General features: G+C 42.8%; 2 protein-coding genes and 1 long non-coding RNA gene across 21 annotated transcripts; 1 reads left to right on the top strand and 2 right to left on the bottom strand.

Moving 5' to 3' along the window:
- Positions 1 to 56,604: 56,604 nt before the first annotated feature.
- BEND2 (BEN domain containing 2) lies at positions 56,605 to 114,511 on the bottom strand. 13 transcript variants are annotated; one of them, XM_043537909.1, is made up of 18 exons: positions 114,041 to 114,213; positions 107,334 to 107,495; positions 99,526 to 99,680; positions 96,717 to 96,788; positions 96,441 to 96,515; positions 94,287 to 94,391; positions 90,171 to 90,696; positions 88,361 to 88,561; positions 87,289 to 87,410; positions 85,359 to 85,575; positions 82,750 to 82,953; positions 81,851 to 82,277; positions 81,483 to 81,541; positions 75,758 to 78,375; positions 73,305 to 73,429; positions 64,878 to 71,342; positions 60,096 to 62,404; positions 56,605 to 56,963 (listed from the first exon to the last, which is right to left on the bottom strand). In XM_043537909.1, the coding sequence occupies exons 1-12, from the start codon at positions 114,051 to 114,053 to the stop codon at positions 82,042 to 82,044; spliced, it is 2,088 nt and encodes a 695-aa protein (XP_043393844.1). In that variant the 5' UTR covers positions 114,054 to 114,213; the 3' UTR covers positions 56,605 to 56,963; positions 60,096 to 62,404; positions 64,878 to 71,342; positions 73,305 to 73,429; positions 75,758 to 78,375; positions 81,483 to 81,541; positions 81,851 to 82,041. The 13 variants fall into 13 exon arrangements, with proteins under 13 accessions (XP_043393844.1, XP_043393845.1, XP_043393846.1 ...); XM_043537910.1 differs by lacking the exons at positions 56,605 to 56,963; positions 60,096 to 62,404; positions 64,878 to 71,342; positions 73,305 to 73,429; positions 75,758 to 78,375 and adding an exon at positions 78,389 to 78,701; XM_043537911.1 differs by lacking the exons at positions 56,605 to 56,963; positions 60,096 to 62,404; positions 64,878 to 71,342; positions 73,305 to 73,429; positions 75,758 to 78,375 and adding an exon at positions 78,389 to 78,701 and having other exon boundaries at positions 81,997 to 82,277.
- Positions 114,512 to 121,005: 6,494 nt separating this feature from the next.
- NHS (NHS actin remodeling regulator) lies at positions 121,006 to 454,275 on the bottom strand. 7 transcript variants are annotated; one of them, XM_043537903.1, is made up of 10 exons: positions 453,588 to 454,275; positions 156,786 to 156,938; positions 150,428 to 150,561; positions 140,603 to 140,665; positions 136,583 to 136,775; positions 133,081 to 133,212; positions 128,914 to 131,883; positions 128,374 to 128,500; positions 125,046 to 125,134; positions 121,006 to 125,009 (listed from the first exon to the last, which is right to left on the bottom strand). In XM_043537903.1, the coding sequence occupies exons 1-10, from the start codon at positions 453,967 to 453,969 to the stop codon at positions 124,489 to 124,491; spliced, it is 4,764 nt and encodes a 1,587-aa protein (XP_043393838.1). In that variant the 5' UTR covers positions 453,970 to 454,275; the 3' UTR covers positions 121,006 to 124,488. The 7 variants fall into 7 exon arrangements, with proteins under 7 accessions (XP_043393838.1, XP_037757020.1, XP_037757033.1 ...); XM_037901092.2 differs by having other exon boundaries at positions 121,006 to 125,134; XM_037901105.2 differs by lacking the exon at positions 453,588 to 454,275 and adding an exon at positions 220,216 to 220,473 and having other exon boundaries at positions 121,006 to 125,134.
- Positions 454,276 to 503,011: 48,736 nt separating this feature from the next.
- Positions 503,012 to 538,396, top strand: LOC119565222. The gene is made up of 3 exons (XR_005223865.2): positions 503,012 to 503,204; positions 530,602 to 530,760; positions 537,822 to 538,396. It is a non-coding gene; the product is annotated as an uncharacterized LOC119565222 (long non-coding RNA).
- Positions 538,397 to 555,991: the final 17,595 nt, after the last annotated feature.

Raw genomic sequence — 555,991 nt, 5'->3', positions numbered from 1 at the left:
ACTGCATTTAGCTACTTCTCCAAAGGAAGTTTAGCAGCTTTTTCCAAAGGAAACCTTTCACTGGAGCTACATACGCCTTACGTATCCAGCAAAGAACAGCCTGAACTGGGACACTGGAGCACCATGTTCCTGATTGGTTTCAGAGTAGCAGCCGTGTTAGTCTGTATTCACAAAAAGAAAAGGAGTACTTGTGGCACCTTAGAGACTAACCAATTTATTTGAGCATAAGCTTTCATGAGCTACAGCTCACTTCATCGGATGCATGCAGTGGAAAATACAGTGGGGAGATTTATATACACAGAGAACATGAAACAATGGGTGTTACCATACATACTGTAAGGAGAGTGATCACTTAAGATGAGCTATTACCAGCAGGAAAGCGGGGGGCGGACAGGACCTTTTCTTGTGATAATCAAGGTGGGCCATTTCCAGCAGTTGACAAGAACGTCTGAGAAACAGTGGGGGGTGAGGGAGGGATAAACATGGGGAAATAGTTTTACTTTGTGTAATGACCCATCCACTCCCAGTCTCTATTCAAGCCTACATTAATTGTATCCAGTTTGCAAATTAATTCCAATTCAGCAGTCTCTCATTGGAGTCTGTTTTTGAAGTTTTTTTGTTGAAGAATTGCAACTTTTAGGTCTGTAATCGAGAGACCAAAGAGATTGAAGTGTTCTCCAACTGGTTTTTGAACGTTATAATTCTTGACGTCTGATTTGTGTCCATTTATTCTTTTATGTAGAGACTGTCCGGTTTGGCCAATGTACATGGCAGAGGGGCATTGCTGGCACATGATGGCATATATCACATTGGTAGATGTTCAGGTGAATGAGCCTCTGAGAGTGTGGCTGATGTGATTAGGCCCTATGATGGTGTCCCCTGAATAGATATGTGGACACAGTTGGCAACGAGCTTTGTTGCAAGGATAGGTTCCTGGGTTAGTGGTTCTGTTGTGTGGTGTGTGGTTGCTGGTGAGTATTTGCTTTAGGTTGGGGGGCTGTCTCCCAAGATCTGTGAGAGTGATGGGTCGTCCTTCAGGATAGGTTGTAGATCCTTGATGATACGTTGGAGAGGTTTTAGTTGGGGGCTGAAGGTGATGGCTAGTGGCGTTCTGTTATTTTCTTTGTTGGGCCTGTCCTGTAGTAGGTGACTTCTGGGTACTCTTCTGGCTCTGTCAATCTGTTTCTTCACTTCAGCAGGTGGGTATTGTAGTTGTAAGAATGCTTGATAGAGATCTTGTAGGTGTTTGTCTCTGTCTGAGGGGTTGGAGCAAATGCGGTTGTATCGTAGAGCTTGGCTGTAGACAATGGATCGTGTGGTGTGGTCTGGATGAAAGCTGGAGGCATGTAGGTAAGTATAGCGGTCAGTAGGTTTCCAGTATAGGGTGGTGTTTGGTGCTAATAAGCGATGGTCACATATAGTGTCCAGAAAGTGGATCTCTTGTGTGGACTGGTCCAGGCTGAGGTTGATGGTGGGATGGAAATTGTTGAAATCATGGTGGAATTTCTCAAGGGCTTCTTTTCCATGGGTCCAGATGATGAAGATGTCATCAATGTAGCGCAAGTAGAGTAGGGGCATTAGGGGATGAGAGCTGAGGAAGTGTTGTTCTAAGTGAGCCATAAAAATGTTGGCATACTGTGGGGCCATGCGGGTACCCATAACAGTGCTGCTGATTTGAAGGTATACATTGTCCCCAAATGTGAAATAGTTATGGGTGAGGACAAAGTCACAAAGTTCAGCCACCAGGTTTGCCGTGACATTATCGGGGATACTGTTCCTGACGGCTTGTAGTCCATCTTTGTGTGGAATGTTGGTGTAGAGGGCTTCTACATCACATGGTTCCAGATCTGAACTTTGCAGCGTGGGCCCGATTTCTAGTAGCTGCTAATAGCTTGCATACCAAGGGCAAAGTTTTCAGTCCAGCATTAATAAGGCTTCTATTTTTGCAGGTACATGTAATTGTAGGTGCAGTTTTTCACCCAAAATTATGTGTGCTTGCCATTTAGATCACTTGCATGTCAAAATCCCACACTGTGCCCAAAAATCAGGGATTTTGACATCTAAATGATTTATTGGAAGTCAATGTCTCACTAGCCAAACCCAAAAGTTCAAAAATCATGAGGAAGACACCCCACTCCCAAAGTGTGTGTTTGTTCGGGCAGTCTTGCCTTTTGAGTCTCTGATATTTACCTGGACCCCATTAACACAGTGTCTGATTGCTCCACAACCCTTTTAATTGATTTTGTCTCACAACAGCCCCCATGAGGCAGGAAGGTGCTATCCCCATTTTACAGTGGGAGAACAAAGGCACAGAGAAAGAGACTTGGCCAAGGAGGTAACACAGAAAATGTGTGATAGTGAAGGGAATTGAATATAGATCTCCCAGGCCTCAGCTCACACCCTCACCCGTAGGCCATCCGTCTTCTCTAGCCGCTGAATTCCCCTGCCTGCGCCCAATGCATGTGCGGCAGGTACAGTGTTTCCAATTCTCCCCAACAGAGCAAGCCCCCATGCAGGAGCTCCCACCGGCTACCTCATGGTGCAGAGCTTCCAGCTTCTCCCCACACCCAGAAATTCTGGTAATTAATTCTGTGACACCTGCAGCCACACATCTGCCCATCCCCCAGCCACACATCTGCCCATCCCCCAGCTCAGCAATTCATTAATGCACCCTCAGCCCCCACATCAATTTTGCCCCCACAAGCCCCAAGTTGCCCCTTCCCCTCAGTGCACCTCTGCTCTTCCTGAAGCTCCAGGGGTTCTTCTGCCTCCTTTGCCAGGCCTGGGGATGGGAAGCTGCAGTGGGATCACCTCTCCCCTTCTCAGGATGGTGGGGAGAAGTTCTTGGGTAGGGGAGAGGGAGAAGCTGATGCCATTCTTGCGGGGGCAGAGTGAGGAAGCAGAAAGACCCCAGAAGCTAAGGGTCATTCTGCTCCCTCTTCCTCACCCCTCCCTTCTTGTGAAAGTCTGGTCTCTGCTCTCCCTCCATCCATCCTGTACCACCAGGCCTAGGAAAGGAAAGAGGGGGTATATAACCCACGAGGACATGGCTTGCTTCCAGCAGCAGCTCTGAGTGGTGGGAAAGGGAGACAATCAGAGGGAGCTTCCCCACAGGCAGGGCTGGATTTTCTTGCGCCATGGCAAGACAGGCTCCAGTGGGGCCCAAAAAAAATCACAAGCGGTATACTGGCGTGTTAGAATCCGGCCCTTAAATGCGTTCCACGGAAATCAATATATGCCACAACAACTTGTCAAGAACTACATTGTTGCCACCTGCACAGCTGAAAAGGAACTGGTGCAAGCCACAGTGGTAGAAAGTGTTCGGGGAACATCATGTTACAGGTGCACTTACTGCTGCCTGAAGTTTTGCAGGACCTATGGTGCCAGAAATCTTGTCACAGTTCACTGGTGCAAAGCTTGACATGATGCTCTAGCATCTCTCCACGTTTTGGGTTTGGATGCTTCAGACCATTCCACACTGCAGAGGAACAGTGCAAGGGCCATAGGGGGCTAGGGACACATCCTGCTACATCCTCACATTGTGCCATGGCAGAGACAACAGACTCCCCACTAGCCCCTGCTGGATTACCTCTGTGCTTACAGGCCTGGCATTACTGTGAACAGCACCAGCACCTTTGGGCAGCAGAACTTGAGAGGGAAGGAAGGAAGGAACTTAATTATTGTTTGGGTCATTGAGCTGCCAAGAAAAGGGGAAGGGAGTGGGGTCATGCTATGTATGCTCCCTGCACCCGCCAATACAGATCCAATTCAGAGTTAATGGTCACTAACACCAGATGTGGAGTTAAATAGAAAGGTCTAACATTGGCTTACTAGTTCTGACAAAGACCCCAAAACAAGAGGTTGCCTCCAGAAAGTTAAAATTCATAGAATCATAGACTATCAGGGTTGGAAGGGACCTCAGGAGGTCATCTAGTCCAACCTCCTGCTCAAAGCAGGACCAATCCCCAACTAAATCATCCCAGCCAGGACTTTGTCAAGCCTGACCTTAAAAACTTCATCATAGCATAAGTGGCACATCCCTCCCTGCACTCACCTCCTATAACTCTTACCATTCCTCTTATCTCGATCTAGTTTATTTGTTCTTGTCTTTATTAAACCACGTGTAGTCTTTTGTTACAAAATTCAGATTATTTTTGAGGGTTTGTCACTTCAGACTGCACAGGACTTTGTGATGGTTACTGCTTGGTTGATATCCAAGAAGAAGCCATAATATAGCACTACAGCTGACTCCCTAGTGCGGCTTGAATGTGCTTATAGACAGTTTTCTTACCTAGTGAAATTATCTGTCAAGAAAGTGAGTGTATTTGGCTCAGACTTCATTTAGTCTTTAAATGTATTTCTAGTACATCGCTTAGAAGAATTCGAGAGGCAGAATGAGAGGAATGCATCTGCATTTTTTCCAGCCCAGTTAAGCTCCTTCGCACATCTAACTTCACAACTATTTCCATGACAATAGATTTTAGGTTGACGGGAAGTGAATTTCTAAACCAAGATTTATTGTCTAAGTATCATTGTTAAGAGATGCATCAGGATTGACAGACATACCACACTATTCAGAACTAATTCATAGGTGGCTGTCAGGAAAATCTGGTACTTTGCAAAACACCATACTTAACATTCATACCGCTACTGTTCAACTAAACATCCCACACACACATTTGCTCATTGATAAGTGGAGAATAAATACAGCATGTCACAAATCACTCACCATTTTTTGCCTGGTACATTTTAGTGCTTTTATTGCTTTACTAGTATGCTAGGCAATGCGAGCAAATAAAAACAGAAAGGAAAACTTTACTTCTGATCAGGTACTATCCTCAGTGTAAGGAAAGAGTGTGGGTTAGTTGCTTGACTAGGGTTCTGGAACCTGGGAAAAGCACTTCCCAGAAAGGGAAGGGAAAGATAGAACAGCCCCCAACCTCTCCTTACTACAGGTCTGAAATTGGCTCTACGTGGTTTCACTTTTTTTTCATTAAGGGTAGTCGAGACTTTGAGGAATTTATTTACTCATACAGCACCTAAAACAACAGAAAATATATCATTTACCAAATACAGTCCTTAATGAAAACTCATGCAACCCAAGTAACAGAAAAGAAAAACATGCCATAATAGAAATAAATTTTAACCAGAAGACTGAACAAAAATACCCTTGCAATGGAATTGTGCAGTCACACCAAAAATGGCGGCAGTAGTGCAAGACAAAGAATACCTCCGAATCAATACCATTGTGATGGAATGGGAGGGTTTCTCTCCTCATAATGAAAAAAGACAATGTTTGGTTGTAAATAATCCCGTGCATCTTTTAAATCCAAAACACCAGGAACCAGTAGTCGCAACTATAAGAATAACTACTGAGGTCTGATTACCGATCCCCATCATGTTACAGAGGTATTTGCCTTTGCAGCTGTCCAGGCCAGGAAATAAAGTCCCATCAGTGCTTGTGGGTCATTTTTGTTATCCTAACAAGACTTAACTTGCATCCATCCGTATGCTAGCTAAGCATCAAGAGGGTCTGTCAGGAGAGATCATTCTATAACATAATTTACATTTGTTCACAGGTTATTTTTCATAATCATTGGATTATAGAACCCACCACAGATTCAAAAAGTGTCTTTCTGATGGCATGCATCTTGAATGCATGATAATCTCAGATGTATCTGAACCTCAGTCAAGCATAATTTGTATAGCAGTTTGTCCTCTCTTCTCTCTCCACGGATGGAGGAGCAGAACATGGCATTTTCATATCCTTGACTATTTCACTTTTATTTCATTTTTCTTCATGAGGAAGCACTTTTCTTGCTCTGCATTTCCATTAATGGAATGTACAAGTCTGATAATTACTAAAAAGGAAGTGACTAACGCTACCCTAATGTTTGCTTAGGACTCATTAAAGGTCTTATTAATATTTCCCTGGATTGGAAAAAAAATCTATTTTTTAAACTTATGACATACTCAGGATTTGTACCAATGTTTTCATAGGTGAAATGTAACCACATTAACCTGTATTCCACTTAACACGGTCATTCTTGTGATTTTACTGAGCTACAAATCATCCACATCCTTCTAAAGAGGTCCTTCCCTCAGTAAAGGCTTTTGTTTTCCATTTTGTTTGCAAAGAATATATCTCGCACAAAGTGTGTGTTTTTCAGTTGTGCTAGAATCAAGGTGACTTGTAAAGGGTTTGGCTGACAAAGCTTTAGTACTCTATCCAGAGTTACATAATTGTATCTTTCTGTATTATCTGCCATCTCAGAATAGCCTTCCAGTGTCATGACATTGGATCCAGTCCTGCCCTCAGATACATGGATGCAGCTTCCACTGAAGTAATCCTCTTTTTTGTGCTCCCTATGCTCCACCCACATGTGTTTCTTTACCCTTGCCATTATCTCCTTCATCCACTCCAACTCTGTGCTTCGTTTGGAACCAGTTCCCCAGTCAAATTTGACAAGGTCCCCCTTTCTTCCTTTAAAGACCCCATAAGTTCCATGAAGCTTTCTAGTGACAGACACCACAACCTACGCCCAGGTGTGTTTGTCCTTTATGGTATTGGTCTGACCTGCATCTGTAGATTCTTCTGGGCAGGGTTTATTTGCCTTCACACTTTGCCCTTTACTGTGCTGCTGTTCATAAGTACTTTTAGAAATTGATCCTCCAGATTGGTTTCCCACCTAGTTATAAGCAGCTACAAAACATGAACAAGTCATTTCTAGTGGATTTGTGTTCACTGTACCATTATAGCCTTGGAGTTCATCTTCCAGGGCAAGAAGTCCCCTGCAGGAGAAGTCCATTGAATAACAGTGAGATCCTGCATAAAAATCACTCTGCTCCCTGCAGAAGAGGTGGAATTTTAATGTTCCACAACTTTACAATGGTCAGTGATTGGCATTTGTGTGAATATACATTACAGAGGGTGAAGATGAATGGATATGGAGCAACAGATTATTTTCTCAGGGAGAAAAACATGATCCAACACCAAACCAATTTCCATGATGAAAGGGCAACCCAGCCAGAAGGGATGCAGTGCCGCTCATACCTGCACGCTCACACCGACTGACCTACCTGAGCAGCACTACAGCCTACCATATAGGCCGATCCAGGACTCCATCCAACACCCATGTGATGATCTCAGCACCACTATACACAGGAGCCAGGGACTCTGTGCCTGCTCAGGTCACTAGCGCCCCAGGAATCTTAGCCACAAGATCATTCCAGAGGGGCACAGGAAAGACAACAGACAACACACAGGCCACCTCATCATACACCCTGCACCAATTCCTGAGGGCCCTGCTGAGACATACCCAGTTCCCTACCAACTGGAGCACACAGAGGAGAATATATGGGAATTCCACTACACCACACAATTCCCCTCTGTAGGGGGATCCAGGGATGGCATATGTATGATTTCTTTTAAATGTGGCACTGTATGTTGATGACCTTGTGACATCATCTCCTTGTCATTTCCTACCCAATCACTGCCATAGGCACCTCACCACCCAAGGTTTATGTGGCTGAAAATGCCAAGATTTGGGAGGTACCTACTTGACACGTCAGGCACATGAACCAGCTGCAGCACCTAAGAAGGGAAGGTGGCTAACTCCCTCTCCCGAGAGAGGCATTTGGACAGACTGTAGGCTTATCTTTTCTCACCAAGGGCACTTAAACTTGGTGCAAGCCCAGAGTTGCTGCTGGCCTCTGGCCATTCTCCTTTAAGAGGCAAAGAAAGAAAACTGTCTTTTTAAATTACACTGGGAAACTGACCAAGAGAGGAGCCCCAGCTGATGGAGTGTTAGACTGGGAGTACTCACTGCCAGAATGTGGGGGGCCAACAAGGAGCTGTGCCCCCCCCACACTTTTCCCTACCCAGGAGAGTGATGATTGATGGTGGAATGTAGCAATGTTTGGTTATGCAGCAGCCTCCGGGGTACCTGGACACATCGGTGCAGGGGACAGCCGAGTGTGCCTTGCAGTCCATGGGAGGTGCCTGGAGTGGCAGTGCGCCCGAGTGAGGGTGTGTGGAACATGCTCTGTTCCATTCCTGATCCGGGATGTAGGTGAGGTCACACACAACTCTCCAGCTAACTTCAGGATCCTGTTGATTGTGCTGGTGTTTTTCCAATGGCTTAGTGAGATTCCGGAATTACCTCTCCAGCATCACAACTTCTATGACAATCACCTGCCTGATTGGCAGGGCTTCCAAGTTTCTCCCTCACATATAAGATACTGCCCCTTTCCATTGTTCCAGAACCCCTGGGGCTGACCAGCCAATAGTACAACTCCAGGGCCTGGATCCAGTTTCCCTCCCCCCACCCCTTCACAAGAAGGTATAGACCATCCTTGATATGACTGGGGAGTTGATGAGGCTGGCTTCCCTTAGAGCTTGTCTTTGCTAACTCTTGGGAATTCTCTGGGCCTGTGAATCAAGGCTATGGTGTTTGGGTGTGTGCTTTGTGTGTATGGAGTACTCCTTCCTCCCTGGCAAAACACAAAGGCAGGCAGTCTAGCACAGCAAGGGATTTGACTCACCACTGCCTCTGTCTGTTGCCTGTATCTCCAGAGTCTGGCCATGGATCTGCTGAGTGTCCTGTCCAGAGAGAGTCTCTGAAGCAAAAGAAGTCTCAACTAGGGTTGCTGGGTGTCTGGTTTTCGACTGAATGCCTGGTTGATAAGAGACCCTGGCAGCTCCGGTCAGCACAGCTGACCAGGCCATTAAAAGTCCAGTCGGCAGCGCAGTGGGGCTAAGGCTCCCTGCCTGCCGTGGCTCTGTGCAGCTCCTGGAAGCAGCAGCAGCATGTCCCCTCTCCAGCTCCTACACACAGGAGCAGCCAGGGGGCTCCACACACTGCCTCTGCCCCAACCTTCAGCTTCACAGCTCCCATTGGCTGGCTGCATCTCCATGTAGGAGCCAGAGGGGGGACATACCGCTGCTTCTGGGAGCTGCCTGAGGTAAGCGCCACCTGGAGCCTACACCCCTGATCTCCTCCCAGGCCCCAACCCCCCTGCCACAGCCCTGATCCCCTTCCCATGCTCTGTACCCCTCAGCCGCAGCCCACTCCTGCATCCCAAAACCCTCATCCCTGGCCCTACCCCAGAGCCCACGCACCCTGAGCCAGCCCAGTGAAAATGAGCAAGTGAGTAGGGTGGGAGAGCAAGCCACAGAATGAGGGGGGGGGGATGAAGTGAGGGGGCAGGGCCTCAGAGAAGGGCGTTTGGCTTTGTGTGAGTAGAAAGTTAGCAGCCCTAGTCTCAGCATTTCATTAAGCCACAAAAGTGTCCTTGCACTTTCAACAGCAGCCGCACCTGAGCTTGACTAACACAATTGTTTCAAGCCTGTATTGGTGCTTGGGAGTTGAACCATCTCTCACCGCTTCAAGGTTGCCCTTGCCTTGCATAGGCCTGTTGGTTACTTAAAAATGGAAGCTGGAAGCCTAACAATACCCCTGCATTGCATAAGGAGCTAGGTGGCTCCTTACCACCTAGCTCAGTACTGAAAATCCACTAGGCAGCAGGGTAGTTAAGGGATTAAGTCATAAATATAAAGGGAAGGGTAACCACCTTTCTGTATACAGAACTATAAAATCCCTCCTGGCCAGAGGCAAAACCCTTTCACCTGTAAAGGGTTAAGAAGCTAAGATAACTTCGCTGGCACCTGACCAAAATGACCAATAAGGAGACAAGTCACTTTCAAAGCTGGAGGGGGGGGAAACAAAGGGTGGGTCTGTCTGTGTGATGCTTTTGCCGGGAACAGATCAGGAATGCTCTTCATAACTCCTTAAGTTAGGAAGTAATCTAGCTAGAAATGTGTTAGATTTCCTTTTGTTTAATGGCTGGTAAAATAGCTGTGCTGAATGGAATGTATATTCCTGTTTTTGTGTCATTTTGTAACTTCAAATTTTGCCTAGAGGGATTCTCTACGTTTTGAATCTGATTACCCTGTAAGGTATTTACCATCCTGATTTTACAGAGGTGATTCTTTTACTTTTTCTTTAATTAAAATTCTTCTTCTAAGAACCTGATTGCTTTTTCATTGTTCTTAAGATCCAAGGGTTTGGGTCCGTGTTCATCTATGCAAATTGGTGAGGATTTTTATCGAGCCTTCCCCAGGAAAGGGGGTGTAGGGCTTGGGGGGATATTTGGGGGGGGGGGGAGGAGGAGTCATCTCCAGGTGGGCTCTTTTCCCTGTTCTTTGTTTAACACACTTGGTGGTGGTGGCAGCATACGGTTCAAGGACAAGGCAAAGTTTGTCCCTTGAGGAAGTGTTTAACCTAAGCTGGTAAGAATAAGCTTAGGGGGTCTTTCATGCAGGTCCCCACATCTGTACCCTAGAGTTCAGAGTGGGGAAGGAACCTTGCCACCTTGTAATGGCAGATCATTAGAAACCTGCCCCCAGGGATCTTGCATTCACCTAATTGGGTGGTTTAAACTCAACCCCCCCATCACAAACCACAAAAGGGAGGTATGGGGGAGGGGAGGAACCGCTCAGCTCTGTAAAGGTCAGTGAGCAGATGGCTTTCCAACCTCGCTTCAAAATAAAGCTCCCAAATGCTGTATAAGGTCAGAGGTTTATTTCCATATCCAAACCAGTGTAATAAAATCCCAAACTTAACTGCTTCTCTCCATTTCAGTTGAGAACTGGCGAATCTCCCTTGACCCTCACAGGGCTGCTTCCACCTCCTTTATAGCCATGATGGCGTTAACAAGCTCCATCTGCTTCAAGGAGTCAGCGAGACTCCTTCAGCATTTCCCTGCAGGGTTCCCGCACCTGCTAACAGGATGAGTCAACAGCAGAACCTGCTGTGTCCTTCCACAAGCATCCTAATCTTACATTTAAAATAACACTGTCCAGTGGCAAGTTTTCCCAAAGCACTTTACAAACTGATACACAGACTGTAGCCCAGGACCATTTCATTCAGCACTGCAGTGCAGCCACCTCTGGAAATGAGGTTACTGTTTAACACTGTGCAAAAACACAGTGCATCAGTTTAGGAAATGAAAACAATGTAGGCAATTAAGAGCAGGAGGATTTAGGAAGGCATACTGCTGGATATTGAGCTAGAATGCCTCCTCTTGTGAAAAATGACATGAGATTTGTGACTATCTTGGATTTAATTTTCATCCGAAGGTCTTCCTTTTATTAATCATCTCTGAGTCATTTGCAGGAAACTGCTTTTTTAAAAGACAATCAGCAACATATTTTCTCCCTTTAACTAAAAAGTTTCATAAATTTTGATCAAAAACAGTCAATGTAAATAAAAAAACTCCTGATCACAAACAAGTGTTTCTTAAGAAAAGGTTTCCCATTTTACTCGATATGGATGGCTAATATTTTAGGTTAAATAGTTGCACCTGCAACTATTTACCTCAGCTAGACAGACTTACTAAACAGCATAATAGGGATTATGTAAGTGTAGTCTTTTCATGTTAACCAGTCAATCCATTTGATGCCTAATCTCTGCCTCTCCTCTTCTTTCTGTATCAGATAATACTTCATTCTTATTGTGTTCAAATATGTTATTTCAAATGAAAGCCAAAACTACACACATTTATTTATTTTGTAGACATACACATTGACATTTTAGAGACAAAGGGGGTGAGGACAGATCTTTTATTGGATCAACTTCTGTTGGTGAGAGAGACAAGCTTTCGAGCTGCACAGAGCTCTTGTTCAAGAAAATGGCTTTTTCTGAAAAGAAAATAGTTGAATTTTTTCCCAGTTTTTCAATGAAATATTGTCAGTTGTCAGATGTTTTTAATCTTTTTTTAAACTCTCTCTCCCCCCGCCTCCTGGACTATTTTCACACAGATTTGGAATTTTATCCTCTTTTGGGGTTTTTTTTTTTTTCCACATAAAGCACTATTTTCTGACCAGCTCCCCCTCAGACATTTTTCTTGTTCAAATTAGAAATTGGGGTCTCAGTTTCAAGAATCTTGCAGCTATGATAATGAAAAGTAATTTAAATGATAATCAACTAGGTGATACAGTGCATTTGACAATTTCAGATGTAGACCAAAAAGTGTCTACAGTGGAGAGTTTCTATGACTACTACCAAAGTGACAGTTGCAGAAGTAGCTGGTACATCCTGGCTAAAGAAAATGACTCTCAGCACAGGCTAACTTAAATATTGAATTAAAATTACTAGGGATAAATATAAGGATGGTGGAAGGACTGAAACTAAAACTGACTGCAAGAATTTTCTCACAAAATGGCTGTTTAAAGAGCCTGGAACTCCCCATCATTTGCCTCCTCCACTTTGGTTTTAATTAGGGCTGTCAAGGGATTAAAAAAATTAATCGCGATTAATCGCACTGTTAAACAATAATAGAAAACATCCAAAAATATTTATATAAATAGTATTCTACCATTTCAACTATATCGATTTCAATTACAATGCAGAATACAAAGTGTACAGTGTTCACTTTATATTTTATTATAAATATTTGCACTGTAAAAACAAAATAGTATTTTTCAATTCACTTAATACAAGTACTGTATAGTGCAATCTCTTTATCATGAAAGTTGAACTTACAAATGTAGAATTATGTACAAAAACAACTGCATTCCAAAACAAAACAATGTAAAACTATAGAGCCTACAAGTCTACTCAATCCTACTTCTTGTTCAGCCATAACACTCAGACAAACAAGTTTGTTTACATTTGCAGGAGATAATGCTGCCCACTTCTTGTTTACAATACCTGAAAGTGAGAATAGGCATTCTCATGGCACTGTTGTAGTTAGAGTTGCAAGATATTTACATGCCAGATGCGCTAAAGGTTCATATGTCCCTTCATGCTTCAACCACCATTCCAGGGGACATGCGTCCATGCTGATAATGGGTTCTGCTTGATCCAAAGCAGTGCAGATCAACGCGTATTCATTTTCATCATCTGAGTCAGATGCCACCAGCAGAAGGTTGATTTTCTTTTTTGGTGGTTCGAGTTCTGTAGTTTCCACATCGGAGTGTTGCTCTTTTAAGACTTCTGAAAGCATGCTCCACACCCTGCCCTGATCAGATTTAGAAAGGCACTTCAGATTCTTAAATCTTGGGTTGAGTGCTGTAACTATCTTTAGAAATCGGACACTGGTACCTTCTTTTTGTCAAATCTGCAGTGAAAGTGTTCTTAAAAATCGAACAACAAGTGCTGGTTCATAATCTGAGACTGCTATAACATGGAAATATATGGCAGAATGTGGGTAAAACAGAGCAGGAGACATACAATTCTCCCCCAAGGAGTTCAGTCCCAAATTTAATTAACATATTATTTTTTAACCAGTGTAATCAGTATGGAAGCATGTCCTCTGGAATGGTGGCCAAAGCATGAAGGGACATATCTGGCACGTAAATACATTGCAATGTTGGCTACAAAAGTGCCATGCAAATGTCTGTTCTCACTTTCAGGTGACATTGTAAATAAGAAGTGGGCTGCATTATTTCCCGTAAATGTAAACAAACTTTTTCTTAGCGATTGGCTGAACAAGAAGTAGGACTGAGTGGACTTATTTTGTTTTTGAGTGAAGTTATGTAACAAAAAAAAAATCTACATTTGTAAGTTGCGCTTTCACGATAAAGAGACTGCAGGATGGTACTTTTATTAGGTGAATTTAAAGTATTTCTTTTGTTTATCATTTTTACAGTGCAGATATTTGTAATATAAATAATATAAAGTGAGTACTGTACACTTTGTATTCTGTGTTGTAATTGAAATCAAATATATTTGAAAATGTGGAAAAACATCATATTTAATAAATTCAGTTGGTATTCTATTGTTTAACAGTGTAATGAAAACTGCAATTAATCGTGATTAATATTTTTTAGTTAATTGCATGAGTTAACTGCGATTAATGAACCGCCCTAGTTTTAATTCATGATCCCTCTGTCTGTTTTTAAGGAAAGATATAAGGCTAGAGATCTTGTTATCTCTTTCCTGCAAGGCACCTTTTGGTGGCCAAACATATGTAGCTCTTTTGGAGACTGGTACGCCATTTTACACTCAGATGGTGGAATAATAATTATAATAATAATAAGGTGACAGAGGACCTGATTCAGATCTCACCCATGCTGGTACAACTTCATCAACTTCACTGGAGTTACACCTGATTTACACTAATGTGAATGAGACCAGACCCAGAAATTCAGGCCCAGGGACTGTTTTAGGACAGTGGCTCTCAACCTGTCCAGACTACTGTGCCCCTCTCAGGAGTCTGATTTGTCTTGTGTACCCCCAAATTTCACCTCACTAAAAAACTACTTGCTTACAAAATCAAACATAAAAATACAAAAATGTCACAATACACTATTAATGAAAAAATGCTTACTTTCTCATTACTACCACATTATAAAATAAATCAAGTAGAATATAAATATTGTACTTACATTTTAGTGTACAGTATATAGAGCAGTATAAAATAGTCATTGTCTGTATGAAATTTTAGTTTGTACTGATGTCACTAGTGCTTTTTACATAGCCTGGTGTAAAACTAGGCAAATATCTAGATGAGTTGATGTACCCCCTGGAAGACGTCTGCATACCCCCAGGGATACTCATACCCCTGGTTGAGACCCACTGCTTTAGAAGGATTAGAAGGGATATTTGATGGCTTTGATATCTCAAGAATTTGGAGGGAAAAATAATTGGGCTAGATTGTGACAGACCCTTATGTGAGTATACAGAAGTGGGGAAAGCTAACGAGCTGTCTCTTGATACTCATTTTTTTTAAAATTTTATCATTCATATTGCAGTTTGGGGCACCGTACACCAATAATAAATGCCAATTCCTGTACCTCCCTTCTAATCTGTCGATTCTAGTCCATCCACAGCAAGTGGACGAAACAATCTTGGATGTTTGACCATTTCATTTCCATTTACTCTGATAAAGTATTTTCTGTCATGGAAATAGATATTTTGAAGGTTATTGGTTGAGGCAGATTTTTGAAATATTTTGTTTACTTGAAAAATAATGAAGACATTAAAATTTAAAAAAGAAAGGAACATGAGAACCTGGCATACTAGAATCAAATAAATCTAGAGAGAGGGGGAGCACAGTGTTCCCTGGGTGAGGAATCACATGAGCATAGAAGAGAAAAGCAAGGTAGTAGACAGGATTATTATTTGTATATACTTTACCTACCATAATTCCCAATTGTGTTTTCAACTCAGGCCAGTGATTTTAAGAGAGAGTTTTATGAAGTGATTCCGGGGGATGGCCAGCTGGGTTAGTAAAGACATTTGCTGCTGAGTTAGGGAATTCTAGAGATTATCAGAATACTAAAAGCTGAGCTAGAATGGATTTGCTGCCCTGCTGGGAGAGATTGTGACTACCTTTGACACAGGAAAGGAGGATTAAATCTGTTGGGGAAATCAGGGGAGACTAAGAAGGAATTCTATGTGAGATGAGCACTCAGAAGAGCTATTATTTCTTTATCTTCTTTCATTGGGGGGGGGCGGTCTGTGCATTCCCTGAAGTGTTCCATTTGACCCATTTAATTTTGACTGGATTGATGTTGTCGTGGATTAAAAAAGCAGTCCTCAAGGTTGACAACATTCACAAAGCTTTCAGAAATGTTAAGCAGCCCTGCAGAGAACTACGGTTTTGTATAGCAATCGTGTAGGGCTCAAATCTGACTCCCATTAAAATCAACTAATGTCATTCCATTGAGTTTAATGGGAAATGGATCAGGATCATACAGAATAAGAACTGATAAATTAGTACTGGACATTCAGACAGCTAAGGATGCAGATAGGCACCCAGTGGCATTTACAAACGCACCTAGATGCCTAACTGCCATTAATTTAGGTGCCTAAAAAGAAAAAAAAATGGGGGAGGTTTAGGTTGGATATTGGGAAAAACTTTTTCACTAGGAGGGTGGTGAAGCACTGGAATGGGTTACCTAGGGACATGGTGGAATCTCCTTCCTTTGAGGTTTTTAAGGTCAGGCCTGACAAAGCCCTGGCTGGGATGATTTAGTTGGGGATTGGTCCTGCTTTGAGCAGGGGGTTGGACTAGACGACCTCCTGAGGTCCCTTGCAACCCTAAGATTCTCTGATTCTATGACAATATTGCACAACAGTTTGTGCTTTAGCAAGCTTTTGGGGCATTCCTCTGGGGGTGTTGTGATTGTGAAGCACTAGGCTGAAAAGCCAAGAGCTTGCAACTACTTGAGAAGTGCACCAATATCCTATTAATGCCCACCATGGTGTGGCTATTGCTAATAGTGGCTGCTTAATGCTTTAAATACCAATCTTTGGGTGGAATTATGTCACTGTGATGCTGACAGACCAGCTGAAGCCAAAGCCATAGGTCAATTCACTTATATTTGAATATCAAAAAAGTGTTGAGTGTTAGTATGCATTCAAACTAAATCACTTGTATGCTAATAGAGATCAAAGGAGATGCTGATTGCATTGCTTTTGTCTGTCTGTATCCCGTAGTTTGCTATTACATTACTTCTACATTAGGTACACCCTGTAATTAAATAACCCTAGATCAAACATGTGTTAATAAAGAATGTATTTGGGCATTAGAACTTCATGAAAACTAATGGAATGTTACTTGTATTGGTCTCATTTATTCTTATGTAATGGCAGGCATCTGAATTATGTATGTCTCTGTAACTGTTTTTCCACTGAATGCATCCGATGAAGTGAGCTGTAGTTCATGAAAGCTTATGCTCAAATAAATTTGTTAGTCTCTAAGGTGCCACAAGTACTCCTTTTCTTTTTCTGTAACTAAATTACTCATCAAGGAAGAGTGCTAACATCAAAGCAAGAATGATTGAGTTCACAATGGGAATTCATAGACTCAATCTGCATTCCTCACCCACAGCCAACAAGAGAAGGCCCACGTGGGTACAGAAACGGTCAGCTAGCTTTCTGTGTGAAGAAGATATAAAAGATGGACTCAAGGAAAGATCCTTCATCTCTGGACTGTTTGGATTCCAATAGGGTGTAAATTGAACAAGTGGATAGAGATCCCCAGAGTTATCCTGAGTAACCCTGAAAGATTTTTGGAGACTGGCAGATTCCTACATCTCTGCTATCATTTGGACTTACAATTTTGACTAACCTGTTAATTATTTTACCTGCTTTAACTCCTCAATAACTCTCATTTCTTTTTCTTAGCTAACGAACCTTTAGTTAGTTTACTATAGAATTGGCTGCCAGCATTGTCTTTGGTGTAAGATCCAGAGTATCAGTTGATTTAGGGTAAGTGACTGATCCTTTGGGATTGGGAGTAATCTAATATGAAGTGATTTTTGGTTTATATGACCTTTTATCACAAAGTCTAGTTTGTCTGTGTAGCAAGAAAGGCTGGAGAGCCTAAGGAGACTGTCTGTGACTCCATGGGACTACTGGTATAGTGGTCCAGGAATGCACATGTGTTACTGGCTTGGTGAAATCTAATCAGAGACTATGTCACCAGTTTGGGGTGTCTGCCCTGCTTTCTGGGAGTCTGACCTGAGATTGTCCCTCACAGTTATGAGCCACTCCAGACAGCAACATCCTTTTATTGTTAAAACTAGTTCACAGTGTAAGGATGACAAAACCAAAGGCTAAGGTATAAATATCCTAACTGTCCACGTCTGGCTATTTATTGCAACATTCTTTTTTCTTTTCTTTATTTCAGGTTCCCTGGACTCATAGAATTTTCTGCTGCTGCTGCCCTTCCTGCTATAGTTTGTGGCCCAGAGGCCATTTTGGCTCCCCCTCTCTATCATAAAATACAAACAGAGAATCATTAAGTGTCCATGTTTAATAGTCCCACTTTAGGTTTAGTATTAGAAGGGGCCAGCTAAGAGGAGTCATGAAGGACAGCTTGCCTCTTAGGATAGGAGTAAGAAGAGACATTTGAAAGCTACTCTCTTGCTTCCATCTCTCCCCTCACTGCCAGTCCCTACCTAATCACAAAATGTTATGGAAATAATAAACTGAACTAGGAGCCTTAATGCATGTCCTAGCAGTGTTTCCTAAAGTCCCTTGTAGTAAAAGAGACAAAGTATGTTTCACCCAAACTCTGTAGAGTGGTTCCAGTGCAGATTGTTTCCACATCCAATCACACCTTCACATCAAAGCTGAAGGGGAGGCTGAGGCTCCACCTGATTGCTTCTGGATTGAGAAGCTGGGCACCCACTGGGAAGATTGCGGCTTGGATTGCAGACACAGTTAAGTTACATGTGAAAACACATTTTGTGCACTTCAAACTTGGGACTGTTGGGCGGGCGGGGCATGATCATGCCTTCGTTGCCAAAGCAAGAGACCTATGGACTTCAGATTTTCGTTCCAGTGACTGGTTTCAGAGTAACAGCCGTGTTAGTCTGTATTCACAAAAAGAAAAAGGAGTACTTGTGGCACCTTAGAGACTAACATTTATTTGAGCATAAGCTTTCGCGAGCTACAGCTCACTTCATCGGATGCATTCAGTGGAAAATACAGTGGGGAGATTTATATACATAGAGAACATGAAACAATGGGTGTTATCATACACACCCATTGTTTCATGTTCTCTAACACCCATTGTTTCATGTTCTCTATGTACATAAATCTCCCCACTGTATTTTCCACTGAATGCATCCGATGAAGTGAGCTGTAGCTCACGAAAGCTTATGCTCAAATACATGTTAGTCTCTAAGGTGCCACAAGTACTCCTTTTCTTCCAGTGACTGTAATCTAAGTGTTAACATCCTTATCTTATGAACGGTGTCCTTTTAAAAATATATGTATATCTTGCAAATGCCCAGAGATATAGAGCTGTGCCTTAAACTGCTCCCAGATTAATATTAGTAGCTGGTCTGTTGGTTAGCACTTTACATTCCTCAGAAACTAATTATTTTTATTTCAGGAGCTGTGAATCCAGAAAGTTCTCTCTCCTAGTTCAGTACTTTATCTGATAGCATTAGCCTTCTAAATTAAGTCTGTGTTCTAATTAATTAATTTTTAAAAATGTAGGAATCAGACAGAAGGATGGAAACGGTCACTCTGTCTGAAGTGGCTCACAAGCTAAAATGCCAACCTCTGGGTAGACTGTTAAGAAGCAGGGCAAAACCCCCAAACTGGTTGTGAGTTCTATAATTAGATTTCACCAACTCAGTAACAAGTGTAAACTCCTCAGGCACTATAACTGCCTTAACACAGTGTCACAGACAGCCCCCTTGGGCATTCCAATCTATCTTGCCAGCCAGGAAATCTTGGCTCTGTAATAGATGGTCACTTTATACCAAAAATCCCAAAATATTAAGGTACTCCCAGTCACAAAGGACAAGTCACTTACCTCAGGTCAATTTGCATCTTTAGATCTCACACCAAAGACAATGTTTGTAGCCAATCCTGGAATAAATTAACTAAAGGTTTATTAACTAGAAAAAAAGGAAATAAGGGAAAGGAGTACTTGTGACACCTTAGAGACTAACACATTTATTTAAGCATAAGCTTTTGTGAGCGACAGCTCGATGAAGTGAGCTGTAGCTCACGAAAGCTTATGCTCAAATAAATGTGTTAGTCTCTAAGGTGCCACAAGTACTCCTTTTTTTTTTTTTTTTTTGCAGACAGACTAACACGGCTGCTTCTCTGAAACCTGGAAATAAGGGAGTTATTTACAAAGTTAAAACAGGAAGCATAGACACACAAATGAGTTACAGTCTGAGATTTAAAAAGGTAATATAAGCTTCTATAATAAGCAGCTCTCTATGTCCTTTAGGGCTGACCCATGCCAAGCAGCATGAGGATATCTTGCTTATGTTTATGGATCTTTGCCCCTCAGAGTCCAGACAGCATAAAGAGACCCCAATTCCTTCTGATCAGGGATTTTTATTACCACCTCCCTAGAGTCCAAGCTGGTGAGATGAGCACTTCTTCATCTAACCTCATCCTGGTGTGTGTGTGTGGGGCGGGGGGCAGAGAAGCAATCAACAAAGTCTTTCTTCCACAATAACCCATTTGAATTCAATAGTCCTTCCTGATGGGTAGGCGATAACACCTTCTGTAGGAATCCAACATTTTGCATCAGATGAAGTTTTTTCCCTGTTTGGTGAGTTACAGAGTTTCGGAACAAACATTTTACAGTTCTAGAGCAAACACTTAAGTATTGCCTTATAGCATGGGATAAAGATATTATAGATAGGATTAGTATACCTACAAGCAATCTATCCAGTCTAAACACATTCTTATAACACTAATATCTATTTTAGATTAACCCACAGGTAAGTTTCAGAGTTGTAGCCGTGTTAGTCTGTATCAGCAAAAACAACGAGGAGTACTTGTGGCACCTTAGAGACAGTCTCTAAGGTGCCACAAGTACTCCTCATTGTTTTTCCACAGTAAGTGAGACTGGTATGCATTTGTCAGAGTTCACTGAGGTCCGAGGCCTTGGCATGAGCTGGCACCTGATCTGCCAGCATCACAGAAGCTCTGGCTGCCATTACTGTTTGACAGTATAAAAAGAAAACTTTTATAGATAAATAAAGTTATCATTTATTTCTCAGTAAAGACTATTTTATTAATGAATTCCAAATATGCCTTATGTCTTTCCTATCCCAAAGGTGAAAAGCATTGCTTGAATTTTCTCAGCCAGAGCTGAGAGCAGCTCAGAAATTGATTTCAAAGCTGTTTGGATTGTCTAGACTTTTTGCTTTGGAAAAATTAATTTGGAAGGCAGCGTGGCTGAACGGATAGCTCCCATTTATAGCAACCTGGGCTCTACTCCCTACTCTGCCTTGGGCAAGTCACTTCACTTCTCTGCGAAGTGCCTCTAGGTACTACAAATAATAATCAACTCACATCTCATTATGAATTACTCATGCTTTCCAGCCCGCATTGTGTATGGCATTTCAAGAACCGTGTTGACTCTGTGTGGTTACTGCAACTATAAATATGGTGGGTTTCAGAGTAGCAGGCGTGTTAGTCTGTATCCGCAAAAAGAACAGGCGTACTTGTGGCACCTTAGAGACTAACAAATTTATTAGAGCATAAGCTTTTGTGGGCTAAATATGGTGGAGGTGCATGCTGTTGCACCCAACGCCCTGGATTCCTACAACATGTGGACTATGTGCCTTCATTACAGCCTCTGTGATCAATGAAAGTGATAAATAACTTCTCTATTGATACAATTATACAACATCAAATGAAAGAAAACAAAAAGGGGTCATATATTTCAACAGTCACTTCACGGAACTTAAAGGACAAAATGAAACAAAAATACACTGTCATCAAATGTATCCCCTACTGGTTCTCAATCTTTGGGACCGTTTATAGGAAGACGGAGCTTCCAAGCCTTCCAAATTACCAATGGCAGGCTGACAAACCGTAGGTCATCTCAAACAGCAAGAGCATCAGGGCAAGTAAAATCACCCACCCACCCTGCGGACTCTGCTTGCAACTGTCCTGAAAGCATGTCCCCCAATCCACTGAGCACACTCACCCTATAGAGCATGCTCTTTCTAATGCAATGTGGCCAAATGTCTGCCAACTCCTCTCCCTTACAGCACTGCAAAGAGAGAGCATTGCAAAAGAGCTGAAACATTCCGTGCTGGTGGCATACACAAGACTGGTGAGTTGGAAGTTAGTTGCCACTGGAGTTGAAGCCGGAGACTGAACCTGGGAATGGAGTGGCTAGGCTGAAACTTATGAGGGGGACTCTCTTGCTGTAATGGTTCGATTCACTTTTGTTATTAAGTTTACTTCTTGTTGCCGCACCCATCCAGTTAAAGTCAGGGTAGTTAATCCAAAGGGCATGACTGGATATGGAGACATAAGTCTGTCTGTATGTGATTCATATTGAGAATGTTTAACACGGCGTTGAAATTCAGGGTGATATGGCACATCTCAAACTCCTCAGGCCAACAGCTGGCTACAGAAACATTCCATTTTCCTATCCACAATCATGAGATTTTTTAGGTCAGATTTTCAAAGGTGCTTGGCACCCACAAGCTCCCATTGAGAACGATCTGAAGGTTGAGAACAAGGGGAGCTGCTGCGGTTGAGCACTATGAAAAATCTGGGCATTTAACTTAGGTGCCTAACTGGGAGCTTTTGGGTGTTCAGCCCCTGGAGAAGAACACAAGAAAGAACACACTGCACAGAAACCATGACTGTCTGCACCACAAGAAGTCTTGAAAACAGAAAGGCAAGAAATGAACAGATTCACCAGATGGCAATTGTATTCCCTGGTTTGGAGTCAGATTAGCCATTTCAGTTATGTTTCCACTGCTGAATTCTTAAAGTGTGTGAAAAGTAAAAAATAACAACCAAACAGACATTTGCAGATTCACTACATCCATTAAAAGGGGAAATTCTGCCAAACAATACATCTAAAGTATGAATAATAAATAGTAATTATAACAAAAATGGCACACAGCACCCACCCAGTACAGTGTCCTCCTGAAGGTCGAAACAACATACTGGACTTCTACACAGAGTGCTTCCGCCGACGTGCACGGGCTGAAATTGTGGAAAAGCAGCATCACTTGCCCCATAACCTCAGCCGTGCAGAACACAATGCCATCCACAGCCTCAGGAATAACTCTGACATCATAATAAAAAAGGCTGACAAAGGAGGTGCTGTCGTTGTCATGAATAGGTCGGAATATGAACAAGAGGCTGCTAGGCAGCTCTCTAACACCACATTCTACAGGCCATTACCCTCTGATCCCACTGAGGGTTACCAAAAGAAACTACACCAGCTACTCAAGAAACTCCCTGAAAAAGCACAAGAACAAATCTGCACAGACACACCCCTAGAACCCCGACCAGGGGTATTCTATCTGCTACACAAGATCTCTAATAAGCGTTCTTACAACTACAATGCCCACCTGCTGAAGTTAAGAAACAGATTGACAGAATGCCACTAGCTGTCACCTTCACCCCCAACTAAAACCTCTCCAGCGCATCATCAAGGATCTACGACCTATCCTGAAGGATGATCCCTCACTCGCACAGATCTTGGGGGACAGGACAGCCCCCCAACCTGAAGCAAATACTCACCAGCAACCACACACCACACAACAGAATATCAGAATGTCACAGAATATCAGGATTGGAAGGGACCTCAGGAGGTCATCTAGTCCAACCCCCAGCTCAAAGCAGGACCAATCCCCAGATCCCTAAAAGGACTGAACTCACAACCCTGGGTTTAGCAGGCCAATGTTCAAACCACTGAGCTATCCCTCCCCCAAACACACTAACCCAGGAACCTGTCCTTGCAACAAAGCCTGTTGCCAACTGTGTCCACATATCTATTCAAGGGACACCATCATAGGACCTAATCATAGCAGCCACAATATCAGAGGCTCGTTCACCCGCACATCTACCAATGTGATATATGCCATCATGTGCCAGCAATGCCCCTCTGCCATGTATATTGGCTAGATCAGACAGTCTCTACACAAAAGAATAAATGGACACAAATCAGACGTCAAGAATTGGAACATTCAAAAACCAGTCGGAGAACACTTCAACCTCCTTGGACACTCAATTACAGACCTAAAAGTCTCAATTATTCAATAAAAAAACTTCAAAACCAGACTCCAATGAGAAACTGCGAACTGGAATTAATTTGCAAACTGGACACCACTATATTAGGCTTGAATAAAGACTGTAAGTGGATGAGTCATTACACAAACTAAAAACTATTTCCCCATGCTAATTTTCCTCCTAGTGTTACTCACACCTCCTTGTCAGCTGTTTGAAATGGGCCATCCTGATTATCACTACAAAAGTGTTTTTTTCCTCCTGCTGATAATAGCTCACCTTAATCGATTATTCTTGTTAGAGTTAGTATGGTAACCCCCATTTTTTCATGTTCTCTGTACACACACACACACACACACAGATATATATCTTCCTACCGTATTTTCCACTGCATGCATCTGATGAAGTGGGCTTTAGTCCACGAAAGCTTATGCTCAAATACATTTGTTAGTCTAAGGGTGCCACAAGTACTCCTTGTTCTTTTTACAGTTACTATAGTAACACCAACTTGACTTGGGTCTGGAGCACTGGATGGAGACTCCCTAGCACCATCTAGTGCCTGAGGGTTGTTTCAGGATACACTGAGTGAAAGAGAAATATTAGTTTATGGCCTTGAGGGACAGACAGTTTACAACAGGAGTGTCCCTATCTGTATGAGTTTCACCACATCCTGAAGAGAATAATAGGGGGCGATGACTGCATTTGTACAGTAAAGGAAAGTCATTGAGATCTAAAACCAAAAGCTCCTGCAAAACTACAGAAACAGTAGACTCATGGTTCAAAATGAAAGATAATAGGGCAGAAGCTGCTTAATGAGCCAATATGGCCTCTCATTCCAGTTAAGCAGCCTTCTCCCAGGTCCAATCCCATTGGTGAGTCCCATCAGCACATGTGTTAGGGCCAGAGAGGACACCACTTCTAACCTGACAGGGTCCAAACTCCGCAGACACAAAGACAGAGCACTATAGCTGCCCTGGCAGAGTTAGGAATCTCCATAGCATTCAATGCAGAGATGGTCAATTCTGTTGGAACTGAGGCAATTGCACAGCTTCTAAGCTCCATCTCAGTTTCTGTGGATTGTCTTAGGACCAGGGGATCGGTCTCTCTCAGTAGTACCTGCAAGGGCCCCGCATACAGAGATTGCAATCTCCATTCCCGCTGAGGTTATTCCTCTACATCGACTGCAGTAGAGACCGTAAAATCCACAACAATTAGGACTGAGGAGTCCCTGCAGAGATTATACTTTACACAATGGTAAAAGTGAGGTTGTAAACTCTACAGGGACCAGAATGTGCACAATAGAGAAAGCAAAATGTTCACTCCAAAGTAATGTCCCCATGAAGCAACATTACTGTCCAAATTACAGGACAGTCTTTATTGTTGAAACACACTCAGAAAAGACTTGTTCCTATGGAACGATCCTGATTAACAGAGAAGAAAATTGATCTGAACAATATGATCTAGACTAATAAAAAAAAAGACATGAAAGATCAATCAAAATGGGTCTTTTTTTCTTTCAACAAAATAAGGGAAACGTAAAAAATGAACAAAATCCCTCCATCTATCTTCATGCAACACTGAGGCTGGAAATTTACACACACAGCAGCAATCTGGTTGTTCAAAAGTTAAGACTCCCATCACAACACTAATTCAGCTTCATTGTAGATCCACATTGCCCATGGTCAAAATAGCTCATGAAAGCTTATGCTCAAATAAATTTGTTAGTCTCTAAGGTGCCACAAGTACTCCTTTTCCTTTTGCGAATACAGACTAACACAGTGCTACTCTGAAACCTTCCCTAATACAGCATCTCAAATGCACACATACCCTCAAGTAATGGCTACACAGTGTAACTGGTGCCTACATACAGCTCCTTAAGGAGCCACTTATTCCGAACTGCATTATCTCGGAAACCAATGGATTGGGCATAGATAAAGTTCTGCCCAGTATTCTTTTAGTGTTCTGCTGCTCGGCTCATTCATTTATTTCAGCCTTTAGACACAATTTAGTAGAAGTATGTATGATTTACAGTATATTAAAGTTTAGAGTAGCAGCCGTGTTAGTCTGTATCCGCAAAAAGAACAGGAGTACTTGTGGTACCTTAGAGACTAACAAATTTATTAGAGCATAAGCATATTGAATCCATTTCCCTATGTTAAGTATCCTCACACCTTCTTGTCAACTGTACAAATGGGCCATTTTGATTATCACTACAAAAGTTTTTTTCTCCTGCTGAGAATAGCTCATCTTAACTAATTAGCCTCTTACAGTTTGTATGACAACTTCTACCTTCTCTGTATATATCTATCTTACTATATGTTCCATTCTATGCATCCGATGACGTGGGCTGTGGCCCACGAAAGCTTATACTCTAATAAATTTGTTAGTCTCTAAGGTGCCACAAGTACTCCTGTTCTTTTTGAGTATATTAAAGTATGTCAGTACATTTTCCCCCTCTTACCTTCAAAAGGAATCTCAAGGAAATAAGTTTCTCAGACTACAAATGGGTAGCTGGCTGCTTCACATTCTTGGGATGTGAAAAAAGAGACATTTATTTATTTTCCAAACTGGGATTTTTGCCATTTTCCCCCTCTTGCCTCACAAGTTTTTGGAGGCTAGATGCACTGCAGGTTAAGAAAGAGAATGCACAGCTGGAAAAAAAAAGTGGGGCGAGGGGTTCGAAATCCTGCTGCTGTACAGCTCCTCCATCTCTGCTTTTCAGTTCTTGCTACTCCCATCTAAATGAGGTACACCAATACTTACTTCAATAGTAAAAACTCCATTACTAGCCCAGTAATCCATTGGGAGTGATAAAAGTACATCCACACCATGCAGCCTGTTTCTTTTCAAAACCCCCCTGTATCTGCACAGCCATTCAGGGAAGAAGGATCAGCTTCAAACCACAATCTGCTTAAATTCTTTATAAGTAAATCAAACAAAAAAGAACCTTACCACTCACCCCCATGTCATTTTTCTTTTCTGCAAGATCATCTAATTTGTATTCACCAATGAAATATCCAGGGCAGCTGAGCTAAAAACATCTTTAGGAGCCTGAAAGCAGAATAGATAAAGTGGGGTCACCCTTCAACCAGCCATAGCCATTCACAAGACACTCCAGGGGCATAACACTGTGTGAATCTTCCCTACAATCTGGTGCTTCCCAGCTGCTGTACCTACCACTTGGAGCTTCTGGCAGCAGGCACAAATTAGAGCAGCCGGAAGCCTGCTCTAGCATACCGGAATGATGCACAGCTACCTCTGCACACACTTCTCCTGACATGGGCCGCATGCTCCTCAGATGCAGAGGAGCATCAGGACACAGATGCTTTGTTATTTTTATCTGTATCTATATTTGGGTTTGTGATATTGCAGCTGAACTCCATGTGATATCACAAAGAGAAGCATAGCAGGTTGGAACAACGAGAGGAGATTAACTCTTTGTTATTAGAGACTTTTATATTAAAAGTGAGCCAGATTCTGCTCTTGGTTTCTCTGGTGTAAATTCAGAGTAACTCAAATGAGGTCAATGGAGTTACTCTGGATGTACACTATGCAACTGATATCAAAATTGGGTCCATTTTCTGTATTAGGGAGACACAAAGGAAGAGAAATACTTAAAATATGATACAGGACATAAATATTTCTAAATGGAATGTTTTCCATACGGCATCATCTGCTCTCCAACCCTTGGCTAGTCTTCCATTTTCTGAATGTACAGAACAAATAATAACCATATTTTCTTTTCTTTTTTGAAGGTTTTCTGCAGGTTCTAAAATAGTTGGCTATCAATCTAAATCATGAAAACCATTTAGATGGCTACCCAAGCTAAAGCATAACAAGATACCAGGATAGGGTACCAGTGTGACCTAAAATTTTCTAAAAGTCAATAACACTAAACATTGATTCATTTTAAGTATAGATTCAATTTTTTGGAAATTGTCAGGTTCACTCCAGAAACTCACACAGCATTCACACGCACCCCGCCCGCTTTACCCCTCCACCACCCACCCCTTTTCTTCTCTTCTCTTCGAAAATGGGATGGAACAAAATATCTTTTGAGGCCACAGTTGGTTGTCATCCCCAGATGCTTTGCATTCAAGATGCCATCTGTGTTTTGTTTTCCTGTTTAGAGGTCTTAGTAACAATTTTTGTTATCTACTGAAAGTACACGCTACAGCAGGAAATCATGCATCGCAGAGCAAGTTAACTAAAGTAAATGATGCGTTCACTCATCTTGTGCGTGTACATGTGCATGCACAAATGCACACGTGTGTGTGTGTGTGAGAGAGAGAGAGGCCAATGGTATGTTTGCAGGAGACGACAAAGGAGGCGAGGCCTGGAAAAGTGAAGCTTTAAATTGTATTTCAAATATAGAAAATGGTTTGTACACAAAATGTACATCAATTGACTCATCAGGCAAACCTGATACATTTTACCTCCTTAGTAGCCCAAGAAATAATGTCAGTACCCAATGTATTCTATATTCTTAATAACTTGATTAACAGCAGCATGGATTAATAATGATTTATTAAACCAGTGCAATTAACCTGAGACTTAATATAAATACAGAAATTTATATCATTTGTGTATATATCACTGATTACAATTTTGCAACCCATCTGTCATTAAATCTTTTCCTAACCTTGTACCCTCCTGCTGTGCTATATAGACCCACATGCTCAAACAAAGTTCTAGTTCTGTGTCTATTCTCTCCTGTGGGGGCGGGGAAGCCACATGGATTACAATATCCTACTATAGAGGTATTATAAAACTGCATTCCCAATGTATCAGTGACATAGGAAATTTCATTTTCAAGGATTCCCTGAGGGGCCGAGATAAACTGCAAAATTCACAACTTGGCATAATTAAACACTCATGCCCATTACATACAAAGGAAATTATGCACATTTATCTAGGGCATAGAAACATTCATATGGCAATATTATACATGAATTTCCATTATTAACCTCTAAGAATTCAGTGAAGGAGCTCTCCAAAAAGCAATGCATGTCTGTCTCAGAGTAAAGGTGCTGTAATAACCAAGAGTGGGGGGCAGTGGGATTGTTAATAGATTTCCAGCAGGAATACAAAAGTATTTAGATGGATATACCCACTGTTCTCTTTTAGGCAAGTAAAGCAGAAATATATTCATTGGATAAGCTTGATACATTAACATTTTATATTAGCACCATACCGCAGTGATGGGTGCACTTTAAGATTGTAGATAGACAGGACTGTTCTGTTCATAATTATTTGTTTAAGAGGTCATTGATTTTTTTCTTTTAATGAAATATGGATTATTTGGAGGTTGTACCCAGAAAATGCCTGCATGCTATCTTCTCAGACTATGATTCAAAAATGGAATCTCTAGTTTATTATACTAGTTTTTTAAAACTTTCGACATATTCTGACTGGCTATAGACATTTCCTAGAAAGGGGGCAGTAGCAGCCTCATCTGCACTGGAGAAGCCAAAGGTATTTTTCTTAATTTAAAAAAAAGAAGTGGGGAGAGACTGTTATAACAGCAATGATGAGCTTAGCACTAGCATCTCCTGGGGAATTAATGACCAGCTGGCGTTAATGGCTGTTGGCTTTGCCTCCACACCCCCAGTCAGTCTTAATCCCTGGGACAGGGCCTGTGCTTTATTGTTTAATTAGAACACACACAACTCTACAAAAACAACACAAAACCAGGGAAAATTTAGAGTTAAGGCTGAACAATTCTGGGAAGACTATCACTCACTGACATTTGTGCTATTAAGTCTAGGACATTTCTTTATGTTAGCAAACAAACAAAGGGCTGGAAACATTTGTAAAAAATCTGATTCAAATATTTTTGACTAACAGAACCAAGTTCAGTTGCTTTTATTCATGGGGGGTGAATCATGTTATTTGTTATGTATAAAGGTTCTAGACAACGGCCATGTATGTGACAATGTTTGCTACTCCTGAAAGTGACACAAATTTTAAGAATGAATGAGTATTCTTCTGCCCACTTGCACTGGAAGTACCTCATTTACTATTTGCTATTCTCTTGTTCAAGTGGTTTCAGTCATCCATCAGAGAGCAAAAACATTGCCATGTGACTTAGGTAACCAACACTATACAAATAGTGAATAGCTGAAACAAATAGTTAGAAGAACCCATAGTCTGAATGTTACATCCAAACCATTTAACTATACATATAGTCATAGAAAAGCAGGAGTGGTTCATGAACCAAAAATGGAGTTAAATTTGTGATGAAGATCATTTGTAATGAATAATTTGATCAGCTCTGTCTTTCAACACGTTTTTCAAATTCGGAAGCATGCAACATCTGGCAGTTTGTGGAAGCACACAACCACTAGTTCCTCTGCCTCCAGCCACCCAGCTCAGTATTGGAATGGCTGATTCAGGGAGGCCCAATTCAATGAATGCAGATGACATCTGTTGCAGTATCCAGTTGTGCTCTTTCACCAAATTGGAGAACATCTTGAATGCCTACCTGGCCAAGATGGCAGCCTACTGTGGCAGTTGGTGCCTCCAACCAAATGTGACTAAGACCGTTTCGAGCATCTTCCAACTCCACAATGCAAGCGCTAAACATGAATTAGACATCTTACTCAATGGAAAACAACTGAAACACAAGGCAAAACTGGTCTACCTTTTTGTCACACTAGACTGTTCTTTCACTTTCCATGACCATCTAAAAAAGACTGCTGCCAAAGTCAGGACCAGGAATAATCGAATCAGCAAATTAGCCAGATTGACATGGGGTGCAGGGGCATAGACACTTTGCACATTGGCTCTCATATTATGCTATTCCTCAGTGGAATACTGTGCCCCTGTGTAGTGTCATTCGCCACACACTAAGTTGGTTGACATCAAATTGAATTTGACCATGTGTATCATCACAGGCACCCTGTGCTCCACTCCTATCCCATGGCTACCAGTTCTGAGCAACATAGCCCCTCCACACATTCGTCACAGAAAGTCTACAGCCAGACTGGCGGAAAAGCTACATGTCAATCCACGTCTCCCACTGTACACAGACATTTTCAGTCACCCCAGAGCACGGCTTATGTTGAGACGTCCCATGTGGTCTCAGCTGCCAGATCGGAATCTGTCAGCATCAGCCCTGTGGCACGATGGATGGTCGGCTAAAGACATTTGGAATGGTTTCCTTGTCACTGATCGAACCATTGAACTGCCTGGATTTGACCTGGGTCTTGCTTGTGATTCTGGCTCTAGGGAAAATTTCCAGACCTGTGATGGTGAAACCTGTGTCTGGATGTAGGTTCAAACATACGATTTTGTTTAAAGTGCTTTATTGCAGCTGCCTACGAAGGAATTATTATTCCTGAACCTCAATGTGCACTAGCTATATTCCTACAGTAAATGGGAACATTATCCCTAGAACATTTATGAAATAAAAGGATCAAAACACATAATCCAAATGCAGTTCTGTTGATTCTGTTGTCCCCTGAAAAAATGATCAAATATTATAAAAAACACCCAAAATCATAAAAGAAATCTATTAGACAGTGTCAAATTATGTTTATTGTCACCAAGAGGATAGGTTACAAAAGATTACTGAGTGGGATAAATCTCACGACTGGAATATTGGTAAAAAGGCATATAGTTTGTTCAAGAAGCAGAGGCAGGGAAAAAGGGGGAGGTGGTGTTGTCTTATACATCAAGAATATATACGTTTGTTCTGAGGTCCAGAAGAAGGTGAAAGGCAGATGAGTTGAAAGTCACTGAGTGAAGACGAAAGGGGGAAAAACAGGGGTGATGTCATGGCAGGGGTATTCTATAGACCACCAAATCAGGAAGAGAATATGGATGAGGCATTTCTAGAACTAATCACAGAAATACCCAACACACAAGACCTGGTTTTAATAGGGGACTTTAACTACCCAGACATCTATTGGGCAAAACACAAAATGTCCAGTAAGTTCTTGGAAGGTATTGGGCACAACTTCTTGTTTCAGAAGGTGGAGGAAGTAGCTGGAGGACAGCCATTTTAGTCTTGATTTTGACTAACACAGAGGAATGTGAAGGTTGAAGGCAAATTGGGTGAAAGTTATCATGAAATGATAGATTTAATGATTCTAAGGAATGAGATGGTCGAGTTCAGGATCCTGACACAGGGAAGAAAGGAGAGCAGCAGAATATGGACCCTGGACTTCAGAAAAGCAGACTTTGACTCCCTCAGGGAACTGATGGGCAGGATCCCCAGGGAGAATAACATGAGGGGGAAAGGAGTCCAGGAGAGTTGGCTGTATTTTAAAGAATCCTTATTGAGGTTACAGGGACAAACCATCCTGATGTGTAGAAAGAATAGTAAATATGGCAGGTGACCAGCCTGGCTTAACAGTGAAATCCTTGCTGATCTTAAACACAAAAAAGAAGCTTACAAGAAGTGGAAGATTGGACAAATGACCAGGGATGAGTATAAAAGTATTGCTTGGGCATGCAGGAGTGAAATCAGGAAGGCCAAATCACACCTGGAGTTGCAGCTAGCAAGAGATGTTAAGAGTAACAAGAAGGGTTTCTTCAGGTATGTTAGCAACAAGAAGAAAGTCAAGGAAAGTGTGGGCCCCTTACTGAAGGAGGGAGGCAACCTAGTGACAGAGGATGTGGAAAAAGCTAATGTACTCAATGCTTTTCTTGCCTGTCTTCACGAACAAGGTCAGCTCCCAGACTACTGCACTGGGCAGCACAGCATGGGAAGGAGGTAACCAGCCCCCTGTGGAGAAAGAAGTGGTTCGGACTATTTAGAAAAGCTGGACATGCACAAGTCCATGGGGCCGGATGCGCTGCATCCGAGAGTGCTAAAGGAGTTGGCGGATGTGATTGCAGAGCCATTGGCCATTATCTTTGAAAACTCATGGCGATCGGGGGAAGTCCCGGACGACTGGAAAAAGGCTAACGTAGTGCCCATCTTTAAAAAAGGGAAGGAGGAGGATCCTGGGAACTACAGGCCAGTCAGCCTCACCTCAGTCCCAGGGAAAATCATGGAGCAGGTCCTCAAGGAATCAATCCTGAAGCACTTACACGAGAGGAAAGTGATCAGGAACAGTCAGCATGGATTCACCAAGGGCAAGTCATGCCTGACTAACCTAATTACCTTCTATGACGAGAACTGGCTCTGTGGATGAGGGGAAAGCAGTGGACGTGTTGTTCCTTGACTTTAGCAAAGCTTTTGACACGTCTCCCACAGTATTCTTGCCAGCAAGTTAAAGAAGTATGGGCTGGATGAATGGACTATAAGGTGGACAGAAAGTTGGCTAGATTGTCGGGCTCAACAGGTAGCGATCAATGGCTCCATGTCTAGCTGGCAGCCGGTATCAAGTGGAGTGCCCCAAGGGTCGGTCCTGGGACCGGTTTTGTTCAATATCTCCATAAATGATCTGGAGGATGTTGTGGATTGCACCCTCAGCAAGTTTGCAGATGACACTAAACTGGGAGGAGAGGTAGATACACTGGAGGGTAGAGATAGGATACAGAGGACCCTAGACAAATTAGAGGATTGGGACAAAAGAAATCTGATGAGGTTCAACAAGGACAAGTGCAGAGTCCTGCACTTAGGACGGAAGAATCCCATGCACCGCTACAGACTAGGGACCGAATGGCTCGGCAGCAGTTCTGCAGAAAAGGACCTAGGGGTTACAGTGGACAAGAAGCTGGATATCGAGTCAACAGTGAGTCCTTGTTGCCAAGAAGGCCAATGGCATTTTGGGATGTATAAGTAGGGGCATTGCCAGCAGATCAAGGGACGTGATCGTTCCCCTCTATTTGACATTGGTGAGGCCTCATCTGGAGTACTGTGTCCAGTTTTGGACCCCACGCTACAAGAAGGATGTGGAAAAATTGGAAAGAGTCCAGCGGAGGGCAACAAATATGATTAGGGGACTGGAACACATGACTTATGAGGAGAGGCTGAGGGAACTGGGATTGTTTAGTCTGCGGAAGAAAAGAATGAGGGGGGATTTGATAGCTGCTTTCAACTACCTGAAAGGGGGTTCCAAAGAGGATGGATCTAGACTGTTCAGTGGTAGCAGATAACAGAACAAGGAGTAATGGTCTCAAGTTGCAGTGGGGGAGGTTTAGGTTGGATATTAGGAAAAAACTTTTTCCCTAGGAGGGTGGTGGAACACTGGAATGCGTTACCTAGGGAGGTGGTGGAATCTCCTTCCTTAGAAGTTTTTAAGGTCAGGCTTGACAAAGCCCTGGCTGGGATGATTTAGTTGGGGATTGGTCCTGCTTTGAGCAGGGGGTTGGACTAGATGACCTCCTGAGGTCCCTCCCAACCCTGATATTCTATGATTCTATGAAAAGGAGTAAGCAGCAGAATAAGAACAATGGACTTAAAAATGCAGACTTTAACAAACTCAGAGAACTGATTGGTAAGATCTCATGGGAAGAAAATCTAAGGGAAAAAGGAGTTCAGAAGAGCTGGCAGTTTCTCAAAGAGACAATATTAAAGGCACAATTCCCTTGCTGGGACCTTAGCGACCATGCCCCCTCGTAGGAGGGGTTAAGGTGGACTATAATGATGGTGGGGTTGTCTCCCTGCTGTACCAGTCATAGGAGTCCCCAACTGCCCCTGGCTTGCTCAGTTACCAAGCACCTCTCCTTAATTCCTTTTCCAAGCCATTTTTTCGTTCTTTTGTGTCTTAATTTATGGAGTACCTGCACTAAACATCTGCCACAAGGAGACACCAGCCATTAGCTTGGCTGCCTCCCCACCACACCCAGCTGGGTTCCCAGACATCTCCAAATGGCCTTTGGCCTAGCAGCCCTAATGGGGATAAAGGACCCATTGTCCCATGTGTGATCGTTGTGGGGCACCAGCAACTGCATTGTTCTTGACCTGGTACTGCAACAACCGCCCTCCACGAAGGGCTGCATAGGCGACCCCTTCTCTGGATCCTTGAATTGACAAGACTCCTTAAAAGAAAACGAAATAAACAATTTGTAAGCTGGAGCCAAAAATCTCCATTCCTCCGACCACATCACATTCTGAGGTTTCAGATAGCCCGTGGCAAGTGCTGGGGTTGACTGCTCGCCCCTGTTGCAAGCTCACAAAATCTGTGGAACTGGAAATGAGACAAGGCGTCTGCCATGCCATTATTCATGCCCGGCACGTGCTCGGAAGGAAAAACAGATGTTGAAGGTTAAGCATTTGTAGAACAAACGCCCCTACCAACTTCATAACCCTGTGCTATCTGCCAGAAGAGCACCCTTATATTAGCCAGCTCCAATCCCCAAATGACCATCGCAACTAAAATGGGGAAAAAATTCCAAGGAGGTCATGTTATGCACAACCCCGTTTTGTGTCCAGGTGGTGGGCCATTTTGTGCACACCATTTGCCTCGATAAAACACCCCAAACCCTGCACCTCCTGCCAATCTGAGTGGATTTTTAACCTCTCTTTTGTAATAACCATTGCTTCCTCCACAATGATACTCCATCAAGTTGACTCATAAAATTTTCCACACCCTCAAGTATTCCTTCATATGTCTAGTGCCTGGTATGTAATAGTGTGGCCTGGCTATGCTGGCCGTTGCCACTACCTGCCAGGCACAAAACAGGGCAACAACCCTGCAAGCAAAGTTCAGGTGCCCCAGAATAGAGTGCAGCTCTTGTAGCCTGAGTTCCTTTATTTTAAGCCCACAGTGCTCTCTGGAGCAACTCTGTTAGCTCCCGAAGTTTATCCTGAGGGAGCTGAGATATGCCCTCCCTGGTGTTCAGCTGAATGCCCAGGTAGGTCAATGTAGTTCTGAGTAAAGATAGGAGGGGCCAAGCCCAACTGACCTTTTTAAACCCCACATTCCTATGTGATGAGTCATTTACCACGCTGACTGCTCTTTCCACCAACTTTACGTCTTCCCTCCTCCAAGCCAGAACGCATTGCCCTCTTCTCCCCGGCCAGCCAGCCAAACTCCTCCCTGCTTAAGTGCAGGGTGGAGAGAAATAAGAGATTTACAGATTAAAGTAAGCAAACATATACACACAAATGAGTTACCATCTAAATCCTAAAAGTGAAATAGTTGCAGAGATCTGTCAATTCAAAGTGTATTTCAGGGCAGACCCAGGAGATAACCCTTGGGGATCTCTGGCTTCAGTTTTGTTTCTCTGTAAGAGTTCAAAAAGCAAAGAGATGAAAAATCTTCATGTCAGCTATTTTTATTTCCCTCTTCAGCATTCAAAGTGATGGGGTGAGGCCTTCTGCACATACTTTTCCATGGGTGGATGGGACAATTAATAAAGCTTTGTCTTATAAAAGCCCACATACATTTTGATAGTCCTCATGGAAGGGGGCGGGGGTGGACGATTCCCATGCCTGGGTTCACAAATTCAGAGCAAACGTTTTCAAGGTTATAAAGCAAAACTTACATATTTCCTTACAGCAGGGAATACAGACATTACAAGTAAAAGTAATGCATGTATTACTGCAATTTACAAACCTTTTATACAGTCGAAACACTACATTCTTATAGATTTATACTTATTTTGAGCAACACTAACACACAAGTGAACTGCTCTGATCTCCAGCTATGAGTTTGTCAGTTCTTGGTTAATACCTGCTGACTTGGCAAGAGCTGGCATCTGGACTATCAACGTCACAGAATTTATTGCCTGTTTTCCTTCAGTCTTCACTAAAAAGAATAATTGTGACCAGATACTTACCACAATTAATATTAACAACAAGGGGAAGGAACACAAGCCAGAATAGGTAAAGAACAAGTTAAAGAATATTTTGATAAATTAGATATAATCAGGTCAGTAAGGGCTTCATGAAATTCATCCTTGGGTACTTAAGGAACTGGCTGAAGGAATCTCAGAAGTGTTAGAAAAGATCATCAAGAACACATGGAGGATGGGTGAGGTTTCCAAGGACTGGAGAAGAGCAAACATAGTACTTATCTTTAAAAATGGTAACAAAGAGGACCCAAGGAATTACAGATCAATCCGCTTAGCTTTGATACCTGGAAAGATTCTGGAAGAAATTATTAAACAATGAATTCGTAAGCACCTAGAAGATAATAGAGTAATAAGTAATAGCCAACATGGATATGACAAGAACAAGTCATACCAAACCAACCTAATTTCCTTTTTTAACAGAGTTACTGGCCTAGTGGATTAGGTGGAAGCTGTGAATCTGACATATCTTGATTTTAGTAAGGATTTTGATTGAGTCTCACCGACATTCTCAAATGTGGTCTAGATTAAATTACTTTTGGGTGGGTGCAAAACTGCCTGAAAGATCATACTCAAAGAGTAGGTATCAATGATTTATTGTCATACTAGGACGACTCTCTAGTAGGGTCCCAAAGGGCTCCATCCTGAGTCCAATACTATTTAATATTTTTATTAATAACTTGGATAATGAAATCAAGAGTATGCTTATGAAATTTGCAGATGACACCAAACTGGGAGGGCTTGCAAGCACTTTGGAGGACAAGATCAGAATTCAAAAAGACCTTGACAACTTGGACAACTGGTCTGAAATCAACAAAATGAAATTCAGTAAAGACAAGAGCAAAGTATTACACTTAATAAGGACAAATCAAATGCACAAATACAAAATGGGAAATAACTAGCTAGGTAGTAGCACTGCTGAAAAGGATCTGGAGGTTATAGTGGATCACAAATTGAATGTGTGTCAACAAGGTGATGCGGTTGTGAAACAGGCTAATATAATTCTGGGGTTTATTAACAGCAGTGGCATATGTAAGACATGGGAAGAAAACGTCCTGTGGCACTTGGCACTGGTGAGGCCTCAGCTGAAGCACTGTGTCCAGTTCTGGGCACCACACTTCAGGAAAGTTGTGGACAAATTGGAGAGAGTCCAGAGGAGAGCTACAGAAATGAGAAAAGGTTTAGAAAACCTGAATGATGGGGACAGGTTAAAAAAACTGGGCCAGTTTAATCTTGAGAAAGACAACTGAGGGAGCCCTGATAAACAGTCTTCCAATATGTTAAGGGCTGTTCTAAAATGGATGGTGATAAATTGTTCTCAACGACCACTGAATGTAGGACACGAAGTAATTGATTCAGTTGGCAGCAAGGGAGATTTAGGTTAGATATTAGGAAAGCTTCCTAGCTATAAGGAGAGTTAAGCACTGGAATAGCCTTCCGAGGGAGACTGTGGAATCTCTAGTCACTGGAGGTTATTTAGAGCAGGTTAGATAAACACCTGACAGGGATAGTCTAGGTTTACTTGGTCCCGCTTCAGTGCAGGAGTGTGGAGTAGATGACTACTGCAAGTCCTTTTCAGACCTATATTTCTATGATTCTATGAAAACAGAAAAGGAATATCCTTTTGAAGCATGGATATCAGTTGAAGGGACAGAGATGTACCCCCTCAGTTTTCTGGCTGGAGCATGTCTGATAGATGAGCCACACCACAAATAAACCATGGTATTACCAGAGCTTTTAGTCCCCTACTCGGCCGTCTCAGAGAGCTCACATAAAATGCAACTCTTTACTCTGAAAAATGAGCTGAAATGACTTCTGCTAAGCTTCCTGGCCAGACTCGGTATGCTCTGTCAGTCAGGGAACCAGAGCCAATCTCACATGAGTTATATAACCCATTGAAACCAACAAATCCACCTCAAAAAACTGTGGAAAGGGCGGGGCAGAGGGGAGCCGTAAGATTTTCAGAGTCATCCAAACAACAACAAAATCTATCTGAAATTTTATCACAAAAATATCAGCATTTTATAAAACAACTCCAGATTGTCAAAAGGTTTGTGAACTTGAGAACAGAAACACGAGTTTACCCAATTAACATATGTTGAGGAATAAAGAGTTTTGCAACATTCAGGTTCAGAAATTTTGAGGAACAAAAATTTTGCTGCACTTATTTCACCCAGCTCTCTCCTGAACCCATTTATCTGAGTGTCCTGTGATATACAGTTGACATCCATTAAAGAGGCACTTATTGTACAGTACATGGCCCATGGGACTACACTATAAATCATTCTGTAATATTTGTAATAGGCTTGCTTTTGAAGGCCTGCCCATCCAAATATGAGCACTGTGTTTTAACCACTCAGCTGGTTAATTCATAAGCAAACTCTAATAGCCATTTGGGACCGAGAAGAATGTATGTACCATAACCTGTTTGGCTACATTTCACAAGTCAGCAAATAATTGTTGCTTAGCTCACATGATGCAACTGCTTTGACGGTCAAGGGGAAAAAAATGAAATAACTTAAGACCTCGTTTTATGCACTGTTGCAATGATGCATTTTAGATAATGAATCGGATTCGTCACCTTAAGTTACTATTTATCATTATTTGTTTAGTACCCATGGTGAGTTAGATGCTTCCTACAGAGGAGAAGGCAGAATGATTCCTGCCCCAAGGAACTAAGGCATGGAAAACAACATGTCCCTTTTTCTGGCTTTTCACTTCCTGTATATATAGATCCATTAGATTCACTCTGGCAGCATGGCAGAAGTTGGTTTTCAACAAGGACTTGAGTGTGCAATGGGTAAGCTCAGGAAGGTCATACGACACATTGGGGTGGGACACATAGAACATACAAAGATGACTGGAAGGGATGCTGACAAATGAGCAGCTGAGGGTGGGGAAGAGACGTGAATGAGACAAGCTTGGCTAAGTAGGAAGAGGCAGATATGTACGGGGTTTGGAAGGTGGCAACTAGGAGCTTGAATATGATGAAAGAGGGACATGACATTCAAAGAGGGACGTGATCAAAACAATGAGCAAGGAAGTTGACTTTCACTGTAGTATTTTGTATGGTCTGGAGGTGCCACTGTGGGCTTTACGGATGCCGCACCAATGCAACACTGATGGGTCAAGTTGTAATTGTTATTTTGTTATTTGAGGGTGATTCTGTAGCTTGCACGGAAGTGACTCCAATTTTCTAGGTTTTGTTTCTTTTCCTTTAAGCCACATACATTCAAAACACCATTTGTGCCTTATTTTTTTGTGGCGTATGTAGGTAAAATCAACATTCAAAGTATTTTGTAGTTGTCGTTGAGGATTTAGCAGACAAACAATTTAATAAATACAACAAAATAAGCTGTGCGTTTCAATCTTAAAATGCCCTTCTCCAAAAGGAACACAATATTTAATGTTGCTTTTTCTTCAAGACACACCTCATTAACTGTTAATAAACTCCAGGTTCAGAAATCCCTGAGCAGTCATCTCAGCTTTCAAAAATGTCATTTTTAAAAAAGGTACTTTTTATCCCATCCTGGGTAATGGTAACAAGGCCCAGAGGTGCCCAGGTGCATCAGACAAGTATGTTCAGCAATACTGTGTTGAACATACTTTGCCTTCATTTTATAGAACTTGTACAAAGCTGTCCAGGGCTACAAACATAACTGTTCTGTAGCACATGGTGTTACATGTACATTGGTTGTCAATTAAGTCAAACCTGGGACGCTGAGCCAGTAAGTCAACAGAGCTCTTTGCCATTAAGCCTATAAAAGCAGACACAGGCTCTATGGGGGCAGTGGACTGTGCAGCTGCTCTGGATGGGTGGGAGACAGATCAAGAGCGGCTCTGCAGTGTGAGCTTAGCGATTGCATCAGACATAGAGCAGATTCCTGTTGCTGGAAATTTTTATTTCCCTGTTGGAATCTGACCTGGTAATTTCACCTTTTGTGTGCAGTGATGTAGTGTGCGCACACTGTGCTGCCATTGGCTTCGAGGAGGTGTCGCTCTTTAATTGGCCTGCTGGGATATATAGTGCATTGCCACAAAACAACAGAATGCTGCGTTGTTAAACCTACATTCACAGGTGCTGAGAGGCATAACTGGGAGATTCCTGAAACGTTACTTCTACTGGTGAATTGCACTGGTTCCTATAGCCTCAGGTCCATAGATAGGTACACCAACCTGTGGCCAGCCAACTGTCCTGGTCCTGCATGCTGAGGCTGGTCTCTCCAACCAGAATCCTCTCGGTCTAATCTTTCTAAGATATTTATACAGCAGCAGTCACTGGAGTATGCAGGAACTAAAACAGGGAGAAATCAGGAAGCGATTTTTGTTTTGTCTTCAAGACTCTATATGGATATGTCATCCTAGACCATGGCCATTTCCTTCCTCCTCCATCTTCTACCTCTTCCTTTCTTTCTCTTCCCTGCCTATTCATTCTACATCTGTTATTGCAGACAGGCTATTGCGAAAAGGTGCATTTTGCACCCGGTTCTGAAATCAGACTACATCTCATTTTGTTCTTTGGCAGAATATTCCATAGACTGGCATCAAGAATGTCCTTCCTTTAGTTCACTCCGGCTCCCCGACCCCTGCCATCTCTTGTTTGACACTCAGTGTTCCATGTTCCCCATGACCACAGCTGTGTTGCTGGGTCATGGATGGAGAAACAGTCTCTATGGTGCTGGAACCTAAACCACTAACGGCTTTGGTGATTCGGACCAGGAGCTTGCACTGAACCCAGACTAGAACAAGGAGCTTGTGGAGGGGATGGCACACGGGTGTGCTGTGTGCATGGTGTCTGGTTCTGCTCAGGAGATGAGCCTCCTGCCGGTTGTACACATGCTTTTCATTCTGTTCCAGCTTCTCTAGCTCCCGGCTATGGTCTCTTCAACATGGTAATTATTGATTGTTCTTCAAGGCCATTCCAAACCTTTCCAGAGAGGCTTATATATTTCTGAGGCGTCACAAGGCTTTGCCTTATTGCCATTCCCTTTTCCGTTCCTGGAGTTTCCCAGATTTATACTGGAGTAAATGAAATCAGAATATGGGCCACAGTGACTAATCCCATGAGTAAGGGTTTGCAAGCCCTGACCCTAAAGTAATAAATGGAAGAGTGGTGATTTTTAGAATATAAACTTCCCAGCTGCCTGAACTGTAAATGTCAGTCCAGTTTCCCTAACACGGTCCAGCTGGCTATCAGGAAATCATTTCAAAGTCAATGAAACCAAAGTTAAAACTTCTCCTTAATTATTTTCCAAACTACGCCCACAAATTTGCAATTTTTTTGTACTACAATTTGGCAGAAAAGACATCCTGACAGTCTAGGAAAGGAACAGAATTCATTGGAACTATTCAGCTTTGATTTCTCATTGATTTGCATCCTTTAAGAAAATTTGTAAACTTGCAATCAAAATATCAACCATTTCAACCTGCCCAACCACTTATAAATCACAGCTTGAGCTGTGAACATGTCTTAATGGACCAAAGACAAAGAGTCCAAATGAAAGGAAAGCAAAGCAAGTCAGAAAATAAAAGCAAATGATCCATTTTGAAGAAATCTGTGCTATATATTCATGGCTGCACCTGCTCATCTTTCGGCTACATAAACATTCATTTTCCATGAGAAAAATGAAAATGTCTCAGAGGTTATGCTTAGAATTTGATTTACTCTTGTTTCCACAAGTTGGACCACACTGTCCTTCCTTATCTGACAGTCTGAACACTACATAAAAATGGAGACAGCGCACACAATTTCTCCCTTCCCTGCACTAGGAACACTCATTTACACTGTGCCAGGTGGCTGTAAAATAGAACCTAATCTAAATGGGACTGTTGTATGCCCATTTTGAATTCACTTTGGTGTAAATGACTACAGAAGGTGCAAAATAAAGTCCATAAGACCTGCATCTTGATTTCCTGTGGATGTTAATTCCATATGACACTTTTCACAAGAGGAGAGGTTTAAAACCCAGAACCCAAAGCAAATTCCAGTTCTAGCTACCTATATTCCCTCGGCAGTGGTAAATAGATTCTGTATACTTCTTCACTTCCTTCTCTAAACTTTTGGACAGTGTTGCTATTTGCTGTGAAACAGAGGCTTCAGAGGTGACTGCATTTCAGGGGTAGGGAAAATTATGTCTATTTGTAGTTCAGGTATAGAATGTGCTCCAGGATCATTTCTGATGAAAGGTGCTATATACAGCAAATGCAAGTTATGATTATTGTTTTGACTAACTTAAAAAACAACAACAACGGATTCAGTATATTTCCTGACCGTTCGTACCCTCCTTCCTTCTTTCACTGTTCTAACGTTTCCCAGAGACAGTGGAACTTGTTTGCCCTCAAAATTCTCTACCTGTCCATAGATGGGGAAAGTGGACGTGTACAGGGGCAGAAGCAGAGAGATCTTTGAGAAAAAATCCACTGTGAAGACTGCCCAGCATGTACAGCAATTCCAGCAATTTAATATAACTTCTGCTACAAAAAGGGGAGTGTCTGACAAACGAAGGGGGTATGTGAGAGAGAGAAGGGAGATAGTGTGTGCGCTGAGGAGGTTGGTACAATTATGGTCAGACCAATTATGCCATTATTACTCATAATAAGTTTTATAAGGAGCTAAAATTCCCTTTAGACCTGTGGAGGGTTAGTACCTTGTCAGCCCCTTAAGTCAAGGGGGTGGAAGGTAACACTGCCTCTCTACACCCAAGTAGTCCGTGTTCTAGACCCCTTTGTAATTAGCAGTGTGGCCCAATGGCCAGAGTCTACCTACTTCCCCTTCTCTGATGGAGTAATGCGGCCTAGCAGCTGAAGACCATACAATGTGCCCCTAGGACCGTACGGCCCAATGGCCAGAGTCCACCAAATTCCCCTCCCCAATGGGGTAATGCGGCTTAGCAGCCGGAGTCCAACCAACTGTGTGGGCCACCCCCTCTCAAAGGTGGGTGGCCGAGGGAGGGGGACCCGGGCCCGCCCCCTCCATCAGGTCCCAACCCAGCAGGGCCCAGTTGGTGGCGAGTTCTCCTCACCAGGGGTCCGGCAGGGATCCTCCTGAAACACGCTGGCCTGAATGGTCCTCAGACTCAGTCAGATCCGCGGCGTCCTCTGCCTCACCTCTGCAGTGCGTCTGGGCGTTTCTGGCCGCTGCGTCCTGGGGTGCAGGCCTCTCTTCTGTTGGAGAGAGCGATAAGCCTCCTTCCCCTTTGGGCAGTTCCCACAGCTGAGCAGCTCTGCAGGCTTTTATACCTGACTTCCAGGTGGAGCATGCCCAGCAGAGTCCCGGGGCGGGGCTTCTTCTGCTAGGAGGGAAGGATTAACCCCTGCCGTACCAGTGCAGAGCCGATCCGCCCTGTCACAAGACCCCAAGGTTTTTTGTTTTTTTTTCCAAAAAGGGGAGAGAGAAAACGAGTGTGATTTAATAGGGGCACAAGTTCCACACTCTAGAACATAGCAAAGGCCTGACTGCGAGCAGCTAGAGTTCGTTGAAAAATGGGTAGAGGGCGAAATGTGGAGAAAAAAAAATGGTGCAGATTTTTTTCTTTGAAATGTCAATTGAAAAAAAGATTCTGATTGAGTTCCACTATCAGCTTGCAATATGATGGGAGGCATCTTAAACAGCAGGTGATGTCTTAGATCCAGACTCATGTACAGGTTCTTGGACATTGCCACAGTCTATATGATGAAGGATTTTAAACACAGTGCCAGTTACACACACCATGTTAAACCGGAAGTTTCCAGTTACTGTCACCAAGAGAAACTGCAAACTGAATAACCAATAGGAAAAACTAAACTAAAAAGTCCAACACATGTTAAAGAACTGTAAGTATGATTAAAGCATGTTGGCTTTGCTTAAGAGAATGGGCTTTTGGAGAACAAGCTTGAGATCATAAGTGAACTCTGCTAAAATGATAAGCCTTTGGGCACTTGATAGTAAATAGTACAGTGATGTTCTGGAGACAATAGAGGGCAAGTGGTATGTAATAAAGAAATATCAGAGATCAAATTTGATCCACCTTATACAAATAGAGAGAGAGAGAGAACACCTGAATCACTAGCCACAGGAGTACTACACCCAATAAACAGGAACATTTGATTGAGGATAAACCTCAGGAAGTCAGGGAATATACCACTGTTGTAATTATATTTTATTCTGATCTATATTCTTTTCTGCAGAAAAGAATCATTCTGAAAGGAATTAAGCAACATATGATATAACATTCTATGCAGCAAAAGCAGGCAGTATGGTGCAGTGGATAATCTGAAGACCTGGGTTCTAATTGCCGTGGGACCATGGGCAAGTCTCTTACACAGTTTCCACTCTGTAAAATAAGATATGATATTTTTGCCATGCCTTTGCCCAGTGTTTTTAGATCTATAGAAGCAAAGTGCTAGATATTATGACAAAGACATATTCTGCTGTTCTAATTAGAGTTGGGCAAATTACTGACTTTTTGATTCAGTGACCAAACAAAAAAAATATTTGTTTTTGGATTGAACTAAAATCTTTTTTAATTCCTCTGCAAAATTAGTTTAAAAAATAATTTGGGGTCAAATGAAATGTTTTGTTTGACCTAAAGCATTTCATTTAATTTTGGGGGGAGGGGAGATAGGTGTTCTATTTCTAAGTGTTGTATTGTTTTTTTTTAAATAAAATCTAGGGAAATTCTGAAATGAAACGTCTTTGAAATGAAAAGTCAAATGGTTAGTTTAGGAAATGCCAGAATGAACCGTATTGGTATTTCTGATTTTTTTAAAAACTGAAACCAATTGCCAAAATCCACCCAAATTTGCAAAGTTTGATAGACTCAAATCTGCACTTTTCAGTGAAAATAAAACTTCACACGAAAAAAATTCACCCAATTCTAGTAATAATGCAAAGAAATATTTGATTCAAAACCAGCTCTTTTGGAGCCTGGGAGACCAGCAGATTCTGTGGAAGATGACTTGGTTCAAAGAAAAATGCTATTCTATACAAATTTTAGATATTTTCTCCTCCTCTACAATGAGGACGAGACATTTCTTTTAGGTACTTAATACTTTATTCAAATACATTATAGGATTCCAATTCTTTATGATATGTGAAAGTGCTGAGATGTATATGGAGTAGCAGTGATATGGTTTGTTAATTGTGTAATGGATTAAGTCTTGCATGAAATATCACTAAAAGCATTTTATGTCCAGCTTTCTCCTACCAGTCCCTTGGTCCTGTTTCATCTTCTTTTTGGGGGGGACCCAGTTCCCTTATAGTAATAATATGGCACCTTTTCATCAATAGACCTCAAAGCACTTCACAGTCTTTAATGTATTTATCTGTACAACACCCCTGTGAAGTTGGGCATTCTTATTTTCCCCCATTTCACAGATAGGAAACTGAGGCACAGACAGGCTCAGTGACTTGCTTTGGGTCACACAGGAAGTCTGTGACAAAACAGGGGCTTGAACTCAAGTGGCCCAAGCCCTAAGTAGACCCTAACCACAAGACCATCCTTCCTCCCTCAGCCTCCCCTGGAGGATGTGACAGAAGAAAAGCTTCTATAATCTTGCTGTTGTTTTGCTTCCTATTTCCAGTTTAATCTTTTCTTTGCATGATGGCCTACACATTGTTAGAGAAAAGGAGCTCTTCTTGCTCTCCACAGACGATCTACGACCTCGGCCCTGCAATAATTCTTTCTTTAGCACCATCCTTTACATTATACACTGGGATCTTGGGAATGGGTGCTTGTGCCTTTAGGGCCTGATTCAAAGCCCATTGCAGTAAAATGAGAGTCTTTCAATCTACTTCATCGGACTTTGGATCAGTCCCTTGTGTCACAGGACTGAAGACACCAAGCCAAATACAGACCTGATATAAGTGGGTGCAACTCACTGGTTTCAGTCTATGAGGATGGATGTTAAGCTGAAAGGTGTTAAATGCTACTCAGGGTTTTGTATCAGGGTTTTGAAATCACTTGAGTATCAACAAAAATGGAGGTACAGTCTATTGGATATGCCTATGGCAGCTAATCAAATTACCCCACTCCAAGAACAGTTGTAAACCAAGATTTTCAAAAGTGACGAATGATTTTGGGTGCCCACATTTTTGGGTTCCCAACTGAGGCCATGTCTATACATATATCGGTGCAGCTGCACCGTGGCAGTGCGTCTGGCAGAGATGCTTTATGCCGACGGCATTAAAAAAAACCTCTGCGAGTGGCGTAAGCTTTGTCAGTGGGAGAAGCTCTCACGCCGACAGAGCGCTGTGCACACAAGCGCTTATGCTGGTGTAACTTATGTCACTGAGGGGAGTGGAAAATTCACACCCTGAGCAACATAAGCTTTGCCGACATAGACTATGTCTATACTACTGCCTAAGACATCTAAATGGGACCTGCGTGCTCAGCATCTGCCCTCTGAAAATCTGGCTCATTTAAGGTGTCTTAAATGGAGGTGCTCAAAAATCACTGCTCAGTTTTGAAAACCTTGGCTGTAGCACCCCCCGGTGATAAATCCTTACGGGCATGTCCCTGAGCTTGCATCCTCACACCTGAAGGCTAGATCATGAAGGGTAGCTTTCTCAGCTTCCTCTAGACTGTCCACATCCTCAAGCCGCCGCATTTTTTGGCAAAACAAGCAGGCTTTTCCAAAGGGGACGTCTAGAACAGGAATAACTACTGGCAGGTCAGAACTGTGATGCACTGATAAAGCTGCGTGGGTGGAATGGTAGATCGTGAACATGTGTCTCATAGCTGACTTTTTTTAGATGATGCTACCAAGTCCTTCAAGTCCCTCCTTTTAGAGAGCACAAAAATTCATCTTTTTATATTTACATTAAGATACTGTTACTCTGCATAGAAACCCCAAGCATTCCGAGCATGAACATGTGGGGATTTAGCCAGAACAGTATTGTACTCTGTCAACAATAATTGTACTGCTGTGCCATCCTGCAGTTTGTCCTCGAGTGCCACTCAAGTTGACAGCACTCTGCAACACCATTGCCAGTCAGTTCTCCAGCCAATGAAAACAGAGTCTGATTCCAAAGCTGTGCTGTAGCTCAGGTTTTAGGACTGTGATGACTTGCCACAAACTTTATCGAAGGATCGGTAGCTTGCCAAGAATAGTCAAGTATCTGCTGAGCTTGTCACTTTGATACCTCCAAGCTCTAAGAACAGATTCCACCTCACCACCTTCATTATCCAAAATGCCATTAGCTACAAAGATTTGTCTCACTAATAATCTACCTTTCCTTATTACAATGAAATTATTCTTCTCCACCATATGCCATCTATATTCCTCTTCCAAGAATGTGCTAGGGCCTCCATTAGTGGTATCATCTGTTTATCAGGATCACAAAGTAGAAATTGCTTGAAATGCTCCTATTCCCTTGGGCATATTATTTTAGTATTCAGAACATACTTCAAAACAAACAAAGAAATCAGCTGAAAACAACAGTAGGGTAAGAAATCTCCCTGGTATTTTAAATATGCACATATTTTATTAACAACTTGAGAAATACAACTCCATCAACGGCAATTCAGCCTGCAAGCACAGAATACAAACCAGGGGCTCTGAACACCAGCAGGATTTTCCTCTTCCCAGATAACCATGGTTAAATGACTAAGCCCCCGCACCTCCAAAAAAAAGTTTAAACAGCCATAAACAGAAATAAACCCACAAAATTGTTTTGCTGTATGAGCAAGTATCTGCTGGGTATCGGTATGCAGATGGAAATTAAAATAGTGTAACTGCATGAAGCTTTATTTTAAAGTTGTAAACTGGAGGGACGAGACCAAGGGCCAGATCCTCAAACAGGTACAAATTGGCTGACCAGTATCTCAAGGGAACAGCAGATTTTACAAACAAGAGGGCCCCTGGCGATACAAAGGAGAAAGGGAGCCCTATCAATTTACGCTAGCTGAGGATGTAGCCCTCAATCTAAATAAAGTTTTATTGCATTGTAACATTGTAGGGGTGGATCAACTGAATGCAGCTTTCATCCCTGGAAGATTTCCAGGAGGCGATTTGTGTGGGAATTATTGCTGCCTTCTAGAGAGAGAGAGACACACAGGTGAGTGCTACCATAGGAAAGGGAACCAATGGCAAGACAGCTCTGGAATAAACCAGGTTGGGCGCACAGAGGAAGGAGGCTGACCCCCCCACAAACACACACAGGAGCCAGAGGATTTGTTTGTGGATTGCTGGGCTCCATGAGGATTTCAGAGTCCTTGGCCCAGCCTTTTCAGTACATTCGCAAACCGCTCACCCTGAGACACAAAAGCCAGAGACGCTGTGCATTTCAAACTGAACTTTTGGGAGCAGTTTCTGGTTCCCCAGTATGTTACAGGGGCTAGAATGACTTGGCCTGGTGTTAAAGTCTCTCTGCTGGTCGCTGGTGCTGGAAAGCAAGTAATTTCACGGCTTCCCTCAATGTGCTCACCTAATCAGTGACCCTGGCACAAAGAGACAGCAAGTCACAGCAAGGAGCTCCAATAGGTAAATTCAATCGGTTTCTTGCTGTTAAGCATAAACAACCAGACTAATATCAGCTCCATTCAATACACTGGGCCTGGGCCAGCAACGGGAGACTAAAAAGGTAGAAAAACAACATTTGCAGACTCTTTGCAAATGGAAAACTACATAACTGGCATGGGAAAAGATTTTCAAGACTGCTAAGACACTAGTACCAACAATGTAGAGTATGAGGAAAATGAATCCTGTAATTACAATGTCCTTGTAAAGAAATCTCACCAGTGGGTATTGTTAGTTGTATGCAGAACTGAATTAGCAGTTCCCGGGGAGAAATACCTTGGTTGTTGATTTTGTTTGAGCAACATGTGTTCTGCTTAGCTGTACTTTATGTAATGACTATACGGCATACACGTTCTCTTTCAGACACACACATACATAAATACACACATGCAAAAAGGGCTTGCTCGTAAGGTAATAATGTACGCAAAGACAGTATTACTCATACATATGCAACAATTCCAAAGACAAATCTGTCTACCGCATTGGAATCACGCCGGTGCCACTGCCACATCCTGAACAGGTAAATCCCAGGGTTTGGTCTGTATTTCTAAGTTATACAAACTTTGCAAAAGCCTACCGTCTCCAGGGAAGGATGGGGTTTTTTGATGGGTGAGTAAAATATCAGGCCAGTTCTTGCTCCGTCCAAGCTCCTTTCAGTGGTGCTCAGAAGGGTAGTGGGCAAAGCTGTCATTAAGCCACCTCAATGTCCTCACCTGCCCCAATCCTGTGGTTGGCCAGCCACTGGGCTGATCCTGACTTAAAGCAAAGCTGTCTCAGGGCAGCTCAGCTTTGTGCTGGCTACTGCCAGAGTCAAATGGTTGCTGTGGTGATCTCCAGCTGCCTAAGCATAGTGCTGTCCAGGCTAGTCCCATTTCTCCCAAGCACATCTCCAGTCACGGGGGGGGCTGCTAAACTGGCTAAACCCCTGCCGGGGGGGACACACAGCCGTGTTGGAACTCTCCTGAAGGGGCTGGATCCACAAGCTTTCTGAGAAGAACTTGGGGGTGAGGAGTAGACCCTTCATTTTTTGTTCTCAAAACTCATCATTGTAAAAGGCAGGCAAGTACATTTTGTGCCTGGGCTGATAAATTTTGCAAGGCTTCAGTACACACTAAAAAGGATAGGTTACATCCGTATCTGTGGGTGCTGTGGACTCATCAAGAACCCACAATGTATATATATGAATTTGTACAGGTGTATGTGTATTATATATATATATATATATATATATATATATATATATATATATACACATACACACACACACACATATATATATATATAGGAAATATAAGGTAATCCCATTTTGGAAGCCTGGTGATGCAATAGATAGATTAGATAAAAACACACACACACAACTCTAAAAGTCCAATTCTGCAGATGGATCTGTGCTGGCAGTTCCCTGTGCCTGCACTGATCCAGCTGCAGCACTGTTCCTAAGATGGAAATGTTCTTGTTTAAGATATTTTCTTTTTACATTCTACTGACTGTGTAGTTTGTTGATAAAACAAACTATTTGACTGTTATCCCAGGCCTCTAACATTAACCAATTCATTTTAGATTTTGGCTCCTATGAGCTATAGCGAGCTCTTAATCAGAGCTGCCAGCAGCTCTTCTTTTATTCAGGGCCCACAATGATTAATGAAAATGTATATGATCTCAGCCACTGCATTTGTAAAGTGCAATAGTGCTAACTCCTGTCAGCCATGCAGAGAAAACACAACTATCTGCAAGGGAATCATCAACAGAATTATTAGCTAAGGGCCAACTGCTGGGGCATTTGTACCTGTGTAACCTGTTGTATTCATTTAGATGGAATATATGGGCCCAAAGAGTCAAAATTGTTAATGGGACCCAGTCGCTGACCAGCATTAAACACTGTGAAATATGGTTTGGGGTTTGGTATACACGCACCTCAGCCTGCTTAGTACCATGGCAAACATCATCAAAAACCCTTTTAGCCTTTTATTAAAGACTCAGAACAGAAGGAAAAACAGTTAATACTTTAGAGGCCAAATGCTTTAAGTAAGGCTTCCATTTTAACAACATCCCTTGTTCTCTTTTCCTGGAGAGAGTTTCTAGAAGGAACCCCCCCTATCCCTTCCCTTCTTTGACAGTCCCTTAGCCTGTTTCTACCCGATGAGCTAGTGGTGCGAATGCCCTGCTCTTGTACACACACTAGCTAGCGCTCAGCGAGCCGGTGCAAGTATAAATAGCAGGGTAGCCACAGGAACGCTGGCAGCAGCGATGGAGGCATGGCTGAGCCATGGCAAGTACAAACCAGCCTGGAGAGTGCTGGAGCAATTTGTATAGTGGGGGTACTGGGAGCCATGGAACCAAACTGTAAATCCTGTATATAATGGAAACCGCTTCAAGCCAGGGGGTGCGGTAGCACCCCTGGCACCTCTAGTTTCAGCACCTCTGCAAACTGGCGAGTATGTACTCGTCCTGGCTCAGCTGTGCCACTGCAGCTCCCTGTGCTACTGCGGCTACGCTGCTATTTATACCGGCATTAGCTCGCTGAGAGCTAGTGCACGTATGTGTGCAGGAGCAGAGGAATCACACCCCTAGCTCAGAGTATAGACATAGCCTTGGATGGTATCAAAGTTGGCGATAACGGCCCTTTCTTGGGGAGAAGAGAGGAAGTTAATTGGGAAGAGCTAGAGCTCTTGTTATTGCTGCTGCTGCTGAAGTCCGATCCAGTTTCCTGGAAGACAACACAAGCCAAACCACACAAAAGGGAAGAGAAAAGAACAGCAGAGAGAGAAAAAGCAGCTCCTGTCTCGGATGTTGATTTTCACTTGCAATCTCACTGCTGAAAAAGCACAGGCGCAGCATATGGTTTTATCAGCCACTCTGGGTCTGTCTAAACAGCAAAGAAAAACCCGCAGGACTTGGGCTCATGCGGCTTGAGCTAAGGGGCTGTTTAACTGCAGTGTGTACATCCGGTCTTGGGCTGGACCCTGCAAGGTGGGAGGGTCCCAGAGCTCGGGCTGCAGCCCGAGCCCCCATATCTACCCTGCAATTAAACAGCCCCTTAGCCCAAACCCCGCGAGTCTAAGTTGGCTGGCACAAGCAAGCCATGGGTGTCTAACTGCAGTGTAGACATACCCCCAGAAACCTGGCAAACTTGTACCAGTGTTGGGCCGTTTAGGGCATTGTTTTTAGCTGCCTCTCTGGTCACAGGCTTACAGTAGTGTTGCAAAACATACAATCTTGGCCAACTAAGCCAGACTTTGATGAGACAGAAAGAAAAAGGCAAGAGGGATAGGAAAGAGGAGAAATCAGGTGGAGAAGGAAAAGGGGACACAAGCGAAATGTGTGTGTGACAAAACCTCACATCTCAGGTGGTGGCTGGGTTTTAGCTGAAGCTGATGGAGATGGCGATGTCATCTGGGTCCCTTCCTCTTGCCCGGCCTGGTCAAGACATCTCTCAAGATTTGGCACAGTGGGGTCACGCTGGATTCCAGGGTTCCAGGAGATGGTGAAAGTGGCAGCCATGATGGTGGAAGCCTTTGCCTTCTCTTGTCTTTCTGTCAGCGAGCATTCGCATCAGTCTCTTTTTGAGGACCCCGAACGGCCACGATAGGAGGGAAAACCCATCCTCTCATTATCTTTTCCATCAGTTAGGCCTAATTTCTGACATACCAATTTTGGTTAATTGAGTTCTGGTCCCATGATTCTCTTGTTTGTCAGGCATGATCTTAACATAGTCCTTGAATTATATCAGTAGGCCTTTTTGCTAAAGCTAATTCAGTCTGTTTCTCTTTTACACCTTTTCCCATCAGCATGTGTTACTCTAGGTTATTGTGACCTTTTATTCACTTTGCAACAGTTGAGCTCAGGATTAGGGTAAATGTGTAGGCCCAGGTATTACAGAGGTAGGGTGAATGCAGGCAGCATTTGAGACCTATGTGGTTGAGGAGATTCTTCCATCCTAAGTGCAGGACTCTGCACTTGTCCTTGTTGAACCTCATCAGATTTTCTTTCTTTGGCCCAATCCTCTAATTTGTCTAGGTAGTGTGACAAAGTTCCTGCGCTACCTTGGTGGGTCTTGCGCTTATTGGCGGATTTGCTCGCCTTGGAGCTTCACGGCAGCCCTCAGCTTGGCTGTTTTTCTGAATTCACAGTCCAGGTCGATTCATCCTGTGTCTGACCAGGAGCTGGGAGGATTTTGGAGGGAACCCGGGCCCACCCTCTACTCCGGGTTCCAGCCCAGGGCCCTGTGGAATGCAGTTGTCTAGAGTGCCTTCTGGAACAGCTGTGCGACAGCTACAACTCCCTGGGCTACTTCCCCATGGCCTCCTCCCAACACCTTCTTTATCCTCACCATAGGACCTTCCTCCTAGTGTCTGATAATGCTTGTACTCCTCAGTCCTCCAACAGTCCGCGTTCTCACTCTCAGCTCCTAGTGCCTCTTGCTCCCAGCTCCTCACATGCACACCACAAACTGAAGTGAGCTCCTTTTTAAAACCCTAGGTGCCCAGATAAGCCTGCCTTAATTGATTCTAGCAGCTTCTTGATTGGCTGCAGGTGTTCTAATCAGCCTGTCTTAATTGTCTCCAGAAGGTTCCTGATTGTTCTGGAACCTTCCCTGTTACCTTACCCAGGGAAAAGGGACCTACTTAGCCTGGGGCTTATATATCTGCCTTCTATTACCCTCCTATAGCCATCCTGCCCGACCCTGTCACAGTACCTCTGTATTCTATCCCTACCCTCCAGCGTATCTACAACTCCTCCCAGTTTAGTGTCATCTGCAAACTTGCTCAGGGTGCAATCCACACCATCCTCCAGATCATTTATGAAGATATTGAACAAAACCGGCCCCAGGACCGACCCTTGGGGCACTCCACTTGATACCGGCTGCCAACTAGACATAGAGCCATTGATCACTACTCATTGAGCCCGACGATCTAGCCAGCTTTCTATCCACCTTATAGTCCATTCATCCAGCCCATACTTCTTTAACTTGCTGGCAAGAATATTGTGGGAGACCGTGTCAAAAGCTTTGCTAAAGTCAAAGAATAACACGTCCACCGCTTTCCCCTCATCCACAGAGCTAGTTATCTCATCATAGAAGGCAATTAGGTTAGTCAGGCATGACATGTCCTTGGTGAATCCATGCGGACTGTTCCTGATCACTTTCCTCTCCTCAAAGTGCTTCAAAATTGATTCCCTGAGGACCTGCTCCATGATTTTTCCAGGGACTGAGGTGAGGCTGACTGGCCTGTAGTTCCCCAGCTCTTCCTACTGTTGACAACAATAAATATGGAACCCCATCATGCAGTTGTCACAGTCACTTTTAAAAGCAGAATTGCAATATAAAATATTATAGGATTTAGCAGGTTGTGGGAGTTTGTTACCATTTATTTACAGGGGCAAGTTAATAGTTCAGCTAATGGGATTAATAAAATCAAAAACACCTTCGGACTGTGGTTCAAAAGTAACTCAGGATGCTAATGACCAAATGTTGTTACAATTCAACAAAAATACCTGACTCTTTAATGCTTTTGTTCAATAGAACTCAAAGCACTCTACAAAGGAGAGCAGTATCATTGTCTCCATTTTACAGATAGGAGAACTGAGGCATAGAGAGGGGAAATTTATCCAGTAGGCCAGTGGCAGAACAGGAATAGAACCCAGATCTCCTCAGTCCCGGGCCACTGCTCTAGCCACTAGGCCCCTTAACTGTTTACTGGTCTTGCTATCGTGAAATTTCCAATTTAAAATTTTCAACTGGTTCCTACTGTTTTCAGTAACTGGTTTTGGAACAGAACAATGGGGCTCATTGATTCAGGTGGAGGGTCAGTAACCCCAACAACTGAAGGAGTCCAATGGAGGCTATTAAAATTCCCACTGATGATGTGAAACACAATGTGGTGCTCTTGGTCCAGTTCCTAATTTCCAGATGTCCTGTTTATAAAAAGCACATCTATAACTGCCAGTCTTCTTTGCATTCCCAGAAGAAGGGTTTAGGAACGGATGGGACCAGAGAGCAAGACAACCCCCTAGAGGCAGTCCCTCCAAATCAAGATTGAGGCACATTGATGCGGGGTGTGGGGAAGCTTGTGTTACTGACCCTACTGCACTTGCTTTCTAGGCAGAGGACATTGTTATGAATCCAGCGCCTCTAGGGAGCACTGACTATGCCTCTTAAAGAGAATTTCAAAAACAAAAAGCAAAACCTACCTATGGAGTTGCATGTTATCCGTTCAGAACCAAAATAAACCCATCCCTAAAAGCATTCAAAAACTGAAACAGAAAAACATACGAGAGGCCAAATCGCCGGTTTCTGAGAGGACATTAACCGAAACTGGGCAAAAGCTCAGTGAAACTGCCATGCAGACTGAGCTGAAAAATTGGTAAATCTTAGAGAGAGAGACACTTCTGAAGAGCATGATCATGTTGGGAGGCTAACTGGGCTGGCAAGGGAAAGAAGTGAAAGGGGGGTGAATAATACACAAACCTGGTCACGATTTGGGTACGTCTAATAAATCCAAACAAAGTTAATGTGCTTAGCTCTTTTTGTCCAGTGACTTCGTAAAGGTGAAGAGAAAAAATGGCACTACTCACTCACGGAGAAGATGGCTACAATCATTTTCATTTCATTTTCATCATTTTTTTAATTTCCAAAAGAAAATAATCTAGCCTGAATTTGGAGCGGATTATAACTACCCAGGAAAGCACACCCTTTTTGGATTGTTGACTGTAGGGTGGGGATGGTGGGTGGTGCTGGTGACCTGGGATATCGAGGAGGTCAGACTATATGATCCAGTGGCTCCTTCTGGTGTTAAACTGTGTGCCATGGGGAACCCAATAGTCTACTTTGTAGAAAGACAGCCCTGCAGTAAATTAGTTGAACCATAGGTGCCATGTGCCCCCCAACCCTCCCGATTTCTACCAGGGTGGGAGTCGGGCTGAGCGCCACTGAGGGGGATGTGCCTGGGAAAGGCACCAGTATTGAGAGCTCCTGCTGAGCCACACACTAGGTGATACCCAGAGCAGGGAAGTGAGACCATGATGGTAGCAGCTGCAGTTACCACAGCTCAACACTAGAGCCTGCTTGAGGTACGTGAGAGGCTGCAGAAGGGAGCTCAGGGCAATGGAAGTAGGGAGGCTGGGGGAGGGGGGGCAAGAAGATGGAGGGGGAGGGCCAAAGGAAGCAGTTGGGGAGCCCGGGGAGGCAGTGGGGTCTGGGGGAGGCAGCAGGGGCCAGGGGCAATGTGGGGGGAATACAAGTGCAGTTTCCCTGAAACTGTGACAATGATGTTATTTCATTTTTTCTAAAGGCCCTAATGCAGCAGAGTACTTACACGTACTTAAGTCCAAGCTCTTGAGCAGTTCCATTGCTTTCAATGGGACTACTCATATGCTTCTAATTGAGCATATGCTTAAGAGTTTATACAAGTAAACCTCAGCTGTGAAGTTGAAATCTAGACCTAGATCTGATCTTCCTCATGTTTTTGAGTGGTTTGAATTCTGTGTCCTAGTTTTGGTCCATCTCTAGGTTAAAGTGATCTGTAAAGAATTGTAGGCAAGCTCAGAAACGTGACTTGAACGTCCCAGCTAACTGGGTTGGACACAGGATATTGAGCCTAGAAATCGCTTTTAATTTACTTTTAAAAAAATCTTTCAAACCACTATCCTCCTGCCATGAAATCTGTTTTAACCGGTTTACTAGTGATGCCCATATTCATCATGCTGTGATATTATAGATACCAGAAGAGTCAGATGCCAGAAGACATCATAGCTACCAGGAGGGTTAGCATGAGTTTTTTGCTATTTGTGATGCCCAAGAGAGCCAGAGTCTCCCTGTGAGCCCAGGAGAGTGGATTCAAATGGAGAGGGAAAAGAATTTTAAGATTAAATTAGAATGGATTCCTGACATAGTGAATGGGTGCTGATATCACTAAAGCTCTAAAAGATCATATCAAAAGGATCGGTTTGTAAACATCTTTGTTCTTCAAATTGCTATAACACACCAGTGCAATCCAGAGCTTCTTCATGTGTAGCTCTCTTTTAGAATCATCTCCATCTGCTATTACATAGTATCATAAAACATGACATCAAAAGTAGCTCTAGAAATCAAAACTCCTGCCCTGAACCCCGCTGCATATGAACAGAACCTTTAAATTATACTCTTCCCCCTATCAGCAGTTACCAGTCGTCTCTGATTAAAGAAGAGTGTTGAGAGACAGGAAAGTTTTGGTTTCTGAAAACAGCTGGGCCACCGATGCACTCTGTGGCCTTGAGCCAGTCCTGTAACTTCTTTGTGCCTCAGTCAATCCAGTTGTTAATCTGGATGAAAACAGAATGGACCTCAGTATGCTCCAGTACTCAGTATGTACCACACACTGCTGCTGAACGAAGCATTCCTGGCTAAATTACTCCCTCAAGCAAAACAAAATGAAACCAGAGATACTTGGCAACGTCCAATGTCAACACCATTGTTTGGGTTGTGTCTTGAACCCTTTGATCTGTTGTAGATTTTCATGGATTGAAAATGGTATTTTATGAGTGAGCGAACCACATTGTATAATTCTGAGTGTAATGCTTTGTATTAGCTTAAATTTAAAGCTCCTGTTGTCTCTTTTCTTACAGTCTTTACAAAAATTGAATTTATATCCCAAGTACAAACCAATGGAAAAACCTGAAACAACACTGTACATAGTCCCAGAACATACTGATATAGATACACCCAAAACTCTTCTACATGCTGTTACCCGTCCTCTACTTGGAATGGTTAATCAAGAAATGAACTATTCCTATGTTAAAATATTTTTGCTTTTCAGATTAATCAGTCAAATAGATCTGCGATCCACATGATCCATAATGTACAATAAATCCCACTTAAAAAAATACTCAGAGTAATAAAACCATATACTATGCAAAAATATATAATGAATTTCTTTTAAAGGAATACCAGACTTGGGCCCCAGTTCAGCAAAACAGTCAAGTACATATTTAATTTGAAGCACATGAGTAATCCCATCCCTATTCAGCAAAGCATTTAGGCATGTATTTAATTTTAAGGGCTATGTTGAATACAGGCATAAATAGGGATAGCTTACTCATGTTCTCAAAGTTAAGCATCTGCTTAAATTCTTTGCTGACTTGAAGCCTAAGTAACTTGTTAAAAGAATAATCTTAAAATGTAATCTTAAAATAGAAAACTTCAAGGGGGTTTTTGAGTCAGCTAATAGCTTTGCCTTCTTTAAACACCATGCATGATGACGGGTTTCAGAGTGGTAGCCGTGTTAGTCTGTATCAGAAAAAAGAATGAGGAGTACTTGTGGCACCTTAGAGACGAACACATTTATTAGGGCATAAGCTTTCGTGGGCTAAAACCCAAAGTGGGTTTAGCCCACGAAAGCTTATGCCCTAATAAATTTGTTAGTCTCTAAGATGCCACAAGTACTCCTCATTCTTTAAACACCATGTAACTCATGAAATCATATAGGTCTTGGTTTGTAGAGTAAGCATTTTTTCTGATCACTTCTGGATGATTTTGGAGCATGTTTTCAAGGTTAGTCTAGGTTGTAAGGTGCAAAAGTCATTGCTGTCTGATTGAGGTTCAATGTCTGATATGAAATAAATCCAGTTTCCAATGGGCAGGTGTCTACATCACAAAACCACCAACACAATTTGCCCCTTCCTTGACCATTTCAGCAAAAGACTTCAGTGACTGAATGAGCATTCAGGAACGAACTACCTGTTCATCCCAATAAAGCTGGATTTCACCAGAGCAGAGTAAAAAAAGCACAGTGACAGACTAAGGTGGGGAAGCTTGCATTATTGACGCTACTGATGGCTGTGCTTTACCTGCTCTGTGGACAGGGCCGGATTAACTCTCCTGTGGGCCCTGGGCTATTCGATTTTGTGGGGGCCCTGTATACAAGTCTTTTTCCTAATTTAAAACAAAATGATCACAATTATGGCATCGAGGCTATTAACACTATACTAAACTTGCCTTTTAATTAACATAAAGCCATTCTGTGGTTACATTTCAGTCTTAAAACATGTAGAATAGAGTTAAGTTAATTCAAAATAGTCTACTTCTTACCTTAGAACAGCTGTTATACTAGTTTCTTTCTGGGAGGGAGTTTGGGTGTAGGAGAGGGGTCCAGGCTGGGGCAGAGTATTGGGGTGCAGGGTCTGGGAGTGAGTTTGGGTGTAGGAGAGGATTCTGACCTGGGGCAGGGGGTTGGGGGGCAGGAGAGGGTGCGAGATGCAAGCTTCGGGCAGGAGGCACTTACCGCTGGCAGCTCCCTGCCAGTGGCACAGCAGGGCTGCTGCCATAGCCCCATGTCGCTCCCGGAAGTGGCCGGCTGGTGGCACATCTCTGCATGCCCCTGGGGGGGGGAGGGGATAGTCTCCGTGCACTTCCCATGCCCACAAGCGCCACCCCTGCAGCTCCCATTGGCCAGTTTCTGGCCAACGGAAGCTGAGGGGATGGTGCTGAGGGCGGGGGCAGCACGCAGATCCTGCTCCCCTCCCACCTCCACTGGGGCCGCAGAGACGTGCCAGCATCTAGCCGCTTCTGGGAGCGGCATGGGGCCACGGCATGCAGGCAGCCTGCCTGAGCCCTGCTGTGCCGCTGGACTTTTAGCAGCCTGGAGATCGCAATCGACTGGCAGAGGCTCCAGGATCGACCGGTCGATCACGATCAATGGGTTGGTGACCACTGAATTGTGTATAATTATGGATTTATTTTTCTGGGGCCCCCCCTTATCCCGAGGCCCTGGGTTGCAGCCCCTAAAGCCCCTACATTAATCCAGCCCTGTTTGTGGATAAATGGAGAACTTCAATTTCGAATAGAGATGGGCTAAAATGAATACTTCTGAACCTTGAGGCACTTTGGCTATGGAGTCTAGTTTTTGGCTTAGGCCCATCATTAGTTTCTAGAGAAGACAATCTGTCACCTTGCACAAGTAGTACATTCTTTTGTCTGGCATCTTTGACATTCCCAGAGCTCTGAAAAACCTCTACTCCCTTCTCTGACTTGTTGCATGCTTTGAGTAAAGCAGGGATGTGTTATTAGTTAAGCAGAACTGGGACTCTAAAAGACACTCAAGTTCCAGGTCAGTGAGACCTGGCATGTTAATCCATATCAGACAACACACCACTCATTCAACTGGAAACAGTATCTCCTACAATGAGAACTAATGATTTTGCATATTCTGTGACTCTATTACCTTGTGTTAATGTGGAACATAAGGCATGCCAAGTCTCCGTCAACTCAATAGAAAAGTGCTGTTCTTTTGGCCTATGCGTGCCAAGATCAATACAATTACCATTATAAAATACATCTGTTACCATCACAGTATCATTAACCTCAGTGACTTGAGGAGTAATTTTATAGCATTAAGAGGCTCCACAAGTGTCAAGGTATGGGGAAAACCACATTAGTTTATACACAGTTCTCAATACCTGGTTGGGTTACAGAAAGATGCTGTCACTGCAGATGCTTTTACAATTAATCAGACTCTTGTCTTTTCATTTCGAAAAGCCACCATCTGGTAATGTTTTTTCTGGAGCTGAAAACAGGGGTGTTTTGTGTTAGTGATCGGCATTGTATCAATGAAGCAGCAGCGATAGCATCATAAAAGGTTGAACTGTAGGAAGCAGATCTGGAAATACAAGCTGAGTTAGACAGGTGCAGATGGGGAAAGGACATAATAAAACATATTCTGGAAACAGGAAAACAAGCTTAGAGACCAGGAGCCAAATTCTTGCCCAAGTTACATAGTACAACCTACTGACTTCTTGGGTATTGTTGAGGAAAGAATTTGGCCTCAATTTTAAGTCATGAGGGATGGAACAAATAGAGACAGAGGAGAATGACCTACACTTGCACTACTTATTTGCTCAGCACAAAGAATTCCAATTTGAAATATCACTTTCATTTTCTGCTCTCAACATTTCTTTAAGGAACTGTCCGATTTTGAAGAGATGTATATTTGTGTGTTCTATTGAACTGCTAAAAGTTTTGGACACTGTTCAAAATAAGTCAAGTACCCTGGTACTTGACTTATTTTGGCTCATCTTCCCTAAGTCATTGGATGCACGATGTGGGTAGCATTTGTAGATATTAACCCCTACTAGAGTAGGTCTGTCCGAGCAGGAAGGTGTAAACTCCAGTTTGAGGAGATGTACCCCTGACACTAGCATGGATTGAGCTAGCTCTCTAAAACAGACACGTAGCTGCGGCAATGCGAGCAGCATTAGAGGCAAGCGCCCCGAGTATGTACCTATAGACTTGGGACTGGATTATAATCTCTGTTCGTAGTGCGCTAGCTTGATCAGCACTAGCATCGTGGGTAAGTCTCCTTGAGCTGGAATTTACACCTTCCAGCTCAGTACATCTATACTGTGACAGAGGGTCCACTCCCCGCAGGTGGTACCTCCTCCTGGCTGTCCTGGGGATTAGCTCTGCCAGGCATTGCACCCTCTTCTGGCAGTGTCTTCATCCATCCTGTCTTGCCCCAGAAACTGCAGCCTCCTCTTTGTGACTTGGCCCTCCAATGGGGTCATTTTGTGGTTTCCCCTTCCAGGGATTACCCAAAATCCTTCCATGCAAACCATCTCAGGCAGTCTTCTCTGACACTGCCCAGTGGCCAGAAGGGGAACATGGGCTCACTCTGGGTTCCAGTCCAGGAACTCTGACCTGCTTTCCCGCAGCCCTTATTGCTCCTTCCTACATCTCCTGGTTCCCCTCCTTTCTCTAGGTGTACCAGCTCCAAACCCTTCTCCCTCTTCCCAGGGAGTGGCTGCAGTAGCCTGTCAGTTGCCAGCTTCATGGCTCTATAGGCCCCACTTGCTCCTGCCCAGCTGAACCTGCTTTCAATCAATTCTCTGCTCACTGGTTCCCCCTCCAGGTGCAGCTGTGGAGTTAGCTGGCCTGCCTGGCCATCTTAACTCCTTCCAGTCTAATGGGAGGTGGCCTTGCTATCACATATACCCTTAGTTTGCTAGTGCTTAGTTTATTTTGGTGACTCAACTATGCCTGTAAGTGTGGATTTTATGAAGGGGCTTTAGGGAAACTCTGTCTCTGACCATAAAAGTTCGCTGCATACTTTCCATCTTGTTCAATGACATCAAAGCGGATTTAATCAGGTAGCATGTAGGGCTACATTGTCAAAAGAACTCAGGACCGGATTTTCAACTGCCCAACACCCATAACTGAGACAATATTTTCAAAAGAGCTCAACTCTCACACGGGCATCTAAATATGGGCTGATTTTCCCAAGTGTTCAGCACCCAGGAGCTCCCTTGTGACGCTTATAGTCAGATTATCATAGGGGCTCATCATGTCAGGTGCTGCTGAGCCTTTTAGAAAGACTGGCCCCTGAAGGTAGTTGAAGGCTATGGAAAGACTCCTATTGATGTCAGTGGGCATTGGAACAGGTCCTTACTGAGGTGGTCCTTAAATGGGAGCTGAATGCCTGCAAAATCTGGCCCCGTTAGTGGGTGCTGAGCCGTTCTGAAAACTCTGGCCCCAGTGAACAGGTTGGTATCACAGCAATGCAGAAGACGTGTCTCCAGCACATTGGCTTCTGGCTCACATTATTACATTTACAACCCCTGCTTGGTGCCACCACCTCTTCTGTGAGAGCAGGGCAGAGGCCGCACTCCTGAACACCTCATGCTGACATGAGAAAAATCCATTTAGCTCCTCAGCAGACTGAATGAACAGTGCAGGCTAGCAGTTGCTCTTTGGCAATTACATTAACAGTGCTCTGTGATAAAAAGAAAAACAATGAAACATATTCTGATTAATCACTCCAACTTATCTGGTGGGAAGCAATGAACACACTCATCACTGGGAAGTTATTTTCTCACACTGCAACATTCCCACATGCTGGTGACTTGGGAAAACTGCCTCTTATAATGGGGGGAAAGGGGTTTAAATTCTCTGGCCAGCCCACAGGAGAAGACATGTTTTAGGAAGTATTACTGCAGGCATTCCAGGGCTGCTATAGCTCTCCTAAGTATGGGAAGTCTCTCAGACTTCCCAATGACACATTGTATTTAACAGCCTGCATTCTTTCCCAGTGTCTCCTTTCATTTTAATAGGAGGTATTTTCAGTCCAAATGGCATTGCTGAAGAGAGGCAGAACAGATGAGAGAATGCTTTAGCAGGCTTGTTTTCTGGGATTTGGTCCTTTAAAAAAGAATGAAATGCTTTAAAAAAAAAGAAAAGAAAAGAAAAAGAAACCTATGCTACAGTGAAAAGAATAAAGATGAACTAAGTAATGAAAAAGAACTCGAATGAGTTCAGAAGAGATAAGCAGCAAAGAGCTTCCACCCCAGAACAGTAGCAGGATGACATGGAGGAAGGTCATAGTCTATGCAGTGTATGTTCATGTTCATTAGGAAAAAGGAAGGCACCTGTAAAAACAGAGTGTGAGAAAGGAGGGGTCATTATAACAGATGCAGTGCTGTGTAATTATATTGGCACAGCGGGTACCAGGAATGCATGGGAACCTCTCTCTTATAAAGGGCGATAAAAACAAAAATGAGAAAAAGAGCAACTACTCTATCAGTCACATCACTGAAAACCTACAGAGCAACATTTTGTTATTTCACTGTGGTTAAACCACAAGAATGGCAGGCAAGAAATATGAGTTCTATTCCTAGCTCTGCTGACCTTAAGTAAGTCACTTAATCTCTTTGTGCCTCAGTTTCCCTACCCAGGATAATGCTTCCCTGCCTCACATGGATATTGTGAAGCTTAATTCAATAATGTTGTCGCATTCTTTGAAATCCTCTGATGGAAAGTGCTATTTGCTGCCATTTCTTTTTTCATAATCACAAATGTAATGCACATAGATTTAAACACTAGAACTAGACAGCAGCTGTTTTTCCAGACTGGATTGTATGGATCTGTGCACCAGTTAAGTAGGTACAGTGCAGAAATCTACATGACTGGAATGTTATTGTTCTAACTTAATACTCAAGAAAGTCTGGAAATTCAAAGGTAGGGATCCCAGGGCAAACACATGCATTCTAGTGCCTGTCATTACAGTGGGCCATGAGACGTACTGTTTGCCAAATATTTTTTTCTTCAAATATGGATTCACTAAACAATACTCCCACCTACAACATTAAAAAAATGGCAGCACCAACATGACATTTGCTGACCACCCCATTGTTCGCTCTGTGTGTGTCACATCCCTCCCATCCAGCCCTTTGTCTGTCTTGTCTATTTAGCCCCCAAATTTTCACATCGCACCCCCCATGACCCTGACCGTCCCCCCACCACAGGAGCTGGGGCTGGGAGTGGGGCCATGGCTTTTGGGCCGGGGAGGGGGGAGTGTATGGACAGGGATAAGGGGGCTGAGGCTGGGGCAATAGCGGGGGGCAGGTCTGGGGCTAGGAGTGGGGCCATGGCTGGGAGTGGAGCCAGAGCTGAGCTGGGGCAGAGCAGGGCTGGCTGGTGCTCCCTCCTTGCCCCCCCATGGGGCTGGCCCAGGCCCTTCTGTGCCCCCCAACATTCCTCCATACCCCTCCAGGGGGTGCGCCCCACAGTTTGGGGACTACTGATTTAAATTGTTAACTCTTTGAGGGCAGAGATTCTCCCTTACTCTGTGTATGTACAGCGACTAGCACAATGGACCCCAGTACTAGTTAAGGCTCCTAGATGCTACTGTAGTACTATTAAAATAAACAATCATATAAAGTATAGAAATAATTCGCACACTAATAGTATTAAACAGATACATAGGAAGAGCCATATTGGTCTGCCACTTCAAAAATGGAGAGAATGTACTTGTTTTGTTTTCAAAAGATCTAATTCTCTTTCTTTCTCTCGCTCTCTCTCTCTCAAAACACATGTCCAGTAACGGTCATTAAGTTCCCTTCCTGCTCACCCCTCAAAGGCTTTCACATATCCCGGTGTTCCCACTCCATCGCCCCCACCTCTGCCCAGCCCCTCCAGATGGAAATGCTTTTTCTTGCCTGCTTGTTTCTTGCCTCTGCTGTGAAAGCCCAAATCACCATTTCTCCTTGAGGTTTTCACTCAAGGCAAGCATGACTTGTAGACATTTGCCTCTGTCCCGCTCTTATTTTCTGCATTCTGTAGCCTTCTCCCCAACCCCACACCAACCCCCACCCAGATTCCCTCTTCCATCAAAACACCACAATATAAAATTCCTTTGGGTGGGGGAACCTTGTGGCTGGCATTTGCTTCTTCACCCTCCCACTACTGACCTTGAGGCTGGAGGCTCTTCAGGCTCCTCTGATGTTGATGCTGCTCTTCAATCCAGTCCTGAATAGCTAATCTTCACCATCTGCATCATTCCCTCTCAAAATGGCCAGAGAGGCTCTACTTTTTTTTTTCGGCAGTGAATGTGCTCCTAGGGCAAAGTGGACTCAACTGGAGGGATCTTTGCCAGCTGTTCTTCTGTCCTAGGGGCTGGGCTTCTGGACTGTTGCCATTCCCCTCAGCCTTTCATGCTATGTCTAGTGTTGGATTGCTGCAGGCCACGTGCTAGCCCTACAGCCACTCTTCAGCCAGCAGGTGACACTGGAGAGACAGGTGTTAGGTACCAAAGCACTCTTGGATATTTGAACTAAAGTTGCATCAAATCAGAACTCCTTCAGAATGCGGCCATGGCCGGGTTTAGTAACAGATGTACCATTTACATACTGGGGAGATGGGTTGAATGGGAAAGTGCTACACAATTTGGCATGATTTTAAATCTCCATTTCAGAGACCTGAGGCTGAACTAACAAAGACGTTTGCAAGCCAGCATCGAGGTGCATTGGCAAAGCTGCGCAGAGAATTATGCAGATTTTCTGCCTGGTTTGTACAACGCTTCATTGGGAAGCAAATGTTACTATCCTCATTTTTATGAGCACCAAGTTCAACTTCTAAGTTTAAAAAATCCACACTGCATTTTTCTTGCAAGCCAACAAAATGCACAAAAACACTGACTAATTTGCCTTGAACATTTACATCCTCAGAAGCAGTGAGGCTGGCACCCAGTCAGTTTCTAAAATAAACCATTAACAATTAATGTAAACTGCCTGTAGGTATTGTCCAGTTGTTTCACTGGGTATCGCCCTTGACCTTTCCACTGCTCCTTTAAAGCTCCATTTGGGATCTGTATGGCGTAATGCTGCTGTCACGTTCAGGGCAATGGCACCTGTATAAAATTCCCTCTCATGGTCCAGCAAGGGCTTTTCACCTGTCATGTCTCTTAGGCAGAGACCCTCTGTCTCTCTCCTGACTGACCGAGGGTTTTCCAGGCTGCACGGTTCCCTGCCTACTCTGTGAAGTCCCCAGCAAGACAGACTGACTCAGTAGACCTGCTTTGCTTTTCTACTCAGAGGCTACAAACAGCATAATTGCCCAGAGTTATAAGATACCACACAGCTTTTCCTAAACAAGCACATTTATTCTTAAGGTGAAAGCATTACAGAGAAAACACTAAAACAATAAAAGGACCTAAACACAGCTAACCAGAAGTCACCCCTACAAGTCCAACAAGGGCTCTGAGAGGTGGTCAGTCCTTCAAACCCTATACAGGGGTTGTTCTGTGATACCAGTTCATAAATGGCTTGGCCCACAGTCACTCCTTTATACAGTTGGGGTCTTTGATCTCAGAGACATAAATAGGCAACCGGCCAGACACAGGTCCCCTCCTCAGTGCAATGCTTCCTAAGGTTGGGTCTTTGCATAACTGGAGGTGGTAATTTGTATTCACCTCTCCCCAGGTATTTCTTAGGAACCCCACTTAACTGGCTGGCACATTGTTTAAAATTGTCCTTTGAAGCTCATAACCTTTCCAAAGGCTTACACTGGCCATGTCTCTCCTCTAGAGAAGTTACATACAACCCCACAATAATACATAAAACTTCGCATTTTTAATACAAAACAAACTCCTAAAATACTTAAACTTAATTCAATACAATTTAACTTAATCTAGTGAGGTTTGTCCAGGATACTGTAGGAAATTGCCATATCTGTCACAGCTGCAACATTCCCTTTTCCCCCTGCACTGGTAGTTACTAGATCTTGACTTGATGTTTCGCCACAGCTCCTAGGCTGGAACTGAACTGTTACGTTCAGCCTTCCTCCTAGGACTGCCTGCTGATCCTCCTCCTTTACATTGACTAATTGGCAAAACAGAGACCTTTCTGTGGAAAATTTGTCCCCTCCCCCCTCAATTGAAAAATTTAAAAATGTGAAATTTTGAAACCAGCTTTAACACCAATGTTCCTCTTACATTTTGAGTGAACCTACCACCTGCCCACAGTGGTATCAGTGGAATCTGAGCAATTCAGAGTTAAAGAAAACATTCCATACTAAACTGGCACCAAAACGGAGAAAGGAAACACAAGCATAACGGTGTGACAGATGGACCATGAGGGAAATCCTGCCTCCATTGACTTCTCACCTTGATTTTATAAGGGTGAACTTGTCACTCTTTATGGGCAAGAGTACTCAGTACTAGACTAATTCCACTTCCACTGTCTGAAGGTAATGGTGACTACAATGGGACCAGAGTTTAGTTAACACTGAGCACTGTTAAAAATCCCACCTCTAAATCTAAATTAAATTTAAAAAGCCCTCTAATTTTCTACATGCAGTTTTGCACATGCCCGTTTGTAAATCCACATACACTTGCATGTGCCAATAAAATGCCTACTAATCCAACTACTGCATCGCCACATGCAGATAAAATGCTATGTGCACATATGTTGTAAGTGCATGGACAAGCTTGCCAGCATAAGCAGGTAAAGCAGAGATGATGTCTGACAGTATGGCCCCAAATGTTACTTCTTTTTTCACTTAATGCAATGAATTTCATATCTGTAATTAGGCAGTCGTTTGTACTTTACAGTCCCTTTATTTTTTGTTCTTTTGAAAAAGATAATGACAGATGGTAAAATATAATAATTTTCTACTAGTAACCTGGAATTCTAAGCAAGCCAATGAAAACAAGAAAAGTATATGGGATTTGTTTTTCCACAGACTAGAAAAAGAGTAGAAGGGGAAACAGAGGCACCAAAATTTGTCCAAAATCAGACAGACATGAGGTCAGGGGCAGAGCTTTGAGTAGAGGCCTGGTCTCCTGAGTCCCAGTCTAGTGCACTAGGTAACAGACCACATTGCCTCTCAAATTGAGGAGCATCTCCTTCCCTCTCATTCATTCTTTATTGTCACCCCCATCCTCTCTTGTCTGCCCTCTTTCCCTCCTCCAAGTTATGCTGGTTCTTCTCCCTTATTCCTCTTTTTCTGCTCTCTTTGCTCCCAGATATAGTCCATTGTCAAGCTGCAATCCTCCCCATTTCTGGGAGAGATGCCCCTTTCGCCTTAGGCTAGGTGGAGCCTCCCTTGTCAGATCTGAGGCATTTGAAAGGGCAGTGTGGGGAAGCCAGAAGTGTGGCTGCCTGCTCTGTACCTGTTCTGTCCATAAATAGAGGATTTGATTCTCTAGGGCTTTCAGTCTGGCACGTTTTATGAGCACTTATATAAATAAAATGCAGACTATTTATCAGAGAAATCAGACTGGCTCCTTTGCAGCTGTTCCTGTCTCTTGGGCAAATGCATATAATTAGATAGGATTTTTTTTTAATTAAAAAACACTTGAATAACCAATCTGAAATCACTCCAGTCTATTGGATAAATGTGTATCTAGGCAAATTTTAAAATTTATGCTTAGTACAGTACCAGATAGACTAGAAGGAGATCTCAGATGGAGCCTCTCTAGTTTACTGGACAGATGTGTATTGGAGCAGTTTTTAAAACATTTTTTTGTAGCCAATAAGCAATGACCTTTTAGGATTGGTTAAATCCAGATTTATGTTTTAAGGGATCACATTAGTGATCTGGACCAAGAGAGACAGAGCGCACTACCAGACTATTGTTACTGTTTTCACAGGACCAAGCCAAGCTATTCTCCTGCTCGTGCCAAGCAATAAAACAATTCTTTTGGCATTTCCACACACAATTATGCACTCCCAACACTTGCAAACTGTCTCAATGAGATCCCCTTCTTGTGAAGATAGGTATATCTAAACATAGGGAAATTCTTCTCATCCCCACATCCCCCCCTTTTATTTTTTACAAGAACCAAAAGCAAGTCTGATTGACATGAGATCGTACATACAGGTACATCTTGCTATGAATGAGGGAACAGGCTTTGCTTGTACTCAGTGTCCCATACTATTGACTTTTTCAATTATTTTTTCCCATATGTTAGCATTGCAGTCAGGGAACAATAGGAGAGCCCTCCGGTGGTTAATTTTACACCTGTATAGTCTGCTGCATTGAAACCAAGATTGTGTAGCCTAATAGATAAAGTATCTGGGTTATGTTTCCAGGACAGTGAATTCAAATCCCCAGGGGGGAGGTTATTAGAAATTCTTCATCTCATTTTCAAATGGATATCACGTTTTCATCACTTCATCTTTCTCATCATCAAATACCTGAAAAATCTTGTTTCAAGAAGCATAACACGCAATATTATTCTCCATATTGTTTGCAGGACATGGTTCATGTATATAGGGCCTTATCCTGCATGGGGCTCAGCGGCCTCACCTCCCTCTGGCTTTGCGAGGATTAAAGATAATACCTTTGACAAGGCAGCTAGCTCTCGGTAGCACTCCACGCAAAAAAATAAATAGCCTAAAAACCAGCCTTATCATTGTAGCGCCCTCTTCTGGCTAATTTAGGAAAGGAGGAAGACACTTGTTTCATACAGTAGGGATGCATAAATATACTTGTTTTACATTGTAGGGGTTTTTTGCTTGTATTTGTTATAGTGACTACTCAATGGCAGTCACAAGATCAACAACACAACCAAGATACTAGGTCAGTCATGTGGTTAGGTACCTGGACTGGGACTCAGGAGTTTTGGGTTCAGGTCCCACCTCTATAACAGATTTCCTGCGTGACCATGGCAAGTCACAATCTGTTTGTCTCAAGTCCCCATCTGTAAACAGGATGATGATGATAATTCTTCCTGCCTCCAACCTTGTCTACTTAGACTGTGGCATGGATGTGTCTCTTATGTACATGTACAGCATTTAGCACAAGGGGTCCCGGTTTTCCGTTTGAGCCACTAGACATTACTGTCATACAAATTATTATTAAGAAGAAGTAGTACCTCACAATCAAGTAGATTAGATTTAGTACACTTGGGAATATTAAACTAATGTAAGTGTACATAGTTTACTGGGCATCACTGGTACATACAAGCTAGGACCTATGCTCTCATATAAAGGATTTCACAGGTTCCTTTGCAAAGAAATATTATTTAAAGTTCTTTCTTTAGAAGACAATTTTTTTTACGTGACCTAATATTCTCGTATTTATTTTACAGTGCATGAGAATAGTAGAATTCATGGTCTTACAGAGGATCCCCAGGAAATGCCACATGGATCTGGGAAGGGAAAGGAAAGCAAGTCAGACAACGAATACACTTCTGCAGCCTATCAGTAGGTGGGCTTTGGAGATGGGATACAATAGAGAGACTGGAATAAGGAAGGCATCTGTTTTGAACTGTTAAAGCTTTGTGCATTTAAGTGCAGAAAAGGTTCAGTCCATTTTTTCTTTCTATTGGAAGGGATGGCCTTTATGTACAGATATAAAATGGAGTCTGTACGTTCAAGGCTATGCTAGTATTAGTCTTTTTTTCCCCACTCCATTTTTCTTTTCATTTCATAGCTTTTCATCTCCTCAAGGGCATTTTCTTACACTGCTTATTTCAGCACTGTGGTTATTTCCTTCTACAAAACCCTCTGCAATATATTTTCAGCCACTTTCACAATGGACACAAGCTTCTATGCAAAATTAATTCCTATACAGTCATGTCCATATGTAGAAATTTTACTCATTATTTTCTTATGTAGAGAACAACCCATTCTTTGAATTTTTTTCAGCTAAAAGTCCTATTGAAACTAAGAAATTATACACTTTTTGGAAAACAATCACTGTCATATCCTAAGGCCTCTAGATCTCAGACAAATGCTCTTCTTTGAGTTTATAAAAACCAAGGTCTCTAGGTTTGCTAGAGCACCTTTGCTGTTATGATTCTTTCATTTCCAATACACATCTGAAGATTTCAGACAATCAAAATTAGTAAGGTACAATTCACTGAGCTATATTTGTTTAAACAACAGTATTTCTCAGCTGCCCTTTCCAGCTGCAGGTCAAATCATATAAAACCAAAGGGTGTTCAGAAATTATTAAGCATTGCTGTGTAGGCAAGCGGAATAAAATGCCCTGGAGCAGTAAGTCTCACCGAAATCCCAATAGGAATGGCTTGAGTTAGAGCTGATTTGTACGTGCTAGTTTTTGGGAGGCTCAGCAGAGGAGCACTTGAAAGCAACAGGGTGTTAGAGATGGGCCAAGAGAAGAGAAATGCAGTATGCATGAGAGAGTGGGTTCTATGAAGAGCAAAGGAAACAAACATTCCTATATCCCAACACAAATATAATTGAGTCATCCTATTACCCTTGAATTCTTTAGGAGACAGGTTAGGTTTTTTGGAAGCCAGAGAATTGCAGCAGCTGGGACAGGTTACAAAGTTGATCTGTTGAGCAGAATGGCTTAGGAGTAGGGATCCAGTAGTGGAGAGTCAGGGAGGAGGTGAGGAGTGTGGGCTCAAATCCCTTGAGGGAGAGGGAAGACTGAGGTAGCTCAGAAACTGGAATGGCCACAGCCTAAATCCAGAAGGAAAAAAAAGGGGGGGGTTTGGTGGCAGAGAAATTGGTCAAAACATATGCCTGGCGCTATGGTTGAAGGTTCCTGATTACTGATGATAATATCCTAAATACAAATACACACATCACCTGTAAATATTTAGCTATGTATAAAGGGGCTGATCTAAAGCCCACTGAAATCTATGGAAAGACTCTCATTGACTTAAATGAGCTTTGGATCAGGCCCTAAAACACAACTTATTATATTTATTATTTGTATTGTGGTAGTGCCTAGAAATCCAAGTCATAGACCAGGATCTCAATGTGCTAGGTGCTGTACAAACACAGCACTGAGTGATGATCCCTGTCCAAAAGAGCTTATCTGCCACCACTTCAATATCTCCATGGCTGCGAATGGCCCCCATCGTATCTTTCTTTGTGACTGCTGGAATTTGGCCAATATTTAATTAAACTGGGCCTTCTGCTGAGAAGTTAAGACAAAACACAGGAAACATCTCCCCATTTCAATGTTTTGGAGATCAGATTTTCAGCATTTTTGTAAGGTCAGTCATAGTCATTTGTTGTTATTATTACTATATTTAAGTGCTCACAGCATTCTCAGCTCTGTGCAAAACAGGCAGACAGTATCTGGCCCATAAATTTGTTCACCCTGATCTTTTTAGGAGGGGTTTTATTTTTTGGCTCATGTTTGATGGCTTCACTTGGCTTTAAGCCTAATCTACAAATACTTACCATGCTTAATTTTACTATCGTGAGTAGCCCCATCTGGGATAGCAAAGTTAAGCACTTGGGCAGGTATTTGCAGATCGGTCCATAGTATGCAACAATCAAACCCAAACGAATGCCTCTACAGATTGGCTTCCAGACACGTACTCAAGCAAGAGTAGCATTTCTCTCTTGGCTTCTGAGAGAAAGGCCCCATGTGACACACTGTATATTCAAAATGAAATACAGAATAGCCACAAAAATAAGGCAAGACATAACACTGACTTCTTTGTAGGATGAGGTCAGGCTTGACAAAGCCTTTAAGGTCAGGCTTGACAAAGCCCTGGCTGGGATGATTTAACTGGGACTTGGTCCTGCTTTGAGCAGGGGGTTGGACTAGATGACCTTCTGGGGTCCCTTCCAACCCTGATATTCTATGATTCTATGATTCTATGAACATGTGTTGTCTTTGCCCTCTGGCTGGCTAAAAAGAAACACATATATATTACTGCCACGAGGTTTAAAAAAAAGAAAATTACACATTGAAAATATGACTGATATGTGAAACTATTTCTCTGCTGCTACCTGGAGAATAGTGAGGAACTTCCGACCCCTCCTCCTCCCATGATCACTAAAAATGTATTTATTAAAATGAAAGACAGTGTTTAAAAGAGAAGAGCTTGCTACCTGCTGTTGCAGAATAGTCATTTTATACAGGACTTCATACATCAAAAGGGATTGGTAAAGGCTGCTTATTGTATATGTTGTTTTTTTAAAAAGGAGATAGCTATTACAATTGTACTTGCACCTTCCATCAGAGATAAATCCAGTAGGAAAAATAATCCCCATTTATAATCCAAATGCATGCAAAAGGAGAGCAACATTTTATTGAAAATGTCTTATCGGGATTTGAAAAGGAAACCTCTGAAATGCATGGAAGACCAATTTGAATATATATATATTTTAAAATCTCTTTAATTGGTTTTCTAGAATACAATAAGCAGCCTTTACAGATCCATTTGTTTTCCAAAAGGTCACATGCTTTAAAAGGGAAACTAAATCTTCCTTCAGAGTTGTGACATGGAAAATGGAAAATAGTTACAATGAAAAGTATCTTTTGACCTCTTAACATATTAAATAATTTATTTGGCTCTTAGTTTAAATGGTTTTACAGATAACTGCATGAAGAACATAAAGTAAGGGTCAGTAAAGTCAGAGAGAATTACACCACTGAAATGCTCTCTCTAGTTTCTCTACCTTTGACTTTTTATTTTAACTTGTCTCTATATTCTGCACTTTCATGCCACAGACATCAGGGCGTTGCATTTTCTCTGCTTTCTTCTCTTCTACCCCCTTAACCAAGATGATAGGAGACAGAGCCTCTGCATTTAAAATACAAACAGGTTATCAAGTCAACCTAAATGGCTTCTGCAGTCCTTTTCTTTCCAAATTTCCTGTCAGCATAACTGCTTAAAGGGAAGGGAATTATCCTGTGGATCAGATAACTCAGACAATCGCTCTCTGTACATCTGTTGCCAAATCTCAGTGAAGATTCCCGACTCCAATGAGCCAGAGTAGGAGGAAGATCAAGGATACTAACATGAATCCAGATCACTGAACCATCAGCAAGTAACCAAGCCATCTCTTTCTACATAGTTACATTTGTTGTTGAGCTTTTCTTGTAAGGCAACATAGCACAGATGGTCTTTACTGTTCCACTGCATTGGGCCTGTTATAAATATAAAGGAAAGGGTAACCACCTTTCTGTATACAGTGCTATAAAATCCCTTCTGGCCAGAGGCAAAACCCTTTCACCTGTAAAGGGTTAAGAAGCTAAGGTAACCTCGCTGGCACCTGACCCAAAATGACCAATGAGGAGACAAAATACTTTCAAATCTGTGGGGGATAGGAGGGGGAAACAAAGGGTTCTCTCTGTCTGTGTGATGCTTTTGCCGGAAACAGATCAGGAATGCAGCCTTACAACTCCTGTAAAGTTAGTAAGTAATCTAGGTAGAAAATGCGTTAGATTTCCTTTTGTTTAATGGCTTGTAAAATAAGCTGTGCTGAAGGGAATGTATATTCCTGTTTTTGTGTCTTTTTGTAACTTAAGGTTTTGCCTAAAGGGATTCTCTATGTTTTAAATCTGCTTACCCTGTAAAGTATTTACCATCCTGATTTTACAAAGGTGATTTTTACCTTTTCTTTAAATGAAATTCTTCTTTTAAGAACCGGATTGTTTTTCCATTGTTCTTAAGATCCAAGGGTTTGGGTTTGTGTTCACCTGTACAAATTGGTGAGGATTTTTATCAAGCCTTCCCCAGGAAAGGCGGTTTAGGGCTTGGGGGGATATTTTGGGGAAAGACGTCTCAAAGTGGTCTCTTTACCTGTTCTTTGTTTAACATGCTTGGGGGTGGCAGCATACTGTTCAAGGACAAGGCAAAGTTTGTACCTTGGGGAAGTTTTTAACCTAAGCTGGTAAGAATAAGCTTACGGGGTCTTTCATGCAGGTCCCCACATCTATACCCTAAAGTTCAGAGTGGGGAAGGAACCTTGACAGGGCCAGCTAAACAAACAAACTTGCTCAAATTTGCCTCTTTGACCATAGAAATCTAACTTACATTGTGAGCTGCATGGGGCAGGACTATCTCTATATGTTTGTACAGTGCATAGCAAACCTGGGTGAGGGTTCCTGCCACACAAATTAATTAAAAATAAATAAATAAATAAATAAAGCGAAGAAAAACAAAGAGAGGTAGGGGAGAGAACATGCTAACTGTGAAATATTTCATGGGAGGCAGTGTGGTGTACTAGGTATGGCACTGGACTAAACTCAGGAGATCTGGACTCAATTCCAAGCTCTGTTACTGATCTGTTAAGTGACCTCATGCACTTTCCTCCCTGGGTCTCAGTTTCTCCATCTGTAAAATGGGAATAATACCACCAACCTCCTTTGTAAAGTACTTTGAGGTCTACTGAGGAGCATGGCGATACAGGAGCTAGGCATTGTTAGTATAAGGTTTGTATGAGCTGCAGCCAGTATCCTGTCCCTAAATTACAGGCTGCAGAAGTGGTGCGCTTAGCATACTCCGTGTGATGTGTGACCCAACAGTCCTCCTGGTAACTGTGCTTTGTTCCTCAGCTTGGGAGAAAGGGACGGGGTCAAGTAACTAAGCCAACATTACAGACAGACAGACAGACAAACAAACAGCGTTAACTTCTTGGGCCACAACTGCTACTAGAAAATTAATGATCAGCAGGTTTTCAAAGACCACGATATTAGAACAGGAATAGTAAATACCAAAATAGACAAAATGCATCTGTCTTTTTGCTACCACATAGAATCCTCTTAATTGAGAAACCCTGATTGATGAACAGGGAAATATCTGGGTGAAATGGCTGTCCTGATTAAGGGCCTCACCTGCATGCTACAGGCCAGGGTTGTGACACTGCATCATTGGGGCACCTGTAGAGCATGGTGCTTTGTTATGGTCTATCCAAGTGAAGGTAGTTGAGGGAAGTAGGCGACTTCTAGCTAATGGGCCAGTAACAACATTGTGCCCAGAATACATCACGAGACATGGAACTGATTATGAAATACAATTTCATGATAACTTCTAGAAGCACGTCTGTGACAGGCCCTCATGGCTGCCCTTTATTATCAATCTCTCCTGGTGTCTGCTCTTCAGCACACTTTTTACGGCAATACATACTGCAGGTGGCATGAAGATCTTGAAATAATTGTAATTCCCAATCCAATTTCCACTGACTTCAAAAGGAGTTGAGGGTAGTCAGCATCTCACAGGAAGCACTATGCAACTTAGGGGTTGCCCATTTGCATATGGAGAATTGCACATAAAATGCAGGTCCTCTCTGAAAAGTAAGAACTATTAAAATGGACTACTTGTGTGATGAAAGGCCATAGGGTTAGGCCTACTCAGTGCTAGCCCTCTCCTCTGCACTTATTTTGTCCAACCCCAGTAGCCTGCAGGCCCAAACCTTAGGAGGAAACAAATTAAAGTAACAGTCTGGATTCCTGCAGACAATAAGGGTTTCTTCACCTTGAAATGCTACAGCAGTGCCTCAGTAAAGACACTATCCACCTCCCCAAGAGATAATAACTAGGTCAACAGAAAAATTCTTCCATTAACCTAGTGCTGTTTATCCCGGGAGGTTGTTTGGCTTAACCTCCATTGCTCAGGGGTGTGGATTTTTCCCTAAATGATGTAGCTATGCTGATGTAACTTCCCGGTATCAACTGCCTTGTAGGCTTTGTCTAGACTAGGGTTTAAAGGTAGGATGTTAGCATATGTTAACGTGTTAAAAAAAAACACAACACACCCGACATCTAGTCTAGACAATGCATACCACCTGGAGCCTAGGCTTTAACTTTTAACCAGCTTAGCACATATTAGACAAATACACTGCCTTGTTTGCACTGGAGAGACAAGGTGGGTGAGGTAGTATCTTTTATTGGACCAACTACATTAAAAGAAAAAGAGGCTGCTCCACTAGACTTTTCAGACTGTTAGTTACCACGTGTTAAAACCACACCATTTCATTGTAGTCCACGCAAAGCTTCAATTAAATATACTACTGCACTGAATTCATTAACTAGAATAAAAAAGGATACTATTTCTTTAGTACTTACCTTTTCATCTGTAGTTGGCAACTTGTGTGTCCACAGACAGGAGCTTAGAGAATTTCATGCCTCGTTAACAAAAAAAACCACACCTTTCCTTCGGCACTGGCCCAATACATTCTCATTGTGAGCACAATTCTGAAGTCTTTACTGTGGCAAAACTCTTAGATTTTCTTACCAGAAATGGTTTATGAGAAAACATCCCAAATAATTACAAAAATGTTCAAAATGACCACTTGCTCCAAACAGCTGACTGAAAGCCTGATTCAATGCCCACTGGATGTCAGCTAAAAGACTCTCACTGACTTTTCCAGGGCCTGATCCAATACCCTTTTCTTTTTTCAGCATATATGCCGGGTGTTGCTTCAGCATGTAGTCAAGATATTTCAGCAAGTCACTTTTCAGAAATGGATTTCCAGATTTATATGTAATTATTTTAATAAACAAACTATTTGTATCTCTATAATGTTATCAAAACCCCAGATTAAAAAAGAGACAAACATTTTGCTAATGTTTTCAAATTGCAAAATGTCAACAACAACAAAATCATTTTTGGAATTAGGTCATTTTTCAGTTTAAAAAAAAAAATAATGGAAAATGTTTGACCAGATCTATCCAAGAAGTGTCAAGCTGAGCATTTGAAATCTGTATTTCAGATAAAAATGAAACTCACAATACTGCATGTTTATTGTGAAAATGCTTAAGATTATCCTTTAAACATGGAACTTATTTAGGCCCTTGCTTGATGGTGCTGTAAGCACTTCTAATCTGATGGTCTCATGTCTTTCTAGAAAATCCTACAGTGTGAAAGGGAATACAAAATAGTAATTATGATCATACTTAACCTTGTATTTAAATGACCAAAATTATTTTAACATGAAGTTATAAGCAAGTTTTAAATAAAATTAATGCTTAAGCACCTAATCAAACTCACAACAAAAAGAGCATTTAAAGTCAGCAGTTTCAGTGATTATACCAGGGAAGTGCAAAGTGACTGTTACATCAAAGAACTCTCATAAACACAAGCCAGCAATAAAAATGTGCAAAATATTGTATCCATATTATATCACATTCTGAACTCCTCCTCTGACCAAACTAACCAAACAAATACTAAGGGAGAACATGCACTAGCCCCAAAACAAAGAAAATCCAAACCTGTATGAGACACAAGCAACTTATTCACCTTTGAAGACTCAGTGACCTTAATAGTTGCCACTGCAACGTACAATTGGAACAGCTTTTGAAGGTTATCTACACAATTGGTAAAAACAGATGTACACCAAAGTGAATAGTACTGTGTGGGAAATTATCTTTGCCCAATGAAAATTGTTGGTTTTAAATTTCAAAGTTAAATTCACCATTGAAGTCTCATCTTGCTTTAGAAATAGAACATGACATATTACTGCATTCTTGCTAGATCCCCACTCAGAATGTAGACTGACCCCCCTTTTTGATAATCAGTCCAGTTCTTAACAGAGATGTAACTGCAATGATGCTTTTTTATTACAAAGATCACAAAATCGACCATCACAATTAGTACCCTGGTTGGTGGTCCCAGAAGTGCCAAGGACAGAATGGGTATAGAGAATTAATGCAATCCAAGCCCAGATTCCTCCAGCATTAAACCTAGTGCTTTGATTTTGCTATATTCCCTTATCTTCTATATATGGACACCATCGTTTACTGCATCTGTAAGAAAATAACCTATGATCCATTGTTTCATTTGCATTTAATTCATTCAGTAACTAAAAAGTTGTTAGCATATAACATTGGTTTTCTAGAATCTGTATGTATTGACATAAATTGTATCGTTATATTCATTTCAGGAACTTATTTTAGATTTTTCTTTTGACACATTGATATTATTGTTCTAAGGAACGAGTTATGCCTACTACAGCTGAGTCTGCCCACAAGCTGGATATTTTCAACACATGCCTTGAAACCTGCATAACTGAATGCGACCAACTTTCATGGAATTCCAGCCCCCAACTGCTCTCCAAAACACACGTGCATCCCTGCAATGGAGGACAGGAAGAGTCAGAATTAGATCATTCGACGGGGGCCCCATCAGCACACAGATCTCGTCCTCCTTCCATAGCACAATCCTCCCCAATCTCCCTCTGAGAGACCTTAGTGGGGTTGCTGTGCACGGGGAGGTGCATGTGTTATGCTCATTGGTTTTCCTCTTCCTCCCTCTCTCGCACCCACCCACGCATCCTTGGCAACCTGGTGGGAGATCCTAGAGGCTGTGGTGAGGAGGGATGTGTCTGGCAACTGACCTGCAGCGAAGCTGTTCTGCCTGGGAGCTGGAGGAAGGCACCCAACATTCTGCTCTGGAGACAGACCGCCTCCATGGGAATGGCTGTAACCTCCCGCAGAACCCCCAAGATCTAAGAATGCTGAGGAAGACCCCTCCCCCCACTCCTTCTGTGAATCCCACAGGAACAATACATTGGAAACGGAGGGAATACTTGTGGAGATGTTCTTGCTCCTGCCCCAGGTTTCTTTGTGAGAGTGGTGATCTGGAAATTAATGCTGAAGGGCTGTTCTGCCGGCCCTACACAAAATTTCCTTTAAGGTCCATAGTTTGAGCTGGGACTGCAGGATCAGGCCCCATATTTGTTGCAATACTTACTTTTGTATCATTGTATTTTGTAGAATCAATCTTAAGCTGTAAATTCATTCTAGACTGTTTCAGATAAAGAGCTCTTTTCATTTTCATTGTAACATATGGGCAAAACCCAGGTTTCATGGCTAAACTTGGATGTTCTTCAAACTTACATTTTCTTTTTTCATGGATATGAAAACTGGACTGCATTAAAATGTGAAAAAACTATACTCACCATCATTCACACGTCTGCAATGGATGCATCAACAAGAGTTTTAGTTTTCTAAACGTTAGTTACTAAGCAGACATGCAGTGGCCTCTGGACTTAAATTGTGTCAGTTGCCCATTAAGTCTGATGTATAAAGATGTTGAAACTAGATTCAAGGTGCTCGTTTCAGAACTAGATTCTGGAATCATGTCAGAATAAGATCTTGTCTACACAAGAAAGTCACACCAGTTTAAATTAATTCCTGAATTGATTTAGTTAGACTGGTGCAAGCACCTTTGCATACATGCTTATTTCAGTTTATGACGGTTTGTTTTAGGTTAACAGATTCCTAATCGACCTAAGCTAACCCCAAACAAGCATGTCCACACAAGGGTTTGCTCTGGCTTAACTAAATCAGTTTAAAGTTACCCCTCTAGTCAACCCATTGCAACTTCCTCACGTAGACGACATGTTATCTGGTTACTTATGATTTTGATGGCCAAAATAATCAGTTTTTTATAACATGTGCAGAAGCAGCCAGCTAATCTTAGGCAAAAACTCTTCCCAAAGCCCATGTCTCTGACAGGAGACGAAAAAACCCCTTTCTAGGTAAAACTACCCTTCAACTATGGTCCCCAAACAAGAAATACCAGTATTTAATACAAATTCAGTCAATAAAGGAGCAAATATATTCTAGTTTTATTTGTAAAATATTCTTTCCTAAGGGCAAAATACATTTTACAAAAGTTAGCAAAAATTGGTACAATTATGAGGAAACTATTACTATTTTTTGTTCAGTTATTTGGGTCTCTTCAGAATGGAAGATAGAAGTACACATCACATTGACAGAACTCAGTGCTAGTTAGCTAAGTCTATAAATATGCCATCCTGACATTTACATCTGTGGATGACAGTGGAAAAATTCTCTACAAATACTGAAGAAAAAAAAAAATCTAAGCATTTTTGGTATTTTTCTGAGTTTTGTAACTGGAAATACCTACAGACTAGATTCTAAAACTGTTGGTATTTTGCAAGGAGGATCCTAAAGAAGAATAATGATAGTATGTCGGTCATAAACAAGAACAACTCTATTTCAAATGTTAATTTGAGGACTAAACAACAACAGCATAAAATCTATAGTGAAAATAAATCCATTCAAATGATTCATTTAAGCCTAAATGTATATACAGTCATGTAAAAAATGGAAGGAAAGTTATTTTCTATTCATATAGAGTATTTAGTATGACTATTAGAGTCAAGTAATTTCCAAAATAAGATGCTTTATTAACATATGTATAAAATCTTATGGTGGAGGGAGGAAAAAAGGAACATATGTAACTATTTCTGAGGGACAAAGCTCTAGCAATCCTGACTATCTTGGAGACAAACAATGTCTGAAAAGAGAGTCTGCATTTTCACCTTTCAGGGTTTGACTTTGTAGGGTTAGGATGTCAAATGCTTCTAACTACTAACAACCTACAAAAAACAGAGCAAATATGCTTGATAGTTCACACAAACTGCCCAGAAACCTAAAAGCTGTGACTATTATAGGTGAGTCTGGATAGGTGTAACAATTGTCATCTTAATCATGACTCAGGACATACAGAGCTAAAGCATGAGTCTCTTTAGCTTGAGCTAAAGGACCAATGGCTTGATGCTATGCACAATGAAGCCAATGGAAAGCCTTCCATTGACTTCATTGGTTCATCAGGACCCAAGTTCTCTAGCTGGAAGCTCAAACATACTCCTATCCTCGGTGGATTAGACACAGAGGGGGACATGTAACAAACACGGAACAGTGGGTTACGTTGGTTTGGTATGGTATGGTATGGTATGGTATATGTTGATTATCCCTTCAGAAGGATATATTTTGTATTTTACATTGAGTAAAAGAGAACCAGAATATATATACAAAAATATTCTCTCTTAATATTCATTCCAGAAGAGACAACCATCAGGAAGAGGAAAAATATTACTTACCAGCAATTGTATTTGTTGTAGTTGCCCTCATCTTCCCTTATCCTACAACAAAATCTCTGCTGTAGGATGGGAGAAAAAAACGAAATGTCTGACAACTCAAAGTGGTGCAATACCAATCACACTCTCCTTTCTATGTTATAAGTTTTTTCAATTATATTATCCAGCTGTTAGAACAACTTCCCCTCCCCAAACATAACAAGCTTGACCCAGCTAGGCTTTTGAATCCTTATTGTTTTGTTCAGAGGGACAATCATTTTCTCTTTCCTGTTCTGTGCAGTGCACTTCCTCAAGGCAAAATGCTCTCTTCTGGGGCCAGTACTTCACTGAAAGTAGGTGCTTGTCAGACAAGTGCCCATCATGCAACCTACCATGAATGGAGTAAGGCATCAGTGCCAGTGGCTCAAGAAGGGAGGGACCCCAGGTCTTCCGCCATTTTGGCCTTGTGGAGTATATTATATAGTGCTGGGGACAACCCAACAAGATTGGCTTCTGTATAGTATTTTGAACAACCTACAGCATGACTGCAGCTAGATGTCAGATGGTTGTAAGACATAGCTTTTTAGTCTGTAAGGTTGATAGTGTCACTTTCATACGGCTTTACTGAAGTAGGGCTTTGCGGAGGACTCTTTTCACTTGATGGTGGTGTGGCCAAGACCTTCTTTCGGACTCCAATTGCAGCCTTCTTATGGTCATGTCTAAGACTGCGGATTGTACTGTTTATGGCAGCCACACATGCTTTCCAATCATATCCAGTTTCCTTTAGATCAAAGGATGGGTAGTTCTCTTGAAGAAAGTCTAAAAGATAAACAACCACATAAGTAGGGCATCATTATCAATTTTGTATGCAAGCTCTGTTTTGCTTGCATGTTTTATTTGGACACAACTGGGCCAAAACAAGTATTGAGAAGTGCATTCTCCCAGTACAGAATATAGTCGAGCACACCATTAAGTTACAAGGGTCAAAGCTAGAGTGATGATGAAGTCTATTTTTAAAAAGTTATTGGAAAAGCTGAAATACAGAAAAGTGACTAGATGGCCTAGGGAGATAATATGTGGACAGGGTTTGTTTGTTTTGTTTTTTAATCTTGCATAGATCAGGAGTTCAGGTAAAAATATATCCCCCCTCCATTCCTCCCCTAGTTGTGCCTCTAATCTCATGGCAGTTTCACATAATGTTTTGGAAGCTGCATGATTGATTATGGATACAAGGTTAGTAATTTTTATTTATTTCCAGCCCATCTTTTGAAGAGAGTTTAGCTGTGCATACCTCTGAGAGCATTGATTCTGTTGCAGTCCAGTGGACACATGCCACGTTCCAGATTACCATACACATTGCTCTTCACCAATACATCTTCTGTGAAGAGATGGCGAATCAGATAGCGAGCTGACAACTCTGGCCGAGACTTCCCCTTGGCTACATAAATAACTGAGAAGGGCAACTGAACGTTGCGCCATGGACTCCCAAGATGTTCTAGAGAGGGAGTTGGAGAGATAAATGTTTTATTTTCATTGGAGAAATGTTGTTTTCCATGCTTTCAAGGGACCACATTATAGTAGAAAGTTAGAAGACAATTTTTTCCCCCTATACTACTTGTTTGGAAAGGCCAGAAGAAATAACTTAACATATATATACATAGCATCTTTCATCCTGAAAGATCTCAAACCACTTGACAAACTATACAAGATATGTGCACACTCATGAAATGAATCACTGTAGTTAGAACTAAAATTCAGCAGCTCTGGGATGGAATAATGATAGCTAGCTAGGCAGACAACCAGTGTGCAACATACTGAATGTGGAGGAGAGGAAGAAAAAATTTAGCCAAGGACATGAAGCAAGCCCTGGTCTTACAAAAAGCATCATGGGATCCTCAGAAATTAAGGTCCTGTCTGTGTGACCCTTACAGTTGCTTCTTGAAGAGTTTTACACGCAGTAATGCAGAAAACTCCATGTATCTAAATGATTGCAATAATGCAGGTGGAACTTGGGATTCGGGAACACTATGTATTTTAAACACAATGGCTTATTTTGCAAGCCACCCCAAGCAGCCAAAAAAATTATTTCAAATATATATTTGCTCTGCTGTATAGTAGCATAACAGAGCCTTTGTTATGCTTTCAGAAATGCTAGTTATGCAACTTGACTTGCTTCAGGACTGCTTCCTGTACTGTGTTATTTCATCTAAAAAAATAAATAAATAGTCCTTCCAAGAAATAAAAGCAGTGCTGCTTTCTGATAGTATTCAAACTTTGTGGGTGGAGAATGAAAATAGTATGAACATTCTTCTATATTACTTTGAAACTACTTCATTTCAATGAAGAAGTGAGCCACACACTGAATAAAAGGTACATTATATTGTGACAAAGTTCCTCCTCTGCCTTTGTGGGTCCTGCGCTTATTGGCGGATTTGCTTGCCTCAGAGGTTCACAGCAGCCCTCAGTTTGGCCACTCTTGCTAGTGGCTCAAACCTGCCATCCACTCAGCTAACCTCATCACTGGCCAGCATGGGGGAAAAGGAGAACAATCCCCGCAGTTGGGGACAGGGCAGATCTCTTTCCAATTTAGATCTTCCCTTCTGGTGTTTCTCACAGACTACGTCAACTCCTCCTGTGTCCGATCAGGAGTTGGAGGGATGGAGGGGGAACCCGGGCCCACCCTCTACACCGGGTTCCAGCCCAGGGCCCTGTGGATAGCAGCTGTCCACAATGTTCCCTGTATCAGCTGCGTCACAGCTACAACTCTCTGGGCTACTTCCCCATTGCCTTCCCCCCAGCACCTTCTTTATCCACACTGCAGGATCTTCCTCCTGAAGCCTGATCACACTTGAACCCCTACTAACTGATGGGAGGTCCTTTTTAAACCAGGTGTCCTGATTAGCCTGCCTGCCATAATTGAATCTAGAAAGTTCTTAATTGGCTCCGGGTATCTTGATTAGCTTGCCTGTCTTAACTGGTTCTGGCAGGTTCCTGATTGCTCTAGGGCAGCCCCTGCTCTGGTCACTCAGGGAACAGAAAACTGTTCATCCAGTGGCCAATATATTTGCCGTCTACCAGACTCCTGTATCACACTGGTCTGGGTCTGTCACAATATGTAGCAAAAGAAGAGTCAATTACGAGGCCTGTTGAGTAAGAGAGTCCTGCCACCTCTTGTATAGGGCTTGAGCAGCCCACAAAAGTCCCACCCAACCAATTGTCTCCCAGGGAACTGGCCACAGAGAATTTCCCCCAGAGATCTCTATAGCCATTACATGCCACATGTGGTATCTTGTTTTACTGTTGCATTTATAAACTGTGCACTTTTGTTAATGGAAGAAAATAAAACAAGTTTTAAGGCTGCTTTTGGGATTATTTGGAAATTGTCATAAAGTTTAGCACAGTGAAAGATCTGCCTGTCAGATTAGGGTATAGAAAATTTCTCTGCCTCTTTAATATGCCAAGCTGCCTTGGAACATCTATTATTTCTCATATAAAGTGGGAAAATAGGGTAATAATGCATGAACTCTTGAAATGCTAGATGGACTAGTTCACAGATGAGATCGCCAATCTAGTTATTCAGAAAAAAAGTGCAAATGTGTTTGTGATAAGGACATGGGTGGAGGAGAACACAGGTGGTCTGTTGCCAGAGTGTGTTTGCCATGAGGGGACATACTACCTATACTGAGGGATTGTCTTGGGAAAAATGGAAAGCAGTCCTGTAGGTCAATAAACCCCATTTACCATTGTGTGGGATTCAAGGCACTGTATATCACAAATGATTTCACTTACCTGTACTTAAACTAGCGCGGTAGTTTTGGAATCTTAACATCTACTACTTCTAAATCAATTGTATAAAATGCAATTTGTGTTAACCCAGAAGATGAAAGTCTCCTAACTTACCCATTGGTTCCAAAGACTGTAGTTTATTGGATGAAGGTGCATGGAACATCTCAGGGACTTTATCCCATGTGGTATTCTGAAGTCTGTTTGTTGTTGAGCTGGTCATTTTCTGAGAGGATTGAGAATTGACTTCACTATCTTCCCCATTATAGTTTAAATCCACACAAATGGATGTGTCTGGAGTGTCAGCAGGTTTCTCCTTCCCTTCAGTAGTCTCCTGAAACACACAAATGGAGTTAACACCTGCTTTGGGAGAAGTCTACCAGTTTTCCAGTTAAGTGTGTCAAATGATTTCTACATTATTAGGAATTAGATTCCCCAAATTTGAGAAATTGTTAACCATACGTTTCAACCACAAGAGCCACATGTCAGCCACTTGTTGAGGTCCTTGTGTAATGAGGCACTTTGGAAGCTGAGTTGCATGGATTTTCCAGGTGTTCTTGGGGTGAAATACCAGTGTGATGCAAAGGGGCTGGAAATATGTGACCAGATGTGGGAAGGCCTATAAGAATATACAGTGGAGGTACAGTCTTGGGGAAGCATAATCTAGATACACTGAAGACCCAAGGGTTGCAAGGTAGAGAGGAAAAATAGATAAAGTGAGAAATGCTGGAGGTCATGCCAGAGATACTTTGGGTGGAACTGTGACTATTATCTGTGAACAGTAGGAAGACAGATGACATCCCTGGTTTGAACTAAAGAGGCCAGAAGAACTATAGGGTAGGTAGAGTAGTTCTGATCCTTTTATTGCACCCAACGCAAATCTCAGAGATATTACTTGCCAGGGAAACCTTTATAGCTAGTTAACAACTGCAGCATTGAATTCTGCACATCAAAATAACAGTTTAACTTGTAAGACACCTTTCCAACACTGTTTTGAGCCCCTAGCTATTGCAAAACAGTACAGGATATGAGAGTGAAATAATTGTCAAGGCTTCTGGGAAAGGATCCTGCTGTACACTTTTTTAGAGTAACAGAAGACATTGCTGAAGTCAGTGCAGATTGTTTTGGAAGGACACTGACTAAAGGGATTTGATAGATGGGGATAAGAAGTGAGCTTTCATTCAATCTGCAATAATGTTAATAGACTATAAATAAATTAATTGGTAAATAAATTCCAGTGACATGGAGACAGTTTACTGTCCATCAATAGGTTAAGATAAATTTGTGTGTCCCTAATAGTAGTGGTAAGATAAACAAAAGGGTAAAACACTTTCCATTAGTTTAACCAAACAAGGGCACTTGCAAATGGTTTTATTTAAATAGTTTAATACTGAAAAATGTAAGAAATAAAATACTTATTAGTAACAGTTCTTATACAGTAATTTTTGCTAAAGGTTTTTTTTTGTTTTTGTTTTTATCTTTATTTAAGTAAATATTCCTGCATGACCATTAAAAGTGTATTTGAGTTGATCCTTAATGAAGAGCTCTTAAAAATAAATTCTAACAAGGGATAATCTGCATTATTGACAGAAGTCGGGGGAGTGGCATAGATAGTTATACAGGGCCCCTATTCTGCAAAGATTTATGCATGTTCTTAAAGGGTTAGATGACTGGGAATAATTCAGATCACACAGGTCTTCTAATAACTAGCTACTTAAACTTTGGTAAGATTGGTAACTATTCTATAAAATTACTACAAGTTGCAACAAATTTTACTATCTACAGGCAAATATTACAAAATATTAAATTGAAAATGCAGTATGTGTGTGTGTCTTTTGTTAATATTGTAAAATATAAAAATGCTGACACTGTTCCACACATACCATTGTGACTGGAGTCAGTGGAGCTGTGCTGAACCACGACAAAATAAGTCCCAAAGAGTCTTCAATTATGGGGCTCAAGTGGTGAGGTACTTACTTATATATCTAATTCTGTAAGAAACCATTTACTCTCTCATGAATAACTATTACACCTGGAGATGACTTACTGGGTTTATTTTGGTTTCACAGCGTAAGCAGCGGATCATGGCATTGACGTTTGTGATGCAGGTTTTCCAGTCTCTTCCATATTCACTCAGGTCATAATTTGGGAAATGAGCTGCAAGAAATTCTGCACACAAAATGTAGGAAGTCTTTTAAACTATGTGATAATAAAGAAGCACTAAAAAGAGCTTTAGTCAAATAAGAGAACACAATGAGATAAATTTCAAGTGCTTACCAAGGTTGTGAATGAGTTTTAGATTTTAGCTTATATTAAGGAAATGTATGGTAGACTGGTACTTTCAAGACAGGCACAATAAAACTTCTGCATCTCATTACAAAAATGAGATGCATCAGAAAAGTTTCCCTGTACCTGATAAGGAGCATTTTCATTATTCAATATTTCTTAGTAGATACACGGAAATTGTCAAACAAACTACCTATCAATAGAGACGACAGGACAAGCAAATGGGCTAACATATATCATTCTATTATTCATATGAACTGTGGTTTGCTTTCTGCCAAGACAGAATAAATGAATGCCTGATTTGTGAGTCTTACAAAAACGAGTAGCTAGTGTGTGCGTAGGTGGGCGCATGTGGGTTTGGGACTGGGAAGGGCATTTCTCAAAATGTTGCCACCCTTACCACTTTTCAAAAAAGGAAGAAATGGAGGGTTAGGAGAAAAATGCTGACATGTCCATTAACTTGTGTCCTATGTGTGTTATGGCCTCATAATACAAAATGAATATGATCAGCTCTGATCGATTAATGAGAAAAATATGAAATTAGAGTCATCAGAGAAACTACCATACATATTGAAAGAGTTTACAATGAGCATTTGAGGGTAAATGTTAAGGTAGATAATAGTTGAGGGTAAATGAGGGTAGATAAAAGTTCCCCACAGAACCCAAAGGTGCACAGTCGAGCAATATTCACTACCAGGTAATATAATAGTTGCTGGATAACAAGTCACAAAAAGGTAGATTGAAGGACACAATGCAAGGTTCATAATTTAAGAATTCAAGAAAACTGCTAAAGAAAGAAAAGTGAACTCTGTATGTTTTGTAAGTTAGCATACCTCTAACTGCAGCAACCTTATTAGGATCCAAAGTTCTGCGCCCCCGTGCACTGACACCCATAATGCTACACAGCAATGTTTCCTTGGGGAACAAGACACGGACTAGGTAACGTGCTGCGTACTTCGGTTTGGTCTTTTGTCGGGCTTTCATCAAATAGTTTCCAAGAACCTTTACATTTCTCTTTGGGTCACCAACATATTCTTTGTAAAGCAAAAACATTTTTTAAAAGATTAGCACAAATCTGTTAAAAGAAGGAGCTCTTCCCCAAACCAATTTCTCTCTTTACTTTTATCACATAGTAAATTCATATTTCCCAACCTTTCATTACCAAAACTAGATCTACTATATATTCTCTATCTTTGCACTTACAGGAAACGCAGAAATAGCTTCTGTCAGTATCTTCAGACGGAATTAGCATTCTTAGCTCACTCATATCAAGCACCCAAAATTGATTAAATAATAGTAATAGCATTTTTTAAAAGCATATAAATGCGTACGAGACAAAATTTTCAGAATGACCTACTACGTGCAGATACTTGCAGATACTTGATTTTCAAGGAAACATCTCACAAAGGTATCGGGTGTGAGTGTCCATTTTATTAGGTGTGCACAAGCAGAAGTTGAGGCACCTGTGAACACTTTACCCATTATTTATATTACTCTTCAATCACATTCAGATTCACTTATTTTTTAAACTCCAAAAAAATGTCCCATTCCGCATGACTCAGGGTACATATGTACATCATGAAGGGACTTAACATCTGCCTGTGTCATGTGTGCTTACCTAGAGCATAAGAACAGCCCTACTGGGTCAGACCAAGGGTCCATCTAGCCCAGAATCCTGTCTTCCGACAGTGGCCAGTGCCAGGTGCCCCAGAGGGAATGAACAGAACAGGTAATCATCAAGTGATCCATCCCCTGTCGCTCATTCCCAGCCTCTTATGGTGAAATGGTTCATGGAGCTCTTTTTGGTGATCCACAGAATTAAACATTTTAGAAAAATAAGTACTGGAGCATTTTGGGGGCGGGGGGGGGGTCGGGTCTCTCTTACAAAACAGTCCACAGAATGAAAACATTAGAGAACCTCTGCCTTATCCCATTCAAGAATTAGCATTCTTTACACACAAAACAATTAAGCTGCTTTCTCAAATGCAGAACGTACTGTAAGTTATGTTCCACACCTTGCTTTATGGACGACATATTCTTTATAGAATTATCGTCAGTATTTATTATATATGAGAATATTTAGTTTTCACATGAAAGCATTACCAAGGAAATCCTTAGATTTAGAGAAACTCTAATATGCTGCACTTCCATTGTAATGGCTGCTGAGATTTTACTGATGCATATTGGCTTGCAGGGAGTCCTAGCTGTTCTGTACCATTGGCAGCATGAAAAAAAACTTTTATCAGTAGGACAGTGAAAGAAGAAGAGGGCTCATTCTTAATGCAATCCTGAAGCATAATATCTGCTGTAAACTAAGATTTGTTAAAGTGCCCAAGTTATTCTGCACATCAGAATAATCAGTAACATGTAAGAATCAATTGAGTATTTGTGTTAGTACAGTGTACATACTAACTTTTTGAATATTTGACTTCAAGTGTTAAAGTGACTTCCTGTATATCATGCACACCCAATAGCTTTATTCAGAAAGCTTTAAATATTAATCCACTTTTAAAATGCAAAAGGAGAAAGTCAGCTCTGCTCATTTATTTTTGTTAAAGAAAAAAATTGAGCGCCTTATACATGCATTTTATTCACTGTAATTTTCCACTCTACTATACTGAGCATACGTGACTTGTAACTCACCAAAACTAGGATTGATAGAGACAGAAGAAGATGGCAGTTCTTTACTAATATTCGCACTTCCCGGTGAGGCCCTGTAATTCATCATCATGGTGTTTCTCCCCAAACTGGTTTCAGATGGAGTTGGCATCACCGACGACACCATTGGGGAACCCACTGCTGAAGGTGCAACATTGGTGGTGCTTTCCATGACTGTGGTTACAAGATTTGGTTGTGGAGGAAGGTCAGGGATCCTGTTAGCCACTGTGTATGGTGGATGCAGTGAGTGAGTGGAGACTATAGTGGGTAGGGGTGGGCTTTGCCTAAGCACAGGTTGTTGCGATTCAAGTTGAAGAGTTTGTTGAACTGGTTTTATTGCAGAGTTGGCCTGGAGATGGCTCTTTTGTAGCCTAACCCTCATTGATGGGCTATGCCCTGCTTGTCCCGGGGGAGAGATATGAAGACTTGACTCTCTTTCCATTGGTTTCTGTACTCTAATTTTTCCATGGGATAAATGATTGGAACTTCTGTATGTAAATCCAATGGGCCTCTGCAAATGTGATACGAAAACAATAATTAAGGTAAAATTTCACAAATCTGTTTTGTTTTTTTCCTTCATGAACGAGAGATTAGATCTCATCCTAAGCATTTAGCATTAACTATAGTCTTTTCATAAAGATAGCTCTGACCTCTTGACCATGAATCTAACTACTGCATGTTTTTCGGTCTCTACCTTCACTCGTTTCCACAGTCCAGACACCAACATAGCATTCTTCTCTTTTGTTTGCATCCTGATTCTAAAGTTCTTCCCAATCACCTGCTAGCATAACATTCCTTCAAGAGCTAAATAAATAGCTGAGGAACAGACTGTACATATATTAGTAGTTGATAATGGGCATAGTTTTGTATAATATTTGCTGAAAAATTCATCAGTTGGTGTCACCAACCTGCTGAGCTATAAGTTGATGCTCCTGCTGCTGAATTAAAGGCAAAACATTTGGTTTTGCACTTTTTATTTTGGTTGGTTTCTTTACAATAAAGTAGGCCAGAACAGTTTTGTTTTGTCTCAGCCGGACACCCTTTTATCTGTTTGATGCATTAGAAGTGCAGGTCCTATTTCGGCTGGAAGATGTCATGATGACTGGAAATGATTTGTGAAGTGATGACATTAAGGCAGTAGTGGGCAACCTGCGGTCCATCAGGGTAATCTGCTGGCGGGCTGCAAGACAGTTTGTTTACATTGACTGTCCACGGGCACGGCTGCCCGCAGCTTCCAGTGGCCGCGGTTCACCATTCCTGGCCAATGGGAGCTGTGGGAAGTAGCACGGGCCACAAGGACGTGCTGGCCACCTCTTTCTGCAGCTCCCATTGGCTGGGACCGGTGAACTGTGGCCACTGGGAGCTGTGGGCAGCCATGCCAATGTAAACAAAATGTCTCACCACCCGCCACTGACAGGCTGCAGTTTGCCCACCACTGCATTAAGGGAATAAAACTGGAGCAACTGAAAGAAATAATAGGTGTTACTAAAAATGCTTTAATTTCAATTATTAACATTTTGGAGAAAGAATGCCTTTGTGAGACTATTAAACAACAACAGTTATGGAATAAGCGCTAAAAATATACATTCTCCAAGATACCCAACAACTCTTCCAGCAAAAACAGGGGAGGTCAGAAATGACAACACTGATTTGTGGCCTGGACAACATGTTTTACTATCAGAGACTAAAGGAGCTCAATCTAATTTGTTTATTGAGGAGAAGTTTAAGAGACAACTTGATCATGGCCTAAAATTACCTATCCATGGAGAAGCTATCTGAAACTAGAGGATTCTTTAGTTTAAAAGTTGAAGTCAGTAAAGTTCGAACTGAAAATAAATGTAATTTTTAACCGAAAAAATAATCAACTATTGGAACAGATGATACAGGGATGTGATATGTGTTCCATCACCTGAAGTCTTTAAATCAAGACTAAAGCCCAGATCCAGAAAGGGACTTAAGCACCTAAGCCCCAGATTTAGATGCCTAAGTCCCAGTTTTAGGCAGCACTGCAATCCACAAAACTCCCCTTCACTGCCACCTAACCCTGTGGGTGCCTACACTCACTTCAGCACCTAAATTTCCAGATAAAAGTTTCCCAGGGGCCTATGTTTCTGGGTGTGCACACTGCTGCCTCACACTACGTGTCCAGATGTCTATTTCCTATCTAATCCCAGTGTGACCCACGAAGCAGAGGAGGACATCATCTATCTTCCCTGCAGGACCTGGTCTGGTAGGCATGCTCTGAGCACACCTAGTAGATCAGGACTGATTCAATATCCAGGAGGAGGAGAAGGAACAGGAAGTGGTGGTACCCACTTTATAACTTTTAGCACAGTAGTTACAGCACTCAGCCAGGACAGGGGAGACCTAGATTCAATTCTCCCCCTCTCTGCCAGAGGGGGAGTGTAATGGGGTGTACAAGCCCCCCCCCCCACTGGAAAGAACAGGGCTAAAGCGCTACTCTGGGCCCAGCTAGCCTTGCCGCAGGATACTCGCAATGTCTGCACAAGCTAGAGGAGGAAGTTAAAAAGAGGAGCAGAGTAGCTCAGTGGCAAGCAGATAATGGAAGTGAGCTGCCTGCACCCTTGGAAAGAAGCACCACACGAGCTCTTGCTGCCTGAGGCATGGTGATAGTGACCTGACCAAGCCTATAAAGAAGGGACCTGTGACTCTCTGAAGGCAGAGACTTTATTTGTGTTTTAGCTATTTACTTTATCCTGTAGGAAAAGAGGGACAGGTAGGAAGTATCCAGGGAGTCAGCCGCATAGCACCCTAAGGTGTAGGACTTAGCTGGCTACCATTGGGCCCTGGATCAGAGCCCAGTGGAGAGAGTAGACCAAGGCTTCCCCTACCAACTCCTAAAGTGGGACGACTATGGAAGTCTGCCCCTTGGCAGAGAACCTAATTGGGGGAAGACAGTGAAGGTACAAAGGTCCAGACCACAAGACTCCAGGGGAAGCCCTGAATCCCTCACTGAATTCTGAAGACTTCCCCATTATTAGACCCTTGATACATAACCCAAAAGGAGTGAACTGAAAGTGTGACCTGGCTGGAGAGCTGAGTCACTAAAGGGACGGACTGCTGCAGGGCGGAGCTGTATTAAGAAAGGGGTCTTCCTCTTGGGCCTCCAACTTGCCACACCCCTGCACAGTCACTAGGCAGCACTGGTGGTGAGTGTTCCCCTTCCCAGAGAGAAGGGATTTGAACAGGAGTCTCCCAGCTCTCAGGAGAGTGCTCTAACCACTGAGATATTCTGATTTGGGCTTTTCTCAGTCTCCTCTATTGATGCTGTTCTACTGTGTATAAACAATGCAATAGCTATTGGAGCAGGGATACTTCACCCTCAGTCTCCCACCTCCCCGGTGGGTGTGCCAAACCACTGGACTTAACTCTCTGGTCCAACGACTCTGTATTTATCCAAAGCGCCACAGCTTCAACAGGACAGATGGAGGGAGCCCCACATTAGAATATCCTATAGCTCAGGAATTAGAACACTCTTCTAAGAGGGCTGGGAGATCCCTGTTCAAATCCTCTCACTCAGGCAGATGGGGGAATTGAAAGAGGGTCACCCACATGAGTTCTATAACCATTGGTCTAAAAAGTATGAGGTGGGTGGCACCACCACCTCCTGCCATCTCCCTCCATTTGTATGGAGTAAGACTGGCCCCTCACTCATTCCTTCAAGAAATGGTTTCATAGATTCCAAGGCCAAAAGGGACCACTCATCCAGTCTGACCTCCTATATAACACAGACATAGAACTTCCCCAAAATAATTCCAAAGCATAGCTTTTAGAAAAACATCCTATCTTGATTTAAAAATTGTCCAACATGGAGAATCCATCACAACCCTTGGCCGCACTCTCAGGCCACCAAAAAATTTGTCCTGAGAACCCCTGACCTAGCCTACTAAATTGACTCTGGCTGCTACTACACCAATAGAGGACTGAGCTCACGAATGCCAAGTAGTATATAATAACCTGCCTCTAATGGATGCTAAATCCACTTCTGACCACAGTGGAAGGTGAGGAGAGAGTTTAACCCTCTAATTTCTACTCACGCTTGTAAAGGGACTCTGAACAGTTCAGATCTTTAATACTCACAGGTTTGAGGAGCAATGGCTTCATCCGGGTGTGCTGCATTTCTGAAACCTTTCGATGAAGCAGATCAAATTTCTTATCCAACTTCTGAATGGCATCATACATGGCCTGGCAATAAATGTGAAAGTTAATGGAATTTTTCTACTTTTAGAGGAAAAGTAAATAAAAAGCACTACATTTAAATTTGACAAAAGCAAGGAAGTCTCATTAAGGTTGAAGTTCCTTCCTTAAGTCTAAACTTTGCAACAGTTCAGTGGATAATAAATACACTTCGTAAAGTGAATTATAGGCTGATTTACTTATGCACCAAAAGGAAAGATAACCACAGGCTAATTTCAAGCTTGAAAAAGCGTGCTTCTTTTGGAAGATCTAATTTCAGGGAAAGACTTACTCTTGCTGTTTTAACATCCTGCTGCACATGACCGGAATTGAACAGTTGTTCTTCCTACTGAACCCAATATACAGCTGATTTTTATCTAATATAATGGTGCATTTTATTTCACATTGAAGAGATATCAAGCAAACTCAGAAGTAGACTAGTGGCACAAGAAGAATTATTATGTGTTATCTGAAGAGTCATACTACCTTTAAATCATAGGCTTAATACTACTTTATGGGTAGTTAGAGACCTTTAAAAATAGAATTATCTATTTCCAAATATTTCCAGATACTGATAAATAGCTCATGAGGTATTGATTTCTACATCACTGATGGGAAATATACCTTGGAGGAATCTGTATTCCAAAGTAAGATGACAAGTGTAGGTGCTCCAGAGAGCAACAGTTTCAGCTCCAAGCCTCAAAATGATTATAATGCTGAAATCAATTGCATACCCATTGATTACACTCAAGGGAAAAAAAACACAAACAGAATTTGAAAAACACTTACTTGGTTGAAAGTACCCAGAACATTTTGGCTGATTTTCAGTCTCTTTTCAAGCTCAGAAATTTGAGTCTCCCACAGATTTAAAAATTGACTTTGCCTTACTTGAAGACTCCGATATGAAAGTTTTAAAGTAACAGTACTGTAAAGACCCTAAAGACCCCAACATGTCATAGATATAAGAGCCATGTAAATCAAACTGGAGTTCAAAGGCCAACAGCTGTCTATACATACAACTTAGGAAAATCACACAGCTGAACAATTTTGTCTACTATTATTACAAGTAACACAAAAGGTTACTGAACTAAATGAGTAGAGAGGAAACAAGTTGTGTTTTCAGAGTGTATGATCAGTAGCACTGTTTCCAAAGCACAGTCAGTTTCTGCTGCTTTTTTTGTGGTTCTATCACACAACAATTCGGGAGAGAAAGAAATTTTTAAAAAGAATAGAAAATGTGGCTATAAAACCAAATTTGAAAAATAAAATTAACTAGATTTCAAGTTGATGGTATTGCTTTAGTAACAAAGGCCTGCATAAATTGAGACTCCAAAGCACCATGAAATGCCTCAGCATAATAAGGTGCAATAAAAGCTTAAATTGTTGTGTATTAAAAGCAATGTACAATGACCTAATCATGCAGCCCTGGTGCAAGCAGTAAGGCATACATGACATTAATTAACATTTAGCTGTAAATCACTCCAGAAGGAGATGCTCCCTAAAGGACAGAGGGCCAACCCATTACTTTAAGGAGTAGCCCTACTATAACTAGTCACCTGTATGAGTAAGATATTCATTTAGTTTTAACTTCACTGGTGCAGTAATTCAGCTTGCCAGTTACTACTTCAGATAACATAAGCAATAAATTCTCCTAATTCAGCCTGAATAACAAGATTCTGAATAAGGTAATATTCTAAAAGCAAACATCAGATGCCTTCAAAATCTATATGCCAAACATTTCCCATTACCTTGCAATTCCTTGAAGTAAATCAGTGGACTCTGTATTACATATGTTGTATTACTACTGACCTTTGGAGACACTCTCAGGTTAATTACATTGTAAAAGGCTCAGTGGCTGCATATAAAAAAGTCAATCAAAAATAAGCAAAATGCATTTACAGTTAAGTCAAGTGAAGTTTATAGAAATGAACAACTGGGTGCAATAGAGTTGCAAATTGCTGTTATAGTGGCACATATACAGGGATAGAAACAGGACATAATTTTGCCTTGTTTTTTTGCAGAGGTTTATAAACTATTTCGAAGATAAAAATGTGGTACCTGACAATAGTTGAGGACTTCCATAAGGGTTTTCTGCTGATCTCCTGTGTAGGACGCTTCAGACACAACACTTCCCTGTTTCATTTCAAAATAAAGAAGCTAAGCTGAAACTTAAAATCATAATGCTTTGCAGCCAGAAACATATACAGGGAAACACCGAGCTTTAGGATCTCATATCATGTTAAAAAAACAAACAAAACTGTTTTTGTAATGAACCCCCAAAGCAACAGTCATTACCAACAAAAAACCAATAAAAAAATAAATAAAAAGACTTACACATTCATAATCTGGTTCATATTCATAAATAACGCTTCCACCATCTTCATATTCTGTTTCCCTGGATCTTATCTAGAAAAAAAATATTTAGAAACATGTAAAATTAGGAGCAATCACAGAATACAAGGCATAAAACAGTCTAGATGAGGGATTCTCAATCTTTTCTTTCTGATGCCCCCCCAATATGCTATAAAAACTCCATGACCCAGCTATGCCACAGCTATATGCTTTTCTGCATATAAAAATCTGGGCCAGTGTTAGGGGGTAGCAAGAAGGCAATAGCCCAGTGCCCCATGCCACAGGGGGCCCTGTAAAACTAAATTGCTCAGGATTCAGCTTCTGCCTAGCGTCAGAGCGAGTGGGGCTTAGAGCCCCAGGCTTCAGCACCATGCAGCGGGGCTTCGGCTTTCTGCCCTGGGCCCGAGCAAGTGTAATGTTGGCCCTGCTTGGCAGATCCCCTGAAACCGGCTGGCGGCCCCCCAGGGGCTCCCAGACCCCTGCTTGAGAACCACTGGTCTAGATGACCTATATATTTTTCTGGAACCCAAGGCACTGGCTTAATATATTAAGGATAGCAACTAATGAGGAGGATGTTTTCAAACACCGCAGATTAATATATATTTGTTCTAGTATTAGCCACATCGTAACTGTGACATAAGTTTTCAAGTCAGTTTTCCTTTATAGGCATTACAAATAGTTTAAAATAAAATATATATACGTATCCATGTGCATTTGATTGACACTTGAGTTTATTAATAAGTAAAGAAACAAAATCCACATTTTTCACATCTTGTAAGGTTTACTTGCTGCATGTCTCTCAGCGAGGACAAAGCTACCCAATTTCACTTTTGTTTGTAATCAGTTACTAGTCAATATCACTTTCAATTACTCATGTACTAAAACAATGGAGAAGTGTTTAGGCTGCAGGGAATGGTTATTTAAAAAATTCACTGCAATTTAAAAAAAAACAACAAAAAAAACCCCCTGAAATCTTTCCACTGACTGTTTCACAAAAAACTTATTTTTTTACAACTAAGGCCTTGCCACTATGTAAACAGATTTAACTTATATCAGTTTTTAAATAGATTTAGTTAGAACCAGTGCAAAACCATGTTATATGTTCTTATTTTGGTATATCTTAAAACTGTTCTTATCTCAATTTAAATAGTTCTGATCAATTTAGTGAATTATTTGTATTTTGGTAAACCGTAGAAGCCAGGGCCCCATTGTGCTAGACAATGTACAAACATCTGTCAGGTTTAATATCAATTTAAGAATGTCTGCAAAGCCTTTTGTAATGGTTTAAATGAGTCAATTTAAAAGTCACACATTTGTTTAAATCAGTGCAACTTTGCTTGCAGACAAGTCCTTATATGTTGGGGTAAACCTGATCTGACACTGGGTGTCCTTGTACTCCTGAAACATTAAAGTTCTTTGGCATGGCTCTTGGAGCAGTCACTATTGCTATGCAAGGATGTGGCTGGAGAGTTAAAGGGTGGCCTTTCCCATAGGAATGTAGGGCTCCATGAATGTTTTCAGAACAGAATGCTACTTACGATAGCTAGGAGCAGGCTCTAGGTTGTGTGATGCTAAAGTGGATGTAAAAAGTTAAAAATAAAGATCTTTTGTTTAGCACAAGCTCTTCTTTCATCAATGTGAAGAACAAAACAGCCAGGGCCTGGTCTCTTCTTCAGGAAAGACCATTTTAAGTAAAATAGCAGACACAACAAAACATGCAGGTAACAAAAGAGCCCATGGGAAGTGCCTCTTCAGAAGTTAGGGGAAAGAGGTATGTGTACACTGTTATTAAAAACCTGTGGCTGGCCCATACCAACTGACTTGGGCTCTAGGACTGTGAGGTGGAAGGATCCCAGGGCTTAGGCTGTAGCCTAAGCCTGAACACCTACCCTGCAATTAAACAGCCCTGCAGCCCGAGCCCTTTGAGCCCAAATCAGCTGGCACAGGCCAGCTGCCAGTTTTTAATTGCAGTGTACACATGCCCATAGTGTCCCTTGTTATATGAAAATTTCCTGTAGACAGGAATCAACAGTGCCACCCTGTGGAGAAAGAGACTTAAAAAATTAAAATAAAGATGCTCATTTTACTTGTAAGCTGTGAGAAGCCCTTCTTGTCCAGCATAAACTATTTTGCATTTGATTTTTTTTTTTAATTACACCAAATTTCTGTCACACTACTCAAATGAAAAACTATATAATGTGTAATATTGGCAGAGTTCAAATATAATCTGGCGCCCTGTTTTAGTACTGACAAGACCACTTTGTTGATATTTAAAATGTAAACTTTTTTTTTTATGTTCTTCAGCTGGCCATTAATGTATAGCTCTGTGCTATGAGCCAAGTTCTGCCCACAGACATGCATCAATGTGCGAGATGCATGGTCTATTTTTGGACATAGTTTGCGCAATAATTTGCCCATCAGTAACAGGTAAGGAAGGATGATTGGTATCACTCCACCTCGAAACCTGTGGGAAAGGAAGGAAGCGTCCCTAATGTATCCTGCTTTTTAGAAGAATATGAGCTTGCATGTCAAAGGTTTGCTTGCAGGACCAATCCTTAGAATGTCAGCTTTTCAGGAAAGGAGCTGTCTCTTCCTCTGCGCATGTACAATGCCTAGCAATATGGGGCTCCAACCCTTATAAAAGCTTCTTGACACTACTGTAATACAAACAATAATAATCCACAAAAGGGGGAAGTATATAAGATAATTCTCTCACATGAGAACTGGAATTGCTAATAGCAGTGCAATTTGCCTGAAAAAGCAGAGCAAGTGTTTGTTTAGATACACATACCATGTTATTTCTCACCAGAGATGGGGTAAGTCGTCGTCTTTTATGCAAAAAAACATACTCCATTTCTTCTGGGTTCTGACCGTCTCTCTGCACACCTGTAGAATGGCTCATCTGTGACACCACTGGCTCACTCAGTACTGACAAACCTTCCCCTCCTATAAAAGCCAAAGTTAAAAGAAAGCATGTTAGAAAACTTCTCCCACTGAATTGACATGAATTGTTTCAGGGAAATTCTATGGCCTGTATTATACAGGAGGTCAGACTAGATGATCACAATGGTCCCTTTTGGCCTTGGAATCTATGAATTAGACATCTGTCATGAAAAGCAAGAACAATAGCTTATTTTTAAAACTGCAGCATCCTGGCCATTTAAGATTAATTACTATCTAACTACGTATCAAGCACTAAATTATTTGCTCATTTTATCCTCTAATTAACTTTTATTAAACTTTATTCCTTCCAATTCCTCCTCAAAATGCATTTTATTTGCCATACTTTCCATTGTTGACTTTCACTCCTGAGTTACCCACGCCTCTTCTTGCCTTATCTCATTCTTCATTTAAAACCCTCCCCACAACAAAAATATAGGAATCAGAATTTAAACGCATTGTTCACAACGCGATACAGAACTCACCGTTATTTGTATTTTCTTTACCCTCATCTTTCCCTTCCCTAAGTATTCACTCTGTTTATCACCTTCAATTTTTGAGCGTGTTTATCTCTGTGAAGAGCCGTGTGAAGAAAAAGGTCTGGTCCTAATCCCTGCCCCAAAAAGTTGATGATCTAGAGCAAACTAACTGATGTTGTTTGATAAACATTTAACAGCAAAACTGTACATCTGCAAACAAATGCTTGACATTGGCCAACTTCTATTTTAATACTTTTGTAACTTTTACATGACTAAATTAAGTTTGCCTGCAATTGACAGAAAAAAAAAGTTACTGCTTCTTGAAGGAGAATCATATGCCAGATTTTATCCTAAACTTTACAACCAAGGTAGAGGGCCAGATCTTCAGCCCATCTCAAGTCTCCTTTGAACTGGCACAAAGGGAATTAAAAATAGGGACAGGAAAGGAAGGGCTAACAGATGATGTGATCCTGGCTGGCAGCGTTGCTCCTTGAGAGCTGCTATCTGCCAGTGCAAGTCCCCTTGTTATCTTGTGCTTCCTCATTGGTTTTTTTGTATTTCACCTACTAGCGCTCATCTTATACTTATCAGAGGGGTAGCCGTGTTAGTCTGTATCCACAAGAACAATAAGGAGTCCAGTGGTAGCTTAAAGACTAACAGATTTATTTGGGCATAAGCTTTTGTGGGTAAAAAACCCACTTCTTCAGATGCATGGAGTGAAAATTACAGATACAGACATAAATATACTGGCACATGAAGAGAAGGGAACCTTACAAGTGGAGAACAGTGTTGACCAATACTTACGCTGTAAACTGTTTGGGACAAGGACTCTTTTTTTTGTTATGCATTTGTACAGGGCCTAGTGGAATGGGGCGGCCCTGATCTCCCGTTGCGATTCCTAGCTTCTATTGATTTACAAACAAATAATTATTAATATACATGAGGCTCTTTCAACTTGCAACATGACTGGGGGTGAAATGGAGAAAAGAGTGTAAAGTCACCTATGTCCTCACCTCAAAGATGCACCATATGCTGCTTGAGGCCACTTGGGGATCTAGCCCATAAAGTCCAGAAACACAGTTTAAACTAGTATGGATGACTTGCAACACAGACAATGCAAAAGACTGCTCGTCTCTCTCTCTCTCTCTCTCTCACACACACACACACACCCCCCACCCTCTCCTGCTCTGCACTGACTCAGCAAATCACAGGCCTAACCAATTTCACCTCTCAGGCAGTGGGAATGTCTCTCACCTCTTCATTCTGACCTTACTACTTCCCCTCTAGCAACCTAAGGTCCCACAAATCATAAGAAATTCCTGTATGATGGAAGTTCTGTCATGTTTCTAACTACATCAAAAACAATGACACTACAACTACATACAAATTCTATGCTACGGTTGCAAAGTCAAGCACTGAGAAGGTATGACATGCCAGTTTAAGACTGTCCATAAACATGGAATTTTTGGAAACTTTGCAGCAACCCTTTAGCAAATTCTACTGAGCATCTGCAAATGGCTATTTCCAATGGCTTGGAACTCTGGCAAAGCTTCATGGAATTTCATAGGGAAAGCGAAAGGCACATCTCAGCCTCCAAGCCTATTCTCCTGCCAAAATTTCCAGTTCCTGCCTCAAACCCTGAAAGTAGAAGAACTCTTTAAAGAAAAAGCTCTTAAAAGAAACAGCTGGAGGCAAAAACATTAGCAGAATTACTTATTTCTGCCTAATTTTATTATTTGTATTACTGTAGCACCGAGGAGCCAGTCTGGACCAGGACCCCATTGTGCTAGGTGCTGTAAAAAAAGATGGTCTCTGCCACAAAGATCTTACAATCTAAGTATAAGACATGAGGTGACAGATAGATAGATACAGACAAACTGATGGGGGAGTACAAGGAAACAATGAGACAATATTGGTTAGCATGACAGGCAGTGGTCTCAGCACACCAGCGGCCTAACCATTGCCAATCTTTTTGCAGACATTATGGCAAAAAAGAATTTTAAGAAGGGATTTGATGGAGAACAATGAAGTGGCTTTGCAGATGTTTATAGGGAGCTGCTTCCAAGCATGAGGAGCAGCATGGAAGAAAGAAGAAAGATACTTGTTGAAAAATTTAACAAGTCGACAATAGACACTGGCAGCATTGGCCAATCTGAGACAGAAGTCAACATCTTGATAGTGAATGAGAGATGATAGCTAGAGACAGGATAGGACATGAACGGCTTTGTAGGTGCAAACAGGGCATAGCGCAATGGGGCAGCCCTGATCTCCCATTGCAATCCCTAGCTTCTATTGATTTACAAGCAACAGTTTATGCTTGATGCAATAAAAAAAGGGGAGCCAGTGGAGGGATACGAAGATAGGAGTGATGTGGTCAAAGTGATGGATTAGGAGAATTCTCTTTGTAGCAGCAGTCTGAATGGATACTAAAGGGGCAAAACTGCATTTGTCAAAGCCAGAGAGAAAGACATTGCAGTAATTGACAAGTGAGATGATGAGAGTTTTAGCGGTGTGAAGGGATAGCAAAGGTCATATTTTAAAGATGTTATGCAGAAAAAACCCCAATATCTAGACATAGCCTAGATGCAAAGACTTACAGAAAGGTCCAAGATGGAGATAACAGCTAGGTTACAGGCCTGAATGACAGGCAGGACTGTGGTGTTGTCCACAATGATCAAGAAAGGAGGGGATGGGGAAGCGGGGGGTATGATTAAGAACTCTGCTTTAGCCATGTTGAACTTGAGCTGATACCTAGATATCCTCAAAGAGGTTCAGAGACAGACAGACGGACACTTCAGTTTGGAGAGAAGACAGGTCTGGAGTGGAGAGGTAGATCTGAGAGTTGTCAGGGTGGAGATGGTAGTTGAATTTGCGGATAAGATTACTCAGAGATAAGGCATAGTACAAGAAGAGAAGGGGACCAAGGACACAGCCCCGTGGACTCCCAGAAAATAACTTCATTCTTGAAAATGGCTGAAGCACTTTTCCTTAAACTTTTATTAAAAATATATCAGCTTAATCCAGAGAACAAACATGGACAATTTCAGTCCAAATGGTTAAGTCTGGAAAAATTATTTTGATGCTGACAGACCAGATGTCAGCTCATGCCAAAAGCCCAGGGCCTCAGTGAACAATGACAAACCCATAGCCGGAAACCAGTCCGACTTAAATAGACAGACCAGAAATAGACATTGGTGTTATAAGAATGTGTTTAGACTTTATGGAATGCCTGTAGGATGCTACATGTATTAATCCTACTTATACTATCTGTATCTCATGGTATAAAGTTATATTGAGTGTTTGCATTGTAAACCTCTGTAATTGTGTAACTCACCAAACAGGAAAAGCAGCATTAATGAAGGTAAAGTGCTCGTCCTGCAAACGAGATGGCCCAATGAAGGCAAATGAGACATTGTGTAGCATCAAAGGACAGAGACCTTCTTGACTGCATTCCTCACTCCCTGCAGGAAGGGAAGGCGTGTGCATGAACTCATCCCATCAGCTTGGATTCTGGAGTGAAGGGGATAAAAATGCCTGACAAGGAGAAACTGGGTGTCTTTATGCGGTCTGGACTCTAAGAGGCAAAGATTCCTAAACACAAGGAGGAGATCCCCAGGCTGCTTAGCTTGGGTCACCCCTAGAGGACATATAGAGCTGCTTATTATAGAAGCTTATATTACCTTTTTAAATCTAAGACTGTAACTCATTTGTGTGTATGCTTCCTGTTTTAACTTTTTAAATAACTTTATTTCTTTTCTTACTTAATAAATCTTTGGTTAGTTTATTACAGGATTGGCTACAGGCATTGTCTTTGATTTGAGATCTGAGTACAATCAACCTAAGGTGACTGGTCCTTTGGGACTGGAGTAACCTGAATATTGCTGTGATTTTTGGTGTAAAGTGACCATCTATCATATAGTCCAGCTTGCCTGGATGGCAAGATATACTGGAATGCCCAAGGGGACTGTCTGTGACTTGATGTTAAGATTGTTACAGTACTTTAGGAGTTCACACTTGTTACTGGGTTGGTGAAATATAATTATAGAAAATACAACCAGTTTGGGGATTCTGCCCTTCTTTTTGACAGTCTGCCCTGAGGCTGGCACTCTCAGCTGTGAGCCACTCAAGACAACATGACAGTTAACAGCTGAAAACAGGGGCTTTTAATGGTAAGTGCTGTACACCCTCAAATGGAATAGCTACCAACTTTTACTTACTATGACAGCAGTCTTTAAAAATTCCTTACTTGCCTGCTATTTAAAAACACCACCACCAACCCACCATTTGGGCGGGGGGGCCACGCTCACAAAATGATCATCATGCTCCCTCTGCTGATTCTGAAATAATAGTTAAATTATCCTCCGAGACTTGGGCTGACATCCATCTGTTGCTGCTGGTTCAAACAGATGACCTGGCATGTTTGTTCTGCTGTATTAGAAAACAAAGACAAACAAAATACCCCTCACTATAGCTGGGGAGAGATGAGGAAAAGAAGGGATAGGGAATATCAATGTGTTTTCAAGTGGAAATCTACAAAAACCAAGAGTAAACTTTACTGTCAAGCAGAAAACAATAGAAAAAAACAGTGTCAGTGTTATGAAACATGGGAGATGGCTTGGATCCACTGAAGAGACATCCTGACAATAATCACTTTACTGTGTTTAGGACCCTTTTATGCAATGCTTGTTTTGTCCATTTCCCAGGCATGGATGGTAATTTTGCTTTTTTAAAAATGTTTTGCTGAACACACTAAACCAGTGATACTCAGACTGAGGCTCGCGAGCCGCAAGTGGCTCTTTAATGTGCCTCCTACAGCTCTTTGCTGCACATGATATTAAAACATTGTGTGATTTAATTATTAACCAAGATGCTTTTACTATGTTAGTAACCAATTGTAGTTGATAAAATAATAATACTTGGTCATTTTGCTGTGAGAATAATATACATAAAAAACTAAATATTTCCTGTCATACTGTTTAAATATGAATATATAGTCCTATAGTAAATTAAACCGTGAATTTACACTGCTGTGGCTCTTTTGGGTTAATGTGGCTCCTGAACCACTGAGGTCTGAGTATCACTGATCTAGACTAACTATGACATACTAAATACATTGGGACATGGGATGTCACACAGTAACATGGGAAAGTTAAATCATCAGTATTCTGTGACCTCTCTGGATGCTTCACAATAAAGTCACAAGGTAACTTTAATACTCAGATACTTCTCATGACTTGGAGTAAGTAATACAAAATGCTATTCCTTTCAGTTAACACCACTTCTGAAAACTTTTCTTGATATCATAGACTCTGTCTACATGAGCATTATCTAGAAGCATGTCTTGCTACAGTAGCTTTATTATTACTTGGGCTATAGGTCCCATCTAAACTATGCTTTTGGTGGACCTTATTTATTCATGATAGGACTTGACACCCTCCAGTTTTGCAGTTTGGATGGTTCTGACCCCGAGCTGTACTACTGCCTTGGTCTTTACAGGAGTGGTAGCACAGCACGGCTTCATCTATAATGCACAACTGAATTGTGTCAGCGATGACCTGAGTACACGAGGGAACTCTTATTATGGTATTTGCTACAGTGAAACTGAGATAATAGATTAGACTGGTCAGGAAAACCCAGGTTAGAACCTTTGTCTCAGGAACCATATTTACACAAGGTTGTGACTAACCGTGTTTCTCTGCTATAGCTTATAGCATGTATCAGAGGTATGAGGGGACTGACTGAACACAGATAGGATCTGCTTCCTTGTTAGAAAATACTAAGCTGTTATAGAATGATGGGACTCTTCCTGTAGATGTTTGTTTTTCATTTCTCTCGCTAATCTCATTTAGTGTTTACTTTGATGCTAGTTGTAATGGTTGCACTGTTTTCTTCTATTCCCCATCTGTTTGTAGGCTACCAGTTGTGTCCTGTCAGATACTTAAAATGTAACCTCTTTGGAAAAGGGTCTGTCTTTTCATTATATGTCTACACCTTTCAGGTCGAAAAGGAGGATGTGCTAAGGGAAAAGGAGGATCAATGCACATGTATGGCCAGAACTTCTATGGTGGCAATGGTATTGTTGGTGCTCAGGTACTATGATGCAGTATGCAAATGTCTAGCATTTTAAAATCAAATTAAATCTCACTTAGAGAGGTTCTGTGCCAGCATCACCTTTCTTGCTATGGGCCTGCCGGCAGCAATCATTGCTGTACGTGGCCATAGTCTAAATTGGTTTCCACTTAATCCTTTCCAAGCCAAAACATATAGCTGAATCTAACAGATTAAACTACTGATATTATTTAATGTTACGTGAAAACTAGAGTTAAGATTTGATTCTTGTTACAGTCTAATGGAAATGAGTTAACAGCCTTTGTAGCTATATTCTTCATATATACTCTTCTTCGGGGGGAGGGATAGCTCAGTGGTTTGAGCATTGGCCTGCTAAACCCAGGGTTTAGAGTTCAATCCTTGAGGGGGCCATTTAGGGATCTGGGGCAAAAATTGAGGATTGGTCCTGCTTTGAGCAGGGGGTTGGACAAGATGATCTCCTGAGGTCCCTTCCAACTCTGATATTCTATGATTCTATAAATTAACTGCCTAAACACATATACTACCTTCATTGGCATCTTGTATCCAATAGTAAGCAAGCAAAGTTTCTCAAAACTACAAACCAATTCTCCCCCAGATAGAGTTCAAAACATTGAAGGGTACCTACAGTCGGCAACACCCCAACGTAAATGACAAATTTACTAGAATAGTGCATAAAAGAATTTTCACTGTATCCCAATTAATTTAGCTAAATGCCACACCTACTGGGCAGCCAGATTTCTCTGGTCTTGTTTTTTTCCCCTCCAAATTACATACTAATCTTCTTACAACAGATTCTATTTTAAACAATGAATTCCTATGTATATGTGAGAAAAACAATTCTTAAACCTTATTATTGAGATCACCACTAACAGGGAACATCCTTAAGGGGAAACAGATTCTAAAGTTACTTGTTTTAAACTATACTATCAAAACTATCAGCTACTAATAAGTAGCTTTTTAAAGGTTTTAGAGTCACAGACAGAACAGAAAAAGTAATGGGGAATATAGTGTTAAAGATACAATGACTGAGCACTCTGCCAGAAGGATGGGCCATGGGCATTAACTCTCAGAAGAAATTAAGTGTATTTACCATATGCAAGTTGAGTCATGTAGTGATCATCACTGTTTACTTGAGCATTTTGTTCCACTGACACGCAGCCTTGTGTGGACAGTCCATTTTCTGCATCTTCTATTTCAGAATTTTGAATGATCACAGCTTCAACATCATCCTCAACTCTCACAGAAACATAATCTAAAAGCATGTACAGAAAGAAAGAGAAGTCTGGACACCATTCTGTATACCATTCTAATGGCAGTAGCACATTTACCACACCTAGTACTACCCACTTATTTGAACTGTACAATAGCTTAGCTGCAATTAAACTGAAATTTGAGTGTTTAAGATTTAAGTCATCTTCCAAGACATGCATTGTGATTCTAAGTGATAATAACAAGGGAGAAGGTTACAAAGCACGTTGAGTGAGATTTTAAAAAGCACTTGGCATCGGCCTAACTGTTTCTACAGACTACGAACTGTTAGGCCCATGAGCACTTGTGAAAATCTCACCCTTTATGTTTAAACACTCAATGGCACTGAAATTGGAGAACCATTGAGAAAACAGAATTACCAAGAGCTATCAAAGTACATCAGTTCACAATTCCATACTTAGTTGTTATATTATGGTAGCATTTGAGCCCAAACAGGAATGAGGTCCCAATACGAGAGACACTGCAAATATACAGAAAGACAAAGGCCCTGTCCCGAAACGCTTACAGTCTAACTGTAACATGCCAAATGTTGACACAACCACAGTAAATGCTCTGGGTTCAAAATGTTTGCCCTGCAGTTAAGTCCAGCATTTCCTTTATTTTGAAAAAACATTTTTTTAAAAAAAGTACATGCAATATAACAGTGTTAAAGGAACAATAAGACTATAAGGTCAAGCACTGAAAAGTTAGGAAGAGTCAGAATTCAGGCTGCCTGTGCAAATACAACTTAGCCTCCTGGTGCATATGTATTATGATACTATCTTTAGCTGCATGCTATTTTTCCAGAGGACCCCTACCTAATTCAGTGCATAACATGGACTGTGCTCTGGGTATGAATCTGCCACTTTTCCTCTTTGCTCCTATCCAATCCCCACACTCAGTTTTCTGATCAGACCAAAAATGGGATAGAGAGCCTTTTCCCACCAGGTCTTTAAAAAGCTCTTCAGTAACACAGTTTGAGCCTATTTACTTAGGCAAGACCAGATCATATTATAGCAGTGTTTGGGCACTATCACATTATGACACATTGACTCAGCATGTTAAAGGTCCTCTCAGAGAGGTACTTAAGCACATGAGTAATACCACAAGAATAAATGGGATTACAGCTATGCTTAAACTTAGGCACTGGCTTAAGAGGCTGGCTGAACTGAGGCATTATATATATATATAAAAATGTGTGTGTTATGATGAATATATATATAAACAAACGGGTGGCCAAACTGTTGCTCCCAAGCCACGTGGCTCTTTAACAGTTGAAGTGCAGCTCTCAAAACCCCCTCCACACACCCCCATTCTCCACCTACCAGACTTGGGACCTCTGCCTTGCAGTGGGTTGATGAGATGGGGGCTTCTGCACAGAGGGGAGGAGGGTCTCAGGGCTTCAAACCCACAGGGTGCAGCTGCTGGGGCTTGGGGCTTCAGCAGGAGCAGGGCTGAAACCCCGAGCCCTGGCAAGCATCTCCCGAGGTGCTGAAGCCCTGACTCCTGGCAAGTGTACCCCGGCTCTCAAAGTTCTGAATATGGTCATATGCAGCTCAGCAGGCCAGTAAGTTTGGCCACCCCTGATATATAAAATAATGAATTGTTAGCAGCTTAGACAGGTAAGTCTGATCTTACTGATATAGCCTTTATTTTAAAACGTGTATAATTCCAAAACAAACAAGAAGTTGCTATCTTGCTTGACTGTTGATGCCAACAAAATAATTATTCCTCAGCAGACAGATGCATAAGAGAGGCTGGAAACCTTCACAACTGTTTTAAAAAATATTTTATTTATTTGAATTGTGTGTTAAAAACAGTTTCATATGAAACTATATCTTTCCCAATAAACTGACTTATTTAAAAAAACAACTGTGGAAGTTTGCAGACATCTGCAGATCAGCCCTTCCTGTCTCTCAAATTCTGTCAACAATTTGGACTTCTTGCTGGAAAGTAGCAGTAAAATGCAGCATTCGATGAGACATCAGAACCATTCAGTTATGAGGAACCTAAAACAATGACAAGTATTTCCAGAAAAAGGAAGCATATTTTGAATATTCAGTATAGTCTGCCACTATAATCTCACTATTTTTACTAAGTATCCATTTAGCTGACCACAGCAGTTTTAGTTCAAAGGGAAGAATTGATAAAGGAACAAACCCCTTTGCGATTTTAGAGGGAATTACTATTTCTGCTGTTTTTGGCATTCTCGGAGATGTTTAATAAAAAACAAACTCAAGTGTCATTAACACTCCTGATCTGTTATTTGAACCACGAATGCTTACCAGTAATGAAATGCTCGCTGAGAAATCCTAACTGATAGCAGCAAAGATCTAATGGTAAAGACTGGTGGCCCATGGAGTTCATGAGTAATGGAAGAGACCTGGCAACTGGGTAACGTACTACTAGCAATTGCTGCAGGGAAGGAGGGGAGTTGAGGATCCAGAAAATCAGTACCATTTTTTAATTTAGGCTTGTGGTGTAAAATGCATAGATGGAGATAGACTTGATTAAACGGCAATGTCATCTAATACTAGAGAGTTTTTTAAAAGTAAAGCGTAGTATTAATTAAATACTGGATATGCCCTCTATCGGGGGCACACTATCCTACACCAGCAGAAGAAATGAACCTCATCATTTAATAGATCACTTCTAATTTTAAGTACCACGGTCATATAGTCTAAAACAAAAATGTTTCACCTATTCAGGTTAAAATATCCACGCCTTCAAAACTTTAGTACAAAAGAACATTTCAGATAAATATTTACTCACAGCAGTATCTATAAAAACAACTTCTCTTTATAAATGTTTGTGCTCTTAAAAATGAGAAATCAATAGCACACAGCAGACAAATGCCATGTAACATGCCCCACACAGAAACTAGAATTAAGCCACCAAAATCTTTTTAATTTGTGCTGCAAACCAAGATTTTAATCCAAATTCCTTGGAATAATGGCTAGAGCATTAACTGACTATGTTAATTCCACAATCAACATAAGAATGGTCATACTGGGTCAGAGCAATGGTCCATCTAGCCCAGTGGCCAATGCCAGGTGCTTCAGAGGGAATGAACAGAACAGATAAGCATCAAGTGATAAAAAAAAAAAAATTACAGAGATATTTGTAAGTTTCCAGTAACTCTTTCATGGAAACAAAAAAATCATAATTAAGAAAAATAGTGTCAACTATTCTTCAGGTTTTGAGTTGCACCTTTTCAAGGGAAAAATTACTTTCACCATAAAATGAAAAAAAAAGCCATACTGGTTCTTGGCTGCGTCATAAATTAAGTAAATGTATTTAGTACTACTTCTTTAAATCATTTAACCAGTCATTCCAATGAATCAACAGGCTAACAAAGTTCTGCCTGGAAATGTAATAAGGAGTAAATGTATGTCCAAAGAAAGCTTCAGTCATTTAACTCTTTTCTTGTTCAGAATCAACACATACCCCGGGTTATGCTGTTTAGAAGATGGCCAGTTATTTTCAGTAAAGCAGCAGGATACTATATGCTGTATGACCCTATGGGATATACAAGTGCACCTCATACTTTGTACATTCAGAGCACAGGAAGATTATTACAGACACAGCAGAGCTACACACTAATTAAGACATTCTGTGCCACGTTTTTGTCAGTTTTAACAACATTTTATGATAATTATTTTAGTTATTTCAGCATTTTTCAGTACACTATTTATGAGGAACTCTAGTTTGCCTTTGCACAGAACCATCAGAATCTCTGCATGAAAGTTAAAAGCATTTAAAAATGCAAGGCAGATGCTTCATGACGACTTATATAGAGATAAAACTGTTCGTCTGACTGCATCAGTAAGATGTATCACAAATTTTAATATCTTAAGCTATAGCCTATATCTAGCAAGATCAAAATTACTGCTGTCAAAAATTACTACTGTCAGCAGTGACATTTGAACACAAACTCTTACGGAGCCTGGTTTCAACTGAGCAGATGGCTTGCTGACTATTATGCTGCTTTCCTAGTTCATTTTCACCCACTAGGAGTGCTTCCCAAAGCACTTTGCTCTGCTTGCACCATTAGTTGGCACTGGTTAAATAACATTTTTCCACTCATTTTCACTTTCTGATGATATGCCAGGGTGAATTACAAAGTGCACAGCATATGTATGTTGTTATTTTTTGGAATACAGAATGCCTGTGTTCTGAAAAGTCAGTATATAAAGGTGTTGGAACCTGTTTGACATATGGCTTGCTCTGAAATTATTGGGAATGCATGTTTTCATGCATGTGGCTTCATTCATAAAAGCAAAACCATTATTTGATACAGGTGGGTTTCTCTCTCACACATACACAGACTCGCATGAATCCTTCGTTAGGAAACAATTTTTAATGTGGAGCTCTTCCTTGATTTCCTTCAACTTTTCTCTAAACTCATAGATTTTGTATCAGACCTGCTTTTCCTTTTGGCTGAGGACAGATGGCTATGGAACTCTCTGGAAGCAAACAATACCAATCAAACTATTTATTGATTCAAGAGATGCACGGTATACTAACATTCTGACATACAGAAGTGCTGGCAAGATATCTATTTCCTGGTCCTAGTCACATGATTACAGTCATATGACAGGGAGTCATTCTTCACTGCCTTTAGGGCTACTATTGCAGAAGGCACTCTACCTTTCTTAGTCATGATTGCAGGATGATGCCTTCTTCATTGCTTACAGGCTCAGGATCTGTTTTCTGATTCTCTGTTTACCAGCATGGTGTACTTCAAGTAACATTTTAAAAAAATTGCTCTGTAGGTTATTGGAAGGCTCCAACAGTCTTGTCTGAAAGTTTGTCATTTAGCTTTGGGTCTCCCACAGCCCAACAGACAATTACGTTTTTCTGTTTGTAAAGATTACCCCACCCCCAACCAAACTGTAGCAATGAAAAGCTGAGATAGGAAAATAGTTTAAACGGAGTGGAGAAAAGTGAGATGGATGAAAGAAAGAGGAACACAGTAGAAACATTGCAAAAAATACACTGCAAAATACACACAAAAATAAGGGGTTTGAAGATTACCTATGAAGAGTTTTTCCACAATAAAACAGAACAGCATGAGGAACTCCCCACACAGCCTGCTCCAGAGCTGCCTGGAGACCCCCTGTGAGAATTGTATAGAAAGACTCAACAAACTGAAACGTTCCATTTCCTATCACTTCCCATTATAAGATCCTGTTTTTAATTGCTTATAATTTTGCTAACTTCAAACATTTGCATGGAAATTTTCCATGGTGAGTGTCTGCTTCTTGCTTAATTTTTTGAGAACATTTCAGTAAAAACAGTTCAGCCATTTCTTAAAATGAGTTTATGGGGAAAAAATATGTTTCACACTTGTTAAACAGCTGCGAGAAAGTTTCAAGAAGGGGTAGCCCCAACATGCTTTGAAAAGGGGTCTTGAAATTTGGAAGGGGGCTGGAGTTACAACAGGAATTTGCCTTTTTACAGCCCCTGAGAAAATCTGCACAAATTTGGACAAGTTACAGGCCTTTGAAAAATCATAGCGTGCACATGCTCAGTTCAGCCTTAAGAGTTTAGCTACTAAATTCTCCAAAAATCCCATCGGTACTGGCCACACTCCAGCCTGGATTGAACAGGACTTCACTTTTTTTATGACCGTTTCTCCTGACTGACCAGGGGGTGGTGTCACTAGGCACAAAACAGAGAGCAGGGTGACTGTCCCATCTCTGCTCTCAGTGCTCCCCCATGTTGCCACCCAGAAGGAAGACGCCACCTGACTATAACGCAGAGGGTGCGACGGGGCAAAGAAAGTTGTGGGGGGGGGGGCGGTCCGGTGGGACGGAAGGGGCGGGCAGGCAGGGATAACGGGGTAAGTCAGATGTGCAACCACTTGCGATTGCGGTAAAAAATAATAATAATAATAATTACGTTGAAAGAAAGTTAAGGGGGCAAATCAAGTTACTCCTCAAAGGCGAAACAAGACCAGCATGAAGGCAAGGCCGGTGGTGGAGAGGGCAGCAGCGCCTGTCTGATCCTCCCCACCCCCACCCGGAGGGGACAACGCCTGCTGTCCTCATTGAATTGCCCCCCCCCCCACAGCCCACGCCCGGGGGGGGGGCGGGAAGCGGCTCCTCCTGGCCGGCTACTCCCGGCGGCTGGGGCTGGGGCTGGGGATTTTGACCCCGTTTAACCCACCTCCGCCCAATCCCACACTGGCGGGGGGGGCTGCCCCGTCCCCACATCCCCGCGGCTCGGAGCCGCCCCAACGCTGGAGGACGCCCCGCTGCCCACCCCTCAAGGCAGGAAGCCACCGCCCACCCCCAAGCGCCCCCTCCCTCAAAGCCCCCTCCGCCGCTCGGGTCAATGACGCCACTGGCGACGAGCAGCCCCGCGGACCAATAGTAACAGCCAGGTTGGTCGGGGCCGGCCAATAGGGTGGGGTGTTGTGGGCGCGGCTTGGCCGGCTCCGCAAAGAACGTTTGGGTCGGGCCGTTGCGAACGATGGGGGAACGTTTCCTGCGCGCGGGCGGTTCCGAACGCAGGGCGGCCCGGAGGGGTCAGCTCGGCACTTACCCTCCGCGGACATGGCGCCGGCGGGCGCTGTGGGGAGGGTGTGTCCCGGGCGGGCGGGAGGCGAGCCGGGCTCCGCGCAGGCAGGTGTGGCCGGAATGTGGCGTTGGAAACGGAAGCGGCTTCGCCGACGTGAGCAACAAACTGTTTTGAATCCGCGCGGCTGCGCAGTGGGGACGGGGGCGCGTCCGGCAAACGGCGTCCCGCCCGGGAGCGGCCCCTGGTCCCCTGCGCTCCCCGGAGCCCCGCAGTTAGGGAGGGGCCGCATCTCCCGTCCTGACTAGCCCCACGCACGGGTCGCACGCTTGCGGGGAGACCGGCCCGGACGCTCCCCCCCTCCCCCCGCACACCGGTGAGGGGGAGGGGCGGCGGCCGTTCCCCTGGGGTGCGGGGGAGTCGAGTCAGCCAGTCACAGGCAGGGGGCAGCGCGTCTCTGTCCTTATCCCGCTCTGAGCGTCGGGGCAGAGAAATTGGGGGTGCACGTGGCTCCCTGCGCCCCCTGGCTGAAGAAAGGGTTGGGAGCAAGTGCTGCAGGCCACTGTACGCGCTAATCTATTTCTGCGCGCAACCAAGGGGCTTGTGTTCTCCATGGCAAGCTGGACCTGAGCGCGGCGACCCGCTTCCTGGATTCTACAGCCCGGGCGCTCGACGTTTTTCTTTCTTTCTGAGCGCCCGTCCCACCCCCCGCCATAAACACTCCACGGCCCACTTGTGCCACAACAACTGGTTTTCTGCATATAAAAGCCATGGCTGGCGTTAGCGGGTAGCAAGCCGGGCAATTGCCCGGGACCCCATGCCACAGGGAGCCCCACAAAGCTAAGTTGCTCAGGCTTCGGCTGCAGCCCTGCTTGGCGGACCCTCTGAAACCTGCTTGGGGAGCCCAGTGGGCCCCAGAACCCTGGTGAGATTTTCGGGTTGCCATCTTTCTAAGCCCACAAAATGGAACACCCTTGTCCCACCCCTTCTCTAAGGCCCTGCCCCTGCTCGCTCCAACGGCCCCAACTCTGTTGCTCGCTGTCCCCCACCCTCACGCACTCGCTCATTTTCACTGGTCTGGGGAAGGGGTTGGATAGGGGGTGGGGTCTCCACGGGTGGTTGGGGCGGGGGGTTCCGGGAGGGGGCAGTCAGGGGACAAGGAGCAGGGGCGGGTTGGATGGGTCAGGAGTTCTGAGGGGGGCAGTCGGGGTGGGAGGGAGCGGGGGTCAGGCTGTTTGCAGAGGCACAGCCTTCCCTATCCGGGCCGCTATACCGTTTGGCAACCCCGATGTGGCCCTTGGGCCAAAAAGTTTGCCCACCCCTGAACTAAATAGACCCAGTCTTTTCACTCTCTCCTCTCTTTCCCACCATGGTCGACAGAACAAAGCATTGCCGTGTTGCCCGCATTTTTGTGTAACACTGAGATATTATTTTTTCACCAACCTAGCTAACTATCCATCAGGATTCTTGAGTTTAAGAACCATTTATAAAGTATGATCTTTTATAACTCCAGATTTTCTAATATAAAGAAGGAAAAGGGTCACTAGATTAAGTAGATTTTAGTAGCTCACCACTTCCTTTTTGGTGGCATAATTTCTGTCTGTTGAATTTAGACTTACACGGTAATATGCCATCACCTCCAAGTCCTCATTTGTGGGCCAAACATTACATTCTTACTCTTGTGTCAAATATGAAAGGAATTTTGAGACAGGCAAGAACTAGTTGTAAGAACTTTATGTGACTCTTGAAATGCCTAATTGTACTCTGGTTATGGATAAGGTCTTTTCTCACTTAGTCATTTTGTTATGTTGGTAAATAGTGAAATTGCCATAATGTGAACCTTTGAAAATCCATTGCAACTCTTGAGGTGTTATGTATGGCTTTTTGATGGTTTTTTGCTTTGTTTTGGGAAATGTCTCCCTCACTTCTCAAATAAACAGTGTGGATTACCTGTTTTTTTAATCAGTTCATATTTTTGGTTCATTTTCAGATAGACATTCTTAAGCTTATCACAGACCATTTGTAAGTGGATCGCTTTCTCACCTAAAGATTTAGCATGCGCCAGAAAAATATCATCCAGGTGTAACACGATCAGAGAGGCACAACATTGCAGCAGCCTGCTCCTGAGCAACTTGAAGAGTATAAAAGCAGCTTTCTCTCTGTCTTTTTAGATCTATTTCTATCTGTTACCAGACCATAGGAAAAGCCAGTTGGGAAAACTGAACTGGCCTTGCTTTAGCATCAAACTAATTATCTATCTGTGGCTGAGGATAAGAATTATATAAAATACTAATTTTTTTTCTATAATGCTCACAGTAAACAGTGCTGCCACCTTTTCTTCATCATCACTATGGAAGAGGCTGAAGTGGGTAACCCTGCCTTGGCACCTGCTGCAGCTGTGATGCAGCAGCATACAATGTTGCTCTGGGGAGAGGCAGCCAATCAGAGGGCAGCTTGGGCTGGTGGGGGGAGGGGAGGAGCAGGGAAGGGGGATTCAGAATCTTCTCAAAGGGGGCAGTGGGGAAAAAGCCGTTAGAGAAGAAGGAAGAGAAGTTAGATACTGAGCTAGTGGATGAACCGGAGCTGGGATAGTAGGTGAGGAGATAAAAGAAGAGCAGCAGAATAAAAGTATGGGACTTAGAAGTGAGAAGGGGGAAAGAAGATAAATAGGAAAGGTTTCAGGTCAGGAAAAGCAGAAAAAAATAGGGGATGTGAGCAGGCACTATTACAGAAGGAAAATATAGGGAAATAAAATCTGCAGACATACCAGAGAGAGAGAGTATGAAGAGGAAAAAAACAAACGGAAATATAATTGGTGAAAAAGGGAATTGATTAAAGCTGTTAGATGAAAACAGATCCTGAAAACAGTAAATGAGAAGCCTATGAAGGACCTAAATTATATGAACATATTACTGTCCACACTGGCATTTTTGTCGGTATAATTTATGTAGCTTAGAAAGGTGTTTTTTCACACCCCCGAGCAACATAAATTATACCAACAAAAGTGCTAGTGTAGACATAGCCTTAGTTTCCATTACTCATTCCTGATCATGAATAGCTTCTAAAGTATTTTCTGTCTTTGAAATTGATAAGCATCTACACTAGATTAACATATAGGGCCTAATTCATCTCTCATCGATTTTGGTGGGCTTTGGCTCAGGTCCTGAGAGAGCACACTTAAGTTATCTCAATTTTTTTTTTTTTAAATTTAAAGAGAGGGGAAGAGGGACAGATAAAGGAAAGGGATAAAATTGGGTTCCATATGAGGGTCCAAGATTACCAAATGGTCATAGGGCCAATAATTTTTTTGTAGCCCTTAATCGAGAGAAGCTCACCTACTGATGATCTAGCCAGGGTATGTCTTTGAAGTTATTTAAACAAAAATAGGGAAACTATAAAGAAACAGTGCCACTTAATGTTAAATATAAACGCTTCAAATAGTGACAAATAACTCTAATAGTGCTGTACCAACTTTTTGTTTTATACCCTAATAAACTAAGCTACTCAAGTATTTATTGCTGTACATAGCATCACCCCTACAATTCCTCAAATGCTCTCTGTGGTTATGGGTGTTTTTTTCTTTCGGTGCAACTGGCTTGTCTGTTTTTCAGCATCAGAAGTTTGTAATAGAATTTAAAAGTTGAGCCAATTGAAATATATTCAATTTGGCAAGTTAATAACCTGGCCAAACCACAATTTCTACCACACACTATCTGCATAATTCTCTTTCTCAATAAAACGTCAGTTTTGATTTCCATAACTCCCATGCTTGCTGCTTATTCTATAGGCTGATAACATAGGTAAGCAGGCTAATGTTCCACTGTTCAGAATAAAATCAAAGTATTGCAAGAACATTAATAGAAAGCATGGCTTCTTTGTTTGTGCAAAAGTAATTCTTTTAAATTACAAGTGTTAAAAAAGTGTAATTTTAGTACTTTAATTTAGCACCTTCCAGCCAGACAGAGAAATTTTTCATACCAGATGCACAAAATAGTCTGAATAACTTACCAGTTATTCAGGGTGTGAAGTTAATGCAGCTTTTCTCTTTTGTAAAAGGAGAAAACTCTTCCCCCACCTTTCTTTTCCCTTTCCTAAACTTGAGTTATCATCCCAGAACCTATTTGTTCCGGCTCAGGAAGTCAGTGGAGTCTAAAATGGGAGCACCAGTAAGAGCTGGTGGGGATAGTTTCTGCATTTACATCCTTGCCATTAGAAAATGGAATAGCAGTACTAGTTGAAGAACCAGTGGTGTCTTAGTTGGTCATCACTTACTTAGTAGTTCTCCTATAAAAGATCTGTCTCCCCAACAGCTGTCACTCTGTCTTAACATTTAAAAATCAGGAAACTTCATTATTTAAAAATGTTCCATAGGAGAAATTCCTGGACCCTCTGTTTTTGTTTTGTTTTTATATTAATACTGATACACCATTCTGAAGAAGTCTAAATCACAGCATTTAGAGGAATGGATTGGAGAGCATGGATGTGTCCCTATCCAGCTACACACATGCTGTGGGGCTAGCTGTGGGTCTGCTCAGGAATATGAATTCATTTCAGATACATTTCTTCAGGACCCCATTCTCTTCCATTGTGTGGCATTGTTACCACACAACGATGCATAATGCAAATAGGTGACTTTCCCTTCCTTTAACTACTGCATTTCACCTAGAGATGTGTTCTAGTTTTAGCTATGTGCTGCTTCACTTTTCTAGCTTTACTAGTCCCTTTAAACATCTTTCTCTACTTTTTATGTGAAGAGTCTGATTCTGATCTGGATCTGCAGCCCAGATTTTCCCCCACAGTTGTTCAAAACCCAGATATCACTTGCCTGTGTGACTAAAAAAGTTTCCATGCCATGGGGCCATTATAATGACCATTTTTTACTAACTAATGTAATTTGGGGCATCCTGCTTACTATAACATCCAACAGAGACATCATGACCGCCTCACCTTTCTTGGCAGAAACCAAATCATCAAATAATCTGTAAATTGAATTGTGACTAGATTTATTCTGTGTGCCATGATTAAAGCGCAGCACAATGGCAGGCAAATCTTGTGCACCGGTGTTCTTACATATTACTCCTGGGGGAATTCTGTGCCAAAAAATAAAAAATTGTGGCATAATATTTTAAAATTCTGCAAACTTTATTTGTCAAAATAACACTACATAATCACACCAGTTTGAAATAAATTACTAAAATAATTGAAAGTACCTGTCAGCAAGTATGTCTGTAACAATACAGAAACACAAAAAAATTCCCCCATGAGTAGAGACTTAAAGAAACTCCTACTACAACCCAGTTCCTGCTTCTCTGCCCCCAGGGCTCCCCCACAGCCAATACACCTGAACCCCCTACCCACCCCAAAGCCCAGCTGCAGGGCCCCCCCCCAGCCCAGACGCACACCCCCTGAGCCCAGGGATCCAGCAGGAGAAACAGCCTGATGGTGTCCCAGGCGTGCACAGAGTTTCCTGTGCACCACTCTCTCCTTCCCTCAGGGCATGTGGGGAACTGCAGCTGCCAAGAACCCTCTAGCTCCCTCTCCCTCCCATGGCAGTATCTTCTATGGGTGAGCTGTGCTGGGTCCACCGGCCCCTAGTGGCGGTCAACAGCACTGCAGCCCATTTATCTGGGGGTAAGGAAATTCTCAATTTCTGCAAAATTCTGCATTGCGCAGTGGCACAGCATTCCCTCAGAAGTAATGTATACAGCCATCTGACTTGTCTACGTGTCTATTAAAACAACTCAGAGTCAAGAAGGGTCTCGCCAGAACAGCACGAGGCAAGTAACTTTGGGGAAAAAAGAAGACCGCATCCTTTGGAAAAGCACAAGTATGATTTTGATCCGTTCCCAGGACAGCCTAACTGGACGTTCTAAAAACGGATGAAAAGCAGATTCTGTATCTGCTTTTGCAGACTAAGCTCTTTCCACAACTCTTACTCATTTATATTTCTTGGTTGAGAGGAGCACATAACACTAACAGCAGCAAATGATCTACATAATCATTAACTTGGTCACCATCTGAATAAAACAAATGTTATGTAAACTAAATCCCAGGTGGAGACTCCTTCAAGACCACACCCATAAGGGAAATCTTCATTCACTTGACTGGAATTTTAAATAAACCTGCTGCATTCCCTAATGCTAATTTTCTCCACATGCTCTAGGCATCATAGCTGTGGATTTCAATTCTTCTGCCATACATATCTTTTTTCTTTTAAGTACCCATGCAGAGCATTACAAAGCCCTTCACAAATGGTTAGGCCAAAAATTCTTCTCTTGACACATTTGAGAAAGGTTAATTGTTTCCACCTCTTCTTCCACAATATGTTTTTTTAAGTGCAAGGACTGTCATTGTGAGCAGCCCTGCATTAAATAGAGGCGGAGGGACGTTATGTCTACACCAAATTATGAATCCATATAAGGTCTGATCACAACTTCCCCCACCATAATCACTGTACTTAAAATGGCAGCAAAATCTACATTTTTAATTTTATTTTTAAATGTTCTGCCTTTTGACCACCACCTGCATTTCCAAGTGACATTCAATCCTGGGGCTTGGTTACACCTTGGATTTTCATTGTTGCAGTTTGTTTTAGCAAAAAGAAAAGGAGTACTTGTGGCACCAAGGTACTCCTTCTCTTTTTGCGGATACAGACTAACACGGCTGCTACTCTGAAACCAGTTTGTTTTAGGTCTTCCAACCACAGATAAGCAAGCAATCTTGCCATCATTTTGTCTCCCCAAGCAATAAACTTAGGGCAAATCCAGAAGTCTTTATACTTAGGCAATACTCCCATTAACAATCCTATTAAAGTCAATGGCAATTGGATTTTGTCCTCTGTGAACTAAAAATTAGAATTCAAGGAGAAAGAATAAGAATAGACTGTATGAAATGTGTAATGTATGTAGAAACTTACCTTTGCAAACTGCCACATTTGCAGACTATTGATTAGAAATAACATTTCATTGGAGGACAATAAAGAGAAAGTTTGGTTTAATTGCAGTCACGTTTATTTGCAGTTTCTATACACACTTTCTAGGTAATCAAACTTTTCTGACACATTTTTTGAGGGGTTCACAATGAAACTGTCACTGTTTTTACTAAAAATAAATACAAGACTTAAAGTGTTGCACAGCTCTAAAATATACAAAGGCTTGGATTTAATGTAAACTTTGAAAACATTTTACAAAAGAAACCGTCTTTGCAACAATTTAAAAAGTTCATATTTACAAATATTACAAAAATACAAAATGGATGCAAGTCCATAAACCATTGTCTTTTCTGCCAGCATGAACTGGTGCTAGTACCAAAATAGTTACACTGTAACCTTCTTAATTTTTTTTAATCTTTAAGTCATAACCTACAGTATTTCTCTAAATCTGCCACCATTGCAGCAAATGCACTCAATCACTGACCTTTGGCAAAAGCAAACATTTGCTTTATTTGCTACAACTATTCCATGTCCTCTATGCTGCCACAAAAGAAAAAAAGAAAAGAAAAAAACGTTATTTTTCAGACACAAAAACAGCTGCATAAGTTTCAAGATATGTGTTGTTATTTTCTAAAGCTTGTCTTGAGTGCCTTAAAGATATATACCTCACTAAAGGGGTTTCCTTTAAAACATTTTCTGGCTCCCACACTTGTTATGATTGTGAATTCTTTTTTTTTTTCTCTTAGAGGATTTACAATCCAGCTTTATTTGGGTTTAAATCTGTTAAATAGAAAATAGAAAAACTTTGTCATAGATTTTAGATTAAACAAAATAAGTAAAACTATATTTGATGCGATAGTTCTGTGAGCAATACATACAGAGGGTATATTAATGCCTCATAATTCAAGTCAAAATGTTTATATATATTTAATTTCATACACGTTTAATTTTCATACTGGTACCATATGCTATATGGTACCAGTATGAAATTAAATGCCTAGTTTGTTAATAAAAGGTGATATCAATTTATCAAAATCAACTCAGCTGTTTTCTGCTTAAACTTTAGAATGATTTTTAAAGCACATATAACGTCTTTAAAGATATTATAAAAGGGCTGCTGATATACATTCTAAGGTAAATGACCCAAGATGACCGAATAAGACTGTTCTGTCTGACTCATCAACTTCATTTACTCACGTTCTCCAAAAAAAGTATTTTGAGATATGCTAAACATGCCCGGTAAAAAACATACTAATTCATTTATTTCACCTGCACTTAGACTCAGGTTTTCTTAACTAGCCTGTTAACACAAGCAATGAGACTTATTTCCAAAACCTTGACCCACTTATCTTTCTTTAAACACCTCCAGGTTTTTATGATGTTTTAAACTGTTTTGCCGATTTAATTCCCACCCCCAACACACATACTCACATGCACACACTGACCATAGCCCACGTACTGTATGCTATCACACTGCACAGAAGGACGGTAGGAAACCCTGAATTATATTTTTTGTGGTGTACGCAAGATGAAATAGGACATCCTTCTACTGGGAATTAACATTCAAATTTTTGTTAAAGTCATTCTAGTTTATTCAATCATTCCAATTTTAAATAGAATCTTCCTCTTCAAAATATTATTTGCCTTCTTTTAAAACCCTCTGCCCTATGCATTGTATAACTAAAACCTAAACCAATAAAGCCCCTTTCACACATCCCACTTCCCTATCATCGTTTACTTATGCTTGAAGCCAAATTTATTTGATTTCTTTAGTACCAAAGTACCTTTCTGTCATCCTACTCACTCTGTCCTACTGCATGCCACATTCTTTCTTAAAAGCTGTCCTCTCCATTAAACCATCCCATGTTCAAAAGCATATTCTACTGTCTGTAAGCAATACCAACTGCTTACATTTTGAACAAATAGGGCCTGTTTCTCCTCTTGGCTTAAGTGGTACTACACCGTTGGAAAACTGGTGTAACAAAAGGGAATCAGGCCTATCATTTTAAACATTGGTTTCATTTTGTTTAAAAATTAAAGGTATAAAACAACTTGTGGCTTGAGCTCACAGCTACATTTTCTTTCAGTTTTAAGACAAGAAAATTCAAGTAACTTCAAGTAATTCAGCTTTTGTTTCCCTGCCTTCAGTTTATCAAAGCATTTGCTCTGACTCATCTCCTTTCCCGCCCCCATCTCATCCCTCCCCTGTTAAGCATTTCTGGTAAACCCAGACAAAACTTAAGCTGTATGTGGCTGGCACAATGAACCAGAGCATTCCTCATTTAATAATGAATATAAATAACGTGTACACACACACACACACCTATTTCCCCGCTACATTTTTTTCACAGTGTCATTTCTGTAAATATTTAGGTAGCATGAATCTCATCAGCACAAAGAGAAAGCTTCACTGAAAACTCATTGCAAATATTTACTGATAAAACGGTGCTTGTTGCATGCTTATAATTTATTTGTTTCCTTTAAGAACCAGAAACTAATCATGTTTAAAGATTATAGTTCTCGGGTTATGACTGGGTTATGTGTCCCAATAGCCTAATAAGAATATGAAAATAAGTACCGTTTCCTCATATCTATTCTCTCTAATGCTATCCATGTCAGAATAAAGGGCTAAGGGACACTGTCAAATGTGACTGCTTGGGGCTTTGCATTAGAAATGATTTTGTTCTGTTAAAAGCATGCTTTCCATCCCTACCAATTACCACATTGAAACTCACAGCTGCACTTTGCAATTAGCTTGTTTTGAGCTAAATTTTGAAAGACAAATGGTTACTTTAAAATTAATCAGCTCTTAATTAGCCTTAATATTTCATTAATTAACATTGAGATTTTCTTTCATACAGTTAGAATTCAGATTTGATCACACTGAAAGTGGTATTGGTGGACATGTAAATATGATGTTTGATATAAAAATGGTATTCACAGAATACAGTTAGTACATTTTACTACTTTTGTCTTCTATAAACAAAGTTGTTATGCAGTAAACTATTTGCCACGTGTCCACTTTTTTCTGATAATTCTATTTACAGATTATTATCAAAAATATGGTATTTACATATGTTTTGTTAATTTTTTCTAAATTTTGTTTCAGTTCATTTTAGTGTAGAAAAATACCAATCCGTAAGCACAATTTCATTTTTTCCCTAGGGAAGCACTACAGTGAGAGGTTTTGTTCCTAAATGGGCAACTTAAAAAAAAAAGTTATTTTTAATTCTATGAAAATGGATGATTTTGAAATCTACAGTGACAACAGGAATGAGAGTAGGATAAATGAAACTTAAGGTAAACAGAAGAGACATAGCTTATATTTCTACTTTTTAGAAAACATAATCATTCGCTACAGCTCTAAATTTCTGTTTTCCCAGCATCTTATAAACACAAACACTTTTAAGCATTGATATTGCCCAGCAATTGTTTTGACTGCTACAGAGTTGGCCTGTTATATTCACATCCTTTTATAACCCCAGTAATTTCAGAGTTTACAAGTTTCACAGTCAACCGTCTGGCTCTCTGGAGCTTAGGCAACCTATGTTGAACTCTGAGAAGATCGGTCGTCATGAGGGCTGCCATCTGAATTCTCAGTTTCTCCTTCTGATATAGCTTGCATTGGCGTATTGTACAGCCTACAGCGTACGCTGTAACGGCTGCTGCTGGCTGCAGGAGGTGCCCGTGAACGCCCTACTCTTGAAGATGCAGACATAGAAAAACTCTTGGAGGAGAAACCTTCTGCATTAACTCTAGGGGAGCAAGGAGACATTGGGGATAATGTGTCAGGAGTTGATGATGCCTGGGGAGTCTCATCAGTGTTTTGAGGAGAATCCACAATTAGCTCACTGGGAGATTTGGGCAAAATAGGGCTCTTTAGTATCTCGGTCGCTGACATCCTATAGCTAGAATCCGATCGACTGCCCTTTTTAAGGAGCAGTAGCTTAAATTCCTCGTTAGATGTGTTGGACTTTTTGGCATTCCTGTAAATAAGACCAGGAGACCTCTGACTGCTTGCTGCGGCTCCCACATTGCTGGCAGGTGGCACGCTGCTGGCAGGTGGCACGCTGCTGGCAGGTGACACGCTGCTGGCAGGTGACGTGCTGCTGGCCCCAGATGAAGCTCTCAATCTGTTTCTTACAGAAAGATCTCCAGAATCTTTTCTCCCAAGTACTTTCCTTTTTGATCTGTTAAAAAACAAAGGCACATATGTTTGTATGTTATTCACATGAAATAATATATAGCATTGCTACAGCATTTTACAACTTCACAGAACTAGGCACCTATTAACTAATGAATCCTCACAATACCCCCACCAAGTAATGTAGGTTAATAATCATTGAAAAACTTGAAACGGCATGTAAGAATTGTATGTACATTAGGCACTAGTTACAGAGAGTAGCTCCTGTCCCACTCAACTCTGCTGGGCCCAGTCTATACAATTCATCCATGGTAGGACTTACACAGGCTTGGGAAAAGGATGGACTAATGCAACAAAAAGTGACATTCTTTCTACTTTTGGCTCCCATCCTCCAGCAAGAGCCACCAGATCGGATTCACCTCTACTTACAGGAGGGGTGGCGGCAATTTGGCCCTATGTTTGAATACTGAGATATATGTCTTCTTAGGTTTAATTATTATAAATTGTAACCTGTTTTAATCCACTGTAGTTGATATTAGAAAACTCCAGCTGTACTTAAGTCGTGATGGGAAATTTTAATTAAATACCAAAAAAATCTAATTCTGGAGCGCTGGCTGGCTTCTCTTGGGTTTCAGTATCATCGCCAGCTCATAAGAACAGAGCCAATAGGCAGAATGAAGAGATGATTGTGGGTATTTTGCTCAGGAGATATGCATGTTAACAACAACAATAATAATGAATGGCATCAATTGTATTTGTAAATTGTTCTACTCATTCTATAAAGATATTCAAGCTGTTGACCAGCAATACAATACAATATTATAATAAAGCAACCTTTAAAAGCCCCTTTTAAAAATTTAACAAAATAAATAAAGGTGGCTACAGCACAGAGAGAAAGGAGCAGGTGAAAGATTCCAAATAAAGGGCCAACAATTGTCATGCAGTTGTCATCCCAGCATACAGTTTTTCTGGGAAGTTTGGTAAAAATCAGAGTTTTACAATTATGGTGTTTTGAAAAAGCTATAGTTTACTTTGAAAATAATTCCATGTCTTTTTAGCTCATCATATGAAGAGCAATATTTATAAATATAAATTGATGTTCTTTTGACAAGCTACTAGGCTGAGTTAGATATGTGGAGTAAGAGACCCGGGGAAATGTGACAAGGCAGGATTTCAGGAGGATGTACAGAGAAAGGAAAGAAGGACTAGGAGGGACAAGGACTGGGTGTGAGGGCTCTGGGGGGCATACAGAGGGGTAGCATGAAGCCATGTCTCAGAGTTGGGGTGCTGTAGAGGAGGAGTCAGGCAGAACACTGATGGGATGGAAGGGGGAATGAAATAGGGGAATGAATAGTATAAAGGGCATGAAATAGGAAAGAAGAGAAAAGGTAAGGATGGTGGTGCAGGGAACCAGGGAAAGCATATATGATATGCATACAGGGTACATAAGGACAGATACAGAGAAAAGCAGAGGGCTTAAAAGTTTTTTATGGCATAAAAGCCACATCATATCCTCCATTTCCTCCACTGTCCGCTACCCTGTATCCCAAGCTGAAATAATTCCCACTATCACACACACACCTCCTATGGACTTCCTAACATCTGGAGGAGGGGAACCCTACTTTGGTGGAGCTTATAAACTCTGCTGAAATAGAGCTACTCTCCTGTAGCCCTTATATACCAACCCAGTTGAAGATCTTGGCTTTCATTAAATAAACAGGGGAAATTTATAACCAAACCACTGTTAAAAACAGTTACGATTGAAGGTATGTTTTAATGGAACCCAGCTAGCACCCAATAATGAGATTGTACTTCCTTTACAAAAATCCAATGCCACTTTAAAAATCCAACTTTCTGAAAGTCTGGTAATGCACAATTAAGGGGATGCAGCCAGTCTCCCACTGAACATAATCCTTCAACGCTCCCTATGATACCAATAAAGCAAAACATGTAACCACATGATTAAATCCATCCTTAGTCAGCAAAGCACTTGATGGGTGTTGGCAGACTGGCATCCCTACAGGGGCAGAGGTTTGTGGTTTGTTGTATGTGTTGTATGCTGGTTCTAGTGATGAGGTATGCATCTCGGTGGAGGAGTAAAAGGTGTGGCATGTTAGATGCCTTAACTTTTCATGTCCTTGCTTTTGTCATTTTGTGTAAGGTATGTTATATAGAAAGTTACCTTAACTCACCCACTACTTTGTGTTTTTTAGATTCCCAGTTTTTTAGATTAAGAAAGGATCTCCAACCACCCAGCAATGACTACTTTGTGAAAATGCCCGTGTGGCGCAGGCGTTACTTCTGCTCGTTAACTGGCTGAACAGTTTGACAAAGAACAGGATCTTCAACACTGGCAGCTGTTGCTTTCACGAAGACAAGGAACCCCCTGAGCACACTGAACAATTTCACAAAAAGCAAGGCCCTCAATACAGTAGCTGTTTCTTTATCAAAAGCACTTTGTTTTGTGGCATTGTTTAGTTAGGTCAGGAGCTTCACTAATGAAGACTGTAGTTTTATGAAGACCAGCTTCATTCCTGAACTGGCCGAACAGTTTCACAGAACTCTTTTTCTATGACAAACCAACAGCTACTACTTCATAGAAGATCCTGGTTGCCATAAACAATGGTCTCCTTCAGCTCACCACAACTTAAACCAATAGTCATGACAAGAAGCCTTAACAATTTTTTTTGTTAATTAACAAAATAATTATATAACCTTAGAGGCTTCACGAAACATATTTTTTACTTTCTACACTTTGCAGTTTTTAAGTTAGAATGACCCCAAACCTCATGAGATTCAGAATGTGAATTCTGGACAGATTGATTTCTAATCGATTAGAATTCAGAATCCAAGAAGCTGATTTTCTTGAAACTGCTCAGAAAGTTCAATTCTTATTCAGCGATTATGTGCTAAAAATTTGGAGCAAATACACTGTGGTTTTCGTATAAAACAAAGAGCTTGAATCCTGCTGTAAGTGTAAAACAGCACAATCTTAACTAAGGTAGCATAATGGAACTTCTGTAATACTCTTACTGTCAGTGGAAACAGAACTCAGAATCTTTAGCACCAAAACTCTCTACCACTTGAACCAAAGGAGTATCTCCATTAGCTAGTAAGAGTAGTAGGCTCTTATTGTGGTCCAGCTAGTAAATGGGAACATGACTCACTTAGCCAGTGTGTATTCCCTGCTTGGACATTGTTAGTTGATGCTTAGCTGCAGATTTTAGGAGGAGAAGATTGTATTCTGTATGCATATGGATTCCAGTAACAGTAATGCTAGATCACCTGTGAATGACTGCAAATAGATCCTCTGTAGTGCGAGGTTTGTTTGGAGACACAAAAACATCTTCTGCTTCAGTCTGAGAATCTTCACTCAATGGTGAAATTATGGAATCATCACTTGGAGAAGATTCTTAAATAAGAAAAGAAGCAATGTCAGATGCTTGCCACATTTCACAATAGGATGCTAATGCAATTCACAAGCTCAATTAATAATGGAATTGTCTATGCAATAATATGCACTTTAAATCTAGTCTAAATATTGTACTCATCTGTCAAAGTAATGTTTCTTGGTACAAATGGTTTAGTACTCTTTTCTTAACTGAAATGAAGTAACAGGAGAATGCAAAATATATATTCTTGTAAGAATGTTTAAAATAAAGTCAGCCAGATACTCAGCTGACATAAATCAGGATAGCTCCATTAAAATCAGTGGAGTTATGAAGAGTCCCTCAACCTGAGAATCAATATTTTTAGTGATCACTAAAAATCATCTTGATATAATCACTTTTTTAAATTATAGAATTAGTTAATTATAAAACTGACCTTTCAGTGAAGCATCATCTGCACTCCCCTGTGTCTCCTCTGCCCTGCTGTCATCAGAGGCACTTTTGGTTGGAATACCTGATGCAACATCATTTTCCTGCTCAGAACTTTTTTCATTAAGTGAATTTACAGGTGATATCTCTGATTCACAGCTGATATTCCCAGGCACTTTGTCATCACGGTGGCTTATATCAAACTGATGCTTAGGCTGATTACTAATGTCTGCTCCCCCAGCTGGTGGATCAGACTGGAATGTGGTTTCATCCACAGGTTTAGATTCCAACTTTTGTTCATAGACTGCAGGTAATTCTTGCTTAATCTGCACAGGATCAAGGCTCCCTTCCTGATCTGTTTCATGATAAGTTATCTTAACTTCATAATCACTTGTAAAGGCAGCTAAACCTTTTTGAAACCCTTCTGCAGAAGTGTTACATACTTGTGTGTTCTCTGGTAAAGGCTCACCAACTGGGTGCATTTGGTCTTTCATGGTTTTTGCTTCTAAAATACCCACATTTGCTAAGGTTACAGTTTCTTGATCACAATTATTCTGTACACTGATAGATGAACCTTTTTCTGAATGCAGTTTATCAGGGCCTGTCTCCACTGGAGAAGAATCAATATAGGACATTATGGCATCTTCAGTAGAGTACTGACGTGATATTGATTTCTTAGCTACAAGTGGCCTCATTTTGCCTGGAGAAATGGCAGTCACCATTAATGTGGTTTCTTGTATGCAGAGAAGGTCTGTATTATCGTCTTTTTGTTTCACTTCTTCAGGCTTAATTGATTTAAGGTGAACAGATTTTAGAACTGAAGGTGTAATAGCAAGGGCTGGTGGAGGATTAGGATTCAGTGCTTCTCCTACCGTATTCTGTTTATTGTGATTAAAAGCATGCAACTGGTTTCTGTGAGTAAATGGTTTATTCAAGACATTATGAAGAGCACTTAGGTCAAGATGAGTAGGAGGTATAATTGGAAGTTCTAGATCTTTGTTTAGAGAAACAATGCCATCTTTAGAAGAAGGCTGTTGCAATGAGGACTTCCTTTCTGGTACTTTTGGCTTTCTTTTACTACCCCCTGGAGATAAGGGCCCAGAGAAGAAAGCTGTCGGGAAAGAGGATGTTGGTGTTTCAGACTGACTGGAGTAACCGCTAGAGGGTGATGCTAAACCAGCCAACTTTTCCGGGGAAGCCAGCTTAAACTCATTATCAACAGAAGGGAGGGATGGGGTGGTGGCTCTCGATCCGGACTGTGATGTTTGTGATTCAGAACTTTCTGGCGACTTTATGCATTCTATGACTGTAGTACCCGTAGCAGTGCTTGAATTGGATAAAGACCTATAAGGATCATTAGATTTCAAGTCATTTAGAAGCCAGAGATCTGCATAGTGAGATTGTTCAGCACCTTCATCTTTAAATGATGGAATATCCGTGGTGTCAAACTGAATGTTCTTTAATTCACTATCATTCTGATTAATCCAGGAGAGTTCCTGTTTGCTTGGCAGATTAGAGTTTTCCATTCTAGAAGGTGAATTTGAAAACTCAAGTGGCAGCTTCATTTCCCTGGAAGTGTGAGGCACATGCTGCCCACTGTTTATCTTTGGTTCTTTCTTCTCAGGAAGTTCTGTGCTGCCATCAGATTTCCTCAAAGATGAACTGCGTTTTGGTGGGGCTGGCTTTGCCTTTGGTTTCTTGAGAGAGATGCTCTGTCTTCCCTGCCTCCTGTGGTTTACGTAATCCTGCCAGGCACAATCAGTGAGACTGGAAGCAACATCTGCATTCCGGCCATTCTCAGAGCCTGTGGCTGCATAGTTACAAATATAACTTTTATTACCTTTGAGACCACAGTCAAAGTGCATGGAGGTATAATATCCTTCAGTGTCCACAGAAAAGTGTGAGCTAGTGTCTGCTTTGTCAGATGGGGTCTTTTCTAGAAAACTATCGTAAGTGGCCATACTCGTAAAACTTGGGCATCCTAGGCTGTCGTCCTTTGGGCGTTCAGGGCTGAAATCTTGATGACAGGATGCATCGTGATGATGATGCAAGTAATTCCATTCACTATCGCTTGTGTTGCTGTTATTGGGGTCATCAAGTAAATCTGCTACAGTGGAGGTGAAGGAGCTTGCCCTGTGACCTCGAACCTTATCGATGTGATCACTGTACTGCTCTGTTATAAAGACACTAGAATCTTCATTGGCATTAGGAGCAGTGTTCAGTGACAATTCTGAGTCACAGTGTGAAGAGCCAGTCAGCGGAGGAGAAGCAGCAGGAGGAATGGTTTCCGATGTCTGTGAGGGACATGTTGAGCTACTTCCACTCCAGTTCCCACTCGAGGATTGATGGTCATCTTTCTGGTCCATGTGACTGCTAAGAAGGACTCCTGCTGTGGAGATAGAGTGAATGGGGCTCCCAAAGGTGTCAGAGTTTGATGAAATCTCACAGCTTCCAGAATCTGCCATCCTTGACAACCTCGACCTCCCTCTCTCATTTACATTATGTTCTGGGCTGTGTAGGTGCTGAGAACAAGTTAAACCTATGGGCTGGTGTTCTTGTGAACCCTGGTTATTGATGGCATTGTTACCCTTTTTCGGGATTCTTTCTTGGCTTGCCAAAAAGTCTTCTGCTTCATACACTGAAGTTTTGGCATCAGCATCTTGATCAGCTTCACTGGCTCTAACACCTTCACGAGGAAGACTCCGTGATCGGATACGGTGGCTCACTGCTGTAGTGAACATCGCGTCACCGTTGTCTGTCAACACCAAAATGTTGCCGGCTGAATGTGACAAGGAGGCTACAACACTTTGACCTCTCTGAGCTCGGATTCTTCTTCTGGATGGAGCAGCAATGAGAATTTCTTCAGTCTGGCACTCAGAGTCTCTGGTACCTGATCTTCTGTTGATTGTACTTGAGAAGTCTGGATTTGCATGCACAATCACATTCCGTTCTCTCGCTACTGGTGATTCATCAGAATCTAGGATACAGGTAAAATTGTGTGAGATACATTTTTACATTTGCTGACTAACAATGACCCGCAGAGTAACCCAAGAAACATATTTGTTGTAGACTTTTTTCTTGCTGAGTATCGTACCAAATGTAACTTTACTATAAAAAGCATATAAGGCAGACCTTATCCCGGTAAGATGGGAAATTCTCCTATTCCTGCAATGTGATCTTGGTTCTCCTATTCCTGCAATGTGATCTCGCGCTGAGCTGATCTTGCTGTGACAAGATAAATATTCACTTTTTAGTTTGTGTCACTGTATTTCAACTAATAAAGGCTGTTTTAATGAGCTGTTGCCTTATAGAAAACTTTGTAATCATTTTTATTTAAAACAGATCTATTTTGATGGTATATGTATGAATTTTCTTTATCGGATTCTTTACTACCAAGGGCACTTGCATAATAACAGGATCCTTGTTTCATAGGCTCTAGTTGCTAATTCCCTTATATCAACACATACCTGGTTGGCTTCAGGAATAGATGTATGCTTAAGAAATAAAGATCCTGGATCTAATGTTGATCTCACACCCATTTTACACTAGAGCTGACTTACAAAGAGTTACTTCTGATTTACACTGATACGAGATCAGAGTTAGGCCTCCTGATTTCATCCTCAGTAATAAAGAATGAGTGGGAATTGAAATAGGAAAAATAGATAAGAATAATGTTTGACGAAGTTTCCAGAAAAGCACTTGCAGATGTCTAATGCAAATATTCAATTGGCTATATATGTAAGTTGTTCTGGGTGCTGTGACAGCGCATCATCTTGCAGGATATCATCTGTCACTTCTTTACCTTAATATCTCTTGCACAAGAAAAAACTTTCACTGAATCTAGTTACTTTTTATGCACATAATTATGGTTATAGAACAAAAATAAAGTGAAAAAAAAATTAAGTAACTGATTACATTTAAACAATAAGGGTTGAACATGTATATCTATATCACTCGGTAAGGCCTGTGGTATGTCAAGGCCATATTGAGTAATATAGCTTTGTTTACTGTATTAAAGAAAAAAAAACCAAAACACATCATTTCCAAACTCCACAACCATAAAAGCGGAAATGTTTCCTTGGAAAGCAGTTTGGAAGGCAGGCTACCACCTCAGATCCCTGCGATTTAAGTCAGTTAGAATGCTATCTATTGAAGATTTTTATTTATACTACACCTATTTCTTGTTGCACTCTTCTGGGGATGCCAGAGATGGTTTTCCTCCTTCTCAACTTTCGTCTTCGCTGTAGTACAGATTGTGAATGAACAAGAGAGCAGCGTATACTAGCCTCTCTGTCAAAACCAACTCCTGCAACCCATAAATAGGTCTCATTAGCCTTTAGAAATGGTAAACAAATGTCATGGCTGGAACACAGTGGAGGTATGTGAGCTTGGATTAAGCCTGTGAATAAATATAATGGAGCCCTTATGCAGCTCTTATGTAAATTATATTACGGTATATCACAGTGTTACTTCTAACTCCGGCTCCCTCTCAGCAGCCTGCACTGCCAAAAGAAACAGAAGGAGAGAAAATAAAGTAAACAAATAAGAAAAGGAAAACAGTTAGGAATTCTCCATGGCAGGCATCTTTATCACAGCTACTTATTTGTTTGCCATGGAGACAATGACGTCAACACCTCTGCAAAGAATGGGAGCAGCCAAGATGATAACCTGAATCTGGTCAGCTATATTCTGACTCATTTAAACAAACTAATTAACTAAGTAAGTAACTAACTAAAAAAACTGGTTCATAAAACTATTTTGCCATAGATTGGTAATTCTGAGGAGACCAAGGTGCTAAGGAACAGGTGAATGAAGTATTTTATATCCACATACAAGTTTAGAGAACATTTTTCTTAACTGTTATATAGGGTCAACATTTAAATAAATGTGTACTTAAAGTTCAGTTTCTAAATCCACATTTAGCCACCTTCAGAACGGGCATGATTACCCCGCAGCCTCCCATAGAAGTCAATGGTGGCTGCTGGGTGACAAGCACTTTTGAAAACTAGGCCACATACTTAGGTGTCTAAATGTGGATTTAAGAACTGAACTTTAGACACTCATTTTTTAAAAACTTTTGGCTATACAGAATAGATAAGAACATCTCATTTTATTTACATTTGTATGGTGTTATTAAAGGAAGCTTTGTTTTTCTCCATGATCAATAAAAAGTTAAATTGAAGACAGCCAAAAAATAGAGCACTTAGCGGGGGTGCTGGAACAATCTGTATAGTGGGGGTGCTGACAGCCACCGAACTAATCTGCAAACCCTGTATATGATGGAAACCACTTCAAGCCAGAGGGTGCGGCAGCACCCACAGCACCCCTAGTTCCAGCACCTATGGCACTTAACTGGGCTGGCTTCTCTAGCAAATGCAAAGTCATGCTCTCTAAAGTTGGCAAGACATGTTTGAATAAGTGGGCCAGGGCTATAAACAGTGAAATTGAGGCTACTCTTTCTCTGGTTTGCAATCTTTAGAAAAAACAAAACAATCCAATCCTGACTAAAAAAATAAAAAAATAAAAGCTCTATGTTAAATAGCGTATAATTATATTAAACATAATTATACACACACACACATACATATTACATTACATAACAATGTAAAACATTAAAAAGTAACTTTCTTGTAAAAGTTCTTCTTGATATCTACTACAGTATAATAGAGGCTTCAGACAGATGTCCCGTAACCACCAATGCCCCTGTAATAAGGAGAGGAAGAACTTTTTAATAATGAAGAAAAGTGCTCTAAACTCCATTACCTGTAATTTTTTTAACGTGAATGTTTATCAGGTTTTTTTTTTTAAACACAATCAAATTGCTTTAAAATTGCTGATATTCCAGCAATTATGAGTTAGTTGTATGTGACCCCTGTGGCCAATGTGCCAGGTCATCTCCCAGTGGCAGGTGGAGTGGGGTATACTCTCCCCTTTATGTGTACAAATTATTCAGATAGTGTTAATGAGAATGATACACATTAAACATTCAGAAAATTATGTACTATTCTTGGGCTGTAAACTGGTCAGTGGACATTTGGTTCCAATTTATGGCAGGTAGAGACCAGACAAAAACTCTATTACTGGAAAAATTGACATTTATCCCAGATCTAAGGGTATACTCTCCTCTAAATATGTATGTGTAACTTTAGTGACAGTAGGAAATAGGTGCGTGCATGCTGAGGAGAATATACTCTTTAAGGCCTCACGTTGTACTTATAATCAATCCTGTTAGTTATCACAGTATTACTTTCTGCTCTGATGTCCCATAAGGATCTCTGACCCTCACACCCTTCCCTGATTAGAGCAGTACCAGAAAAGCACAAAGAAATAAATAATACTTACTTTTATGTTTTAAGTAGAGCTGTGCAAATAAAATAATTTTTGATTCATTGGCAATTTTGAAAAGTAAAATAAAAATGTTTTGGGTTAGACTGAAAATGAAAATTTTCCAAATTTTTGGCATATCGAAACAAATAAATAAAATCCTGGATCTAATCAAACATATTGCTTTGACAAAGTCAAAATGTTTCAATTCAATTTTGATTTTTTTTAACATTTTAAATTTTTTAAAATAAAATTAAAGGAAATTTTGAAATGAAAAATCTTTTCAAACTGAAAAAAAAAAATCAAAATGTTTCACTTAGAAAATGTTGAAATGAAATGTTTCAATTTTTTTCAGATGTTTCCCCCTAAAACAATTTGGCAAAACTTACATAAATTCATGAATCTGGTGCTGCTGAATCTGCATTTTTCATAAGAAAAAAGCTTCAGCTGAACAATTTCACCCAACTCTAGTTATAAGTTTAACTGAAGGACACAGCTTTTCTTGCTGATCATTACACTTGAGTCTTCAGTCATAGAGGCTGCCTAGTTTACACTCTGAAATTAATCAAAAATTGGTGCAAGGTAGTTTTATGGAAAACTCAGATGACTTTAGTACTCTAATCACTGAATCATACATGAGAAAGAGACAGAAAATGGAAGACAGACAGAAAGGAAATGGAAGCTTATTTTTGGCTTTTGGAAATAAATTATCCCTCACATTTAATAATGTATATACCCGCTGCATACTAATATGTAAACAAATTCTTAACATGAATAAAGCATAAAAGCATAAACTAAAAGTGTTATAAATAAATGAAGATGCCATTACTATACCTTCAGCTTAGCAGCATGACAAGAGATCTCAAAGCAATGGCTTACATACTACATGACCATTACTTGCATATTTAAAGTACTGCAAGTGTTATAATATTTTCTCTGCCCTTATTTGCTTGGTTACACATGATTGTCATATGATTAACCACTACGATTTCTGCATTAATTCAGTTAGCTAAATTCAAAGAGCTGCTTTATGTCCTTTTAAATACCAGTTGCCAGTCATACACAGAACAAAATTACACATCATACCGTGTAATTTAGTGTTAGATAACAGTTTGTAATGTGACACAAATACACTGGGCCAAATTAATTCTGGATGTAATGCCATTGACTTCAGTGGATCTACATGAGGGAGGAATTTAGCTCAGTTAGTGTCTTGTACAAAATTAAATTCTTGAGTCAAAGTCTTTACTTGTAGGTTGTAAAGTCCTGTGTTTTGAAACACAGTTAATATAATGAAATGTTCTGACCTGACCACCCTTGAATCAAGCAAAAGAAATAGAAGAGATTTGTACCAGTGACATTGATGGGGATAATGCAAGAGGAAATCACTTGGGCATCTTGTTTCATTTTCTCCTCTGGAGTTGGGAGAGGTAGTGCTTTGCTCCAATTAGTTTGCTTATCCAGTGTAGAAGGGATATTATGTATTGGATTTTTCGGCCTCTGCCCTAGCATGACATCTGTATCTTCCTCCTCTGGTGGATGGGACTGCAAATGAATACATTCAAAATCAGTGTTCACTGTTTAGTCATACAAGACTAATTTTTAAACAAAGCAGTAGAAAGAGATTAGAGGTAGATTACAGGGGAGCAATGAAGAATTATAGATATTCCAAACAATGGTATGACTGTTGTTCCCACAGATACATGATATACAGTAAAAAGACAAAAATACCTCAACATACTGGAAACGTTTTAGTGTAGATTAAATGTGTATAGGACACATTTTTAATGGGAAGAGGCATGCACTTTATTTATGTGCATTTGCTGCTAGTGTGCACACAATTATGACCGATTTTAGGCATTTAAATATCCATTTGTGCATGCCACTTTTGCATTCGCATAAAGTTTTGGTAAATGTGCATGCAAAGTTTTTGTACACACAAGTACATTGACTACCACTGAAAACTGGCGCCATGTAAGCATTAATTTGAGGATATGCATTAAGAGGTCCAAAGCTTTCAAAGTATCAATCCTTAGTTCAGAAAAAAAAAGATACAAATTTCACTTTTACTAATCAGCTAGGAATACATTCAGATTTAAGGATACAAAAAAACTACAGCTACACATTTGGCTGTAACTGGTGTTGATGATTCTGGTGTCAAGATAAATATTAACCAGGAGAGGATTAGCTGCTTAAGAACTAACTTAAGAACTAGGACTGTCAAGCAATTAAAAAAATTAATTGTTAAACAATAGAATATCATTTATTTAAATATTTTTGAATGTTTTCTACATTTTCAAATATATTGATTTCAATTACAACACAGAATATGAAGTGTACAGTGCTCACTTTATATTTATTTTTTATTACAAATATTTGCAGTGTAAAAATGATAAAAGAAATAGTATTCCCCCATTAAAAGTACTGTACTCCAATCTCTTTATCATGAAAGTTGAACTTACAAATGTAGAATTATGTACAAAAAATAACTTCATTCAAAATTAAAAGAGTGTAAAACTTTAGAGCCTACAAGTCCACTCAGTCCTATTTCTTGTTCAGCCAATCGCTCAGACAAACAAGTTTGTTTACATTTGCGGGAGATAATGTTCCCCACTTCTTGTTTACAATGTCACCTGAAAGTGAGAACAGGCGTTCGCATGGCACTGTTGCAGCTGGCGTCGCAAGATATTTATTTGCCAGATGTGCTAAAGATTCATATGTCCCTTCATGCTTCAACCACCATTCCAGGGGACATGCGTCCATGCTGATGACGGGTTCTGCTTAATAACAATCCAAAGCAGTGTGGACCAATGCATGTTCATTTTCGTCATCTGAGTCAGATGCCACCAGTAAAAGGCTGATTTTCTTTTTTGGTGGTTTGGGTTCTGTAGTTTCCGCATTGGAGTGTTGCTCTTTGAAGACTTCTGAACGGATATTCCACACCTCGTCCCTCTCAGATTTTGGAAGGCACTTCAGATTCTTAAACCTTGGGTTGAGTGCTGTAGCTATCTTTAGAAATCTCACAATGGTACCTTCTCTGTGTTTTGTCAAATCTGCAGTGAAAGTGTTCTTAAAACGAACAACATGGGCTGGGTCATCATCTGAGACTGCTATAACATGAAATATATGGCAGAATGCGGGTAAAACAGAGTGGGAGATATACAAGTCTCCTCCCAAGGAATTCAGTCGCATTATTTTTTTAATGAGCGTCATCAGCATGGAAGCATGTCCTCTGGAATGGTGGCCGAAGCATGAAGGGGCACGCAAATGTTTAGAATATCTGGCACGTAAATACCTCGCAATGCCGGCTACAAAAGTGCCATGTGAACGCCTGTTCTCACTTTCAGGTGACATTGTAAATAAGAAGAGGGCAGCATTATCTCCCATAAATGTAAACAAACTTGTTTGTCTTAGTGATTGGCTGAACAAGAAGTAGGACTGAGTGGACGTGTAGGCTCTAAAGTTTTACACTGTTTTGTTTTTGAGTGCAGTTATGTAACCAAAAAAAAATCCTCATTTGTAAGTTGCACTTTCATGATAAAGAGAATGCACTGCACTACTTGTATGAGGTAAATTGAAAAATACTATTTATTTTATCATTTTTACAGTGCAAATATGTAATAAAAATAATATAAAGTGAGCACTGTACACGTCAATTACACTGCGTTGTAACTGAAATCAACATATTTGAAAATGTAGAAAAACATCCAAAAATATTTAATAAATTTCAATTGGTATTCTATTCTTTAACAGTGCGATTAAAGCTGCAATTAATCACGATTAATATTTTTAATCACGATTAATATTTTTTAGTTAATCACATGAGTTAACTGCGATTAATCAACAGCCCTATTAAGAAGTTCAAAGTATTATTTAGAAACCATGCAAATAATTCAGAACATAGATATGGAAGTATAGAAAGCCAAATAAGCAAGAGAAAAGTCAGTTAAATGGAAGAAAAACAAGTGTTTTAAAATAGAATAAAGGTCCTGAACTCTAATACCGTTGTAGTTTCACCTAACAATAAAGTAATAAGTGAAAAACATTTTCTCCTAACTTTACAGTTAAAGACACATTTTCAAACTCTCTCTGTTTCCATTTTGTTTGGAAATGGGGGGGAAAACCCACATGCCTTACTCTATGTCTGCCCTACTTTCCCCCCTTTTTGAAGTTAATATACTTCTCTGTAGTGACTGATCAGTCCTTGACTAGTTCAGGACATCTGCTTACGTCTTTTTCTAAATACTGTGAAATATTTTTGAGTCTGGTTTTCTTTTTAGTGTTAGATTCCCAGCTGGCTAACTATTGGGGCTCTTGCCTATGGCTGTTGTTTACAGTATATTTCCAGGGTTTTAGTTTTGTGCACCTATGTGGTTAAGACAAACAATTTTTTCTCCCTTTCTTTGGCACAGTATTTAGCATGTAGTTACCTAATATTACATGATCACATGCTAATTATCATCTTTGTGCCATTCCTATTCATAGAGTTCCCACAAATCCTGTGGGAGTTGAAGGTCTAAAGCTTGGCAAACAACATTTCCAAACCAGTTCCAAAAGTGTTTAAGATCATGCACCTATTTAAACTATTCCAGGACACTTACCTTATAAATGTTATCTGCAAAAACACCCACAAACTCAGGAGACAGGGTATCTTCCCCCCTTTGAGAAAAGCGTTTTTTTCCATATACGGTTTTAGTAAAACTTTGCAGTCTTCTTTCTCTCCTCAGCTTTTGTGCTGATCACCAGCAGACTGTGAGTAGCTCATATAAACTTCAAGCACAAAAGACTTTGTTTCCTAGGTAACTTCCCCCTCCTTTATTCCCCCCCAAAAAGTTTGGGGCATTGGGGAAACACACACACACACACACCATTTTGTTGCTGATTCCTTCCCTGAATAACAATGGATTGCTGGACAAAGAAAGCGTAGTGACCTGACTGCAGGCTCTGACTGTCTGCCAAAACTACTGTTTGCAAACAATGGGAATGACAACTGTCCAGAGAATAAATGTATGCTTTTGCTCTGGCATCATTTTGATGGTTTCTTATGGTTTTGAAAAATATTGGTCTATTCTGAACATTGCAAGAAAATAAAATGCAATCACCCACATTATAGAGTCCATCTCGATCCAGACCTTCAAAGCTAGTCAATAGGAGGAAATGATCTTGCGGTCCACTAAACCTATTACAGTTACCCAAAATGGGGAAAAAAATGTTGTTCCTTATTGATAAGAGAGTAGCGTATAAAAGTTTTCTTTGAGATAGTGCAACAAAGTGAGAAGCGAAAAGCAAGCAAAAGAAAGGGTTAGAGGTTTGAAAGGGAAAAAATAAATGAGACAGGGCTGTTAGTTTAAGAATGCTTGTTTTTCCAATACCTTTCTACTCCATGGGGTCATGTGGCAACACTCAGTGGGGGAAGGCGAGCGGGTGCTGTTAAACTATAAACATGAAATGGGGGGGAGAGATAAAATTAAAAACATACACAAAATGTTTTTGATTAAAGCACATCAATTCTGTCTAGAGAAATTGCTATAAGATTTAAATTGAGCTATAACCGCAACCTAAATTTCCAGCTGAAAAATTCACCTTCCTGAAAAGGTTCCTTTTCTCTGAATAAACCCCCATCTCATCAGCTGGCGCATAAAGACATGTCCACACCCCAAAACAGTACTGATTTAGCTAAATTGGTTTAGCAACTAATATAGTTAAATTGGGGCAGCCTTCTGGCGTGACTATTATTAAAAATCATCTTCAGAGTGCCTTATATACCTATAGCTCACAATAATTCCTTACAGATTTAAGCCAAAACTTTGTAAGGTACTCATCCAAATTACATGTAAATTATTTATTTCATGATTAAGTTAAAGATTTATCTGCTCATCTGAAAATAATGGACGTAAATAAGGCTGATTCTAAAGATGATATATCTAAATCTTCCGTAGATCAATTTCAATTTTTTGATGTTACCATTAAAACAGCCTAAGCTGTAATCGTTATGTCAGAATGCCAAAGGACAATTGGCTTTATATGCATTTCCTTAATGCTTTAAAGGGTAAATAGAGATGTTCAGCACATTACACGTGACTTGGGTGACTTGCACGATGTTTTGATGTCTTTTTATCTCCAAGACCCTGGTTTGTTTGTGATTAGTGTCTTGTTTTAACACCTATGACTGAACGATGACGTCTTTTAAAATGATACATAAAAAATAAAAAAAGGAAAAAGAAAATGTAGCCCTTGATAACCTTAAAAAGCTTTGATTAGCAAGTGTGTCTCAATTTGGTTAATAGTGGCTCTGAACTGGGTCTCATTTTGTAGGCCACTCACAGAAGAGAAATGCTATTATGGGCCCTCTTCCCTCCTGATGGACACTGAAATGCACCCAGTGTGAGAACCACTGGAGTGAGAACTCTTTTTCCACAGCAAGCAGATAGATGTGCTGAGGCTCCCAGGTCCTAATTCTTGGTACTGAACCAAGACAGCTTTCCATGGAAATAACATCACCCCCTCTACACCTACCCAGGACCTATACAGCAAAGACCCCTCCAGTATTATCTTGCTTCCTTGTGCAGGACTAAAACTGACTGCAACTTCCAAAATTAGCTGCCCACACGTCTGATGGAAAAAAGGAGGAGCAAATCAAATCAGAGACCACTTCCAATTTATTAAAAATAGCTAGTAAGCCATCTAGATTAGGTCCCAAACCAATTCTCTTAAAATGGAAAAGGGGCTAGGAAACGGGACTTTCGCACAGACCAGTGTCTGATACTACTGCAGACAAATGCTTTCATGGTTTATGAAGGGAACCAAAAGAATAATATATGAATAATTTAAGTTTCCACTAGCTCTTCAGATATGCAAGGATGATACTATCCTTTCATCACCGAGCCTAGTCACCAGTAATTGACCCAGAGCAGAATTACAGCAGTAGAGATTATCCCTGCAATTCAATTTTGCTGCTGAAGATTTCAAAGGGTTCCTAAGAAGAGTGCTGAATCAAGACAGACCTCTCGGGAGTGACAGATTCTTAAATGTGGAAATCCTTGTGCTGTTGAACAAAGGGCCACCTGGGGCCTGTCAGCACAGTGGTGCCCAAGGGAGAGGAGAGAGCATGGGGATTCCTTCTCTCCCACTTTGTGCCTCTGCTCCAAGGCTGAAAATGAGTGCAAGGACTGCTCCATGTTTGCACCCCAAACAGCATCTGCCTCGTCAAAAGGAACAAGCAATGGCAAGGTTGGGGCTCTGGCCACAAATTCGACAGAGAAGATGGCCTCAGTTAGAGCGGAGCATATGTTGTATTCTATAAAAGAGTGTGTGGTGTCTGCACTAGCCCACGGTTCCCAGAATTACTGTGTCAGTCCTAGGGAGCTGCTACTGGTACAGTCTTCCTGCTCCCTAGCTCCTCTCAAAGGCCACAATATTCCCCAATGGGCCATTTATGTTCTGCTGAACTCTCTACCAGTATCTACAATAGTTTTTATTTTCTAAGGAGTGGAGAGGGATCCCTTTCAAAATACAGCCCCCCTCAAGAAGTTTGAAATGGTAATGATGATTTTCCAAGTACCACAGTAACAAAAATTGGTTTATTCTAATGGTAGGGTTTTGCTACCCAACTACTGTTATAATACAAGCATTCTCAGCAGGCTATGTGAAATTGATGCCTAGAAAATGCAATCCTGCATGGGACAGTGGGAAAGAGGCTAAAAAAACATGACTGATAGGGAGAGTTGTTTTTTTTAAATAATCATTCATAATGCTTTGTTGCTCAATGCAGACTGCATAATGCCTGAATTACTTTCCAAGAATGACTTTTTTTTTTAAATCCTTAAATGGATTAAAAAAAATTAAGAAACTCTGCTCCAATGCTAAAAGCAGCCATAAAATGCCAACAAAGCATAACAGTGTATTCATATTAATGGCCTAAAATATTATCAGCACTGATAAAGGCACTCAATGCCCACAGAAATGTTACGGGATTTCTGAAAGACTTAATAGGTAAGAGGCCATAATCTACATTAGAAGTGCTTGTGCAGGCAGAATCCTATTGGCAAAAATGTTAGGATTGTCTAATAATGAGAAAATAGAAAAGATTTTCATGGAAATACAACTCTAAAGAAAGACTTTGGTATGACTACACCACAATACTGGGTATTTAAAAAATAATAGAGATGAAAGAAGGAATAAAATGGCTGAAGAAAAACTTGTTAAAAGACAGTATTACTTAAACATCAGCTTTTCCATTCTCAAGCCTTGGCTTCAAGGAAAAAAAGATGTGTTCTTAATGCAAATAGCTAACTCTAGTTAAATCTGAGTGAAGATAAGGCAGTCTGTAGTTTGCACACAAGTCAGCAGGTTGTATTAAAGGTATGGGAAAGACTAGTCTTAAATCCACTTGCCAACTCATGGGAAAACTACAGACTGCCTTGTCTTCACTAGGCTTTTACCTCAAGTTAGCACTCCAGTTAAGAACACATCTTTTTTCTTAGTCAAGGCACTGCCTGGATGACCAGTTCAAATCCAGGCAAGCTTGCTAGTGATTGAAAATATTTGCCATCCGATGACTGGTCAGTGATCTCATTTCAGTTCCCAATAGACTCCATCACACAAACCAAACCACAAGTGGTGGCAGTTTCAGCATAGCGGCCAAGAACTGAGCTTGCATGAGGCTACACTATTCATTCAATTCTAGGTGGTTCATCCAGATTAAGAGTGAGGCACTTTGGTGGGGCAATCTGAGGAAGCTTTGCACTGTTGCTGTCGATGTTTTATCTGTGCTGTGGCTAAATACAGATTTTCAGACAAGGCTGTCAAGCTGGCATCTTTTACATCATTAACTTCCCTCTCCTTTCCACAGACTGAATCAGATCAGACACTGTCTTTTTCAAATGCTACTTCCTATGACAAATTACAGGCCCAATCCTGAGCACTTTGCATGATGGACCCTAATGATAACATTTTAAGGTGTGACCACTGATTTAGGGAGCTGTCATTTTGGGCTTCCCAACTTAAGACCCCTTACGCCTGATATTCAGATGTGCTGGGCACCTAAAAATCCATTTGAAGTCAATCGGAGAACAAAATGTTATTATTTAAATAGGTCATACCTGGAGGGTTGGTTTGTGTTTAAAAAAATCTCTCACAAACTCAAAAGACCAGCTCTAACTGGTTTGGGAAATATGTAATTAGTCATGAAATCATATTAAACACCCAGGGCCATTCTGGTCTGTCAGGTAATTTTGCATGTAGGCAGTTTTTCATAGTGTATTTTATTTGTGTTGTTGACAAACAGCGATGGCAACAGTCGATCTGTTAAATACAAATTCAGTATTTTTAAAGGCATTTTTCTGCACTAGACGAGAAAGATTCTTCTGAAGCCATTCCAGTCTAGTGTGTAATTAATTACTTAGGGACTTCCGCTGCAAACACTGACACATTTGAATACCGTTACTTTTATGAGAGATCCCATCATCTTCAATGCAACTCTTTTCATGGGTGTAATTGTTAATGTGCCAAGTCTTTGAAACATCATGGCTATCCATGTAAAAATCTTAATTGCACATATACATCTCCTATTTTCAGCATCTCTTTGACGTTAACCACTTCTGTGCGGTATAACATACCAGGTGATGCAAACCTTAAAACTAATCAATGCAAGTGACTATGAAGGCCACCTGCAGTTGTGCACTTGCCAGCTTGGCAATTCATAGACCAACTCAATTTCCTGCTCCAGTAATGGGATGAGAAGGAGGAAATGCAGCTGGTCTATAGGGAGTGGCAAATCACTACTTGATTCCTTTTTCTCCTCCCAAGAGTTTTGGGCTCCAATGTTGTTTATGGTTTGCAAATAGGAAGGCAAGGCTTGTGAAAAAAGCAATGTCCACGTTGCATTATGCACCTCGCACGCCTCATTTGAAGTGACAGTATTCCAGGAAATGTTGGCATTTCAAAGTAAGTGACTGCACAGAGGATATGGAACCCATAGCAAAAAGGTTATAGGAGAAATATAAAACCACGAGCAAACACCTCATTTGTGTTCCTCTATTCAAAGCTGTTTAGCGAGTGCAGAAAAGTTTTCAAGAGCAGAAAGTTTTTATTCCCTGTATGTTTGTTTAATTTAGAAATGGCTAAACTGATTTTTTTTCCTCAAAATTAGTTCAAAAATTCACTTAAATTGCATATGCTAAATGTTAGCCTGCAGGAAATCTTGATGGCTGATTCCCAAACCCCTGCAAAGAGAGGAAGTGCTGACAAAGCTTTAACAGTAATGTGACCAATGCCACAATTTATAATTCCAAAAACATTATTGTTGACCCCTAAGAGCAAGAACTAACAAAAAGGCAAACAAGGGGATTAAGCATTGTTTATAGCCCTGATTTCTGTACCACTGGACAGGTCAAAAAGAGAGGCCATGCTGGAAACTTCCTTTTTGGATGACCTTATGAATAAAATTTAAAAAGCTGAAATGCACCCCAGTGCAGAGGGTCAGCATGAGGCTAGCCTACTTTACCCAAAATGAATATATAACTCTTCAATAATAAGACTCCATAACTTTTAAATATGAAAACAAAAATCTATATATTAGGAAATAAGCTGTAGGAGAAATGTGAACTAGTGGTTTGAAACCAGTGCTGAAACCAGGATCTCTTGAGTACTAATTCTGTCTCTAACACTGACTTTTTCAAGTGGCACTGGGTGAATCACTTAACCTCCTTGTCTCAACTTCCCCATTTGTAAACTGGAGAGACTACTACTTCTCTACTTCAAAGGCAAGTGACAAGGATAAATTAAACCACTTCTGTAGAGTGCTTTGGAATTGTAAAGCACTGTGTAAGTGCTAAATAATGTTATTCTCCCCCATAACAGAATTTTAAGAGACCAGAACAAATCATTTGTTTGTCTTATGTAGCAAAAGCAAAACTACTGATTTAATTGATAGAATAATTAACATTGTTGGGAAAAGGAAAAGAGGTGCTAGTAAAAGATCAGTGTATTTCCAATGATTTGAACAAAGGATTGCGTATTATATTTAGACATTAATATTCTGTAACATCGCAGTCTCTTTTTCATGTAGTCAGGCAATATTGGTTGAGAAAATAAAAAAAATAGTTCTTACTATGCTATTTTTTCCCATTTTATTGCTATAAGACACAATCTTGCTCACCTGCCTACTCTCAGAATTTATATCTCCATATGTTTTACTTTCCACAAATTTTTGTTTTATCTGCTTGTGGGTGTTTATTTTAGTTTGGAACATTACAAGTGTGATCTGTTAAAATGTTGACAATCCTTTAATGATTAATGTAATGCTTCAGTGTTTTGACAAGGTAAATATAAAAATAAGATTTGTTTTCTGACAGAAGTCATACCACACACGGTGTGCTAACAGACGAAGGCACGTAATAATAATAATAATCCTATAGCATTGGTCTGTATGTACTACACTTACTGCTTTACATATTCAATCTTCAGATTCAATAGTACAGATGGGTTTTTTGTGAAGAATGGTAGATGCCATTTGTGTATAGGAAGTGCACAGGTGATTGATTAAAATCCTTCAGCCCATTAGTATTTCCTTGAGGTTTCACATGGCTTCAACACAAAACTGTGAAACTTGGTGTGTTTGACTTGAGTTTCCCTTTGAGTCATTTAAAACTGGTATATACAAAGCGTTGGAGAACATGCCACAGGGAATATTTCTGAAATGGCAGGGAGATGGAATAAATAACCTGATGGGTCATTTCCATTCCTTACTTGTTCCAGGTGAGGTCTTGTCTAAAGACGGGGCAAGCAAGTTCAGAAAACAGAAGTCTCTTGAATCTTTGCCCAGACTGTATTTACAGTCAAGCTTAAACTGAACTTTGTGTATATATCAGCATGCATTTCAAAATGTGAAAGTGTTCCCCCCATTTCTGAAAAGTACTTCTGTCCTGAAGTTGAACAGCCAGAGATCTGTGAGAAAACTTGTTCTTATGAGATTTCCAGACCAATTCTGCAGAATCACAAGCTTCTGAACTCAAACTCTGAACTTTTGGAGCTTCATGCTTCACTAGACTGAGTGGGGCACCAGAAAAAAAGAAGAGAAGATTGAAGAATGTGAAACAAAAGTCTAAATTGCAGTCACAATGACACAGAATCTCAGTTTTCAATGGCTGTAGTAGGTTTCAGAGTAACAGCTGTGTTAGTCTGTCTTTGCAAAAAGAAAAGGAGTACTTGTGGCACCTTAGAGACTAACCAATTTATTTTAGCATAAGCTTTCGTGAGCTACAGCTCACTTCATCCGATGAAGTGAGCTGTAGCTCTCAAAAGCTTATGCTCAAATAAATTGGTTAGTCTCTAAGGTGCCACAAGTACTCCTTTTCTTTTTGCAGTAGGAGGTGTTACATGCAGGGTTGTCATGGGAACATGTCTGAGGAATAATCCCCTTGTTCTGTCAAGTCTGTGTCTTTCCCAAATTGTTTTTGTTTTCTTCGTAGGCAAGTGGGGCAGAATGAGTGGTACTTAGACTTCTGCTTTGTGGAAAGGTAAGACAATAAGCTGAATTTTGGACACATGCCCTGGACACCTAAAAAGTCTGATGATCCTACATTATGTTGTGTTTTCTAGTTAGGCACCTACGTAAATAGGCTGTTTTGCAGTAGTAGTGAACTGCTGCAGCTCCCATGGAATCCATGGAAGCTGTAGGTAGTCATCACCTCTGAAAATCAGGCCACTTGCTGCATGTTAATGTACCCAAGTTTGAAAAGTTTGGCCTGCAACTTCTGGAACTTCCTCATTCCCAATTGCTTGAATTTTCAGCCTTGAAGATGCATTGAAAGTGGCTTTTTGTCAGCATGAGCTAGTTTTTCTTTCACTAGCACGTTCCTTGAAGGCAAAGGAAGGGAAATACAGAATATGCTGCTGTTCCATGGATGACAATTCTGGTGGCTTTCAGCCATCATAGTTTGTTACTTAATTAGTGGTCAGGCAATGCAACCAGTAATTGGCATAATATGCCTAAAATTATCCATCAGCTCCCAGAAGCATTTAGAAATTCAGAGAAGTCAACAAGCCTATTGCAGCAGATGTAACACACTGAAAAGGGAAATCTCACTTCTGACAGTATTTTCAACTTTCTTTAATAATGATGCCATTAAATCGGGGGGAGGGAGGACTGACAAATTCAACTGGTCCTCCACTGTTTGAGTAGCTCTCACAAATCTTCAGTCAGTGTTTGCCAAGCAGTATCTGTGTTCATGTGCACTCTATACCACCTTGCCACATCCTCTCCTTTTACAACTCCCCCATGAATGCAGTGTGCTCTAATCAGTGCAATGAGAGCTTTGCATTAGTTGTAAAAACAAGACATTGCTAGCTAACTAACAGTAGGATCAAGTGCTCCAGTAACTTTTGCTTGCTCCTGCTTCGGGGAACATTGAGCCTGGGCAGTTTTCAAAAAAACCCAAGCAAGATGCACACAAGGCTTGACTCTTTTTTTATGGGGAAAAAGGTGTCAGACGTCTGCAGTTAACATGGCTTAATTTCTGCCAGTACAGAGCTCACTCAGATTGTTGCTCATTATTAATTATTATTTTGTATTACATGTAAGAAAGTAGAGTCTACATCTACTAGTCACTTTCCAAACACAGCTATGATTCAGTCCTTTCACCACAGAGCATACATTTTCAAAGGCAAGTTTTTTTCCTCATCTGACATTAGTTAAGGAACCTTTACGTCCAATATACTTCCAAATCATTACATTGAACCAATTCAGATCCATAACTTGGCATCATCGTGGTCACCTTTCTTCCTTGCCTCTCATTGACCCTTTTGTCTGCTCTGCTCTGCCTATGACACCACCTTTCACCTATTTCTCCTGCAAATGTCTTCCCCACTCTTTCTTCTACGCTGCCCCTAATCCCAGAATGCCCTTTCTTAGCTGATTCACAAGGCCCCCATCCTTGCTCAAGTGCCTCCTTAAGACTCACCTCTGCCATGGGGCCTCCTTGAAAACAGCCATCTAAAACATCCATTTAGTCAAAAAATAAAATAAACAGAACTAATCCATACCTTATAATGCAATTTGTGTTTTCCAAAAAGAAACAAAACACTTCATTGGAACTGGCTGCAGATTTGAACACTGCACTCGGAGCTCACCACTAGTTGGAAGTGTGCATTACCCTCAGATCCCTTTCCAATTACTACACTTTTGTACTACATTTGTATATATTTTATTGCTAAATTAAGTATGTGACTATACAATACCTTGCTACCCACTTATTCAGGCACAGACATAGGTCTAGGTGCCCAGTTGCATACTGTGTACATACTCAAATGGTGAAATTCATCCCTGTGCTGATGCCAACATAAGGTGTATGCATTATTTAAGTCCCAATAAGCCTGATTTTGGGTGCCTAAGTGGGATTTGGGACTTGCACTGGTCCTTAGCACAGGGGAGAAGTTCACTCACAGTGAAGTTCTCAAAATATTGGTGAGACTAATTCCTTTTACAATGGTAGATCTGTGAAATCAGTAATTTAATTTCAAATTTGTGCCAAGGGCTAGTCAGTACACAGGCATTGGGCCAGATCTTCAGGTAGTGTAAATCAATGCAACTTCACTGATTGCACTACCATTTTTACTTGTTGGCTCTTGAGCTAATCACAGTACTCACAGAAGTCAATGGTACAATAAAGTATCTGAATGTACAGTACTGTACAATGGCAGAGGAGAGTCCATTAACAATAAAAGCAAGTTGTGACTAGAGATGGATGAATACTCTGTAGGCATGTGTGTAACTGCAGGTACCTTGGGTAGTAAAGCGGTACCACTACCTCCCATCATTATTTAAATTCTAGAATTCCTGGTTCTCGGCAATAGTACTTCCAGGACTCAAATTACAACACTAAGTTCCCTCTTGGAAGTATTACACCTTGCTCAGGCATTAGTTAAGAATGACACCTGAAGGTATTGTGGCACCTGTATGGGGGATAAAATCTCAAGTGCCCATCTGTCTCCTAATGGAATCTTCAAAATGTAACCCATAATATCTTTACTGGAAACCAGCCTGTGTTTTGTTACTGATCAGGCAGAGACCAATGTCAACTGGATTGTAACTATAGAAATCCATAGGGTAATTATTAAGCATGATGATGAATGAACAGCATCGTTATTAGGTCCAATAATAATATATGTTATAACTTTAGTATGCATGAAAAGCTTACTGTTAGCAAGTGACGGTCCTTTATCTCTTTCCTCTTCTGACTGTAGATTGCAGGGAAGGGGGGAAATGGGGGAACCACCACAGAGATGGGCCCTGGGACTTTCTGCTCTCTGTTATCACCCCGGTTTCGTTGTTCTGTTTTGAAAATGGAGAAACTAGAAGTCAGTTTTTCTGATTGAGGCATTAAACAAAAATCTCTTTATTGAGATTTAAACAGATACAAATAATGAAGTTTAATCTTCTAGCAAACATTCAGGCTGGTCTTCTTCCTCATTATTATTATGATTATTATTATTTCTACAGTAGCACCCAAACCATGAATGGTACTTTCCAAAAACAGAGGAAAATACAGTGTTTGCCCCAAGAAGCTTGCATTCTAATGGTACAGTAAGTGAGAGCTACATTAGTGGATGAAACAGAAGAGTTGGTAGACAAAGAGTCAGACAGTAAGGACACAGGGTAACTTCGTTTTTTATGCTATACATGTAATTGTTACTAAATGTGTATAAAGTTCCCCACATACCCCATTAAAATCCCCTTCCAAGGCAAAGTACCCAGACCTTTTTGACTGATGAGGTTTTACAAAACTAAAACCCAGAACTGGCTCGGATCATATCTTTAAACAAAATAGATCATAGACTCTTTGGAACATTAGCAACTCAAATCCCAACTAAAAGATCTGTCCTGGATCTGGTTCTATTCAATATCTTCATAAATGGTTTAGATAATGGCAAGGGGGTACATATATAAAGTTTGCAGAAGATACCAAGCTGGGAGGGGTTGCAAGCACTTTGGAGGACATGATCAGAATTCAAAATGATCTTGACAAACTGGAGAAATGGTCTGAAGTAAAAAGGATGACATTCAATAAGGACAAATGCAAAATTCCTTCCACTTAGGAAGGAATAATCAATTGCACAAATACATAATGGGAAACGACTGCCTAGGAAGGAGTACTGCAGAAAAGGATGTGGGGGCTATAGTGGATCATAAACTAAATATGAGCCAACAAAGTGATACTGTTTCACAAAAAGCAAACATCATTCTGGGATGTATTAGCAGGGGTGTTGTAAGCAAGACATGAGAAGTAATTCTTCCACTCTATTCAGCACTGATAAGGCCTCAACTGGAGTATTGTGTCCAGTTCTGGGCACGACAGTTTGGAAAAGATGTGGACAAATTTAGAGAAAGTCCAGTGGAGAACACCAAAAATGATTAAAGGTCTAGAAAATATGATCTACAAAGACAGATTGAAAAAAATGGATTTGTTTAGTCTGAAGAAGAGAGGACTGAGTGGGGACATGATAACAGTCTTCAAGTATGTAGAAGGTTGTTATAAAGAAGATAAATAGTTCTCCTTAACCACTAAGCATGGGACAAGACGTAATGGGCTTAAATTGCAGCAAGGGAGATTTTGGTCAGACATTAGGAAAAACTTCCAAACTATAAGAGTAGTGAAGCACTGGAATGAATTACCTAGGGAGGTTGTGGAATCTCTCACATGAGAGATTTTTAAGAACAGGTTAGATAATCACCTGTCAGGAATAGTTTAGATTTAAGTATCAGAGGGGTAGCTGTGTTAGTCTGGATCTGTAAAAGCAGCAAAGAGTCCTGTGGCACCTTATAGACTAACAGACATATTGGAGCATAAGCTTTCATGGGTGAGTACCCACTTTGTCAGATGCATGTCTAGATTTAAGTTCTGCCTCAGTGCAGGGGACTTGACCAGTTGACCTATCGAGGTCTCTTCCAGTCCTACATTTCTACGATTCAAAGATAGAAACCCTCCTAGGTCATTCCCACACATCCAGCCCCCATAATGCAGATCACAGAAGGAGACTGCTCCCCTAGAAACATAATTAAAATCCAGATAATGGTTGCTGAAGATGATCTCCCCAGTGGTAAAGAGAGAAAGTGCCCGTAAACATGCAGATGTATTTCCACCTCTTACATAAAGCTAAGAAGAAACAGAGCAAAACTGAGAGCCGGAGACTCAAAGATCAAGAATTGTAAATAACTGGAAAAAACACATGATTTATTGTCATCACCCAAAAATCTGAAAATTTCCTACCTGTAATTTGTTTTTGTCTTAAATACAAACAAAATCAAAAGAGAAAAAGATCAGTAGGCAAGTCCATGGAGGATAAAGTGCAGCTATCATCCCCTTTGAAGACTGAATGCAATTCTGAAAGGCTTCCATAAGCTAAGTATTACATGCACTGTAAGGATAAGGTGGAGTCATCATTGACCCTGCCATGGTGCAAATGTCCAAGACAAAAGAGTATCCACTGGGGCCACAGGCCAGTGGAAGGTTCACTCTCCTAAAAGACACTACGTCAGAGGCTAATGAGCCGAGGTCTCCCAGAACGGGATTTAAATTACATCCCAAATGGTAGTGAGGCCAACACTGAGATGCTTTGGACCCAAGACCTAACTTCCAATGGGAGCTGGGAGCTTCTTTTGCCTAGAAACATTAAGTAGTATAATAGAGTATTGAGTCTATCAATAGGTGCAGTGAGGAGAAATAAGAAAGAACATTCCAGGCGAGGATTTTGTTCCCTGGTTCCACAGCTGCATCGGGTTCTGACTGCTTGATTGGCACCAGGGAGATGGATGCTGGGCAAAGACTTGTCCCAGAACTGAGGTGTCTGTCTTCAAGGCGCCAGCTATACTAGTCTCTCTCAGTTCCAAGAAAATTTCAAGCTCTGCAGAGTCTTTCATTGCCTCGAAAGCTCTAGTGTTGAAGTCTCTCCAGCATCAATCCATGCCCAAACTCAAGCTTCTTCAAAATCTTCTGGGAGTCCATGTGAGACAGGGGAATGGTTCTGTCTTTTCTCTCCCTCTGTTCTTGATGCCAAGATAGAAGTAGTTCCATTACTGTTAGCATGCAGAACCAATGGAAGCGCAAGCTGGATTCTTTTTCACCGAATGCTTTCTCAACAACATTGTCAGCTAAGTGCCAACAGCATAGTCTTTGTTACTGGCATTTGATGAGTGAGGCAAGGAGAACGTAACTTGTTTTTCTGATCTAACATTGGGTTTGAAGCACTGGCAGTTAAAAATATCTTTTTACTTGTAAATAATGCGAATTTGATATAGGAAGTATGATGCCACTTTTAGGTGAGCTTTTCAGAGTATAATGGCATTTTACAATATAAAAATACAGAGAAAATAAAATATGACAACGTATGACAAACTCTCTGCTAACGCTGCAGAGTTAATATTAAATACGGAGGATAGTACATTGTCAAAGCACAATTGTTATTTAACACCATTACCCATTTCTCTCCACTGCCGTTATGCTTTGGTTAACAGAAATTCTCCTGTCCACAAGATGGCAGAAGCAGATTATCCTGATGCTAGGACACTTGCTATGCTGATTGGCTAAGGAACCCACCCCCGCACAGTTTCATTCTAATTTTAGTGCTACAATGATTGTAATTCCTTTTTATGGCTCTTTGCAGTGCTATTAAGACATACTGCCCCCACAGTTAGTTGCTGAGTTTAAAACCTGCAGAGAGGTCAAAATGTGGTAATTAATTGTAACATTTTATCCAGTTAAGATGAGGTTAACAAATTTGATCAATCAATTATTATCATTAACAACAACAACAAATGACTAAGAGAATTATTGATATTGATGCAAATCTACTTCACCTAAGGAAGGCTGCTGCTGAACACTTTAAAGGTGACCTGCACAAAAAAGGTGATTGTTTCTTCTGCTTGTTTTTTATATTAGATATTACATCAGAACAGCCATACTAGGTCAGATCAATGGTCCATCTAGCCCAGTATCCTTTCCTCCTACAGTGGCCGTGCCAGATGCTTCAGAGGGAAGGAACAAAACATGGCAATTTATTGAGTGTTCCATCCCCTGTCATCCAGTCCCAGCTTCTGGCAGTCAGAAGTTTAGGGACGCTCAGAGCATAGGGTTGTGTCCTGGACGATCTTGGCTAATAGCCATTTATGGACCTATTCTCCATGAACTTATAGAATCATAGAATATCAGGGTTGGAAGGGACCTCAGGAGGTCATCTAGTCCAACCCCCTGCTCAAAGCAGGATCAATCCCCAATTAAAGCATCCCAGCCAGGGCTTTGTCAAGCCTGACCTTAAAAACTTCTAAGGAAGGAGATTCTACCACCTCCCTAGGTAACGCATTGCAGTGTTTCACCACCCTCGTAGTGAAAAAGTTTTTCCTAATATCCAACCTAAACCTCCCCCACTGCAACCTGAGACCATTACTCCTTGTCCTGTCCTCTTCTACCACTGAGAATAGTCTAGAATCATCCTCTTTGGAACCACCTCTCAGGCAGTTGAAAGCAGCTATCAAATCCCCCCTCATTCTTCTCTTCTGCAGACTAAACAATCCCAGTTCCCTCAGCCTCTCCTCATAAGTCATGTGTTCCAGAACCCTAATCATTTTTGTTGCCCTTCGCTGGACTCTCTCCAATTTATCCACATCCTTCTTGTAGTGCGGGGCCCAAAACTGGACACAGTACTCCAGATGAGGCCTCACCAATGTCGAATAGAGGGGAACGATCACGTCCCTCAATCTGCTGGCTATGCCCCTACTTATACATCCGAAAATGCCATTGGCCTTCTTGGCAACAAGGGCACACTGTTGACTCATATCCAGCTTCTCGTCCACTGTCACCCCTAGGTCCTTTTCTGCAGAACTGCTGCCTAGCCATTCGGTCCCTAGTCTGTAGCAGTGCATTGGATTCTTCCATCCTAAGTGCAGGACCCTGCACTTATCCTTGTTGAACCTCATCAGATTTCTTTTGGCCCAATCCTCCAATTTGTCTAGGTCCCTCTGTATCCTATCCCTGCCCTCCAGCGTATCTACCACTCCTCCTAGTTTAGTATCATCCGCAAATTTGCTGAGAGTGCAATCCACACCATCCTCCAGATCATTTATGAAGATATTGAACAAAACCGGCCCCAGGACCGACCCTTGGGGCACTCCACTTGATACCGGCTGCCAACTAGACATGGAGCCATTGATCACTACCCGTTGAGCCCGACAATCTAGCCAACTTTCTACCCACCTTATAGTGCATTCATCCAGCCCATACTTCTTTAACTTGCTGACAAGACTACTGTGGGAGACCGTGTCAAAAGCTTTGCTAAAGTCAAGAAACAATTCATCCACTGCTTTCCCTTCATCCACAGAACCAGTAATCTCATCATAGAAGGCGATTAGATTAGTCAGGCATGACCTTCCCTTGGTGAATCCATGCTGACTGTTCCTGATCACTTTCCTCTCGTGTAAGTGCTTCAGGATTGATTCCTTGAGGACCTGCTCCATGATTTTTCCGGGCACTGAGGTGAGACTGACTGGCCTGTAGTTCCCAGGATCCTCCTTCTTCCCTTTTTTAAAGATGGGCACTACATTAGCCTTTTTCCAGTCATCCGGGACTTCCCCCGTTCGCCACGAGTTTTCAAAGATAATGGCCAATGGCTCCGCACTCACACCCGCCAATTCCTTTAGCACTCTCAGATGCAACGCGTCCGGCCCCATGGACTTGTGCATGTCCAGCTTTTCTAAATAGTCCCTAACCACCTCTTTCTCCACAGAGGGCTGGCCACCTACTCCCCATGCTGTGATGCCCAGCGCAGCAGTCTGGGAGCTGACCTTGTTTGTGAAGACAGAGGCAAAAAAAGCATTGAGTACATTAGCTTTTTCCACATCCTCTGTCACTAGGTTGCCTCCCTCATTCAATAAGGGGCCCACACTTTCCTTGGCTTTCTTCTTGTTGCCAACATACCTGAAGAAACCCTTCTTGTTACTCTTAACATCTCTTAACTTATCTAATTCTTTTTTGAACTCACTGATTTTGGCCTTCACAACATCATCTGGGAATGAGTTCCACAGGTTGACTGTGCGTTGTGTGAAGATGTACTTCTTCATGTTTGTTTTTAAACCTGCTGCCTATTAATTTCACTGGATGACCTCTGGTTCTTGTGTTACATGAAGGGGTAAACATTTCCCTATTCACTTTCTCCACACCATTCATGATTCTTTGGACCTCTCTCACATTCCCCCTTAGTTGTCTCTTTTCTAAGCAGTCTTTTTAAATCTCTCCTTGCCTGAAAGCTGTTCCATACCCCAAATCATTTTGTTGCCATTCTCTGTATCTTTTCCAATTCTAAAATGTTTTTTTTAGATGGGGTAATCAGAACTGCACTCAGTATTTAAAATGTGCGTGTACCCTGGATTTTTTAAAAATGTTTTGGATCTTTTCTATATAATAAAGAAGCAAAACAAGGGACAAACCCTGCTTAGCGCGGCTTCCTGTTTTTTCATCTTTATTCACTAGTGTGGGTAAAGTGAGGGAGGACTGTGGAAGTGGTTACCTCTACGCAAGGCTCGCAGGTTCTGTTTGGCGTGGCGGTGCAGCTCCTCCACACAGGGTGGTCTGGTTGAGGGGTGGAAAATATTTCTTTGCTGATGCCAAGGTGCTCGGTAGTACACACTCAGTTTACTCTCTGCATCCAGGTTAGAGACAGCTATAGAATCAAAAACAAGAGAATAGGACATTTACCCACTGTTACATGCAGCTTATCTGAAATAGTAAGCTAGGCATCATACTTGGAAGGTAAGTTACTGCTAAAAAGGGGGGTGCTGAAGGAATCACGCCATGTCTCCTCCTATCTGGTGATAGGGACCACTATTCTTCTACATAACACCACCACTTAGCATGTATATACACCTTTCCTCTGTAGATCACACAGGGCTTTATAGAAAAAACTAAGTAAAATTATCTAAGTAACATTATATCTCTGTGTTATAGATGCTAGATGTGTGTGGATATATGTTAGATATCAAGAGGCAAGTATCATTATTAAGGCTGCGAGTCTGTCACGGAGGTCATGGAAGTCACGAACTTTGGGTCTTTCCGTGACCTCTGTGACTTCTGCAATGGCCAGCCGCACCAGCTGCTGCTGTCGCAGTCTCAGGCCACTGCCCCCACCCCCCAGCACCAGGAGTTTGGGTGGGGGGGGCTCAGGGCGGAGGCTTGGGGCGTGGAAGGGGCTGAGGGCTCTGGGCAGTGTTTACAGAGGGAGCTCCCCAGAAGCGGCGATATCCCTCGGCTCCTAGGGATAGGCACAGCCAGCAGGCTCTGTGCGCTGCCTCCGCCAGCAGGCACTGCCCCAACAGCTTCCATTGGCCACGGTTCCCAGCCAATGGGAGCTGCAGAGCCAGCGCTCAGGGAGGAGGCAGCATACAGAGCTGCGTGGCTGCACCTCCACCTAGGAGTTGAGGGATGTTGCCACTTCCGGGGAGCTGCGGAGCTGGGTGGGGAGCCTGCCAGCCCCGTCAACCCCCTCCCTCCAGCACCAGTGCAGGTCCTGGGCCACGTGCCACCACTGCCCAGCACCAGCAGGGGTTTTGGGCCACGCGACGAGGCCCCCCACCAGCACCAGCACAAGACCTGGCCCCCCAAACAGCCACACTGCCCCCCCCCCGAGCACCCACGACATCCCCCCTGGGCCACTCCCCTCCCCAAGATTTAGTCAGGGGCATATAGTACAAGTTGTGGACAGATCACAGGCTGTGAATTTTTGTTGACTTTTACTAAAAATATCTGTGACTAAAACGTAGCCTTAAACATTATCATCTCCACTTTCAAATGGCAAAACTGAGGCACAATGAGGTCAAGTAATGTGCTCAAGGTCACCTATTGAATCAGCGGCAGAGTAGAAAAAAGAACCCACCAGTTAGCTCTCAGTCACCCACTCTAATTATAGACAATGCTGTCTCACTATAATATGCTGTATCCTCACTATCTTACAACACGGGTTGTTAGCTCACTGCATGAAGACTGAGATTACTGGATGAGCCCGCTAAGCAAATTCAAATGCTACCTTTCAGAAAAGGTACTTTTTAATAGGCATTGACTCTTGAGGGACTAAAAATTTCAATTGCTCTGCCCAGAAATCTCAAAGGACTTCCTCTGAAAGTTGCATGAACCAGCTACACATTAAGGAAGGACAGAATTTCTCAGAAACATGTGGGCCCAGGGGAGCCAAGTTTACCTTTAGTGTATTCAGTCACTAGTTTTACAAGGGACAAAATAAATAAGTAAGCCAATATGAATTCTGCAGTTCTGCGGTGGCCAACAGAGCAGATTTGTATCACTACATTCAACAGCTCGTGTAAAAAATATTTTTTTTACATCCCTATCTCTTTACTGCTTTTTTTATAAGCTCCAACACTAATTGCCTGCATAAGATCCAGACTTTCTGATTATTTCTCTTTGGCAGTTACTCAATGACCTCAGGTTTCTCCCATAAAACTAAGGAGTCATAGTAACGACTCTGGTCACAGGGTAAAAGTCACAGTATTCTCAACACTATGCAGTGTGTGTGCACATACAGGGCGGTCAGAGAGGTTGGTTTTCACTACACAAATATGGAGCCATGAAGTCCTCCTAGCCATGGGTCTCAGAGTCAGGGCAGATCCAGACAGTACTTGTAATCATAAACGCATCAGATCCCTTTCCTCTTCTCCCCTGGTCTTTTTCAAAAAGAACACTGATACGCAGCACTCTCTGGCAAATGGTTCAGTTCAGTGACCCCAGTGCTGTCAGTCTCACAGGAGCCCAGGTCACACCCCACAGTTCTTGAGAGGGAAGCCATTCCCAGAAACAGCAGGGGTAGGAAAGAAATCCAGTCATTCATTCAGTTGTTCAGTGATAGCATTCGGGGGGATTGATCAGCTAGCAGTGTCCAAAGTTCTTTAAGCTCCTCCTGCTCAAAGTTAGGGACACCTCAGAATGTCTGTCTGATATGGTGGCAGGAACAGAGACCTGGCCTCCTCAAAGGACTGGGCTCAGTTTGGTTCTTGACCACCTGCATTTGTGCTTAGTGATTCTCCCACCCATACTGTTGACAAGGTTGCAGTTCAATACCAAGTGATACTCCTTCCCAATTGTAACAAGGAATACACGTGGGAAACTGATATCTGCAGACAATGAAAGCTCTTGGCTTCCTATCCATTCTGCTTACCCCCTGCTTACTCTGCAGGTAATAGCAAAAAGACATATCCTGAAGAATTTGTTTGAGTAAGAACTGCAGGTTTTGGCTAATGGTTACAAAATTTCCAGGATATTCTTGGATTCCACTGGGTGTCCCAGATATCTGCAATTTTGGCTGTGGTTTTCTCCTTCCATTTCTCAAGGATACTGCCTATGGGCATCCAGCATCTGCCCCACTGACAGCTTTACGTGCATCCTTGCCATTGCTCTGCTTCCTAGCTCCTACCATCTGGAGGAGAAACAGGATGAGCTGGGAAGAGGAGGAGACAACTAGCACCATAGGCTGCCTCAGTCCCAGTCCAGTCCTCAAAAGCAGCAGCTAAAGTCCTCCCTCAAGGGTTGAGGGGATTAACATGACATTTGCAAATCACCACATCCTTGACTCTGCTTGTATGTTCTGTCCTTTTCCCCTACTCTTTGTCTTATCTATTTAAGATTTTAAGTTCTTTGGGGCAGGGACTGTCCCTTACTATAAGTTTGTACAGTGCTTAGCACAATGAAGTTCTATACTTCACTGGTTCCTCGCCACTTTTGTAATACAAAATAATAAATAATAATAAAGAGAATAGGCATACCACAGTGCTTAGAGAAAGCTACCATGAAACAGGAGTGGAAGGAAGGGACAACATGGAGCAGGAAAGTGGAAGGGTTGGAAAAAGCATGTTGTATATTTTAGTTTTCCCATGCACTGCACCTTTCCATGTTTTAGGAATCTGATATTTGCAAGGGCAGTTGCCATTTTATGAGAGAGAGCTGAAGCAGCATGTTACAAAGAAGGCACACACTGTGCTCTCTCATGGAGACTTTATTTTTGTTTTGTTTTCCTTACTCTAAAAACAATAATTGTTCAGATTGAAAGTATATGGTTGTTTTTTTTCTGTATGGAGAGAGGAAGGGCAAATCCCAGAGGGAAGTATTGGAAAGGCGGAACCACAGGAGAGGAGGAGAAAAGGGGAAGAAGCTGCAAGGGAAGAAAACCTAGAGCCAGCCTGGACAAACATAATGGAGGGAGTTGGCAGGCTATCTAAACTCCCCCAGTGATGACAAAGGTCACCCAAAGCCTTTGAGCAGGGGTGTCAGTTATGGGGAGGTTTGCAGGGCATGGTGGGAGCCCTCTTGAGGTCCAGGCAAATGCCCAAGCTGTACTCATCTGAACTCATCCTAAAGTCTGAGCATTGTGGGGTTCTCCTATCTCTGGTTTAATATGCATCTTTACAAAGCAAGACTTCCCATGGTTTCCAGTGTTTTTTGCAGTGTTGCGTCCTTGTGACAAATCGCCACTGTGTATTGTAACATCCCAATGCAATATACTACATGGGGCTGAGAATGAACATGGTGGTGGCAGATGTTTTGGGGGTAGTGATTTGCCTTTAAATATTAGTTTTGAAGCCATATTCCATTATGAATATTATAAATAAGAAATATCACCAGAATGCATATGCAACCCTCGGTGGCTGGTCTATCTATCTACTTGTATGGCTCTCATCACTGAAGAATCTGAACCACGCACAATGACTAATGGAGTTTACCCCTTTGAGATAGGGAAGCCTTACCCCCATTTTACAGACAGGGAACTGAGACCTGGGGTGGATTAAGTGACTTCCTCAAGGTCACACAGAAAGTCTGTGACTGAAGTGGGAATTGTAGCCAGGTCTCTTGAAACCCAGTCCATCACTCTATCCACCACTCAAGGCATATTTGCAGAATTATCCATGGGAAAAAATGTATTAATGTTGGCAATCATTGTAATTGTGGTAAACATTCTTTATAGCACTGGGGTTAGTGGATGTTCATTATCACAGAATGTATGACGGCAGACACAAATAAAACGGCAGGCACAAGCCGCCCCTTCCCATCTCCAGAATAGTTGCCTGGACTCCAGCTCATGTAACTTTGTGTGGTGGCCCTAAAGAAATGGAGAGTTTTACCTACTAATAAAATGTTCATGTATATTTCATTACAATGCGACAGATCCTGCAAATCTTCACTCATGCAGAACTCCCCTGGGCTTTAGTGGCAATTGTATAGCAGTAAGATGAGCAGGGTTTGGCTGAATGTGTTCCACGAAGGTTTTAAAATAAAAATGTTGAGTACAATTGTGTTATGTATTAACTATGCAGTGCTATAGGCATTCATGGTATTTTACATGTAAACTGCCTGCATTCTCTCCCTACTCTGCTACCCCTTCCACAATAATCATTCTCTATCAGGTAAACCTACGCGAGCTAACTATAGTATTACATTAAAGAATAAACACATGGTTCATTCTCAAAGGATATGATGCTAAGAAGCTTCAAACATACTGGACCCCATCCTCAGCTAGTGTAAATCAATGTATCTTCACTAGTTCTACTGGAGCCATTTTGATTTAGTCCAGCTGAGGATCTAGCCCACTAGAACAAATAAGTCATAGCTTTTTGCACAATGCCCACAGAAATGATTTAATATCATTAAAAAGTTCCTGGGTTTCCCAGTACATCTGCTCTCCTCTTTTATGCTTTTTTTTTTTTTTTTTTTTTTTTTGTCTTTTAGGCTCTGGTCCTGCAATCACATCTGTTAGCACAGACCCTTATGTCCACTGGCTGACACATTGATTGGGAGCTGTGTACAAAGGCTGCAAGTCCAAGCTAGTGGGTGCAGCTGCAGAACTGGGGCCTTTTCCTGTAAGCTCTTTAAGGCAGCGACGGTTTCGTTTTGTGCCCAGAGCTGAACCTACTGTCTGCACTAAAATAAACAACTAAACAAACAAGGGGAGAACAATTTTGTGGTTAAAGATCACTAGGCTGGGCCTCAAGAAACCTTGGTTCCATTCTCATCTCTGCCCCATACTTGATATAGAAGCTTGGGTTAGTCATCCAGTCTCCCTGTGCCTCAGTTCTCCAGCTGTAAAATGGAGGTAATAATATTTTTCTCCCACCCCTTCTTTTGTCTTCTCTCTTTAGAGTGTGAGCTGTTCAGGGCAGGAACTGTGATTGTACAATGCCTAGCACTAGCCTCTAGGCACTACTGTATTCTAGATAATAAATAAATAAAAGTAATACATCAGCTGTAAAACCATAACCCTTTAATTACTAACTTCTGACCATCAAAGTAGGCTGAAAAAATCCAGTATAGATGTATGAAATATAAAATTTCTGTCACCACACACCGAATTTTTTTTTGCCTTGACAAAAGAGGATCATACAAACTATCAAGTTTATTTCACCCATGAATCACTCAATTGTTTGATCTCTTCTGGTATGAAAAAAACAAGACCCCCATTTAATATAGTCCCCATTAGATACGGGTAATGTAACATTGGTTGGTTTTGTGTCAATCTGAGTCAAACAGACACACACTAATGACTATTCTCCTGAGCAGCTTTTGCAGTTTTCTAAAGGGAGGTGTAACCAGAGTTGATCACATTTAGTATTCATAGGCTCTTCTCTTCCCCTCTCCACGCACTTCCATCATCCCTCCTTATGGTTTTCAAAATCATAATGTGGCTAGCTGTGTATGGATGCTTGAAGGTAGCACAGCCTTGTGCACTCAAGCGTGTTTGTTCTAATAATAACGACAGAAAGGCCAAGCAAGAAAGATTTCTGCTCTATTTATTTTGATAGATCCAAGGGGTTCCCCCTACTCTCTCACTTGCCATCCCCCTCCCCTCAGCTCCTTCAGTTCCTTAACTTTCTAGGGTGGATGATTTTTTTTTTGGGTGTTGGTGGTAGGGATTATAATTATCATTGGGTAGCAGGAAAATAATGTCACGTGCTTTCTGGTTCAGAGAGAAGGCATTACTGTATTTGTTGCAATATGTGAAAAAAGGCACACCCAGGAGGGGATTTTTGCAGAGTAAGCAGGGGAGCCTATATGCTAAGGATTAGAAAGCTCAGAGCTATAACGCAGTGAAGCGCTGCACAACAGAAACAAAGCCAAGGAGGCTGCTGAATCCTTCTTAAAGTATATACATTCCAAAACGAAAAGTAGAAAAGGATCAGACAAATGAGTAAGCCTATTCTAGAGTCTGGAGCAGAGCTCCTCTTCTGAGTGGCTCTAATGATAATGACTCTCAAATCTGCCAATCATTTTTAAGAAGCCAGAAAAAATGGAGCGAGAGTAGGGGCTGCGCAAAAAAACCCAGGCCAAAAACTACTTTTCACTATAGTGCTGTGTATGGTGGCCAGGTGCTCCGTAAGTCCACAATAATCAGATGCGTGGGGTTGTGGTTGAGGGGTCCTTTTTCTCCATTGCTACTGCCCTGTATTCAAGAGAAGCTGCCCTTTCATTTTAGCAAGTATATTTTTTCAAGTCCTTTTCAGTTAATAAAGGCAGCATATTTCCTGTTCAGTTCAATGTAACAACAAGGCTATATATGGACTCAGTTTAGCGTACATCTGTCTGCAGCTAATGAGGATCATTAGCAGCAGCTTCCGTTTGATCAAACTCTTCCACGCCTGCTGCATGGGTCAATGGTAAGTTACTGTCTGTAAAGTTTATATGCAGAATATTGTAAGAAATGCAGAAAATTTATTCTGAGAAGGACCAGTCCCTCTCAAATACAAAATAATCTGGGAACACATTCAACTTCATCATGCATATTAGTGCATAAATGTTTCATTGAGGCAAGTGCTCAGTCTGATGTGAATTTTATTTATAGCCCTGACTGTCTCAAATGATTTTTTCCTTTAAATACTTTTGTCTTTGCTGTTACATTCAGGGGGGTGAAGCCTACAATGCTGCAAAATGTACAATCTCTTGTTTGTTGCGCATGCCTCACACTGTGTGTAAAGTATCAGCAATTTCTGATCTTTCATGGCAAACTTTTCTGCAGCTGCTGCTCTCCTTCCTCCTGGCACAAGGGCGGCTGCCCAGCCTTTCCCAATACATGACAGCGACCCAGAGAAAGAAGCAGCCATGAGACAGAAGAACTGCTGGGAACTGTGAAATAAGGAATGCTGCTACATGGCTGGCAATCATGGGGATGCCAAAGGCTTTGGTGGCGCAATAAGATCACCAAGGATGGACACAGATGGAACATCCAGCCAGCCAGTCTTAAAGACCTGTCCAAAGATTGATCCCGGTGGCACTCAGTCTGGAAGGAATTTATGTTCTTTTGGGATTTGCCATGATGAGGATGATATCTTTCAGTGGCCTTCTAGAGTTTGCTAGTTCCTTCTTATGCATACATCTGAAGATTTCCCAGGACATCAGTCCTCAGCAGGGCTGGTCTAATATTGCAAAAACAGTTCATTGGAACTGCAAAGAGTTATTTGGATTGACCATGTTTCTGGCTCCTTTTTATTCATGATTCACAAATGTTTGTGCAAAGGGCTTTTTTAATTTGCATGAACATTTGAGGAATGGCTGTTCTTGGTAAACAAGGGTATTCACTCTTCAGCACTGTTACTGCGACGGTTCAGTCATCCAACTGAGAAGCACAAATGATACCACGTGATTTAAATGACTATTCACATTCCAAGAATAGTGAATAATAAACTAAATAGTTGAAGCCAACAGTTCATGAACACCCTTTAGGCTGAAAACTGACCAAACCTAAAAGCAGATATTTGCAAATAAACAAAACCATGTGCAGAAATCAGAATTGGTTCATACATAATCAATTCCCCAAAAGGAAACAAGGGTTACATGTCAACAATTTATTCACAACCAGCTCTAGTCATAACTTATGAATACTTTCCTAGGTCTGGTAGAAATATTCACTAGTACGTACTAATCACATACCTCACAAAACAGAGAGAGACCAGCCAAGTACGGAATAGAGCTGATCAGAAAGTTTTCTGAATTTCTGATGAACAATTTGGGGAGGAGATTTTGGAGACACTGTTCAGGGTAAATACTTCCTCCTCTAATCCTAGATCTCGGTTATATTTTTTGTAAGGCTTCACTCTGCTGAGGAGCAGCAGACTGCGCAGGTGTCAGGAGGCTCTTGAAAGGTTCAAGGTCATCAATTTCATGATTTTAACATGGGTCTTAAAGCCCCAGCTCCTTGATTATGCAAGAAATCAGCTTTCACATAAAAAAGAAAGTATGTTTCTAACCCTCATTGTTAGGAAGCTTGAAAGAAAGCTTGAAAATGTGACCACTAAAGGCTCAGAAAAAAGAAGGAAAAAGAACCTACAATCTATTAATTTTAAGAGCGTGTGATTTTCACATAAATCTCATGATTTTGGGAGGCTTGAATCATGATTTCTTTTAATGCTTTGGGGATGGAAACACTAAAGGCTCCCAGTTCAGGGGAGGGTAAAGGCTGAACAGCAAAAGCCATGGCTTGCTGCACATTCCACAACATGCCTTAACACAGCTAGACCAGTCCCTTTCTGCCAGGCATGCAGACAGCTTATGCCTGTCCATGGCAGGATGGAGAAGAGTCCAAGTGCTCTCTCCCCTCTATAGCATACCGGTGTAAGGAGAGCCATAATTTCTACCTAGGGACTTGTATGTGGACTCATCACCATAGTGACTGAATGTCTCACAATTGTTAATGACTTTATCTTCAAAACACCGTGGTGAGATAGGGAAGTCGTATGTCTTCCATTCAATAGATGGGGAACAGAGGCCCTGAGAGGACGTCTGTAACAGAACTGAGAACAGCACACAGATCTCCTGAGTCCAAATCCAGTGCCTCATCCGTAAGGCTACGATTTAGTCACGGAGGCCGTGGAAATCGCAGAATCCATACTTCCAGAGACCTGCATGATTTCAGCCTGCGGCGGTGGGGAGCTGCAGGGAACCCCACTATCTGGGGCAATGGAGCTCTGAGCCACCGCAGGCAGTGGAGGGTACTCTGGGGCTCCCAGCTACTACAAGCAGCAGGGGGCCCCACAGCTCCAAGCCCCAGGTGGCGGGGGACCCGGAGCTCCGAGCCCCAACGAGTGGTGGGGCCCCAGAGCTCCAAGCTGGGGCCTCCACAGCTGCCAAGCCACTGCCAGCGGTGTAGGGACCCTGCAGCTTCCCATTTCGTCATGGATATTTTTAGTAAAAGTCACCGCCAGATCATGGGCTTCTGCACATTTTTCTTGATTGCCTGTGACATGGTCGTGACTTTTACTAAAAATATCTGTGACAAAATCAGCCTTACTCATCCACAAGACCACGATCAGGCTATTCATATATTGTACTTGCTTCTTGCCAATACAGTGACACTTTTTATGTTGCAACCACATTTTCTAAGTGACCCCTGACATTTTCCTGTCTTACGGTGTACCGCAGGTTTGGGAATAACAGCTGTTGTGGGGGGGGGGGGGGGGAACAAATGGGCAGCAAAAAACTCATCAGCATTTAGTGTTCAGTTATCTGGACAGATTAAAACATTGGAAAGCATTATTTGGATGTCTTTTGGTATGCAGACACCTGACTTATGCATTTACCTGATATTGACTAAACTGGAATAACATCACATGCAATTCAAGAGGGCTGGATCAGGAGTGTGTGATTCTTATGCAGGTAAGAAGATTGTGCCATTAAGCAAAGCGCACTTACCTGGAGAGTACCGCTCTGCAGTCACATTCCCTGACTCTGCCACATTTAGTCACTGTTGACCAAATATGAATGCAGTTTTAAATGCTTTTCTCTCACAGCATCGAATAACTTATAGCATGGTCTGCCATAAGCCTGAGCGTTTCAAAGACTTCGTTAAGGGATGGATGATGACCTCCCAGAAGTACACATCACTGTTTATTTTTAGGCCTTCATTCCTGGAAAGCTCCCCTGCTCAATGGCATCTTTTTCTCTCTCTATTCTTATTCTCCATCAGTGCCCTAGACTGTTTCAAACAGGAGACTGCTGCAGCTGGAATAGCAATGGCTTGATGAGCTCTGCTGATGATGAGTATCAAAGAGTGTATCTAAAGACAGAAGGCTTATGTTTGAGTGTTTCACTAACAGATTTGACCTTCTAACCCGTGAGCAAGGTGGGGAATAAAAACAGCATTTATACTGCATGTGCATGTGTATACATATATTATACATATCTATGTACATACATACAACCTAATGTGCACTCCCCATTTTACAAACACACAAGAGTTCTGCAAAGAACAAATCCCTCTGCAACCCACCCATTCTGATGCACGGTGGCAGAAAGTACTGAAGAGAACTGCAACATGCTTATCTATCAATAAATGTCTGAAATATTAAATAATGTATGTGCAGCCGTACTGTTTCTGTGAGCCTTGTTCTGTTATAGGCAGAAGCAAATCCATCAGGGCAAGCAGCTTAGTAAGCAAAATGGAAAACTACAGAGGTGCTCCGGCTTTATTCCCAGGGCTGCTGAAGGCATGTGACTCGACAAAGTTTTCTCCGTGGTGTGTGCATAAAATTAAACATTTCATCCTCTCCTTCTGCGGCTCCCACTGTCCTACAGAAAGGTTATTCTGCCCCAGCTGAGCTTCTTCATGTCTGTAACAGGGGGAGGGCTGATTCAACATGCAGCAGCAATGCTGGTGGAGGTCTGGAGAGTATGTCATCAGGATGAGGTCAAAAAGGCAGAAAACTGAAGAGCTTCTGCCAGGCAAATTTAAGGCTGCTGTTTGCTCAGTTTCCTTTCAAGCTGAGCCACTATTCATTCCAATTTGCTACTATGCTCCCAAAAAAATAGGGTTACAATATATCTGGGTTTTCCCGGACATTGCCTCTCTTTTGAGCCTCCTTTCTCTGTCCGGGTGGATTTTTCAAACAACAGGAAACGTCTGGGGTTTTTGCATAATAGACCAGTTGCAGCTCAGAAAGAGCCCCAATTGGTCCGCCTCCTGATTGGTCCCGCCCCTGCATCCGATTGGTCCATTCCCCTGCAGCCACAGCTGCCAGATCCCACCCACTCAGGCCCCAGTTCCCATCCCTGGCACAGGAAGGCACTGACTGATGGCTGTCACTGCGTCCTGGGCTTGCACCAGCCACCCTGTCACTGTGACAGAGAGTGACACTGCCCCCTACCTCCACTGAATACCCCCGCCACAAGTACCCTCTCCAATACCCCCTACACTACCCCCATTCTAGCTCCCCCTTCCTCCCTCCCGCCTGCTCTCCCACTCTGGAAGTGTCCGCTTTTTGGGAATCTAAAATACGGTAACCCAACCAAAAAAGAAAGCATCTCTGTACTCTCCAGGGTACCAGAAGCATGGTGGCACCAGTGGCTGAGTGTGTAACCTCTGTAGCACACTCAGTAAGCACTCGTCTCTCCCCCCACACTGATACTTCTTTCATATACTGAATCAGTGCATACTACTGTAGCCATAGAGTTTGCCTTAGCTGCTTCAACAGGTCACTGTAGTGCTCCTCCTTTTATCACAAAGTAGGGTGTGGTTGACTGTGATGTTGCCCTCACAATGCTGATTTCACATGCCACCATCCATGGTCAGGCTTTGCAGAATTCATGTGTTTTTTCTGCTTGCCTTGGTTAATACTCAGTTTCAGGATCTCATGACAAAACCATCCATATTTCCCACCAGACTATTTTTAATGAACAATTTTATGCACATTTTTATGATAGGTCTAATGATATTTCTGCAAAAACTTCAATCGCTGCCTCCTGCCAATTATCTTACCCAAGACATTAATCTCCCTTGCATATTTATTTGCCTTCTGAAGGGCACTTTTCAGTAATTCTCTTCTGAGTCTGACCCCAGCACCCCCTCTTCAGGAACAAGCACAAGCTCATGCATCGACATCCATACCCAGGACACAAGCAACCTCTCCACGTATGTCAACACAGAAGTGGGGACCTTCTCAGCCTTGCCAATACACACTGGGAAGATACCACTTGACATAGAACTCTGTTGCCTTGGCACACGTGGAGATAAGAACCTGCTGAACGTTCTTTGTATAGCAAATACATTCTCATTCTGTTTGAAGTCTTCACAACTTCCTGATATCACCACCTAGGAGCAAAGGGATAGCAGAGACACCATGTTCATTCAGTCCTGGGCTTCTCTGCTGACATCACCATTGAAAGTGCCAACTTAATACTACTTGTGCTGATTGTACTGTGAGGTGGACATCTGGCCATTAGAAACCAGACTGAGACCACAACTCATTTCACAACAGGTCAATGGAGAGCCATCAGATGGTCACCGTTTTTGTTCACTACTGATCTGGGCTGGATTAAAACTGGTGTCCTGGAGAAGAAAGTCCCTATATCACATTACAAATCTTGTTAGCCAACCTGTCCCCAAATTTGCTTGTTATGACCTTCACAGTCTAGACACCCCAAAGGGAGACTGGGGCGGAGGGAGGGGAGTTGAACCCCACAGAATAAGCAGTTTAATATTGTATGTAATCAGTAGATTCTTGTGCTATAAAAGCACATTGAGTACGGTCTTTTATGACAGCTTGTAATGTTTTGAACTTGATGGTCATTATGAAAGATGTGTGCAGACTGTGGTTATGAATTTAAGCATTTGTGTCTATATAAAACTGTGCTCATAATTCATGCTGCAACACTCAGCTCCATATCACAGCAGGGCAGTGAGCAGCCAGGCAGGGAGGGTCTGTGCCTCCCCAGCCAGATGAGACTAATAATAGGTCCAAGCATCTAACACTGTACAGCCCGGGAAGAGACAAATAAGAGATCATGGGAAAGCTTTGAGACATCCCAGCTAGAACTTCCTCACCCTAAATAACCACGAGTCGCCATACCAGGAGTGAAGAGAAAAAAAAGGGGAGGAAAAAGCCCTTTCCAAGGAGGCTTGAAACAGAAGCTTTTGTGCAGACTTAGGAACAGTCTCAAAGGCGGAGGGCTGTCTGTGAATGCTGGATCCCTCATAGGGCTAGGGAGCACTCTGGGAAACTGTTCAAAGGCAACAGGTAATTTGTATTAGAGAAGGGAATTTAGCTAATGTAGAAGTAGAAAGCCTGAAGTTGCGTCTTTACATGTATTTTCTGTGTAACTTGTATGCATTTGCCTTTCATACTATTTCATCTTTGAATCTGTGATTCTTCAAGGAAATCCATTCTTGGTTTACTTTTACCCCCAGCAGGTCTGTGCTTGGAGCGGGTGTGCCAAAGTGAACTGATAACAGGGGACTGTTTTCACACCTTTGGGGGTGACAAAGCAGAGGGAAAACGTCTGCTTTGTAGTTAAGAATTTGGGAAGGGCGGATTTCAAGAGACTCCGGACTGGAAGGGCCATTGCTGTCACCCTACAAGGAATAATTAAGGTGGTGGAAGCTCAGGTGAGACCTTTATGCTTGTGGGCTGGCTGCTGGTGTCAAGGTTCAAACCATAACAGCACAGCATTAAGGCATGCCAAGATTACAGGACAGGTGGTGACAGAACCCCTTACTAGTTTGGGCGATCCCCAAAGCATCATACTTGCCACGAGTAATGATGGTGCCATAATTCTGGCAAGGAAAGCCAGAGCAGAAGAAATGTTAAAATAAATAGGAATAATAAAAATAAAGAACAAAGTGTGTAAGCCACACATTTCCCTAGCAGAACGGCATCAGGGATGCATCTTTCATAATGTTTTCCCCATCACTATCTTTAATTTACTCCTAACATCTCATTTATCATGAGAGCTCCATTACAGAGAAAGAACATTTGTTGTCTGACCTCAAGGAAAACAACTGCACTTAATTTTATGAGGAAGAATCTTCGCAATATGGGCAAAACTTCAAGAGCAGTTAGGGACTTGAAAAAAAGAATTTGGTCCCTCAGTCCCTGGTCTGGAAACAGCATGAACATTCCCTTCTGGGAAAATGAGAGAGCTTTGCCTTTCTCTTAAGCAAGGCCCCTCTGGCTGGCATTCAGAGTGACACTGACAGGCTCCAGAAGAGGACTTTATCCAAGCCTCCACAGTCAGAGAGAAGGTTTACTTGGCATGAAACCTGAGGGTAGATAAAGAGGAGCAAATGTAGGGGAAGGAGGTGGCGGGGGGAGGAGGGACAGAAAGATTAGAGGGATCCCCTCTATAAAAAGAAAATTATATAAAACCCAAATTCTTTCCTTATTTGCACTAGTGTAACCCCAAATTGCCTTTGATGAGCTTGCATGGATGAGCCAGTAACTGAGGGCAAACATTGGCCTCAAAAAAGAAAACAATACTGTAACACTAGCTGCTTTCCAACAACACAACTAACCTGCTTTCCTTCCAGATGGATTTTCCACTTGGATCTATTGGTACGTACATGGCCTCTGTCACCACAGAATCTGAGCACTTTGTGATCTTTGATGCATACTGATCCTCATAACTGAGGTAAGGCAGTGCTTTTATTTCCCTTTTATAGAGGAGGAACAGCAGCACAGAGAGGCTAAAGCCCAGATCCCCGCTCTTTTAGGTTCCCCACTCTCATTGATTTCAATGGGAGATGGGTGCTTGAATACTGTTGAGGCTCTGGGCCAAATGACTTGCCCAAGCTTACATAAGAAGCCTGTGGCAGAGCAGGGACTTGAACCCAGGTCTCCCACGTAGCACTAAGCAAATAATAGTTTTTTTTGGTTTGTTGGCAATTCCAAAAAAATAAAAAACCCTTTTCTTTCAGGCTGCATCAAAAGCTTTTAAAAAACGTTTTGGTGAAGACAAAAATGTTTCATTTAGACATTACCAAAATGTTTTGACCTTTTCAATCTAGTCTAAACTATTCTCACATGGCGTGAATTCATGACTAGTTTCAATAGCTTTGAAACTGCATTTTTGGCCTATTTTCCTCCAAAACGTCACCCAGCTCTACTCTCTCCCAAGTCCTAGGCTACAGCAAGAATCATTAGACTATCCTTCCCCTCTTCAAATCTGCACTGGTAGAAGCTCATAAGGATCCTGGAGTGAATCAAACACTAGATATATAGAATATGCTTACAAAAAAAACAAATCCCTAAGTTTTCCCAAGCTGAGGCACTTGGAAAAACAAGGAGCTTAAAAAAAAAAAAAAAAAACTTTCTGTAGAACAGTGACAACCACCCAAATGTTAAAAGCAAAAATAAGGCCTCATATTTTACCTTTTTCCCCCCATCTGCCATTTCAGCGCTCTTGGCTGGCTGCACTGAACTCTGTTTAACAGCTAGTTTAGGCAGCTAGCAACATTTTCTTTCAGTTGTGTTTAGTAAATATTATTGTGCATATTTTATCTACTCCCAAGCACAGCAAAGGTAGATAAGAAAGTCAATCATCTCTTTTTTTCTGTAAAAACAGTGAGTCAACTTCTCCTTAGTTATAATGGTCAACGCCACTGACTTTAATGGGTTTGCCTGGGTGTAACAGAGAGTAAACTTTGGGTCAGTATGTGCCATCTCTACCACACTTGTTAAACCTCTCCTAGGTAGCAGGCAACTGACACATTTTAGTGACCCAACAAAAGAGTTATAAATGCATCCATTTTTGGTCTCAAAGCTCCCTTTTCAGGTATCCTTTCTGACCCAACAGATTGCATATTATAAGTTATTTGCTTAGATTTTAAGCTCCTTAGATGGTGCAGGGACCATCTTTTTGTTATATGTTTGTATAGCAACTAGCACAATGGAGTCCTGGTCCATGATTTAGGCTTCCAGGTGCTACCACAATACAAATAAATAACAATAACAATGTATAGGTCCAACTAAAGGTACAGTATCTTGTGATCCTTATTTACCTTTAGGATATTTCCCCTTTATTTTGGCTGAATATAATTTTGGTGCACACTTGGTAGGATAGTGTAACAGCCTATACCAATACTCCTTAAAAGGAGTCAACCTTCCCTTTCATAGAAGGTTAGCTAGAATATGGCCATAAAAGCTCACAGAATCATTCTGAGGGTAGCGTTTAGCAAGGAGGAATGCAATGCTATGGCCAGTTAACTTGTGAGGTTTCACTTGTTGAAAACATATCTAACACTAGGCAGGGGAGTTTGCTTTCATTTCAGTGTCTGTTTTTATAAGTGAAGAGATCTCACCCCGAAAACATTTTTTTCCTTTTTAGATATTTTCTATATATTTTCTAAAACACGTATATTTTATACATGAAATATATTTAGGGACAGATTCTGGTTGTCCCAGCAAGGTGGCGCAACAGTGGGGAGAGATGGCACAAGAAGCCTTCCCCTCTCTACTGTTTGCCCTCTCCTCTGTACAAGAACCTACCATACAGTTCTGGTACTTCCAACACACAAGGACCAAGAGAAGAAACATTAGATGCCTCAAAGGCAAGCTCATGGCCCCTTCCCCTTCTGCACTTGCATGAGCTGTGCTGACACGGGGAGCATGCGCTGCATAACATCAAAAGGCATCACAGATCCCAGTTAGGTATGTGCCCACCCATTGTACCCAGAACCATTTTGCCTGGGTAAGTCTTGACACCTTTGGGACCTATCGCTGGTTCAGAGCTTCTCTGTACCCTTGATGGCTTAAAATATGGTCCAGTATGTCTCAGTAACTACATATAGTCCTTTCAGACATTTTAAATATTAGGACAATTGAAACAGTTGTCTTTATTTTCTATAGCAGGGGATAAATTGTGGTTGTAAAGTCCCAGCCTACAGATTAACTATCGTCAAAGGTGCCATTTGAGATGGTTCTGATCTGGAACACTGAACGTAACCCCCTTTCCCCCAAACAACATTCTAACTATTAGTGAAAATTAATAAAAATAAGCTGCAGGAAAACACACGCTGTAAAATACACAGGAAAAGATCTATACAGAGTTAAAAAAAGATAGGAAAGGAAAAAGAAAGAGAAGCACAAAAACAAAGGACACATAGTAATTTAAATTACTTAATAGGAAGTATAATTCTAAAATGCTGCCATCAAATAGAAACCAATGTTTGACTTTTATACTTCAAACAATGTCAAGAGAAATAGTGCACCATAGGAGAAGGGTTTCTTGGGTGAACCAGGAGTGTTAGCAGGAAGCATAGAAGACCAGTGTCTCTTTGCATGAAGGAGATACCCTGCCATTGCAGATGAAGTAGAATCAAAATGTTTTGAAACTATTGTTTTTGCCAAGTTGTTGCTGGCTATCTGCATTTATTTTTTTCATTTATCTAATAGCAAATAAGCAAAGGTACTTGGGTCTCTGCTCTTCTGATTGCTCCAGGCCCTGTTTCTCTCACTTCTTCTCTGATTCTCCCAGTCTTAGTTTACCACTAAAGTGTTTTTTTTTTAAACACACACACAAGCAAATCAACAGAACAGCTCTACGCAACTCTTCCATCCCCTCCCCCCAGACCTTCCAAGTGCTACAATGGTCAGTAAATTGGAGTGATCCCCCTTCCTCATTCTTTCCTTAAGATATCTGCAGCTGGCACTTCAAGTGAATGAATTTGCTTTGTTACATGACGGAGCCAAGAACCCCACCTAACTCTAAAAAAAGAAAAGGAGGACTTGTGGCACCTTAGAGACTAACAAATTTATTTGAGCATAAGCTTTCGTGAGCTACAGCTCACTTCATTGGATGCATGCAGTGGAGAGCCTTTGATCTCTCAATTTGAAAATAACTTCTTTTGGGTCCTGGCTTACTAGTGACAACCACTGAGAGATCAAATAGAAATGTTGGCATAAACAAGGAACAGGGGAACAAAATAGTCTTTCCTGAACCAGAAGCTGTGAAAGAAACTCGGGAAGGTCATTGCTGTGTGAGAACTCTTCAGTTTTATTGGACTACCAATGGATAATGAGGCAACAGTCTTCACAAAGAACTTTATATTGTTATTATAGTACAAAGACCATGGCTAAGCAAGACAGCCTGGAATAGGTGACATCTAACTTGAAAGATGAAGCATGGTCTTAGATACTGTACAAACAAGCTTAGAAATGTCCAAAAAGAAGAAACAAGACCAAGGGGCAAATCTTTGCTGTCCTTGTTCAGTCCTTACTTAGGCACAGCTCTGCTTGACTTCAGTGAAAACTCTGCCCGAGTAAAGACTTCAGGTTTGGCTCTAATTTGATCCCCGCCACTTTACTGCATTCCCTGCTCTGTCGCTGTTTATTTCACGTATATTTTAAAAGTAGCATTTGAAAAAAAAAGTGCTGTAAGAAGTGTCAGACTGCTCTAGAAGCTCAAATCCTTTGTCTGCTAACGCACAGACAACACCCACCACTATGCCCCAACCCCTCAAGGGGTGTGGGACAGTCAATCTCCATATCTGTTTGATTGCATCCTGCCAACTCAGGGGGCAACTAGTGGCAACAGATTTTTATAATAAGGACATTGTTAAGATGGAGACCTCCCCAATTAATTTCATACAGACAGATCAATTCTCAGGCATCTGCTTATTATCTATGTTGTGCCAAAAGCGTGCTAGGAGAGTTACAGAGAACACGAAAATGAGTTCCTACAGCAGATCTTAGAATCTGAAAAGAATCAGAAGCATAGGAGTTGGGATGCAATCACCAGCAGAGGGGTCAAGAGGATGATGTTTAACACATGCTGTTTGTTCTATCATTTTTGTTAGATACGTTTTGTACAAGAGACAGCATGACTCAGGAGTGGCAGCACGTCCAGCAAATAGGGCACTTGGTTTGGACTCAACAGCCTGAGGTTCTATTTCTAGCTCTGCCAATGATCTGCTCTGTGACTTTGGGCGTATCACGTCACCTCTTTGTGCTACAGCTTCTCCTCTCACCTTTTGTCTCTCTTTTCTATTTAAATCCTAAATTCCCTGGGGCAGAGCCAGAGACTGTCTCTGTGTTTTTGTATAGTGCCGGGTGCAATGGGGCTCCCAGTCTCAGGCGAGGCATCGAGGTGCCACTCCAACACAAATAGAAAATATTTTCAAAAACCAAACTACTACTATCAGGTCATAGTGACGTTTGGTTACTCCCAAACTTGACTGGATTTGAAACCTTATGGAGAGGTGCTGGTTCATATTCCCTGAGCCATCTATGTGAAGGTGGCATTTTCGATGTATAGACTCTAGCAGCATAATGAACTAAAGCATCTCTGCCAATCACAAAAACTGTTTGAAGTCAACGGACTGGATAAATAATGGATAGCGTATCATTCACAAAAGAGATCTGCCATGCTCAATAAACAAAGAAGACAACCTTCAGATGAATTTGTTTTCATAAAAAACCAAAATCTCTCCACAATTAACAGCTGTCCAGTGACTAGAGGCCTTGTGTGTAATAAAGTTTTTAGTGCTCAATTTAAACCTCAGCTAATTCTGAAAAAAACAATGAAAAGGTTGTTTCCTTGCCGATAACTTTATCTTCACGTATGTTTGACGGAGAAAGTACTGATATTTTGTGGATGGCAGCATATCTTCTTACACAAGTGGGGATGAGGTCATTGCTGGTGGGGATCTGGTTAGACAAAACTAACGCTGAAGTTTTTGTCATTTGCAAATTTAACACACACTTATTTTATCCAGAAATGAGATTTTTGTGTGTGTGGTTTTTTTTTTTAGGATTACAGTTGCAATAACACAGAATAAAATGGATTTTCTGAGAAAATTATTTTAGTGCAGACAGTAACATCACCACTATCTGAAATTTGGGATTAATTTACCCCTTTTTTTTCCCCATCATCACTCCTCTAATTCCTTTTGTCTTTGAAACATTTCCTTAAGAGAACAGGTACAATTTCTACTGGGGATGAAGGGAAATGTCTTACACATCAGCTATCTTGGCAACAGTGAGCATAAGTCTGCCTTCTCTGTAAACATCTTCATACCCACCTTTGGGATGGAAAAATACTACCAAATGTCAGCCTTCAGGAAAATCTCTCTGCTTAGAGATCACACCAGTAGCACAGAGAGAAACATATTCCTAGAAACTCTCACAGAACAACAGAACAGCTTTCAAGCCTCTAGTCTCTAAGGTCTTGATCCTGCTTCCACTGACTGAAGCCCATGGCACCATTCCCACTGACTTCAAGTTGGCACAGGACTGGGAGAAATTTCAGCCTTAGTTAAAAATGGGATGACTGAGGGATACTCAAACTTGTGCCTGTGGCTCTCCCTCCACAGTGCCCAGCTTGCTAGGGGACTCTCAACGAGCAAAAAGAAAAGGAGTACTTGTGGCACCTTAGAGACTAACTAATTTATTTGAGCATAAGCTTTCGTGAGCTACAGCTCACTTCATCCGATGAAGTGAGCTGTAACTCACGAAAGCTTATGCTCAAATAAATTGGTTAGTCTCTAAGGTGCCACAAGTACTCCTTTTCTTTTTGCGAATACAGACTAACACGGCTGTTACTCTGAAACCTGTCAACGAGCAAAGGAACAGTTCATTCCCAGAAACAATGCCTCTAAAAAAGGTACTTCAAGTAACGATGTTCAAAGCACTGCACAATGTTGATTGGAATGATATCAACATGACGGCTCCAGGGTAGGAAGCTCAGATAGGAAATCTATTCAGCATATCCACACGTTACTGAAGTTGGATGTGTGCACAGGACTGAACCTGCTCCCCCGCCCCCCCCCCCCCCCCGGTTAACTCATGATGCTGCAGACATTTTGGGGTATATTTTTTAACTTAACTAATTAGAACCAATTGAAGCTTCTAGGCAAATGTACATTTTTACACCATACAACGATAACATCCCAATGATTCCTTCAATGCTATATATAAATAAAATCCATCTCCTCCTTCAACCAAGTTACCCAGTTCAGCCCACTAATGGACTCGGTGTTTCCGAGCCTGTGCACGAGTGTCCACATTGCATTGTAAACCTGGATTTACAGTTGCTGGACCTGAATCTCACAGCCATGCTAACGCGTCCAAACTGCACTCTGCAGACCTTCTGACTCAGGTCTGTGGCTTGACCTGTGTCCACACTGCAAAATGACAGGGCTTAGACCCAAGGCATACCGGGACTTGGACTCTGACCCACCCTCCTAGCAAGGTCCTAAGACCAAGGTTGTGAGTGCTTGCTGATCCAAGTCAGACTGATTTGTGTATGGATGGAATGGGGGCTTTGGCTCAAACCTGAGTCAGAGCAGTGTGCAGTGTAGACATACCCAGAAAGGCCTTGAAAAGTGCAAGAAAGTAAACAATTCCCTACTGTGTTGGACTAAGAGATTGGTGTCATAGGGAGGGAGTTCCAGAGTTAAAGACCCTTCACTGAGAACACTTCCACTGCCTGCCCCCTCCTATTTAACCTGAAGGTATAGGTCCTCTCCTCTAGAGCTGCATTATAGAGTACTACTGAAGTATATTGCATTACACCACTTCCACAAATCAAACTGAATTCCTATACAGATTAGGCACATGCTTATGCCACGCAGAAAATATGGGCCCTGATTCTCCAGTAGGTCTCAGCTCTCACACAGTGGATAGTGGCAGCAACAGGGAATCAGTTTTGGGTCCCTGATCCTCAGCCACCTAGCACTGGCAGAAATAGATCCGGGGGGGGGGGGGGGACGACGACTCTAAATTCAACTGCTGGCATAATCTCTTTCGTGACATGCCCCTCCTCCTCCTTATTCCAGGGTGGGATGGACAACTGGCATAGAAAGTGAGTGTGACGTTGAACTCTATATGATTTTATAAAAATATGCTAATGAGTCTGAATATAATGTGACTGGAATATGCTTCATGCAAAAGGTCTCTTGAAATGTTTCATTACAAAGTTTATAATCTACTGAATGTGGTGGTCCTATTTGTGTAAATGTATCACTCTTGTATCTGAAACTAGAAATATGAAATATAACTCTGAGGTCCTATTGTAGTTACGCAAAGTGTGGGCTATGAATGGTGATTTGGAATCTTAATGGCTCATTAACCAGGACAATTACCTGTAGATGGCTCTGTTTTACTTGTAAGTCTTCCTGTGTACCTGTGGGCTAGCAAGTGGGTAATGAAATATTACAGTGACATGTGATCACATCACCTGAACTGGAATTCATCATTAACCTGGTGCTTTTCCATTGAGAAGAGGGGTGGGAACCCAGAGGGACAAAGGATTCCCGCCTTAAGCAAAAGATATATAAGTGGGTGGAACAGAACAAAGGGGCGCCATCATGAGAAATCCCCTAGCTACCACCTGAGCTGGAACAAGAGCTGTACCAGGGGAAAGGATTGTGCCCAGACTCGGAAGGCGTCCAGTCTGTGTAAGAAACTTACTGAAACATCTCTGAGGGTGAGATTTTATCTGTATTCAGTTTTATTACTGTACCAGACTTAGACTTGCGTGTTTTATTTTATTTTGCTTGGTAATTCATTTTGTTCCGTCCATTACTACCTGGAACCATTTAAATCCTACTTTATGTATTTAATAAAATCACCTTTGACTTACTAATTAACCCAGAGTATGTATTAATACCGGGGGGGAGGGGAGAAACAGCTGTGCATAGCTCTCTCTCTCAGTCTTATAGAGGGCAAACAATTTATGAGTTTACCCTGTATAAGCTTTATACAGGGTAAAACAGATTTATTTGGGGTTTGGACCCCAGTGGGAGTTGAGCATCTGAGTGTTAAAGACAGGAACACTTCTTAAGTTGCTTTGCAGCTTTGCGGCAGGTGGTTCAGACCCTGAGTCTGTGTTGGAGCAGACTGGCATGTCTGGCTCAGCAAGACAGGGTGCTGGAGACCCAAGCTGGCAGGGAAAGCAGGGGCAGAAGTAGTCTTGGCGCATCAGTTGGCAATCCCAAGGGGGTTTCTGTGATCCAACCCGTCACAGTGAGTATGTCACCTCTGCCAGCTTTACACCTGTGAAGAGAGCCTCACTAGCCAGGGCAATTCTCTGGAATCACTCTCTCAGTGTCAGTTTAAGTTCACTTTGGGCTGCATAAGAGTCAAAGTGAACTTGGCAGACTGGAGAATCCAGTGTTGAATTCCCCCCACACTCCCTCCAAAACACACACGTTCTATATTCTCCTGCACTTTCTATTTCTTTGCTCCCTTCAGGTCCGGCACCGCAACACTCTCTCTCTCCTTCCCCAGTTGTTCCTCATACCAATTCATTCTGCCTCCTCCTTCCTTGTAAGTTCCGCTCTCTGCTCTCCCATTAAATTCAACATTCACCTTCTGCTTCCCCTCTCCTTATGCTATACAAGGCTCCTACATGTTCATCCTCTTACAGCTGTCATTGGATAAGATGGACAAGTCGGGCTTTTTCCAATTAGTCCATCTTAAGCCAGCACTGCACATTCTTTATTTCATTAACTGTCTTATATATCTAAAGAAGGAATTGTTGACACATGTTTAATAAGGACAGGCTGGTGCAGAAGGACAATAAAATAATAATCAATACATCTTCAACAACAAGAGAAGAGATTGCTGGATTAGTAGCTGCAGTGTGACTTCTCATCAGTCACTGGTATATAAGTAGATGGGAGATGAAAGTCTATTCTTCGCTTTAGAACAGAGTCACTTGCTGCTGCTCACTTTTCTTCATATCAGTCTAGGTCCTGCAAGTGGTGCATGGCAATTTGTTCTCTCTAACATGGTTAAACCAGGACATCCAATTAAACATAAATCTAACTGTCCAACAGGATCCATTTCTTGGCTATAGCTAACAGTTACAGCAATGTGTCTAGGTCATGCTGGTTTTGATAGAATACTTGATAGACACACATTAAAGGTTAAATGAGAGTTTCACTCTAAGCATTGTACTAGCCATTTTCTTTCCTGAGGTCCTCCATAACAATAGGATAGACGGATATTTGTTGGTCACATAGTGGTCTATGGAAATAGAAAAAGTATTTACCAACTACATAAAGACAAAGGCCCATCTTATTTAGGACCAGAATTACAAATTTCCATTCAATGCAGTAGAAAATATTTTCCTGTTCTAAGGTTATAAACTCTTCTGGGCAAGGAACATGACTACCTCTGTGTTTATACAGCACCTACCCCAACTGAACACAATTCTGGCTGTGGCCTTTGGGCCATGATGCATAATATAAATGACAACATTTTACTGTGTCCGTTGAGAGTATAACTAACTGAACAGTGTCTGTTCCTAAACTGTGGTTGTCAGAAGATGAACCCTGTGTTTGGACTCTTTCACTTTCAAACCAAAGTTATTCCTTAGAATCAGAGGAGATTTTGTCACTGTGTCTGGAACTAGAACTGATCTGGGATCTAAAAACTTAGCAAGCCAGGCCAATGACTAAACTACATTCTCGTCCTCCAAAGTTTCAGTAAAGCGGATAACTTAGCCACACACAGCAATAATAAATTGGCGAAGAGAGCAAAATAGTTATTGTGCTCCAGTCTCTATTAATCTGGTTATATAAATTGAACCATATTAGATAATATATCAAAGCTACAACATTATTCCATATATCAATCGCTTTTCTTTCTCATTAAACCACCTCTGCCAAGGTTGTTACAAACAACCTGATCCTCGTGTCTTGCCCCGTCATCTCCCAACTTGATTTTCTATGGCAAGTGCTTCAAGCAGCTAGCAGCAAAGACATTATGCACTACTGAAGGGAGAAGAACAACTGCTGCCTTTTTGTCACTTCCTTGCTTGGAGAGCTATCTCAATGCTGACATGATGAGCTGCCTGGAAGCTGGATCTCGCAATCAGACTACCACGTATCTCCAGATTTATTTTCCTCTTTGGAGAGTTATAATCTGGAGCTTTTTCCAGCCCCCATGCAGAATGCTTTGGAAAAAGAACAAAGATTGGAAAGGAATGGTGTAGTTTATATACATATACACCTCAGTGAAAAACAGTCACCAGATTTAGTAGCTGTAATGGGGACACAACAGAGCACAAAGAAGAAAAATAAATGATGAGTCACACAACTTAATGCAGCCTTGTGGGAAAACAAAAGGCCCAGGTGGTGAACTGCATCACCTACTGGCAGTCCAAAGAACAAAGCTGGAGTTACTTAAAAACAAATACACACATCTATCAGCCATCAGATGAGGAAGTAAGTCTGAGTACTTTTTTCATTTTGTAGTTTCATATCCATTGAATTAATAGAGAAAGGGAGAGCAAGGAGGTAGGAGGTTACATTCACAGGGACTGCTGTCTATACAAATTACAACACTGTGTTTCAAAGGCATTTCCATATTTTAGACTGGGTCAACTTGTCTGTCTGCTTATATGGCCCTCTTCACTGTAGCATCCAAACACCTCACAATCACTAATGAATTTTATCTTTGCAACTCCCCTGTGAGGTAGGGAGGTACTAGTATCTCCATTTTACAGAAGAAGACCTGTAGACTAAGTGACCTGCCAAAGGTAACACTGAAAGTGTGCAACTGACCCCAAAATTGGACCCACTTCTCCTGAGTCCCAGTCCAGTGCTCTATCCACTACACCAGGGATCAGCAACCTTTAGCACATGGCCCGTCAGGGAAATCCGCTGGCGGGCTGGTTTGTTTACCTGCAGCATCCGCAGGGTCAGCTGACTGCAGCTCCCACTGGCCACGCTTCGCCGTTCCAGGCCAATGGGGGCTGCAGGAAGCAGCGTGGGCCAAGAGATGTGCTGGCTGATGCTTCCCGCAGGTGTTGCCCCGGGTGTGGTTTATTCATACCCTCGCCGTAATTATACCAAAGTAAGTGTTTGTGTAGACCTGGCCTCAGACTACCAATGTGTTTGAGGCAGGGATTGTCTATGTATTATTTGTACAGTAACTCGCATACTGGAGCCCAACCTTGCTAAGGTCTTTAGGTGCTGCCACATTATAAATATTAAATAATAACAACAAATTTCCAATAGGCCACTGAAATGTTATCAGATGGCAAGAACTGGCCGGTAACGACTGGGTCACATTCAGACCAATGATCGAAACCTGAAAAGTACTATTCTTGGCTCTAACATTTACTACCAGATACAGTTCCCTGCTATGGAATTATCAGATGTCAGAACCATCCTCTTTTTTCCTCAACAGGACTAAAAAGTTAAGGCCAAATTGTGGCTGCCTTGCTCAGGTGGGTAGCTACATTGGCTTATCAAGCATTTAACATCTTAGATGGCATGTTCTCTTTTTTGCAGTGTTGTCACAACGCTGAATCACACTATTTGCCATTCATTACAATCCTAGATCCCTTTTCCTGTGACCCCAAGGCCACCAATATTTCCCTGTGCATTTGCTTATTTCAAACTGCTAATTAACTTGTTCCAGCCCACTTCATCCATCCGAGATCCCAACTTTTATAGTGAGGGTCCCATCAGTACAGATATGCAATATGCACAGGGAAGTATGTTGTTAGTCCACAACGTTAGTACATACAAAGGAAGAAGGGTGGAAGAAAGAAAGAAAAAATTAAACTGACACCCAGTTCTCCTCCCATTGACTTCATTCAGACTAGATTTGGGTCCCTCTGGGATGCGAAATGGGCCGGCTCCTCTGTTTTCCAGAAATGGAAGCCATGCAGAATCCTCAGGGCCCCTGACTTTCACTTACACAAAGACTGACATCAAAGAAATAAGGGGAGGCTTATTTTTCAGGCTCAATAATGTGGGCGCGATTAATACAATACCCCTCAACTTTCCCTGTGTATCAAATGGAGGGACATATCTGTGCTGTTCCTGTTGAGCGGGTCACCTTTTCATTCCTAAAAGACAGCTTGTATCTTTAATCACTTTGCCAGAATAATAGCAGAGAAACAAGCACTTGATTGCCTGTGTTATCAGACACTATTGGAAAAGTCTAGATAAGGCTGCTGAACGACCTGAGCCTATTAGTATTCCACATGCAAACACTTTCCCATAACCCAGAGTCATCTGTATCCCAGCAACCCTTAAAATTTCATTCTCACAGAATTGCCAGATCTTTATCAAAATATAATTACAGTCTTAATTTGGAAGATAAATTTTGATTGCCTGTGCTGTGCCAAAAGGAAAAAAAAAATCAGGTATGACATAGCTAAGGTACAAATTCTTAAATGTATAGCTCCATATCCAGACATGGCTGCAGTTCCCTTCTCCCTGTGATTGGGAAAGGTGAGCTAGGACAGAATGTTGGAAAATTATGGGTGGAAGAGGGAGGGAGTGCAAGAAAATGCCAGTACGACATCAAATTAAGTTTGCAATCAAAAAAGCAGTGACATTTTTCCAAGTTAGAAGTCTGGAGTTGCGGATGGAGTACAGGCATGCTATTCTGAAGCTACAGGATACAAATGTGACTGACAGTGTCACAGGGTGCAATTCAGACCAGTGAGAGGATCTGTAAGCACTTGTATTATAACCCTAAGTGCCCCAAAATGCTTCTGTTACGGTGGTCCCTGCTTGGGACATACACAGAGTCAGCGGCCAGCATGCACTTCATGTTCTACATACTATACAGCTCTGATCCAACCACTGTTGTATCCAACAGCCTGCCAGGAGTTATCACAGACACATTCTGGTCTTATCAGACTTGGTTAATGTTAGCAGGTGACCCCAAGACACCCTCAGTCCTGAACTTTCCCAAGGCCATGTGCTCTGCAATGACCAGCTCTCTCCTGCAACATTCAGAGGAATAATAAGGTCTTGTTTTCTCCTTCGAAGAGACAAAAGCACATTAAAGCTTATTAATTCAACTGTGATGAATACACTCCATCCTTCAAGCTCAGGACTGAGCCGGTTTATAGTAAAAATAAAACATGTATTAACAATAGGACATAGGTTAAGTGATGACAAGTAAAGGAAATAAAAGTAGAGACGGTTACAATCAAATGAAAGTGAAAATATGCATCTAAAAGTCTAAAACTCAATCTAGCAAGGTACAGGCTTTGTTCAAGATGGTTTCTCTCATCAGTCATTCTTCTTCCCAGCCATGGCTGACTTTCCCTCAGTCAGAACCTTTCACAGAAGGACATGGTGCTGGTTTTTCTTATCTTCCTAAATGAAAGATCTTTGCCTAAGCAGGATTCTCGCCTATATTCAGTTGCCAGAGACTTCAACCACTCCTTGAGTGAAGGACACATCTTGTAAGCTTGTGAGAGCTCTGACCCCTTGTGTCTATCTAGTGACGGATGCCAAAATGGCTTTCTGTCTCTGCTTATATCTCTCAAAGTTCAATTACCTTGCTTCAAGAGGCAGGATGACCTCCTGCTGTTTTCCCCTTCCTGAGGGCTTCTTGCCTCACTGCTGAGTTGACTGTAAATGGGGCTTCCATTGTTTTTGGTCACACCTTGCTTTATTTCATTGGAGACAAATAGATAGCTGTGATATTCCCTGCTATCTGGGAGAGACCTGTTTCTCCCTTTGTTTGGTCACAGACTGTAAAGCATATTAATGAGTATCCATAATTCCTTACATAGTTTCAGAGTAGCAGCCGTGTTAGTCAGTATTCACAAAAAGGAGTACTTGTGGCACCTTAGAGACTAACCAATTTATCTGAGCATAAGCTTTCGTGAGCTACAGCTCACTTCACTTTTTCCTTCACTTTTTCCTTACATAGTGTTAATACATATAATTCACAATGATATTAATCACCAGTGAGTCATAGGCTTTCATAGAACACTACAACTGTTATACTTTTATAAATACAGTACTATTGTACACAATCAATCAGTTGATTCAATTGCTTATCCTTTGGGGTTCAGACCTCCCACCCCGTCTTTATAGCCCAGATAAAGTTTCTCTTCCCTGCTGGCGCACAGGCACCAAAGGTCTCCTTCCCTGTTTGTTATCTTGATACCTATGTTTACCCAATACATAAATGGATCTTCATTGTCTCTGCCTGATGCCCGGGCTGGTTAGAGAAGCAAATACAAATTCCTTTGTTTAGGGCAGACCTGTTTACCAACTCCCACTAACATGCCTGGTTTAAACACACGTTAGTCATAATTCCAACATACATCAATAACTCTTAATACTGTGTACTACATTACACAAGAATATTAATGACCAGTAAGTTATCAGTTTTCCGATGACGTATTAGATGATCCCCATTAGATACAGATTACAATCATAGTGAGTTGATGAACACTAAATTGTTCAGACCAGCTGAAACTCATTACCTGATACCTGTGAGCCCCTGACCCTTTGGCACTGGGATGCTTCTGTGGTATTTTTTGAGTCCGATACTTTCTGAGGAAAGTGGAGATTGTAGAGAACTTATCAATTCTGGCCACTTTTGTTTTCCCCCTGCAAGCTTAAGTAAAATCAGCAGCTGTTTTATAGTCACTTCCAATGGGATCTCAAAGTGTTAGTGCCACAATGGGCTGCATATTCAGCAAGATGACCAAATGCTAAACCTAAGTAAAACACTTCCAAAATCCCTTTCACGGTTTCTTCTTTTAAATAAGGTCTTCTGACCCTAAGAACCTTGCTGTTATGGGGATGAGCTAAATGGGAGCACTTTTCCTTTAATTATGATGGAGCCCTATATATAAAGACACATGACCATCCAATTGCCTGGTGCCTTATAGGATGTAAAACAGCTGTTAACCCACTCAAGGGGGCTAAGATCTTCTTCACAAGCTGTCTGAAGACAGAGGAAGCCATATAAGTTATGCAGTATACCAAAATCATCTGTTTGGCTAGACCATGTGCCATTATGAAGATAAGTTGGGTCTGATCCTGCTCCCATTCACATGGTGCAAGATCACATCATATGTGCAGTAGTATGGAACTGGTGTCAGAAAGCCTGTTCCTCTAGTTCAAGGCCATACTTCTGGGAAAGGAGAGTTACTTCAGGTATTTCCAAGAACTGAAATAGCCACGAGGGTTAAAAGGATTTCTCCAAAACTCAAACAAATAGCCTAAAATAGAAGGTAGAAGAGTTAAGAACAAGGAGGTAGTTAGCTGTAAGTCACACTAATTACCTAGTTTCTAATTTAGCAAGGGTCTGATTCTCCTTCCAAAAACACTTCAGTTCCACCCTACTGAAGTCCAAGGGGGAAAAAAGGTAATTACTTGGACAGCAATGGTATCTCAAAGTATAATGCAATTAAATGCTTGACCTTAGTGGTTCTTGGTCACATGCATAGGCTTGAACTCAGGAATTTCCCCCCCAACGATATATTCACAGGGACCTTGAATTATTTTTAGTGCCCTCTGCAGCACTGAACTAGACTCATCTTCTTGGAACCAGTGGGCATATCCCTTGCCATTGTATTTCCTGTGGAGGCCTTGGGCTGAACCTCAGTCTTCCCTGACATCTATTTCTATGGTTCCACCACTTCCTATGCGTGCCATTAAACATCCTCTTTAACTCACATTTTATCTTTCCTTCCCCCTCCACTGTATCCCTATACCATTTGGATCATACATGAACAACACACACAGCAAATCCTTTCTTTTGGTTTCCATCTCCAGGAGGAATCATACAAATCGGGACTATCTACAACAGCAAGTAAACTTTGTCAATTAAACAAGCATAAGAGTTACATTTTAGGAAGAAAGAGCATATCAAATTTAACAATGAGAAAGGTAAGAGTTCCCATGTGTCACAGTCCTGTTTAGCCGTCTGCCTTCTTCAGAGCCAATAAACAGTTTGTAGCCAACGTCTGGAGTAACCAACTATGGGCCACATCCAAAGGCCATTGAGTCCAAAGTCCATGGAGATACTGCTACTAAACTTCGATGGAGGTTGAATCAGGCCTTAACTGCTTTTCAGTCAGCTACATGGAAAATCTCCACTTCATGAAAACCACCCACCATCCCGACATTACCAGACGCCTCTGTGGACAGTTTCGGTAGGAAGGTCTTGGGCTGAACCATGCTCATCTTGGGGGGTGGAACCCTCTGAACAGGGGTGAGGCGTGCTGGGGGGGGCCAGTGTGAGGACTTGGGCATTGTTGCTGCAAGTCACACACAGGTCCCTCAGCTAAGCAGGATAAAGCAATGCTCACCCCAGACGCATAGTTTTCTCTCTCTATTCTAAATGAATTAATTTTCTGCTAGTGAAGGGTGTCACACTGAAATCACTAAAGAATGAAGTTCTCTATCCACAGGCCAGCATAGGCAGCAAATTCAGTCTAGCAACACAGAGGTGGAAGTCTCCATATGCCAAGCCCATTATCTCAGCACTGCAAGTCACCCATTTCACCACCAATCCCGTGCACACTCCCCCCCCCTAAAAATAACCCCATAAGTACTTTCTAATACCAGTGACAAAGAGGCATGTACCTAGATAAAACAGAGTTCTCGTAATCTGAAGACTGGACTGAGATTTAAGTGACACTTTTAAAACACTGCTTTTGCTTTCAAGACTTGCCCATTCCATAGGAACCATACTGAAGGTGCAGCTGGGGTGGGACAAGGGAGGAAATAGTGGATTTGCTTTCCCAGTGCACCATGACGTTGCAGGAGGAGGAGTTCAAAATGACCTTCAGTCATAATAGACTGTAAAAAGAACCTTATGCCTCCCTGACATTCCTCATTCCAAGCTTGTTCACAGGTCGCAACAAATTTCTCAATCCGTTACAGCCATTAATATTCTCTGTAAGTACAGCATCATATTTGTCAATCAGCATTATTCCACACTGTGCTCTCAATTTTTCTCACTGTCTTCTGAATTCTTGAACCAAAACCCCCAAACTTCTCACTCACTGTTGCCATCATAACCTGAATGGCACTAAAACCTATCACAGATATTGCACAAGTTCCTAGTAAGCAAGAAACAGGCCTTGTTTGATTAGTAATCTCAGTGCTTCTGTCGAGTAAAAGGCAGGCAAGTCTTATCCACTGGCGAGTGGAAGTACAGGAGGGGAACGCTCGGTGATTACCATAGCCAAGCTGACTTTTAAGCATGGCTATGTCTGCCTTCAGACCAAATAATATGAAAACAAAGCACTGACCCAAGATAAACTGCAAAAATTACACAAGTAGCAAAATATTTGGAAATAGCAGCATCACTTAATAATTGTCCACCATCTTGGCCGGATTATTTTACCCTTTATGGAATTTTCTTAATGGCTTTTATTAAAAAAAAAAAAACAACCACCACCAAACACAGCCTGATTGCTGCTGAAGATTCCAGGTACAAGCAAGCAGAAAAACCCATCTGTGCTGCTGCATGTCTGAGGGACAGCCTAACATTCCACTGATTTCTCTGAAAGACAGCAACAGGGCCGGCCTGGTGGAGGGACCAGCAATGAAAGGGTTAATGCATGGTATTCAAAATTCTTCTCTCAGACCATTAGAAAAGCCCATTTTATGTTCACATTTTGCATCCCGTTCCATTACAGTGAAATCCCTCCCAATAAAAACTGGCTTTCAAAACAAAAACAGAAGTCTCCAAAGGAAGATTCAAATGTTGTCTGCATAGATGAATGAGTCTTCCTTCCTTTTACATCAGCATTAAATGCAACAAAATACCTGAGCCCTTTCCCTTCCACCAGTGATTTGAAAAGTAGACAATTTCCTTTGCAGGGAGCTCTGTGCCTGGCAACCTCTGAATCTCCATTTCTGGCTAGTAGCATAAATGCTGCATTCTAAACTCTTGCATGCAATGACAAGGATTCACACAACAGATAAAAATCCACTACTAGCAAGGCAAAACTTCAAATAAACTAAAAAGGCATTTTGAAAACCAGACAACCACTGAAATCAAAACCTCACAGCACAGAGAAAAAAAATATGGCCTTTGCTTGACCCAAAAATAAAGGACTACAAGAACTGCTCTGCATAGGAGTGAAAATAAATTACCATTGTGAGGATTCTCAGTAATTTAGAATCTCCAGTCAATGCTGAGAATCATTCTGGGACTGCAGGTTTTTCCTCTAACTTCATTCACCAGCTGTGTGAGGAATTAGTTAAAAATGACATCACTGCTGATTCTTTCCCCCACCTATCCCCATTCACATTCCCATTCACTTGCTAAAACAGCTCAAGCTGCTCCTCTCACCCCTGCACTGGCTACTGAACCAGTCCCATCCGCGTTCTGGGTTCTGCAGCTGACCAGTCCAATTTGTGTCAATGCAGGACAGCAGATTCATTTCTTTGAAGTCTTGTACAGTATCCCCAATAGAATCTACTTTAAAGCTACAATATTCTGTCCCCTAAGAAATCATAATAGTTCTAACCTTATTATGCATAATACATTACAGAGACAGCTCCATTTAAAGGTAGATTTCAAGCAGGCAAACAGTCTTCATGTTTGAAGCAATAGTGAGAGAAACAATCTCTTTTGGGTTCTGCCTTTTTCCTCTTCTTTCATAAAGCAGATGGCCCTCTCTGGTGGTTTTCTGTATCCATGTTGCATTAGAACTGCAATCTATCTCCCCCTCCTCCCTCAAATGTGACATCATCAGAACCTGACTCCAACTCTACAAAAAATAATTCTGAATAGGAACTACCTGGGATGAGGTCATCTAGAGGACCAAAGTGATGCTGAAGCCTGTGTAGCTTCTTACAAAAAACTGTCACCTGAATTTATTAACCCTGTATTTGCTGGAGATCAGGCCACAAAACTGCCATTCTGACATCAGGTTTATTTTCATCCCAAGGGGCTCTATAGTTTGTAATTACCTGGGATGGACAGTGCATAGATACATCCATAACATTCCCCGGCATACATAATTCACCTTGTCACTACGTTTACATCCCTTACCTAACTGCTGAAGAGGATGCTGCAGCAAAAGCCCTCAGCCAGCAGACAAGACTGGTGCAAGGAAGCCAGCTTGCTAGCACACAGCATAAACATTGCAAACACTCCTCTGCACTCTGAAGATCTTCAGTCTAAACATTACTAAAAGGGAACCTTCTAAAAATAATTTCACCTCTGACTCATAGCTGCAGCTCCTTGACTACAGCCACAAACTCAGCAGCAAAGCAGCAGTCCAGCCCCAAAGCAGGGCCTGCTGCTCAGCCTGTCTGTTTGTTACTAAGGGCACGGACGTCCCTACTCCCCATACCTTTGTATTTTCTTCTTGGGTAGCGTTGGAGCTTGTACTGGGAGTTGCCCATCCCCGATGTGGCCAGTAGACACCACACAACATCCTTGGTAAGCCCCACTGGTCTAATGGACGACAGCTACTTGGTTCTGCATCCTCTCTCATTCACTCTGAGGCTAACAGCAGCAGAGACTGAAGCAGCAGCAGCAGCAGCTCCAGCACTGGCCGAAAAGAGGAGTCTGTGTACATGTGCATGTGTATTCCAAGGCTGTGTATATACACTATATACATCTGTATATTCTGGACCTCAGTACTGCAGATTACTGACACCGCTATATAGGTCTAGAATATTCCACCAGTAACAAACATAACACACATACTATATATGTATGTGTACAGAGGTTTATTTGCACAGTAGATGCATATAAATGAATCTCTACACGCATACAAATGGTTGTGTTTGTGCAGTGCTTAGCACAATGGGGTCCTGGTCCAGGACTGGGGCTCCTAGGCACTGCTGCACTCTAAAAGGTACCAAGAGCACGCTAACATAATCCTGTTCGAAAGAGGACTACACCAATGTGAACTAGGTACATTTTAGACTGTGCTGGGACTGTCTACATGGGGCAGTTAGAGAGCAATACGTTAGAGCGACCTACAGCCACCACAGCCTATGGCTTGGATGGTGAATCCAGCTCCCCAAATCCCAGTGAAAATCACCACGGTTTCGTCTCCTATCAGACCTTGGAAATCATAACTGCACAGGCGCCACAGGAGCAGTGGAGAAGAACACCCTGGGATAGACTTGCTGCGTTTGGGATTTGTATATAGTTACACACACACAGAGGTAAGTGTGTGTGCGCCTGCACGCACTTGTGTAGTTTGGAGGGGCCATGCTCCAACGCCCTGTATACAAGAGCTGTCAATGCATTTTAAGAACTAGAGCCCTCCCCAAACAGCAACGTTAAAAAAGGTACGTTTCTTCTTAGCAAAGCATATTTAATCCTTTGAAAAAACCTTTGAAGACCCTTTCCTCATTTTATTTTGGTTCCTCTACGTGACATTGACAACAAGAATTTAAACTGAAGTTAGGAGTGTTGAAAAAGTGCCATCTGATCTAATGACTGTCATATGACAAAAGTTACATTCTTCCCTAATTGTGAACCTTCTTTATAGGAAACAAACAAGACCATACTCATAAGAAAAACAGACAAAGGAAAGTCAGGGTTCATGGAGGGGAAAAAAACCCAACATATAGGTAATTAATTGATAAAATACCACACAGAGTTTCAAAATTCCAGCTCAAGGAGTGAAGAAATCCCTCTGAATAGAATGAAACAGAGAGATTTCCCCCCTATTTTCTGCTTTGTTATATTGATGTTAATTGGTATTTTCAACTGGACAATGCAGATCATTTGGCTGAAATATTTGGGGGAATCAGGCTACGTCTACACTACAGACCTTACAGTGGCACAGTTGTACTGCTGCAAGGTACACTTGCAAGACCACTGTAAGGTCTCCTGAGTAGCTGCTCTACACCGGTGGGAGACAGCTCTGCTGCCGGCACAATTAAATCACCCCCAACAAGCAACAGTAGCTATATTGGCGGGAAGCACTCTACTGCCAACATAGCACTGTCCACACCGGCGCTTTTGTGGTGAAACTTATGTCGGTGGGCGGTGTTTTTTCACACTCCTGACCAACAAAGGTGCTGCCAACAAAAGTGCTAGTGTAGACAAAACCTTAGACGAAGATTAGTGCTCAAGAAAATGTGCTAAAGATAGCAGTACTTACAAGTTAAGTATAATGTGGACACTTGGGGCTACACTGGAGTTTCCCAGGTTTCAATGAGGGTAGAAGTTGTTCCATACTGTATAAACTTCCCACACTACTGGCAAATGCACCTAAATCAGGATTTGCAACATCCCTTTTGGCTCAGTGCTAAGCCTCCCATGAGCAAAGCCTGACAAGCGGTGCACTTGGTTTCTAAAGCCCTTTAGGACTAGAACTGGGTTCAGGTCATTGAACTATTTTTATTCTTGGATCAAGACCATCAAAGGTGATCAGCATGGACAATTAACACGAAGAAAACTGTACATATCTCACTGAACCCTACACACAAAAATCCTTCACTGTATTTATGTCCTTGAAATTAGAGACAGAAAAAAATAGTATGTGAAAAAAAATTAGGATTCCCCTCTTTTCAGATCTCTCTGCAATCTTCCCTGGATTCTGCAATTTTCTGAAAACTTAAGTTTCACCGTCCTGCCAATTCAAAGACAGAACTGTCGCAAGGTAAGCCAATGTGTAGTAGCCTGCTGCTTGTTTAAATTGGCCTTGTAAAAAACTGACTTCAGTCAAATAACAGTAGCGGTCCAAAGAGGAACTCATCCTGCCCTACTGTGTTCACCTCAAGGAGGTCTGAATTTCAAAGCTGACTGGATTACTTAAAAGCTAACCATTAAACAGAGCCAACCAATTCAGTTTCTCTCTCTCGCCTCCACTCCACCTTTTTGAAAGAAAAGAAACATTAAAGATTAGAAATTTTAGGACCAGATATTCACAAGATTTTTTCAGTACCAGAAAATACAATTGAGACCAGATTCAGCACGCTGAGCTGCACTGGAGATCTGACCATTAGTCTCGCAACGGCAGCTGTCAGGGGCTGAGCACTTTTGAAAATCTGGCCTTCAATGCACAAAAGCCACTTACTGATAAGTTCAGGTTCCCACAGTAACTGTAACTCACCCAAATTGTACAGGACATTCATCCCAGGCCAAATTCTACTCAGTTACACCCATACAACCTCCGGTGCATTAGGTCCACTTAATTTCCTCCGCCCCTCCTTGCCTCTAAGGAAAGCTCAATCTGTAACCCCCCCCCACTAAAAAGTAGCTTCTAGTCAATTATTTCTTTTAATATCTTTCCTTCCCTCCTCTGGCCCGCCTCTCCCTTAACAGCAGCAGGGATATTCTCTCCCCAACACAACCCTCTAGGGGGTCATATCCCAAGGTTGTTATTCAGTCAGTCGCTGCTTACTGATGTAGGGAGTGATTAAAATGGGACCCCCTATCAGCTCTGCTGATCTGAAGTGGGACAGTGAGATGGGGAAGGGCCATGTATCAAGTGCTCAGAGGTAGATCTAAGGAATCCATCCGGCCTGTTTTCCCCTTTGATCCACTTGGCTGAATGGCACTTCACATGCAGGCTACTCATGCCTCCTATTCCCACGACTGTGTAGCTCATGGAACATCAAAGAGTGCCCCCAACATTCACTGTGTAAACACTCTTTAATTGCAAAATAAATTAGTGCTACTGGGCTGACTCACACTTTATTTATAATTTACTCAGCCACCCCCCCAATGCCTAACAGGAGCTCAGCATCTGATCCCTGGGGAAGGTGGAATTGGTGTAAAAGAAGTGGGGAGGGAAGGGAAGGCGGGGAAGGAAATGAAAAAGGAGCCATGAGTATTGTAATTTCCCATTTCCATGTACATGTTATGCATGCAAGGCACATATTATGCAGCTCATATTTTATTATCTTACTCTGAAAAAGATTTGGGGGTGATGGTGGATAATCAGCTGAACACGAGTTTCCAGTGCAACACTGTGGACAAAAGGGCTAACGCAATCCTTGGATACTTAAACAGGGGTATCTCGAGTAGGAGTAAGGAGGTTATTTTACCTCTGTCCTTAGCACTGGAGCAACCGCTGCTTGAATACTGTGTCCATTTCTGGGCTCCACAATTCAAGAATGTTGATAAATTAGAGAGGGTTATGAGAAGAGCCATGAAAATGATTAAAAGATTAGAAAACATGCCTTATAGTGATAGACTCCAGGAGCATAGGCGGCGACTCTGTGGGTGCTCCGGGGCTGGAGAATCCACGGGGGAAAATTAGTGGGTGCTCTGCACCCACCGGCAGCCAAGCTCCCCACCACGCCCCGCTCCACCTCCGCCTCACCTCCACCTCTGCCTCACCTCCTCCTCTGCTTCCTCCCAGCGCACTGCATCTCCGCTCCTCCCTCCCTCTCAGCACTTGCCGCCGCCAAACAGCTGTAGCAAGCTCTGGGAGGGACGGGGAAGGAAGGGAAACGTGGCACGCTCAGGGGAGGAGGCATAAATTTAGGATAATTACCATTGGAACAATTTACCAAGGGTCATGGTGGATTCTCCATCACTTGCAATTTTTAATTTGAGTTTCCCCCAAAATAATTCCTAGAGAATATCTTTTAGGAATTATTTTGGGGAAATTCAAAGGCCCATGAGATATCTAAGGTCAGACCAGATGATCAAAATGGTCCCTTCCGGCACTGGAATCTATGAATCTATGCAAGTCACCAATGCACAGAACGGAAGTCATCCAGAATGCAGCAGCCACAGTGACAGTTAAACACATTATTCCAATCTTGAAATCTTTACCCGGTTCCTTGTAAAGATCTTCATTGATTTAAACATTCTTTTCGCTTTTAAAGCTCTTAGGAGAATAGCCCAAACATACCTATTGCTTGTTTATTGTTGTATTCCTTCCTCATATTCTAAAGGGATTGGGCTCATCTTTGACTTGCCCTAATTTCAACCTTGACATGTTGGGCACATGGGCACCTCTCACCTCCAATTGTTTTCCCCAAATGTCAGTCAACGATGGAACTGAGAAGCGGGTTAGAGAAATATATGTCTCTCATGCCGCTCAGTTGTTCCTAATCACTGTCTTTTATATTTTGTTTTGTATACAGTGATCCATGTTTTATTGCACATACTGAAACCACAAGGGGAGTTTTGTAAACTCAAGTCACTGTTGTTGAAATAAGCGAAGGAGGGGTAAATCGGGGGGAAGGTTAAAAATAAATATACTGTCATGCAGAGAAATATGGCTAATTGTGGAATGGCAGGGGTGAGCATTCTTGAGCATGGATGAGTGGGAGTATCCAAGTCAGAAGGGCTAAAGAGGAAAGGCGACAGACAAGAAAGGATATTTCAATATAATAATGATATCTCAAGTATTTCCTGTTTGTCCATCCTGGGGTAACCTTTGAGCTACATGCAACAAAGCAATGGCCATTGTATGTGTAAGTAACATAAAACATATCGTAAGCCTGTGTTGAAAAGGAGGAAATAACGTATGGAAATCTAGAAAATCTCCAGTACCAAAGATCCCATTAGTAGCTATGACTGAGATTTTTCCAAGCAGTTTCAAAGAGACTTAGACACATATCTTCCATTAAAGACAGAATCCCCTAGGCAGCTTTGAATATCTCACCTCCTATCTTACCGTGCTAGGATACAGAGAGCTATTTTGGAATACAGAATGTAAACAGATGGTATGCCAAAGAGAAAGAGAACTTATGCATTATTAAAATAAATATGAACTAGGTAGCAATGTAGTACAACAAAGATACATCTTGAGGCGTTTAGGGACAAGTCACAAGAGTGGCTATCACCAAAACTACTTGATGGAAATATATCTTGGTCTCATATGTTTATCTGTAAGCCTTATTCTGTGCATGCATATTAAAGTGACCAGATGTCCCAATTTTATAGGGACAGTCCCAATTTTGGGGTCTTTTTCTTATATAAGCTCCTATTACCCCCCACCCCCGTCCCGATTTTTCACACTTGCTGTCTGGTAACCCTAATGCATATGCAAGGATACACACGTGTCCACAGATACACACTCTCACACATACTATATATGTTTAAAACCTCCTCTCTTTCCTAGCTACCAAACAATACAATGTTTCACAGCTACTCTAATATTGCAGTTGTTGGTTAAAATGCTGTATAAAATGCCTTGTGTTTTTAATCACTTAAAAAAATATTCATCTTTCGAGGCTAAAATGTCACCGAACTATAGCCCTCTCATGTCATCAACCTCATGAAACAGAACTCTTCTGCTAGCTGCAAGTTGGGCTTTTGTTATACTCAATTATATGTTATATATACACTGTAATTTCTGGAATCTGTCTGAATGTCTGAATTAATGAATGAATTCCCAGGGAAAGACACTGCTGTTTCCTTACCAGTTTTGACATGGATGGTGTCACTGAAGAGCACTGTAGCGGTGCAGTAAGGTCTTGGCTTTTTGATTAAGTGATTCCATAGAGCTCTCTTGACCTTGAAAATGTCTTTATGTCTGACTATTTCTATGTCTGCCTATCTCCCTCCTCCAGACTTGCTTCACTTCAGCTAAAAGGAATGAAGTATGCAAATTAATCAAAGGTGGCAAGTGACTGGCTTCATTGTCTTTGATGTTGAACTATACATAGGACAAAAACAGAGGATGGATTCAGTAAAAAAAGGTAAAGAGGACAGAAGAAGATGGCTAAGAGGCCCAAAGCCAGAGTTGGAGTTACAAAGAAGCTACAAGAGCAAGAACTATGTGAGGTAGGCACATGACCAGTACTGAAGAAAAAGAAAAAGAAAAGAAAGAAAGAAAGAATAAGTAACAGGCTACAGCTTCAGTTTGAATGTGAAGAGAGCAAGACAAGAGGAAGAGTAAATAGATTTGGTATAAGAGGAAAGTGGGAGACAGATTAAGTATGTAGAGAGCTATAGGATAGAATACAATAGTCAGTGATTGCACGCACACCTCCGGAACAAGGCACAGGCCAGTTCGGTGATATATATCCATGTGATAAATTTCAGCCACGTAATAAACCAACAGAGCTATATGACCGGCTCGTTTAATTTAATATGCACTCTTGGTCACCTCACCTGGGGCTATGTACTCACTAAGGACTTGATCCTGCCCCACTAGGTCAATGGGAGGATTTTCACTGACTTGAATGGGAACAGGATCAAGCTCTGAACTATCTCCCTCTGGGCTTCTTCTAACATTTCAAATAAGTCACCCACTAGAGAAATCGTTCCTCTTCATCCTCAAATATTATCCACCTGCACAAAAAATTATAGTGGCCCAATGACCATGACGAGCAAATTTAGTCCTGTTCCTGGTGAAAATAAAGAGCTAGAAATGGAAGCTTCATATGGGGACACAGGAATTGCCAAACTGGATTATTAGACCAATGGACCATCTAGTCCAATATCTTGCACTTTTTGTACATTCCTTGTACTGCATTTCTGCAGCTTTTAATGGCCGCGACAGCCACCTTGTAAGGAACCTCACAAGGAGGCAGCTTCCACACCTGCTTTGGAAGATTTTAAAACTTTCTTTCCTGTCCACTGTCAGGTTTGTTTCCAAAACAGATCATTTCTAACATACAGTGCAGTGAAAAAAAACAAGTTTTATTTCTATGTTTATAGGCTTTATACAGAGATAATGATCAAAGTAGTTAAAGCTAATAAAAGAGCGGAGGTAATTATTTTCCTAGTCCCACATTGAAGTTGGCTGTTGTGTGTTATATGGGTAACTGGGATTTGACCAGATACTTAAAGGTACAACACTCTAAATGTCCCTGGTTAGAAAAAAGTAGATCAATATTATTTTAATATTTAATATTTCAAAACTCTGATGTCAAAGAGGAAAGGACTCAACCTGGGAAGAATAAATAGTAGGCTATGGCAACTGTTGCCATAGCAGCATGAGACCTTATAAGGAGGAGATTTGGGAGGGCTGTTGCCTTCAAGAAAATTCGCTCCCTTGTTTTTGGCATAGCCAAGCTGTATCCAGGCTTTCTGTGATTGAGCTGAACTGTTTTCACCTTGGGGAGGAGGGCTCTGCTCTTCTTTTAGGAGTACACCCAAACCGTCCAAGAACCTCCCAAATACATTTGGTGCAGGAGCCTGGAACTGGAAAACCAAACCAAACCACCCCTCTCAACCTCCTGTTCTGCTCTCAAGAAGCCCTCATCATCTTGGTAATCTGAGCAAGAACCCAGGTCTTGGGGAGGGGGTAATCTCTTCCTTTTTCTCTCCAGAGACTACATAAAAGTGGATCCCTCCCATGCTCATCCCATTATGCTCTCAAAGCTAACCCCCTTAACACCACTCTTACCAGGCTAAGCAAGCTGCTACAAAGATCTTTGAGCTGCATAATCAACACGACCCTTTAGAGGGCAGTAGAGTTCAGGTTCTCAGCTCACTGTCCCTGATTTCTGCACATAGGTGAGATCCTGCACCCATGGAATGGTAAAGCTCCCACTGACTTCAGTGGTGCACGATCATGCACCTACAGAGTGCTGAGTAGGGTTATGAGGGTAATTTCTATGCAGCACATATTTTTAAAGGCCCAGTTCCTAATAAGATTTTCTATAGAACACATCTCCATAATATGTAAGCAGTGCCTGGGTAAATTAGCAAAAAGAAAAGGAGTACTTATGGCACCTTAGAGACTAACAAATTTATTTGAGCATAAGCTTTTGTGAGCTACAGCTCACTTCATCAGATGCATTCTTCCTAGTGGAGTTCGTATAGTCTTCTGCTCTCTTCCGTCTTTGATTATAGAATGCTCTGATTGTAGGTTGCTCTGCTTAGGGTATATAATTCATGTTCACACACAGCTTGGAGTATATAATTCCTGTTTTAACACACACACCCCACTCTTTATTAATTTGCTGCCCATTTTGCAGGTTTGGGGAGCCTCCACGGGGGTTCCCAGACCCAAAAGCCACAGCTACAAGTGAAGTTTTATGCTGGATTTAATTATGACACCACAGCTGTGAAAAATGGCTTCTGCAACTTACTTGCTCTCTCGTTCTCTCTTTTTTTCAAACTAGCTGATGGTTTATTTTAGGCCTTACCCATTAAAATATACAATGTACTAATTGCAGTTCTGTTTATGTAATGACCTGTTTATAGTGAAGTTATTCTATTATCTGTAGGACAATTCCACTCTACATTGCTTTAAGGTAAATTTTGTCACTGGTTAAAGATTTTTTTTTTCTTCATGATAGATCACAGAAACCTGTCTGGGATGTCATTTTAAATGAAAAGTTTTAATTTAAAAAAAACAAACAAACCCCATGTCCTTGTCTAGCAAAAGATATATATTTGTAAGAAACAATGGTACTTCAATCATCTGTAGAATTTTGTTTCCTTGTTTTATTCTCGTTTCAGTTCTTTCGAAATTACACTTTGGTGATGCTGTGTATGCTGCTGATATGATTATAGCATCAGATTGCGGCCCAGGCTGTCTGTCCATGCAGGGCTCTAAGGGAGAGCAAGACTTCCCCTGATGCTTAGATGGCCTCCCTAGATTTTGAATCTGGACATGCCGTGCTAAGCATATACTGCAAGCCTGTTACTCCCTGCAGGTGGGCAGAGAAGGGCAAGGCACGGATGGAGCCTCAGCTTCCGTCTTTCCCCCCAAATGTTCAAACCACCTCAGCTGAGCCACCATAGAAGCCATCACTGGAGTAAATACCAGATTACTACCCCCCACTAGATTATTATTTTCCTGAGCTATTCCTGGGTTACAGCTGCATGCTGGCCCATGCTCTGGGTAGATTGTTAAACCATAATCCAGCCCATAGAGTTTTTATAAATATAATGGATTTTTCAAATATATTACGTAGGACTTATATATTTGCTTGGTTCCCATGCTACTGTAACATAATAAAAGTGTTTTAAAATGGGAATTATGCTACTATAAATATATGGGATCATAACATACCCTCCATCGGCATTCACAACTATCTTTAACAGGAAAGGGATTTGGACATGTGGATCAGTTAAGTGCTGTGTGATCCATCAGTATCACTAATGCATCAATCACCAGGATATTTGGGTGCCAATAACAAAGTTAACAATTGCATAAAGAATTCCACGGTTCACCATTCTTTGGTTCAACCCTGCATACGGAGTCACTCTTTTTGGGTTTTGTAACTTTCCTCAATCCATGGGTAAATAAATTGGGATGTGGGTCATTATTTAACTCCATTTATCAAGAGTAAGCTTATGTAGAAAGGTGGGTCTTGTACTGTGTGATTTTTGTATTGTGTTTATTGTGTTTTAATAGAATTTTCCCCCTTCACAAGATTTTTTTTCTTTTTTACTTCATGGGACCTAATGAATCCCTGAACCACAAATATGGATGTTTGATCTTTATTTTTTGTTTCCAGACTGGCAGCAATGTATTTCTGTCTGCGAGACCTGAGCTTTTCACACGGGCAAAGACACTGCTGTTGTAGTACAGCTCAACAGCTTGTGAAGAGTGTAAATGTTTATTTTTAAAATCAGAAGACAAACTGAATTCAAGTACCCTTCTATCCAAAGTAGCATCCATATTATTGTCCTAATATAATTTTTATCTCAAAATCCTGCCAGTCGTCTGGCATAAACTACCATATTCTGACCTGTTAAAACAAGGAACAGCTGTGATAATCTCCTACAATTTATTGTATGCTTTAAAGCACTGCACTGGCCACAAATATAAAATAATAAATAAGGGCATTATCATTCTGTACTGACTGCCCTGGTAGGAATTATTATTATTACTTAGCCAATATTCAATAGTATCCTATGGAAACATATCACACTACTTTGATTTTCAACAATACTCCTCCAAAACTGCCTCCTTCTTTGTTATCAAATTAACCCCTGAAGATGTTTCAGCTGAATTTTGGTGACAAAGTACATCAATTGTCTACCAGCCTGTCTTGTCAGAATGGTGTCTCGAGATGTAATATACAGGGAGCACTATACATTTTCTTTCCTGTTAAGTATTCAGGACTTAACACTCTTACACAGACACAATATGATTCCCAAAATTCATACCATGTATTTACTGATGCTAGGGAAAAAACAGGCTACCTGGATAATGACGTCCAAAAGTAATAACCACAAACAAAGAATCAATATGGCATTATCCCAGAGGGAACCTGGCATGTGTTGCCTCAAGAGAGTCACCCCAATTCTTTTCAGCAAGCAAGGAATTTAAAATGATCATGGGAATCCTGTTTTTCTTTCACTAAGTCCTCCCACATCTTTTCCTCTAGTCAGCCAAGTAGGAGTTGATTATCATTTGCCCTGACTGCATCTGTGCTCAAGTGATGTTATGTCTGAAAGCCAGAAAAATATCAGTCTGCAACAGAAGGGTTAAGTGCATCCACTTGCAGTACAGTAGGTTACTGAAGTGAGCTGTAGCTCACGAAAGCTTATGCTCTAATAAATTTGTTAGTCTCTAAGGTGTCACAAGTCCTCCTTTTCTTTTTACGGATACAGACTAACACGGCTGCTACTCTGAAACCCGTGCTATGGAGAGGAACCTGTAATGCTACAACAGCTACAGCATGTGGTAGTAGAAGTGGACAGTTACCCAGGGTTACAGCACCAGGTGGAGATACATTGAAGAGGAAGAAGTATGTATGTGTGCCTGACTGTCTCTTTCATTCTAGTGTGGCTGGTATGGGGTATTCTACCTTCATATAGTGCAGGCACTTGGAGATGGGAGATGTTGGCTTGTTGCTTTAATAGACACATATTTGTGGTGAGGTGGTTATAAGCAAGAAGCAGGTGCGTATTTCCACAGCATTGTGTGCGGTCTCACAGGACAGCATGAGGAATCCTCCTGTGATCCAAACTCACCACCACGTCAGAGTAACGTAAACCTGCACACTTCAGCTTACTTTCAACACTCGGTCCTATTGTTAAATCTTGTTAACTATTAAACTGAGATATTTGTCTGGTGAAATGATGTACAATGGAAAACCAGCTGAGTGCAGAAAATTAGAAACTGTTTGAAATCTATAGAAAGTTTCCATCCAGCCTGAAGAGAACGGGATGGAAGAAGCACCCAAATGTGTGTGTGTGCACCTGCTCATTCTCAGGCAGGTGTGTGTGTGTGAAAGAGAGATACTGTCTTTTTTTCTTCTACTGCCAAACAGTAGTACAATTGCTATGGAGCCTCAGTATCATTCTGAAGCCTGTAACATGGCCAAACGCACATGTCTGACAGAGCAAAATGATAATCTCCCTTTACTGCTGAGGATGCAGTGGGAGAAGAGTTGCATTTCTGCCTTATTTCAGTCTGTTCTGTGTGAGAGGAAGAAAGAAACCTACATAACGAAAGGGGAGAGAGAAATGCATAGAAATAAAGCCATGTGCTACAGACAACAGACACAATCAACACAGAAGTCACACGCTCAGGGAAACAAGACTAGAATCTTGAGTCTTCAAGGGCTCAAAACAGGCCTCTAGAAAGGATAATGTGAGCTGGAGCCCCTCAATATAAAAGAGAAGTGGTTGGTGGTATAGCCGTATTCATATGAGGCCCCACTTCACCCCCCAGTCTGAAGAAGTCCAGGTATCAAATTTCATCCTCATCAAAGTCAATGACAAAACTCCCAATGACTTCAGTAGGGCAGGATATCACCCCAGATTTGGGGATTTTCAAGGCATGCCCTATGAATGACTTCTCTATTCACTCACGCTTCTAAGGATGTTGAGTCTTGATGGGGGCTAATTATTGTGGAGAAGAGGGTTTTGTTGGGGTGTGCTGCTGTTACAGCTGCTGGATTAATTTGTTATTTAACTAATTGTTTTTTAAATTTATTGTGAGATGCTTAGAATGGAAGATAGGGGCCTTTTCTGGTATATTAGAAATTTAGGTAAATATATGTACCTGACAGTAATATCAGGTCTCATCCTCTTTGTGGATCAGCCTCTAGAGGAGAAAAAACATACACACAAAGCAAGTACATGACATCATGTAGGGAAAGATCAAAGGGTAGCCATCCACCCAAAATTGCACAGGGCAGTTCTGAATTGTGTGGCTCTACCATGTAACTAAGTGTTGGCAATACACCTAACAAATCCCAACACCAAAGTACAGTTTAGTTCACATAGAAGGAAAAACGTCTTACATGCAGCACGACAGTTAGGTGTTGTGATGTGTAACATTTTTGTCCCATAGGACTGAGTCCCAAAGGTGGTAACCCCAGGTGAGAGACAGAAGGATACACACCAAACAAAAGGAACCAATGAAAAGGGAGACTTGTACAAATACATACAAAGGAAAGAGAGAAAAAGATGCCCATAAACTAATAGGGGCAGGAGAGGAAGGAAAAACAGAAGGGTGGTCATCAGAGAACTGACAAACAGAGAAATAAAACCCTTTCCTTTCTACCATTCTGGGACATAAGTACCTTCTGCCTGATTTGAAACCGAAACCCTGCCTGACAGGTCATATTCTCCTCTGTCCATTAAATTTGTTCGCCACAGTTTAATGTTGAAGGCATTCCCAACAATTTATTCAAATTCCTTATTTGTCATAGAAGTCTGCTACATTCCTATTTGATAGGAAAACAGCTCTTCTGTGTTAAACTTTGGAACCCTGGCTATAGCTTTTTCATAATACTTTAATTTTTAGTAAAAACCTCTCTCTTACAGCCACACATTGTGATGCTAGTTACACAGATAGTACTAGCATATACATTGCTAAGGCTTTTTAATTTGGTATTTACAACAGTGATTCAATTTAGTTAGATTTTCTTCCTTTACAAATGAGCAGTGCCACATAGAATCTAACAGCTGCCTGTATCTGCTTTCCCTAGCATGGCTTTGAAACAGAAAAATGAAATAAGCTAAATCCAAATAATAATAAAAGTTACCTTCCAAACATGCCAAGACTGTGATGTTGCACTTGAATCTGCAAGAACAGACTTCCTGCCCTCATGTGGGGCCTCAATGACTTCAGTGGGGCTCCACTACACAGATCCAATTGTAGGATTAGGGCCTGAATAGACTTCACACCCCAAAAACATTGGCCTTATCTAATCATGGTTCTTATATGGCACCCATTGCTACAGTACCCGAGATTAAAAACAGTGTATGCAATGAATGGAAATTAAAACAGGTAAAATAGTCTCTCCTGACCAGCATTTAAAAATTGCTTCCATTTGTGCTTTGAAATATGCTTTCCACCAAAGCTCCCTGTTCTGACAATCACTGTGCATTGTGCAGTAGATTGGTCACAGATTTCTTTGTTCTACACCCAGATAAAATTGGAGGTGACACTTTACTTCCATCTCGGGCCAGACATCAAGCAGCGGCAGGTCCCGACTTACAGTTTATTTAAAACCATAGCTGGCTCTTTAGGGATCAAAGGGAATGGGGTGAGGAAGGGGGGTGCTACTTAGGGGAAGACTGGGAACAAAATTGCCCAATTTAGTTTTACTCCTGCTTGACTGCTTAATGTTGGGTTCTTAAATTGCTGAAATGTAACAAGGCACGGAAATTAAGGAAAACATAAGACACTGAATGGTGGCCTACACAGCCATTTTACCTTAGAAAAAATAGTATTGGAGTGTTATACAATCACGATCCAAAACACAACAGACAGATTTTCAGCTGGTGTAAATCAGTTTAGTTCCACTGAACTCCACTTTACTGCTTGAGGCTCCTTTGAAAATCCCAGGCTAAAAGTTTATAAAGTGCTAGACAATCTGTGGATGAAAATCATTGTGGAAGTACAAAGTATGCAGTCAGCATCAGAGCTTTGGTATGTTTGGAAAGGGAAGATCATTTTTATCATTATTTGGCTTCTGTTTCAAAGCCACACTAGGTAAAACAGAAATGGGACTGCGTGTATAGACTGGAAAATAATCACTGAACACTCTTGTAACACGCGAAGGCAAGCTCTTTTGAAAAGACGGCCCTATGTGTTTCTTCTGATTGGTAAACCTGTATTAAAATAGGTTGGAAATGGTTTCTTTCTTGCAGTGGACGCACAAGCTGCCAATGTCACACATGGATTTACTCCCCCTTATTCACTATCTAGCTGGCCAGCACTTCATACAAAAAATTGTTTTCAAGAACAGCTCAGAACCCCATTTGTGCTGAAAAGTGCTTCTTATCTTGGAAACTTTCAAAGTACTGGGCTAAGCAAAATTTGATAAAGGGGCCTAATCAGAGTTGTGAACATACACAGTAATAACAGAATGGATGATGACAATGAGTAAAGCAACAGAGACTTACTATGCTTCAGCAGGAATCTGAGTGGTTTTATTTTTTGTATAACTGTTTCAGCAGGTTGTTTAATATAAAACCCCAGAATAAACAATATTACAAGCTATTGATGTTATGCTTATAAATTCAGTATTCTTCTCTTTCTTTCTCTCTCTCTGTCATAGGCACACAATCAGAATACAGTGTACTATGTACAAAATACTGCCTATCAAATGGATTTACATGTAAGCATTTGTGTAGTCCATTTTTAATACTGTCTTTTGTTTCGCTGCTCCTAAGCCTTATTTTGTCTGCTGGTCCTTTTTGTCCTATTGCCTGTCAGGACCTTCTCTCTCCTGTTGCTTAGACTGACCTCCTATTCTGTTATTCAAAACCCACCTCTCCCTGTCCTCTTTTCTCTGTCCTTTAAGAACTTTTTCTCCTCTTTCATCATCTGTCCCTACCAACTTGTTAAATATTTTGATTCATTCAAATGAAACATAAAACCAAGGTCCCAACTGCTTGTCAATATTGAAAAATCCGTGGCACTTTCTCTAAGATTAACAGTTATCCCAGTGCCTTGCCTCCCTCAGTTCCCATTTAATTTCAATTGAATATAACTTCCTTTCCCCCAGCTCTCCTAGGGTTGCTAACTTTCTGATTGCAGAAAACCAAACACCCTTGCCCCGCCCCCTTCCCTGAGGCCCTGCCTTTGCCCGCCCCCGCTCACTCCATCCCCCCTCCCTCCATCACTTACTCTCCCCCACCCTCGCTCACTCGCTCCTTTTTACTGGGCTGGGGCAGGGATTGGGGTTTGGGAGGAGATGAGGAATCCAACTTGGGGTGTGAGCTCTGGGGTGGAGCCGAGATGAGGGGTTTGCGGTGCAGGTGGGGGCTCTGGAATGGGGCCGAGGGGTTTGGAGTATGGGAGTGGGCTCAGGGCTGTGGCAGAGGGTTGGAGTATGGGAGGCAGTTCGGGGTGGGGGCTCCGGGAGGTGCTTATCTCAAGTGGCTCCTGGAAGCGACTGGTATGTCCCTCAGCTCCTAGGCACAGGGGTGGTCAGGCCCAGGGGGCTCTGCATGCTGTCCCCGTCCACAGGTGCCACCCCCCTCAGCTCCCATTGGTCGTGCTTCCTGACTAATGGGAGTTGCGGAGCTGGCGCTCAGGGCAGAGGCAGTGCCCGGAGCGCCACTTGGCAGCACCCGTGCCTAGCAGCTGGAGGGACATACTGGCCGCTTCCAGGATCTGCGTGGAGCCGGGTGCTGCAGCCAACTGGACTTTTAGCAGCCCGGTCAGCACATGTCCCTTTTTGACCAGGTGTTCTGGTCGAAAACCGGATGTCTGGCAACCCTACCTTCTGCTAACATTTTGGGTACTGCTGCTATGTGCTATTGTCTTCTGCCCCTGAGATGCCTGCACACTTTCCTAAATAAGGGCCTAATTCTGTGAGGTGCCGTGTACCCTCAATTCCCAGTGACTTTAGCTAGAGTTAAGGACACTCAGTACCTCATGCTGGACTCTAATACACCAATACCTAAAACTTGGAATTGGCAGTAACAAGACAACGTCAACTTTTTATTTCCCTTCTTCTCCGTGCCCAGTTCCCTGCTTTTCTCAACTCTCTGAACAGTCCAGTAGACCTTCAAACTGCAGGCCCTGACATTTGACCTTCCCTACACTCACCCATTACACCAAAAATTCAGCACATTAATCTTTTCCTCCTGAAAGGCATAGTGTTACCAGGGCTGCTTGATAACCGTAGCATACAGAGCATTCTGGATATTCCTTTGGACTCTCTCACTAACGCCTTCACTTGACCTTTCTGCTAGGAGCCAGCCTCCATTTCCTGCAGTCCTGGGTGCTGTACATTTTATTTCTGTTTGGGGATTTTTCTCCTTCTTTTTCTGTCTCACTTGACTTCCATTCCACAGGCTCACACAGACATTTCCTTAAACAGCAGAATAACCGGAGGCTTGCGGCCATGCAGTAAGGGGGTAAGATGTAAGAGAGGACTGTTAAAACTGCATGTACATTTGACTCCAAAAGCAAGTACAGAAGACATAACAATGCTGAAGGTTGAAGGGAAAACACCAAAGGTATAATAAGGTACCACGTCAATATCTGTATCTTTCAAAGATGATTTGAAATGATTTAGCCCCCTTGCCAATGATAAGGACATCACATTTTGTCCTTTATAGCAGTGTCCTTTAAAGGCCCTTGTCTAGTTAAGTTACTCCAAAATAGGTCACTGAATTTTAAAAAAAGCAAAACAAACCCAACTAGACGTAATACACAGAAAGGTTATGCCAGTAAAATGGATCATTTTGGAGAGGAACGATGTTCTTGTGATTAAGACACTGGACAGCAACTTAGGAGATCTGAGTTCAGTTCCCAGCTCTGGCACAGACTTCCTGTGTAACCCTGGGTCGCCCGGTGTCTTAGTTCCCCAACTGTCAAATGCATTCGTTCATTTCCCCTCCCTTAGTATTATCTGCTGAGGGACAAATTCCTTGGGTGTAGGAACCGTCTCTTACCATACGTACGCTCAGCACCTAGCACAATGGGGCTCCTATCTCAGTTGCAGGCCCCAAACACTGTTATAATAATCACTTTTCCGATTACTGTTTAGAGGCTGAACCTGCGCCAGCAGTTCAGGAGCTGGCAGGCTCTAATTTATGTATTTAATTGCATCTATAATTTTCTTTTTAACCTCAAAACTATGAACTCTGCATTGGTTATGCTGTTCTGGACAGGGCCGGCTCTACCGTTTTTGCCACCCCAAGCAGGACATCTGAAGACAGAAGCTGCCGCCGAATTACCGCCTTGACAGCCTGCAGACTAAAGTTGCCGCTGAATTGCCGCCGCGGCAGCCTGAGGAAAGAGGCTGCTACCAAAAGACGAGACACCGCTCTGATGGCACATGGACTGCCGCGGCCCCAAGCACCTGCTTGGAATGCTGGTGCCTGGAGCCGGCCCTGGTTCTGGAGAACCCTCTCTCAGTATGACACTACAGTTCATTTGTCACAGCAGTCCATATTATGACACATCAGACTGCACCATGACTGCCACTTTTTGTACCACAGACCATAAAAACCCCCACATAATGCTGCTTCATTGTGATATTTGAATGTCATTGTATCAGCTATGATGTTGCAGCCGCACAGCATAATGCAATGTCCATATGTACTGATATGTCTTTATATGAAAATGGAGAGTCAGTGCATTGTGAGGCCTGAAATAAACATGGGGACTGTTTAACTGTCTTGCAGAGGATGCCTCCAGGTTGCTGAACATACCTTTAAAGATTAGACTGACCCATGATGTTGGGGGTGGGTGCTGACTAATGATTGCACATTCTTTATTATTGTCGTCCACTTGCTACTGTGGTGATGATATCTATAGAGGAATGGATTGACTTTATACTTGCACTGGGTTTTTTTTTTTCCCTTAACAGTGTTGGCCCTGTCTTAGAGCTGTGTAAAGAGCTGACATTTCAGTTCACTGGCCAAACCAAACCAAACCAAACACCAGGGGAAAAAAATGGTTTCAGATCAAATAAAATGTTTTGTTCAACCCAAAATAAAATGTTTCATTTAGTCTGAGTTTTTTAACCGTTTCTTAAAAAATAAAATAGAAGTAAAAGTAAAAAAAAAAATCACCATTTTAAACTGAAAAATCAAAATGTTTCGTGTCAAAAATGTCAAAATGATGTTTCAGTTATTTTTCCTGAATTGTTTGGTTTGGTGTTGTTCCGACCGAAACAACACAGCTAACCTGTAAAATGTTTCAGTCAACCCGAAACTGCATTTTTTTGGTGAAAAAAGTTTCAGCCAAAAAATTTCATCCAGTTCTACCCTGGTGTTATTGGATACCTGCTCCATTGTTTAGAGTTCACCTTTGCATCTGCTATTGTCAAATAATTGCAGTTTTGCTGTGATGCACCCTATAATGTAAAACCCACTCCCCCACCCTTAAATCTGTCTCATTGCATCCCTCCCACCTTTAGCGAACATCTTTAAAACTATTTCTCCCCAAACAGTGGTTTTTAGAACTGTTTGCCCTAGATTTATTGGGCCAGATCCTCAGCTGACATAAATCAACATAGCTCCATTGAAACCATTATTCCATTGACAAACCGCTTCTGGGTTTCAGACTTTAATGCAAGATCACTTTACCCTCCCCAAGCTACTGTTTACATCTGGACCCTAATCTTCCACTCCAGGCTCTCTCTCTCCACTTTTTTAAACTGGATCCCGATTTGTTATTGGATTTTAAAGGATAATAATTGATCATATCTTTATTGTGTTGTATTGTTTTTGTACGGTACAGACACTGAATGCTTTGACAGGGGTGCTACATATAATAATTAATAGTAAAAATTTCTCTAAGAAAACTGTGACAGAAAACAAGCACTTGTAATCGTTTTCATCCCTTGTTCAACCTTCACCTAGATGGCAGTGGATCAGGCTCCGAATGCAGTAAAGCACTGCATTAGTGACATGACAAGTGAGTGACCTATCAACAAAGCACATACATGTGAGCAGTAAGTAACAACAGAACTATTTACACTCAACATAAGCCATCCTCCTGCCACTATTCACTGTTTTTACCTCACCTTTCCATCTTCAATGCCTTTTCATAGTCCACAGCAGCACTGACAGATCGATTTCATGCTATGATATTTTGATCAACATGGCTTGTCATATTAGCAACTGGCACATCTCCCTCAACCCCTTCCAAATAATAGGAAAAGAGCTTCTGGGGGAAGTCAATGGTCTGTTTTAATTAGTCCAGTTCAGTTACTCCTTCCCATGTGGCAGAGCCGTGGACGACAGGACATGACAGCTAATGTGAAATCAGGGGTTTTGTCACGATGTGGGGTTACATTAAAATGTGCTCCCATGCAGTTGGGAACATGAACTCAAGAAAATAAAACCCTTCCCTACATTCAGTTCCTTTAACTATTAACTGCTTTCCTGGGCAGGAGGGCAAATCCCACTAGTACATATATATAGTAGCATTAATTGGTAACACTACAAAGGACTCACTACGGTATGAGTCCAGGACTCTTATTTTTTTAATATGTTATTTATAGCCCATTCAGCCATGGGCTCGACATTAGACTGCACATGCTCCAAGCTTGCTCTGGAGTACATTTTTATTTCAAAATGAATGGCCCAGTTCTAAATTACCAGTGAGCCTTTCAAAGAGTAAAAAAACGTTTGCGGTTATGGTTAACGGCCAGAGGCCATCCATGGTAAGTATAAAACACAGACAGGGTGTTGATTGTAAGAGTAATTTACAGTGCACTGAAAAACTAAATCACAATTTCCTCTTGACGAGTTGTGGATGCAATCAAGTAAGAAAGGAAGTGGAGCATTTCCATGAGGGCCTCTTTTCTTCCAATTTGCGAGACATTAGTTTCCTTCCTCTTATCAGTGTTTGACATTTGGAACTCATATACCACTGAAAAATTGCTTCTGTGTTTCAGATTTAAAACAAGGTCAATGGTGTTCAAAAGTAAATCTAGGTTTTTTTAAGCTGAAAGCATGTGGCACATCTGATTTAGAGGGAATCCAGCAAATAATCATGAAGAAAAGTCATCAACTAAAAAATCTAATCTGGGTATTATTCATAAACTAAGCAAGGTCCTCTAGGTGTCACTCTATAAAGTAAAGCAAAGAGAAGAAAAGTTTTCTCCAAAGTGTTCACTCAGTAGGCCAGCTCTTCAGCTTGTGTCATTGATTCAAGGAATACAAGACAATTGCGGAGAAGCTAAATGAATGCTCGGCATCAGTCTTCACTGCAGAAGATGTAAAGGAGATTCCCACATCTGAGCCATTCTTTTTAGGTGACAAATCTGAGAAACCGTCCCAGGTGGTGGTGTCAATAGAGGAGGTTTTAGAACAAATTGAAAATGTAAACAGTAATAAGTCACCAGGACCAGATGGCATTCATGGTGTGGAGTTCTGAAGGGACTCAAATATGAAATTGCAGAACTACTAACTGTGGTATGTAACCTATCGCTTAAATCACCAATTGTACCAGACAATTGGTGGATAGCTAATATGACACTGATTCTTTTAAAAGGCTCCAAAGCGATTCGATCAAATACAGGCTGTTAAGCCTAACTTCAGTACCAGGCAAGTTGGTTGAAACTATAGTTAAAAAGACCCCCAAATTATCCGACACACGTTTTGGGCCCTGCAGAGGCCTCTGTAGGGATGCCATTACATCAAGTTTGATACAAAGTTGTGGCTCTACAGAACCACAGTTATACCAATTCTATTGTACAGAAGTGAAATGTGGGTCCTGAGGAAGACTAAAGAACATTGCATTGACTTTTTTTATTCTCATCTTTGTCAGACAAGATCAGAAATGAGGATATTCAAAGCCAAACCTAGTATCCATCCCCATCAGCACTGGTTTGGTTTCAGCAACTTTCTCGATATGGTCTTACTATTAGAATAGAAGATCAACGAATTCCGAAGCGTGTGCATCAATGAATGCCACTAGATGGCTGGTGATCACGTGGATGTCAAGAGTTTTGGTGGCACAAAATTGCCAATGATGGACATCAACTGACTAGACAACCAGACCACCTTAAACACCTTGCCAGAAATTGATCACGTGGCACTCAATTTGCAAGGAAGACATGTCCCTTTGGGATTTGCCAGGGTGATCTCAGGTTGGGAACCCCTCTAAGGACGGGTTCACATAAAGTAGGAAACATCTCTACATTTTTTGTTTGTTTTTAAAACTGAACCAAAATCATTTGAGGTCCTGATATTGGATACTTTTGCATTTCATAGTTCTGATCAGAACCCAAAGTGGCAAAATACCATGAAACTGACAGTTGTCACAAATTTGCTACCCAGAATCTGAAGTACCAGAAATTTCATGAGAATGGGCGTTCTTGGGAATTTCCATTTCCTGTTATGTAGAATCAAGAGGCTCATGCCCTGTAGTTGGGCTACACTTTACATAAGAATCCAAACCAAGGCCCAAGTACAACAGTTTCCCCCATTACTACTCGAGGTCAGACGAGCTGATCATGATGGGCCCTGGTGGCCTTAAAATCTATGAATGAATCTAGTAAATGCATTACTCTTAACTTCCTCTTGTGAACTGGTGTGATTGTTTTTAAATTTGAATCAAACCCAGATTTCAGTGCCCTAAGCCTCAGTGTGTAAGCTTCTTGGAGAATGAAAACATTTCAGACCTGAAGCTTGAGCAATGGTTACCACTACTTACATACTGCAGTCCCAGACACACTACAGACCCCAGGATCCCTAACCAGCTGCAACTATGTGACCACTAACTGCTTGCCATGAAGATCACAAAGGGCCAAGATTGTGACCCAGGCTGCATGTTCCCTTACTTCCCTGCACAACCATGGTTAGCTGCACAGTAGTGAAGCAGCCTGCACAGAAGCCATTACATCCTCTCCATCCTGTGCACATGGCCAGGAATAGACAGAGCCTTTGGCTCATTGAGTCACACTCTGCTTCCTAGTCTACTCAGGGTGCTGCCCCATACACACAGTTCAATTGAACCCCAAAGAATCTCAGCATTTCTTACTGAATTGCCACAAACAAAATACTGTAAAAACCAAGTATCTTGGCAGGGCGTTAAACACTAGATGACCCTTGGGGTCCCTTCTAACCCTACGATTCTAGCAAAGAAACAAAAACACAACAACAACAAGAACCAACAACCTTAGAGCTGGGCCAGAATCTTGATTCTAAGCACCCTCAATTGGGGAGAAGCAAAATCCCAACCCAAATCTTGCCACTAGGATCTATCTCAATAAAGGGTCCAAAGCTAAGCACTCTCACTTTTGGGATGAAATGGTATTCTAACTTCAGATCTAAATTTTGTAGCCCATCTGCTTACGGAGGTAATTATTCATTTTTATGAAGGAGAGTACTGAAATCAGTGACAGGGACTGTTAATCAGTTGCTGGCCTGCTTTAAATACTGGTTTAACCATCAACAATGCTGCTGTTTAATATTTAAACAAAATGTTTAGTGCTTACTGGATAAAGTGCATTTGCTAATTGCTTAAACAGAACAGAAACAGGTACAGCTTTGCAGTTTGGGCTTCCGCACACCACAGAATCAGCATCACAAATGCTGCCACTTGTCAGTAAGTTGGAGGTTATTATTCAGGTGGATCAGATACATCAATTCTAACAATAAAACAATTGCATTTTAATAGCTTTTCATTTGCAGTTGACTGCTAGCAGCTCCAAGAGGTCTTGGACCTATGCTTTCAGTGCTATGGCTTGTAGAAGACAAAATACCCAGCCTACACCAAGGTTCAGACAAGACAAAAGACCCCTCCCACATTATGATAGATCATTACCCAACACATACGTGGAGTGGCCCCGATCTTCTTTTAAGTAAAAGTATATTTGGAAAACCATTTTATTCTGTAATACATTGCAGTCAATGGGGCTTGCCACATACTTAGAGTGAAGCATGTGTTGCAGGGCTTTGGTGGACCAGGGTCAGAGTGCTGTGTACCTTGCAGCATTGTGTCCCATGCTAATGACAAGGGCCTGATCCAAGTCCCAGTGAAGCAACTGGAAAGGTTTTCAGTGAAATAATGAGTTGGATAAGGCCCTAAGAAAGAGAGTGGGGTTAAGATACACATGGGACTAAAACTGTGATCTCAGAATAAAGAAAGGTGGGGGCCATAGGATCCTGTCTGGAATGGCCCTTTGATTTGCACTTCTCATGGTAAGAGTTCTCTTGGGCCCCCCAAGCAATGTTCGAGTCAAGATTTGGCCCTTGGCGCTCGCCTCCCTAGACTGTAAGTTCTTTGGTAGAGGGAATGTGCCATCTCACATGTTTGGAAGTGCAATGGACATTGTGGGCCCTACTGTAATACAAATAAATAAAATTAAGACACAACCATGCGGTGGGGGTAGTAGAGAGCGGCACCATCCCAGGCGGACTGCCGAGGGGATTTTACACCTGGAAGACTGAATTCCTTCTTGAGCCAACAATAGCAGAAAGAGCACACCTGCTGCTACACCTCCAGAGGTTGCTGTGTACTCTGCGCTGCACATGCAGCTAGCTCCAGTGGCCAATGTGTATGGAGCAGGGAGGCCATTCAGCACCTTAGGGAGTACAGGGGCTGCAGCTGTGCCCTGCTGCTGAACGGGGGTGTAAGTGATAGAAGGCTTCTTGCATCCTCCTTCCCCTCCTTGCACAATGGAGCAATAGGGTGCGATCTGGTCCTTTCTTCTTATTAACAATGTCCGGCCACTGGATCCAGTGGTATCATAACTGAGTCAATAGTATTTCTACTGAACTGGTACAACACCAACTTCTTATCCCTATTGACATCCACTAAGAATCAGAGTAGCCTGGCAATAGCAGAACTATGCTAATACAACTAGTGTACTTGTATTTTTGATGGACCACATAACAGAAAAGCAATGAAATTCAGAGCTTGGTGTTTACCCTTGATTAAGTATTGCAAGAGGTCTCACCAGAGCATGAGATGGTGAGTAACATATTTGCTTCATTACCTAGTCATAATGTCAAGAGGTCAGGCTGGAGCAGTAGCTAAACCCGTAAATTCTGAATTTCCTTGCAGAGGCTGGTTTGGGCCAGACAGAGGGATATTGCAGTATTAGTTTTGTCTGCTAATTTCATAGGTACAGATTCGGATACCCTTACTTACATTGAATAGTACTGTACTCTGGGTAGTCCCACTGATTTCACCACTGAGGTGACTTCAGTGGGACTACTTGAGGAATAAGGGCTTGTCCACACATAAAGCTTAATTGATTTCATAGAATCATAGAATATCAGGGTTGGAAGGGACCTCAGGAGTCATCTAGCCCAATCCCCTGCTCAAAGCAGCACCAATCCCCAACTAAATCATCCCAGCCATTTGATTGTGTGTGCATGTCTACTTCACTTTGACAGTGTTTCCCTTTCAGTTTAGCTTAAACTGATTCCTAAATAAATTAAGCTAAATCAAAATAAGACTTGCTTGATCAGAAATAAGCATATCCGCAGAGTTTGCATCAGTTTAATTAAATCGGTTTAAAATTGCACCTTTAGTTTAACTAGTGACAATTTCTCATATAGGCAAGGTCTCAGAATTGTTTTAAGCTAAACCAAAATAAGTCACTCTTAAACCAAAATAAAAGTGTCCTCACAGAGCTTTGTAATAGTTCTAAGTAAATTGTTTTAAAACTGATTTAAGTTAAACTGGTTTATCTTTCTTGTGAAGACAAGGTCTAAGGGTGGTAGAATCTGGCTCCCTCTTTTATATATATATAGTGTATGAAATATACTAATGCTGTTTTCACTTCTAGAAACAGCAACTAGGCATATAAACTGTTCTCACAAGATAAATCCGTTAACAACAACATCTGGAACAAAACACATTGCTTATTTGAGGCAGAAAACCAAGTAAAAATAAGTCTGCAGAGATATTTATAGAAACTTTTTTTTTAAACTATCAGGGGACTGGTTTACCTGGCTCAGAAGCTCTGAAAATATGTGGAAAATGTTGATAAACAACTCTCCTCATAAAAAGAAAAGGAGTTCTTGTGGCACCTTAGAGACTAACAAATTTATTTGAGCATAAGCTTTCGTGAGCTACAGCTCACTTCATCGGATGCATGCAGTGGAAAATACAGTGGGGAGATTTTATATACACAGAGAACATGAAACAATGGGTGTTACCATACACACTGTAATGAGAGTGATCAGGTAAGGTGAGCTATTACCAGCAGGAGAGAAAAAAAAACTTTTTGTAGTGATAATCAAGGTGGGCCATTTCCAGCAGTTGACAAGAACGTGTGAGAAACAGTGGGGGGGAGGGGGGGAATAAACATGGGGAAATAGTTTTACTTTGTGTAATGACACATCCACTCCCAGTCTTTATTCAAGCCTAATTTAATGGTGTCCAGTTTGCAAATTAATTCCAATTCAGCAGTCTCTCATTGGAGTCTGTTTCTGAAGTTTTTTTGTTGAAGAATTGAACTTTTAAGTTTATAATCGAGTGACCAGAGAGATTGAAGTGTTCTCCGACTGGTTTTTGAATGTTATAATTCCTGACGTCTGATTTGTGTCCATTTATTCTTTTATGTAGAGACTGTCCGGTTTGGCCAATGTACATGGCAGAGGGGCATTGCTGGCACATGATGGCATATATCACAGTGGTAGATGTGCAGGTGAACGAGCCTCTGACAGTGTGGCTGATGTGAATAGGCCCTATGATGGTGTCCCCGAACAGATATTTAGACACAGTTGGCAACGGCCTTTCTTGCAAGGATAGGTTCCTGGGTTAGTGTTTTTGTTGTGTGGTATGTAGTTGCTGGTGAGTATTTGCTTCAGGTTGGGGGGCTGTCTGTAAGCAAGGACTGGCCTGTCTCCCAAGATCTGTGAGAGTGATGGGTCGTCCTTCAGGATAGGTTATAGATCCTTGATGATGCGTTGGAGAGGTTTTAGTTGGGGGCTGAAGGTGATGGCTAATGGCGTTCTGTTATTTTCTTTGTTGGGCCTGTCCTGTAGTAGGTGACTTCTGGGTACTCTTCTGGCTCTGTCAATCTGTTTCTTCACTTCAGCAGGTGGGTTTGTAGTTGTAAGAACGCTTGATAGAGATCTTGTAGGTGTTTGTCTCTGTCTGAGGGGTTGGAGCAAATGCGGTTGTATCGTAGAGCTTGGCTGTAGACAATGGATCGTGTGGTGTGGTCTGGGTGAAAGCTGGAGGCATGTAGGTAAGTATAGCGGTCAGTAGGTTTCCGGTATAGGGTGGTGTTTATGTGACCATAGCTTATTAGCACTGTAGTGTCCAGGAAGTGGATCTCTTGTGTGGACTGGTCCAGGCTGAGGTTGACGGTGGGATGGAAATTGTTGAAATCATGGTGGAATTCCTCAAGGGCTTCTTTTCCACGGGTCCAGATGATGAAGAAGTCATCAATGTAGCGCAAGTAGAGTAGGGGCATTAGGGGACGAGAGCTGAGGAAGCGTTGTTCTAAGTCAGCCAAAAAATGTTGGTATGCTGTGGGGCCATGCGGGTACCCATAGCAGTGCCGCTGACTTGAAGGTATACATTGTCCCCAAATGTGAAATAGTTATGGGTGAGGACAAATTCACAAAGTTCAGCCACCAGGTTTGCCGTGACATTATCGGGGATACTGTTCCTGACAGCTTGTAGTCCATCTTTGTGTGGAATGTTGGTGTAGAGGGCTTCTACATCCATAGTGGCTAGGATGGTGTTCTCAGGAAGATCACCGACGGATTGTAGTTTCCTCAGGAAGTCAGTGGTGTCTTGAAGATAGCTATGAGTGCTGGTAGCGTAGGGCCTGAGGAGGGAGTCTACATAGCCAGACAATCCTGCTGTCAGGGTGCCAATGCCTGAAATGATGGGGCAACCAGGATTTCCAGGTTTATGGATCTTGGGTAGCAGATAGAATACCCCTGCTTGCGGTTCTAGGGGTGTGTCTGTGCGGATTTGTTCTTGTGCTTTTTCAGGGAGTTTCTTGAGCAGATGGTGTAGTTTCTTTTGGTAACCCTCAGTGGGATTAGAGGGTAATGGCTTGCAGAATGTGGTGTTGGAGAGCTGCCTAGCAGCCTCTTGTTCATATTCCGACCTATTCATGATGACGACAGCACCTCCTTTGTCAGCTTTTTTGATTATGATGTGAGAGTTGTTTCTGAGGCTGTGGATGGCATTGTGTTCTGTTCTCAGGTTATGGGGCAAGTGATGCTGCTTTTCCACAATTTCAGCCTGTGCACATCGGCGGAAGCACTCTATGTAGAAGTCCAGTCTGTTGTTTCGACCTTCAGGAGGAGTCCACCCAGAATCCTCATGTATATTATGCCTGGAAGATTATTCTTGACAGGCTTTCATCTGTGTTAGCGAAGTATCATTTTCATAAAACAGTCCTGGGGCAGTTCTGGAGGGACTGCAGTGAGATAGCTTGCGGTGCTTCTTCCACTGATTGGTGTCACTCTGTAGTAACAGTCACTGCTCAGTGTCATGCTAGAGGAGGAGCTAGAGTGTGGGGGAGTTGTGTTGAATGTGTCAGAAGACACACGTAGGACAGTATAAGGAGAGGGAATTAAGACAGTAACACTTGGATGCTTGGCATGTCAATCTGCACTTACCGCTTTCACTTGCAGTAGTTTAAGGTTGTCAACCTCTGCCACTGTGTTAAGTGATATGTTATTGACCCTGCCTCTAATCCTTTTAGCACCTGCATACTAGTAACAGTCTCTCCCTCCTTCTCTCTCTCACACCCCCCCTTCCACGGGTTTACACATCAGAGTAATCTTTATCAGACATCAGTAGATTTGACACTAATGAGTTTTAACAACAAAACAAAACAACATCCAACCCCACAGACCCCTCTAGTTGTGGAGAAACAAAGCTGAAAGAGCCAATTGTCAAGCATAACAAATCAAGCCCCTCTCTTCCTCTTTTTCTATCCCTCCCTCCAGCTCCCCTCCCTCCAAGCAGTAGATGGATCTCCCTTATTAAACTGATCATGCATCTGATGCAAAAATGTGTGACTGAATCGGTGTTTTGCCTGGGGTCTTTTTAATTTTTTATTTCATTTGACAACGAATAATCCTGTCCAGTCTGCACTTTTGCAGTGATGAACAAATAGAGCTGTTTCTCCACGGCAGCAGAAACTTAAATCAAAAAACCAATACAACCTGATTCCACGGATTATATCACTGCCGTGATTAGATGATACCAGTGTTGTTAATAATAAAATGCTATAACAGAAGACTTGTCTGATGATTTACAAGGAGGGAGATAAAAAATAAAAGCATGACCTTTGTGCCAAATTACTAACATTCATCCATTAACACCTCACTCAATATTAATAATCACACACTGGGAATGGCCAATAGAGAAGCAGAGAACCATCAAACTCATTCCATACCTGCTGGCTACTAACAGACTGATTATGCAGCAAGTTTTCAGACAGCTCCTTTGTATTCTTTAATCCTGTCTAGTAGCTGACAGTGAATGCACTGTTCAGACAAATCTCTGTGCTATGTGCAAACAAAAATAAAATCATAAAATGAAATTCCAAAAGCACACATGCCAGCATTCACAGAGCAAGGACGAAAGTTGAAAAGTTCTGGCACTTTAAATCAAGTTTGACAGGAACTACCTGTTGCTGAAACTTTACTGCATTCCTTGGCTCTTAAAATGGAAAACAGGAGCAACTTTTATTTGGGAAACCAAACTTTTCTATATAGGAGACGGGGGAAAACCCTTCCCCCACCAAAAAGCTACAGCAGGAAATCCTCTCTACAAATTAAAAACAAAAATACCTGCATTCTTCAGCACACAGCAGCCCAGAGCCATGGTTGAACACTCTGTTGTGTTTTTCAAGAAAGTATCCCAATGTCCAACAGGCTTCTTTGCTTTTATCCATAGTATTTACTGAGTCCCAGTGCTATGCGAAAGCTGACCTGCTTAAGTAAGGGGGGAGCAGAGGGTCAGGGAGAATAATCTTCTGGGAACACGGATGGCATAGACTTTGACTGAACATCTGTACATCCTCCACACTCCCCTTCGAGACATGCAGATGGTTTAGCCCAAGTACTTGGTCCTTCTAATCTCCTCACGGTCCAGCAGAATGGCAAATCAGAGTCGTGAACAGTAATCCCACTTCTCTTACTCTCCATCACATGAGGGATTTAACACTTCCCTGCCCTTAAAGAATCTTGGGACTCTGCTCAATTGGTTAGTGCTGTGGTCTAACAGCACAGGGATCTGAACACAATCCTTTAACAGTCGGGAGATGTGGGGATGTATAAAAATTAACTGAGGCCGTAGAGTGACCAGAAGGAAAAATCAAACTGTTGCAGCACTAATGAAGAAAAAAGATGTTGCTATAATCTGCCCCAGCTGCACACTGTCACACACCGTATCCCATTCTATCCTAAGCACAGCTGTCTGAGAAATATCTGGTAAGGGGGCGATTATAAAACATTTACCAGATTCTGCTTCCCGTCACTGGAATTACATTGGATTTACATTGATGTAACAGTGAGCAGGACCTGATCCTACATGATGAAACAAATTTGCATTGCAATTTCCAGATCTAAAAATCGTAATAAAAGAGAACAAATTTCAAATGCGCTCCCAATGCAATGCCTTCCACAATAGGTCTCCTGGGAGAGTAACCAACTGAGCATTCTAAAACGCTGTATTTTTTATTACCCTCCATATCTGTGATGCTGTACTACACCACAGCGAGGAGCATGAGTGATCGTGCCAACTTAAATTAACAGGTAAAACAATTCAGACACATAATCCACTAGCCAAACAAGTGAACTAGCCCATCACAAAATGGTACCTATTGTTTTATGATTATTATTATTGTGCTGTACAGAGACATGGAAACATTCCCACATTGCTTTAATATTTTTATTTTTGTGCTGGCCTGTTCCCCTCTTTTAAAATTATGTTTTAATAAAAGAATCTTAACTGTTCTTTAGGATTCAACTCTCATTATCTTTGATGCCAATAACTGGATTATGATGTGCATAATCCTAAAAAGAAAAAAGGGTGGGGAAAGGGATTTAAGAAGAGATTTTAAAATGTATAATAATAAAAACATGACAAGAATTTGCCTTCCTCTCCTTCTTCTTGGAGTATTAGAAAGTAACTGCTTAATGCTTGACTTCCCATTGCTAGGCTACCCACCTCAGTGATTATAAGCAAAAACTGAAAGGTGCAACTTGAGTTCAGAACAGGAACTGAAGCATAGCAGAGGCTCTTTGATGCATTAAGACAGCCCAAGTCAACAGAAGGTCTGGCTGTAATAGAAACAGCAGCCTTGGAGAACATGACCTAGATAGAAACTTCAGCCTTCCAAACATCAATAAGTGGAATCAGCAGCTTATACAGCCATGGACATTTCCTAAAATACTTATAATTGCAATACTCACAGACCTGTTCTCCCCCCTCCCTTCATGTGTAAGCCCTGGCAATGTTTTACGGGGGAAAATGAAAGAGGAAAAGAGACAGAGAGAAGTAGACTGTACCTTTTTATGAGGCTTTATTAAGGCCTGAATTAAAAATGATTGTTTTCTTTAAAACAAAATTGACTTGTATCATCTTTCCTGATCCTTAGTCAACAATGTTTCCTTCCAAGGCCAGCAATTTCCCCATAAAAATAATCTCACAAATGGAAGGAAAAGGTGCTTTACATTCTATTTTCTCTAGGAAGTAATAATAATTTTAAAAGGGTTGAAATATCTCCAACTCTGTTTTTCCCTCAAAATGACCCCAAACGGCAAAGGGAAAATATTTGCTCTCAGTGCTTGAGCAAACCACAATGAATTAAGGTTTTGTTGTTAGTGGCAAAGCTGCTATTTATCTGCAGAGAATCAAACCAGATGTTGAAACATAATTGAGGGTTTGGTGGCTCAATGAGCTAGCCCTTCAACCTCTGGAAAAAAGACCTGCTGCAAAACCTGGCTGGGGTCACAAATGAAGAGAAGTTTGACAGTCTCAGACTGAGCACAGTTCGTACACATCAGCAAACTAACCACACATTTGGACAGGCTTGCTTAACGAGGAGTTCAGAACTAGGAGAGCAGAGTGGTGCAGGTCAGAACTGATGTGCATTGGCAGAGCTTTCACATACTCTGTCGTGCTTTTAAGACAGTGATATTAGTCCCTCATTTCAGGAGCACTAAAATCTAGGGCTGATTGAAAATTTTCTATCAAAACTGTTGTCTGACAGAAAATTGGATTTTCAGCTAAAATCTGTTACAAAAATGTCTGCTTTCCATCAAAAAACAGAACATCCCAAAACTGGAACGCTCCACCTGAAAAATGAAGAATTTCAGTTTGGAAGTTCCCCATCAGATCAGTAGTTCGACGTCTCATGCCCCCATTCTTCTCTATGGGCCAGGCTACCCAGCCAGACTACATCTCCCACACTGCACAGTAACCCGGGACTCCCATGAGGCACTGTGTAGGCTCAGCAAGAGGGGAACCATGATGCATCATGGAAGATGTAGTCTGGCCAAGGAGCCTCGCTCATAGAAGAGAATGGGGGCAGGAGGAACCCAAAGTACAAGTCCCATAAGGGCACTGCAGTGGCATTTTTGAACTGAAGCTTTTCCATATTTAGCTGAAATTTAGCTGAAACTTTGCAGCCAAAATTTTTGGTTTACAATATTTTGAGTTAATGATTTTTGTTTTCATTTACATCAAAATTTTCCACAGGGAAAAAGAAAATCCATTTTCTGACCAGCTCTACAAAATCTCTCTTACTATTTTTTAAACCAAGAAAATGAACGCTGCATTCCTTGAAGGTTATTCTATTTTTAATGTGTCTGTCCGCCTGTTCCAACAAATATTTACAGTATCAGCTACGGCAGTCCTAATAAAGTCTTTGAAGAGAAACAGGGAAACAGAGAGGAGCCTGAGAGATAAACCTGGACTCTATATGTCAAATGGAGTTTGTCAACAGATATGCTGTGCTCTGAATGGGCTACAAGCACGCATATTTGCAGAGACAGTCAGGAAACATTGTGATTTCTGGCAATGACATAGTAGGTGCTGGGGAAGGAGTGAGCCTCTTACTGTCCTACAGCTTGTTTTCCCTTTCAAGTCTGCAACCAGACCCACGTTCCTGGTTGTTTAGGCACCAGTTCCTAGAGCTTTGATAACAGTAACTCTGTTGTAACCGTAAAAGATAGATAATGAACAACTCATTGATGGCTATTCTTACCATTATACCACATGAAACAAATTCACCATCCAGTCACACCAGTGCCACCCCAGTCACTTTACTAAGGATTCGCTGTCATGTAGGAATTGAGCTCTGTTCATGTGTTAGAGAAAACTCCTTACAGCATGTGTGGGCACTACAGCACACTGTCAGATCTTATTGGTGAAACACAGATTTTGGACTTTAGTTGAGGCCAAATTCATTTGAATCCTCATCTTTGAAATTTATTATTTCTTCCTAATGATCTTTGAGGCTGAAATTTCCAATTAAAACTGAAAGGTGCTAGAACCTTACTGGATTGTCTAAATAAAGACGATGAGCTTAATTCTCTGCTGGTATGGAAGGGTGTAGTTCAGCTGATTTTGATGGGATTGACACCAACAGACAATTTGGCTAGTTCAGCTAGAAGTTAGTTCATAAAACAGTTGTGATTTTGATTTAAACTAGTCAATAAGTAAATGATACATAATAATGCCCGTAGATGATTACCTTTCCATCTTAATAAATTCAGCAGGAATTACTGACCGACTGTACAGAGGGAGTGTGGTCCAGTGGATAGGGCCCTGAACTGGAGCTTAGGAGACCCAGGTCTATTCCATGTAGGTGAGTCACTTCACTTATCTGTGCCTCTGTTTCTCCTTCCCCCTTTGTCTTTCTTGTCTATTTAGACTGTAAGCTCTTCAGGGCAGAGTCCATCTCTTACTAGGTCTGGTCTACACTATAGGGGTAGGTTGACGTAAGCTGCTTAGCATCAACCTAGCTGTGGAAGTGTCTTCACTTAAATTTGGCTCCCACCAACGTAAATGCCTCGCTACACCGATTCAGTAACACCACCTTCCCGAACAGTGTAAGTAATTAGGTCAATGGTGTCAGCAGAGTCACTGTGTTGCTTACATCGACTGTTATTGGCTTTCAGGAGCCATCCCACAACGCCCCATATTGACAATACAATCGATACAAGCGCTCCTGGTGAGGATGCACATGCTGACACAAGGCGCCAAGTGTGCACACGCACAAGTGATTTAATAACTGAGGTGGCCGTACGCCAATGTAAGTTAGGTTGACATAATTTTGTCGCACAGACATGGCCTACGTGTCTGTAAAGGACACAGCACAATAGGGCCCCAGGCATTATTAAAATAAATAAATAAATAAATAATGTGTTTTTTTTTCTTCTTTGGCACTTCGTGCTTATCTCTCTTGCTCCAGAGATTATAGGATTGAAGTGGCCCTTCACATCTTTGTGTGTAAGCAACAAAGGCTTAAGGCTAAGTGTGGCCCAGATTAGCCCAAGACACATGCCCTCGAAACTGAGGTCTGAGGAGTATGCTTCCAAGGGAAAAGGATGATCTGGTGATTAAAGACCAGAGGAAGGAGTTGGCAGAATACTGCTCTTCTTGGCTGTGACACACAGATACTGTCTGACCCAAGGCAAGTCATTTGGGGCTCTAGCAAGCTCCCAGTCAACTATAGCAAACTTTTACTGACTTCAGTGGGAGCAGGAGCAGGCTCTTTGTGTGTCAGCTTCCTCCTCTCTAAAATGGGGATAACAATGCGGGAGTTTCAGGAAAGATTCATTAGTGTTTGTAAAGATCTTTGACTATATATATACAGTCAAAGAGCCCTACTGCTCTAGGATCCTTACAATTTTCATAAAGACACAATATTTCAAATATTCATATTTAAGGAGTGAACCACCCAGGAAACAAACAGAAGAGATAAGCACATCCTCCCTTCACATTCCATTCAATCCACCCCCCTCACAAAAGTCTTAAAGAAATGAGAGGGCTTGCCGAATGACCTGCAGATCCATATATCCTCACAACAAAGGTGGGAGGAGTTAACTCCAGAGTTGAGGACCTTTCACCAAAAAAGTCCGGCCACCAGGGCTATAAAGTGAAGGTACTGCCGTATCACTTAGACAGCACATCAAGTATTATTATTTTGAGCTGGTTGGAAAATCCTAATTAGTTTGCACAGGGAAAATTTGAAAAAAAAATCCCTTCCTCCCCGCCCCCGCCTCAAAATTCCCTGTGAACATTTTTCAGGTTTTCAATGAAAAACTAAAACCAAAAAAATTTTAAGCCATTTTTGGGGAAAAAAAGTCATTTTTCAAAAACCAAAACCAAAAATCTTTACCAAAATCTACAGATTTTTAGAAAATTATAGGTGTTTTTGTTTCTGGTTTTTCAACAAGAAGCCATTTATCATCCAAAAAGTTTCATAAAAATATTTGACCAGATCTGTTATTATTTCAAATAAAGGGAAAGTGGGGGTGGAGTATCATAGGAAACCAAATACATCAGTAGGGGGAAAGGATGGATGGATGCTCTAACCTTGTATTTCAATGGCCTCTTTAATGCACAGTATCCAAATTGGTCAATAAACATTACCACTATTCATAGTGAATCCAGTCCCTGAATGAAGCAAAGTGACTCCTACACACTCATTTTGTAAACGTATCTAACGTTGCTTCAGGCACCTCTAGTGACTATGCCATACCCCCCCAATGGGGGAAATTTTCCCTCTCTCTGGGCCGCCTTCTTAATCAGGATGGTTTTCATGATAACTAAGCTAAAGGCCCTAAGATTGCATCCAACGGCCGCTTCCCCCAATTCCCACAATGAAAATGGTGCTATACATACAGAGGCCATAGAGATCTGCAGGTTCTAGTGGCTAACCCTCCTTCTCATTCTGGGGGACGGTTAGGGTGACCAGATGTCCCGATTTTATAGGGACAGTTCCGATTTTGGGGTCTTTTTCTTATGTAGGCTGCTATTACCCCCCACGCCCATCCCGATTTTTCACACTTGCTGTCTGGTCACCCTAGGGATGGTGAGTCATTCTCTTTCCCTTCACACCTGTGGAATAAGAGGCTTTGGGTGAAAATTCAGCAAGGGAACCTTACAGAGCTTCTCCTGTTCACACAACTCCCTCTCAGGGATTTTTCTCTAGGAGGGGATGATATGGCACAATATTTTTTCCTATGGGACATCAAACCACTATAGCTGGTTTAACCCCATTGTTCCCAATCCTTGGATTATCTGCTGTTCTGAATCCAGATTTACCCTAAAACATAGTTTTATTTTCAGTAAACAAATACTGTATTTTAGATTAATACCAAAAATGCAAAAAAAAAAAAAAAAAGAGGGGTGGGGGACGACCTGGCACAGTACAAAGGACAATAGAATATCCTTCATTCAGTGTATCAGAAAAAGAGCCTTGCAAAGTTCTGCTTGTCCACTAGCCTCGGACAAGCATATTTTGTTATGGTTGAGTAATATTCTTTTCTTCATCATCCACCAGAATGGAGAGAAAGTAAAATTTGTCTCCGGTCTGGTAAATTTCCACAATGATTTTGCAAGGCTGAATACCAGCTTGATCCACCCCATCTATCTATGTACGTTGTTCTGTTCGTATGAACATATCAGATACGTTAGAATTATGAAATGAATATGGAATAAATATCGCTATGACACTGAAAGACGTGTGTGTGTGTGAGAGTGAGAGAGAGAGAGAGAGAGAACTGTTGATTTATGAAATCAGGTTGCTTTTGTAATCCATGCACAGAGCTCTTCTGCCCCCTCCCTGGAGAAATCAGGATGTGAAGAAGCAAAGCTTTCTTCATTCTTGATGATTCCTAAGTAGGCCAAATCACTTTGGAAGATGGCCAGAAGTTAATTTAATATTCACCACTGACCTGTTTTATTCCTCCTAGGTTTAAGTAAAAAGTTGGGTGAAAGCCTTTTCCTCTGTTTGTCTGAAAGTGCGCCACTGTTAATGCCATCCCCTGAAGCACAGTCTGCAGTGCACGCATAAATGATTTATTCAGAACTACTGCTACTTTCTTGTGCCATCAGCACATTACTGCAGCAACTTGCTAGCTACTGCTCAGGTAATAATATTCATCAGCATATGTTAAGATCACCGAAGAAAAATCAAAGATACCCTGCCTGCTTTTTATTTTAAACCCCTTCTTCATCCACCTATTTACAAAACAGAGCCAGAAGTACAAAAAACCCAAACTCCTAACTTTCCTCAAGCTGATTGCATATCACTATGCTTATTAGCCAAGAGTAGGTTATGCAGCTGACCAGTCAGCAGTGCCTAATACTACCACAGTTACTTTTTTAAAGTACAAAGGCGCTATTCCGGCTATTGGAACTAGATCAGAGGTGGGCAAACTGTGGCCCGCAGGCCACATCCGGCCCGGCTCCTGAGCTCCCCACTGGGGAGGCTAGCCCCCGGCCCCTCCCCCGCAGCCACGCCGCCGCGCGGGCAGCACTTCGGGCAGTGGGGCTGCGCGCTCCTGCAGGGCAGCGTGTCTGGCTCTGGCTGGGTGGCGCGGCTGCCAGACATGCGGCTCCGAGCGGCACGGTAAGGGGGCTGGGGCGAGGGGTCCCGGGGGCAGTCAGGGGACAGGGAGCAGGGGAGGTTGGATAGGGGGTGGGGTCCCGGGGGGCTGTTAGGGGCAGGGGATCCCGGGAGGGGGCGGTCAGAGGACAAGGAGCAGGGGGGGTTGGATGGGTGGGAGGTTCTGAGGGGGACAGTCAGGAGGCGGGAAGTGGGAGGGGTCGGATGTGGGTGGGGGCCAGGCTGTTTGGGGAGGCACAGCCTTCCCTACCCGGCCCTCCTTACAGTTTTGCAACCCCAATGTGGCCCTTGGACCAAAAAGTTTGCCCACCCCTGAACTAGAAGATGGTAAAGGGGGAGGAGTTGGAGGAGCAAAAGAGATTTTTTTTCTTTAATAGCATATTAAGATTCAAGATGAAGCACAATAAACAGGTCTTACTTCAAATGAGCAAGAGCTGGCAGATTTGTTGTGCTATAGGCTTTTTTACTCAACCTCTGCAAAACAAGTTTGTCGCAGTTGCCTGTATAGTGCAATCCATGTGACTCTGCAGCACTATTTAAAATGCCATCCTCAATGGTCTAGCAAGGTGTTGAGCAGGGTTAATGATTCAAAGTAAATTCTGCCCTTGAAGCAGTTATGGGCTCAGAAATTACGCCAAATTCACTCTGTTTTAAGCAACAGAGTTACACCCACGTAAGTCAGCAGTTAATTAGGCCTATTGATTTCAGTGGGATCCCCACTCATGAATCGGAGAATTTGATCTGTCTTTCCAGGGCTGAAGGCTAGGTTCAAATCTGCAGCAGTTTAGTGAACTAGATTTGGTGGCCTTGGTATAAAACTTTGTTTATTTTGGGCTTGTGATATCAGTTACTATGCTTAAACTTGGGTTAGACAGATTCCAGTTCAAATGGTTTCTCAAAACAGTTCTAACCCTGATTGGCCCCATTCCTACTGGCCAGCCAAACTATGCCCCTGATCACGCATTGAGAATTGTGTGAGCACATCCCTGTGCCAATGTAGGTCTCAGTGGATTAGAAGACATGTTGTTTAAAGCGTTTTCAGCTAAGTTTAACCAGGGTTCCCCAACATGTTTAAAAGTTCTCATCTACACCAGGATAATTCAGAGAAGACGTGGATCTACACGTCATTTTCAAACCAACCCAAAATCTGGCACAAGTTAATATAACCGGTAGCCTACTCTATATCTAACTAGGTTGCCATAGCATGCTCATCACCATGGCCTCTTAAGAATTATAAACTGTGTACAATAAAGATAGATTTCTGTCTTCCATCCAGTCAAGAAGGGACTAGAATTTAATTACCACCACCACACCAAAAAAAAAAAAAAAGACAGACTTTAAAATGATGTGGTGCTATCACCGGCAGGATAGTTCAGATAAATATCTCATGCTGGATAGCAAGACTGTAAGCTCTCCAGGGCATTTGTCTTTAAAGGGTCTCGCACGCTATGATGTTCTATACATAAGAATAATAGTCACAACTACAGAGGTTATACAGGATAAGGTGTGTTAACAGAGATAGCAATGTGTGTCTAATTCTTTCCTTCACTATGCCTGACTCTATACAGTGTTGTTAACATTGATAAGCACTAAATTTCACCCCATATAATAGAGTGCCGGATCCTCAGCTGGTGTAAATTAGTGTAGCCCCATTGACTTCAATAGATGTGAGCCAATTTAAACTCGCTGAGGATCTGTCTCAGAATTTTTAAACTGAAATAGAAATATCCCTGTTCTGTCTATTCCTCATCTTGGAACTAGAATGTTCTTCCTGGAAAAGGAGCTGAACTTGACTCCTGAATGATGTAAGTGCTCTGACTTTTTGAAACCGCAGCTATCCCAAGTAAACATGACTGCCTCTACCGACTGAAGGACTCCATCACCAGTCTGATTCCATTGCTACAGTATTGACGTGCATCAGCTACCATCTCATCACAAGGTACTGTTGTGCAGTAACTCTCCTGTAACAACATGCAAAGTTGTGTGTTACCATGGCCACACATTATTTCTACTTGCGGTGCAGTGATCCATTCCGAGTTCTTGTGACAGGACTGTAATTAAATCGTATCTCTTTTGTAATTAACCAGCAAAGAAAGTTGAAGGATTCACTGTTAGCATTAGGTGTGATTGCAAAGGTCAATCATTAGACAAAATCTTCCTCCTTGCCATAAGAAAGGACACTACTCTACCATGTACACAGAATCAAGGAATTAGGACCTACTGTACATGAAGATTTTCCTGCACGCCCCAGAATCTAAGCCTTTATTTAAGAAAAAGGTAATTCTCTCTCTCTACTTGTGAAGAAAATCTTCCCAAAGTAAAGCAATGGTGCCCCCATGATGGAATATCTCTTTAAGGCCACCATACAGCTGAACCAAGAAGTCAAACACAGCTGGTAGGGTCAGTCAGCTGTGCACAAGCTGCTCCAGACTTCGGGTGCTCTGCTAATAAACTAGTGTTGGCCCTGATCCTTGGTGTGTGCCTGCGTATACTTCTAGACAAGACATTCCATCCCTGCGAGCCTACAGCCTGAGAGAAGAGTAAACATCAAAAGTTAACTCTCTGTTAAGCTGAAAGAGGGAACTTTTGAACATAAATGATCAAGGACAGTTATAGAGACATGGATGGAATATGCTTGGCCAAGCAGAAGCTTAATTTATGTTAGTATGAACGGGGAATTCCATTTAGCCATACTATCTTGGACTGTGATTTCATAAGCAGACTTGAGCTTGGAAACCTCCTAAGTAAAGCTGTGTGCTACAGGAAGTGGCACTGGTGACTTTGCAAGTGGCATTATTGCCTCTGACTCAGTACTAAACCAGTACCCTGGGTAGTGCTAAGTGTCCCTGTACTATGATGTCTATGCAGTTTTTCATACTACTGCAGATGTAAAACCAATGGCCTGACTAATTGCCTCATTAAAGATCTCATGGTATTTTTCACAAAATTACAGGTGTCAGCTTCGTATTCTGACCAAATTCCAATTTATGGAATTACATTCTACCTACCCTGAAATACCCCCTTCTAATGTTAATTGGGTAAACTATTCATCAGTTCCGGGACTAAACTGTAGAGCTCATGGCAGAGAAGATCTAAGGATCAGAGGTGCAGCAGGAGACGATGATGGAATTCAGATGAGGATTTGAAGGTATAATGCAGGAGAGGAGAGAAGAGGTGACACAGACAATTTAAGATTTGTGGACACCTGCCAAAAAAAGGACCCGGAGGGTGGACAGAAGAGGAGGATGATCCATGGAAGAACATGACCACAAGGACAAGGCAGGGAAAAGACTGGCTAAGGGAGATGAAAGTAAGTTGAGTAACAAGTTTGCTGCACTGGGGAACAAGGAAGAGAAACAGGCTAAGACGGGTGGTGTGAAAGGAAGCCAGTCTCTGCATAACGGACTAAGATGATGGATTTAGCCAGGGACTGGAGCCCAAGGAAAAATGAGGATGATGTAAAGGGCACAGCAAGAGAGAACACCAAAAATTATATATTTCAGCCCTGGGTTCCTTGAATGTAGAATTACAATGAAGGGATCAAAAACAACATCAATCCTGTTGCTAATTTGGGTCCCGATTCTCACTTGACTTACAACCCCTTTATGCTGCTCTGGTGACATAAAAGGGTTATAAAATGGGTGAAAATGGTACTGTACCTAGGAAACATCCCCAGTGCAACATCAGCATAATCTCTCAGAACACCTCTTTGATGGCCCCCATCCGAAGCCCTGGCACAGAATGCTTGTTAGGTGGCCAGAGATCTGGGTTCTGTTCTTACCCAGATTTCCTGAGTCATGCTGAACAGGACATTCATTCACAGCTCTGAGCATGGGTCAAAAAAAGGGTTTCCAACCAAAAAATGGCTTTTCAAAAGGAAACAGAAACGTTCATTTAATTTCAAAACAAAACAATCACTTTGAATCTGAACTAATAGAAAAAGGTTGTTTTGATTAGTTTCTTCAAAAAACAAACAAACAAACAAAAAACAGTGAAAAAATTTCAGACCAAACTATAAATGTTTGTTTTGTTCTTAATCTTCTGTGGAACATATCTACCATTTTCCAGCCAGCCTTACTCAGCTTCTCTATGTGTAAAAAGGAGGTAACAACACTTTCTACCATAAAGAAATCTATCTAGGTTGATTTGATCCAGGAAAGCCAGGAAACTGAATGGTGAAAAGCCACTGCAAGATTTGTTCCGTTTAGGTTACTGATACGCATGTTCAGAGCAGCACCCACTGCAGGCTCCACTGGTGGAAGAAATGTTTCACAGGTGCGTCACCACTGGTGTTTCAAATAGAAATGAATGAACTCCCTTGTAAGGTGAAAAGGTCGCATTGTAAGGGTTCTGGATCAGGAATCAGAGGACAGAGAATAAAGCACATGCAAATGAACTACAAATCTCCTTATGTAATTTTAATTATTTGTATAAAGAAATAAAATAACATGCAACCCACTTTTTACAGTGAGCTTTTTGGAGAGAGAGAATGCAAACAAGACTAAAATGACAAGAAATCTTCAGATTAGGATTACAAATTATTTATACTCTATAGTTTCTTTTGGTTTTTAGGATAAATGTGCTTCAAATGGAATTATTTATCACTTCCTGACTAAATATGGCATGTTGTCTCAGGAAAAGACTGACTTTGTTTTCCAATCAGCAGCAAAGTGACTTAACCCATGTTGGATTTGGCATAAACTACTAAATCCTTCCAATATGATTAGAACCCCTCCACCCTGAAATCAAAGTCCAAGTGAGGTTTGTTGATTTTTTAAAAAGTCACAAAGGATTAATTTGGCACAGATGTTGATTAGTGCAAGAACTGTCATTCTGGAAGCATCAAAACTGGATGCAAAAGGAAAAGGTCCACCTGGTAACCATGATTTTCTTGCAATAATGGTATTTGTGTCTTGAGAAGGCCAAACTCTAAACCTACAGTGGCCTTTATTGTACGGCAGGGGCAGATGTTGACCGTTTAGCCATCAACAAGTAATACGCAGGAAACTATGTTTGGGAAGGTTCGCCCTTCAAACTTGTGAAGGAAATAGGCACTGTGTCTGATATTCAGAGCCAATAAGCCAAACTAGGGGCAAGACTGCATGTATATAGGGTTGAAGAGACCCACAGAGGGAGAAAGTGTGTGTGTGTGAGGTCCAGTAAAGCAACTGGCACTTTCTGCAGCTGTGAGGTCCTGCATTTGTGCAAATCCTGGATTTCCGCTAGTTGAAGGTGCAACCTAGTCAGTGGTATCTGACCTCTGCCTTATACGCCCTTACAACCTGAGAGAGTAAAATCAGCAATGCTTTTCATTATGCAGAGCTGTGAAGGATTAACCAACAGCACAGTTTTAGTATTCTGTTCCAGCACTTAACTCAAAAGCTGTGAAAATGTGCAAAGTATGTTCCATTACGCAATGAAAATTCAGATGAAAACTGAAGTAATGACCCTTTTGAAAAAACAACAAATATTTCACCAAGCAAACATACACTCCGGCTTTACACTTTTAACACCAGACTTATTTTACAGCCTTTAGAATCTACTCAGTCATTTATATTTCATCAGCTATGGCACGCTTGGGTACTATAAACATAATCCAATTCCGAAAGAAGCTGCCAGCACAGCTTCCAGAAAGCAAAAAGTGATTACTCTGCATAGAGACTTACAGCAATCATGGGATCTGCTCCTTACGTGGAGAGACATTTGCTCCTCCCTTTTATCGAAGACATTACTATTTCCAAAAAGAATGATGGACCGTCTGTTATAAGTGCTCGCAGGAAGGCCATTCACATGTCTTTGTTACAAAGACAAACAAGCAAGATTTCTCAACTGAGCGACTGCCCTTTGAGGTTTGCCTCATTTACATCCAAATTTATTTCTCCCCAAAGCTACTGCTGTTATCTCACATACATTTTAATGAACTGTGTACACCACGAAGGCTGAAACAAGAAACTAAGTTTCTAGACAACATTCTTTCCACTACAACAATTGGTCCCATGTTGTCTGTAGCTGTTTGCACATCTGGTTTTCTTTCTCCCCTCATCTGAGGTCTTTCCCCAGCATTATGTCTCATATTTGTGTAGTGGAAACTTGACAGATACATAAACAAGTAAATGACATTCGGGAGTATTTATAATGTTCATGCTGGTGCAGTGAATGGTGTCACATTAACCAAGTTTTTGCCTTTAAAGTAAAGAGAATCAAGAGGGGCTGGATGGCTCAGGACTTAATGGGTAATCAAGCTATCACTTCTAGGTCATCAGTTCAAATACAGACTGAGTCAGGAATGACCAACAGTCATTATGACCTGATCTGGCTGCTTGGTGGCCTATGTGAAATGATTGGACAGTTTCAGTCCAATTCCTAGGGAACACACATCCACATCACAAAATACATTTCCAAAATTAGCACTAGTTGGCAGTGTCAACTGAGAAGCCCAGGGCTGAACAGGCATAGAAAACAGTGTTGCATCCAGTTAAAGGAATGGCACACTGGCAATGTGGGTGTGGGGAAGCTTGCACTGTAGACATGCCAGTGTCGTGCCAGTTCTGTGGATGAATAAAGGACTTCATTTGCTGGAGGTGCACATCTGGCTCTTGTCAAAAACTCAAAATTCACTCAAAGAAAAATGTAAGTAAAAATAAACTAATTCAACCTAATTACCCAAAATGCAGCTACCAGAATGTGAGCATAACAGGGATAAAAGGACTATCATGGGGCCAGTGGCCTTTCAGGGAGAATCAGGGCTTAACTGGCCCATGGTGACCCTTGGAGCAGGTAGGTGGTCCAAGTGGTGGGAGCAGCTGAGTTCTATGAGTAGGAAGCTGCTCAGTTAGGAAGGGAGATCCCAAGGGAGTGAAGGAACAGATTTCTCTACTTGGGAAAGGCCTGGGACTGGAGGCTTGGGGGAACCCACAGGAAACAGCATAGGCTCCTGAAGGGGAGATGCCCTGTGTTAGGGCTTGGAAGCACAAGCCTTGAGTTAGCGTTCAGAGGTAACTGTGAGAGCCTCAAAGGAAGCCTGTCAGAGCCCTGGGAAAGGGAGACCACAAGGGACCTCCAGCTGTTAGCTCAGGGAAGAGAACCGGCAGGTGCCTTTGTAGAGTCCTGCAGTTTCAAGCTAGCTCTTAGGGAGGGAGCAAAAAAGGGTAAAGTCCTCTAGTAAGGACCAGGAGACAGTAGCTGTAGGAAAGGGGCTGCTGGAGTCATCCAGGCCAGCAGTTTGGGGTTGGCTGTGTCTGGAAAACTGGGCCACAGGAGTAAAGCTAATTCCTGTGGTGGGCTCCTAAAAGAAGGGTGAGGCAGTGCTGGGCTGGTGTTCCGGAAAGGCAACAAGGAATAGAAGAGACTCACAGGGAGCAGGGTAGGCTCTAGGAGGCAGGGAGAGAGAGCCCAGGGATAAGGGAACTGAAGAGATGCTCAGGAGTGGTGGAAGGTCAGTGTCACTTATATTGCATTTGGACTCGCAGAGGGGAAAAGCCTGGAGAGTCAGCACTCTGGTAAAAGTAAGAAGAGATGTGAATCAAGCCCAGGCGGGGCAAAACACCTTTTGTTTAAAGTTGAGGCTAAGTGGGATGAAGGACCTTTTGTTTAAGTTAATTTGAGTCTATTGCTCAGGATTGCATTTATTTGGGGACTTTGAATACCCGGAAAGGAGTTAGAACTTTATGTGACTTGGCCAGAGGGCTGAGCCCCGGAAGACCCAGCAAGAGGCAGGAGGTGCAGACAAGTAGCCCTCGCAACAGTGCCTCCAGGCGGGAGGGGCGCTATGATGGTAAGCCCAGCCTATTAGGAGGCCATTTCACAAACAAAGAGCAGAGAAAATGGGCCAAATCCTGCCTTTGGATATCTATGCAAATCTCCCATGGAAGCAAAGGGGAGCTTTTCAGCAACTACGTCAAATCAAAAGAGCCACATCTTCAACTGGTGTAAGCCAGCATAGCTTGCTGAGGATCCAGCCCAAGTGTTAGATTTTGTTAGAGATACAAACTAATGTGAAAAGAAAGAAACACTAATTTTCATTATAGTTTTTAGCAGTTTACAGCCAAGGGCCTCAAAACATTTTACACACTGATTAATCTTTACAACAGCCCCATGAGGCAGGCATTACCCCCATTCTGCAGACAGGGAAACTGAGCCATAGCCTGCGTAAGAGACTCCCCCAAGGTCACAAAGGAAAGTTTTCCACACAGATGAGTTTTAACTTTTGTTCTGTAAAAACAAAGCCTACATAAAAAGGCATTTTATTCTAGCCACTGGTTCCAACGTTCTGCACGTATTTTACTTTGCTGTGAAACAAAACGTGCCAGTCCACAGGACACTGATGTTAATTGAGAGGTCCCTGGAGCCTGCTGGGGCAGCTTTAGCAACTTCCAAACACAACTTGTAATTAGTGCCATTCACGGGCTGAGCCTCTTGGACAAAATTCTCTCTCCCGGTTAGCAAAGGGGCAAGGGAAACAGCAGGAAGAGCAAGGGCACGGGGTATGTCAGAAACTGGGAATGGTCATAGAAGACAGCAACCCAAGATGCAGGGAGAGAGTAGGGAAATGGCTAAGAGGAAGGCTGGAACGCTATGGGCATGGAGGACTGCTAAAAGGGCTTATTTTTGCTTCAGTGGAAGCACATGTTCTGGGCGTGAGTGAGGGGTGTCATGTTTAAGTGTTGAGAACTTAAGGCAAAGCGAAACAGAAGAAAGGAGATTTGAATTTAATTCTGAAAGTGGTGAGGTCGTTCTTATCGCTTTTGGGAGTGAGTGCAGTTGTTTAGGTCCCACTCGTGGGGCCTGGTTTAAGTGGAGTTTGCTGTAGTCAGTACAGTTAATTCCAAAATAATGCAACCAGTTAAAAAAAAAATGAAAACAACAAAACAAAACAAAACCCCAATTCTGGTTCTCTTTGGATAAAAATGGTCAACAAGAGGAGATGATTAATATATCTGATGGAATAACATACAGTAATTAAAACACTATATGCCAAAAAAATCACAAGCAGACAAGGCGTCTTTCCTTTTCCATTTTTCAGTATTACAAACTGTAAAGCCCTACACCCAAAACATTCACCGTTTCTCATTACACTGATTCCTTTAGTCATGATACCGTGCTCATGAACACAAAACCAAGGGACACCTGAAAAGTTAGTTATGGTGATTGCCATAGATAACGTGATGGGGTGAAAGTGTAATGGGAGGGAAGAGTGGGAAGGACTTGTGGGCAGGGATGACATAGCTATTCCCTTTCATCTCCTCCCTCACAACCTTCCAGATAAACCTTTAAAAGTGCCTTCCCTTGAGCATGTGTTGGAAGCAGTTTTGATGCTCAGCTCCCCCACAGTGCAGGCTTTTTATTATTAGTAAAATAATAATAATAATAACAATTATCACCATCATCTGTTATTTAAGCAGGCTCATTGTGAGTCACTCCAACCTGCTGAGCTGGGGTTACTGATTTAGAGCCGCTCCCAGAGCTCAGCAGCTTCCTGGGTCACAGCTGACAGTTAAAAGTTCTTGAAATTCACAATTCCGCAAATCTTTTTGGTCAAACTTGCAACGAAGAAGTCACCACCGATGTGAAAACGTTGTGCTGCTCCTCGACCAGCTCCTAGTTGCCCAGCCTTGAGCAGCTTCACATGTGACACTTCTCAATGGTGAGAAGCAGTCACTGATTGTTTTTGTCTGAGCCCCCACTGGACCAATAGCTGCAAATGCAAGAGAGACTGTTCCCCGCTCACCTCAGTAACGGGGGAGGTGGGGTGCTGGCACCGGGCGTAGCCGGGGATGGGGAAGTCATTAGGGTACAGGGTATTGAGGGGAGGAGGAAAGAGGGTAGGTTTGCTGAGGGGATTAGTGGAGGAGAGGAGAGCGTGCAGAGGGGTTTGGAACACAGCCTGAGAGGTTTGTGGTCAATGGAGGGGTTACAGAGAGTCAGTGGGGGGCTGGTGTTGTTAGGGTTTGTGGGGCCCATTCCTCCCCTCCCCCCATCAGCCTCCCCCCATTTTACAAACCCCCCATCTTAGCCCCCTCCTCTTTGCCATGCCCATTCTGTCTCCCTTCCATTCCCCCATAGGATCCCCTCACCTGGCCTGCCCCTCCCTACCAGCCACAGCAGCCTTTTCCAGGGGTGCCAGCAGTGGGAGAAGAGAGAGCCAAGAGTCCCCTGGAAGCTGGCAGGAGGAACTACACCTCCTGCCTGCAGCTCAGTTGAATGCATGAAGTGCCATGGGATGCGGGAATGTTTGGCCACTGGCAGCCCTGCCAGCTAGAAATATGGATATGAAATGCCAAAAGTGGATGGGAACTCTAAAAAAGACATACATCCTGCACACCATTCCCAGAGATGGTGCTTCTCTGTTGCATTCCCCACAGGTTGCTTTTTCCCATGCTGCTGAGCAGTACAGGGTGAAAATGTTTGTGGTGGGCACACCTGGTTTGTGGCAGGCATGCTCCATTTTAAAGAGCTTCTTCTGTTGGCAGAACTGGAGATGAGAATAGCAGCTCCAAGGGAAGGGGGACACTTAAGCAATTCCGTTTCCATATCAGTACCCAGAAGGCTTTTCAACTTTTCAGCTATTTCACAGCAGTGCTGCTATGGACTCAGTAGGCAAACCCAAAAGTTTCGGGGTGCATGCTGAGTTGTTGTCTGTCTGTAGGTTTGCAGAGCAAGAATTATGGAAGAGGGATTAGTGGGGTCAGAAATAATATAAAAGAGAATAAACCCCCATTCAGTGGAGGCTAGAAGTGGAGAAAGCAATTGTTTCTGATCCACTAATCCTCTCTCATACCGGCTCCCCTCAGGAAACCTCCCCTCTTTCCTCCTCCCCTCAATACCCTGTACCCTAATGACTTCCCCCCCGATGCCAGCACCCCACCTCCCCTGTTTCTGAGGTGAGCGGGGAACAGTCTCTCTTGCATTTGCAGCTATTGGTCCAGCGGGGGCTCAAACAAAAACAATCAGTGACTGCTCCTCACCACTGAGAAGTGTCACATGTGAAGCTGCTCAAAGGTGGGCATCTAGGAGCTGGTCGAGGAGCAGCACAACGTTTTCACATCAGTTGTGACTTTTCCATTGCAAGTTTGACAAAAAGGGTCAGTGGAATTGCTTTCTCCACTTCTAGCCTCCACTGAATGGGGGTTTATTCTCTTGTATATTGTTTCTGACCCTCTCACACACACTTTCAGAAAGCAGTGCCTCTAATTCTTCACCTTACTTCCCCTTCAGCCTATCCTGCCATAATCAAACAACAGAGAGAGAGAGAGAGAGAGAGAGAGAGAGAGAGAGAGAGAGAGAGAGAGAGAGAGAGAGAGAGAGAGAGAGAGCATGCGTACACGTGTGTTAATCTGATTACTCTCACACTGGTGACTGCACAGCACAGGATTATATTACTAGGGCAGGATTTGTGGTTCTGGAGGAGGCTGTTACTTGAAGGTGGCTAACAGCCATGTAATGGTGATAGAGAAAAGCAAAGCACAGGAATTCCATTCCCCTCACTTATTAAAGCAAGCCTGACTCCAGGCTCATGGGGCTATGGAACGCTCCTTATTAAACGTCTGACTTGATCTGTACAAATGGACACTTACACTTTAGACAAATGTGCATACACAGAAGCTGAAGAGCATGGTATAACTGCCTATATAGATAACGTGTGCTATTTGTGTGCACACTAGAAACATATCCCCCCAGCCTCCTATATTTTATAGGTTCAAACCCATGCCATATTTAATCTAAACAAATCTAATACAGAATATGAAGAACTGGGTATTTTTCAGAGTCCCAATAACATGGCTTTCAGACCACCCTTCAAATGCTTATTTGTGGACCTAATGAAATAATTGCAGAGTGACAGCTTGATTGCCTCCAATCAAATGTCAACAGGCCCGAATGCCCAAAGTTAATGCAGTTTGGTAGCATAGTGACTCTGGAGCAAGAGGACCTGCACATATTTTTCACATTATGGAGCAGATGGAAGCTGTAATCCCCTCTAGAGCAGGGAGATGCTTTTTCACCAAACAGTAGCAGATGACACGCTCCGTTTCGGAAATGTTTTCCACTTCCATCCAACAGAACGACAAGCTGGGGTTGAAAAGGAGTTGAAATAATCAAACATAGCTTGGATGGGACACTGCAGAGTGGAAAAGAAAAATACATAAAACAACAGTCTTTAAAGATCATTTAGTGCTAACAAAGTTAGCTACTACTTGGAGGTAAATGATACAAGGGTTCTACAAACTCCTTAAAAAAATGTCTCAGAAATACCAGCTATCAGGTCAGAGTTAACATTATTGCTCTCACTTTGAATCTGAAGAAATTCATAGTCCAAACTGACATTCACTTTGTGAGATTTACTGGGGCTTTTACCACTTTTTATAAAGAGGTTGTCCACATACCAACACAATGGCAGGATGGCTCTGTTACATTTCAAAATTCTGCATACAAAATCTAACACTTCTGCTCAATCGGTCCGGAGCGTCTGTCTTTGAAATTTCACCTGCGGTGGTCAAGAAACCCATCAATTGTCTAGCTACAAGCAATCAAAAAATTGCTCATTAGTCACTCCTTTAATATGAAAATTAGCTCAATCTCTTTCCTTTTAATCCTCTTTCAAGCATAACTGTTAGTTCTGTCAACAATTCAGTGCCTCTGAAAGGTGAGGGGCACAGGTGGCTTAAAATATCCTTAGAGCATCTCCTGACAATGAGACTTTCTTATGAAGAAAATGCACAGGTCTTTTCAATTCAACCTTTCTACCCCAGTAAATATCAAGGTTGTTTATTTCCTCTCTCTCCAGCAAGGACAGACTAAAGCCAATGTGTTTATGCAATTTCCTGAGGGAAGACCCAGACAAAAGATAGAACATTTACTAGCAGAGGAAGAATAACCCTAAGAATATAAAAATAGATTGGTGAAAGAGGAGAGTGAATTCAGGTGAGACAGTCATGCTGCCTCTTTTCACCCTCCCCCCAAAAGAGCAAATAAATTAAAAATGTCCTCCTGGAGCTAACAGCCGAATGGGGCTCATTGTAAAGAGAGTTACAGTGTTGCATATTTTAAAAGCACACAGATTTATTTACTTTTTGTAAAGCTGATTATAGTAAGCATGAACTCCAGGAGACTTTTTAAAATTCCATCTAGACATGAACTTTTTCATATTTCGTCATTTTCAACTCTGTGTGTGTGAGAGAGAGTGTCAGACAAACAGTGATTTTTAGTACTCAAGAAAACTGGCTACACCAAAGCCATGCTAAGCCAGCTCCCCATAGAGCTCTGTCAGAGCCTCAGTCCTGACCGACCCCTGTAAATACTTGTGGGCCCCTCTTGAGCAAAGGCTGCCAGTGTGAAAGCTGATGCCAATCTATATGCTGGTTTTGGAATATGGACAAGTGATCTATGCCAGATCTTAACTCCTGTTCCTAGAGGTGAAAGGCTACCAACTGTGATAGCTATCTTTCTTCCCACTCTTCTTATTGATAACAATCAGCAGCTAAGCCTCTAATTCACAACCTAATTCACTGTGCACTGCAGGAACTGAATAAACAACTGCATTAGGCAATTACTGCAGTAAATACCTTCTTTCTCCTCTGTCTAATTACTCCTGTCAACTAGCAATCGGAGGCAGAAGAACACTTCATTAGAGTTATTTTGTTTATTTTGCAATGTTGATATAACCACTTTGAAGACCCATTGATCATGGTGCACATTCTTTTTGGACCAATTTAAACAAATGTAGAAGTCAAAGATCTTCTACAGCTGTGTAAGGATACAAAGCCTTTATTTTCATTCTACTGCATTTGGTGCAAAGCTCAGGCATGTTATATGGTCAACAAAAGAATCTCTCCAATGAAGCAAAGAGGTTTATTCTAGTTGACTCTAAAGTAACATTTTATATGTCAAAAATAGTCTGTTTGATTTTCCAATATGTTCATAGCATCAACAAGAATGTTGCTATGATTGTCAAGTAAAAAAATAATACTGGAAACCCTAGTTTGGTTGGTGAAAAACACATTTACCCTGCTTTGCTTAATCACACAACCCTGATTTTTCTGTGTTAAAGTACATCTTTTCCAAAGATTTATCACGAACCAAAGGAGGAGCCCTCTGCTGGTTACAGAGGATCTTTGTGCATGAGGAAACTCATGCAGGTATATGCACGGAAAAGAAAAGGGAGAGTAGAATTTAGAACAGATATGAGAAAAGAGGACTCCACAAAGCACATTTTTGAACTCAGTGGCCTTCTGAAAAAGGTCATAGTTTGTTTCTTTCCAAAGAGAAAACAAGAAGGTTAAAATCTTTGAAAGCCAGAGATTTAGTACACGATCAAATGTTATAACTGTCCAAGTGCTTCCGTTATATCAGCTGATGAGTTAGTCAGTTCTACAATCTCTGCTGGAAGGGGAGAGAGAGAGAGAGATGGGCCTGAACTAAAACTCTGGGTTTGACAACCTCCAAACTCCATGGAAGTTCTGTCCAGATCCATACTTTATTATGCGCATGTCTACTGTATTATGTATGGAGGTGTAACATGCATAACAATGCCCAGAGATCAATACAGGAATCAATTGATGCATTTTTTTGATCAAAGAGTGAATTTTGCTTCTAATCAGACAGTTTAATTCTCCTGGAAGTTTAAGGCAAAATAATTCAGTAAATGCAGTGACCAGAATAAATTCTGGATTTTGGAAGATGAGTTTATCTGGTAAGGTTTGTCTTTAGCTGAACTGCAATCCTCACACCCTTCCCATTTTATTTTATTTACAGTGTATTACTTATTAAGAATTACTGAAGATTTAGAAAGCTAGAGCTAGCCATTAAATGTTGGCAAAACTGTCAAAACAGATTCAGAAGAACAGGAAAGCACCGTGATGTGGAATTGATTTATCTGATGCAAGAACAGACTTACATAAAGAACACTGCCATGGTTGAAAGACCAAAAACTATATATAGCAATTTACCCTACTTTTATTTTTAAAGTATTTTTGTGTGCATTATATACATATACAGACACACCCAAAATAGAAATGTCTGTAAAGTTCACGTAGCCCTTTGTACAATGCATGTGATGGGAATCAGCCAAGGCTGGGTGGCATTCCGTTTGAGAATTCACCATTCCTACTGCTAAGATGTCTCTGTGACAATCCACAGAGCATCAGCAGGTACTTTGTGTGGGATCCAGAGGGAAACGTGGCTCTGAAATGAGGGGACTGAACCATGCAATGAAGATTGCTATCGCACTGATGCATTGGGATGAACTGCCCTTGGCATTTTCGGCTGTTGCTTCAGTTACTGGGCACTGTTACCACAGTAAGGCGAGTCACAAAGCAGAACAGAGTTTAAAATAATACAACCAATACAGAAGCAAAAAAAGGGAAGAGGGGGAGAGGAGACATCAAAGGATTTTAACAGCACAAAGCCCTTCATCCAAACTGTGGGATAAGAAATCTATAATGTCACCAATTGTCTGCATGTCCACTCCTACAAGTATTCCTATTACTGTCTTCAAGTGGAAGAACATTTACATATCTGATGACTTGCAAGCTACCATGGATATCTTTACTGTTTCTTGTTGCAAATTCTTCTGAATTTTTTCCACCGAGCTTGTCACGTGTGCACCTGTATGTCCACATGCATAGAACACTGATAAATCATTAAAGACACAGGAGTTGCCTTGGGAACAGATAGGGGATTAAAAATCTAATAATTTTAAAAAGACAGCTGAGCAGGTGTTTTCACTCGTACAAACAGAAGTTAATTGTAAAACCAGTTCTGGCCCACAGGCCCTTTTTAATGGTTATGTCCATAAAATCTTTTAGTAGTCTCTGTAGTTACTGTACGAACACACAAAGGGGTCTTTCATTAGCTGCATTCTCTATGAGAAGCCGGGTCATGGAGTAAATGATACTTTAATGTTCTCTTTCAAAGCTAAAGTGATTTGAAAATGAAGCTTGTTAGGATGCCACTGTACGTTCCTCCTGTCCCACTTCCTTTACCTTGTACTTGATTTGGTTTTACAAATGACTAATATTTATCTAGCTTCAAAAGCATTTGAACTATTTAGGGGATAACTCTTTATGGGATAACTCTATGCTTTGAAAAGATGGAACAGAACTGAATTTTGTTTTAAAACACCTTTCATACTCAAGATACCCTAACACGCTTTACAAAGTTAAGGTTCCAATTCTGCAAGGGGCCAAGCACTTATAAATCCCAGTGAACTCAGTGAGATGAGAAGGGGCTCAGTACCATGCTGGATTGTGCCCTTATGCATTAAATGGTAAGCACGTAAGCAGAGACCACGTAAGCAAACATGGGTTGGTTTGTTTGTTTGCAATCTACAAGAGTTCACATACAGCCTAACAAATTAAGAATGTGTTTTATTCATGAGATAGAATATTTTTCAGGACAAGGAGTTACCCCTACTCTCCTTAAGAACTGCAGTGGGCTCTTTAACTTCCAATTGGTTAACTTCCAACCTTGGTTTAAACTTTAAGCAGGCCTTATTCAAAGGACAGTACCTCCTACAATGCAGTAACCCCACTGCCATGCAAGTAAACAAATCCCAGTCTTTATGTGGGACTAGACACCCAGGACCCATTGAGTACAACCCATTAGCTGAAGCAACACTAACAGTAGTTCTGGTTGGCAACTTGGATTGAGGATTATCACTTTGGAGGTGTAGGTTTTGAGATCTCAGTTCATCAGGTGATAAAGGAGGGAGGAGATCCACAAATAGAACCCATTGTGTATAACCATATGCATTTTACTAAGAGCAACCGGAACCACCTTTAGTCCAAAGTTCCTTGTTGGAAGAAGTTGGGGGTGAAGGTATCAAGAAGTGTTAGCATTTGGCACTAATATCCACTAAGGGATGCTGAAATCCATACGTAATTCAATTGAGCACTTTCAACCAGTGAAAGCCACGTATGGAAGAATTAATAGAGCAAACAAATGCAAAATTTTAGAATTTGCTGATTTGGTTCCCCAACTGCTCCCTCCCCCCAGTGGAAGGGAAGTCCTGTTTAGCCATACTAGTGAGGAGGGAGTCATGTTTTATTAATCAACTGTGTATTTCTATATCTATCACACAATCCATTTAAAAAACAAACAGTTTTCATACCAAGATATGCCTGCCTTGGAAACCCATTTTAATTAAATACCCAAACTAGTTTGAAGGCTGTGACTGCAAATGTTTGAAGCTAGAAAACCCACAAGTGAATGCAAAGCAAACATTTCTAGAACCACTAAAAAAGAAGATAATACTTGATAGCTTCACCTATTCATTTTAGGTTAGGTACAGTCTATTTTAAACACAAATCTGATGGAAATGTCACAAATATTTTTAAAGAAAAAAGTTTGTTCTGCTTGCAAATTAACATTCACAATAACAGATCCAGTGGTTGGTTTTTTGTCTGTTGGAGAGAAATATAACATCTCATCTCAAGCTTTGTTTGACAGATGTATAGTTCCATCACTTTTAAGGCAAATCTGTCTAGTGCAAGTCTTTCAAGTGCACTCTCATATATAGGGAGATATGGAATGTATATAGGGAATATATGATGGTGAGGAATGGTACAAAACTTTTATCTGAAAGACTTCGGGACAGCCACATTACTCATGAATACCTAACCCACAAGTAAATTATTCAGGTCATGCCAAACAAATGTCAGTACACATTTTATATCACATTCCACCATTATGTATTGTATGTTTGTTACAGAAAAACTATTTTACAGAGTTTTAAACACTTTTAATGCAATCGTTTCTTGTACCCCTCGAAATGTAAGGTCAGGTGCCCTAGTGTATGAACCCACCAATACTGTAGTTCTCAAATGGGGCTACTTCTGGGAATAAACCCTATGCCTAACCATCTGCGTTTGCATGACAGGGCCCTTAACTATAGTTCAATTACAGAAGGTTGAGAGAGAGAGAGAGAGAAATTAAATGTAAAATTTAAAATGCTGCTAAAAATGATCTAAAATAGCTTTTCTATATGTAAAAATGTCAGACCATTCAAATTTCTCCAGGGAGAGTCCAAGGCAAGGAGCAAATGCTCTGTGTATTACTCAGAAGCTGAAATCCCAGTCCTTCCAGCGCTATAAAGCTCCAGTTTCTAGCTCTGCAGGGTTATGATCTAACTGACTTTAAACCTCTCACAACTCTAGGACTGAAGATTGCCCATCTTGAGCCAGTATAATTGTGGGGGAGAAAGTTCATATTTGGAGTAAAGAAAAATGTTCATCTGGCAGGTTGATTTAACAAAGAATTAGGTGCTGTACAGTGATATGAGCAGTTTATCACAGTAAGGTCCCGGTCTATGACTACGGCTCCTAGGTGCTACTGTCATACAAATAATAATAATTTACCACAAAGATATTTTCAACACGTGTGGTGCTCTGTCTCTGATCATTCTTCCACAAACCTAGCATTCAGGACCAAAGGACTGGGGTCTGTGGAGTGGGCAGAGGGTGTCAACTCAAAATGCAGTGGACTCGAACCAGAGATATGCAGGCCCCGAAAGACCTGGCCAGCTGCTTGGCAAAACACACAGACTTGCTGTGTAAACCTGGGGTCCTTGGAGTACCTGCAGCTGTGAGAACAAGTGCCCTGTAATGGATAACAGACAGGGAGGCTGTGCTTTGTTTTGCCCCAGGCCTTGTTAGCACTGAAATGTTGATATTTTGAGGGTTGTGGGTGGTTTTTATTTCCAGGGAAATGGTCATTGTATCTTTAAGGGATTTAACAGTAGTCAAGGGAAAATTCTGGTGGTAGCTTTAATATTGTACAGTGAAGGGAGCTCACAATTTTTTATACTTTTTTTTTTTTTGTAAACACACCCAAGGAAGGCTTTTCCACTGAAGAAAAGCCACGCTGCTAGAGAGGCCCTGCCTTTACATTGGGACATCTAGGATGAGGAGCCAATAAGGTTGGGCCTTGGAAAAGGGTCATGGGACACTTGCAAAAGGTCTGTGTGTTCTGTTCTGTTCAAGGCCTAATAAATACAAAAAGACACTTTCAAAGGCATTCTGGGCAGTGAGGTACCCATTTTCTAGTGGCTTGCGATAAGAGCTGGGTGCCTAGCTGTCCTTTGTGCCCAGTATCTTCCTACAGATCCTTGCTGTCAGCCAGAGTCCAGAAGGTAAATCCTGGCCCTACTGAAGCCAATGGGAGTTTTGCCTTTGACTTCTGAGGGGCCAGGATTTAACTCAGCATGTCCAATATCTGTCAAGTGGGGAAGTTTGAGCCTGTTATAATCTTCATTACTTCCTAATTGTCCTTATACTTTTTTTTCCTGTTAAAGATAATTCAGAGTCTCAGCCACTACAAATGGTAATTCCCCCCTCGCCCCTATACAACGAGACCCAATATTTTTTACTAATATTTCTCTCTGGTCCATCTTATTCTCTATAGCTAGCATCAGCTCATTCTGCATCCCCCCCTCCCCCATTTGCCTTATTTGTGTACTACAAGCCTTCTCTAATGCTTTATCACAACTCCTCTAACAGATCTATCATTGCTATAATCCCTGGTCACGTAGGATACTCTACCATTTGTGTCAGTTTCCAGCAAAATGACATTGCAAAGAAAAAAAAAAGCTACTACTCCCCTAGCAGGGTTTGAGAGTAAGGCACTGAACAGCTGAGGTCTATTTAAAAATACTAAAAAGAACTGCCCTTTATTGGGAAAAATCAGTATTAAGGCTGCTGTTCTCTTCCAGGAATTTGTAGGGTTTCCTGTAGGGATTCAGAGGCTTGTTTTGGCGGGGCTATTTGTAGAATGCCTAACATGAGCTCTATAAACATACCACTAAACTGAATTATTTTGTCAGTGTAAAGCAATGTTTCACAACATGTCATAATTTCCACTAGTATGATCAGTAATTTGATGGGTTTGGGTCCCATTTTAGTTTGATTGCTTTAGTGGGATTTGCTTTTGAAACATCTTATATACCTTCCTGCCTCCCCCACTCCCTTTAAAAAAAATGCTTAGTAGCTCAGCAAAGTGGCCAGCATCCCCACCCCTTCCTCCTCTCCCCTGCCCTTGGAGACTAGTATGGATCACTTCCATTTTCCATTTCAGCCTTCATCATTCAAGGGTCTGGGAACATGAACTCAAGTCTCTGTATACACAGCAATCTGCTGCCTCGTGGCTAACAGTGGGCGAAAGCCTGCTTCCCCGGGTGGCTCTAATTGTAGCAGAAGCAAACAAATTGAAGTATTAACGCCCTGGAGAGGCTGCCCAGGGGAACTCTGCAGCTGTCTGCATACAGAGCTCTGTGGCATCTCCCTCTCAAGCAGGATGGGGGTGGCATCAGTGGACAGGCTGTGAGAGGTTGTGCCCCCAGCTCAACAGGACAACCACCACCCCCCTCCAGAGAGGAAGGGAGCAGGCCACCACCAACACTTCTGTAAAGCATCAGCTAAGGAAGTGCTTCAAATCCTACCTTCCTGTTCTGTTCTTCTCTTCACAAACCTCAGGCTCAGATCACTCCTACCTGCTCTTTGTACAGGGCACTGGGTTGTTTTAAATGATTGTACTTAAGATAGAAGCAAAAGTGATGACAATTTCAACCTTTTTTCCAGTTTGATGAATCATGTGAAAATTCTAATTAGTTTGCCTCTAAAGTGTTTCGAAACTGGAAAGTGCTGAGCAGTACAGTCTAGTGAAACATCCCCAGCTTAGAAAAGAGTTGTAATGTTAATATTACTTTCCAAGGCTCACTCTACTGTGCTGTTCATGTACTCTGAATGTGATTATGCGTGCCTAACATTTATTCCATCGCTCTGCCACTTTTCAGCCTGTCTTTCAGGCCACAGCAGGCAGTGCTGGAATACCTCAGAGTTTGGTGCAGCATCTGACACAACCTGATGCCAATGTCACTAATCACTTCCTTCATTAAAATAAGCAGTTTGCTGGGTCTGTTTCCCTCAACTACTGATGTAGTGTCTTCCAACTAATTCAGGCACTAAACCCTGCATTTTGTAAGGATAGCCCATGTGCTAGTGTTTGGCACAGACTCTTGAGGGAGGATGTATGATCTCTGGAACAAATCCCTGAACACCTTGACAATAAAGGCTCAGCTGTGCTTATTGTTGACGAGTTCTGGTACTTGAAGCAATGTGGGGTCCATATATGAATGATCACAATAATAATAATAATACCTTGCTCTTATACAGCTATTTAGATCTCCAGATCTCAAAGTGCTTTACAAAAGAGGCCAGTACCTTTATCCCATTTTACATATGGGGAAAGTGAAGCAAAAAGAGGTGAACTGACTTGCCCCAAGTTACCCAGGAACAGAATCCAGGTTTTCTAAGTCCCAGTCTGGTACCATATCCACTATGCCACATGGCATCCCACAAGACAAAAGACACTCACGAGGACAGCAGAGTGGGCTGTTTCTGATATCTGCATCCTTCCCTCCTTGAATTCTCTGGCCTAGCTTTAAGCAGGCTAACTATGAAAAACAGGGTTCTCATACAACCTCTTCATGTATATTTCATTGTACCCATATGAGTTAGCATGCTGTCCCTTTCCACATTTCTTCCTCAAGTGTTGGTAGCACTTCCAAGACCACAGAATTAAATGGGTTTTTTATCTCAGCAGCTGGTTAGTTCTAAATAGTTGATACTCTGTTTCTACCCTCCATCAAAGGAAAAACAAAAAAAGAACCCTATTAACCTACATTACCCATGTAAACTAATTGACCCTAACATGGAAATTATCCCAGAAGAGTAGAATTTTTATTAGCTTCCTGTCCTCTCTTTCCTACTCACCCTCTCCCCTACGGCCCATTCCTCAAGAGCATGGATTTGAAGACGCTCAGGCCCTTAGGGCTTCTCTACACAAACAGTGCTGCAGCTGCACCAATGTAGCGCTTAGTGAAGATGCTACCTATGCTGATGGGAGAGCTTCTCCCATTGGCATATGTATACTACCTCCCCAAGAGGTGGTAGCTATGTCGACAAGAGAAGCTCTCCCATCCACATAACGCTGTCTACACAAAGGGTTAGGTCAGTACAACTGCGTTGCTCAGGGATGTGGCTTTTCCACCCCTGAGTGACGTAGCTAAACCAACATAAGTCTGTAGTGTAGACCGATCCTCAGACTATGTTTGCCTTCTCTGTTACCTCAGAAGACTCACAAAATTATTGGTTATAGTGAGGATTGTGCTGAAAATGTCTTTGATCTAGCAAGGTGCCATTCTTGTAACCAGGGTAGGAGGGGGAAAACTGTTTCTAACTACAACTTTCAGTCACACCCAGGCTGTTAGTTCCACAGTCAAGGATGGTACCCTTTTAACATTTGATCTGGGGTCATGTTTCAAGTTCCCAGCTGCTGGTTAAAGCTCGCTTGTTTAAAGTGAAAGGATTAGAAAGAGTAGTTATAATCCTACTAACATAGGGGTTCCTCATGCTAAACTGGGGGTGCACATGTGCACAAGCTGGTCCGTGTGCATGTGTGTCTGGGGGGGGGGGGTTGAGTTTTTAATCTGAGAGACAGCAATTTGGAAGACAAAGATTATGGCCACTTAAAACCTTTTTGTGCCACATGTGTTTGTCAACCCACATGATACTTCTTCATTCTTAATTAAGGACAATTACAAGCACATTAAAAACTAAAAGCCGCGAGGCATTTCAGTTATGCTAAGCTCTCGCCTTGCCTCTGAAATACTATTAAACAAGTAACCTGATGCTAAATGTGAAGTTGACTTAGATCTACTATATATTACGATATGCAACTCCAAGGTACTAATCACTGTAGTATCTTTACTGACATCTCTCGCATATCAAATATAGACACAACTATAAATTTCCAAACGAAATACCTAAATGACATACCAAAAACCTAATTTAGACTGTTAGATACAGACACACATTGTGTGCATGTGTGTATGTGCGTATAAGTGTGTGAGAGAGAATATATATAACTAGTATATACACATTCTTGGCAAGACACCAATTTGAGAGAAAGGTGGGGGGAGGAGAGAGAGAGGAAAAAAAAATGTTGCCTACTTGGAGAAGAGATTTTCAATACTATGAGTGAGTCTGTTACCAGGCTAGAAATTCTGATAAACCCTAAACAGTTCTGGGCTCAAAGTGATCAGCCACGCAGCTTCATTACTTCTTAAATATTGTTTTAATTAATTTAGTGCTTGAGGAAGGTGCCAGATGGACAGGCCTGGAAACATAAATCCTGTATTTACACTGAAGAGGAGCAGCCTGATCCAAAGCCAGCTGAAATCAATAGAAAGATTTCCACTGACTTCAGTTGCATTTGGATCACGCTCTAGTGGCACAACTTCCCAACGTGCTTCACAGCTGGGCTGATGGGATCATTTGGACATAGGATGTGCCATATTAGAAGTGACCGCTAGGCAGCCTGTATCCCGACAGTGGCCGATAAATGATCCTTCAGGAGGTGAAAATCTCCATAATGCAGAGTACATGGGAGGTGATAAAGCCTTCCTGACCGCCTGGACCAATCAGCTTAACCCAAAGCACAAGATTTGATTAACCTCATTGTAGCATGTTCTTTGTTGGTCATAAAATTATCCATCTTGTAAATAAACAAAACCAAAAACCAAACACAACCCACTACAATACTGAACCAGCCGTAGGGTGGCGCTAGTTCACTTGATAAATCATACAGCCAGGAAGGGACATGTGGGCAGGAGTCCGAGAGCGCCAATGTTTTTTCTTCTTTTCTTTTATATTGCCTTTCGATAATCATCTCAATAGCAGTGCTGGGTAAACTTGGCTTGCCTTGGTGTTTATGAGTGCAGTTTATGAGTATTCCCTCATAGGCTATACAATACTGTAGCATTATCATTTAAGTAACAAGGTGAAGAGTAACTTTGGTTTGCAGCCATTGTAAATGCGTGGACTGCGTAGACTGTTGGTCCTTCATCAGTTGAGACTGAGCTGATCACGACACGTCTTCCAATCTTCTCTTGCTCTGGCCATCCTTCACCATGCTTGACCATATCTGCTTGTTAGGAAATCATCCCACGTCTTTGGAGGCCGACCGCGTGGCCGTTTCTGTTCTTGCGGATACCACTCGGATATAGCTGTGGTCCATCTGTTGTCGCTGAGTCTGGCCACATGTCTTGCCCACCACATTTTGCTGAGCCTGCTTTCAACAACAACGTCTCGCACTCCAGACTGCTGCCTAACTTTTCACTGGGGATGTGATCGCAGAGCGAAATGCCCAAAAATGTTCGTTCCATCACCCTCTTTGTGACAGACAGTTGATGTTCTTCAATCTTTGTCAGCGACCATGTTTCGCTGCCATATAACATTGCTGGAAGCACGGTCGAGTTAAAAAGATTTGCACGAGTTGTTTTGCTGATCTTTCTTTGGAGGATGTCCTTGATGTCATTGAATGCGCACCATCCAGCTTTTTTTCTGCGCGACAGTTCGCCTTTCTGATCATGGCGCATGTTGACTTCCTGGCCCAAATAAACATATTTATCAACCTCTTGGCTCTGCTCTCCTCCAAGAGTTATTTGGGTTCTTGGCAGAACATCTGATCTCATGTATTTCGTTTTCGATCGGTTCATTTTTAATCCAACTTGACTACTTTTCGCGTTCAGTTCTTTAAGCATTCTCTCAAGCTGAGCTGTATTTTCGGCGATCAGCACCTGAGATGGTTTAGCCGCTCGCCGTTGATATTAAATCCATTGTAAATAGTACTTCTTAATCATTTGGCCCCTGCTATTATTCCTCTGGAGATCCTAACTTTATTGTGCCATCACGGATAGAGCAGCTAATCCCACTCCATCCGATTATGCCTGCCTCCTTCTTAGTGACTGAGTTAGCTTTCAATTTCTAGCTTTCTGACAACAGAGGTGACACCTTCCCCTCAAGCATAATCTTTCCAACAACACTGCTGCAAATGAAACCAAAACAAGTACCCCCACCCCCACCACCCGTGAAGGAACCATCACTCCATTTCCTCTTTCTGTTGTCCCTTGTGCTGCCTTATTGTATGTGGTAGTAACCTGAAGAATCTGCTTTGGCAGAATGGCAATCCAGCTCTCCTCTTCCCACTTCAAATCCTCCTGCAGAGGTTAAATACATCCATATGCCACATGTATCATGATCAACTACCTAGGTGCTAACTAGTGAACATTTTCAGCAGAGGCAATTCATCAAAGCTGCAGGGGGATCTAGGCCCCACTTGGCCTTAGCTGCTGGACAGTTCTATGTGCATTATGGAGAATTTTAGTTATTTCCCTCTGAGATGGGAGATGGAAAAAGGCAGATAAAAATAACTTTAAATTAATCAGAATTCACATAAAAAACCCGGGGTGGCCCTTAGGCTGACCTGGTTTCTGGTTTTTGACCGGAACACCTGGTTGAAAAGGGATCCTGATGGCTCCAGTCAGCACCGCTGACCAGGCCGTTGACTGTCTGGTTAGCGGCCCCACGCAGCGGGGCTGGCAGACTTCCTGCTAGCCTCCACACTGCGCAGCTCCTGGGAAGCAGCCAGCATGTCCCCACTTTGGCTCCTACACATAGGGGCAGCCAGGGGGCTCCGCACGCTTCCCCCACCCCAAGCGCCGCCCCTGCAGCTCCCAATGGCTGGGAACTGCAGCCAATGGGAGCTGTGGGGCAGTGCCTGTGGATGAGGCGGCACGCAGAGCCGCCGGGCTGCACCTCTGCTTAGGAGCTGGAGGGGGGGCATGTTGCTGCTTCCAGGAGCTATTTGAGGTAAGCACCGTCCGGGGTCTGCACCCCTGACCTCTCCCGGACCCCAACTCCCTGCCCCTGCCCCAGCCCCAGCCCTGAGCCCCCTCCCACCCTCCAAACCCCTCAAACCCAGCCCAGAGCACCCTCCTGCACCCCAAACCCCTCATCCCCAATCCCACCCCAATGACACCATTTTTTTCACCACTGCCTATGCCGCTCCACCCCAGTACTTTCCCTGTGTGCTCCTCCTCCTATGGGACAGACCTTTGGTGCTATTCTGGCTCCAACATCCCCACCTCTCAGCCTCAGCAGGAGCAGCACAGCTGAGAGACTGTTGCGGGGGCAGCACTGGGAGCTGGAAGGCCGCAGCTCAGACAAGCACCCAGCAGTGGGTGAAGGGAGGTAAGCTCTGCAGAGCAACTGGGACAGGCATGGCTGTACTCTAAGCACAGCACTGCTGATGCCTGCCTGCTGCATGGCTGCCAGCAGTCCCCGAATGCTGGCTAAGCACAGCAGTCAGCTGGGACTGGGGGATTTTCAAAACCTGGACCGTCCTCCTGGACCAACAGACACCAACGTCGGATAGAACAGAGGTTCTCAAACTGTGGTCCGCCGACCGCTCCATTCAGGTGGTCCACAGATAGTTCCCTCTAAGGTGCACGCCTGGGCAGCCACATATGAGAGAATGAAGGGCCACCCACCTAATCAGTGGAGCCGCGCAGGCATGGTTCCACTAATTAGGTGCCTGGACCCTGGAGAAGACGCACATGTAAAGTGAGGTGGTGACCTTGGGAGGTATAGGTGGTAGGTGGGAGGGGGCAGTGGGGTGAGAAGAGGGGGTGGGGGGAATTTGGGACGTGCAGGGCTGTGGCAGCTAAAGAAAGAGGTGACTTTCCTCAGCTCCAGGGCTGCACTGCTGGGGAGAGACCCCCACTCCTTCCCAGCCCCAGCTCGGGGCCTTCCGCGGCGGGGGAGAGAGGGCACATCCATCACTTTAGGTAAGCGGAGCATGAGCTAAGACTACTGATATTAAAATATGAGTTGTGTGCTTTTATTTGTAGAACAAAAAAACTTTAATTATTATTAAGGGGTTTTTTTTTATATATATAGCGCTTTTATCCAAAGCGCTTTACAATAGTTAGCTGACAGTACAAACAACATTTGGAAAGATCATTAAGTGGTCCCCCGAGACCCTCAGCAATTTTCAAGTGGTCTGTGAAAAAAAAAGTTTGAGAACCACTGGGATAGAGCTTTTCCCAGCCTATCCTCCTCCTTCAGATGTGAAAGAGTGCAGAACAGATGGATTTCTGCCCTATCCCCTCACTCTCCCTGGTGGTCTCTTTCTCAGCACGAGCAGCATCGCACAGCAGTAGGCTGCACTCACACTTCCACAAAGGAGGCTGGGGATGGAGGGAAGAAGAGACAGAGATCCCCAAATGCTAGGGCTCAACACTGTAAAGTTGTTTATTTTTCCAGCCCACCCGATGTGGAAGCTTCCCCTTTTCCTACCTACAAGACATAAGTTTCTCTCTTTAAGGGGGAAATTTGCCCTACAGTATCATTAGCAGAATCCACGTGAGAATGTAAAAGTCTGAAATTAAGGCAGCAGATTAGAGATGCTAAAAATTGATGGTACTCACCCCATCCCCTTTGGGAAACTGCTTTCACTGAATGCATCTGATGAAGTGAGCTGTAGCTCACAAAAGCTTATGCTCAAATAAATGTGTTAGTCTCTAAGGTGCCACAAGTACTCCTTTTCTTTTTGCTTTCATTCAATTTATGTACTGAAAACAAACATGAAAGGAAAAACTCTTCTCTGGCTTCAGTTGTCAGAGCAAAAACTAGAATTCCCTGAGCTCTTTTCAGAAGTGCTAATACTCTCCCCTAGGCCTTCATTATATTGCTCTGTACACACAGGCACTGTCCTCTGCACACAGGCAGGGAGGGAAGACCCTTATAAAGTTGGACTGTTTTTATTTTTCAGCTCCAGTGAAAAGCAGCTGGAAGCCTCCAAAAGGGAAGCCTCTGTTCCACTGGCAATTAAACTCAAAATGTGATTAAATCACTATTATGGGGCACATCAGCTCCAAGCCAGAGGTGGAATGGGGTCCTCATTTTGTAGGCTATGGGAATGCCTGATTCAGAGCACTACCATACCTTAGGGATTTTCCCTAGTTCTCTTTTCCCTGCTCCTGTGCCCAATAAGAATGTCACACTCCACATGCTGTGACTGTGCAAAATATCATCAGACTGTGCTCTTCTCATAAAAACCCCAACATATAAACTTTGAAGGTGTTCTTCCCTCAAACCACAGGGAACTGCCACTTACATCAGTGACATGAATGCCCTCAGAGCATGGGGGTGGAAGAAGATATCACACAAGCAGAGCTGGTTGAAAGGTAGAATTTCTGACATTGTAAAATTTGTTTTCATACCAAATCAGAATTCTGGGGGGAAAAAAAGATTTTATTTCAGCTCAATCAAAAGGTTTCTTTTTGACAAAACTGGAACACAGCAATCTGATTGGGACTTTAATATTATCTACAATTTTTGAAAAACTGAAACAAAAAGTCGTTTTGAAAAGGATAATAAAAAGTGCTCCATTCCAAAAAGGTCAAAATGGAATGTTTCAAGCTTATTGCAGTACTTTTCCAATTTCTCGATTGAAACAAAATTTCATCAAAAGCAGTATGTTTCTACAAAATGTTTGCCTTTAACAGATCACCATTTTCCAATGAAAAACATTCCACAGGAAAATTTCTGACCTGTAGATGTCCCCCCACATATTAGAGTCCTGTTCTCATAGTTGTCTAATTGTTCATCTTTTTATTATTTGAATAAATCTGATCTAGTCCTAGATAAAATTTAGCACAAGAATGTAAAGGTGAGCTCAGGCAATAGAGGAATCATATCTACCATCTTTTCCCACCCATGAAATCTATGAGAAGGTCATAGGCCCTACAATAATGCAAATAAATAAATAAAATAAAATAAAATAAAATAATTTGCCTCCTACACCAAGAAGAAGAAACAATGGTATGTTTCTCACCTTTTCATAGGTGTACTCCTGTAAAATGGCTTAACTTGGACATGACTTCCACCTTACTATACCGGAAAACACATTAAGGTGGCATAAGAGCAGAATCCTCTCTGGTAAACAACATATTAAAAGCTACTGCACTTCTAACCTCAAATAAAAGGCCACACACTTCCACCAGGCACAGGAACTAGGAGGGCTGGGGGTGCTGCCACACCCCCTGGCTTGAAGTGGTTTCCATTATAGACAGGGTTTACAGTTTGGTTCAATATCTCTCAACACGCCCACTATAAAAATTGTTCCAGCACCCCTGCCACCATGATTAACTGAAAGGCACAACCAAACTTGATAAAAATGTTATCTTCCCATTTGTAAATTAATTCTTAGACCTAGACAAAATGGAGGATAAGAGCCAGAGCCTCAATTAGTAGCTCTATTGGCTTCAGGGTCACTGAACTATACCACTGCTACTTTGAAGCCGTGTCTTGAGAAGATAGTGGTCTGTGTTGTATTTACGTTGGTAACACTTCCATCTTTGCATTGTAAATAAAACTTGTTAAATGGGGGAGAAGGGGGACACAATTGAGAACAATATACAATAAAGGTGATGGCACTGCATACTATTGCAAGTATGTGAACTCACTTCCTGTCACCCATCCGTGCCCCTTGCTTTGTTTTCAGTCTATAACAATCGGAGGTGCTGGCTGATTAAGGGACCACGCAAACTGAACCCACACTTCTGGAATGATTCCGACATGGAACTGACATTTACAACATGTGCCAACAGTCACCATATCAGCCCCCTCAGTTTTTAGATCACAGTTTACAGCATAGAGAGCTTTTTGTCTCTCACTTTATTCACACTGCCTAGAGGAGAGAACAAGGAAAAAAAGCTTTAAAATATTACTGCACTCAGCCTTTTTAAAAAATACACAAGCCCCATTCTAAGTACGTTTCTTGCATACCATGAGAAGAAATTAACTGAAGTTCTTCTGCATGTACACCATGCCTATGGAAATGAAGGTTCATTTGGATTTTGCCAGTTTGCACTGGGTACCTTTTGGATTTGTATGGGTCTGTTCTTTTACATGAATGTTAGGACTCAACAACGTTTGTGACAATGCTACAGCATTATGTGCAGGGAAGGGGGCATGCTACTGTTAATCAGTTTTAGGATGAAGTAGCACACACGTACTTATCTACCTCTCAACTGCTCCTTATCTGACATTTGTCATGAGACCCATGGCTACTTCCACATATGATAAAATGGAGCACTGGATGTTATCGGTTATTTATGTCAGAGATGTTAAAGCAAGAAACTGGGCTTCGGCCAAAGTTTGGAAACACTAAGTACCGTAAGGTAGACTCCTAAATCCAGAGACCCGCCGTCCCTAATCACCCCCAGGACCCCACCCCCTACCCAACCCCCCTGCTCCCTGTCCCCTGACTGCTCCGACCCCTATCCACAGGCACTCACCGGCAGCGGCGAGAAGCGGAGTAACGCGGCCCCAGCCCGCTCCACTCCGCCACCTCCCAGCCACGGTGCTCCGCTTCCCGCCGCCGGTGAGTGCGGGGAGTTTGGGGAAAGGACGTGGCTGGGAGCTGGCGGAGCGGAGTGAGCAGGCTGGGGCCAGGCTGCTCTGCTTCCTGCAGCCGGTGAGTGTGGGGAGGTTGGAGAAAGGACGCCCTCCGCACTCACCGGCAGCGGGAAGCGGAGCGACGCAGCCCCAGCCCGTCCATGTCACTGGGGGGATTGGGGAAAGGTCACCTGTGGCGGGAAGCGGAGCGCCGCGGCTGGGAGCTGGCGGAGTGGAGCAGGCTGGGGCCAGGCTGCTCCGCTTCCGTCGCTGCCGGTGAGTGCGGGGCGGATGCCTGCCTCCAAGCCCTCTCCCCCGAGCGACATGGCTGGGGCTGGGGCGAGGGAAGTGGAGTGGGCTGCTCCCGATCCCCCGCTAATCCCCCAGGCCATTCTGGAACTGCGAGGCTCCCAAAAGTGCCCTCACACAGCTCCTGCCTCCCAGACCTTGTGGGGGGAGCCCCTGACCGCCCACGAGACCCTCTGCCCCTTTTCCAACCCCTCGGCCCCAGCCCGGCCTGGCACCCTTAACACACTGCTCAGAGCAGCGTGTCAGAGCTTTACGGCGTTGTATGCGAACCCGCGTTATATCGGGTCGCATTATGTCGGGGTAAAGATGTATATATATCTTCCTACTGTATTTTCCACTGCATGCATCCACTGAAGTGGGTTTTAGCCCATGAAAGCTTATGCTCAAATAAATTTGTTAGTCTCTACGGTGCCACAAGTACTCCTCGTTCTTTTTGCTGATACAGACTAACACGCTACCACTCTGAAACCACACACATCAGTGGGATTCTCAGCATTTCTGAACTGGTGCTCAGATAAGGATTGAGGAGCCTAAATTTAGGCACCCACATCTGTTGGCCAGAACCAAAAGCTGAATCTCATACTGTTTAAAGTTTTTAGAACTATTTTCAGTGCTGTGTCCCTTGACTTGGGTGTTTGCCCAGATACTGCAAAGTTCTGCATTCCCTCAAATTTAGGACTCAGGATATCAAGTGGTACAGCATGCCCTCCTACATTCAATAGAATTGTTTCTTCTAGGTCTCCAATCCTCCTAGGAAATGCTGAGATAAGCAAAATTTTGAGAGAAACTGGTATTTTTGGTACAGTACATAACTGATCATCTAATAAACAGCCAGGTTTCCTTACACACCTCACTTGAGAAATGCTGTGAGAATCAATAATGTGGTTAAGATACAGCCATGCTGCTCATATGGAGGTTGTAGTTCAACTTGAGGCCGAACATGGCATCCAGCAGGCCCAGCAATGGCCAAACTAAAACACACTTGAAACAGAATCATAGAATCATAGAATATCAGGGTTGGAAGGGACCTCAGGAGGTCATCTAGTCCAACCCCCTGCTCAAAGCAGGACCAATCCCCAATTAAATCATCCCAGCCAGGGCTTTGTCAAGCCTGACCTTAAAAACTTCTAAGGAAGGAGATTCTATCACCTCCCTAGGTAATGCATTCCAGTGTTTCACCACCCTCCTAGTGAAAAAGTTTTTCCTAATATCCAACCTAAACCTCCCCCACTGCAACTTGAAATAAATAAAATGGGTTTAAAGTATTTCTCAGTGTTGGAGGAGAGGCATTAAGAATGGGAGTGATTAAGTTCTCCTCCATAGGGCCCAGCACAGTAAAGGCATGACTGGCTACCAACTTAAGATGTAATTATGGCTTTCCTAAAGACTAGGTACAGTCTGATTGGTTCCCATCTAGCCAATATTCAGCGGATCTTTTGAATATTACAGGGCTTTATACCATTAAGGACTTTTTTTAAAAAGCCACCAACTAAAGCAGCATCTTAAAGTCACAGTAGCTCAAGCCCGTGAGCTAACATGCAACTGCATTTAGCACAAGCTGCAAGAAGTAGAGAAGTGCTACTGCGAGACCTGCTGGCAGGAAATTACATCCCCACATTGTTTTTGTGAGGTCAGTAAATTAGGGTGCAGCATGCACAGAATGGTCAACTGAGGATAGAGACAACTCACTTTTTAACTGCACATGGCTTGCTAGGGAAAGGAGAAGGTCAAAAGTGAGGCCAAGATTTTTAACCTGACTCATTACATCTGAACTAATTTTAACAAGTGGGGACATAAAGGATGAGTGAGTCTGTTCATAACAACAGCCTCATAGAGTCATAGATACAGCCTCTATCCAGCAGGAAGACTTTATTTGCCTGAGGCTGAGGACAAGGTAACTCTTCTGCATCCCACTGGCAATACTGTCAAGGAATTTCTCCAGAGAAAAGACAACATAGGGGCTGCCCATAAATTACTTAACACACTTTTTGGTGGTTGTCAAGACTCCCCCACCCCCTTGTAACACTTTTTAATACTGAAACAAGCACACATAATTAAGGACTCACCCACCCTCTAATGTTTTACGTATGTTATGGACAATCCCTTACAGAGTCCATCAGGCAAGAAATACGGTTGTATACCATCAGTATACTAATCTCACTCTGCACCATATTTATGAGAAAACCCTTGGCAAGATCATTTCTTGATATAATGACCTAGATACTTGCAAGGACCATATTAGAGGGCGACGAAGTGATTCTCCTGGAGTTATCTACAGGATTCCACGGCCATATGCAGTCTCTATGAACTAAAACTATCCTAGCATTTTAAAGTAAGTGATATTTTTAGTAGTGTAAAGGAATAAATAAAGAATGAGAGAGACAGACTAAGGAAAAAACATTAAAGGAACTTTCCCAGCATATCTTTGTGTTTTCTTTATGCCAAATCTCTCCTCACCCTCATACTTCCCCCCCACCCCCAACCAACATGGCTGAACTATCTATATATTGACTAGTTTAGTGAAAATTACCATAGGCCAAGAATATTTGTTCTGAAGTGTATCTATTCACCACAGAAAATTCATTATTTCCACGATCAAATACCTGTGCACATTTCCATTTCTGTTCTTTACTTTTTACGTTCCACATACCTAGAGGTGCCAGGGCTCAAGCAATTAGGCCTGGGGCTCAAGCAATTTTGTTTACATTCATAACTGATGCAGCAAGCCCAGAGACGCCAGGGCTATGAACTGCCAACCACAGAGGTGCCAGGGCTCAGCCCTGGCAAGCTCTGGCACCAATTAAGCACTGAATGTTGGATAGTAAAGCCTGCTTTTTCCCCAGGTTGCTATTTCAGACTGACAAGCAAACTGTAAGGGAAATTGCTATATCCCCCCTTGAAGCAACAAAGGACCCAGTTCTGCTTCTATTTACACTGATGTAATTCCAGTGACTTCAGTGGAGTTAGTCCTGATGTACATCTGAATAGGTGCAGGCAGAATCAGCACCCATAATTCCATTCAAACTCTGTGCTTGCAAAGGTATCTCCACAACCCAAAACTCAATTCTTTCTATGTAACTCATTGCAGGCATTTGCTCATTATTACTAGGATAATGAGAGTAGTTTAACATAATTTAAAATGATAATTTAAGACCTCTATTAGTGACAAACTATTTCAACAGTTACTATGATAGTAAAACAAAAATAATTTGAGCTCGTAACAGAGTCAGTGTTTTAACAGAGGCCATTTGCACTGACATGTCCCGGGCTCAATCATGCACCCTCTGAAGTCAGTGGTAAAACTCCCATTGGTTTGCATGGCACAGGACCAAGCCCATATATGGCATGTCTGGCCATATTAAAAAGCCATAATTAGTTTTTCTAGTGAAGCATTAACAGATGATATGAGAGAGAGAGAGAGATTTAGATGAATTTTATGATAAAAAGTATACAATATGCTGTCACAGATGTAACCTTAACCATGCAGAAAATACTGTGAAAATGTTTTGCTTTGTGGTAAAAATATTTTCACCAAAAAAGGTAAACACATGTCTATGTTTTATCTGCAACTGTTTTTGTTCCACGATATTCTGAATGGATGATAAAATCATGGTACTAGTTTATGATGCTCACATGTAGCCAGGGCTGCATTGATAACTTTTTTTGTGCAAAAATGCCTATTTTCTGCAATACTGTATTTTCAGAACGAGAGAAAAAAGGGAATTCAGCATGACGAAACAAGCATATGCCTTCAGAATTGAAAGAAATAAATCAAGCAAAGATGAATGGCTGTTCTGAATACATTTAAATGCATGCTTGCCATTTTGGCTGTGGAATATTATTTTTCTAAATGTCTACTGCTGCCCAATGGGATACAATACCCAAAAGAAAGCACATTCTATGTGAAACAAAATGCTGCAGTGGCAAAACGTCCATGCCTATTATAAATGTATTTTGTTAAGAGTAGGGGACTGCATTCCAAAAACACCAAAACTTTTACTAAAGTCAACGCAACCTTGGATTCTGCCTTTGAATCTCTCCTAAAAACTCTGGGTGAAATCCTAGCCCTATTCAAGTCAAAAGAGGTTTTCCCACTGATTTCAGTAGAGCCAGACTTTCTTCCTTTCTACTTTAGTCGATCATTCCACCCTTGCTAGTTCTCTTAACTTATCCCCATCCTTTTATTTTGTTCACAATCTAGTGCAATCATTACAAAATGAAAAATTAAAGAAATAAAATTTTTGGAACTAACAAGTCCTGTCCCAGCTGAATTGCTCAATCACTTTTTTTTACTTTACATCCATTCCCCTACTCCCTTGCCTTCCCTGTATATTCTCTGTAGCAGGGATCTGCCTTCTCATATATCAGGAAGTGTTATTTATGCCAGTGGTGCCATATATAATAATAGTAGTAGCACTGAGAATCTGCCTGGGAAGGGTCAAAGAAATGGATAAGAGGAAAGCAAGATGGTGGAGAGAGGAGACTGCGGAAACTGCTTCGGCCTGACTGTGGGCTGACGATCCAATTCGAATGGAGAAACAATGTGAGTCTCTCACTCACGGTCAGCCCTGCTGCTGCAGTGTTCAGATTTGTGGCACAGCTTCCATTTAAAACAATGATTTAAGTGAGTGCGCACTGTCTCATTTTCAAAATCAATAGGTCCTAACGACAGAGCTCTGCCTGTAAGAAGAACAGCAAGGATGGGGCAGGGGCTAGCCTGCTAGCCTGGGACTTGAGAGACCCAGGTTCAATTACCTACTCTAGCAAAGTCTTCCTGTGTGACCCTGAACAAGTCACTCTGTGCCTTGGTTCTCCAGCTGTAAAATGGGGATAATAGTATTGTCCTGCCTTACAGCGGTGTCATAAGAAGCAATATACTAGTGATTGTTAGGTATTCAGATACAGTGCTAATGTGTGACAGAAAAGTACCTAAGCTAGACAGATAGATATATAAATATATTTAAAAGTACTCTTTATACAGTGCTGTATAGGTCCTGATGCAGGCCATCTGTCAAGGCTGGCAGGCCAAATTAAGATTTGTCAGCTTTCCTTTTTATAACCTCTTACAAAAAAGATTATACACACACACACACACACGTAATTTAAATGTTCTCTCAGAAATAGTAATGGCAAACAGCACAGAAAACCTATAATAATAAGCCACTGCCCAAGATAGTAAAAGAGAAAAGGAAACATAATGAAGAAGCAGATCCAAATTTCAAACTTCTAATCTACTATTATAAAAGAAGAGTGGAGAATATATTTATAAAGAGATGAAAATGTATAAAGTATGCACCGGTCTCTTTCTCTTCCATTCCATTATATACAAGATTCAGCATGCATCAATTATATGACATGAAAATTCTTAAAGTTCCCTGCACTATAATGGTGAAATTGAGCTACCATGCTCCACACAGCATAGACTCAATTCATACTTGTTTTGTTTGTTTCAATTTTTATAGCCCATTTGAGAATTCCCTGATCTACAATGGTGACATAGTTATGACTTGCCATCCTCAAATTCCTAGAAACATAGCTCCCAAGCAACCAGCATTTTGACCTCTGAACTCTCTGACTCTCATGAACTCTCAAAAAACTAGTAAAATCGAAAAAGTACAGTCATCTGCAGAAACCAAAGCTTTGGCAATATCTGCGGTGACCCAAACATCTTTCTGGACGGCTTTGGCCTAGTCTTGACAGGAACCTAAGATCCCCATGGTTAACATTCACAAAGGAAATGTGATCTTCTCTGAAACCAGCTTCTGACATTTGAACATTCTTTATTTTCCCCCTGGAAACCAAATTAGGACATTTGAGGGAATTGTAGGGTAAGAACCTCAAAGTTATAGTATCAACTGGTCAGGGATCCCAGATCAGGATTCTCTGCAGCAGCCTCATAAAAACAAGAAAGTTCTATTTCAGCTACACAAACCCTTACGGAAAAGCACTGAGCTGATATTAAGATGCTTGCTGGAGACAGGCAACTATGGGGTACTTGGTGCATCTGCTGTGAAAATACCCAGTAACTGTTTTGGGAGGATGGCACTAGGTCTAGAATAATGCTAGAGTTACTTTTCAGGTGACTATTCCACTTAAATTTTGTTTTTTACTGGGAACACTCTCCAAATCACTGAAACTCAGTTTCTGTAGGGACGTGGTTCCTATGGGCTGCTGCTGCTGCTTCCCGCCCCCCGTGCTTTTAAATTATTCAGCCACTGAAAAGCATCAGTAGCTCCATGCCCAGAGTGGTGGAGTGAACTCTGCCAGTTGGTGGCTCTGGGTGTATTGGTACCATCCTGTATTGGGTGGGAGCTGGACAGGCTGTCCTACGAGTCTTCATTAATGGGGAAGACACAGTGACTGGGTCACTGGAAGATGACAAACTCTTCCAACTGTTCAAAAGCAATAGACCAATGTTAAGTTTACTGTATACTGTCCTAATAGAGGAAGAAGCAGAATTATAACTAAACCATATGTGATAAATGAGAAAATACATCTATACTTTACTCTTCAGAGTTGCACACTGCTTTAGGCTACCACTTTTCCAGTTTACCGCACAATTTTATTTAGGGGTATTGTAACATACTCAAGAGCCTTCAACCACCCTCTTTATGGGTATGTTTAATGATAAGCAATCCCACTAGTGTGTTATTTACTAATTAAATGGATGCTAGTAGGCAGAGTTCCAGCCCATGTCATTATGCAATTACATGAAAGGCTCTGGATAGTCTGGAACTTTCATCACCCATTCAGGAATTTAACATGCTGTTGGCTGTAAGGACTTTATTTACTAATATCATATTATTACAATGGGTGCCATCACTTCCTTTACTAGCCGGTATTAAATGTGAAGATTAGATCACTGTGTATTAATTAGGGATGTGCTAAGCATGTCGTGTGACCCATTTTATGTGATTTGCACAGCTGTGCAATAAAGAATTTCAAAAGGGTTTCTATGAGAACACAAAAACAGGTTTATCTTGAAAAAAAATGAAATGAAATAATTCTCAAATCATTTCCAAATGGGATTTAACGGAACTTGACAAAACTGAACAGCATTGTGTCCGTAACCATTTCAAGGACATTGGCAAAGCACCATGCCTTCATTTCGGGAATGAAAATTATTTTCTCCCTATTCTCAGGGAGTACATTCTATTTCATGTTGTATCTTTATTCTGACATTTTGGTAACCACAAAATGTGACCCAGCATATTTATATGACTTCTTGTAACATGACATAATTCTAACAGCTATAATTTGGGAAAGCAAACTTGTCATTCCTGGTCAGATATCTGCCACCAAACAGCTTCATTCATTTTTGAAGTCCCAGAGACAGTGAGGTGTCTGCAGTTTATATAAAATCTACTGACAGATTTTTTTTGGCGGGTGTGTTTGTGTAACATATTGAAACCCCGCACTACAATTATAACAGTTGGAGATAACTAGCTTTCCTAGAGCTTCCCAACTCCTTCCTCGTAATTTGTCTCACTAAAGAGCTATCATTCTATCAGCACTAAGCTCTGTGGTAACAGACTCTTACATCAAATAGGCCATCAATCCTTTGTATAAATGATGGCAAAACTTGCAAAAAGTTAGAGGTTCAATCCAGGTAAGCATCAAAATTTTGAGCCTGTCCAATTTGGCATAAACAAGTTCTTTCTCCACTGACCTCCCAATCAACTTCAGTATTCCCTGTGGCACCTTCTCTTCTCCCATAAACACACAACGCCCTGAGGAATTTGATCAGAGAAGTTTCTTTTCAGTAGATTTCTGGTACTTCCAGCTTCCAACCAGGCTACAAATCATACGGGATCAACTTCTCACTTAACTCCTGCTTAAAACTAGCAAGTGTAAAGGTGCATGAAAATAAAAATAATGTTTAAAAATAAAAGTTAATTAACCCAGTTCAAACCCAAGACTGTTTTGTTACAGTCTGAAGAGAAAATTAGGTTGGGTCCTTGCTTCATCCAAACTGGCTCAATCCCTAGTGTTTACAAACACCAGTTGGTAGCCATTAGTCACATCTTTGATTCTTACTTCTAATTCAGTAGCATTATTCCAAAGATAATTCCCCCGTAAGTAGCACAGATGGCCAATCGGCACATACCAGTAGATCAGTCCGAATACTGCACTTAATAATGCTCAGGAATAGGTTTCTGTGTGTGTACTTGACATGACTCACTAGTTGATAGCGTAGCAATTTAGCTGATTTGGCAATCCGATAACATCTCTGATGATGGAGATATCTAAGTGCTAGATTAGATTAGACAAATATGATCTGCAGAAGTCTGAGCTAATAACAGGATAAAATTCTGCTCCCATACTCACATGATAGTCTCATTGATTCCAGTGGAGCTATTTGTATGAATGAGACAAGCAAGATTTGGCCTGTACTTTTCACTTTTATAGTGCCTTTCACCGAGGCTCTCAAAGGGCTTTACAAACATTCAGTAAGTCTCATGACATTTCTGGAAGTACACATTACACCCATTTTACAGAAGACTAAACGGAAGCAGAGAGGTTAAGTGACTTACATAGAGTCAGTCGGGGAAGAACTGGGAATAGAACCCAGATGTCCTGACTTCCAGTAACCTATTCTAACCACTAAGAAGCACTCCCCTTCCCTAAAAACCAATATACTTCAAACCTACACTTTATCTTTTCATCAGATTGTAGATTAATTACACACACAGCTCCCATTAAAAATAACAGGTGAATTCTGCTCCACTGAAATTAATGGCAAAACTATTGAGTTAAATGGAGCAGGATTTCTCTGAATATGTATTATTATTTAATGTTAAACAACTTCTCTCCTTTCCCATTCACTTATCAAAACAGTGATCTGATTAGTGATGGGTGAAGCTCAAAAGGTTAAAAAAAAGCACTCAAAAACAGAGAATATTTGCCCAAAAGGAGTATAATGCCACTTATAAACAGAGATGTAGAATTGGGCCAATTTCCACAGCTGCTAAGCACGCACAGTTGCCATTGACTTCAACTGGAATTCTGGGTGCTGAATCATTCTTAAAAATCTGGCCTTAAAATAGAGATTTTCAACTCCCCTAGTGGGGGACAGAGGAACGTTCGCAGGGGTGAGCAGTGATGCCAGGTGGCTCGGGCCAGCCTCATCTGGTGAGGCTCAAAGAGGAAGTGCTACTTCAACCCCCTGACTCACCACAGCGGGTCACCCAGCCTGTGGGTCAGTGTCAACATCCACTGCGGCCATGCCAATTTCCACTCCCGGCAGCCTCCACGCCCAGTGCTGGCTCCGCCCCCAGAGACCGTCGCACACGCCTTCCCCCACCCTGAAAACCTGAGTGGGGAGGGGCAGGTATTGTGTCTATTTCTGTCTGTGTTGGGGGGCACAACCAAAAATTGTAACTCAACGGGGGGGAGGGGGGGAGGGGGAAAGCTCAGCTCAAAAAGTTTGAAAACAGCTGCCTTACAAGAATTGAGACAGAAAGGACCTACCTACTATGGCCGCCTGTCCAGCTACCCTCAATATAGTATTGTCCCCATACTACAGTTTTTAGTGTTTGACCCTATCTAAGTTTAAGTAGATGGACTACAGCAGGGGCTTAGAAAAGTGCAGGCACACAGATGTGCAGTCAATTTAAAATGAAACAAAACACAATCATTTTAAGGGAGATGCACAATAAATATTAAATAAACCCTGTGAATTCCTGGGACTCCCCGGCACAGCCCCAGCGCTGCATTCCCCATCACATGCAGGGACTACATTAAGAGGATTTTTTTCCCCAAGGCTAAACATCTCTGGTAGTTAGACTTAAATTGTCTCAAGATCTGTATCTGAATACCAAAGCCAGCTTGAATTCCCAGCTGACATCTGAACTCAAGCTACCAGAGATAAGAGGATCAGTACAGTAAAGCAGAGGAAGAGACTGTGCAGGGTGGAGGGTAAGTTTCCAAGATCTTTAGCAAGGACAAAAATCAAATGCAAGGCCCCTCACTGAAGAGCCCACATGGCAACCACAATTTTTCCTTTCAAAACAAAGAGTTATCACTGTTAATGTTTTCACCAGAGTACTTTCTTAGGGCATGATCCAAAGCCATTGAAGTTGATAGGAAAACTCCTCAAAGTCAGTGGACTTTAATGTTTCTAGTTTTTTTCAAAAACATGTATATTTTGCTTATGGAAGATAAAGCAAGGATTTTTTTTTTAGATTTTTTTCATCCTGTCTGAGACAGTGCAAATTAAAAATTAAAGCAGCCATCCCCATGATCTAATATTCTCTTTCATAATACAAAACCCAGCCTCTCTCTGTGTGTGGGACCGTCTGTCTGAAAATACAAACCACCAATGAAAACATCTCCCACCATATTCCCATAAAGTATCTCGTCTTGGCGACGGCAGCTGTATCGAAATGCTCCAGAATGGAAAGCAGTCCCATCAATGCTCATCTGCTCAAAACTGCAAGAGCCCTGGCTTGTGGTGTTGCTCTTGTTTTCTCCCTCCCCACCACTAATTTAAGCATCCCAGCAGTCCTTTAAGAGTAACAAAAGGGAAGAATGAGCCACGCCCAATGGGCAGATCCTCAGCTGGTATTCATTATCATAGCTTCATTTAAACTAGCTGAGGAGCTGCCCCCAGGTCTTGAACTGCCGTAGACTCCTCCCCCTCTGCCAAACGCTATGTCTAAAAAACAATAATTCCTTCCAGACTGTTTTGAAGAGGAGAAAACTGAAGGGGAGTTCCCTCGGTTAAACATCTAAGGCTTGTCCAGAAAGCCATGAAGCTGTGAGAGTTCATAACACAACATATGGAAATGATGATGGAAAACCATATAGAATAAATACTATCATGAAGCCCTACTCTCTAAGGCTAAAGAACATATTATTGTAGGTTTCCTTTTTAAAACGAACCCATAATGGTTGCTTTTTTAAAACAAAAAAACTTTCCTTAGTTTCTTGCATTTCTTTTTCCTTTTTTCATTAAAAAGACAAAAGAACATATGCTCACTAGAGAAACCCAGTGCCAGCAATGTGAAGAGTACATTCTAAGTATGTGGACGCACAGAGCTGGGACGTGGGATGAATGGAAGGAGTACTTCATTTTTCTCACCTTTGATCCTCTGGCTAGACTCAAAGTGGAGCTCTAACCCTTCAGATATGTCTATACTACAAGTGCTGCTGCAGCTACACCACTGTAGGGTAGACACTTACTACAGTGAAGGTAGGGACTTTTCCATTGCTGTAGTAAACCCATCTGCTTGAAAGATGGTAGCTAGGTCAATGGAAGAATTCTTCCACCAACCTAATGTTGTCTCTACCAGGTTTAAGGTCAGCTTAACTACATATCTCAGGGGGTGTGCATTTTTCACACCGTTAGCGACATAGCTAGGTCGACCTAAGTTTTAGGTGTAGACCAGACCTCCTAGGACATAGGAAGATAAAGTATGAATTAGGCTTAGAGGGGAGTGGTGTAAAACTGGAAGAAAAATTCTCTTCATGGAGAATTTAACTGCAAACAAACAGTGATGAGCAGATTGTGGCAAGCAGTTCCTCACACAAGTGGTCCCACTGTGGGACTACGAATATGTGAGTAAGTGCCGACTAGCACCACTAAGGGTTGCACAATCTAGCCCTTAAGGTGCTAAGAAAATAAGAAACACATAACCATATCGCTTATCCCAGCCATAATCTTATAATACCCTTAGCAGAAATAGAGAAATGTACATAGTATACCTCTGTCTTGTTGGCTCAGTTTGGTGAATCATTGCAGCTGATGGCCCATCTGGGCAGGCAAGAAGCAGCATGCATTGGGCTGGTTACTTATCTGGATAAAAGTAAGTCCCTGGCCATGGTCCTGAGAGCCAGGGCAGTCCCAGGATGACCGGAGAGTGGCGGGCCTGAATCAACACAAACTGAAGGATCTCCCAGTGCCCCTGAAAGGTAATGACCTTAATGCCAGAAGTGACCCCCTGATAGTTTTCACCAGTTCCAGGGAATTCTTATGCATGGTAGGGATTCCATAGGTCTTAGCCACATCCTGGTCCATAAAATTATCTGAAGCCCCCGAATCAATCAAAGCCTCCAGATGGACCACTGGGGTTGTTAGGAGTAGTAGCTGCAATGGCAATTGGAGGTGCATTAAGGGTGGGATTGCAGTTACTGCCATCCTGGCAGAGGCATATGGAGGCCAAGAGTCTCTGGAGGAGGAAAGAGATTGGCTCAGCACGGACCCCTTATTGGGGCTAGAACTTGGCATTTCCCACCGCTGAAGCTGGTCTGACTTTTGTGGGGCAACCCGAGGTGAAGTGTCCAATGCCATCACAATACAGACACAGCCCCAAAATTCAGCATCAGCATTTCTCAGCCTGAGACAGGCATGGGCTGGCCTGGCTGATGTGCATGAGCTCCACATCCTGGAGTGGGGTCTTGCAATTGAGGGGTCAGAAGATGGGGCATCATCAGGGATCAAGGGGCTTGGCCATGTTTATGGCACCACTTGGTAAGGCAGTCATCAAGTCTAACACGTAGGTCAATCAGATCGTTGACGGGGGTGGCAGTTTGACCCACAGCAGTTGATCTTTTAGATCATTCTTCAGCCCAAATTGGAACTGATGACGTTGTGTAGCCTCATTCCAGTTGGTGTCAGTGGGGAGGCAATGGAATTTGGCAGCAAATTGGGCAGGAGGGCAGCTTAAGTAGTTCAGGTGCAGTGGGAGATAACCAAAGTGGCCTGAATGAACTGCTCCAACTGGCCCAGGAGGGGGCTAGACTGTTCCAAGAGAGGGGAGGCCCAGGATAATGCCTCCCCAATGAGCAGACTAATGATGAGCCCTACCTAAGCCTTGTCTGTGAGGAATGATTGGGGGTGTAGCAAGAACAGAAGCTGGCACTGGTTTTGAAAGCTTTGGAACTGACCACAATAACCATTAAATTTGTTTGGCAGCAGGACCTTCAGCTCCTGGGAGACTGGCACCAGAGCTGCTGATGAAGCCAGCTTGGCTCGTTATGCCGCATTCTGTGCCTGCAGGGTGTACCCCGCGTTGCAAGCTCTGTATGGCCTCCATCAGCTCCTCTGGAGAAAAACAGAGTGATGGCTGCTGCTGAAATTGTAGGGTACCAGGCTGTCAGCGGTCAAGCCTAGTGGTTGGAACAAGAGTTATCAGTTAGAGCTGAGTCTAGTGGGGCAGAGTCCAAAAACAAACTGAGGGTCAGTAGAGGGACAGAAGCCAAATGCCAGAGGATAAACCAGAGTCGTAGGTCAGAGATGGAGCTGAGGATCAAAGCCGGAAGTCAGAATCTGAAGGGGAACAAGAACTGGAGCAGGAGAAGGTTCAGGAACGGAGCAGGAGCAAGGACAAGGAGCAGGCTGGAAGCAGGAGAAGAGCAAGTGCAGCAACAGGCATGGTACATCTTGAGCAGCCACTGCTCTGCTGTGGGTGCCAGGCTTATAAGCCAGATTGCGGATCCAGCAGCTATTGGGTGCTGCGGCTACTCCATCAGTTCCAAAGCAGCGCAGCTGGGCTTACTGATTGCCTAGCAGTCACGTTAGTCAGGGAGCAGGGCAGCAGCTGGTCCTACCTGAACAGGCCCTGACAAGCAGCTTCTTCTTTGAGTAGGTAAGCCAATTCCACTCCAAGTTACCTCACTCCCTCCTTGTTTCAAGGAATCAACAAAGAAACTACTTCTTGAAGCATCAAATATTTTATTTCTGGAAATACAGAACCCCTACAGATACTAGTGTTTTCTCCACCCTCAGAATAGTATCTTCCTTGGTGATCAGGGAGTTTGAATACCGCATGCAGCTGTTGTTACCCAGAAGCTGGTTAAATAGGTGTTAGTGTGACTGAGACCCAAAAGAGGGTGTTGGTAGCTCCCAACATGTCAGCTTGTATTAAGAAGCTACCAGGAAATAGCTGGGTACTGTAGTAAGCTATATAAAATGACAAAGCTGCTTCCTTCCATTCTTGTAATCCACCAGTGTAATTAACCTGTGGAACGCACTGCCTCCAGATATTATTGAGGGAAAGGGATTAGTCGGATTTAAAAAAAATTAGGGATCAAAATCTCTGCTTGTTTGACTGGGTGAAACTCCACTGACATCCTAAATATTTAATATTTAAATGATTGAAGTGGATGAAATTGAAGAAGTATAGAGCAACCCTTGTGGTCCAGATTATCATATGCAGAAAACATGTCAAGTATGCCTCAAATACCAGTCTGGTAGTTTCTAGACTAATCACCTACGACAGTAATGGTGAAAGGGCTCTTTGCCCAAGAAAAAGCAAGGACTAGAATAGCAAGATTACTGCATTAGGTATCTTGGAAAAGCTGCTCGGGAAAGTTTGCACAGCACCTGCCCTAAATATGCTCCACTCTGCTGTTAGTTCATTAGTTTCTTATGCATCAAATTCACTCACTTTTTAAAAAAAAAAGAATGGAATTGGCATTTTCAGTCTACAGCTGAATTTGCATAATCAGAGCAATAATCTGCATTTTAAAAATGCCCTAAATACATATTTACAGGAGAGAATGCAACAACTCAAAAAAAAGGCTGATAACACACATTTTAAATATAGCTAAATACATATTTACAAAACCAAGACAATAATCCCCATTCAGGAAGGGATTTTTTTTGCTTTTCTGTTGCAATATAGAACTAAACTGATATTAAACCGTAAAACCCCACATTAACTCCTGCATACTGAGTGTCTGCAGGGCATTCAAGTACTAGAAAGTGTATGTTTAAATCCAGAAGCCTACTCATGATGGGGAACGAGATTCTCTGAGTTTTGTTCAATTCTTCGTCACCTTCTACCAGATTCTTTGCTTCAGAGTTCATAAGACTTCATGTAACCCAAGTTCCTTCATTACAAACAAGTTGCCTGTGTCATCAGACCAGCCTGTTCACATGAACAGTGGCTATTTAGTTTGTCAAACATGGGTAGCAAATGTTTTTAAAGAATACTGTAAATCGGTGGTTCTCAACCCGCAACCCATGGGCTGCTTGTGGCCCAGTCAGCACGCAGCTGCGGCCCATGTGATATCCTCAGGGCCATACAAGTAGTATATATATTGTGTGGTTGCAGCCCACAATGGTAAATAGGTTGAGAACCACTGCTGTAAATCCTGATTCCGATTTTCAAATAACAGCTTTGCTGTGGTGTTCAAATATCTGTTTGCCATGCATTTACTGAATGAAGAGGCTGAGGCCAGAATGGCTAATGCACAAGCAGGCACATCAGACAATTTCCTACTCTCTTGCAGCAGGAAATGTTGTCTCCACTAAGGCTACTGAAAAACAGAGAGTGTATGGGAATATGGGTCCTACAGTTGGGTGTGTCAAGGCAAGAGGAGATAGGGAGACAGAGGGAACAAGGCAGGCCTGTGCAGTCACAGCTAACAACCAGAGACAACAATCAGAGATAACACAGTCCATTAAATAGATGAGGAAATCCTAAGAAAGGAAGCTTTTCTTCCCCTCCCCCACTCCCTTGTGAATGTTTCCCATCAGGAAATCCCATTTCACTAACAGGTTGCAAAGGGGAAAATATTATTGTATCATTTCCCCCTCCATTTCCTCTTCTCTTCTCCCAGCCCCCCCGCCATCATGCAGGTATCAATGCATCAACCCAAGTGTTCCGGGAAGTGAGGACCTGAGATTTTGTGGCAGGGATACATTTGGCAATCCTTAGTGTACGAACAACATAACTACTTCACTGTGCTCCAGTGTAGTGGAATTTTTGAGGATAGATTAAAAACAGTAAATTATCAAACACATACATATTTTAAAAATTAATGCATGTTCCACTTTAAGCAGCTGTCAAATTCATCTGCCTTTTTGTCCCGCAGGGAAACATTTCTTCCTGAATCTCTCTCAAAGACCCCAAAGGCGATTAAAATCAGAGCTCAATGACATGCATGTGAAGGATAAACATCCATCATCAAAGTACTGACCTACCTTACCTTTCCTCTAAATTATTGTGGTTTTAGCCAATATAAATTCATTGCCCTCTTCACTGGAATATCTGAGCACCTCTCTCCAGGAGAAGAACTGTGTGTGCAGAGTAGCATTTTGTTTTGGTAGGGTTCTGGTTTAGGGGGAGTTTTTTTTTTAAATGTACACATTGGCTTGTGTTTATATTAGAGAAGGCAGAGTGAACAAATGCACCATGCACATGGAGCGGAAGGTGGCAAAGTTTGTGATGGTCCTTAGTTCCTGTGGGAGTTCATTCCACTGTTTGGGACAGGCCTCCGAGAAAGCCCTGGCTCCTGCCCGTATGAGCTGTGCCCTTATGGTAGAAAGTTCCACTGTGCTGGAAGAGCAGAGCTATCAACTGTGGTCCTCACCACAGAGCTTTAGTTGTGCTTTCAGATATCCAGGCCATTGAGCACCTGGAAGATAAGGATCAAGAACTTGACCTTGACTTGCTATTCTACCAGAAACCAGTATAGAGAGCAAAGGACATGTCTGATGCACACTTCGGCACTTTGCATACAGGAGCCAATCACTGGCCTTCTCAAACAGTTTCAATCATGCAAAGCATCTGTAGATGACTGTGAGGAGTGACGCTGTTTTTTAGAAAAAGGTAAAAGATTTCATAAGAAGCACAGTTCAAACCCAGAGCTACCAACCCTGCTGCAGATTTCAACACTGAACTTGGTTCACCACATGCAAAGACCCTAGTTCCTGAGGAATTGTACTAGATCTGGATGGCAGTTGGATGGAGCTTGGGGAGGTCACTCAGTAGCAAAGAAAAGGTCACCAAAAATACAGAAACCACCCAAACCAGCCCAAGAGACTTTACAAGGAGGGTCCCAGACTGTCCCTTCTGGGAAACAGTAACAAATTTCATCTTTGGGAATAACTGACTCCTTCATATCTCAACCACTTGTCTGGGGTTTTTACTGCACCTTCCTTTACTATTTGAACTTTCTCACACATTTACTTTGATCATAGCTGCTTTTGCGGCTGTTGCTTTTGGTCTATTTGAAATGGCCTTTGCCCCCACGGCCCCAACTTTCAAAGATAATGTCCCCTTCTCCCCACCTCTTGACTTTGTTAAAATCCTGGGACCCCCTTTAAATTTCCCTTTGCTTTATACCCTCCCCCTGCCATGCCCCACTATCCTTTCAGCTTAACCTGGACAGGATCCCCTCAGTAAGTCACCATCACTCATGTCTTTAATCAGCGAGAGATATTGTTGGTGAGACAAACAGAGTGTGGCAGGAGCTAAATTCTCAGCATGTGGCCTTTAAAACATTCCCAGGCACTGCTGGAGTATGGTAGGAGATAGCGACTGAGGAAGAAACTCTCCATCCCCTGCATGACTATACTACTGGACTAGCCTGCACAGTTTGGATTAGCCTGCCAGTTTGGCTACCTGTATAGTCGATGCTGCTGAACACAAAGGGCCGGGTGTTCAGAGCGGGTATTTGCACATGCAATCATGGTAATTGCTCACACAAATTAAGCACACAATAGCACACATGCAGTTTGGAAGACCAAGCCCTGAATATCCCCAGTATTCATCCACAGACATAAGTGATGCTGCATGGCACTGGAAAGGAAGTGCTCTTCTTCCATGAATCCGTGATTTGAATGCAAACTTTAAAAGGGGGACTAAAACTCAGATGGAGCAGAAAATAGTAAGCCTCAGCAGTGTCATCAGACAGAAGAAACTGACCGAGGGGAAAGTTGGGCAGCCAGCAGATTTGGATTGAGAAAGCAGTCATCTTTCAAAAGCATACATTTCTTGGGCCATAAAGCTGACACAGACAGTGCACATTTATTTTCCAATCAGACACCTTTATTGGAGAAGTAAAAAGCTAATGTTTGCCTGATAGCGGTTAGCGTCCGCCGTAACTCACTGCAGCACCACCCTCAAAGCAGCTCACCTGCCATTATCTCACAATCAAAAAGCCCCTTTGCCCTCTTAGAAATGTTGTTTCAACATTAAATCAAAATGGTGCCTCTCAGTGGGGAAGGAATTGGTTCAGGCAGGCAGGGCAAGATGACAGACAGCTCTAGTACGCAAAAAGAAAAGGAGTACTTGTGACACCCTAGAGACTAACAAATTTATTTGAGCATAAGCTTTCAAGATTTTAACATACAGATTTAACATTTTAACAGATTTTAACATACAGATTTTAACCTGGATTTACAAACTTCTGAGAGTTTCCTATGAATTCCCGAACCTAAATGGTCCAGTAGAGTTAATGTGAAACTATTAACACAGAATTTAATGTTATATTTATCATTTTTTATTAATCCTGGCCATGCTGCATGAACTTTTTAAAACCAGAGGGTATATTTTTAAACTCTTACATTATGTAGGAAACAGAAATTGACAAGCATTGACACTGGGGCAAGGGAATGCAGAAAAATAGAAGAAAGGGATTTTCTTTATTGTTTTAAATGGGTAGATTACAAATATTTGGTCAGATGACCTCACTGACTTCTGTGTGTACATGTGGCTGGTGTGCTATTTTCTCCTTGGCAAAGAGAAAGCATGTCCTTTTAGGCTGGAAGACTTACTTCAGATCAAAGGAAACAACAAAGAAAGAAAGAACAGCTGTAAGGTCTCCATGGGAGAGCACGGTGTGTGAGACTTACTCCATAACTGCAACCATCTTGGACTTCCTCAACCCACCTCCAGCACCTTCCAACAGGCACAGCATAGACTTCTCACAGGGGAAGTATACAAAAAAGTATAACAACTTATCTATGTACATCACAGATAGCTACCACTGCAGTATATTTGCATGTAGCACCCCAATTCTGGATGGGTTGTCAGCAGTGGAGATTGAACCTGGCACTTATGGTCCTAATGCATGATCCTCTACTCCCTAAGCTAAAAGAGCCAAGTCTGTTAGCCAAGGCTGTAGCAGGCACCTCAAAATCAATCTGAGGCCCAGCCACCACTAGACAGAGACATGGTGTCACACTGAGTGGATGTGGGTCATATGTACATTTCTTCATGGCGTAAGCGCAAGGTGCCCCAGGTGCTACATAACCAGGATTCATCACCAAATATGGATCATTAGCTTCGACAGCCTGGGCCAAGTACTGACAGGGAGCACGACATTGTATGTAGCGAAAACACATACCTCAAGTACATATGCTTAAAGTGCTTTGCTGGACTGGGGTCAGAGTGCTCAGCACTTTGCAGGACAGCCCTAAACAAGACAAGGGTTTGAAAACAGAATGAGGAAGGGTCAGTTATCTGTGAATAATTCAGTGAAAACCTCCATAAAGTACAGACACAAAATGCATAAATTTAATAACAGAACATACATGAAGCCAGGAAGGTTCTATGCAGTCAATAAAGAGAACAAAGAGAAACGTAAGACGTGTGAAAACACAACAATGTTTGGGACATACACTGTGTGTCTGTGTGTTGGGGGGTAAAGTGGAGTGGGGGGAGAGGAAATTAATTAAGGAGGAACATTTCAGGCTTAGTACAGTTTAGAGGAATCTGGAGATTCCCAGCATCTATAGCCCACATGCATCGTTTACAGGCCTGCCTTCTCAATGACTTACTTGTCCACTACAGGCTTGGGCAGACTTCAAGGGAAAATTCATGAATGTCACTCTGTACATTGCCAGGAGATGTTTAATGATGCACTGGAACAAAAAACTGCTGTCAACTGGAAGAGGATGCATTAATGGGGACTGCTATCAACAGAAAGAGGGCACGTGCCTGTCTCTGGAGGAAAATGTATAATACCAGCAGATCTCCTATAATTTTTGATAAAGTAACAGGAAACAGTTATATCTTGCACTTAGATCTCACTTTTGCTCTGCAGATCTAAAATCAATTTACTGCAGTGGATAAGTAGGTTTTTATCAGGGCCCATTGGTATTATAAGTTCCATGACCACTGAATTTGCTACAGAATCTACACCTCACCACAGACTTGTCCTCTAAACCCTCACTTTTCTAAAAGGTGTTTCTAGCCCTTACAATTGCGAAGAAACCTTGAGAACTTGAACAGGAATGTAAACTGATCTTACTGAGCCTGCAGGGAGCTTGCAAACACTGCTTCATGAGATGAGCTTTGCCATCAACAGGTTATATTAGTCTGAAACAAAATGCAGTAATTAACTATTTCACTACTGATCATTTTAGCAGAAACATCCAGGTAATGAGCTTATCTCACAATCCCTGACTGCCTCCAACTCCTCCTCAGATTACAAATTCTCTAACTTCACCCTTGACACCAGTGCAGTTATGAGTTGGAATATCAAAAGTGAAAATGTGGGGATGGTAAAAGGAAGGAGGCCAAGGAACAGAGAGATCAAATTTCTTGCTCCCTGTCATAGTCAGTTGCAGAGCCAGGACTAGAAACCACATTTCCTGGCCCACAACTCTGTACTATAGCCACCGTTTAGAGAGACTATTCCTTGACACAGGCCCTGTGTGGTACCTAATTTTCTAAGACCAAAACCTATGTAAGCCTTCTGAGCCCTAAATATTAAGATTTCACACTGAAATTTTCTGTGCTCCCCATCTCCAGATGAACTTGCCCTGAAATTTGGAGTATACCTGTACTTTAGTTCACATTACTTACTTAGTTTTGCTTTGTCTGAACAATTATTACACATTTATAAAAAACAGAGAAAGGTCATCCAATTACAAATTACAGTACGTTGGCAACAGAAGACAAAAAAAATAACAATCAATGTGGGCTAAATGAAAAATACATCACCAACAGGAAGGAATATCCCTCTTTTAAGACAGTCTTACAGACAGAAAGTAGAAATAATATAAGGGGAAAATGGAACACTATAAAATATATTAAAATGTATAAATCATATTTTCCTATGATTGTAATGATATTGCACCTGAATGAATAGGGCTTTTCCATAACTTACTGTTTGTACAGTTAAAAGATTCTCTTTTACCTTTTTCGTGTGGGTAGAATGTATACAATATTACTGGTTTGAGCAGGTAATCCCTATGTTTATAATAGGGAATACTAAAAGAACTGGAATACTAAAAGATCCCTTACCTACAGATCTAAAGGTAAACAAACTTTTTAATTGCACCACTGAATATGATTATATGACTTTATGCATTTTTTTTCCTTAGTGAATTTTAGTTTCCCTCATTCGCATACTGTACGTACCTTGCTTTGTTGTCATAGGGTTTCAGTCAGTGCTGGGTTATAAGCATGTATTTTTATAGGGGTGGCAAACAGGGAAAGCATTTTGCAAAATACTGCCTGCAATTTGCAAGTAAGTATAAGAAAGAAAAGACACAGTAAGGTCCAACTATGAATCCATCTCTGAATCCATCTCTGACTTTGATGTTCTCCCTATAGCTAAGAGACAGATAACGTTGTGAAGCTACACTAACCCATAACTGCATACTGTAGAGTTTTTTACATCTTCCTCAGAAGCAGCTGGTGTTGGTCACTGTCTGAGACAGGTAACTGGATCAGAGGCATGACTGGTCCCATCGAGTATGGCAATTCCTATGTTCCTAAAAGGGTTTGACTCCATCACTCTCACATTCAAGCTCATTACATCCTGTCTGTCTACAGGAGAAGCCTTTTAATTAACTCTCAGGAGGCCAGCTGGAAGTTAGGTGTCCCAATGATTTTGTTTGGTTTCTTAACACTGCCTTACTGCTTAAGGTTGTACGGATGCTTTTGTAACTGCCCAAAGCATCTTATTGAGGGAAACAGTTTTTGCTGATGGGAAAAACAAACACAAGCCAAATTTGGGTTCAAGGTGGCTTAGTGGGTTGCCGTTTTATTCACATTCTTAACATTTCTGCCCACACTGCAGTTCATTGAATTCCTTGACATTTTTCCACTGCTGTCTGGGAGCCACAAGACTATACTCTGGGTTTCAAAGGTACAGTTAAAGCACTTCTTCTCACAAAACCCACAACTAGGAGGTATAATATATAGAGAATGTCTAATGAATGGAAGTGCAAACAGAGAAGCCAAGGATTCAATGGCAATTAAAGGGGCACTGCGCTCCTCTCACTATGACTGCCTAACAGCTGCTCACTGATACATGTATTTATTTTGATTTCTATATCCATAATATAAAGAATGCTCCACCACTCTCTCTCAAAAAAATAATCAAAACAGATCTTACACATGTGAGGCAGATGTATATATGTAACAGACCTTACGCATGTAACTGACAGAGTCCTACCACTATCCAGCCCCACAATTCTCCCCCAGGCCTAAAAGCCGGAGGGACAAATTCATCTGTAGCATACCCTACATGTCAAATAATACAAGCTATGTTAAGGCAAGGGAGGGGGATAAAGTTCCAAAGGGAAGGGACCTTCTGAGACTACAACCTGTGCCAGCAGGCTCCTCTCCTTTATGTTAGTTGGGTTCCCAGACAAAAATATACTTTCTGATTTATCTACCTGTGCACGCTTAGTGATTCTGGTCTAACAAGTTCCTGGACAGACTGGGAGAAGAACACAACAACCAGGGGCACACTGTGGCATAGGCATGTTAGGCCCATGTGAGGGTCCCAGCTTCTAGTGTCACGGAGCTCAGACTTCCAGCTTTCATGTTATAAGAACAGTTATATTTCTAGCCCTCGTGGATGCAAAGAAAAGCTTGAAAGCATGACCCAAATGTAAGTGATGCCTGCCTTAGTCTGCAGAGAGCCTAAAACCATCACTCCAAGACGTTCACCTTAACTCTGGCATCTGCTGTCTTCCTAAGGACAGGCAGGGATGTGGCATGGGGGTAGGACCATGGGGGACACTGTGTAGGCTGATCCTATGGTCCAGGATGCTACGATGAGGCCTAGAAGACAACCTAAATGTGTTCCCTACAGTTCAGGTTAAAGGACATTGACATAACCGTGTTGGGGAGTTTGCACAGCCGATACCCATGCAGCACCTGTTATGCTGATACAACAGAAAGACTTTTGCTTCCAGGGCTGTAAAGCCAACACTCTGTGCTAACAGTAAATTCACTTCAAAATTAATTTGAAAACAAACACTACAATCGACTTTAACTTTGCTGGGTTATAGCTTATTAGAGGAGACAGAGAAAACAAAACTGCACTGTGAATGGTACGAGGTCCCAAAGCTTAACATATGCTCCCTGGGCCCATTTTAAAACAATTTGTAAATCAGATCTATAAACCTCATTATAAGGCTGTCAGGAGACCAACGTGTTCCAAGAATTCAACATCACACACCCACAACACACACTGCGGAATCATGGAGCTTCATTTAGCTTTTACCTTTGCCAGTTCCACTCTTATGTATACGCCCAGCTCCCACTAAAATGAATATGAATGCACTGAGAAGCAAATATACTGACATCAGTAGGTCTATTCACATGCTTAAAGTTAACTGTGAGTTTCAGTACCTGGCTACATTGGAGCCTATATGATGTGAGGAAGGATGCTATTAAAGCACTGGACTCAGATCCAGGCCATTTGGGCTCAATTCTTGACTCAGCTGTCCTGTGTGAACTTGGGCAAGTTATTTAATCTCTTTGTGTCTCAGTTCCCTATCTGTAAAATGGGGATAACAATCCTTCCTTTCTCCCACCCTTAGGGTGCCTTGTCTATTTAGACTATGAGACAGGGACCACCACGGGCTTGCACAGTGTTCTCTGTCAGGGCCTTTAGGCATTGCCAGAGTATGTAAAATAATTAACACTAATGACATGAGATCCTCAGCTGAAAGGACTGAAGTAGAAAGGGGCAAAGTCTGAGCCTTTCAATGCCTACAACGATCACTTAAAAATCTCCAACTCCCTATAGCCAAGGGGATTTGAGCTCCCTGACCTACAAAATTAATATTATGTTTTAATCATGTCACAGATGTCAGACTGGTTCCACCATGCTAACCCCCTCATACCAACGTGGGTGGAAACTAAAGGGGTAGTAATGCAGCCAATTCCCCCTACAGGTCTGATTGGTTCATCTTTTTGTCCAATGGAGAAAAATAAGGTGCCTACAGTGGGGGCTACATGAATGATCAGGGCTATGCTAGCTAAGAGGCACCAATTTCATCCCCTCTGTCATGCAATAGCACTTACCTGACTTCCAAACTGGGGAAAAAACTGTAATTTGGAAGAACTGACTGAGCAAGGGCACCATTCGGATACCCCAATTAATCACGGGTGAGGGCTTTGTCTCTTTTCTAACAGAGCAACGTTATGACCTGCCACCCTCTGCAGAGGGTCAGTACCTACAGCTAAAACACTTGCTAACATATCAATTTGGTCCGGATGCCCTAGGACATGCCAGAGGCCCCAGAGCTACTGGGAACCTTGGAAACACTTCACACACTCCCCACGCCCATATGCCCTATGTATGCTTTACTAACGATGAGGAACTCCACTGGTGTGGAGTTGCTTGTGAAAGGATGGGAAGGGGAGTTATCACAGCCCTGAAAAGAACCCCATTGGCAGAGCAATATTACAGAACATTAAAAATGCTTCTGTGGTTTGCAGGCTATGCCTGACACAGCAATAGATTCTATTCCAAGTATACTGGACACCACACAGATTGTGCAAGATGGGGCCTTGTCCTCTCGTGTTTGTTGGCACTGTAATAACAAAAAAGGCACCCTGATGCCTATACTATGGGACTGTCCAATAGCCAGCCAGCTGGGGAAAGAGGTGGACACAAGAATGAAAACAGTGCTTGCTTCAGCAACCAAAACTCAGGTGAAAATTATATTCTAGTATATCCTACTACACTGGGTTTAATGCCACTGCAAAGACTCTGGTAATTGAGGGCTTCTGTGATTACCGAGGGCATAATTTTATAAAAACGGAGGAGTAGCCTTATGCCTAGAATAGAACAGTGGCATTTGGACCTGTCTGAGTTAGCAGCAAAAGAAAGACTAGCTCAGGGATCGGCAACATTTGGCACGTGGCCTGTCAGGAAAATCTGCTGGCGGGCCAGGACGGTTTGTTTACCTTCCGCGTCCGCAGGTTCGGCCGATCGCAGCTCCCACTGGCCGCAGTTCGCCATCCCAGGTCAATGGGGGCTGCAGGAAGTGGCAGCCAGCACATCCCTCAGCCTATGCCACTTCCCTCAGCCCCCATTGGCCTGGAACGGTGAACCGCGGCCGGTGGGAGCTGCGATCGGCTGAACCTGTGGACGCTGCAGGTAAACAAAACGTCCCAGCCTGCCAGTGGATTTCCCTGATGCGCCGTGTGCCAAAGGTTGCCAATCCCTGAGCTATTTTATCAATGTAGAGAGCAATTATACAAATTCAAAGAAGTTTGGACCATGTTTCTTGATACACTTGGATAAAGAATACTGAAATAGCTCAAATAATGCCAGACTTCCATTGCCCCTAACCTCTCTGCTTTTTCCCTCCCTCTTCCTGCGCCCATCTCTTTCTTCCCTTTTTTGCCTATTTGTGTATGTCTTTATATATATTGTTACTCCCACCCTACCATGTTATATCTGTGTAATATTGCCTGATTTTGCAATATCTGGTCTTGCAGCTTTGGCAAGTTGTCAAGTTGCATAAATGTATCATTTTATTGGATATTCTGTGAAATGTGCAGCATTTGGTAATATATACAAGCTGTACATCATTTACCTTATATTTTTGTTGTTTGCTTCTTTATGAAAATTAATACAAAATTAATCTAAAAATATAAAAAGGGCAAAGCATTACTTTAAATCATGGGGAGGCAGAGAAGCAGAAGAGAGAGGGCAAAGAAACCCATGTGTGGTTTCAGGAAGTGCTCATTAGAAGAAGCAAAAGTAGGGAAGTTCTTTGGCAGTCTGCATTACACTCTGTGTCACATTTGCTTATTACTGTTGTTTATCTGTCTTTTCATGAAGCTCCAGGAAAGAATAAACACCATGGGGTTTCTTTCCAGCCCTGTGGAAGCTGGGAACACTGCAAAAGCAGGGAAGAGAAAAGAAGGGCCCTCACATCCCTCAACAAATTTGACCTTCTGACCAGTTTATAAGGAGTGGACTGACTAATTCCTCTGCCAGAACAAGGTCTCAACCTTGAGGATGTATATAGCTGGGGCAAAAGTGGGATGGGGCATGGTATATTCTCTGGCTTCCCAAGAAATTGCACCAAACAGGGACCCACACAATACACAGGAAAAATAATCCCAGTGGTTTCCAGCCAATCACTTGTGTTTTGGTCTTATGGCAGTTCCCTCAGGAGGCAAGTTAATACATCATTTATTATCTTTGAAGATTTCAGGCTGATGGGTGATTAAGTGAGACTAACATGCAGCTCAACCCAAAACCTGAAGGAAATGTTAATTGACTAGACCTGCATCAGATTCATGCGGCCTAGCCCTCACTAGTAAAGGAAAAATTATCCTGTGTCTGCTCTGACCACTGACAGTGTGCAGATGTGTTTTCTTAATGGTACTCTGGACATGTTTATTTATCCATGCTCAGGTCTGGATCTTTGTTTTCCCACATCTTTTCCCACTGCCCAGAGCAACCCTCCTCACTAAACTCCTGCTATTTTCAAGAGGATTATCTTTCACTGAATTGTTGCTTTTTGAAGTCATACAAACCACACAAGTAGCATTTTCAGAGTGGTGGCCATGTTAGTCTGTATCAGCAAAAAGAACGAGGAATACTTGTGACAGCTTAGAGACTAACAAATTTATCTGGGCATAAGCTTTCGTGGGCTAAAGCCCACTTCATCAGATGCATGCAGTGGAAAATACAATTGAAAGATATAGATAGATAGATAGATAGATAGATAGATAGATAGATAGATAGAGAACATGAAAAAATGGGTGTTGCCATACCAACTCTAACAAGACTAATCAATTAAGGTGGGCTATTATCAGCAGGAGAAAAAAAATTTTGTAGTGACAATCAGAATGGCCCATTTCAAACAGTTGACAACAAGGTGCAGTAACAGTAGGGGGCAAATTACCATGGGGAAATAGTTTTTACTTTGTGTAATGACCCATTCACTCCCAGTCCTTATTCAAGCCTAATTTAATGGTGTCCAGTCTGCAAATTAATTCCAGTTCTGCAGTTTCTCATTGGAGTCTGTTTTTGAAGTTTTTTTGTTGAAGAATTGCGACTTTTAGGTCTGTAATTGAGTGACCAGGGAGATTGAAGTGTTCTCCGACTGGTTTTTGAATGTTCTAATTCTTGACGTCTGATTTGTGTCCATTTATTCTTTTGCATAGACATTGTCCATTTTGGCCAATGTACATGGCAGAGGGGCATTGTTGGCATATGATGGCATATATCACATTGGTAGATGTGGAGGTGTATGAGCCTCTGATAGTGTGGCTGATGTGATTAGGTCCTATGATGGTGTCCCTTGAATAGATATGTGGACAGAGTTGGCAACTGGCTTTGTTGCAAGGATAGGTTCCTGGGTTAGTGTTTCTGTTTTTGCCGCTGACTTGACGGTATACATTGTCCCCAAATCTGAAATAGTTGTGGGTGAGGACAAAGTCACAAAGTTCAGCCACCAGGTTTGCCGTGACATTATCAGGTATACTGTTCCTGATGGCTTATAGTCCATCTATGTGTGGAATGTTGGTGTAGAGGGCTTCTACATCCGTAGTGGCCAGCATGGTGTTTTCTGGAAGATCACCAATGGACTGTAGTTTCCTCAGGAAGTCAGTGGTGTCTCGAAGAAAGCTAGGAGTGCTGGTAGCGTAGGGCCTGAGGAGAGAGTCTACATAGCCAGACAGTCCTGATTGACAGAGTGAGAAGAATATCCAGAAGTCACCTACTACAGGACAGGTCCAACAAAGAAAGTAACATAAAGCCACTAGCCGTCATCTTCAGCCCCCAACTAAAACCTCTCCAGTGCATCATCTAGGATCTACAACCTATCCTGAAGGACGACCCATCACTCTCACAGATCTTGGGAGACAGGCCAGTCCTTGCTTACAGACAGTCCCCCAACCTGAAGCAAATACTCACCAGCAACCACACACCACACAACAAAAACACTAACCCAGGAACTACACCTTGTTGTCAACTGTTTGAAATGGGCCACCCTGATTGTCACTACAAAAGTTTTTTTTTCTCCTGCTGATAATAGCCCACCTTAATTGCTTAGTCTTGTTAGAGTTGGTATGGCAACACCCATTTTTTCATGTTCTCTGTATATATATATATACCTTCCAATTGTATTTTCCACTGTTCTCTGTATATATATATATATATCTTCCAATTGTATTTTCCACTGCATGCATCTGATGAAGTGGGCTTTAGCCAACAAGTAACATGGTGGAGAAAGGTTACTTTTCCATTAGAATCAAGTCATTCTCAGCCGCCTTTCTCTACCAGTCCTCTACAAATGTAAATGTCTCACTTTATGGTTCTGGGTGGAATGGTCATAACATTCACTAGAAGGCAGAGAAAGAGATTACAAAACCAAACCCCAAACCGATAAGAAAGTGGGCTAGTCTTATCCTGGAGGCAGTTCCACTGAAGTCACTGGAGTTACTCTAGGGATGACCTGGCCCTGTATCTTCAGTAAATCTATGTAATGCACAGAATAACTAGCAATGCCATAATGTTCCCAAATACAAATGTAATGCTGACTTATAATACAGTATAGCATAGCTGTACCTTGCTCCCTCCTTACACGGCCAGGTAGTGTAAACGTGGGATGGGGGATAAGGAGCCTCACCTCCTCGCCCATGTGCAATATGCATAAAGGCCACCTAGGGGCTGCTACAGAGTGGCTCCCAAGGGACGCAACCCATAAGGAGGAAGGGAGCGTACAGAGCATGCTACCCTCCCCCTCCCACACACACACAGCTGGCCAGCTGTGCCTGCTTCCCTCAAAACAGGACTTAGGCTTTGTGCCTAAGAGGCACACCCACTAAGAGGAGAATACACCCCACAAAGGATTTAGTCATCATGCATTGCTGCACTATCAGGTAGTTCCAGGAAATTACACACCTCGGTGTTTAAGCACTGATCCAAAGCCTCCAGTGATTTGAACGGACTTCCAATAAGGCCCTTCGTGAGCAATGGTTTGCATTCTGTCCTGTTACTAGTATGTTGGGATCCCTTTTGAAGGCAACTACTAGGCTAAATATAATGATTTGGAAATACTGGAATGTAAACAACTGAATCTCCCCTTATTTAACTTGGATGTCTAGGACAGAGAAAAATAATGACCAATCCCAGGCTTTGAACACCTTTATATCACCCTTCCTTACCATAAGTTATTTATTTTTTCCTTTCAGCCAATGACCTGTATTTCTAGGTAGAAAAAGGATTTTTGGAAAACCCTTCCCTTTGCTTGTTGGCAGAGTTCATTTGTTTTTATGTATGGCATAAATACTCCTATAAGAGATTACAACTCCAATAACTCCAGCCTGCCAGCAATGCTGTCTTATTTGATCATGAAGTGACTGTCTCTCCCATTTAGGTCACCACAATAGACAGAAAGGAATGACCCACACCAAGCACACGGGCACACACAGAAACACGCCACAACCTACTGGCAACTTGATTGAATGTAAAAATAAATCCTATCTGGTTTTGTTCTTTTATCCTAATCTTTAATTTCCCTTGTACATTTTCTATCATAAAGCAGACAGTAAGTAGCTATGGAACACAGATTTCATAATTCTTTAAAGAGCAGGCAAGTCTCTCATTTTTTCTTTTTATCATAGGCTTCTATAATTATTCTGTATTTAAAAATTAGTTAACCATGCTTCACTTCCCGCTGTCTCCATTTTACAATAATACTTTGTGTCAAATAAGAGATCAGATGAACACAGCTAATAAACAAACAACAACAAAACATTACCTAGTGCAGTTGCTCTTTGTTAACTTGTTGGGGACACTGGGGCACGGCCACTAGGTAACTCGAGGGAATAAAAGACCACGAGTGTCAATGAAGCCCCCTCGCACTAGGCCCAAGTGTCCTTGCCCCTCCCCCCCGCCTGGAGGCACTAGCAGCAGCTCTGCGTACTAGGCCCAAGTGTCCTTGGCCCCCCCGCCTGGAGGCACTCGCAGCAGTTATGCTAAGGATCTGCAACAATATGTTGCAGAGTCAAACTGCCTAAAACTAAACAAAGCCAAACAGAGCAAATAGAAAAAAAAATGTTAAATAAAGCAGCTTTATGTATAGTTTAACAAATAATACAAAAAACAAGGAAACTACCTGGTAACTGAATTAGCTGGCTATATAAATACTTAGGGCAGCTTGCTATTAAATAAGTATGCTAAAAAAAAATGTATAAAAGCCTGTGTAACTTCCTGCTCTGGGTGCAGGATTTGAGATTCTATTCTCCCTGTACCTTTTTAAAGCTTCAAATAAACTTTTCTGCTTCTCTACCCCGTTGTGATTATTGGGTAAAGCATACCGGGTAGCGAACCAACCCCTGCTGTTGTTTTGCCTCTCGGCACTGGGTGCCGGCAACAGCTTTTGGCGCCCCTGGGTGGGCGATGAGGCTGCTATTTGGCCTTGCCCGGACCCCTCCTGGAGGTCGAGGATTGCGGCGAGAACCGACGCCCAGCGCGCACCGGTGAGTTCATTGGGGGCCTCGGTGGAGACGCGATTTGATCGACTCCGGAGGGCACAACGGTGCAATGCATTCATATAGTGGAGAAGCAGCTGTGGATGACGGTGAGGAACCGGTCCCTTGGGTAAGGTAGGAACCTTTTGAAATCCGGATTCTATGCTCTGTTGGAACCTGGGGACGCCCAGAGTTACCCTGTAGGTATGGGACAGGGACAGAGCTCAGGAGTTAGGGCACGGTGTACGCCCCTACAGTGCATTCTAGCAAACTGGAAGGTATTTGGTGCAGATCCGATGACTAAGAGCCAATTAAAACGATTCTGTACAGTTGACTGGCCTCAATATCAACTAGGGGACCAGGAGTGGTGGCCACCAGGAGGGTCAATTAATTACAACACGATCCTCCAATTAGTTTTGTTTTGTCAGTGAATGGGTAAATGGAATAAACATTTGTATGCACAACCGTTTATGGCTTTAAGAAACAGAACAGAGTTGTAATTCTGCAGAGTTGTAATTTGACTCCGACTGGTTCGGTAGTAGCTAATGTTAGTCCCCAGACCCCCACCCCCACTGTAATGGCAGAGCCGGGGTCCCCTTCGGCCCCCACACCCTCACCTTATAAGGGTAGGATGCCTCGGGTTACAGAGATTGCCCCCTCGGAGGGACTCTATCCTTTGCTTACCGAGACTGTTGTGGCTTGCCCAGGGGCAGAGGGACGTCAGGCTACCACTATGCAAGTTTACATCCATGTGCCGTTCAATCCAATAGACTTAGCAGCTTTTAAAACACAGGCTGGGGAATTCTCCATGAACCCAAGCCAGTTTATTTCAGTCTTTGAGGGATGCCTCAATAGTCACAAGCCGGATTGGGACAACTGTAATATCCTCCTGAGAACTCTGTTGTCTGAGGTAGAGGGATCAGGTTACAGCTAAGGCAAGGGGAGCGTCAGCTTTCAAGCAAAAGAAAGGAAGCTATCTGTCAAGTTCCTACCCCAAGTAATCATAAGCGGCTCAGGGCATTTCTGGGTATGGCAGGCTTTTGCAGGATATGGATCTCAAAGTTTGGCCTGTGGGCTAAACCCCTGTACGACTGTGTAAAAGGAGCAGATTATGACCCCTTCTATTGGACCCCAGAGGCTGACAGGGCATTTAAAATCCTAAAAAGAAAGTTGATGGAAGCCCCGGCTCTGGGCCTGCCGGATCTCTCTAAGCCGTTTCAGTTGTATGTACATGAACGAAAGGGGGTGGCCCTAGGAGTGCTCACACAGCTGTTAGGAGCATGGAGACGTCCCGTGGCTTATTTTTCTAAGCAACTGGATCAGGTTGCAAAGGGTTGGCCAGCATGTTTATGGGTGGTTGCAGCTACTGCCCTAGTGCTTGAGGAAGCCGAGAAGCTAACATTGGAAGGGGTTATGCAAATCTATACTCCCCATATGGTCCAAGCCTTATTGGATGCAAAGGGAGGGCTTTGGCTCACCCAGGCTCGGATTGCTCGGTACCAGGCTAAGCTGTTAGAGAACTCTGAAGTCACCTTACAGCCTTGCCCCACCCTTAACCCAGCCACCCTCTTGCCAGAAACAGAGGAACAGAAACATGACTGTTTAGAGATCATAGATGCCCAGTACTCCAGCCGTCCAGATTTAAAGAATGTACCCCTCCCAAATGCAGATTATGAGTGGTACACTGATGGTAGCCGTACTGTAACAGATGGGAAAAAGAGGGCGGGTTATGCTGTTGTGACCCTCCATGACACTGTGAAAGCTGAAGGTTTGCCTGCTGGGACCTCTGCCCAGCTTGCCGAACTAACAGCCCTGACCCGTGCACTTGAACTGTCAAAAGGAAAGCGGGTCAACATTTTTACTGATTCAAAGTATGCTTTTGGTGTGCTACATGCTCATGCTGGCCTATGGAAGCAAAGGAGAATGCTGACAGCCCAAGGCTCCCCAGTCAAGTACGGGCCCCAAATCCTCCGGCTCCTAGAAGCCATACAACTTCCCTCGGAAGTGGTAGTGGTACACTGTAAAGCCCATCAAAGGGAAGATCAAGATGTGGCCAGAGGTAACGCCCAGGCAGATAGAGAGGCTAAGCATGCTGCCACCCTGCCATCCCCTCAGACTGAGAACGCCCATATGCATGCCCTTATCCCATCAGTAGGGGAGCTTCCAACCCCTCAGTACTCTGGGAAGGAAAGACAGCTAACTGACAAACTCGGTCTCCGGGAAAAAAAGGGATGGCTCCATTCCCCAGAAGGGAAGATCCTCTTACCAAAGGGCCTTATCTGGCCAGTGCTGCAGGAACTACATCAAACCACTCATGCTGGCAGGGAAGCACTTATCCAGCTAATAAGAAAATACTTTATCACTTCCGGACTCCGACCCCTGGCTGCCCAGGTACAAGCGGACTGCTTAGTCTGCCAAAAGAATAACCCCCGACCGGGACATCCTGTGCCACCAGCTGCCCTAGAACCCACTCCGGGCCCCGGACAAGTGTGGCAAATAGACTTTACTGAGTTTCCCCGGACCCAAGGGTTCAAATATCTCCTTGTCATAGTGGATCGGTTCAGCGAATGGCCAGAAGCCTTCCCATGCCGTAATTGCACTGCCAGAACAGTGGCCCTCAAGTTTGTTAAGGAAATCATTCCTCGCTTTGGACTCCCCCTGTGGATGGAATCTGACAACAGGACACATTTCACGTCAAAAATCATTCAAAGCATCTCACATGCCTTACAGATCCCCTGGAAACTCCATACGCCCTGGAGACCGCAAGCCAGTGGTGTAGTGGAGCGTACCAATCAGACTCTTAAACGTCATCTCTCAAAAGTGTGCCAAGAAGCCTCACTGCGATGGCCTGATGCTTTGCCCCTCGTCCTACTTCGTATCCGCGTTCTCCCACAGGGTAGATTAGGGCTTAGTCCCTTTAAAATTATGTTTGAAAGGGCATGGCCTATGAATGGCACCCCGGTTCTGTCAGGGGAATGGGAGTTGGGTAATGGTTTTTTGTCACAGTATATGTGTTCCCTGTCTGCTGTTCTCTTGTCTCTTCACAGGTATACCAAGGATTCCCAGCTTCACCCCTTGGACTCTCCCGTCCACTCCTTACAGCCTGGTGACTCTGTGGTTGTTCGTACCTGGAAAGACAAGCCTCTCCAGGAAAAGTGGAAAGGAACCTATACCGTCCTGCTGGTCTCCCACACAGCGGCAAAGATCGAGGGACACAAGAACTGGATCCATCACTCTCGTCTGAAGGCAGTACCCGCCCCCTCATCAGCAGAACAATGGACCGTCCAACCTGCTGACTCCTCATCTAGTGACGATCTCGGGCTAAAGCTACTGTTTAAAAAACACAAATAGTGGGCACCTTAACGCTAAAATGGGCCCACCCAGATACTGGAGACCCTGGGTTGGGAAGACTCTGGTGATAATTAATTGGGTAACATTGTTATTCTCTGTATTGGTATTTCCAAACTGTGCATATCGGGAGCATAACTCCCTTGTTTCGCTTGCGCACCATGTTGCTTCTTTAACAAACCAGACTGATTGCTGGGTATGTGCTCCAACTCCACTGTCCCCCAAAACAGGAATGCCCCTTGACATGCTGCCCCTGACCCTAGCAGAATTAGCCGCCACCAAAAAGCAAAAAAAAAAAAAAAACGGACTCGCCATTCTAAAATAAAACCTCTTTACAGCAAGCCACCTATCAGGACCAGAAACATTCAGTTGCAGTACTCACTAAGGAAGTAATATGTTTTACCCAAATCCAATCTAATTACTATGGGCGTCCTCTGGGAAAAAGCTCCTGTGTTATTACACAGTGGGCTAATAAGTATTAAATAAAGACCAAAAGGGAAGGACAACAGTGTGGGTGTAATGGTCCCTCCCCTTTTAAGGAAACTCTTACAAATAATCTTACCACAAAAAAAAAAGGGTTTGGAAATATAACTTGCCATCCAGTTAATATCTCCAATGTAGCAAGCCCATGGTGAGTTTGTAGTGGTCCCTATGGCAAGTGTAATTTAAACGGCACAATTAGAAACGCCCCCACTTGTACCCAATCAGGAGGATGGGATGCCCCCTTAGGGGCATATGAACTGTTTGGAAAAACAGCCTTAAATATCCCAGAAATCCCCTTAAGAAACAGTCCTTATTGGGCCCTACAGGGTCACTATTTTGTATGTGGCCGAAAGGCTTACAAGGTGCTGCCAGCCAACTGGACAGGTAGCTGTTATATAGCTCATGGAGTTCCTCATCTGTCAATAACTGCCACACTGCCCAAAAAAAAAATTAAAAATGCCCGAAACACCTCTGTTAAGTCACAAGAAAAGACCCTGCGGAGACTGACTACGGCATTAAAAAGCAATATAAAAAATTCCCTCACAACCAAGAAGCTTGTAGGGTGCTCTGTACTGTAAATAGCGCCACTGTTTTCCGGGCCAGCCATGGCATGCATAGGCCGCTACACTGTAAGGCTGCAAATGGTACTTAAAAAAGTGGCCTTAAACTTAAAAAACTCAGTTAGTAATTTAAAGTCAGCAATAAAAATATTAAATAAAAAGATACAGCAGCTCAGGACGTTTTCCCTCCAAAACAGGCTGGCTTTGGACTATCTCTTGGCATCCCAAGGAGGGGTTTGTGCCCTCGTCGGGCCCCAATATTGTATATATATAAATAATAGCAATTATAAAATCTATAAAAAGGTGGTGCAGGCTGAGGCCCATGCCCGAGCTGGAGCACAGGTTGCCTATACTGCCCCAGAGAGCGATTGCTTGCAAACCTTGTTTTCAGGCTGGGGTTTGTCGTCTTGGCTTGGTGGTTTATTTAGCCTGTTATTAAAATTTCTCTTTCCTGTATTGCTTGTAATAATGGTATTATGCTGTGCAGTATCATATGTCAGGACCCTTTTGCAAAAGTTAATAAGTCATTCTCTTCAGGGCTATCACAAAGTGCTTATGCAAAGTCCTATTATAAAAAAATAAATAGCCCAAGCGAGAAAACTCAGAGCTGTTAAGTGTTCTCAAAGGAGGGAGTTGTCGGGGACACTGGGGCATGGCCACTAGGTAACTTGAGGGAATAAAAGACCACGAGTGTCAATGAAGCCCCCTCGCACTAGGCCCAAGTGTCCTTGGCGCCCCCCCCCCCCCGCCTGGAGGCACTTGCAGCAGCTCTGTGTACTAGGCCCAAGTGTCCTTGGCCCCCTATTCTCCCTGTACCTTTTTAAAGCTTCAAATAAACTTTTCTGCTTCTCCACCCCGTTGTGATTATTGGGTAAAGCATACCGGGTAGCGAACCAACCCTGCTGTTGTTTTGCCTCTCGGCACTGGGTGCCGGCAACAAACTGAAGATTATTCCTTTTAAAATTCTAATTGGGCCATATCAGTTGGAGGCTTTTTCTCACTACATGCATTTGGCAACACAGCGTTAAGCCACATGGTGGCTGGCAAGTCAAAAAAACAACAACATGCAATTATTCATGCAAAAACATGCAACCTGCTCTACATTTGGAAAACACAGGCCCTGACATCGCTTTCAAGTGGTTTTACTCTAAAATGAGTGGGAGTCGTGTGGCTAAAATCTTGCATGATGCTTTGAAAATCAAAAGGCAGGACCACATTTACAATAAGCTTGCACAACGCAAGTCCAATCCTGTGAAGCTATACTCTTACCAACAGCCCTTACGCACACAAATATCGTCACGGAGCTGCCCTTAGAAATGTACTAATGTTTTCCCTTCCTGTAATTCATTAGATGTAGGGTGTTCAGATTTTATAGGGACAGTCCCAATATTCGGGGCTTTGTCCTATATAGGCACCTATTACTCCCCACCCCATCCCAATTTTTCACACTTGCTATCTGGTCACTCTAATTAGACGTGTCCTAACCATTCTATAAAACCTTTCTACAAACTACTCTTTCCCACGCTGGTATTTTTGGGAAAATCTCCTGCCATGGCACCACACGCAGCACCAAGAGGCAGCAAGGGAGGTGCTAGTATAGACAGGGCACCAGCATTTTTATTCTCATGTTGCGTAACATACTCTGAGCAGAGTTAGCTGACACGTTGTTAAAACTGTTACCCACCAAAGCACACTGGTGCCCCCAGTGTAGCTAGCAAGGGCAGGAGAATTTCAGGAAGCATAGGTGATGGAACTAGGGATGCTGCTGCACCCTTGGCTTGAAGTGGTTTTCATTATATACAGGATTTACAGTTTGGTTCAATAGCTTTCAGCACCCCCACTGTAGAAATCATTCCAGCACCCCTGTCAGGAAGTGCTCCGAGTAGACTCAGTCTCATTGTTTAGAGAATTCAGACACACTGAAGTGAAGGGTGGGGGGAGAGGGGAGAGAGATATAGCTTTAGCTCTGACTTGTTCTTTCAATTGTGAGAGTTTCAGTCAGAACTTTAGCATTTCTTACATTTAATTTTACTTGGTCTTACTTTTTTTTAAACAAACCCCCAAAAGTCATCTAAAGTGAAAAATAGTGCACACTCAGACAATTTGTATACATATTCATAAATGGGGGGTTATAGTGGAAGCCTTGACAGACTCATAACATAGTGGCATCGCAGTCTGTTGGAACATGGTTGGTTCCCAGTGGCGGTATTATAATGTTCTGAAGGAAGCTATTAAAATGACAAGAACAATTCTATTTTGTGGGAACAATTTTAATAGCAGCCTTATCATAAGAAAAGGCTTTGTATAACTATGATCCAGAGCTGCATATACTCCCCCAGAAGCATTAGAATATTCAGATATAATACACAGGTATATCCATACGCTGCATAGACCAGCATACCAACATATTACAGTAGATTGAAAAGCAAATTGCACACAAAAGTATAATGCATGGTGTACATATGACAATGCTATTATGAGGGGGTATAGATTACTACAGAGAGCATAGCTATATAATGTTCACTCATAATAAGCCTGCTATAAAACTCAATTGCATCAAATAAATCAAATTGTTCTTGATATTGGATCAAACTGGAAAAATTATAGTTCCACAAATAAAACTATGAACACACAGAATTATGTGAGAAAGGACTGTAGCTGAGTGTGATGATGGGTACAGGACAGAGTAACATGATCTGGACCATTTCTTAGACAGTCAGGTTTTAGTCTGTAATGCCACTGAACAAACTGTGGCCTGCAATACAATGCTGTGTGGTCTGTACAGTATAACATACATTTTACTCACTGAACCCCAATTCAGCAAGGCACTTAAGCATATGCCTAGCTTTAAGCATGTGATTATTCTCACTGATGTCAATGGAATTACTCATGAGTTTACAGTTAGGCACCTGCTTAAACATCTTGCTGAATCAGGCACTAAAATAAAATGGCTATGTGATCTGCCATGATTAAATTGGCTACTCGAACTGCCAGCATTTTAGAAACCCTGTAAATAGGTCACCATTTTCCTGCTGCAGAAGGTCACAAGAGAAGGCACTCCTGCATCAGAATCTTTCCAGACTTTAGCTTAATTTAGCCGTGAAAAAAATATATTATGGAACTCTGCCATGGCACAGGTTACACAGGGCAAGGAACACATGAGGAGGAAAACATTCCAACACAAAAAAATTCTCCAGGTCTGCTGAATACGTGGAGTAAAGGACACCCCACTCTGACCAACAAACAAAACCACAATTGTTCTAAGAGTCTGTTTTCCTGAATGTTCCTGCTTCTCCACCGCTGCCTTCAAAAATGTAGAGCAGTGTTTTACACGAGCGACTCACCATGTGAGGCTTTGGTGGTTAACAAGTAACATTTCTAAAGAAATCTTCTATCCAAATTTTAATAGGATTTCAGCCACATCAAAGCTTCTAATATTTAACAATTTTAATCCTTTTCAGCCTCTGGCTGTCTCCTCACCAAAGTCAAGTCAATTAGTTAAGAAGTCATTAGAAAAGCCCTGGGATGTGGAAAGTTATGTCTCAAAGTCCAATTTCTTTCACAACCTCTGTCAAAGGCTCTGCCACAAACATCTTGTGACTATTTCACCACCAGTCTATCCAAAATACACAGGTACACACAGTCTGATTCATCTGTTTTGTTTTTTAAATGTATGACTGTGATCACTGAAAGATGATGCATGCACAAAAACAGACGTGAACGTACCAGTGAGGCAACAGACTCAGTGTGACACCGACTGAAAGCAATGAGTGAGCTCCCTCAACTGGCTTCCCAGCAGCAAACAAACTAGTTCCAAACCTGTGACAACATCATCACCAGTGATGCTGGTGCACACAGATTTTTGCAAACAAAGGCTTTATGGGTAATAAAGAAAGAAATGAATCCCAGCGTACACAATCTCCAGTAAGTGCATCTCCACCAGTGATAGCAGCAGCTCTGGAAGCTGTAGCTTAGATCAAGGCTCAAGAGTTTTTACTGTCACGTCAGTTTAAGTCTGCTCTGACCAACATTAGACATCACGACGGTAAAAATGCCTGAGTCTACACTTCAGCCTGCAGTGGTGCCACCACCAGTTGAGCTGGAACCACTGGCAGTTTCGTGTTCAAAATATCTTTACGGAGACACAGTCAAAGGCAGTTACATTAACCCTGGCTCCATTAGATCTGGCACCAGTAGTGCCAAACAGCCTACTAATGCTTGCCAAACAGAAAAAAGGCCTAATCCTTAATAAATGATTTTTCAGTCAGATTCTGTGCTGACTTACACCCCTGCTACCTCATTGACACCAACGAGGATATCTACTAAGGTAAATGAGTGGCAGGTAAATGAGCAGACAATTTGGCCCCTTGTGTTTTCCATTCCTGTTGTGGATTACAAACACATTTAAAACAATTAAACACTAGCTGGTGTGTCCTTTTACAAAGGGGATTAACATCCCCCAAGAGTGCCATCAAAGGGTGCTTTGAGTGCCATCAAATTTGACCTTCTCGGGTGGAAACTGTAGCAGGGACCAAGGGAGACAAGTCTGTTGCCATCTACCCTAGCTCCTCACCAGTGCACATTTCTAATTGGAATGTTTATGTAGACATAAATATTTACACAAGCCAACCAGATCCCTCATTCCTGCCACTTATACAACTTTCAGGACCTCATTTTAGGGCATTACTGTGCATTACCACACTGTATCCACAACAAGAGAACAAGAGTAGAGAGTAACTGACCTGAAAGAGCCACAAAGGGGCTAGATCGGTGGTTCTCAACCCACCGCAGCCCACTTGCGGCCCAATCAGCACACAGCTGCAGCCCATGTAATAGCCTCAGGGCCATATGGGCCATATATATATGGATGCGGCCCACATAACACAGAGAGCTGCATGTTCGGCCCACAATGGTAAATAGGTTGACAACCACTAGGCTAGATAAAAGCAGAATAGACAAAGCTTCTGCAGCATATGAAAACTCACACAGCTCCATGTCATTTATTTTGAGTTCTTTAGTACACATATCTCCCCACACATACACACCCATATGGTTACAGTATATCAGAGCCTGAAGTGATTTTCCTCCATTCTAAGACATTTAAATGATGATTGACACATTGGGGATGCTCTACAATAATCTCCTCCCTGCCCCCCAATTTTAAAACTGAATTCAAAAATACACAGAGCTGATGGCAGAAAACATATTGTAAAAATTCTGATGTGCCACAGAATATGAAAAGTCCTCCCATCATGGAGCAGAAAATAATTCCACCATGACCGTACTTGGAATTTTGCATTGAGTTCAGGGTGTCACATTACCAGAGAGATACTGGGAGACTGGAGGGAATTTGAAAACCTGCAACAAAATGATCTGGGGATGGAAGAATAGATAAGAGCTCTTACAATGTGTATTATTTCCATTGCAGAGGCAGCCAAAGTCCCCAAACAGGGACCAGACCCCAGTGCTGGGTGCTGTGTACAACAAAAAGAAGAATCAGTTCCTGCCGAAGATCTTACGAACTTATTTAAATCTACAGATTTGGCTTACAATCTTGGCCAAGCAACAATGGATGGAGACACGATAACAGTCTACAAATGGACGTGCTGCTGCCCTGAAGAGAAGGTACAACCAGACCAGGAAGATGATGGAGAGAAAGATGGCGTGCTGCTACTTGCTTGGGAGGGGAATGCCTGACAGAGAGAACACAGGTTCACGGTTGGGGAGATGGGGAAATGCCAGCTGGAGAAGTGAGTTTTCCTGGATGAGAAAGATGGAAAGAGTAAACAATCTCCACCACACCTTCAAATGTACTTACCCTTAAAAACTAGCCCCCTGACATGTGTGCACCCACTCCCCAACCAGTGTCCCAAGAGGGAAGGTTTGAAATCCTTCCTCTCCCTTATTCTTCACATGAGATGGTTTGATTTTGGTCAGCTTAGTGGCATGTTGAATCAGGCTGAGAGCTGCCAAGTGGAATCACTGTTTTGTTTGGTTGAGGATTTTTTTTTTTATTATTTTGTTCCCCCTCCGCCAGGATGTAAATTCCTAGCCCTTACAGGTAAGGGTAGCTTCATTTCAATGATGCATTTCTGCCTTGGGGGAATCCTCTCACTGTACTGACAACAGAGAAGAGACAGTTCCTGAAGAATAGCTCTAGGATACAATTGTTCCTAATCTTCTGGAAGATGAAAAGCTGGCAAGATAAGAGGGAAAAATTGTCGTTTGCTTCCTGCCTATTCTATTAATCAAAATATCTGTTCCTCAAATACAGCAACTGTAACCATTCTGCCAGGAATTATAAATCAAGGGAAGAACAGCACATGCAGCCTCAGCCTCTTATGAGCTGCTTTCCCACAGGCCAGCTCTTGAGCAGAATCAACTAGACAGCTGAGGGGACTAGGAAGATCTCAGCAGCCACATTTCACTTCCTAGCCCAGCCTGCCATGTGATGCAAAGCCTAGAGAAAGTGACTTTGACACCCTTGGCAAGTTGGGAGAAGGAGAGAGGTGGGTTGAGCTGGGAAAATATATAATGAAAGATGTAGTATGGAGACAGAGCAAGAAGCAAAGCTTTAGGAACAAAGTGAGCAAAAGTACCAGGCTCTGGAGTAGATGCAAGATAACCCCAGCAAGGCCTTCTAGATCAAGGGCATTCAGTCACCCAGCACTGCTGTGGTGGCATTCATTGTATTATAAATACAGCCACTCCTGGCATGAAGGACAGTTCTGTAAAGCACAGACAACCAACCAGGGGAAAAGGAGAGGAGATAGAAAGAAACCAGAATGCTCCTGCTCTCTGGTACCCCAGGGCCTGCATGTGCATCATACCCATTTCCTACACACTGCATACCTCACCATGGCATTCTGTGGGTATCTGCAGTCACTCCTATAGACAAGATGGACACATGATACTCAGCTGTATGACTAATACTAATGGACAACTAAAGTTTTTTTGCTACATTCACTTAGAAGCACATGTGCTAGAATTGGTCTGCATCCATCAGAACCCACCAAGCCAAAACAGTTCCCACAAGATGGGAGCAGGTGGTTGTGTTATACAAATTTTTTGCAATAAAACCTGAACCCGCACAAAATTCACATGGTTTAAGGCTCCATTACAAACTAGTCAAAACTCAGACCAAGTGGCTGTAAGGTTTGCTAAGGTTTGTGAATCTTTTGAGATAACTGGAGTCCAACTTGGAATTAACCTGGGCTGATATATGATTGTGCATGGAAACTCTTTAATTCACTCATGCTGAGTCTGTTCCACTCAACTGAACTCAGCTCTTCAGACTAAGTTTCTCTGAATTTTTGAGCTTGTTCAATAAAAATCTTGGCCTATGAATCAAAACAAAAATTTTCACCAACCCCTGTCAAGAGCTTTGCACAGATCTAGTAGGCAGCTAGGAAATACTCCAGTGAAAAGATCCTTGCTGGATTTCAGATGAAAAGACCTTAATGTTCTAGATGTAGAACCATTCTACAGCAAATCAAAAGGATGGTTCCTACAAGTCCTTCATTCAGTATCATGGCTCCTGGCATCATACTAAGACAATGGGGGACTTTCAAGAAAATGAATTAGAAACCATTTATTTTGCTGTCCATTTGTGTATGGGAACATTTTGCACATTATAGCTTGACTCTGTTATTTAAGGCAACTTGAATAGGCTTGAACTGCACATGGGTGGGATGATTTGTTCATATTACTCTTGAAATACTTTAAAGCTACACTAATGTCATCTGGACTTGTAAACAGGACCAGCTCTAGGCACCAGCAAAGCAAGCATGTGCGTGGGGCGGCACAATTCCAGGGGTGGCATTCCAGCCACCTTTTTTTTTTTTTTTGCTTGGGCAATTGCGCTCTCAGCGCTTGGGGCAGCAAAAAAACCTAGAGCCGGCCCTGCTTGTAAAGAGCTGTATACTTCAATGCTGACCTTATGGGGTACATCTGTGATAGCACTAAACTCCAAAACATTTAGTTTTTATTGAAGACCAAACATGTGGCTGCTAAAGGAGGTGTTGTCAGTGGAAACACAGAAGTTATGATCTGTAAACCAAAAATAATGGTGTATTCAACAATCTGACAGTTTTATGCCACACATACAGGAGTCATAATTTTTCTAACCATAAGGGTGTTCAAAGTTTAAAGTTCAAAGTTTGTTTATATATCTATTGTGACAGGGTCAGGCCAGATGGCTACAGGAGAGTGATCGAAGGCAGATATATTAGCCCCAGGTTAACTAGGTCCCATTTCCCTGGGTAAGGTAACAGGGAAGGTTCCAGAACAATCAGGAACTTTCTGGAAACAATTAAGGCAGACAGGCTGATTAGAACACCTGCGGCCAATCAAGAAGCTGCTAGAATCAATTAAGGCAGGCTAAACAGGGCACCTGGGTTTAAAAAGGAGCTCACTTCAGTTTGTGGTGTGCGTGTGAGGAGCTGGGAGCAAGAGGCACTAGGAGCTGAGAGTGAGAACATGTACTGTTGGAGGACTGAGGAGTACAAGCATTATCAGACACCAGGAGGAAGGACCTGTGGTGAGGATAAAGAAGGTGTGGGGAAGTAGCCCAGGGAGTTGTAGCTGTCGCACAGCTGTTCCAGGAGGCACTCTAGACAGCTGCATTCCACAGGGCCCTGGGCCGGAACCTGGAGTAGAGGGAGGGCCCGGGTTCCCCCCAAACCTCACAATTCCTGGTTACACACAGGAGAAGTTGATCTGGACTGTGGGTTCACGAAAACAGCCAAACTGAGGGCTGCCGTGAATCTCCGAGGTGAGTAAATCCACCAATAAGCGCAAGACCCACCAAGGTAGAGGAAGAACTTTGTCACACTATACAGAGTTAAATAGCACATATTGATGTTAATTGCAGAGTTCACAAGTGATGGGGGACTCAATCCACCCTATTATTATGTTACCTCATTCACAAGATATTAATTATTACATAACCGGGAAAGACATTTTTTGTTTTAAATAGGCCTCCTTCAGTGAGAAAAAGCACATACTGTTGCATAAATAATTCCATACGGTAACATGAGGTCTTCAAAGGCATTGGACATATTTACGGCTCAGGTCTTGGCTGCAGAGTTTTGCTGATCTTCTTGAAGCTAAAGGCATTGGTTTGAAAATGCAACTTATAAAACCCACTGATTTATATGGCTCAAAACCACACCGATTTATCAACCATTTCTGGGCACATGGCTCTTCTCCCAGTCTTCAGGGGAGTAAGTCAGGGTACTGAGTTTGATTTCCTCTCTGGTTGGTTGTGGGGGAGGGATAGCTCAGTGGTTTGAGCATTGGCCTGCTAATCCCAGGGTTGTGAGTTCAATCCTTGAGGGGGCCATTTAGGGATCTGGGGCAAAAATTGGGGCTTGGTCCTGCTTTGAGCAGGGGGTTGGAGTAGATGACCTCCTGAGGTCCCTTCCAACCCTGATATTCTATGATTTTCTGGTTGGTGGTGAAGTTGCCTGTTTTGTTTCTTATGTCATTGTACTTTGTAATTACATCCAAAGGTGATCAAAGCCTGGAATAGGTGCATTTTTTAATATTAGGTATAAATCTAAATAAATAAATATAATAAAGACTCCACAGATCTACAATATGTTCATGTGCATCAGTCTGAAAAGCTACTAGTTAAGGATAAGTCCACTGCCCAGGGAGATAAAGGATGGGAGACAGATGTTATAACAAGGCTTCTACTGATCAGGATACAAATGCCTACATCCTTGAACAAAATCAAAACCACATCATTTTAAGTGAGAGAGCACGATGTTACCCCGATGCAAAAGAAAGGGCATATGTACATTTTGATTCAACACAACAGTCCCGTTATATGTCGGCACTATCATTAACTGATAGGAGCGCAAATGAGAAGTTCACTTCACACACAGGACATCTAAGAGAAAGTGTATTGGCACTGCAACATGACTGTCATCTAAAAACTAGCTAAATTTGTCAGCGGTTTTGTCAGTGCTGTAGTGGTAAAATAGAGTAGTGAGTAAACTAACCTAAACTCCATATTCCCCAAATGAGAAATGAGTAAACTGTGTTTACCCTCAACTACACTATTGATTTTTGTGGAGTCACTGGACTGGCTGTGGGGTTTCAGACTCAAAGGCAGAGCTGGGTTGGGCTTCCAGACTGACCTAAATCCAAACGTACCCCACTTCCATTTTAAGGAGAATCCCTGGGCCAGTGCTCCAGCCATGACCAACCTCCCAATCCTGCTCATTCCCAAATTGTCATTATGACCAAAAGTCAACAAGGAAGGCAGGTCTGTCCAGAGCAAAGGAAGAACTATCAGAGAGCCAGCACCAATGAGGGGAAGGCCAGTAGCTGTCTGAGGCAGGTGAAGATGACAGTACTGCTAACTATAAGCATTTGAAAATCATGAGTCAGGTGCCAGAAATCATGGGACTGGCTTAAAAACCATGAGATTTTAAAAAATAAAAAACTTGGGGGGGTCTTTGTTTGCCTTCTTGTTTCCGAACCTCTTGGGTGCAGCAACATTTTCAAGCTTTTCTCATTAGCCACGGGGGCTAGAAACGTCTTTTCAAAAGAAAAGAAAAGAAAAGAAAAGAAAAGAAAAGAAAAGCTAAGATTCTCACCTAATCACATGAATCCAAGAGTTGGGACTTTAAGGAATTCACCAAATAACCATGAGACTCATGATAAAAATCACCAGAGTTGGCATGATGAGACTCTCTCTCCACTCAAGAAGGGATTTCTTCCGCTAATGGGTAGCTACAGGAAGAGCTATTGAGGTGGGATCTTTCACTTTGACAGGGGAAAGAATAAGAAGGGAGCAGATATGAAGAGAGAGGCAACAATCCCACTGTAAGGAACATGGCCTCACTCTAGAACTTCCTGCTTCTAGCTGAACTGCCTCTCTCACTGTATTTCAGTATCTCTGCTTCTGGTCCTGGCTAGAACAGCCAGGAAGGAAGGAAAACATTTTTCAATGCTCTGAACAGTTTCAGTTGAGCACCACTGGTTTTGCATACCGGTTTGGATCAGTCCTTATTTTATTATACTAACTTGTTTGCTCAACTTTAATGCTGCAAGCACATTGTTCTGTTAACAATACGACAACGATATTTTCATTCGTTTGCTCATCCCTAATATACAGGAGCACAACATTAATTGTAACTGAGCTCTATTTATAGTACCTTTACGTATCCTCATCCTAGTACTCAGTTAAAGACCTAGACCAAATGGGATTTTTTTTTAATTTCCTGTGACGAGGACTTGTTTTTACGTATTGTTTTCTCCATATTTCCATCCCCCTTGTGCTTCTCCCCTGAGAGTGTCAGGTTGTGAAAATGCAGAGGCAGACTGCCCAGCTACTGCAGCTCCCACCTGAACTCACATGCCCCGAAGGAACTTGCCTCCTTTCCCCTCCACTCACAGGGAGGAGGAAGTCAACACTATGTCTTGGCTTCCCTGAGGAAACGGAGACCTCTTTGCTTAATGCAATCAAAACAGCAACTCAAATCCCTTCGTGTGTGTGCCATCCAGGATGCTTATTCTTTTCAGCTCTCCTCTGACAACAAACAGAAAAAATACTGAAAAGGGTCAGGATGAACACAAAAAGCAGAACATTGTGGCACTGCTGCTATAGCTGAGAAAAGACTTTCTTTCTATGCCCCCTACATACAAGGGCCTCCAGCTGTCCAGAAAGAGCAGCAAAACCAAACCTTTGTTTGGCTGAAACACCAAATATTTGGGCTGTCTGAAGAGGATTTGGTGGAGGAGGGGGCAAGGGGAATTTTACTTAAATTCTGTTTGACTATTTTTGAGTTAGGGGAGATAAAACAAAAAAAAATGCAAATGTTTAATGAAAATTTTAGACATGCATGTGGAGAAACACAAAAACCGTGTCCTTTCAAATGTTCAAATAGAAGACTTAATCCTACAAAGTGAACATCTCATTCAATTCTCATTGACTTCACTGCCCTTTTAAATAATACAGTGTCATTGCTGACTAACGTAAGTGTCCGTAGATTATATTATTTGAGAAATAGTACATGAGCAAGTAATTGAAGAATGTCTCATAATCCAAATGCATAAGGGGGCAGAGTTAAGGTTAAATCTTATTCCTTGGCTTTTGAGTATTTAACCATGAATCCTTAATGTTGCTTTTATTTAAGTAACATATGTTAAGTAGTAAACATATTCCTATGTATACTAAGACAAAATACTCAATATATAGAGGAGGGCTATGCTACGGCTGCTGAAGTGATCACTGCTTTGGATCCTTGACCTTGCCACACTGCAGTAAAATACTGTTCCCTATTTAATTGACAGAGATATAGACACTGTCTAGCTGTAAACAAAGCAGTGCTATCTTCTATCACAACAGCAGCAAGAGCACCCATTTGTTTACAGTCAGGGATTTGGTTTAAAACACACACACACACACACACACAATTGCAGCAATGATCCATTAGTAAAAAACAAATAAAACAAAACTCTTCCTGGAATCCCAAAAGGAACATGTAAAATAACAGGACAAGGTCAGCTGTCAAGGTGGTTTAACATTAAAACTTAATAATCTTGGCAGTGTCTCTTTAAAGGGAGGTTTTTTACAAAATGTGAAAATGAGGCTGTATGTTACAGATGTGCACGGAAGCAAGGATGACAGGGAGTCATTTGGCCAATATAACTCAAAGCCCTGTGGTCCATCTCCTCTAGGTCAGTTGGCAAGAGCTGCTGTTACGTTAGGGTTTAATGTCAGAACTAGCACTCCATTTTTTCTGATTCTCCAGAATATATCTTTGTTTAAACACACAGACCTCTGCCTGGTCTACATTACAAGGCAGTTTCTTTATGTTGTGTGTGGACAACTAAACACAGAAACTTGTAACAAGGATGCACTTTTTGTGTCTCCATTACCTCATAGGTGTTCAGACAGCAAGCAAAAGAGCCAGCTTAGGTCACTTACCAAAGTGAGGTGGGATTTTCTTTTTTAAGAAAAGAAAATGTAAATTTTATCAAAACACAGGGTATCCCCTCCTCCTGCCGTCCCCCAAAGAAGTGGGTTGTCTGAGACAGGGTTACAACAGTAAGTGCTTCAGACAGACCTGTAAAACTTTATCTGGAATCAAGTGAAGATTATCTGGTTAGAACCTCAGGTGTAAGGGGATCAAGCCTGAAAGTTCAGATCCAGATTCAAAGTTCCTCAAAGTCCAGGGTGCTTCAAATCTGTGTGGCGTGAACCCATTTCCCTCTCTCTCTCTCCTACATTTATAAGGCTCCCGTGTCACCAGTATAAGAATACCACTTGCTACACTTAAGAGTCACATAAAGATGCCTGTAGCAAACTGGATAGTGGAGACCTCTTACAGGTTCGTCAGCTTTTGCTTACACCTTGGGATGTTCAGTTGGGGGTTATGCTCAAGTTCTTGTTGAGCTGTGGTATTTTCTTCCCATTAGTTCTTATTGCAAGAAGGCATTTGTGAAAGTGAGTCTTGCAGCACTCTCTGGAGGAAAAAAAACACCAGAAAACAAAAACAAAATGGACTTGGGCCTTTGGAGCGTTCTCTCGAGTTCTAACTAGCTTAATTTAGATAGTGATCAAAAAATCGTCTTTCCACCACATAGTGTAATTGTCACAATGTTGCCAAAAACGTTTGCCCAACTCTGTGAAAGGAGCAACATGAGATAGGTCAGGGCTTCAGTTTTATATATATAATAAATATATATGTAAACCAGAGCATTTTGAATGATAGTATAGAATAATTGCCCTTTGTCTCCTCCTAAATTTGGAGTCCATGTGTCATTTGGGGAGATAAATATTTTCTTTCTGATCAGCGGTGCTTAGGAGAGGTCTCAAAACAATTACTCTGATCTACCAGCATTTAGACCTGTTAGCTCATGTGATATTTTACTTCAAAAATCACATCATTTTTGCAGCTATTCCGGCATTTTGATGCTGATTTTACATGGATTGTCAGAGTCAAATATTAATGCTTTTGGAAGCTAGGTCCCAAGCTGCTCTCGCATATTCTCTACAGTAGCAGCATGTGTTTCTGGCTCTAGTGATTCTCATGACAGTGGCCACAAAACTGACGTTGGAATTAAAAGGGGGTGGGGAAGGGAGAAAAGAACAAAACTGGTCAGAATGATGTGATTTTAAAAATAAACTGTAAAGAAAAAAATTGCATTTTTACAATTTGCTGCTCTAATTTTTAGGTATAAAAATTTTTTATTGCGCAAGACTCAGTATTTCCTTCTCTTTTAAGGAGAAACTCAGTTATTGGAACTCATCAATTTCTAAAGTTAACTTAGTTTCATTGAACATTCCCATTCTTTGTATAGGCTCTGCTAATGTATTTTAAAACCTCCTTTTTCATAGGTTGGTCATTCACAGTATTTACAATCCCAAGCATTCAAAACAAAAAACAAAACAAAAACCCTTTAGTCTAGTCCCAAAAATTCATAAGATTGGCTTAAAAATCATGAGTTTTTTTTTTTTTTTAATAATACATTCAGGTTTCTTTTTATTTTACCTCTAGTGTTTGAGGGAAACATTTTAAAACTTTCCTCTGCAACCATGAGGGGTTGAAAATTTCATTTAAAAAACAAAACAAAACAAAAAACAAAACAGCAATCTGAGACTGTCAGGTAATCACAACACTTTAGGAAGAGGGACTAAGAAAAAACAGCAAATATTACAAGTCTCATGATAAAAACCACAAGAGTTAGCAATACCACATTCAGCAATAAAAATCTGTACCATGCCCAAACTTAATACAAGAACTCTACCTAAGCACCCACTGGAACTTTTCTGTATTTGCCGGTTCATAATTTTATTAAAAACAACTTAGTTTGATTACATTTTTTAGTGTAAAACAGAATGTATGTCTGTATCTGTGTCTTGAAGTCTGACACATTGGGCCTTGGTTATGCAGCACATATTCTGTGTATCCCAACTGTGATGATTTTATTGCAAGTCTCATGACATTTTATGTTTTTATTAAAGTCCCAGCTCTTGGAGTCAGGTGATTACATGAGAATCTTATCTTTCATTTAGGAAAAAAAAAGTAAGTTTCTAGTCACCCTGTTTGCAGAGAAAAGCTTGAACACATGAATCATCAAAGCTTAGAAACCAGAAGGCAAATAAAGTTAAAAATTATTTTTAATAGCTCATGATTTCGAAGCCAATCCCATTATTTTTGAAAGCTCACGGTTGGGAATACTGATGTAGCCAGTCTGCTGGTTACCAACATGCTAAATATGCTGACTCCCATAACACATTGCACTTTCCTAATCTAGTTTAGTTTTTCATATAGGGCTTTTCACCACAGCATCTCAGTAATGACCAGGCCAATAATCAGATCTGCATGCCAGTGTCCATTGTTCAATTTGTAAAGGATTCTGCTCTTTGCCTCTCCCAACGTCTAGGTAGCTCTGTTGTTGAGTTTAAAATACTGTCGTTACAGTGGGAATGCTTTAGCCTGTCAGGCTCCTTCTGCCTTAAGTTGCAAATGCACTGAGGTCTGGGAGTCAGCTGAGTCAGCTCCCATGAACAAGGCTTTGTGGGAGCAAGCCCTTGGGTATCTGTTCAGCTGTGGATGGCAGGCAAAACAACCCACTAGTCAGAGATTCTTGCAATCCCCAAATCCAAATGGGCAGATCAAGGAGACAGATCTCCTTAACTTTGAATTTCAACTCTTTGGTCAGTTTATGCCAGGCCCTCCTCTTATTCCACACCTTGACTGTGTTTATCTTAACATTAACCAGGATCATTTCAGTTCCATGTCACCCAACGTGAAGGAGAAGCACCCAGGACCAAGATTCTTTGTGTTTCCCTATGTCCATCTCGGCTTTGAGAAGCCACTCAGGAAGTTTCACAAGGTCTGGTTGACTTTCTTTTTTGGTTTTAGCTCTCCAGGACTGAATCACTTCCAGATGGACCTGGTGCATTTGTGGTGTGCACCAATGAACACCTTCCTCTGTAGGCAAATGCTTTGTGGCAGCTGCTTTTAAGATTCCCTCCCCCCTTCCCACTGCCGCTTATTCCTTCCCTCCCCCAGCCTTTATGCCCAAAACCGAAACTGTAAAATACTGTTCACTGAAGGCAAACTTTGTAGTAAAGCCTTAAGAGCTGACCAGGGCAATGGTAGGGGACGAGAAAGGAGCCTGAGGGAGGAGCCGTGAAATCATGAAACGTTTTTGTTACTAATAAATTCGAGATGCTTTCAGATCACTTAAGCTGATTCCTGTTGTTCTTGGCAAGCAGGACATAAAAAATAACACTGAGTCACAAATGCTACTTGTGAGAAGTGTTTCCTGTGTGGGCTTTGGGATGGTGATGATGATGATGATTATATGGAGGGAGGGAAGTAGAAGGGGTTGTGGAGAATGAGGAAAGAGTTAATCTTTCAAGTCACCACATTTTTAATTCAGAACATATCAGGCTCAATGCGGTTATAATGTGAGGTCTCATAATGACAATCCAGCATCACCTGAATAAATAGTCTGTAGGGTAGCTCATACCACAGTTTACTGGAAGTGAAAGGATATCACTCTGTTCTCTCCCCCCATGAAACAGCTAATCATGTGAAAAAAATGGGGAATGGGTCTTAATGTCTGACTCTTAACAGAAATACTGGCTCAGCAAGGACAGTGATTGGGGGTTCCCAACAAACAATAAGCAAGATGCCATACACAGGAACCTCTGCTTGAAGGTATGCTAGAGAGGGAATGAGGGGGTATAGAAAATAGTACTTGGCTTCCCTTTCCCCTGTTCTCAAAACAGCACACTCATGGTGGGAAGGTTATCAGTGGTCTGTTCTCCCTTAGAGACTGGTGGACCCATCTATACACTACCTTTCATGTGCTGCCCCATAGTAAAGATACCCATTCACCTGCATGATTCTTCCCCTCCATCATGCATGCTCATCTCTCTATGGTGTTTATTCCCATTCTCCGTGCTCCCACTTGTCCTGCCCAAGAGGCACTCTCTCTGAGAGCCACCCAGGCCCCACTCACCACCTGCTTTGTGTACTCTAGCTCCATCTATGAGGACAACTTCACACTAGATACGCCCCTCCCCATCAGATGCAGCGTTGGCCAGTTTCACCGAATTCACGATCAGCTAAGGGCCAGATTCTGACATCCACCCCAGTCTGGCAGCCTTCATAAAAGGAAATTCTGAGGTGGCGTAGGTGCTCTACCATCTTTCCACCTTGTGGCAAAGAGAGGATGGCAAGAGAAACTCTATAATCCTACTATTCCAGGCCCATGGAGCTGTGGTCAACATAGCTCAGACACAGTTCCGAATCTGGGCCTAAGTGATTTGACCAAGGTCAAACAAAAAGTTTGTGGCAGAAACCAGAAACTGAACAGAGAACTGCTGAGCCTCAGTCTGATGCCTTAAATACAACTAACCGTTTCTCTCCTTCTCTTGTTCATATTTCTAGACCTCCTTCCACAATACACTCTATCTTAAATTACCTTCCCTGCCCCCGTCTCTCATAACCATTCTTTCCTCATTCAGTTCTGCAATGACATCGCATCCCAAAGGCCTTTAAAAATCTCTTCCTCCACTCACGGAAATCTGAACAAAAACAGACAACGAATTCAGAAGGTCCAACACAATGTAAACAAGATGCACACTAACTAACTTCACCTCTCAACCACTGTGCTTTTTTTACTGTATACTTTCCCAGCTCTCTCATCTGTCAGTCTACTCTGTAAGCTTGTTGAAAAGTGCCTCACACTATATAGCACTATATAAATATCATCCAATAATCTGGCAAAATTATAATATATAAGTGTTTAGGTCTTTTATTGGAAGTACAGGAAAGAACAACTGACCAGAAAGGAAGAAAACAACTTGACATATTAATAGTTTCTATTGGAGCATTTTAGCTGAGTTGAATGATTGAAGAATTAGCAGTTAACATGGAATCCTATGGTCGCAGCTGCACTGTCATAACAAGGTGGCTGATGCAGACATCTATGTCTATATTCCAGTTTGTAATAGGAGACACTATCAGAGGTGGCTCTGCACCATTTTATCATTCATGATTAGGTGTTTGACATGTGTTAACAAAAATGAGAGCAGCCACTTTGTAAATGGAGACTACTGTATCCGGGAGATCTTCAGTCGTAACTCTCTAACACTGGACACAGTGTAAACTACCCCATTACGGAACCCGGCATTTTTACAGAAATGGTGGAAATTGATCACCTTCTTTTCTAATGACTGTAAGGAGTGTTGAGAGCAAAATGAAGACAATACAAAATGCAGATATGGTCCTGATTAAATTTTAAGACTATGTGGATTAAGAAAACTAACCTGAGGGATTGTCCCTTTATTTAAAAACATACCTTCTCTAGTTTGCTCAATACAAGAAAGGAGCCAACTCAGAAAGCCAAGTAGCTCTGCCTTGGCCAAAAATAAAGAAAAGGCAAATGAAAGTACAATAATTCCTTGGGGTTGTTTCCAATTGCCCTGCTACATGTATTGGTTTTTCACATTTGAACTAAAAAGTTGTTAGAAATGAGCCCAGATTTGAGGATTTTATAGCAAATTTAATACTACCTCTATGATGTATGTGTAAATTTTTCTGAGCAGAAGGATTGGGCAGGGAAATGACACACAATGGTTATGAAACTGCAGACAGAAGAAAAATAGTGCCTTATATTGCAAATGGGAAAACAGAAAAAGGGGGAGAGGCTGGGAAGTTACTGAATGTTTTGTCAGGGCAGAGTGAGAATGTAGGACAGACGCAAAAACACACTGAGATGAATCATTAAATAACAAGGGGGAAGGAGCAAAGAGATTTAAAAGAACGATTTTCACAGCATTCCCTACAGCACTGGGATACAGAAACACAGGGTCATAGTGTAATATTCCCTCTTAGGGAATAAGTCATGTCTGGTGGTTTCACAGATCCATAGGTTTTAATGCCAGAAGGGACCATTAGATCATCTAGTCTGACCACCAGCACAATACAAGTCAGAGATACCCTGCATTGGTCCCAAAGTTGCAAGGGTGTAGTTGGGGGCAGAATTTGCCCCTACTACTTATTTTTCATGACCCATCTGATCTTTCATTACTGTTTAAGTGGCAGGAATACTCTGCACGCTAACATTTTTCCCACTAATCCGTGACAAGCCATGAAATCTGATATTTGTAGCACCAGACCAAGAGCCATGAAATTGTCAGCTTTGCCCATGATTTACACTGGACCTTGATAATCACCTCCACACCACAAAAAGTTTCCCTAACAGACTAGACCACAGTGGCAAGTAAATAACTCATGTGCAGAGGTCACTGTTATTTGTCTGGCTCTTTGTGTCTGGATAAGGTTTTCCCTCATTCAGCAAGATGCATAAGCAGATGCCTAACTTTAAACACATGAATAATTCTGTTGATTTCAGTCAGGGCCAGAGTGAGAACAAGAGCAGGGCGTTCCTCTTATTTTTGGCACAGTTGTCAGGAAAGAGAGTTTCAACAGGCTTTCCAGGATTTCTGGCACTCAGGTAAAAAAGATCCCCACCCCAAATAACTAAAATAAAACGAAATCCCTGTGGGGGCTCATGCTCTTACTTTTATGGGCTATTCTTTGGGCATACCCCTACAGCTGGTGATGTCATCACATCAGTCATGCATTTTGGTTTTCCATTATCTGTCAGTCAGCTCAGTCTCTTGAGACTCTTGTTTACCTTATATAGAGAAACCTGCCTGACCTAACACATTTGTTTTTGTCACAGTGGAAAACTGGAAGCATGTTCCTGTGCAGATTTCTCTCTCTAAACTTGGCCCCATTTAAACCAAATGTGGGTTAGCCGCAGGAGAGCACACAGTCCTTCCGACTTTTACTCAATCACTGAGATTTGGGAGGATGGGCAGGGGGAGGGAAAGAGGGTTTGCTGATGATTTTGGATGGTACTCAATAAATGGTCCCACCACGTATGCGCAAATTGTCAAATGCTTCTTGCAGCCCATTTGAGCCCTGGCTGATGGCTGTTTATTTTTTATTTTGTTAAATCGTGGGACGGCTCTTAAGATTTACGTGTTCTCACACCACTCTGAAAAGCTGGCTGCAATGCCACTGAGTGTTAAGTTGAGAATGGCCACTCAAGCGAACTGTAAAATCTAAACATAAACAAGAGGAAAATGGTGAAAAAAAGAAAATTTAAAAAATATATAGTTAGTGACATTTCCCCACTCTATATTTCATCTTCTTTAGGAAGCGTCTGCGCAACCAAAAAAACCAAAGCAGCAGAGCTGGAGAAAAAAGATGAAGGCTTTCCTAGAGAAGATAATAGAATGTTGAGAAAGCAATTCTACTCCTAGGGGCACAAGACAGCAGTTAGCGGAGAGGAGCAGGACAGAGAGCAGCAATTGTCCTGGATGAATACTTACCAGGAGGCCAGAGTCCCTCAGTGAACGTGAGCAAACTGCTGCTTGCAATCCCACACAAACAGCAGTAGGGGTCAGAGGAATGATTACTCTTCCGGCATCACCAGACACTTCAACCCTCTCCTGCTCAACTGTGTGTGTGTGGAAAGAATACAGTGAATCTGCAGACCCCCTCCTTCATGTATGAGGACAACCCAGAGAGCAATGGGGAAGAGATGCCCCCTACTTCCAACTCCTGGTCCCTCTGGTCTGGTTTGTGGAGGAGGAAAGAAGACCTACAACCCCTATGGAGACAAAAAACTACAGTGACTAAGGGCCGGGGTGACAGAGGATTGAGCAACTTGGGTGTGAAGAAACAAGAGGGCAAGTGAATGAATGTGGAAGCATTGAGGGGTCTCCTAACTTTATATCTTGTGCTTAGCTATAAGAATCCTGAGTGTGGTTCAGCAGGGGCATTATAAGCCCTTCCCTTTACACTATAGGCTTTCTATATTGAATAAAGCAATAATTAAGTATTAGTTGGGTAGCGAGGAACCTGCTAATAAAATCTAACTCAGAACTATCCTAACGATACAGAGAAACTAAGCTTTACTATTGCGGCTGTAACTGTATAAAATATAGGCACTAGCTCCTAAGGGCTTGGGGAACATTATTGTGTTGTTCTTTACAGGAAATTGTTCCATGATAGCCCAGCCTTAAAGTGAGGTAGTTGATATGGTTCACCCTTGCTATTAGCCAAGTGCCAGAAGAGTTTATCATACAAAATATCCCTCCCAGATTTCTAAGAACCAAGGTCACAACCATTTCACTTCCTTTCCTAAAGACCATAGTGTAGTGCTGTGTGACCATGTTCCACCCCGGAGGTGGCTGCACTTCAGTGACGAATGATCCTCGTACGTACAATCTATAAAGCCCTTTGAGATCTGTTAGAATGAAAGAGACTGTCTATAAAATTGGTGTTATGGTAAGAACGTAATCTTTCCTTTCTGTTGTATTAACACACAGTCCTTCCCCCCGTTCCCCTTATTACTTCTGCACATTCATCAGCTGCATCATCAAACCCCACAGCAGAGGTGTAACGTAATAACAAAGCTGGGGATCACACAGTGCAGTGGTACTTGTAGCTGTGTTACAGACCGCTCTCATTCCCTGTTATTTCTGACCCTGCAGTTAGCATAGCAAGAACATGCACCCCAACTTTATAACAACGTGTTCTGAAACTAATGCCACAGGGGCAAGTAAAGGAAACAGACTACTCAATGCGCAGCAACCTGGAAAAGAGGTGACATGAAAAAGACACTTGCTGCTACCATTTTTATCATTGTTATTATTATTATTTTTCTATAAGGGTCAGCTTGTGTTTGTGATGCACCCTGGAAGAAGTGGGTGTGCACTGTGAAAATAAATGTACAAGACAGAGCAGCCCTATGGCATACATTCCAGTGCACTCCAAATGCCACTTGATCTCTAAGGGACAGACTGCATCACTGTGAGTTTCTCTAAACATTCTCAGAAGGAGGAGGAGCTTGGTGAAGGAATTATTGACTCAGTCACACCCATTAAATCTTTCTTCATGAATTTGCTGGAGCAGTTTTGTTTGTTTTTTTTTTAAAAAAATCTTCCCCAGAAATTGCCTAAAGGCCCAATTCTTAGCTATTCTTCAATGGGAATTCCACATGCTCAGCAGCAGTAAAACCAGCCCCAGACATTATTCAGAGGCACATTTATATCAGAGAGACCCCTTGCCGCATCATGACCGCAGGGCCCCAGGACTGAGGCATCAGGAAAAATATACTTTAGATTTCCACCAACAGATATGAGATCATCCTATTTATCCCCACCCTCTCAGGCTCACACAGGCGTGCTTGTGCGTTCCTTAAAGTCACCAGCATGGTTGTGCAATGCGGCAAGACTGACTAAATTTAAAATCTTAGAACATCCTACAACACTGCTGGGAAAAAGTTTTCAGGAAACAAAGTTCACCTCACACTCTCCCTCTCTCTCTCTCCCGCATGCTTCCTTGTACCAGCCCCACACTTCCTTACCCACATATACACGTTCACAGCGAAGGTCTGGTCCAACCCAGATTCAAGTGTTTAAAAGTGTGTTTGATGTCTTAAAATGCATCCTCCCTCACAGCCAAGCTACAATGGGTCAGTATTTCTCCTCTCTCCAGTTTGCCCATCGCTGTGCATACAGTAAGTACACAAACAGGCAACGACAGAAATCAAAGCATTTTGTCATTTCAGAGAGCTAGCTTCTGACACATTAAAAAACCTGAACTTTGTGTACACTGCAAGTATTTAAATTTCATAGGCTCCGAAATGAGCAAGAACTCATAGGAAGCAGAGGCCAGCACCAGCACATTTTTGACAGCAGTAGCATTTGGGTTTTTACCTCATCAGACTTACAAAACAGAGAGGAATAGGAAGGTAGAAATAAAGCAAAATGTTGGTCATTTCTCTGAGGGCCCATACAAAGATCTGTTCTTCAGTGCTCACATTTGTTCTGTTGCTCTGCTTCAACATGCATGATTACCTACATTGCAGCACCAGATGAATTCCACTATTTTCTTCTCATTGCTTTGTGGATCATCTCATGCTTAGATATCTGTGATATATCCAGAAAAGAAGAATATATTGGGCCATCCCAGGAGAAAGATCTATCTACTCCCGAACCATCTATGGCACTTGATCTCTCTGCTTTTAGGAACGTATCGTCTCCGATCCAACTATCGGCAGCTCAGAATCCTCTTCACAAAAATAATGCCTGCATAATAGAGATGTACAAGTGCACCACGTAATTCATCTTATCCATAACAATATGAGTGAAGATTAAAATCACCCTCTCACAACCCTATTTCCATAGGATTGTGTGGCGAATACGTGTGTCTTTTAAGCCATGTATGATGTTACATTGGAGGGCTAGATTGTGCAAAAGGCACAAAGCGCTTTGTAGCGTGTGGTGCAGAGCTTCACTGCCCCTGGGGAGGCACTGGATGAGTCTGAGCTTCAGGAGGTGCAATCTCTCTGGGAGACTGCTCGCTGCGCCTGGGCACGGCATGCTGCATTGTCCACTAGGATGGCGCAAATTGCTCCCTTCAGCATGCAGGGTGGTGTGGAGAAAGGCAGAGCCATGGTCCTACCTCCTCTGGGAAAAGGGGAAGCTGTCCTTGCTCATACAGGAGTGCAAGTGAGACCTGCCTTTGTGTGGGACACACAAGGCTGGGGAAGAGTTTCCTTGCACAGGAAAGCCTTGGAGAGATGGTGTAACTACCCTAAAGTAGCCGCAGGAAGCTGGTTTGTTCATAGTTGAAATTTTGAATCACAAGTAAATTAGCAGTAATGGTTAAGGTACCTGTATAAAAGAGAATCAGTCTTGTAGATTGTTATAGGCATCTATTGGGAAGAAAAGTTTTCATCTTTTCTATTGAAAAAGAAAATGAAACTTAATTTAAGAATAAAAGGTTTGCTGCAGACCACCACTAGCTGATAGCATAGCTTGTTTTTTAACAACTACCACCACGGGCCAAGCATACAAGCTAAATTATAAGATTTCATTTAGGAACCAGCTAAAGGCAGAGGCTGACAGTGCTAGAAATCTCAGCAATTGAACAAGAGCACAGAAGCAGGAAATTGAGGGCTCAGACAGGACTGTAAGCTGGCGATCAGCAATACAAATATTCAGACCAAAATGCAGGCCCCCAGTTAGCCACAGCCTGGTATTTATCCCCCCTCTGACTCTTCTTTTTAAAAAAAGACGAAAATAGCAAATGATTCACGAGTCTCATTGAAAGAAATCACACACTTGCTTCCAAAGTTCCCAGCTGTCTTTACTGAAATGTATATTTGCTGTGTGCCATTGCCAGGTTTACTCAGAAATGTCTGCACTGGTGCATATTTTTGTTAATATTACCGTAATGCACTGTGTCCACTTATGCAGCATAATTGTTTCAAAATTACTATTAATCGGCTCTTGCAGACCCTTTTTCCTCCACAGATTTCCAGAAGCTTTACACTGTTGGACCAAGTATTACCATCCCCATTTTACAGATGGAAAAAAAGTGTAAGGCCAACATTTTCAAAAGTGCTGACTCATTTGGGTGCCTCAAGTTTGGGCCCTCGGGCTGAGAAACCACGAGCTGGGTTTTCAGAAGGGCTCAGGACTCCTGAAAAAGGAAGCCTTCGTGTCATGTTGATTAGCCACCCTGAACAGAAATTACCTTGAGGGTCACCTTCACCAGGCAGATTGGAGACATGACTGACTTTCACTAAGGGGCTGAAGTAAAGTCCACTGAAATCAATGAGAATTTTTCGGTTTATTTTAAATGAGTTTTAGATCAAGCACTAAATGCAGGTCTCCCTCCTTCCTTTATCTGCAATCAGACCTGGTTAGTAGGTTCAGCCCATTCAGAAAACCAAGCATCAGTTCAGACAAGTCCCATTCTCTGACTCCCAACTGCTTACACCTAGAGACTACAGAAGGAAAATCTAGCCCAGAATATGTCATAATTCTAAAACCTCCTTGCAGATGGCACAATGGGGCACCATTAAGCTGCCTGTTACAAATGTGAAGTTCACTGTATTACCCATTCCAATTTTCAGAGGGTTACCAATGGAGCCACTGAGATTGCACATGCAATTTTGCACACAACTTTCTGTATACACTTCACTATATGTGTGCATTTTTGTTTCCATGCAAATACTGACAAATAAATTCAAACGGAAAGTGCAGGCACAGATTGCAGGTTTGGCATGTGCAACAGCCTTCATGTGGAAATACATGCGTGCAAAAACACCGCATGCCCCAAATTGTGGGTGCAATATTAGAGGCCATTCTTGGTCCAAAGAATCTACTACAAGTTTATGAAACAAAAGCGCACGTGTGTGTAGAGATAAATATACGTTCCTGTTTTGACATATTATGTCACAATAAATTCTGGGTACTACTTTAATTGTGTTTCTTTCATATGTTACCATCTAGAAGCTTGTTTCTGAACAGAGTGGAATCTGGAGGGTATTTAAAAGCAGCTCTCAACCTCGAGGAATTTAAAACTATGTGGCAGTAACCATGATGGTTGTTGTGTCCCTGCCTGCAGGTAGCACTGACTTAGGAAACAGTGGGATAAAAAAAAATATTCAAATGATTATAACAAACTAACACTGCAACACTATTTATGCTACAATGAACTAAACAACCTCCTTTCTCTTCTATCTTCATTCAAATCCTTCCACATTTCTTCCAGGGAGACAAATCTGGTTTTATCAAACTAAACTGCAAGTCCAATGAGCTGAACAATATATGAGGTAAAGGAGGATAGATCAAGCTGGACATATTTTTGATGGATACCCCTTCCTGCATAGGGTCTTGACCTTACTGGTTTATGTGGGAAGCAGCAGAATATACGAAGAGAACCCTCCCTCAGCGATATAAGTTAGTACATATGCAATCCAATGGATGTCTTCAGAGGAGAACCATTCTACTTAAGAAATGGCAAATGCTTGCAGGCTGTAAGCAGTCCCAAGCGATGCACTATAAAAGAAACAAAGCTGGCTATATTTAGGTAGTCAATGCCATCTGACAAGCCAAGTAATAAAATCATTTTTCACATGCCATCTTGCCATATGGCTGGTGCTAAACCCTAATGCTCCTACAGTATAGCAGGTCTTACCCGATTGATGCCATGGGTTGCTCATTTAGCAATAGCTTCCCCCTTCCCACCCACCCCACACCCCGAGTGTATCCTAGCAGTAGAGGATGTCAATGCACTTACAGTACAGACCTCTGAAGAGCACAATTCTTGACCGGATAGAAATAGGAATCTGTTAGGCCAGCATCATTTAGTGGTCTTGGCAGAGATGTATGCCTCATTCCAGTCAATGGGAAGGGAAGCGGTTGGGGGGAAAAAGGAATGTAATACTCGAGCAGTTGGCAGCCAAGAACAGAAAAAATAAAAACCAGAAAAAAGCCTAACTTCCTTACAATAAAAGGGGAAGGTCTCGTCCAGTTTAAAATAGCTGAGCAGGGTCTCTTGCCAGCAAAACTAAAATGTGAAATAAATGGACCGATTAACATCAGCCTGCAACTTGAAACTGAAAGATGATGTACAGGGAGTGGTGCCCCTTCCTAGGCCTTGTTAGTCAGTTGATACCGTACCTTCTTCCAGTGACTGAGTGCTATTAACTATTAAGCCTAGTAAATGCCTGGTACAGTATTATTGCTTATTCTTCCACTCTGCCCTTGCAGAAGGAGTTAAAGGACAGGCAACGTTAGAGAGTAAAACTCTTGCAGAAGAGGCCCTCACTCATACCTCAGATAAGCTGGAAGAATGCTAATGGGGCCTGCTCTACCCCCTGGCCAAGTAAAGATTGTATGAGTGCATTAAGAAACCTCAACCTACACCTCTAAATAGTGTAGCTACACCACCATCCTGCTGGGATATCTTCTTCCCAACTTTTCAAGATAGTCCTGGCACAACTTACTGCTGAGACTAAGTACTTCAAAATATCTATCTTATTGAGGAGCAGATTGGGGCCAGATTCACAAGTCCCTGCTAGCAGTGCCAAGCAGCCATAAACCTGTATGGGGAACACTAAGCATGGCCAGGCCACCCTTACCCTTGGCTGATCCCCCATCTGACTGCCAGAACAGCTCCTGGGGTTTGTGGGCAGCCAGCACAAGCCAGAGCAGTCCTGAGGCTGCTTTAACTCAGGAAGCGAACCAGTGCTCGGACAGCTCCAAGACTGGAGAAAAAACTGTGACTTAAAGCCATTTTTATCCCACAACCTCCTACTTTCTTCCACTGAGCACAGCTTGGCCAGAATGGAGGATGTGGACTTATAATGCTGCTGCTTTTTTGAGAAGCCAGGGATGTTCTTTGTTGCCTGTTTGTGTTATATAAGACAGGAGAGTAAATGGGGAAGTCTTGTATATATCCCTCGAAGACTTGTTGTTTAAAGAATGTATTTTAGGAGTCCAATGATGTGCAGTTCAGCACACAATTGAACATGTAGGTAAGCACAAATATTTCAAGTGCCCAGTGAAACTGAAAACAAGCAATTTGTGTGCCAAATCAGATGCCGAACAGGACTCAGCTATTGTAGATGCTCAATTATGCATGCAACACACAGTTTTGGGGGGTGGAAGTGGGGTGGGTTGTTTTTAATTCCAAAAAAGGTTTTCATTCTTGTGTTTGCACATGGATCACCACCCCCTGGCTTATGATCATGTTACTCTTCCTATTTCTGCTCTCATTTTTACTGTTGTTCTAAAAATTCATTTTCCCAATTTCACCTTCATTCTAGCATCTAATGGGTTTTACAACCAAAAGGAAAAGAAATACTAGGCAAAGACCTGTTTCCATGGTGAGACAGATGCTAACTGCCTGAAAATAAGAACTGCTTGCCAAATCAGCTCTAAGCCTCCTCAAAAATAATAGTTTGTCAATTCTGTATCTCTGAAATACTGGCTTCCCTGAAAACTTACAAACTTTGCCTGCATCTCCTTTTGGCAGGATTAAAATTACTTCATTGTGTGTTTTACTACAAGAGATGGAAAACACGAGTTCAGTAGGATTTGCACAGCTGCATTTGGCAGTTTGGTTTATATTGGACTGTAATACATATCATTTGGATTTGGGCTTCTCTCAAATGATAGTTACTTGTGATCCATGTATATGTCAGGGACCAAAAATAGATGAGACAGGCCAAGAGAATACTAGCAAGACCTTCTACAAAAATGCAGCAGGCCAGTATGCAGTGAATTTCCAAGCATCTGCAGAATTGAAATATCTGGGCAACAACTGACATACATCCAGATCCACTTCCTATTTCTCCAAGAATGCTAAAAGGGACCAGGCCCTCCGGTGTGGAAAAACTCAGTAGCAGTGTGAGTTTTCTCCACCATCCTGGTTTGCACCGTAGGCTGACAGCCCCAAGAATTCCCTCTGGCCTTGCCTGGTAGGCTCCCTAGAAATCATCTCCTGGCTTGGTCTAACCAGCAACTCCACAAGCAAAGTTGATGTATTACTCAACTGCATGCAAAGCATGGCATGGTATCATTCCAACTCCAGATTAGAATGTCCCCTGTGACTCGTGCATATGGGTAGAAAGGCCCAGAGTTCCTGACCAAATGAATATCGATAGCTGAAGAATCCAGGCTGAGATGGGTTCTTCTTGTCCAACGTTTGGATAAAGGATTGCTCCTGAAAATGCATCACTTTTCAAGGGAAATTAGTCACATCTGACTAATCTAGTGGCCGGAATTTGACCCAGGGTGTTTGTATTAGATCTGTGTTTATTTCTATCGTGTTTCATACTGTTTTTCCCCATTTACATTTACTGCAGTCCTCTGTTTAACGTGTCTTGTCACAGTGTCTCTAAGCTAGTCTCTAATGCTGTAAAGCTTTAATACAAAAATGATAAAAATCTTTTCCCCACCCTCGAAACACCAAACCAATTTTGAAATCAAATCTATCCCACGGTAATGTGATTTTCTAGAAAGTGAAACTAAAGCCTTGCCATTAGAATGCTTTTTAAAAGAAACTCAACGATTGACATGAGCAAATACCTGACCTGTAAGCTGTTTGGAATAGGGACCATCTTTTTGTTATGTGTTTGTACAGCACCTAGCACAACAGGGTCCTGCTCCATGACTGGGTGCTCCTAGGCACTATGGTAATACAAATAATAAACAAACAACAACAGTTACCTAGTTAGGCACTTGTGTTGACTGGGCAATTGTGAATAAAAGTAAGTGACCATGCCCCCACAAGCCAACCCACTTAATTCTTTGCTCGTCTGGGTGACTCATCATTGTATCTGGGTGCCTCATCATTTTTCAGTTTTCGTTGAGGAACCTAATTGGCTTTACACACATAAGGGCCATCTGGTGAACATGTAAAAAGGCAAGTGAAAGCCCGCGCTAAGTTATACACACAACTGCTAATTCCCTCTTCCTTGTCCCCCTCCATTCTTTTCTTCTCCCATAACCACAAGCAAAACATTTGCTACCAAACAGAGGGGTTTTCAATTTTTCATGTGAACTTCATGTTCGTCAAAGGTGCCCGATTGGCAGCTCTGAGGACTGAAGCTTTCAAGGACTAGCCGCAGAACAAGTATAACCTGGGTAGCTTTTGTGCAGGCAACCCCACACTGCTCCACTGGCATGCCGCCACCCTGATCTATGGGGACTGCCTCCAAGGGCATCCTGCACCCATTCGGTCCTTGGCCTCTCTCTGCTGACATAGTTTGTTCCAGCTGCACTGGTGGTTTTTGTAACACTGAGGCTGCCCTTCTTGGAACCATCAGAGGCCAAGCTGACAGCCTGTTAAAGCAACATCATTCAATTTCCCTCCAACTCACAAATGCCACTCACTACCAGGCTCTCTTCCTTGGAGCAAAATCCAAAATTCCTTTTCAAAAAAGCACATTGAAGGAGCCACAAATTAGCTTTAACACTAAATCTTGATGAGAGAGATCTGCTCAATTTTTCTGGGGCTCTTACTCTGTGTAAGTCTGTATAATTGATCACTAAATCTATGGAAACAGTCTGACAAATAAGGGTGCACCGTCAGCCTGTCTGGATTTGATGCAAAGAGACTGTAGCCTGTTCCCCATTTTTTTGTTTTAAATCAGGTAAATTGGGGGATCTAAGACCCCTTTTAAGCCCTACTAATTGTGCCATCTCAACAAGCGGACAGCTCTCTCCCCCTCTCCAGAGACGTGCTCAGGAAGTTCTCCCACTGCCCTTGCACTTTGTGTCATTCCATTCTCTTTTCAATAATGTGCTGGGAGCAGCTTTACTTTTGTTTCCCTGGCTGATCCCTCCATCTGCTCGGCGACTGCACCGATTCAGCAGTCATGTTCCTGTCTCCTGCTGCTGTGCACCCCAGCACCCAGCCAATCATTGTCTCTAATAAGTCAGCCAATCCCCCAAAACAAAAGCTCCCAAAGCTGGGTAAATCCTTCTGACATCAGCCCGACAGTGAAAAGAGCTGAATTTGGAATTTTTTTTCCTCTTTGGGAATTGTTCAGTTTTGCTGACTTCTAATAAAAAAAACCACGGAAACAAAAATCTAGCCCCACCCAAATGTAAACTTGGAATGGTCCTTCAGATTCACAAGGAAATTCACCAAATGATTGACCAAATTGCGTTAGTGGATATCACTTTTGGCTTCCTGAAATAAAAAAAGAAACTGTTTTAGCATCAAGCAGAAATTAGCCTCCTTGTGCAATGAATGTATTCTCTCCTTGTAGGGTTAGTACTATAGTGACTGGGATATAATTATTCTCCAGAACAATGTTAAGAGCATTTACCACAAACTTATGATTCATCTTAGCCTACAAACTTAGATCCTTACTGTAACTCATCAGTGGAGTCCGCTGGATGCTGCTTAGCACTTTGAAGAAGTAAAGTGCTTTCCTGTAACTATTTTAAACAATAACTAAACCAGTATGATCATGGATTCTATGCACAGTGATTATTCTTCTGAATGTTCATTTTTTGTGTCTTTTAACCAATCTGATATTACCAGATGGAAGGCACCAGTGTGTTCTGTAAACTACATTTCTTTTCTTTTTTCTTCTTTTTTTTGAGATCATTAACAAAACAAACAACAACAGAAAGACAAATTAAAGGTTTTGGCTCCCCAGAAGTGTCTCATTCTCATGTCAGTTGAGAAGAAATGAACCATGAAAACAGAGGTGGGAAAGACTTTGCAGAGCAACTCTGATATACACTGGGGCAACAGACGGTAGAATCAGGTCCATTACATGAGGAAAAAAGAATGGTCTAGTGGATCGGGCACTGGACTAGAATCCTAGAAAACTAGGTTCAGTTCCCTGCCTTGCTATAAGGTTTCCAGTGTAACCTGGTCAAGTCACTTAACTCACCCAGTACTTCAGTTGTAAATGGGGATAATACTTCCCTCCCTTGCAGAAACTCTGAGAGATTAAACATTCACGAATGATTATGAGATGTTCAGAGGGTACAAAGAGAAGCACCATATGAACAGTTAGTTTAGAAAGCTAGTGTGTTGTTTATCTATGGATAACTCTGCCAATCAGACTTGACCAGAGGCAGGGCACACTGAGCTATTATACCCAGGACCACTCTTGCGCAAGAATTATTAATTATGCCCAACTGTGCCTAGCTTTCAGAGATGGAAAGCCAATGCACTCAGGTGAACTGTTCGAAGAAACAATGTTAAGAAACATCCAACTGAAGGTTAACCAAACTGCTAAACCTATCGAAGACTTCCCACCATAGGCGCCGACTTCTGCTGGGGTGGGTGCTCAACCCCCCTTTGCCCCCGGCCCCACCCCGACTCCGCCCCTGCCTCGCCTCCACTTCTCCCCCATTCCAAACTCTTCCCCAAAGTCCCTGCCCCAACTCCACCCCCTCCCTGCCCCTATTCCAACCCCTTCCCCAAATCCCCGCTCTGGCCCCACCTCTTCCCTGCCTCCTCCCCTGAGCGCGCCATGTTCCCACTCATCCCCCCTCCCTCCCAGAGCTTGTTACGCCATGAAACAGCTGTCTGGCGGTGGCAAGTGCTGGGAGGTAGGCGGTGAAGCGGGGACGTGGCGCGTTCAAGGGAGGAGGCGGAGGTGAGGTGGGGCAGGGAGGGGAGCTTGGCTGCCGGTGGGTGCAGAGCACCCACCAATTTTTCCCTGTGGGTGCTCCAGCCCCGGAGCACCCACAGAGTCGGCGCCGATGCTTCCCACCATGCTTGCAGGACTCTGGAGTCTTCCATGCCTCCATTTATACAAGAAGCCCATGCAGTCCCTGACCCTTCCACCTTTACATCCAGATCCAGGTGACCTGCTGCGGCTACCTCTTTTTCTTTCACTGCAGTCACAGGGATCACTCACAACGATTTTCCAATCATGCCGAGATCCACTCACTCTCCCAGCTGAGGCCCACAAACCCTTACCTTACGAGGGCGGAATTGTGGCTCTCCAGTTTCTCTTATGGACTTGGGCCTATTTCTCATTCCAAGCCACATGTAGTTCTGGATCTTTCCTGTAAATTCTGCAACAGCATGCATTGTGTGTCTGATGGGTAAGACCAGAGATTAATGAAGTTTGAAGAGACAGGAGATCTGCTTAGCCACATAATTCATCAAAAAATGTAGGAAATTCTGGGCCTGCTTTAAGGTGAGAAGTATAGTCACAGACTTGGATTTTTAAAAAGAAAGGAAGGAGACAGAAAGAGACAAGGTTCATTAAAATCAATCAAATTCAGAATTGGATTGGTTCAAGTCTGCAAGAGGACTCGGGGGTCTGACTGTAAGAAAAGCATTTGGCTATTTCTAGCACAAGACCCCATCACAACCTACTGTAGTCACCAAAAGTTTGCTTTGATTTTATTGTTAAGTATTCACCAAAGGTCCGCCCTAGGAGGAGTAGGAGGAGTTTTTAGCTGGGAAATTTTGCCAAATGTCTGAGGCTTTGACTAGAAGCTTGGGAGAGGTAACAGTCTCCAAATTAGGTGGATGAAACACATTACAAAGCCCTCACGGGCTCACAAACATCCCTTCAACAAATATTCCAGTCACAAACGCTCTTCCAACCTGGTTACAAGAACGGCCCAAGAATTCCAAATTACTCAAATTTACAGTGCAACAGCTTTAAAAAGGGAAACTTAAAGCCCTCCGGGGGTGGAGCACTGTTTGAAACATTTCCCCAATTAACAAATAGTCAGCTTTTCTTACCTCCTCCTGACTCTGCCAAATGAACTTTCCCTTTTTTCACAGAGCATCCCCCACTTACATTTAAACACCAAATCACAGGACTTCCATTTCCCGTTATGTTTGACATCATTTTTCCAGAGCTAAATCTGCCATCAGAATCTGATGCTTTGTACAAAATCCTGGCTTCATGCCATTATTATGACAAGAATCTTTTTTTTAAAAGACAGTTCACCTTCAGGTTATTAATGTTGCTCAAAAGCTTCAAGAAATAGTACTTTCAGCATAACTTATTCTCTTTATATATTTTCATCCTGCATGAAGATGATGGAGAACTTTGAGTGTTAACATGTTAACATGTAAAAATGTTAACAATGGCCTATTTGCATAAGAAAGCCTTCTGATTTATGTTTTGATCTATCTATAGTCATGATAAGGATAACCAGAGATCATTTTTTGGTGATAAATATTTTCCTCCACTTTTTTTTTTTTTTGGACAAACTGAAAAATACAAAGTTCAAAATACATTCAAAGAGAGGAGCAGTCTTCTGATGCTGTAACCTTATGGGCTAAATTTTCAGAGAAGGCCTCTGCATTTTTACTGTACGATCGTCAAGGCCAGGACCAGGTTCTCCTGTTTTTCTATATCGCACTGGCAATGTATCAATAATAATTAATCATAAATGTGCACACAATTTTGCATACAGAATTATTTGCTCCTGAAAATGACAACTTGTGCATGCAACCAAATTTGCACGCATGTCAGATAATGTCTGGCCAATGTACAATGTGTTCGAGTGTTCCAACTGTCCTGTGAGAAGGTATAAACGTCTGTGGATTAAAAACTGTGAGGGTATCTTTGGTATTTGGATTGAGGCCCCTTGGAAAAATTGGCACCATAATTACAAAGTCTTTATTTAAAGTTACAGTTCTGAGCCAGAGTTCAAATAAAGAGAGATTAATATTTTACAGGTGTCACAATATGAGAGCTTTCAATCTTTCTCCTGAAAAAGCTTTTTTCCCTATTTCTTTTAAAAGATAGCTTCAGTAGACGCAATTAGTATGGTACATATATCCCTTTCTCAAATCCTCGCCTATTTTCCCTACTAACCACCCTCAGAGTTTATATGTGCTTCCTCCAAATCTCCATTCACTACCACAACTAATTACATCTGCTATGTATATATACCCCCAATTCCCCCTCCCAACAACTCAGCTTGCCACACATGCAGTGTCCGTGCACAGCTTTCTCAAACCCCAAGTTAGTTTTCAGACAACACAAATAGCTGTTCTTTAGAACATTCCTCATTTCCAGTCATATCTTATTCCCCTTCTTCCTGCTATGGCCCAGATCCTGAGCTGATACCCAGGCAAAAACCCAATGGATGTCATTTAATAATTACTGTTATTATTTATTGTTAGGGCTCTGTGTCTGTCACAGAGGTCGCGGAGGTCACGGATTCCATGAATTTCCGGGACCTCCGGGACTTCTGCAGGGGCCAGTGTGGCTGACCCCAGGGTCGCCCAAGCAGCTGCTCAGGTGCCCCCAGGACAGCCATACCAGCCGCTGCTGGAGTGGCCCCAGGGACAGCCACACCAGCCATTGTTCTGAGAGCTCCCGGCTGCGATCCCGGGGCAGCCGCAGTCTGCAGCCCAAGGCAGCGGTCCCCGGGTGGCCGGCAGAAGCAGCCACAGTCCGCTGGCCCCGGGAGCAGTCCTCGGGCAGCCAGCCAGAGCAGCCGTGGCCCGCGGGCAGCTGGTGCCACAGGCCCTGGGTGCCCTCCCCACCCCCCAGCAATGTTCCCCCAACCCAGAGGTCCCCCCAGCAGCAGCCTCCCCATGCCCCCCCCAAGATTTAATCACAGGTATTTTTAGTAAAAGTCATGGACAGGTCATGGGCCATGAATTTTTGTTTACTGCCCATGACCTGTCTCTGACTTTTACTAAAAATACCCGTGACTAAATCGTAGCCTTATTTATTATTTGTATTATTACAGCACTTATAGGTCCCCAGTCTTGGATCAGGACCCCATTGCACTAGGCACTGTACAGACAAAGAACACAGACAGTCCCTGCCCCCCATATTATGTTCTATTCATCTTCCAGCTTTATGACAGACAACTATTAGGCCCAGGTCACTGCATGACTGATTCTAGGATTGTTTCTGCTAGGACACACTATAGGGCAGGGCATTATTTTCAAGCATAGTCCTAGAATAAACAGGTGGTGAGGGTATTCATGAGGAATATTCATGCAAGGACCTATTTGTTTGTGTGATACTATATGTGCCAAGGCATTGAAGAGTATTATAAAACATCCGTTGCCTTTGAAGTACTTGCCCCCCAGTGTGGAATTCTAAACTGGCTGCCAAAACAATCCAACACAAATCACAAATTAATCTCACTATCCTCTGATATAGTCAAGGATCAGTGTGCAGAGCTAAGTGCAATACCAGAGGAATAGAGGAGTTACTGCTGAAGGAGAAGAGAGAGCAAGGAGAAACCTTGCATCCTTTAAAATAAACAAACAAACTCACAACCAGAACTTGTAATGCTGTCCTTTCTGTGACCTTGTCCTGGCTGTGTTTATCGAAATGGGGCTTTTGCTGCTGAAATCATTCCAGTTACTGTATATTCAGGCAGAAGGTTTTCACTGTTCTATTGCTCGTATGTGTGTGTGGGAGAGAAATGATTCTCATATCTCTTGAACAGACTACTGAAGCTTAAAAATGAGAGTTGATAAGTCAATTGGGGAGAGGGAGGAGGGATGCACGACCCAGTGATGCAGCTCTAATGAGGCACCAACTGCCAGGTTTTCAATATGCTGAAACACTCAGTCTGTCTGCGGGATACTCTCCAGTTGCTCTAGTGTGTCTATACCCTTCCCACGTCCCATCTTTCCCATGTTTCCACACATATTCTGATGCCTGGCCTTTTCTCTGCTTCCCACCAACTCCTTTCCCACCCTCCCCAATACACCCCTTTATGCTCTACTGGGGCCCTGTCTCTTCATATCCTTAACTAGGCTCTCTCTAGGTCAGTGGTGGGCAACCCATGGCCCATCAGGGTAATCCGCTGGTGGGCTGCGAGACAGTTTGTTTACATTGACCAGAGATGTGCTGGCCACCACTTCCTGCAGCTCCCATTGGCTGGGAATGGTGAACCGCGGCCACTGGGAGCTGCGGACGGTCAATGTAAACAAACTGTCCCTCAGCCCACCAGCAGATTACCCTGATGGGCCGCACGCGCAGGCTGCAGGTTGCCCACCACTGCTCTAGGTAATGCATTTTTCTTTCCCTTTTATTGAGTGCTTGCATGCTGTAACTTTCCAAACTGTAGAGGCTGAAGCGAACCACTGTTTAGTGCTCTGAGCCTGGAGCATATAGCACTATGTACAGAACGCAAGGTAACTCTCTGGACAGCGGCTTGAACTGCTCTGAATACAGATCCACCTCTTCGAATCTCTGAAATCTTTGTACCTTTTAAAAGGTTGCCCTCTCCCTTGGGAAAAGCTAAAGGATCAGTGTAAACTTTAATATACTGTTCAACTGAACTAGGTAATGCAATAAAAACAAAAGAAACACACGAATCAGGGAAGAAAAGGAAAAAAAACTTAATTCCACTGAGGCCTCCTGCTTCTGCTGCCCTTAAGTGGGCTCAAGAACATTTTCTGCAGAAATATGCTGGAGGTTGCCTACTACTGTCATTGAAAAACTCCAGTGACTGCACCAATGCCTCTTTACACATATCGGCATCCAGGCTAACAAAAATAAATTAAAAAACCCACAAAGACCTACAAAAGCCTATTTTTTAAAGTTTTGTTTTCTAGGGAGAGACAAGCAGGAAAATGGATGTTAAAATAACAAACCTAAGATGGAGTCATCTTTAAAAAAAACCCTACCAAGATAGGTTTAGATTTAGTGTTACTCTTAGTAAAAGAACAAAACAAAAAAAATACTACAATATTCTACAGCACAGTACTAGACAGCAGTGGCTCCAAAAAGTACAGGTGACTGTTCCTGTTGTGTTTGGGATTACAGCTGATTGAGAATATTTCTATGAAATTTACCCCCCAACCCCCCTAGAAAATGCCAATTTGTTGAAACTGAAACTGTTCATGGGAAAGAGTTGGTTTTGACAAATTTCCCATTTAGAAAAACAGGTTTGAAATTGTTGACTTGTCCCATTTCAGTATTTTCAAAATACAAAAAGTTGGCTTTTGTGTCAAATTGACTTTTTGTTTCAAAATTTAATTTGATTCATAGTAAAATATGCAAAAATAAATGTAAATGGGCAAAATGAAAAATTTCAGTGTTATAATGAAACATTTTGATTCACCCATTCCAAAAATAATTTCTGATTTTCTGTTTGTGGGAAATTGACATGCCAACCTCAGGAGGCTTGCCAGAATTCAATTTTTTTTAATTGTTTTTACAATTTCAATGGATAATATTGATAGTTAATCTTAAGCATTTTTTCAATGTTTATCGATAGTATTCTCCCAATTATCGGAATAGTGTGGGGGACACGCATTTTATTAGGATCATCGGGAGTCTGGATAATTGAAAGGGTAAAAGCTATTCAGCCATTCAGCACTGGGGTGGTCTTCCCCTACAGCTGCGGGGTTGTCCACCTTCTCACGATGATGGTCAGGAGTCTCTGCTTTATTATCTGAACCTCCACATTATCCGAATCCCTTCCTCGTCCACTAGTGTGAGATAAATACTGGGGGACAAGGAAGGGATTCGGATAATGCAGAGATTCGGATACTTGGGTTAGGTAAATGGGAGTAGACTGTATTTAAATATTCACAGTTGTGGGAAACTGTCGGATGGGAGGTATAGACAATTATTTAATGCCAGACTTTGAGGTTCACAAAGTTTAAGCTTTATAACTGATAAAACACAAACTGTCAACGTCACATGTCAAAATATAAAAAGTAAATAGCCTTAAAGCACACTAATAAATTCTCAAGCAGCATTTTTCTTACTTTGCCTGTCTGTAAATTTCTATCATCAATGGAATTGTTTTGTTGTCTGTGTGTGTACGGTAAAATCAACATTTACTAATACAAACCTAATACTTCCAAACCCATTTGTCGTACACTCAGGGCCCAATTCTGCAAAGCCTTCCTCATGCAATTATAGGCCCAGTAAAATTAATGTAATTATTAGTGGGTCACCTTTATTCCCATTAGGTAGTATTTTAACCCTGAGCAGTCGCACTGAAAGTAAGGGGACTACTCATGGCGTAAGGTACTACCCAGTGGAATACGGGTGGCAGAGAATAGCTTTGCAGGATCAGGCCCTTGGTTATTATAACCTTTGCCCTTCAGCTCCAGCCCTCAAATAAATGTAGAACAACCCATTTTAATCCAGCTACCCAAGCAATGCTAACTGCCTAGTTCTCTCTCAGAGAACTGCTTCCTGGGTTAAAGCCCAGCAGGAACTTATTACTCAGATTTTAGGCCCCTTTAAACCAGATTAAACTGGCATGGCACAAAAAGCAACAGACAATGGTTAGAGAAACTAGCATTTAAAAAGTAATCTTAAAGTTATCTTTTAAGATATCAAAGAAAACTTTACTATGCAGCCAACATAGCAAAGCATTATAGGCTTTTCCATTCCGTGACCCTGTAGCTGAGACAGCAGTAGTTCTGCAGCCTATAAAGCAAGAGCAGAAATAACTTACAGATGCAAGGGTGAAATCAACTAGCTCAATAACAGGCAGAGGGGAGAAGATGCTGGGCTTTAAGTGGTACTACTTCCTACCTCACAACAGTGAGCTTGGAAGAGGCTGGGACCTTCCTCAAAAAATCAGAAACATGCAAACATCCATTATTTTTAAAAAGCAATGCAGAAATAAATCTGTTTCTTTAACCTTCCCAGGACCAGTCTGTAAAAAAGCAAAAGAAGAAGCTGTTTGTGCAGAGCTGCAAGGCCTAGCGATTAATTAATAGGCAATGTGCTATTTTAATGTGGACAATGCGGGGATCAGTATATACACTGGATGAAAGGTGGTAGCACTTTTCCTTGGAAAACAACTGGTCAGCTATCCTTTTATGGTTACAGCTGTACGGAAGGGAACAACACACCACAGCCAAATATGGAGCCAGGCTTAAGTTATTGAGTCGGTCATGTTCTCTGGACCCAAGCCTCTTATTTTGCTTTTTCCACTGCACGTTGTTTGCAGCTAGATAAGCTGTAATAAAGGCATCACTTTGAACCAAGCCAGTGCCTTCCGTTAAAAATGTTTGGTCTGGAACATACTGCAGAGTCTAATTAAATAACAACATTTGCAACTAGAATGATAATGCAAAAACAGCATTTCAGTTTACATAGCACCCCTTTTGACAAGCAGCCCAAAGTAGTTGACAGTATGTGGAACATCAAGCTGTGCTAGAAGAATTCTGATGTGCTTAGAAAAATAAACCCATCCTAAGCTTGTGTGGGGGTTCTGTTGTGGAGGCGGGGGGGGAGGAGGGGAAGAGAAGCGAAGCGTTCTTTCTTAGATATACCAGACAGAGCCGTTCATAACCTGCGATATGGTACCTAAAACACAGGGCATCGTATGAATGGGCTATCAAAAGGAAGTGTGCATATATATGTATATGATGCTGAGGGAAACTGGGGGCAAAGTCACTTTGAACCTTGCAGAAAGACCAAGATATTATAACCCTGATGTCAGCACCAATGTCTATACAGGGACAGGACACTGTGGTACTCATGCGTGCCTGTGTTCCATTGATCTGTACATCAGTAGTTCAGAGAGGGCACACTGGACATCAGGAAACGCTGGAGGTGTGTTTTGCTCAACATACCAGGCACCACAAGCCTTTTCATAATGAATTTCATAAACCTAGGGAAATGAAATCTAGCAACTCATGCAGCCAAGATGGTGCAAGGACTGGCCAGTGCAGTATCTATTGCAATTTATTCCAGAAAGCAAGTTTAGAACCAGATGGAGTTCATCTAAGACAGGGATGGGCAAACTTTTTGGCCTGAGGGCCACATCGGAGTTCCAAAACTGAATGGAGGGCCAGATAGGGAAGGCCGTGCCTCCCCAAACAGCCTGGCCTCTGGCTCCTCCCACTTCCTGCCCCCGACTTCCCCCCTCAGAACCTCCCTGCTCCTTGTCCCCTGACTGCCCTCTCCCAGGACCCCCAACTCCTAACTGGCCCCGGGACCCCACCCCCATCCAACCCCCCCCTGCTCCCTGTCCCCTGACTGCCCCGACCTCTATCCACATCCCCGCCCCCGACAGGACCCCTGTGACTCCCACGCCCTATCCAGCCACTCCTGTTCCCCGTTCCCTGACCGCCTCCTGGGACACCCTGCCCCTTATCCAATGCCCCCGCTCCCCACCCCCTTACCATGCCGCTCAGAGCACCAGGACTGGCAGCTGCGCCGCCTGGAGCCAGATACGCTGCCACACTGCCCAGCAGAAGCTCGCAGCCCCACCACCCAGAGCGCTGGCAGCATGGCAAGCTGAGGCTGCAAAGGAAGGGGAAGAGCAGGGGAGGGGCCGGGGGCTAGCCTCCCCAGCCGGGAGCTCAAGGGCTGGGCAGGATGGTCCCGCAGGCCGGATGTGGCCCACGGGCTGTAGTTTGTCCACCTCTTACCTAAGACATAACTGGATAGGGCCCTGAATACAGTACCATTCATTTCTATGATCAATATGAAAAAAAAATCTAGCAGCATGTCCCAAGGAGAAGAGTGGGCAAGAACCTTAGGGTCTGTGCTGACTTCAAAACCACTTTTTTCTTAAAGTGCTCTCGATAAATTTTAACTTTATTATTGGTTTGCCTACCCTGAAATTGGAATTGAAGGGATTAAAACATTGTCTAGTTAACATAGTAGTCATCCTAAGTGGGGATAAGGATAACAAATCAATAATGTCAGACCTCTATTAAATTAAATAAGCAAAGTTAAGCATTGCAGGTATAGGCTAAGAATTAAAATTGGTCAAATTTCTTAGAATTCAAACTGAAATTCTGATTTACAAAAAAAACCCAGGAAGTTTCAACATGCTTTTTGCAATTTTCTCCGTTTTTTCAAACAGCTCTTTTAAGAATGCACTTCCTTAAAACTAGTTACTGGCAAGTCCTCCCCTGCATTAGCCTCCAAACTTCATTTTTCAGGGTCCCACAGCCTGAAAAGGAACCAAAAGGTGAAATGACAAATTTGCTCCTGGTGTAACTCCATTAGCTTCAACAGAGTTACATCAAAGGTGAGTTTGGTCCATATTTCTATTTAGTAACTAAAACACAGTTGATTCTTCCCTCCATTGTGTTCAGTGGGCCCAGTCATCATGCTCAACACAGTTTGAAACCAGCTTACTGTGGTCCAGCCAGAGGCTGAATTACAGCAGTCAAAAGGGCTAGAATAACATGTGCTGGCTTGAAATGGCTTCTTAGGAGCCTTTACGTGGTTGAGGATCACCCAAATGCAGTGTGTCTGAACCTTCTGAATGCCCTCTTGCTGGCCCTAACATATCCCCCTACACCAAGGAAGGCTAAGAGGGATTGGCATAAAGATAGGCCGGCTTTACACCAGCCGAGAATCTCCCAAGGGAATACTCAGCTGCCCTTTAGGGTGGATTTAAGATCCCTCAGAGCTGCTCTGCCAGCACAAAGTGACCTTAGCAGGGCAAAGGGGCTGTATCATAGTGAAGAGTAAATTACACTTAATCCAAAATTAAATGCACAGAGTAAATGAGAAAAGAGATAGAGGGTGAGAGAGAGAACAGCCTTGTAATGTTACAAGCTTTCCCAGTTCATATAAAAAGAAGAGTCACTTACGTGGAGCCATTAGTGTGGATGGCATTTCACAGACAGACAAGAGTCGGGGCTGGACTCTGCTCTCAATACAGCTGTGTACATGTGGAGTAATTCTGTTTACATCCATGCAAATGAAATCAAATCCTGGCACAAGGTCCCGTTCCACAAAGCTTACTAGATCATATTGGCCATTATAATGATGAGTAAAAACATTAAACCTCATGGAAGGAGGAAAAACAAAGGTAGAAAAAGGACTGGGGGGAACTACTCTTGGGAGAGCAAGTCTAGTTTCTCTTTCATGTTTCTTTATGTTTATAGGGGGGCAAGGATATTTGCTTTCAAAGTCTAGCTGTGGCAGTGCTGAAGGAGGACACTGTAAGCAGAGATTAATGGTTGGATCAGAGACAAAAGAAATGAGGATAAACTTCCTGTAAAATTTTTAATGATCACCAGTTTGGGTCAATTTACTGATTTCTCAGGGTGGATACTGATAGATGGTACAGCAGAAACAGTTGTGTATTGTACATTCAATACCCTATTCACTCAAATGAGGTAATTAATACAAGAGGAGTGTAAAAAATGGCATTGAATGGAAATTAGTACTGTTGAATTCTGTCAAGACACAAAGCACCTCTTAGAATCTGCTGCATCCAAAACCAGAAAAGCAAATCCCAGAGCTGGTCTATTTCCATTTGGACTCAGCCACTCACATTCACACAACACACCAAGCAAATGCCCCTCCTGATCCACGTTAGCATTGTCTAGTTTGCCCACCTATAACAGTGAAGGTATGCTGATGACTCACATTAGCACTTATGGAAGTTGGGTTTGACACAGACTCCTGGCTCTTTATATTCCAAAATAACCCAACCCCATTAAGTTTTATACCATCAAAAGAAGCAAGAAACTTCCAATTTTCCAAACTTCCAACTCTTATTTCTGACCAAAGTTTAAGGTACATTTGAATCTTTTTTTAAAATAATTTCTAATTTGTGATATTTTCATATCAATCATTTGTAATCTCTCGTCTCAGAAACAAGAAATATTCCTTTTGCCATAGCACCTAGTGCTGTAATGACATCAGATATGACCAGATACGCAGGGTTAAACCAGGTCAATACCTGGATTAAAAATCTCCAAGAACATCTAGGGGTTGAAATAAAAGTGGACTTGGTGGCAATCTGCCCACACTAGGAGGGGGCATTCTTCCTGCTAAGCGCTTGTACTTTCATTGTACTCCCCTGTCAGTCTATCTGTACCATCTCCTGTCCTATATTTAGATTGTAAGTTCTTTGGGGCAGGGGCTTTCCTTTTGATCTGTGTCTGTAAAGAACCCCGCACAATGGCACCCAGCCCATGACCAGACTCCTAGGCAGTACGATAACACAACTAACACATCATCTCAAATTACTGTGCTTCTGGAAGCGTGAAAGGCGAGGCTTGCAGGAGGAGGCAGCTGGCATCCAGGGCTCCTAAACCACACAATGGTAAAGTGCCATTCCTGCAGGGCCTGGAGCTCTGCATGAAAGACAGCACTGGCATTCCTCTTCTGCACCGCAAGCCAATACTATGAACTAGTGAGATATTTCTACTTTGTGGTGCATTTTAAAAAAAATACTTAAAGAAAAATTAAGGCTTACTGATCTTGTAATCAGTGTAGATTGCCACAAATGCTGACTAATAGCCTTGATTAAAAATCCTAGGGCTTTTTTTGTTTGTTTGTTTGCATAAGAGTTAATTCCAGTTCAGTTAATCACCTGTGCTTATGTGAATTCCCCCTGCAGTTTTAACAATGCATGGTGCCCTTCTTTACTTCTTGTCTTAAACTGTTGCTGTGTACAAATATAATGTGGCCCCATCCATCCCAGACCACAGGAGGGTAAAGTAAATTCCTGTCTGACCCTTAGCTAGTTTCCAAGGGAGTTGTGGTAAAGTTGTAAAGTGGCTTGAGATCGTTGGATGAAAGGTACTATAGAAGGGCAAAGTATATTCCCTAACACCATGACCCAATTTTGTCTTTTTGCATTCATCAGATGTTGAGATTTATAGCGTGTAGCTACTAGGACTTCTTTTCCGAGGAACGCACATTTAAATGCGAATTCTCAATCCTGCTGCTGTAACAGCAGCCATTTTATGTTCAGGTACAGCATTCTAAAGAAGAGGTGTATACAAACACACACACTCAGGTACAGCATTCTAAAGAGGAGGTACGTACACACACACACACACACACACACACACACACACACACACACTGTGGTCTCTGAAGACCATCTCCCTTTTATTTTGTTTTATTGTACTATTTAAATATAAACCAAAGGTCATTCTGACCGAAAAGATTTGGTTTCTCTTTGTGTATGGAAACATATAACATTCTGTTTATAAGGGTGAACGGTGCTGAAATTTAAAAGGACAGATCTCTTTTAAGCACCAGCAAACTATCTCAGTAGGGAGAAGCGTTTCATTCCCCTACAACACCTTGCACTGTGCACCAACAGGACAAGCCAAGACAGCAGAGCTCTGAGAATCTTGGAGGCAGGTGAGCTGCTGCTCTTGCCTCAGAGCTGGCTGTATTTTTGTGGGCTGCACGAGAACAGCAGCTGTGTTATTCTGTGAACTTTTGCAGTCACAAAGTGGTGAGTTTCAGAAACGTGAGGAGTGAAGTTTGGAGAAAACAACAACAATAATGATTATATGGCGCTTTACCTAGCTAATGCACTGTTCAAACTGCAATGAATCCTCACAGGATGCCTGTTAGGTAAGTGGTCCACTATTATTATCCCCATTTCACCGACAGAGAAATTGTGGAAGGGAAATTAAATGCAACACAGAGGAAGTTAGTGGCAGAGTGAGGATTAGCATTCAGGATCTTGTGAAACCAAACTACTACTAATTCTTCCCCTGAGTATGTTAGAACAAAATCTGACCACAAAATTAATTTGACCGAATAATATCTTCTGCCAGTCCATGACCTTTATGATGAAGGTTATAGATCTATTCTGTTCCCTAACTCACAGCCTCTCTCTCTCAGACAAGTGGGATACATTTTTAGATCTCCTCCTGACATTCCTTCTTTCAATTACAGTACACAGAAATCTTCTCTCTCAGTGCTGTTGTGGGGATTTACCAAAACCCAGGCTTAAAATATCAAAGCTGCCCAACACTACTGCTGCTCTGTTTACCTGGAAAAAAAGCTGTTTTATACATGTAAGAGTACAGATCACTACACAAAACAGAGCTGGATGTATCACGCTGCCATACAAACTCATTCAAAGCGCAATCTTTCAAATACTGTATTCAATCAGTATGTTTTGCAGTTGAACTCTGTACATGGGTAGCTAGCTCTAAAAGCAACATATTTTATTACATACTTAATTCAATTCAAAATAAAAATTGTATGTGTTTGCAGAATGAAAACCACAGATGGTTTTCTCCCACAAAAAAATTCCCAACCTAACCAGCAACTGGCATTTATTAAACAGACTACATATGTGAAACAGAAATGGCTACTTCTGACTGTTCATTGGGTGGTGAGACTGTGGCACACTGTTGCCGGCCAAAGACCATTTATATTTCTAAGATGAGAAATATTTGAAAAATCCCTGTATGCATGTGTCCCATATGTAGGGCTGCTTGGTAAAGCAAAAGCGAAACCTAAACTGTAAAAACAACCAATTCAGAAGTTAAGACAGAATACTTAAATGACAGTAAAATGAAATCAATAGAAGTTTGAGATATATTTGGAAATTCTTATAGGCACCCTCTGCAAATTAGATTTTTGACTCAGTAGATTATAATGACTCCATTGCAGGGGAAAAAATGTTTAAAGAAGGGAGGCATATGAAGGTTAAAACAAATGAAGGATTAGAATGTCAGGACTCTGGGGCATGGAATAAGCCACTAGAAGAAAAATAAATCATATCTTGAGAAGGAGAGAGGGGTGTGAGGCCAGAGGGACTCAAGCTCTAATCTCCTCTCTAACACTGACTTTATATTTAGCTTTGGGCAACTCACTTGTATTGTCTGCCTCAGTCTTCCTAGCTGTCCAAGAAGAATAATATGTCCCTACTTTTCTGGGCTGTTTTGAGGATTAGTCAATATTTATTTGATTAATATGCTTTGAAATATAAACATGCTATATTATTCTATGCAGTGCTGATTTAAACAATATATTCATGGAGATATATATGAATAATGCACAGACATTCCAAAACACAGTACATACAGCGAGTATTGCCAACACTAATCATAAAAAAAAAAGACTCAAACCCCAAATAATGATGAGATTGGCCTAAAAATTCATGAAATTTTGAAAAATAATTCTTTATATGTCTTTTGGATTTGGAAACTTTGGAGTTCATATTTTCAAGGTTTTCTTTGCAGCCACGAGGACAGGAACTTTTTTGTTTTAAAGGAAAGTCGAGATTCTCAAAAAATAACCAGGAGTTGAAGCTTTGAGAAAAATATCACAAGACTTGAAATAAAATTGTGAGAGCTGGCAACCCAGGGAAGGGCTGCTGACGTGACCCAAATAACGTACATATCATCTTACTCCCAAATGGGCCCATACGTATCGTATCATCTCCTGGGGGTGATTTCATTAATAGATATTCATGAGAAAACCCAGCAAAAGGCAAGGAAATTCGTAATGCACTATGTTTAAACAATTGTGAAGTTGAGGCAAACTGACAAAAGGCCAATCTCTAAAAGAAAACAGGAAGAGAAAAGTCTTTTGCTGAAAACAGCGATGCCTATTCCTCTTGTGGCTGTAGCTCCAGTCAGGCATTACAATCCAATCCAGGTTTTCCAGGTGACAGCAGTCTAAAGTTTGAAGGAGCTGCCACTGGTGCTGATATTCAGCAGGTTGTTCAACATCAACTCCTTCAGAGACAAAAAAACAAACAAACCCAAAACAAAACCCAACAATTGCACTGTCTCATCCGATCTCAACCCTTAGGACCTGGGCAAATGAGTCTCAGTCCCATCCGGGGAAAATGATAAATGCTAGGACTTGATACAGCATAACAGAGCTCAGATTTCTGTCAGAGAGCACAGAGGGACCAGAGCAGTGATCATTTACCTATTAGCAAAACGCTCTTTGGCATGAGAAAAACTGACCAGAAACCTTGAACCGAGACCTGAAGAAGAGCCCTCTGTCACTGGAAAGCTTGTCTCTCTCACCAACAGAAGTTGATCCAACAGAAGGTATTACCTCACCCACCATGTCTCTCTGTGGATTTCTATGACATTTCGAGGAGATGGAGAAAAGAACTCTCGATACTTACAAAAGCTACAGCATCCAGCTTTTAAAATTCCAGTTTGTGAATTCCCCAAAGAGGAGCAGGAGATGGGTGCGATCATGGGACTGGTTACAATCTGTGACTGAGTGCTGAGCACATAGATAAGGTGGAGTGTTTCACCTTTCACAATAGCTCATCAGTTCTCAAACTGTGGGTCGGGACCCCATTTTCATGGGATCACCAGGGCTAGCATTAGACTTGCTGGGACCTAGGGCTGAAGCTGAAGCCTGAGCTCCAACCCCACCTGGGGCAGCGGGGCTGGAGCTCAAGCTCCCCTCCACCCCACCCCGATCATGTAATAATTTTGTTGTCAGAAGGGGGTCGTGGTGCAATGAAGTTTGAGAACCCCTGCAAATAGCTAATGAAAAGCTTGTACCAGATCCCCAACTTGTGGAACTCAATGGAGCTATAACAATTTACACCAGCTAAGGACGTAGCCCTGTGTGTGGTCTAATTATGTTCATCACCTACTCCTGTGAGAATAGATGTTAGTTACACAGTTCAGACCATCTCCTGTAAGTTTTATCCCTGCCAGCTGTTCAACACAAAATGAGGAAAATATGGGGGCAAATCTTGACGCTATTGGCTTTCACCAACTGAGGGAGCTGGCATTTTTTAAATGTATTTTTAATTAATTTATTTTTGGGAACTAAGCAGAATGCACTGTCTGTAACTTGAATTTATTCAAACAAACAAAAATTACAACTTAAAAATCAATAGCAGCATTCAGTTCTTTTTCACCTGAAAATACCACTATAAAGATCACGTTCCTGAGTATTTCTTTAAAAGTCACTCACTGAAAGCAAAACATTGCACATATACAGTGGTAGGAATTTTCCATTCTTACTACATCCACTAAAGTCCTTTATATTAAGGGAGAGAGAATTTGGAGACATGCTAATCCTGTGAGTAGGCACCAGTTTTAAACCCCCGAATATGTTCCTCAGAAGCTCCCATTCCTCATGCTGGGACCCTGTGGCAGGGCAGGGGTAAAACCCCCTTTAAAGCCCTGCCAAAATGCTGGCTGTAGACGGCCCTCTGGTCAAAAGGTCAGGTAGAGTGACATGGGTATGCAGCAAGGAGCCCAGCTGTAAGCCTAATGAGGGCTAGCTCAACAAGCTAAGCAGAGTGGGAACAGCTGGGCTAAAGACTGGGAAGGCTATAAAAGCCCTGGGAAAACCTCAGTGATGGGATAGCTTGGGAGGAGACAGGAGGGCAGTTTCTGCTGTCTCCTTACCTACTGAAAGGAACCTCGAGGGCTGGAAGACCCTGGGAGAGGTCTGTGGTGTCGTTGTTGGGGGAATTGGGACTGCACAAGAACACTGTAAATAAAGACACAAAGGTGTGAAACCACTGAAGAAGGTGGTGGGACTCTTTATTATACCAGCCTAAACACAGGGTGCAGGCACAAAAGTGGGAGCGCCGGCATAGACCCTGTGACAGACCCCAAGAAATGGTTACTGTGACAGCTCAACATGCAAACTCCACTGCTGTTCCTGTTGCATCTCAAGACTCATTTGCTAATGTGAGCAAAACTTTCAGATCTAAGTACAAGTGCTGCCAACTCTTGTAATTTTAATCAAGATTTTTTTGGATTTTTGGTGGAGGGTTTTAAAGCACCACCTCCTGGAGCCACTGTTCCTCAGATGTTCTTGTTAAACCCTGGATTTGTGCTGGAAATGGCCCACCTTGATTATCATACACATTGTAAGGAGAGTGATCACTTTAGATAAGCTATTACCAGCAGAAGAATGGGGTGGGGGGAGAGAAAACCTTTTGTAGTGATAAACACCCATTTTTTTCATGGTCTGTGTATATAAAAACATCTTCTGTATTTTCCACTTTATGCATCCGATGAAGTGAGCTGTAGCTCACAAAAGCTTATGCTCAAATAAATTGGTTAGTCTCTAAGGTGCCACATGTACTCCTTTTCTTTTTACAAGAACCTCTGTTTTAAATAGCAGTAAATCCCTAGTCCTCTTCTCCTTTAAGAAAAAGCTTTAAAATATGAGCCTCAGAAACCAGAAGGCAAATTAAAAAAAAAGTCAGATCTTGTTATTTCAACATCTCATGGTTTTCTACCCAATCTCAAGCAGTTTTTTGGGGCCTGACTCATGATTTTTAAATGCTTAGTGTAGGCAATACTGGGGTGTAGGTACTCCCATTTTCAGATCTATGTGAGTGTTTCAATAGACACCATGAGCAGAACAGCTGAGCATGGGCCAAACATTAATGAAATGATCTTCACCGCAACCTTGTGAGTCAGGGCAGTATTATTCTCCAGATTATTCAGATGAGGCATTGAGGTACAAGAAGAATAAGTGATTTGCCCAGAGTCCTGCAAGAAGTGGGTAGGAAAGAAATGTACTCAGACCCATTGGCTCCCAATCCAGTGCCTTATCCATAAAACCATTTTCTGTTCCAGAATCTCAGGAAGGCAGATTAAACACATCTACTTTTATCTGAGATACCCTAAAGAAGCCAAAATCAAAAGATCTCTTTTGAGATAGTTGCTTTCTTTACAGCAAATGAGTAAATATTCCTCAAAGGTACTTACTGTATCTACTTTTACATTTTAACAAATAGTTCATTATTATTAATGCAGCACAGGGCCACATTTTGCTAGGAGCTGTACAAACAAGCTAAAATAGTTCTTACAATAATTTCCTAAAATAAGTAAGGAGAATTGGAAATTGTCATTTATTCTAAATATGAACCATCCTGAAGTTTTGTCAGATGGCATGGGATGAAAAGTCTCGAGGAAGGAGACACTCCAGACAGGCAGTCTAAAGAAAAGAACTCAAAAATTATATTGTGTTCATTCTTCCTTTATGGGTTTGGAAAGATAAAAGCCAGTAAAGGAATGTGAAACACATACACACTCCCTCCTTTCCCTCTGCACCCAGAAATGAAAACCACTCGGCTCTGATTTCCTATGCAATCAAATGAGTCATATTAGCCATATATTAACATGATTAATACTGAAGAGCAAGCGGCTATTTTAAATTTGCCCCTTGGCAGTCACACACAGTTTTTTCCAGCACCCTTTAGATAATTTTGCACAAATGAAACAACCTTCCCCCCCCCCTCCACAAAGACGCTAACAAGAGGTGACTTGTGCCAACAGACTCTGTTATTCTGAACCAGTGCTCTTTTATTCACTTGACACAGGGAAAGATTGCTGAAAAACTGAATGCCCAAAACTCAAAATATAACAATTGTGAGTACTGCTGTGGTACCTCTTGGGAGATGTAGTTTGGGGGCCTCATGATCACACTCTCTTCTATGAGCCAGGCTCCTCAGCTGGACTTCATTTCCCTTGATGCACTGCTACTATGTGATTGCCATGATGGAGACCATGGTGCTTCGTGGGAGACCTAATCCAACCCAGGAGCCCTGCCTATAGAGGAAAATGAGGGCTTGAGGCCCCTGAACTACAGCTCCCTTGTGGTACCCTGCCTGCATTTCAGAATCAAAATATTTTGTTTTTCAGCCAAAATATTTTGCAAAAAAATCTCAAAACTTTCCACAAGGGGGAAAAATTATTTCCCACCCAGTTCTAACTATCCATTGTTTATATTACCCCAGCAACTAGCCACCTCCATCAGGGTCAGGCCCCATGAGCAGCTGGGTGCCAAACACACATACAGGAAGATGGGGTCCCTACCTAGAGGAGTTTGCAATCTAAAAATGCAGCATTGGCCACCATGACACATGGGTGTTGGGACAGGGATACAAGAAAATACATACATTTCTATATCCATATTATAATAAAATGCCAAATCATCATTGGTGCCATAGCATTGCCATCATAAATTGGCTGATTTTTTTATAGGCATTATGGCCCTGGTGTGTCTTGAGCAGAGCTTGGGAGCAGCAAAGGATTGAGTACTGACAGATCAATCGAGGGAGGGTGTTCTATGTTTAAGGAGCAGCAAGGAAGGAGAAGAAAAGACATCTGTGGGAGAAGCTGAAAAATGGATAGACTAGGCTACCATTGTTGACAGAGCAGAAGGGGACAACACGATGAAAAATAAGAGCACATAAGCTGCAGGGGTAGAGTCATGAAGGGGAGGACAAGACGTTTGAATCTGAAGCGGTGGAGCAGAGGTAGCCAGTGGGGCTATTCGAAGATGAAGTGATGTGGACAGAGCAATGGGTTAAGAAGACACGGTTTGTATAGATTGAGTAGGGATGATATGGGTGTTAGGGAGGTCAAAGAGGAGAAGGTTATAATAGTCAAAATGGAAGTTGAGGGCCTGATGGAAGCTCTGACTGTCTGAAGAAAAAGAAGATGCAAGATTTGGACACAGTTGGGACATGTGGGACAAGAAAGAGGAAGGAGTCAAAGGTGACTCCCAAGTTGTGGGCATGAGTGACAGCTGGTACGATCAACAGTGAGAGAAGACAGGGGAAGCCGGAAGCAGTGGAGAAGAGGCCCATCACCCCACCACATTCCTTCATGGATGAGGTAAAGAGTACAGCTGTCATAAGATGGGAGAGAAGGGGCAAGAAGAGATCCAGGCTTCTGGAAGAGCCAGACAGTGGAGGGAAATGAGGAGAATGTAAATGGCAATGATAATTTCATAGAGATTGAGTGATTATTTCAGAGGGAACAAGAAAAAGAGAGAGCGGGGAGCAGCAGGAATTGAGGGACGCGTGTGGTGGAAGTTTTGGGAGGAGAAGGTGGAGCAGGGTTGGGTAAGATGTCACCAGAGCTAAGGAGAGGAAGTGGACATCAGTCAGATATGGGGAGGGGATAAGGTGGGGCTGGCGGAAGGAGGAAACAAGGAGATGGGAGATGTAAGGAAGAGGAGAGGAGACCATAGCCCAGAGAAGGAGTGAGGAGAGAGACAAGGATAAGTTCAGGGGAGACCATAAGATATGTAACAGCAAGTGAGGTAGGCGGTGAATCAGCGAGGCAGTCAATAATCAGTTAATTAAGAGCATATTAAATAGGCAATAAATGCAGAGAAATTCTAGTAGGGTGGGGAACAAACTACAGAAAATGAAGATTAGTTGGGCTGCTTGTTCAAACCCAGCCTTGGCACAGCCAACTGTTAAGCAGCAACAAATCCATGGATCAGAAAACAACCTGTCAAGAAAAACAGAAGGTGTAGAGAAGGGATGGGAAACTGAGGCCACAAAGGTCTGCCTGATCCAGGAACAGGAGTTCTCTCTGAGATTCCCTATAAAGCCCCATGTATCGACTCTGTGGAGAACACAGTGAACACTGGGGAAATAGGAGAACACACTAAGGTGAATTTCAAAACTAGGTGCCTTTTAGAGGAGAGGAGTTTCTGTCCCACAAACATTGATACTTTCCACATTGGGTCGTAAATGACTTTGGCTTCTGCTTGAGCCTGGTGTGAACTTCAGTTTGTAATGCTGACATTTGGGCAGTGTTGGTTTGTAAAAGGACACGTGATCAATGCTGTTCGCTGACAGCTAACTCTCTCTAAATATTGTTGTAAACCTTGTAATGCTAGTGCAAACACTAAAGCTTTCCCTTTCCCCCAGGGGAACATTCAATGTTAATTTTCTTCCCCCTGCAGTGCCTTTACAGTCCACAGGTACCCTGGGTTATGTAGGACCAGACCTAAACGTCCTCCCCTGGTTGCCCTCCTGACAGAGCCCTGTCAGAAAAGCAGTGACAGAATAGGCCTCCTGCTCACAGCCTTATCCATCACTGGCACCCATGACAAACATGAACCATGGAACATGCACAAGATGGCAGCATTGCTGGGGTTTCCATACCGAAAACAAGACAACGGGTTCTGCATGGGGGGCGGGGGAGGGCAGGACAGCGGGACAGCAAAAAAATCTATATTCCATACAAAGATGTGCCGAGAGCAAACAAACTCTTGCCTGTCAGCTTAAGTTAGACAAAGAGAGATGTAAACACAAAACGTGACCGTATATGTAGGGCCTGAGGAGCACCCTAGCCATGGAAAGCCCTAATTAATTATCAGATTCCATTTGGCTAGAATAAAACAAAATAGAAGCTGGTATTTTACTGAGGTCTGTCTTAAGTCCCACATGATTTTTCTGTCAAATAGCAAAAAAAAAAAAAAGAGAGAGAGAGAGAGAGCAAAGAAAACATGTTAACATTTGGACAGAAACAGGAAATACGGCATCAACGAAAACCTTAACCTAAGACAGGTTTCAGAGTAGCAGCCGTGTTAGTCTGTATCCGCAGAAAGAAAAGGAGGACTTGTGGCACCTTAGAGACTAACAAATTTATTTGAGCATAAGCTTTCGTGAGCTACAGCTCACTTCATCGGATGCGTAGAATGTAAAGGCTAAGAGCTTACATGGACATACATGAGTGAGATAAGTAGGACATGGCCCTAAATGACAATTCTAGTTATTTGCTTCTGCTAATGGAGGACAGTCTGGTGGCTAAAGCAAAGGAAAGGCAATTAAGTGATCTGGGTTCAATTCCTGCCTCACCACATATTTCCTGTGTGACATTTGAGGTGTCCAATCTCTGTCTCAGCTCCCCATCTGCAAATTAAGGATTTATACTTTCACCACATCTGTTTAGATTGCAAACTCTTTGGACCAGGAATGTCCCTTGCTAGGGAAAACTCCAATTTCTACAAATGAGCTTAGTACGAAAGAAAGACACATTTTTAAGATTTGATGATATTTTGTGAACAGGACTAGAAATGTGTGACTCATATCCATTATAAAAGTGAGTGTCCAAGCTCTTTAACAATACAACATCCATTCTAGCCTGGATGTTTCATGAGAAAATCCAGTTTTAAGTGTCACTGGTCCAGAACCGCATATATTAAGTTCCAGACCAGTGTAATTGCCATTCCTTACTCTGACTTGATTCAGACTGCCACAGATGAGGCTTGCAGAAGAAAAAAACCTGTTTTTGTGGTGGGTTATTTTATTAGAAAATGGTGTGTTGCCTGAAAACCGCATGACGGAATTGAAATATTAGAAGTAGTTCTTGCAGAGTTAGATTACAGTGGGCAGGGTGCAGGACAGAAGGTCAGAGTTGCAGAATATTCCACTGCTGCACAGAGCGTAGGATTTTATTCCATGGTAATCATGACCATGTGTGGTATAAATATCACACACACACACATACACTCTCCACATCTTGAACTGTACATAAAGGCATTAAATCAGTGAATGGTAACACATGGAGTAAAAACAAACAAACAAGCCTCTACCATCTTTATGAAATGTGATAGGTAACACAGAATACAAGTGAGGAGGGAAACGACATGCATACGGAAGGATTGAAATGGATATGTTTAAATGAAGAACTTGTCTACACTTGAAAGCAAAGAGAGTATTTATGTACAAGTCGATTTAAACCTAGATCAAGTTATACGATATACAGGACGTAAAGGCAATCAGCTTGATAAAATAAACCAGAGGGTATGTTAAGCTTAGGTGTGTAAAACAATAATACACCATAATGGAAGCAAACAGGTATTTGGATTGAAGACAATGCAAAAAGGAAGATAAGCCGTCTGTCACCTACCAAGGGGAAAATATGAATGAGATCATACTCAAAATTTTAGCTATTCGGAAACAGAAACCAGGTGAACCATTTGCATAGTAAGACTGATCTCACTTTCTTTAATGAAAATGTGAGCTTATACTGTCCAATTTCTACCAGCTCTAACATGATATCTGATTGTTTGTATCTGCTGCAGGAGAGGGCAGGGGAACTAGCAATCAGTGAATCTCATTAAGAACAGGGTTAATTTACAGTACAATAAAAGTGGTGGGGAGGGAAGAGAGGTGCACAGCTGACTGGCCAAACCATCTGGTGCAGCTCTGTATTCAGAGTACAGACTGTACTATCCTTCATTGAAACAACAAACCACTCACTAGACATTGTTTTTTCTAATCGCTTAATGGGACGCAGACAGGTTGAAAATCAATGCAGCTTGAAAATCACGTCTTTTGTACCTTCTACAGTTACCTAAGATCACTGTAACTGAAGGCTTGGGAACAGGGCAGAGGGAGATTTTTATCCATCTATACGGTTTGTTTGCTTTGTACATTTATTAGACAGCACTTTGTGTGTACTCTGTTTCATGGTATACTCGTGCCTAGTCTATACTAGAAAAGGTTTACTGGTATAGCTATAAAACCCTCCTAGAGCAGACTCATCTTATCCTAACAAAAGAGTGCTTTTGCTGATATAGCTTATATCAGTTCCCCCAACGAAATAAGCTATACCGGCAAAAGCTTTTTTTTGTGTGCCAGTATAAATGCATCTACAAAAGGGCTTTTGCTGATATAAAAATGCCATATAACCATCACACTTCTAAGGACATTACTATATTGGCAACAGTTTCTAGTGTAGACCTGGCCTATGTCCCCCTCCCTCTGCTTTAAAAAAAAGACACTTATAAATATCAAAATGTGAGCAGAAAGACCCATACACATTTTCTAAAGGAATTTAATGAAATAGGTTTCTAAGAGCATCCTTCTCATAGCATGTCCATCAGGAACTGGAATTTCCTGCAATTAGCCAATTAAAAAAAATCATATTGACTGTGTCCCTTTAAATGCTACCAACGGGTTTGGTTGCGTTTCTGTTTCTGGACCTTTTGTTCAATCAAGGAAGAAAATTAACTGGCCAAACTTGTTCTAATGAAAATGTAAGGTCCACACAAGGAAGCTCATTTATTTTTGCTGGAGAAAGAAACAAAGACAGACAGACTGACCAACCAAGCCAGGCTGCTGGCCAAATCAATTATTTGTCTCTACCAGCCTTTTAACTGCACATTTGTTCCTGTAACAAAAAGGAGTGCCTTGCTGGCCCAGTAACTTGGCAGAGAGGCAATGTATCTGGGGCCATCCTCAGGGCTGGGCATTCCAGGCACTAGCGATTCTTCGCCTTTTCCTTCTTCACTAAGCTTTAGGCAAGACACAGAGAAACTCTGGTTGAGGAAATCGTCAGAACACTGAACATTCCTGGAGGCACATGCCTTCACCTCTTCTAACAATTATTTGGCTACCCAAAACGCTCTAGTATTCTTTAAAAAGAATTTCAACACAATTCCATTCTCTCATTCTGTTTAAATAGAATGAGTTAGGTGCTTTTAGGCCTACTCTCTTCTTAAATTCTCACCAAACAACCTGAATTAAATGACGCAGGGGAGAAATTTTTTTATACAATTGCTGGGGAATAAACTCCTGAATGTCTGCAGTAATTTGGCGAATGATATTTATGGCTGGAGAGAAAAGGACTCAAGTAAGAGCATCAGAATAATAGGACTATAATTTATTTTTAGATGCTCCATTATCTAAATCAGAACTATGCAAAGCACAGATAAAGGAGGACTGAAGAGTAGGACAAGATCCTACTGGACATACTCAACAGTTTCCCTTGATTTATTATCTAGCTTCCAGAGAACATACTTCACTAGTGCTGCTGCTATAGAAACAAAGCTATAGTGGTAGGAGTGTCTGTGTCAGCATTGCTTGCTGAAAGCGCTTTCTCCATTGCACATCATTAGTTATTATTATTGGCCAATCTGTGCAAGGGATCAGTACATTAAAATAAAATATAAAGTTGTGAAAAATGTCGAAGATCTGTGAGGATTCGTGAGAGAAACACAGAAAAGTTACAGTTCTCAGAAGAGAAAGGGACAGACCATTATAGGTATTTAGGTGTCCAGAGATGCAGATAGGTCCCCGGGGCGATTTTCTGTGGGCACCTAAATACCGTTAACAATCTGGCCCACAGACAGTGGGCTTCCACAGTTTCAAAAATATTGCTGGGCTGCAAACTTAAGCAACATGGAACAATAGAAATTACGATATTCACTGAATTCGAGTGGGAAAAAAGACTGTCTAGTTTCCGGCCCTGCTCATTCAAAGATGGGTCTGTTACACTAAAAGCTAGTCTCAGTGCAGTCACTGTAACTAGTCACAGAGTGGAATCCTGCCCATGGCAGAACTCCCATTGTCTTCAGTGGGACCAATATTTCACCACAGTGCATAAAGTTAAGCATGCATATAAACCTTTGTGAAATTAAGACCTAGATGATATTTACTGGCCCACTGACTGAATTTGCACTTGGGCCCTGATTCAGCAAAGCACTGTAAAAACCTTAAGCACGTACTTCAATATAGCATGAACAGAGGCCTTAATAGTATCCCTTAATTATGACAGCACCAGAGATATGAACTTAAATAAAAAAGAAAATGGGAACACTACATAAGGTAAATCTAATTACCCTGGTTACTGAATGTAACACTTTTGCTCCAGAGGTTTTAGGTAACCAGGAAAGGCGTTTAGTAAAAAGTGTCATGAAACATTACCATACCCTCAATTTAATATAGGAAGCAGAAAACTGTGTATGCTTATATTTCCAGTAGTGGTGGTCAAAAAGATTAAAAAATTTTGACTAATAAAAGAAGGTAAATTTTGTGTGAAAATTGTCACCAAAAAATCTTCCTATTTTCCAACCAGCTATAATTTCCCATATAAAGCATAAGCTTTCGTGAGCTACAGCTCACTGTAGCTCACGAAAGCTTATGTTCAAATAAATTGGTTAGTCTCTAAGGTGCCACAAGTACTCCTTTTCTTTTCATTCATCACACTGTACATATAAGTATTTATACAGTTTGAATACAATTAACAAAATAAGCTCTAAAGATAAATGGGGGAAAAGCTTTTGGCTTCCAAATGAAAGAGAAAGGGAATGAAATCCTAACATACACCAAGAGCAATGCACCATTCTCTTACATGTGATGGGAACTCAATTATTACACCACTTCTATTATACCTCTGCAAAGCTGGGGTCCATGAAGTTACTGACCCAAGCAATGCTGGAGATATTGCAATGGGGACAGAAATTTAGAGCTTATAATTCGGTATTGCCTTAAAATGTAACATTTTTGGCAAAAAAAAAAAATGAACGCTACCAAAAATATCCCTGGAATGAAAAATATTAACTTTTCCCCACAGGAGATAGTCTTAGGAATGGAAAATGCCAGAAGCAGCAAATGGAAAAACACAGAGCTTGTAAAAATACTATTTCTAGCAGAGAAATATACTACACTAAGAGATTGGAAGTCACTTTCCATGGTCTGATCTCTTGCTCTTTAAAATCACTGGAATGACTACAGTTAACTGGGAGCTGGAAAATGTCAATATTGTGGGAATGAAGCAAACTCAGGAATTTATAAGCCATCTATGTTGGCTTCTTTCTTAAGTTTCATGGGAGAACATCCTCAAGCTCTATGAAAGAGGAGGCAAGAGAAATGGACAGACTGGCAATTTAAGCTGAAATTGGACTATTTTAATCCAGTATTTCAAAAAAAGTAGTGAATTTGTGAGTGTCAGTGGAGTGGAGGATGGAACGTTTCTTTAACTGTATATTTTACACTGTACGTTACGAAAACTAGGTATTACAACACAGGATGCTTATATGTCATTTTATTATTTCATTTCTTGGGGCCAGATTGCAACCCAGGCTGTGTCTTTTTAAGGACATAAGGAGGAGTAAGATACCCTCTCACACATACACCTATATGACCTTCCTGGATCTTGGGTCTACACCCATAGCCATAAATGGGTATTGTGTATCGGGTACTTGCCTGAGCAGGTGGACGGGAATGGCTGGGGATTGGGGTGACTGTTGGTTCAGTTCTTGCATGTGTCAGCAAGCTCATCTGAACCAGCATGGAAGAGTGCTGTTAGTGGCCAACAGCAGATTGCTAACCCCTAGAGCAAGAGGGGAGCAGGGAGGGAATCATGTCATTCTGGAACAGGAAAAACCAGAAGGTCAGTGTTATTCAGTGTGATTCTGCATGCAGGACAGAAAAAATCTGCACATTCCAGTACTCTATGTTACCTTCTTCATAAAGGAGAAGGATGGAAATCTGCCTTAAGAGTGCAGTTGTCCAAGGACAACAGATAGTATAAAAGAGGTGAACAAGTGCAGGCCACGGAGTACTACAGTACAGCCTGTGGCTTCCCTCATCTTCAATACTAAGTGACAGCTCAGAGAAAAGTTCTATCATGCAAAGTTGGCTCATGATGTAATATCAGATGCTGGCACTTGTAGATTCTGTAAGCTGCCCCTGTATTGGAGATAACAGCTACAATGTGCTCCATTTTTAAGCACTTTATTTTTGGTCTTTGCGCTTCTGGCAAGGTACCAACATGTCCTCTCAGTTACACAAAGTTTGCATGCCCCTGAATATAGAGATACCAAAATGGTTCTAAAAAGGTGAACTTGGACTAAACTGCGACCCAGGAAGCTGTCAGTGCCAACTGGCAAGAGGCACAGAGGGGATGGACAGGGATTACAGGATTCACACAACTCACAGTCAACCTGTGGAACTCCTTGCCAGAGGATGTTATGAAGGCCAAGCTATAACAGGGTTCAAAAAAGAACTAGATAAAGTCATGGAGGATAGGTCCATCAATGGCTATTAGCCAGGATGGGCAGGAATGGCGTTCCTAGCCTCTGTTTGCCAGAAGCTAGGAATGGGCGACAGGGGATGTACCACTTGATGATTACCTATTGTGTTCATTCCCTCTGGGGCACTGGGCATTGGCCACTGTCAGAAGACAGGATACTGGGCTAGATGGACCCTTGGTCTGACCCAGCGTGGCGGTTCTTATGTTCAGCAAGCTGAGTCTGGTATGTACATTCTAGCTCACCAATAGAATGTCATATGAGGTCTCTAATAAAAGCCTATGTCACCCTGGTCATTAATACCCTTGTGAAATACAAGGACAGATACTACGTAAGGAGCTATGTATATATACTGAAAATATGCGGGGGGGGGGGGGGGAAGAGGAAGGCCCTTTCCTGGGGTACACATCGAAGATTTGCTCTACTATATTTATGGAACAAAGAAGACACCCTGTCACACTTCCATGAGGAATAAACGGACAGTGAATTTGTTTCATGAAAAAAAGGGGTTTCAGCCCTTGATTGAAAATACTGGAGAGAACTTTGGGTGAGAAATTTCATTAGGCAGGAGTTAACCTGTTAGTTAGGTTTAGTCTCTAGAAAGCACGTTATGATTTTTTTATATGTAACCATTTGTTTCCAATATTCTTACTCGCTATCACTAGAATCTCTATTCTTTGATAAACTATCTTATTTTCACTATAAATATATTATCTAAGTGTTGTGGTGTGAAGCAAAGGGGTGAACATGTGCTAAATCTTGCAAACTGTTATGTACTGTGACTTTGGGAACAGTGGGCCTGGTAATTCTGTGTTCAGTGGATAAGGGGCTGGGCACTGCAGAGAATACTCTACTGACTTGGGGGTGGTGTGTGCCTGTTGCTACCTGTACAGAGAGAGCAAGACCTGGGGAGGTCTGGAAGGCAGCACTTGTGCTGCCAGAGGCTGGTGGTTTCAGGGATCTGCAGGCACAGACAAGACTGTGTCACATTAAAGGTAGGTAACTGTGAGGTGCCTCATAACCAGGGATCCTAGTTTTCCATGATTAAAAAAACCAATTCTCTGGTTTAAAAAAAATCTGCATTTTTCTGCAATTGAAATGAAATGATGAACTTTAGTTTCCCTAGCCACGATATATATGAAGTATCACTTGAACACAAAGTTTTGCTGAGATACAGTAGATCCCCATTTATCTGAGCCTCCATTATCCAGCTGTCCATATTAACCAAACCACCAGATGCCCGGGGCTGACAGTGGCTGGGGCTCCAGCTGTCATCCCTGGGTGGCTAGGGCTCCAGCTGTCAGTGTCAGCCCCAGGTGGGGCTGACCGCCCGAGCCCCTGCCACACAGGGCTGACCACCAGAGCCCCCGCCCCATCTGAAAATAAGGGATAGAAAGCTCTTTGCCAATTCTCCTGGACTATCCCAATTTTTGATTATCTGATCTGGCCCTGGACCCAATTAGTTCAGATAAACGGGGTTCCACTGTAAATTTAAAGCACATTCAAAAACCAACCACAAGAGGGAGAGGTTGCACACTTTGAATAAGTGACACTGGTACTTTCAGTAAAATTTAGTTATGTTTTTATTTTTTCACAAAATGTAAAAACTGAAGATTCTCTGCAAAAATGCAAATTCTGCATTTTTCCATGGGACATGGATTTCTAGGACCCCGGCTCATAACCCTGGGGAGGGTCACAAACACCACAGGTGTTAACAGCAGTGAGTGAGAACACTGACGAACTGGACTATTTATTGAAGTACCCTAGACCTGAGTGAGATTTCTGAAAGCTAAAATTGGCAAACCTAACTCCACTATTTTTTTTAAAAAGGGTCAAGAGACAAGCCAGGAATTTATAGCGCAGCAGGGTTAACATCTGGCATGGGAAACCTTTAAGGGATGTGATATGAGAACACCTGGAAAGACAGTTTGATTAAGGATAGCTAGCCAGCATGGATTCAGACACAGGAGGTCATGCTTAACTAACCTGCTGGATATCTTTGAAGATAATACTGCCCCTGCAGATAAGGGAAATATGATGGATGGCATATAGTGTACTCAGATTAGATTTTCCAAACAACATTTGACAAGATTCAACATCATAGATTAATAATGAAGGTAAATCATTATGGAATACGAGGTAAAAGAATGTGCTGGGCAGAACAATGGCTCATGAGCAAGCAGAGAAAGTGCAGTAATAGACAGAAATTTTTCAAATTCTGAAAAGGGTTAATGAGTGGAGGGGTCAGTTTTATTTGGGGAGAGAGAGGTTGATTATTATTTAAAAATTTTGGGGACAAGAATTTTCTCATGACCTACGTTTCAATTTGGTAAAGGTTTCTAATAGTTTAACTCCCTTACAAACTTTATTTCAGGATCTTTTTTGTTCATAGTACAGCGTATACATTCTCACAAAAGTGCAGAAAATAAGGTCTGCATCTACTGATGTTACTCTGTGTCTGATACCAAAACTGGGAGCAGAGCAAAGGAGAAACAATGCAAGCAGGTCAAAAGGATTTGGCTCATTTAGATGGCAAGGCCGCGCAAGCTTATGGAAACTGCAGCTCAACCCAGAAAAACACAAAATAAACTAATTTTGAAGCAAGGAATCAAAGTATAGATGCTGAATGCAAGAACCATCAGTAAATTGCAGAGCAGTGTTAAAAAGCAGGATACAAAGTTGAATTAGCAGAGATCTAGAAATACAACAAAATGAGGTGACTCTGTTAGTGCATGAGACAGGGGTTTAACAAACCCTCTGTACTAGTCACTATACCACAGGAAGGATATTGTTGCCTTGAAGGGTGTAGCACAGGGCAACAAAAAGTGAAACCAGATTCTTGACTATTTCAGGGTCTTAAATTATGAGGGTGAACCAAGAGTGTTATGCTTATTCACATTGGAAAAGAGATTACTTTGAGGTGAACTAATAAAGGATTTTCAAAATCATGAAAGGGGGTGATTGACATAACCATCAGCAGTTTTTTGGGGGGAGGAGCGGGAATGTAAAAACATAAGGGGCAAAACTTAAAAATAAAGCAATTGGGAGGAAATAGGGAAGTCATCAGACAGAACTGTTTCACTCACAGGGTAATAAACATGTGGAATAAGTTAGTGGGAAAGCGGCTGAAACAAAAGAATATAGACAAGTTCAAAAGGTACCTGGATTTGTTTCAGGAGAAAAGGGGGATTTAGGGATATTGTGGAAAAGCATAAAGTTGGGATTAAGGTACATTTTAAAAAGGCAAGCAAGTTAGGCCAATTTTGTGTTACTAAAATTGTGCACATTTTTCTGTGCTGTAAAGGAGAATTTTCTGTTCTGCTGCCACCGGGATACCATGGCGTGGTGATTAGGGAAAGAATATCAACACAGGGCTCTGCTCCCCTCCTGCTACTCTGGGCCAGGCCTTTTGAATTACGCTAAAGAAAAATCCCTCGCCCACATGCTTTCCAACCCACTCCCCAGGCTAAAAAGAAGAAATAAATTAGCTTTGGAAATGTCACCTAATCCCACTGTCAGCGACTGCCTCCAGCATTCGTTAAACCTGCTGTTGCTGCCATTTGGTGCACACCACACCCAACACTAAGTTAGTTACAGGAGAAAAGGAGTGACAAGTGACAACTGCATTGTTACTTTCAACAGGAACCACCAGGGTTCTCACTCTTAAACCCTGGAATTATCATCGCAGGCCATAGGACAGATTTCCCACTATATCCCTGAGGTGCCTCGCTCCCTCCTCTGGCACTGTTAACTAAGGAACCCGCCGGTTATGAGAGAGCTCTCAGGCTGGTCTTTCCTTTTCAGACCTAGGGAAGAATGGGAACTGATGAGCGGCTTGGCAAAGAGTGACAGGCAGCCACCACATTCCAGTTATGTTAGCAGCTCCATTTGGAATCCACGCACTTCTTTCTCCTCCTTGAAGATCACATGGCTGTGATTTTAGAAACACCCAAGGTGGTGCTAAAACCAGAGGAATTTACCCTCCTGCCCTAGAAGCAGCCATAAAAAACTCACATTAAATTAGCGTTCAAGATTGAAACGATAGCTTGATGAGCAAGCAGAGCACTGTGGGAGAAGGGCTAGTAGATGCAGAACCGCAGAGTTGGTGGAGGGAAGCCCTAGGCCAGCAGACAGCAGAGACACACATAATTTGCCCAGGGGGCCGAGGAGTATGCTAACCAAATGTCCCCCCTATACTCTTTTAAAGGTGTAGCACACACTTTCCCAGCAGTTCCTGCATGCAATATGGTTTGCTCTTTTGAGGAGGAGGGGGTGCTCTGGCTAGGTACTGCAGTCCTTATAGGACCAGGGTGACACGATGCATCTCTAAGGCGACCATGACATGACATACTTGCACATTTACATGACATATGCCAACCCACAGTCATACAAATGTAGATTCATGTCAGGATCCCACAGTATGCTCACAATATCTCCCAGTAACATGTACCACCATGGCTTGTAGGTTCCTCCAGTGTGCTGCTGAGGACTCATTATAACAGCTGAAATAACCTGGCATAATGGAGTGATACAGGAATTGAGGGTTAGCAATGAGGAGTACTCATGGGCCATTTAATGTGAAGGTCATTGGCCAAATAGATTGCAAGAACACTAATACTCATTTATCCCTTTATTTTTCATTGCATTTCTGTTTAAGTGTAGTGGAAAAAGTTACTGAGCATGTGCACTAAATAAAAATATCCACAAACACCTTAAGTCACTGGTCAGGTTCTGGTCACGTTGGTATGGATATATGTCCAGAGTAACTCCACTGAAGTTAATGAAGCTGTTCTGGTGTAACTGAGACCAGTCTTAGGCCTTTTCCATTAAGACAAAAAGGTTACAGATGGATTAGCAAGCATTTGTAACTACCTACATTTAGTCTGTCCTCTGTCATTTTTAAAATAGCCAAATAAATGTTTTGTTAAAAAATTGCTTCCAAGCTTAAAATTTAAATGCCCCATTTCAGCCTCAAGCTAATTTTTCTGGATGAAATATGACACCCCCTGAGATTAAGTAATTGTCATGAAAAAATAACAAGCCTTTAAGAGGAAATAGAAAGTATTTTGTGTAACTTAAAAGTAATTGTTGTATTCATTGTTATTTACAGTGTCGTTCAGAAACTGCAAACATGAATGAATTTGAAACAGAAATCTGTTTGTTTACTAAATATTTCCTCCCTCTGTTGCACAACACTGATTTGTTATTGAACAGACGATCACAGATGATGGGCTGCTGGCACATATTTTACTTGTATTTATTTAGGAAAAAACCATGTGGGAGAACTGATTAGAAAAATGAAGAGTTATATGGACATTGTAAATGAATACAAGGGGGAAAAACAAGGGAGGTGAGATGTTGGTCCTGTCAACTCTGACAATACTGTTTTAGCCATCATGGTGATTACAGGTATGGGGTTTGAAAAATTACAAAGCGGAAAATGCAAATATGCTATTAGACGGGTCACTGTTCTTTGGGTATATCCCAGTTTAGCCAAAACCACCCCCTTCAACATACCTCAGACCACGACTTCTCTTCCTCTGATGGTCTTGTGGCTAAGACACTGGGACTCAAGACCTGGACTCAATTTTCAGTTGTGCCACATACATCCCGTGTAACCTTAGGCAAATCACTTCATCATTCTGAGCCTCAATTCCCCACAGGAAAATGGGGATTGTTGTACTCTCCATCCCTCACAGAACTAAGTGTTGAGAGGGTAAATTCATTCATGTTTGCAGTTTCTGAATGCCTCGAAGCAATGAGGGCCAAAGAAATGTTCAGACAGATCTAGACATCCACCTGTTTGTGTTAGTCTGAACATTCTGCAGCCGCTAGAGATGCACTAAGTGCATTACCGGTACTACTGAACTTCTCTAATAGTGCTAAATGAATGCCCTTTGGTACAGAACAGCACATTTAATAAGTAGAATTAATGTTACTAATTGTATTTGCAATACAATTTAGAGCTGAGCTGTCAGATATTAATATGTAAGAAGTCTGACAGCACCATACATCAGAGTCATTTGCTAAAAAGGCTAAATTAGTTTTCTTCCTTCTTTCATAATCTAGAGCTCTATTTTCCAAAAGGCTTTCCATGGTGTAAGGGACTACGGAAAATATTGTTACGGCCTAGCTAGGGAACTTCCGCTTTCTCGAGGCCGCTCGGTCACTGCAAAACATAAAAAACCAGCTCAAACCGGTTGTAAGACGGTTTTATCTGCCTTATGTGGCCCATGGCCAGGCAGCAAAAAGCCCCCATAAAAAATACCTCATTATATATTCATAACCTGTTTTTGTGCATCGCTTATTAGGGCTTGCGAGTCGCCCCTTTGTTGGACTCCGTCCCAGGCAAGCTCCGGTGTGCTGGGTTCCCCGGCTCTGTGACAGCAACGCTTGAAGTCCCCATTGCAGGTGTGTCACTAACCTTCAATAAAGCCAATAACTCGCTGTTTAGCTGCGTGTGGGCCTCGTTTTCTCAGAGTACCTCTGTCGGCCTGCGGTGCTTCGAACACCTTGGCCCAGAACACATGGGATATGTGCCACCTGCTGTTCTCTCTCTAGGACACCTGCTGTATCCTTTACATCTAGTATCCTGTAGAAACCCACCTAGTTCGGTTTTCCAGATCTCCAACAAAGGACCTTTCCCCCACTATCCCAAAAGGGCCTTTACAGCCTCCAATCACATCACCTGTAGGGATTTCTTCTGGGTGGGATGAATATTATGAAACGCACTGTGAAAATAGTTCACACTATTTGTAGAGATGAGGAACCAAATTCTCTGCTGGTGTAAACAGAGTTTTACCCATTTATGGCACCAGAGAATTTGGTGTTTGGAATGTATGGTCAACCCTGCCAGCCTCCTGCATGCCAACTCCACTATTCACCATGGAAACTTGATTTGAGAATATCTCTATTTAGAACTAAAGACACGACCCTCCAGAGCCATCTGGTTTTTCATTGGAAAGTTCACGTCTGGATGACCCAGTTAAACACATACAACTCCAGTTTCTTACAGAAGACAACCAATACCATTCAAACCAGGACAGAATTACAAATAAAATATAACATTCTGTTACGTGTGTACTGTTTCACTCAAATTCTCTGGCTGCTTTGTTTGATTAAGCATGTTCAATTAAAAATAAAACCAACATTGGTCCATTATTTGCAGCACATTTTCCACCTCTCCAAAACTGAGAGAGGTGGAAAACAAGGTTTGGGCAATAATTACAGTTTCCTTTATTAGTGATCAACTGAAATTATAATCATGATTAGATTAGATTAGATTCAAGCTTTGATTTGAGAACTGCTTCTTCCTCCCCCGTGGAAGTAATTTTGAAAGGGAAATGGGCAGCTGTTCTCAAGTTTAAACCAGTGAACAAGTATTAAGGGCAGAAAGCAGTGCACTCTATCCATATAAACATTCCCATGGACTTCAACAGGACAGCTCATTAATAAGAGCAGCAGGATTTGGCCCCAAATATCTATAGAGATGATCTAGCAGAAGTTGTGTCTCCAGAATCCTCTACCAAGCTTTAGATCATCTGAGCACCAGAAGCAGTTTAATAATTACTGATGCAGCAGAAAGGCCCAGTTATGGAACAGAAAATTATAAGATACCATATTTTTTGTTTCACTCAAAACAACAAGGGCCTGTTTCCTTGTATATGGTTCCAAACTGTGACTCTCCTTTGGGAAAGGCAGGGAGGGAGACTCACTATTGTGTATTGGCATAGCAACTGGTGAGCAAACACATCATCTTTCCACCTGGGCAGGAGTACATGTAGCCATACGATTGTGTTAGAAATTGGAATAGTAGAGGTGCCTGCCGAGGGACAAGTTCATGCTGGAACATTAGGATGGTTGTCCATCCCGAGCTTCCACATCTCAGGTCACGTGTGAGAGGGACAGCCTGGCCTTAGCTCACATAAGAAAATACTCCCCCCCCACACACACAGCTGCTAGAGCCTTATTAATTAAGCCTTATTAAGGAGGCCTTTGCTTTAAGTGAATTAGTATCAGTCTGGCCTGAAGAAGGGGGTTGAGACAGTGAGAAGAGATATGGTTATAATGAACTGTCTCCATCACATTTATTTTTGGTTCCCTACAGAATCAGCTGAAAAACATTTGGACAGGGCAGGCAGATTTCTGAGGAGTAAACAAGGAAGGGAAGAGAAGGGAATCAGAGGCTCTCAATGCTTCTATATTCAGTGTGGCAGCCATGGAGAATATTGAGGAAAGCATCAAGGGGTGAATCTCCTATTAAAATAAAGTCACACAAAAAAGCACAGCACTCCCAAGACACAGGCTGAACTCCACCACTGTCAACACGCCACTTCTCCTCTGGCCCCGCCCCCGTCGTTCAGTGCTTCTTTCAGGCTTGATTCCAGGGCTGCCCAGGAAAGTAAGGGGAATTAAGTCCCCCACACCTACTCCTTTGCCCGGCCACGAAGGGCTCGCCTGGCCTGGGAGAGGCATGGAAAAGAGGGGAGCAGGAGGAAGGATGGAGGAAGATGAAAGCAGGCTCTGCAGGGCCACCACTGCTCCCTGCGAGCATGTGGGCAGCGAGGAACAGTGTGGGAACAGACTAGGCGGGGCCATAGTTCTTTTCCTTCCCTATGTGCTACCTGCAAAGCTGTCCAGGCATGAGATAGGGAGCATACCATGTCTGGCAACAGGCCAAAGCAGTATACGCCCTCCCAGTCTTTTTCAACACGGGCAGCCAGGGGAAATGGTAACTCAAGAGCTGCACCTCCAGGTGACAGTTCCTTTTGGGAGCCATACCAGGAGTGGCTCCTCAACATGTCACCTGGTACTTAGACTAGGAGTACATTCTCAGTGGAGCCACTACCTAGTAAGTTCTTCAGGGCTGGGATCTTGTTTGTACAGTACCTACTGCACAGTGGGCGTAATCAATACATATTAACAAGAAGAATGGCACCCTGAAGGGAGAGGTTCTGTTACAGAGAACTACAGTGAACACCCTGGGAGGAGAGTGTGCGTAAAAATATAGGTCCCTGCTCTTAACATTAGTAACACTGAAATACAGTCTAAGGACATTTAATTCTATTACAGTGCAACAGCCGTAACAGACACTAACAGGCAATGACAGAATAACTGGGACTCTTCTCTCCCCCTCCTTGTGGTTAATATTTTGTAAAACGATTATTTTGTCCCCTCCCCATCCCCCTCAGACGCCCCGGGGATACACTTAAGAAATCTTTAACAAAGGCGATATCCCTGGTTTTGCAGCAGCATTGCACAGGACAAACATGCTGAAGTGCCAGGACACGAGCTGATGATGTCACTAGTAGGGCTGGTTTAAAACAGAAAAGAGAGTTTTCCTCTTAATGAAATGTTTCTCCCAAAGTGTCTGCTTTCTGCAGAAATGTTTGACTTTTCATCAAAAAAGGGCACTCACAAAAACTGAAGTGATTTTGGTTCTCAGCTGAGAACTGACTGTTTCAATATGTCCAAAGCAAAGCTTTCCATGTTGACGGAAATGAAGCCTTTCAAGATTCCTGAATCAAATTATTTAACTTTCACTTGGTTTCACATTAAACCACATCCTCCTGAGCCACCATGGTTCCCACAACAGGTCAACAAGAGGGGAGACCACTCACCGGGGAGAGACTTACCAGCCAAGGAGCCTGGCCGCTAGCGGAGAATGGAGGAACGAAGCAACTAAACTCCAACTCCTGTGAGGCACCATGGCAGCACACACAGACACAGTTTGGCATCCCAGAATGAAATGTTTTGATTTGATTCAGCAAACCAAAATATCTTTTTTCTGTTTTCCGAGGGGAAACTTTCAGGTTTTCGACCAAAACCTCAGATTTTTCTGTGGAAAACGACCCCATTTTTTGACCCAGTAGGGTCTTCAGCTGTAGTCACGATGCTTTCCCATACTCACATCACATTACACTCCAGTGAGACAGAAGAGGGATTCCAGATTTCCCTAGGAAGCCAATTTATTCATGAAGACAAAGCAGCAGTTTGAATTCCTCCCAGTGTACTTACTTTTATTAAAATCAGGGAATTGGTTCAGTACAAGTAAGAAGTGATTCGAATTTTCACCTCCACACCACTTCCATATTTGTGTCTTTTGTACATACCTTCCATTTTATTTCCCTGGCTCCAATAGAGACCAAAAGCTGTAATCCCAAATTACTGCGAGAAAGGCCAGTCTCCTGAGAATGAGAGCCCTGTTTTACAGGCCAAACAGTTGCTTATGCAGATGGAACCAAACTTCTGAATCCACTGAGGCTCACCCCGGGCTAGATTTAACCAGAAACGAGCCAAGCCAGAAAGTGTGAGCACTTCAACACAGGAAGGGAGCATGTTGAGTGGCCCCCTCCCTTCCCGTTAGCACAGGTGTTTTTCTCTGCACTATTATTATTTGTGTTATAGTAGAGTCCTCAGTTGAGATCAGAGACTCCCTGTGGTAGCACTGTACAAACAGAGAATGACAGGCAGTCTCATGGAGCTTACAATCTATAAGATAAGGCAGACACAGGCAAGGGGAAATGGAAGTAGAGAGAGGTGAAGTGACAGTCTGAGGTCACACAGTAGGTCAGCAGCAGAGCTGCGATTAGAACCCGGATTGCCTGATTCCCAGTCCCCATTGTTGGCGATGCAGGAGGGATGAAGACCTTAGGCAAATGCACTTTCTGACAACATACTCCCTCTGGTACAAACAAGGCCACATCCCTTTGGTTGGCTATGCCTGCTCTTACACAGCTATGTTGAGGAGTCCCCACGCTGGCACCAGCGGACACACTGATGCCTTGCAGGGTTCTCTCTGCTAAGGGCAGCCCTACCAGACAGAGTCCTCTTAAGGAGTCAAAACTCCCAGCCAGCTCCTCTCTAACCGCAGTCCTCTGAAGCCAGTCCTGCACATCTGCTACCTGAAGCAGAGACAACATAGTTAACGCTAGGGCAATCTCACACACAGCTCAGAGAAGCAATGTATTAATGTGTTATTTATTTGGTCAGGAGTTCTGACATGCTTTAAAGACAGAGCTATGCTTGGAAGATGTTAGAATTCTGGATGGAAGTTTTGATTACACCCCGGCACTGCACGAAGAACAGAAACTTTGGATTTAAAGCCATCTTACCAGTACCCAGAAGAGAGGGATGGGCTCCCCTTGCCCTGGCTTCCTCCCCCTCATAAACACTGCCTTCTGGTTTTTTGTAAAGCCTCACACCTGTTAACTTTGCCTGGAATGTGCTAGTCCTTTCCCTCTGCCTTTCAACAAGCAGTGAAATTACAGCCCTTCATCTGCGCTCACCCTCCTCCTAGGCTTGTAACACTACACCAGTCAAACTGAGCAGCCACAAATCTTTACAGAGGACTAAGCAAAGTGTGTGGGGGGGAGAAGGGGGCTGGAGAAGGGGACACCCAGGGAGCCATGCCATGTCGTGAGAAACAGAACATTAGGAGGCTGTGAGAACTAGGGCAGCTATCACTCAGCCCCACCTATGCCACCGTGCCAAGGAAGAGAAGTATCACTCTTGCAAGATCAGAGTGTTCTGCTTTCTTAGTACACTGTGACATCACTGTTCTTTCATGTCCTTATTTTAAAATACCATCAAGGTAACTCTAGGCAGGGATGAGAAAGAAGGATGGGAAAATAATGATCTTATATTTATATTACACAGAAAAAATTATATTAAAAGAATATTATTAAGGTTGTATGCAGTATTGGTCCCAGATATTAGAGAGACAAGGTGGGTGAGCCAATATCTTTTATTGGACAAACTTCTGTTGGTGAGAGAGAGGAATTTGTGAGCCACACAGAGCTCTTCTTCAGGTCTGCGAAAGGTGGAATGGATTGTTTAGCATAAGTCGCTAGCACATATTGTTAACTCCATTCCTGGCAGAGTGGCCCCTCTTTTTGTCCTGTGACTGCAGAGGTGTTCATGGGTGACTATGGAACGGGTGCAGTTTCTCACTATTTGAAATTATTTGAAAAGATAGCAGTTGTGATGCCATTTGCTGCAGCCAGTGTTTATTTTCATTTACAGGAATATCTATAGGGCTCCTTGCCACAGTATTGAATGGATACTTGCTGCTTGTGATACATAAAAGAAAATGATTGGAATCACAGTGCTGACTGTATCTCCAGCCTGTGGGTCACAGTGGTCCCCCCACACATGCACCCCTTGCACTGACTTTTTGCTCCTCTATGTTTGCTAGAGCAGGGACAGGCATAGAAAACACTGCTGTGAAATGAAGAAGTAATGTAGAGATATGGCAGGTGAAAAACAAAAAGTTCTAGCACCATCTGAGGAAACTGTTTGCAGTAAAGTTTTTGCCCACTTCTTTAATTGTTAAATTTCAGCTTCCATTCTTACATTTTACCATTGCCAGGATACAGAAGCAGTGCTCAGTGCTGGCTTCATGGCTGATGCGTCCATCAGTGGGATTTCAGACTCAGCCCTGGTCTACACTACACAGTTAGGTCGACATAAGCTGGCTTACGTTGACCTAGCTATGTCTGTGTACACACTACAGCCTTGCTCCCGCCAACGTAAGTGCACTACTGCACCGACATAATGACTCCACCTCCACAAGAGGCATAGGGCTTATGTCGGTGTAGTTAGGGCGATGCAGCGTCCATGTAGACACCGTGTTACTTACATTGGCTGTCATTCTTGTCAATTTCATGGCTCCAGCCTGGGCTCCCCACTGGGGTCCCAGCTCCCAGCCAGGCTGCTGCCTAGGCACCCCACACCCAGCTTGGAGAAGGGCTGCTCCTGGGGTCCCAGCTTCCCATTAGGAGCCCGGTTGCACCTAGGCTCCCAGCTTCCCACTGGGAGCCTGGGCAGCTGCCCCACTCCCATCAGGCAGCAGGGAGGTGAGGGCGAGGGGAAAAGGCTCCCAGCAAGACGCAGGCAACAGATGCGGGGGTGGGAAGCCAGCAGGGAGCCTGTGCGGCAGCCAGTCTCCCAGCGGGGAGCTGCGAGCGGAGCTGAGAGCCCGGGCTCTCAGCTCCCCACACTACCCCTCTTAGCTCAGTGGAAGCGCTCCTGGTGAGGATGTGCACTGGCCCAAGGAGGGTAACGTGGACATGCACCACGATAGTAATTACTGCAGTAACCGTAAGTCGACCTAATATTGGTCGACTTAAGTTTTTAGTGTAGACATACCCTAACAGAGGCACAAAGTTTGCATAGGGTTCATTTGCACTATCCCAAACATGGTATTGGGGAACTAAGATCCCCTTTCAAAAGAATCTGCCGTGAACATCTGCACACTCACCCAAATACCCATGAAAGGGGAACTGGAAATTGAAAAGCATAAATGTGTTTGGGATGAGTTTTGAAAGAAACTGACTATGAAATGTTGACATTAAGTAACACTTTAACCCAAAGATGAGAGAGAAGCAGAGATGTTCTATGCTCTGAAAGGACAGACCACTTTGTGGGAGAGGCATGAAAGGTTTTAAGATTACGGTGAACAAAGAGAAGACTCAGACCGGGGAGACAGGAAAGATGCAAATATGCTTTTGGGTCCCATTCCCCCGCACAGGAAGGCCGTATGTTATGGAGTACAGACAATATGTTATAGGGTACAGATGACAGAAGCCTCTTCTTTGCTTGAAAGAGTTTGAATGAAGGGGAGAAGGAGCCAAGGAAGAAAAAATGAATGGTGGGTCTCTAAAAGCTAACAGTGCATGTGCTGTGCCAGCATGCCTTTCAAGAACTGAAGCATTGGTATCTAAGTATTATTTCCTCTTCACTGCATCGCAGAGAGCCAGTGGCATCTTAGCAGATTCCAGCATTACCTTAGTGATGTCCAATGGAGCAGCTGCACTCCAGAGAGCATCTCGCCTGCACGTCCCCAAGCTGTCAGTTTGCAGCACATCATTCCAGCCATCCGAAAGAGAGGCCAACAGAACAGGGAAGGCTCAGTGTGACCTGCCCAATAACATTCTCCACTGACTGGAAACCCCCAGTCAAATCTCATTCCATCCCATCCTAGCCTCCTGCAATCAAAACTGACAAGGAAAGCTAACTACAGAACCCATTCTAAGCCTCACCTGAACTCCCACAGGTCACCTGCACGCTTTAAACATTTTGATGGGCTTCCTGCAAAGTGTGCATGGCTCTGAATGACTTACAAATGCCAATTTACCAGGCATCCCTTATTCCATTTGTCTTAACTAAGAATTCGGTGTCAGAAGCCAAACACTATGTTTAGTATTTCAAAAAATGTTTCAGGAAGCGTGCAATAGAACTGGCTGGGATCAGGTACCAAAATGTGCCGAACAGGTACTTGAGCACAATTTGTAGGGTATCATCTCCGCAAATAAATTGCTATGGAGACTATTAATCCTTAATCATCTATTGAGGCATTTCCAGAACTAACTGAAGAATTACTGAATTGTCTCTATTCATTACCTTCACCTACAAATCTAACAGATGGGAGAGAAAAGTCTATCAGCAAAATTCTGCTCTCAAGTTTGCATAACAAATCTCAGCTCCAGTATCCTGCTTTCCTTGCATGTGCATGTCAACGGAAGAAATGCACACACAGAGAGCAGAATATCAAATTCAAGATATCTTGTATGAATCCAAGAGCAGCATTTCACCTCTAATGCACGGTGTAGCAGTGGACTGTCTCCTCATCCCCATAGACTCTGGGAGGCATTGCACCTGCTTGAGACTAAATATTTTCTAATACTCCTTCTGGAGGAGTATGGACCCACACTGCCCCAAGACGGAAAGGGAGTTAAAAGTCACAAGTGTGCTCTACATACACACACATTTAATCTGTATGCAAATAGATCATTGTGATAATTGATCCACCCTACAGAGTAGAACCTCATCAGTTACTGAGTGACCCAGTGCAGACTCTGAAATTAGTTCATGAGAAACTAAGGCACTGACCCAAAGCCAACTGAAATCAATGGGAGTCTTTCCATTGACTTCAGTGGACACTGGACTGGGCCCCAAGTGAATGAGTACAACAAATAAACCACCCATAACAACCACCATCACCAAGATGTACTTTACTCATTTCCATCTGTAGTTAAGCTGTAATTATTTATGGTAATATTGCAGAGTGCACTACGTAAATTACTGTAGCACACTGAAAGATGAGAATTTCTTCCCACATCTTGTTATTAAATCTTTGTGGAGAGGTGGACAGAAGCTATGGAACTTGCTGCCATTAAATCATAATGGAGATTCTTGCCCTGTGTGCACTTTTAAATTATATCAAGGGAGCCTTGATATGTTTAAAGGAGCATATGGTTACGCATCTATGCATCCTTTTTAGTGTGCATAAATCCTAAGAAATGAAATTAAGTAATAAAAGTATGTGGTTTAGCAAAGTGCAATTTACTGAGATTTGACTATACCTCCCTTCCCCACTCCCCCAACATACAGCAGGTCACTTATCTTGGAGTGATTTAAAGAATTAAGATACTTAAGAATGGTTATAACTGGATTGATTGGGATTGGGCCAAAAGAAATCTGATGAGGTTCAACAAAGACAAGTGCAGAGTCCTGCACTTAGGACGGAAGAATCCCATGCACTGCTACAGACTAGGGACCGAATGGCTAGGCAGCAGTTCTGCAGAAAAGGACCTCGGGGTTACAGTAGACGAGAAGCTGGATATGAGTCAACAGTGTGCCCTTGTTGCCAAGAAGGCCAATGGCATTTTGGGCTGTATATGTAGGGGCATTGCCAGCAGATCGAGGGACATGATCGTTCCCCTCTATTTGACATTGGTGAGGCCTCATCTGGAGTACTGTGTCCAGTTTTGGGCCCCACACTACAGGAAGGATGTGGAAAAATTGGAAAAAGTCCAGCCGTGGGCAACAAAAATGATTAGGGGACTGGAACACATGACTTATGAGGAGAGGCTGAGGGAACTGGGATTGTTTAGTCTGCGGAAGAGAAGAATGAGGGGGGATTTGATAGCTGCTTTCAACTACCTGAAAGGGGGTTCCAAAGAGGATGGATCTAGACTGTTCTCAGTGGTACCAGATGACAGAACAAGGAGTAATGGTGTCAAGTTGCAGTGGGGGAGGTTTAGGTTGGATATTAGGAAAAACTTTCACTAGGAGGGTGATGAAGCACTGGAATGCGTTACCTAGGGAGGTGGTGGAATCTCCTTCCTTTGAGGTTTTTAAGGTCAGGCTTGACAAAGCCCTGGCTGGGATGATTTAGTTGGGGACTGGTCCTGCTTTGAGCAGGGGGTTGGACTAGATGACCTCCTGAGGTCCCTTCCAACCCTGATAGTCTATGATTCTGTGATTGAACACACAAGACATGGCCCAATCCTGCATGCTTCCCTCCCATTGACTTACATAGAAAGATCCTACTGTTTTAGGCATCTGCAGAGAGCCCAACACCCTAATATCTAAATGCTGCTATTTAAGTGATATAATAAAAGGGAATAAAAAAAGGGGGAAATAAATTAATTTACAAAAAAGAATCTACTAAAGTCTATTCAGCAACATACTTAAATATGTGCCCAATTTAAAGCACACAAGTAATCCTAGTCTTCAGGCATGATCTTAAATACCTTGCTAAATCAAGGCCTAAATTAACTTCTCAATTAACACACACCCTGCAAGAAAATTAAAATAATGCCCTCTCCTGCAACATACAAAAGTTTCCATCTCATATCTGAGCAAAGGAAAGAGGTGGGAAGGGAAAGTGTAACAAGAAGTGACAAAGTTTGCCTTTCCTTTCTCAAATGTCAGTGCCCATTGATCACTAAATCACTTCAACAGCTTATTAAGTAAATGTCACGGAGAGTTACTGGCAGTCTCCTATTAATTTAAAATATACTTATAAAGTTTACTTGAGGAATGTAATTTCTTTTTCAATGAATAATGCTCTCTATATTCAATTGGGAGCATTTTGGACCTAACCAGCCAGGGTGTCAGGCTGTTGATACTACAAAATGCACATTTAATATGAACTCCTAGTTATAGACGTGTAATATATTGTAAAGGTTGCTGTATAGCTTAATTGTGATAGTTCTTTATCATTTCAAAGCATTCCACCCCATTTGGATTTTCACATTTTTCTAATATATTTTGTTCCCAGGATTTTGTGTCAACTTTAGTAAAGCAGCAGCCATCAATCATTCTTTAGGAGTTAATGCTAAATAATAAGCACTTTAAATCTTCAAAGCACTGCATAAACATTAACTAGTTTTCACAACATTTCTATGAGGTAAGCAAATAAGTGTTGTTTCAGTAGGCAATGACTTACTTTTGAGAATAGCTTTTAAAATCCATGTTAAACATATTTTAACGTACCCATGCTGACAGGTAAAAAACATTTTCAAAGTCTATGAAACCATTTGTTTTTCAAAAAATGGATTTCTAGCCTGGCCATTTTATAATTTGTGAGATTGAGGCTACAGAGGGAGTTCCAGCATTGGGATTACAACAACTCAGTCATTCCAGGCTTGCACTTCACCCACTAGACAATTCGGTCTCCCACAGAACCAAGAGAAGGACAGGGATTCTCCACTGCTCTTATTTGCATCCGACTTTGATTGCACCTTCCAGAGATCAAGCCCAGTCATGGCATAGGTGAACCAATTCAAACAGAACCACTGCATTCGGTTTCAGAGCCAGGACTTGACTGACATTTTCTCAGTCAGAGACCCTCTGTCTTTTCATCAGGTGTGCAGACAGTGTTGTGCAGTGGGGCCCTGATCCCTTATGGGAGCCCCTGGGCTCTACTGCAACACAGACAAGCAAGCTGCAGGATACTAAAACACATCAGTGGCCCTGTTCCCTTTGTCTAGGGACAGCTAGAAACTTGACTTCCAGACCTGAGAAGGTGTGGGGGGATATGCCAACTCCCTTCCAGTTCAGAAACAAACAGCAACGTTCATCAAAATGCATGAAACGCACACAGAGGCACAACCCAAGACATCTGATTCCAGCCTATAGTGGAAGGAGGGGACTGATATACTGCATTTTTGGACACTTCTCACTGTCCATCAGGAAACAAGGGAAGAATGGGGATTAAAAATCAAAACAGCACATGTTTTATTCAACACCTCCCAGAAAGACCTAGCAAGATCTTTACTCCCAATTCACCTCGTAGAAATAAAAGGTTTCCCTTCTTTCCTTCTTAGGATACAACCGTTCACATTTAGCATGCTACTGCCCAGTCAGCAGAAAAGTGGCAAATAAGCAAATAAACTAGAATAAGGTGAGATTTGCAGCTGCACAGCTGCAGTACTCCTGTGCTGCCTCCTCCCTCCCCCTTCCCGTATCTCCTTTCACCCAAGCATCATTTCAAACAGCAAATAAACCAGTGCTTTGAATTCTTCTTGTGATGTCGTAACAAGCTGGCAACTGGCGTGACATGTTGTAGGGAGGTGCACACGAATACCGAAATCAGAAACAATGAGATTTCTCTTTCATATGCAGCATGAAATGAGAGGCAAAACAGCAGTACTGCGGAACACAGGGTAGTGGGAGGAGGGAGAGGACGTTTTAACCCAGTTTGCTTACGACACATATTTAAAAAGAAAATGCCTCACAGGCAAAACACTGGGAAATGTAGACTTGGAGGACTGGGTCTGTCACAGAGCTCCGTGTCTTGAGCCAGGCCAGCTATCTCTGTATCTCAAGTACAAGTGCCCTGTGACCAGGCACCGCTGTGTGCTGTGGCCAAACGAGCTGATGCTACAAATAAGAATGCAGGGGAGCAGGGAGGAAACAAAAGGAAAGGGGATAAAAAGGCTCCAGTAAATCAATTAGCAAAAAGTCTGCTTCAGTTTGTAGACAGCATCAGTAATTGCTGTGTGCATTGTTGATGATGAATGGGGCTGGTTACCACTGCGTGTCGTCATTCTTATCGTGGCTGGGAACCAGCGGACTGCTGATCTATGCTGAAAGTCTTTCGTTATTGCTAAATAATCAGGGCAAGGCATCAGCTTTGAGCTCATGCTAACTTGTCCCATCTTCCTTTCTCCCCCCAACCCATGCTTCATTTTCAGGCAGACTTGACACCGCATCCCTCTTACACTGTGAGAATCCTATGTTTCTTCCAACTGGCGATTTTGGGGTTGTTGCGGTTTTCAAATAGATGACACAAAAAGCTTTTTTTTAAAACAAACTTAAACACACTGAAGGCTCCAAGATGTTGCACAGGGCTCCTAATTGCCAGCACACCAGCTGGGTGCTAGATCCCTTAGTGTTTTACACTTCGATGCAGTGGCTCTGCAATCAATTCCCAATCTTGAAGACTCATTCTTTGAGCTGTGGGAGCACAAGCGAGGCAATGGGCCTGATTCTTCTCTCCTTCACATCAAGGGAAAATCCAATGGCAGAGCCCAAACCAATGTAAAACCAGCACAAGTGAGAGGAGAAACAGGTCTAATATGCTTGTCACTAAGGTGGCTTGGGGAAGGGACAGAAGAAGCACCTATTGTAACAGGTTAAGTTAGATTTGCCACGTCTCACTCCTCTGAAGAAAGCCTCCCCCATAGCCCATTAAATTTAAAGGTCTGAGGAAGGATTTTGTTGCGTATTACAATGAGGCATTTATAATCTGTCATGGTGGATAATCATGAGTTTGCCTGAGGGAGGGGAAGTTAATGAGAGGCGATTAGCAAGGTAGCACCAGGAATGCAGTAGACCGCCCCATAGAAAAATGAAGTTATAATTTATTTAGGGCCTGATCCTGGGTGGTTCTGAGCACAGTCCTGATCCCACTGAATTCTGGATAAGGCCCTTGCATGTGAAAGCTACATTTCATTCATTTCCTTTCAGGCCCATGAGTCATTTACAGCCTGCCCAGAAATAAAGGCCATAAAATAGTTATTATAAATTAAGTAAAAGTTGAACCAACCCAACTCTGTTACTCATCAGCCTGAGCCTGCTCCTTTTGGGTCTCTATCCAAAAAAAGGAAAACTGATTTTAAGAACCTATATGCTACTGAATGCAATATAATGGCAGCCCATTAAATTATTTCCGTGGCAAGGAGGTGATGAACAAGATTGTAAACAAAAACTGAACAAATCATAATAGCTATCTAACCATTCTAAGGTACCATAAAGATTCTCTTTAAAGAGATTGCCTAGAAAGACCTTTATTATTTCTAAAGCACAAACAATGCTATACAGACAGGTGAGCTAAGTTCCTATCCTGAATCATTTGGGCCTGGTCTACGCTTAACAAGACAGGTTGACATAGTGATGTGGGTCAGGGGTATGAAAAAACCATATGCCTGACTGACACAGCCACGCCCATCTAACCCCCATTGTAGATGTAGCTATGTCTACACAGCTACCATTATTTGAGGAGATGGTATTCCTATAAGGATGGAAAAACCCCTTCCGCTGGTGTAAACTGTTTCTAAACTCTGTGATTACTTTGGCATAGCTACAGAGTGTAGACACATCCTTACTAGCTAGACATGATCAATCCCCTTGACACGGTGGAGTTGTACCTTCTCCAAAGGAAGCACCGTGATTGTCAATTAGAGAAAAACTGAATATTTGAGGCCACAAACAAGATCTAAGCAGGACTAGATTTGCCCCCTGCGTATCCCAAAAATGTGACAGGGCCGCTATGGAAAACCCATGTGAGCCACTAGCTCACCAATTTCTCTATGGTTTTATATGTGGAGCTGCTCAGGAATTTTTTAACACAACTTTTTTTTTTCTTTTTTGGTAAGAAAATGCCAATTGGTTGAAACGAATATTTTTTAGTGGGAAAGAGTCAGTTTCGAAGACACTTGCATTGGGAACCAGTTATTCAGGTCCAGGATGGAATGTGTGGTGAGAGAAACCCACCCCAGAGTATCTGCCAAGACCTTCCACATCCCGGGTGAGTGCCTTATCCTGCAAGCTATTAGCTATTTTGGGGGAGAAGGCAGCCTCTCTGAATCTCTCTGTTTTTTCACAAACATTTTCAAAAGGTCTCAGTTTCATCCCACTCCAAAAGGGGAAGATTTTTGAAATCTTGAAAATTTTCACGGGATGGAAAAGCGGTTATACTTATATGGACCCATAAACTCCACAATGTATTTATCCTTACAACATCCCTGTGAGATACGGAAGTGCTAGTATCCCCATTGTACAGATAGGGAACTGAGGCAGAGAGAGGCCAAGTAACTTGCCCAAGGTCACACAGGAAGTCTATAGCAGAGTAGGTACTTGAACCCATATATCCCAAGTCCTAGACTAGACCATCCTTCCTATTACTTATTTCCTACATAGACCATCAGTGAACTTTGTCTTGGTATCAATTAATATCAAGACATTGCCCCACAGAGGTCAGCAGAGTAGAGACACACACCTTGACAAGGGGAGCTTGGATAAAAAGAGAAAGCCAGTTAAAATAAATGTTTCTGTATCCCTATATCAGTCCTTCCTGATTGTAGGCATACAGGTAAAATAATTCATAGTCATTTTCTTTCTCTCTAATTAGTGTTTTATTATTTTTAATATATTTGTCTATTATTTTATTGCCATGTCCATACTTCCTGGCTTGGTTTTACAATCATCAGCAATGACATAGATTACATATTTTTAATTTGCATTAGAATTGCAACAGTCATTCTGCAATCTCGGCAATGCCTATTGTATTGTATAATTTTGACCTTCTGGTGTTGGGGGTTTTACAATAGGGAATTTAACACGGGGTGCTAAATTCCATTGCCAAAGACTATTACAGCTCTGGACAATCACATGCAGACAATTCCCACTGATTTTGTGTTTCTAGATTTTTGGGAAGATTTGCTTCACTGAAAGAAAATGTGCCTTTGGCTTTTGGTGGGACTTCTGCAGCAGCAGAGTTTGCTGGTTAAAATTTTTCCTGTATATCACTGTGTTTCAGGCAGCCAGATTTTCATCCCTCTTCCTCTAATGGTCAAATATGAAACAAGATGGATGACTGCAGATGACCTAGCAGATCTTTCTCATCCCTAATTTGTATGCTTCCTGGTGAGAAGTATATACTGGGAGGACAGGAAAAAGCTCTCCGAGAGGCACTCACCTCCTTGTCTGTTTACCTTTCAGGGCACATATGACTTTACACCGAGCTCTGTGCGTTTTTAAAAAATATTAATTTTGTGTGTCCTTGAAAAGGTGACAGACTTGGAGTCAAAAATTCCTTCTCTGCAGCCACAGAATGGATATAACGTAAGTGGCAGCAGTGCACGCAATTCATCCATGGGCCTCAATTGCCCCACCAATATGATTCAGTCTTGTCCAAAGAGAACTCTTTCAAGTGGGCAGTTCCGTTTTCATGGGCATTTATTCACTGAGGTATCCCAGTGACTTGTGTTATGTGAGAAAAAAGTCTCTCTTTCTCTCTAATTTGAATATTTTATATGCCACCTTATTTACTGGAATATCATGATATGATTAGGCATTCTCACTCCAAAAACATCCGTAGTGCTATTTCATCTTTCACTGGTCTCTCTTCCCCTTCTTTGTCCATACAGCAAAACATCTCTCTGTTCTATAGGTTATCTGAGACTTCCTTTTGTTACATTTTATCTATTATCTACGCAGACCTTGTATAATGTGATTGTTGGGTTTTACAGGATCAAGAGAGAAGGGAATTAGTTGGAAGAAACAATTCTAACATAATGACCAAACCAGTGAAAGACCCATGAGTCCACCGACTCTTTTAATGTGCATTTCTTGCTTATTGTATGTATAATAGCATGGTTGTTGAAAATTTTTCTTTACACCTTTTCTAAGTTTGTTTATCCCTGGGGCTAGTATTTTGTATTAGAATTTTAGCTCTTCCATAAAATACTCAACCAGATATTATGTTAGCCAATCCTTGGGCTCCCTAGCTATATTCCCAGACACCTTTTCAAAGCTGCTACAATTCCTATATTGCTGTTAATGTAATTGGAGGTGGTGAAGATCTGGGGAGGAGGAACAAGTTACATGCATTGGCTTTCATAATTGAAAAGGTGGCAGATAGTTAAGCTTTTCCCAAATGGGTAATTTCTTAATTATCTATATGGATTTTCTGTCTGGACTTGTTACAGCTACCATTGCATCTCATTAGGATCTGTTCAGTTTCAGACAATCTCACAGTTGTGTTTTTTGGATGCTTTTGGAAATTACTGTAATTTATTTATGGTTTGTGTTAGGAAGGCTTGAACTCCAAAGCCATGCTGACAACTGTTTACAAAGTATTACATGTTACTGAGTAAAATTTTATTACTCTCACATTTATTGGGATTCTATGAAATTCTAAGAATTTCCTTTAGTAAGCCAACATATAGTTATTACTGGGTAGCTATCCCCAAAATAGAGCTAACTCATGGATGGTCCAGGAGATTGGAAATGGAATATAGCATATTTCACCAATAAGTTACCAGTTCAAATCTCAACCAGTAGCAGCTGAAAGGCATTACCTGATGGCTAATCAGTACCCGGTGTGTGGTGAGTTGGTGGTCTCACTTGACCCTCTAGCAGATTGGTATCCACATCACAAAGAGAGCCACCATAACTAGTATCTCGTTAGCTTTCGCATCAGAGAGGTCAAAATCTAAACATATGCAGATAGTGAACTAACTTTCCCACTCTTGGAGATAGTCCTAATACTGAACAAGGTTGAGAAGGAGTCTGGGGGTAACTTTCACTTCCAATGCCTATACTGGACCTTGTCTATAAATTGAGGAATTCACCATTGTTGACCTTAACTCATTTTTTTAATGGCACCCTTGTGGAAATGATCCAAGTAGGAACTGTTCATGGTATTGGGCGTCTCTCAATCCATTCCCACAGCCCTGGAAATAGCTTGTTGTCAGACTGAGAAGCATCAAGTCTTAGTGGGACAATTTTTCTTCAACCTTTGTAAGCATAACTCACTGCCATTAGTGGAAATTGCATTTGCATACCTGAGGGGAGAATTTGCCTCCCCATTCTCTTCAGTCTGGGTAGCAATGCTGATGTATCTAAATAATGCAGCAGGGACTCTTGAATTATGGGGCAAGAGCTCCAGAGTTATGCAACACTGACCTCCAAACTCTCTAGGAAAGAGTTGGGCTTTTGGAACAAAGGAATTGCTGCACTGGGTCAAACCCCAGGTCCATCTAGTTCATTATCCTGTCTCAGACAGTGGTCAGCACCAGATGTTTCAGAGTAGAGCTGGTCAGGAATTTCCAACTGAAATAGGGTGCTTTGGTTTTTTGTTTCTTTTTATTGAAACTGCATTTTCTATAAAACTAAAATTTTCCAGGAGAATTTGTTTTTGCTGAAAATTTGATTTTCCCCTGGAAAAGTCTAAACAAAATGTTTTATTTTGGGTTGGGTGGAATTAAACTGAGCTGCTGTGGTACCTCATGGGAGTTGTAGTTCAGTTACCTCATGCCCTCATTCTCCTCTGCGGGTTGAGTTCCCTGGCTAGACTACATCTCCCATGATGCAATGTGGTCTCCCCAGTGGCCAAACCTCTGCAGTGCATCTTGGGAGATGTAGTCCAGCAAGGGAGCTCACCCTGCAGAGGAAACCAGAGGCATGAGTAGGGTTGCCAGGTGTCCGGGTTCCAGTCAAAAAGGGACCCTGGTGGCTCCGGTCAGCTCTGGGCCACTAAAAGTCCGATCGGTGATGCAGCAGGGATAAGGCAGGCTTCCTGCCTGCCCTGGCTCCGCATGGTTCCTGGAAGCAGCGACATATTCCTGTGGCTCCTAGGTGTAGGGGCAGCCAGGTGGGACTTTGTATGCTTTCCCAGCCTGGAGCTGCGGGTGGCAGCACCTGTGGGCAGTGCACAGAGACCACTGGCCCCTCTGCCTAGGAGCCGGACATGCTGGCCACTTCCGGGAGTCGCCTGAGGTAAGCGCTGCCCAGCCGGAGCCCGCAACCCAAACCCCTCCCACACCCTGCCCCAGGTCAGAACCCCCTCCTGCACCCAAACTCCCTCCCGGAGCCTGCACCCCACACCCCCTTCTGCACCCCAACCCCCCCCATCTCTGTCCCCATCCCAGAGCCCACACCCCCAGCTGAAGCCCGCACCCAAACCCTCTGCCCCAGCCCTGAGCCCCCTCTTGCACTCCAAACCCCTTGACCCCAGCCCGGAGCCCCCTCCTGAACCCCAAACCCCTCATCCCCGGCCCCACCCCAGAGTCCACAACCCCAGCCAGAGCCTTCACCCCCTCCTACATCCCAACCCCCTGCCCCATCCCAGTGAAAGTGAGTGAAGGTGAGAGAGAACGAGTGATGGCAGGAGGGTGAATGGAGTGAGTGGGGGTGGGGCCTCGGAGAAGGGGCGGGGCCTTGGGGAAGGGGCCAGGGTGTTCAGTTTTGTGCGATTAGACAGTTGGCAACCCTAGGCATGAGGCACCCAAATTACAATTCCCATGAGGCACCACAGCAGCGCAGGCAGACAAAAACAGCTTTGTTTCAAACTGACCAGAAACAAAGAGCTTCAAAATTTCTGAATCAAGATTTTGTGACTTAGCTAGCAAGACTCATGAAAATTCAAAAATTTACTTGTCCCCAGCACCAACAATTACGAAGAGCTGCATCCTCCCCTTTCCTCAGAGGTGGCCACTAGCCTTGTGCAATCTTTGTATTCAAGTGAGCTAAAAGACTGAAATTGTAGCCTGTCACTTCATGGGTGGCACACAAAAAGAGTGTCCTCAAGCCCTCACTGCCCTTTGCACACAGTCTGACCCACGGTGAGGTACCCCACGTATTATCACTTATTTTTACAGATAGGAAAACTGAGGCATTACAAGTTTAAAAAGATGCCAACTTAAACTCACATTTCCTTCTGAAAATGTTGTACTTAGTACAGTTACACATAACCTCTAATATACTATAACAGAGAGGGATTAGAGAATTTATTATTTGTCTCGCTGTTTGTTTTCATTATACATTTGATAACATTGTGACTAATATGGTTCACTGCTTTACTTTTAGCACATGCTCCTCCCCAGGCAATGCAAGAGGATGTTTACCAGAAACAGCACTAGCAAATGTGAAACTGCACAGCCCTCAGGAAGGTGTGCATACGAGAATAAGAGAAGGAGTTCTCTGGCACCTGGCCACCATTTTGGAAGTTTACATACCAAGCTCTGTTTAAACCATGTAATAAAGTTCCTGGTTGTTTATGGAAGTTGCCAAGTTAGAGTCAAGGAAGTCTCGGTGAGCAAAAAAACCCACCCTGTCTCGAAGGAACTAATTCAGCCAAAATTTGGCCCAGTACCTGCACTCTAGAAATTAGTGTGAAGCCACATAAGCTCTGAAATTTATGTTTGCTAGGCTTGCGATGTAATTCATGGTACAAAAGGAAAATAGCAGGCCTGAATCACTACTGCATTATTCCTATGTATGCCACTGTAACTCCTTTGAAGTCAATAGAGTCACACTGATGTAGAACCGGAGTAATACCGGGTTAAATCAGGCTCAGCCTTTTTAATAAATCTGTCCCTCCTTTAGAGTGCTGTCTTAGTGAATGTAATCTCCTAAAGGGGCTAATTTCTCACATCACCAGAGGCTGTGGAGTGTCTGTATGTGTGGGAGTGTTTCTACAACAGGTGGATGTGTGATTTTACTGTATGTAAACACTCCATAATGAAAGATTGGATGGCAGTATAGTAGTTTGCTCTTGGGCAACAACAATCCTTTGTGATCATCATACCCTGCCTGTGTTGGAACTCCTCAGCATAACATGCCCTGGAAGCCATTTCATTCATTTTGAATGATTAAGCCAAGTTTTCCTTTTTTTACTTCTGTTTATCCTGTCAAGAGTCTGTTTCAAACCAAGCTCCTTTCAACCTCTCTCTACCAAATCCCCGCTTACCACAAAGCACTAACTTTCTAATTATAAATCAGCTACTAACTAGACTGCATTACTAGTCCAGTTCACCCACCCAGCTTGCAAACCTGCTTTGTATCACTTTAAGGTAATCTGTCTTGAGCACAGAAGTCCCTAATTCCCTATTATCTAGACATTCCTTAAACACCTGACAGCATGGGATTTTCCAGACTACCCTCATCTGTTTCCCAACTGCTGCCATATGGTGTATAACTCAACTCTCCATTGTTATCTTGTGGTAAAGGAGGTGAGCCTGACGCCAGCCAGATCAGGAGAGCAAGCCCTGTTTTGTTTAAAACTAAACATAAATATGCATACACACAGGTATGAGCAGGTACACAGAGATCTCTTTCTCTGCTTTCTACACCTCTGCATGCACACAATCTATATAAGTGGTATTCTTCCCCAGAAAAAGCTAGTCTAATTAATACCCAAACATTGACACCCTCTTCCTCTCTAGGGTATATCACCCAAACACAGTCCTGGAAAGCTAACAGTCTGAATGAAACCATTCTTGTTTCCCTCTGGACTCTGTTTTGGGGCAACTCGTTGAAGTGAAGTGTGGTGCCCAGGCAGATTACTCAAGACGAGCAACGGTCTATGCGGTAACTACCAATACTACTGCTTTGACGGAGTACAAACAGCAGGATGGAGAGGAGAACTGCTGCCTCTTCAGCAACACTTAAATGACATGCACAACTGGGAAGACAAGCTGCAAACGAGAGTTTTCGTAACTCATGCTAGTTTTCACTTTTTGACTTTTCTGACTACTATTTCGCTCTCTCTCCCTCTCTTTCTCTCTCTCACACACACACACACTTTTTTTTTTGGTTAGCTATCATGAATCATACTCTCCCCACATGCCTTAAAAATGTGTTGAAAATTTGCAGCCTGTGTGTTTCATCTCCTCCTCTGCAATCCACTCCCCATCACCTGAAAAATTCTATAATTAATACCTAACTGGACTCATGGAAGTGGCAGAGCACCCAATTCTGAAGTGGCAAATAGAACACCAGTGAAAACCTATATATCACTTAGGGCTTAATCCAAAGCTGACTGAAGTCAATGAAAAGGCTTCCACTGACATCATGGGCTTTGGATCAGGCCCTTACTCATCTTCCCTCACTCCTCCCCCCAGAAATAATGTTGTATTCTTTGGCAGTTATATCCTCTTATTTGCACTGTCTGTGTAACTCCATAGGTCTCAATTTACATGCGAGATTGTCCGTAGGCTTTCACGTCCACTGTCACAGAAGATGCCAGAACTGTTTGACTGAGTTTCAGACGAGATCACCTCTTCTCTGCACTCACTTGTCTCCTATCAGAATTCAAGTAGCAATCCAGTACATTTGAGCAGATAAGTCTTTCAATCATGATTTAAAAGACATCTTGGTTGTGTGCCGTATAATTTGTCCCAGATGCTTACTCTAGTTTCACCCCTACATTTCATGCACAATGAGCTGCACTTGACAAAGTTTATAACTGCAAGCAACGACGAATGAAGGACTCTGCTTTCAGGGAAACTCCATGAGACCTTACAAGATATTGCTTATAGTCTACAAGTGACAAACCCTGGAATTAGAGGAAAGTCACTGTACAAGAACACAGTATCTGTTCTATCTTTAAACCACAACAGGGCATGCTGCTTCTCCTGTGCTTTGTGCTTGAATCATATTTCAGGACATCAGAGTACTGATGGATACTAGCTGAAGGATACTAATACCTCCTATCCTAATAAGCTGAGTTTCCACACTTCCTTTAATTCATCCAGGTATTTCCACAGATGGAGTGACTTTTATCTTTCACCTCCTTTATCACACTTGGCAAATGAACTAGTTCTCATAATCCATGCTGACCATTACATCTAATCGGCCAGGGCTGCACTCTATAAATTTTGTCTGCAAAACCCAAATACCTTTATTTTGCCAAATTCAAAGCCGTGTTGGTCTAATAGCCTGTTTCAAATAGCATTTGTAGCTAAAAATATTTGATGCAGATTTTGGCATTTTTTTTCATTGAATACTTATTCAATTATTATTTCAGACTTTGGCCAACCGTATTGCCAAATAATATTCCCAGCAAATAACTGCATTTTCTTTAATCATAAACAGTTATTCAATTTTTTTTAATCAATTCTAGTTGAAAGCAGCCACACAGTCGCCACTCCTGATTCTTCCGTTTGCAACCAATCTTATGCCATGGAAAACAAGGCACAGTAGCAGGACTGCTGCCATCACATACTGTTTACAGGTGCACCCACCATACCCATCACCTCCGTTAACAAACAGGGAGGGGACGAGCAAAAGAAAAGATTTCATATTCAAACCCTGACCATATCACTAGGGTAACAGGAGAGCTGAGAAGGTAGGGGGAGGCAGCAGTATCTTACTTAATAGAGAAATCATGAAAAGGCTTGGGAGTTTTCCAGTTTATCCAGATTCTTTCCTATAAGCACTGTCGGTCTCGCAAACTGGCCTAAACAAACAAACCAACCCTCCCCATGAAACCCGCACCACTCCACACCCTCACTGTAGAACTTAATAATGCAGCTGCCTTTGTACTCTCTTTGTGGCTACAGAGACTACATGAGAAAGCATCAATATAAACAATACACACAGAAACCGCTGACCCATGAAACTAACTGCTAGTTAGTTAGTGACAGTGCCCCTGGCACTAGTGACAGGCACTCCTCTCATGCTTTCTGCTCTGGCCCCACCAAAATACAGCCCAGTGTGTCTTCCCAATTACCCACTCCAAACGCTGACAGCGGAGTATGAGCTGGTGGCTTCCTGTTGGCAGCATACGCTACTTTTGCGGCTGAATGTCTCCTTCTCACCCCCCTCCCTCTCCCCTCTCCCGCCCCAAACCAACCAACTCACTTAAACAGACGGCAGCACTAGCTCTTATTTATCATGCAGTTATGGCCTGAATCCAGACCCAAGCTGGAGGGCTCAATGGAGGAGTAGCATCATCCCATTCAGCTACACACAACCTACTTGTCATCCTTTTGGAAACCAGTGACTCAGATTTAACTTTATTGCGGGCTGGCAGCTGGTGGGATTGGGCAAACCACACAAAAGGAACAATAACGACACACACTGACATGCAGAGCCCAGAGGAGAAGGTCTTAATGTAGCCCTCATTCAAGCCCCAGCATAATTAAAACAACATTACCATTCTCAATGGCAGATTGTGCCTCCCGTAGCCAGCCTTTTGGTGTGTGTTTTGTTTCAGCAATTTACTCAGATTGGCTATGTTGTATTAAAAACTAAACATCAAATTTTATCTCTCTCCCTTGTCCTCTGATCAAAAACCAGAATTTGCATTCTTGTCTATGGGCATTGTATATCCCACAATAAGAACCACAACCAAACAGGATTCCTTTTCTGTGGTACTGCCAAATACCAAGGAGACGCTGATCAAATAAGATTTTTTTTAAATCTCCAAGCAAGTTTCTCCCCCTCCCGACCCAGATCTCTTTCAGGTGCTTACATTTAGAAGTTTTCAAAGAGTTCTTACTTTTATTATGTACTGGGACTTTCATTCTTATGATCTTTGAAAGCAACATATATAGGAATCCCCACCACCACGGAAATGCAGCTATCTTTGGGGCAGAACACAACAACTGTTTAACAACATATAGAAATACTGTGCAGCAGTTTCAGACAAGAAGTGAAGAATACTTTATCAAATTAAAAAGCAGGATATAACTACATTTCCTGAGGGGAAGGTTGACCAGAACACCAGGAATTTGTTTAGAACAACTATTCTTTCTCCAAGTGACAGCCACACATATGCAATTTCCATACTGTCTGCCTCACCTGTCATCTGCCCAGTGATCCATCTCCACTAGAACTTCTACCAATTCCGCAACCACAAAGTATCAGAGAAATGTTTCCTTTTTTTCCCACCAAATGTTTCTTTCCTCCCCATAACTGCTAGCCAAAGATCAAATAGGAAACAGGGCAAGGATAAGGGAGGAAGAGGAGACCTGTCAAGAGCAGTGCCTAGGAGGATAAAGTAAACACACCTCTAGCTCCTGGGATAGAGGCTGCTGCTGCTATTTTTAGCAAGAGTACATGGCTAGCTAGACCCTCCCTCATTTAGATCAGTCTCCAGGTTGTACGTGTCTGATCAACTTAAAGCCACAGCCCCCTTCCAACCACCTCTGCCTGGAAGGAGCTTCCTTCTCTGTTCCTCCTTTCATCTTAGAACCTCATGGGTACAGCAACTGAATGGTATATTGTTATTCTACCCATCCCCCTGCCTCAAATTGTTGAGTCTTCCCCCACCGTGAGTAGCTCTAGTGCTTGTCTCAGCAGCTGCTCATCTCTTTCCAAAGCAGCAGAGGAGCTAAAGTGACCTAATTCCTGCCAGTATTCCTGCTGCCCACAGGAGTCTAAATAGCAGCAGTGAAAATTAATAATACACTGATGAGTCTTCACTGGTACACATTTGGGGGAAAAAAACAAACAAAACCAAAACACTTTTCTTCATAGCCCAGAAGGAAACTTAGAAACTTTTTTAATGGAAATTTAGAATCTGCAGAAATTGATGGCAATTGTTAAGGAAAGCTTTTTAAATCAACCTTGGGCAAATGTATTTTCTATACTACAAATGCTACATGTGGACATCCAAAGATAACTCTCCCACTATGGTCTCACATCATTTTGATATTAGAGAGCCAAGGTGGGCAAGGTAATATCTTTTGTTGGGTCAACTTCTGTTGGTGAAAGACACACACTTTCAAGCTACACAGAACTCTCCTTCTAGCTTGTCTCTTTCACCAACAGAGGTTGGTCCAGTAAAAGGTATTAACTTACCCATCTTGTCTCTAATATCCTGGGACCAACACAGCTACAACAACACTGCAAAGATCATTTTGATTCACAGTTTTGACTTGGAATACCCCGTTGCATTTTTTAAGCTAGTGCTGAATCAATCTTAAATCATTACTGCAGCAAATAAATCAGTTATGCTGAAACACATGCTGTGTCTACCCACGCTGGCATGATCTGCATGCTATTCAAAAGAGAACTAAAAATGATGCTACCAAACATAACACATCTGCCATCCCCATTGATGCAACAGGTGGCAAAATTGGCTATCAACTGCCAGGCAAAGACCAGTAATCAGCTACAGCCTCATCAACCATAATTTGTATTTCACAAAGGCCTGTATTCCTATTAGAACAGGTACAAAAACATCCACACCGTTCAACGACACCACCACCCCCAAAAGTAACCAGTCTAGAGAGTGAAAAGGAGCTAGATTGCAGTATGAAAATTAACTTTAATTAACCTCGGCAGAGGGAGCCAAAAGTGTGTTAAGGTGAGAGTTGATAGATATCATGATTGGCAGAGTTGGTAGTCTGAAATTCCCATTATAAAAACCTCTTTTCAGTTGCTTATAAATTTTTTTTGCCAAACTGTAACTGCTCAGGCTGAAGTTTCCCATGTTGTTGTTACTGCCATTCCAGTCATTAAAAACTGCATCATACAAAGTGTGCGCAGGCGGGAGGTGTTAAATTGCTAATTTTTGAAAGCTTGACTTTGAACTCCTTTAATATATGTTTTTTGGGGGGAATACAATGTTAGTGATAGAATTGGTGAAGGGCATGATGTCATGACCCATGGGTCTTGAACCCAGATCCACAGAGTTCATGGGAGCAGCCACACTCCAACCCTTCACCTGGCAGCGGGCTGAAAATGGCTTACCTGGCACCTATGAAACTCAGCCCCACTGTGAGGCTCCACCTTTGAGGTTCCATTGGCAGAGTGGCCGATTGGCCCACTGGGCAGGAAGCTTTCTAGACAACTGGGCTCTGCCCTGCCTTGGACTGTGTGCCTTGTGCTTCCTGCTCCTGCAGCTTGATTTCTGCCATCTGACTTGTGGTTCCTTGCCTCCAGTTTGGCTGCTTCCTCTGACCTTCTGGTATCCTGATCCACCCTGACTCTGGTTCCCAAGTCGTGGCTCTGATCTCCAGTTTCTCTCCCGCTGCTGACCTCCCAGTATTGTGACCCAGCCGACTCTTGATGCCTATCTTATGACTGTGGACTCTCGCTACTACTACTAGGTCTGGCTGCCTGTGACCTGGCCAGGACACATGGATTTTATCACTACCAAGCTAGGACAGGCATAAGTATGTATCTGACAGGACTGCCACAAGTAAGGAACAGATTTGGGTTCAGTGTATTTACCTTCTTTTTATCTTGCACTATTTGTTTCCCTGTTCTAGAGGCTGGAACTAGCCCCAAATTTTAAGTAAAAACTAATACATCAAATAAATGACAACTGTAATAAATGATGGTAGCTCATTAATCTCATAAAAGAATGCTCCTCCCCCACTTTTTGGAAGGAGAATTTATGTTGCTACTATAAAGGGCTCATAACATACCATAATATGAAACATCCCTTCTGATTCAAACCAGATAAAGTGACACACACTACACTTCATTAACCGGTTTTGCAAATACTTCACAGGACTGTAGGCTTCCTGGCTTTGATTAAAGGGTTTTTTTTAATCAATATTTAAATAAAAGTTTCTTCAACCCCTACTGCCATTCTTTGCTCACTTATCTCACCATCCCCATTATTACAATGTCCAGTGAATGCTGTTCTTCTCTAAACTTGCCGTACTTTAAAATAAGGAATTCTGACACTGCTTTGATCTATTAGGAAACCTCAGAGTCAGGAGTGAGAGGTATAATAACTATGAAAATTAAACTATTAGCTTCTAAACTGAAGCTGCATGACGCTCTGAAAAAGAAATACACAGGCTCTAAAAAGCACAGAGGGGAAGGTGTCAGTTGTGGCGATTTAAACATAGTATTTGTTCTGAAATTTTAAAACGACATTTTTAGTGCTGACAGCAGAAAAGGTGGGGCTGCGTCAGGCCCCATATCAGTATTCTGGCTCTCCCAGCTGCTTCCAGTGTTGCAAAGCTGTTGATTGATACAACTTTGTGGCTTCCATTGGGGTGAGGGAGTCTCAGGAGACTGTAACAGAGGTTTTCCCCAGATTAGTTAAAGTGGAGCTGTTCCTTTTTGGCTCCATTGATAAACACACATGGGCATTTTTGTTGTTGTTGTTTTGGAGTTTTTTGGTTGTTGTTTTTTTAAAAGGAGATTGGCTTAATTGAGCACAGATAGAAAACAGTGAAGCAAAACTAATTGATTGAGCCATACTCTTTTTAGTAGGTAGTTTTCAATGAGTCAGCTGTATATAACTTGACAATACAGCCAGTACAATGTAGCTTTTCCCTCCACAAGCCCTTGGTAGCACAGACTTCCAAATAGCTTTCTGCATGAGGAAAGAAAGAAAAATAAGCTCTAAAGACCTAGAACTGTTAGTGCACCATCTTCAAAATTCACCAGCTCAGGTAAGCAGAGCCTTCTGTGTACTAAGAAATACCACAGCCCTGGAAAGTGGCTTGAAAAAGCTGAAAGCCAGTTAGAGGCTGAGACCTCTGAATCTGCAGGAAAGTAGAGTATTTTAGCTACTTCCCCTGCTTTGGAAGTGGTGGGCACTGCCATCTTGGATGGAGTTAATGCCATATGTTCAGTCTGCAGTGGCAAAACGTCAAGGAATTATGCTGTGGCATTTGGATGATGCTCAACAGATAATTTACCTGCGTCAGTGCAAAGTACTTGCAAGCAAGGAGGGAACTGGAAGATTGCACTGGCACCAAATGGCACCCTGTAGGAGTAGGTGCTATTGTTTTTATCTACCATAAGAGTAAAGGTAAACCATAGTGATGGGAACAGTGTAAACAGAGCCCCACGTATTCCACTGCTACAGAATTTGCCAAGGCAAGGTGGCAAGAAGCCAGGCAGATTTGGCTGGCAGGCAGGGCTCCACTGGAAATCTGTCTAATTTCCATCAAATTTCATCTCCATTTAACACATTCCCATGGTATGTTTTGATTTCAAATTGGAATTTTCTGGGGGAAAAATGTTTTGTCAGAAAATTTCTGACCAGCTTTACTAAACATAAAGCGATGCAATATTTTCCTGAGCCTGCAGCCAGCCTGAAACAAGGCTCTGAGAAGCCTGAACTACACCAGCGACTCTCAACCTCTCTCTACTGTACCCCTTTCAGGAGTCTGATTTGTCTTGCATATCCCCAAGTTTCACGTCGCTTAAAAACTACTTGCTTACAAAATCAGACATAAAAATACAAAAAAGTGTCACAGCACACTGTCACTGAACAATGGCTTACTTTCTCATTTTTACCATATAATTATAAAATAAATCAATTGGAATATAAATATTGTACTTGCATTTCAGTGTATAGTATATAGAGCAGTATGAACAAGTCCTTGTATGAAATTTTAGATTGTACTGACCTCACTAGCAGTTTTTGTGTAGCCTGTTGTAAAACTAGGCAAATATCTACATTAGTTGATGTATCCCAAGGGTACACATACCCCGGTTGAGAACCACTGAACTACACCATTGATCTCAGTGGTTTGCTAAGTCTGAAACCTAAGAGCAATTTTAAAAATGCCAGCCTTTTTAACTGTTCCACTCAACTCATTTTAGCGGAAACATCCAGCTAAGTGTGCTTATGCCACAATCCCTTGCGACTTCCCACTCCCTGCCAGGTGGCAAAAGCTCTAGCTTCCAAACCTCCAACTTCACTCCACATCAATATCTACCAGTTGAGTTCCCAATAGGGACATTTTTAGCATATCGAAGACTGAAAGAGTGGGGACAGCATAAAATAAAGGGTAGTATCAAGACAAACAGCACTAACTGTAGCAATCATTCTCATTTTTAATTCATTAAAATCTTCAATTTTTAAATTTAAACTACACTTTTGCAGAATTACCTGTATATAGCACCTGAGTGCTTTAGAATGGTGGTTCTCAACTAGGGTTGCCAGGCATCCAGTTTTTGATTGGAACGCCCAGTCGAAAAGGGACCCTAGTGGCTCCGTTCAGCTCTGCTGACCGGGCTGTTAAAGGCCTCCGGTCAGTGGCGTGGCAGGGCTAAGGCAGGCTCTCCGCCTGCCCTGACACCACCTGGCTCCCAAAAGCAGCCGGCATGTCCCTGCGGCCCCTAGGCGCAGGGGTGGCCACGGGGGCTCCGTGTGCTGCCCCTGCCCCGAGCACCAACTCCACAGCTCCCACTGGCCGGGAACCACAGCCAATGGGAACTGTGGGGGCGGTGCCTGCAGGCAGGGGCAGTGCACAGAGCTGCCTGGCCACGCCTGAGCCTAGGAGCCGGACATGCTGGCTGCTTCCGGAAGCCATGTGGAGCCAGGGCAGCCAGAGAGCCTGCCTTAGCCTCGCTGCGCCACCGACCAGGAGCCGCCTGAGGTAAGCGCTGCATGGCTGGAGCCCGCATCCCAAACCCCAACCCCAGGTCAGAACCCCATCCCGCACCATAACTCCCTCCCAGAGCCCGCACCCAAACCCCCTGCCCCAGCCCGGAGCCCCCTCCTGCACCCAGAACCCTTCATTTCTGGCCCTATTCTGGAGCCTGCAGCCCCAGCTGGAGCCCGCACCTGCTCCCGCACCCCAATCTCCTGCCCCAGCCCAGTGAAAGTGAGTGAGGGTGGAAGAAAGCAAGTGATGGAGTGAGTGGGGCCTTGGAGAATGGGTGGAGTGGGGGTTGGGCCTTGGAGAAGGGGCATGGCAGGGGGCAGGGCAAGGGTGTTTGGTTTTGTGCAATTTGAAAGTTGCCAACCCTATTCTCAACCAGGGCTTCGGGATCCACTGGGGGGCTGCCAGTAGGTTGCAGGAGGTCTGCCAAGCAGGGCTGGCATTAGACTTTCTGGGACCCAGGGCAGAAAGCCGAAACCCCACTGCATGGGGCTGAAGCCCCGCCTCCCAGGGTTGAAGCCGAAGCCTAAGCAACTTAGCTTTGTCGGGGCCCCTGTGGCATGGGTCCCCAGGCAACTGCCCTGCTTGCTATGCCCCTAATGCCAGCTGGTTGGTGTTCTCAATCTTTTTTTTGCCAGGTATCCCTAAACTTGCGGGGTGGCACCTAGGGTCACGTGCTCCCGCCCCCGATTTTTGCCTTCCATTTGGCCCTGCTCCCTGAAGTGCTGGTATAGCAGGACAGAGCAGTGGTGTGTCTCCTTGACCAACTGCTGCTGCCTGCTCGTGAGGCAACCCCTTCTGATGGCAGAGGGAGATTTCCTCCCATGATGCTGCAACTTTTGGTTGTACCCAACCCCCCCAGTGCAGACAGGCAAGGTGGCCCACTGAGGTGAGTCAGGGCATGCAGGGCAGAAGCCCAATCCTTGGTGGACCTCCTGAAACCTGCTCGCAGACCCCCAGGGGGCCGCGGACCCCCCAGTTGAGAACCAGTGGTCTAAAGTAGGAGAAGAATGGCTGTATGGGTGAAGAAACAGATACAGACAGTGTTGGCAAGTGTATTGGCAAGTGTTGGCAAGTGTCAGTGTTGACACTTCAGCAAGGAATTTCACTACAAAAGTAAAGGGGCTTTAATCAGAAGACAGTGTGAGGAACAGTAATTCTTAAAGTTTGTAATTAAAAGGCTATAGTTCCAGTTAGGAAAGCCAAGAGCCCTGCCAAACTACTATTACCAGCATTTTGGCAGGCAAAGCCGTTTGCAACAAAAGGACCATCTTTCTCCCCTATTCTCAGTATTTGTTTTTCCTTCAAACTTTCACAAACTCTGTATAGTGCTGGGAACAGACTTCAGCAACACTTTCAAATGTCAAAGTCCATATGAGATGGATAGTCTTCCAGAACAAAATGTCTGTACTTCCCGAAGTAACTATCCGTACATGCCCCTTAGACTATTAAAATTAAAATCAGGGAGTGATAAAATATGATACATGCAAAAAACAAGAGACTGAAAACCCTGATAGGCAAGATTGTTATCCATTCAGACTGAAGAGTATTATATGCAACTAAACTCCCTAGGCTGAAAAGACCACTCCAAATCCATGTTGGTTTAGTTCTTCCATCTATATGTGGCTTCCATCTATATATATATATATATGCTGTAAACACATGCTTTAATGAATTGCAGTGCTTTGTATCGGATTGGTTTAGCTAAGAAGAAAAGAAATCGTGTCTCACTCAGTACATTCTGAGCACTATGTGTTGCTGCTTGTGGAACTACAATAGCTTAGCACCACCATCTTTCTCCTTGCTTAGAGACCCAATTAGTTATTCTATATTTTATTTAAATAATAAAATAATGCTTACAAAAGACTCTAGGTGCCCGAATACATAATTAATACTTGAACAAAGCCCCAGTAGCACTAAAATATTCAAAAAAGGAACTCCGCCAGCCATAGTGTTGCCACCTTCTAATTGTTGGTAACTGGACCTCTGGGGCCCCGCTCCTGCTCCGCCTCTTCCCCTAAGGCCCCGCCCCAACTCCACCTCTTCCCCCAAACCCCCGCCCCCATCACTCGCTCCTCTGCCTGCCTCCCCCCATGATTTTTTGGATTATCTCAGGCAGCCCCAGCTGAGCAGGGGCTGGTGCAGGTTAATGATCCGGTGCCTCCCGCAGCCTCACAGGAGCCGGACTTTTGGTTCGGGTGCCATTTAGCTAAACTAAATTAAACGGCACCCAGACACAGAAGCCAAAAACTGGACTGTCCGGGTAAAAACCGGATGGGTGGCAACCTTAGCCAGCCTGCCAGCTACAAAAAACCCCACTCCTTTCCACCCCTCCATCATTCTGGGACGCATAGCCCTGCTGCTCTATCTAGAAACTTTCTCAAAAGAAGGTCGTTTTTCAGTATTCCCAGACAGTCACCGTATTGAGGCTAAAAAGAAAAGGAGGATTTGTGGCACCTTAGAGACTAACCAGTTTATTTGAGCATGAGCTTTCGTGAGCTACAGCTCACTTCATCGGATGCATAGCTTATCGTGGAATGAAGTGAGCTGTAGCTCACGAAAGCTCATGCTCAAATAAACTGGTTAGTCTCTAAGGTGCCACAAGTACTCCTTTTCTTTTTACGAATACAGACTAACACGGCTGTTACTCTGAAACCCGTATTGAGGCTATTTCAGACCAAGCTGGGGGAGCATGTTACAGAGTCACGGAGCTCTAACACAGGACACTCTAGCAGCCATCTGCTCTTGACAATATTACATGTGAAACTATTAGCTCCCCAGCCCCCAAAAAACCAAACACCAGCAACAACAAAACCCAGAAGTATACAACAATATTCCTGGGCTGAAATGCCACACTGAGAAACTGATGTGAAGGGAAGTGGGCTGCTTAGTAAATTTGTACTTCATGATGTACAAACCCCCTACTGGAGAGACGGGGGGTGGGGGAGGAAGAGCACAGTTTCAGCATTTTGTTCCAATTATTTCCCCCTCCCTGCTCCCTTCCCCCACAAGTCCTGGAAGTTAGGACTCAATCCAATTCCCACTGCAGTAAAATACCTGCCTTTCCGTTGATTACAATGGGAGTGAGTTGGCTCAGGTCCTTTAATAGAGAACGTAAGTGTGTTTCCCATTTACAAGGTAATAATAACCATATCCTGAACTAAATGAACTCCAAGGGCAAAGATACAGTTCTGAGTTAACAGGAAGCGTCATCAAGTTATTATACTGAGAGCTCAAATGACTAAATGCTGAGTTACAGCTCGAAGGGTGAGCCCACAGGGCAGCAGGAAGGCGTGAGTCCCAGCGAGGACAGACAGGCTTGTGCTCGCTCATCTCAAGCTAGCGCATTGAAACAGAAGTGCGGGAACAATTCGTGTAGTGGGGGTGCTGAGAGACACTGAACCAAACTGTAAACCTGGTATATAATGGAAACCACTTCAAGCCAGGGGCTGCGGCAGCACCCCCCAGTACCCCTAAGTCCAGCACCTAAAATAGCCGTGTGAACGCTGCTGCCGCCGCAGTCAGCAGCTCAGGCTAGCCGCCTGGGCAGGCTTGGACTCGGGAGACCAGCCCAAGCCACTGCCCTGTGCTATTTTCAGTGTACTCGTTCTGGAGCCGAGTTGCCACAGTCTGTCTGCCCGTGCAGGGCGTCAGAGCTCCCAGCTGCAGTGCAGACATAGCCCTAACACTGCGACTCGAGCTGGCCCCCATGGATAGGTGGGAAGTCGCTGCACTGCCTGAGCAGCCATATCTGGAGGCACTGTGCCTGTCAAGGCCTGGAGCAGGCATGAAGTGTCCCAGTGCCCTTAAGCAGGTAGGCCAGTGGCAGTTAATACACTTGGAGAAAAAAGAAAGCAGCACATGCCACTCCCAGGACAGCCTTCCAACTGCTTGCAGGTGGCCACAGCCGTACCCTCCCCACATAACACATCCTCCCACTCTGGGGTAGGGTGTGAGTGCGTACCTCACACAAGGCAGAGCAGGTCCCTAGCACAATTAACCTGATAGGCTGCGCCTGCAGGAGAGCCAGGTGAAGCCCAGCTGCGCAGGGGCAGGCTGAGCTTGTATAAAGCCAGCAAGCAGAGAAAAGAAGAGCGCTGCACGGGAAGAAGACTGCAGTCACTCCCTGCCCGAAGGGAGGTGTGTATGGGGCTACAGAGCCTGGCAAGAAGTCAAAGAAAGGAGTGGTCCGCAGTTACGCCCTTGGAGGAAGGAGTTTGGGCTGGCAAACCCAGAGAAGGGGCACAGAAGATAGAGAAAGGAAGTAGGAAGGAATCCAAGGAACTGGCAACAGGGTCTGACAGCAAGCAAACCGTAGTTGCCAGACAGAGTCCCTGGGCTGGAACCTGGACTAGTGGGTGGGTCCAGGTTCCCCTACCAGCCACTGGGGAAGTGGCACAGTCTGGGCAGTGGAGTGAAGACTGCCTGAGACAATCCAGTGAGACTCTGATACCCCGAAAAAGAGGAAAACACATAAGTGACCTGGCCGGAGGGTCAAGCCATGAAAAGGGAGCAACTGAATCACAAAGACGGAGAGATGGGAAGGGGCGTGAGGCCGGGCGGAGCTATTCCCCAGGTGAGCAATGACGGGGTGCCCCAGCTGTGAGGAGCAAACCTTGTTACACCCCGCGCCCCTCCATGGCACCAAGCTCTATCGGCAGCATTAGCAAACAACCCACTCCCATACCCATAAAGCACGGCAGCCTCGTTAAGGCTACCCTGGGTTGGATGCTGAGAGTGGTCATAATGTGGACAGAGTGCAAGGATTTACATACTATATGGTTTCTCAGGCAGTAAATGCCAAGCATGCTCTGACTGGCTGAGACCATTTCACTTCTGTGTAGTTACTGCCACGTGTCTAAGGACAGCACCCCGTCATCCAGATGTGCTAGTAACTCTGAAACAGTCATACAAATGTTAACTTACAAACAGTTTAAAGAACTTAAAACTTAAAAATATATATATATTTTCATTTTTCTTCTATAATAAAGTAGTTTTATAATAAGTAACGCATTACTGACAGGGCAGAGGGAACGATTAGCTCACTTATTTGTTTTAGAAGGAGCATATAATAAAAAAGGTTCAGTCTACTGTATTGTGCCCGTGAACTTTATCCCTCTGACTAAGGCAAAGGAGACTGTGTCCAAGAAAAATTTCCTGCTCCAGTAAATTGCAATGTGGGACCCAAGCCCAAAGACTCCCAAGAAGTTTCAGCAGCCTGTAACCAGCTGTGTATCCTGAGGGACTGGCTAACCTGGGTGTGGCTTTCCTTACACAAAATTCCTATTGGACTGACAAGCCTGCATGTAAGTGGCTTATACAGAGGAGAAGGGGATTTTTCTCTGATCAAGTGAGTCATGGAGCAAGGGAGGTATTAAGAATCTCTTTGGAAATGATTTCAAAGCAGAGCACACTGTTCTGGGAAATGTTTACAGACCAGAAGAGAGGAAGTTTTTACTTTCATTGGCTTGTTCTGTTGCAAAATGGCATGTTTACCAAAAATCCATCAGTAAAGAGAGAGAAAATAAAAGTTCTGTCTACAGAGGAGCTGGCCAGAAGAGGGAAAAACCTGCAGCTTGGCTTTGGTTTGGTGTGAGCTTTGATTCAAAAGGACATCCAAGCCAAGAAAGGGAACCAAGTCCTGGCTCCTCACAGTACTCCAACCCAACACACCTCGCAAACAAAGTGGCAAAGAAAAGGCAAAACACAAAGAAACTATAGTTCTGGAGCAGAGGGAAATTATTATTTGTTGAGGGTAACACCCACCATGTGCTAGTGCTTTGCGAACATTAAGGGCTTGTCTACACTGGCACTTTACAGTGCTGCTTTAACTTTCTCGCTCAGGGGTGTGAAAAAACACCCCCCTGAGCGCAGCAAGTTTCAGCGCTGTAAAGCGTCAGTGTGGACAGTGCCCCAGTGCTGGCAGTGTAGTTGCCAGGGTAGACTAGCCCTCAAAGTACAGCTCCAGCTCTGAAGACAGTATGAGAAACAGACACATAGACAGAGGTTAGGGGAAGGAGAACAAATAAGGAATTTTATACACAAATCAAATACATTCACTGTAAGCAGCATAGCAGAAGTGGGTCTTTAAAGAGGAGCTTAAATATGGACAGAGTATGGATCTTGTGGATGAGCTCAGGTAAGTCACACCATAGTGCATGGATAAAGGCTTGGAGGCGACTGTGAGAGAAGATGCCCAGGAGTCAGTCAAGGTGGTAACAATGGTGGAACAAAGTAGGCAGGAAGTGTGACTTGAGGCTTTACCATTGCACAACTTCATCTCATCTCTCCTTCACACAAAACAACCTCAGCTAAACTGATGGCAGGGCAGGGCTGGATTGGAATGGTTTCATACCCGCCCTGAGGTGCGAGGGCAATGGGACCAAATGCACTTTAGAAACCAGTACAGTAGAGATGAAAAAGCCCCACAGGGTTTTCAAATCTTTCTAATTAAATTTCTGGGGGGAGAAGGAGGTAAGAAGTGCATTCCAGATGAGGTGAAAGAAGAAGGGGAAAGACTAGGATTCTCTTGCCAAATAAGAGGAGTGATAAAGGAGAAATGGATGGGGCAAGATTTCGCTTTTCCTTGAACTACCTTTTTAGTCAGCCAAAACGATTCCTTTTTATGTTTTGAGGGGGTGTTAAGCAAAAGAAAACAAGAAACAAACTGGAGGGATTTCTTTCATTTGCTTTGCATAATGTGTAAAATGAAGAGCTCCTCAAATGTAAACATGGCAGTATTGCTCTAACACATGAACTCCCCAGCAGACGGGCTTGAGCTTTGGAAATAATGGGTCCCTGCAGTTCAGTGGTTTAGAGACATTTTGAAATGTTAACCTATTTGACAAGATATTAGTCAAAAGCAATGCCAGTGTGTGTGAATTAATGTGACCCATATGTAACGGCTTAATAGTAAACACTCAGTTAATCCTGTGTAGCTAAATGGTATAACAAAGGAATTAGCTGGTGACATCCACTTAGGAAATATGATCCAATCTATATTATGATTTCTTTCTAACTGCTGAACTGGTTTTGACACATATAAAAATGTGGTTTCAATCACACAAAATTGCACCATAAAAAAGCCTTTTAAAGGATCCCAGACCTGTGGACTCTAAACAATGTGCTGAAGTGAAGGAAATATACAATGGAACCAAGTTTGAGAGAGGGGGAGGGAATAAGGAGTCCCTCAGCCATTATTACCATCAGTGAGATCACACAGACTTTCATCTTGTATCATTTGTCTCACTCTGTGCTGGACCTGTAATAAAACATGCAGCGTCAGGCACAGCCTTGAGGAAGAGAAACAGTAGAATTCCCCGTGCCTGCTCTTTCATCTCCTCCCCCATACTGCCCTCATTTACATTAACATCTCAGTAAACGGTAACAGCTAATGGAGCAAGAATACAACAGCTCTGGTTCAGAGACAAGGAACCTGGCTGACTGATAAAAGAGGGAACACTGGAGAAGTTAGAAACAAACCGAAACAATACCAAACAAGAGTCTCTTCTCAGAAAGAGCCCAGTACTACCACATGTCTAAGAAATAAAAACTGAGATCATCTGACTTCACGTTTTACAAGCTGACCCATGCTGACCACAGCTCTTACGGTTTTCCATATGCGGAGGACAGAATCACCTTGATTTTACATCTTGGCCTGGTCTACACACAATGTTGCACCACTTTAATTCAAAGCTGTGAATTGATTTCGTTAAACTGGTGCAACTTAAGTATAAGATCAGTATAAATCTGGTTTTCTAGCAGGTTAGCTTGTGTTAGTCAATTTACGGGTGCAAATGAAACTGATATAACCAGTTTTAATCCCATATATGACCAGAGGCAGTTTTTAAACCTAATTAAGTTATAGGGGTGCAACTTGTGTGTAGAGAAGCCCTAAGTACACAAGCACACACAAACCCTCTGAAAGTCTGTGCTGAGCGCTGAGAACAACAATGGCTTCTGAACTCTGCACACCAGGTGAGCACTTAGAAATGTAAAGGGACAGCAGTACACAGACAACAAAAGGCACCTCTGTTTCATGGCTCAATATAGCACAACAACCTCAAGAAATAGGCTGCTATATCTCTTTAACAGGCTGGCACTCGTTTGATGGCTTCTGGATTACTGCCTTTCCCCTTATAGCAGCAGGGAAGGACACGGATGACACCTGCAACCTTTGAGGAAACAAGCCTTCTGCAATTCTCAAAGAAGCATGGTAGCATTGTCCACATACATTTGGTAAAAAATATATAAACAACTTTAAAAAGCAATAAAATGCCATTTCCTGTGCATATGCCTCTTCAGCCCATCCCTTTGGGAGGGAACATCATACAGTAGAAGCACAGCATTTGCTGTTCACACAATTGTTTTTCCCTGCCATTCAGCTAAGGGGGGACTGAGAGATCTGGATGGGCTTCTTTGCTTCTCCTGAAATAAATATTAATTCCTACAGCACTGAGTAAAACACTCAATAGTACTCTGTCTTTTTCTAAGCGCCCATCATAAATATGGAATCTTAAGGCTTTACAGCATCACATCTTTAGAACAAGACCCCCCAAGCAATTAGACCAGTTCATACGCTGGCAGTATTTTAGAAGGGTCTTCATTCCTTCCTGCAGGAGAAGTATCAAGTTAGTCACTTCTACTCTATCAAAAGATGGGTCCCACGAACTTTTTCTTTCTGGATGTGTGTGCGCTGTGTCCTATATTCCTCTTATTTCATTGGTATTGCTGTGCATTCACATGTGCCTTGTTAGCATTATTGAGATGGAAAGCAGACCACTCTTGACAACAGGGTCTTCATTGTAAACTACAGAAAGTTTAACTAAATAAAGCAATTCCTTTGTAGGGATATCAACAGAGTAAATAATAGGCTTAAAAGTTAAACCATCACCCAGAGAAAATCAGAACTGAAAAAAATCCCAAGGCAATGTTCAGCGATCAAAGTTCTCTTAAGAATGGTGACCTGTCCGAGAACACAGGTCCTGCACAACGAGCTGCTGGGAAGCAGATTGAGAATCTCAGGCACCAGGACTGATGGGGACACTGCAGGGTTAGTTTTGCTCTCTTCAATAACAGACGTCTGCCATGTTTCTGGAGACCCTAGAATAACCCATCAATGAAGTGACATTAATTTTAACCCTTGTAATACAGTATTTACCATAAAATACAGAGAAAGTGTATTCAAGAGTGAGAATAAATGGATTAAGGATGGATGAAACACTGATAATTTTTTTTACCCCCTCATGAGTTAAAAGCTGACTTAAAATTCAAGAGCATTCCTCAGCTGCATCCATAGTCACCTTTAGCCTTCTTTTCTAATGAGAATGTTACCAAATATCTGGAGTTTAATTAAACAGCTATTGAATAGACTTGGGATTTATATTTGCAAATTAGTGCACATTGTATTGAAAACCTAACTTCCAGTAGAGCCTAGCTCCTTGATTCTATCCGTTTATATTATACTCCAAGTAATGTTCCCATTTATCATTAAAAGGTTTCTATCAACCCCAACACCAATCAATATTTGTGTAATATTTGTGTAAAAGTTCTCAAACTTTTTGTATCGTGGACCACATCTTGACACAAAGATTGCACTGTAGACGTCACATAACATCCCCTTGGTAACAACATCAATTGCTCACATGGAAAAGAACTCTTGTGAAAGTATTTAATATATGTTGAAATGTATTTTAATTAGGACCGTTGATTAATCTCAGTTAACTCACGCGATTAACTCAAAAAAATTAATTGCCGTTTTAATCGCATTGTTAAACAATAGAATACCAATTGAAATGTATTAAATATTTTAGGTGTTTTTCTACATTTTCAAATATATCAATTTCAATTACAACACAATACAAAGTGTACACAGCTCACTTTATATTCTTATTTTTTATTACAAATATTTGCATTGTAAAAATGATAAACAAAAGAAACAGTATTTTTCAGTTCACCTCACACAAGTACTCTAGTGCAATCTCTTTATCGTGAAAGTGCAACTTACAAATGTAGAATTTTTTTTGTTACATAACAGCACTCAAAAACAAAACAATGTAAAACTTTAGAGCCTACAAGTCCCCTCAGTCCTACTTCTCGTTCAGCCAATTGCTAAGACAAACAAGTCTGTTTACATTTACGGGAGCTAATGCTGCCCACTTCTTATTTACAATATCACCAGAAAGTGAGAACAGGCATTCGCATGTGACTTTTGTAGCCAGCACTGCAAGGTATTTACCTGCCAGATTTGCTAAACATTGTCATGCCCCTTCATGCTTCAGCCACCATTCCAGAGGACATGCTTCCATGCTGATGACGCTCATTAAAAAAATAATGAGTTAATTAAATTTATGACTGAACTCTTTGGGGGAGAATTGTATGTCCCCTGCTCTGTTTTACCTGCATTCTGCCATATATTTCATGTTATAACAGTCTCGGGTGATGACCCAGCACATATTGTTCATTTTAAGAACACTTTTGCTGCAGATTTGACAAAACGCAAAGAAGGTACCAATGTGAGATTTCTAAAGATAGCTACAGCACTTAACCCAAGGTTTAAGAATCTGAAGTGCCTTCCAAAATCTGAGAGGAATGAGGTGTGGAGCATGCTTTCAGAATTCTTAAAAGAGCAACACTCCAATGCAGAAACTACAGAACCCAAACCACCAAATAAGAAAATCAACCTTCTGCTGGTGACATCTGACTCAGATGATGAAAACGAACATGTGTTGGTCTGCACTGCTTTGGATTGTTATTGAGCAGAACCTGTCATCAGCATGGAAGCATGTCGCCTGGAATGATGGCTGAAGTATGAAGGGACATATGAATCTTTAGCGCACCTGGCATGTAAATATCTTGCGACACCAGCTACAACAGTGCCATGAGAATGCCTATACTCACTTTGAGGTGACACTGTGAACAAGAAGTGGGCAGCATTATCTTCTGCAAACGTAAACAAACTTGTTTGCCTGAGTGATTAGCTGAACAAGAAATAGGACTGAGTGGACTTGTAGTCGCTAAAGTTTTACATTGTTTAATTTTTCAATGCAGTTATTTTTTGTACATAATTCTACATTTGTAAGTTCAACTTTCATGATAAACAGATTGTACTGCAGTACTTGTATTAGGTGAATTAAAAAATACTATTTCTTTTGTTTTTTACAGTGCAAATACTTGTAATCAAAAATAAATACAAAGTGAGCACTGTACACTTTGTATTCTGTGTTATAGCTGAAATAAATATATTTGAACATGTAGAAAATATCCAAAAATATTTAAATAAATGGTATTCTATTATTAACAGTGCGATTAATCATGCGATTAATTTTTTTAATCGCTTGACAGCCCTAATTTTAATGTGACTTAGCATCTGTAAATAAGGAAGAGGAGCCAGCACCAGGTGGCTAGCCAGAAATTCATGTCACAATTTGGAAACTTCTGGAGTAGAACATAGTTTCAGGATAAAGTAGCCTGTGCAGGAGCGGTTTATCTCAGAGAGTACACACTTTCCTCTTTTCCTGTCATCACACTATTAAGAGGACAGATGGAGAAGAATGCATCTCACAATACCTCTAAGGCCTGGTCTAGACACAGGTTTTGTACCGATTTAACTTTCTGTTAGGGGTGTTTATACAGATATAATTAAAGTGGTATAACCTCTAATGTGGCTGCAGTTATAGTGATATAAGGATAGCTTATTCCCCTTCACTACAGAAACAGCTATGCCAACCTAAAGGTGCTTACAGCAGTATAACTCCACACTCCGGAGGGAGAGTACTATATGACTTCAACTAAACCAATATAGCTCAAACAGTAAAAAACATTGTTTGTTGACAAGACCCAAGGTCTGTCTGGTTTTCTCTCACAGATTTTCCCTAGTTACACCGAGGCTACAATAACCTAGCAGCTTCTTCAGATGCTCTCCTTGCCTCCCTTGAGCAGATGCAGCTGTCACACAGCTGGCAAAGTGAAGGTGGTGATGAGTGGAAAGGGTGTGAGCCATCTCTTTGACAGCCTCCACCCACTCCACAGAAATGTTAGGGCCATGACCCTGGTGGTTTTCATCCAGCACTCCACTGCTTTCCTCACACCGTGCCAGCACACCTCTTCTTCTCTGGCACAAAAACAGGTACTGCAAGAGGGCTGGAAAAGAATGAAATGCTCTTCTAGAAACATTTCACAGGGCCGTGGAAACTTTTCCCTTCCTTACAAGCTGCCGGTATCTCTTTAATAGGTGACTTATTTATGGCTACAGATACCTCCTGGTTAGATAGACCAAGGAAAAGTTGATCACTGCACCCAGATCATGTCTGTGTTTGATGAGACAGGCTCCAAATTGAAATTAATATTCTATCCCAACACTGGAAATCCCTCTCAGGGAAACAAAGGATCCTGTTACCACCATATAGGACTTCAATATCATATTTCCCAAGGCAAAGGGAGGGAACACTGAAGACCTACAACCCAAGACAACACATACCAACAACCCTATTTAAAAGTTAAAGATGTAAGCAGGAAATCCAATGATGAAATTATAGGTATTCAGCAGCTGACTCACTTTCCTAGGTAGCTTTTAAGTTGTTTTGGTCTTTTACATCATCTATTTGCCTTTCATATAAAAACGACCTTGATAAGATTGGCTTGATAAGATTGGCTAGCTGGAGAGAAGCCATCTGACACGCCCAGCAAGGTGAAAGAGGAGCAGGCACAGCCATCTCCCTCTCCCTCCCCTCACCTCCTCTACTTTCTGATTTTTTTTAAGTGAATTTAGTGCTCATGGGAAAACATACGAGGTTAATATAGTGATCCTGGAGAATAAAACCCTCTGTCAAAAGAAGTGCCCATTCCCTGACCAGTGGGCATGGAGCCTGTTCTGAAGGGAGAACCTCAAAGTGCGAAGTGGTCCAGACTCTGTGCCATTTCATTGCTTGGCCTCCATACTGAGGTGGCCAACACAGGTGCCTACTGTTGCAATTGCATTGTGAGTTAGACCCTTTTCTGTTTACGACCTGGACCGAAACCCTTCATTCATTTAATCCAGAACACTCAATGGGAAGCACTAGTGACCATGAAGGGAAAGGCTACATATCCCATTAACAAAGCCCTGAGCTCGCCAGTCCCCAGCAACTTTGCTTTGAAGTTGTATAGCCTTTAATTTAGACTCCTTTGATGAATCTCTCTTCCAGTATTCCCTCACAGCCCTTAGCCTAGAACTGTAATATACCATGGTGGCAAAAAATAACTAGGGACAGCAACATTGACTGGTCAGAAAGAGAAAAAATAAATAAACAAGGTTGTTGTAAACTGGAAGTGGGGAGGGGTGATTGATTGAGCAGAAAAACACAGCAATAGGCTGCAGGGTCTTTGCAGCTGGAGAGAATCTTTAACATACAAAACAAGGCAATGGAAGCAAAAATGTCACACAAGATTCCCCAGCCTCATGAGTAACCCAGTTCTCCAAGCATGGGTGCCTTTCCTCGGGCAGTCTCTCCAGCAGCTCTTCCTATATCCCTTCTCCGCCCTGAGCAGAGGACAAAGGGAAGCTGGAATTAACCCATCAAATCCTGGGCATTATGTAGTGCCTCCACACCCGTCACAGCAATTCAAAATGCGCAACATTCAGCATAACCATTTTTGTTCTGAAACTTGGTTCTCAGTCTACCTGGAGCCTTAAAAAAAAAAATTAATTAGAATTTTACAGCTCTGGATGCCATTTTACCAGTCAGCCAGGTCATCCACTCACTGTTGCCAACTCATGATTTTAATCGTGAGTCTCACAATATTTGGTATTTTTCTTAAACCCCCATCTGCTGGAGTCAGGTGATTAAATGAAAGCCAAACAAATGAAAGACATTTCTAGCCCTCTTGATTGTGGAGAAAAAAGTTGATAACACAAACCCTAAAGGGTCAAAAACTAAGGTATGAATAAACAGAATCCCAAATGTATTATTTTGTAAAATCTCATTGGGACCAAACTCATGGATTGGGGCAATATTATCTACCATAAATAGTCAAAGGTATGTACACGTAAAGAAATCTGTTTAAGTACAATGTGTTTTCCAAACTGGTCCAGTTCTAATAACTGTGTCAGTTAGACTGCTTTAGGCCAATCTGCAGGTTCTGTGTGCAGTCTCTCTGGAGGCAAAAGGAAAAAAGCCAGTTTCCAGGGCTTTGACCGTCACCAGTTCAGGTCTCTGTGTAGCTCCTGTTTTGAGGAGCTGCTTTGGGACACTGCTTATGAATGTTTGAAGATGTACGCCTAGGGCAGGAGTGGGCAAACTACGGCCCCCACGCTGGATCCGGCCCATCAGGGCTTTGAATCCAGCCCGTGGGATTGCCCCCCATGGTGCCGCAGGCCCCATACCACTCTCAGAAGCAGCCGGCACTGTGTCCCTGGGGCCCCGAGGGGAGGGGCAGAGGGCTCCGTGCATTGCCCTTGCCTCCAGGCACTGCCCCCCGCAGTTTCCACTGCCTGGGAACGAGGAACCGCGGCCAATGGGAACTTTGGGGGAAGTACCTGGAGGTGTGGCAAGGGCAGCACATGGAGCTCTGTGCCCCACCCCCCCCACCCCCGGGGCCATGCAGGGACGTAGTTCCGGCCACTTCTCAGAGCAGCGCAGTGTGGGACCAGGGCAGGCATGCAGGGAGCCTGCCCTGACCCCAGTGTGCACCGCTGCCACCCCGGAGCCACTTTAGGTAAGCAGCGCCAGGCCAGAGCCCAAATCCCTCCTACACTCCGCACCCCAACTCCCAGCCCTAAGCCCCCTGCCTGCACCTCGCACCCCGCCTGCACCCCAACCCCCTGCCCTGAGCCCCCTGCTGCACTCTGCACCCCTGTGCACCCCAACCCCCTGCCCTGAGCCCCCACCGCACCCCGCAACCCAACTCCCTGCCCTGAGCCTTCTGCCACACCCCCACCCCTCCTGCACCCCAAGCCCCTGCCCTGAGCTCCCTCCCACAGTTTGCACCCCTGCACTGAGCCCCCTCCTGCACTCCACACCCCTCCTGCACCCCAACCCCCTTCCCTGAGCCCCCTCATACACCCCACACCCCTCCTCTGCCCCAATCTCTTGCCCTGAGCCTGTTCCTGCACACCGTGCCCCATCCCACACCCCGCACTCCCTCCCGCACCCCAACCCCCTACCCTGGCCCTGAATACAATTTCCCCACCCAGATGGGGCCCTCGGCCCAAAAAGTTTGCCCACCCCTGGGCTAGGTGTACATTGCTCCTTTAGGTCTTTTGTCTGACACCTCCCAGTGTGTCATCTTCAGTCTTGCACAGACTTTCAATACATAGCCCCAACAAATGATGCCAATTACCTGTTTATTAGGCTGAAATTCCTTCCCCTCTTCCCCTTCACAATTTCACTATTTTACCTCTACCATTTAATACTGCAGACACTGAGAACAGACTATTATGTCACCTGGTTTCTGTTTTAGAAAACACCATTATTATATTGTCACTTAACTGCAGTAACAATTCTTCTCCGCTAGGTTCATCTCTGGTGCAAGCTCACAGGACTACAAATGTCTGCACGTAAGGGACCACAAAAGGAAAAGCAAGCTTAAAGTAGGCACCCACCTCCTGCTCTCTTGGGGTGTTTTATTTTTTTTATTTTTTTTTTTTTTGGTAGGACTCCTAAAAATCATTACTTGCTCTCACTCAGACTTATTCCCTTCTTTTCCGAACTGCTAGCCATCACTGCTACTGAGATATCCATTAAAGGTAGGCAGGCTGGGGATAGTATACTAAAGGAGAAGACATCGAGATGAGAAGTGGGAGATGGATCAGGGAGTATCTGCTTATCATTTTGGGAAAGGAGTTGCTTAGGGGTACAGGATAAGTAGTAAGATAAGCCCTGGAGCAGTAAGATGGGGCTTTCACAGTCCCAAGACTACAAGCAACATTCTAAAATGTGAAGTGTCAGAACATTGAGACCTTCGCTCACTAGCTACAATAATCTTAGACTAGGATCTAACAGGCACTATAAACTAGAATTCTTAGTGGGTGCAAAAACATACAACGTGTGTAGGATTATAAAAGTAAGGCGAAAGATATCGTAGGCCATCTTGTCCACCCCTTCAATCAGGCATGATTATTTCCTACAGTAAACAAGCTAATATGTTGTACAGTACTTAACTAAAAGTATTTTTTTTAATTTAAACGATTTGTACAGGTGATTTGTTCATATATAATCTAGTGCCTTTAAGCATTCAGGTGCTTAAAATCAACAAAAGCCATCAAATACCTACTGTCACTGCATAGATACAGCGAAACATTTTTTCAATTAAATAAGAACTTTACATTCTTGTTCTATTGTGCATACTTGGTAACTGTAAAGTGGTTACTGTCTTTTGAAGGTCAAGTATATTTCAGACAAACAGTCCCTTGAGGAAGGCTTCCAACAGCAGACTTATAACAGCTCTATCGTGTCAAATGCATCGCATTGACCAGATAAAACCTAGTGCTTTCAGAAAAGCCATTAGGTTTTCTTTGGTCACTGAAGCACGCACTGAAAAGTTTCTCAGCAGGCTGTGCCCCAGCTGACTCTACAAACTTCAAGAGAGTCAGGAGGGAGGTCTGATGCCTATAATTTACATTTTAGTAGCTCTCTAATTAACTATGTACCTGACTGAAGGATGCCACTCTTATTATTTGTCCAGCAGGTGTTACAGGTTATGACATATTAAAGTAATTCTTTTACAAATGGAGTGCTGGTTTGATTGCCCTGGAGACTGGGGGCAGGAGTTGGGTGAAATCCTGGCCCTGCTGAAGAAATGGGGGTTTTCTTTTCATGGGACCAGGATTTCACCTTAATCTCTCTATCCACACACCTGGTACAGCAGTGGTAGTGCAAACTTCCCCTACTTTGCCACCGCGGAGTTGTAGGGTGCTAGCCTGGGACTTGGGGGACCCAGGGTCAATTCCCTACTCCCCTGCAGACTTCCTGTGTGATCCTGGGCAAGTCGCTTAGTCTCTCTGTGCTTCATTTCCCTGTCAGCACCATGGGGATAATAGCACTGCCCTACCTCACAGGGGTATTGTGAGGGTAAATACATTAAAGCTTCGGAAGGAACTCTCGTGATGGGAGCCAGACCTGCTTCTATTCCTTTCTGTGGAGACCATCGACACAAGTGTCCAGTCTCAAAGTCGTTCTGGAATGGACATCTGCCCATGAAAAACTGGCCTGAGCCACCCCAGTTTATGAATACAAACTGTCAAGTGAGCATGTAATTGGGATGGGGATACATAATATATTCTACCGACATCTGTTTATTTGTTATCCATTTCCCCACCCACCCCAATCTGTGTTAGAGCCATCTGTTGTCCATACAGTCTACGCTTAGAATGTAAGGTCTTCAGGGAAGAGACAGTCTATTATGTTTGTACCATGCCTAGCATAATGATGCCCTGGCCTGTAGGCAGTACTGTAACCTAATACAAATAATTAGACATATAAAACTTAACAGGAACTAAGGATTGAAGAGCCTCGCGTTTATGTAATGGAACACCTCACATTTACAAAAGAATGTTGGCCAACACTCAAACTGAGGCCTGTACATTGTTCTCTTTCACAAGATGAATTTGGCCTGGCAAACCAGCCTGTAACTCTGACATAAGCCAGTAAAAGGCAAAGAAATTCAGACGCTCAAAAGTTGTTGTTTTTTCTATTTTGTGGGTAAATAAATGGAGTTGTGTGTCCAATCCTCATTGGGAACCAAAATGAATCCCTCCCCCTCATGCTCATCAGCAACGTCATCATCGCTAGAGCTGGTATTTTGCCAACTGTGATTCTGTTGCCTTGGGCCTCCAAAAGCCACCAACCAATCTGACTGCTGGCTCAGCTGGAGTATTTGCTAAACAAGAGCCAACAATTATTTTAACAGAACTATGAAGCCATCACCAAAATGCCTATAATGGCAGGAACAAGCCAGCTATCCAAAACCAAGGCGATATCAGGCTGGTCTGCCTACAAATAGCCATGAGGCTTAATCCCTTCCCTCTCTCCCTACTTCCTTTGAAGAGCACAAAACTTTGTTTCTGGTCATTAGGCTGTTTCCTTTGGTTGTGTTTGTGTGTGTCCAAATAAGAGAGCAAGCCCCTAGGGAGTAACTAAAGACAAGGCAAAGTCATGCACTATGAAATGCTTTGAAAGTTGGTGTCTGTGAAATATACCCTCCCCCTCCACCTACTACTGCAGTCACTATATGGATTAGATTAGAGTGTTCTGTCTCTCTCCCTGTGCTCCACAGCTTGGTTCTGCTAAGGTAGAGTAGAGGTAAGGGCTATAATAGAAAGGGGCCCTTCTTTAGAAGGAGAGTTTTCTCACACACTCATGAATAATCCATCTTTTTCGTAATAATGCTGTACTTTGCCTCACCGTCCACATCCTGCTGTGCCCCCTGCCCCACAGCCAACCCATATCCGAACCATTCAGCCATAAGATCTAGACCTCTGTTTGAAGCAGCTCTAAAGAGTCTGAGTCAGGGCAATATCCTAGGATATTGGCAGGTCAGAGGTACCTGATCTCAACAGCAAACTAAACCAGTGAAGGGAAACCAGCTGTCATTTTTCATATCCCATTGCATAACGGGAGGATAACTGGAGCTTCATGACCAGTAAGGCAGCCATTTCAGCCCTGTGATCAAGTCACAACAGTTTCTTCACCCTGGCAGTGTGATATTAGGGAATCTTATTTCTACTCCTCTGGAAAGGGAGGAGAGAGTTTCACTTTAATTGGAGGCTTATTTAAAGTAATATGTTGAATTTTCAAAATATTACAAGGCCTTATGGATCACTTGTATCCCCAGTTGTCTTTCTGAAGTGAAGTGTGTTCATGGTTTGTTCTGATCAGTGTTGACTTCAAGTCATTTTCCAGGCACTGAGAAAATGACAGACTAGGAAAAGAAAGAGCTAATTAAAGAGGACAGACAACTTGGAGGCTGCAAAGGTGGCCACTGCTTGGATGAAAACTAAATCTGGTGGTTTAAGAATAGCTGGCTGCTAACTGGGATAAACAGCTGGCTTGTGTTCGATTCATGTAAGGGTCTGACAGACCACCAGCACTATTAGGGAGTCAAGTTTCACCTACACCCACTGGAAGAAAACAAGATGTAGTTTCTGGCCAGCACTACATTCATCAGTGGCTGACTGCCACTATGAAATGATGTAGTGACGGTGAGGGTCGGCTGCAACAAACAAGGGCTTTTCCATAGACGCAAGATACTGAGAAAGCAACAGGATTTTGAGATTTGCCCACAATACGATAGATGGTAAGATGAGGATTTACAGTGCTGGTGAAATAAAAACCCAACAGAGCTTTTCTATTTAGCATAATTTTATTAGTCTTCCTCTCCTGGCTTTGTGCTTTATTCGTGCCCCTCATTACATGCGGAATAGCCTCTTTCCTTTGTACCTAGTGCCCTAAATCTCTGCAAACCCCAATCCTCTTCCTTCAAACTACTGTGCAAATGAGTGCCTCATCCTAGGCATCCCCTCCTGGCCTCATGGCAGCCCTGCAAGTGGCGCCTCACCTCAGTTTCCCTCTTGAGTAACCCGAAGGAGTCCACTTCAGACTCTTACTTAAATACCCCTCCTGGGGGTCAGTTTATTACAAAAACCTTGTGCAAACAGTTTATAACACAAGTCCCAAGACATACTCCCTATCGCCCCAGTGCACATGGTCCTTTTTCTCACCATACCCCAGTGTCTTGCATCTCAGCGAGGCTCCTTAGCCATTCTCTTCCATCCCTCTGCCAGGACAGCCATTTCAGCACTTCCTTCTGGGGTGCAGCCCTGATCTTCCCAGCAGCAACTCCACAGCCTCTCTGCTGGGAGCATCCCTCACTCCCCCTGGCCTTTTCACTGTTCCGCCAGGTTCACCTCTCCAGCAAGATATCAGCAGCTATCCCCCTTCTTTCAGACCTCTCTTCCCTTATCTCTGGCTTGGAGCCAGCAGGCACCTCCTTCTGCTGCTGTGCAGCTCCATCCTGCTGCCTTCAGCCATCTCCTTCTGGTCCTGGCTTGGGGACACCAGCCAGAAAACCCTTCTGGCTGCTCTCCTACATTCAGCCCTCTCCTAGGAACCACAGCTATCTCTGGTAGCTCTCACCTCCTGCCCAATTCCTGTGTGACTCCTGACTGACCTTTTATAGCCCCCTGCCCCAGGTACTGCCCCGCCCTTTTAATTGGTCCAAGCGGGAGCACCTGGACTGGAACAGGAGCACTGATCCCAGTTTCATTTAATGGGCCAGCCATCCTTTTACATGCTGAATTTGGCATAGAGGCTCTGCACCATTTCACACCCATATTGTCCTGAGATTTGTAAGCTACTCAGGGCAGGACTTTGTTTCCTCTCATGTTTGTAAAGTGTCACATGCATTTATGGTGCTATCTAAGTAATAACAGTTCCACTGTTACATCCCATATTACATTCTACCTCTGGAGCAAGCTCTCTTGAGATTGCATTATAAAGAACCCAAATCCTCACACGTGCAGACCTAAATCTGTCTGTCTGTTCCTAGAGCTATGACACCAGCACTGTAAAGGAACAGCTGTGTTAAAAGAGCAATAAGCTCTCTTTTTGTTGAATACGTATTTTATGTCTTAAATGTATGCAACTTGCAAGAAAGTAAGTAGCTATAAACATGCTCTCAAATGTATTTTTTTAATTTTCCTGTTACTGCTATTAATATTTAATTAATCTTCATAAAGCACTTTGAAGTTGAAAAGCACTGCAGTACATACAAGTTACACACCTGCAATTACTGTGATTGCCCACACAAAAATATGCTAATTGCACTTGAAAATTACCGGTTAGCTATTTGCACATGCAGTTATTCAATCTGCATGCACAATCATGGTAAGCGTGCAGGCAGCTTGTTGAAAAATCAGACCCATAAGCGAATTATAGTAATTCTATGGACCTGTCTCTTCTTTATTTCCCCTCCTACGTACTATCCTATAATTTTCTGATTTTGTGCAATATGTAACAGAGATTTTCTGCTTTTTCTTTTGTATTCTCCCTTATGGTGGAATAAAGAAAATAAAAGGAAACTAAAAGAAAATACAGCAAAGTGAGTGAGAGTTGGAAGGGCATTGCGTGTGTCCATATACAAATACGAACACCAACTATCATACTTTGTTTCAGTTTCCAAATGATTCATAGCACTTCAACCCAAAATCTAGGTATTACCTGAATGAGTTTGAGCATGCATACAAGTTAAGGCTCTCAGACATACAATGGCAATGAAAAAAGGTGTTCAGATCTGAAGCTGTACAGTCTGGAAAAAAGTCCTTCTCAGTGTATCCTTTTGGTTGTTGCCCAACCTAAATTTCATGAGAATTTTCTTTATTTTATATCTATCGATCTACCCACCCACACACACCAATCAAGGAGACCTATTTGGTCATCTACAATTGTCCATCCTGCTGCTAGGGTCCTTATTTGTCCAATTTAGTATTGCATAGCTCAAGGAAAGGGATTTCTACCGATTCCCTTGGAGATTTCCATAGGCTAAGAGAGCTCACCATTAAAACGTTTTTTTTCCCCTGATAATCTACATTTCTTTCTTCTTTCACTTGATTTCACCAGTGATTATAGATCTGTATCCTTTGCACCAGCCTAAAAAAACAGCTACCCTTGTAAGCATCCCCTTCAGGACAGTGGAGGGCTGATCCAAAGTCCATTGAAGTCTACGGAAAGAGTCCAATCGACTCCAATGTGCTATCTCTAGATCAGGCAATAAGTGTGGGGTAGTAGTTAGGCCAAAGGGCAGAGGGTCAGCGTACCTGCACGCCATTCATGGCTCTGCCTTAGACTCACTATGTCACCATGACCAAGTTGCTTCAGCTTTCTACCATTGAAATTGCTCATGTATATAACAGGTACAATAATAATCACCTCCCTCGCTGGAGTGTTGGGACGCTAGTGTTCACAGGTTTCTAGCACACTGTTTATACTATACAAATAAACAATAAAATGAGTCCTTTAAGGTTGTTAAATCAAAAGAGCTATAGAAATGCAAAATATTATTACAGTACTAGCACTTGTTGAAAGTGATGTCCTCCTTTGTGTTTGTCTCGCCATCATAGGTTTAGCTCTTTTAATCTTTCTTCATAAAATCACTTATCAATCATTGCTTAATTCTCTCCAGTCTCTCTCTCTTTCTGTTGTTGATCTGCCCATCCCTCTGTGTTCTGAGTGCCCAGCAGAGATACAGTGGACAGTATGTACCCCTCAGGAGTCACCCACACAATGTGCATCCAGTAACAGACAGCTGCTGGGGGAGGAGTGGCAGTTTCAGCACAAAAGTACTCCTTCAGGAAGCATACAGGGCAGCAACCAAGCAGATCAGGAAAGTCGTTTGCATGTGCAAAACCCAGGACAAATATTAACTAGACCATCAAAACTCTTTACAGCAGGCAGGAATTCTCCTCCCCAGCTTTACAGCCTGAGAGATAGAAGTGATTTTCCCTGAGACCACAAAGGGAGATGGGGACAGAGTCAGGGTTAGAACTCAAACACCTGCCTGACCTCAGTCCCTACTCAATCCACTTAGGGAGTCTGTGAGAGAAGGGTCAAATTGGCCCTTGCCTCTGGATCATAGCAGGTCCCTGACAGCAGAAGCAATGAGGTTCTATCCTACCGCACAAAGGCTGGAGGCAGGGCAGGGTGCATGGGCACACATGCTTTGTGTACTGCTCCTTGGGTCTCTGTGACAATACACAGGGGTTAGGTGTGGCTATGGCAGGGTAGATCCTCCAGTTCTTCATCCTGTGTCAGGGATGCATGGAGGGTTCTATCAGCTAACATCCTCCATGGAGCAGCTCCATAACCAGCCTGTAATGACTCCATGTCATGGGGAGAATGATTCCTCCCTACTTCCTTCATATCCGACCAGGAATTTTTCGTATTGACTCCTTATGAAATACTCAGGACCTGAGTGGAAGAGCTGAGTTGATCTCTTTACAATTTCTAATGAGCTGGTTTTAACATGCGTATTTTTACACTGGACTCTTCATGTTCTTCAGAAGCAGCAGCAGGGCCTTTGATTCCTTTCCCCTCGCCCTCACAAAATTAAACATTTGCTTATTTTTCTATTCTTACCATACACAGCTCACACGGGTCACGTACAGAGTGGCTGACGAAATGAGGACATGATATTAAAATAAATCTGCCCTGTAGAGACATTTAAATAAAGGGGGGGAAATGGAGAAAAAACAGGGTGAAATTGCAAAACTGCAGTAAAAACCAATAAAATGCCCCTTCTCTAATTTCTCTGAAGCTCTTTCTAGGGTTTTATTCCCAGCAAGGCTCCTTGGATTTGCCTGCAGAAACACTTGATGTTTCTGTAGACTAAATCAAAGTGAATTAAACATGAAAGCGCTGCAATAACATTGCAGAACTGCAATGGCTTGGTGTATAAAAAGAGGGGGAACATGGTGTTGAAGTTTATGAGGCAGTGGACTGGACTGGACAGCTCCCACACACACACACACATTCCTCCCCCCCCCACCCCCGGTTAAATGTTGGCATGTAGAGAGGAGATCCTCTCCTTAACTCTTTCAAAATTGTACTAGTTTAGCACCAGCTCCTTCAAATTATCCCTCTCTCTCTCTCTGTGGGATTACACACACTCATATGCACATATGACACACTGATGTATATCTATGTGAGATTTGGACGGACACACATTTTGGCTTTTTGCTGAATTCTAGCTTGTTCTTACAAGTATCGTATTCCAGAATAGTCCTCTTCATTAAACATCACTTCTATGAGCTGAGGGATCTAAGCATTCCTCAGAAGAGGAGTCCTTTCTTCCTTCAATGAGGGGAAGAGGGACATAAATACCCACTGCCTGAACCCTATTACCATCATTCTTCTTCAATCACACAGTGTAAAAAGCATCAAAGAGATGTCTTAGGCGCAGGTGAAACCCTGGAGCACAGCGCACAGGCTCTGACTCTCTTATCTGACTTGCATAGGTGCTGGCAAAATGACAGGAGACGGCAAGCTGTTTTCTGAAGTCAGCTTTCTGTTCTCTGCCTCAGCTTTTCCCCCTCCCCCTTGTCCGTACACAGTCACCACTTGCTTTCCCTTTGGCAGCACTGCAAGATTACAATATGGGAAAGAAGCCAAGTACCTGTGGACAAAAGGCAACGTAGGTATTTGTCACATATGCGTCCCATGGCTGGATGGACACAGACTCAGGGTTCAGGGATAGGGAAGAGAAGTCAAACAAACAAAAATAGTTTGAGCACAGGAAAGAGATAAAATGAGCAAGCCAGAGAAGCAAACTGGAGATCTAGCTAAGACAGAACTAATTCTTAAGGTCATCAGACAGAAAGGGACCATAGCGTGGCTCCTCACATCCATGCAGTGAAGATCTGTACTTCAAAACAAAACCCAGGGGAAGTTCATATACCTAAGGCAGGGGTGGGCAACCTTTTTGACCCACAGGCCACGTCTGGGTATGGAAATTGTATGGTGGGCCATGAATGCTCACAAAATTGGGGGTTGGGGTGCGGGAGCGGGTGAGGGCTCCGGCTGGGGGTGCGGGCTCTGGGATGGGGCCATAAATAAGAAGTTCAGGGTACAGGAGGGGGCTCCAGGCTGGGGCAGAGGGTTGGGGTACAGGCTCTGGCTGGGGGTGTGTGCTCTGGGGTGGGGCTGGGGATGAGGGGTTGGGGATGCAGGAGGGTGCTCTGGGCTGGGACCAAGGGGTTTGGAGGGTGAGAGAGGGATCAGGGCGCGGGAGGGGTGCAGGCTCTGGGTGGTGCTTACCTCAGGCAGCTCCCAGAAGCAGTGGCATGTCCCCCTGTCCAGCTCCTACGCGAAGGCGTGGTACCGGGCAGTTCTGCGTGCTGCCCCATCCGCAGGCATTGCCCCCGCAGCTCCCATTGGCCATGGTTCCCAGCCAATGGGAGCTGTGGGGGTGGCACTTGGGGTGGGGGCAGCGTCCGGAGCCCCCTGGTTGCTCCTATACATAGGAGGGATGCAGGACATGCCGCTACTTCCAGGAGACGCGTGGAGCACGGCACACATGGAGCGGGCAAGCCCCGGACCCTGCTCCCCAGCGGAAGGGCCGAATTAAAATGTCTGAAGAGCCAGATGTGGCCCCCGGTCCGTAGTTTGCCCAACGCTGATCTAAGGCATAAGCATTCAAAACAGACTTTATATAATTCCACCCTCCCCAGCAGACGTGAGTAAGTGGAGGTGAGGGGCAGAGGCAGACGCTTTTAAAAGATATCCTAGTCTAAAGTCAGTTCGGGTTTTTTGATCTGAAGATGCCCTGGATCCCTGTCAGAGCTTTGAAGATTCCTTTCCCCTACCACCTATATGTATCCCCACCCTCTCTACAGGTCACATCATGGCCAGCATGCTCTGACTGAGGAAGGCTGAACAGGAGGACATGGTTCAAATCCCATCAGTGCTCTCACTAAAGCCATTGACTATGCTCCTTAATTACACCTTGTATTGGCTACATCCACAGTGACCTAGACAGCTGATGCAATGAAAAGATGCAATATGGCTAAGTCATAAACTTTTGAGGTGACCACCACCAATAAGCTCCCCAGCCCAATCAACTATCTGCCACAACACATAGAGAGGGCAGAGTACTTATCTTCTCCTTTAAGCGTCCGACCCAAAGCCCTCTGAAGTCAACAGAAAGACTCCCATTGACTTCCACGGGCTTTGGATCAGGCCCAAACATTCAGAAGGTTCTTTTTATTCAGCTGCTCAACCAGACGGAAAAGAAACAACAACAAAAAACACCTCTTCGTGTTCTCCTCCCATCCCCCAATTCAGGCTGAAAAAATGAACTACTGATGAGCCACAGAGCCCTTGCTAGTGGTCCTGGGAGAGCAGTTCGGTCACATGAACTTAAAAATACATTAAATACTTTCCTGCTATTACTTGTTTATGTAAGTGGTTGGTGCAGCTGCCACAGGTATGTTCAGTGAATGCAAATGGGAGAGGTGTGTGCACAAACAAACAATCTTTTTATTAAAACATGCTCCCCACTCCAAAAACTGTTTGAGAATCCTTGGCTTATGCCATATAGCTATTTATATACACTGTCTATTAGATAAAGAGCATATCTACACAGACCTAAGAGTTTGTTCAAGTCTCTCTTTTTATAGACCAAGACATTAGCGTCATTTGTACAATACTCTCCTTGCGTAAGTGTAGATTTTAATAAGAGCAAGAGAAACCTTTGTTTTTTTCAATCTTTCGTTTTCCTCCTTCCCCAGGGAAAGCCTGTAAACACTTTAGTTAACGTAGGGATTAACAAAAAGAAATAATAGCAGATTTCTTATCTCAAGTCCAACAAATTTTTCTATGAAGGAAATCTCTGCTTTCCTAGAGAAACAGGGAAAGCTGACATAATTGGTCCCCTCTTTGCACACCAGTAATCCTTGCCCTTCTCAGCAGAGACAGGTGCATATTAAAAATTCATGAACTTTTCAGAAGGCTTCTCAATGTTTCTGCCCTCCTTGAAGTGAGGCAGCTCCTTGCACACATGAAGTACTGTGGTCTCAGTCAAAGTACAACATCTGTTCCCAACCACTGGTTCATTCACCTGCTCTGGGACAAGTAGTTTGGAGCTGGTGCTGTAGATTTCTCAGCCCTTCCCTCCTCTCTCATTCAGCTGTAGGGATTCTAACTTGCCACACTGTACTTGAGTTGCTCAGAGCTGACTTCATTTAGAACAGGTGAAGCTCACTGCAAGTTATAGCATGCACAGTTGAATGAGAGGTACTGGTTACTAGCTGTTTCCAAGACCTTATTCTGCTATAAAGTTGAACAGGTACAATTTATTTTTTAAGTGACTGCCCTTGATCAATATTCTTCATGACCAGAAAGTGGAGGTAAAGCTCCAGGAACTGAAAATGCCCCCACTTATCTCAAATAAAATTTGTTTTTGTGTTTACTTATTGTACAGTTTTGAATGTTCTATTTGTTACAATGCCTCTTTATTTCTCTTTTGACCAATTATCCAGAGTTATAAGGAATTATAACAGGGGAAGGGTCTAACCTAATAGTGAACCACACTCATTAACACACTGAAAATACAGACGAGGCTATACTTCTCTCTGAGTAATTCATACAGACAATATAGGCAGATGGTAGCAGCATAAGCAAATTTAAATTACTCTCTCAAGAAAACCCCAAATGCTTGATATTGTCAGTCTTGGCAAGGACAGGATCATGACACATACACAAAACACTCATTAGTGTTAGGGATTATGTGATATAATGTGAATGGTTTGCAGGATGGTAGACAATTTTGTTAATTTGAAGTTTTTCAGCTTTTACTGCCCTGGCTTTCAAATCCCATAAAACATATTAAAAATATACAAATAAAACCATTATGATAGGCCCTAGTTTTATATGGTTACATAGAGTGATGGGGAAATGTTGTAGAGACCAATCTGAAATGAAATTGGGAGTTTTAAATTATAAACATCCACTTTTCAAGGATGCAGACCTTTTCAAACTTTCCTACCTTTCTGATATCTAAAACCTTTTAAAATATTCATCCATTATTAGATCAAGCATTTCCCTACAAAAGACAGGGAATGAAATATGGCATTTCAGCTGTCAGACTAGACGAGACTGCAGAGTGAAGCCTAGGGGAGAGGAGAGACTTTAAGCTTCACTGACATATACTCCATAAAAGGGATGCTAGACAGACTTTTTGGGTCAATGGTAATCAGTAAGAACATTAAAGCCCAGTTGGACTGCAGAAATGGGAAGAAACAACCCTTTCATACTCCGATGGTGGAAAGCAATAAATGATGCTCTCTGTGCTAGGCAAACCAAATGAGGGGCCATTTACTTGCAGGAGTAGTCTATTAAAGTAATGGCACTATAACGACTATGGCTGAAAGTAAAGGTGGCATGATTAGGCCCCCAGAAAGTTATCATGTACTTGACTGGTATTGTACATACTCAGCGGTTGTATTAACTAGCTAGCAGATACTTTAACCAGAGATTAATTAGTCTAATGAAAATTTCTCTAGTTACGAAGCCCCAGATTCTGTATGAAAGGGTAATGATGGCACATGTTTAACAGACACGACAACCTACACATAATCTATCACAGCATATAGGTCATCTCATCTATAAAATCATAATATATAGATAATTGCTTAATCACTCTGTGATAGTTTAGCAACTTTAACTCAGGTTTGTTTTCTTTTCTCTTTAATAGTTAAAGAAGACCTGTCTAAGTGACTGTCAAGTCATTTAGAGCCCAAATTTCACTTCCCATTAAAACTGCACATTCTGATAAGAAGTGGGTCCTTATTCCACCTCAGTGGATCTTTTCCCTCAAATTAATCATTCAAGCTCTGAGCAATTTTTTAAAAAATGAAATATATATGCAGCAGTTAGGTAGTTACTACACTTAAGTCTATGCAAACGGGTTCCAATGGCAGATGGTGCCTTTTTTTATGTCTGGGACTGAGAGTATATTATGATTAATTAAAAATCTTGCTAAGGTGAAGTAGAACCCACTTCCAACTGCAGCATACAACTTAAAAATAAATTAAATTCGTTAAACACCAAGCCCAAGCAACTAGACAAGGCATCTTAAGAGGTCAGTCATAAAGGCAGCTGGTTTAACTTGGTTTGAAATGTCCGCCAAGGGTTATAATTAAGAGACCAACATGATTTCTATCAAATGCTGAACAGAAGACATCCCCAACTCCCACCTGTAAACAAATCCTGGAAAAGAGATTGGATGAACCAGCTGTACTCAATCCCATTTTGATTACACCTGCCTTATATGGCTCAGTTGATGGCACTGGGCCAGAAGATCATGGGTTTAAGTCCCAAAAGAGGCATTTAGTTCATAACAAATATTGGCTCGATCCTAGATTCTGTGGAAACAGCTCCAGGAAGGCACTCATGAGGAGGAAAATTCCATGGAGATCCCCTTTGAGGAGTTCCCTCCAAATTCTTCCATGAGATAACGAGGGTTTGCCCCCACTGAATAAGCAGAGGGTCTGGCCTCCAAACCCTGTACAGAACTTGGAAGATACACCATTGACAAGGGCCAATTGCGCAGATAAGCCATACCTCCATGCAAGCTTTGAGGTCTCCCCCCACTACATGGAAGGATAACTCCATCAGAGCCAGAAAGTTTTCCTGCCTGGTGTGGGCTTCATGAAGGGGGTTTTCAAGATGAAGAGGTAGGCCACTGAAGTTGGCAGAAGAGAAATCAATGCTCTGCCTCAAGAAAGACAGGCTGTAATTTCCCAAGTGTTACAGGCCTGATCCAATGCTCACTGAGACCCCTGGGAGACTTTCCTTTTAGCTGCTCCCATGAACCGAATGTCTGCACATAGTCACTGCAATATTACTATATAATTTTGTGTGTGCATGTTTTTTAAAGTGCAGATTGCCTCTGAAAGGTACTACATATGACTGAATTCATAATGTTATCCTGAAGTCCTTTGTGCTGGTTGTTGACAGGAAAACTACCTGCTGGTGTTTCTAACCAGACGCTGATAGCATAAGAAAATGCTATATAAGTGAGCAAAGAGTGTCCCTCAGATATGCAGGCAACAGGGAAGCTTCCGGGGTCATGGCTCTACAGTACATCACTTTGACATTTAAAAAAATAAAAATAACTCGTAAGGATTATATATGATGAACAGCTGGGATATGTTAAAAGTATTTTACTCTTGGCTTGGCAGGTTTTAGTAAATCACAGTTTAATCACACTGCCAGGCCATCACTGTGGGTGAACTCTGGAGTTCCTCAATGAGACACAGAGAGAAGATATACAGAAGAGTGCAAAGGATGTTTAACCAGGAAAGAGACAGTCATTTGTTATTTTAGTTTCCAAGTAAGGGAAGTGTGAAGAAATCATAGCATCACACAAAGAGATGGAGAAGAGCTATTAGATCACCCAGCCCATTCCCCTGTCACTACAGGAATGCTCTTTAAAGTAAACTCATGTACTTTGCCCAGACTAAATGTGGGCAATTCAAGCTAAAAGGCTACTCCATAGCATAACAGGACTTCATCATTAGAAGACACGGACACTTTCTTAATCTACATGGCTGTGCTCATACCCAAACAAATACCAATTAATTTTTCAAGTGGCTTTTGAGGGATACTTTTCTGAAGCTGAGTATTCATTGAAGTCAATGCAAGTTTGCTATCGATTTCAGTGGGACCGGGGTCTGGCTCTATATTATACATTTGCTTAATCACCTTAATCCAGTAATGCTATTACCGAGTCCAGAAAAAGTGATCACGTTTATCTGGTCTGATTTATTCTTTCTGAAAAGACAGGCTGTTCATTGTTCATGGTTCCATTAGCCTCTCAAGATTTACAGACTCTGGGCCAAATTCAGAGATGATGTGTAAAACTGGTGTAAATTACACTTTGATAAGAGGGTCTAAGCTGGTGTCACTTATCTTCCAAAGAGCTAGAAGAATGAAAAGCTATAATGGAAGTTGAAATGGCTGGGTGTGCATTCGCTGCCCAACTTACATCTTCTTCTTTCCTTCTGTTTATTGTTCTTCCTGCTCTATCCCTCTCTTCCAGCTTCCTGGAAGCCACGCCAAATTACATTCTTCTCCACCTGTTTACCAGCAAGGAATTTACATTGTCTTATGCATTGCTCTGACTGTGGTCTTTGTCCCCTACATATCTGTGCCATTAGTTTTCTAGGGAAATTAAGTTAGATGTAAGAAAGCAATAATTGTCAGAATCACTCATCACACTCACACTTTAATCCTTTTTAATGATTAAAATCATGTTTGGGGTATTTTTCCTTAATCCTCAGGTATTCCCAAGGTTTCCATAACTTTTCAATTTAAAAATTTCCAGTCATTGCCTGATTCTCCTTCCTTTTACAGCAGTTTAATACTAGCGTGTCTCCATGGTCTTCCAGGGAATTACTACTCCTAATTTAAGAGAGACAAGGTGGGTAAGGTCATATCTTTTATTGGATAATATCTTAATATCTTTTATATTACATCACCCACCTTGTCTCTCTCATGTCGTAGTGCTAACACGGCTACAACAGCACCACTCCCAGTTTACACTGTGGTAAATGAAAGATCAGACACTACACACTTTAGCTAACTTCCTTTACACTGTAGGCTCAAAGTCGTGTGTGTGTGTGAAAGAGAGAGAGAGAGAAAGAGAGAGAGAGAAGCAGGATCATTCCAAGCTAAAGAACAGTGCAATATCAAATGGAAAACACTAGTACCAATCAACACATCCAGGAGGAGTCACTCTAACAGGTTAGATTGTCTTAGGTTGTCTTTAATTTGTTTACAAATCAGCATGCTGTGCTGCTTGAAGGGTTCTAATGGCACAGTTTGTGAAGACATTCTAAAATCAATAAGAGCAAGTTTAAAAAATATAAGAGGGGAAGTACTTTTTTAAGCTTACACTTATTGAATTTTTTGAGTCTATAACCTTCATATAAAATGGCACCATTGCCAAAATATGAGAGAATCAGCAAGGAAAGACGGTTCTGTGGAAATGTGCTAATTACTTCATCAGTCTGCAAATGCACCATGATCTTAAACTGAAATACCTGTCCTGAGCTCCTTGGAACAAGAGAATGCCAGTTGGGATGGACTGCATGTTAGTTTTATGATCTAGACCAATATGCACAAAGGTCTGGACTGTGAACACTTTCACTTGTCATGCAAGACATTCTACATTTGAATGTAGGTTTCTAACATAGAAAGACTAGAGAAATAATTACTTTTTCTTGACTGGAGAAATATTTGTGCTGGGCCAGATTCCTATCTGGAACAGGCAATGGATGTAACTCTGAAAGTGAGGTACTGAAGGTTGGTTTTAGTTCAGGTTAGAGAGCTGTAGATACTATTCCCTTTCACTAGAAAATAAAAACAACCTTTAAGTTAGCTGCCAACCACCAAGCAACAAGAATGGAAATATCAGGCTTCAGTTTCAAATTTCGGAACAAAGCTGGAAAAATATAACTGGGAGAGGAAATGTAAACAAATCACAACCCTGCTCTCTAACCTAGTTTGGGAAGTGGTACAGTCCAGACCAAACCATCAACAATGTTCAGTAACTATCAGCAGAACACGGATCATCATTCTGGGATGTATTAGCAGGAGTGTTGTAAACAAGACATGAGGAGTAATTCTTCCACTCTACTCCATGCTGATACAGCCTCAGTTGGAGTATTGTGTCCAATTCTGGGCACCACATTTCAGGAAAGATGTGGACATATTGGAGAAAATCCAGAGAAGAGCAACAAAAATTATTAAAGGTCTAGAAAACATGACCATTGAGGGAAGACTGAAAAAACTGAGTTTGTTTAGTGTGGAGAAGACTATGGGGGGATATGATAACAGTTTTCAAATATGTAAAAAGGTTATTACAAGGAGGAGGGAGAAAAATTGTTCTCTTTAACCTCTGAGGATAGGACAAGAAGCAATGGGCTTAAATTGCAGCAACAGATGTTTAGGTTGAACACTAGGAAAAAATTCCTAACGGTCAGGGTAGTTAAGCACTGGAACAAATTGTCTAGGGAGGTTGCAGAATCTCTGTCATTGGTGATTTTTAAGAACAGGTTAAACAAGCAGGAACGGTCTAGTTATTACATAGCCCTGCCTTGAGTGCAGGGGCCTGGACTAGATGACCTCTTGAGGTCCAGTCCTACAATTCTGTGATTCTATGTCCTGAACATTGCTTAGTCCCTACTTACAGTCCAACACAGGCATGTTCAAAACATAGCTGTGGCCCAAACAAGATATTGGACCTTCTCTTTTTGCCAGTGTGGACACACACAAAAAAGGATGCTTTAATTTAAACGTTTAAACCTGCTAGATAGGCTAAGGCTATGTCTACACAAGGCTTTTCCCCCTTTAAATTTCCCAGCATTGTTAACACTGGTGCAGCTCCAGCAACGACATTGGAAGCCCTAAAATGGACAAGATGGTAGCAGCTGCTGGAGTTTAACCCACCATGCCATTTAACTGCCATCAGAACAGATCTGGGCTAGTAGGTGATGAAAGATGCCAGCAGCCAGTCTGTATGAGTGCTCTAACCTTGCTCTCCCACTAGCAGAGCTGCATCCATGCTAGTGCAACAGGGAGAGCATTCCCTAAAACTGTCAGTGCAGACAAGAGGTGAAATCTGGCCCAATGTAAGTCAATAGCAAACTCCCATTGACTTCAGGGGGACTGGGATTTAATCCAAGGCCTTTCCTATAGGTGGGACCTTAGAAGAATTCCTATAACTGCATTAAAAAAAGAAGAACGGAAGAACTAGAACAGAAACAGGATTCTAATGTTAGGTCTCAAATTAAAAGGAAAGAAAACTCTTTAGGAAGTGATAAATATCATTTACAGCTTTTATCCAAGTACGAGCTCAAAGTATTTCCTTCTTTTCTAATTAAAAATAAAGCTATGAATGCCAGAACAATGAGCTCCAGAGTCTATGAATCCCACAGTCAGAGGGATCACACTAACTCGTTTCCTATTTAAACAATGAAATCAAACCAAGATTTGAGAGACCATGCTTTGTTGCTATTATTCAAGCTGGCACCACACGCACTCTGCAGTGCTTTGATGTGGCTGCCTTAGGCAGCTCATAACAGGGGTAGTACTATTTTAAAATGTAAACAAATTGCAGTTAGTAGTTAACAAAAAAACAAAACAAAAAGCAGCTCACAATTTTGCAGCAAGAAATGATGTATTTTCAGTACCTGTAACCCCAGGCAACACAAACCCCAAAACAACAGGGGTTTGTTTCAGTAGGTCCTAAATCCGTGCTAGATCCCCCTGCTGGCACAGCATTCTCTTCAAGAAGTCCAGTGCTCTAGAATGCTTTCCTGCCCCTGTTGAAATGAGCCCACATTCAACAATCTTTAAGGCACCCTGGAGGTGCATGTGTTTCATCAGGTCTTTGTATGGAATTAGAGGAGGTTGAGGGACTACCCGAAGTATTGAGGTATTAGCATTTTGTGTTAAGAGCTGCTGTTGGGCACAACTAGTGAGGCTGACGGAGATGTGTATTTTATTGTGTAATTTTAAATAATTGCCAGAGCAGTTCGAGGCTGTGTATGTGATAAAAACGGAAATAAAGTACTATAGTAATTAAGGGCTACCCCACATGTTTCATGGTCGTTGGCCATTCAATGATTCTCCTAGTGATGTGGTGCCTTAAAAATCTTTCATTGCCAATTTAAATCCAGAAGAGACAATCTTGAAATAATTATGGTGCTGAGAAAATACTGAACCCAATTCAAAGTACTTCTAAAGAATGGCACTTGGTCATTTTTAAATACATTAACTGCTCTAAGGATATGCATTGCAATGAAATCAAATAGAAAGTGGACATAAAAAAGGGCAACAGAGCATACTTAACGGAAAATAAACCGACACACCCAGTATACTGGATGCAGTCAGGCATCTATGATCTTAAATGAAAGGAAGTCAGTATGGGTACTCTTAGTCCCAATTTACCCACTTTAGGGCAATGCTATTTTCTGCTCATAATGCACCAATCCCCCTTTCTTTTATGGCTTTTCATGTTTCTTCTTTTCATTTTGACATTGATCCAATGCCTCTTGAAATCAATGGGCTTCTTTCCGCTGACTTCAATGGGCCTTGGATCAGACCCATTATGGTTTTACTGGCTTGTATTCTTCCTTTCCCACCCCACCCTCATCACTAATTAAAGCCACAAACAATGCTAATATCCATTATCCTAACAGACATGTTGAAGAATGGAAAGCAGTGCTAAGAACCACGTCCTGCCATCTTTGAGACAAACTAGAGGTTAGATGTATGATTAAATCGATTGCTTTGTAAGCTGGGTGCAAGCAAACAATACGAGTTTTAATACAGCTAAATATATACATCTAGGAACAAAGACCGTAGGCCATACTTACAGGATAGGGGACTCCAACCTGCGAAGCAGTGCTCTGAAAAAGATTTTGGGGTCGTGGTGGATAATCAGCTGAACATGAGCTCCCAGTGCAATGTGGGCTAAATGGGCTAATGGGATCCTTGGATGCATAAACAGGGGACGCTCGAGTATGAGCAGAGAGGTTATTTTACCTCAGAATTTGGCATTGATGTGACTGCTGCTGGAACACTGTGTCCAGTTCTGGTGTCTGCAAGTCAAGAGGATACTGATAAATTGGAGAGGGTTCCAAAAAGAGCCACAAGAGTGATTAAGGGATTAGAAAACCTGCCTTTAGTGACAGACTCAAGGAGCTCAAGTTCTTTATTTTAACAAAGAAGTTAAGGGCTGACTTGATCAGAAATAATGGCGACCGGGGGGGGGGGGGGGGGCAAGGGTCACATGACCCTTCCCATAATGCCGGTGAGGGCAAAGCAAGCAGCCAGAGAGATGAAGTGGCAGGGCCAGAGCTGGAAGGGAAGAGGTGGGGCCTCGCTGCCTGGTGCGGCACGCAGCAGCTGCACTCTCCCAGGCAGCCTCCGGCCATGATGCCTAAAGCCCAGGCAGGCAGTGTGGCTAGAGCTGCCTGAGAGAGTGCATTAATGGCTCCACGCATGCCAGGGGAACTGGAGCAGAGCCCTCCCGCCCCCTCGCCAGTTAATGTGGGATGGGGAGGGAATGGGGATGAGTCACATGGGGGGGGGCACATGGGGAGGGTCACGTGCCCCCCTTTAGCTGGTGCCCCTTTTGAGTCCCTCCCACTAGTCACCCAACAAATATTTGATAACGACCTCTTCAATCTAGCAGAGAAAGGTACAACATGATCCAATGGCTGGAAGTTGAGGCTAGACAAATTCAGACTGGAAATAAGGCGTTAATTTTTGACAGGGAGGATAATTAACCATTGGAACAATTTACCAAGAGTCATGGTAGATTCTTCATCACTGGCAATTTTTAAATCACGACTGGATGTTTGTCTAAAAGCTCTGCCCTAGGAATTCTTTTGGGGAAGTTCTGTGGTCTGTGTTACACAGGAGGTCAGATTGGATGATCACAGTGATCTGTTCTCCCCTGGGAATCTATGAGACTTCAGTTTGACAGTGAGAGTAATATTCTAATATCGGGGAGAGGGTGACAATAGGTTTTGTTTTAATATAGTTAGTTTTGCTGAGGATGATGCAAGAAGAGTATACTAAGAAAACAGAATCAAATGAACATAGTAATACCAACTAAGAAACAGTAGGCTCCAACTGAGTCCAAAAGTGGTTATTGTTTTGTTATTACCAATGTCTGTGCTAAAAGCCGTTTGTTTTTAAAAGCCTGGAGCCAAGCGCACAAGCTTTAAGATGCATTAGATCAAAGGAAAGGATAAGTACAGAACCAGACAGACAAAGATAGAACAAAAAAAAATATTTACACAAGGCTAATCCTTAGAACATTGATTATATTATTGTTTGTGCAGGGTCACTGACTTTCACATTATTGTGCCAATATACATATTCAAATAGAAACATGGATAGTCTCTAAAAATTGAGATTTGTGTTTTCTACTATTTTATCGGGATAAAAGTGGTATTGGTCTATCTAGAACTAGTTTGTATCTATAGATTTCTTCTCATTATCATTTTATTTTCTAAATCTACATTGGTTAGGCATTAAAATGTTAATCATAATCAAAATTGTGCCTCTTACTCTGACAGTCCAGACAGAATTTTTAAGGTGGTGTATTTAGTAATTGAAGAGTTCACAAGACCTAAAATGAAGCCTTTGAAAAAAAAAACAAAATTATAGCTTAATGTTTTTTCAGGTCCCTCTCATTCACAAATGAGTTAATTTTAAAAACAGTGCAGACATTCAGGAGAGAAAGATCTAAACAAGATCACACTTATAGGGTAGTTAAATACTGTAAACTAACCAACTTATAATCGTTGTTCTTTGATAATATTTCAGATCCCACAGCAGAAATGGAAGAATCCTGGCATTGCCACCTTCAGATCACATGGCAAGACCTTCCTCTTCACGAAAGCATTCCCTCAAAGAAACAGAAGAGGAAAAACCAGGGAAGAAGGGAATAATTGATCCTGCAAATAGGCAGGATAACTGTTCTTTTCTGGACAGTTCCCTGTAAAGGATGTTTACATGGAAAGCACCTAGATATCACAGTGAAAAGCATATTGAAAATGCCTACACACACACACACACACACACACACAACATACACAAACATTTGGATTTTTAAGCCACTGAGATTAGTTCCGTAGCTCTCTTCATAATTTTGTTATTAAATGAAAGCTGATTCTCACATAATCATATGCCTCCAGCTATAGGGACTTCAAGAAAAACACCAGATATCACGAGACTCTTGATAATATCCTGAGAGTTGGCAACACAACCCACACTAACTCAGCCAGCCATCTAGCAATGACCTGTGGGCAACAGTTCCTCTGCCACCATACGGGTTCCTCTTTTATCAACTTTACTTACAAATGTCTACTCACAGCATTCCTTAAATGTACAGCCAGCACTAACACAATTCTAAAGAGCTAATAAAATAACCGTTGAGTAGGTTTGAGGACAGTAGCACCATAACCAGTAACGTCACCGTAAAATATTTCTGCTATATGTGTACAGTGTGAGTATCACATTTTTAAATATACATTGCTTCTACTTTCAAAAGATTAATGGAGCACTCATGGCCTCAGCATTTAATTCAGTCTCATCTTTCCAAAGCCAGGACGCAATCCAACCCTGCTGTGTTGTACAGAACACATGGCTAGAAGAGCAGCAGAACAACGAATGCACAAAAAGAGAATAGTAAGATATCCATTCTGATGTGATGAATTGCAGTATTTCCAGCGACAGCCTCTGATTTTATATAATGGAGGGCAAAGTCCTAACTCTTAGCCCCATTGATAGAGTTAGCAGGACTCTCAAGTTTCCTAAATGAGCTCATAAAACTCAACAACAGAATACAAAGAGATACAACAATAACCTAGTTTGGTGCTGTTAGCAAAGAAAGAAAACTACTGTTCCCATGTTCATTATTACAGTATACCATCATTTATTGCTACTGTGTAGCCCAAACATCTTCAAATTCTATAATTAGTGTCCACTGTTATACATGTAGAATATACTTTCATTTCAGAATTATTGGTGGGGGGGTGGGAGAAATAACCCCAGATACGTTTCCCCCTCCCCAAAATAAGAGAGACTACTATGTTCCTGCTGTTCTCTGCAGAATGGTTCTGTAGGTGGCCATTTAAACAACAAAGACAGTTCAAGGGTTCAAAAGAGATTTCCACTGCTTAATACACTGAAATTTACGTTTTTAAACTGGGTCTCCCTGCTGTGCAATTATGTATGAATTTAAGACTAGCCTTTTTCTTATAAGAGGCTGTGTTGTGTGGATGGAAGAAGAAATCAGGTCACTCAATCAAGAGAAGCAAATTTCCCCAACCAGCCATTGTACTCCAGAAAGAATAGAAAGCGGGTTTTATTCCCTCCCCACACTTGGCTGATTTCTAACATTATTCTTTGGCGATATTAAATATCCCCCATTTAGACCAAGGGACTAACACAGAAATCTAATTAAATGTTAAGTAGTGCTGTGGTAAAGATCAACATTGTGCTAAGAATGGTCAGAGAAAGAAATACCTAAGACCGTCTTTGTAATGCAATCCAAAATATATGTCTTCTATTTCAACAGTGTGATTTCCCTGCTTAAAATTTTCATTTCCATTCCAATATCTCTTTCCCTCCCTTTGAAAATTTACCATTTATTAAAGATGCTCTCTTCCTGTGAAACATTTAAAAGACACTCAGTATTTTTTCACTGACCCATATGGGCCCATAACCCTGCCGGCATACAAACACCCAGGGGGGGACAAACCAATCCACAACAGCTCTGGCTAGAGTTAACATGTTCTCTTACATATTATCCTTCCAAAATCCAGGGGCCCTTCTGACTTCACTGGGACTCTGCATGGGCACCAAGGTCCACACTAGCAGATCTTGGCGCAGCATCCAGGCCTTAATCTGTTAGAGTGTGATGCACACTTATGGGGCTATATAAAGGAAAGGAATATTTTATAGCCTCCCAGAAATTAACAAACTGAACTCCTGATATTGAATATATTGAATACAATTATCAATGATGGAACATCTTTGAAGAAAACTATATTGATAAAAATAACTCATCTGCTTTCTACACATTTGTACAAATGTGAAAAACAATATATAAAAGCCCTGAAATTTGTAATCGGGGGGTGGATTGAGCCCTATGTATGAGTACAAATTCATCATATACACCCAGGAGATGGAAAATATCTATACACACCATGCAACTAAACAGAATGAGAAGGCTTAATCCTGGGGGGGAATGGCATATTGCTTTGTCTTGGTTCTTCCACAGGCCTCCTGATTTACATTGGCAGGGGATGGAGATAGTTTCCCAGCAGAAGCAGCAGTGTAAGCCTGCCTTTATATATCTCTCTATCTCTATCTCTATATCTATATGGCAATCAAGCTCAAAGGGCGGACAGCAATAATTGACTGCACACATTCTGTGTGTCTCCTGATGGCCTAGTTTAGAGGTGGCTTCTTTTTGGTCCCACTTACAATGTCCCACTATTCTCTTAACATTTTATTTATTTTCCCTTTTGCATTTAATGGAAAGCAACCAGCCCTGCACATTATTAATTTTTATAATGCATGTTAATAACATCACAAAGCTTTACTTTCAGCGATCAAATGTCAGCTAGCGAATATACCTTGCTTATCAAAGTCTGTTTGTGTAAAAAAACAGCAGAGGTCATGAAATTCATCCCTATTTAGTTATGAAATACGCAATATACTGGATTTGATCAAGTCGGGAGGGCAAATGAGAAAACAAAAAAAAAATATTTTCCTACATTAAAACTATAAGGAGTCCACTTGTTTTAGCTTTGACCAAATGTAGTTTAATGCTAAACAGCCATGGGCTTAAATCATGGCGAATTAGTCAGGTAAGCAAATCATAGGATCTCCAAAATATTTTTAAATAAGATAAAAATCCTACATTTCTTCTTTCATGGATAATAAAATACACATGCAATCAGACCATCAAAGTAGAAACTATTTGTACCAATTCAATAACTGTAAATATTGCAGGGGGTGCAGTTAAGTTATATACATTTTCAAAGTAAAGTACCAATAACTTAAAGATATTACTGTAGTACTATACCTAAGACCATGATCAGATGATTGCCCCACCTCTCAAACTGCCCAACCCCTTAGCCCATAATTGAACCTATCTCCACCTGATGGGGCCATATGGTCCATATCAATTCCCCTGCAAAACGTCCAAGTGGTAATATGGATGAGAACCAGCAAATCTAAGGGATGGGTTTTGGTTTGGTTTTCCATAGATTTGGCTGACAGCTCTGCCTCTCCCCGAGTCCTAACAGGGTGCAGGGTGAATTTGTTTTGTCAGGGAGGAAGGAGGGGTTGGAGACTGTAACTTTTCAACCTGATTTGCCACAGGTCCCTATCTCAAAGGCATGAAGCTGTGCACCAGAGCATGACCCCTTTAAAAATCTTCCTCTGCTGTTTCCTGCATTAATATGTCAGGGCCTGCCCTGAGCAGGCATCACAGGCTGCCCTGGAGAAGAAGCAATCATATGGAGCCCTGTAATGTCAATACTGCTATTACGTGGTCTCTGCTAAAGGACTCCTCTTGAAATCAAGAGCAAGCACTATATCTGTGTTACCCAGCAGGCCAATGCAGCTTCGAAAAGACCAACAACTACAGAGACTGTTTTCACCTGAATAGGACTCATCAGCAACAAGGTCCTAGTGGTGATCTCTGCTGGATACTGGAATAACCTCCCCACGAAAGCCTCATCACCTGCGTCATTTAGAGTCATCCAGCGCTTCAGAACATATTACAGGGAGCAATCTTGCATTTGCTAGGAAGTGGACTAGATGGCTTTATAGGTCTTCGTCTCCAATTTCTATAAGAAAATTCAAGTGGTTTATCAGGTATTTTGTTGTATTTTCCTGTTTCACAAGCCTACGTTGTTTAAGGAATGAAAGCAAGCTCCATTCCTTGGGAGTTCACGGAAGATAGCTCCTTCCAGATGAGACCAGTGTACTACTGTGCCTTCTAATACCATATATTCTCCTATTACAAAGGATTCTGATCCCACAAACTCTTACCAGATCACACACCTCTACTGAACTAGCTCCTCGTTGAATTCAATTTCAACAGGTATTAGTGAAGAAGTAGCTCCTTGTTGAATTCAATTTCAACAGGTATTAATGAAGAAGCTTATTCTTTCAACTCATATTAGTGTTTTCATCCCATTTTGGAATTTGTCTATCATTTTGATCTTTTGACTTAGAAAAGTTAATAAAGATTGATAGTTTCCCTGAGGAAAAACAGGTGAGGAGATAATGCAAATTGGGATTATATCATCCCAATAAATCTTCCTTCCAAAACAAACACTGCTTTCCCTTCTTGCAAAACAATTTTCATTATTAAAAAAAAAAGAAAGTGCAATCTTTAAAGAAAACTCTTTCAACAATTCAGGCAATTAGAAAATGAGCATGGCAGCTAACCAAGTTGTCCAGGTCTGTAACTTAGTTAGTTTGCCATGCTAATATATAATAGTCAAAAGGATTTTGCAGGCCTTACTTACAATGAATAAAGTCAATGGGATTAGTTATTCACATGAAGAAGAGCTACAAAATTGGGCCCAAAGTTTTAATAGGTAGTTTCTTTAAAAAAAAAAAAGTAGATTGGATAAAAATCAATGCACAGAACTGATACATAAGAATACTGACAGTGCTAGCTGCAGTCTCATATAAATGGTACAAAATTGAGCAGACATAAAAAGGGTTCAGATACAGGTGATAAAAATTATTGAGAGCATGAAAAGACTTCTGAATGAGAAGAGTTTGAAAAAATTAGGAGTGTTTAGCTTAGGTAGGTGGAAACATGAGAGAGGTATACCAAATAATGAATGGCATAGAGATAGTACATTGGAATGTTTTACTTACCCAATCTTTGAGACAAGAAAAAGGGGATATTGAATAACATTAAAAAAAAAACTTGAAAATTGATTACAACATCCACACACCATACATAATTAGCCTGTGGAACTCACTGCTACATTTTAGCACTGAGGCTGGAAGCTTAGTAGTATTCAAACAAGGGTTAGATTAAAAGGAATGTGGATAATAAGAACATCAGAGTTGCACCTGATAGACTAGAATAAATTAGAAGGGCTTCATGGCTCAAGCCAACCACTAACTATGGGTTTTAGGAAGAAATTTCCCACATGCACAGGTTATTCTTTAGTTATCCACCTTCCTCGTAAGAACCTGGAAGCACCCGCTGTCAGAGGCAAAATATTGGACCATGCTCTCAAGGAGGGTCTGTGGCCAATAGGTCTGTGCATTTCACACACCCACAGGTCCGCATACACTCCGCGCACACATCCCTACTTGCGCCCTCGGGCTGCCTGGCCACAAAATTCCACTCTGCAACGTGTAGCTAGCTGTGGAGTCCTTGTGTGGCCCCCCAGCTCCCAACCTCCCCGGCTTTCTTCACAGCACCAGTTTCAATGAGGTTTGGCCCTTCCATTGCCATGGAACACCACAGGGGCATCATTTCATGCAAAGGCGCTGTGACTGCCAATCACAGCATCATCCATAAGCAAGTGGCATGTCCTAAGATATAATTAATGCCCAACACTGAATGTCACACCCTTTGCCAAACACATAGTGGCATCAGAGGTACCTGGCCTTTTTTTGTGGAGGGCCACGCAATAGCTAATGTAATTTCCTCCAGGACATAACCCTTATTAGCAGCTGATGAAATAGAGGAGTTAACATGGCACTTTTACCACAAGCCAGAGAGACACGGAGCCTCATTCAAAATGTTTCTATCCCTTTTCCAAGCTAGCGGAAGTCTGGACAGGCAGACACTGGGGGTCAGCTGTTTGCTTTCATATTATAGTTTAAGAAATCAAATGCTCACAAGGCAAGCCCCTAAAGGAGCAACTTTATCCTGCAAGATCACATAAAAAAAACTCAGCATGGGACAGGAGTATGAGGGGGGCACATGTGACACATACATCTCAGCCCACACATTGCAGGGTATTCTTTGCATCCAGAGGACAGAAGAATATGAAAGGAAATATCCCAGCTTTATATAATCTCTTTGACACAACCCCTCCCCTTCTTGTGCAGTAACTGGGGGGGGGGGGGGGGGGGGGGAAGGAGGAAGCAAAACCTTTATCTCTGTGAATAATGAACCAACAATTAGCTCTGCTTACAGAGCAGAATCTTTTTACAATCTCATCAGTGTATCCTTTTTTATTCAGTCTTTTCTCTTGCAGCTCAAACATAATCCATGCAAGTTCATCCATCACAATATTAGAAAGCAACACAGTTGCTGACATCAATGGCAAGTATCACTTTCATGGAGACACACAGGGGGCTGTCTCATTTTATGAGGCCAGACAACGGAGTGGGATAATCCTCACTCAACGCAACTTCCTACAGAGTGTCATATTCTTCTCACCTGCAACTCAGTCAGGACTCTTTCCAGTGTGTCCCCCTGAAAATATTTTAAATTGCCAATTTTGTACAATTTTTTTCTTTTTTGTTTAGTTTTGACACAATTGATGCATTTGCTAATGAGAACACAGTATAAATCTGATAATCTTAAATAAGTGAACACAAAGCACGCTTCTCTATCAGGCCCTCACCATCACTATAAAAGAAAAACACAAATGCTAAACTGTTTAAAAGGCTATGGTGGAGGGTTCGTTTTGCATTGCCCTTTGTCTTCTTGAAACTTACTACTCTGTATATCTTCTTGAGACGTTTCCAAATAAAAATGACTATTTCCAACCAAATGTTGGCCTTTTGCTTAGGTTTCTAATAAAGTTTATAGCTGACAATCAGCTGCCTTTGTTGACTTCCTTGCTGATGCATCATCAGTGATGTTAGAGATATAGGAATAATGTTCATTAGTTAACTCAAGGCAGATCTAGCAGAGATCACACAATGTTTTTTGTACTGGTGCCACACGAACGAACATTAGCTCATGGGCCAATTTTTTTTTTTTGACTACGCTTGAGTAAGGTGAGCAAGACTGGCTCAGCAAGAAGAGAGGTAGATATACACATATATTTTTAAAGATAACTGGAATCACGAGACCTGCAAAATTCTAACAACTGAAAAGGTAATCTTCAAATGTAACCAAAGAGCAAGCAACCTGGGAAACTATTTTACCATCCTGGGAAAATCTGATATTTCAAACAAAATGTTCCCACTCCTAGAAAATCTTGACAATTTTCACAAACCAATAATCCAAAGAAAAGTTAGGTTCAGGTCAATCTAAACATTTTGTTCTGATCATTTCAAAACATTTCATTTCAATTCAATTTTGACCTTTTTATTCTTTAAATTTGTTTTTCTCGAAATTAAATTTTGAAACAAAGTCACTCTGAACCAAAAAATTAACTTTTTTTTTTTTCAAATAGAAAATGTCAACATGGGATGTTTCAACAATTTCCAAAGTTTTTTCTCCAAAGTTTTTTTCTATATCGGAAACTCATCAACACCACCCCTTTCCCACCAGCAGTCTTGGTTTAAATGAATAGGCATTCTTCAACAGGAAAACATCTAGTAAAAAGATTCCTCACCTGCTTTATCTGAGGGGCATTCAGCACATGAGTGATTCCTCCCACCCCACATTCTCTCAACATCAGGGATGAACATCTTCTTCCACAAGAGATGCCCAGATTATCCTACTGAAAAATGGAGCTGACCTTCAGGGGTTCAAGTAAATCGTGGGTTTAAACTAGGTTGAATGATTCTGCAAAGCTTTTGAAATATTTTCTTCTATCCTTTGCTATTTCTCATGAAGTGGCAGCTAGCAATCTTTGACTTCAAAGATCAGGAAGAGAGAAAAATTGTAGATTTCAAATCCATTACATGCTGTATGCGTCACCTACCCTTGCTATTTGCAGGATTTGATACATAATTCTGCAATTACAATGTACTTAATATACGTGTCCAATCGACAGGGAGATAGGGAAGGAGATATGCACAGCTATGACAGTGATGGGTGTGGCATATGAACCTAGGTGGAAAAGAACAGAATGGCTTCAGATATTCAACACTGTGCTTGCAACATTATAAGAGATAATGCTCCTTTACTGCACTCAGTGTCTGACCAAAAGCCTACTGAAGTCAGTGAGAGTCTGTCTTCTCTGCGAGTTCTTATAATGGATCAGAGCAGTGAAACTGATGCCGATCCTCTTAGAGGATAAATGGAAAAGCATGCCACTTGAGGCTTTTAATCATGGTTCCTCAAGCTCTTAAATGCTTCAAAAGACAAGATTATAGAAGGGTACACAATAAGAACAGAAAATCCCACATAGTCCACTCTGAGCCCTAGGACTGTATATTTCAGAACTACCCCTTCAGATTATTCCCAGGACTGTAGTATGCTGCCTGAATATCTGTAGTGATTGGACCTTGACCAGCTGCCTAGGGTTGCCAACTCTGACTTGAAGCTATTCCAGATTTCTTTTTTCCAACATGACATAATGTCATTTTTTTAAAATATCCTGTTAAAATCTCCTGGATTGCTTTCAGTAGTCACAGGGAGATCAATGACAATTCCGGGAGACTCCAGGCCAATCCCAGAGGGTTGGCAACTCTACAGCTGCCCTGTTGCATAGAACTCATGTGTTCTGCTGGGATGGGGAGTGTCAGCAGAAGGAAGAATCTCAGATTTGTCCTGTAGTTCTGTATGACCTACCTACTGAATTTCAGATCTTACAAGCATACTTTAAATAAATGGATTTGAAACAGTCAGTATCAAATCACAGTCGCATTCCCTTCTGGAAATGAGAAGTGTAATCATACTACAAGAGGGCAGGTTTGAAAAACTACAAATCTCACACTGTAAAACTAAGAGGTTTTTCCCCCTAAAATGAACTAAGCTGCAGATCTGAATGTAAAAGGTAAAACAGGGATCTAACTACAGTGTACAAGCCACCTGCAGGTCCTGAAAAAACTAGTTTATAACTGAATCATTCTTCTGAGGGTGTTTTTAAAGTAAGAGACTCATTTTTATGTCTTCTTTCATCTCTTGCAACACAGCAGCTGTAAGAAGAAAGCTATTTTATTTCTCCAAAATCTTTCCCTATTCTTTTTTGTGCAGTGCCAACCTGGTTAGTAGTTCAGTCCAAATTGTGCCACTATGCTGCTTACTCTACCAGCAATGTATTTTTAAGAACAGTTCTAACTGAATGGAGGTCAGAACTAAATATAATGCAAGTCTATCATTGTTGGTAAGTGAAGTAGGCTTAATTCTAATCTACACCTAGGCAAAGCAAAACACCATAGTGCTAAGGGACAGGTTGCTATTTCAGTATCTCTCCTAGAACTTTGTGGGCAAAAGCTTAATTTCTGGATGCAATCTGCTCTGACTAGTCTCTCTGCTCCCCAGGGGCTCCAGACAAATCTTATATGACCCAGAAACCTTCTTTGTTGGAGGTTAACCGGGGTTATCTTTCTTGAGAGAGCTCATACGGATGCCATGGACATTTTTTAAAACAAAATCTCCAGGTGAAGGATGTCTACAATGTCTATACTTTCCCACCTCCTTAATGTCTAGGTACAGTGAAAGTGGGGGAGTAAACTGTAAATATTACATTAATAATCATAATAAGGTAACAGTTGCAGAGGCAAAGCTACAATCTTTCCATACCTGTAGATTTATAATAGTAAGCTTTTAATGCTGTGCAGGACTCCATTGTAGAGGAGACGCAAGAACTACATACAATTCTTGTAACATTTGGACACGCTGCTAACATATGGCTATCATGGAGCATTAGGTCTTTCCCAAGCCTGTACTAACAAAAAGCGTGGTAGAAGAACTTGCGCCTTCTACAGTTTAAACAGACTCTATACGCAGACACGTTCTTATTGTTGTTGTTTTAGATAAGCGGTGACTATTACAAAAATGTAAGAGAAAGTTGAAATAGATGAAAGAGTTGGATGCAGGTGAGTGGGGGAACAGGGAAGAAACAAAATAAGACCACACACACAAAATTCCTTTGAGTTCACATTTCACACGCATGACTGTAATTTTTCCACTCAACAGTACAAGACAAGCTTTAGATCCTGGACTTCCAGCCTTCCTCCACCACCACCACTCCAGCACAGCCCTCCCCTTTGGGTATCTATGGGCTCTTTCTGACTGAAGTTAGAAGAGAGCCGCTAAGGGTTGCTAAAAAGTGCAACATTTGCACTCAGCAGCCAGACAGTACACATCAGACATTTATTAAACTTCTCAGCACTATTTTTTAATTAAACGAAGTCCCATGGCATAATCTCATCTTTACCCAACTGTAATTAATCAGGACATGTAGCTTGTAATGTAAGGAAGTGTTGCAGCTCACTCTTCCACCACAATCCAGCTCCTGAAGGAGCGGCAGCTGCAGATGTCACTGTAACTAAAGTTTTGTCTTTGAGGGACAACGTCCTAGCATTCTCAATAATAATGACCCCTATTTGTTTAGGGAAGGAATGGAAAATGTCATCTGTATGTGCCGGTGATATTCCTTGGCCAATCAGCACTTCATGGTATTGAAAGCATAGGTCCATTAAAGAGAGAATTATTTTAACGTTGCCCTGTAAGGCCTCAATCCTGCAAAGTGCTAGTCACTTGCAGAGCATACTTAACAATGTATCTTAGGCATTCATGTGTCATCCATCATCTTAACAGCAGAGTGGCTCACAATCTCTCCTGTGTTTATCCTCACAACACCCCAGTGAGGTAGGGAAGTGCTGTTATCCCCATGTCATAGATGAGGAAATGAGACAGAGGGAGATTAAGGCCTTGTCCACATTTAAAAGGTTTGGTACAGCTATGTTGGCAAACCCTCCTAGCGCAGATGCAGCTTATGCCAGCAAAACAGTCCTTTTCCCAGTACAGCTTACACTTGTTCCCCAAGCAAAATAAGCTATACCAGGTAAGTGACTTTCTGGTAAATACAACAACATCTCCACTAGTGCTTCTGCTGACATTGCTATGACAGATTTAAAGCAAATGCACACCCCTAACCAACACAGCTATACTGGCATAACCTGGGAGCGTAGGCCATGCCCCAAGCCTGAGCCTTGCCCAAGGTCACACAACAAGTCTCTAGCAGAGCAGGGAACTGAACACAGGTCTCCCAAGTCCTAGCCACTAGACCATCCTTTCTCCCCAGCCCGTTCTAGAGCTGAATATGCTCAGCATTCCCTGGGAAGCAACCAGTGCCTTGTAGGATTTGGGCCCCATGTTTTCACCTGAAGGTCACACTTACTGGTGGCAGTTTAGGCCACAAAAGTAGCAGCTTTCCACATTTTCTTGTAATAAATAATCACAGCTCATTGGCACGAAATAGGCTCTAGTAAATAGCACTATGGTGTTTCCAAATGTAATCTAGCTGTCATCAAAGCTATGTCAGAATAAGGCAGGCTTCAATGGATGCATGGGATGAGATGAACCATCTAATTTTATATCAGATCAGAAAAAGTGGCTACATTTTAAAGCTTGTTTGGTCTGGGAGTTTGACAATGGTAAACTCAGCGCTTACACAGTTAGGGTGATATTCACCCCTTGCAATAAGGGCTAAGTACTTATGTCTCACTTGAGTTTTGATTTGAAAGCTTAAGTGGGACTTGGGCCAGTACAAGGCCATGCAGTACTCAAGTGCTGACTTTCACCCTTAATTAGCTATACAATATCTAGTACGAACAGCCAGCATGTACAATATAAAGAGAGTCTCATTTACAGTGAGATTCCACAGATCAGAACTTCTCTGGCATTAGCAATAGAGAGGCATTGGGCCGAATTTCTCTCTGGAATAATTCTATTGAAGTTAATGGAATTACTCCAGGGATGAAACTTGCCCAACATTTGCAATTCTTTTCCCTATACTATGCAAACACAATACATCCCAGCCTAACGTTATACTGAATCTTTGTGTCCCTTATCCCAGTACATACAGCTAAACTTTCTTTCAAAGCAAAATTACGCAGCGCCCAAGAGAACAATGATCGCTTTGTGATCCAGCTACTTAAAGATAAACACCACCCCTCAAATCGGGCCTGTGGAAAGCACAAGGCAAAAGACTGCAGCATCTGAGTGCTTTTAAACACCCTGCAGTATACCTTCTAGAATCAATGCTTTACCAAAAGGCCATTCACAGCCACACAGCTTCTTCGTCACCCATTCCATTCCTCCCCCCCACACCTTCCTCCGCCCCTCCCTGAAACAATCCTTTCAAAGAATCAACAGCCCAGAAGGAAGGCATCATGCACTGCCAACAAGTGCTTCTCATTGGAACCAGCCACCTCTCAAAAAGGCAACAGGGTTTTAAGGATGCAGCAGACAGAAAGAGGTCAGGATCTGCAAATCTCAGGAACTGCATTAATAACAGCGAGCACAATCTGCCTAGTACCAGCAGCATAACGCAGCAGAAAGGGGATGTACTTTCTACAGAAATGGCACTAAAGTATCTTCCCAGGACAGAACTTGGTATCTTTGGTTCATCACCATGACGTATGGTCAGCACCGTGCTGTGTTCCACTTCCGGGGGACCCCACAAGCAGGATCACTGCAGGATCAGGGCTTGAGTAAATAAAGCTAGGGGCTGGCCAATCCTAGAATCCCAACTGGATCTACAGCCAAGATATTGAAAAGAGAAGGGAAATGGCTTTACGTATTTTAAAAGGGAAGGAGGTCTCCCATCTTGCTGCATAAGATTTTATACAACTCCTGCTAAAGTTAATGAGCAGCACTCATGTAGATAGATATTCATGCCTGCAGATTAAGATATTCTTTGGTATTTTTGAGTTTAAATCCTCAAAATCAATAAATATGGTCTGAAGAAAAGACTGAGGTAGCAGAATCATCCTATGTATGCCCTGAAATCCTGACCAAACCTTGATTCACATGAGCTCTAAGCCTTCAACACTGGGATATTTATGTGATATGCAATCTTATCATTCAGCCCTAGGCATCTGCCCATCTGGCTTATGCCGCTGAAATCAAGAAGCTACAAAAGAACCTGCTACAGGAGTGTAGCAAAAGAGGCCAGAATGTAGCTATATCTGTCGATATACAGTTGACAAGACCAAGGGCTTGTCTTCACGCACAGCGCTACAGCAACACAGCGGCACTGCTGCAGCTGCGCCGCTGTACGGCTTTAGTTAAGATGGTACTATGCCAATGGGAGTAGCGAATCCACCTTCCCAAGAGACTGCAGCTATGTCAGCGGTAGAAGTTCTCCCAACAACATAGCACTGTCTACATGGAGGGTTAAGTAGGTATAACTACATCACTCTCGGATGTGGATTTCTCAAACCCCTGACCAACATAGTTTTACTGATATGGATCTGTAGTGTAGACCTGGCCTAAGGCTCAACTCTATTTACAAAGGAACAAACTAAAGGGCATAACCTCATATTTTTTGCAATTATAAATATAACCTGCCTTCAGTGAATCTCAGAATTACGCCATTGACTTATATCAGTTTGCATACAATCCTTCTCTCCCTCTCTCTGGTGCATTAATTTCACAAAGTAGTTAGTACTGTTATTTCACTGGGTGAGGTGTTAAACGTTCTTTAGTTCATTTTTCAGTCAGTTGCTGCGATTTAATTTGGGCAATATATTCAATGGAGAGGTGCCTAAATTAACATATCCAAACTACAAGCACAATCAAAAACCACTAGCCCCAAGTCTCCAAACAATAAGCCTTTTGTCTGAGATGGTCCATTACATCCAGTAGGAGAGATTCCTCAACATCAGTATCAACTCAGCATATTTAGGCCAGCCTCAACTGCAGCATATAAGTGAGGATATTCAAGGGATATTCAATACTCTTCTCCCTTTACATTTCATAATATTCTCCTTCACCTCTCCTCAAACTTGTACACAGATTTATCTGTGGCTTTGAGATCAAAAAGAAACTTATTCTCATGCGAGTCCTCAGATCAGCCTGGAGGAACTGCCCAGAAATGGCCCATACCACCACCTTCTTCCGTTGTGGTCTGCACCGTATCTATATTGCTACCAGCCAGCACGATTTTGCTACACATAGTAGGCTATGCCCCACAATCTTCCAGTACAACACAAGTACTGTTGGTGTGCATTCACACATCAATCCACAGAATCACATTGATGCTAAAGCTTTGGCATTGTCAGTCCACAACTTGCTTCATTATAAGACTTGTTCTAGTTTTTTAAAAACAAACATACAAATATTGTACAGCAAATGAGCTATCTTAAAAGACTGACCGAGACCCACATGGTACCAAAATCTGACCATTTGATGAAATATGTGGAGTTAAAAAAATTAGAGAGATTAATCTTTGCTTTATTTGGACAGTGGAAATTATACTGTATCTTGGCCTTTTTGTCTGCATCAGTTGCTGCTGGTGTGGCTATGACAAGAATTCTTCTTCCCTATATAGTCGCGATCTAAGTTCAATATGATCAATGTTCTGAACCTTTTTGCCTTTACATGATGTCCTCTACCCATACACATTTCTTTTTATATACTTTCCCATTATGTATGTGTGTGTGTACATACACACAGAGCTGGTGGTCCTGCATTAGTCTAGTCTATCTCAACAATTGGAAAAAGGGTTCAATAGATAATTAGATGATGAAGAAGCCATAGGACCACATGTACCATGATATGTCACATCACAATAATGCAACTGCTAGGCTTCCATCAATTCGTGTTTACTGTCACCCAGTGGTTAGGCTCCAAGAAAAATCACTAAGGGTTGCAACATTTTGTAGCTCCCTCTCATATTTCATTTAACCAATTTCCTTTTGATTGTGTTCTAAGACAGAACTGTGGAACAGTTAGATAAATTATTATTGCTAATCTACATTAATAATTTGTATTAAATTACAACTGGATTATTACATAAATGAACATTATCCATATTACACCAGTCAGAGGTTACTGTAATCCATTCATTAATTTATGGACCTAACATTCTACCTCAAAGAGCATTTCCACAATTCCACATGATACCCCATACTAGATTTTATGTCTGGATTGTTGATTTAGGATATAGACAGATAGCTCCCTAAGTGAGTACACAGCTATAGGAGGTTCAAGGGCATTGGTTATTCCATCTTGTGTACTAAATAAGCTACACATGAGGGGTCAAATTCATTGCCAATGTAACTCAATTTAATGGACTTATACCAGGAATAAGTTTGGTTGAAGATATGTGTTTGTTTAATGTCCATACAGATGACAAGAGTGCAGATAACTGGTGCATGGTGCTAAGTCTTTTTATTCTGGTTCACATCACATCACATTTGGGAGAATTTTGAGCACATATGACAGTTATGTATCTCTTAAACTTACCGGGCCCAATCCCCAGTGGGTATAAATGATTTACATCTGCCGAGGATATGGTCCATTGCTTATAGCAGAACACTTCATCCAAATAGCAACCTGCAGGTTATTACATCCAAACTCCAGATTATCCCAGTTTGTCTGTACAGATTATCCCATTATTTGTCATCAAGGCAGGATCAAGACCAAAGTATAATATAAATTAGGAATACTGCTGCAGCCCAAAAAAATAATTGATTTGTAATTTAAGTTGTTAGTTTAGTTGATTTCCCTCACCCTCGCCCCCCCGCCCCCTTGGTTTAAGCCTGGAATGAGATAGAGTACTGGAGAGCATTGCAATCTTATTTCTAGAGCCCTGCGCGGATACAAAATTGTATCCGCATCCAACCCACAAACATGGTCTGTGGATATAAAACAGATATCAGCAAATTTGCAGGGCTCTACCTGTTTCATCTCTACCCCCGCCACACAGAGCATCTGTGATTCACACCACAGCCATTTTTGCTTAAAATAAAAAAGCAAGTTATTTGATTTGACCAAATGCCGGGAATAGATTAACATGAATATTAGGTTACAAAAATGTTGTTACTCAGGTTCACTTTTAATACAGTGATTTACTTTTATTGCTGAAAGAAGAAAAGGAGTACTTGTGGCACCTTAGAGACTAACCAATCCGATGAAGTGAGCTGTAGCTCACGAAAGCTCATGCTCAAATAAATTGGTTAGTCTCTAAGGTGCCACAAGTCCTCCTTTTCTTTTTGCGAATACAGACTAACACGGCTGTTACTCTGAAACCTTTTATTGCTGACTAATTCACTTTTATTATCAACAAACTTTAGCCCTCTGCAATTTTCTTATGGCAGCTGCAACTGTATGATGTATTGTACGCTACAGCATCAGAAGAGACAAAATACAAATAAATAAAACGGGGATCCATGCAAAAAGACAATATTTTTGCATCCAAAGCTACTCAAGCTCTGAGTGTACAAAGCAGTTGGCTAAAGCAGTCCATCTGTTTCCTTCTTGGTACAGCAATAGGCTGACCCTGAAATTACTGAGAGTTACAGGTCTACATGCTGCAGGACTGAGCTCCCAACTTAAAGCTACTTCTAAACATTTGCAAGCTAAACAATAAACTTTAGGGAGGGAAGTGGAAAGAACTGACAAGTTGTGACTATTTTTAGTACAACACACAACCCCATGCTCATTGGTCTTAATCACATGCACATGTTAACAGGACAGCTTCTCAGCACTTTCTCCCTGCCAGATTCTGAATGGCTACAGTTCAAAGTCCAACTATCCCTCCAACTGAAAGCAAAAAGGAACACTAAGTGGCTTTGTAAGAATTACAGTGAACCTATATATATAAAAGATAAAGAATAACCCGGTGCTGAGAAATACATTGCAGATTCATGCAGTGTTCATTGAATAGAGGTGAGTTCCAAGTCCACAACTCCTAATGTAATTATACCAGCTTCTTCATGAGATTTCAATTCCCTCCTGCTTTCCTCCACTCCTCTTTAAAAAAAGGAAGTTTAGGGGGGAAAAGAGCGAGGGAAGGGAGAGGAATCTGAGATGTATAAACAGAATTGTCAAATACACAGATATAACAATTTAAGGTCTCAAGTTAAAATATAGTGGGAGTATATCTGCCATAACATCCATCCTAAAAACATGCCAGTTGTTGAAACAGGCAGTGCATTAGAAGCGGTTAGATATAATGAGAACGTAAACTAAAAGTCTTCGGGGGAGATATTTCAACTACAGCAGTATACACTGGATGCTATCTTTTATTTTAATCATGCTATAAACCCTGCCTTTTTGAACAGCTATCTCTTCTCGCATTTACTTACATACTGATATATAAATTTAAAAATCTAGAAGCAATTAGGAATGAAGCTAAGACTCTTTTGATGCTAATACATCAAAAGAAAGAAAGAAATTCCCGCTCTGCCCCCGAAACGCACTCAGTAACACAGAAAAAGTTCCCCTCTTTCCAGGCTAATCACTGAAGCCGCTCCAATAGAGATTCTGATGTCAAACTCTGATTACATGGAGATTGCGAGTGATCTGAAACACAGGTTTTCGAAAAGCCCAGCCCTCTGACTCAGAAGACCCCACAACTGTGCACTTCTGCTGTAAAAAATATTCTCACAAGCTGATCATATTTCCTCCACTTCAGACACTAAAACATTGCCATTAAAGATCAATGGGGACCATGAAGTGGTAATCCTTCAAATTATGGAAAAGATAGAGAGAGTCTTTGACAGGGTCGGCGCCAGGACTGCAGGGGGTGGGATAACAGATGGGGACCACGCCCTGGATCTATCAGCATTGGAGCCCCCAACGTAGTAAAGAATATTTGAGGAATGCAGGAATTTCCCAATGCAGTTGAAGAATCATCCTCATTTGGGGGAGCACTTACATTTAATTCACAGATTTCTTAATCTACCTCATCTCCATAAAGGTCCTTTTCCTTCTCATCTGGTTCTCCCATGTCCAGTCTCACCTTTAAAAGCGGTGGAAGTATGGTAGAGCAGCCCTTTCCAGGTACAAAGCAGCTGGTTACCCTCACTGCACCATGATGTTACATGGAGGGCAGCGAGTGGGCACTGATGCACCCACAGCAACTTTCACTTAGAGATTCCTTCACACCTTCAGCCAGCCCTAATGTACTGTGCAGGGTGACCAGATGCCCCTATTTTATAGGGACAGTCCTGATATTTGGGGCTTTTTCTTCTATAGGCACCTATTACCTCCCTCCCCCGTCCCGATTTTTCACACTTGCTGTCTGGTCACCCACCCAATGTGCAGTAACATTACCTAATGTGCAATATGGGGATAAAACCATAGCCATGAGGTGAATTACTCTTATGTATCCCAGTATATGAGACGGCGACGGACAAAACACTAGCATTCTGCTTTTAACAGATTCCCATCAACTGAGTTGCTCCACTTCGCCGCATTTGCACCATTCAAAGTTGTCTATCGGCTGAGCGCTGTGACCTGCACTGAGCAAACAATTAAAAGGAAACTCTCCTGGAGAACGCATTCACGCTCTTTGTTCTAGCAAGTAAATAACCAGGGCTAGGTTGGTGCTGTTTGGCTGCTAAACCACAAGCTGGGCTGGGCGGGGGTGGGGCTGGAGGAGCTCTGTGTAAGTGGGAATTCTGGGGATCTCTGCTTGTCTCAGGTACAATATTTCCAGGGGTGCTGGAGAAAGCTATGCCAGAGCAAAGCTTGCAGTGCCTTGAAACAAGCTGCACTCTCCTATACTGACTCTATTTTGCTGGCCAGCTTGAAGGGAAGGCGCAAAGCCCCACTTCAGCTGCAGCAAAACTCAGAAAAAAAAAATCTTTCCTGGTCCTGGCACTCAGGGCAGCAGCTTTGGCTGGCTCATACATGGGGAAGCATGGTAAAGAATAGCTTCTTGTGTCTCTTTTCCCCATCCTTGCATATCTATGGAGGCCAGCCATAATCTGATCCTTACAATATAAAAGTCATAAAATAGGCAATTCTATGCAAGAAATACAAAAAAAAAAGTCAGATTTTGTTGAGCCAGAGCAGCGTTTGAGTGGCACCGTTATATTTGATATTAATGTTTGCTTCCAATAATTCCTTCCCTCAGTTCAAGGACATTTCAGAATTAGCCAATAGGTTTTGGATACACTCCAGGCTCTTCCCTTTCCCTCCCACAGAAGCCAAACTCCCATCTTTCATGTGTGGAAGCAGACAGCTAATTGACTCTCCCACATGATCTCCATCACAAAGAATTTAAGTAACCACAGTCTCTTTTACCTTCACTTCCCAGCCCCCAAGACAATCTATTTTATAAATGAATCACACCAGAAGGGGGTAAGGAGGTAGAACCAAGAGCAAGATGTTAAAAGGACACACAAAGACCACAGAGTTTTACCCACATTATTAAACTATAAAGATTCTCAAATAGACACCAGATGCAGGCTGTATGAAAACATATACTCATGTTATCAAGCCAGCTCCTCATTTGGTATAAATCACATATACACCTAAGTCCCCTCACACCAGTTTCACACGTGTGTAACTTCACTGACCTTAATGGAGTTTATACCAGCTGAGACCCTCATTCAATATCTCTACTGAACATATAGGGCCTGTTCTACTTTCACAACAGTGTAAGTCAGGAGTAGCTCCATTAATTCCACTAAAGTCTACAAAGTTACCCAGGTGTATGACTGGCATGAGATGAGAATCCAGCTCTGAATATTTTTAATATATATCAGCCTCTCTCATCAGAAGGGCTCTTCAATTAGCAATAAGACCCCAAAACAGCCATATTCCTCTGCTATTTAGGAGTTGTTTAATTTTCACTGTTAAAGTGCTTGAGTAAAATCCTAGCACCATTGAAGTCAATGGGAGTTTTTCCCTTGACTTCAGTGGGGCCTAAATTTTATTCCTTTGTTTTATTTTAAGAAGGATAGATTGTTATATATGACACAATGTGAGTCAAGGTGGCAACCCAAGATTCCAAAGCATAAGATCACTGCAGACATGCTTTTGTAAGAGTCCTTGGTATTAGTTTCTACCCATTGCTTACAATAGATTTAAAAAGCCTTCTACCTGACTCTACATATTTTTCTCTATTTCAGAAACTAAGTTGCATCATTAATTTGTAAACAAAGACAATTACTTTTCTTTTTTGAATGACTGTGTGCAGTCTAATGTTATTGTAAGGCACGGAAACTCTTACCCCCTGGTTTTCCTCTTCCATTTTTTATTGTTCCAACGCTAGCAAAATCCAAACACGCAAACCATCCTTTCAGTTCTCCAAATCCCACAGTCCCTGCTCATTTGACATCAGCCCTCCAAGCCTATAAAAAGCAGAGCAGTGGGGGAACTCTCCTGCTTTCCCATACCACAAGAGAAATCAACTGAAATACATAATGTTGGATCATGTTGCATTAATTGAAGAACTACACTCAAGAGTGCCATAGAGAAAAGTCTTCTAAAAAAATAAGGTAACTGATAAAGAGACAGAAATCTTGTCCATTTCCAGAAGGACAAAGAACTGTGCTCTATTATTCACTGGTTTTAAGTGTGAGGGAAAGACATTACATTGAAGGCATTGGTTATCACATCCAATGTACAATTTTTCTTTCCAGGTTTGTCTACGGGCCCCAGACTGAGTTCCCAAATGACTTAAATAAAATGGGGGAGGGAGGGGAAAAAGAGTCATTGAGGCTCTGTGCTACCTCACATACCTTAGATTGCAACAATGTGCTTTTCCTAAAGCACAAAAACCCAAAACATCATACCCTACTTTCAGATGCTTCAGGTGTGTCTTGAACTCAGAAAAGCATTGGAGTACAGAATTAAGGAAAGCTGAAACTCTGTTCCTTATTGTGGTTACTGGTATTGGAAACAATACAAGACACAGTATGGGCATCCATTCCTTATATACAAAAAACAAAATATAGCTATTATTTGTTGCTTTTTAATGGTTTGCTTCCAATAATTCCTTCCCTTGGAGCTTGGCTTGTTTAGTCTAACCAAAAGAAGGTTGAGGGGAGATATGATGGCTCTCTATAGATATATCAGAGGGATAAATACCAGGGAGGGAGAAGAATTATTTAAGCTCAGTACCAATGTGGACACAAGAACAAATGGATATAAACTGGCCATCAGGAAGTTTAGACTTGAAACTAGATTAAGATTTCTAACCATCAGAGGAGTGAAGTTGTGGAACAGCCTTCCAGGGGAAGCAGTGGGGGCAAAAGACATATCTGGCTTCAAGACTAAGCTTGGTAAGTTTATGGAAGGGATGATATGATGCAATAGCCTAATTTTGGCAATTAATTGATCTTCAACTATTAGTGGTAGATATGCCCAATGGCCTGTGATGGGATGTTAGGTAGGGTGGGATCTGAGTTACTGATCGCCATATTTGGGGTCGGGAAGGAATTTTCCTCCAGGGCAGACTGGCAGAGGCCCTGGGGGTTTTTCATCTTCCTCTGCAGTGTGGGACACGGGTCACTTGCTGGAGGATTCTCTGCACCTCGAAGTCTTTAAACCACAATTTGAGGACTTCAATAGCTCAGACATAGGTTAGAGGCTTGTTACAGGAGTGGGTGGATGAGATTCTGTGGCCTGTGTTGTGCAGGAGGTCAGACTAGACTATCATAATGGTCCCTTCTGACCTTAAAGTCTATGATTCTATGTTTAAAAGGATGCCCCCAAAGTTATTTTAAAGAAACACCAATCCTTAAAGAGGCTGGGGTTTTTGATGAAGCAAACCATATCCGTTCTGAACTCTCTGGACAACTTCATTTAGGGGATTCTTTACAGATTCCATTTCAGCAGTAATTGGGACTTCAACATAATAAAATGAGAAGACACTATCATCATCTTCACTTCAGATCTAAATAAAAGGTTTTGTAAAAAAAAATGGCGTTGGTGTGGGGGAAGGAGCATGCAGATCATCATTATGGATTAAACATGTCATTGCAGTGCTGGAAACCCATACTCAGCAGCATTCTACCCACAGGTGGGAAAAGAGTGAAACTGACAAAAAGCAAAAGTGAAACTAACCAGTCAATTTCCAGTGACCAAGCCAAGTTAAATGTAATAAGTAAGCTGAATAAGCATATGCTATAAATGACCGAATAAATTTGCAAGTAAAGAATCTAAGATATTATTTTGATCTTGATACTGTCCCTTTTAAGGAAAAAATACCAAAGTAGTGAAACTCCTTGTAGCACTCTAGAGCTGCTCCTAGGAACTTGTGAAAAGCATAGTAACACAAGGCGTTCCCTTGTTCCTTGGTAGCCACAGAACTGAACCTGGCTATATAGCAAAACGCAGAAGGAAAAAGTGAGGCTCTACTCTCGTGGATTAAACTTTTAAAAGATGTTCATTTTCAATAAAATATTTATGCTTTTTTAAAAAATAAAAACTCAGCACTTATGGAATTCTTAGAGATCACAGGACTTTAAAACTCCATTGCCTACTGAACGCTGGTTACTAGTAAACCTTTCCTGGCCAGTAGGATGACCTACATCATCAATTTTTGCAAAATTGAAGCTTTCATTTAAAAAGTGTTACATTTGTAGTCCTTGGGGGTATGAAGTAACTTTTCCAGATATGAAAAGATGCCTTGCTGCTTTCTTGAATCTGCAGACAGATCCTGTGCTTCTACTGATCCTCACAGCTTTCTCAATAAACAACACAGTAAAACTAATAAGATTCTCGGCAGTTTCATTGCTATTAGAATCATAGGCTATCAGCGTTGGAAGGGACCTCAAGAGGTCATCTAGTCCAACCCCCTGCTCAAAGCAGGACCAATCCCCAGCTAAATCATCCCAGCCGGAGCTTTGTCAAGCCTGACCTTAAAAATATCTAAGGAAGGAGATTCCACCAGCTCCCTAGGTAATGCATTCCAGTGTTTCACCACCCTCCTAGTGAAAAAGTTTTTCCTAATATCCAACCTAAACCTCCCCCACTGCAACTTGAGATCATTACTCCTTGTTCTGTCATCAGCTACCACTGAGAACAGTCTAGATCCATCCTCTTTGGAACCCCCTTTCAGGTAGTTGAAAGCAGCTATCAAATCCCCCCTCATTCTTCTCTTCCGCAGACTATCAGAAAGCTGTAGTAGGCAATAGTGAGACTGCCAGGAATCGTGTCACTATCATCTTGCTTTTGTTTCTGAAAACTCTAGCAGCAGCAGCAATCTGTGGTGGAGTAGGACAAAAAAATATTGAGAGCGAGAGAAGGGTAGAGAATAGTCAATTCTGGAATAGCAGGGAAGGAAAAGAGAAAGCTCTTTCCTGTCTTCCAGCAGTAGGGTGGGATAGGATTCAAATTTCTTAGACCCCTATTAACCAGAGACATTCATGAAAGATGGAAAGTTAACCCAGATCCAGGAACTGGACTATGATAGGAATCCTAGTAGTGAAGTGGGGGTGTTTGGGGATGGGGTGGGGAGAAAGGGACAATCTTTCCCTTGAACCTAGATGATGCCCTTCTGCCAACATTTCTAGTTTATTCCTCTAGCTAACAGGTGCCTGGTAAATTTCCCAATCCCCATTTCTAAGCAGAAGTGAGAGGAAAATTAGAATCTGTACAGCAGAAAAGCTCAAGCTAAATTAAAGAAAAAAAAAACAGTCCTGAGGTCTTTATTAGTCAGATAACTATGACCTTGAGACAAAGAAGTTAAGATTCAAAGAAGACTGCAGAACTGGGGATATGCACTATTGTAAAACCCAACAAAATGTCACTTCTAATATAGTCCTTGAAATTTTCTGCTGTGACTTTCCTATGATCCCTAGTCAAATGTTTTATGTCAATAATGTATAAATCTTCAAGTTTAAAAATGTAAAATACGTTACTTTCTGTAATACTTATATACACTGCTATTATACACTAGTTTTAAGAGACTTTTTCCTGTTCTTTACAGCACCATTCATCTTTTTGATTCCTCAACAGTGGTAACCTGACTTGTCAATATATTGGGTCAAATGACTACCTGATATAATTATTAACTTCAATAGGAATACTCGAGAGATGGATTTGGTCAATTATCTAGATGTCTTCATAACAAAACCTTGTAATCTGGCTGGCTCGTTAGGAAAGAGAGAAAAAAGTCCTGAAACTTCACTGCTCAATGTTTTGAGCACCTCTGCTAGCAGCCTAATAATTGGATGGTATTATTCTTAAATCATTGTGCTGCAATTCGCAGTGTTATTACACCAAGTGTTTGTACAGTAGCAAGACAGACTAATACTTTTAAGCATAAGTCTTTTTAAAATGTACTTCATCTGCGATTCTAATACCATATTGCACAGCATCTCAGCAAATATGGCCAACACACCCCGATATGCTAAAAGTACTTGAGCCAAATTCATCCATTGAGTTCAGTGAAATAAAATCAAGGACGAGTTTGGTCCACCATGTTTAAAAACAATTGCATAAGGTTTTGCCAATAGTACTAATGAATGAGGAAGGGTCTGTGGATGGAAAAACTGGACATGCCATCTTCATACACTGTAGGATGGAATGTGTGCTTCAATGTGCACTGTGGATTAGTCTGTGAATCATACACTAGATACACAGGGGCGTAGAGGGAAGATACATGGTACTAGTATATGAGTGTGGAGAGGTGGTATGTAGGTGTGAGTAGCTGCGTCAATGCGACACAGTATATCCATGTGAGAAGTAGGGTCATTGTCCTCCAGAAGAGCATTCACATGATCTAGTCATCCAGGGGGATCTTTACAGCTTCACTATCCAGGTGTGGGTGTGTATGCATGGGGAAGTGGGGAGAGAGAATCAGCAAAGTCTTTCCCCTCCAAAAGAGCTGAAAATTTAGCTCCTGGCACTATTAAAATGTGGGTAAAAAGCCACATTCTGCTTTTATCAACACTTGGGTAATGAAGATCATGGAGCTACACTAATGTAACATCAGTGTGTCGTACTGTAATTTGCATACAAACTGCATAAATGCAATCCATGGGGGAGGGAAGAGAGGGAAAAAAAACCCTCACAGGGCTAGATTTGGCTCCAGAGTAATTCCTCTGATCTCAGTGTAGTTACTCTGGATTTATACTGGTATAAATGAGAGCAGAACGTGGCCCAAAGAAGTTTAGTTTCCTCACTTGGTCCCCTCCTTTCATCACACAATCCTCTTTCACACCACACATTTCTAATCAAAGAAAAAACCACTCCAGTTATACAATAGTATTCACCTGAAACAGAAAACCTTCTCTCATCATCATGGGCCAGATCCCCAGCCAGCATATATCAGCATAAATCCACTGAAGTCAGTATGGTGCTACGCTGATTTACTCTAGTTGCAGTTGAGCATTTCATTCTATATATCTGTTTTGAACACCTAGGGCATGCTTCTTTTCACCAAGAAGTTCATTGACTCAAAATAGGGTTAAATTCCAACTCTACACAGGTGTGAGAGAGAGGAAAAATCAGACAATGAATTTTAAAATGTCATGTTCACTTCCAAATATCTTTTTAAAAGACTGGCCATATTTCAGCCTCATTTAGCCCCTGTAAACTGGAGTAACTTCACTGCACTTGGTGCAGCTACTTTGGATTCATACTGGAATAACAGAGCAAAATCTATCCCCGTGTTTCTCTCTGAGTAGTGCTCTTATACAGATAGCAAGAGAAGAAATGGACTCAACATATTTTACTGTGTTAGCTCAGAGTTTGAGACAGAAATCTTACCTAAGAAAATTACATATTCACAAATATTTGGGAAATATACACATCACTAGGAGTCTGAAAATGGTTATATTCAATCGTTGTTAACATAAGCCACATTCTGAAGGTATTAACAGCTGTTAGAAGTACAGAGGCTGTCACTGCTTTTGACTGGAGAGAAAGCAGGATTAAACCACTCATTGCTAATAACAACAGTCCAATATTGACTTGACCACAACAGATCTAATTTTTTCCAGGATTCCTCAGGGGTTGCTCTTCAAAACAAAAGTCACTCCTCAAACTTCATGACTTTATGGCCTTGAAAACTGACCACAGATTTATCATTTTTATTACTTCTACTTAAGAGCTTAGAATTTTAAGCAGGATGTCAGGAATATTCTTAAGGATAACGGAAATTTGCACTGACGGGGACAGGGGGTAAATGAAGGTTGGGTTTGGAGAAGTATCAGAGATTCCTGGGGGGGGGGGGGAATCCCATGGGCACCTTTGTATAAATCCTGCAGCATCTCCTCTGTCATAAGAACTGCCATACTGGGTCAGACCAATTGTCCATCTAGCCCAGTATCCTGTCTTCTGACAGTGGCCAGTGCTAGATGCTTCAACGGGAATGAACAGAACACAGCAATTATCAAGTGATCCATCCCCTGTCATCCAGTCCCAGTATGTGGAAGTCAGAGGTTCAGCGACATCTAGAGCATAGGATTGCATCCCTGACCATCTTGGCTAATAGTCATTGATGGACCTATCCTCCATTAATTTATCTAATTCTGTTTTGAACCCAGTTATAGTTTTGGCCTTCGCAACATCCCCTGTCAAATCCTTCGCTGTTGACTATGCAGTCCCAGAAATCCTAGTCAGGAAGCTTCTTATGTAAGTCAGAAACCACTGACATCATCTTTCTTGTTATTGGAATGGTCCGGTTGCACACCCTGCGCCCAGGAACACCCTGATACGCATTGTTTTGTGTATAAATTCACACACGAAAACAACCAGGTTGGGGAGCTGTCTCTTTGACACTGGTCAACGTCAGCAAATCAAGTGGGTCTGTCGGACCTGAACGTTGGGAAAGTACAAGCCTGACGAATTGAGGCATTTTCATCCCTTCAGGGCTGAGAGCTGAGGTCCTTTTCCCCTCCCCGGACCCCTCTTTTTGCCACACACCTTCCAGCCCCTTGAGCAGGCATTTACTTATCATGAGGAATTCAAGAGCAGCGCAAGCCCACTCCGGCTGGTGCCTGCCCGCAGCCGCAGAGTCAATGCCTGGCCGCACCGTAAGCGGCCGGGGCTCAGTTATTCCAGCCAGCGGCTCCTGAGCGAGGCGGGGATGGCGCGCCCAGGGCTGGGACGGGTGAGGAGGCGATTGGTGGATCATCCCCTACCACCCACCGGGTGGAACAGGCAACCGCGCTGCCGAGCCAAACAGATGCTCTCGCCCTGGAAACCAGCGGTCCATTTCCCAACTTTGCACCCAGGTCCCCTGTTCCCCTCCCCCCCCCCGCCCCCGGCAGATCCAGCCTGCAAACACTCCGCCCCCAGGCAGGGGTAGGGACTTCGGGGCATTTCGCAGAGCGGCTGGTTTCTTTTTAGGCGGCGAGGCGGCCAGGAGGAGCAGGGCCAAGCTGGGATGAGGGTCTAGGAGAAGCGTGCGCCCCCCACCCCCACCCCGCTCCCCCGATTCATTCAACTTCACAGCTCAGCAAGTCCGTCCCCTGGTTTCAGTCGTTAAAGCACCAACTTTTCTCGCCCGGAAAACCTCTCTCCCCCTTCCAAGCGCCCCGGACAGAGCCCATCCCCTCCGGCTGCCCCCCAGCTTCATTCCCAGGCGATCACACACACACACAGAGCCCCCCAGACACCAAGGCTTACCCCCCCCCCGGGGGCCGAGGCGCGGCGGGCTACTCACGCACTGCCTCCTGCTTGGGATCCAGGCTGCGCAGCACCCCCTGCACCCCGCCGATCTTGCCGTGCAGCGCCCGCACCCTGCGCTGGGCCAGCTGCAGCTCCGACTCGATCTCCTGGAAGAGGGTGCAGGCGTGCCGGGCCACGTCGGACAGCTGCCGGAGGATCCGGGCCAGGGCCCCGTTACTGACGGAGCAGAGATCCAGCATCGTCAGCACCGCCGCAGCCTCCGTCCCCGCCGCGGGCACCACGGCGGCAGCCTCCTCCGGCTCGGGCTGCGGCTGGTCCCGGGGCTCGGGGCAGCCCAAACTCTCCTCCAGCAGCGAGGCGGCCGGCAGCTGCCGGCACAGCCACTGGGGCTCCACGATCCGCTTGGCGAAGGGCATCGCCGCTCCCGGGGCTCGCCAGCCAGCCACACACACGCGGATCGCGGCAGCGCTCTGCCCTCCCCGGCCCCCGCCGCCCAGCGAGCCCCGCACGCCGGGCTGCTGCGCTCTCCCGAGTCCGCTGTCACTTGCTAACAGCCGGCACCGGCGGGCCGGGCGTCCCCCATGGTGCGCGCCCCGGGCGGCGTCCTCTGCCTGCGAGCGGCTCCCTCGGCTGGGCGAAGTCACCGGCGCCCAGCCCCGCTCCCCGCTCCTCTGAGCATCAGCTGCCCGGGCGGCGAGCTCCCCGCCTGGCTCGCACACGGCGCTGGCCGCTCCGAGGTGGCGGATTGCAACGGGACGGGCGGAAAACCCGGAGAGCGGAATCCGCCGAAAGCCTGGGGGAGGAGGCGAGAGACACGGGGAGGGACGAGGTGGAGGAGAGACTGACATCGCCCCTCTCCACCACAGGGAGTCACTGCAGGCGCCCCAGGCTGGGGGGCAGACGGGAGCGCGGCCAATGCCTCCAAGGGAAGGGGATTTTTACCAGCGTGGGGGAGGCTGGGCTGGGACCGATTTCCAGCTTGGCAGCAGGTCGGAAAACATCAGTTTGAAGATGTGTGCGGGGAGGGGGAGGAAAGCTCCTGAAGTCTCCCAAGGCAGAAAGGCAGGAGTGTGAGTGAGGCACAACTGAAAAACAAAACCCTCTGGTGCCTCCTTTGCTGCTTTGAAAATGGACCTGACAGTGACTAGAGAGGTGTTTTTTAGTGGGCTTGGTAAGGAGAGTTAGAGTGGATTATGCATCTTTCAGCTGCTGCAGGTTATAACCTAGGTTAGGGCAGAGCTCATTGCACAATCAGGCCCTTGCATTGCAAAGCCTTAGGGGCAGGGACTGCATCTTTCTAGATGTCTGTACAGTGCCCAGCCCCTGCGGGCTCTAATCCTGGCTGGGGCTTTGGGGGCTACCACAGTAATAATAATATACTCTGGTAAAGTGACAAGTTTACTCCCCTCTCCTAGACAAGCACATTCTGCTGCAGTGTGGGCACTAGCGAAATATTCATATGAAGAAAAACAAATGTCAGGTCTTTCCCCCCATCTACCCAAGACAATTACTGAGCAAATCTTTGCTCCTTTTCAAGGAACTGAGGTATTGCAGAGGGGATAAGATAGGGGCATGTGTGTCAGAACATGAACTAACATTCTCAAACTCAAATATGAACTACTCACTCCAGAAGCAGGAAAAGCAGAGCCCCTGGAAAAGCTACTTTTCAGTCTGTTAAACAAGAGATATTGTTTCTGACAAAAGACATTCTATTTTGGAGTGTGATATTCTGGAAAGCCAGGTCCTAATCACCAAATGTAACATCTACTCGTAGAGTGGAAAGATATTACTAACCGATATTTTACACAGTGACACCACACAACTGTAAGGTGCTGGCTTGGCCCAGCCCACGAAGGACCCACTGCCACACTCAGATTCTCTTTCCAGGCACCGTTTTATTTTCCAGAGGCAAAAAGAACCCCACAAAACCCACTCCTTGGCTCACCCTGGGCTAGAGGTCTCAGGGGCAGGGGTGCTGGAACAATTTTTATAGTGCGGGTGCTGAGAGCCATTGAATCAAACTGTAAACCCTATATATGATGGAAACCACCTCAAGTCAGGGGTTGCTGCAGCACCACCCAAACCCCTAGTTCCAGCACCCATGTTCAGGGGCGTTTCCTCTTCCCCCTTCCTGCTTCAGGGCCTATTGAAGGGTTCCTTCTTCCTCTCTCAGCTGAGCTTCACCTCCCAGGGCCTTTTCTCTGCAGGCTTTTTCCCCCCGGTACCGACTGCCTCACCTCCGAAGGGATAGGGACTCCAGCTCTCACAGCCACAATGCCCCCTGCCTTATTGACAGTCTAGGTCTTTACAGAGAATGTCAGTTCCCCACCCCCAGCTGCACATGATTAATGAACAGGGCCAGTCTCTGGGTGTCTCCTTTCTTCCTCAGGCAGGTCTCACCTGCTCCGTTCCTCTCTCCCCTTTTTATATGGCCCTGGTGCCTTCTCTTAAACCAAAGTGGGAGGTAGCTGATAAGTCAAAAGTGCACTGGACCCCTGTTCCCCCTTAAAAATGGGCCAATCACCCTGTGACCACTAAAAAAAATGAAGGTTACATAGTCAAGCACTAAGAAGTTAAATTTCCCAGTTAAGGTTGCCTGTGTAACCTTAATTTGGCCCCCATGTGCATATATATTATGATACAGTCTTTAATTACATGATCACATCCTATTTTTTCTACAGAAGCCCTGCCTCATTCACTGCACAGAATTATTTATAACCCACTACAAAATATGTTCATATTTTCAGTTGTGATTTATACACAAGGAAGGGAATTCCAAACCATACAGAGCATCTGCCAACAAAGTTAGTGCTGGATTGTGAGAACAGAGCCGTAGGGACCAAACCAACCCTAGCATTGCAACACTCACTGCTCAGTGATGAGCTCTCTGTAAGGGAGGCTGCTACTGGTCATTCCCAGTGCCTCTGTCAAGTAGCAAGATAAACTGCTGGATTAGGCCACTTGTAAAAGAGGCAAAAGCAGGGTTTTTTGGTTCTACCCCACAGCTGCTGTGTACCCTGCCTGCTCAGCCTTATCCCAGCTCTTCGCCCTTAGCTATGCTTCATGCAGCTCAAGACTTTCTTCCTCCCCTTGCAAGGGCCATGCAGGCATGTTCATACTGTTTGCCTCAACCATCTCTTCTTTGCTGTTACTCAGCACTGCTGCAGGCAGCCAGATCTTGCTCCTTCTCTACCTTCCCCTTCCTCAACCATGTGACAAATGGCTCCCTAGTGCATTTACCCACCCTTCCAGCTATCCTGGGCCTGGTAACACAGCTCATGTTGGAAGGGTACCTAGCCCCACTCACCCCTTGCACATATTTTATACTACTGGTTTGTGGCAGTAAAGGTTTGGTACAATGCTAAAAATGCACACAAGTGAAATTCTTAGAGAGAGGCAGTATCTATTGATACCACATTTTTTTCGAGGGCCTTTTCTAATACTATGCGTTTCCCACCATTTTTAGGTTTCTTCCTCTGTCCCTCATTCCGCGACCATGGCCACGTTGCCTCTGTGTTGCTGTTTCTCAGCTGTATTTGAAAGGGACGTTTCTCATCCACAGTTTGGAGGTTGGGTTTCAATGGGATCACTAGACATACAACGATCACAGCGCGACTGCCCTTGGGTCAGATGCCAGCTCCTGTGGTATGGCTAGTGCATTGGGATCCACCAACATCCCACATTAGCAAGTTCCAGAAATGACATATTCCCTCCTCTCCCTGCTGCCCTCATCATTCATCTTAATGTAACGATTTGATCATGGAAGTATTCATGTCAGCTAAATGCATTTGTGACAGCAGCCCTCCTCTTGGCTGACACACCATGGACTGACCTCGGGACCTGCAGAGCTAAAAGCACAACTCCTATAACTTAAGCTATAGAGCCAAGTTTTATAGCTTGGGACAGCAATAACTTGTGTCCTCTGTGGTTCAGCACAGAGGGAGAACTGTAACACACACTCACCGGTTGGTACACATTGAAACCGTTTTCCTTGTGAATATATCAGTATGGTCCAAGTCTCTTTAGTTGGTGTGGGCAGGCACAAGCAGACCTCAAGATTGGACTATGCCAGAAAGGATATCAGTCAGGAGCAGAAGGGATTTGATGCATTTTTATTTTATTTTGGCTGGGAGGGTATTACATTGTATAAGAGAGTCAGGACCATCTGCTGCTGGCTTCAATCTCTTTAATCTGGACATCACAATGAGGATTGAAAATTGTCTGGTTTCTGTGACAGTGGGTGATGGCAGCAAAGTTAGAATCCAGGTAGTTGTTTACATTAATTGCTGGAAAGGTGGTTGGATCCTCTGGAATATGGGACACCCACCATTCATACTGAATACACATTAACTCATCTTCCCACAGCGATGGGGATTGTAATCATGGGACCCCTCACGATCACTTTGGAAAGTTCAGTGGTTTCCCAATCCAGTAACATGCAAGATACCATGGCCCTAGATAGGCTGTAGGATGATGTAGGCTCACGTGATTTGGAAGATTATTCAGACCTGCTAAAATTTGGATTGTTCAGAATTTGAGTGCCCAAGAGGGGGAAGAAGCTGATTACTGCTCAGGGCTGCAGTCACTTCCTCTCCTTTCCACTACTGCCAGGGCATGAGGCCTGTAGGCATAGTTTAGCTAAATTATTTTAATGAAGTTGTGGCCCCCTGACCATAGTTTGGTGTGTGTCTTCACTGAGCCCTGCTCTGATGAACAGCCCACTCTTTTATTCTCAGCAAAATACGGAGGAGACACGTCACAGACAGACCATTCTCATGAATTATCCATTTTAGCTCAGTGAAAGTAATCACTGTTAGAAAGCTCACTTCACAGCTTAGATGGACAATAGTCCAAATCTCTGGGTCAGAGCAGAAAATAACATTCATTCATCACATCAAGGCCATAGAAAAAAGCACAAGCCAGAAAAGCCATATAGCCAGTATAACTCATTGTGAGCCTGATTTTGCCCTGTTAGAACTCAGATAAAGTTTTGCCTTTGGTTTTTATAGGAGCAGGATAAAATACTGTACCTTGGGTCCAAAACAGGATCTGAAGTGGGTAAAGCGCTCAGAATGACTCTAGTTGAAGGGACACAGTCAAGCTGACTGTCTGGAAATTGACAAAGATTTTGAAATTCAATATTCTATCAGAGCCCCCTTTAAACAGCATGTGCTACTCTAAAAAAAAATGTTTTAAGAAACTACGTGGTGTGGGCCAGTGTTTTTCAGCTCCTAGTTGATACCGAGAAGGGCTTTTGGTTGGGCTCCAAGAGCAATACTACCCTAAATGCTAAGGCCCAGTCCTTCGCCCAAATGCCTCTTTCCATTCCATAAAACTTTATTGGCATCACAAGCTCTCCAGTGTTGCCAAAGAAAGAGACAGGCCTCTCCCCCCAGGTAACCTGTCAGAAGCCGGTCTGACCTGCTTCTGGTCACAGGGTTACACTCTGTGTGTCCACTTATCATCAGTGCCTGTGCTATGCAGCACAGTGCCATGTCTGACATCTCCTTTTTCTCCCAGGGTCAGGCACAATTTTCCCCTCATCACTTTGTGAGGAATCTTTTAGGGTGCCTGATAGGCTGAGAAACTCTCTCACACGTCCTGGTTTTGGGGGCATTTAGGGAGTGTTTCCCCATCTCAATCTCTCCTCTGCCACACTGGCTTTCTTTGTACCCTCCCCTGCTTTCTGCCAGTTCACCTTCTGTTTCAGTTCTGCTGCTGCTGTTCCTAGTATTACTACGAATTATTTGTATCATTGTAGCACATAGGAGCCCTAGTCATGGACCAGAACCCGCCCTGCACAAACAAAACAACATGGCCCTCTCGCATGGTCTGGGAAGAGTGCAGCACCATCAGCAAAACAGAGAAATGAACTACACCTGGGAAGTGCTGTCAAAACATAGTGCAAACAAACTGAAGAAATAGACAAGACGATCATTTGTTTTCTCTGATCACTATTACAGGAGTTTTCGAGTTACCTGTAACAGTATTAAGGATACCATTTTCAAATTGAAATGTGATTTTTAAAATTGATGGTGTTCCTTTAAATGCGTCTTTAGGCAGCCTTCACATTCTAATTGGATTTTATTACCAAGAAATAAGTTTAACAAATTTCATTATCACTCTGGTAAGTTAATATTAGTTGCACACATAATAAATGTTTTCATCGGTCATATCAGTGATGAAAATCAGAAAGAAACACCTTTGGACCTGTAATCTGAACAATGAGTAATGCAAGTTTATCTAGTGAGAAAAGTAGTTTTGTATTCAAACATTTCTGAAAAGGATATTGAATGCCAGCACTGGGAGGTGAGGAGAAGGAAAGAAGGGAGGGAGGAGGAAGTTGCTTAAGTGTTTTTAATCATCAGCTTAAAAGAGAGAATTAAAGGGCAAGAGCACATCCAAGGACATGCAATAGATCAGAGACCAAAGGAAAATGAAGTTGTTGGCATTTGGGGAAAATACTAGGCCTTCTGGCAAAGTTAAGGTTTTTCAAATAATTTTAACACAGCTGAAGTACTATAAAAGGATCAAGTATCCATTCCATTTTCCTAAATTCTAATTCCTGATTTACCCAGGGTACTTTTTGGCTAGATGGAAATTAATCTTTAAAAAGCCTTGTTTGTGTCTTTTTCTTTACTAAAACTTCTTATTTCTGATAAACACAGGAGATGTTTAAGTAACGGCATCTCAGACAATAGAACTGATTCTGACCTCATGTGGGAGGAACTCCATTGCAGCCAAATGTCATAGCAAAGTCCATAGCAAGCCTACCACTGATTTCAATTGGAGCATGAAGCCTGATCTCTGAAGGTGCAGGGGAAGTGGATGTGGGGATCTATATGATACCAAGGAAGAATATTAAGAATGAAAACACAGTATTTTAGAAAAAAAAGTTCTTGAAGTACCATGAGAGCAGAGGAAGTTCACTCAAAAAGAAACTGCACTTTTTACTAAGAGTAGTGCAGTTGGGTGGGGAAATGGGGATACTTTCACTTCCAGTGGGAGATCTACCAATCAGAAAGTTTCTGGCTTCTTAATTACACCTCACATTATACCAGCTGGAATTTTAAACTCCAGACTGTGGAAGACTTTAAAGTGCTTTTCCACTTAGCGCACTGGCATTGGGCAGTTTATTTACATCGGCAAATCCTGGAGTCCTGATTCAGGACCTTACAGATGTCAGTGGAAGTTTCACCTGCATCAAGACTGCAAAATTTGCCAGGTGTCCAGCGATGTGCTGTGTCGACTGTAAATGTGAAGTGAGAGTCATAGCATTTGTTTGGTACTCGTGTGCTAATACGTGTTTTTATAGGTTTCCCATAATAATGTAGCATAAGTTAATTGCATGCTGAAAGTGTTGCATCTATCTACTGTGCAATCTGAACCTGTAAGTAGTTTCATGGTTCCCGTTCTGGTGGCTAGTCCCTCTTTTCCTTGTTTTGGATTCTCTTCACTGTGACACAAACAGCCAGCAGTGCACGTCACCAACTGCTAGCTGCAATGCTTGCCATTATCAGACAAAACCCAAATTAACCTTTGGTCATTATAACCCTGCCAATCCTTTGTCATAACCAAGCTGTTGGCTAATTTAGAGCTGCAAGTTGCATTGTCTCCATATACTATGTGACTACTCCTTATGTGATACTGCTCTGAGAAATGGCTCCTGGGATGTAGACTATTAAATGCAAAACATCTACAAATTATTACAGTTGTTGGAATTAATGGCATAATTTACTTAGGCTGTAGGTCCCTGTGGGCGAGGATGCTCAGTGTATAAGGGACAAAGGAGTCTGGTAACCTCCAAACCAGAACAGAGCAATTGTCCACCTAGTTAGGCACAATCTTTCCAACAGTAGCCTATGGTTTTTTCAGACACCCAACAATAATTTATAGATTCTGAGGCCAGAATGGACCATTAGATCATCTAGTCTGACCTCCTGGGTATTACAATTAAACCAGCCAATTCTACAGTAATATTTCAACTGGGCAAAGAAACTGGACATGGTGGATATTTCCTTGATGCCAGCAGTACATCAGCTTTTGATGGGAAGCCTAGCCCTTGTAATTATTAGAGTGACTGGTGTATCCTGTAATGGTTTGTTATTTTGCTAAGTTGTTTGCTTCATTAATATCTGGGGAAAGCAAGTTCCATGGGTTAATTACATCTTCATTGGATCAGCAGAATGCTAATTTCATCATTTACACCCATGGAGGGTAGCTAAGCCATAGGAGAGAGTCCCCCCGGGAAAGGGTAGGATGTATTACCACTGCCACCCTCCCCATAGGTTCTGCCAGAGAGGAGGAGCTTTAGTTTTGCCCAGAGTCTCATATTAGCCTCAGAGAGTTGCTCAGAAAGTTGTTGAATAAGTGTATCTACTTTTGCCCTGGCCATGCCCCTTCCTGCCGTACCCACTAGGCAGACTAGTGCTGGGTCCCTGAGAGACAGAGGTATGTGGGCTGCTTGTGCCACTTTAAGAAACCCCCCATGGCCTCCTATGCAAGCTTTCTACCATTGGGACCTGCCGACTGGATTCCAATAGTAGAAGACTTAATAGAAGACTGGCAGTGAATCAAGCCCACATACCCTGTGGAGCCCCATGTTCCAAATCCTGGCCCAGAGCGCAAGTGAAAAGGAGTTTGGTGGTTTCATCCTAGTCCCTTTTTATCCATATTCCAAAACCACAACACAACAGGGCCAAACTTTGAATGATTGGAAGTCTCTGCTCCAGGGAGACCAGGGTTCAGTAATGGCAGGGATGTGTCAAATCAGGTTTGAGAGTCATTGGTGCAAGAGTACAAGGAAGATTGTATCACTGTGCCTGCATACAGAACAGAGTTTCACTGGAAAATGCCAATCCGTCACACCCAAAAAGTGTAGCAGGAACATTCCTCATTCAATGAACTTTTGCTGACTTGTAGGCAGGGTTCTGACAGAACATTGCCCCTGGTTTCCTGAGGGGCTGCTGTGGAACCTGAGCTTCCAGGGTCTGGAGGAGCCCATGCCATGAGCTGGAGACTCCAGGCTTGCAGGGTCTGCAGCAGACCCACCAGGCAAGGACTTCCAGCTTCCTTGCCATGGATCTGGGAGCCTGAAAGTCTGGGACTCCAAGCTCTAACTGCAGCTCAGCTCCTGATCTGCAGCAGAGAGACTGGCAGAACGAGCTTTGGTTAAGGCTCTCAGGGCTTCCAGTCTCCCCATTCCTAGGTGGGAGACTTAGTGGTGGCCTCCAACTACCCACAGCTGGCAGGAATAGCCGATGGAGTCCCTAGGGGGTCAGAAGCATCTGGCTGCTCTGTTTCATTTTTGGGGGAGGAGGGAGTGGGGGAGAAATCAAACTGGAACTGTTAGATTTTTCCCAAAATGAAAATTTCAGAGTTTCCTTTCAGCGGGAAGTATCAAAATTTTCAGTTTTAATTGTGAAGAATGGAAGATCAATGAATTCTGAAGCATGCATACCGAGGAATGCTGCTCCACGATCGGTGAGTATGGGTGCCAAAACCTTCAGTGGCACAACAAGTTTGTCAGTGATGGACATAAACCGAATATATAATCAAACCACCTTAAGCACCAAGCCAGAGATTGATCTGGATGGTACTTGATTGGCAAGACGGCCATGTCTCTTTGGGATTTGTCATGAATCTGATGACCTAGATATCACCAGCATTAAGCCCTCACACTCCATGAGACAATTACTGATTTGTAATGAGATAAAATAGCTGTCCTATGATGTCATTTTTATCTCTTTGATTAATTCCTTCATTGTCCACCTTTTTCTCCAGGATAGAGCCAAAAGAGTGGGCTTTCATCCAGTCCCTTGACAACGCACTCCAGTTCTGGCCTGGAAGGATTACCCTCCAATAGCATGGAAAGGTGCCCTAAACCTCAGTACTTTAACACTTTCTTTAAAGCAACGAATGCCAGTTATATTCATCTAAAAGCTAAAACAGTTATGACATGGGTAATAAGCCACACTGATATTTGAGCCAGGATCACTGGACTCATTTTTATGTGGAATCTTCAACCACATCTGATATAAATCGTTCTGAACGTGAGCCAACTTGTGGTCTCCTCATGACCAGTCAGATCAGCTTCCCCATTTTGTTTAACTAACAAGTAATACTTTAAGTGCTCGGAAAATACATCACAAAAGGAAAAGTCTGATAAAGTAACAGTGATTATAGTTTCAAAGAGAAACATGGTTTATAGAAGCATAATTAATCATCTGCTCTTAAACTAGATAAATGAAGCATGGAAATTGAAAGGATATCTTCGGGCTTTAAGAAGATAAAAAAACATGTTAAATAATGGAATGTCACTAGACTCTACATTTGTTTTGAAGGCTAAACAGAGCTATTATCACCCTTTTTTATGTCCACATTTTACTTTTTTCTGTTTAATGGGATCTGTTATTAAAAAAAAGCAATCCTATCCTGTTTACAGTGGAGCTACAATATATTTTAAAATTATTACCTAAGGTTTTTTTGCATTAACTCTGTCTGCTGGCAAGAGAAGAACACTCTCATGTTATATAATTATGGCTACCAGCAGCACTAATGAAGAAGTTGCGCAGGCTGAGGCCTGTTCTCTGTTGTCTGGAGGCGTCGACAGCAAGTCTGTGGTTGTGGTCACACAGAATTTGAAAGTGGCTTAGATTGCCAGTCCAAACAGCAAGCAGAATAAAGTTTATCGCTCACTCATTCCAAGGGTGTAAAGAATAGTCAAATCTGCATTCCTATATGAGATTGCAGGATTAAGCTGAGAGATTTATACCCCCATCAATAGGTTGTTTCCTTCCTTCTCCATCCCAAGTGTATTTATTTTAATGCCCTCTGTGAAATTGTCAAAAATAGGTACACCAATCCAATGAATCTCTGGTTGAATGCATACAGGGCCTGGCTCTGCTCTCACACTGATGAGAATGCAGAGTATGTCTACTGAAATCAATTGAGTTACTCATAGTGATGTTAAACCGGAGTATTTAAGAAGAGGATCCAAACAGATAATACTCACCAGCTCAAGAGTACAGAGTAGCATGAAGAACAGAACTTAGAGGGCTTGATTCTCTTCTCACTTACACTAGTGTAAATCCAAATAAATGCCATTGAAGTAAAAGAAAACAGGGGAATCAGACCCAATGTCTTCTGACCCAAAAGATATAAGACTTTATAACTTGAGCTGAGAATTTCCTTGAGGTCTCATAATCCTCTGGGATGGAACATCAGATGAAGCTGTGACATAGAGCAACTGTGTGTGCTCAAAGAATAATTGATAACTTGGTCCCCTGGAATTAAGGAAGTTATTTGCAATAATGGGTCTTTTACCCTTTAGGGGGAAAACAAATGCATACCATAAAAACAAAAACAAAAAACACCCTGCAAAGAGTAAAACTCAAAGGCTAACTAAAAAAGACAACCAGTGAAAACAGATTACAAAGACTTCAAAGACCGATGATATTGGTTAAGAATGTCAGCCCTCTTTTTCAAGAAAATGTTATTAGATAATCCTTAAAATTTGGTTTTGGCAGATGACACACATATTTCCTGCAGGTGCAGAACTTGTCTACAACAAAGGGGCCTTAAGAGCATTTTGGTAATGTGCAAAAAGCCTCCATAAGTAAACCTTTATGGTTCCATCCGTTCAAACCAGCCTGAGTGGAGTCCCTGATCCCCCATATATGCATTAAAATGTAGAATGGTTTCTGTGTGGATTCATTTAGTGTGGTTATTTATTTCTTTATGTGCAAGTCCACTGAAGTAAAAAACAGAGAACATGTATATATACAATAACAATAAAGTCAAGAGCACTAAGAACAAAAACCCAAGCTATATACCAAAAATGGACATCTATAGACACACACAACTATTAATAGATAAAAATACAAACAAAAATTTCACTTCCTACTGCTTTCACACTTACACCAGTTTGAAGACGTTTCGATTATACCATTCCTTCAATGGGCACATTCTCTCTCAAGGTCTTCTTTCCAAGGTGATGTCCTCTTTGATGTCCTCCCCCCCCCCCCGCCCCAGGATTTATAGATTACTAATCTCCACTCATCCACGAACCCCAAACACCAGATTACCAAACAACCGACAACAACCATGTTCCACATTAATTGTTCCATTAAACTGAGTTCAGTGACAAAGTGTCCTAAAACCCAACCGTCTCACAGTGACAATTATCCCATTGAGGCTTTCTTCTAGAATGTGCCCAAAAGATGCCCAAAGCTATTGCTGTTTCCTCTACAAGCAATTGCAGGAAATCAAACTGGACCTGAGATTCCTCAGATGGTTAGCAATGTAGAAAAGAACATCTGGATAGAGAATGAAGGACAAGGTTTGCATGGAAATTTATCACCATTTTCTACCATCTGCAGTTCTCCTTTTGACATTGATTACAAGACCATAGCTCTTGTAGAAACGCCAGGAATATTTTGGTCTTTTAATTCAATCCAGAAAGAAACAACTGCATGAAATTCAAACTGTGGCACAACTGAAAAGCAACACTTGTAGAAAGGAGGATATGGAGCATTTGTTCATAAAGTGTACCATTCCCAGAATTAGAGAGCCATGCTTTGGGAATATGTTATACAGAAAGATTATAATACACAGACATGTGTGTCTACATACACATATATGATAGGCAGAGCTGGGTGCAAAGTCTATAGTTAAGATTGCCTAACATTTCAATTTTTATATATACTATAAAATATGAGTACACACTTTGTGGGTTGTTGGTTCTCCTCTGATCTTTAATTAAAATGCACTTCTGATTTTATTTATTTAGATTTATAAGAAATGGAGTACGTATAAAAGGGTTTTATTATCATATATTTGGGATGGCCCTATTAGTCAGGAGTGACAAAACCTCAAGTGAGTTGTACAACTCATTCCAAAAGAGTGCGAATAAAAATCTTTAACCCATACCACTCCACTATTCCACTCCATTATGTATTCTTTATAGGACCCCCTCTTTTATTGAAGAAACCATTTTAGCAGCGTTTTGGAGATCTTAAGGACAGCTTATTGGTACAATTTTGCTCATTTCTTCCCATAATGTCTAATCTGCCTTAATGCCCATGAGTCCATTCTCTGAAATTTACCCAAGGAAGTTCCACCACTCCTCCATACATAACAATATGCATATAGTTTTAAGGTTTGATATCTGAAGCCCTTCCCTGATTTTCTCTATTGGAAACCTCAGAATGTTCCCTTTCAGATTGCATAAATAGTCCCATTTCTAGCCCTAAAGGGTCACAAGCTATCAAACTTTAAGACTTTCACTGGTTCAGAACAAGTCTAGTTGTTGGTCCTAGATATCAAATCAATAGAAATTAGGATGGGCTAAGAAGGTAACATTTAGACTGTAAGAATTTTTGGTAGGGATTGTCTTCCTATATTTGCTCCAAGTGCTGTACCATGGGGCCCTTTCTAGATTAAAAAAAAAATTAAATAAAAAAAGCTGTTTGAAGTAAGCCCAGTGCAGAGAGGGTGGAAAAAACTGGGTGCAAAATGCTAGGCTCCTAAATCCATGTATATAGGCATCTAAATAAATGGTTAGATTTTCAACAACAGCTCCTATTGACGTCATCTCTCTAGTTTTATTTATATTCACCCAGAAGTGTCAAAACATCTGTAGTAAAGTTTAACTTGGAATTATTCTTACACTAACACAGATAATGTTATAAAAAGAATTGGAAAACAAGAGGCTTGCTTAAAAAATTAAAACAACATAAATGATACGGAATGCATTATTGTCCTAACTAAAAACAGAACAGGAACGGGTAACTGTGTATTTGGAGTGTCTGTATATAATTAAAACATAGCCAGTATGCAAAGAGTCTGTATAGTTTTGATATTCTCCATAGAGCCTAATTTCTGTGTGGACCATGGTAAAATACTGTAGTGTAGAAGAGTTGCAGGATCAATCATGCTTATCAAGGGCAGCACCCTTCCCATGGGTGAAGTCCCTAAATGCAGACAAGAAGTAGACATAGGGGAAAGCATCTCCAACTGAGAGTACACAGTCTCTCCTCTCTCTTTGATTGTAGAGTTTTGTACAAACGTTCACCACAACAGCATCTCAGCACCTTCTGGGTTAGATTGGAAAGTCCCTGGTGGACTCCGTGGACTCTCAAGCACATCTCAGTTTTGGGGTTACAGAAAGGATCTGCTTGGGGTAGGTTGTAGGTGATATTTTTGGGGTGGAGGAGCAGCATAGGAAAAGCACAATGGTTGTGGCGAATGTCAGTCTGGTTATAAGAAGGATCTTGGCAGACTCCAGGGCATATAGCCAGACAGGATCAGCCTCCAGGATAACCACAGTCAATGGAAGCTGATACAGAATCACTCCAGGACTCAATTGAGTTGAAGCTGTTTATGAAGGAAATTTTTGTGGAACCTGAAACTTTGGGCCTATGGCTTCTAGTCACCCTCCATCAAAGTCAATGGGACAAGTCGCTTTCCATTGATTAGAATGGGAGCTTGATCGGGCCCTGTGCTTGTAAGGATGAGGCTGAAGCCATGACTGGTATACTTATGATCAGAAGCCAGCAATTCCCAGCTACCTCCTAGACCCTTTGGATGTCAGGTACTTTGTATTACTATTAGGAAAGAGAGGGAGAAAATGCAGAAAACCTTTTATTTGGTTCAGAACTTGCTTCTTGTGTCACAAATTCAGGACATGCTGTTTTAGTCCGAGACAGTCAAATTCTCATCCACTAACAAACAGAAAAAGGACCCTGAAGTCTCAAAAACTTGTCAGAAGCCTTGTGAAAAGTGAAGAGATGAGGACGCTATTTGGGGGGGGATTTTCAAAAGTGCTCAGCACTGGCCAAACTGCTCTTTCAAAGTCAATGGTCAAACTCCACATTGATTTCAACAGGCAGAGTTAGGCCAAAGCTGAGCAGTTCTGAAAAATCCCACCGTTTCTGAGTTTATATAGATGTATATTTTTTGCTGAGGGAGATTTGAGAACAAAGAATGTGTCTCTTCATTTTCTTCTCCCCTTCCTCTGTCCTGGTTTCCAGAGAGTCTGTCCGGCCAGCCAGTTAATCCATGCTCATCAGCATGGCCTGGAGGACATTTACAAGGTGCTCACATATTTGTTGATGGAAAGGAAAGAGATGTTTTTACATAACAGAGTGACCCACAGCTACCTAAACATTCTCTTTAAAAAAGTGTTTCTGGTTTGTGTCTTAGGCCACGTCCACACGCTGGGGACTATATGTAAGCGGGGGAATAGTCCCGCTCTTGTGGGGAACTTTCCTGGCTTCTGCACTACCCCGGTGAAGTGGGCTAGCGAAAGGATCTGAGTCCTCGCTCCCACTTCCTTTACCCAGTGGCCTCCCTGCCCTTGATGACTCCCCTTCCACTCTCCTGTCTGGCAGAGTCCTCGTAACCCCAACAAGGCTGGGCCCAGGATTCCTGGGGGGCTTGACCCCCAACCCTGCTGTGGTCATCTAGGACAGGGGCTAGGGTGTCCCCAATCTGGGGTACTCTCTCTGCACTGGCACTTCTCTGATCCACTGACCATTACATACAAGTTAAAGCAAATGCAAGTTATTTAATCAACAATTAATTTTAAAAAGAATAAGGAAAAATGGGAAAGGTTCAAGGAAACACATCACCCCGCTCTGTGGCAGGGAACATCACAAACAGTGTCTCTGGAACGTCAGGGCATTTCAGTCTGTTCCTTGTAAGTCCCAGGCCTCCTTCTCAGGCCCTGGCTGTGCTGCAGGGATGCTGAGGGTTGGACACTCGCTCTGGTGGTGGCCACACGCTCTCAGGCTCCAAATGGTAGGACCCTTCTTCCCAGTGTCGCCCCCGCCCTGTCCGGGTTACGATCCAAGCCTGGCCTACAGAGCCTCTTGGCTGAGGCGTCTCCCTGTGCTGGGCCCGCTGCCCAGGGTCCCCCTCGCTCTCCCCAGCTGCTCACCGCACCCAGCTCCGGACTGCTCCAGCCCCAGCTCCACCACTCTATCTCTGCACTGCTGCTCTGCCTCCAGCTCCCTGGGCTGCTTCTTTGGCCCCTCTGCCTCTGCTCCTAGGACAGGTCTGCTCTGCAGGCTGCTTCTGTGACTCTGCTCCCAGCACTGACCTGCTTCCTGGGCTGCTTTTCTGGCCCCTCTGGCTCTGGTTGCTGCAGCTCTGCTCCCAGGACAGGGTCTGCTCTCTCTGGGCTACTTTTCTGTCCCCTCTGGATCTGGCCCAGCTCTGCTCCCCAGCTCAGCTTGCACCCCTGCTTTCTCCTTAGCTCGGCCCCACTCTGTCTGACTCAGGCAAATCCAGCTCACACGGAGGACGGGACCTCCCTGGCCTCCTGACTCCCTGATTAGCCTGCCCGCCCTGTCATTCAGGCTGACCTGGAGCATTGGCCTCTCCCCCTTGTTCCTGGGAGCTGTCAGTCTTAGGGTCCTGATTCCCCATCGACCCTTCCTCCTTTTTAGGACTGGAAACTAGCAACTAAAACACCTCCATTGAATGTTAGTAAGGGGGCACCAGTCCCCTTACACATAGCAGCATAGCTATGGTGCTGTAGCTATGCCAACATGACTCCACAGTGTAGACACAGCAACGGAAGAGGTTTTTCCATTACCGTAGGAACGCCACTTCTTCGAATGATGGCGGCTAGCTCGATGTAAGCATTCTTCTGTTGACCTCGCTGTATCTACACCAGGATTAGGTTGGCATAGCTAAAGTTCTGAGGAGTGTGGCTTTTTCCCACCCGAGTGCCGTAGCTATGCCAACCTAAATTTTAAGTGTAGACCAGGCTTTAGAATTTAGGGCATTCCTCGTGGTACTGCTGTGTTGAGCAGTAATTACTGTTGTGGAAGGCTGTAGGGTGTGTCTGCAGAAGTCAACCAAGCCTCTCTCCATACCGAAAAGTGCGGGGGAGGGGAAGGGGCTGGCCTGCAGACACAGAGCAAACTGCATGTTACCACTGAAGAGCAGAATGAGCTGTTGTCATACATACAGTGCAAAGATCTGCTTTCAGTTATGTAAACTTTAAATAAAAAGAATTTAGTCCAGCACAAGCTTTCTGCTTTAATCCGAAGAACACTCCAACTGGAGATTAATACAACGTATAATGTACACACGAACTCTGCCCTTAGAAACTGTGGCTGCTTAAGTATGGACAAAAGAAGGATTACCTGGACCCACGTGTCTATTGTTTTGCATGCATTGTAATTACATTATTTACACTTTTTCTGTTTTCTAAAGGAAGTGTCAATAAAGAAGAGTACAGCCCAGAGTACAGCACAGCAGTGATTGCAAAGCACCAATTGCACAGGTTTTGTGCATTAGATGCAGAGGCTTTTCTCTTTCATACATCATTTACTCATTGCTGCAGGAATTCTAAAAGTTGTTACAAAAAGTAGTGGTTAATTTGTTGGCTTAAGAGAGCTCTGCAGTGTCACCTGTCCCTAATACATGCAAACTAAAGCCACGTCAGCAGAGATGACCCAGGCCTGCTGATTGTGGGGGTGCAGAGTAGGGGCAGCTGGCTTCAGCAGTATTACTGAGCATGCTCAATCCACAGGAGCATGCTCAGTACAAGTTAAGCAGCAAAGGGGAGGGCAAGTGACCCCACGCCCCCCCCTGTGCATTGCCTCTGCACGTGAGCAACAAGAAGCTGTGGAATTGATTTTTTTTTTTCCGCTTTGAGCCTATTCTGCTCTCAGGTACACTAGTGCAAATGCAGAGTAATTCCATTTATGTCAGTGGAGTTACACCAAGGCAACAGAGCAGAATCTGGCCCTTTGAGTTCTAAATCCATAGGTGCGGGAACTAAGGGTGTGGGGGATGCTGGAGCATCCCCAGGCTTCATGCTCCCAGCCCTGCAGGAGAGGTCCCGGATGCTGGCCTCGCTCCCTGGTCTCTGCTCCCAACCCCGCACGTGGGCTCCTAGCCCTGCTCCTGGGGCTCTGCTGCTGGCCCCATGCCCGGGGTCCCAGCTGCTAGCCCCGTGCTCACCTCCAACTGTGGCCCAAGCCTCAGCCCTGTCTGGGTCCCCCCTCCCGGAGATACGGCCCTACTCCCAGCCCCAGCTCCGGGGAGGGAAGCATGGACAGATGCAAGGGGGCTGGCTTTCAGCACCCCCACTATTAAAAGTGTTACAACGCCACTGTCTAAATCTGATCTTTTGCCCATTCTCCTAGGCTGATTGATAGTCTGCAACAAAGCTTTATCTCAAACATGGTATAGGCACACACACAGAAAGAATCACAAAGTAAAAATTAGCCACAGTAAATTGCCATAAATACTGCAGTATCTTCTAGCTGATTGGCAAACCCAAATTAAAAAGGCATCCTGCCTCTGCCACCATCTGTTCAGCTGTTCTCTGCAGTATCAGCCAGCTCTCTACTGACTGGGTAAGCTTGGGCAAGTCACTTAGCCTTGTGGCACCTCAGTTGCCAATTTAAAAAAGTGTTTTGAGATCCTCAGCTCAAAAGCCACAGGAACAAGATGATTTTATTACTACTGACCATCTAAATAATCCTAATTATGATGCCTTACTAAGCAAGTAGCAGCTAATAAGAATAGACTAGTAAGACATTTGTGTCAACAAGAAGAGCATTTGTAGTTTAATTTTATTTTTTTAACTACGGGAGCCCAGTAAATAGTAGAAATAAGAAGCCATAAAAAAAATCCAGAGATCATAAATGAATGTTGATTAGAGGAGAGATTAAATCCTATCAGATGTTCTTACATTAAACAATGTTATTCCCGAGTGATGTTGGCAACTTGAGCTCAATTTATTAAACTACGAGCATAACATCAAACACTGCATTTTTTAATATTTTTCATTACACAAAAAATCTACTTTATTTTGTTTGTGTCACTGAAATCTCTGAAGTTTGCACTATTATTATTTGGTAGTATTTGTGCCACCTTTCATGTTACTCATACTATTGAACAGAGGTCTGGTGGAAAGAGACAGCAATGGCTGCATGTACGATTAGCGGAAACCTGGATTACTGGTTAAAGGACAAGACTTGTGTGACCTTGGGCAAATCACTAGAGCTCAGGCCTAAACACTCCGATCAGGTGCCAAGTGCCCTCAACTCCCACTAACTTCATTTGTGGGTGCTCAACACCCTATTAAGTGCTCAGCATCTTGCAAGATTGAGCTTTTAATTTATGTGCCTCAGTTTCCCCATCTGTGAAACACAATATGCACCTCACAAGGCTGTTTTGACACTTATTCCAGCCATGCTTTTAAACTGCCTTGAGCTCTCAAAAGACACTCTAGAAAGTGTATTAATCCAGCGCTAAACCTTTCAAGTACCAGACCCAGTCAATCTAGAGTGCTTTAAAAAAAAAATCAATGTGGCAAGTTAAGACTATTACATTATATAAGGACTTCAGTGACAACTATTTTCAGTAACAAAACTAGAAGGAGTTTTCTGTTGACCACTAATAACCATACAGAAGACATAAGAGAAATTTTTTATTGGATCAAATTTGCTAAGAAGGAACATTTATTACAAAGAATACAATTTACTTTGTTAACGTCTATATTATTCTTTTACTGACTGTATTTGAATGGTTTCAGAGTAGCAGCCATGTTAGTCTGTATTCGCAAAAAGAAAAGGAGTACTTGTGGCACCTTAGAGACTAACAAATTTATCTGAGCATAAGCTTTTGTGAGCTACAGCCCACTTCATCGGATGCATGAATGAGAATTCTTTTTCACCATCCAGTTTCTCTTATTTTACAAGAAGGTCATCATTGCAACTGTGATCTCATGTGATGGGAGAGGGGTGATAGATTGTGCGGTCACAGTCAGTGTTATGACTTCGTTACAGGATCAAGCAGGAGAAGGTGAGTTAGGAGGAAGACACCTACTGTGCAGATTAGGAATGGGCCTTAAGCAGTGTTACAGATCCAGTCTCCGCAAACTTCAGAAAGTTCACAACCTAGATGTCAGATCTTATCTTTCCAGCTTTATCTAATCTCTAGTTCAAACAATTACTTTGGATAATCAGACAACAGGAACGTAGGAAGAAAGTTGCTACTTTCAATCCTCATTGTACATCCAATTTTGCCTTTATTCTTTAGTATTTTAATTGTTTGTCATGATACTTTAAATCTCACCGCAGCCAAAAGTCTCTTTATTGAAACAGCATCACTACTAGGTATGGAATAACGCTACTATAAATCTTCCTTGTCATGCACAAGCAGGACATGATAAAGTAAAATCAAACTGAAGTGGCAATCCAGGAGACTGACCCAATCCATTCAGTGAAACACAGCTGTTCAAGTGTGAGATCTTAGGGTTACATGAAATGAATGACTAAAGTGCAAACTGCTCCTGAGAGCCACTTATCTTGCTCTCTATAATTAATGTAATATTTTAGGTGAGGAGAGAAAAGGTTAAGGTTAATTCTCCAGTGGGGGCCATTGCTGAGAAACAGCCTCTAATTTTTCTTCCAGGGAGGTTCAAACACATTCTAAATATGGCAGAAAAAAACTCCCATTAAGCTGGTGTCAATATATCAAGGAGATGATTAGAGCCATTTATGGAAACTGTCAAAATGACTCTGCTGTAAAGACAAAGAGTGTTGACTATAGGAAGTAAATTATCAGGTAATTAACACCCTATCTGCATAACAAGGAAGCAGAACAAAATGAGAGGAAGGAGATGACATCAAATGCAAGGGAAATACAGTTGAATCTACTCTCAGATGGGTAAAACGTGCTATTAGGAATACACAAAGAGTTACCAAACAGCACCAGTCATGTTGAAAACTAGAAACAGTGATGTCACACCAGCTGCTGGGAATCACCCCGGGCCAAATGTAGGCCTTGGTTTGCACATATGTGATCAACTGAAAAGCAAAGAATCCTGAGCTGCAATCTTTTGAGTTCTCACTGCAAATTCCTCCACAGCTGTGGCCACAGCGGGTATATGGCAGGGTGGATTGGGGGAAATGGGCTGTGCATTTCAACACATGCACCTGTCCCTTCATGCTCCATCCCTGCTGGGATTAACACTCTCCAGGCAAGAGCAATTTCCACACATGGTTTGCAGAGGAGCTGTGCCCATTCTCAGGTAGCCTTGAATTCAGGAATACACAGGCACATATCCTCATTCTGGTGTAAATTGGCATCTCTCCATTGACTTCAACACCACACCAGTTTACTACACTAGCTGAGGACCTGACCCACTACTTTTTCCTCATTAAACCCTTGACATTATGAGCTGTTAACCAGTCACAAGATTTGGATGGAAAGCTATACTTCCCTGGAGATTTAATGGATGAATTGTTTAATAATGAATAATAATTGAATGTTGCCATTTTATGGAGGTAGGTTGATTTTGCATCAACTTAGTGTCTGGCTCATTAGTTCTGGTTTGGCAGCTTTAATGTGGGGCTGTATCTGCTGAGTATCACTAAGGGACCGCAAGCTGACCTTTTAAAACTATTTTACTACTATTTGTTGTTGATATTAGATTAGTTTCTGAACGTGCATTAATGCTTCTGTTGTAGATTATAGACACCATCCAACAGGAAATATCCCTTTAGAGTAGGGACATTGTTATGTGATATACTGTGCCTTGACAGCATGATTTTTATACTTGGACATAGCCAGATTAAAAAGCTATTAATGCTCATCAAAGAATTCATGCATTAAACCACCAGGGATGTATAGTTTTCCATCCTAATCTTGTGACTGGCAATCTACTCATAATGTCAAAGGTTTAATTAGTGGAGGAAAACTATATATATATAGTGGGCCAGATCCTCAATTGGTTGGCTTCAGTGAAGTTAACGGAGCAATGTCATTTACACCAGTCAAAGAGCTGGCTCAGGATTTTCAGAGTATAGCTACAGATAATTCTTCTCTTCTACCAATATTATTAAAAACTCACTGAGTGTATTCTGCCCACCCTTGCTCGGACCAAGAAACACCTTACTTTGTGAATAGTACCACAGGCACCAACTTTACATTGTGCTGGGGAGTGCTCGACCCCCAGCTCTGCCCCAGGCTCCGCCCCCACTCCATCTCTTCCCCCAGCCCATCCCTGCAGCCCGCCACTTCCTTCAGCTCCCATTGGCCGGGAACAGAGAACCGCAGCCACTGGGAGCTGTGGGGGGGCCATGCCTGCGGAGGGTCAACGTCAACAAAATGTCTTGCGGCCCGCAATCAGTTTGCCCTGGTGGGCCGCACCACTGACTTAGTCATGTGAGTAAGGATGGCAGAATCTGGCCCCAGACTAGACATTCAAAAGGCAACAGCACTTTTTATATCTGCTAGAAAAGTAGTGCGTATGTTTATCCATCATTATTGATCAGTTTGAGCCACTCCATAGTAAAGAAAGAACACAGCACATTTCTTAGAAAGACCAATTGTCCTTGAACCGAGATTGGGCTTCCACTAGTCCTTTGGAAAAGTTGGAAGTAGGTAATGAGAGTAGATATTTTCAGTGTTCAAAAATGCCTGCTCACAATGCATGCTTCTGTTCAGTATGCATCGAGAATTCCCTTATTGGAAATACAAACAACAAGAGAAATCAGAATTTTAGGAGTCCAGCTGCATCTCTTTAAGAAAGCAAATAGTACAACTCTAAAATTGACCATCAGTCATCAAGAAGGAAGAAATCCTATCAGGAATTGAATTCAAATCTGCCACTTTTAGAAAGGACACCTCAGTTTAAAGAAGAAGGTCACCTACAGCGGTTCATGCCATTGGGAGTCAGTAGGATGATTCTACCTATATGGTACAATCCAGACATCTTTGCAACTGAGAAATGCCAGCTCTTTCATTTGTGTGCATACCTTTAACCTGGAACCTTCTCTTATCACCACCTTATCGTATCACATCAAACAGAGAACACTGGGTCATACGGATGACAGAGCCCTTGTTAATGTGATGTCAACCAATACTCTGCAGGAATAGTGTGTGGAGAAAGAGAGAGCAGTAGATAAGTTGGCCATGTCTACAATACAAACTTTGGTCAACTCAAGTTATGTCAACCTAAGGCCACTGCAGCTAATGAATTGCACATGCACACGCACACTTGGCCATTGCATCAGTACTGCACATATTGACCAGTGCGTGTGTCAATGCACAGTTCAGTGCACCCGGGGCAGACATCCCAGTGTGCCACTTATCATCCAGTGCACCGTCTTTTGAGAAATTTTGGCAATGCATGGTGCAGCAGAAATGAGTTGCACTGGGAGCAAGGGAGCAAGTTCCCATCATGCAATTTTCTCCATCCCATGATGCCATCCATATCCCATAATTTTTGCACATTTTTAAAAAAATCCCACAAACCCGTGCAGCAATTTTTGCTGATTGCCATCTCTGACAGAAGCATGGTGCCTGCAGAGCTCTGCACTGCTGGCATGAACATTGCAAACACAGGACGAATGATCATCCAGTATTAGCAGAGCCACATGAAGAACCACAGCAACAAGGGCCATGATGATTTATTGGAGGGCAAATTGCTGAGGGGCATAGCAAAAAACAATTTAAGGCTGTTAGTGGCATTCGTGGAGCAGCTGCAGACAGTGGAGTGCAGTTTCTGGGCCCAAGAAACCAGCCATGATTGGTGGGATCACATCATAATGCAGATATGGGATGCTGGGCAGTAGCTACAGAACTTTCAGATGGGAAAGGCCACATCCCTGGATCTGTGTGCTGAGCTCACACCAGCCCTCCAGCACATGAACACTACGATGAGCGCTGCACTGACCATGGAGAAGCAAGTGGCGATCACACTATGGAAACTTACAACACTGAATTGATACTAGTCAGTGGGGTTGGAGTTGGAAAATTCACAGTGGGGCTGTTGTCATGCAAGTCTGTGGAGCCATTAATCATCTCCTACTACACAAGACTGTGACATTCAGCAATGTGCAGGACATAGTGGATGGCTCTGCAGAAATGGGGTTCCTGAACTGCGGTGGGGCGATAGATGGCACACATATTCCAAGGCTGACACCAGCCCACTTTGCCGCAGAATACATCAACAGAAAGGGCTAATTTTCTGTGGCTGTGCAAGCACTGGTGGATCACTAGAGATGCTTCACCTATCAGTGTGGCCAGTCAGGGAAAGTGCATGACGCTCACATCTTTAAGAACACAGTAGTGTTCAGAAAGCTGCAAGCAGGGACATTCTTTCATGACGGGCAGATTACCATTAGTGATGTTGAAATGCCAATAGTAATTCTGAGGGACCCAGCCTACCCTTTGCTCCCTAGATTAATGGAGCCCTACACTGGCCACCTTGACAGCTCAAAGGAAAGATTCAACTACTGGCTCGGCAGGCACAGAATGACAGTTGAAGGTGCTTCTGGTAGATTAAAAAGATACTGGTGGTGTCTACTCACAAGACTGGATCTCAGTGAGCAAAATATCCCACTGGTTATAGCTGCCTTTTGTGTCCTGCATAATATCCATGAGGCAAAGGGGGAGAAGTTGCTGTCGGAATGGAGAGCAGAGGTGGAGCGTCTGTCTGCTGAGTTTGACCAACCAGACAAAAGGGCCATTAGAAGAGCTTAACATGGATCTATGTAGCTGAGAAAGACCTTCAAAGAGCACTATAATGATCAGCCACAGTGCTGTGATGTGATGGATTGTGCTCTACCTGGCCTAGAGTTTTGGGAGCTATTAGGGATTGTGTGGTGCTTGGTGTACGTTTATGAACATCACACAGTCTCTTAATGCACTTATGAATTATGTGGCGCTTGCTGAACATGTATAATTATTACACTGTGTTCTTCACTGAACACATGAGCTCGGTGGCCCTGTTCAATTACTAGTAGCGGGTGCTTCGAGTAACACTACACATTCTGCAGTATATGTTGAGAAGTAATAAATAGGAATGTATTCCAAAAAATAGAAGTTTATTGCATACCCAAAACAGTACACAATGTAATGTGCAAATTAAAAAACAAATACAACACAAACTTCAAAAATAACTTAGTGGTACAGAACTTTAAAATTAAAAATGGTAGAAAACACTCCTGTCCACTCCTACCTAACAGACACCAGCTGTGGCTCTCACAGGTCAGTGTTTGTGACTCTGCGGTTCTCCTGACGTTCCCGCACCATGGAGGAGTAGGGGTAGGGATGCAGCCCTGATGCCACATGGAATGTTGGGGAGTGCAGGAAGGAGCTAAAATGGACTTCTCCATTGATTGCAAAGGGAGGCGAACCTGTGATGGTTGGACCTGCAGGTCAACAAGAGTTTGGTCGATTTGTGTTTGCTGCCTAAGAAGACCCATTATGTCCTGCTGCTTTTCCCTTACCTTTTCCTGGGGCTTTTTCCTGTTGTCTCTTTCCTTCTCCAGGCTATCTGCCATATTCACCCTCCAAGCCCTTTGTTCACAGTCCATGCAGCACTGACTTGCAGGATTTTATTGAACATGTCCTTCCTAGTCCTCTTCTTTCTCCTCCTCATCAGGGTCAGTTGTTTCACTGATATGGAGGGGGCTCCCCCTCGAGTCCACAATGGCAGCAGCTACAGATAAAACAGACAGATGTATTATTGTATTGACAGTCACAATGGAAAGTGAAAGATAAGTTTCAGAACTCAGTTCCCTTTATTCCCATAAAAGTTTTAAATAAGACATGCTTATTGACTCTTCAGCTTTGGAGTGGTTCTGCATAGCATCGCTCTCCAGCCCCAGTCATGGTGAGCATGGCCTGCCAGGCGTGTGGGTGGGAATAAGGAGGGCATTGTTCAGTTGCATGATATCTTCAAGTTACCAGGGCCTGATGAAATACATCCTGGAATACTCAAGGAGCTGACTGAGGAGATATCTGAGCCATTAGCGATTATCTTTGAAAAGACATGGAAGACAGGAGAGATTCTAGAGGACTAGAAAAGGGCAAATACTGTGCCAATCTGTAAAAGCGGGAATAAGGACAACCCAGGGAATTATAGACTACCTAGTCATCTTAACTTCAGTAATTAAAAAGATAATGGAGCAAATAATTAAGCAATCAATTTGCAATCACTTTAAAGATAATAAAGTGGTAAGTAACAGTCAGCATGGCTTTGTCAAGTACAAATTGTGTCAAACCAACCTAATAGCTTTTTTTGACAAGGTAACAAGCCTTGCGGATGGGGAGAAGTGGTAGATGTGGTATATCTTGATTTCAGTAAGGCTTTTGATGCTGTCTCACATAACCTTCTCATAAACAAACTAGGGAAATACAACCTTGATGGTGGGTGCATAAGTTGTGTGCATAACTGGTTGGAAAACTGTTCCCAGAGAGTAATTATCAGTGGTTTACAGTCAAGCTGGAGGGGCATATCAAGTGGAATCCTGCAGGAACCAGTTCTGGGTCTGGTTCTGTTCAATATCTTCATCAATGATTTAGAAAATGGCATAGAGATTATACTTATAATGTTTGTGGACGATACCAAGCTGGGAGGGGTTGCAAGTGCTTTGGAGGATAGGATTAAATTTCAAAATGATCTGGACAAACTGGAGAAATGGTCGGAAGTAAATAGGATGAAATTCAATAAGGACCAATGCAAAGTACTCCACTTAGGAAGGAACAATCAGTTGCACACATACAAAATGGGAAATGACTGCCTAGGGAGTACTGCAGAAAGGGATCTAGGGGTCATAGTGGATCACAAACTAAATATAAGTCAATAGTGTAACACTGTTGCAAAAAACCCCCACATCATCGTGGGATGTATTAGCAGGAGTTTTGTAAGCAAGACACAAGAAGCAATTCCTCCACTGTACTCCGTGCTGATAAGGCCTCAGCTGGAGTATTGTGTCCAGTTCTGGGTGCCACATTTCAGGAAAGATGTGGACAAATTGGAGAAAGTCCAGAGAAGAGCAACAAAAATGATTAAAGGTCTAGAAAACATGAGGGAAGATGGAAAAAACTGGGTTTGTTTAGTCTGGAGAAGAGAAGACTGAGAGGGGACATGAATGAGCAAGAGGAATTATGTTATTTCATGGTAGCGTTTCATTGTTCTGCATTGCAAGCTACACAGGGGAGAGTTTTAGTGCTGTGCCAGCCACTGTTCATGAAGGAAATCTGAAAGGCCTCATGTAAGTCACCTAGAAGGCCTTGTTTTTTTGACTCCATGAGGGATAAAAGTATTTTCCACACCAGGTCTTGGGACAGCAGTTGCTTTGTTGACTAGTTGCCAAATTAAAATTTAGATTTGGAGGGCCATCAATAAGATTAATTTTTAATCCAGCTAATCCTAAATTGTTGATTGGATCAGTATACAAGGGTAAGCTTCCCAGACTTACTGTTTGGTGGGAAAGAATTTACGGCCATTAATTTTGTTAGGAATCACAAGATCATTTTGGACCCCAAGGTTCCCTCCTGTCAAAGGATATTGCTGCTATCTCAGGTTCCACTTTCTGCCATGTATCAAAGTGAAACAATAAGGAGGAGGTTAAATTGTACACTTTCACTGGCAGATGTAGCAATCTTGATGCATAGTTAATTATTTGCCAAGCCCTAATATGTTCAGCCATGTACAGAATCAAGTGAAGGTAGTGGCCCAGTCCAATCTGTGACCTTTGGAGGATTCTGCCCTCTTCCTCTCCAACCCCCAGCCCTGGAGAAAGTCCCCAGCACACAGCCCAACTGCTCAGGCTACACACTTGGAGAATTATTTGGGCCTTGCAGCAGGGTGGTCACCCCGCTCTGGCCCTGAAGGGTTTAAAACAGCCCTGGGAGAGGGCTGCCTGGGGGAGCCAATAGTAAAAGCAGCCCTGCAGAGGGCTGCAGCTGGGAAAAGGGATTAAGAACAGCTGGGGGAAGCTGACTATGTAGCTGACCACAAGTGTGGCTGGCTTAATCAGGGCCCAGCTGGCCCTTATAAAAGGGCTGTGGGCCACAAACTGGAAGAGTCTCACTCTAGCCCTTGAGTGGGAAGGGCTAGCAGCAGAGCGGAGCGGAGCGAGCTCCACCCTGGTAAACCCCCAGGCTGCAGGCCTTGGTAAAGGCCCAGAAAAGAAATGGGGCTGCAGAGGGTCAGCCTGGCAATAGGCAGAGGCAGCTGGTCCTAACCCCTTGCCAATGATGAGTGGCCATTACACTGCAGTCTGCCACAGTGAGCAGGGGTTAGATGATGACTGGCAGTAGACGCTGAGGCAAAGGGGGTTGGGGGTTCCCCAGGGAGGGGAGACCCTGAGTGTGGGGGGGACTGCTGGGGCAGAATCCCAGCATAAAGGGAATCAGGGTCCGGGAGGGACACAGATGCCAGCGGCAGGTGAGACACCGGCCTGCAGAGGGCACTCCGAAGGCTGGAAAGAGCTAATTCCCAAGATGATCAGCAGGAGGCGCTGCACCAGTGAGTTGCTTCGCTATAGGCCTCTATAATTAGGGTCTCTTCAAACTGGACAGGACTAATTAGTTAAGTTATATTTGATGGCTTACGTTGCAGTCTCTGTTAGGTTTGGTCATAGTGCACCATATTGGAGTTTGCTCTACAGTCGCTTTCATTTTATTTTTTTATCTGGCATTCACCTTTGAAAGATTCTCAGGAAAGCCCCTCCCTTTGATGTTGATACAGCTGCAAAATAATTACCTGTATGCAGCAGCCCAAACACCTAAAGGTATTGAATAGTTACAATAAAATCAATTCTGATACAGTGGTTTTCAGCCTGCGGTCCGCAGATCCATGGGAGTCCACAGACTATGCCTAAGATTTCCAAAGGGATCCGTACCGCCACCATTTGACATTTTTTAGGGGTCCACAAATGGAAAAAAGGTTGAAAACCTCTGTTCTAATACAACGAAAATGAACTTAAAAACGGAAGTAAAAAAAGCTTGTCATGAGAGCGCAATTCACAGATAGGAAGTGGAAGAGCAGCAGAACTCAAAACCTCTGAACCATGATTTCAGCTGGAAAGGACAAGACACAATTTAAGAAGGTGAAAGTAGTTTAATTTAGCAAGTAGTTGAGGTATGTTTATTTTCTCCTTAATCTCATGGTAAGGAGCCTGGAAGTGCGTGCACCTTAGATTGTAAGCTCTTTGGAGCAGGGACCATCCTTTTGTTCTGTGTTTGTACGTCACCTAACACAATGGGGTCCTGGACCATGTCTAGGGCTCCTCAGTGCTATGGTAATACAAAACCTAAACACTGCACAATAAGAGCCTATAAACTGTAACTGTGTAAAGCAGAACAGGTAAGAATACAGGGGGACTGTAGGCGGAAGGGGTTATAGTTAGCGCTCCAATAAATTTGAGGATTAATCAAATAACACTGAATAGATTCTGAAATACTGCCTGTTGAAATCAATCCTAGAAAAAAGCTACAATATGGAAAAGAAAGCTGGCAAATAGAGTCCTATGTCATTGGTCCCACTCAGCTGCTGGATGTCCTTGTTTCAACTTTCCATCATTTTTTACTGCACGTTTCACTTCTTCAAAGAGGAATGACAACTGTGTAGTGAGGAATCCTTTCTTGTGTGGGTGCTTGGAGCACTTTTCTGGTCTATGAAGCCCTTCAAAGCAAACTAGGAGATGTGAAGGCACCGGTGCCGATGGAAAACTTAAGTTGCTTCACAAAAGAAAATAGTCAAAGTAGTTAACGTAGTACCGTCAGTGACTGTACTGGCCGCTCTCCAAGCCAACAGGTCTTGTCATCTTGCAAGTTATTCACAGAAGCACTGCTCACAAAATCTTTCACTCTAGGGTTGAACAAACAGCAGATGACTAGATATCCTTCTCAGAAGCACTGCCATCCACAGGTGGGAAGTGGTGCCAAATCCTGGTCACTGCCACTGGAACCTGTTGTGTGGTGTGAGAGGTTTACATTCCTCCCACCCCCATGGGTAGTAGGCTTTTCCGATGTTGTCAGCCCACATGGGTGTACAGGCCTGACCCTGCACTGCTGAAGTCAAAGGAAGTTTTACTTGTGACTTCAATGGGTGCATATTTGTGCCCCATGTTAGAACCAGTACATTGCTCTCCAATCCTGGAAAGACTTTGGGGCAGACCATCACCTAATGTGAGTTGCCGTAGCTCCATTGAAGGCAACTTATACCAGCTGAGGATCAGTTCTTAGCACTGAAAAAGGGGGTCCGTTGATGCACTAAGTAAGTGAAGAGGCCACTCACCTCTTCAGAATGAAACAGAAAATTGTAAAACTAAGTTAACTGAAGTGCGTTTAAAACTGCTCATCTAACAATATTAACGAGCAGTTTGTTTTCAGATCGGCTGGTAGGCATCCCTGCATTTGCTCCTACCAAGAACTGGGCAATCTGGAGATTTCTCTGATGTCCTAGCTCCTTGACCTGTGATTATACAGAGCTTACCTTGCTGACAGTTACCATAGTCTTACATAAAGCAGAACTTGATCTCTTAATGCTTTTTAAGGCTAAGGTTTCAAATGAGTTTTCCTCTTCAATTTAGTTTATAGCAGAGTTGTATTCCACAGCTGCTTTTAATTTATGTTTTGTGAGGCTATGTAGAATCAGTACTCTGGAATAGAGGTGGTCAAACAGCACAAAGGCAATGTTTTCCCCCTCCACCCGCCCCCTCCAGGTATCTCAGCTCAATGCCAATGCCCAGTTCCCAGGGAGCAACTCTAGTTGTAGAGGATGGAGCCATAGCTGCTATCCCCTGGCAAACAGCTAGATTAAATGAACTAAATCTCCTCTGTTTTATCGTCTAGTTTATTCTTGAACAATCAAGAAATTGCAGGAGTAGGAAAATGCCAACTCTCTGGTCATACCTTTTATTCAGTTATATCATGGCGGGTTGGGTGTGATGGCGCATGTCTGTCATCCCAGCTACTTGGGAGGCTGAGGCTGGCAGATTGCTCAGGGGTTCTGGGCTGGGTGCTCTATGCCGAACGGGTGTCTGGTGCCACTGACAGCCTGACTAGGGAGTGGTTGAAGGACTGGCTAGAACAACACAAATGACGTGTTGTGATTGGTGCTCTCTCTGTAAGGGCTGATGGACCAATTGATTAAGGTGATAGCATGGCGGATTGGATGGGGAGTTTTCTTCTTTAACCTTGAGTGTTCCTAAGAGTGAGACTTCTGTGTAGGCCGGCAGCACCACTTTACATAGCACTATTAAGCAGCTCTTTACCTGGGTTCATGACCCCTCGGGAGATACCAAATCTCACTGAAGACTGTAGCTATAAGCCTATTTCTATTCCCCATCTCTGGTTTCTCAGCTAACAAGCATTGGTTTGAACATCCACTACCAGGTCCTCCTTAGAGGACAGAACCCTCCCATAAATCACATTGCATCTCCTTTGCTACGGGATCCAGCCATTATTTTCAAGCCCTGTGGGAAATGAACAAACACTTCAACAGGGAAAGACAAGTAGCGAGTATCTGACAGTGTTACAGTATGGAAAACATTGTCATCTCCTCAGATTGTCTGAGAATATACAGACTCAGAGAAATCAAGATACAGCATCTTAGCAAAAGGACCTGCTTCCTCAGCATATGAAATTTGGAGGGGAGAAGCATGCATGTCTCTTTCTATTTTTGCTCGCTAGTGATCTTGTTTCTGTGTCTCTGTTCTTGTTTTGGGCATAGGAGGATTCTTTTAGGCATGCAGGCAGTTAGTAGATTTATTGGCTAGAACCTTCTTCAAAACAAGGTGTGTTTATTCTGAGAGCAAGCCTCTTGATGGAGCCCTGCTTATTTGGACATGTTGAAGTATAAAGCACATTATATGGGGTGTGATGGGGTGTCTACCCCACACTAGGCCTGCAGGGGTAAGTTTGGCCAATTAACTCATAGGCTGCACCTCGAGGAAATCCAGGGCGTACTACGGCCTAATTGTTTATGAAATCCAACTGGGGGAGGAGCTGGGCTGGGTTTATAAAGAGAAGTTGGCAGGAGATGGGGGGCCTCTAAGATGATTGGGATGGAAGTACGTTGCAGAGGTAATACTCCCCATTCCATTCCCATTGCTTGGTCTTCTCACAGAAATGGAGGGAAACATGTGGACTTATGTCTATTTCATAGTCCTCCATATTCTTTTTCTTACTGTGCGAGCAAATGTTCTGTCTTTGGAAGACACACTGTGTTAGTTTTTGTTATGCAAGGTTCCACGTAAATTCAGTGGTGCTTGGAGAAGTGTGCTAACAGCAGGAGAATTTGGTCTCCAGATAGAGTCAACTCTTGAATCAGAGTTGCTCCCTGGCAACTGGGCATTGGCATTGAGCTGAGATACCTGGAGGGGGCGGGTGGAGGTGGATGGGGAAAGCATTGCCTTTGTGCTGTTTGACCACCTCTATTCCAGGAACGATGTATGTGAAAAAAAGTTACACATGTATCCAAGTTACACTTAGAATATTCCAGACCCCACATCATCAATTTCTTCCCAACTGAGAAGCCAACATGCTAGGCCCTGGACAACTGTTACCATTGCTCAGCAGGGGAGCAATGCTGATGTCAGAATGGGATACTGGTGCCTGAAGACAGGGCAACAAAATGGAAAGGGAGGTTATTGAGAACAAGACAGATGTGGAGCCGTGGTGTGTCTAAAAGTATTCACCAGAAGCATTATCCACTTAGTACCTCCTCACAAGAGCTGCTCATCACCTCTAGAAACACTGGGCACCCTCAGCTCCCATATGATTCCCACTTGGCAGCGTTTGACCATTGGAAAGGAGGAGCTCCCTAACCTAGACTACATCACCTAGAAGCTAACCACCAGAAGGCCAAGTTTAAAATTGGCCCTAAACACCAACACCCTGATTCCTGTTAGTCTGTGTTCACTTTATTCTTCCTGTGCCCATCAACACAAGACGGTGTTTGCCACTGACTTCAACAAGAGCAGGATTAGGCCTATCAGTTAATTGAAAGGTGTGGCAGTCATTCATAAGATCTCAGCAAACATCTTTTCCACCAACAATTGCCATGTCCACAACACGCAGGTCTTAGAAACCATCTAATGCCCTGTGTTAGACACCAAATGCCCCAGCAGAGAAGGCTATAGAACATCAGCTCTACATTAGGAGAGCTATACCATTGATGAATGGCTTTCTGGGTCAATGTCTGTCACTAGATAAGCACCATTTAGACTAACCTCTGCCATGTTCCAAATTAAGAAAGACATTTTGTACTCCAATTTATGATCTCGCTGGCCTCTTAAAGTCTGCAATATTTATCACCTCTGTTTGCGAATCAGCCCAAAATTCTGCCTCAAGAATAGCTTTGGCTCTGTAAAATGAAACAAATCTTACATTAAATTAAACCTTTGATTTTAAGCCCTACTCAGCAGTACTACCCTTCCAATGCCAAATGTAAGTCTTAACCTCTGTTTTTAGTGGACACTAAAATATTTGCTCCTTGCATTCCTAATTCTTCAAACCATACTGTGAACAGTTAGATGAATTAGGCTGTATACTTGATGCATGAGCAGAGAGCTCAGTGGAAGAAATTATTTTCAGTATGTCTGGATTTAGCTGAAAAAATTTACTAGGGTTTGCAAACTCGCACACCAATTACTATGTATGGGTGGTGATGTGATAAATCTCCAGCCATAGTGCACTCCAGTATTATAACTGAACTAGAGCAAAGTGTGCTCTCATTCTCATAATATTTATTTGCTTTGCCTGTGTATCTGTCTAGTGTGTCTGTAACTCAATACACTTCATCACTAAATACAGATCAGCATTTGTATTCAGAGCACCTTGGCTTGCAACTGAACATCTTCCAAAACAACCAAGTTATGTAAGGCTGATTTACACAGCTCAAGTGTCAAAACCTTATAAATTTCCTCTCTTTTGTTCCTACCTGTAATACCTGGCTGCCAAGGATTGCTCTGCTAATTAGCAAGGGTGGACCAAAAAACTCCTTTCATTTAACACAAAAATACAACTCCAGGGCACATTATTCAGAGATAAGCATCTCCATGGAGAAATCTCTCTCCCTGGAATACCTATGTTCAGATTTTACACCAAGTGTTTTCTTGGTCACATGCTTTCCAAATAGCTGAGAAAGTTAGTAAAATATGAAGTATAACAGTTACTTGAAGCTGCTAACATCACTACAGTATGAAAAGGATCCAAAGAGTAAATAGATTGAAAACACATTAATTGGTGTAAATCTGGAATAACTGCAGAGAAGTTACTACAGATTTACACCCACATAACTGAGATCAGCATTTGCCACAAGAAGGCTTGTCCATGCATGTATATATGAAGTTAGAGAACTCAGGGTGAACACCAGGTATATCTACAATGTATTTTAACCCGCCCCCAGCAGCAAGTCTCATAGACCAGGTCTACAGACTCGAGCGTGCTGGGCTTGTGCTGGGGTGCTAAAAACACCAATGTAGACATTGTGGCTCAGGCTCTGAAACCCACCCTCCAATGTGGGCTTTGGAGCCGGAGCTCCAGTCGCAGGCTGAATGTCTAGACAGCTGTTTTTAGCTCCAGAGCACAAAGGTCGTGAATCAGAGAGTCTGTAGACCCAGGCTCTGAGATTCACTGCCACAGGATCCTGCTTGCCATGTAGACATACTCCAAGTCATACAATAATGTAACTTTATACTCTTTTTATATTACAAGATAGAGAGTATAAGCTGGCATCATAAAGTTCCATATTTATTGGGTCATTAGTTCCCCTATCAGTTAAGCTGTTTGAAAAAACTTACATAGTTTAGTTATAAACTAGCAGCCCTGCAAATGCACCCTAGGATGTAGAAGTCAATCTGAGAGGAGCAGTGGGGGTCTATCTGGCTCTGACTAAGCCATATATTCCTGGATTCCCATGTGGGAGATAGTGCAACTCAGACCTCCTTGGGTCCCCTCTGTGGCTGCTGGTGAACATCTGGAAACAGATCCAACCATTAAAATCATGACTCCAGTACAACCCATGCTGAAATGGGGAGGGGAGTCAGCTGGGCAGCAGCAGCAAACATCCGGCTCTAAGTAGAACTGTTCTCCCTTCTCCACAGATCCACAGGACTGCAAGGATGATCAGCCCAGAAAAACCACAGGATGAGGGGACCTTGCAGTTATCCATGCCACCCTCTCCTCAATAGACAAAGGGCTGGGCCAGGAGTGGTAGCAAGGGAATTTGTTTCTTAAACAGCAAGGTGGAAGGGCAGAGAAGGAGGCCCCCTGGCAGGTGTGAGAGCAGCAGATGCTCCTACGCCAGGAGGGATTATTAGGAACCACACGGTGCAGAGACGCTATGAGGAGTACTGTTCCTCAGATTTAAGAGGTTAGATACACTCAGTGGTTGGATGTCAGGCCAGCTCCAGGACTTAACACATTCTTATTTCTTCAGGATCCGCTGATCAATATGATTATCTTTTCCTCTCCCTACTCAAAAACAACATACTGTATCATCATTGTCAGTTATTATGGCAGTTACAGGGCACAATTGTCGTCTACATCTTAGGTTCGGGTCCAACCCAACACCCTCTATAACTAGTCTAACAGTTATAGATGAAATCGAGCTGGACCACAGCTGCACCCAGCCGCAAAATTAAAAAAAAAAAAAAAAAGGGCAGTGCTTCCCTGAAAGCAACACGCAGCCTCTATAGCGCTGAACCTTTGAGAACTGGCGACGCTTAGATAAAAGCTGCAGACACACATCCAGAGGCACAGCTTCAGCTCAGTCGAAGGCATTCAGCAGAAGAGATACAGGATTGGGATGCAAGAAGTAAGTTTTTCATTAGTAGTGGTACCTCTGGAGGACCACCCAAGCACATTCCATTCACACCCCTAGAGAAAATTGTAGCCTCCAGTCTTTTCACTGGGTCAGCACTCGGACTAATTCACATGCCTGTGAATGCATTCGGCTAACCATAGCATAGGGATCATTCTCTCGATATAATTACATGCTGTACTAGGCAGTTAACACTGCAGGGATGTTAAGGTTTGTATGTACATAGGAGGAGGATTGCAAGTGAGGGTTATTATACAATGTTCACAGGGCAAGCAGGCAATTTCAGGAGTGCTGGTATTTTTTTTGCATGAACATAAACCTCCAAACTGAAACCCATATCTAGTTCGGTATCAGGCTGATTAAGACATGAGGTAATGATTAATAGTGAAAGTATAAGATTAAATTTAAACTCTCCCACAACTCCTTTTCAAAACTCTTCTTTTGGACAGGTATCGCCATGTGGTTAGGCCAGGGCCAGCTGCTCATTATCAGCATCCCTAAATCCCACTCAAGTCACAGGAACTGCAGTTACTCAGCAGCTCTGAAGATCAGGACCTTTTTATCCAAGTCTGAGGTGCCCCTGAAATCAGTGATGCACAGGGGAGACATGCAGAGCTGGTCAGGTGGGAATCCAACTGTACTGTTTCAAACAGATCTTCCTGTCCTGTTGTGGAAATATGCCATGACAAATGCTTCCAGGAAACACAGAGAGGCATATAGGAGTTGAGCATTAGAAGTAAGACAAGGTCCCCTATTGCTTAAATGAGAAGCCAGAATGAGGGGAAAAGGGAGTTCACAGTATGGGGAGTAAGAGGTCCAAGAAAGTTCAGAGTATTGGCAACCACAAGCGTTCAAACATCGTGAGGCAGGACTCCCAAAACTCATGAGAGTTTTAAGATAATCATGAGATTCTTTTAAAACTTTGGTTCCTTTTGATTTGCCTCGGAGGCTTTAGCATGCACTCAGGTCACATTTTCAAGTTCTCTCTCTGCCACCACCAAGGCTAAACTTTTTTTAAAATGAAAGTTGAGATTCTCATAGAAACAGTTGACTTCAAGAGATGGGGCTTTAGGAAAGACACCAAATATCACAAGTAGGGCTGTCAAGCAACTAAAAAATTAATAGCGTGATTAAAAAATTAATCGTGATTAATCGCACTGTTAAATAATAGAATACTATTTATTTAAATATTTTTGGATGTTTTCCACATTTTTTAATATATTGATTTCAGTTACAACACAGAATACAAAGTGTACAGTGCTCACTTTATATTTTTCATTACAAATATTTGCACTGTAAAAGAACAAAAGAAATTGTATTTTTCAATTCACCCGGATACAAGTACTGTAGTGCAATCTCTTTATCATGAAAGTTGAACTTATAAAAGTAGAATTATGTACAAAAAAACTGCATTCAAAAATAAAACAATGTAACATTTTAGAGCCTACAAATCCACTCAGTCCTACTTCTTGTTCAGCCAATCGCTCAGACAAACAAGTCTGTTTACATTCGCAGGAGGTAACACTGCCTGCTTCTTGTTTACAATGTCACCGGAAAGTGAGAACAGGTGTTCTCATAGAACTGTTATAGCCGGCGTCGCAAGATATCTATGTGCCAGATGCACTGAAGATTCATATGTCCCTTCATGCTTCACGCATGTTTAGCATATCTGGCACATAAATACCTTGCAACGCCAGCTACAAAAGTGCCATGCAAATGCCTGTTCTCACTTTCTGGTGACATTGTAAATAAGAAGAGGGCAGCATTATCTCCTATAAATGCAAACAAACTTGTTTGTCTTCACGATTGGCCGAACAAGAAGTAGGACTGAGTGGACTTGTAGGCTCTAAAGTTTTACGTTGTTTTGGTTTTGAGTGCAGTTATGTAACAAAAAAAATCTACATCTGTAAGTTGCACTTTCATGATAAAGAGAATGCACTACTGTACTTGTGTGAGGTGAATTGAAAATATTATTTCTTATCATTTTTACAGTGCAAATATTTGTAATAAAAAATAATATACACTTTGTATTCTGTGTTGTAATTGAAATCAATATATATGAAAATGTAGAAAAACATCCAAAATATGTAATAAATTTCAATTGGTATTCTATTGTTTAACAGTGCAATTAAAACTGTGATTAATCGTGATTAATTTTTTTGAGTTAACTGCGATTAATCGACAGCCTTAATCACCAGACATGCGATAAAATCATAAGAATGGGCAACACTGAGTTAGATCCCCAGACTCTAATGAAAGAGCAGACCTAAAAAGGAAGGGTGTAGGTTGTTGATACAAGTGAAGTCAGGGCAATTCTCTCTATAAATCCTGTCTGAGCCAATGATTCTCTCTATGATCTTTGGCAAGTTATTTGATCTTAGTTTGTTCCTCTATCAACTCAGCTGGAAAACTGGGTTTAAAAGGGAGAGAGAGAGCAGGAACTGACTGAAAACCAGATGCTGAGTATGAGCTAAGCCTTTCCAGGTAAATAAATTATTTTAAATAAAAAAGTTATGTTAGATTCACTTCACATTTCATTTGGTATATTTAGTGCTGGCCCAGTGCCCATTTACCCTGCACGGATGAATATGACAACACTTGAGAGAAGGGATGTGGTGCCAAATCAATAGCGAGGCCCATCAATCCTTGCAGGGAATATAATCCGACTGCCAAAGACAACACAAGGATAACTGGGAGTTCAACACACTTTTCCAACCCTGCTAGTGGCTTAGGCCAAATTCAAGGCCAATTTGTCCCCTTCTATGCAGAAACATGAGAGGGATACAGGGGGACTCAAGAAACTCCAGGAGTTTAGTGCGACAGAGTACCCTGGTGCAGAAGGCTATGAGTGAGGCTCTCCAGGATCCCTAATCACAGGGAGGGCTGGACTCTCTGCTGCTTCTATGGTTACTCTTAACCCTGGTGATAAGGGTCACGCTGGAGCCAGGCTGCCAGCAGATAGGCAACCCTTCCTAAATCCCGCCTAAATAATCCAAAATATCCAGGGCTGCTCAGCCCCCCTCACAGAGAGGGGACAGCCTGACTCAGAGACATTGGCTAGTTTTAGCTTTGGTTTTGAGCTCAGGAGCTGAGAGAGGCAGGACAGCTCAAGGAGTCTCTGATCAACTCCTGTCCCCACAAAGGGAGTCTTTGAACTGCTCTGGGATCTAGTGCATGGCTGGGGCAGTTCCCACCCACTGAGGGGCTGAGCAGCCCTGGCTCATCATTGACCCAGCTAACTGCCTGTCTATATCATCTCATGCAGAGGCCTCCTATTGGCTTCAGCAGGAGTTTCTAGTCAGTCTGTCTCCACCTCTGACTCCAAGCAGGCTGGGAAATGCTGCCAGTGAGCGCTTATTGCTGTAGTCCATAGGGTAGGACCTGCTAGAGCATCTGGCCCTTGGGACCGTCTTGCCCGGCCCCTGAGCTCCTGGCCTGGGAGGCTGTCCCCCTTCCCCGGCAGCCATGCCGCCGCACGGTGCAATGCTCTGGACAGTGGGGCTGCAGAGCCCGGCCTGACCTGGTGCTCTGTGCTGCACGGCGCGGCTGCCTGTCCTGGTGCAGTCGTGCCTCCAGCCACCGGTGCTCCAGGCAGTGCGGTAAGGGGGCAGGGAGCAGGGGGTGGGGGATTGGATAGAGGGCAGGGGAGTTCGGGGTGGTCAGGGGGGTGGATAGGGGTCGGGATGGTCAGAAGGCGGGGAACAGGGGTTGAATGGGGGAAGGGGTCCCAGAGGGCAAGTCAGGAAGGAGAGGAGGGGTTGGATGGGTTGGTGGGGGGCAGTTAGGGGCGGGAGATCTGGGGGCGGTCAGGGAGAAGGGGTAGTTGGATGGGACAGGGGTCCCGGGGGGACAGTATGGGGCAGCGGGGGGCAGTTAAGGGCAGGAGTCCAGGGATGGTCAGGGGACCGAGAGCGGGGTGTGTGTGTGTGGATGGGGCAGGGGTCCCCGGGGGGCCATCAGGGAACAGGGGGGGTTGGATGGGACAGGAGTCCCAGGGGGGCCGTCAGGGAGCAAGAAGCAGGGGGGTCGGATGGGGGGGCAGGCCATGCCTGGCTGTTTGGGGAGGCACAGCCTCCCCTAACCGGCCATCCATACAATTTCATCAACCCAATGTGGCCATCAGGCCAAAAAGTTTGCCCGCCCCTGTGCTAGAGGCTTACCCCAGAGTTCCAGGAGCTGCGGGTGATGCTAGTTTTTACTTTAATATAACTACTGTGATGGGGCAAGGCCAGATGGCTATAGAAAAGTAGTGGGAGATAGATATATTAGCTCCAGGCTAAACAAATCCCTGGTACCAGGATAAGTGAAATGGCAGCTGCTCCAGGTCAATTAAGACACCTGGGGCCAATTAAGAACTTTCCAGAAGGCAGGGAGAAGGCTAGGTTGATTGGGACACCTGAAGCCAATCAGGGGCTGGCTGAAACTAGTTAAAAGCCTCCCAGTTAGTCAGGTGGGTGTGCATGTCAGGAGCTGGGGGATTTCGTACACAGCGTGGCGGAAGAAAGAGGTTTAAAAAAAAGTGCACTGCGGTTTTGGATTTTCTTTGTTTGTTTGCTTTGTACCACAATGGAGGAGGTGGTCAGAGCTCTGGTACAAGCCATGGCAGCCCAGCAGGAGGCCACCCAGGTTCAGGCAATGGCACAACAGGAGTCTATGCGGCTACAGCAGGAAACCAATCAATTATTGATGAGCCAGGTGACCCAAGATCGTGCCCTCTTGAGAGAGGTGGGGGACCAGCTGAAGATCCTCACCACCCAGGCCCGGGGGGCCGAGGGGATGCGAACCCTGAGGGCCACTGGTTGTCTGCCAAAGATGATGTCAGGATACGACGTAGAGGCATATCTCCTCTCATTCGAAAGGACTGCTCAGCAGTGGGCCAGCATTCTTGCCCCTTTTTTTGTGTGGAGAGGCCCAGAAGGCCTACTTTGACTTGTCTGCCACAGATGCCACTGACTATACCCGTCTGAAGGCAGAGATCCTAGCACGATCAGGGGCAACGGCAGCAGTAAGGGCCCAGAGGTTCCATGAGTGGAAATACCAGGAGAACAAACCCCCGAGGTCCCAGCTATTCGACCTCATACACCTTGCCTGGAAGTGGTTACAGCCCAAGGTGTGCAGGCCGGAGGAGATTTTGGAGACCCTGGTCATAGACCATTATATGCGGGGACTGCCGCCAGATCTCCGCAAATGGGTAGGCCAGAACGATCCGTCCACGTACTACGAGATGATCACACTGGTAGAAAGATGGATGACAGCCAGGGAACTGACCCCGACTACCCAAGGAAGGCCCCTTTTGAAGCAAGCACCCGACTCCAACTCTGGAAGGTTGGGCAGCCAAACCCCCGGGGAGTCCTAGGTGGAAGAAGTGGGGAGCCAAAAACCAGCGGGGACCCCAGAAGAAAGGGATTGGCCTGAGTGGGGGGAACCCTGGGACTAAACCCCCTAACCCCTGGGATAGGGGAGTGATTAAAAGCAATTATAGATGTTATGCATGTGGGGAGTGGGGACACATAGCAGCACAGTGTCCCAGCACCGAGGAGCCTATGCAATGTAACTTGGGGGATTGGGAGGTCCCATGCTCCCTTATCCACCTCACGGGGGTCGCATTAGCCCCGTATAATTACCAGGCCAGTGAGGATAAATGGAGCAGAGACTACAGAGCTTGTGGACTCTGGGAGTGCTATCACCCTCATATCGGGTAAGCTGGTAAAAAGTAGTCAGCTGCTATAAGCCAAATGCGTAGCAGTGACGTGTGTGCATGGGGCCGTGAGTCATTACCCCACCATCCCAGTGGAGATAGAGGTTCAGGGAAACCCCATTGAGGTGACCGTGGGCATAGTTCCTAAACTCCCATATCCTGTAGCCATTGGGAGGGACTATCCAGGGTTTGATAATTTACTCCCCCTGGAGAGGCTGGAGGGAGGTGGAGACCCTGAGGATAGTGACTCGTCACCGGGGGAATGTCAACCCCCGATGTTCGCTGAGATTTTTCAGGATCTGTTCTCAGCCCCCCGAAAGACCCGGAAGACAAAAAAGGAGAGGAAGGCCGCGAAGGCCTTGGGAACCCGGATCCTGACCCAGGGCCAGAAGACCTCCCTAGTAGGCAGATGGATGTGAGCAGCCAGCAGAGAAACTTCCACCACAGAAGGTGAGCCAAAAGCTGCCCCCAGCCATGACTGCGGCGAGCCGTTGCAAGAAGCAGAAGCCGGCCCCTGGGAGCTTGGGCAGGTTAGTCCTGGGAGAGAGACTTTTGGGCGGGACCAGGCGGAGGATCCCAGATATGATAACGCCAGGAAAGAGGTGGCCGAGATTGATGGGATACCCGTGGATGGGAAGGTCCGGGGTCCCGGACTTTACTTGATAGTGAAGAAAGATCTCCTGTACCGCGTGGTGCAAATGCAGGAGCAAGAGATACAACAACTTCTCGTGCCATGAAAACATCAAAAAGCCTTATTGAGTCTCACCCACAGTCACCTGTTTGGAGGACACCTAGGGGTAGCGAAAACCTAGGCACGGATCCTGCGGAGGTTCTTCTGGCCAGGAGTACATGAAGATGTCCGGCAATACTGCACCTCTTGTCCGGAGTGTCAGTTACACAGCCCTCGCCCGCACTTGTGGGCTCCTTTGATACCTCTTCCAATAACAGAGGTTCCTTTCGAATGGTTAGCCATAGATCTGGTAGGGCCCCTAGAGAAGACAGCTCGGGGCCACCAACATGTGCTTGTTGTACTGGACTATGCAACCCGGTACCCGGAAGCTGTTCCCCTGCGCAACACAGCTTCCAAGACAATAGCTAAGGAGCTAGTACAGATCTTTGCCCGGGTTGGGCTACCCAAGGAGATACTGACTGATCAAGGGACACCTTTCATGTCCAAGTTGATGAAAGATCTCTGTTCATTGCTCCATGTAAAAGCCCTACGGACCTCTGTATACAACCCGCAAACAGATGGCCTTGTGGAAAGGTTCAGTAGGACCCTCAAGGCCATGATCAGGAAAGTGGTGAGCTGGGATGGGAAAGGTTGGGATACCTATTGCCTTAACTCATGTTCGCCATCCGGGAGGTTCCGCAAGCCTCCACGGGTTTCTCTCCATTCGAACTACTATATGGGCACCACCCTCGGGGCATATTGGATATAGCCAGAGAAGCCTGGGAAGAGGAGCCAAATCCCAGAAAGAATATAGTTGAGCATGTACTGCAGATGAGAGATCGGATAGCCCGAGTTAAGCCCATTTTACGGGAACACTTGGAGAGAGCACAGGAGACCCAACGAACCCATTATAACCACCAAGCGAAGCTTCGACGGTTCCAACCAGGGGATCGGGTAATGGTATTGGTGCCCACAGCAGAAAGTAAACTGTTGGCCCAGTGGCAGGGACCCTACAGAATAATCGAAGCCATGGGAGAGGTGAACTATAAGGTACGGCAGCCAGGCCGCCGGAAATCAGAGCAAATTTACCACATCAATCTTCTAAAACCTTGGCATGATCGAGAGGCATGCTTAGTCATGCAGGAGACCCTTCCCCAGGAGGATAACTTACACGAGCAAGTGAGGATATCATCCGACTTGACGCCGATCCAAAAGATCGAGGCAGCCGACATGATTAATCGCAACCAAGATGTGTTCTCTACAAAACCAGGGTGGACGACTGAGCCCTATCACCATATCCGCATGATCCCTGGAGCCAAGGTAACGTTGAGACCCTACCGAATCCCAGCAGCCAAAAGAGAAGAAATCAAGGCCGAAGTAAAGAAAATGTTAGAATTAGGGGTTATTGAAGAATCTTACACTCAGTGGTCCAGTCCCATTGTTCTAGTGCCTAAACCTGATGGTACCAGGAGATTCTGTAATGACTTTCGCCGACTGAATGAAATATCCCAGTTTGATGCATACCCCATACCACGCATCGACGAACTGGTTGACCGACTGGGTAGTGCCCGATTCTTGACTACACTGGATCTGACAAAAGGGTACTGGCAGATTCCTCTGATCAAAGAAGCTAAAGAAAAGATAGCATTCTCCACCCCGGATGGGCTATTCCCGTACACCATCCTCCCTTTTGGGCTACATGGGGCCCCAGCCACATTCCAGCAGCTGCATACCTAGATGATGTCATCATCCATACGCCAGACTGGGAAACCCACTTGGAGAAAGTTGAGGCAGTACTGTGCACCTTAAGGCGGGCTGGCCTCACTGCTAATCCCGCTAAATGCACCATAGGGCTAGCAGAGGCTAGGTACCTGGGATATATTGTGGGAAGGGGCATAGTGAAGCCCCAAACGAATAAGCTAGAGGCAATTCAAAACTGGCCCCGGCTGACCCGAAAGAAGCAGGTCCATGCATTCCTAGGCGTGGTAGTCTACTACCGATGTTTTATTCCCCACTTCGCCACTAGGGCAAGTCCCCTAACGGACCTGGTGAAGGCCCGAGGCCCAGACATGGTAAAGTGGACCGACGCAGCAGAGGGGGCATTTACAGACCTTCGGACGGCCCTCTGAAATGACCCCGTACTCGTAGCCCCGGACTTTAACAGGGAATTTATTTTACAAACAGATGCTTCCGAGGTGGGGTTGGGGGCAGTTCTGTCACAAATGGAGGGAGAAGAGGAACACCCGATCCTCTACTTAAGCAGAAAGCTTCTCCCAAGAGAACAGAAATACGCAGTAGTCAAGAGAGAATGCCTTGCTGTCAAATGGGCTATGGAGACACTGCGTTATTACCTCTTAGGCCGGTGATTTACTCTTGTGACGGACCATGCACCCCTCCAGTGGATGCAGCGGAATAAGGAAAAGAATGCAAGGGTCACCAGGTGGTTCTTATCCCTCCAACCATTCCAGTTCCACATACGGCACAGGGCTGGATGGCAACACTGATGGTCTGTCATGAGCATATTGCCTGGCATCCAAAGTTGCCCAGCTCTATGGTGTTGAGCAGACGGGGGGGTGGGATATGTGACGGGGCAAGGCCAGATGGCTATGGAAAAGTAGTGGGAGATAGATATATTAGCTCCAGGCTAAACAAATCCCTGGTACCAGGATAAGTGAAATGGCAGCTGCTCCAGGTCAGTTAAGATACCTGGGGCCAATTAAGAACTTTCCAGAAGGCAAGGAGAAGGCTAGGTTGATTGGGACACCTGAAGCCAATCAGGGGCTGGCTGAAACTAGTTAAAAGCCGCCCAGTCAGTCAGGTGGGTGTGCGTGTCAGGAGCTGTGGGAGGAAGTTGCGCTGTTGGAGAGGCTGAGTAGTACACACCATATCAGGCACAGGTAAGGGTGAAGTGGAGCTTGAGGAATTGAGGGCTGCTGTGGGGGAAGTAGCCCAGGGAATTGTACATGTCATGTTTCTAAAAGGTCAGCTACCATAGCTGATAATATTAGGGTCCCTTGGCTGGAGCCCGGAATAGAGGGTGGGCCCAGGTTCCCCCCCCACCTTTGCCCCCCTGATTAATCACTGAGACTGGGAGACAACAGAGACTGTGCAAGGAAGGATAACTTCTCCTCACCTCCCTCGCTGGCTTATGATGAAAATGGCTCAGTAGACTGTGACCTTTGTCTCTAGAGAGAGAAGGGTTACGTGCAGGGTCATGGTGAGCCTCTGAGGCTAGCGAAATCCGCCAGGAAACGCGGGACCCACGGAGGCAAGGACAGAGCTTTGTCACACTATGTAATTATTGTGTTCCTTGCCAAATGAAAGGTAGCTGTGATTTCAGATTCCCAAAGAGTGTTTGCGAGTGGGGAAGGACACACTTGTAACGGAGACATGGGGAATGAAAATTTTTGGATTCCTGAAACCTGGAAGTGAATAAGGCTTCAGGTGGAGGCTTGAGCCATATGTTTTGCATATTTTAGAAAGGATCCCTTAGATGTAGTAATGAACCCAGGCCCTTTTACTCCCATTAAAATAAAAGCCCTACTTCTACTGACTGGTCTTTCAGTTCAGATAGTAGAGGCCTGTGATTTTTGAAGCAGAAGGTCACAAGTCCAGTTCCCCATTCTTGATGGTGAACATGTAATTAAAGCTGAGCAAATAACAGATTTTTTTTTTGGATCAGTAGCAGAGCTTAAAAGTCCTGCCTCCCCTCAAAAAATTAGTTGTGGGTCAACTCAAAACAGAAATTTTTGTTTCTCATGTGAACAAAAACAGAAAGAGAAAATCATTGCAGGTAAAACAAAACATTTCATTTGATCCTGGACTAATTTGTTTCATTTCCAGGCATTTTTCATCCTTTTTGTTTTTTAAATAAATCTAGCTAAATGTAAAACAAAACATCATTTCAAGACAAAGCCAAAATGTTTTATTTCAAATATGTGGAAACAAAATCTGACACGTTTTTTTAATTCACAGCTGAAAATACTTGCTGAATTTCACCCGAATTTGCAAATAGTTTTGGTCAACTTGGAACTTCATTCTTCAGCAAATAAACTATGGGTCTATATTTTTTTCCAGCTCTACATGTGATCACAAATCATTAGAAGGTGCATGGACAAAACTTTCAGTTTGCACCTACATTATTCCTACCCCCTAGCGCTCTTTGTTCGATGTGCATTGCAATTCATTCCCCAAAAAATTGCAGTTGAGAAATATTGATAAAATCATATTTAATCAGTTATAAACGTTTTATTAGAAATGTTATTTGGCTTACAGACTACTAACTGTGTATATTTCTATAGCAACTAGGCTAAATGCTAGGTTGTTTCACACTCATAGCTTGGATGAGAATTGTGATATCATAGAAGGAGGTGGGATAGATTTTAAGCCTTCACCCTACAAAGTGGCCTGTGTATCTCAATGTCCATTGCCTCTCTAAGAAGGCAATGGGAATCTAGGATACTCAGCACCTGACAGGATTGGACATGATGGCCACAATTCTTCAAAGAAATCTACCATGGCATAAGAATCTGCTTGCCTTGACAAGTCCCATTAACTTCACTCAGACTCTGCACAGGAATAAGAATCAAGCCCTAAGTAAAGAAAGGGGGAAAGCTTCATGCTAATGATTAAGACAAACAGTATGAAATTTCTGATTAAGGTTTTAAAATTTATGCTGGTAACAGCATGAGCAAGTGAAGTAGCAGAGGGGTTCGGCACAGTTATAGTCTTTGAACACCCTACACTACTACCAGGGCTGTCCCCAGGGGAGTGCGGGGCCTGGGGTGAAGTGACAAATCTGTCACTTCCAGGACCGACCCATCATTTCCAGAACCCACTGCACCAGCCAATCACACTGGCCCGCCGGGCCCCGCAAAGCACAGGGCATGGAGTGGTCGCCCCAATTCGCGTACCCAAGGAATGGCTCTGACTACTACTCAAGCTGAGTACTGATGACAGTGCTAGATTCACCAGAAAGGACAAGGCAGAGAGCCTGCATTCTCCACAACGAATAGAGAAGCGAGGTACGTGTGTGGAGGGAATAACCACTACGCTGTCTTCAGGGGTGCACAGAAACTATGCTCCTGAAGGTCTGCAGACCTGAGGCACAATGCCTCCTAGTGCTCCCAGGGGTGGTATGCATCCATTACGCCCCCTACTGTGGCTTAAGGCACAGTCGAATATAGAGAGAACAGAGAATGCATTAAGTTACCCAAGGATCACAGAGGCCAGCCATTTGATGCAACCAGTGGAGTGAAAGCTGGGGAGGTGTTTCTCTTTCTTTCTCCCCCACCTCCGTAGCATTGGAAATATGAGCTGGGCTTTGGACAGTGGCAGCTTAGATTAGGTTTTGGCTGACTTTGCAGTGTCCATGCAGACTGGATTGACTAGTGAAGCACAGAGACTTAATAGGATATACTTACAGTAGATGGAAAACTAAAATTTTCGATTACTTTTTCCAAAAATCAAGATTTATTAGGGTCATGTAAAGCTACATCTTGCAGTCCAGAGGCAGGGAAATCTTACCACAACTTTGGGGGAGGGGTGCGTGGTTGTATGAATGAATATGGACTATAGTATCTGGCCCACAATTACCGCTTTTCGTGCTTCAAAGTTATTGTAACAATGCTGATATGTAAGTGTAGAGCTGCATGAAGCTACAAATTCTCACTGCCTATGTAAGTGTGTATTCTGATGAGCATTTAGAAGTTTCATCCAGGGGAAAGTCTCGCTGGGCTTGTCTAATATAGACAGTTAGTGTGTGGCAGGTCGGCGTGTTAGTTTATAGCACTCTAGCGTGTTGCACATTGTTGATGTATGGAGCCTGCTACTGTGAGCTAAAAGTTCTGTAGTGCATTTTGACCTACTGCTGTTTGAAACACATGAGCACAGCTATTGGGGCAAAACTGGGGGAAGGGAGAGAAATACAACTGTGAGAGCTGAATTTCAGTCTCTTTTTTGTAGTAAAAAAAAACTTTTTCAAGCAGAAAGCTGCTATTTTGCTAGTCTCAGCAAAATTGAGATATTCTTCATTGTGAAAATGTCATATTTTCACCTAGGGCAAATTCATGAAAATTTACAACAAGAAGGAAAATTTTCATGTCCATGAATTTGCCCTAGGTGGAAATGTGACATTTTCATAGAGGAATGTACCATTTTCTCTCAGCAAAAGAGATTTGTGATAAAACAAGAGTTCGTCCATTGTAAAGGCCTTACCTTTTTAAAAATAAATCGAATCATGGAAAGTCTAATATATTCATAGAAACCTGTTTCTTTCTGAGTTTGCCAACAATTTGAAACTTCAGTTATTCCTAGTTATTAGTATTTATTATTTTTTATTGCAGCAATACCTAGGGGCTCCAGTCATAGACCACAATATCATTATGTTAGGCATTGTACAAATACAGAATAAAGATGGACTTTGCCCCAAACAGCTTACACGCCAACTGTAATACAAGAGAGACCACGTCGATACACACAGGGGAGTACAAGGAAACAATGAGACAAGATTAGTCAGCATGATGGGCAATTGTTACAGCTGCCTAAGTTACTTGTGGACATCACGGCAATTTTTATTTGTTTCTATTACAGTAATGCCAAAGGAGTCTTTACCTCATTATGCTTGTGTAACCTACCACTGCACAGGCATATAGTATTATATATTTTCCAAAAGTAACGAGTGATTGAGTGTCTTCCATATCCTTTAAGGCACTTCTTTTTCAGAAAGCATCAAGCACTTAGCCTTTGAAAAATCAGGCCCTCTAAAGATATTTCAAGGTGGGTGCCCAAAGTCACTAGTTGCTTTTGAAAATTTAGACTATAGTGAAAGGCCATCCCTGCTGCAGATTCCTTACAGTTTAATTCACAATAAGATGCAACAAATGCTTGTAACAAAGCAATGGATGGCATACAGAAAAAGGATGAATGTACCATCAATCAGAAACATGTGGTTACATAGACCAGTTGTGAGCACAGATAGTGATATTTAGATACAACTTTTAGTACTTTAAAAAATATAAATTAAGCTTTAAAAGAAATTCTGTGTACAGCAATTTTGATCTATGATGGTGGATACAATCGTTAAGTACCAACATTTGGTGTGAGGTGCAATTTTAGGATAGATTACGTAAATTGCAGATAGTTGGACACAAGGGGTGATGCAAAGCTTCACACATTTGGGAAAACTCCAGGAGGGATTTATATCAGGGGACCAAATCTCTCTGAGGTCCCTCTTTAGCAAAGGGTCAAGTGTTTATGTTGCACTATCCTGTCACTTCATACTTGTATTTCTGGTCTGTTGCTGTTGGACTGAGAGTTTGTTTGGGGCCCGCAGACATCTATATCTTAGGCTATGTCTACACGGCATGTAGTGAGGCAGTGTGACTAAGGGTAGGGACCAGGCTGTGCTCACCCCTCCCACCAGCAGTCAGGGGGTGGAACAGGAAGTATAAAGGCTGGGGCCTGGAGCTCAGTTGGGCTGCAGCTGTGAAAGGAGACAGACATATCCTGCTTGCTCCTGAGCTAGGAGACTGCAGCAGGCTCCCACTGAGCTGAGGACTGGGCAGAGCTGCTGAAGCCACCTGCTGACAAAGGCATTGAGGAGTTGCTGGGACTGCCACTGGCCTTCTACTTCGATGAACCAGAGGACCCCCAGTGGCTCCAAGTACAACCTGAGGGGAAGGTAGGAAGTGGCCCAGGGGCAGCCAACACAAAAGATCTTCAAAGCATTTTACATACCTTTAACTAGCTGGCCACAAATATAAAACCTAGCCCGTTCCTTCCTTTGTCCTTTGTGCCTTAATCATTTCATATAGCCTGGCTCCCTCCCACTTACCCACCTACTCCAGTGGCTAAGAAACTGTCAGCATGATTTCTCTTCAAGAGTTTATAGAAAGTGATCATTCCTTTTGTCCCTTACATTAAACAGCATTTCTTGCATAGAATTTTTTTCTATACTCAGAGCCAGATCATCAGCTTATATAAAGGAACATAGTACGTGGGCTTTCATAGGTATAGAAGGACAGAGTCTCAGCTAGTATAAGTGGACCTATGCCAGTTTTTGTCAGCTGAGGATCTGACACTGTATGACTGTCAAACCTCATTCAGATGGCCGCTTCACAGCCACGTCTATATTGGACAGTTATGCCTCTTTTTCTGCTGTTGATGTGCTGTTTGTATAGCTGATCTTATGTTTTATGGTATGTTTAACATTCAGATGAGTTTTTAATAACATTTAATGTGTATATGAAAAACACAAGAGCAGTGTAACTGCTAAGAACAGTAATTTATCATTTTTAGCCACACCAAGAGCCAATCTGGCAATTTGCCAAGATCTTGAAGGCAGCAGTAAATTTGCATATAAATTACTTAAGATTTTAATCAGATATTAATAAACACAGGTTTATATAATTTATATAGATTACTTCAAGTGTAACAATGCTTTACAAAGCCCATCTGTCAGTATCATTTGCTGTGAGGGCTGCAGGGAAGAAGTGCTGCTCGGGAGATCTGCACTGCTTCTCCAGAGTCAACTTCTGGAGGTGCAGCTTTAGTTTTTGAAGGTGGCCACACCCACTAGTATGCAGCTTTGAGTCCACTAAATGAATGTGGTGAAGATGTATCATTCAGTTTCACCATAGGATCAAAATGTATAAATTCATAGTTTAATTTTTTTCTTTTAAAATCTGTGTAGAACCAGTTGACCACAACTCTCACCCCCAGTGATTTGCATGTGGATCCCAGCTTATGCGGCCTAGGTTTAGAACACATGGTAATACACTGCACTCCAGGATAACTGGAAAAGCAACAGCTGATAAAGATGGCTGAAAAGTGCAGAAGGATCTGTGCACTTCCACAATGTTGCATCATTCAAGTTATTGATAACATACTATATGTGGTCCAAAATCTAGGGAGTTTTATACTTCCAAGTATTAGTCTTGAAACGCTATTTGGTTGTGTTGGTAGATTTGTCCTATTGATTCCTCTCTCAAAGCTCTAGTTTTTAAATAATCTATTCTAGAATACATTTTGTGTGTGTGTACATGCTGGGCATTTTATTCAAAATCATCAGCCTCTACCTTCTTGCGTTTCTCAGTACCCTTAACTGTTGAGTTTATGGTGTTATGTTTTCCTGTATAAAGATAAAGGATCCTAAATAAATCAATGCAGCTTTGAAATTGCTCTTGTACACATAAGACAGAGAGGTACAGAGTTTCTTTTTAGAGTCCTATTTGAATCACTATCTGTCAGAAATATTTAAAAAAAAAATAAGAAAACCTGGACTGGTGGTGGCCCATAATCCCCCTAGATATTATCCCATATTCTGCACCAGATACAACACTTTCCAGGCAGGAGTGATGGAACCTGCCTAAAAGTGGGGGGCCACTGCTCTGAACCTTGGCCATGCCCCCGCCCCCGTCATTCACCCTTACTGCCAGTAAAAAGTGATGGGACAATGGTCCCTTGGGCCTCCCCGTTCCAGCACCCCTGTTTCCAGGGTTAGAGTTCTTAGCTAAGCTAGGTGAAGGTAGAAGAGACTCCCTACACTTCAGCTGTAAGCTTTTTGGAGTAAGGATTGTCTTTGTTCTGTTTGCACAGCGCTTAATGAAATGGAGTCCTGGTCCATGATTATGGCTCATGGCTGTTATGGTCAGGGGTGAAAGTAAGTTAGAGGATTTACCGGTACGCCGGAGTCCTGAGCAGGGGGTGTGGCCTCAACTGGAAGAGGCGTGGCCTTAAATCCCCAGGCCCTTTAAATCTTGATTTAAAGGGCCAGGGCTTCACCTGCAGTAGTGGCGGCTGGGAGCCCGGGGCCCTTTAAATTACCCCGAGCTACCAGCTGCAGAGGCGGCAGGGAGCCCCAGGGCTCGGGGGCGATTTAAGGGGCCCAGGGCTCCAGTTGCCACTACCGCAGCGGAGCCCCGGGCCCTTTAAATCACTGAGGAGCCCTGAGGTCTCCCGGCTGCCACCGCTACCCCAGGGGTCTGGGCTCTGGCAGAGCTTTAAAGGGCCTGGGGCTCCACTGTGGGAACGGCTGCCGGAGCCCCAAGCCCTTTAAATCCCTGCCTGAGCCCTGTTGCCCGAGCCTTGGTGTAGGGGCGGCCGGGCTCAGGCAGGGATTTAAAGGGCCCCGGGGAGATAGTGGGGGCTGGAGCTCCAGGGCCCTTTAAGTCCCCGCCAGAGCCCCACCTATGCCGCCTCCCCAGGGCTCGGGCAGCAGAGCTCAGGCGGGGATTTAAAGGGCCGGGGCAGTAGCGGGGGCTGGAGCTCCTGGGCCCTTTAAATCCCCGCCAGAGCCCCGCCGCCGCTACCCTAGGGCTCGGGCAGCAGGGCTCAGGCAGGGATTTAAAGGGCTGGGGCGGTAGCAGTGGCTGGAGCTCCGGGACCCTTTAAGTCCCCGTCGCCGCTGCCCCAGGGTTTTAAATTGCCCTTTGGGAAAGCCGGTCCCGGTACGACGCACCGGCTCTTACCGGTACACCGTACCGGGGCCTACCGGCTTACTTTCAGCTCTGGTTATGGTCATACAAGTAAGTGGTAATGACAAAAAAAAGACAGTTTACTAGAACAGAGCGTGGCCTGGTCTACACTTAACGTTTTGCCAGTACAGCCATATTGGTTAGGGGGTGTGTGCTGGTGTTTTTGGCCATCACAGCTATGTCAGCAAAGGCCCTAATGTGAGTTCCACCCCAATCAAATTATGACATGATACTTGGTAATGGTGTTTAATATGGTTTTGTTTATTGTCCTCCATCTTGGTTTGTAAAGGACAAGTAGTCTGCCATGTTAGACGGCCTCCTTGCTCTCTTAGGAGAGAAAAGGCGGGAAATCTGGTGGCTTGTTGCTAGGCAACGGGAGGGATCGTATAGGCTGGGAAAGAGCGGGAAAGGGTTCTTCCTCTGCTCTTACCTTGGAGAGAAGGGAGGAGGTTCTTTCCAGAGCTGTGGCTTGGAAAGAGACCTGACACCAGTTATCTGCCTAGATAACAGCTCAACTCTAATTGTGTGGGGAAAGATTGGGTTTATTATTTTAAGGGAAGCATATGTCCATCCATGGGGTCTCTATCTCGAGTGGCTAGGGCTCCTACTCACGGATAGGATGTCACAAAAGAGGTTAGGGTGGGAAGTTAGTTAGGCCTTTTACCTGATTCCTCACCGTCATTCTCCGGTGCGGTTGTCCTGTCCTGTTCCAGTGGTGATCATGGTCCAGTGAGTCATCCATCGAATCCTGGTCTCGGCAGCAGCAGCATTTGGACACAGAATAGAGCAGCCATCATTTACCCTTTTGTAATCCCTCTGTGAAATAGTGCAGGGTTATAAAATCTGTTCAGTATTACTAATCCTCCCTCCCCATTCCCTTCTTGCCTATCCTATTCCTAATTCCCAAGTTAATAAAGAATCGATTGTTTAAATTGTGGTCTCTGTGATAGATGGGCTATACTGAGGGAATTTTGGGAGACTTCTGTTAGCTCCTTGCAGTCTTCTGGCAGTAGGGTCCTGAAATAATAAAGACTAACACTTATGTAGATGCAGTTTATACCAGCAAAACCAGTCTCTTTGCTGGTATGGCTTATTTTGCTGAAAGAACTGCTGTAAGCTATTACTAGCAAAAGGAGTGTTTTGCTGGTATAAACTTAGTCTCCACTAAGAAGGTTTTGCAATATGGCTATACCGGCAAACCTTTTGAGCACAGACAAAGCCTAATCTCATCCAGTTACAGGAAGACCACATTGGCACTATCTCTCTGCTCATACAATTCACAATTCTGTCAGCCTCACTCTTTCTAGTTTTCCATTCCTGTATTGTTTCCTAATGCCCAGCCTCTAATTATCAATACAATAATTAGCCTACAGTCAGCTGAGAAGTTTGCATGGCAAGCCACCTTTTCAAATTACAAAACAGGTTTACAGTTAGAAGTATGCCTCCAGGTCTGAGATATTATCACTGTTCAGGGCAACTGCACCTGCATTCCCCATCCATGGTCCACCAAAGGCACCCACTCTAGGCTCCCTGCTCCTTAGAGATCACCTCTCTTGAGAAGAGACCCACGTCTCTCTCGATTGGTCTCTTTCCTGACTGGGGTTTTTCCACACTGCACATTTCCGTGCCTTACACTGTGATATTCCCAACAAGCCAGACTGCCTAAACAGGTCAACGTCTGCACTTTGCTTTCTCTCCAGAGGTAATGCCCAGGGTATTTGCTAGCAGTTATGCATTACCACACAGCTCTTTGTAAGCAAGCACATTTATTTTTAAGGTGAAAGCATTACAGAGAAAACACATTAAAAACAATTAAAGAACGAACATGCATGCTAAAAAGCTTGCTAGAAATCATCCAGTCTCTAACCTCGGGCTCTGGTAAGTGCCAGCCCATTAAATCACACACTGGGTTTTCCCCCCATGGTTAAAGTTCATAACTTTTTCCAATTCAGAATACAGGCTGTTTCTATATACAACTCAGGGCTTTGATTTTGGCTTCAGGAACAGGTAATCAGCAGACAATGACCCACTCTTCAGGACATAGCTTCAAAAGACTGATTTATTTATTTATTTATTTTTGCATAACCAGAGGTGGGGAATTTGCATTAACCTTTTTACGTATTTCCCTGGAAATTCACTTCACACTTCTTGTCCCAAAAAGTCCATTCTTCACTGGCACAGTTTCAATATAGTCCTTCTTCCCTCCCCAATTAAGTGCTCCAGCATGCAGATTTGTGAGGCCTAGACCTTGCTAAGGAAGGACACCGATCAAATCGGAAAGAGTTGGGATGTATGGCCATGGTGAAGTCACAGGCACTATTAAAATAATTATTTTGAATCAACCCAGGTCTCTTAATTTAATTTTCCAAAGTGGATAGGTGAGATCAGGCATAGCAAGACTAGTTTTGCTGTTTTGTTAGACATTTGCAAACAGAAATGCAATAGTTTAATAGTTTAATCCAGCTGATATATTCAGCTCCAGTGACTAAACATACATTAAAAAGTTGTCACAGCTGACTTAGCTGTATGTTAGATTTATTCTACCCACAGATTCTCTCTAATGCTATTTTGTCATTATGGGCATGTGGTCCTTTGCACTCTTCAGCGCCAAGCCAAACAAAGCCCTACATTCTCCTCTCTCAGGGTTAAGCAGAAGGGTCGTCTCTCAAACTCCGTTTCCTCAGAGTTTAAGGAAAAATTCACAATTATTTCAGAAGGGACCCTTCACCATGCATGTTCCATCAACATAGCTACTTGGCTCTCAGCCAGTCCTAGCAGTCAGCACCTACCTGCCAACTCCTCTTCCGTTTATGTGCACCAGGATGTTTTCCTGGAAGGCAAATAAATTCCAGCTGCTTCTGGGCCTTGTCCATTAACCCTTGCTCAGAGTCCTAGCCTGAAAATCTGGGCCTTGATCCACAAAGGCACTTAGGCTCCACTGTGATTCACAAAACTCCCAATGAACCCTTTAGGTGCCTAAACGCACGCAGAGCCTAAGCTTTCAGGGTGAAAGTTCCCTCAGCACCTAAGTTTCTCCCTCTGGGCATGTGGACTCTTGACTCAGTCTAGGCTTCCAGATGCCTATCTCCCGCTTAAGCCCCAGAGAGATCCACAAATTGGGGGAAGGTAGGTGTTCATCCACTTAACTCACACGTGGGGCCTGATATAGTACGTGTGCTCAAAGGCTGCCTACAGGACTGGGTCCCACTCAAAGTCTGGCCACCACAAGATTTAAACCTTCAGTAACTCAGCCAGAGGTTAGGGGTCTATTATAGGGGTGGGCAGGTGAGGTTCTGTGGCCTGCAATGTGCAAGAGGTCAGACTAGATGATCTTTGATGGTCTCTTCTGACCTTAGAGTCTATGAATCTAAGAAGGGGTAGTAGTGGCTGCCTTATAACTTTTAACCCAGTGGTTCTCTCATTCACGTGGCATGTGAGAGATCCAGATTCAATTCCCCCTCCCCATCTGATGGGAAGAAAGGACCTAACAGGGGGCTCCCACTTCTCAGGAGAGGGCTCTAACCACTGGGCTTTTGTAGATCACATTCTAAGGTGCCTGTCTCTCCCCATGCATTGTATAAGGAGCCTAGGCTCCTAATGCAGCTTTGTGGGATTGCAGTGTTGCTCCTGTGATTTTTCTAGGCACCTGAAAGTTAGGTGTTGCAATGCTCAGCATTGCAGTGCCTAAGTCTCTTTGTGGATCGAGGTCCTGGTGCTTTCTGATTCATGGGCCAGATGGACAATGTGTCCTGTGAGTCACTTTGCCGCAGGTGGAGGGAAATGCCTGTTCCCCTTTCCAGCGCTTCACTTAAGCAAATACCATACGCACACCAGTTAAACAGTTTCCCCATCCTGATTTTTGCAGGTAACTAGTGGGCCAAGTTTCCCACTGCAAGAAAGTAACATAGGGGTAAGATAGATAAGAACACTGATAGTCACATACATTCACAACCCACTGTAAACAGGAATGACAACAAGCCAACAGCTTCTTTCTCATAGGCAGTTGCTTGGAAAATTTTCAACACTGAAACTTCTGTACAAAGTAGGACACACACCCCACTCCTCTTCAGGGCTCAGTCTGTCTTTGAGGCACATCATGTAATAGTTTACAGTTACAACCATCAATGACATAGAGAACCACTCCATAATAGCTCTGTAGTCAATTATAAATAATATAATTAAATAAATGGGATTGCAATTCACTGACTAGAAACTGGGCTATGTACTGTGTTTGCCTGATTCTAAAAAAAGAGTTGGGAATTGAGGCTACAACATACACTGCATCTGTAATTTCTGTCCTCTAGAGCAGACTGTCTAGACAGCGAACGGGTTAGAACAAGGTAAGTTTGAGGATGCAAATTTAAAATATAACCATAGCAACAACAAAAAACAAGAAAAACAAACAAATTATGTCTATGCAAATTCGTCAGTGAGCTGTTAGAGGTGAGAACCCTTGTTAGCAATGAAATCTAATGGACTAGAGTTACAATACGATTTGTATCTGAAGTGACATCTGCCTTGTTTAATGGTCAGAGCAGGCCTGAAAGAAAAACCCTTCATGTGGTGATTTCTTCCTATGTTTATTAATGTTGTTCTCAGCTTCCCAGCACAATAGACAACACCAAGTTTTATATAATTGGGCAAGGAATAATCTGATTGGCTAATGAGGCTTCTGAACTAAATGATAACCATATCAAGCAATATCCAGATATTTCTCAGATTTCAATATAATTGTTCTATAGGAGTAACGTAATCTTTTCACGCCTGGGCCACTGTTGCAAAATCCAGTAATGGCTAGGGTGACGGAACGTTATAACCATCTGCTGGGCTGTGTGAAATGAGCTAGGTCAGCCCCGTTGCAGTGGGCAGATGTCCACATAAAATAGACCCACCATCACTGTTAGCACTATAAGTGGGATCCCTCCTAGTAGAAGTCAAGGTAGAGGCATATTGGAAGGACAGTATAGTTAAAGTTGCAGATAGAGCACTTCAATATGAATTTAAAGTTAAATAAAGAAAAGCATGCCAGATTGTGTGATGGTGTCTTACATCTGGCTAAGATGCTAGACTATATCTTGTTTAACTCTTAGAATCCTGGCATTTCCCAGACGACCAGCCAAATAAATGCGTGGGATGAATGTGTCTAGTCTCTACATATGGTTAGACACCTCTTTACCATTCCTCTGCTCTGCTTTTCTTTTAAAAGGCATTTCTATTGTTAGTTCTAGCAGCAGCCTTCTTGAGAGTCATGGCAAGATGTCAAAATAGGATACAGGGTCTATCTACCAAGCAGAGACAACAGTTTCAGATCACTCTAAATATGAAGAAAGGTACTTTACCTACTGATTTGTACATTGGCCAGTCTTGTGTCTAACTGCCCCATAGCTTACTTATAGTGATGAACTATTCCTTGTAGTACTGTCTGCCAGTTTCAGCATCAGAAGTACCCACCTCCTCTCACATGATACTTCAAGAAGTGAAACAATAATCCCTCTTGGTAGATATGTTGAGAAATCAGGTTTTAGCATGGTAGGATAGTGAATAAAGGAATAAAGATGTAGCCTTCCTAAATATACGTAGTTGCTGTTTTCTCATGTCTAGCCCAAACATAGTACCCCAAGGTTATGTTTATTATTTCTATAGCATCATTGCTGTGCATGGTGCTTGGCAGAGAATAATGATCCTTGTCCTGACAAGCTTACAATATAAACCCCCCAATCCCGCAGTCAGATTGCAAGACTGGGGCCTGAGTGACATCTAATAAGTGACAACCTGAGAATATTGTTCTAGTTTGTAGTGAACCAGCTAGTGTAACTGCACACACACATCTTGTTAAACTTTCAAAACAGATACAAATTGGAAAAGAAACATTTGTAGATTATACTGTTACATTTTTCATACACAGAGCCAAATGTACTTCGGTAAAGATGCCTCATTTTAAATTAAAGAAATTTAAGAAAGACAATATATAAAATCTCCACAGGGAGAAAGCACAGTGTGTCTCGTTCCATAAATTCCTTGAGTTTGAATCCCTCATAGCTGTGCCCCCTAGCAGATAGGCAGAAAGACTTTTATATTGAAAATTTAGTTCACAAAAAACATTCAATAACCCGAAACGGCAAATGGTAGAGCTGGGAGTCAGACCAGTCCAGTAAAGCTACATCCTGCAGTGATGTAAATTATTAAAAATGAAATCAAGATTGCATAGCCATATTTTCCATAGTTCGTCATACTGCCATTTCCCCTAAATTAATTTTTCAGCTGCACAGGATGGCATTTTATGTATGAAGTAGCCTATTGGGGATTTTTATGACTGTATGTGTCCCACAGGGGCTGGGAAGTGTTTGCATCACTGTCAGAGTCCTGAGAATCCCTCATTATTTCCAAATTATGCCTCACTCCCAGAGAACCCGTTTGTTGTGGCCAACATTCCGTCTTGCTGAGGGAGGTGTAGATGCTCTTCCGAACCCACTTAATGGGTCTTGGGTTTTGCCAATGAGGCATGAAAAACACTTCCTCATCCTAGCAACACAATACTCTTGGCCTGACTCTCTATGACCCTTCTCTTCATGTAATTGGCTGTGTCTGTGCCTACTGAGTAGAAAATGCAACCATTTTGATTTGGTACAGTTTTATGCTGATTCTCCACCCAATTTGAATAGATGTAATGGACTATGCAAGGTGTGAGGGGCTAGAGAATAAGGCCCAACACTTCTGCAAAACTCTCAGCCCCTGAGAGCGGAGGGGAAAACCGTGACCTGAATTGAAACTCAGATCTTCTAAATGGCATTGTGGATCATTACTCACCAGGCCAGCCCATGTGTTGTGCTTTGAGAACAAGAACATTGTCTTGTGTTCAGCAATCAAATCCTTACGTTATTAAGATCATAAAAGGAGCACAAACAAACCAGAGCTACTGTTAAGCTGCAATCTCCAACTAATAGACAGAGAGAGTATGGGGATGTCTGAATTCCAAAGTAGAAAAGAACTTTTGGACCTCAGCAGCTACATCCAACATGTTTATGCAGGCATTTAAGCCTCTCAGTACAGCCCAGGACTGTATTTTGATGTCACACTTATGTACCAAGGTGGTGTGTATAAACACATCCAAGCAGCAGTCATCTGAGGTTTTATATAATTTAGATATGGAAGGAATCACTTAGAGCATCTAGCTAATCTTCTGATGATGCAGAATTGTTGTCTACAGTATATCCTTCAGTGCTTTGTCCAATCACATTTTAAGTGACTTATGGAAAAAAACATTAGGACTGAATCAGGTCATCCACAGCAGCTGATTAGGGTTCCAGGGAATGGAATTCAGAACCATTGGATCTAATGTTACATTCTCTGCATTTTTCTTGTAACTATAGCACCTCACTAACCTAGGAGCCAGCTTTTAACTCAGACACAAAAAATATAACAGTCCTAGCTGATTCCTCCATAAAGCTAGCCATATAATTCCTTTTCACTGGCCATCACGCCAAAACCATTTCATATAGCCAGGTGCCTATTTTTTTACCAGTGTGGCCTGAGTCTTTCCCAGTGACTCACCCGCTCCCAGCATTATGAGCATTTCAAACATGAGCAACATGTCCAAAAGTTTGTAGAAAAACGAGTTCCCATTTATAATTAGTACCAAAAATGGCTGTCTCTTTTCCATTCTGAGCAAAGATTTACTAGATCTCATTACCAAGACTATATTTTTAGCAAATATACCATTGTACATGGACTAGTACATTAGGAAGTATTAAAACTAAGTGGCAAATGTCAAGATAAAGTCTATTTTAGGTGAAGCATTATACCTTCTTTTTTTTATTCCCTTTGTTCGCTCACTTGCAAAATTCATTCACTTATTTGCAGGCGAGCTCGGCGTCATGAGGGAGAATTAGAGAGGATTTACTGTAACTGAGGAAAAAAGCTAAAGCATCTGCAGAGAATGGAGGGAGAGAGATTTCTGTGTTGGTTTAAGATTGTGTAATTGGGACTGTGCATGTATGTCAGACAATTTCTGTTCTCTAAGGACTATGCATGTTGTCCAGAACCAACAACGTCATGGAAATGATAGTCTTTGCCATGTGGTTTCTAAGCCACAGTTATGATAATTAAACCTGAAGACTCATGGCCATGGTGAAAGCAGTCATGGGTTTGCAAAAGAAAGCACAACATTTATATTTTTTAGCATCTTACATTTGTAGTTAAGGATTCAGTCTGATTACATTTGCTGGTACTAATCTTCCAGTCCCCAACACCTGGGTCTTGCAGGGATTCTCCTGATATAATGAGGAGTGACATGCAGTACAGAGCACCAGTTCTATCTAATGTGCACTGTCATCACCACTGTCAAAGGGAAACACTACAGGCGATACTTTTAAACTTGAACTAAGGTTTCGAGGGATTCAGATGTTGTTTGTTACTATTTTTACGCAGCTCCTTTAACAAAGAGACTTTGTTGCTGCATTACAGACTGTAAAACAATCCCAACTAATTAGTATTTGGAGCTCACATTAGAGCAGGGGGAAAAAAGCCTGCATGTGTTTTAAAATTAGTCATACAGGATTTATCCCAATATATATGTAAAGGGAAATTGTCATGGTTGATCAACCTAGCCTCTGACCTACCTTTTCTTTATATCTTCCTTGCAAAGCTCATGTAATTCTCTCTATGCAGTTTTCCCAAAATATGCTTTTGCTTTTCAGACAAAAAAAAAGTGCTAATGGCAGTGGTTCAGCTCATGAAAAAACTTTACATAACAAAACAAGTGCGTGAGCTGGGAATTTTTTTCCTTAAGGAACCAGATTTCAATGTCAAGCTTCCACAGGGTTATTATAAACAACTGTGGGGAATTATGAAAAATGCATTCAGTGTCCTTTTACTGTTTGAACAATGAGAAATAGAACAAAAAGAAAATCCTGCATCTCTTATCCGGAACATTGCTCTACATTTTCTTGTATAATGATCTGGGCTAAAGCTATACTTGTATTAGCAAACCATTTTCTTTACCGTTGGTAGTTACAATGGACAGTATACAATTCAACTCAAGCCACTATTGCACAGATAATAATTTAGGCCCTGATCCTGCAAAATTTTACAAATGTGTTTTACTTTTCACACTGTGCATAATCCCACTATGTCTAATGGAACTCCTCACAGTACACAAAGTTAAGTGTGTGTCTAAATCAGTGGTCCCCAAACTGTGGGTCACACCTCCCTAGAGGAGCGTGGAGAAATGTTTGGGGGCATGGCAGTGCCTAGACCAGACCCCACAGGGGGCTGGGAGGGAGCACTACCCAGCCCTGCTCTGCCCGCAGCTCTGCTCCGCCCCAGCCCTGCCCCCCAGCGGAGGCCCCAGCTTCAGCCACCAACCCACTCCCAATCATGGCTCCGCTCCTGGGTGTGGCTCTGCTCCCAGCCACATCTCTGGCCTCAGCCCCACTTCCAGTACCTGGGGGAGCATGGACAGATTACATTACCGGGGGGGTGGGGGGGGGAGCGTGATATAAAAAGTTTGGAGACCACTAGTCTAAGTCTTTGACAGGATTGGGGCTTTAAACTAGGATTTTACAAGGAGTTCCTAATGGGTGTGCCCCTTCTCCTGCATGCAATCCTGTTAGCTTCACTAGAATTCCATCAGGTAACAGGAGTCTGCCCACACAAAATGAGCTGCAGGATTGTGACCTTAATCTGTTGCAATTCAAGATGAAAAATTGAAAATATTTTATCACTTGTTCCTTGGGGATCCAATGATAAGATCATTTGAATGTTTATGTCCTTGACATTCATTAACATTTTGGAACACACAAAGCATTTGCCATAACGAATATCATTACTGTTCAAAAGATAAAACAACAATACTTGTAAGTGAACAGTCTGTGGGCGCTCTCCAAATTACAACACCCTCCACGAACCTTACTGTATGTGGGGCTGCAGAGGGTGCTCTCGATTCAGAGGGGCATAATGAGAGGTGGAGGTGGGGACTGCCAATGAAAGGCAAAACCAGCAATAGGACTCTCAGGGTCATAGGAATATTCCACCCATCTTCAGCCTGCCATTAGTGGTGTTAGAGACAAGTTCTTCCATGATGGAAGAGTCCAGACAGCCAACAGGTACCGGTGTTGTTTGAAGCCTTAGTTAAATAATTGTAGAATGAGGCTTTCTGAAGCCCACTCCAAAGGAACACAAACAGAGCTTTAAAATAGAAGTGCCAAGAAAGCTTCTTTCAGCCTAATTTCTAAACAAACGTATTACAGTCAAATGACATACGGCCAAAATTGGAACCGGGGGAGGGGGGGAATCATTCAATCCAACTAGGCGCAGCCATACTTCCCCCACAAACAAGTTCTCTGATGGTTCCTGCACTCAGAACTTGCAGCTATGGGCTTTCCTCTACTCAGAAAGAACATTAACCTAACCCACTCCATGGCAACCCCAGAAACCGGTCAGTATTCCCTCCCATACACTGATGCTTGACAATAATGGGAGGGCCTATCACTAGCACTTCTCCATGTGACTGGGAAGGAGGGGAAAGAGGCACCCCCTAAGATAATGTATTTAATGGTCCATAGGCTGACTGCCCTTGTTCCTCTTCTTGATTCTGAACACTGACCTTATTCCTGCAGCCTATTTTGCTCTTGTGAGGGGCAAGAGTCAGCTCTGCAGAACTCAAAAGGCAAAGAACAAACAATATCTGAATCCCTCTGAACCGTAATTTAGCACCCCCCCATAAGAGACAGAGCTATATCCAAATAGTTTCATCTGTTTCTGAGCCAACATCCATGTAACTTCTGCAGCCTGCCCCGCTCTGAAGTTTGGGGAGATTTGCAGATGGACAGCCATCCAGACCAAATGTTTCACAAAAGAATTCTATTGAGTGACAGCTGTGTGAGGTTAGCGTTCCCTTCATGATCTGTGATGAGTCTGAACCACAAACTTCCACATCCTCATAGTGTGGCTTATACCCAACTCCCATTTTAACAAGGAAAATATCTGCCTTGTTAAAGAGACGCTGTCACATTGTTTCCTTTTTTGAATAGAAAAAAATTCCTTGTGTAAAACTTGAGATAATAGTCCACGTCAGTATTTTCTGTTGCTGTATCTTATCTTGTCTGTCTCTCTGTCTAAGCTTTATTTATTTATTTTTTTATTTTTATTAAGAAGATTTTGCATTAAAAAAACCAGGATCCAAATTTTGCTCTCCCATACACCCAGGTAACCCTATTTATTTAAATAATAATCAAGAGTGGGTATAAGAGCAACATTTGGTTTACAGTATATTTCTTTAAGGAATGTGTCTGCTGTTCATTCCCTACCTGAAGCCCCTCTTTCTGTCTGCGATATAGTAGTTAATAGCTGTGAAAGTAACTATCCTGTCCTAGACAGAACAACATTTCTGCACACTGCAACAGGCTGGACAAGATGAACTACTCTGCCTTTTCTACCTGTTTTTTCATCAGCCTAAAGTCAAAACTCTCACTGAGTTCTATAGGAAACTCATGGTACTACAGCAGAATGCAGCTCTTGTGGTTCTGTGAATATGCATCATGAGCAAATGAATTCTTAAGTAACACAGATCCCATTTTTATGCAAACGTTCCCAGTGATAAATGAGGGAAAGAAAACAAAGAAAGGTACAGAATCCTATTCAATTACATAGAGTGTTTTTCAAAGTTTATCAGGAGGCTTGGGCTGTTCTCACCTTTGTTCATAACCTTCTTAGTATTCAAAGGGCTCCTTAAAGTTATAGAAGGACAAGGTCTCACTGGTGACTGAGCCAAAGGAGTGAGGTCTGGGAGAGGGGATCCCTGAAGGTACCGACCAAATTCCAAAAGACACTTGACTGGTGAGGAAACTGAGGCAGGGAATGGAACACATGTGTTTCTTGTTTTGCAAGGATCTGTGTATCTCTTGTGCTGTGTAAAGAGCAATGGATTTAGAAATCCATCTGTCTTAGCTGCTTCAGCTATCACAGATCCCTGAATGGTTAAACTATAAACAAGCATCCCCACAAGGGTGAAGATCTGGTAAGGGTGTGCATAAGCTACTGGGGAGTCTTGGAGGGGTTGAGCACTGGTCTTGGGACTAGGGCAGCTGGACCATGAGGTCCCAATGCCAAGAAGGGCTACCACACAGGCGTTTCTGCCCACGGAGTGAGCTTAGAGGCCAAAAGAGTGGCTGGAGCCTACCCAGACCCAAGGGCAGTTTAAAGCACATGGATCCAGTGTGTGGATCCAACCACAGCAGCCTGGTGAGTGTCCAGCTGGAGGAAGCTTGACAAGAGGGGCATAGAAGAGTCCAGTTCAGATGGGCCCATAAATCCACCTTATTTATTTTTCCATTTAAATTGAGAAACTGAAATGAGTCCTTTACTTGTCTGACATCTGTGAAGGCCTTAGTAGCTAACACTTGCCATGGCAACCAGAAAATTTGAGAGTGGATTTTTCAATTCACTTGAAATGAATTTGCTCCTGCAATGAGTCCCCTCCCCAAAGTTGCCTGTGGTCAAATTTCAGTAATAAAACAAAGCAGATTACAGAAGCTCAATAAGCTTCATGTGCTGCTGCCTTATTTCTGATTTACAGAAAAACAAGGTTGACTTTGCAAGTATTAAAATGCTTTCCATGATTCCTTGAACCCCTTTTAAAGTGAAATTTCTGGTGTCCAGAAGTAGATAGATTTCAGTTCTATGTGGTACATTGGTGTCAGTTGTTACGAGAACTATGTTTTTTTTCTGTTTAAATGAATATTTATATTACAGTGGCACCCAAAATGTGTTAGGCACTGTACAAGAAGGCACAGTTCCTGTAATACCACCAACCCCATTGCTGACCAACCAGCACAATGCCCACGATAGTTGTCTTCTCTGAAGGTGAAAGTCTCAAGCCAGGATCTATGATTTATTATTAGTGCTGTTCCATTAGTGCTCCAGGGACCAGAGGTTGCATAGTGTAGATAGATTGCATAGGATGCTATTTGTGACAAGAAAGAGGGAAAACTGGTGATGGAGAGACAGAGCAGAGTCTCCTGTGCCTTGGGTCAATGGCTTGGATTCCTGGATATTCCAGAAGCCCCTCTGTGAGGCTGGGATTCTGGGATGGAGAGGAGGAGATTTTGGTGCAGCCATATGTACATGTGAAGTCGAAAGGAGGAGGGCGGAGTGGAGAAAGGCTATGATTTACATAGAGGACGAATAAACTTATAAACTGTGAGAACCACGTGGCTATTCAGCTTTCTAGGTTATATACATATAAAAAGCATGAAATATAAGTGCAGTGTATAGGAATTGGAGAATAGTTTGTGAACCCGCTAGTGGTGATCATTGTGTTCTGAGAAGCTGCCAGAAACTAGCTCAAGTCTCTGTATGTATGTAGCTAAGCCAGGTCAGGGCCATCATCACAATGTGAGTTCTGAGAGGGGAGTAAAGCAAATATGTATTTCTAAGCTCTGCACTGGGGGGCTTGGATTACATTCCTGGGTGAGACAAAAACAGCAGAAGCCCATTTAAGGGCTGAGTCTCTACTGCCTTGCTCCTTGTGCAGTCATTCACATCTGTGCCCATTGGGTGTCAATTCCTACCAGTCTGATCGGGTAGCTTTTTACACCCACTTTGCCCAGGGATAATTGATAACACAATGTGCAAGGCAGTGAGAATCAGGTCCAGAATTTCTATGCTTTTACAAAGGCTGAAACGTTGAGAGAAGTTTCCAGATTTTTAATAATGAAGACAAAATGAGTGGTAACTAAATACGGTCGTTGCTTGAGTTGCTGTTTAGACCGCAAAGCTGCCAATTGGCACTTAGTCACCATGTTGCTGGTATAGGTCATGGTGAAGCACTTAACAGGGAAGAGCATGTGATAGTTGCCATCTTCCTCCATCCTCCTCTTGTAATATGAGAATATGACTGCAGGGTAATGAACCCAGACTTGTCCATCTATGAAGATCTCCAATGCCCCCTCCAGATGTTGCCTTAAGTCTAGGAATCCCTTCTGGTTAGAAACCACAGGTCTTAAGAGCTTGGGACTCTTACCAAAAGAGAAGTGGCAGAGGCTGTGGGAAAACAGCAGGGTCAAGAATCAAGATCAGATCATACAGACCCACCACCTGACTTCAACATGCCACATAAGATATAGGTCACAGCAAACTGCATCAGAACCTCACACAGGCATTGCAGTCATCTACTACAGAAATGGAAAACGAAGGACAGTCCCCTAAGCCAGTGTGGAGAGGACACCCAAACCATGGAATATCTAGTGAATCGCTGCCCTCTAAGATCCTTCTCTGAAGGGATAGCCTTGATTCATTCTAGGGCACGGGAGGCCATAGAGTGGATGACAAACTTGTATGTTGATCTTTAATGTTGCTTTTCAAGAGAAAAGTTTAAATATTATGGCTAGAATCACTGAGAAGATGCACTTGTCAGTGATTTTTAGAATTTCTAATGTTGGATTCTTCAGCTTTGACAAATAAGGATGAGGCAGGTGTTCCAAGCCCATTGTCACTGAGGCCTTGTCTTTAATAAAAGATGCACCGATTTAATTAAATCTCTTTTAATCCACTACAAATCTCTAAGGCACAGACATTTAAACTGGTTTAACTCTTGCTTATAGCAGTTTAGTTTGCGTCAGTAAATAACAAAGTTAAGGCAAGCTGATTTAAGTGAGGGTTAAACCAGTTTAAAGCATTTAAGCACTTAAGTCCATATCCTGCCAACATTTACAGATATGCTTAACTTTACAGGTGGCAATAGTTCTGTTAGCTTCAATGGGACTACTCACCAATGTAAAGTTTCACAGGTGCATATTTGGGGCATTAAGACCTTATGTCAGGTGCTGCCTCTCAGTAGTCATGCCTAATGGGTAGAGCAGAGGTCAACGCCCATTGTAGAGTCGTGACTAGTCCAAGAGTTGCGCTGGAATAGAGATCCATGGATAGGCAGAGGTCAGATCTGAGATCAGAGTCTGGAGTGAAGCCAGAATCCATACCATAGCCAGAATCCAGGAACAAGCCAGGGGTCAAAGCTGGGTGGTCAGAGTCCAGGGACAAGCCAAGTCAGTATCATAGCCAGGGTCCAGGTACAGGCCAAAGATCGAAGTCAGAGTCCAAAGGTCCAGGGAAGGCTGGGGAGTGGAGGCCACACTGGAGTGGGTCAATAACAGGGCTAGAGCAAGGTCAAAGTAGGGCAAGAACAAGACTGAAACTAGAACAGAATCAAGCGCAAGCTGGGATTTTTGAGAGTCTGATATACTGCGAGGAAGCAGGAGGGGTCTTGGCCAGGTAGTGCTGCTGCACAGTGATCTGCAGTACTAGCAGGGCCGGAGAAATACCTGGGCCTGGGGGTCATTTTAGCCATGATCTTCTGCCACATCCCTGCAGGCTCTGTCTGAAAAGTAAGTTAGGGCATCTGAGTTGTTGCTGTATAGAATCATAGAATATCAGGGTTGGAAGGGACCTCAGGAGGTCATCTAGTCCAACCCCCTGCTCAAAGCAGGACCAATCCCCAGCTAAATCATCCCAGCCAGGGCTTTGTCAAGCCTGCCCTTAAAAATATCTAAGGAAGGAGATTCCACCACCTCCCTAAGTAACCCATTCCAGTGTTTCACCACCCTCCTAGTGAAAAAGTTTTTCCTAATATCCAACCTAAACCTCCCCCACTGCAACTTGACACCATTACTCCTTGTTCTGTCATCAGCTACTACTGAGAACAGTCTAGATCCATCCTCTTTGGAACCCCCTTTCAGGTAGTTGAAAGCAGCTATCAAATCCCCCCTCATTCTTCTCTTCCGCAGACTAAACAATCCCAGTTCCCTCGGCCTCTCCTCATAATTCATGTGTTCCAGTCCCCTAATCATTTTTGTTGCCTTCCGCTGGACGTTTTCCAATTTTTCCACATCCTTCTTGTACTGTTGGGCCCAAAACTGGACACAGTACTCCAGATGAGGCCTCACCAATGTTGAATAGAGGGGAATGATCACGTCCCTCGATCTGCATGGCTCAGTGATGACTCACTGCAGCTCTGTTGGAGGGGAAAGAGCAAGAAGCCCTGGTTTGGTTGTGGGTTTGTCTGACACCTTAAACATCTAAATAAAAGTGGTCAGATCTCCGAGAGGTTCTGCTGAGTACTTTCAATTGCCATTGAATTCAAAGGGTTTGTGGATTCCTGGCACTTTTGAAAACCATCTTGAACAGTATTTACTTTATCAGAATATACCCACCAATTCTTTTTAAACAATTTTCTGCATTTGTTTTTCATTCCTTCCTCTCTCCCTTTTTTTCAACTTATTTTTCCATTGGCGTTTCCCCCCTCATCTCTGCCACTTTTGACACTCTGCTTTGCAGAGACTTTGAAAATCTAATAACTTTGAGTTGAAGTTAAACTTTCAGTCCTACAATGTTAAAGGGGGGTTTGGAATTAGGCAAAATAATTTGCTTATCCTTAGTTAAAAAGCATGCAATTTTTTATATCACCACTCCCGCCCCCCAATAGCTTTCAGCTCCCCTTTTTGAAAAAAATAAAGAAAGAAAAACACTAATCCTATTTCTCTCGCTTTAAGATTGCTCATATGTTTGCTGTACCAACTTTGACATTGTCTCTTTAAGTTTTCTGATCAGTGTAGGAGATCTGGCCGTAGGTTTTTTTGGCTTAGAGATACAGTCCTTGTCAAAACCCCTCCGCTGATCTCCCAGGAGTGGCTTATGCCAAGTGTTTTTTCTCAGACTAACCTCGTTTCCAGCTCCAGTTGCATGAGAAAATATGATCTTGTCAGAATCTTCCTTTGGAGAGAATTTTTATTTTACAGATCTTGACAGATTTACAATTTCATGCTTTCATTTGAAATTTCTCAGATCCTTTCTCTGATGCATTTTAATCTGACAGTTTCTCAGTCAGAGCAGCTGTATTCTCTAGTGGTTAAAGTACAGGACTGGGAGTCAGGATGTCTGGGTTCTATTTCTGGTGCTTCAGCAAATAACGGGCTACCCTGTCTGTGCCAGCTCTGTATATATTGTACAGGAGAAATAATATTTATCAACCCCACATCCATTAATGTTTGTAAAGGGTTTTGAGCTTCTTGGCTGCAGTAGCAGGTGGACTTAAAACTGAAGATTGCAAATGGCATTTGCCAAAGTGTAGCATTTCTGAGTAAGCCATACGAAGTCCCAATCTTTCTGACACTGATAAACTCAATGGGCCTACGCGGGTATGGATTTGTGTTAACAGAGTCAGGCTCCAAGAAGGGTGTAACTGTAATGGTGGATCTGCAAGAGGCATTTCCTTTAGAAAGATGAAATATTCTTTTATTTATAGATTCTTAGATGATATCTTCTTTCCTAAGAAAACATTCTTATTTTGGTGTGGGGGATGGAAAAGGAGTACAAAATTAATCATGAGACAAATCCTCAACTGATAAACAACTTAACTCCACTGAAATCAATAGGTCCCCACCCTGGCCAAGGTGTCTGCCCTTACATATGAGCTTGCAAGATCATGGCCTTCTCTTTTTTCCCCAAATGTTCCTCAGACAGTAGGGTTGCAAACCTGTATTAAGAATAGCACATTGGGAGAATGAGAGAGATCGATTATTGATCTATCAGGACCCTGAAACCCAAAGCACAACGAGAGGGTAAGAGCTAGAACCATCCGCTGTCCCTAGTGTTATACTTAGATTGTAAACTCTTTGGGGCATAGGGTGACCAAGTGTCCGGTTTTCAAACGGAATACCCAGTCAAAAAGGGACCCTGGCAGCTCTGGTCAGCACCGCCGACCAGGCCGTTAAAAGTTCAGCTTGGAAAAGAGGCGACTAAGGGGGGATATGATAGAGGTCTTTGAAATCATGAGTGGTATAGAGAAAGTAAATAAGGAAGTGTTATTTACTCCTTCTTATAATTAATCCAAATGGAATTAATAGGTAGCAGGTTTAAAACAAACATAAGAAAGTCTTTTTTCATGCCACGCACTGTCAACCTCTGGAACTCCTTGCCAGTGGGTGTTGTGAAGGCCAATACTATAACGGCGTTCAAAAAAGGAGCTAGATTCATGGAAGATAGGTCCATCAATGGCTATTAACCAGGATGGGCAGGAATGGTGTCCTTAGCCTGTTTGCCAGAAGCTGGGATTGGGTGACAGGTCATGGATCACTTGATGATAATCTGTCTGTTCATTCCCTCTGGGGCAACTCAGAGAACAGGATACTGGGCCTTTGGTCTGACCCAGTATGGCTGTTCTTATGTTACGTTCTTAAGTTCAGTCGGTGGTGCTGCAGGGCTAAGGCAGGCTAGTCCCTACCTGTCCTGGCTCCACGCTGCACCCCGGAAGTGGCCAGCAGGTCCAGCTCCTAGGCAGGGGGGCCACAGGGCTCCATGCGCTGCCCCCGCCCCGGAGCACCGGCTCCGCTAAGGGGGCGGTGTCTATGGGTGAGAGCCTAGCAGCCGGACCTGCTGGCTGCTTCCTGGTCCGCCCTGTGCCCTGGACAGGCAGGGAGCCTGCCTTAGCTCCCCGGCAGCTCCGCTCAGCTTAGCTCCCCGGCAGCTCAGAGGTAAGCCTGCACCCCAACCCTGAGCCCCAACCCCTGCCCCAGCCCTGAGCTCCCCCCCAAACCCAGAGCCCCCTCCTGCACTCAAAACCCCTCATCCCCGGCTCCACCCCAGAGCCTGCACCCCCAGCCAGAGCCCTCACCGCCTCCTGCACCGAAACCCCTTGCCCCAGTCCGGAGCCCCCTCCCGCATCCTGAACCCCCATTTCTGGTCCCACCCCAGAGCCCACACCTCCAGTTAGAGCTCCTACCCCCCTCCGGAACCCCAACCCCCTGCCTCAGCCCTGAAAGTGAGTGAGGGTGGGGGAGAGCAAGCCACTGAGGGAGGGAGAATGTAGTGAGCAAGGGGCATGGCCTCAGGGAAGCGGGGGACTAGAGTGTTCGGTTCTGTGCTATTAGAAAGTTGGCAACTCTATTGGGGCAGGGACCATTTCTGTGTTACATGTTTGTATAGGGTCTTCTATGGGGCTGGAGCCTCTAGGCATTTGTGCAATACAAATACTACTACTAAATAATGCAGCACACTACAATACAAACACCTAGGTACAGAGGGAAGCATGGGAGTAGTAAGTTCATGGTCTAGCTGGGAGCTGAAGGAAACATCAATGTGAGGGGAAAAAATTTTTTTTTAAAGATAGACAATCAAAATGGCTAACTGTAAAACAATTAAAGACAATACCTCACAGTGAAAACAACACATTTTAATAGTATCTATTTGTTGGTAGGTCTAAGAAATAAGCAGAAGCAATTGACTTATTTGTCCATCTTCAGCTAAGCTTAATGAAAGGAGGCTGGAAGATAAAGGAGACGACAAAAAGAAATGCAGCCCGGTGGAAGAACAACTTCACTTTTGTTCATTTGATTGTTACAGCAAGCTAACAGACTCAATGTAAAAAAGGACACCCTGGCAAGGATTGTGAAGTAGCAGATCTTCGGAGACCTGTAACCTAAAGTCTTTATATCAAGATTTGAGGATTTCAGTAACTGAGTCAGAGTTTATGGGCCTATTGCAGGAATGAGTGGGAGAGGCTCTGTGGCCTGCAATAAGCAGGGGGTCGGACTAGATGATTGTAGTGGTGCCTTCGGGCCTTAAAGTCAGAGTATTTATTTAAAAGACTCTGAATGAGAGCTACACCAGCCCAGTACCAAACTAATTATTCAGCCTGCCTCTTGTATTGCCTAAGTGAATGTATTTCAGTTGTACATAATCTGAAGCTCCTGGTGTTAATTTGTCACTTTTCAATCTCACCTGCCAAGTAGATTTATTATTTATTTGATCAAAAAGCCAGCTGGTTTGAAGGGCCACTCTTCTCTTGGGAATAAAGGTGTTGGAACTAGGGGTGCTGCCTAATCCCTGGCTTGAAGTGGTTTCCCTTATATACAGGGTTTACAGGTTGGTTCAACGGCTCTCAGCACCCCCACTATACAAATTTTTCCAGCACCCCCTGCTTGGGAAGGTGAAAGACCACAGTTATCTTGTCTAACATGAGGCAACAATTATCTTAAGTAGGCCTACAAGAAGAATGGTCTCAGGCAGCGGACTAGTATTCAGAAGACCTGAGATTAATTCCTGGTTCAGTTACAGACTTCCTGTGTGATTTTGACAATATCACTTCATCTAGCCTATTCCTCATCTGCAAAAGGGGGATACCACCTTTCTACTTTGCAGTGGGGTTGTGAAGATAAAATCCATTAGTAACTGTGAGATGCTGAAATAGTAGAGAGCTAATGGCCATAGAAATACCATATTAGACTTTTCTGATGTCAAACAATAAAATACTAAACACTTGAAGTATGCCAAAATGTTTGAGATAAGGGACCTAAATGATGTTAACTTAGGTTATGGCAGTATGGGCTTTCAAATCTTGCCAGAGCAGGCTGACTAAACTGTAATTTTATGGGGCAGGAAGGCGTGGAAGAGGATATATGATACGAGATTGATTTACTTTTAGCTGTTCCCAGTGGTGAGCTGGAGCCGGTTATCCCACGAGGGACAACCAGTTCTAAAAGGGCTTCTAAATTTAAAAACTGGCCAAAAGTGGCGCCTTTGGTGCCGACTCCGTGGGTGCTCTGGGGCTGGAGCACCCACGGGGAAAATTTGGTGGGTGCAGAGCACCCACCAGCAGCTCCCCGCCCCGCCCCACGCCCAGCCCCAGCTCGCCTCTGCTCCACCTCCGCCTCCTCCCCTGAATGCACCACCCTGCTCTGCTTCTCCGCTCCCCACCCCAGCTTCCCGTGAATCAGCTGTTCGCACGGGAAGCCTGGGAGGGCCAAGAAGCAAGCAGTGGCTTCGCGCTCAGGCCCAGGGAGGTGGAGGCGGAGCGGAGGTGAGCTGGGGGGGGGGGCACACGAGGAGGGCCGCCCACACCACAGCAGGTAACCCCGGGGGGGCTCGCAGGGGAACTGCTCCCCACCCCAGCTCGCCTCCGCCTCCCTGGGCCTGAGCACGAAGCCGCCGCCTGCTTCTCAGCCCTCCCAGGCTTCCCGTGCAAACAGCTGATTGGCGGGAAGCCGGGGGGGAGGCGTTCAGGGGAGGAGGCGGAGCGGAGGTCAGGTGAGCTGGGGCCAGGCGCAGGGTGGGGAGCTGATGGTGGGTGCTCTGCACCCACTAAATTTTCCCCATGGGTGTTCCAGCCCCGGAGCACCCACGGAGTCGGCGCCTAAGGCACCGCCTTTGATGTGATCAGTGTGGGGAGTGGCCTCACCCCCGCCCCTAGGAGCCAGAGGGAGCTGCCAGATGCTTCCTGGGAGCTGCCCCAGGTAAGCACCGCCGGGGCTCCCCACCTCGCCCCCCGGCAGGTCCCTCTGACTCTTAGGGGCAGGGTGGGCACTCATTATGGTGGCCCAAGAGACCCTCCTGCCCAGTTCTGGGAGCAGTCAGGGGACAGGGGAGGGGGGTGGATGGGGCAGGGGTCGGGGTGGGCATCAAGGAACGCGGGGGGTTGGATGGGGCAGGAGTCCCCAGGGGGCGGGGGTAGGCCACAACACCCTCTTGGGGTGAGGAGGGAACTGGTTGTTAAGATTTTGGCAGCTCGTCACTGGCTGTTCCCTTTTTGGTAGCAGACCATTTACTTCCGACTTTAGCAGAATTCTATCAAAAGAAGCAGGTGAACATGCAGAACCCCCAGAAGTAATGGTTGTCCCCAAACCTTAAAATGCCCCGGACAGTTAGGAGTGGTTTATTCTGTATTTGTAAATAGGATTATTCGTTCTAGACTAAATCTTCCACCCACCATCCTCAAATGTAAAGCCGGTTTAACCAGGGATAGTCCAGGGTGTCTCACATGGGGTGGGTCCTTCCCCTCCTGGCAGTGAAGTTACAATGGAGCAGTTTTATTTCTGCTAGTGCAACACTGAGGCTGCAATAGCTCCTGCCACTCCTGTGCTCCTACTCCAAGATGACAGTGGCCTGTCGATCAGCATAGTGATAAATCATCCATCACTTTTGTCCCCCAAGCTGCCCTCCTCTCCCACCACTCAAGCCTCGCTGCCTCTGCTCATGTAGGATGCCTACTGAGTGGGGCTTCTCAGGAAGAATGGAAACCTTCCGCAGCCTCCCCAAATCCTGCTCCACACTGGTTTCCGTACACTAGGGTTTCTCCACACAGAAGGTTGGTTGTAATTATACCTTTATTTCAATAAGTTCAGACATTTATAGATGTGTTTTGTTCTATAGACAGACAGACCTTTTTTTAGCGTTATTGCGATGCTCCCCCATAAGCGTTCACAGGAAGTTGCTCCTGCTTATTCTATTGTTTCTAGCAGAGGTGGTGGAGCCTGAAGGCTTTCTGCTGCCTTCTCAGTTCTGAATTCTCCCCATCCTTATTATTTGTGCTTAGAAATGGGCTCAAGCCACAGAGCTGAATCTAGTATCTGGATCTGAATTTTCCCCAACATCTGAGCAGTGTTCAGTACCAGGAATTTGGTTTGGCCTTCTCAGGAGATGAGGCAAGCTATGAAGGTTGGATCCTCATGAGAGTTTTCCTAATGGTCAGGGGGAGTTTGGATCCAGAGTTTGGTTCAATCCCACTTTTACATGTATTAAAATAATAAAAATCAATATTCTTATAGTAGATTTATTCTGAGTTTACTATGTGGGTGGTCTCTTTCCCACCCTCCATTCTTTTCTTATGAATTTAATCATAAAAGCAAGTTTTAAAGCAAGTTTTCTACAGATTGCCCCTTTAATTCGGTTACATTTCCTGATCCCTCTAACTTCTGTTTACCTCGCTACTTTTGCTGCTTCTTGTCCTGAAAAATTCTTTAATGTTCTCTTCTTAGGCCACCCATCCAGCTTCCCCATGAGCACGAAAGGGGGCTGAAATGTAACAGATGATTCACTTTTTGGCCATGTAAGGGTGGACAGCTTCTTCCCACCAACCCACATGCAGTTCCCTTTCAATAATACATGCAGCCAACTCAAAGCTCCTCTTCCAGCTGACTTACAGCTACTATCACCTGTTTTTTTTCCCCTCTAATTGGTGCAAAAGTTCAAGACTTCCTGCGACAGAGTGGCCAAGTCATCAGCCAATATTAGAACTCTGCCGTGGATTTTTGCCTCCTTTGGGTTAAATATTTCTTAAGTTGTTCTAAAAATTATGATGTTCACTGTGTTATATTGCGGTACGGTGTTATATGAGAACAACTGAACAGGTTTTCAGTGGAGATGGGCTGAAACCAAAATCCCAGTTCCAAAATTCCTGAGCTTTGGGGAAATTTAAATCCAGATCAAAACTGAGTCTCAGGTCAGTATGAACTTTTGGGGGTATCACACTTCTCCACAGATTTTTGCTTTGTTCCTCTTTGGGTAAATCTAACCTAGCTTTAAGTGCTTTCTAATTTATAGTCAAATCCCCTTATTTTAATCTTGCAGGAATGTGATCATGCTCTAACCAGAGGGTATATAGAAAACATGTCAGAATGTACATAATACCCTATGCAAGAACTTACCTGAGAAACTATGGCATGAGGACTACAATACGTTGCTGGGAAGCAGGAAAACTAATTGGTGGCTGTAGGGCTAGCAACCTTTTATGGTTAAAACTGCAAGCAGGGTAGGGAAATGGGACAGAGCCGGAATGCACACACGGCCCCATCCATAACATCCACTGGTTTATTTTTAATCACTCACCTAACATGTAGAATCTCCTTCCTCAGAAGTTTAGAATTATGAAGAATTGCTTTATTTGTTGGTTTTCTTTAAAACAAATTAGTCCAATTATTTAAATCATGTGACTAGAAGTGTGAAAGGTCAGCCAGCCATGTGGAGCAACTTTTTCTTTAAAAAAGCCTCTCCAATTACAGGGGAAAGAGCTTCAGAGCAAATACATAAATAAATAAATACAAATTTTAAAAAACCAACCACAAACTAAACTTACCAAAACCTTGTGGCTGGTTTTTCTTTGTGTTCCAACTGAATTGCTGTGAATGTTTTTATGGTCTTAGTCATTGTTTTTAATTTTGTTGGAGTTACTGCCTGATCTGCACTCGGACATTTTATTCATTCTTCCGGTGGTAAATAATGAGTTATCTTGTATCACAGCTCATATTGTTCTGTGACATGCTTGATCACTGTCTTCCTTACAAAGCAGTCTCCAAATGATGATATTTTGCCATATAAGTGTTTCATCCCAGGAGCTCCAAGAGCTTTGCAAACACTAATGAATCAGGACTCATACCTCTGAGGTACTGTAGCTAACTATTATCCCCATTGAAATTGAGACACAGAAAGGCAAATTCACTTGGCCAACACAACAGTGGAGGCCAGTGATAAGGCATGGAGTAGAATGCAGTATTCTGACTCCCAGGACTGGGCTCTAATTCAGCCGAAGCACTCTAGGCTTACTCCTCTGGTTTACCTACTAAATGAGCTACTGCACATGTAGCTATCCCTCTGTAGGCAGACATAGCTGCTGAACCCTTTTAAATAGAATGACCATATTTCCCTGTGCTGAATATGGGACACCTAGTAAAATTACTCCTATTCGAGCGAGTTTAATGGCAATCAACGAGAACTATCAAAACAACAATCAATCAAACAAACGTTCAAATTAACATCAAGACTTCTTTTCCTCGCCTGCAGATTATAGTGATCTCAGCCCAAGAAGCCCTGGAATGTGATTCCTTCCGAGGACATGCTTAATTGAGACGTAATGACATTGACTTGGTGTGCAACAGAATGTAGTAAGAAGAGCATGGAATGGATTTTATTAACACTACTGAGCTGCTTGTGAATAATTTTGTGAGTATACATATTGGTGACTTCTTTTTCTGAATGTCACTGTAATTGGCAGTGAAAGTCACAAGATTTGTCACTGGTCACTTATTTTCTCCCTAGGGAATCCAAAAAGTCACTAAATCTAGTGACAAAGTAGCTAAGTTGGCAACATTCTCCTGGGAATTAGGGTTGTTCTGTGGCAGCTGTCCAGAAGCCAGCAAATAAAAACTAGGCCTCAAAATCCAGATAGGTAAAGCATGCTCTCGTCTTTGCCTTAGGACACAGTGTAAGGAGTATCTTAGTATACAGAAGGATGCAGGGAACACTCTAGCTTCACAACCAGAGACAATCAAGGCTTAACTTGGCTGAGCTGTCTGGAATCACAGAACCAGTCAAAAGAAAAGATAGTTTAGTTACTGGTTAAGGGAACATTATACTAGCTGTCCAAACTGTAAAATTGCATTGGTGGTATTTTATTAATCTGCAGAGAATGACAGAAGCTTTTCCTTACAGATTATTATAAACCCTGGCGTCAAGAGAAACCCACAGACACACAACCCTGCCGGCCTCCCAAATTCAGACAATTTAGGATCTACTGCTGATTTTGCTAGATTCTTCAGAATTCTAATAATGAATCTTTTTATACCTTGGTCGCTATGCAGCGTACTGCGTGGCCTGGCCAGTTTGTGTGGCCTCATGGTCACAAACACACACACAATTGTTACCCTATTTACCATGCGTGTATTAATTCTTTCCTTGCAAAATATACATGTACTGCAGGCTTATTGCAAGAGGATGGTTCCCTGCAGCTTTCACTCCTCAGCCCAGCCTCATCCTCTGAGCTTTCCTTGCTGCCAGTTCCTTCCAATTATATCTGCCCAATTACATCAGTAGCGTAGTGATTACCACCCAGGTGCTCATAATCCCCCAACAGAAAGTATTTAATTGCTCATAGCTGAGCTTGCACCCTTCTTCATGCTGCAGCAACATCAGTGCCCAGGGTGCCACTAATAGTGCCCTGTCACACATTTCCCGACCTTATTTCACCTGACGCCTTTTCTTGCCTCCTGAAGAGGTCTTCTTCACTGCCTGTGCTCTACCCCCTTTATGGGGTTGGGATTCTACTAGAGTTCCTGGGCCCTTTGGGGCTGGCCTTCCATAGACCACCAGTGAGGGTCTCCTGCCTGCACCTGCACAAAATATATTTGGAGGTTTCCCCCAGCTCAATCTCAGCCCATCATACCAATCATATCCCACATCTCTCTCCTCCAGGCTTACATCTAACTGAGTGAATTATCCCTCTAGAGCCACAATCTCAATATCGCTCTCTTCCCATGACTTATCTTGCCCCTGGTTCGGGACTATCCAGGTTGATTTCCCCACCAAGCCTTCCTTGTCAGGGTCCCCTCCCTCTTGTCAGTTTGTTCTTCACCCTGTGCCTTGTCTGGGGCTTGCTCTTCCTGGGACTTGGCCGAGCCTCCTCCCTCCCTCCTCTTCTAGATGTCCCTGATCTAGCACTCCACTGCCCCCGTCTCATATTTTCCTCCCCCTCTCCAAGTTCTTCAATGTGTGCTTTCTTTTCCTGAGCTTGTTACCATATGTCTAGGGTTATCACACACTGGACCCAGAGGACTCCCTGGACAGTCTACACTCAGGAGCTTTTTATGCAGACCCACCAGTTGGAGTCCCTTCCCCCCATTGTCTATCCTTTTTACATAAGGGGAATGGGGTCCAGTCTGTTCCTAACATTACAGAGTCAGGCAATGACTTTACTATGCCTACTCGCTGCCTTTTAAACCTTTCTTCTACTCCCAAGTGCTCTTTTCCCCAGGTATACAATAAATCATTACTGCTGCCCCCTCCTGTTGCCACTGCAGCCTAGCCAGGGTGCTCCATACATGGGAACATGCTGCTACTGAATCTGCAATGCCCCTTGTCGTTCTTCAGCTGACTTTGACAGGGATCATCCTTATCCCAGGTGCCCCTTTTACACCTGTCCACCCACAGAACTCCACAAACCCACGGACCCTATAGGGCCAGTCTCTCTTCGTGTGCCCTTTGCCCCCACACTGGCAGGAAGCTACTGCACTGGCAACTGGGACACCCCGTTTGCCCCTTCCAGCCCCTTCCGGGACTTAGCTGCATGATGTTCTTCCACCTTCTTTCCCCCATCCTTGGTCATAGGGGTATGGAGCTCTTTCCATGGGAGAGCCAACTCCACATATTCCTCTGTTAATTTGACTGCAGTGCTGCCTCTAATGATTTTGGCTGATGCCTCCAACCCAGGCCCTTATAGTCTTGGGGGCAGGGGGGAGGAACTCTGTGTAAACTGTTCCAGAACAATGGAATCCAGTAGGGCCTCCAAGTCCCGTCTAGCTGGCCAAACCCATCAAGTAGCCCAGTCTGACAATTGCTGGGCAAAGGCCCTGGGACATATCCTGCCATCCCATCTGGCTGCCCTGAATTTCTGCAGGGTATTTCTCCTCTGACAGGCCCACCCTCTCTAAAGTAGAGGTCTTCGGCAGATCATAAACTTTGGCCTATTGCTCACTCAGGGCCATAAAGGCCACCTGAGACTCACCAGCTAGATAAGAGGCCCATGTACCCTTGTCCCATCTGGCACTAGTAGACACCAGCTCAAAGGTTAGTAAAAAGATGTCAGGTCATTCCCCGGGGCCACCATCTGACATAGTCCCAGGCCCACCATTTGATTTGCAGCCCCCTCACTGGAACTCACCAGCCTCTGCAGGAGCTGTTGCTGTACATGGACCTGCTCCTTGATGATATTCCCTTCCCCCAGCATTCAAGCTGTGATGGGACATGGGCTTGTGCACATACCCTCTTCAGGGGTGTGGGAGAAGCAATCAACAGTCTTTTGTCCACTGATGTCTGTAGGCCTTCTTTTGTGGGGAGAAGATAACACCTCTTGTGGTGAACTAGCATTTTGCACTTGGTAATGCTTCTCCCCTGGCTGTGCTGGGTTTACAGGCTTAGCAAACATTTTTATAGTTACAGAGCCAACATTTAAACATTACCCTAGAACACAGGATACAGATATTATATGTAGGAGTAGAACATGCAGCATCCTACAAGCATTCCATAAAGTCTAAACACAACACACATTCTCATAACGCTAATATCTATTTCAATAATACTAACAGAAAGGTGAGCCAGATTGATTTGCAACTATGCATTTGCCAGTATTCAGTCAGGCCCAGGGCCCTGGCATGAGCTGGCACCTGGTCTGCCAGCATCATGGGCCACGTCTCCTTCCAATACACACATTATACAGAGAAATCTTGTTATTAAAGTGAAAGCTTTTCTTGTAAGGAAAGCTATATGGGATTAAGCTCACCCTTGGAGTAACTAATAAAAGGAGATACACCATGGCTGAGTTGGTGCCCGTCTCTCTATGCAATAATGGTTTGTTAAAGATGGGTGGTTTTTTACTGAGAAAATGTTTATTTCTTCTTATGCTAATTGTTTTCTGGCTGATTTTCATTAGAAGGGCTGATACTTCTCTGGCGTTTAATCTGTCCTACTGCAAAAATAGCTAGAGGTGTTATAGCTAAAGCTCTTTCAGCATTTTCATTATAATCCTCTCTTTCCAGATGGTTGTAACTCTGCAAGAAAATTTCCTTCTGACTGAAAGTTGGTATAAAACAAAATCTCTCTACAAGAAAGATTTTTTTTTTAAATTAAAAGCTTTAAAAAAAAAAAGTCAATCAAGACACTTTAGAAATAAGTGATTGGGAAAAAAAAACCCAAATTCTTTGTGGTTTCAGATCAATAATCGTTCACCACTCTAGAAGAAAAAAACAGTTTTTAAAATCTGACATTTCAAAAGCTCTTAGACCAACCCCAGGTGCTTAAAGTTAGGCTCCTAAATCCAAATATAGACACATGGATTAGAGGAGAACCTTGATTTTCAAATGTGAGGAACACCACAGTTCCCATTGACTTCAAGGGATTTGTGAATACTCAGCACCTGGGCCAACCAGGCCACATTTATTTAGATGCCTAAACATGGGTTTAGGGGTGAAATCCTGGCCCCTTTGACATCAGTGACAAAACTGCTATTAACCTCAGTGGGGCCAGGATTTCACCTTAAGGCAAGAGCTTTCTTAAATCAGGGCCTCAGTTACCTGGTGTGAGAACTGTAGAGACTTTTTGTATTCTGAAAACTCACTCCCCATTCCTGTGAAAAAATTCAAGTGGGTTCAGTTGCAGGGTTTTGCAGATGGCATCACTCCACCATTTTGACTTGTCATCCTGCTCTGCTCCCATTTTTTCAGTGTTATAAGTTTTGATATCAGATTTAGCAAGGTTGTCATTCCTGGTACTTAAAAGGGATTCCAAATAGGAGTGAAAAGTTACAGTTGTGGTGCCATTCATTAGAAAGACAAAAATTAGTATTTGAAATGAGGACTCAAAGGATTCTGCTAGGAGCTCGTAGAGTCACTACTTAAAAGTGGTCTACACAGTGGTTTTGCTTTTGGGCTTTGTTTTGTTGCCAACTCTCCCAATTTAATTGTAAGTAATCTGTTTTTAGCCCCTGCTGGAGACAATTTCCCAGTGACACAAGCTAGGGTTGTCAACCCTCCCAGTTTTGCTGGGAGTCTCCCAGAATTGGGCTCTATTTCCTGGAGGCTACTGAAGCCAATCCTGGAGATTTTAGGCCACTAAAATTCCAGCGGCACAGTGGGGCTAAGGCAGGCTCCCTCCCTGCCTGCCCTGGCTCTGCTCCACTCCCAGAAGCGGCCAGCACATCCCTGCAGCCCCTGGGGGAGGCCAGAGGGGTCTCCATGCTCTGCCCCTGCCCACAGTGCCAACTCAGCAGCTCCCATTGGCCAGGAACTGTGCTCAGTGAGAGCTGTGGGGATGGTGCCTGTGGGCAGAGGCAGTGTGCAGAAAACACAGGTATGAGAGCCTGCCTTTGCACCACTGACCAGGAGCTACCTGAGGTAAGCGCCTCCGGTCCGGAGCCCTCACCACCTCCTGCACCCAAACTCCCTCCCAGAGCCCACACTCCTAACTCCCTCCCACACCCAATCCCCTGCCCCAGCCCTGAACCCCTCCTGCACCCCAACCCCATCCCCCAGCCTGGTGAAAGTGAGTGAGAGTGCGGGAGAGTGAGCAATGGATGGGGCCTCTAAGATGGGGCGGGGCCTTGGCTCAGGGGGCGGGGCCTGGGTGTTTGGGTTTGTGTGATTAGACAGTTGGCAACCCTAGTTCCAGCCCACAATTCAATCCAGCCCATGGGAAAACACATTGTGTCTGATTGCCTTTCTCACTTGCTCTCCTCCTGTCAAAGAGCAGCCATCCAGAGTTGCTGCAGGAGCCAGGCAGATTCTCCCCAGTCAGGTTACTCACAGACTCCTCTCAGCCCCTGAGGTGAGGAGGGAGAGGGAGCAGCTGGCACCATTCTCCCAGGAGCTGAGAGGAAGGTTGCCACTGTCCAGGTTTTCCCAGGATCGTCCCATTTTTGAGGTAGCGGTCCCAGGAAACCTGTAACTTCCGTAGACATTAAAAGTCCCAGGGTTTGGCCATTCAGTCACCTCTTGGGCTGCTGCTGGAGAGTCTTGTCTTCCTTCTCCTCCTTCCTTGCTGTTCCATGGCTCTTCCCCCTTGCCCCTCCCAGCAGCAGCCATAAGGCAGCAAGAAGCTACTGCTGCTGCTTCCTACCTGACCAACAAGCTGTTAAGAGCAGAGAAGAGCTCCAGGCAGCACCTCTGCAGTGCCCAACTCCTCACCACAGTGGCAGCTGTTCCTGCTCAGTGGGTCCCTGCTCCTCCTGCCAGGAGCCATCTCCTATTACCCTTCCCCTTCTGTACTCCCCTTCCCCAGTTCAGGGAGCTCGCAGAACCCGCTACCGGCCCCTCCCTGCCTGACCGAGGGAATGTGGAAGGAGCCTTGCTTCCCCTCCCTCTTAGCTTTACCAACATGGCTTCTGGGAGGCAGCTGGTGCCAGCCTTCGGCAGCCATCTTGGTCAAGGCTTCCAGCCCCGATGCGGGTCATGAGGGGCTTCTGCCTCATTCAGGGGGCTCAGCGCCAAGATGCACAGGCCAGAAAACACTCAGCTTGTAGACTTCATTTATGGTGCACCGATTGGGCCCTAGCACGCCAGGCTAGCCCCTCCCTCATGCAGCCCCAAGCGGCAATCCTCCCAAGCGGGCTGTCACCACCTGCCTTAGGGGCTGCATCTCACACCTCCCATTCCCCAGCCCCCATTTGCCTTTCCGTCAGCTTTCCCTCTGTGTAAGGGGCTGCCCTTAGGTTGGTCCCTGCTTACTCTGTGCCCTGGGTATCAGGTTGGGGGGCACTTACTGTGGAGGAGGCCAGGACTGAGAAGTGAGGGGGTGTAGAGCCCATTGATGGCTCAGTGGGGGAAAACAGGGCCAAGTACAGGGGGCCTGACAATGGCTCGGCGTTCTCCCATCAAGTGCCTCAGCACGTCACCACTTTAAACGGCAGAAGGTGCAGGAAGGAGAGGGAGCGAGCCGCACCGAACACACTGCCCTCCCCAGGCCAGACTGCCCACCCCATGGCCCACTTTTTGGCACCTCAGAGGTGGCACCCCAGGGGAGGAGGGCACAGAAAGACCCAGCAACTTACAGTAGCTCTGTTCCCTCCTCCCATTCTATGAAAAATGGGTTGGCCCCTCTCTGCTCCTCCCATCTCTATCCCTGCAACACTAGGCCTGGGAAGAGGGAGAGTGGTGGAGAATCTGGAATGGCCCCTCCACCATCCTGCGTAGGGGTAAAAGGGCCCTTGCAGCTGTCCCCTCTCACCCTCTGCTCAGACCTGGAATAGGGATGCTGAAGGATTCTGGGGATGCAGGAGTAGCATAGGTACACTGAAGGAAAGGGGGATATGGGGCGAGTGGGGGAAGAATTGATGTGGGGGCTGGGATATGGGGATGTGACCCAGAGGGCAAGGGGCAGTGGGATTAGGCAGTGAGTTTCAGCAGGCCTGACTAGTTTAATGTACCCCAACTCACTCAAGTCATAATCTGTGTTGTGTAAGGTATCACTGGAAAATCAGTAACACGCTGATCATTAATATTCTTGTGTGGTGTTTGTAGGGAAAACACCCAAAGAACTGTACAAATGTGAAGGAAACATGGGACTAAAATGTTGTTTGACCCAGACAAGTCTAGGGAGTGAGCACCCTTCCCAGACAAAGGAAAGGCCAATGCCTCCATCCAGGTGCTATCAGAGACAATTGGCAATCACCGTCCAGTGCCATTCATTGCCATATCGGAGACTGAAGGGACAGATCAATTTGCATTGCAGAAAGCACCAGCAGGGAAGAAACCAGAGTGGAACCTTCTCCATCAGCCTCCATGGCACTTTTCATCCAAGCAGGGGCACTGGACTTTGAGATAGACACATTTCAAATGTTCACTGGCCTATAAAAGAGAGGGGCAAAGAATCCTACTTTACCTTTCGTCTCAGAAGACAAAGGAAGGAAGCACTTTGGACTTTGTGGGAGTGGTCAGCCATGTTGCTGGAAGGAGGAATAAGTCACTTACTTTAAACCCAGACTGTAATTTTGGTAAGTCAAAGCCCTGGTCTGCACTACGAGTTTAGGTATTTAGCAGCATTAGATCGATTTAACCCTGCACCCGTCCACACAACGAAGCCATTTTTGTCGACTTAATGGGCTCTTAAAATCGATTTCTGTACTCCTCCCCGACAAGGGCATTAGCGCTGAAATTGACATTGCCTTATCGAATTTAGGTTAGTGTGGATGCAATTCAACGGTATTGGCCTCCGGGAGCTATCCCAGAGTGCTCCATTATGACCGCTCTGGACAGCATTTTCAACTCAGATGCACTAGCTAGGTACACAGGAATAGCACCGCAAACTTTTGAATTTCATTTCTTGTTTGGCCAGCGTGGCGAGCTCATCAGCAGAGGTCACCATGCAGAGTTTGTCAGCAGAGGTGACCATGGAGTCCCAGAATCGCAAAAGAGCTCCAGCGTGGACCAAACAGGAGGTACTGGATCTGATCACTGTATGGGAAGACGAATCCATGCTATCAGAACTCCGTTCCAAAAGACGAAATGCCAAAATATTTGAAAAAATCTCCAAGGGCATGATGGACAGAGGCTATAACAGGGTCCTGCAGCAGTGCTGCATGAAACTTAAGGAGCTCAGACACGCCTACCAAAAAACCAAAGAGTCAAACAGCCGCTCGGGGTCAGAGCCCCAGACATGCCATTTCTATGATGAGCTGCATGCAATTCTAGGGGGTGCCCCTACAACCACCCCACCCCTGTACATGGACTTCTGCCAGGGAGTCTCACACAACAGAGATGAGGATTTTGGGGATGAGGAGGAGGGGGAAGTTAGCACACAGCAGGCAAGCGGAGAAACTGTTGTCCCCGACAGCCAGGAACTGTTTCTCACCCAACAGACAGTACCCTCCCAACCCAGGATCCCAGACCTTGAAGGCGGAGAAGGCACTTCTGGTGAGTGTACCTTTGTAAATATAATACACATTTTAAAAGCAAGCGTGTTTAATGATTAATTTGCCTGAAGACTTGGGATGCATTTGCGGCCAGTACAGCTACTGGAAAAATCTGTTAACGTGTCTGGGGATGGGGCAAAAATCCTCCAGGGACATCTCAATGAAACTCTCCTGGAGGTACTCGCAAAGCCTTTGCAAAAGGTTTCTGGGGAGGGCAGCCTTATTGCGTCCTCCATGGTAGGACACTTTACAACGACAGGCCAATAGCATGTAGTCTGGAATCACTGCATAAGAAAGCATGGCAGCGTGTGGTCCCGGTGCTTGCTGGCATTCAAGCAACATCCGTTCTTTATCTCTCTGTGTTATCCTCAGAAGAGTGATATCATTCATGGTTGAAATAGGGGAATTTTATTAAGGGGACATTCAGAGGTGGTCGTTCCTGCTGGGTTGTTTGCCTGTGGCTGAAAAGAAATCATCCCCACTGTTCGCCACGTGGTGGGGGGGGCGGGTGAAGCGATCATCCCAGAGAATTGGGTGTGGGGGGGTTTAGTTGGGTTTGTGCTGCACGTTAACCCAAAAACATCAGCCCCTCCTTTTAAATGGCCAATGTGTCTGTCAGGGTTCTTTCCCCACTCTGAACTCTAGGGTACAGATGTGGGGACCTGCATGAAAGACCCCCTAAGCTTATTCTTACCAGCTTATGTTAAAAACTTCCTCAAGGTACAAACTTTGCCTTGTCCTTGAACCATATGCTGCCACCACCAAGAGTTTTAAACAAAGAACAGGGAAAGAGCCCACTTGGAGACGTCTTCCCTCAAAATATCCCCCAAGCTCTACACCCCCTTTCCGGGGGAAGGCTTCATAAGAATCCTCACCAATTTGTACAGGTGAACACAGACCCAAACCCTTGGATCTTAAGAACAATGAAAAATCAATCAGGTTCTTAAAAGAAGAATTTTAATTAAAGAAAAGGTAAAAGAATCACCTCTGTAAAATCAGGATGGTAAATACCTTACAGGGTAATCAGATTCAAAACATAGAGAATCCCTCTAGGCAAAATCTTAAATTACAAAAAGACACAGCTTATTTTACCAGCCATTAAACAAAAAAAAATCTAACTCATGTTCTAGCTAGATTACTTACTAACTTTACAGGAGTTGTAAGGCTGCATTCCTGATCTGTTCCCGGCAAAAGCATCACACAGACGGACAGAACCCTTTGTTCCCCCCTCCAGATTTGAAAGTATCTTGTCCCCTCATTGGTCATTTTGGGTCAGGTGCCAGCGAGGTTATCTTAGCTTCTTAACCCCTTTACAGGTGAAAGGGTTTTGCCTCTGGCCAGGAGGGATTTTATACCACTGTATACAGAAAGGTGGTTACCCTTTCCTTTATATTTATGACAGTGTCTTTTTCAATTTTACTCTCCCTTTTTTTCCCTCCCACAGCTGCAAATGTTTCAATGCTGCCACTAGCATCTCCGTCCCAGAGGCTAGCACAGATAAGAAGGCAAAAAAACTGCACTCGCGATTAAATGTTCTCTGAGCTTATGCAGTCCACCCGAACTGAAAGAGCCCAGCAGAATCCGTGGAGGCAGACAATGGCAGAGTCCAAGAAAGCATAAAATGAATGCGAGAGGACAGGTGGTGGGATCAAGAGGAAAGGTGGTGGCAGCATGATGAGAGGAGGCAGGATGCAATGGAGGAGGATCAAACTGATAGGCTCTGGCGTATGGTTGAGGTGCAGGAAAGGCACCGACAGCCACTGCAGCCCTTGCCCTCCTCCCCAAGTTCCGTAGCCTCCTCACCCAGATGCCCAAGAATGCAGGGGGTGGGGGGGAGCGGGGGGATGGACTCCAGGCACCCAACCGCTCCACCCCAGAGGATTGCCCAAGGAACAGAAGGCTGGCATTCAATACATTTTGAAGTACAGTGTGGCCTTGTTCTCCCCCCCTCCACCCCGGGCTACCTTGGCAGTTATTCCCCTATTTGTGTGACGAATTAATAAAGAATGCATGAATTTGAAACAACAATGAATTTATTGCCCCTGCAAGCAGTGATCGAAGGGGGAGGGGAGGGTGGTTGGCTTACAGGGAAGTAGAATGAACCAAGGGGGCGGGTTTTCATCAAGCAGAAACAAACAGACCTGCCACACCATAGCCTGGTCATCCATGAAACTGGTTTTCAAAGCTTCTCTGATGCGCAGCACGCCCTGCTGTGCTCTTCTAACTGCCCTGGTGTCTGGCTGCAGGTAATCAGTGGCCAGGCGATTTGCCTCAACTTCCCACCCCGCCATAAACGTCTCCCCCTTACTCTCACAGATACTGTGGAGCACACAGCAAGCAGTAATAACAATGGGAATATTGGTTTCACTGAGGTCTAACCAAGTCAGTAAACTGCACAAGCATGCTTTTAAATGTCCAAATGCACACTCTACCACCATTCTGCACTTGCTCAGCCTATAGTTGAACTGCTCCTGACTACTGTCCAGGGTGCCTGTGTATGGCTTCATGAGCCAGGGCATTAAGGGGTAGGCTGGGTCCCCAAGGATAACTATAGGCATTTCAACATCCCCAGTGGTTATTTTCTGGTCTGGAAAGTAAGTTCCTTGCTGCAGCTGTTCATATAGACCAGAGTTCCTGAAGATGCGAGCGTCATGTACCTTTCCCAGCCATCCCACATTGGTGTCGGTGAAACGTCCCTTGTGATCCACCAGTGCTTGCAGCACCATGGAAAAGTACCCCTCGCGGTTTATGTACTGGCTGCCTTGGTGGTCCAGTCCCAAGACAGGGAGATGGGTTCCGTCTATCGCCCCACCACAGTTAGGGAATCCCATTGCAGCAAAGCCATCCACTATGACCTGCACATTTCCCAGAGTTACTACCCTTGATAGCAGCAGCTCAGTGATCGCGTTGGCTACTTGCATCACAGCAACCCCCACAGTAGATTTGCCCACTCCAAATTGATTCCCGAGTGACTGGTAGCTGTCTGGCATTGCAAGCTGCCAGAGGGCTATCGCCACTCACTTGTGAACTGTGAGGCCTGCTCTCATCTTGGTATTCTTGCGCTTCAGGGCAGGGAAAAGCAAGTCACAAAGTTCCATGAAAGTTCCCTTACGCATGTGAAAGTTTTGCAGCCACTGGGAACAATCCCAGACCAGCAACACTATGCAGTCCCACCAGCCTGTGCTTGTTTCACGGGCCCAGAATTGGCATTCCATGGCATGAGTCTGCCCCATTGCCAGCAGGATGGCCAAATTGCCGGGGCCCGTGCTTTGAGAAAAGTCTGTATCCATGTCCACATCACTCTCGTCACTGCGCTGCCGTCGCCTCCTCGCCTGCTTTCGCAGGTTCTGGTTCTGCATATACTGCATGATAATGCGCGAGGTGTTTACACTGCTCATAACTGCCGTAGTGATCTGAGCTGGCTCCATTCTTGCCTTGGTATGGTGTCAGCTGGAGAGCAGAGTTGCAGGGGAAGCGGTGGTTGGATGACCTATTTTGCAGACCTACTGCACCGTCTGCTGCCAGGACACAACAGCTGAGCAGCCTGCATGCTTGCCATGTTATTGCGAGACAAGAGCAGCCGAGCAGAGTTGCAGCAGAAGTAGCCCTGCGAGACCACCAGGAGAGCAGAGTGCCAGCAGAAGTGGTGGATGACGACGGTCATATAGAGGACCTGCGAGCTGGATTCATACTATCAGGAGAGCAGAGTGGCAGTGGAAGCGGTGGATGACACCGGCGGTTAGCAGTCCTACTGCACCATCTGCTGAAAGCAGTATGGTGCCCCCACAGAAAAAAGGCGTGAAACAATTGTCTGCCGTTGCTTTCATGGAAGGAGGGGCGACTGAGGACATGTACCCAAAACCACCCACAACAATGTTTTTGCCCATCAGGCATTGGGAGCTTAGCCCAGAATTCCAATGGGCGGCGGAGACTGCGGGAACTGTGCAACGCTCTGAAAGTTGACGCTAGCCTCGGTACTGTGGACGCACTCCGCCGACTTAATGCACTTAGTGCATTAGTGTGGGGATACACACAATCGACTGCATAAAATCGCTTTCTAAAAAATTGACTTCTATAAATTCAACCTAAGTTCATAGTGTAGACATACCCAAAGTCACTAGAAAGCATTTTTCACTGGTATTTGTTTGCAACCATTTCTGTCTTTCTCCCATCTCTGACTGACAAAAGTTTCACTGACAAAAGCTCTGGTGTGGACAGTGTTATGTCAGTGGGAGAGCATCCGATGTAGCGACCGCTGACGTAGCTACCACTGCTTGTTGGGGGTGGTTTAATTATGCCAGCAGGAGAGCTCTCTCCCATTGGCATAGAGCGGCTACACAGGAGACCTTACAGCAGTGCAGCTGCAGTGGTACAGCTGTGCCACTGTAGGTCCGTAGTATAGACATAGCCTGAGTGTCAGTAATTTTTTTAATCGCCAAAGAACCTGATGATAGAAAATGTGGCTGCTGTGCATGCACTGGAAATACCTTCTTGTGATGTCTTACACACCTTGAGGGAAGCCCTATTTAAATCAACAGAAAGAAGACTTAGAGCTGTTAGAAATTACTCTCTGCAATTAATTATTTCAGTCCAGAAGAGAGTCTTTAGAAACCAAAGAATGAACAAGTTGCATTAAAAAAATGAAATAAAAGGACACTGAAGTCATGACTTTAACTTTCCATAGAAAAGGCACTCCACAGGTGAGACTGATAACATGTAATATCTAGTCCCAGGAGGGGACCAGCGGCAGGTTTTTCTTTGCTGTGTAGATGTACCCAAAGAGAGTTTGACTATGTAAGAACTGAGTATAAACTAAGCAAGGCCCTCAGAATTCAGTCAGCTATTAATTCATGTTCAGGCTAGAGGTCTGTGAAAGAGAGCTACTAGACAATGCAAATCATGTGGGATCACCTCAGCTTTGTTGCTATTATCTGTTGATGAAATCTATACTGTCAGTGCAAAACTATATTGTGGTTTTGCTGCAAAAAAATAGTGAAGACAGCCAGATTTCACCTTGAATCAAAACTGAGACAAATCACACTATGTTTGCTGGCAGAAATGTAGTGAACAAACTTGCAATGGCAAGGAGGTGGGTTGGATGATCTAATAGATTGTCCAATCTCTGCATCTGTGAAAGTGTGGAAATCTCACTCTGAGGAGTCACATACGAGAGTCTTTCTGGATACTCACAAATCTGTCCTGTTTTGCCCAACAAATACCTGCAGTACTGAGTTGTTCCACAGACACCAATCAAACTCAGGTTGCCTCTCTGGTAAAAGAGCTGAGAAGAAGGAAAGACTCCATTTCACTCACGCCATGCTGGTTTATGCTTCAAACTCTAATGTGAACTGTGTGGGTTTGAACTTTTAGGAAGGAGACTGCCCTGGAGAAAGAACGGAGATGTTTATCTGATATGGCACTGAGGACAGTTTTCTGATGCTATAGCTGCTGGTTTAATTTAAGGACATTGTAGTGCAAACTAAGGAACATTTCATGTTCACCTGCTGTACTGGTTTACAGATGTGGACTTCATGCTATGAGAAGGACAAACATCGGAAATGGTTGAAATTTATTTCTAAAGACTGGCCCAGATCTAAACCCTGGATTTAACCATCTCCAGAATTTTGAACTCCGAACCCAAATCTAGTTCCAATTTTTTTTTAATAATGGCCCCTATCTGTCTAATGGACCACTCTAAAATGCTGGATCTGAATGCTCCTAAGCCTGGAATCCCAAGCCACATTTTACAGCTCGAGCCCCTCTCTATTGTTTTAGGTCTCAACAATCCTGAGAACAAGAGTATTGGTAGGCAGGGTATTTAAAGAAAATGGGACTGGATTATATTGCTTAATCAATCATAATAGTATGACCTTCTTGGATAGCCGCCTCTTACAAGAATGCACAATGGCAAGACAATTAACAGTTGATAAATACTTTTTTCTTGACAAACAAGTGTGATTTCTATTTTGTATATAGAGACCCTTTGGCTCTTTTCAGAGTGGAAGGAGGTCCAATAGTTTGAACTCTAATCAGACTCAGGAAAGCTGGGTTCAGTTCCTTGATCTACCACAGATTGTGTGTGTGACTTTAGGCAAGTCACTTAATCTCTCTGAGTGCCTCAGTTCTGCTTCTGTAAAATGGGGAAGATAGAACTTAACTAAAGATACATCAAGGACGGTGAGGTGCTCAGTTATTATGGTAATGGGGGCCATATAAATAATTTAGATTGAGCTCAGAGATGAATGGGGTTTCAATTTCCCATCAGAATATACAGATACTCCTCGCTCCACAATCAGAACTAGAGTTAGTAAAGGCCAGATAAGACTTGTCAGGGGGACTCATGATGCCAAACATCAGAACAGAGGGGACTTATTGCGCTGCATAGCAGTGTTTCTGGAAGTGTCCCAAATGGTATCCTCAAAGAGTGGGTAACAGATATTCTGCTGGTTCAGAACTCCAAGAGCAAGGAGGACGGAGGGGTTGTTATTGTTATTCTTTTTGCTGATCCCATAATCCCATCTGGGAGTTTATCTTCTTTCTTCCAATGGAACTCCTGCTGTGGGAGATGCAGTGAGCAGTAGAGCACTCACTGGTGTAAGAGTGCTCAGTTCTGCAGCATGCCCTGGCTAAAGCTGGGGGAGATTAGCTCAACCTACTTCTTCCTTTCTCTCCTAAAAACAAACAAAATAACTCAGCAATCTTGCAAACATGAGGAGATTTTAATCCCATCCAAAACAACCAAGAAATGAGGGCAGGAAGAAATTATACCAGCAAATACCAGGTCTTAGTACTAATCAAAGAGAATCTTGAGGAAACAGGTGCTGATCATTAGTGATTCAGAGGTTTGCAAGGACAGCTTCCCTCCACTTTTCAATGCTTGGGATTGTTTTGATAGCAGCGCGCTCAGAACCTGGGGGAAAGGCATGCCATGTGTTTTGCTGGAGTGAGCCCTCTGATTGACATAGGAATCGCATTGCTGAAAGTAGCCTTTTAACAAGCTAAATACACCATCTAATCTATGTAATTCTAAGACACTAGAGTAGGCTATGTGATATGCACATTTTTTTAAGCACAGTAGGATTGAAGCTTATGCTCAGCCCAGTGAGTGTGCATGCAATAGCTCATTCAGCTGTCATGGAATATTATTGATTATTAAGTGCAAGATGCAAAAATTAGATCCAGATCTGGACTTTGAACACTCAAAATTCAGGAGGGGAATGGGCAATATGGACCTGGACTTTGTGTTGGCTTATTATAAATATAAGGGACACTTGAAAAATGTGGATCTGGATCAAGGTTGATATTTTAAATACAGCTGAGTCGCATCATACACGCATTTAACTTACGCGAATTCAACTATATGCGCTCGGCAAAGAAAAAAGAAAAATAACAAGATACTTGTAAATAGTGCGGGCAATTCTGCCCACCATTCCACTCAATGAGCGTATGCCCCGGAGTGAGTGTGAGATGGGAGATGTGAATCTGCTGTTCCCTCAGTTGGTCTCAGTTCCCGCGTGCTTCTCATAGTGTGAGCATCTCACCATGCTGAGTGTGATTCTAGTGTTTAAAGATACTGTATGTATTTCTTGTACAACATGGCCCCTAAACGCAAGCCAACTACTTCATCTGGTGCTCAACCGAAGAAACAGCAATCTATTCCCAGGGCCGGCTCTACCGTTTTTGCCACCCCAGTGAAAAAACCTGTTGCCGCCGAATTGCTGCCACAGACAGCAGGAGGGAGAGAAGCTGCCACCAAATTGCCACCGCCCCTTTCTGACTGCCACCCCAACCACCTGCTTGGACCGCTGGTGCCTGGAGCCGGCCCTGTCTGTTCCAAAACTGGAGGAAAAACTGGCTGTGTTGGACTTATTGAGAGATGGTATGTGGGTCTCCGACCTGGGGCGCATAAATATGGCCGCAACGAATCTAGCATCCGTGCCATCAAGATTCGAGAGAGAGAAATTAGTCAAGCCCTGGCATCAAGTGCTCCAATAACTGCTCAGGTGACGAGCTAGGTGCGTGATAAGACTTAGTGAAGACTGAAAAGGCATTAAACTTATGGCTGGAAGACATGAACCGTAAACGTGTGCCTATCAATGGCAACACATTGCGAGAAAAGGCTCTTAGCCTTTATGCGCTGTTCAAATCTCCTGCCGAAGAGGGACAGCCTTCTGATGAGAAGGAATTCAAAGCCAACAAAGGTTGGCTTAACGGTTTTAGGAACCGCTTCAACCTCAAAAACGTGCAGACTACTGGTAAAGCTGCATCTGCCAATGAAGATGCAGCAAAAGCCTACCCCAAACAATTAAAGAAAATCATAGAAGAAAAAGGCTATTTTCCAGAACAAGTTTTTAACGCTGAGGAGACTGGGCTCTTCTGGAAAAAAATGTCGAACCGCACTTACACTTCGAAATCAGAAAGACAAGCCCCTGGCTTCAAAGCAGCTAAAGACCGTGTGTCTGTGTTGTTTTGTGGCAATGCGGCTGGGCATTTCATAAAGCTGGGCTTGCTCTACAGGGCTGCAAATCCCCGTGCCCTAAAAGGCAAGAACAAAAATCTCCTGCCTGTGTTCTGGCAATCAAATAAAAAGGCTTGGGTGATGGCAGTATTATTTCTGGATTGGTTCCACAAGTGTTTCATTCCGGAGGTCAAGCGGACTTGACTTTAAAGTGTTGCTAATTGTAGACAATGCTCCTGGCCACCCTGCGGCACTCTGGTTTGCGCATAATGACATTGAAGTCATCTTTCTCCCCCCCCCACAATACCACCTCCATCCTCTCGACCAAGGTGTGAGTCGCTGTTTCAAGGCCACATACACGAGGCTTACATTCTCACAGATACGTAGCGCTATGGATGCTGATCCCAATCTTAATGTGATGGAGTGTTGGAAGTCCTTTAACTTTGCCAATTGCATCACTTACATTACATTATGCAATCAAGCCTGAAACAGTCAATGCATGTTGGCGAAACCTATGGAAAGAATGTGTGAATGATTTTAAGGGTTTCCCGACCATTGACAAAGAAGTGAAACGCATTGTCCAGGTGGCCAGGCAAGTGGGTGGTGAAGGCTTCGTCGACATCCTTGAGGAAGAAATTGAAGAATTAATTGAGAGCCACAGAGAAACATTGACTAACGAAGAGTTAGAGGAACTGATGAAATCGACTACAGAAGACGAAGACGATGACAACGAACAGGAAGAGCCAGCAAGTTGGAATCTTCATAAATTTGCTGAAGTGTTCCAAGCAGCGAAACACTTGAATGATTTAATTTCTGAATACGAACCCTCTATGGAACAAAGCCTCAAAATCACACCTAGTATTACGGACGATTTGAGACCGTATCAAGAAATGTTTGAGCAGCTCAAGAGACAACAGTGACAGTTGCCGATCACCATGTTTTTCAAGGAAAAACCACCAGCAGCAGATGAGCCTATGCAATCAACTTCTCGAGCTGAACCAGAGCCAACCACTTCGTCTACGACTCACTCTCCGTCACCCAAGCTCTCCGTCACCTCCGTCTCCTGCATCGACATTAAGCCCTGACAACCCCCTGTAATTACCTGTCTGTAATTAAAAATACAGTACTGTAAAATTATCTTTTGCATGTGTACTCTTTATTATATACTGTACACATTATACATGTATACATATTACTGTACAGGGTTGTATACACAAAACCATGTACAGTATACTGTACTTTATGGGTGACTTAAGGGATTTTCAAGGGTAATTTTGACTATACGTGATTTTCGCCTTATGCGCTGACTTTAGAACCTAACCCCCGTGTAAGATGTGACTCCAGTGTACTCGCAAAAGTACAGGGGTGTTTGGATCTGGGGTTCTTGTTCAGGCCTATCTTTAGTTATCGATAGATAGTTATATCTATCCCTTCCCAATCTTGATTTTCCCCTCATAACTAAAAGGGCACTATTAGCTTAGAATAGGTCCCAATTTCAGTAGTTGTCATTTAAAGTATTTTTACAAAAGGTGATGTCTATAGAAATGTTATGATTTTCTAAAATGCCAATTAAAACAGGTTCCTCCCCAATATTAAAATTTCCTCAGTGTTATGAGCCAACGTATAGTGGCCTTCCTCTAGGGAGGTTAAATTGCCAGGCTCTTTGAGATAAGGATCTCAAACTCCTGGGTGTGTAAAACTCACACAACTAAATAACTAATAGTGCCAATAAAGCATTGTGCATGAGAGTCAAAAAGTGTCACTGATGAGCATGTAAGCTGAGTGGAATGCAAAATAAATCTGCATCACTAGTGAAAAATAAGTTCAATTTTTAATATTCTTTCAGTCTTGATAGGTTACATGACTCGTTTAAAAAACTAAAAGCAATGCGCTAAATTTTCAAAAGCGATGAGTGCTCTTGGTTACCTAACTTGACTCTGTCAAAAAGCACCTTATTTTCAAAGAGCAAATGCTCAGCTTTTTCTAAAACTCAAGCCCCTTTCTGTTGCTTAAATGAAGCACCCATAAATAGAGGCATCAAATGTCACTAGTCACTCCCGAAAATGTACATCATAAGGGAGGAAGGAGGGTCTAGTGCAGGGGTCGGCAACCTTTCAGAAGTGGTGTGCCAAGTCTTCATTTATTCACTCTAATTTAAGATTTCGCGTGCCAGTAATACATTGTAATGTTTTTAGAAGGTCTCTTTCTATAAGTCTATAATATATAACTAAACTATTGTTGTATGTAAAGTAAATAAGGTTTTTTAAATGTTTAAGAAGCTTCACTTAAAATTAAATTAAAATGCAGAGCCCCCCCGGACCGGTGGCCAGGTCCTGTGCGGTGCGAGTGCCACTGAAAATCAGCTCGTGTGCCGCTTTTGGCATGTGTGCCATAGGTTGCCTACCCCTGGTCTAGTGCTTAAGGGCATTAGCCCAGCACTTGGAAGGCTCTGATGCAATTCTCTGCTCTGCCATGGATTTCCTGTGTGATGCTGAGCAAGTGCTGTAAAATGGGAGTATCACCTCACAGGGAGAGCTGAGCTAAAATATAGCATAGCACTTTGAGAGCTACAGATAAAAAAGTAGAGAAGGCGTTTTTATAAAATATTTGCAGAGTGCCTATTTTTCATTTCCTCTACAGGGAATTTTAAAAGTGCTTTTAAAAGCCCATTGGAAGATCTTTGGGAGAAGACAGGGTTAACCCCTCCCCCCCGCCATGTGGGAAATAACTGAATGTATAACTTTCTTGGCCTTTTAGGGTATGTCTACACTACAATTTAAAACCCACAGTAAGCCTGTGCCAGCTGACTTGGGCTCACAGGGCTGTTTAATTCCAGTGTAGAATTCTGGGTTCGGGCTGGAGCCCAAGCTCTGGGATCCTCCCACCTCACAGGGTTCTAGAGCCCAGGCTCCAGCCTGAGCCCAAATGTCTACATTGCAATTAAACAGCCCCTAAGCCCGAGTCCAAGTCAGCTGGCATGGGCCAGCCTAGGGTATCTAACTACAGTGTAGACATACCCTCTGTCAATCATCCCCAGGTCAGGAATATTAAGTGTATTTCTGATTCATGTACATTTGGATTCCTTTTTCACTGGGACGTGGCCTCCCCTTTCAACTGACATTATGCACCAATTATGGCTACCCATGTCAAAAGCTAGGCCAGCATTTTTAGTAACAGCTACTTCTCAATTAAAGGCCCATGTTTGCCTTTAAAAACGTCAATCATTCTACAGTCTCAATATCCAAACCCTGCAGGGCTTGTTAATAACAACATTCCCTAGCTGCAGTGAAAATTCATTCTGAATAAACTTTGCAAAAGAGGGCAGCTCAAATACTGGACAATTATTATCTAGGGACTCTTTTTCTTTCCAAAACCATGCCATACTGCTAATGTTCTCTGCTCATTTGTGTTTGCTTTCCCAACAGCAAGAAGCTTAAAAAAACCAACACCCAGCAACTTTAGAACAGTGTACTCCATATTTGTCCTCTCTGAGTTCCAATTCAGATGATGAAGTTGCTGGAGTTGATAAAAGAACAATGAGACTCTTGCCAAATTCAGCTGTCAGTTACACTTGTGTAAATCTGGACTGGAATTACTGATTTTTAGAACAGAGGAGAATTTGACCCTCTATCTTGAAATGGCTGGTCTCAAGCCAGAACAAAGTTCTGTAGCAGATTCCCTAGACTGTACAGCACTCTGGTTGACAGACTGGAAAATCCTCAGCAGCCTAATTGAAATTAAAAAATGATAGGTCTGAATAAGATATGAACATGAATAATAAAAACAGTACAGTAGATCCAGTGTTATTTTTATATTAGATTTATGCTAACCCCACATTTTCAGTTTTCAATATTTTACAGTTTCTGCACTAAACATGTTCATCATAGAAGTTGTTGTCAGGGGGAGTTAGATATTTTAGTAGCTTGTGATAGGGGGGCATTTGTCACTTGGGAAAGTGTGGGAGACAGTTTGGGATTGTGGGATAAGCCTGTTAGCTGATGATAGCTGCTGGGAATGATTAGTGTGGCAGTTAACAGTATTGACATTTAAAATGTCCATCTTTAGGTTTCAACAACCCATTGAAATGATTGGGGCAGTTCACCTCTCTCTCAGAGCTATCATTTCATGTTGTCTGCAGACTCAATAAGAGAACACTGCATTTGTTTACACTTAGTTCATATTTTCAAGGTTATGGTTATGACACTACACGTTAGAAACATCAGAGCTGGAGCATAGTTCTCCAAGAGGTTGATTCTGTAGCAAATTCTGCAGCCATAAAATACACTGGGACTTGTACGTAGTCTGAACTATGCACTACAAACTGCAAAAATCTGACATTTCATATTTTAAAAGGACCATCTGGAAGGTTCTCTTTCCAATTTATAGAATGCACTCCATCTAAACTTGAAATGTTTGTACAACATAAAACTAGATACAAAGCTTACAATATAAGTCATTGATATACAATGTGCCTATGAAAACGCCTCTTCAAACCCTGAGAAATAACATTTGACACACACTCCCATGTAACCCATTTATGCGCTTCTCAACCCATCCCCATCGCATAAGCCTGAAATATTACACAGAACTCGTACTGTTGCCAGAAGGTCAACAGACTTGGGCTTTGTTAGGGATAATGCCTGAAAAATCCCCATTTAAAGCAGAGGCTGTTAGCTCAAACACCTCTGCTGATCTCAATTGCTGGGTTGTCACTCAGGGAGAGTGAGGTGGTCTTTTGGATAACCAGGATGCAAGCCATTTATGATTTTATAGATTAAAACTGACAACTTGAATTACACCTAAAAACAAACTAGAAGCCAGGGGTGGATCATGGATCAGACAGCGTAATGTTTTGCCAGTGAGAAATACTCCCAAGCAAACTGGCTGCTACATATTGTATCACTCCAGCTGAAACTTCTACATGGTCCTCAAGTGTAGCTCCGGGTAGAGCATACTGCAATAACAAACTCAAGGTGATAAAGGTATGGGTCGTTGTGGTAAAGTCCACATCCAAAAGAAAAAGTAATGACTTTCTTGCTTGGACAACCAAGATTAACTTGGGCTCCAGCAAGACCCCCAGAGTTTGAAAACTTGAGAGGCAAATCCTGCGTGTACTCCCTAGTCAAGACAGACAAAATTACCTTTTCCTACTCAGAGGACACATGCATTACCTGGGAATGGACAATAGGGGATGGATCACTAGATGATTCCCTGTTCTGTTCATTCCCTCAGAAGCACCTGGCACCGGCCACTGTTGGAAGACAGGATACTGGGCTAGATGGATCTTTGGTCTGACTCAGTATGGCCATTCTTATGTTCTTACGACCTGTCTTATCCAGGTTGAGTCTCAGCCAGCTAGCTTGCAATGAAGTCTAGACACTGCCTAGGTCACTGAACTGCACCAGTAATGCTTTTAGAGCTGGGTATCATTTGTACACTGAAGACTCCACAGTCAAACAACATCTTCACCATAGGCTTCACTACTCTAGACACCTCTGGGTATGCCTACACTGCAGTAAGACACCCGCAGTTGGCCCATGTTAGCTGACTCGAGCCTGCGGGGCTCAGGCTGTGGGGCTATAAAATTGCAGTATAGATGTTCTGCAATTGAGTAGCCCATCACCCGGAACCCAGTGCCCCCAGCCAGTTGTGTGTATTTTACTGCAATGTAGACATGCCCTCTGTGTACGCATGCATGACTTTAACTGTTTATATGCTGGAAAGAGGAATACAAAGCCCCAGCTTCACTTTTGTCTCAATCAGTGCCTGGATGGGATTGTTTTTCTAAAAGATTGTTGGCCTTTACTGAGCAACTACAGTGGCTGTGGAAGTTCCGAGCCTCTGCCAAAAGAGGTTTAACAGCACTACAGATCCCTACAAAATTGTTGCACCAGCAGCTTTAAGCAATGGGAAGAATCTTTTGTGACCTTGGTTAAATCTAGAGCAAACTGAACCTTATGAGGTTTGCTGAAGCACCTGTGTAGATGAGCACACTGTGTTCTGCAGCACCCCCTTCTGGCCCTCACTTGGTTCTGCAGTGCCCACCTCATTTTCTGAGGGGTATCTAATTCTCTTTCACAGCCCCTCTTCTCCGAGGTCTGGCTTCAGTTTCTCCAGATAACACACAGCATCTCAGCCCTCCCTGGCCGCTCCTTACTCTTTTCCCTTCAGAGTCCTCTGGGTTCCCCAGGCCCCTTTTCCTGGGCTTATCTGGATTCTCAGACTGTGTCTCAGGAAGGCTTCCCCCAACTGCTTCCCTCCAGCATTCTATCAGGAGCTCAGCCCCAGCTCAAACTGCTCCCCATCTCTGTACAGGAAGCACTTAACCTCCCTCCTTTCTGGTCCACTCTTCCCAGCATCATATCACCCAGGTAACTTCCCTTTCAATCCATCAGCAGCTGCCAATTGGTCACAAGTGCCTTCCCTTTCAGTCAATAGGGCAGCAGGCAATCAAGTCACAGGTGCCTTCCCTTGCACCCTGTGACAATCTGCAAGTTCAGGTCCTTATTTCAGCATCTTTGGTCTTCAGAAGTGGGCTGGAAATCTCAAGAAAACAGATTCTCTTGTGTGATACTCTGTATTTAATTATAAGCCAAGTTGGAAATCTTGCAAATACAGCTGCTTTTACGTTTCAATGCTTCCATTTCCAGTCCCAGATGGAAAGAACTGCAAAAATTGAGAGGGAAAAAAATGTTAAGCAACCTTTCTCAGACTTTAAATGTGACTTGATCTCGATTGATGTGCTGGGATGGATTAAGCAGCCACAAGGACTAGATCAACCATCATACTGATGAGTCACAACACACCACCACAATATTGTGACACAATGCAACATTACAACGTTCCTACAAAAATGGTGTGGGAAAGGGCCCTTTTGGAATGTGGGTCTGGACTAAATTAATTTCTGGGAATGGGTGAAGATTTGCATCTGCCCTCATTTGGTCAAAAGCAGTTAGCTCATTGCAAAATTAGGGCCTGATGAGAAATTGCTCCATGAATAATCCAGCTGAAGTCAATAAGATGACATGGAAAGTCAGGCATTATTCAGCATAGGTATGGATGGCAGAATGGAGCCCTTAGATATGTGATTTATAGCTCATTTGTAAAAGTCACGGCAGGAACATCACTTACATTAGCCATTAGTCATGTCATTACCATTTGAGTCAACCTGGAATCTTTTTCCTCTGATGAGCCACCTCGGAACTCCATAGTTAGACACCCCCCCAACCCCCCGTAACACCAAACAAATCATTCTGGCCAAGTAGCCAGAGACAAAATTTGAGCTCAGGGCACTGATTAAAGAACCATAGGCCCAATGTATCCAAGAGAAAACATGTTCTGTTTCCACACATAAAGACTAAGCCATGTACTCACAGTTTAAAATGCCTTATTTTAGATAAAGGAAAAACCAGGAATGAATAAAAGTGAAGCGTCCATGAGACAGCAGTGTGTATCTGTCCTCTGGAACAGCCTGCAGCAATTCTAACAAGATGGCTGCTTCTCTCTGCACACAAGTTTATCTGGCCTGATAAGGCAGGTTTCTTAAGCTCTGTATAATCACATAAGTAAGAGTTACAGTATCCCTATCGTGGCAAAAAGAACTAAAATGTGTGTCTGCAGCCTAACTATCATCTACTTGTCCTACAGGAGCTAAATCCACATGCCAGGAGTTAACACAGTTTGGGGACATGGTTATAGCTCAGCTTATACCACCAGACCAACCTGTGCTTTAAGTATGCCCGGTGATAACTGTGTTGTAACCAGGTTCCCCTGTAGGGTTGTACATCTGTTTCTTCAGTCTCAGATTCTCGGTCACACTGTGCTGATGCAGGGTGTGTCACTATGATGGCTGCTGTTGCCAGTACTTATGGAAAGTGCCTGGGTTCTTACTAACATGATTGATGATAGATCACCTTTTCAAGGAAACTTTACCATCACTGGATCCAAAAAGTTATTTATCACTGATTACTTTCTTATAAGCCAAATGCTGTCTCACATTTGGAAGTGGGCTTTGTTCAGGGACTCAATTGTTGGTGAGTGTAAAGCAGTGGTCCCCAAACTTGCCACATCTTCCCCCCCCCCCCCCGCACCTTACTCCTGTCCACACACACATACCCCCCAGAGCTGCAGTCAGGAACCAGGCTGGGAGCGGGGCCGCAGCTCTGGGGAGAGAGGGGTGGGGGGTGGACAGAACTAAGGGAGCTGAGCCTGGGACCGGGAGCCAGGGGCTGAGGCTGGAGGCAGGTCTGGGACTAGAGCTGCAGCCAGGGTATGGCTGGGGCCAGAAGCCAGGGTTGAAGCTAGGGGCTGGGGCGGAGCTG

The sequence above is a fragment of the Chelonia mydas genome, chromosome 1, assembly GCF_015237465.2.
Source record: "Chelonia mydas isolate rCheMyd1 chromosome 1, rCheMyd1.pri.v2, whole genome shotgun sequence".
Classification (NCBI taxonomy): Eukaryota; Metazoa; Chordata; order Testudines; family Cheloniidae; genus Chelonia; species Chelonia mydas.
This window is presented reverse-complemented; position numbering and strand designations above follow the sequence as displayed.

Excerpts from the sequence above, each read along its gene's own strand:
- BEND2 (XM_043537916.1), bottom strand. The coding sequence starts at position 114,305 with ATGCGGCCCCTCCCTAACTGCGGGGCTCCGGGGAGCGCAGGGGACCAG. Across the intron at positions 96,516-96,716 it reads ATGAACCAGATTATGAATGT|GGAAGTGTTGTGTCTGAAGC; the intron begins GTAAGTCTTTTT and ends GAAATGAAACAG. Across the intron at positions 85,576-87,288 it reads GTGAAACCAAAATAAACCCA|GAGACTACTGAAGGGAAGGA; the intron begins GTAAGTCATCTC and ends TGTGTGTTTCAG.
- NHS (XM_037901092.2), bottom strand. The coding sequence starts at position 453,969 with ATGCCCTTCGCCAAGCGGATCGTGGAGCCCCAGTGGCTGTGCCGGCAG. Across the intron at positions 131,884-133,080 it reads AAGAGTGCAACAAGAAATAG|ATTCTGATGAATCACCAGTA; the intron begins GTGTAGTATAAA and ends CCTGTATCCTAG. Across the intron at positions 125,135-128,373 it reads CTATTTGCAGTCATTCACAG|ATCAAAAAGGAAAGTACTTG; the intron begins GTGATCTAGCAT and ends GTTTTTTAACAG.